The sequence below is a fragment of the Triturus cristatus genome, chromosome 2_1, assembly GCF_964204655.1.
Source record: "Triturus cristatus chromosome 2_1, aTriCri1.1, whole genome shotgun sequence".
NCBI classification, from domain to species: domain Eukaryota; kingdom Metazoa; phylum Chordata; class Amphibia; order Caudata; family Salamandridae; genus Triturus; species Triturus cristatus.
The window spans coordinates 1,189,212,948-1,189,789,663 of NC_140581.1; the positions used below are offsets into that span (position 1 = coordinate 1,189,212,948).

At 48.1% G+C, this 576,716-nt stretch overlaps 1 protein-coding gene and 1 long non-coding RNA gene across 3 annotated transcripts; both read left to right on the forward strand.

Annotated features, from left to right (window-relative positions):
- The first annotated feature begins 140,473 nt into the window (after window positions 1–140,473).
- On the forward strand, window positions 140,474–386,306 carry HOPX (HOP homeobox). Of its 2 annotated transcripts, XM_085636632.1 has the most exons (4): window positions 140,479–140,639; window positions 174,465–174,632; window positions 241,943–242,125; window positions 384,332–386,306. In XM_085636632.1, exons 3-4 carry the CDS (start codon window positions 241,958–241,960, stop codon window positions 384,407–384,409), a joined length of 246 nt encoding a protein of 81 aa, XP_085492758.1. In that variant the 5' UTR covers window positions 140,479–140,639; window positions 174,465–174,632; window positions 241,943–241,957; the 3' UTR covers window positions 384,410–386,306. The 2 variants fall into 2 exon arrangements, with proteins under 2 accessions (XP_085492759.1, XP_085492758.1); XM_085636633.1 differs by lacking the exon at window positions 174,465–174,632 and having other exon boundaries at window positions 140,474–140,639.
- Window positions 386,307–486,474: 100,168 nt separating this feature from the next.
- Window positions 486,475–513,094, forward strand: LOC146866587 (uncharacterized). The gene is made up of 3 exons (XR_014971898.1): window positions 486,475–486,529; window positions 486,624–486,736; window positions 506,122–513,094. It is a non-coding gene; the product is annotated as an uncharacterized LOC146866587 (long non-coding RNA).
- The last annotated feature ends 63,622 nt before the right edge of the window (window positions 513,095–576,716 follow it).

Sequence of the window (576,716 nt, forward strand, 5' to 3'; positions counted from 1 at the left end):
ATGTACAGGTTTGCTAGGTTTCCCTACGTGCCAACTGCGCTAGGGCCCAAAATCCACAGGTATGCACATTGCTAAAAAAAAAGCCGGAGCCCAGTGGGCTTTCTGCCGACCTGGGGGGAATCGGGGAAGGGGGTTTCATCCTGATATGCCCCTAAAGGGGCAGAAAGACTGTGGCTATTTTTTGTGGGGGTGGGGGCATTGGTATGACCATTTTGGGCAGCCCCCACCCCCAGGCATAAAAAAAGCCTGGGTACTCACTGGCGCCTAGTGGGGTTTCTGCCCCTTCCAGGGGGCAGATCAGGGGCCGCTGCCGCCAACTACCCTACCGGGGGGGTGGAAAGACTGGAGTTTCTCTGAGGGTGGGGGTATTGTCATGCCCATTTTGGGGAGCCCCTACACTAATAAAACAAAAAAATCCATGGTTTCTAGTGGGCTTTCTGCGCCCCCCAGGGGGGGCCAGATTGGGGGCTACAGCTCCCATCTGCCTCCTGGGGGGCAGAAAGACTGTCATTTTTGTGGGGTGGAGGGTGGGGGCATTGGCGTGCCCGTTTCGGGCAGCCCACACCCTAAAAACAATTGCGCAAAAAAAATCCCTGGTGGATAGTGGGCTTTCTGCCCCTCTGCGGGGGGGGCAGATTGGGGGCTACTGCCCCATCTGCCCCCCAGGGGGGGGCAGAAAGGCTGTAATGGTGGCTGGGGGTGGGGGCATTGGCGTGCCCATTTCGGGCAGCCTCCACCCTAAAGAAAATCCATCACCCTAAAGAAAATTGCGCGAAAAAAATCCCTGGCGTCAAGTGGGCTCTCCGCCCCCCCCCCCTGGGAGCAGATTAGGGGCCAATGCCCCATCTGCCCCCAGGGGGGGTAGAAAGGCCGTAATGATGGCGGGTGGGTTGAAATGCATTGGCGTGCCCGTTTCAGCCAGCCCCCACCCTAAAAAAAATCTAAAAATAAATCCCTGGTGTTTAGTGGGCTTTCTGCCCCACCGAAGGGGCAGATTAGGGGCCAATGCCCCATCTGCCCCACGGGGGGGCAGATGGGGGCATGGGCCAGCCCGTTTTGGGCAGCCCCCACCCCTATTTTTTTTTATTCCCTGGTGTCTAGTGGGCTTTTTGCCCCCCCGGGGGGCAGATTGGGGGCCAATGCCCCATCTGCCCCCCAGGGGGGACAGAAAGGCTGTAATGGTGGCGGGTGGGTGGGGGCATTGGCGTGCCCGTTTCGGGCAGCCCCCACCCTGGAAAAAAAACTAAAAACTAATCCCTGGTATTTAGTGGGCTTTCTGCCCCCCGAAGGGGCAGATTAGGGGCCAATGCCCCATCTGCCCCCCTGGGGGGCAGAAAGACTGTAGTAATTGGGGGGTGGGGTGGGGGCATGGGCCTGCCCGATTTGGGCAGCCCCCACCTCTATTTTTTTTTTTAATTCCCTGGTGTCTAGTGGGGAGGGGTACCATTGGAAAGGTGAGATTCTCCCCCTTCCAACGATACCTCTCCCGTCTTTCTACGTGCTCAGGGGGCTGAGATAGCCCCCTGAGCACGTAGAAAGTGAAACTGAAATGAGCCTCTTTCAGTGTAATGACGTCGGAGCGACGTGCGCGCCGATCGTCATTACACTGAAAGGGGGTGGGGGCCTTGGGAGCTGGGGAAGCTCTTCCCCAGCTCCCGAGGCTATTTTTAATTAAAGGGAATCCCTCTGGTGCCCGCACTAGAGGGATTCCCCAGGGAATGCCTCATGACGTGCTGGACTCGTCATGGGCACAGCGCGACTGTGCTCCATGACGAGTCCAGCACGTCATGGGCACAGAAGGGGTTAAAGGAAAATAATGATGTCTTCAGTAAATATGTGGGTGGATGTGTAATGCTTACATATCCAGTAATGTTTGTGCACATTATTAATTTTGGTTGTCTCCTCACAGATGTTATTGTGGACACTGTGATCCTAGTTAAAATATGTGTACACCACATATGTAGAAAGTATTGGACAGTAGCTAGACACTAGGTCACGCTATACCTGCCATTTCCAGACCTTCAAACCATGGAAGAAATATCTCATTACGTAGTTCACTATGAAAAGTAAGTCCCCATACATGATAGCACTCCCTGCACCACGTGGGAACCTGACAGCCTGAGGCCCTGGGCCACAGTCATCATTGCACATGGCTCCAAATTCCCATGTGCACAGTAGCCGTGGGTTGACCTTTTTACCGTGAACCCACATTATCAAAACCAACAGTAATGCAAATGATGGAATTGTGGAAGAGCTAGTAGACTCAACAAACACAGCAGGAATTGAATGTGTGACACAGGAACATGTGTTAGGTGAACGGTCAACACACATGTGTGAACATATGCCCATTACAAATCATACAACATTAGGCCTACATATTTACCTCCATGTGTGGTGATCCAAGTTTGTCAATTCAACACATCAAACAGATAACCAATCTACACCATTACGAGAGCCAAATGAGGATCACGTTATCCAACAGGAGTAGAACTACCCACCATATAACCGCCCACCTAATTCCATGTCATCCAACATGTACATCCATGAAACTGTTAGTCTTCTCCTGTGGTATACCATCACCAGTGCCATATACATATGGATCAATATAATCTGTTAATTGCACACCTAACTACATGTAGGAGCCAAACCAAAAATGTAGTGACATCACAAAGAACAGAACTACTTCACATTCAGATCAGAAACAGTGGTAGGACTCATGTATTAAAGCAACTGTTTATTAGATTTATCATAAACACAAATAAATAGTAAACGTTATCGGGCCATTGGCCAGTCCACAAATATAATGGTGGGGGCAGGTGACTAATAGGTTTGCCACCAAACTTGCCAACTAAACACTGCCAGGGGAACCTCCACAGGAAGGGGCATCTAGTGGGCATGCCAGGCACTTCAAGGATCTCAACTGGGAGGTCAGGGGCTTGGGCTTGGGAGGGGTGATCTTTGCCCTGGGAGGGGTTTTCTTGGGTTTAGGACAGGTCTTGGCTTTTCACCTCCTTCTGATGATGGATCTGGGAGGGGTGGTATGTGAGGTGGAAAACATGGGGATGGAAAAAGAGGGCTTGGGTTGAGGGGAGAAGGCAGGTGTCCAACAGGGCAATGTCCAAGGTAAGGGAAGTATTAGTCGGGTAGAGAGTGTGGGATAATCATAGTCCCCTCACTAAGAGCAGCTGGGGCCACAGGGGCAGGGGCTGAGGTGCCTGGGGCAGAGGAAACGGCTCCCATCCTAGGGGAGGTGGCTCAGACAACTGGGTGGGGAGCAGCAGGGAGGGCCGATATGGAACAGGAGTGGAGGACATTGATGGCATAGCACCAGGATGGATGGTATCCACCAATACCAAGGAGTGGCCACTGGACTCCAATTCTTGGGATGACGACATTGAGTCTGGTTTCTTTGTGACACTCCACTCGCCCTCTTGGCCACTGGGCCCATCCATATCTGTGTTACGACCGGACCCACTCGGCCAGCTGCTTCCCCAACGACCTGGGCCATGTCTCCTCCGCATGCCGGGTAGATGCTGAAAGGACATATGAGCTTGGTTTAATCCAACAGCATAGACACATAGAAAGAACAGCTCAGTACACATAGCAGAACAAATGTGCAGTTATCACAACACCTACTAGGTTGGCTAAATGGACTACAATATCAGCAATATCACATGCTTGTATGCAACATGCGTTTTCAACAGTTGCACACATTGTTCCAGTAAACTGCGCACACGGGCGCGCGCACAAGCACTACAGCAGGTTATTCCAGTAGCAAGTGCCTACTGCACTTGCTGCATTTCTTTTGTTTAAAGGACGCGGCTGCAGGGCAGATTGTAAGCCTTTGTGAAAGTATTCATGTTAATTGCAGCGCCCATCACGCGCTGCAATTAACATGATTACTCTAACAAAGGCACACAATCTGCCCTGCAGCCGCGCCCTTTCAACAACAGAAATTCAAAGAAGTCTACAATCACGACTTGTGCTTTCAAAATTACCTGAAGGCAAATGTCATGCTTGTAGACTTGCTGAATTTCTTTTGCTAATAGAGCGAGGCACATTGTGTGCTGAGCTCTAGTAACAAATAAAATGAGCAAGACTACAAGCTTTGGATGTTGAGCCGACGTGAGGCTAGAAGCTACTTTCTCAGCTCGTAAGATAGCAGCTCTAGTCTTAGCCACAACCTCGTCCACAAGTACAGAAGCATTTTTAATTGTATATACAATGAAGTCATAGCTATTTCTTACTTATCGTATGCAATTTGCAACCATTGACAAAGGCAAAAGCCCTGGCTGGTTGTAGGTGTAATGTTACTCGTTGTGTTATATATTTATACATCTGGATGAATGGACAGACACAGCAAAATACTAGTGGGGCAGCACACTATGCTAAGTACAGATTTTCAGCTTAAGTATTTCAACCCATGCCCTTAATTACATTAGCCCCGCCCCTATGAGAGACCCTCCATGTTTTTTCATCCCACTTAAAGCCCTGACTAAAAGCATGATGTGCTTTGATCTGCCATCCCGTGGTGTCAACAGACTTACTTCATGCCTTTGACTCGCTGCACCTGAGAGCAGACAGACACAGAATGAAACCCCAAACCGAGGGCTTTAAGTGGGCCGGGTCTGACACAGAAAGTATCTCCAAACCCAAGGCTTTAAGTGGGCGGGTCCTCAGCAGGTGCCGAGATGCAGGGGCACAAATAGACCTGAACTTTGGGGGAGAGGGGGCTAACACTCCCAGCCAACAGTCTTTTTTGGTGCTCCCTCCCCCATTTCCTCCTTCTCCATGAATTCCCTCACTACCACTCACCAACAATGCACCTCACCTCTCTATAGCACCTTTCTGACCAACAATGAATTCTTTATTGCGCTACTCATAGTTTACTCACACTCAGTTCTGTGATCTACATGGTACACGTTCTTTGTAGCAGGCACATTATCCTCTGCGCTGTGTGGGTGGCAGGTGTGCCAATGTGAGTGCACGGTGAGCGATGTGACAGTGTGAAGGTAGGGTAAGAGGAGTGACTGCACGGTGAATGAAGTGACCATATGAATTTGGGTTTGCATGTAAGTGCAGAGTGGGACGGATGAATGCATGGTTAGTGATGGGCTTGTTTGAGTGAGATTGCAGATTGAGCAGTGAGGGGACAGGTGAGTTAAGTGACATATGAGTGCAGGGTGAGTAGTGTGCTCATGTGACTGTAGGGTGAGGTACAGGGTAAACAGCACAAGTACATTGTGAGTGCAGAGTGATCACTGTGAGTGCAGGGTGAGCGGGTGAATGGTGTGAGTTTTTTGCGATCGCTATGATTGCAGGGTGGGCATGAAAGTCAAGGGCGAGAATGAGGAATGTGTTGTCTAAATGCAGAGTGCATTCTCAGACACTTGAAGTTACTCATAATGTTATTGACGGCGGGGTAGGGTTTCAGATGCAAGTTAAACTATTGCTATTATGGCATTAATCCTGGATCGAGGGTGGAGGAAATAAATAATGTGCTGATCCTGCAACAAACTTCCAGTCTTGTGGTTAGGGTTGCCAGCTCATTATTTTGATGTCCCAGACGGTACAAAAATAAACAGCTACCTAATGCTGAATTTTCAGCACCTTATCTGTGCATACTTCAAACAGCAAAAATAAATAGAAAGCACTGTTAATTGGGTTCTGGGGCTGCCTGAATGATCCATGACTGATAATGAAAGGGAACAAAGACAGAAAAGTCACATTACAAATGAATACATACTTTTTTTATTTATAACCCTATTTAGTGTCAACACGAGGTCTTTGCAAGCTCTTTAAACAACACATGGATGGCATTTTTCTTTTGGCAACCCTACTTTATATTCCTTTTCATGAAATGCATTCTCACACTACGGCAGTAAATGTTAAATACAAATGAAAGGAATAGGTGGAGTGGGGGTCCAGAGGGTACTGGAATCAGAAAAAAACGAAGCCTCGGTAACCAGTTTACAAAGGTATGTAAATATGCAAATGGTCTTTAAAGACCTGTGAAAAACTTGTGCGTGTTGGAGATAAGACTCCAGACACTACCCAGCTGAACCCACAGCAGCTCGGGCTGCAGCAGCCCGGGCTGAGACACAGGACGTGTGGGGGGATGAAGACCCTTTAGCCCTATGGCTGCCAAGACAGGTCCCTATTGGACTCTCGATTTTTGCCCTCACCCTCAGGGTGAAAAAACAAACATCTTAACTCTGCGGCAGTACCATCCTTCACTGCTTTTTATGTAACTACAAAGAGACTTATTACAGTTCTTTCAATATCATCATGTTATAACTGAAGCATTTGCAATGTTATATACAACAAAGGCATAGTTGGTGCTTATTTATCATATGCAAATAAGAACCATTGACAAAGCCAACAGCCCTGGCTTGTTGTAGGTGTGATGTTACTTGTTGTCTTAGAGGGATTGGAATTTTCTCTAGAGGAAGTTTTAAGGTAGTGCACATGCCTGCTGCAAAGAACGTGTACCATGCAGATCACAAAGTGCATAGAATGACAATTGGTTAGCGGGTTACTACTTATGTCAGAGAGGTCATTTTGTTACTTGCAGCTTATAAGTTAAAATCCTAATATAGAACAGTAGACTATTAACTGTCATCAAAGAACTTCATGCATACTGCAAGGTATAGATTAGAGCGTTATGATTTTTTTCCCCAGCCATTCATTATCCTAATGTTGCAAATAGGGTTCATTTGGGTACAAAGTGATTCGTATTAAAGAGAAATCCTAACCATGGTGTTACATTTTAAATTCTGAGTTTGTGCTTCTCCAGACATAGCACTCTTAAACTATACTGCCTATCAGTATGAATGACATGTCACTCCTATATCTTGCAGTCCTCTGTCATATGTAACATTTCTTATACTCTGATTTACATACCTATGATTGATTGTTTGATTGTCTCCGTTTAATATGTGTGCATTGTAAAGTACACCCTACACTGGTATGAGAGAAGTTATAAAACGAATTAAATACATCTCAGAGAGTGGTAATGGAGAACTTGAGGGGCACTGTTAAAGGGTAATAGTGAGGGAATCACTGGCGGGGGTGGTCATTGGGGTGCGCCAAAAAACGTTGTCACACAGGGCGCCACCAGCGCTAAGGCCGGCCCTGTGTGGGGCATATTGCGTGTCTCTGAAAAAATATTCATGGTAATTGTAGCACATGACTGGCACTGAGATTAACATGAATACTCACACAATCTGTACTAATATTTGTTGCTGCAACCACACGTGCTGTCGGGTTACTGGCGCACATAGCCATGGCTGCAGCGCACAGAGACCTTACAGTGCCACACACATAGGAAAAAATGATAGGAAACATTGGTTGCACTCAATGATGTATACACCATTGTATGAGTCACCTTGTCTCGACTAAATCATCATGTATGTTGCAGAATATGACTTCACCCTGTATACTTAGTCCCTTTGTACATACTACAGTGACCAGGTGACATCAGCTAGCATGGCTATGCTTACGGCAGTCCTACCCATTTCACACAAGGACCTGCTACAGCCACAATTCTTTTCTGAAAACCTACTTCCCTATGCACTGATGTAACCAGATACAAGTATCTCCCAGAAAGATATATATTTCCAACGAGAATGTGTCTCGGGAAGTGCCCAGTCCATACTGTTCATATGACCGCTGTTATATTTCATCATATGTTCTCTATCACAACACTCTCAAATAATGATTAGAATCGTAATTTTGCTATGTATCATGTGCCTCACACAAAAGTAGCCCGGAGACAATGTGGCTCAACTTTGGTTGAGATGTCATCACATAAATTCATAAGACCTGGAACCACATAGGCCTTGGGGATATGCCCTCTCCGGATTGGTTTACTCACCTCTACCATTCTCCCAAGGCATATTGATAACTAATACAACAGGTAGGATTGATGAGACACAGGGAAAGTCCTGTGCATTTAGAGAATGTTACACTTACAGACAATATTGAAGGGATATCACTGCACCTCAATTTTCATCTCTTACATTCATAACAATGTGTAACTGAGTGTACACACTCACATATGATCTTAACAAGTCTGATTTACACTACCTGCAGCATGTCAGCAGCCATTTACTGTTCCTCCACTATTCCGCAAGTGCATGTCACATAAATGTCAAATGACACCTCACCAGCATTGAACAGCACATTGTGAGACAGTACTGTAGGTCCTCAGACCATGTATGTATTTGCCTAAATGTCTGTCATCAACTGGGATATGGTGCTGTTCCACAATACAAAGCCATCATGTGTAGATCCTGGGAACTGGGCACACATGTTTGAGATTCACAAATCCGCTAAACAGCAACCTGCACGTTGATAGAATGAAAGTGCTTCCTGTTCCAGTAGACTTGCTCTCTGTTGTGGGGTGTTACTAAGGTTATATGTATGCCATCAATCGATCCAATTACATGTGGGATGTGACCAAATCTATAGCAATCCACCTTCACAGAGGCTAAATCCTCACGTCTCTCATCAGTTGCTGCCTGACCTCCTACCTCACCTCAGTAATCCTACATCAATTCCACCATTAGTTAGTCATGGCAATTTTGCATTTTTTGACCACATGTTGTTTTCAATTCACTGTTGCTATTTCTAGTGGAATGTCGAAACCTATGTTTAGCCTGGGTCCTCACTGAGGTGTTAGCAGCACTATGGCGACACATTGAAAGCTACATCCACTTCCCCAGATGTGAGGATTTAGCCTCTGTGAAGGAGGATTTCTATAGATTTGGTCACATCCCACATGTAATTGGATCGATTGATGGCATACATATAGCCTTAGTACCACCCCACAACAGAGAGCAAGTCTACTGGAACAGGAAGCACTTTCATTCTATCAACCCGCCATGGTTGTTGGCCCAGGTGAGGAATCGTACAATGCCTGGGGAAGTCCACTTCAATGAGGCCCATGGTAGATCACAGCGGCCAGTGGAGCAGGCTTTTGGGCTCCTGAAAGCCAGATTCAGATGCCACCACCACCAATACCACCACCAACAATACCACCACCACCATCAATACCACCACTTCCACCACCACCAATACTACCGGCAATACCACTATCACCAACACCAATACCACCACCAATACCACTACCAATACCACCACCACCAATGCCACCACCACCAATACCACCAATCCAATACCACCACCACTTATACCAATACCACCACCAATACCACCACCAATACTACCACCTCCACTAATAACACCACCACCAATACCACCATCACCAATACTACCACATCACCACCAATATTACCACCACCAATACCACCACCACTACCGCCACCAATACCATCACCACCACCAATACAATCACCACTAATACGGTCGAGAAGGCCATTTATTGCGATGTAATAGGTCTCGCATTTCTGAGAGTTTAAGCTATTAGTATTGTAAGTGACAATGCCTTTTATTTATGTTTTAAAACCCAAAACATAAATAAAAGACATTGTCATTTACAATGTCAGTAGCTCAAACTCATGTGAATGTGACACCTATTGCATTGTAAATGCTTGTTTTTGTCCTGTAATCCTTGTTTTAGAATGCTACAAAGACTACAAGTCCCAGAATGCAATGTAAAATCTGGACCACATGGGTTATTAAACCGTGGCTGTGTAAAATGTAAGACCCACCACATAGTTGGGAGGCAACAGCATGTGCTTTGGCTTGTGGCACTGTTTACTCGAACAGTCATAAGAGCCCTGGATCACTACTTTGCTCGCTTGGCTGCAGTAATTAATGCACTGTAGGGTGCTCTGCCCTAGGAGAAAGGATGACCGCATGTGGTGCCTTGTGGTAGTATAGGAAGCCCATTGGTTTCACCAGGGCACTGCATAAACAGATAGAAGTGCTAACTGGAAGAGGCTGGATCTTTTCACACACTCGGCTGTAGCACTCACTGTGAACTTTGATGTTCTGTTGTGAAGACGCGCTGTTTCTCTGGGGCAGACGTTCTCAAACGAGAAGAGGGGCGGGCCAAGCTGGCCTCGGGCGGAAAGGCCCGATCAGGTTGCAACCCATTCTTGTTCCTAAAATGTTTACGTTTTGCAAGTCACGCTCTTCATTTTGAGTGCCACATCTTCCTGTGCAATTCAGTGGTCTCACTTTAGGACCGGTGAAGTAACATCTGCCCCTAAAAACACTGCTTAAGAAAAGTGGCAACTATAAGTAACAAAATGGCCGTACCATTTGTGTTATGTCAACAAGCAGGAGGGGCCATGATCTGCTAGCTATATGCAGTGTATGCGATCAACAACGCTTCTAGACACCAGAGAGGAATACTAACTGCACTCTTTAGTGGAGAGCACGTACCCACATGCATGGACTCCAAGTGGCCCGCTATCACGTGGGCCCATTCCGCTGGTTTAAAAAGCATATATAACAAGCCTTGGCATAGCCAATAGGTCTCGCTTTTGGGACCTTATAAGTATTTATAAGTATTTAGTTATGCAGCACAATATACTTGGTGCAACAACATTAACTTGCATGGTTAAACACTTATAAGGTCCGAAAGACCTAGTGGCTATGCCAATGCTTGTTGTTAAAACAATGAGGAATACATAATATCTTTTGAAGTAAGCAGCTCATTTCGACCATGGCCAGTGGTGCTGAAAACCCAGGTACAGTGTGCCGTTTTGAAGTCAGGTGGGAAGTTCGTGCCCGAAAATGCATTAAAAAAAATCTGTACAAAGTGCGAGAATGTTGAGCCAGCACCGCAACCTGTACCTGCGCTTCAAGTGCTTATTTTGAGGCACTGATCAATGCCATTTGCTGAAGTAAAGTAAAGGGTTGACATAAGAAGAAAAGGAGTTGAGGGGTGGAGGAAGGAGGAAGGAGAGATGGTGGAGAGAGGTCAAATGAAGGGCAGGTGGAAGAGAGAGGAAGGCAGGGCTAGAAACGAGAGAGGAAAATGAACACTGGGGTGGGTACAGGAAAAGGGCGGTATGGACGGCTGAATCGAGGGCAGGCGGAGAAGACAAGATGAAGAGGGGGTGGATACAGTGAAGGTGAGAGTCAAGATGAGAGGAAGGTGGACAGGGTGGGGAGAGGTGGTATGATTGCGGAAGGGAGAGGGCAAAGCAGACGAGGGATGAGAGAAGATAGGTGTAGAAGAGGGGGGCTAGTCAGAAAAAAGGGACTTGAGAGAGAGGGCGCGGTGAATGAGTGGAAAGTTCAGTTGATAGACAGGGCGGAGGGCAGCTGAGTTTGGGAGTGAGAGTGGTGGAGCAGAGGAGCGGAGGAGGAGCGGGAGATCCAGCCAGGACACGGGAGGAGTGGAAGAGACTGAGCAGAGAGGAGTAAAGGAGGGAAGTATGCTGACGAGGGAGAGTGCAGGTCAGTGAGGCTTATGGGGGGAAGGAGATGAAGAGGGAAAAGATGAAGAGGAGGGCTGAGGGTAGAGGTGATAAAAGGGGAGATGAAAACATTGGAACTCTCCGAAAAGCGGACAGCAGGGGAAGGAGGGAGCGTTGATGGGTAGCGAGGGGATGGACTAATGCAGGGGGAAAGTAGTGGAGGAGAAGAAGGCGGGATGGTAAGTGAGGTAGGAAAAAGTTGAAAAGAAAGAGGAGTGCGGGGAGAGGGAACTGACCTGGTGGAGGTCACGAGAAGGGAAGGGTGGAAGGAAGGAGAAGTGCTGGGTACAGGAGATGAAAGGATGGGGAGAGAAACATAGGAAATGACAGTAAGGGAGTCAAGTCAGGAGAAGGCGCAATGGTGGTAGCAGAGAAGTTGGGAGGCACATCATAGAGGAGGCAGTGGCAGGCGAAAGATCATTAAAGAGGAAAGAAGTGGGGGAGTTGTTAAGCACTCCAATACCTTCGGGTCGAGTCAGCGCTAAATAAAACTGCAAAAAAGCCACACACAAAAAGGCTGGCTGATAAATAGAGAAGAAAGTGTAGAAATAAAGGGATAAAGAGGGAGACAGAAAATGTGAGGGAGTGAAGACGAGTCAGGGAGTAGAGGGTGTGAGGTGTAAATGAATGAAGGAGGTATGGGACATAGAGACGGGACGTGGACGAAGGAGGTGAAAGAAATCCTACAGAATTTGAACAACAAACCCGAGAGAAAAGTGAGTCATTTATAGATCGCTTTTCGGTCTCGAATGGGCCCCTTGGAACTACCTTTGAAATGCCGGTGAAGGAAAAGAAAAATCGCTACTATTGAAAGCTATATCAGAGAGAGGAGGGGGCGGGGGGTTGAGTTATGCCAGATGAAAAGTGGGGGGAATAGGGCATCACGATGAGAAATGACAAAAAAAAAGTGTAAGACACCCCGTTAGTTTGTGTAAGAGGTCTGGGTGGGAGAGTAAGGGGGTGTAGCGTGACAGGAAGCAAAGCCAAAAACGCACGAGAAAAAACGTCCAAAAAGGGCCCCAGTGGAGAGGGTGATCAGCAGTGAGGGGTCGGGAAGAGCCAACAGGAAACGAGCAAAGTAAAGCGGAGAAGAGAAGAGGCTGGGGTGAGAGCTGAAGGAACAGGCTTGACCTAATAAACCACAGATAAATAATGACATTTCAGCCAACAGCAACTTCATTATGGGGTTTGTAGTGTTCTAGTAGCCATTATGAATATATGCAGTTAATTGCACCCATACCTACTGCTTCCATGGTGTCATACCATGGAAAACTGAGCAGTCGCCACTCCATAATTTGCATTGTATGCAAATTTTTCATCTACAATAAACATCTGAAAAAGTCTTGCACGTCAACCGTTTTGCATTCCCTGGGAGCAGGCAGTAGGGTGCATGCGATAGGAGGCTGCATTTGTTGTTTACAGTGCACTGCTTCGAATGGTGATGCGAATCCCTTTGAAGTCAATAAACATCAAGGTGCAAATCCCCGGGCCCATGCCGGCGCCCTAATAGCTAGCTCGTCAAAGTACTTGTGGGAAATAAATCCATAATTTTCCTGGTGGTCACAGCAGGTAAAGTAGAAAGTACTGGTGAGAATGCCCTTACATCAGAGTGCAGAAATTCCGAAAGCGTGAACCTTACTGGGTATCTCCCTACCTGTCACTCTTATTTGTTTTTTTCCATACCCAGCTGTGTTTGTCTCTCGCTGTCCTTTTTAGGTCTCGCCTGGCGTAGACTGCGCAGACATGCGCAGTCTCGCTGGCGAGATTTAATGATTTAGAGGAGATTTCTCTAGTGGGCTTTAAGCCCCGCCCCTCTTTTCCATTGGCTGGCATCACCGTTTATGCTAAACGGTGGCCAGCCATTGGAAAAGAGCGTCTAGTGACGTACACTTTTCTCTTTTAGAGCCATCCCAGTTGGACTGGCTTGGTTCCTTTACGATTGTGGTAAAAGCTTTTCTTATCTTTATGGGGCCATGTGTTTCAAACATATAGCCCCATAAAGACAAGAAAGCTTTCAGCTCACCACAACACGCCTCCTTTTCCAGATAGCCTTCACATTGGTTTGTAGTTGTACCCCTATGTGCGGATTGAGGCTAGAAAGCTGCCCATTTACCAATGCTTGTTATTACTGATCTCTTGCCACAAAGCCATCTACCCTGTACGCCTTGTTTATGCAACATTAAAATATGCGTTTTCGTACACAACCTAGCAGCTCTCACAGATCGTGAGCTGAGTATTAAAAAAACGCATTTGTGAGACTCGGAATAGCTGAACGGGGACTCCCCCTGCCGCCAGCACGTCAGCAGCTCCATGTCAGGGATTCCTGTCGTGCTGTGCTGGGCTGTACACAGCCCCGTGCAGTGCGCAGCAGGTTTTCCCTGCAGCATCCCTCGTGGCGCAGCAGAATCTGCAACTGTGGGAGGGTGATTAATTCATGTGCCGTCAGGATTCTACCACGCGATGAATGGAATAAAGTCTATGAAGGAAATACGTAGGCGATCTGGCCGGTAAAGGTAGCCCAGACTGATGGAATATTCTAGAAAACTCTTTTCTATGATTGTTAATTTTACGCCCAGGAGCCATCTTTGACCATGTGAAAAGCTTCTCCCTCGCCTCTGCCTCTGTGCGTTTCAAGTCTCGCTCTCAGCTCATTATAACACGCCTCCTTTTCCAGATAGCCTTCACATTGGTTTGTAGTTGTACCCCTATGTGCGGATTGGAGCTAGAAAGCTGCCCGCCCACTTCAAAAATTCTCAACGGTTGTGCTCACATTCCCCACCCTCACAGATTGCATCACACGGCTTGCCCCGCAGCTATCGGTCCAGGGTGAAATGCTGTGTGCACATGCGCAGATTTTTGTGTGGTTGGGTGTGGTTGGGTGTGTGGTTGTGGTTGTGTGTGTGGTTGTGGTTGTGTGTGTGGTTGTGTCATGGGGCAGCGAAGGGGACAGAAGGAGAAAGGCACAGAATCACGGGTCCAGAGAAAGGGACAGAAGGAGAAAAAGGCACAGAATCACACGGGCAGCGAAGGGGACAGGAGGAGAAAAAGCCACAAAATCACGGGGGCAGCGAAGGGGACAGGAGAAAAAAAAGGCACAGAATCACGGGGGCAGCGAAGGGGACATAAGGAGAAAAAAAGGGACAGAATCACGTGGGCAGCGAAGGGGACAGGTGAAAAAAAAGGCACAGAATCACGGGGGCAGCGAAGGGGACAGGAGAAAAAATGGCACAGAATCACGGGGGCAGCGAAGGGGACAGGAGAAAAAAAAGGCACAGAATCACGGGGGCAGCGAAGGGGACAGAAGGAGAAAAAAGGCACAAAATCACGGGGGCAGCGAAGGGGACAGAAGGAGAAAACAAGCATTGAAAATGCAATAGGTCTCGCCTTTGATTAAGTTAAAGCCATTTGCTTTGCTAATGGTATTATATAGCAAAGCAAATGGCTTTAACTTAATAAAAGGCGAGGCCTATTGCATTTTCAATATTTGTTCATTCAGGTGTCCGTCTTTGTGTCTCACTCGCTTTCTTTTACCCATGTTCAGTGTAACTCCTCAGTCAGTGATTTATTTTAACGTGCACCAACGCAGCGCTCGGTTGGTTCCTAGATACTGTAGGTTTGTTTTTCATTGAGTCATCTGTGCACTGATTGAGGCCCAGGCAGTGGTCGAAGGGGGGGGGGGGGGTCGGCAGGGCACGGCGTGCCCCTATTTCTTCAATTCCAGGGATTCCGTTCACCTACTTTTTTATTTTGAAAATGTGTCCCAGGACGCAAGAAATCACCATCGCCTATAAATAAAGCTCGGCGTTCCTGGTGTTCGAGGACCGGCGGCAGAGAAGTAGCAGGACTCTGGGGCATATTATAAAGACAGGCGATAAAATTATCACTGCTTTAGCGGCAGAAAATTGCAGCTAAAGCGGCGATAATGGGCTTGATAATATACTCTTTGGAATTCCAATTGAAGCCCATGTTAGACGTCCTTCACATTTAACATGGGCTTCAATTGGAATTCCAGAGAGCATATTATCAAGCCCATTATCGCCGTTTTAGCGGCAGTTTTCTGCCGCTAAAGCAGCAATAATTTTATCGCCTGGCTTGATAGTATGCCCCCCTGTCTTTTCCTTCTTACCCAGAGAAGAAAAATACAGTGTCCACTTCTGCTCTGTAGCTTCAGCTGCCCCCCCCCCACTATTTCCCTCTTCCCTCTCTTTCTGTCTAGCAGTTCTTCTCTTACAGAAAACCGAGATTTCAAGACGGAGTTTTTACACTCTTTCCTCTCCTTTCTTTTATTTGCTCCCCTGTGAAATGGATCCAAAAAAGAAAATTATTTTTGCTGGAAATGTTTTTTTTTTTATTCCAAAGTGCAGCATCTGGAATAAAAGGTTAAAAATAGGAAAAATAACTAAATAAAGTAAGACAGATTGGTAGCAAACTGACTAGATTGATTTTATTCACACACAAACACATTAGCGCCACTTTTACAGAGTTTGCCAGTGAAGTGCTATATTGGTTTTCTTGTCTTTGTTTTCCCTGGGCTTGCAACTAGTGCACCAATCCTGGAGGTACTGCAAAGTGTGGATTGGAAAACAAAATGTGTACTGCGGCTCTGCGTACAGGGATGTGGTCTTTTTACCATACTGCTTACGTTTTGTAAGGATATAAGCAATGGGCATTGAAATGGGTCCATTCAGGGCCCTGTAGTCATGTCCTTAACTTTTCAGGCAAAAGCACTCACTGATTTCTGAATAGTGAGTGTAAACGCATTAACGTAACCATGATGTTCCTGCTTACAATTCACATGGTTTGCTAAATTTTGCATTCCCCATGAGTGTTTGCTTTTTCCAGGATTTGTCCCTTTTTTTTTGTAGGCCGCATATTGCTCTTCTCTAGTGTGTCATTTAAATTGAGCCGCATCCAGGTGTTTATAGCCGGCAGCAATTGGGTTGTAGTTGAAGGCAGTGTGAGTTTTTCTCAGTGGGGCAGTATTGTGTTCAGTGGGGGAGAGGATGTGGCACTATGGCCAGAGCTACTGAATTTGTAACTGGGGAACCAGGTTCAGCCTTAATAACCAGTCCACCAGACCACTCTCCTGAGAGAGCACAATCCCATGCTAGTTCTTCGAAGGCTGCGCAAGACATTAGAAGCCCTGGTGTCTAAGCACCAGCAGGTGTACCCTAGCAGTGGCAAGTGTGGGTTAACCTTCAAGGTTGATCCACCATAATCCATATTGAAGTTCACCTCCAGTCTTGCAGACAGGCCTATGAAGCAGCACACCCTAGAGCGACAGTGACTCTGTCACTGAGGTCACAGGACACTTGAGAAGGGCCAGCTCTAGGGCAGTGCAACCGGTGTGACCGCACCGGGTGCTGACTTTGGGTGGAGGCATTATGTTTGCAAGTATATTAAGGTTTTAAAAGCGCTTGCTGCCTCCTTCCTGGCCTCCAGCAATTTTTGGCAACAATAAAAATGTCATGATGACTCTGGTGTTTAATGTTCTTCCTAGAGAGAGATCATTTTGTCTAGTGGAAGTTTTGATTCATGGAAAGGTAGCTCAGAGGGTTAATGTGCCTGCTGCAAAGAACATGTACCATACAGATTGTGAGAAGTTAGCCTGGTATATGCTGTCCACTAGTTATAGTGGGCACCTTGTACCAGTCCAAACAACCCTTATTGATGATAGGTTTAAAGACAACCTTTATTGAAAGCTATCCTAGTGGTAGCTAGCCTTCAGGCTAAGTCTTAAAGGAGTGTAAAGCAGCTTGGTTTACCAGATTATAACCTCTTGAATTACTAAATGAAAGGAGATCCACACAAGGTATATATAAAATATATGTATTTATTTCTAAACACTCACTACTAATTTCTTTATGAGATTAGAGTCCAAGATACACAATAATACAGTTCTAAAACAACAGTAAATAGCACAATATACAATGGGCCCTAGGGGCGGACCAAACCATATATTAAGAAAGTGGTATAAGAACCATGACTTGACTAGACACAGTGCCTAAAGCACGTAGAATCGCTGGAACCCCAAGGAACCACCCAAGGTAGTGACACAGGAGACCCACGGGGGACGCGTGCAGTGTGAGAACACAGGCGCGAGCCCCGTAATATTTTATGGGAAAGTCGCAGTTGGAATTTTAGAAGTTAAGGACACTTAGGAGAGGACTTTGAGAAAACCCCTTTAGACTTAGGGGGTTCTAGGGCCAGCACCCACGGGAGCACCGGAGTACTTGAGTTACCTCACCCAGGGAAGCCGGGTGCATAGGTGTCAAATGGTGTCGGGGATCGTCGTTGATTTCAATGGCGATCTACTGCAAAGTGCTGCTGCCGGGAAGGAGAAAAGTCTCCGGTGTGATCCAAGCCTGGATTGAAGATCAGAAGAACCTGAAAGCAGAGGGGACAGAGTCTGGGTCACTTGCCAGTGACCAGGGGCACAGTAGACGAAAGCCCACCGATGTTGGGTGATTCAAGTGCGAAGAGGCGAAGCGACGACAACCAGAAGCTGGATTTGAGCTGTCCCACGAAGGATGTCGAGTGCTGCGGTGTCGGTCCTCGTATTGAACACAACAAGTCCTGGCAACAGCAACCCACGCAGGAAGAGAAAAGATGCGTTGGTGCGGACCAGCAAGGTCCTGGGGACTCCCCAAGCAATGGAGAGTCAGGTCACGTCTGGAGCAATCAGGTAAGCCTAATTAGAGGTAAAGTTGCCTTCACAGGGACCCACCAGTCGACGGACTAGGGATCGCAAAGGGACCTCGAGAGAAAACACAAAGGGCCAGCTCACGGAACACTTGTGGAGTGTAGGCAGGCAATCTTCAGTACAAATGCTGCTTGGGGTCAGGGCTATAAGTAATCCAAAGCTCAGCTGCAGGAGCTGTTGGAAAGTTGATACTTCTGCAAAGTGACGTGGTGTCCAGGGGTTCGGTTTGCATGGTCGCCACGAGGGATACGGGCCTCAGACTTGCTGTGGGCACCGATCGACCTCTAAGGCCACGGAAACCCACCACCTGTGTTGCAAAATTCTTCAGAGTCTGGCGGGAGCTTTGGAGCTGCAAACCAGTCAGATGTGTCTTTGGTGCCTGCTTGTAGGGGAGTAACTCCTTTACGCCAAGGGAGATTCTTCACTCATCTAGTTCAGTGTAGATCGTCGAAGCTCCAGGATTCAGTATCAGAATTTCGTCCAGGTGTTATCTAAAGTCCTGTAGCCAGGGGTTCCTTTCTTATACCCAAGGAAGGGGTGGGGCAAACTCTAGGGACCCACCTATGGGAGGGTCAGGAAAGAGGGGTGGCTACACCCATTTCCTTTGTCCAGATTAGCACCGGAGCAGGGGCTGATAGCCCCTGCAACCGGTTTGAGCTGGACTATGCACAGGGACACCAAATGTGCCCCCAGTGCTGAACTTCAAAGCACTCTTGGAGTGCACCCACCCAGCCCCAATACACTAAAGCCTTTCTGGGAGGTGGTGACACCTCCCTGTGACAGGAAACCTATTGTCCAGGCCTCCCCTGCCAGAGTTTCGTCCAGCAACAGGAGGGCAGACTTGTGTCTGTGGCTGGCAGCATCCATTTTGTGATGCCAGGGCTCTGTTAGCCGGTACCGGGTATACCAGTGCTGTCATGTCTCTCCCTCTAGAAGGGTGGGATCATACTCCCACACAGTTACTGGTGTGGGGGTATGATTCCAAAGTGTTTGACACCAAATACAACATGTTTCCGTGCAGCTATCCCAAAGTTAGCATTTACCGTCTGGTTATAATGCACTGAAGAGTGTATGGTTTGGCTGCATCACAAACAACCCCAGAATAAAGGCTCCAAATGCTGCAGAGGAGCTCTTGAAGTACTGGGTTTTTCAGAACCAACCCAGCGGTGCCAGGGGACACACCCAAAGACTTCGAGTTCTTCCTGTTTCAGACTACAGAAACACAGAGTCTTCTAGGTGAAGTCAAAGATCGTATTTATTGGCTGCAGACCAATCACAGGTATCCGAGAAGTACAACACGATGTATGTTCTCAGGAGACTGCTCCCGAACCAAAAAACAGTCTTTACTTATATACACAAAATTACGCTCTGGGCAACACCGCCCCTCTTTTACTAGTGGTCATTCACATATTTCCGCTTCAAAGAAACAGTAAAGGCATGATGATAATCCCACATTTCAGCTCGTACAGATCACAAGTATTTACCCAGCGAGGCTCAGAACACTCATCAGATATCAGCAACCCCCACACAATTCAACACCTCCTCCTCGTAAAGTAAGCCATAAAGTAGGAAACAAAGTCAGGTGTGAAGGAGATTAGTCCGGGTTCGTGTGGGAAAAACGACTTTATGATGTGTCAAGCCCTGATGCTAATCCCATTTGGCCGCAGTAAAAGGGACCGGCCGGACATGAATGACCTCGGACGTTGAAGTCAGTTTGCACAGGTCACAAAGAAGTCAACAGAAGGTGTACGTGTCTTTTAGGCCTAAGCATGGCCCTAGTGCTCGGCCTATGTGAGGGCAACCAAAAGAATGGCTGCCGCTCTAAAATGGAACCCGAGGGTACGATACATAGTATCGTATACACGGTGAATTCATCGTGAAACATGACGAAAACACTCATGCATACCGCGTTACTCATTTGGGGTTCGGGATACCAAAATCGGCATGGTGGGACCCTGCCGCCGTGGCTCCGAAATCTACAGTACCACAGACCCTCCTTTTGCCCTTACATAGGCAATAACTATACTAATCTGAGTCCAGGTCTATGTTCATAAAGTCATGGAGATGTTACTGTAGCATCATCCTATTGCTTAGCTCGTCCCTTGATACAGGTCTCCTTACACATGGTGTAACACAGAGGCTGCATATTACAGGAGCACACTGTATACATAAACAGAGCAAGAAAAGAATGGCTAAGATCATCCCAGTGACTACTAGAATCTTCCATCCCCAAGCTGATATCAGTCCCCAGAACCACCCCATCATCGACCAATCTCCTTTATCCACATGAATAGATTCGGAAATCTTATGTAGTTTGGAAATGGCTTGATAGACGGTCGGAGCGTTATCTGGTATGAAAATACAACAGCTAGATTGGATAACCTTACATACCCCACCACGGTCTGCAAGAATGACATCTAGAACCATACGGTTCTGCAACGTCATGAGGCGATCCGCTTGGAGCTCAGCTGTCAAATTACCAAGGGCACCAGCCGTTACATTGACAGTGGTTTCAACTACACGAGTCAGTTGTCTCAGGTTCCTACTATTGACCATTGGTCCCCAAAACGGCAGGAAACCCAAAAAGAAGTCTCCTGCTTCCTGACCGGCAGTATCCTCCTTACTAACAACGCCTCTCACAACTCTGGTCTTGTGATAATCAGAGGCGGTGGTAAATGTCGGCGGTAGCAAATTTGCAACATAACACGTGCCCGAGAAATCAGGGGGCAACCATGTATATGCTCGATCACTACAAACAAAGTATGTACCTTTGGCAGCCAAAAACGCTGAGGAAAACTGTGATGGGAAAGTGTACGTTTCAGTACATTCACTCTTCCCTAGTTGAGCTCTTGGATTCTGACCATTGCCTTCTAAACAGAACCGACCTATGTGGGGTACGACCCGGATTGGGGATGAACTTTTACGTTGTTTCTCGCCCCGTCGCGTTCCAACCTACATAAGCTCGCAACTCATCCTTGGGAATAGATGAAAATGCATCAATATCTCTGCTCATATCAACAACTCCTTTCATCAAGGCCTCATTGTTTGTGCTAGGTCTAGTGGAACGCGGTGGTCGCGGGGAGTAGGTGTCAAGCGCAAAAAGAAACATAGTCTGGAATGCCCATGATGACCCATTATAGCTAAACGGTAGCACTAGATATGGGATACCCTTATTAATGGTATGCGGCATCAAACCACACACCCAGCAATTTGTCGTATTCATAACTAGTTGGTGTTGGTGCAGAAGTTGAATAAACGAATTGTTTACAAACTCAGAACGTCTAGCTTGTTCGTGTTCAGGCAGAGGATGGAAAGAGTGTGAGGAAACAGTAGGAGGAGGTATGGGCTGTATAGTGGGTGCAAACGGCTCTTGAAAAGACAATAATACATAACCTACAGAAAACATCATCATGCTAAATAGGACAAACAGACATAATATTACAAAACGTTTGCTATTCATTACTTTACATATTCTGCTCTTAAAATTTATTTCCTCAGCAGGTCTCTTCATCTTGAAAAACTCCATCCTCTAATCGTGCTGTTCGCGGTGGATGGGTATCTTCTGCTCAGGAGTACACTTGTCAGTCCAGGGAACGCCCTAGACCAACCAGAACCGTTGACCTAACGTCTCCGGCTTGTACCCCAAAGTCTTGGCACCGCGACCCTACAGCTGAACCCGGATGGTGGTTCGAAAAAGCAAAAATAAGAAAGTCTTTCAAATGGAAGAGAGGGCTGCACTTCTAAGAGAAATATCAAAGAATAGGAATTTTTATTTGTCCATAGTTCTCGGCATCAGATTGTAGCGACTTCTTGTAGGTACTGTTTGGTCTTGAAACAAGAGTTCAGGCTCTGTGGTGTCCAATCGATTTGATGGCGGCACAGCTTCCTGCAGAATGTCGTCGTTCTCGTGTTCTGAAATTGCTGCTTTTACACGTGCATCACTAAATGGCACGAAACGGGGCACAGTGTCAGTCTCAGAATCAGCGATACCCTCCTGGACCCACCGGTCATACGGCAGAGGCAAAGGAACTCTTTTACAATGTACGCCGTGAATCCAGTTCTTTTTCCCTTTCACTCGAACCGCTGATCTTGTTGAGATAAGGACGAGATGAGGGCCGGTCCAGCGGGGCTCATCATTTTTCGTTCTTTTGAAATTTCTGATCAGCACCCACGAACCAGGATTGATAGGATGTCCTGGAGCTTCAGAGGCCCGAGGCAGAGTATCGTGGACCTGTTGGTGTAAGACACGCAATTTAGCCGTCAATTCATACAGGTAATCAAGCAGTGCTGGATGTTCGATCTCACTGAATTTTGTCGGCCTTGGCACTCCCCATATATTGGCCGGACGGCCAAACACGATTTCATACGGACTAAGTCCCACTCGTGAATGCACAGTCATTCTTGTTGATAGGAGTGCTAAGGGTAGTGCGTCAGGCCATTTGAGACCAGAACTCGCTTGGATCTTGGCCAATTTGAGCTTCAATGTGCCATTATAGCACTCTACTAGTCCAGCTGATTGGGGGTGATTTGCAGCGTGGAATTTTTGCTTAATACCTAATCCCTCACATACATTCTTCATCACTCGTCCCACAAATTCACTCCCATTATCACTCCAGACCATTCTCGGCATTCCAAACCTAGGGAAGAATTCTTTGACAAGGGCTTTAGCGGTGGATTACGCAGTATTGTCTTTTAGAGGATAAGCTTCTATCCACCTTGAAAAAGCGCAAACAACAACAAGTACATATTTCAAATTGTTGCACCTTTCCATGTGGATGAAATCTAGCTGCAAAACCTCGAACGGATACGTTGGAGGCGCAAAATGACCAGCTGGAGTTGGGGTTCCCCTACCAGGATTGTATTTCAAACATACCATGCAATTTTTGACCACATTCTCTGCACACTTGGGAATTCCAGCATTCTGCCATACTGGAGCTAACAACTTACAAATCCCTTTCACACTGATATGTGCCATTCCATGTGCCATTGTAACCACTGGAAGCACATATGTATCAGGTAACAACCATCGCCGGTGCTCTGACAAATCAACCCAACAACCATTTTCATCCAATATACCCTTACTTCCTCTCCACATTCTCAATTCTCTTTCTGTGGCTTCAGCTTGAAGGGACTTCACACTCTCTATCGTGTCTTCACACATTCCAACATCACCAACCCATCTTGCAGGGCCTGCAACATACATTCGATTTGTCACATCTCTTGCTGTTTCTTTTGCGATTTCGTCAGCAAATGCATTACCACGACCAACATCATCAATAACCTTCTTGTGTGCACTGCATTTCACAATCGCGACTTGTAGTGGTAGGGTCAGTGATTCTAGGAGATCGTTCACCAACTGACCATTCTGAATCTTGGTTCCATGCGAAGTCAGGAACCCACGTTCTTTCAACAGGCGCCCAAAACTATGGGCCACGCCAAAAGCATACTGACTGTCAGTATATATATATTCACTTTCATTCCTTTCGACAACACGCATGCTCTTGTAAGTGCAATTAATTCTGCTGCTTGAGCCGAGTTATGTGGTATACGTGCAGTTTCAACAACCATGTGCAAAGTCGTAATAGCATATGCAGCAGTCGTATCACCATTCGGAAGCTTGAAGCACGAACCATCCACCCATAAGGTACCATCACACTCAACCAGGGGAGTATCTTTAAGATCCACTCTCCCTTTTGTTTCTTCTTCTGTTCTGAACAGACAATCATTCTGTTCAATCTCATCTGTGTCTACTGAAATCGGTAATAATGTAGCTGGATTCAACGTGTTGCACCTCTTTATGTGCACATGACTCGCTAGCAGTGTTAATTCATAACCTGACAATCGAGCACTAGTTAAGTGCTGTGTCTTGGTGCTATTTAACAATGTGTCCACTGCATGTGGAACCATTACGATCAATGTGTTATTCATTACTAACCCAGCAGACTGTCGAATAGACACAGCTGCTGCCGCTGTAGCTCTCAAACAACTTGGCAATGCCTTAGCTACTGGATCCAAAGTCGTCAAAAAATATGCGCATGGACGCTGTCTGTCTCCAAAAGACTGTGTCAACACTGACAACGCACAACCATCTTTCTCGTGAACATACAATGTAAAAGGTTTACTGTAGTCGGGGGTACCCAACACAGGAGCTGAACATAATGCCTTACGCAATTCCGAAAAAAAATTCTGACACTCTTCAGACCATGGGACGGGATTCGGTGTATCTTTGCATGTCAATGCTATCAAAGGTTTTGCCAACAAAGAAAAATTTGGGATCCACTGCCTACAGTATGAAGTAATACCTAAGAAAGCACGCACTTCTCTTTGTGTTCTTGGCACACTCAATTGTGTAATGGCCTGAATTCTCTCTGGGGTCAGTTTCCTTCCCTCCTTCGATAAGAGATGACCTAAGTAGGTCACTTCTTGTCGACAATATTGCAGTTTTGAGAGAGACACTTTGTGATGAAAAGCAGACAAATGACGCAACAATGACAAGGTAGCTTCTTTACAAATCTCCTCAGTATCCGCGGTGATTAGTAAATCGTCAACATACTGAATAAGGGTAGCACCACTAGGTAGAACAATGGCATCAAGCTGCGCTTTTAAAGCCTGACTGTATATTGATGGACTTTCACAGTAGCCCTGTGGAGCGTGTTTAAAGCGGAAGCTGCGACCTCCTAAACTGAAGCCAAAAACATCCCTGCTTTCCTCTGCAATCGGGATTGTTGGAGGGCGGACCCCGAGGAGTCGGTGAGACCACCAAGGGGGGGCCCTCTCACTGCCCGAAGTAGCCGAGCGCTGCCGAGAAGTCCCCTGTGAGATCCTTCTCCTATCACGTACTAGCACAGTAACACCACCACACAGGACTCAAGGAGGTTGTCTGGTGACAAGCAATTCTTTATCAGCAATAAAAAGGTTACGAGGTCAATATTTACACGAAGGGATCGAGGGATCCACCAAAAGTCTCAGTGTCTCTTTGGAAGGGTAGGGGTAGCGGGACAGTCTTTGGCAGGAGTGCGGTACGAGGGTACCTGGGGCCCAGTTCTTATCCTCAAGCTGGAGGACCTCCGATCTCGGAGGGGTCGAGCCGCGACGGCGTCAGCAGGGCTCTGGCGTACAGTTCGTGGAGAGCCGCGATTCAATCAGCAGGGCTCTCAAGATGGTTTCTGCTCGGCTCGAGCCGCGACGTCGTCAGCAGGGCTCCGAGGAAGGTTTCAGCGAGGTTGGGCCGCGACAGCGTCAGCAGGGCTCCGATGTTCCAGGTGGCTTTAAAGTGTTCACAAGAAGGAGCCGCGACGCAGTCCGCAGGGCTCGTGATGGTTCCGACAAGAGTTCTTCTCCGTAGGGTCAGCCGCGATTCAATCAGCAGGGCTCTCGACTCCGGGATACAACTGCCGAGCTGTGGTGGGGTCGCCCCAGATATAGGTCTGGAGCCCTTTGATGTCCGGACCTATGCGCCCGAGGGGCGGAGTGGACGGGTGGAGGTGGCCAGACGCCCAGCAGGAGAGGCGCCAGGCCCATGGGAGTTGCAGGGCGATCACACCTCGAGAGGGGAGGACAGTTGGGGGTCCCATCGATACTGTCCTCCGCCGGGGGCGATGAATGGTTCCTGCGGCACCCCCTGGCTAGTTCGTGGTGCCTCGATGTCGGGGCTTCGCTGGGGTCGAGGCCGGGTGGAGCGGGGTCGCGCCGGCTGGTGCACGGTGTGACGTGGAGGCCAACAAGATGGCGGAGCCACGAGGAGTATGCGACCACGTGCAGCTCCGGGTGAAGGGCCTTGGTGCAGTTCAGACGGGTGGCCCGTGAAGGCCGGGGCGGGGAACGGCCACAATCCAGGGGGTTAAGGACCACGCCGCGAGGCCGGGTCCAACAGGCGTCCCCCCCAGCCGAAGGCATGGAGAGTCACCCATCTCCTTGGGGATTCTCCTCGTCAAGGCGGAAGAAGCGGGACAGGCCGTCGGCGTTGGCGTGGTCATTGCCGGGCCGGTGTTCGACGTCAAAGTCCATCCCTTGTAGCGAGATGGACCATCGCAGCAGCTTGGGGTTCTCGCCCCGCATTCGCATTAACCATTGCAAGGGCCGGTGGTCGGTCTGGACCCGGAAGTGGGCGCCAAAGAGGTAGGGCCGGAGCTTCTTGAGGGCCCACACCACAGCGAAGGCCTCGCGCTCAATAGTGCTCCAGCGTTGCTCTCGGGGCAGTAGTCGTCGGCTGATGAAGGCCACTGGTCGGTCGAGCCCCTTTTCGTCGGCTTGGGATAGGACGGCCCCGATCCCATACTCGGAGGCGTCCGTCTGTACCACGAACTCCTTCTGGTAGTCCGGGGCCTGCAGCACCGGAGCAGTACACATGGCTGTTTTTAGGGTGTCGAAGGCTGTTTGGCAGCGGGGTGTCCAGTGTACCTTCTTGGGCTGCTTTTTGGACGTTAACTCCGTGAGGGGGCCAACAATGCTCCCATAGTCCCGGATAAACCGCCGGTAGTATCCGGTGAGGCCCAGGAAGGCCCGGACAGCGGTCTGGGTAGTGGGGGGTTCCCAGGTCTTGATGGCCTCTATCTTCGCTTGGAGGGGGGCCACCTGCCCGCTCCCCACTTGATGGCCCAGGTAGGTCACGGATCCGTGGCCGATTTGACATTTGCTGGCCTTGATTGTGAGCCCGGCCTGCTGGAGGGCGGCCAGGACGGCCTTCAGGTGACGGAGGTGCTCGGCCCAGTGGTTGCTGTACACGGCAATATCATCTAAGTAGGCCGCGCTGAAGGCCTCAAGCCCGGCCAAAACCTTGTTCACCAGTCTCTGGAAGGTGGCCGGGGCGTTCTTCATTCCGAAGGGCATCACCCGAAAGTGGTAATGCCCATCCGGAGTCGAAAAGGCGGATCTTTCTTGTGCGCCGGGGGTGAGCTGGATTTGCCAGTACCCGGCGGTGAGGTCCAGCATGCTCAAGTAGCGAGCGGCCCCTAGGCGGTCGATGAGTTCGTCGGCCCGGGGTATCGGGTGTGCGTCTGTCTTGGTTACTGTATTCAGGGCTCGGTAGTCCACGCAGAATCGCAACTCCGGGGGGTGACCGGGAGCTGCGGCCTTGGGCACCAGGACGACAGGGCTGGCCCACGGGCTGTCGGAAGGCTCGATGACCCCCAGGGATAGCATCTTCGCTACTTCGGCCTGGATGCAGGCCCGCACTCGGTCAGGCACCCGGTAGGCTCTGTGTCGTATGGGGGGGCTCTCCCCGGTGTCGACGTCGTGGACGCACCAGTGGGTCACCCCCGGGGTGAGAGAGAAGAGGGCTGTGTAGTCCCGCAGTAATTGCTGGCAGTCGTTGCGCTGTTCCGGGGTCAGGGACGAGGCGAGTTGGACCCCTTCGATCGATCCATCGTGAATGTCGGATTGCAAGAGGTCGGGCAAGGGCTCGGAGTCGTCCTCGCCCCCCTCGTCGGTCGCCAGCAGCAGGCTCAGTTCGGTCCGGGCGAAGTGGGGTTTTAGCCTGTTAGCATGTAGGACCCGGAGGGGGTTCCGGGGGGACTCCAGATCGACCAGATAGGTGACGGGACTTTTCTTCTCCACCACCTTGAAGGGCCCGGTCCACTTGTCCTGGAGAGCGCCGGGTTCGACCGGGGCCATGACCCACACTTTCTGACCTGACTCGAATTCTACAGTAGAGGTGTTGCGATCGTACCACCGCTTCATGTCCTCCTGGCTGGCCTCGAGGTTGGCTTCGGCCATGGCTCGGAACTTGCGGGTCTGGTTTCGGAGGGTCAGGAGGTATCGGTAGACGTCAGGAGGGGCGCCTCGGGGTTTCATCTCCCAGCCCTCCTTGACCAGGCTGAGCGGTCCGCGGACCGGGTGTCCATACAATAGTTCAAACGGGCTGAACCCCAAGGACTTCTGCGGGACCTCCCGATAGGCAAACAGGAGGCAGGGCAGCAGGACATCCCATTTCCGCCTGAGGGGTTCTTCCAGGCCCTGGATCATCCCTTTTAATGTTCGGTTGAACCGCTCAACCAGTCCGTTCCCCTGAGGGTGATAGGGGGTCGTGAACTTGTATGTGACCCCGCACTGTTGCCACAGGGACCGCATGTACCTGGAGATAAAGTTCGTTCCGCGGTCGCTCACCACTTCGCTGGGGAATCCCACTCGGGAGAAGATCCCCATCAAGGCCCGGCCTACCACAGGGGCCGTTATAGTTCTTAGCGGGACCGCCTCCGGGTACCTGGTGGCGTGGTCCACGAGGACCAGGATGAAGCGGTGGCCCAGGGCGGTTTGGGGGTCCAGGGGTCCCACAATATCGATTTCGACCCGTTCGAACGGGGTGCTGACGGCGGGAAAGGGCTGGAGGGGGGCCTTGACCCGACCCCCCGTCTTTCCGCTGGCTTGGCAGGTCTGGCAGGACCGGCAGTGGTTGTCCACATCTCTCCGCATCCGGGGCCAGTAGAAGTGGGTCACCAGACGACTGTACGTTTTGTCTTGCCCCAAGTGTCCGGCGAGGGGCACATCATGGGCCAGGTTGAGAAGGAACTCCCGGAAGCGGAGGGGGACCACCAACACGCGGCTGGCCCCGAGTTCTGCTACTTTCTGTTCACTGTACAACAGGCCCTCGGCCCAGTAGATCCAGTGGGTGCCGGTCTGGTCACCGTTGGCTTGCGCGGTTGCCTGTTGTCGGACCCCTTCGAGAGAGGGACAGGACTGTTGCTCTTGCTGGAACTGCTCTCGGGTGGGGCCCCCTTCGTGTTGCCAGTGCGTCAGCTCTGGTAGGACGCTCGGAGAAGCCATCTCTTCGGGGGAGGATTCGCTGGGCCCAGGGTCGGTGTCCGCCTCCTCCTCGCTGCTGGTGGGAGGGGGTGTGAGCCCCTCGGGTTGGGCGGTCCCGGAGGTCGAGGATGAGCAGGGGGCCTGGGCGGTCATGGACCGGGTGATGGCGCAGGCCCAATCAGCCAGTCCCAACATTCGGAGGTGCTCTCGTCGCTCTACTTGAGCCCAGGGGGAACTTTCCAAGTCGTTCCCCAGGAGACAGTCGACCGGGGCGTCGTCGCGCACTGTCACCTTCAGCAGGCCCGTCACCCCTCCCCACTCGAAGGGGACCAGGGCCATCTGGCATAGGCTTTCACTGTTGTCGGCCGTCCGTACGGGGCACAGCACATTCGGTAGAATCTGTTCAGGGGTCACCAGGTGGCAGCGGACAGCGGTGATACTGGCGCCCGTGTCGCGAAGGGCTTCGGCCCGTTGTCCGTTGACCGTGACCTGCTGCCGGTACTTCTGGGTGTTGGTTGGGATGGGGGCGCAGGGTACCATCTCTCGGCTACCCAGGCAGACCAGGGACATGGCTGCCGGCTCCCACTCAGTGTTCTCTCGGTCGAGGGCCTCCTCTTCCTCTTCTCCTCCCCCCAAGGCGGCGGCTGTCAGCTGCCGGGGCGGGGGCCCCCCGGTCCCGTTTCTTCGGTTCAGAGGGCAGGCCGGATCGCTGGCAAAGTGTCCGGTTTGTTGGCAGCCATAGCAGGTCACTGGGGGTCGTGGTCCGGGTCGGGCCGGGCCCACCCTTCGGGCTAGGCTCGGGGAGAGATGTGGCTGCGGTGGCCCTCGAGGGGGGCTCCTGGGGGCCCCGGCGGGAGGGTCTCGGTTCCTGTTCGGCCCTCCCCCCCACCGCGCTGGCGTGGGGGTCCGTTGGGGTTCCTCTGGTACTCCCCCATTGAGCTCCGGGGGACCCGGGAGTTGACCCATCGATCGGCCTCGACAGCAAGTTTTCGCGGGTCGGTCATTTTGCTGTCGAGGAGGTGCTGTCTCAGTTCCACGAAGCAATTGTTGGAAAGATGTTCCCACACGATGAGGTCGACCAGCTGCCCGTAGGTGGTTACTTTGCTTCCTTTGATCCACCCTTCTAGGGCCCGACTGAAAAAGTCCACATATTCCACCCATGTGGTACCCGGGATTTTCTTGCAGTCTCTGAACCGCTGGCGGTACATTTCCGCTGTTAGCCCGTAGCGGGTGAGCAGGGCCTCCTTCATGTGATCGTAGGAGGTCATCACCTCCTCCGGTAGCTGGAGCAGCGTGTCCCGTCCTTCACTCAGGAATCGCCCCCACAGGCCTGCGCCCCAGTCTTTTCGGGGCACCCGATGGGAGGTCATGGCCACCTCGTAGGCCTTAAACCATTGTTGGATGTCGTCATTCTTGTAATACTCCTTGACGACCTCTTTCGGGATATGTACCTTGGCCTCGGAAGGCGGTAGAGTGTCTCTAGTACTGGGGGTGTCGGTCCCTCCGTTCTTGGCCTTGATCTCGAGTTCCTTGAGACTGCGCTCGTGCTCAAGAGTTAGTTTCTTTTCCTCCAACTCCCGGTGTCGTCTCTTCTCTTCTATCTCTTCTTGAAGGCGTAGCTGCTCGAGGGCCAGTTTCTTTTCTGCCAGCTGGAGTTCGCCGTCCAGCCGCAGTCGGGCGAGTTCTAGCTCGTGGCTCCGGACCTTTTCCCGCTCTCGTATTTCTTCTTCGGAGAGGCCGGTTTCTAGGCTCTTTCTTCCTCCGGTTGCCGGAGTCAGTGCGGTTGCTGCGGTCTCCGTCAGGGGCAAGGGCCCTTCTTCCTGGGAGGGGCCTGCCCCGGCCTCCAACCATGCCCTCAGAGCTTTCTGCATCTCTTCTTTGGTACCTAGGCTGGTGGTTGCAATGCCTTTGTCTTTGCAGAACTGTTTTAGTTCTTTGTGCGTATATTCTTCCAGCCGTTCGGGCTGGAACTCCATTGTCGCGTTGTTTTCCTGGCTGCTCATGATGCTATTCATTTGGATGGGTAGCTAGTGGGTACTGGCTGGTACGTACTGCGTTCGGCTCGGATCCCGTCGCTGGCCACCAAATGTTGGAGGGCGGACCCCGAGGAGTCGGTGAGACCACCAAGGGGGGGCCCTCTCACTGCCCGAAGTAGCCGAGCGCTGCCGAGAAGTCCCCTGTGAGATCCTTCTCCTATCACGTACTAGCACAGTAACACCACCACACAGGACTCAAGGAGGTTGTCTGGTGACAAGCAATTCTTTATCAGCAATAAAAAGGTTACGAGGTCAATATTTACACGAAGGGATCGAGGGATCCACCAAAAGTCTCAGTGTCTCTTTGGAAGGGTAGGGGTAGCGGGACAGTCTTTGGCAGGAGTGCGGTACGAGGGTACCTGGGGCCCAGTTCTTATCCTCAAGCTGGAGGACCTCCGATCTCGGAGGGGTCGAGCCGCGACGGCGTCAGCAGGGCTCTGGCGTACAGTTCGTGGAGAGCCGCGATTCAATCAGCAGGGCTCTCAAGATGGTTTCTGCTGGGCTCGAGCCGCGACGTCGTCAGCAGGGCTCCGAGGAAGGTTTCAGCGAGGTTGGGCCGCGACAGCGTCAGCAGGGCTCCGATGTTCCAGGTGGCTTTAAAGTGTTCACAAGAAGGAGCCGCGACGCAGTCCGCAGGGCTCGTGATGGTTCCGACAAGAGTTCTTCTCCGTAGGGTCAGCCGCGATTCAATCAGCAGGGCTCTCGACTCCGGGATACAACTGCCGAGCTGTGGTGGGGTCGCCCCAGATATAGGTCTGGAGCCCTTTGATGTCCGGACCTATGCGCCCGAGGGGCGGAGTGGCCGGGTGGAGGTGGCCAGACGCCCAGCAGGAGAGGCGCCAGGCCCATGGGAGTTGCAGGGCGATCACACCTCGAGAGGGGAGGACAGTTGGGGGTCCCATCGATACTGTCCTCCGCCGGGGGCGATGAATGGTTCCTGCGGCACCCCCTGGCTAGTTCGTGGTGCCTCGATGTCGGGGCTTCGCTGGGGTCGAGGCCGGGTGGAGCGGGGTCGCGCCGGCTGGTGCACGGTGTGACGTGGAGGCCAACAAGATGGCGGAGCCACGAGGAGTATGCGACCACGTGCAGCTCCGGGTGAAGGGCCTTGGTGCAGTTCAGACGGGTGGCCCGTGAAGTCCGGGGCGGGGAACGGCCACAATCCAGGGGGTTAAGGACCACGCCGCGAGGCCGGGTCCAACAGGGATGCTAAAGAAAGCATTCTTTAAATCAATCACTGAGAACCAAGCAGCGGAAGCTGGGATCATAGTTAACAAGGCAGTTATATCAGGGACAACTGGAAACTGTGGCACAACTATCTTATTGACCTCTCTAAGATCGATCACAAACCTGTAAACAGGTGGCTGAGAAGGGTCAGTACGTTTTAAAACAGGCAAAACCGGACTATTGCAAACATTGCCTCTTGTCTCTTCAATTACGTCTTTTTCGATCAAATCATAGATGATCGCTAACAATGCCTTCTCACCTTCATTAGATATCTTGTACTGAGGAATGCGTGGCAATTTAACATTGGCTTTCAAAGTAACCACATATGGCGGTATTTCCAAGAGACCCACATCGTTAGGGCCAGTAGCCCAAATGTCATCCGGAAGAGACGACAATTCAGCTGGCAGTTTATTCTTCGACAAATACATGGGAGAAATCACTTCCTTTCCCAGTTTAAGTTGTACTCCCGAGGGGGAACAATATAATGTTGCATGCAATCTCTTTAACAAATCCAATCCTAACAGGTTTTCACCACATCCTGTCGTTAGGATAAGGGGTGCGCTCAGCTCACAAGGTCCAACAGAAAGGGTCATAGGACTAGAGATCGGGTTCCTAACCGGGGCGCCAGAAAAACCTACCGAAACATTCATTTCGCCAGACAAAGGTGCGCCAGGGAGTTTTGAGTGCATAATTGAACTTTTTGCAGCACCAGTATCCAGCAGAAAGGGCTCTGTCACACCCGCTGTAGTCACCTTAACATACGGTCCACTCTGATCCACTGGTACCGAAACAACTCCCTCTCTTTGTCTACGGCTGTCCTAGTAATCATTACCTTCTGAATTTCCATCTTCTGCATAATAGTCATTATTATAGTACTGAGTTGTTCTACCAGGTACGTTGGCCTGCTGATCAAAACTGTTCATCGTATTCTGAGGCGGAAGAGGACGCGCGTTCTGGGGAACATTCCCACGTCCTCTACCTCTAGGAGCTTGCTGACCACCTCTACCTCTCGTGCCATAGACATTATTTGTGCGCTGCAACAATATAGGACAACTATACTTAAAATGACCTTCTTCTTTACAATATGAACATTGATTGGGACCTACGGGAACACGCGGTTGTGAATACTCGAACCTTTGCATGTTTCTCTGAAACTGCTGAGGTTGCTGATAGTTACCCTCGCCTTGCTTATAGTTATTCTGATCTCCACGTGGCGGGTAAGCTTGCTGTAAAAGAACCTTCGTCTTTAACTCTTTTGTTTTCTTGTCTGCTCTATCCTTCTCATCTTTATCCCTATTTTCGTAATACTGTGCAGTAGCCAGTATCTGCGCTGATGAGGAAACAGCCCAAGAACTCTCTGAATCTTTTAATTTCTTACACAACTCGGGAAGCAAATTATGCACAAATTTATCAACAAACAACCGTTGGCCACCTTCTGTACTCATGTCTTGACCGCTGTGGTCGATAAATGTCTCTTCAAATCTGGTGAAGAAATCAGACACTGTTTCATCTTTCTTTTGTTTGCATGCGGATAATTTATCCCAATTCACACGTATCGCGGGCATTAAAGTTTTCATGTAGTTAATAATTCTACCGGGGAGTTCTGCTACTAAGGGCTCAGGTTTTGCACCACCAACTTGTGCAGTGTCTGTAGCAATGATATTAGCCCATGTGTCACCTAGTTCTGCAGCATGATCTGCATTACGAATCATTCCCCATAAAGGCTGCGGAACAACATTCCCGAATAACATATCTATGTCAGCTAGGTTCATGACACACGATTCTGCAGTCTGTGATAACTCCTTATAATATCCTGCAGGGTTTTTACGGGGGTCAGGCAATGTCTGCTTGAGCGCTAAAACTTCTGATCACTTCCAGGGAACATGTACCCAAACACGCTGAAAATATGGCTGAACAGGTGGGTTAGCATTCGCATCACCAGGTCTCCAAACTGGAGGAACCTCACACATCGGGTATTGGCGCGCTTTTACCTGTTTCCCTGCAGGGAATTCTTGTTCAAACAACGACTGATGGCAATCCTCATTCCTGAAAGACAGCAATGTCGCAACTGCTTTCTCAACATCAGAACCCACAATCGCGCCTTTTCCAAATTCAAACCTTACTTGACACAACTCCTGCGGGCTTAAGTCTAAACCATGATCTTCCAATTCCTCACAGAGGAATTCACACATTTTCTCAAAGACGTACCTTTGTTGTGGTGCTTCCCATTGATGAAAAACATTCACAACAGACTCTACATCATATCTAGAAGGATAAACAATCCATCTACGTGCCATGCGGTCCAGTTCTTCTTTCTCTCTCGGACCAGGTATTTGACTACGTAACTGCTTACGTTGTGGACCAGGGGTAGTACTAGATGGCCCAAAGAGAGGTGATATAAGGCTAGTGACCACACTAGCTATTCATTGTCGTGCAGAAAGAGAAGGTGAGGCAAGAACAGGGGGAAAGTCAGAGGGAAGAGGAACGGGTGCAGATACAGGTACAGGGGTCGTATCAGGAAGAGCGCCAAGGGAAACAGCTGATGTACTAGGTAAAGTTGCAGGGAGCGCAGAAGAGATAGGCAGCGAAATCGGCGGCCCTTGAGGGGGCTGCGCCGTAGGCATAGGAGCCGGCTGAGGAAGAGCTGGCGGCTGCGGGAAAGCTTGTGGCACATTAGCTGGAGGCTGTACATTTAAGGGTTGCGGGGGCGCTGTAGCACTCTGTACATACGGGGGTGGCGAACTCAGCAAATGTGACATTAGGGGATCTTTCTCCTTTTCTTTTGACGTGTCTTGCTGAAGGGGCGGCAAAACTGGGTAACATTTATCAATCACTAACTCACGTTGCCTACGCAACTGCTCATTCATTTGCTCATCCTCATTATCTTTGAACTGCGAAGCTGCTTGCATTATCGACATACCTTTCTCTCTTTTATTTTTCTTTGCTAATTTAATTTCTTTCTGTTTGGCTTCCTTTCGCCATAGGCGGAAAGAATCAAACATCGCCGGCCGGGCTTTCTTTTTAAATAATTTAACTTCTAGGTTATCTAGGACCTCTGTGTCGAAACTACCATTCTGGGGCCATTTTAAAACACCATCCTTCCTGGTGTATTGGATCCATACTTCATTATACGCAATGGGGCCCATGCCATGTTTTACATAAAGCTCATAAGTTGGAGTTCCAATTGGAGGAACCGGACACGAATCCTCTAATCGGGAGTCCCTATTACAACCCAAACAAAACAAATTTCCAAATATACTAGAACCAGGCATCGTCGCTCACTAGTCTAGTTTCAAACTTCAAAGGATTATCGAATACGATAGTCTCGTGAATACACGAGTCCTCCAGCTTTGGCACTTGCAAGTTCCAAATCAAAGCGATCCCAAAAGGGATACCAAACTAAGAACCAAACCAAGAAACTGGGAGACGCTCCACTTATACTTAACTGAGGTATCGATGACGTCACCAGAAGACTCGTTAAATCGTTTCGCTTTACCAAATCATCAAGGGTCCAAAACAGGGCGATAGTCAGGGCAGCAGTCCTTCGTAGCCGTCGGGACGCGGGGAACCTCGTAGTAAAGACTTTCGGACCACGTCGACATGCAGGGGTCGATGAAGTGGCGGCCTTCCTCCAGAATTTTCACACGAAGCTCCTCACGAACCTCTGGCTTGGACCGGTACCGCTGAAATCGCCCCACGTTGGGCGCCAACTGAAGTACTGGGTTTTTCAGAACCAACCCAGCGGTGCCAGGGGACACACCCAAAGACTTCGAGTTCTTCCTGTTTCAGACTACAGAAACACAGAGTCCTCTAGGTGAAGTCAAAGATCGTATTTATTGGCTGCAGACCAATCACAGGTATCCGAGAAGTGCAACACGATGTATGTTCTCAGGAGACTGCTCCCGAACCAAAAACCAGTCTTTACTTATATACACAAAATTACGCTCTGGGCAACACCGCCCCTCTTTTACTAGTGGTCATTCACATATTTCCGCTTCAAAGAAACAGTAAAGGCATGATGATAATCCCACATTTCAGCTCGTACAGATCACAAGTATTTACCCAGCGAGGCTCAGAACACTCATCAGATATCAGCAACCCCCACACAATTCGACACCTCCTCCTCGTAAAGTAAGCCATAAAGTAGGAAACAGAGTCAGGTGTGAAGGAGATTAGTCCGGATTCGTGTGGGAAGAACGACTTTATGATGTGTCAAGCCCTGATGCTAATCCCATTTGGCCGCAGTAAAAGGGACCGGCCGGACATGAATGACCTCGGACGTTGGAGTCAGTTTGCACAGGTCACAAAGAAGTCAGCAGAAGGTGTACGTGTCTTTTAGGCCTAAGCATGGCCCTAGTGCACGGCCTATGTGAGGGCAACCAAAAGAATGGCTGCCGCTCTAAAATGGAACCCGAGGGTACGATACATAGTATCGTATACACGGTGAATTCATCGTGAAACATGACGAAAACACTCATGCATACCGCGTTACTCATTTGCGGTTCGGGATACCAAAATCGGCATGGTGGGACCCTGCCGCCGTGGCTCCGAAATCTGCAGTACCACACTCCGCTCATGCATGGGCACCCTCTCACATAAAACCCAGCACCCTGCCTTCAGGATTGGTAAGGCCTGCCATAGGGGTGACTGATAGGTTTATATGTGCAGTGATATGGAGAGATATAGTGAACCTATATCTCAGTAAGGGGTGCATGCACCACCTTACCCTGGCTGCAGTAGCAGACCTGTGGTGTCATTTTGGAAGGTTTCCCAGGGGTGGCACAATACATGCTGCAGCCCCTGGTAGGCCTCTGGGGTACCTATGCCCTTGGTACATAGTATACCATATACTAGGGACTTATAAGGGAACCCCAGAATCCAATCTGGAGTGTACCTATAGTACTTGTAATCAATTTAAGGGAGAAAGCAGATAGGCTGGGGTCCTGAATAGCAGGATCCCAGCCAGACTAAGTCGAAAACCAGCAAAAGACCAGGAAACAAGCATTGAAAATGCAATAGGTCTCACTTTTTATTAAGTTAAAGCCATTGCTTTGCTAATGGTATTATATAGCAAAGCAAATGGCTTTAAGTTAAAGTCAAGACCTATTGCATTTTTAGTGTGAATTTCCCTTCAGCTCCTTTTCTCATCTCCCCGCCCTTCCTCAGTCTCCTCTCTCTCTCTCCACCAGGCATCTAAGCGCATGTCCAGCAGCTGGCATCCAGCCTTTCCCTCGACCATGAGGTCTCCGGCTGCCGCACAGTTGAGATGTGTCTCCAATCGCACAAGTGAGACTTATTACATTTGAACCTGTGACACGAGGCCAGCAGTGCCCAGGACGGGGCGAAGGGTTGATTTCTCGGTGAGAACGGGGCTGAGAAAACTCAGTGTCCTTAGCTCCAGCGCCCGTCTCGTGCACGCCCCTAGTGACTGCATTTCATTAATGGACTTGCAATCGGAGCCAAACCTGCCGACAACCACTTGAACACAGAGGCGCATTCTTAGACTTCGAAAGGAAGTATAAGAAACCAGCCCCTGGCATGGTGTCCAAGGAGCGATTTTGCAGAGGCCGCCCCCGAAGGGGCCTCTAGGGCCGGCACCATAACGTATGCCAGAGTCCTGGAAGGATCTGGTTCTAGCTGCCGGTAAGCACCCCGAAGCAGTAGGGGTGCTTCCGTCGCCGCAAAACTCGCGCCAGAAAGGCGCTTAGTCACCTGGCCAATGGAGGGGCCAGGTGATGTTTGAACCTTCCCCAATGGCAGCAACCGCCTGTTTGTGGCGGGAAAGAAAAGTGTGGGAGGAGTATAAGGCGCCGCTCCCCATACAACTGCTCATCACTACATCGTGGAGCTGGGAAGCGGCGCAGAAGGATTTTCGAGTGAGGGTCATCAAGGTGTGGCTCTCCCCAGCCTACAGGGATCGAGCCATCCCCCACTGTGTAGCCGCCTCGGTATGCGCTTATATTTGTTGCCAGCTAGTCTGTTCTCTCTTATCTGCCGCCCCCCCCTACTTTAATATGAACTGTGTGCTCACTTATTCTGTCTGAAGTGTGCCGATGCTTAAGGTGTAGGTATGCGGCACCAAAGCGGTGGCCCGTGTGGTCGAGCAGAGTTTGTCTGGGCTATGCCTTCCTTGGCAGCAGAGGAGATGAACAGTCAGGTTGCGCTGCAAGCCCCAAATACTGGTTGGTGTGACCAACAGGGGAAAAGGGAGAAACTGGCATGATGAACCAGAAGTGAAATAAATTGAAATAATTGCGCTTAATTGGTAGACACACACCCGCCTCTAGTTACAGGCTCCAGTAGGATGTAAGTTTGAGTGCCCGGTTCTGATGCGAATGCATCTGCGGTGGCATTTAGCGGCAATGCGTTTAAATGCGCAACCCGAGTTCAATGGAGCCCATCGAGGTGGCCGTTGCTTGGAGCGCATTGGGAAGGGAGGTGAGCCTGTAGGGAGTGGTGCATTCAGGAAATCGAGTGAAAGGCTGAGGGAATGTACCCACAGTTCCCTAAGTTATTTTGGCACATCGTGGTTAGCTGAAGGGAGCATCAGAACTGTGGCTTCAGCGGGCGTGTTTCTTGGGCGAGGGGTAGGGGTACCCCCCTACCCCATTTCTGCAGCGCAGCTCATGGCCAGAGGCCATCGTAAATGTAAGGCCTTTACGGGTACAAATACTTTGCAGGTATTATCGCGCTGCCACAGGGAGAGTTCACCAGTCTGCAGGGGCATGGCTGAAACGGTGTGTGTGGGAACCGACATGGTGCAGGTCCCCGGTCCGGGACCGAGCGGGCGCACACACACAAAGCCAGTCATGGTTACTTTGAAGGTGAGCATTACTATTTGGAGGAATGGCTAAGGACTAAAGGGCCCGGTGGTGATGGATGCAGCGCTTAGGGGAGCGTGTGCCAAAGTATCAAAAATACAGAAGAGATTGAGTCACCTGGATCCGCTGCCCGCAAATGTGGGTTGAAGACGGGTCTTCCCATTGGATGGACAGCCCACCTGGGGCGCGCATCAGCAGCGTCCCTGCGCTTCCTCTCACAGGCGCGAAGCTCCTTTTCCATTTGTTCCCCTTTGTGCACAAGAACCAGCGAAGGATGAAGAAGGAATAAATAGCTTTTGTCATGGACGACTATTTCACCGGGTACATGACGAAAACAGTGATCTGTCCCTCCGATGACCCGCCCTCCCTCCCGCACAGGCGCCTGCAGAGGCCCCACTGCTCCCCAGTCGCTTTCACTTTCGTCCTTTACGAAAGCTTTCTTGTCTTTATGGGGCCATATGTTTGAAACACATGGCCCCATAAAGATAAGAAAAGCTTTTACCACAAACGTAAAGGAACTGAGCCAGTTCAACTGGGACGGCTCTAAAAGAGAAAAGTGTACGTCACTAGACGCTCTTTTACAATGGCTGGCCACCGTTTAGCATAAACGGTGACGCCAGCCAATGGAAAAGAGGGGCGGGGCTTAAAGCCCACTAGAGAAATCTCCTCTAAATCATTAAATCTCGCCAGCGAGACTGCGCATGTCTGCGCAGTCTACGCCAGGCGAGACCTAAAAAGTGGGGGCAACCATGCAGTCAGATTCCACCTTCCTACACAGATCACAAAGGGCACATAATGTAAATAGGTCAGTGGGCTACTGCTTTTGTCAGAGAGATCCTTTTGTTACTTGCAGTTTATAAGTTAAAATCCTAACATACAATAGTGAGCTATTAACTTTCATCTAAGAGCTGCATACAACATGCAAGGTATAAATTAGAGCGTTATGTTTTCCTCCCAGGCTTTGATTATCCTAATGTTGCAAAAAGTGTTCTTTTAGACAGAAATCAATTCTGATTATTAAAGAGAACCCCCAACCATGGTATTACGTTTTAAAATTCTGAGTTTATGTTTCTCCAGACCAATCACTATTAAACTATACCGCCTAGTAGTATGGTTGTCATGTGACTCCTACACCTTGTAGTCCTTAGTCTTATGTAACATTTTCTATACAGTGATTTACACACATTTTGATTGTCTCTGAGTAATGTGTGTGATGTAAAGTGCTCTGACACCTTACACTGGTATGAGTGGTGCTGTAAATCAAATTAAATGCATCTGAGAGAGAGTGTGGTTATGGAGACTTGAGGGGCACTGTTAAAGGGTGGTAGTGAGGGAATCCATGACGGAGGTGGCCATTAGAGGGTAATAACAAACATTAATGCACAGGGCACCACCAGTGCTAAGACCGGCCCTGCCCTTGAGGCCAGTTTGCCTCACCCATAGTTAGCCCCATTGGCCTTGTTTAAGAAGTAGTAGCTGCAACTCACCAGGGATTGGCAATGCAGAATTTGGCACGCACACCAAACTAAGTTCGCAAACTTCACAGTCTCTCTGCTTCATTCACAAGCACTTTTTTTTTTATATTTATTTATTCAGGTCAGCAAGTCAATGACATTACAGTTATAGATGCACCGAGCTCCCGCAACAGCAGGCTTTATCCGAGCAAATCGATTACTGTAAATCAGCGTGAATACAATGCTCAGTTTTCATATTACACCCAAATACACTTTTACATAACCATAACCAACACAAACACTGGTACAGATGGAAAGCAGCAGTACCCAAACAGTTCACTTTTGGCAATTGAGGAGCGAAACCTGCAAAGGGAGCAACCAATATTAAGTGGCGCACAGCAGTGACGATCTTGTGAGTGTATCGGACCCCAACATAACGCGACAGACGTGGACCCAGCCATACCACCCACGGGCACAGGGACCAGCCAGACACGGCGAGCCACCCCACCCCCCCCCGCCTCCACTCATACGCGCTCAGTCGGCTGCCGACGGTTGTAAAATAGGCTAGAGCCCAATATCAGAGGCGAACATCTCCCCACCCCCAGCACCCTCAACCCATGTCATCAGAAACCGCCCCAGACAGGGAACGTGGAGAGCCGGGGGAGCCCGCCCCCTCCCGGGCCCACTGCAGAAAGGGCTCCCAGATGTCCCTGGGACGGGAAGCGGTCGGCATCGACTCCCAATAACATTCCAGTTGTGTATTCCCATACGTAACATCTTTCACCCACTCTGTAAATTTAGGCACGGATTTACGGCCCCAGCGCACCGCCACCTGCCTCTTAGCATATAGGAGCAATAGCGCATGTAATTTCCTAGTCTTTGGTGGGGTATTTGGTACATATCCCAGCAGCCCCAGATGTGGCGTCGGCGTGTCGTTTCTATGGAGGATTTGATTAATAGCTGTGAAGATGTTCACCCAGTATTCCTCCAGGCGTGGGCAGCTCCATGCCACATGCATGAAAGTAGCCTGCTCGGCCCCACACTTCCAGCAGTTATCATCCTCCCTAAGGCCCATACGATGCAACGATCTCGGTGTGCGATAGTACCTGTGCAAGAACTTAAAATGCACAAGGCGCAGCCTATAATTAGGTGATAGTTCCTTCAATTGCCCACAACAAAAGGCCCACTGCTCTTCAGACAAAGGGGCCTCCAGCTCCGCGTTCCACGCATTTAGCGAGGAAGGTACAACGACAGGGGCCTGCTCTTGCATACAGTTATATAACCGGGACACCAGTTTTTTGGGAGATGCTTTCGAGAGTAAATTTTGTAATGCCTGGAGTTGTGGGGGCTCATCCGGGAATTGAGGCCATAGCGTTTTACAGGATTCTCTAAGCTGGTGTAGGGTAAAAAGATCAGTGAAGGTCCCCTGTGAGTCAGTCTCACCCTCCGCGGGAACCCCGAAGGTGCCCCCTGGGTAGATGTCGGCGAAGGTGCGCAGGGTTTTCCCTCTAATCACTACGGCCCCCCCTCTGTCATGCAGGCAGGGAAGCAAAGGGTTGCCCCTCAGGGGAGCAGCCGGCGCATACAGGAGAGGGAGACGCGCCCGCCTCCCCAGTTCCCGCCACGTCCAGTGAAGCAAGGCCACCGTGTCCACATCCCCAGAGGGGCGGGGTGACTTACCGTATAATGCCACACTTAGGGGTAAAGGAGCTGCAACTGCCATCTCCACTGCAACATGCGGTTGGTAGGGAGTGGAGAAAACCCAGAAGTGCAGAAATTGCGCTTGCGCGCACAGTGCGTATAATGCCATGTCTGGGGCCCCCAGTCCACCCTGTCTCAACGGGAGGGTGAGCAGCGCCCAGGAAGATCTCGCCTGGCCCCCAGCCCAAACCAGCGTCAACAGCAGTGACCGCACCCGAGCGTGGAAATGCGCCGTCAGGGGCAAAGGTACATTCACAAATAGGTATAAAAACTTTGGAAGGACCACCATTTTTGCTAGGGCGATCCGTGTAACCAAAGACAGGGGGAGCTTATTCCAGAGTTCAACTTTCCCTTCCAGCCAGTCCACCGCCCTGCCAAAATTCAGCGTCCACAAGTCGTTCAGGTTACGGCTGATCCAGACCCCCAGGTACTTGACCGAGTCAGTTTCCCAGCGCAGGGGATAGTCCGAGGTCACCTCCGAGGTGGCATCCGTCAAAGGGAACGCGACAGACTTGGACCAGTTAATAGCTACTCCCGCCAATCCCTCGAACCGGACGAATTCCCTCAGCAGTGGGCTCAGGTTCTCGGCGGGGTTAGTAACATATAGCGTCACATCGTCTGCGTACAGGGAAATTAGCAAGCTGCGAGAGCTGAAGCCTATACCCCGGGCGTGTGGTGTTGGCGGACCCGAGCCGCCAGAGGTTCCATGGCAATGGCAAAAAGTAGAGGGGACAGAGGGCATCCCTGCCTGGTCCCGTGTGATATGCCAAATGGCTGGGAGATCAGCCCATTTACCCGCACCCGCGCTCTGGGAGCGGCGTACAGGGGCCGTATCAGGTTTATGAAGAGGGGACTAAATCCCATTCTACCAAGAATCCGAAACAGGTAGGGCCACTCTAGCGAATCAAACGCTTTCGCGGCGTCCAAGAAAATGACCGCCGCCTGTATTGAGGGGTGTAGATAGTGCAGTACTGAAAATATCGTTCGCAAATTGTGTGACGTGGCTCGGCCGGGGATAAACCCCGATTGATCGGGCAGCGCCACCAACGGTGACAAGGGTTGAAGCCTGTCTGCGATCAGTTTAGCGTAGATTTTAACGTCTACGTTAATGAGGGAGAGTGGACGGTACGAGTCTAACAGCTGGCTATCCTTGTCCGGCTTCAGCAGCGTAATTATTAGTGCCTCCCGCATCGAGTCCGGTAGGGAACCAGTCTCCTGGGCCTCCGCAAATACCGAGAGGAGCCTGGGGGCCAGTTCGTCAACGTACGTTTTATAGAAGGTGGTGGTCAGTCCGTCAGGGCCAGGGGCCCTGTGCGCGGGCATGCTCTTTATCACCTGCGCCACATCCCGGGCAGTGAACGGGACATCCATGTATCGGCGGTGGTGGTGGCTAAACCAGACAATGGCGATCGAGTCAAGGAAGGCATCTAGGGATTCCGGAACTGCAGTCTGTCTGGAAGTGTAAAGGGTCGAGTAGAACTGAGCGAAAGCAGTCAGAACTGCATCGTGCCCTAACCGGAGCTCCCCCTCCCCGTCCTTTATGGAAGTTATAAATTGGGACTGCGCTCGCGGAGAAATTAGCCGCGCCAGGGTCCTACTCGGTCTATCTCCCTCACCGTAACGACGGGCCTCCGCCTGCTTGCCCAGGAACTTCACCTCGCGCTGCGCCTCGACTCCGAACTCTAGGAGCTTAGCCTTCATTTGGACCGCCAGTGCGGGTGACGGGTCAGTGCAGAATCTCACATCCAACTCTCGTAACTCCCCCTCCAACCGGCCCAGAGTCCCGCGAATGGCCTTTAGAACCCCGGCCTGCCTAGAGATGCACTGGCCCCGGATCACCGCCTTAAATGCGTCCCAGAGGGACGCCTCGGTAGACACTGACCCCGTGTTGGTTTCAAAATACTTCACAATGTCCTCTCTGATTTCTTCGGTGAAAGCAGAGTCCGTAAGCGCATGCGGGGGCAGCCGCCAGGAGAACGCGCGGGTAGGGGCATCAGGTACCCTAATCCCCAGCAAGCAAGGGGCGTGATCAGAGAGTGACCGTGCTTGAATGTCCACCTCAACCCCCCAGGATGCCACATCCGGCGAGACCAACCAGTAATCTAGACGGGACCACGCCGCATGCTGGCTCGTTATGCAAGTCCCCACAGTATCATTAGGATGCCTAGCTCTCCATATATCCGACAACAATCCCTCGTTCATAATATCGAAAACGGCCTGCCGCGCTCTGGTGTGTGTAGGCCCTCCCGCACCCCTGCGATCTACCGCATCCACCAGTGCTACATTAAAATCCCCACCAAGAATAATCGTGGAACAATCTAGTAGCATGATCTGTGCCCATAGCTCCCTGAAGAAGTCGGGGTCATCAACGTTAGGTCCGTACACTGCAGCCAATACAATCTCCCTCCCCTGCACCACGCCATGGGTGATAACATATCGGCCCTCTTTGTCCAATAGAATGTGGTGTTCCTTCCAATCCAGCCCGGCCCGTATGAGTATGGCCACCCCTCTAGCATAATTCGAATAAACAGCGGAGTACACCCACGCCCAACGTGAGTGCTTCAGCCGATGTGAGGGTGTGGAGGACAAGTGCGTCTCCTGCAGAAAGCAGATATCTACCTTGTGCCGAGCGAGATACCCCTGCATGAGCCGAGCCTTTTTGTAGTCCCCAAGCCCTCTAATGTTCCACGTCAATAACCTAACTTTCGCCATCCCATTAGTCATGTTATGTCACATCACCTTCGCCCCTGCAACTACACTGTATCGCCGTCCCAATGTATAGCCTGTGCCCTGCGTGTGGTAGCATAGTGATAAACTGCGAAGAATCATAGCCATCGTACCAAAACATACCAAACTTTAACCAGCCCAACTCCCCCCGTCACCCCCCACCCTCACCAACCCCCCAATCAGGTTGTGACAGATCCCCACCATGTACACGCAAAACGTGTTTGCAACTGAAACCCACAAACAATGGGAGACACCCCATGGGGCGTGGTGCTCCAGACGTACTCCCCCGCTTTCACAGGGTGGCTGCATCATAGTGAACCCCACATCACATCCGTGTCCCTCGCCTTGCCGAGGAGTTGCAGTTCGGGAATTAAAGTACACATGCCGGGGGCAGGCCTCCCGCGTCACTTCAGAAACTGGAAACTGGGCCACAAGAGTAGCCACCGGCGGGAAGGGAACGGCCCCGCACGTATAAAACACAATGCACAGCATGGGTGGCACACGCCGCCTACTCACGCCCTGGTCAGTCATTGTCACTCAGGCGACCGTCTTCCATCACTACACGTGGCGACGTGCGTCTAGCCGCAGCACCTCCGAGCCGCTTAGCAAACTTCAACGCCTCCTTTGCCTCGGTGAAGTAGTGTGTGGTGCCCTTGTGTGTCACCCTCAGCTTAGCTGGATATAACAGTGCATATGGGACGGTAGCCTGGAGTAGCAGCTTTTTGGCAGGTAGAAATTCCTTCCGGGCAGCCTGCACCAAAGGAGTGAAATCCGGGTAAAAGGAGATGTTATTCCCTTTATGTACGATTTTCCCCCACGAGCAAGGCGTAAGATGAGGTCCCTGTCTTGGAAATTCAGGATCTTAGCCAGGATAGGGCGCGGCGCCGCCCCCCACCGGCGGCCTCTTCCCCAGCGACCTGTGCGCCCTTTCAACCGCGAACATCGGGGAAAGCGCCGGATCAAAGAGTTCGTGGAGCAACTCTGACACATATAGTTCCATTTTGCCCGTGTTCGTCGTCTCTGGTATGCCCGTGATTCGAATGTTGGATCTGCGGGACCTGGCCTCTAAATCATCAGTTTTGGCCCGGAGGAATTCCAGTTCTTTGTCCACGAACGTAAGGTGTTGCTTGGTTTCACGTCTGAACTCACAGCATTCAGTGCGTTCGTTCTCTAGGCTGTCTAGCCGTGTTTCGTGCGAGTCCACTTGTTGTTTGACAGACTCCAGCTGGGAGGCCATGGCGTCTAGTTTGGCATCAATACTCTTTAGGCTCGACCGAACCTCCAGCATCAGAGCGCGGTATTCGCCCTCAGGCCCCGTCCCCTGCGAGGTAGACTCCGCCGTCTCCTGGTCCGCCGCCTGTTGCTTGGCCTGGCGCTTGTGGTCAAAAGTGAGCCTGGACTGCTTCGCCTCGTTCTTCCCCCCCATGGCGACGAGCCTGTCGCGGACACTTATAGGGAGGTTTCCACTAAGACAGTCCGGTATGGCAGTATTTAGTTGGCGGCGCCTTATGTGCCGGCCGCGACCCCCGGGGTACAGCAGTCCCCCTGCACCAACTCCACTCCTACGACTCCAGATCAGCAGGGGCACAGCGTAAAGTCACGAGCGGCGCTTGGGCAGGCCAGTAGGATAGGGCCACCGAGTTGCACCGCCCCGAGCCAGGCACGCTCGCCAGCCGGGTCGCCTCAGTCCCCAATCCGCAGGGCGACGTGGGAACGGTTTGACGAGTCACAGGCAGCCCAACGATCTCTCACCTGTGGCAACTCGTGGGGCCTCAATGCCGCCTCCACCTCGTCCGCCAGTGTCTACAGGAGTATAGTCGCCACGGCTCAGATACCCTCCGGTCTGGCACGACCCAGCTGCGTCCCCTGTCCGGCAACCTTCAGCACAAAGACTGGGGCGGCACGGTATGTACAGGCAGCTCCGTGGCTCCTTGCAGGTCCGTACACGATCAGGCCGCCTTCAGCACAGGCAATCGCGGTCTGCAACGTACTTTCAGCGGTCTCCTCGGCGCAAGGCGCTCCCGCAGGTCTCCCCACTACGGCCACCGACCTCCACCGCAGCAAGTAGGTAGAAGCGTGGGCCGAGCCACAGTCCGGCACCCACCAATCACTGTTCCGGCCAGACTCACGTCCGTCTCCCACAGTGATCACAAAATGGCGCTCGCGCCGCTCGGGTCTCCTCCTCCACGGTCAGGCGCAGGCAGGCTCGGCAGCGCCTCACACAGCGTGGCGGACGGAGCGCAGCGGCAGGGCCCCCAGACTGCTCCGCTCCTGCGGCTTCGATCACCTCCTGTCCACACTCCACAGGGCTGAGACAGCAGCCGACCGCTCCGCTCCAGGCCCACACAGCCCCGGACTCTCGCAGCCTCACCCGTCCGCCTCCGACCTCCACGGCAGCGGGCCCGCACCATAGGATCTGCGCGGGCAGGGCGGCCAGGGGCACAGCTCAGCTCCACGGTCTCCGGCAACCTCAAGAAACCTGACAGCAGCGCATCTCGCAACGCGGCGCCCTCCGGTGCATAAATCGGGACACTTTACGTGAGTGGGGCAGGATTTAAGAAGGATTAATTCGTGCAGCCGGCGGAGCTCGCTCACAGAGCGGCCATTTTGCTGCCCGGTTGGCCACGCCCCCATTCACAAGCACTTTTAACATGTGCTGCTTGCTGTGGGGTCACTGGAATTAAATATGTAGCAAAGGAGGACAAAATTATGCCACAGTGTTGACTAAATTATGCATTTAAAAAAAGGCTGCAGCGTAATGCAGTATATTTTCTGATATTTTATTATTTTGACATGTGTACACATGCTAACAGTCTTTGGAAAGATTTTGCCTTATTTGAGCTATAAACAATTTATTAGTTTAAATGGTCAGATCATGCAGCAGAGCTTGCATTAGGAGGCAAATATGGCAGAGCCATAGTTCAATGGAAAGCATTTGCAATCTAGGATATTTTGTCATTCATGTTTGAACTGCTGTTGTGGAAAAAGGGAGAAGTGCTGATGATAAACTCCATGGCTCTGCGGAAATGGCTTGTGCTTCCACATTTTATCGTATTTGGGACATTCTGTGATTAGAAGCATATCCCACTTTGTGAATGTGTTTTAATCTCAATAACTCATTATAACCTTATATAATCATGTGTATTCATTGGTTGATTAAACTGGGCAGTGAAATGCCAAACAAATACTAAAAATTGGGATATTTGCGCATTCTAGCCACACCTCTGGCTCCGCCCACTGAGCCAATCCTTGGGTTATTCCCGCCCTCTAATTCTCCACCCACAGTCCCCCTACTTTTGTTCCCCCACTTCGACCACTGGGCCCAGGGTAACTAACAGCCGTCCTGCTGCCATCCTACTATCTCTGGTTCTCCTTCAATCTTGAGCTCTGTGGAGCACAGCCAGACTGGAACCACAAATGGGGGGGGGGGGGTTTGGGTGCTACCGAGAAGCTCCGACCCCGGGCCAGAGGGAGGGGGGGTTCTATGGCGGGTGATAGTGTCAAGCATAGCTGCCGCATTTAATACAGGGGGCCGATATTACATCACTACTGCAAAACTGCCCCCCTGTAGCAAAAGCAGCCCCCGCCCTTCCTGCCCTCCAGAGAAGACACCCGGGGACCGCCAGGGCCAGTCGATCCATGCTGTGGAGTCACTGCCCTTGCAGGCAGAATCGCCCAGTTGGGATATAAGGCCACATCTCAGAGGCAGCTTCCAGTATCTCATCAGATATGAGAGTGGATATTTTATTCACTTAGTGCCAATATCGGCAACACACTCCCCATCACACATACAGCAATCTCCTGAAGAAGATAAACAGACAAGATACCTTTTTCGTGAAGAAAATTGCTGCAGGTTTATTTGCATACCAAAATATGCCAACATGGTGGGTTAGCTTACGGACGATCCAAGAGCAGGCAGCCCCTCAGCCGCCTGCCCACCTGACGAGCCAAATTGCACCGTGGCCCTAGCCAATCGGTGCTTACCAATTTTGGGGAAGGGTTTACCCCCTCCCAACTGCAGGCCACCAGTCCACCCCTCTACTCATGCCCCCTGAGGGGGCAGAGCGATCCAGGCAGCCCCCTGTTGCTCAGGTTTACAACCGCTCGTAGGACTTGCAGGGTGCCGTCACTCCTCCAGGGTCTACCGCGAGGACTTTCTGTGGATATTTGGCATTTGCACCCTTCTTGTGCTCCTGAAGAGGGTACCCCTGTGTACCTTTCAGCATCTGGATCACCCTGTAACTCTGCCACAGCTCTGGGTGTGGCCACCGTCACAACCAGGGCCACCCACCAAGGCCGGCATTCTTACCTACATCCTGCTGATCCAGGGCCTCTCCCAGATCCAGCAAAAACAAGTCCATTCCCACTCTAGACAGGTGAACCCCATCTTCTTCAAAACACCCTGTGGATTTGGCATGCAGCAAACCATGCCTGATAAAGCCAAACCCCCTCTGTTCAGTGAATTTATGCATGGCACTGTTAACTCTCCTGTGCGAGGTTTCCAGTGCATCCCCTGACCGTGCTCCCCACCACACTAAATGAGGGGTTTTCTATGACCACCATACTCACATGCCCCCAATTCGTTGCTTAACTTACACATGGAGGACTTCATTTCTTGCAGCAGTTCCCTCCTCCCCAAGAGAGTCAGATCATTGCCTCCCAGATGTATAACCAGGATGTTGGGAGGAGAGACACACCCCCCTAGTCTCTGCTGCAGCTTCTTCAGCAAGCTGTTTCAGCGCATGCCTGGGTATCCCAACCAAATTATCTCAATGGCGAAAAAGCCATGCCTCCATTTCCTGCTTCCCGCCCACTGTGCCACTCTAAAGACGCCCGAATGGCCAATCACCCAGACCTTTGATCCTGGCAAAATAAAGAAATGTAAGGTTGCTAAACACATTTATTGAATCACTGCAAACCAACCAATCCAAAACTCAAATTACACATTATTAACAATAACACTGCACACCACCAAGCAACTGGTGCGTCACCGAGTTGCCCCAGGTCAGTTTACAAATCACATGTACATACAAAACTGAAAATGTCCTCAGGCCATTTTCTTGTGTTGCTCACAGACGGATGTACCTTTTAAAACATTGAGATTCCCATCGTCCAACCTGCATAATACACTCCGCTGACATGCCCACCCTAAAGGCTGTAGTTGCTGCCCCTATCCTGAATGAATGGCTGCAGAAGCGCTTGTCAGGATTCTTGTTGCCTGACAAAGTTAAGTATGCCTGCATTATTTGCTCAACCTGAAACTTGGTAAGGGGTGTGCCGTCTGCATGCACCAGTAGATAACCCTCTAAAGCCGGGCGCAGGGCCAGGTAGGTAGCGACCAGACCCACTGGGCAATACCTCATGTCACCTAGTTGGTGCAACAAGATCACCCAGCCTGGCCCGTTTTTGATCTTCTTACTACAATTTTGAGGAAGGCCCCAGAGAGTACTGCATCCTGTCCCTTCAATACCATCCCAGATGTGTCTGATTTGGATCTTGCCCCTAACTCACTTATTCTCAGTGCCATGAAGAAAGCCAGGTGGACGGTAGCTGAAAAAAGGGCAGCTTCAAAAGCCGAATGGGTTGCCATGTGTACACAGTCAATCATGCCCTGCAGTGTATTGATTTCAATGGAGGACCTAGTGTCAGGTGCCTGCGGCTCACTCCTCGCCCAGCCCTTTAGAGACGCCCTGATCAGAAAGGATTTGGTTGGATCATCCTGGCCCCTCAATTTAGCATGACTAATTGCCTACAGGTGGCCAGAGATCCAGGATTGGCTTTTCCCTTTGTCCTTGGCCCATACAATAAAGGTTTGCACCCTGTGCTCCAAGGGTGTCCCCCCTTCCTCCCAGGCACCCACCACTGAGCAAAATATGGCAACACAAGCCCTATAGCGCTTACTGGTCCTGGGTGCTAATGAAAGCTCGCCTAGTCCCCTCAAACGCTATTCAACTTGAGAAGGAACCAGAGGTGTGGTGGAAAAGGGGTCATCTCCTCTCTCGCTCTTGGCCATGCCTCCCGGGACCGGCACCACTGAAAACGAGAGAGAGCATCAGCTGCTGTATTCTGCACCCCTTGAATGTGCCGTGCCCCACATTCCACATTGTTATACAGGCAAGTCCGCACCAATTCCCTCAACAAGCACAAGACCTGGGGATAGCTAGCCAACTGGGAGTTGATAGCCTGTACCACTGCCATGTTGTTCGACCAGAAAAGGACCCTTTTTGCTGCCAGCACCGTAGGCCAAAGATGAAAGGCTACCACGATTGGAAATAACTCCAACACAGTTACGTTGGCCGTGATCTTCCTTTTGTGCCATGAATTGGGCCATTTTTCACTACACCATTTTCTGTCCAATATCGCACCAAAGCCCTCTCTGCCTGCCGCATCTGTGAAGAGTGATAGCTTGGGACTGCCCGCCCAGGGAGCCCTCCAGATGACAGAGCAATTGAAGTTGGCCAAGAATTCAGCCCACAGGCCCAGGTCTTTCCTCTTCCCCTTGCTCAGCTTTACCATGTGATGCTTCTTCTTTACCTTGGCAGTGGCCCTTGCTAACCTCCTTGCAAACACCCTTCCAGCTGGTATCACTCTGGCCGTAAAATTCAACTTCCCCAGCAAGCTCTGTATGAAACCAAGTGAGGCCTTGTCCTGTTCCATGGCTAACTGAATGTGCTGCGCTAACTCCTGAACCTTGTCTGATGGCAGCCTGGACTCGCCGACAATGGTGTCCAGCTCTATTCCCAGGAATATTAGGACCAGCGCCAGTCCCTCCATCTTCCCTGGAGCGTGTGGGACACCCAGGTGACTGGCCAGTTTCTCAAAGTCTGTGAGGGCGTTCATGCTATCCAGCGTGCCCTCACCCCCAATGAAAAGAAAGTCGTCCAAGTAATAGGTCACCCCTTTCACATTGTAGGTCTCCTGGAGAGCCCATGGAGGAAGAAACCGAAGGCCTCAAAATACGCACAGGAAACCGTGCATCCCATGGGCATGCATCTATTGTAATAGTTCCTGTCCTCCAGCTTGAAACCTAGCAGGTGCTGGCTGCTCGGGTGGACCGGTAGCAAGCGGAAAGCAGATTCGATGTCTGCTTTGGCTAGCCAGGCCCCTTGCCCACCCTCCTGACCAAGTCTAATGCCACGTCCAGGGTACAATACGTCACAGAGCAGGTGCCCTCCTCCAGCCCATGGTTAACAGATTCCCCCTCCGGGTAAGACAGGTGGTGAATTAACCTGAATGAACCTGGTTCCTTCTTGGGCACTACCCACAGGGCGGAGACCACAAAGTTGTCTAGCGGGGGCAGGTGAAAGGGGCCCGCCACCCTCCCTAGGACCCGCTCCTTCTCTACCTTGGCCTGCACCACTGCCGGTTGTTCCCTAGCAGATTTTAGGTTGTCGGCCTCCCTGCTTACCAGAGGGCCCACATAGGGGATCTTGAATCATTCAGTAAAACTAGCCAGTAGCATCAGACTATCCTGTTTGTTGGCATACCGCCTGAAAAGGGGTGTGAGGTTTACCAGGGCTACCGGAGACGGGCCCTTGACTGCGCGCATGGATGCTGGAACACTGTCCATAGAGGGGTAAAGCCTGACCAGATCTAGTGTGGCTGAGAGAACAGGGGAAGTGCTGTGCAAAGGCACCGGGGGAGGGGGGTGTGGTATTGATATGCCCGGACACCCTCAGCTGTCTTGACTGACTTTGCCGGCGGGCTGCTGCTCCTGCTTCGAATAACAGGATGCATCAGGGTGGGGCCCCCTACATTTATTGCAGGAGTGCAAGAACTTGCATGTTAGTATGATTCAGCATTTAAAGAACCTACAGGTCCCCGGGGGCGACAGTTTGAAGCCCCCCCGGCTACCTCCCCTGTGCGCTCCTCAAAAGGGCTGTTGAAAGCCGCATTTTCCCGCCTGAAAGGAACCCCTACCCGCTGACTGCCCCCTTGGAATTTGGTCTGGTAACCTTTGCTCTGCGGGGTGAGAGAGCCCATGTGCACCATCCATAATTGAACCTCCTTCGGGTCCTACCCCATCTCCAGGCACATGGACATCATTTTGCAGAACTCCCGGTTATAGTTCAACCAGCCCACTCCTCTCCACTTGACTGCCTCATTATGAATTGTCCTGGAGTATTGCATCATCCCCGGGCCCACCCCTGGGTTCCTCTCCATTGTAACTGCTGACAGGATAGAAAAGGCCTCAAGCCAGTTTTCAATGGTCTTGTCCGGCCACGCCTGGTATTTGACCTTGTCGTCATCTTTCCCTCCTATTTTTCTTGCATCAAGTCCCTCCTGCCCTAGCATTAGAAGGGTGAAAAAGTCTATAAAGTCGCACCGCCAGATCCCTTCCTTGGCCGTCTGAGGAACCTGCAAAGCTAAGGAGCAGTGACCCGACAGCAAGGGAGCGGCAGTGACGGGCCGAGGGGGACTGGAGGCGTGCTCAGCTGCAGGGGGGATGCACTTATGGGCTGAAGGGTGCCTGGAGGCAGAGGCAGTCCCATCTGGGAGTCCCCGGGGACGACCGAGGAAACAACGCCCTGGGCGAGGGTAGCGGAAGGTGCCATTAGAGGGGAGGCCAGCGTTCCCGTAGTACCCACTGCTGGCAATGGACTGAGGGTTGTGGTGGGAGGGCTGGCGAGTGTTGGTGTAATGCGTTCCCCCCCTGTAGCTATTGTTGTTGCACCTGGCCCAGGGACCCTCACCACCTCCTTGGAAATTTTCGGGGCTGCAGCAGCTGGAACCACACATTGTGCTTCCGGCTCGCTTCCCTGGTTCGCCCACACTATAGCAGCCACTAGCGCCCCTCCCTCCCCAGTACTTGGGTTACTGCGCCACGGCCAGGAGCCAGTCCCTGCTGACCCTGCTGACCCTGCTTTAAACTCTGCCATGAAAATCCTCATTGTGTCCATGAGCTTACCCATCTTCTCCCTGGTGGCGTAGTTCCCTGGGGCTATATTACTATCCGTCTTGGCTACCAGCCCCAGCGCCGGGCATGTGGGAGTGGTAAGCGGGGGAGCGGCTTCATGGGGGGGCAACTGCGCTCTACCTCTGGGGGCCAGAGGATCTGAGGGAAAGTCCTTATTGGTGGGCCTGCAAGCCCGCTTTGGCCTTGAGGGTCCTGCCTCCGCCTTGGGCCGTTGCTCCAGGGTAGGGGCCTCGTTGACGATTCAGGAGTCCCCTGTTTTGTTCGACTTCATGAGTCCGTTCGCCCATGCTAACCCCGTGGAGTTGGCCATCTGGATAAACGTCACCCATTGCGCGTCCTAGGAGGTGCCTGGCTGCGAATACTCCACCTGGGACATCTGCGAAAATAGGGGGGGAGCACTGGCTATCCATGACACTCTTTGGCGTACACTGAAATCAATCTGAGGAGAAAAAGTTACGTGTCAGAAAATCACTGCACTTGATCCTCTCTTGTATTGCCTGGACCCTTGTGATCAGTCTGCACCACCACCCTTCCCTTGTACTTCCTTATTAGGTGGTTTGAATTTGTCGACCTGAAGCTGGCGTTCACCTTACTGACGGTTCGATGAATACTCTGCAAGCAGAGATGAAAAGGGGAAACTTTAGCTGCGACACCCCAAGCGCCATACCCTATAGTCCTTTGGCTTTGCGCGTGTCACTTCCCCTGGATAGCCCTGCACCTCGCACTCTTCTTGCCTAATCCTCCTGGAGAACAGAAGATGGGCTCCCACGCCTCCTCCCCGCTCATGCAAGCCATAACTCATACTTGTTCCCGTTCCCCGTAATCCACTATCCTGTGCGGTTGCTGCCTAGTCCCGATTGATCCAATTAGGCATGGGCTGCTCCTGAAAATAGATAGATCGTTACCATCCTCTCCAAGACATTTCCCCGCATCGTGAAAACCCTATATACGCTGCCCCGAACGCCACTGAGTGTGTCCCCTTGTACCCAGTATCTGCTGGCGATCGGTACGCAGCGTGCCGGCTTCTCAGTTGTGGGCTTTCGAATGGTTAGTCTCAGTGCCGATAGCTGGGAACACAAAACAGGCGTTACTGCACAAACACTACCCTAAGGTACCCCTAGGCTTTCCTGTTTTCAGTTTCTATTTTTGGTAAATTCTGGTGGTGTTTTTTCAGTGTTTTCCAGTGATTTCAATACCTCAAAAAAACAGTGCTTTTCAGTGGTTACTAATTTTCGCGCTATAAAAAACAACTGAAACGGTGTTTTACCGGTGTTTATGGGACGCTTTGCTTTTATTATTGTTTGCTTTCTTAATTAGTGCATGGAATATAGACAGTCTATGTACAGTGTATATGAGGTTAAAATACATTTTTACAAGTCAAATTTGGCGCTAAATGCTGGTTCTGTATGTACGTAAGCATAATTTTTCTGAAATTTTGCAAGTAAATTATACAAATGTCACACACATTCCTATTTAAGTTAGGCATGATTCAGTCTTGGATGTCTCACTATCACTGCAAAGTGAACCACTTGAAGAGAGAATGTTTTCTGATCCCTCTTCCAAGCAGCACTACACGTATACTATCTTGGCTAAATGCCACTTAAATGTCTCTACTGCCAGCCCACATGGCCATGATATCAGGACTCACAAATTTCAGCCAAAGAGACTTCCTTTAGTTGTATTATTTTCTAAATATTTAAGAATGCTTAAAATAAAGATAGTGGGTCCAGTTTCCTATACTTTTATCATCAATTTGAATGAGGGTAAAATAATTAGAATGGTTTTTCATCTTTGTTTATCACCATTTCTCACAGAAAATTGAGAATATTTGCAATTATTCATATATTTATGCACCGACTTCCTTCAGCCATAGAAGTCTGATGACCATGATTTCCCTGTTCTGCTTCTAAATGTTTGATTCCCTTACTGTCAACTTCAAATGTGATCTTGGTACTTAGAAACTGCTTGACAGAGCAGTGCACTAAACATCAGTAATCACTCCTAGACTCTCATGCCCAAGAACGACTGTCCCAAAACGAGAGAATCATTTTGTAGTTTTCTCAGAATGGTTCGTGCCCCTTTTGTGCTTTGTATACCATTACTTAAGCATCTTCCATACCTTCCACTATTACGAAGTTGGCATGAGGTTCTTATTGTATCATTCACATTAACTCATTCTGATACAGTTGGCAATTCTTCCCCATCTGCCATTGTCTCTTCATCCTCGGCGCTTCGTTTTCTGTTGTTGACTCATGAGTAGTTCTACCAACTGGGGTTGGTGGCCTGGAAATTGAGAGGTCCAGGTTGCAACAGTGTTCAAAGAAAGTGGCATGTGATATCCATTTGGCTAAGAAACCCTCGTCTCTTAAATGCTATGCAAAACATAGGGCCAATTTTTCTTCCTGGTATGAGAAATCATATGTAGATCCTATCTCTGGTGATCCCTTAAAAATTCTGGATTTTTTAAGAGACGGTTTATCCATGAGGTTATCCCTTTCTCCTTTGGCAGCTTAGTGGGCAGCAATTCGTTTGTGCAGGGTTCCATCAAATTACTTAATGGGCATTCGTCCTTAGTCAGTAAGTTCCTAAAATATTTTAGCAGATGCGTTAAGCAAGCAATAGCCAAATCAACTCGTGCCATGGCTGACTATTGGGCAAAGACAGGGGGTCTGTCCTGAGAGGAAATATGTAGAGCTGCATCTTGGGCTACTCCTAACACTTTTTTTCACATTTTCGATTGCTATTGTTTTCTCATGATACAGTTAACTCCGGAGCTTCAGTGTTGAAGACAGCAATAAAGTAATTGCTGAATACATAGTTTGTTGAACAGCATATAATAGCTAGGTCATAACCCCATCGTTTGTATGTACTTATCAACCCCCTCCCAACCCACGGAATGGTTTGGTCGTGCATAGTCACGTAGAACCGTGAATAAAAGGGCTAACCCCGGATGTCACGAGGTTAGCAAGTTAATGCCAGCAACGCATCAGGGCCGTTCTTAATGGCACCATTACGTGGCCTATCGGTGCCACCACACAGCAACCTAATGGTAACTGATGTACTCTCTGGGCCGTCTTCTGGGATGGTATTGCACATGTCAACCCTCCCGATTCAGGCGGGAGACTACCGATTTCAAGGCGTCTCCCGCCCCACCCCACCCCATTCCTGCAAACAAAAACCCGATTTCTAGGGGGTCTCAGCTGACAGGACTTGGTATTGTGTGACGTGCTAATTCTTCCAGCAATAGTCTGAGTGGCGATGCAGGGGCTCTAGAAGGGGTGAAAAAACAACAGAGCCCCATTAACAAGCGAATGGTCTTTAAAAGACCTGCGAAGTACTGGGGGCAGCTGGGTGTGTGTCCGGGAAGCTGTTTCAGCCCGGGCTGCCACACACAGGGGGGGGGGGGGGGTGTATGCACTGGCAGCAACCTGCCAGGTCAGTGCACAACACTTGCACCACCCTCTCTCTTCCTGCCATTGCGCTCCATGCTTCTGAAATGTACGAAAAAAACGTACATTTGCGCTTCAAATGTCCGATCTTGCAGCAGCACACTTCCAAAGCCCACACATGACAGTAACCCATTCTCCCGATTTTTTTTGTTTTTTCCAATCTCCCACGTTGCTCTTCCGAAATGTTGGCATGGGAGTGCAGGTGTGTTCCAGTTACCTCCCACATGTGCGTTTCTCAGCGCTATATTCTTTCTTGCCCGTGGGCCTCCTTCCCATTCCGCCGTATTGCACTCTCCTCTCTGTGTGCTTTTCCCTGCACACTTGCCACATGCCCAACAGGACCCATTCTTTTAAATACATACCTAATGCATGTTTGTAGATGACCATTAAGCTCTAGAAAATAAGTCATTGACCAATCAAAAGTAGCCCCGGTCCACTGTTCTCATTTTTTAAATGTATTATCCTGTTTCGCGCTGGCTTTATTATTGTTGCTCTTCCAAGTGTGTTCTGTAAACAAGTGCCAGCGCTCCTTGACTGTCGCCAATACTTAGTGGCCGATTTGAGCTCATTCAAGGCAACAGCGGGTTGCCTTTCTTCTTCATTCCTCTTAACTATCCCTCAGATTTAACATGCAACAATGGAAACTGAAATCGCTGAGCCCAAAATAAAAGCCCGTATCCAGAGGCGCAACTAGAGCCAAATTTCGGGGGGGGGGGGGCTGAGCAAAAATTTCGGGGGGGGCTGAGCTTTAAGCAATAGGCAGAGTGGAGCTGCAGGGGCTCTTAGAAGGGGTGAAACAACAGCGAGGCCTCATTAACACGCAAATGGTCTTTTAAAGACCTGTGAAGTGCTCGGGTGCGGCTGCTTTTTTGCCCGGGAAGGTGTCTCATCCCTGGCTGCCACACACGACGGGGGGGGGGCTGAAGCCCTGTGAGTCCAATGGGTGTTGCGCTCCTGCCCGTATCCATGGCAACATTGGAAGAAAAGGCCGATCTGTGTTCTTTAGCACACATGCAATAGATGCGTCTGCTGTGCATCGTTCCCTTCACCCCGTGTTCATTGCGCTCTGTCGCTGCTATCTTTCATTCCCGAGGAATTCCCTTCATAAGGCTCTGAAGACACATCTTTTTAGGCTTTGAGGACTCTGGGACACCTTTGGGGACTCTGCCCCTCTTCACCTGTACTTTCAAGCCGAGCGCCGCGACACTCGCAGTATCTGCGCGCTATATGAAAGACACTCATTCATTCATTGCCCGGATTGTAAAATCGGTGTCGGCCGTGTCGCCCGTAGCTTGACCTCTGTTCTGCGACCAACCATAGCCCGTCTCAATATGTTTTGTACTGCTTTGGCGCCCTCAAGTGGCCAAGCAGTGCAACAAATGAAGCAGTGCAACGAATGCGAAAAATCTGTGAAACTCGGTTTAAACCGAGTCAGATGATTTTCACCCGGTAGGGTAGTGTCGGGGAGAGTCGGTTTTAACCGAATTCCGGACAGCCTAGGTACCCCTTAATTCAACCTTGTGACCCCTTGCCCAGTGCCCTCTCCAATGGTCACTCCTAACCACTATGCCCTTCGGCCCTGTTAAGCTGTCAGCTGCCGGCCAGGTCTACACCCCTGCGGGGCGTAGGAGAGAACAGGCAAATTTGATAAGCGTGCACAGGCAGTAAGCGACCTCCTTTGCCACTCCTGCCCGTGTATTGCACTTTACCTGTACCAGTGGGGAGAGAACTGCTTGATCCACTGACCCCCGCAGTTTCTTGTTCAAACGACAGTCTTTGGCGCGCAACTTTTCCCCCGGCACCCACAAATACAAGCCTCATCCCATACTGGATGTTTAGGCGCCCTGGCCTGAGCCTCCCCCAACTGTGATATGGCCCTTAGCTGTTCCCAACCGTGTCCTGCTGCCCAGCTGGTAATAACCTCCTTGCCCCCATAGCAAAGGGAAAAGCTGCTCCGCCATGGGCCTGCAGCAGCCCAGCTCACCAGCATGGGATCAGCAACAGGGAAAAGGAGGAGGGGGAGCCACACGACCTCACTGCCCTCCCCCTGTACCGGCCCCAATGGGTCACCACAGGCCATGTACCAGGCATCGCTGGACCCGTAACATCGTGGGGGAGGAGCCAGGCAGGCTCAGCTTGCCCGAAAGCAGCACAAAAGGGGACGGAAGGGGGAGCCACGCGACCCTCGCCACCCTCCCCGGCATATCAGGCCCCATCGGGCCACCAGAGGCCCTGTAACTGGCGCTGCTGGTAAGTAGCAGCAGAGGGGGGAGCCAGGCGATGCTCGCTGCCCCCCACCCCCCACCCCCGACCACCTCGGGCTGAGGTCCCAGAAGCGCCTACTCCAGCCTGCATGCAGCAAATGGTGGGAGGGGGAGCCGAGTGACACTCACCGCCACCCACCTCTGGCATAGCCACAAGCCCTATCGGGCTAACACAGGCCCTGAAACCGGCGCTGCTGGTACGTAACAGCAGAGGGGGAAGCCAGGTGAGGCTCGCTGCCCCCCGCAACCCCGACCCTGCTGGCCGCAGCCCCAGAAACGGCTGAGCTGGCCTGCACACAGTGAATGGGGGAGGAGGAGACATGCAACGCTTGCTTCCCTCCCCCAGCAAAACCACCAGCCCTATTGGGCAACCACAGGCCCTGAAACCGGCGCCACTCTGAATATGGCAGCAAAGGGGGGGAGCCCGACAGGCTCGCGGTCTGCCCGCAACCTCGACTCCCTTGGGCCGAGGACCCCAAAACGGCTCTGCCGGCGTGTGAGCAGTGAACGTGGGAGTGGAAGCCACGCCACGTTTGCCGCCCTCTCCCAGCATAGTTGGAAGCCCCATCGGGGGACCACAGGCCCTTTAACCGGTGCTGCCGGAACCGAACAACGGAGGAGGGAGCCCGGCAAAACCCGCTGCCCACCCCCCCCCCAGCAGCAACCGGGAAGGTAAACGGCAGTGGAACCCCCCCACCCTGCCGCAACCGGCCCACGCAGTCCAGGGCATGCCTAACCAGGCTGTGAACCATGGGCCCGCGTGATCGTTCCGCGGTGACTATTCCGGGTTAACCCAGAGTAGTTGCTGGCTAGTGGCCCCTTCCCCACACCCCCATCATGGAAAACCAGGCCCCGCTGAATACCCACACCTGCGGGCCTAAAGGGGAGCCCTGCTGACGTTCACTGGCTCCCCCCTCCCCCCAGGTGCAACCAGGACCCATGCAGGGCCAGGCCAACGCCGGGCTCCGTACAAGGCACCAGACATGGACAGGGATGGACTGCGGCTCTGTGTCCCCGGGAGCTGTTCTAACCCCCCCTCCCCCCCACGGCACACTGCAGCCTCGGCAGTGTTCGGGCTAACCGCCTTGTCTAAGTGCCTACTGTGGAGAGGGGGGGTTTCACCCACTCACCACGTTGCAGCTCCTGGGGCACTCGACAAGGTGCAGCTCCTGGGGGATCACACGCAAACAGCTTGAAGGAAAGGCACAAAGAGGACACCAGGTGGGCGGGAGAGGTACTTATACCTCTCCCCCGCCCACCAGTGCCCGGAAATTACGTGGGCGCGCAGACTCAGAGGGGGTCCCTCAGCACTAGGCCATCACCGTGTGCCCTCATATGGCACTAAGGCGGCCGCCCTCTTATGGGGGTCCCCTGCGTGGCCCGCGGGCAACCACAATATTACATCGAAAGACATCAGCCTTCCCCTCAAACCTGTATTCTCTGAATCCCTGGCCTCTTCATCCTCACGAAAGAGATCATCTTAAATTTTACATAGAATAAACCTAAAATGTATACTGTACTGTCAAATTAAACACACGCTAATAGACCGTTTCTAGTTTGTTAAAAACAACCGTTTGAAGAAGCTGAAGTAAATGACTTTCAAAGTCGGCTATGGGTGAGAGTCTGCTGTAACATGCATAGAATATATGAACTCCAGCAGTGCAACAGCTGAAGATGCCCCACCTTAGCTTATCCCTTAGCCCTTTATGTGCAGCAGCTGCGCCGTGACCCGCCTTTCAGTCTCTGCTTGTACCTTCAATGACGTCACAACTTATTGCAATAAATTATCGCAGCAAAGTAATTCAGCCCGGTGATAAATGAACTGCCTTTAGTTTCTCACAGGAGAATGTGGAGAGACGTTTGGTTTAATCAGCATTTTCTTGAGCATAAAGTTGAGAGATGACTCAGCCTTAGGTTTGCTTTTGATATCTGCTGTGAAATGAAGCACAAGGTTACTTTATCCTGCAGGGCACATCTGACTGGCAAAGAGAGTTTCCTTAATTCGTTCATGTTTGTAAGGGAGAATGTCTTGCTCAACGATTTCAACTCAGGGGCATATTTGGAGAAGAGGTGACGGCGTGCGGCTTTATCCTTGTTGGCATAACGCCGCGCTCTGCCACGTCTGAAACGTAGGGCTGCACCGTATTTACAGGAATACAGTGCTGCCCTGCATTTCTCCCTGCACTGGCGCTAAATTTGGCTGCCTAGCGCCAGTGCAGGCACCCTTGCACCATAGTGCAAGGGTGCCTGAGTTGAGGGTAAGGATTCTTTATGTGCAGGAAGGTGTTCCTTCCTGCACATAAACAATCTGAAATAGCGTTTTGAAACTTCTATGTGTGCTGCTTTGTGCAGAAGACATAGAAATTGCAACTCGTCATTTCCTTCAAAGATTGTTTATGTGCAGGAAGGGACATCAATGGCTTTTTGTTGTTTCTATGTGTTCTGCACAACGTAGCACACATAGAAACAGCAAAAATTAGGAGAAATAAAGCATTTCTCCTTATTTCACCAGGGTAAGACCAGGTTTTCCCTGATCTTAATTTTAGCGCTGCCCAACATTTGCACCACCCTTGTAAATAAGGGGCAGCATCAAAATCAATGGGTGTTGCGGTGGAACGTCCCCCACAACACCCATTGCCCACCCCATTCACCCTAAGTATAGCATGAAAGGGTGCCTTATTTACAAGGCAACGTTAAGCCACATTAATTGGCTTAACACCGCCTTGTAAATAAGGCAAAGCCCCTATTGCCATAGGAACGTCACTAAAAGTGACGTTCCTGTGGCGATAGGGGCTTGTAAATATGCCCCTCAGTCTCCATCTTATAGTTTGTTTCCTTAAAACGGAAGCATGTTAATTTCCTCAAAGGGTTTCACTACTTTCCTATGCCTGCTGATAAGGGGTGTTATTCACTAATGTGACATCACAGGAGTGCAGCGCACACTGCATGGCCTCTTGTACAGATAGTACGATGAACAATCAGTAAACGGAAAAAAGAGGCTGAGTTGAACTTCAGCATTCAATGTATTAAAAAACATCAGGCGCCAGAAGGAAATGATTTCAGTACAAGCAAGCATTTCTGCTGTTTTATTCAGCAATTTTTGTTTTGCAGTGTAAGGAACAACTCCAAATTTCCATTCAATTTCAATTTCAAATAGCTTTATTCGACAGCATGTAACATAAAAGCTTCAAATAACATGTTTACAGTAAAACAATATTTGATAAAATCTTGCAATACAGTACAGATGGGTGCAAAAAAATCTTGACATAAAACCAATTTCATAAAAGACTTAAGTTTAGTTCTATATACATAGGGGGGCATAATCCATCGCAGTAAACAATTTATAAAGTGCAAGTGCTATCTATATAATTAACAGTGTTCAGAAATTGTAAAACATTCCAAAATGGTAAATGATTTTAATCACAAGTAATGGAACATAAATATCTATAGTAAGGTCACACCTCATTGGGCTCTAATCCTAATTTGCCAAGCTTAGCCTAGAAATTTGGCCACTCTGCAAGAAAATAGGACACTGGGATCAGATTTTAAAATACGCATAGCGGACCGGTGATCGCGGGTGCCCATGCCACCACATATTGGTTTTAACCATTTGCTCCTAGCTTTATTGTAGGCAGGGCAGGCAAACAGGACATGAGCAACACACTCCACCGGAGCTCCACAGCACGGGGAGCTCTCTGTCGTGTCCTCGGCTTTACGCCACTTTGCCTTTCTAATGTTAACGGGGAGCGTGCCGTATCTAAACTGGATGTATAGAGTCCTATCTCGTGGGACCTGGATCACATCTAAATAACGCTCCAAGCTTCTAGTGTGTTTGAACAGGCAGAACTCCTCTGTCAATCTGCCCAACATTGGCTTGCAAAGTTCTTACCTGTCTATCCAATCCCAATAGTATCTCTTGAGTTCCGCTTTACTAGGTGGAACCTGACTGTCCCATACATCTCTAAGACCAAGTTGCATCATAACTTTCTTTACATACGATAGCCAATTGACCTTCTAGTTTACGTCCAAATTCATTACCTCCGTTAGAGCTGCAGCATAGTTGGTAAACTCTTCAATACGCCGAAGGCGAGCCCAGAAGCGCAATGGTTGTAACCTGGCAATTTCTCTAAACGGACACCTACCCATGTCATACATTAGCGGTGTTAAAGGGGTGTTGCGGGGAAGTGTCACCAATTCCCTCAAAAATTTGTGCTCAGACCTACTTATTTCGTCCACGTTTTCGAACCCCCATAGCTCGGCGCAGGGGCAACTGCCCTACTGTACGAAGAGCGATGTTCTTTGCTTAGTGCCCCAATCACGCGTTTATGATTCAGATGCATTTTGGATATGTGGGGCCTCCAGAGCATTTTGTCTGAGAGGCGTATGCTGAGGTATTCAAAGTTCCCAACTCTTTCCAGAGGGGTACCATTTAATGTAAAATTATTCCTAAAGGATTTTGGGGGGTTAAAAACCATAAGCTTGGTCTTCATGGTATTAATAACTAGGCCACGTGCACCACAAGAGGATTGATATCTGAACAACAATTTTTAAAGCCCAACTGGAGTCTTGGACACCAACAGGGTGTCGTCAGCAAATAGGAGCGTTGGCACTTTGTCACCCACTAAAATAGGCGCATCCGCTGGGTCCTCCTGTAGAAACTTTACCACCCCCGTTCACATACAAGGAGAACAGGGTTGGAGCCATTACGCAACCCTGGCGCACTCCCTTGTCGACAGAAATCTGCTTCGTTAGCTGACCCTGGGCACCCCATCTCACCTGAGCCTAATTACCCTCATGAAGACAGATTAACAAATTAAGAATTAGCGGAGGAATGCCCATATCATTTAAAACCTGACACAAATTGGCCCTCGGTACCAGATCAAAAGCTGTTTTTAAATCAATGAATGCCATATAAAGGCTACCTTTCCCGATTAAAACCACTTTCCAGTATATGAGCATTAGTCTAAAAACCTGATCGATCGTACCAGTGTTAGCCCTAAACCCCGCCTGGTATTGAGAGAGAATATGTTCATCACACCATGATTGTATTCTCTACAGGAGAACCCTACCAAGCACCTTTTGCATTACATCAGTCAAGCTTATGGGCCTATAATTTGAAGGGTCTTCCCTATCACCTTTTTTTTGCGCCTTTCCAGGAGTCTGGTACTGGACATCCTGCAACAATGGCATTAAACAACAAGTAAAAATAACTTGACCACCCTCTAGAGTCAAACAAAAATAAATCTCCTGGCAGACCATCCGGTCCATGGGCCTTAGCAGGGACTAATTTTAAAATCGCAGACTATTTCAACCCGCGAGAAGGGGTCTCTGTCAGAGGAACGTCTGGGGTGCCGCCTAGCTCCTCCAGACGTCCGTCCTCAGTAAAGGAATATAACTTTGTAAAATGATTATGCCAATTATATCCAGTGATATGATTGGGTAAAATATTTAAGTCCCTGTTGGCTTCACGACTCACTAAAGACCAGAAGAGATTCTTGTTCTTTTCCTGACTAGCGTCTTTCAGCTCTGACCAGTGTTGCTCATCCCACTCAGTCTTCGCTTTATGTAAAGCTACCTTGTAGTCTTTTCTAGCCATTTTAACCCTAGAACAATTTTTAGTTCTAACTGCTAGGATCAGAGATTGTCTTTTAAGCTTACAATCTGAAGTGTACCATAAATGTTTCCTTTGTTTGCGAGCACACAAAATCCCATCCTTGCGTGGAGCCTGGAAATACGAGCTTAGTGTCTCCACAGTATTGGCGTGAGCTTTAGGGTTCATATCACCCTTAGATTTATCCGTGGTCATAACACAGAGTTCCGCTGTCTTCTCAAACAAAACTTTGCGAATGGGCAGCAAATTCTCTTCATGCAAAGAGACCGTTTCCCACTTAAAATGCCTCTTACAATTGGAGGGGATGGCATTCATAATACAGGTTGCTGCCTTACTAATCATGGGACTTAAAACAGGCCACGGGTTTGTCATGGTCATTCACAAAGGATTGTGGTCACTGTCAGTCGTGGTACCTACAAACATATCGGTCTTCTCCTCCCACAAATTTACATCCAGTAAAATATAATCAATTCGCGAAGGACAGCCAACTCTATTCAAAGTATTTGCCCCCTGTGTGTCCAAGGGAGTTCTTCCATTGGTTGCCCTAAGATCAAACTCTGTGGGCAGCGCATTGAGTTGGATAGCTAAGCTTGTCCATTTTTGATGGGGGATAAGTTAAGACGAGGGACTATCCATTTACCATCAGCCCTATTATTCTCCAGCAAATCATCTGAGCTCAAGGGCTTAAAAGTGCAATTTAAGTCGCCGGCAACCATAATACAATTACCTGGTGAACAGCTGGAAATGGCCTGTTCTAAAAGCGTGATGGTGGGTGATTGATTGCCCCCCTTAGTTCCTTTGCTATAGACGTTAAATAAATCTAAGGTGTCCCCTCCTTTTGGGCCGCTAATAGTCAGTATCATGATATCATAACTTAAAAAAGGATGCATGAGAACACGACAGCCTAGGGCAATATTTACCCAAACAATCAAACCTCCCGAGGGACGCCCTCTCCCCACAGTAGTCGCTGGAATACAATAACACGCATATCCTATTTTATGTAATGGCGCCAGGCTCCAGGTCTCTTGAAAGATACATACATCAAATCCCTCAGTAAATTTATTAAAATGAGGGAGTAAGAGTTTATTTTGTAAGCCTGCGACGTTCCACAATATAAACCTAAATTTACTGGACGCGAAAGTCAAAATCGGTATTTCATTTATCGATTGGAGCAGGTTCAACTGTGCCTGAGAACCAGACACTTCAGGACAAGCTTGAGGTTTGCCTGGCCCAGTCTCATGTATGCCCTGGTCAGCCTCAGTGTCAGCACTTAAACCCCCATTCCCATCATTATCCAATGCATTATCTTGTGTGTCTGGACTTAATAGGGAGTTTTGTATAATATCTAATGCCTCTAGATTTGATAAGAGGATTTGTGAATTATACTTAGAGCCACAAGTAGTGGAATTTGGAGATGAACAGGTGGGCTCTAGTCAGTCAACTGCTTCCAAAGATGTCCCTTGCTCCGGAGTGCCAATCGTCCCCCCCTATTCTTGGAGCGAATGCTCCTAAATTGTATGGATGAAGCAGATGGGGAGCAAGTTCTGAATTCTAAGGCAATGAGATTTTCAGCCAACTCAATGAACAAAGTGAAAGTTCTATATCATGTGTTTGCATTGGGGAGGAGCATCTGTGGGTGCGAATGATATCCTCTTGTATCAATGAACGACAACCCCTTGTGTGTCGAATCCAATGTGTCACTTTGTTTGTTAAGGAGTCAGGACTTTCGCGAGCAGCATTGGGGTTAAGTTTGGGGACGTTAGTCGTGTGAATCATTTGACCGGGTAGGTGCAGGGCAGCGGATGAATAACGAGTCTGCTGGTGGAAGTTAACAACAGAATTTCTGCCCAAGGGTATACCACTAGATATTACTTGCTCTCGTCGTAATCTAGGCGGAGATATATTAGGGCTTTCTCTCGATGTGATACCCTTTAGGGCAGAATGGCATTTTGGTACAGTGTGGTTTCTAATATTATTAGGATTCTGACTTATAGGGACTGAGTTAATAGGAAGTGTAGTGTCTGAACTAACGAGTCCGCTAGTTTTAACCCTTTCAGTAGGAGGTATCCTATCCACTGAATCCTTTATTCCCTTAAAAGTAACCAGGTTACCTAATTGCTGTGGAGGCAGTGTAGGCAGGGGGTAATAGGGTTTTAACCAATACAGTGAGATCTTCGATCATCTGCCTCATAGTTATTTCCCCCTTAAATGAATTAATGGTCATATAGATATCCTGCAGTTCTACACTACCTTTCACCAGTGGTTGTGTTTGTACTGTACTTATTAATTGTTTGTCTATAGTTGAGTTTGTATCAGGCATAGCTAACACAGTGAATCTGTTTGAACAAGGAACTGTTGGGTAGGAAACACATTCTACGGTACTAGTGAAAGAACCTAGGTTTTTGATAGCCTCATGTTGTGGCCCTTTAGTTATAACAGGTGGTGTTATACTGCCATTGACAGAATCTCCCTTTTTAGAGACTTTCTGAAACATTGCGGGGATGGTTACTGGGCAAGGCGGGCTTGCATGTGTAGGGGAGAATGGTCATTACTACGCGGAAGTAAGGGTTCTGAGGCCAGGATGTCCTCGCACTCAGTGATAAGAGTGTCATTTCTATCAATGACACAATTTCCAGCTGCGTGCTTCTTGTTTCTCTTAGCCTTCTTTCCCTTGCCTACACCACCATTAATATTACTGCCCGCCTCTATGCTCTCCATAGTTTCCCCATAGTCAACCAAGGAAAATGCAGTCCCCAGACAATAGCCTGCTACAAGGAGATTGAAGGGTCAGCAATACCCAACAATGGTGACTAAGTGAACACAAGCTCAAGGTATCAAGTTCCTGTGCCAGATGGCCCAACAAACAATACATTCAGTTCGCCAGCCCCATATCCAGATGTAATTTTAACACAGTACCTTATCCAGATGGAGTATGGCCTTGATGGGAAATCCTCAGTCCAGCTTGGAAAAGGGGGGTGGCCCTGCCCTGCCTCTTACTGGCAATGACGGGCAAGGACGGGCCGCCCTTTGCCCGGGCTCGGCCCGGGCGCTGCCGATGCACGTCCCGTGCTGCGGGAGTGCAGCAGCGCTTTTCAGAGGTCTATGGGCGCATAAATGATGCTTACTCCTTGCGCCTGATTGAGGGCTGCTGGGAAATGTAGGGGATGATAGGCAGAGATTGATAGAAGCTGTTCCCCTCACGGCGGAAGACTAGACAACCAAGCCGTTCCCCTCACGGCGGAAGATTAAACTGCCAAGCCGTTCCCCTCACGGCAGAAGAATGGTTCAAACAAGCGTGTCCCACGCTGCGGGAGTGCAGCGGCGCTTTTCAGAGGTCTATGGGCGCATAAATGATGCTTACTCCTCGCGCCTGATTGAGGACTGCTGGGAAATGTAGGCGATGGTAGGCAGAGATTGATAGAAGCCGTTCCCGTCACGGCGGAAGAATAGACAACCAAGCCGTTCCCCTCACGGCGGAAGAATTAAACTGCCAAGCCGTTCCCCTCACGGCAGAAGAATGGTTCAAACAAGCGTGTCCCGTGCTGCAGGAGTGCCGCGGCGCTTTTCAGAGGTCTATGGGTGCATAAATGATGCTCACTCCTCGCGCCTGATTGAGAGCTGCTGGGAAATGTAGGCGATGGTAGGCAGAGATTGATAGAAGCCGTTCCCCTCACGGCGGAAGAATAGACAACCAAGCCGTTCCCCTCACGGCGGAAGATTAAACTGTGAAGCCATTCCCCTCACGGCAGTAGAATGGTTCAAACAAGCGCGTCCCGCGCTGCGGGAGTGCTGCTGCGCTTTTCAGAGGTCTATGGGCGCATAAATGACATTTACTCCTCGCGCCTGATTGAGGGCTGCTGGGAAATGTAGGCGATGATAGGCAGAGATTGATAGAAGCCGTTCCCCTCACAGCGGAAGAATAGACAGCCAAGCCGTTCCCCTTACGGCGGAAGATTAAACTACCAAGCTGTTCCCCTCATGGCAGAAGAATGGTTCAAACAAGCACGTCCCGCACTGCGTGTCAGGTTTTCACTCTGCAGGATCCAGTCGCCGTAATAAGCTCCACCTCCGGACCTTCCAAACACCCTGAAACTATATCAATACAGGGTATTTGAACGATACGGTGAGGGAAAAAACCCCAAAGGGCAAAAAACCTCAGGAGGGGAAAGGAAGGGGCAGCAGGGAAGGGAAGCTGTAAAACAAAACGCATAGTTTAGTACAATGATTACATCCTACTCTCATTAATATCTCGCTAAGGAATAACATGTCACCTGCTGACTCTGAGTAGTAGCTTCAAAGCGCTGGTTCTCTCCTGGTGTCCTCTTTTCCCTACACAACACAAGAAAACCCGTCAGCTGGCATAGCGTGTATTGTGCTCCTGCCCAATGTATATATTAGTCATGTGCGTACGTACCCTCCCTAACATGGAACTACTCCGTTCAATGAAATCATCCGTACAGCCAAAGTCTTGACTGTTATCCTGTTACTCAGTCCAACCAATGCAATACTAGCAATGACAAGAAATGAGTGGCTCTGATATTGTCACAATGTCCCCGGTGTGTATTTCGTCATATACACCGATAGCAACAACAACCAAAAGAAACTCCTCTCAGACCAAGGGTCCACCAAACTCGGTAGGGCGTAGTGCCTATACTACTGCCGCCCGCTTTGGTACCTGTAATCCACCAACCGTTATGTCCTATTTTCATGACGGTAGTGCGGAGGATCCCCCCAGCACTCCGCCACTTGCATAAACCAAACTAGAAAATCCGGAAATAAGGAAACAAGGCAGTTCCCTCTTAATGGCAACAAACGGCCCGGACCGCCGCTCTAGCTCCACGGCGTACCCGCCTGGCTCCTCAGCCCATACAAGAGCGTTCCGCTCTTCGAACAAACAAGCGCACTAGGACACCCCACTATAACGATACCAGGGCAGAACGCTGGGAACCTGCTCACGCTCCTCTGCAAAATTGCTGCCCAGAAAGACTCCAGAACCGAGAGCAGCCGCTCCCGCTGAGTTTAACAAAATCAGGAACACTTCCCAAACAGCCGTGTCTTGCTATATCCGGTCATCCAGCAAGGGCTTCTGGGAAATGTAGTTAAGAACCCGTTGTACCTGGGAATTGTAGTTCAGGCAGGCGCCAAGGCTAGATCCTGACAGTACGTCCTTCTCCCAAGCGCCTCCTAGGGCCGGGTTTGGACGATGGAAGGAAGCTATGGCTCTCGGTGCGTGCACATTACTCCAGGGCTCCCAGGAGTCCTCCTCCACCGAATAACCCTTCCAGGAGACCAAATACCAAAGCATCCCCCTCCGCATCTTAGAGTCACGTATGGACCTTACTTCGTATTCAAGTCCTCCATCACCATCCACCGGCGGGGGGGTTCTCCTCTGGGACGTAAGCGCCCTCTTCAATAAATGTACGTGAAACACTGGATGGATCCTCAGAGAGCAGGACAACCTAAGTTTGTATGCCACAGGATTGACTTGTTTCACTATCGGATAGGGGCCAATAAAGCGTGGATGAAAGACACTTCTCAGCATAAAACGGATGTACCTGGTGGACAGCCACACCTTATCACCCACTTGAAACTGAGGACTGGGATTCCTGTGCTTATCCTCCCACCGCTTGTACACCTCTTTAGCCTTCAACAAATGCGTTTGCACTACCCTATGCAACTTCCTCAAGACACGTATGCAAGCCATTACATTGGGCTGATTGCCTACATCTGGCGGGAGGTTGATGGGCAAGGTGCTGGACTCGTAACCGTAATTGGCCTTGAAAGGAGACATGCCCGTAGAGCTGTGCCACGCATTGTTATATGCCAATTCGGCCATCCATAACAGGTCCACCCATGATTCATGCGCTTCCTTAGAATAACACCGCAGGTATTTCTTCAGGGTCTGATTCAGCCTTTCCGTCTGCCCATCTGTCTGTGGGTGGAAGCTTGTTGAAAGTGCTGCTTCAATTCCCAGGGCCTGACACCAAGTTCTCCAAAAACGGGCAACAAACTGCGGGCCCCTATCAGACACTATCACCTGGGGAATGCCGTGTAGCCGTATGACCTGCGAAGCCAATAACTGTGCGGTTTGGCTAGCCGTGGGAAGATTCGTACATGGAATAAAATGACCCATCTTAGTCAGATTATCTACCACCACCAAGATAGCCGAACACCCCTGATCCAGGGACACACCTGTTATGTAATCCAGGCTTATGTTCTGCCACGGGCGAGCAGGAGTGGGCATGGGCATTAGTTGGCCTTTCATCCTGGTGTTCTCCCCCTTAGCTCTGGCACATTCCTCACATTCCTTCACCCACAGAGTAGCATCCTTAACCAAAGAGTCTCACCAGAAATATCTTCGAAGCAGATACACGGTCTTGGTAACTCCTGGGTGACCTGCCAGAGGCGTTATGTGACACCAAAAAAAAGCCTTTTTCTGTATCTCAATAGTGGGCAGGTACAAACACTCTCCCTGAAAAGGTAGCCCTTGTCTCACCACCCTTCCTGGTTTACAGGCGGCCCATCGTTCCCATGCCATCAAAGACCTGGAACTCCGAACCATTTCCAGGAATTTCTCCGCACGAACCACACACACCACCTTAGTTGCCGGAATAATGGCATGAGGGACTGCTTCCTGTTGTTCCGCGGGCATCACTTGTCGGGACAAGGCGTCTGCTTTCCTGTTGTCAATGCCAGGTCTATAGGTCACCACAAAGTTGTACTCGGAAAAGAAAAGCATCCAACGCATTTGTCTTGGTGTCAAATGCCTAGCCGAGGTCATATACTGGAGGTTTCTGTGGTCGGTGTATACGGTCACCGCGTGACACGCCCCCCACAGATACGGCCTCCACTCCTGAAAAGCTTGCTTGATAGCTAAAAGTTCTTTCTCCGCTATTGTATAATTGACCTCCGCAGGGCTCAACTTTCTTGACAGGTATGCCACAGGATGGAGGTGGCCAGTATGCGAATCCCTCTGAGACAAAACAGCCCCTATCGCTTCTTCAGAAGCGGCGGCTTCCACTACAAAGGGATGTTCTGTTACAGGATGGGCCAACACCGGAGCCGTAGTGAACGCTCTTTTTAAGGTCGTGAAGGCCTCATCGGCCTCTCTGGTCCATACAAACGGTACCCCTTTTCTCAACAACCTAGTTATTGGAACAGCTGTCTGAGAAAACTGTGCAATGAAACGGCGGTAATAATTTGCGAACCCCAAAAAACTCTGCACTTCACGCACGTTTCTTGGGGCTGGCCATTCCTGAACCGCCCGGACCTTCCGATCTGACATCTGCAATCCCTTGGGACTGAGGTTCACCCCCAGGAACTCCACCTCGTGGACACCAAACTCACACTTGCTCAATTTCACGTATAAGCGATCTTCTCTCAACTTCTCTAATACTCGTCCCACCTGTTCTGTATGGCAAGATTCATCCTGTGAGTATATCAGTATATCAGCGATATACACTACCACAAAATGGTCCACATAGTCCTTCAATACGTCATTGATAAAAAATTGGAAAGCCGCCGGGGCATTGCAAAGCCCAAAAGGCATCACCAAATACTCGTAGAGACCATATCGCGTCTTGAACGCCGTCTTCCACTCATCCCCCTCGCGCACTCTGACCAGGTGATAAGCCCCCCGCAAATCCAAGCGGGTATAGATCTTTGCCTCCCTCACCTCGTCAAGCAACACAGAGATGAGGGGAAGAGGATAACGGTTGCGTACGGTGTTTTTGTTCAAGACGCGATAATCCACACAAGCCCTTAAATCCCCATTGGCTTTCGCAATAAAGAATATAGGAGAGGCTGCAGGGGAACGAGAAGGCCTAATAAACCCCAAGCGCAGGTAGTGATCAATGTACTCCTTTAGATAAACAGTTTCAGGAACTGACAATGCGTATACTCTGCAAGTTGGGATCGCAGCTCCCTCCACCAAATCAATGCGACAATCATACTCCCTGTGTGGGGGGAGTGTTTCCGCCTCGACTTCACTAAACACATCTCCGTAGCTACTGTATGCAACCGGGAGTCAAACGTTTGTTTCCACTGCCGTAGCTGCCAAATAAGGGGTAGCTAAGACAGCTACGTGAACAGGGGGACTAGGCATCATATGATCCTGACAGAACTCGGGCAAGAATTGGAGCGTCTTTGCCTTCCAATTAACCACAGGGTTATGCCGACATAACCAGGGCATGCCTAAGATAACCTAATATTGAGGAGCTGCGATGATGTTTAAGGTCAAAAGCTCGGAATGTGTGTTCCCTTGCGTAACAACAGAGAGCCCTACCTCACTAGTTCTTTCCGTTATGTGGCCTGATTTCAAAGGCTGCCCGTCTACTGCTAAGACTTCCTCCGGGTTCTCTCTCGGAATACGGGGTAAGGCCAGGCGAGACACCAGACCTTCATCTATAAAATTGCCCGTTGCTCCGGAGTCCACCATAACCAAAACCTGATGGTTCTCATGCTCACATTCAAGCGTCATGCCTATGACAAGATGTGACTCTGTTTCCCCTATCCCGATAGTGGAAAGCGAGATGAGTTTCCATTCGTGTCCTCCCTCAGCCCCTGGTCTCTGGTTCTCAGACTGTACCGTCTCAGATGCTAGGGAAGAAACAGCAACTCTCTTGAATCTATTGGCACTAGCGGTCTTGGGTTTAGAGGGGCATTCTCTAACGTAGTGCCCCTTCTTCCCGCAGTACATGCAAAGACCCTGTGTTTGCCTGACCTCTCTCTCTTCTTTCGATAACAGGGCTCGGAGTGCTCCTATCTCCATAGGTTCTGGACTGCCTTCTATCCCTCCCGATGGCTTACGAGTGGACCGATCATAACTGAATGACCCCCTGTACCATCTTCTCAGGCTACCCCCTCTCTCTGTCATGCGACTATCCAATCTTAACGCCAGATTGATCATGTCCACGCTCGTGGTTGGCTGAGGGTCTACTTGGGCCACCACATCTTTCAAGTCCTCTTTTAACCCCTGATAGAAAAGAGACATTCTTTTTTCCTCAGGCCATTCAGCCTCAGCCACCAGTCTGTTAAACGTGGTCAAATACGTAAGTAGCTCACTTTTACCCTGCCTTAATTCTAATAGTTCCTTATCAGCACTAAAGGTTGTTGCCCTACGATCAAATACTTTCTCGAATTCCGCCTTAAAGGCCGACCAATCGTACAAAATAGCGTCATTATTCTTCACTAAAGGCACAGCCCAATTGGCTGCGTCCCCTGCCAAATAGGATATGGCGAAAGCCACTCTTGAGTGATTGGTAGGGAACGAAGCCGGTTTACAGGAAAAGTGTAACAATATCTGCGTTAAGAAAACCTGTGTCTTACGAGGATCGCCTGAGAACCTTTCGGGGTTAGCCAAAGGAATGGGTGGAGGCACCGTCACCTGTATGGAAGATGCAGGAGAAGAGGCATTAAAAGGATTCCTAGTCAACTGTTCTACCTTGTCTCTTAAGGCTGTAGTCTCGGCTCTAGCCGACGCCAACTCCTGCTGGACCAGGACTAAAGCATGCAACACATTCTCTATGGACGCCATTATCCCTACTTTTTTTATACATAAATAAATCCCGGCACTCTAGAGTCACGTATTATTCTTATTGGTTATTAGCCAAAGAAACAAGAAACACAGTAGTAATAATGAAAAACTGGCTGCGGAACAGATTGGGTCCTCACAGAAATATATGACAAAGAGTAATTTAATTCATAAGTTTTACAGAAAGGAAAGTCATAGTCATGAACAAAAATCAGAACTCCCTAGTACATTAAGTTCTAGTTGTTGGTTCGTAAAAAGGAGACTTGTGTTTTCTAAATCTTGATCCAAATGGATGACAGCCGACACGTGTTTCGTCACGTATAGTGACTTCCTCAGGGCTTTGAAAAAGAGTCTTAGAACGCTTTATATGTCAGACATGCAATTATGCTTCTGCCAAACGAAATATTGATTGTAGGTTATTTCTATGGACAAACTCAGACGTACGATATGATTCTGTTAAGAGTATCCAAGAATTTTTGAACCTTGTGATGGTCCAAAGAGGCAAATTCAGTCGCAAGGAATGCTCCTGATATCTGTACCAGTTGTGTGTTAGCAATAACAGATCTCCACTAATAATTTCTATTGTTTTAGGAAAGATCGACCAAGAGTAAAATATCCAAAATTTTGGTTCTTATAACCATTGGCGGAAGTGGTTCATATCACAGTGGAAGTTCCTGGTGTCTTACGGCTTTATTTGAAAAGGAACGAATCTCCACCAAATTTTCTAATACTTAGAGATGGTGGACAGTGTTATGGAACCTATTTTTAAGACTAAATCGATGTGACGGTCTTCGCGTTGTCCTCTAAGTAGTGGTTTTTAATATATTTTTGTTGGCTCCATCACGTTTGGTGAAGTCAAAAGAACCGGCTCTGGTAAGCCCTCGTAGTGTAGTAGGTAGTGACCGAAACGTAACTCCCGTCCCTTCCCTTCTTTCCAGCAGTAGACGTCTACTGCTGGAAAGAAGGGACTTAATGTACTAGGGAGTTCTGATTTTTGTTCATGACTATGACTTTCCTTTCTGTAAAACTTATGAATTAAATTACTCTTTGTCATATATTTCTGTGAGGACCCAATCTGTTCCGCAGCCAGTTTTTCATTATTACTACTGTGTTTCTTGTTTCTTTGGCTAATAACCAATAAGAATAATACGTGACTCTAGAGTGCCGGGATTTCTTTATGTATAAAATTTGTTAATTACGGGTATTGCTTTGCATGATCCGTATATTTCAGCACTTATGTAGTAGGGTGCTTTCCTATCCCGAGTGGCACCACTTACTCAACTTGTTACCGATCTTACTGTTTTTCTGACAACTATTACTATACACCCAATTTGATGCCAATAATTGCTATGATGTGCACCCTCAGATGCATTACTACCCCATTCTCTTGTTGATGCCATTATCACTACGACTGAACCGGGCAGAATGCAATTCTTGGGTTCGTGATTCTGTCAGGTTTTCACTCTGCAGGATCCAGTCGTCGTAATAAGCTCCACCTCCGGACCTTCCAAACACCCTGAAACTATATCAATACAGGGTATTCGAACGATAGGGTGAGGGAAAAAACCCCAAAGGGGAAAAAACCTCAGGAGGGGAAAGGAAGGGGCAGCAGGGAAGGGAAGCTGTAAAACAAAACGCATAGGTTAGTACAATGATTACATCCTACTCTCATTAATATCTCGCTAAGGAATAACGTGTCACCTGCTGACTCTGAGTAGTAGCTTCAAAGCGCTGGTTCTCTCCTGGTGTCCTCATTTCCATACACAACACAAGAAAACCCGTTAGCTGGCATAGCATGTATCGTGCTCCTGCCCAATGTATATATTAGTCATGTGCGTACGTACCCTCCCTAACATGGAACTACTCCGTTCAATGAAATCATCCGTATAGCCAAAATCTTGACTGTTATCCTGTTACTCAGTCCAACCAATGCAATACTAGCAATGACAAGAAATGAGTGGCTCTGATATTGTCACAATGCCCCCGGTGTGTATTTCGTCATATACACCGATAGCAACAACAACCAAAAGAAACTCCCCTCAGACCAAGGGTCCACCAAACTCGGTAGGGCGTAGTGCCTATACTACTGCCGCCCGCTTTGGTACCTGTAATCCACCAACCGTTATGTCCTATTTTCATGACGGTAGTGCGGAGGATCCCCCCAGCACTCCGCCACTTGCATAAAACAAACTAGAAAATCCGGAAATAAGGAAACAAGGCAGTTCCCGCTTAATGGCAACAAACGGCCCGAACCGCCGCTCTAGCTCCACGGCGTACCCGCCTGGCTCCTCAGCCCATACAAGAGCGTTCCGCTCTTCGAACAAACAAGCGCACTAGGACACCCCACAATAACGATACCAGGGCAGGACGCTGGGAACCTGCTCACGCTCCTCTACAAAATCGCTGCCCAGAAAGACTCCAGAACCGAGAGCAGCCGCTCCCGCTGAGTTCGACAAAATCACGAACACTTCCCCAACAGCCGTGTCTCGCTATATCCGGTCATCCAGCAAGGGCTTCTGGGAAATGTAGTTAAGAATCCGTTGTACCTGGGAATTGTAGTTCAGACAGGCGCCAAGGCTAGATCCTGACACTGCGGGAGTGCAGCGGCGCTTTTCAGAGGTCTATGGGTGAATAAATGATGCTTACTCCTCGTGCCTGATTGAGGGCTGCTAGGAAATGTAGGCGATGGTAGGCAGAGATTGATTGAAGCCGTTCCCCTCACGGCGGAAGATTAAACTGCCAAGCCATTTCCCTCACGGCAGAAGAATGGTTCAAACAAGCACGTCCCCTCCAAATTTGCTTGTGCACATCTTCAAAGTTACTTATGGTATAAAATACAGTATCACCAGTGTTTTTCCATTTTGTGCATTTTTAATAGGTTTTTGAGGTGATTTATTTGCTTATGTGTTTAAGAGTGTAATCAGTGTGATTGCTTAGTTTTGAATGCTTTAGGGTTTTGGAAATTTACTACGTCTTGGTTTAATGTGCCTCTGTTGTATCTTATTTTACTAAAACTCATTTTTTCTTCATTATCGCGTATGAAAGCACTTCCAGATATATAAGTTCAGACTGCCAGTTGTACAAAAAAAAACTTTAATAAGTACTTCCCAAAGCAGTGCTATTATGTGCCTATTAGTGTCAAAGCTTCTTTGTTAAAGAAATACACTTTTTTGAATTTCGAAGAGACTTTATCATATTTTCATTAACTCGTTGACCGCGGCGTAAAATCCACCGCGTTGCGGGTAAATTCGTGCGCGGGCGGGGCTGCGTCGGCCAACGGACGTGCGCGGCTCTACGGAGGTAGTGCTCGCGACGGCCGTTGGCCGACAGGCGCATCGAAAGGGTTAACTAGCATGGAAGCCCATCCTTGTTAATAGTATGGAATCACTTCTGCTGTATTCTTTTGCTTGCTGTCTAGCAAAAGTTGGTTTATGAGTATGCCTATTTGGAGGCAGTGAGATGCAGTTATCAAAAAGTGGTGTCAAGCACTGTCAAACTGCTGTTCTTTGGGAGAGTCTTTAACATACTGGCATCAGCGAGGCATCCTGCAATGTCATAGTCTACTATTTATCTGCAGTTACGGATAATGTTGCTTATGATTTCGATTGGTACTTTTCAAACAAATGTACTGTTATGAAGATGAAACATTGCCACATGTTTAACTCCCAAAACATAGATGTCCATGCCTTGCTCCCCATAAATCTCAGTTTTATAACCTAGGTGGTTTGAGGATCACTAATGGCATAGTACATCAACTGCGGAGCTATTTGGTCCCACACAACACTCCAGAATTAACTCCAGATAACATTCCACATAACGCACAATTTCACTCTACATAGTTACACTACAGTTAATACCATTTGATTACTATCCACACAACCCCACAGCATACCATGCCACACAATTCCACAAGAAACAAATACAATACAACCCATCTCTACATCCCGCTTCCACCAACCCTATCATCTCTGCCCCACACACCCACTGCCCCTCTCATCACTCCCACTACCCCCTCTCATCTGTTAGAATAGGCCCGTTAACAGATGCGAGGTGGGAAGCAGAGCAGAAAAGGTGGAGAACTGACATAATAGAAGAAGCAAAATTATACCCGTTATTGCAAACCAGAGAAGTGGAAAAAGGAGACAAAAAGAGAAAGAAGGATAAAATAAAAGAAACAGGAAATAAAGAGGAAAACAGAGATAGTGATCCTAGTGATAATCTTTTAGATGTATTAATGTCTGAGTGACCCCCGCCGTATAATGAGGTTTGAGCAGAGGGAGGTGGGAGCGAGGCTGCAGGTGGGAATACTGGACTATATACACACAAAAGGGGGGTGAGAGGGTCAGAGGAGAAAGTTTTAAGGCCTGCAAGGGTTGGCTCCCCAATCTTCTAACAATAACACAATATAAAACCCTCGGGTCTACAATGAAAACACAAGAAAGAGAGAACATCCAGGAAAAGCCTCTGGCATCCCTTGGGGTATCCCTTTATTAGGACGAAATCCCTCATCCACCATAGGTGGCACACTTCATCATTAGGATTCTCCTCTTGATGGGAAAGCCTGGTCCCGCCATGGGCTACAACCCCCTCTCTGAGAGGGAGGAGCTCAGGTATGTTTTGTTCCTAATTTTAGGATGTACTAAATCCAACAATGATGAGTGATAAACTTGGTTGGGTGAGACACACAGCACAAAATTGATAATAGTGCGGAAAGTGAATTAAAACTAGCTAGCAGGTACGTAATTTACCTTTATTAGCACGTCTGGGGCCAGGATTAAAAACAGGGCACTAGCAGGGATAACATATACCTGCGAGTTAGTGACGAAAAAAGGTCTACATGTTTCAGCCTATTGACCCTAAATAGAGGTGTTGTGGCTTTCGTCAGAACCAATGCGTGCTGCTGCTTGCTACAGAAGTTTGTCCCCAATTATTATAATCGTGTAAGAGAGTGGAAGAAAGTGTAATAGAGTGTAAAACAGGGAAAAGAATACAAAACCAGTGATCTTTTATCCTCTTTGGAGATTCACTGGTGGTACCTATGCAAAAACATAAGGCATATGTGTATACCATAGACATTATTACTCTTATTTCATTTAATTTGAAACAGTTTATTGTGCTGCCCAATGCTAAACAGTGTGTGTTAACTATGTAAAAGCATATTAACAGGAAAATATACTTATATCTTCATGTCTTACCCGTATGTTGCAGGAAAATCGCCGCACCTTAACCTGGCATGCAGCTCAGAGAGAAGGCACCGCTCTGAAACACATATGTGAGATAATGTAATGAACACACTCACATTACTTATTCTCGCACATAATTATACGCAAAATCAATCACTTGACTGTACGAGGGAAAGGGGTTGGGGGGTGCTGGAATAATCCAATTTCATGATGCTTCACCCTTAATGTAAACCTGAAGGCATTTGTTGGCTGGGTTATAATACTTAGTAAGCAAGAGTGTTACTCCTCGCTCCAAGCCATGTCTCAAAACCCGTCGTATAATCAGGGGATGAAAAATCTCGGACCACGAAGGCCCATCCAGTAGGTACATTATTCATATGTCATACAATAAAGAAATGGGAAATAGGGAGCGCCCCATGTTTCACAGTCAATCGTTCAGGAGCCGCCGATGGCAGCCGGACGGAGCCTGCACTGTGTTGTGCGCGAATGCTGACCAGCAGGGGTGCGAGTCGGATGGCACCTCGTAACGTCTATTCATGCAGGGGATCTATCGGGTATGTGATAAAAATAGAAACAATGAGAAGAAAAAGGCGGGGCCAGCATCGGCCCTGCCGCAAGTATGGCGGGGCACCGACCCCCCTCCCCCCCCTTGCCTGCTCTCCCTGGTGGGGCACGCTCCGCCTTGGTCCGGAAGCGATTGAGTTGCTTCCGGGTCAAGGGGGAGCAGGAGTGAGGCCGGTTAGAACCGGCCTGCCCTGAAATTGAGTTTAAAAGGCCGGGGAGCGCGGGAGTCGGTCTCTTTGTCCTGCGCTCCCAGGTCTGCCGCACCCAGCCTCTAGGAGGCTGTAAACTTTTTGTTTCTTTTGTTTTGCAGGTCTTTCAACTCGACGCAGTGGCCGGCGGTTCCTGTCCTTCGTTTCTCGCGGATTGCGGTTGCAGGCTGTCGAAGCGGATCGTGGTCTCGCGGAGGATTGCGGCAGATCGTTGGCTCGCGGAGCTGGAGTGAGCGGGAACGAGCAGGATGACGGAGCGGCAGTTACCGGGTACTTCCAGGTTCCCGAACACAAAGGAAGTCGAACGGTCACCAGGGGTTGAGTAAGGCGCGCGCACGCGCCTCCAAGGTACGGGTGAAAGGCTGTGGTTTGAGGAGTAGGGGAGCATTGTGGGATTAAAAGAGTTACTGTGGTCTTCTGAAACTCTTACTCGCAAGGTTGCAGGTTCAATTCCCATTGATTCTGTCAGTTAGATCGCTTTTGGTTACTGTTGAAGTAGTGGCACTGTCGTGTCACTGTGGCTTAATGGTTAAGGTCTGAAACTCTTACTCTCAAGGTTGCAGGTTCGATTCCATTGATTCTTTTCAGTGAGATCTCTTTTGGTTACTGTTCAGTTAGAGGCACTGTCGTCAGCCTTTGGTGTTCCAGGTCCATAAAAGGCAAGGGCCTTAAAAAGAAGGGTTGAATCCCCAGCAGTGGTGTCAAGGTCATATCTCACGGGCAAAATCTATAGCAATTGTGTTCTGGGGTGACTTTAAAATAACAGGGGTGACGTTACAATTTTTTCGATAGTTGCCGAGGAGACTGGTGATTTATTACAGCAGGATTTAGCTCAGTGGGGGGTGCTTTGGGCTGCAGGTTTAAAGGTACGTCGGGGGGATTTAAGGAGTGTTGTAGTGGCACCATATAACAGGAGAGTGTATTGAGTTGGATCCAAGATTATTGTAGTTATCCATAGCAGATGCTAACCTGTTTTTTTATCATAGGAGTGGGTGCTCTTCATATAGACCAGAAGGAGGCGAGACAGAGGGTATCGCTGTAAGGGGACACAGACAGGCCTGCACTTCACTGTTTCTGTGGGCCGCCGGACTAGAGTTTGCTCGCCCACTGCCCAGACTAGCTGGTGTGGCGCGGTCCCAGTTGCGTGGTGCTTAGGGCCAGGACCTGGATAGGTCCCATTTAGGTGACAAATAGCATTGTGCTCGCAGGTGTAATTGCTGATCAGTGTGTGGGTCACCGGGCAATTGTTGGCCCACGTAAAATGGCTAGTAAACGGGGTGCAAAGCGTTCCCGCATGGAACACATGTTGGTATCTATGATGCGCAGGATGGCGACAATGGATAGGAGATGGGGAAAGGTAGAGCAAATGGGGCATAGCCTGGCAGAGCTCAGATAGAAGGTACATGACCAGGGTGGCCCATCAGGCAGGCCCAAGCGAAAAATAGTGCCCCCAAAACCCAGAGGAGAATTAGAATCACTCCCCAAGTGGGTTAGAAACAGGAAGGGGAAGAACCAAGACCCGACACCAAGGCAACCTTTAGGGGAAATTCCTTCGGGGGAGGGTCCCTCAGGCTTTCCAGTCACACCAGAGAGCCCTATAGCTATACCAGATTTAGCGCCAAGTGTCCCATTGACCCCAGTGCCTTCCGTGCCTGTGCCTGCACCAAGTTCGGTCCCTCCAGCTACCCTGGTTGTACCAATGATAATCCTAGTAGTGCCCACACCATGCCCAAGGGTTCCGGTCCTGACCCCAGTGGCCCCCATCCCGGTTTTAGCGCCAGCAGAGGTTAGTCAGGTCCCGCCGGAGTTAGCAGCGCAGATAGCGGCAGTCCTTCCTTGGTTAGGAAAGGGGGGTATGTTACCGCCCTCTGTGGGCGCCAAAGAAGTAGGGGAGGAACCGTTAGCAGAGGCGCAGAGGATGGTGGCGAGGATTATGGCTGCCCCAAGCGGGGTGCCAAGCCCAGGCCGGAGTAATACCAGTCAACCCAAACCAGTGCAACAAGAGAGCGACATTGGAAAAGACAGGATGGCGGAGTCAGCTGGAGTTGGGCAAATAGGTAAGGAGGTTCCACTGCCATTGCTGAGCGCAGGTGTGCTACCCTCTAGGAGGGAACATTTAGCAAGGCATGTAACACGGGAGGTGAGGGAATTGATATGGTCCGGTGCTTATGTCAATATGTTTTCTTTACTTGTGGATAACATAGAAATGGAGTATGCCAAGAGGCAAAAGGATTGGATGCTTCCCAGTGAATGGCGGGTTGAAATGTCGAGATTTAGGGTGGAGGAGACCCTGACCAATTGGATAAGGGCTTTCTCAGTGTTTATGTCCATAATAGCTGAGCGGTCGCCTAATCTGCATGCGGAAATGGCGTGTTACCAAAGCAGGGTTACTATGACTCATGATAAATATGGGGGTGTAGGTTGGAAAGAATACAACATGAATTTCAGGAAGGCTAAGGAATTTGACCCATCACTTACATGGGACCGGGTTGATTCAATCTCATGGTTTGATCAGTTTGGCCCAGGGCAGCCAGGCACTGCAGGGCAAAATTGGAACAAGAGTCACACTTCTCAAGCACCTCAGCCCTCACACACCGGGGGCACGGCCCCGGGTGCAGGGAACGGGGGGGGTCGAAAAGGAGTATGCTGGGATTTTAATAGAGAGACATGCACCAGAGCCCAAGGCACTTGTAAATTTAGACACACATGCTCCATATGTAATCACCCCTCTCACCCAGAATCAAAATGCCTCAAGAAAGGGAATGCATTCTCAGGAAATAGAGCGAGGCAGAAACAAGAATAAGGAAAAGGAAAAAATGCTAACGCATTCACCCACTGATGTACTGGCTATGACACCTTGGTTAAATAGGTACCCAGATCATGCCACGGCTAGGATGTTACAGGAAGGGTTTTTGTATGGTTTTAGGATTCCAGTTGTTGACTATACAGGGACACCAGAGTGTAAAAATCAGCTGTCGGTAAGGTCCAACCCAGGGGTAGCAGCAGTAAAAATTACTAAAGAATTGCGCCTGGGTAGAATAGCGGGTCCATTAGACCACATCCCCGTGCCCAACTTTGTCTGCTCGCCCCTGGGGGTGGTCCCAAAGAAAGATGAGGGGGAGTTCAGGTTGATTCATAATCTATCAGCCCCTTGAGGCAATTCATTAAATGACGCCATCAACGAAGAACTCTGTAGCGTCAAATATGCTTCTTTTGACCAGACAGTGGATATCCTAAGGGTTTTGGGACCAGGGGCCTTGCTAGCCAAATCAGATGTTGAATCCGCCTTCCGGCTGCTGCAGGTTCATCCTTTAGATCACCACCTGTTAGGCTTTTCATTTCAAGGGAAATTCTACATGGATATGTGCATGCCCATGGGTTGTTCTGTTTCCTGTGCTTACTTTGAAAAATTCAGTTCATTTCTGGAATGGGTTTTCAGGAAGGCGACTGGGCACCAATATGTCATGCATTATCTTGATGACTTTCTCTTTCTGGGGTCGGGGGGTCCCGGGAATGCGCAGATGCATTGCAGGAAGTTTGCGTGCTCATGCGTACTTTTGGGGTCCCTCTGGCACCAGGGAAGACAGTGGGTCCAGCAACCACAATTGAATTTTTATGCATTGAATTGGACTCTGTACAGGGATGTTTTAGGTTACCTAAAGAAAAAATAGTGAAATTTAGGGCAGTACTCCAAAAATGTTTGTCAAAAGATAAAGTGACCTTACACCAGCTACAACAGGCAGTGGGCCAGTTGAACTTTGCGCTACGGGTAATACCTATGGCACGGCCATTCTCCCGTTCCATCTCACAGGCCATGACAGGCCTGCACGAAAAGCATCATCACACAAGACTGTCGTCTGAGGTTCGCCAGGACATGCAGATTTGGATCGCATTTCTGGAGGGTTTCACCGGCAGGGTAGTGTGGCCCGGTCCCCCCACTACTTCCGCGGAGTTAGGTTTATGGACTGACGCTGCGGGCAGTGTGGGATTTGGTGCCATACTCGGGAACAAGTGGGTGGCGCAACATTGGCCGGCTTGGTGGGTAGGGAGTGGTCTGACAGCCAACATAGGTTTCCTGGAACTTTCTCTCATTTGGGTGGCATTGACTGTTTGACCTCATCATCTGCGAAATCAATCGGTGATTGTTTGGTCAGACAACATGACAGTGGTGGAATGCACCAACCAACAGGCTGCACGGTGCAAAATGATTCTTCGCCTGTTGAAATAGATAGTGCTGTTGTGTATGAAACTGAACATACAGTTTAAGGCTAAACATGTCCCGGGGGTGCTGAATAATGCTGCTGACGCACTCTCTCGCTTCAAGATGCAGGTTTTCAGGGAACACTTACCATCTGCAGAGGCAACACCAACACACTTCCCAGAAGTACTCTGGCAGATTGGTGCCCCCAGCTACAGAACCTCGTGGCAGCTAGCCTAGCACCTAGGACCAGGAAAGCTTACGAAGGGGCGTTTTGGTCTTACTGCACATTTTTGGGGCGGGAATGGGTGGATAGCTGGCATAAGTCAGAGACCTTCCTCTTGTATTTAGACACTTTGAATAAGGAGGTGCGCTCCGCGGCGACAGCCAGGCAACATGTAGCAGCGGTTTCTTTCTTTGCACAGATCAGGGACACAAAAGACCCCACGAATAGTTTAATTATAAGAAAGGCATTGAAGGGGTGGCGGCGCCTCCAGGGGGCTGCTCCTGACACCAGGCAGCCGATTGGTTTGGAGCGGCTGACTGCATTGCTAACAGCCTTGGGTGCCATTTGCAGTTCAATAGGGGAGGCATTACTAATCAGAGCTGCCTTTGCACTAGCTTTTTATGGGGCATTTAGGGTAGGGGAACTGGTGGCACGCAACAAGCAGGATGTACAAGGTGGGCTCCTGCTGGAGCATGTGAAGATACAGGGAGACGCTTTGCTAATAACCATTAAAAAATCTAAAACCGAAGGGATGATACTTCACCGGGCACAAAGCAATCCATGTTGCCCAGTGATGCACCTAGAAGCTTACCTCCGACAGAGGAATAGTGCGGTAGGAGGGACATTGTTAATGCATGCGGACAGTACCTCACTTACCATGTTCCAATTTAAAAGGGTATTGGCCATGGCAATCGACAGGACAGGTTTGAATCCAAAGGACTTTGGGACTCATTCATTCAGAATCGGGGCTGCAACAGAGGCAACAGCTAGGGGGTTGCATAGCAACAGTGTAAAGAGGATTGGACGATGGTCTTCTAATAGTTACAAGCGCTATGTGCGGCTGCACATGTTGTGAGGGTACCGTACAATTGTGGACTGATGCCTGTCCTGTTTTGTTTGTTTGCTTTCAGTTTCTCGAACCTGTCACGCAGAGGGGGAAACTGCCGTCGGCACAGCAGCAAGATTCTTCACAACGGAGCCACAACCACGGGACAAGGGAGCACAGGATGTGTGGGTCATTGGTCATTCTTATATACGGCGTATGAAATCTGTTTTCCTTTCAGGTAATTACAGACGCAGAGCAGGATGGTTTCAAAGTTTCTTTCCATGGAAAAGGGGGTCTCTGCCTCGATCAGTTTAGGGGTTATGTGACAGATCTTTTGAATAGACACAGCCCTCCGCCCACAATAGTTATCTTGCATTTAGGTGGGAATGACCTGGTAAAACTGGGGAGAAGGGTCTTGATGGAGGACATACCTCCGAAGTAGGCTGGTTAGCTAAGGCGTGCCAGGGCTGCACCATAGTTTGGTCGCAGATGATACCCAGATTCAAATGGAGGGGGGAAAATTCTGTGAAAGCGTTGAATCACTCGGTAAGGAGGCTCAACAACAAAACAGGGAAACTGTTCAGGTCCCCGCATTTTCAAAACATTGCACACGGGTGTGTCAGGGGGGAATCGTGCTTCTTAAAAGACGGGGTCCACCTGACTAGGTTAGGTAATGAAATGATGTTAGAAAATATCATAGCTTGGCTAGGGAGTGTAAGGGCTGGGCATGACCTTTCAGGGCAAGAGGAGAGGGGGGCCAGATAGTCGGGCCAGATAGTCGGGCAACTACGCTGGCCTGTGGCGGTAAGGTCATGACTGGTGAGCAGTAAATTTAAGGTCCTTAGGGGGCGGCACCATTCTTGGATGGGGTCGCCCAGGGTGAGGGACAAGGGGTCTCTCCTATAACTCCAGGGGCGGTACATACGGTTGGCGGGATGGGTGCGGGAAAGAGGGAGTCACGCTTTCTTTAGGCTGGTTGGCCACCCCGCACTGGCATGATGACGTCACTAAATGGCGCAGAGTGCAAGAGCCCCCATTTTTAATGGAGTTCAGGGAGCGTACGAGGTAACCGGGGGGGGGGGGGAGTACCCTCTCGGTAAACGGGCCCTCTGGGCATGCGCACTCCTACGGGAGGGCGTGGCTAATTGATAAGGATCTGACACCGGTTAGCGACCTTGCCGTAGGCCCAAATAGGATACGCAAAAAGTAATTAATGTATGATTATGATCCAGATGTTAGACTCGGATAGGAAATACTCTGTATTAGAAATATGTTAAGGTTAGCCATCTGATATCTGTACATATGAATTGTAATCCAATGTCATGCTACGTTTTCTGCGTAAAATTGTGTAAATATTGTTTAATTCAATTTTTATTTGTTTTCATGTTTTAATAAATACAGCCAGGGGTTGTACGACCCCTGCCTCCAAAGAAACCCACTCTCATGTCCATCATTAATAAATGTTGTTTATACACAAGGCGCGGGAGGGGGAAATTCGGTAGTCCCAGGCCATAATGCCCCATGCTTCAGAGTCAGTAGTTCGGGAGCCGCTGATAGCTGTTGAAGCGAACTCTGTTGAGACTATGCGTTATGTTTTGAAACAAGTGCTGACCAACGGGGATGCGGGTCGGACGGCACTCGGTATCAATTGTTTATGCAGATAATCTATTGGATTGTTTGCAAAGAGCTTGACAGTCAATGCGCCCCCTACCTCGCAGTCAGTACTCCAGGCACCGTAGTCTGCAGTTGGAGGGAGAAGGCTGTGCCATCATTTTGCACCATTTAAAGAGAGAAAGCAAGAGGTGTGTCTCGCGAGGGGTGTGGCGCTGGCGCTGTCACATAACAACTGTGTCACAGATGCGACAAAAATGATAGGAAATGTAGTTTCACTCTGCATTCTACACAGTAGACGTGTCTTTTCTGATTCTGTGAAAGATTTAAAGCAACCAAAAGCACTTACACTTAAAAACATCTCATTCTAAACTGTGAGAGAACGGCAAGGAAGCTAAAGAAACATTATGTAAGTGTTATATCGTCCTAATAAAGGGATACCCCAAGGGACGCTAGAGGCTTTTCCTGGATGTTCTCTCTTTCTTGGGAATACTGGACTGCCTACTGCACCAGTAAGTACAAGTTCTGGGATGATATGGAATTCTCCTGCCAGAGTGTGATGGAGACTACAGTGAATCAAAACATGATAGGGGGAAATTCAGGGACTTGCGTTCCTGGGACCCCCATTGGTTGTACAGTCCCAGATGCACTTACAGTTCCTGTTAGCATTGGACTAGTGGTTTCTACATATAAGCCTGATTCCGGGGTAAACGAGATTAAAAACTCAGCTGTTCCCTCGCAACCACAAGCATGAGAAATTGCACCCTTGCGTCAGAGAGTAGGGGAATTAATTACATTAGGTCCGGTTAATGCAAGTTTTCCTTATGGTAGGATTTAGACCTTTAAGGTAATTCTTGGGATTACTTGATCTGGGTTCACTCACCTGGGAACCACCTTTAAATATGCATAGCAGTACACCTGAGATACAGGTAGTATCTAAAGCTTCCAAGTTACATCCCGATCTTAATGTCCAGGAATTGGAGACCTTTTCAAAACTCTTAACACTAAATCGAATGAGAGTGGGAGTACTGAAGGGAGTCAGGGAGCTCTTTAGTCTACTTTTATAGTAAACTTGGTGGATGTGGGAAAATTGAAGTTGGAATTGGATGAAATGATAAGTGGTTGTCTTGCTTTGGATCAAATAGAAATGTATCAGCAGAGTGAACTTTTGTTCATGAGTAAGAATGTTACTAGGAGAGCAAGACAAGCACATGACAAATTATCTGAATTGGCTCAGAAATATGAGATATATTTAGAGGGAACAAATGCTCACTTCTCCACCCCAGTTTAGACCCAGCTACATGCAAATCAGTTGTGACCCTGTGCCTCATGGGAACAGTCCAGCCCGAACTGCCAAGCCAGGTCTGTTACCCTGAAACCGGTCCCAGGATGCTTGTTTCCGGTCCGGGGAAGACCTGGCTTGGCAGTTCGGGCTGGACTGTTTCCATGAGGGACAGGGTCAAGACTGATTTGCATATGGCTGGATCTGAACTGGGGTGGCAAAGTGAGCTAAAGAACGATGATGGGTTCAACCCAGATCTGTGACTGGGGGGGTGAGTGTCTGAAAAGTCTCAGCGCTCCATCCATCATCTCTTTGTGTTTGCCCTAATCCCACTCAAAGCACATTTTCTTCGGCGACTGTGCTCCAATCTTGTTGCCCTGGTATGGGCTGTCAAGCAGCTGAGAATCGCATGGGAGACACTTACCCTGCCATTTGAGCAGGGGGGCCAAAGCGCACACAAGATTACTTTATACGCATTATGCGCTCAAGCCCAATGTATACATTTTTGTCTTTACCCCAGAGGTTTTCAACCTCACACACCATGGTGGAGGCAGACCAGGCAGCATCTTGTCCTTTGACCACAGCGCTATACCAACGATACAGGTCACCACAGGCTGAAATCAACACAGTGGAATGTGCACAGTGGGCGTGGGACAGCATGCATTAGCGCACCTGGCTTCCTTGCCTATATGCTCCTTCCATCACCCTTGCGTGCAACCCCCTACTGCCGCAGCTGCAAGATGAGAGCAAGAGCACACAAGAGAGGCCTCACATTTGCAGGCCTATACCCTGATGGCCATTTTTTACCCCCATTTGTGCCCAACAAACCCCCCCCCCCAAATGGCACTATATGTCCTCCTCTATCACCATCTCCAAGCTACTTGCTGTGCGATACACAACACGTTCCCTGCTCCCCCCTTGTACTCCTCACACTTGAACATATACTAACTAACCCCTCCCCTGGCAGACTAGTCACCTGACCATATGCTTCAATTCAAGACAAGGCACTGGCACGTGCTCCAGTGGCCCGTGCTGCCAGGGAATTGGACATGAACACCCCCTCATCACTGATGGGCAATGGATGTATTGCTGCTGCCAAACTGCAGCCCTCCCACCAAACTATAGACTGCGACTCATCCAATTCATATTACTTCATGGCTGTATCGCACCTGATGCAGCTCCACCGCATGTAGTTAGCTGAAGATGCGCGCTGCGCAGTGCCGCAGGCCTCCTTCCTACATCTCGCTTGGAAATGCTCACGAGTGGTAGACTATTGGTCTGAGGTCTTCTCTGTCTTGCTCTGGTTCACTGGCCACTTGGTCAGCCTTCTGGGATACATCCAGGACATTCCTTCCCAGGCCTGCCTCCTTACGACCATGCTTTTACTGCTGGCCAAATGACGTGTTGCTATGCACTGGGGGAGGCGGCCTGCCCCTAAGACTGTGAGTTGGTTACAGGACGCGGTTTACTACCAGGAACAGTTTTCTACCTATCAGAAGCTTATGCCGCTGCCTTCACACCCAGAGGATATCTGGGACCCGCTGCTGACATACCACCGGCAGAGGGACACACTCCCCCAGCTGGACTCTGACAGGACTACCCTGTGTGGTGACCCCCCCCCCCCCCACGGCCAGCATGGTGGCCAACTCCAATGTCAGCCCAGCCACTACTTAACTGTTCTCGTGACCCCTTACGCACTGGGGTGCCTGAAGAAGGAATACCCCCACACACTGTCCTTCTCCTCGCTGGACGATGGATAAGTCAATATGCTCTGTAACACAGTGCCAGTACTGTTGTATACATCTCCTTCTGCTGGGGTGATGATGTAATGAGTCGGCATGTATTCATATGCTCACATCACATGCCCCCCTACCCCACCCTTCCTCCCTCTTTGATGTTGTACACCTGTTGTTACTATCTTAACAAAATGCTAATAAATACTTAAAAAAAAAAAAATAACATACATACCATCATCATAATCACGTTTTTTTACTTATTTTAGATAAGCTTTAATTGTGATAATACATGCAGAATAAAAAAAAATATAAAAGTTCCAAACAAACATTCTCATAATAATCTACCTGGTGCATATACCAAAAGGACCACAATTGCAGCATTACTTTATTTAGCCCTAAGAGGGATACTTTTTCCTGATTGTTAATGCCCACCATATAACTGCACAACAGGTAGAATATGACTCTGAATACTGTAGAAACTGCAGACCTAACTTAAGAGACCTGATATTTTCTGCTTGCAAAATTGGGTGCAAAATTTGAATTCTGGCCAATCTGTAAAACCTACAAAAAAGCATAAAGTGTACCGTAGACTGAGGCAACATATTGTCGCACGGATAGTTAGGTAGGACAGAAAACCAGGATCCTTGCTGGGGGAAAGCTACTAGAAAGTGCACTGTGCATAAACTGAGACAACTGAGATAAAATCTATATTCTGGATTTAATATCCAAACTAAATATGGTTCCAGCCATACAGATGTGGAAATCGGAAAATACTTCAAAACTGTATCTATTGGTTGCACATGGGTTACCCGAAGTTCTTGTTTGTGTTTAAAAAACAAGTTTTTGACATAGGCATTTAATTATTTATATATTTATTTAAGAGTTTTGTATAGCGCTGGCCAGACTCGAAGGTATCGGAGCGTTTCACAACATTAGTGGCAAAGAAGTTACACGATAAAGCAGTAATACAAGCATTGATTCGTGACTAATCGAAAGTATCTGAGCGCTTTACAGAGTTAATAGCAAAGAAATCAAACAATATAACAGTAGTATATACAATGACTCGTGACGAGGTCCGTTCTCAGAGAGATCAACAGTATAACAGTAATATATACATTGAGTCGAGACGAAGTCCTTTCGGGGAGGGGGGACCAAGGAAAGAGTCAGGGGTGGGCTCGGTGGAAGACTTAGTTATAAAGTGGCGGTGAGCTGCAGTGGACAAGATTCCGTGATGGGGAGGCAGCTATCCATTTGGGAGAGAAAGGTTGAGGTAGAGGTCTTTGAGCTGCCTTTTGAATTTTAAAAAGGAGGGGTTAGTCCTGATATGGACTGGGAAGGAGTTCAAGATTCATGGCGCATTTCCTGAGAAGGACCGAGATAGGGTTTTTTGTTTGTGCGTTTCCGGGGGAATGAGGAGTAGAGTGTTAGTACTCCTAAGATTTCTTGACTGGCTGGCCTTCTTGAGTTTGGAGGCCAGGTATGCAGGATTCCCAGTGTGCAGGGCTCTGTGCGTGAGGTAGACAGTTCTGAAATTGGCACGCATTTCGATTGGTAGACAATTTAGTTCTCTGAGCGCAGGCGAGATGTGTTCATTCTGGCTGCTGCATTAAGAGTTGATCTGAGGGGAGATAGGTGAGATTTTGCTGTTCCTGTGAGTGTTGCGTTGCCGTAGTCTAGTCCGGACAGCACTAGGGATTGGGTAGCTAGTTTAAGATCGTTGGGCGCGATGTAGGGTTTTATTTTATTGAGTAGTGTTAGGTTTAGGAAGGCGCTCTTTGCGGTTTTCTTGATGTGTTTGTCCATGTCTAATTTTGGGTCCAGGGTGATTCCCAGCGATTTTACAGAGTTGGCCAGGGTGAGATTGCAGTTGAGAGCACCAATAGCTTTTAGCCATTTTGTGATTAGGGGGCTCTGTTATTTGTTGGAAATGAGGAGGATTTCTGTTTTATCTTGATTGAGTGTTGGACTTCTCTTAGAGTGTCATTTAGTCTCTGGATGTCATCAATGGAGGAGGTCTCTAGATAGATCTGTGTATCATCCGCATAGAGGTGGAAGGGGATGTTGGCTTTTTTGAGTAAGGTGGTGAGGGGTGCCATGTTGATGTTGAAGAGTTGTGGGGAGAGAACTGATCCTTGGGGGACCCCCCTGCTGACAGGGAGTAGGTCAGACATGAGGTTTTTGATTTCTATTCGTTGGGTGCAGTTTTGCAGGAAGGAGGTGAACTACTGTAAGACCACCTCTTCTTCTCCAACTCTTTCTTGGAGTACCTTAGTGAGTGGTTTGTGGTCAACCGTGTCGAAGGCTGCTGATAGCTCTGGAGTATGAGTAGACAGCACCGGTCCATATCGAGTGATTTGTGAACATCATCTATTACATTCAGGATCGCTGTCTCTGTGCTGCATTCTTTTCTGAAACCCGATTGGTGGGGGTCTAGGAGGTTGGTGTTGTCCAAATGTTGGGTGAGTTGCAGGAGAACACATCATTCCAGGATTTTAGCTAGGAATGGGAGGTTGGAGACGGGTCTGAAGTTATTCAGATCGTTTGTGTCAGTACACAGTTTTTGTTAGTAGTGGCGTGAATTGTCCGATTTTGAGACAATCAGGCATGACTCCAGTTCTCAGGGAGCTATTAATGATCTTGGTCCAGAGCGGGCTAGGGTGAGTTTAAGCTTTTGGGCCAGTTGGGCAGGGATGGGGTCCAAGAAGTGTGCTGATGGTTTGGAGCTGGAGATCATTTTGATGGTCTCTGCTTCGGAGATGGGGTTGAAGGATTTCCAGCTGTTCGGTGGGTGCTTGGGTGTGGTATCTTCTGTCCTTGGGAGCGAGCTTCTGTTGGGGGGACTGCTGTGATCATCCAGGGAGAGCTCAATGTTGGAGATTTTCTCATTATGGCAAAGTTATTACAAAGGTCTTTGCAGGGCTGCATTGAGGATGCAGGGGGCTTGGAAGTTTGTCTGATGAGATTGAAGAGTTCTTTGGGTCTATTTTTGGCATTGTCAAGGGCATCACAGAAGAAGGAGGTTTTAACTTAACCTTTCTTCTAAGTCAGCAAGTGGAATCTGTCTTAGATTCCTTGCCCAGTGGGGGGGGGGGGGATTCCTGTGTATTAGGTAGGCGAAGGCTCGTTTGGTTGATGTGGAATAGAATGATATGTTGGTCTGACCAGTCAACAGGTAGGGTGTGGTCGATGGTGACTGTATCTACTTGAGCAATGATGGCATTTAGGATTGAGCCTCTGTTATGAGTTTGCTCTGTGCAGTGTTGGGTGAGGTTGTTGTTATGTAGAAGTTAGGTCAGTGTTTGGATCAACGAGTTGTTTTCCTCGTTCCAGTGTAGATTGAGGTCACCTAGTATAATGTTGTTGGAGTCTCGGAGTGAGCAGTGAGTTACCAATTAGGTACGGTGTTCTCCGAATGAGGTGGTGTTGCCAGGCGGGTGGTAGAGGAGATGGCAGTATAGTGATTTGTTATCCTTCGTCTTAATGGTGGCTGTTATGTATTCAAACGTGTTGTATTTGAGGGAGTCAGTTTACATATGGAGATGTTGTTCTTGTGTATGATAGTGATGCCCCCTCCTCGCTGTTTTTTTCTGTCTTTATTGATGATTGAGAAGCCCAGGGGCACGAGCATTTCGAAGGTTGTGGAAGAGAACTCATTCAGCCATGTTTCACTGATGAACTGTGTCATGTGTAAGGATGGTTTCTGCCAGCTCTGTTACATGTTTGGTGGCCAATCTGCAATGTAGAAGCATGCAATTGATCATCCCAATGTCATTGAGTTTCTTTTCTAGTGGAGCCCTGGGGATATTGGTGAGGAAGGCTGGGGGTCTTGATGTTCTAGCAGGGGAGAGGTCTCTTCCAAATCCAGTGGTAACCTGGATCTTGGAGCTTGGGGTGACAATAGAGACTGTGTAATAAGAGATGGCAAGATTGGTCGCCTCTTCCATGGACATTGCGGCTCTTGTTCTTTTGGGTCTCTGTGGCTGGTTCAAGAGGGGTGTCGTGTTCCAGCTGAACCATTGAGCCTTAGGGGGAATTGAGTGTTTAGTGTTGGTGAATGTGGGTGTAGAGTGTGGGCGATGGATAGACTTTGGGAGAGCGGAGAGTTTCTTTAGGATTTTGTTAAGGCCCAGAATTACCGTTTCTAGCTGGCTTTCAAGCATAGCAAGTCTCTGAGTCGTCTCTGAGGAGGAAGGGGTGGGGGAGTCTGGGTTCGGGCTGTCCTGAGCAAGGTAGTCCCGGGAAGGGGAGAGCTTGTCGTTGGGGGATTGACTTTTGGTGTTAGTGTTGTCACTGTTGTCCCTGTGGGTAGCCATGGGCAAAAGATGTGAGTAAGCGCGTCGTGATTCAGGCGGGAGGTTCTGGGTCCTTCACCGAGGGTCAGTTTCCCTAGTTGTTTGTTGTGAATAGTAATTAGGGTAGGTGGGGGAGGATTCGGTCAGCGGGGGGTTGAAGAGTCTCCTCTGAGACGTATCTCCGATTCGTTATGGGGGGGAGGTGGGTATTATGCGCATCAATTGAGGGCTGGGGGGAGGAGAGGTCGGTGTTCGGGGGCAGATGTTGGCATTTTTGGCATTCTGATGTGAGATTTCCAGGGGGTCAATCTATCTGGGGATAGGGAGTTGCTCGGGTGGGAGTAGCGTGAGTGAGTGAGGGCTTTTCGCAGCGAGGGAAAGAGAGAGTCAAATGCATCTAGGTTGTCGGTCTTGGCTTGTATCATGACTGTGCCGTTGGTGTAGATTATCGCAGAGGTGTTGTCGTTCTTGGCTTGTATCATGACTGTGCCGTTGGTGTAGATTGTCGCAGAGGTGTTGCCGTGGCGCGTATGACAGTTTGGGAATGAGATTGTCAGTTTGCAGCTGAAGGGAGTGGTAGTTGTTTTGGATATGTGAAGGTGTGTTCTAAAGATGGTGTTGCATTTCACGGGGCAGTTAGTATGGAAAATGAGATCCATTTTCAACTGGCCTTTGGTGGAGCAGTGGTATATGTCAGCGAATAGGGTTTCTGGGTGTTGTCTGATCGGTCTGTGTTTGAAGTTTCTTTTCGCTTTTGGGGGGAAGATGATGTAGAAGGACTTAGGACCATGAGGTTTATGCAAATTGGGGGAGAGGCGCAGAGGGAGGTTGAGGTGGTAGGTGTCATCTTGTCTCAGTTGGAAGGGTTGCTGGTTATCCCGAGCTCTACTCAGTCTATAGAACTTAGAAGGGTAGGGCTAGAAGGAGTTAAGTGGAGGCATTCCTCCCAGTGGCTTAGTGACAGAAGGAGAATTTATATTTATTATGTCAGGGGAATAAAAAAGGTTTGAGATCCCCAATTCGAAAAATACATGCTTGACATAAGGTAACCATTTATTCATCTCCATGTTATCTACGGTGATACAATTCTTGAGTATCAAACGTGAGAAATTTACCTCAGGATTATACCAAATCCTGAGCCAGATAAACAAAGGTGATAGTCTAATGGTATCCTCAATATATGGAATGCCTAATTCGGAGTGGGTGATGTAACTCGCAGTATTCTTGCGGACAGAAAGCAGCCTGCATAAAAATCTATTTTATACACTTTGCAGGATCCCAGGGTTGATATAACCCCACACTTCCACCCTGTAAGATCCCACAGAAAGACATTTACTTATATAAAGCTGCATCATTTCTTCAATGGGCTTGTGGCCTAACTTTTCTGCAACCCTAAATATTGCTTCCATTGCCCTCGAGAGGTTCTGTGCTCTATGATTTAATAGATGTCCCCACTTTCATTTGGAATCAAAGGTGATACCTAAATAGTTAAAAATGTTTACTTTAGCAACTGCAGTCCCTTCTATCACATGCATTTTGGGTCTAGTGTTTTTAGGGCTGCTAATGATAACAAAGGTCTTCAAGTTTTTAACTTTTAGGTTAAGGTCATTCATAAAAGTGATAAATGATTCTAATAAAATGTGAAGGCCATTTGCAGTTCTTGCAATAAGAATGGCATAATCAGCATATAAGAGAACAGGAACGGGTTGGTTCCCTACTTGAGGCAAATCCTACCCCCTTTGCACTAACTTGCAGTCTAAACCATTGATATAAAAAAGAAATAAAGAGGTGCTAAAATAAATCCCTGCATCCAGGCCGTAACATATTTTCACTACAGTCCCCAGGTGCAAACGCCTGAGTAGGTCCAGAAGAGAGTTATCCACGCCCTTTTTCCCATCAAGTCCCAAAATTTCTCTTAGTACCTTAACCACGTATCCTCTCGGGTCCTGTCCCTCCCGCCCTTCCTCAAGTCCCAAAAGTCTTACGTTGTTCCGCCTTTGGCGGTTTTCAAAATCTTCTAGTTTCCATTGTAGGTCTTCCACTACTTTTCCTTGTTCCATTCTAAAAGTCTGCCAATCTGTTACCTCATCTTCCACTCTGCTAGTCCTTTCTTCAACTTGGGTTACTCTCTCCTCAACCTCTTCGTACTTTCTGTTTACTCTTCTTAGTGAAGCTTGTAGTTTTTTTGTATCTCTTTTTGCTCTTCGACTTTCTGCTCTGGCCTCTGACTGCATCTGCTTTAGTGTTCCAAATAACATTTCAAGAGTTACATTTTGAGGTTTTGGCCTCCCAACATTATCTCCTTCTCCCTGATCATTTTCCTGGTAAGTCTCTGACGTAGCAGAGTAGTCCCACGACAGCTTTTTATTCATATTACTTCTAGACCCTCGACCATCTCTTCTAATTCCAACTCTTTTTTTCTGGGTCGCCAAAATCCCTGGAGTCCTTACTTGTGTCTGAGCCCGAAGTGTGATCTGTGCAGCTCCGCTCCTCCTCATTTTCGGGATCACTAATGTCCATTGTATCAGAGCCCTCATTGACTGAGAAAAATTCAGGGGAACCACCCCTCATGCCTCTGTCTTCTCTGCCACCCTTAACACTGTCCCGATCGAGGTCTTGGTGCCCTTCGAGGCTCTGGGTGCTCCCCCAGCTCGGCTCAGAATGTTGCAAAGTTCTTTTGTTCAACCCTGCCTCCACGTTTAGCAGTGCGTCTAGCATTTGCACGTTATTATGCCTCTCCAGCTGCTCTAGCGCGTTACAATCTGCATCAGCTTTCTGCATTCCCCCATCGCTCAACTTCTTGGCTCCGGCGCTCTGCACCGCTTGTTGCGTGCTATTTCCTTCAGCGTTCAGCGGTTGCCCAGCAACCGGGTCTACAGCGCTTACGTCCTCGCGGTCTGCTGTTTCTTCGGCGCCCGCGTTCAGCGCGGCTGAAAGCCGCGGGGCTCCTGCTCCGATCTGTGATGTCGTTGGATGTCCGCTCATTGCCCCAGATTGCCGAGGGTCGTCCGCTTGCTTCTGAACCAGCGGGGCTGCTTTCGATACGAAAGATTCAGGTAGTGTTGATTGCCGCATCAGTTCCTTTGAGGTCGCCGTTTGCGAGCGCTGTATTTTCCCTTCTGGCTCCAGTGTCAGCTCCCTTGCAGCCTTGCTCGCTGCTAAGCGGGTCTCTGGTTTTGCCTCAATTTTCTTTTCTTGCCTTTCAGTTTTTCTCAGCAGGGCATTCTTTGTGGAGCGATTGAGATGCTCCGTTTGTTTTTTGGCGGTAGTGACTGGTACTTTTGGGATCGCTCCAGAGCGATTTTCTTCTCTTGTTGCTGAGCCTTTAGTTGACCCAGTTGCTACTGCTTTGTCTTTATCTCTATCTTTGTCCTTGTCCTTGTCCTTGTCCAGCTTACTTCTCTGCGACATTTTGGAAGGTGCTTTAGCTCTGTTAATTATACTTCTCCAGCAGCCAGACAAAGTTTTCCTCGCCTTAGTTGAAATTCTCCTCAGTAAGCCTAGCCTGGATGCTCCTGCCGAGATACTAGATAAAAGTCCACCAAGGACCCACATCCCCGTATTCACAAGCCGCTTAACATCCTAGGATAGGAGAGAGGAGAGAAAGCGACTTTCTTCTACAGAGCTACGGCGGCCATCTTGCCCCTACCCTACAGAGCTACTACTAAAAGAAGCCTTTCCAGAATCAAAGTGGCACTGGGATCTAGAAGTGCAAAGAGCCCACAGATATCCTCTGTTTGTAAGAAAAAATCGTGGGGGTCAAGAGAACGCACTACCAAGAGCAATGTTGGTTTTTCTAGGTGTGAGAAGTTGGCCTGGCATATGCTGTTCCTAGTTATAGGGACACCTTGCACCAGTCCAATTCGACTCCTATTGATGATAGGTTTAAGACAACCTTTAAAGAAAGCTATCCTAGTGGTAGCTGTGGAGAGCAGCCTTCAGGCTAAGTCTTGAAGGAGTGTTAAGCTTATTGTTTTACCATAATAACCTCTTGAATAACCAAATGAAAGAGTAGCCCACACAGGTATATATATAAAATATATGTATTTATTCTAGGCAGAATCCCACAGTCACTTTATGTGGCTAGTGGCAAAGTTACAATTCAAACAAGCATTTATAAACACAATAAATAGCACAGAAATCAATGGGCCCCAGGGGGGGACCAAACCATATACTAAAATAGTGGTATAAGAACCACGACAATTCTACAGGCAATGCCTAGGGCATTCAGGATCGCTTGCCCCTTCAAAATCCACCCACAGTTAAGAGGAAGGGGACCCACGGGAGACGCGTGCAGTGCAAAGAGCTGCTATCGGGATCGCAATGTTAGCCTATGGAGAATGTCGCGGTTGAATATTTAAAGTTTAAGGACACTTCTAGCAACAGTACAAAGTTAAGGCTTGAGACTTAAGGCTTTGGAGAGCCCACCACCACTGGAGTACCGAAGTACCACTGTTACCTGCCCCAGGGAAGCCGGGTGCATAGGTCTCTTCTGGTGTTGGGTCGCGGGCTGATTTTCTATGGAAAAGTAGTCCAAACTGCTGCTAGCTGAAAGCGTTGTTGAAGTCGTGAAGATTGAAGAAGGAGAGAAGATAAAGATGAACCTGAAAGCAGAGGGGACAGAGTCTGGGTCACAGCAAAGTGACCAGGGAGCTCACAGGAAGGAGCTCGTGTATGTCGGGTGCTTCAGGTGTCGAAGGTACAGCTGGGCTCTGCAGTCACGGGCTCCGGGAGGCTTCAAGGAAGGCCAGCTTCTGGAGGGCGACTGTCCCACGTCGGCTGAGGGTCGCTGCGGTGTTAGTGTCCCAATTGGATCCACTAAGCATTGGCAAACGCAACCCACGCAAGCTGAACAAAGCAGCTGCTGGTGCAGACCCACGAGGTCTGAGGGTGCTTACCTTTGCAGGGAGCGCAGAGCAGGCCTGGAGCAACCAGGGGAACTCTTGGAAAGATAGGTTTTCCTCCGTCAGGGCCCACAAGTCGAGAGACAAGGGACCGCAGAGGGCAGCAAAATGGAGTGCGTAAAAGGGCTCCCACGGGCCACCGGAGCGGACTAGGGAGCTGAGCTTTGGCACGGATGCTGCTTGAAGGTTGGCTCAGAAATGGGCCAAAGCACTACTTCCCCACTGGTCGGGGTCGGGTGCTATGCAAGAGGTGGCCGGGGTCTCGGGGTATGTAGGGATCTCGGCACCCACGTGGTCAAGTGTGCTCAGGCTTGCTGGGCACGCTCACAGGACTCTGGTATGCACTGCAGACTCACCTCAAGGTTGATGGAAGGCGTCGAAGTTCGTGAGAGCAGCGAAGTTCCAACCGGGTATCTTGCAGTCTTTTAGGTGCCTGCCAAGCAGGGGGATAACTCCTTTATCCCAAGGGAGATTTCTTCAGTCAGCTGGGCAGCAGCTCGTCGAAGGTCAGTTCTGTGAAGTTCTGGACGAATCTAAGGCTCTAGGTCAAAGTTATTCCCATATATCCCCAAGATTAGGGGATGGTCCAAAATAGAGCCTACCAATCAGAGTAGAGGCGGGAAAGGGTGGCTACACCCACTCCCCTTTGTGTGTTTCCCGCCTGGGCGAGGGGCAGGATGCCCCTGAACCGGTTCCAGGCGGTGTATGCAGAATTGGGGCTCTGCAGCTGCCTACGTGCAACTCTGAAAGGACATTTGGTGCACCCACCCTGTTCCAATCCACATTATCCTGTCTGGGGAGGTGCTGGCACCTCCCTGCCACAGGAGCCCTATTGTCCAGATGGCGAGGCTGGGGTTTTCCCCAGCAACAGCCAGCCAGAGTCGTGTAGGTGGCGGACAGTAGCCATTTTGTGGTACATGTGCACTTTGAAATTGGTGTCTAAATTCTACCGCTTTTCCCATATCACCCTCCTAGCAAGGGGGAATCGTGCCCCCATGCCCATGGCTGGACTGGGGGTATGATTCCTTCATGTTTGACACCAAACATGATATGGTTCTGTGTAGCCATTCTCAAGTTATCGCGATGACGCGATTCACTTATAATGCGGTTTAGAGTATATGGTATGGCTACACTACAAACAACCCAGTAACGGTTTTACGAAGGTTGCAGAGAGGTCCTACTCACGTAGGGTCCCCCCTCACACATACCTCAGCACCCAGCCCTGTAGGATTACCAGGGCCTGCCATAGGGGTGACCTATGAGAGTATAGGTGTTGTAATGGTATGGGACATAGGGTACCTACATCCCTGTAAGGGGTGCTAGCACCACCTTACCCAGACTACAGTAGTGGTCTGGTGGTGTCAGTTTGGGTGGCTGTCCCAGGGTGGCACAATAAGTGCTGCAGCCCTGGTAGGCCTACTGGAGGACCCATGCCCTGGGTACCTAGGGTACCATCTACAAGGGACTGGTAGGGCATGCCCAGCATCCAATTGGTTGGTACCTAGGGTACTCACATAGTTTACCAGAGGAAGCAGATAGGCTGGGGTCCTGGATAGCAGGATCCCAGCCAGACTAGTCAAAAACCACTTAAATACCAGGCAAAAAGTTGGGGGCAACCATTAGTCAGATTCCACTCTCCTACATAACCCCCCCTCCCAAACGAAAGGAGATAAGGCTAACCTTGTCCAGATAAGCCTTTATTTCCTGAGTGGCCATATAAGGAAGAACCTGTACTAACATGGTTGCTCCCTGTGTCATGGTCCACTTGGGAAATCCTACCCCAAGGGGTTCTAGAGTTTCTCCAAAGTCTAGGAAAATTACCTGTATTGGTTTTTGGGTCAGAGGTGGGCTGGTGGGGTGTCTGAGTCTGGAAGTGAGACCCTACTTGGGTTGGTCTCAACCTCCTCAGATCACTGGCCACTATGGAAGCCTTTCTGCCCATGACTGTGTCATATCTGGCCCTAAGGGTCACCCTCTGGCTGCCTACAGCTGGGGGTTGGATCCCTTTGGCTGGAATAGTGGAGGGCACTGGAAGGTTTGGGGCAGCTAGGCCCCAGGTTTCCCTGTGCTCAACAACATCCATTTGAGGGGTGCCTATACCTAGGGGTAAGGGGGATCCCTCAGTTTGTAGAGGAATATTCACCTGGCTGAAACTACTCTGCTGGGTGTCCCTAATCTGTTGATGAGGGGGTTCCTCTGGGCAGGGGCCCAATAAGGGTCCACTGACCTCCCTGACCTCTGCAGCCCTGGGCTGACTGAGGCAGGGTAGAGAGGGGCAGGATACCTGCTCCAGACTGGGTACCACCTTGGAAGGGTCCCCTGCCATCAGAGAGGTGGGCAGGCCAGGCCTGTCCACTTCTGGGGCAGTTACTTCACAAGGGGCAGGATCAGTTCCCTGAGAAACTGGACCTTTACCTGTAGTCTGGTGGGGGGAAGACTGCTCCTCCTCCCCTATGCTCTCTGTTTGGGTAGAGTGATCCATAGTTTCAGGCTTCACTCTTTCTATTTTCTCCTGGGGTGGAGGTGAGGCCCTCAGGGTCTCATCCACTCTCTCAGGGATTCCTACCATTTTCAAATGGGCCTTGTGGTCAACCTCAGCCCAGGCTGAGATTTCCAGATCATTCCCCAGTAGACAATCTACAGGCAAGTTTGGGGACACTGCCACTCTCTTGGGGCCAGTGACCCCTCCCCAGCTGAGATTTATCACTGCCATGGGATGATCTGTCCTGATTCCATCTATGTTGGTCACCTGGTAGCTAAACCCAGGTAAAAGCTGATCTAGGGGCACTAGCCTCTTGGTCACCATGGTGACACTGGCCCCTGTGTCCTTATAGGCCACAGCCTTCTGACCATTGATCATGGGCTCTTGTCTGTACCTGCCCAGGATACTGGGGCTCATGGTAAAGTTGGCAAACCCCATGCCACCATCACAGACTAGAGTTGCTAATGCAGGGGATCTGGCTGGGCCAGACTCCACTGGTGTCCCCAAAGAGAAACCAACTAAGTTTTTGGGTGCACTCCCACCACCTGGGGGATTACTACTAGTAGCAACAGGAGGTGTTGGAGCTGGTTTTGGAGGAACATTTTCTTTATTGCCATTCCTAGGACAGCTGGAGTCAGTTTTCCAGTGGCCAGGTTGCTTACACACATGGCAATATGGTTTCTTGTTATTAGAGGAAGTATTTTGGGACCCACCCCCAGCACTGGGTTTTTGGGGCCCTTCAGAGGACTTTTCTTGTTTATCATCCCCACCTTTCTCTTTGGGCTTAGTGGAATCCTTCTTCTGGTCACCAACTTGGTTCTTAGGCCTAATCCTGGTTCTGACCCATTTGTCTGCCTTCTTTCCCAATTCTTGGGGAGAGGTCAGATCAGAGTCCACCAGGTGCTGGTGTAAAAGTTGGTTTTGACAATTATTAAGAATCTGCTCCCTCATTATGAGATTATACAATCCTTGATAATCATTAACTTTACTGCCATTTAACCAACCTTCCAGTGCCTTGGTTGCACAATCCACAAAGTCTACCCAATCTTGATTCTGTGCTTTCTGGGTGTCTCTGAACTTGAGTCTGTATTGATCAGTGGTTAAGCCAAACCCATCTATTAAAGCAGCTTTCAAGATATAATAATCATCAGCATCCTCTTCTCTTACAGAGAGGAGCTTGTCTCTACCTTTATCTGAAAAAGAGAGCCACAGGATTGCTGCCCACTGCTCTACTGGGACCCTCTGTACTCTACAGGCCCTTTCAAGAGCAGATATCCATTTGTTGGATATCATCCCCATTCTGATAGGGGGGCACAATCTTGTGGAGGTTCCTATTGTGAGGGACTTTCTCTCTAACTCTAGGGGTTTCATCACTGCCACCAGGGGTCTCTAGACCCCACTTCTTTGAAGCTTTCTGAAGCTCCAGGGCTTCCCTGTCCAATGCTAACTGTTCTCTTTTAAGCTGAAGCTTAGCCTGCTCAAATTTGATCAGTCTGCATTTCCTCTCATGGGAGGATTCTCTTCTCTGAGAAGAGGCAGAGGACCCTTTGGATCTCTGAGAATGGTTGGATCCCACTGAGGGGGATCTTTTCCTTCTTGGACCCACCACTCTCCCACTAGGGATGGAGGGGGTGCCTCTTGGGCCATCACCTCCATGTTGTGAGTGGTTTGTTTCTTCCAGGTCAGGACTTTCATCCTCTTCCTGGTCCTCATCAGAGTCCACTCTGGGAGTGTCCTCTTCTGATGGATGCCCACCCACTCTGTCTGTTCCTCTGGACCCTATGGACTCCATAAGGTCTGCTATGAGCAGGATTTCCCTGAGACGTTGGGTGTTGGCACCTTTGTTTGTCTTCAGTTTTCTAAGGGTGCACATCTCCCTGAGCTCAGCAAAGGAGAGATGATCATACTTATCAACTGGGACCCTCTGGGGTCCTTGCATAGCCTTAGTGGCACCTCTACCTGAAGACATGTTTAGTGTAGTGATGTATCTACCTACACTAAGTGTGGCCTACTGAACCCTCTCTTGAGTTGTAGTCAAGGTGTGCTAAACCCTCTACACACAACTCTAAGTTCAGTAGAACTTATTGTATTCTAGCTTGAATTTATATGTACCTTTGGTACCAAGTGGCTTTCACTTTAGAAATTCAATTTGTTATCTGGTAAAACAATGGCAAGCTTGAATCCAACCGCTGCACACCAATGTGAGAAGTTGGCCTGGCATATGCTGTTCCTAGTTATAGGGACACCTTGCAGCAGTCCAATTCGACTCCTATTGATGATAGGTTTAAGACAACCTTTAAAGAAAGCTATCCTAGTGGTAGCTGTGGAGAGCAGCCTTCAGGCTAAGTCTTGAAGGAGTGTTAAGCTTATTGTTTTACCATAATAACCTCTTGAATAACCAAATGAAAGAGTAGCCCACACAGGTATATATATAAAATATATGTATTTATTCTAGGCAGAATCCCACAGTCACTTTATGTGGCTAGTGGCAAAGTTACAATTCAAACAAGCATTTATAAACACAATAAATAGCACAGAAATCAATGGGCCCCAGGGGGGGACCAAACCATATACTAAGATAGTGGTATAAGAACCACGACAATTCTACAGGCAATGCCTAGGGCATTCAGGATCGCTTGCCCCTTCAGAATCCACCCACAGTTAAGAGGAAGGGGACCCACGGGAGACGCGTGCAGTGCAAAGAGCTGCTATCGGGATCGCAATGTTAGCCTATGGAGAATGTCGCGGTTGAATATTTAAAGTTTAAGGACACTTCTAGCAACAGTACAAAGTTAAGGCTTGAGACTTAAGGCTTTGGAGAGCCCACCACCACTGGAGTACCGAAGTACCACTGTTACCTGCCCCAGGGAAGCCGGGTGCATAGGTCGATTCTGGTGTCGGGTCGCGGGCTGATTTTCTACGGAAAAGTAGTCCAAACTGTTGCTAGCTGAAAGCGTCGTTGAAGTCGTGAAGATTGAAGAAGGAGAGAAGATAAAGATGAACCTGAAAGCAGAGGGGACAGAGTCTGGGTCACAGCAAAGTGACCAGGGAGCTCACAGGAAGGAGCTCGTGTATGTCGGGTGCTTCAGGTGTCGAAGGTACAGCTGGGCTCTGCAGTCACGGGCTCCGGGAGGCTTCAAGGAAGGCCAGCTTCTGGAGGGCGACTGTCCCACGTCGGCTGAGGGTCGCTGCGGTGTTAGTGTCCCGATTGGATCCACTAAGCATTGGCAACCGCAACCCACGCAAGATGAACAAAGCAGCTGCTGGTGCAGACCCACGAAGTCTGAGGGTGCTCACCTTTGCAGGGAGCGCAGAGCAGGCCTGGAGCAACCAGGGGAACTCTTGGAAAGATAGGTTTTCCTCCGTCAGGGCCCACAAGTCGAGAGACAAGGGACCGCGGAGGGCAGCAAAATGGAGTGCGTAAAAGGGCTCCCACGGGCCACCGGAGCAAACTAGGGAGCTGAGCTTTGGCACAGATGCTGCTTGAAGGTTGGCTCAGAAATGGGCCAAAGCACTACTTCCCCACTGGTCGGGGTCGGGTGCTATGCAAGAGGTGGCTGGGGTCTTGGGGTATGCAGGGATCTCGGCTCCCACGTGGTCCAGGGTGCTCAGGCTTGCTGGGCACGCTCACAGGACTCTGGGATGCACTGGAGACCCACCTCAAGGTTGATGGAAGGCGTCAAAGTTCATGAGAGCAGCGAAGTTCCAACCGGGTATCTTGCAGTCTTTTAGGTGCCTGCCAAGCAGGGGGATAACTCCTTTATCCCAAGGGAGATTTCTTCAGTCAGCTGGGCAGCAGCTCGTCGAAGGTCAGTTCTGTGAAGTTCTGGACGAATCTAAGGCTCTAGGTCAAAGTTATTCCCATATATCCCCAAGATTAGGGGATGGTCCAAAATAGAGCCTACCAATCAGAGTAGAGGCGGGAAAGGGTGGCTACACCCACTCCCCTTTGTGTGTTTCCCGCCTGGGCGAGGGGCAGGATGCCCCTGAACCGGTTCCAGGCGGTGTATGCAGAATTGGGGCTCTGCAGCTGCCTACGTGCAACTCTGAAAGGACATTTGGTGCACCCACCCTGTTCCAATCCACATTATCCTGTCTGGGGAGGTGCTGGCACCTCCCTGCCACAGGAGCCCTATTGTCCAGATGGCGAGGCTGGGGTTTTCCCCAGCAACAGCCAGCCAGAGTCGTGTAGGTGGCGGACAGTAGCCATTTTGTGGTACATGTGCACTTTGAAATTGGTGTCTAAATTCTACCGCTTTTCCCATATCACCCTCCTAGCAAGGGGGAATCGTGCCCCCATGCCCATGGCTGGACTGGGGGTATGATTCCTTCATGTTTGACACCAAACATGATATGGTTCTGTGTAGCCATTCTCAAGTTATCGCGATGACGCGATTCACTTATAATGCGGTTTAGAGTATATGGTATGGCTACACTACAAACAACCCAGTAACGGTTTTACGAAGGTTGCAGAGAGGTCCTACTCACGTAGGGGTCCCCCCTCACACATACCTCAGCACCCAGCCCTGTAGGATTACCAGGGCCTGCCATAGGGGTGACCTATGAGAGTATAGGTGTTGTAATGGTATGGGACATAGGGTACCTACATCCCTGTAAGGGGTGCTAGCACCACCTTACCCAGACTACAGTAGTGGTCTGGTGGTGTCAGTTTGGGTGGCTGTCCCAGGGTGGCACAATAAGTGCTGCAGCCCTGGTAGGCCTACTGGGGGACCCATGCCCTGGGTACCTAGGGTACCATCTACAAGGGACTGGTAGGGCATGCCCAGCATCCAATTGGTTGGTACCTAGGGTACTCACATAGTTTACCAGAGGAAGCAGATAGGCTGGGGTCCTGGATAGCAGGATCCCAGCCAGACTAGTCAAAAACCACTTAAATACCAGGCAAAAAGTTGGGGGCAACCATTAGTCAGATTCCACTCTCCTACACTAGGGAACTTTTTAGCGACGCAAGAAATAATTGATAAAGCTAGACCAGATTCCAGAAAGACAGCTGACGGAAACACATTCTTCGCCAGGCCAGATTTCTGCCACGTTACCGTGGAAAGAAGGTGGAAGTTAAGGCAGATGATAGTACCCTTTCAAAAGCAAGGTGCAGAAGCTTATTTGTTGTTCCCGGCAAGACTGAAAGTCATTAGGAAGGGGTACACCAAGATGTTTACGTCTGAGATAAAAGCGGGAGAGTACCTAGCAGAGATCACGGAGCTAGACAAAGGAAGAACTCCATCGAAAACGCCACCAAATAGCCCACCAAAAACCCCATAAGGGACACATAGATATAACTAACAGATGAGAGAACAGGATAGGAGAGAGTAGCGACACTGCAGACTACAGGGGCTACACATAGGTCAGGATTGACCTATTTGCCTGTAGTAAGGGGGGATGGGATCCAAAAGGGAGGGGGGCAGAGGGGGGAAAGGGGGTGGAGGCGGGGGGGGGGAAAGACATGCACTTAGGAGGTGGTCGCAAGCACAGTACATGTAAGGAAGATTTGCGAGGCAGGTTACACAGTAGCTTAGTAAATAAAACTATAGGTAAGGAAATAATGAAGCTTATTGAAATATTATTGGCAAAGGTATATACAGCGGGTAGGAAAAAGTATGAATCACAATGACGTGTAGGATAGCCTCAATAAACATCTGTGGGCTAAATGAGCTAAATAAGAGGCTTAAAACGGCTGCCCTGCTAAAATCGTTAAATCTCGACTTAGTGTGCCTTCAGGAAACACATATTGAAGGCACTAAGGCTTATTTACTGGACCAGCTTGGCTTTAATGTACTAGCAAAAACTAACCAAAACACAAAGACGAGAGGTGTGGCGATTCTAGGTAGGAGACAGGATACGCTGGTTAAGAGAAAGAAGGAGGATCAGTGGGGTAGATGGGTTATAGTAGAGCTAAGGTTTAGGGGGGAAACTATCACGGTTGTCTCGGTTTATGGCTCCACAGGAGATGATCCGGATATTTTCCAATTTTTAGACACAGAATTGGCGCAATGGCCGGAGCCCATTATATTTTGCGGTGATCTGAATCTAAATGATGTAGACAGTAGTTTTTTAGACCCTGGTAGAAAATACTTAGGGAGGAAAAAGAGGACTTATACAGCCTTGGCGGATATGGTAACACATAACTTGTTGGAAGATCCTTGGTTAAAATGCCACCCAAATCTAGATGGGAGCACCTTTTTTTCAGCTCCTCACCAGATAATGGTTAGGCTGGATTACTTTTTAATAACAAGAGGACTGTTGGATAGAGCAAGAATAGGATCATCTCAGACCATAGCCCGTTAGTCTTAACTGTAATAATTGGGCAAAGGAGAAATAAAGAGCTAAGGCAATGGACATTTGATAGAACACTGCTCCAGGATCAGCGGTATAGGGAAAGAATGAGTAATTGGATTAAGGAATACTGGGAGATAAACAGGGGTACATCATCGCCAGGGATAGTGTGGGATGCTTTTAAAGCTAGAATAAGAGGGGAAACCCTGAGTTATGTAATTAAGGATCAAAGAATGTTGAAGGTAAAAGCTGAACAAGCTAATAAGTTAATCATGGAAGCAGAGGAAGCACTTATTACAGCCATACATACACACTCTCCAATTGACCAGATCTTATTGAAAATAGTTGCTCTTAAGGCCGAAGCTATAGACGGGATGGCGAAAAAAACAGTAGAAAGGTACATAGTAAATAAAGAAAAGGTATATGAACTCAGTGAAAGAGTTGGCCATATACTGGCTGTGCGAGCCAGGCAAAGGGACGGGATGGCTGATATAAAGGAGATAAAAAAAAATCAGGGAATTAGGGTGAAGGAAGCTGAACAGATCAGAGAGGTTTTCAAACAATTTTATACGGAGCTCTACACAAAGGATGGTCTGGAGAGAGAGGAGGATATAAGGACTTATCTAAGTGAGATAGAACCCTCAGTGCTAGCAGAGGAGGACAGGAAGGGGTTGGAAGAGATATTGCAGTTGGATGAACTGGTTGAGGCTTTGAGGGATTTACCATCCGGGAAGGCAGCTGGTCCGGATCAGATTCCGGTAGAATTTTACAAAACCTTTCAACCTTCTCTTGTAAAAGAAATGTTTAACGTTATGTTGCTAGCACAACAGGGTGAGTCTGCTCCAGAATCGTGGGGCGGCGCAGATATTATTGTAATACCGAAGAAGGGTAAACCTGCAGACATCCCGGGGTCCTATCGCCCCATTACTCTAATGAACGCAGATGTCAAGGTGTTCTCCAAGATTCTGGCGAAAAGGTTATCTAGGGTAGTCGAATCATTGGTAATTCCTTCTCAGCATGGGTTTATTCCGGGTAAAGGAACAACTCAACACATCAGACAAGTAATCACGGCATTTGATGCAGCAAGCACTTTAGAAGACCCTATGGCAGCTTTGTTCCTGGATGCTGAGAAAGCATTTGATAGGGTCTCCTGGAGGTACTTGTGGGAAGTCTTGAGATGGTATGGTATAGGGGCAGGATTTATTAAGGCCCTGCAGACCTTATATATAAATCCGACGGCCAAGATAAGGGTCAATAGAGGACAAGCATCCGCAGTTAATATCCAGAGAGGAACAAGACAGGGATGTCCCTCTTCTCCCCTCCTCTTTGCTTTATACCTTGATCCCTACATACGTAAGTTGGAAAGCAATGATCAGATTCCACCGCTAGCTTTAAATGGTTGTAGATTTAAAACGTTAGCATATGCTGACGATGTGGCCATCCTGACTGCAAAACCTTCAGACGCTATCAGGGCAATTGAAGAAGAAGCTGCGCGATTTGGACAGTTCTCAGGATATAGCCTGAATAATGATAAAACTCAGATAGTCAAAAACCAGTGGGTAATATGTAACGATGACAGGGTGGTGGGAGCGGCAACCTACCTAGGGGTGCAAATTACAGCAGAGGTAGATAAGATTGTTAAAAACAATATGGCACCTTTAATAGCTCAAGTCAAAAAGGATTTGGAAAAAATGAATAACCTACACCTGTCACTGGTAGGCTGTACAAACATCATTAAGATGTTGGTTTTACCTAAATTTTTATACTTTTTTAGGTCTATACCCCTGCTGTTTGAAGCCAGCTGGTTTAAGGGCCTAGAGACCATATGCAATAGGTTCATCTGGGCACACGGTAAGACCCGGAGGGCCTATAGGTTTATGACACTTTCTAGGGAAAAAGGGGGATGGGGGGGGCACCAGATTTCCGTTTATATTATATGGCAACTGTTTTGCAATATATACAAGGATTAATTGGGGGGAATATTGATGATGCAAGAATGCATAATATGTCTACTGAGGTGTATGCTGTTGTGCTAGGGGCAAATGCCTATAACTGTTTCTTAAAATGTACAGATTTTAGTTACTTCAAGAGAACCAGGTTTAAAACTGTTAAGGCGGCAGTTACGGTATGGAACGCTTTTTCAAAGAAAGTTAAGATGGGGAGGTATAATAGATATGTGTCCTTAATTAATAACAGATCACTCCCAGCGGAAATATTTGCTGATCAGACAATGGCAGAGTGGGCAGCAAGGGGGGTTACGCAAATAGGAGATTTGTTCTCTCAGGATGGTTTTAAGCAATTTTCAGATCTGAGAGCTACATATGGTATAGACAACAGGGGTTTTTTCAAGTATTTGCAGATTAGAAGTTTCTTTAAAAACAAAGCGGGAGGCCCTGCAGGCTTTAATAAAATAGAAATAATGGAGAAAATTAAGCTGATGGGGGACTGCTCAATAAGGTCGTTTTATGCAACTCTGTTGAAAGAAAGCCAGGATGACCTAGAGAAATTTAGCATGAAATGGGCAGATAAAATAGGAGTTGAAAGCAATCTGTTTTTCGAATCTCTGAATTTAGGACGCACAATATTAAGCGCAGCCCCTTTGCAGTCTCAGCATAATAAAACATTATATTTTCTTTACTTTACGCCTGCAAGGATAGCAAAAGGGGGTGGGAGTTCAGGAATTAACTGCCCTCGCTGCGATGCGTTAGAGGCAGATAGCATACATATTTTCGCAACATGTCCCCACCTACAATCATTGATTAAAGAGATAGAGGGGTTTTTAGCAAGGTCCTTGGGTATAGTGATCTCTCTTGTACCATCTTGGATCATGTTAGGAGTGGCTGAAGGGGAGCAGGAGCAGTACGCAGAATTTTTGTTTGTTATAATGGCTGTTTATAGATTGACAATAGCTAGGGCTTGGCTAGATAAAAATCCCCCAAAGTTTCAAACTTGGTTGGCAAATACGTTTGAAGTACTGGGTATTTTAGACCCAGCGGTGCAGGGGCACACACCCTATGACTTCTGGGTTTCACCCTGTTCCGGACCTACAGAAACACAGAGTCTTCTGGGTGAAGTCAAAGAATCGTTTATTGGCTGCAGACCAATGACAGGTATCCTAGAAGTACAACAGCGTGTATGTTCTCAGGAGACTGCTGAAAATCATAGGAACGGACTTCATCTTAAATACGCTTTTCCTTGCCTCAAGCATACATTCCTAGGTTTTATGATACGGCAATATACAAGTGTACATTACAAAGAAAAGGCAGAGTCATGATGACCATCCCACATTCCAGTTCGGCCAGCCCACAATGATTTATACAGTAAGGTTCAGATCCCACGTTTGATGTAAAGAGACCCCCCAATAAACATGAGCATCTCCTGTTTTGGGAAACAAGTCATAAAGCAGGAACAAGCAGGTGTGGAAGAGATTAGCCGGGGGATTGTGTAGAATGAAAGGGTTTTATGACGGGTCAAGCCCTGATGCTAATCACAGGTGGACGGAGGAAGGGGAGCTCGTGAGACCGGTTTGACCCAGGGCAGCAGAGCCAGCTGCCCAGGTCACAGAGAAGTCAGAGGGAAAGCCCATGTACTGTGAGGCCCGTATTTACTCCATTATAGCCTATGTGAGGGCAATGACAAGATGGCCACTGCTTCCAAAATGGAACCCGCGTAGTGGAGCAGAATAACGTGTACACAGTGCATTCATAGCTAGAACGGTATATAAAGCACTCGTACATGCCGCATTTACCATTTGCGGTTCGCTAATACCAAGATAGACAGGGGTAGGGCCCTGTCCCCTACGCGGTCCCGAATATTAAAGTACGACACGTTGTACGCATATAATATGGAGGAAAATATCTATGCTCGGAAAGGGAGGAGAGGAAGATGCTTGGGGAGAAGGATCTGGGAGCCATTAAGTAAATGGAAGGAGAAGCAAAGTAAGGACGAATAGGGGGGGGGGGGGTGGGAAGAATACGGCGGCTTTATCTTTCCTTTATTCTTTGTTTTTTGTCATTGTTTATTTTAGATTCCCTTATTGTTTAAACAAAGTGCTAAAACAACTTGGTATTTGTGTGGCATACTCCAAAGATGGAATTTAAATAATAGAAATTAAGGAAAATATTGCAACTGTTAAAGTGTACTCAATGTAAGTGAAACTGTGCTTATTTTTGGTGAGAAAAATAAAAATTATAAAAAAAAAAAAAGTCCCAAAATTTCTCACAATTCAAGATGTCAAAGGCACCAAAAAGGTCCTTAGAAGCCATAATTAATCAACCTCTCCTGGCTTAGGCATATTTCCCAATTAATTGGAATGCATTTAGAGATTGTTCCAATGTTCTGATAACAGGGTGAAACTGTATTGAATTCTGAAAAAACATTATTATACTCTACCCAGTTCTCTAATTTCTGTAGGATAACCCTCCCTAGTATTTTTATGGTGGAATCCAAAAGCGATATCCGGCAATTGCAGCTTGGTTGGTTCCTAGCTCCCTTTTTGATTATGGATACTATTATGGACTCCCTCCATGACCTTGGTGGATCCAGTGGCGGCTGGTGACATTTGAAAGTGGTGAGGTGTAAAATTATTGCCGTAGTGCATTATGGCGAGCGAGCCTATACAACTTAAGGGGGGTTTGGGGGATTCTCCCCCCCCCCCCCCGAGAACATTTTGAAATAAATAGTGGACAAATGGTGCATTTTCAAGCAAACTTGAGGAAGCAGGAAGGTTAATAAAGCAATATGTTTGAAATATTTATCATTTAAGAAATTGCCAATTTTTATGAGTTATAGAGGACAATCTTTGCGTATTTTACCAGCAAAGTGTTATAAAAAATGCGCGCCAGACACGAATCAGACAGAATAGAGGATGCGAGAACAGCCCAGAACCGGGATTTTGACTTTTGCTGCGTTCCACTCACCCCTTGCTCAATGAGGAAGACACCATTTGTCAAAGAAAGTCACATTTGCACCCTTCCCACATCAGATACATAGCACTCTGGTCAACAGCCTCAGGTAATTAATACTCACTACCCACTACCGAAAGACCACTCACAGCTGCCAGTAGGGCAAGATATACATGAGCTATACCAGCAGACTTACTCCTGAAAACCCTATCTATGTCCAGTATTGTAAGCCCATCACAGTCAATATTAAAAAATACAGACAGGTCCATTTTAATATTATTATTACTCCAGCAGACAACATTTGGTCTATGAGAGGGGGTGGGGGTATCACAAATTCAAAACACCAGACTGACCCTGTTCAATAATCTACATTATTCTACTGACATATTCATTATATCTCACATGTGCGTGCCATCAAGTGATGTTTCATGTCATTTCACTGCCACATGAATGCGATACCTAGACTGGGCAGCCTTACTTTCACAGATGGTGCATCTTGTGTGGTGAATCCTCTGTACTGTCAGATCATGTCTACCCCTGGTCAAGTACCTGTGTGCTCTGTACTGTAAGAGTATGTCTACCAGTCCAGTACCTACCTCCTGGACAGCGAAGCACCTCTGGAATCTGAAGAGTGACACAAACTGCTGCTTGTACATATCGGCAGGATTGCCAACTTAGATATATGACCCCTTTTTGGTGCTGAACAAGCAATTCGATCATCAAGCAAGGTATGATTTACTTGAGTGACTAAGCTTTGTGGAAGAATAAATACGCAGACATGGATTGCAAACAGGGCTGAATACCAGAACACGTGCGTTTATCGGTCTATGAATTTCTACATTCCATTAAGAACACTGGCCCCAACATAGTTCAGCGAGAACTTGGCCTCCGAGTGTCAGGGCGGCAATCTATCTAACCATTAATGAGGGCATGAATATTGACCTGAGGGTGCACAATGAAGGATTAATGCCTTCTGTTCCTAGCAGGTGTGTTTCCACCTATAAATCAAAACTCGGATTAGTGATACGAAATATTTATGTCAAATAAGCCCCAGCACTCACGCAACTGAGCAGCAATAGAAGATGGCACGTGGCTAGCTTCAGAATACAGCAGTTTCAGTTTTAGGGGTGCAGGCATAATGAAGAGGTCTGTGCGGAGACATGACAGCTTTCTAAACGGCGGGGCCACATACAAATGACACACCTGTATTTACTATACAGGGACATATCGATAGATGTTTCACTTAGTAATTCACAAAGCCTTAAATCAATAAAATCAGACCCCTGAGAACAGTGTATTTGAAAATGTTTTCTTGAATTCCATTTATGTATAGAATAACAGTGAGATATTCGCTGTGGTTGCAGATTGGTTGGTGAAAAGAAGATACAAGGTAGGTGGAGTAGAGCTTCTTTATTCCGATCCAGTCGCTCAGATTCCCCGGCAGCAACTGCCAACCCCGACCGCTCCACATTCCCTGCACGGAACCTTCATTCCAGGTTCCGTGCAAAGAACTCGAACGCGGTAAGAACCCCAACACACCCCTCTTCCTTCACAAAAAACACAAACCCCTAATTACATAGAAACAAACACTACCCACAAGTAAACACATTAATCACCAAAACAGAAAGTCAAAATCTAACATAATCCTGTAATTTAACAGGAGATGACCTGGTCCTGGCAGGAAGAAACTTAGTTCTCAAAGGGACCTGTTGAGGAGCAAGGTTGCTCTCCGAAGTGCGACCACCATGCGTATCGATGCTGGAAGGTAGAATTGTACCCTGAGTATCAACACCAAATTTGGCTCTCACAAACTCCACCTTGGACTTAGGTACCACAGAAACAGCAGACTTATTCCAGACCTTGCCATTATCCAGAACAACCACATGATCTCTCACCTTACTGACCTTAACAGGAGCAGAAAACCGAGAGAAACCCTTACGAACAAAAATAGGTTTCTTAATCCTTACCCAATCCCCTTCACACACCGAAGACTGCTTAGGACAATTAGAGCCATACTTGGCTTGAGTGGCAGCTCTAACATCCACCACCGCACCCAACTTAAGTGGATCCACTACCTTCCTTAGCATCCAATCCTTGTTGAGCTTTGAACCCGCAACTCTCCCCCTTAACAAGGAAAATGGAGACATTCCAGTACTACAATGTGGGGTTGTCCTCATTGCCCACAACACGTCCGAAATCACAACCTTCCAATCAAGACCATTAACGGAGGCCAACTGTAGCTGTTCCTTGATGACACGATTAAAACGCTCAACCAACCCATTACTACGTGGATGGTAAAGAGAGGTAAGTGTGTGTTTGATTCCATGCTTGCTCAGAAAACTTTGCATCTCAGTAGACACCAACTGCGTACCATTATCTGTCACCAATTCTTCTGGAAATCCCTCCCGAAGGAAAACCTCCATCAGAAATTTAATAATCACACTTGAGTTGATGCCATCCACAAACTTAACCTCTGGCCACTTGGACATATAGTCAATCAAAACTAACACGTATTTGGGAGAAACCCCTAAACCACTGAATGGACCAGCCACATCAAAAGCCAATTTGAACCACGGTGTCTCCTTGACTGCAATGGGACTGACGGAGGACGGACAAGTTACCTGAGATTTGTCACTCAGCACACACGCACCACAATCCCTGACACAATGCTCGATGGACCTATCGACACCCGGCCACCAAAAATCTTCCCTCACCCTCCGCTTCATCGCTCGAATACCCAAATGACCTTCATGGGCTAAGTCTAAAACTTTCTTCCGTAATGACAAGGGAACAACCAGCAACCCACCCCTGCGCAAAATCCCATCAACCAAAGACAACTCGTCACTAATTCTCGAGTAGGGTATCAATTCCTCAGGAATAGCAGTACAATTGGGCCAACCCTGAATTACCAAATCAATTACCCTGCAAAGCTCCACATCTTCAGAAATAGCCAGTTTCCAATCCCCTTCAGATAAGGCAGCTCCCGTATCAGCAACAGTACTGACTGCACACACCATTTCCACAAAGTCATTGGCAGGTTCACTAACACTTCCAGAAAGAGGCAGCCTAGACAAACAGTCAGCCACACAGTTCTTCACACCAGCAACATACTCCAGGCAATAATTGAATTCATTCAGTCTGTACTGCCATTTGGCAATACGAGGCGTAGCTCTACCACCACCTTTGGTGGTAAACAGGTCTACCAAAGGCTTATGATCAGTTCTGAGAACAAAATTGTTTCCCCACAGAAAATTACGAAAATACTGTACACCCCACCATAGCGCTAACGCTTCCTTTTCGATGGTAGAATAGGTTCCTTCAGCACCACGAAGTGTTCTGGATGCAAAAGCAATAATTTCTTCCTTATTGTCCGATCTCCTCTGCATTAAAACAGCACCTAGACCCACATTGCTGGCGTCGGTGGTGACAATACATTTGTCGTTGATGTCGAAAAGTTTAAGTGGCTGTGCCTGTACTATAGCCTCCTTAAGTAACCTAAAATCAGACGCACATTGCTCAGACCAGGTATACTTCACATTTTTCTTAAGAAGACTACGCAAACATACAGTTCTGTCTGAAAAGTTGGGTACAAATTTAGCATAATATTCAACTAGCCCCAGAAAAGAGCGTAACTGGTCTTTATTTTTGGGTTCAGGTGCATCCTTAATGGCATCCAATAACTTCATTTTTGGTTCAACACCCTTAGCGGAGATGTGATGACCAAGGTAATCTACCCCATCTTGCAGAAATCTGCATTTGTCCCTTCTTAGTGTCAGACCACTAGATTTGACTATGTCCAACACGTGCTTAACTCTGACATCGTGCTCCTGTATGGTCTTTCCGTGAATAAGAATGTCGTCCTGGAAAAACACCACCCCCACAGTGTTCCTGAACAAGTTTCCCATGAGACGCTGGAACACTGCAGAAGCTGATGCCAACCCAAACGGCATGCGTAAATATCGGAAAGCTCCATCAGGAGTCACAAAGAACGTAAGATGTCTGGAGTCCTTGCACAGTTCGACTTGGTGGTACGCAGAAGATATGTCAAGAGAAGTAAAATACTTGGCACCCTCCAAGGTCGACAACATCTCATTAATGTTGGGTAGAGGTTGTCGATCCACCCAGATGCACGCATTCAGATCGCGCAAGTCCACACACATCCTAAGGGACTTATCGGCCTTGCGCGCTAAAACAATGGGTGACAACCACTCAGATCCTTCGATAGCTTCAATCACCCCCAATGCGCATAACCGTTCTAACTCAAGTCTCAATTCCCCACGCATAATGAGTGGTACTTTCCGTACCTTGTGCGCCACAGCCGTTGCACCCTCTTTGAGAACAATGCGGTGTTGAAACCCCTTGAGTTTGCCCAACTTTCCACTAAAAACCTCAGGATAACCTTTAATCCAATCACTCTCAACACACACATCAGTCGTGATAGTATGTACTGGAGGTACTTCCGAAAGACTAGCATAGTATTGTCTAGCCTACCGTTTGGATAGCACCATGTCAGCGTGATTAGGATCAAGAATGATTCCAAGCTCGCCTTGTTCATGCCATCCTAACAAATTCGCACCTTCCTCCACTATAAATACAGTACCGAAAATGCACTCGCCCTTGAATTCTAACTTTCCCTTGAATTTGCCTATTACCTTCACCCTTTTACCACCATACGCAAAGATTCTTATACTGGAGTGGACTACTGGAATATTGCCCAGACCTTTAAAATCCTTGACATTAATCAGAGTAAAAGGGGAACCGGAATCAGCAAGAAACTTCATGCCATTCCCATTCACATTTATCATACACACAGGACTTTTCCTTCTTTGACCCTCTCCGATAGAAGCTATTTCTACAACCCCTTCTTCTTGTATAGATGATGAAGATAACATTAATAATTCGTAGCGCTCATCATCTTCATACACGCAGTCCTCTTCTATGGCCCTCACAGTACGAGGAGGTACCCTCTGTGGTACAGCTGCCTTGCACATCCGCGCTAAGTGTCCTTTCTTCCCGCACTTGAAACAAGTCTGATTTATGGCATAACAAAACTTGAAGTTTCCCAGATGAGAGGTGCTACCACAACGATAACACGAGGGATGTTGTTCAACTCTTGTTTTCGGGAAATTAGGCACGGATGGTGTCCGGGAAGCATTGACGTTAATACTCTTGGCCGATTTAACAGGAGCTTTTGTGGTGACCAACTTGACCTCAGATGCAGAAGTGGTTTCGGATGTCGATGCAGGTGTATTTAACTCTTTCATGCAGAGTTGAGAATGTTCAACACTCTTTGCTAAGATAAGAGCAGTCTCAAGATCAGGTTCGTCAGAGGATAGAAGCTTCTGTTGAACTTTCTTGTCACACGTACGCTCAATTAGCTGATCACGAATTATTTCATCACGAAATTCTCTATAATTACATTTGAGAGCCAAAATTCTGAGAGCAGCAACAAAGTCGTCAATGGATTCACCAGGCATCTGTGCACGCTGTAAAAATTTGTGCCGTTCCAGAACTACATTGCGCTTGGGATTAAATCTTTTATCAAGAGTTTTTACCAAGGAAGCATAATCATCGACAATTAGTGCATCCCCATCTTCACCACTGCTGGTGCACGTCCACACCGACTCCAGAGGTAAAGTTTGCAAAATTGACCTTGCCTCAGCACCTACATTGTACATTAGTAAGGCCTTCTTTTTCTTGGATGTGAAAGTGTCACCATTGATTGCTTCCAAATAGGCCTCAAAAGTGGCCTTCCATTGTTGCCATAGCATAGGAGGAGGACCTGGTAACTGTAAAAATGGAGGTGGAGCAGCAATGTTGTCCATTGTCAATCTTGCGTGGGTGAGTTGCTGCCACTAGGATTAACACAATGCTGCAAATGTCACTTAAGAATCTTCCTACTGCTACTAAAAGTGTCTTTTAGGGAAGAATAATACTCAAATAAAACTTCTACATTGCTCTCTTCTGCTTAAGAATGATTGCATGTGCACATAACTGTATAACAGTATAACTGTATAATGTCATTTCCTGCATAAACATAAGTGCTTTCCAGTGAACATGACTGTACATTCCACAAGAGTTACGAATTGTAGATTAAAAATATTCCTTCAAAATTGCTCCACATGCCATCTCGCCACTTCGCTATAAAAAAACACAGCAAGAATTGGCACTGAACTCCGCGCAGCGCCTTTATCCAAAGCGCATGCTTCAGAACGCCAAGTTGCCAAGGTTACAGTACACAACGAGGGGAGGAACGTCAGAGCGTGACGCTCGCGCTTACGCCGCGCGCCGATCTACGCGCCGAGCAAATACCAGAAGGAGGGGAAAAACCCAAAATAGTCTCACCGCAGAAGATCAACGTAGGAGGAAGAGCAGCAGAGGAAGATTCTGAGTCCAGCAACCCCAAGCTCGATGACACTCAATTCCTTCGTAACGCTCAATTCCTTCGAGTTCGTCGTCACAACAGCATTGCAGGCAGAAAACTGAATCACCGGACCGATGAAGAGGAACTGAGAGCTGGACCAGCCCGTCGCCAATGAAAAGAAGATACAAGGTAGGTGGAGTAGAGCTTCTTTATTCCGATCCAGTCGCTCAGATTCCCCGGCAGCAACTGCCAACCCCGACCGCTCCACATTCCCTGCACGGAACCTTCATTCCAGGTTCCGTGCAAAGAAGTCGAACGCGGTAAGAACCCCAACAGTTGGCTAGTGTGAAGCATAGTTCATTCGGAAACAGTGTGCTATCTTGATAGTTCAGTGGGACTAGGTAGCCCCAAATGTTGAGGTAAGATTGGTTGCTGAGTAGAATTGTCCAGCTGTTACTGTAGCTGAGTGAAAAGTGATTTCCACTCATGAGGTGCGCAATTGTCACTAAAATAACTGAATATACAAGTTGGCAGGTATGTAGTTACATTACACAGGGATATATTTAAAGTGTATATGAGGCAGAAGAGGGTAAGTGATTTGCCCAGAATCACAGGATGTGGAACAGACGCTGAAACCTGAACCTTGTTTACACGCTCTAAAGTTGGCAGCTCAGCGCCTTACACGAAATTACGAGAAAGCAGTGAGCCGGCGCTCCGATGCCCAAATGGAGCGGCCGCCACTGGGTAGATCTCTTATTGCAGCTCGGAGAACTGCCCAAAAAGCAGTATTCTGCCTAAAAGTGTCAATAGGGACACCGTCAGGCCCAGGAGCTTTGTCTGAGGGAGCAATTTAGAATAGTTCTTGACATGTCAATGATATCAATCGTATTACTTAGACTAAGGCCGCTATCAAGGTTAAAAATTGTCAGATTTGAAAGGTCAGCCTGGGACAAAATTACACTCTCTGGATCGAACACCTTGGTGATGTTTCCTCCTGAAAAAAAATCTAAAGTAAGTGACAGCTTATTATTAAATAAAGAATCTATTTAGTGCCTCCCCTTAGGGGGTATGAATGAAATGCGAGGTGTCTTCACGTTGACAATCCGTAACACCACATACAAGTTGACCGCTATGGGGGTACCTCTTGATATTAAAATCTCGAGCCCAGACAATAACAGTGTGTTTTGTACTTCTCTTGGGAAAAACTGATAATGAAACGTTTAAGTTCTCTAAGTCAGGAACTGGCTGCTTAGTAAAAGAAGTATAATATAAATTAATTAGCAACATATCGGAGAAACTTGGAAAGGATAAACACAGGATTTGAAACCAAGGGGTACTGTTCAGCTCTTCAGCTTTGGTGTTTGGAACTTTAAGGGAAACCAACACTGCAAGGCCACCTTTGAACGTACCTGATGGAAAAGACGGAGCTGGAATACAAAATGATCAGAAGACATCTCTAGAAAAATTCACTATTGCCCAGGTCTCCTGACCTGCAAACTACGTCACAGTCTTTTACGAATGATAGCCAATCTTCATTCAGCAAATTAGGCTGTATGCTGGCTATTTTCAATGACAGGATGTGGAAGCTATCACCACCCTCTGAGCCCATGTAACCAGCAACTGAGTTAAAGATTCCATCTCTATCCTCAACCAATCTGTTACTGATGGCTAAAGAGGAAACAGGTGAAGTGAGATTCGATTTACATCATTTATGAAAGCCCAGCCATTCAATATCAGAAATTCCAGAAATAGGGGTGAAATGATTCTGGAGCGAACGAAGATTGGAAGGCAGCTGAAGTGCACTGCTTGGGTGTCAGTGGATCGTTTGTATAAGTCGGTGTGTAGTGTGTATTAGACTGATTAGATTGCTGTGAGTGTTTAAGTGGATTCTAATGTCAGGCTGCTGCTTAGCTGATTTGTGTAATCCTAGAAAAAGGTTTTAATTTGGGGCCTGGACGCTCAAAGTAGGCAAACCGCTTTGTAGTTGCGATTTTTTCAGGGCGAGACTACAATGGTAATCTACGTCACTGCAGGAGTAGCCAAAAAATAAAACCACACCCTCCACTTTGAAACAGGTCCAGAAAGTCGAGTAGCAAGCAAAATACAATCCTTCCTGTTTATCTCCTACCTTCTTCTCCATATACCTTGTCCTCTTCTTTCCTCTCCCTTCCATTCTTTCCTCCTCTGTCCCATTGCTTTCCCCCCTCGTTTCCTCTTTACTCCCAATCTTAATTCTTTCCTGTTCCCCCTCTTTTTCTCTAGTCTTCACCTTAATTTGTCTGTATATACTTTCTGACATCTCTGTTTGCCTTTCACTTCTTTTCCGTTCTGTTTTCATAATGTATCTGTAGCATCTTCCCCTGCCCAGGAGCATGCAAATGAACATGCCACACACACAGCTCTGTAACAGACATCTTTATTCTTCAACGTACGATCATACTCTGCACGCATTGAATCATAACTTTCTTAATCACACCTGAACACCTCCCAGCCAACTATGTAATTCCTGTTTAGAGCCCGCCTAGAACCACGTGCATCCTAGCGCACATAATATCAAAGACACTACATCTCCCACTTTGTTAAATAAAAAGTACAGACAAAACTAGCATCATATTTCCTCACAGAGTCACTGAGGCGTTCTCACTAGTCTGCAAGATCGAGTGGGATGAGGTAATTGAGATTCACCTTGATTAGGCACCGATGACATAGGTTCAGATGTTTGATCTGGACATTTAGGCAGGGTCACTTCACTTGTGATCTCAGGAGCTGACGAGCATTGAGATCGGTGTTTAAAGTGCGACGAGTTCCGTGTGATCGACTTTCCAGGACCATGCGCTGTCACCATGTGTCCTTTGCATGTGGCATCCCTCAAAGAGTCAACAGCAGATGGACAGTCCGTTCTCCACTTCTGTTTTTGTTTGACCAGTACCAAGTTCCTGGGCATGTTGCGCTGATCAGCATATGTTTTCATTTTGCACTTTCAGGAAGTGTCTGTGACATGTACCTTATCGGCATTCATTGATCGGTCCAATGTCCATTGTGGTAGTTGGGTTATGATGGCTCTCCCAAATAGAAAGGTAGCAGGGCTCTCACCAGTTGTAGAATGAGGGGTTGATCGATAGGCATGAGGGGCTTGACACATGGCTTGGTTTAGGTTGATTCCTTCCATCGATGCTCACTGAATTACCCTCTTGAGAGTGCTCATAAATCGTTCAACAACACCATTTGCTTGGGCCAAGAGAGATGTACTCTTTTGATGCTTGACATTTAGTCAAACAAGAAAATCCTTGAATTCTTTGCTATTGAAAGGTGGGCTATTATCAGATTTGAAAATAGTGGGAATGCCCCACGCTGCAAAGAAGTCATCATGCCGCTCTATGGCTTTGTCAGGGATTGTCGATGATAAGTCTTCCACCAAAGGAAAATGCAAATATTCATCAATGATTACCATGAGACAATGTTCCTTTCCTTGATGCCCAAAGAAATCAACTGAAACTCTCTCCCAGGCATGCAAAGGAAGGTCAGGCATTGTCAGTGGATTCTACATCACCTTGGGGAATAAACAGTTACAAAGTTGACATGCTTTCAGCTCTTTCTCAACTCACTTATTTAGGTGAGGGAACCACACTCTGTATCTTAGGGCTCTTATGGTGGCTACAATGCCATGGTGTCCTTCATGAGCTAGCTCAATGACGTGCTGTCTCAGGTATGACTATTCTCGAGCACCTCAATATGATACCCTCTTGGCTGACGGATAGCTCATCCTGTGCATTTTTTAATTTTTGAAATTTAACATCATCAGCAAAGAGTTGACTACGTTTCGTTCAAGATTGAGTTGCAATGAGGCCTTTGCGGATGAGCATGTCTTTATCTGCGTTGGTAGCAGCAATAATCTGTTCAATGGGTAGAGCTGCTGGCGTGCAGGACCTCACAGTGAAGTTGAGATACTCTTCAGTCACTTTGGATGTCGAACTGTGGGGAGGTAGCGGCACTCGTTAAAAGTAAACTACAGGGATTAGGTATTTCCCCGGCTTGTGTACAATCACATACCGTACTTTTGCAGTGTCAGCTCCCACCTCTCGATGTGAGGGGGCATTTTAGCTTTCGAGTTTCCAAAGATAGTGAGCAACGCCTGGCGGCCTGTGATGATAGTGAAACGTTTCCCATATAAAAACACATGACATTTTTTGCAGGTCCACACTACAACCAGACTCTCCTTCTCCGACTGAGAGTAGGCACATTCTGTTTCAAACAGGCTGATACTGGTAGAGACCTCAATTTGTCTCTTGGCATTTGGATGGCCATTGTGTTAAGAAAGGATTGCGCCCAGCTCCATCAGACTTGCATCTACCATGATCTCAGTATGTAACTTGGGGTCAAAATAGGCCATTTCAGTTGCATTCTCAATCACGTTTTATTTCTTTGTAACTTTGGTTGCATTCAGGAGGCCATTGGAACCAATCAACCAATCAGGAATTATAAAGCATTGTTAATCACCCGATAGCGTATCCATGCGCGTTCAAGTCCCGGAGGTTTATTCAAAAAGCCAGGTCTTGAGGGCCATTTGAAATTCCCGAAGTGAGGTGATGGTCCAGACGTGCCTGGGGAGGCTGTTCCAGGTCTTTGCTGAGATGTGGGAGAAGAAGCGTACCCTACTTCTGCTTCAGTAGATTCAGGGAGTATAGGAAAGTGAAAGGGCGGAGGAGGGTAGTGTTCTCAACGGTTGGTGGAAGTTCAGGTGGTGGTTAATGTACGCAGGTCCTTGGTTGTGTAGAGCCTTGTGTGTATGGGTCAGCAGCTTGAATTGGCATCTCTTCTGTATGGGGAGCCAGTGGAGTTGCCTGAGGTGGGGTGTGATGTGGGTTCGTCAGGGAAGGCCGAAGATGAGTCTGGCACTGGCGTTTTGTAGGGACTGAAGTCTCTGTACAAGGTGTGCTGTGCTTCCTACATAGAGGGCGTTGCCGTAGTCCAGCCGGCTGGTGATGAGGGCCTGTGTCATGGTGGGTCTGTTGTGTAGGGGTAGCCACTTGAAGATCTTACATAGCATGAGCAAAGTGAAGAAGCAGGCAGAGGAGACAGCGTTGATCTGTGATTTCGTTGTGGGCTTGTCAATCATGTTTTTGAGGTTTATGGCGTGGTCGGAGGGAATGGGTGCGGGTCCTACATCTGATGGCCACCAAGAGTCGTTCCATGTGTTGCTGCTGTTGCCAAAGATCAGTGCTTCCTTCTTGTCTGTGTCCAGCTGCAGGCAGTTGTTCTTCATCCAGTCAGCGACGTTTGTCATGCATCTGTGGAAGTTGGTTCTGGTGGTGGTGGGTTAGTCGGTAAGTGAAAGGATGAGTTGGGTGGCATCTGCGTAGAAAATTATTTTGAGACTGTGTGCTCTGACGATGTTGGCCAGCAGGGTCATATATGCGTTGAAGAGCATAGGGCTGAGGGATTAGCCCTGGGGAACACCTCAGGTGATCTCCTTCGGATCGGAATTGAAAGGTGGGAGGTGGATCTTCTGGGTTCTTCTGATAAGGAAGGAGGTGATCCATCTAAGCGCATCCCCTTGGATGCCGATGTGGTGGAGTCTTTCAATCAGCGTGTGGTGGGATACAGTGTCAAAGGCTACTGAGAGTCGAGTAGGAGCAAAGTTGCTGTTTCTCCTCGGTCAACAAGGATTCGGATATCGTCCGTGGCCGCGACCAGGGCAATTTCAGTGCTATGATTGCTGAGGAATGCTTTGTTAATTCTCTCAATGGGGCACTCACTGTAGAAAAGTCACAAATAAACCTTGAGCAATAACTGGCAATGCCTATGAAGATCGCAGTATGGTTGCATCTTGTGGCGGATGGGGGCAAGTGGATGACAGTGCTTCCACCTTATCCGGGTCAGGAGTTATTCCCCCATCGGAGAATATGTGCCCAAAGAATTTAAGTTTGATTTTGTGAAACTCACACTTTGCAGTATTCAGAGTGAGACCTGCATCAGAAAGTAATTGGCACACTTGTATAAGAGCCTTGTCATGCTCTTTTTGTATAGTCCCAAATACCAGCATGTCATCACTGTAATTGAAAGCATGTGTGACAGGTTGAATTACTCGCCGAGTAACATCCTGAAATATCTCCGTAGCCAAAGATACTCCAAAATTTAGGGCCTGATTTAGAGTTTGGTGGACCGGGTTACTCCATCAAAAACGTGACAGCTATCCCATTCGCCATATTACAAGTCTATTATACCTTATGGCACAGGTAATATGACGGAAGGGCTATCTGTCATGTTTATGACGGAGTAACCCGTCTGCCAAACTCTAAATCAGGCCCTCAGTCTTTTGTATCTGAACAAACCAACATCAGTCAAAAGAGTAGTAATGTACCTACAGTTCTATTCCAGCTCGAGTTGATGGTATACTTTGTTCAGGTCAAGACGGGGGAAGACTTGGCTCTATTCATCTGTATGATTATGTCTGTAATGTGAGGACCAGGATTTATTTCTCTCTCGATTGCTTTATTTGCCTGGCGCATATCAACACAAATGTGCACTGCACCTCCACTGTTCTTTTTGAGCACCACAACTATGGGTGAAACCCACAGCGTAAGACTGGTGGAGCGTTCAATTATGTCATGCTTCAACAGTGCTTCTAGATCCTCCTCAACGTCTTCTTGTAGGTGAAAAGCAACTCTGCAGTGTTGTTGGACAAATGGGCGAATGTCCTCATTATTATGAAGTTACACTTTCATTTTCTTGAGTCTTGTTAGGCCATGAAACGATGACGGGAACTGATTCACAATTTCAGACTGAGCACGGATGTGTAGTTGAGAGATATCAGTCCCATGTCAGAAGCATGGTAAAGCTAAGTAAGCATGCACTAGATCATAGGGACTCACAAACTTTCTCTCGGGGGCCAAATTTACAGTGTGGTTTGTGGCCAAGGGCCACACAGGTGGGGGCGGGGTCAGTGGGGGAGGGGGCAGGGCTAGAGCAACAAAAAAAACTGTGACCATGAGGTTGAACACAGGCCCCTGCAGTGGACGCCTTCGTCCACTGAGCCACCAGACCCGGCACACATACATACATACATATCTATCTATCTATCTATCCATCTATCTCTCTCTCTCTCTCCCTCTCCTTCTCTCGCTCTCTCTGTCTCCCTCACTCTGTCTGTCTCCCTCTCTGTCTCCCTCCCTCTCTCTCTCCCTCTCTCTCTCCCTCTCTCTGTCTCCCTCCCTGTCTCCCTCTGTCTGTCTCCCTCTGTCTGTCTCTGTCTGTCTCTGTCTGTCTCCCTCTGTCTGTCTCTCTCTGTCTCCCTCTGACTGTCTCCCTCTCCCTCCCTCTGTCTCCCCCTGACTCCCTCCCTCGGTCTCCCTCTGCCTCCCTCCCTCTGTCTCCCTCTCTCTCTGTCCCCCTCTCTCTGTCTCCCTCCCACTCACTCTCTCTGTCTCTCTCTGTCTGTCTCCCTCTCTCTGTCTCCCTCTGACTGTCTCCCTCTGTCTGTCTCCCTCTCCCTCCCTCTGTCTCCCCCTGACTCCCTCACTCTGTCGTACTCTGCCTCCCTCTGTCTCCCTCCCTCTGTCTCCCTCTCTCTCTGTCCCCCTCTCTCTGTCTACCTCTGTCTCCCTCTCTCTTTGTCTCCCTCCCTCTCCCTCCCTCTCACTCACTCTCTCTCCCTCTGTCTCCCTCTCCGTCTCTCTGTCTCTATCTGTCTGTCCCTCTGTCTGTCTCTGTCTCTATCTCTGTCTGTCTCTGTCTCTATCTCTGTCTGTCTCTGCCTCTATCTGTCCCTGCCTCTATCTGTCCCTGCTCTAGCTCTGTCTCTCTCTCCCTCTCTCTCTGTCTCTATCACTGTCTGTCTCTACCTCTATCTGTCTCTGCCAGTCTGTCCCTGTCTCTGCCTCTATCTAGCTCTGTCTGCCCCTGTCTCTATCTGTCTCTGCCTCTGTCTCTACCTCTATCTGTCTCTGTCTCGATATGTCTCTATCTGTCTCTGTCTCTATCTGTCACTCTGTCCCTGTCTCTGTCTGTCTCGGTCTATCTCTGTCTCTATCTGTCTCTGTTTTTGTCTCTATCTGTCTCTGTCTCTGTGCCTCGGGCAGTGCACACATACTGTGTCTACACGTCCCCGTCACCAGCCCAGAGACAGCCCCCCCACTCTCCCCTCTCCCTGTGTAATGTAAAAGCCAGCTTGTTTTCTCTCTGAATTTGCTGTTTCGCAGGGTTAGTGTCCCACCAGTGGGCCTGAGGTCACATCTGTCGCTGGCTTTAATTCTAACTCTCACCCCCGAGCTGTCAGATCAAAGCCCCCCTTTGGTGCCAGTCACCCGTCCGTGTAGGTATGCATGCATCAATTATATATAGCGCCAACCTGGCGACGAGCATTTGTGCGCTGTGCTGCGAGAGCGGAGACCAGACCTGAGCTCCCTGGCCTTGTCTCAACCCCCTGAATACAGGCTGGAGGGAAACATCACATCACAGGCTCTTAACGCACACCTCACCTGGCTTTCACTCCCTACTGCCCTCTGTCACCTCACCCGACCCTCACTCCCTGCAACCCTCTGTCAACTCACCCGGCTCTCACTCCCTGCTGCCCTCTGTCACCTCACCCCGCTCTCAGTCCCTGCTGCCCTCTATCACCTCACTCGGCTCTCAGTCCCTGCTGCCCTTTGTCACCTCACCCGGCTCTCACTCCCTGCTGCCCTCTGTCACCCTCTGCCATCTCACCCGGCTCTCACTCCCTGCTGCCCTCCGTCACCTCACCCGGCTCTCACTCCCTGCTGCCCTGCGTCACCTCACCTGGCTCTCACACCCTGCTGTCCTCTGTTACCCTCTGTCACCTCACCCCGCGTGTGTGGCAGCCCGGGCTGAGACAGCTTCCTGGGCACACACACAGCCGCACCTGAGTACTTCACATGTCTTTAAAAGACCATTTACTTGTTAATGAGGCTTTGTTGTATTTCACCTCTTCTTAGCGCCCCTGCATCTCCACTCTGACTATCGCTGGAATTGCCCGGCCACTATAGAGCAGAGTCTCTTGGAGTCAACGCTGCTGCAACCGGCGGTGTTTTCTAAAACTCTTTAAAAAATAAAAATAAAACACAGTTACGATGTCTGCAAGGTCCGCGGCACGCCAAGGAAGGCTTGCCGGGCCGTACTATGAGTATCTGTGCACTAGATGAACTCTCCTGAAGGACAAAAGTTGCCGCTTGCACTGACATTGTTTTATGTCACAAGGTTGCTGTAAATGACCCTTGACTCTGTAACGGTTTAGAAGTAACCCACATGTATACCTTTGTGTTTGACGGAGGAAGGCATGGCACATGAGATCGGCTGTTGAACTTTTCAACTGGCATGATGTTAATGCACCACTGTCTATGAAGAAGGTTTGGGGCAACCATTCACCTTTAATGTAATCTTAGGACAGTGTGAAAATGAGTTTCATTGGTTTGTTTGGTCATTCTTCTTTGATTTTTGATCTTCTTTGCAAGCAGCTAATCCTACATGTGCATGTTGTCCCTTAGTCAGTGTCATCATCGCACATTTGTCTTCTTCGCTAGCGCTTAATCATGATGTTGAAGAACCTATAAAATGATTAACTTAATGATGATCGCCTGTACTTGGTTTCTACTAGTTGTCTCTGATGTTGCCTTTTGGCCTTGAGGGCATGGCCAGAATGCTTCTGGAACTTTCTGGCGTCCATTTTCTCTTCTCACTGTGACGCATTTGGTTTCTCTTTTGTTTTGCAGACCGTCATGAAGTGGTTTTCTTTCCTGTAGCCTTTGTGTAGGAGAGTGGCATCAACTGCATAGTTGCCCCCAACTTTTTGCTGATGTTTTGACTGTTTTCAGACTCTAGCCAGGCTGTGGCCCTGCTATCCAGGACCCCAGCCTATCTGCTTCCTCTCTAAACTGATGTGAGTACCCTAGGTACATACCAATTGAATACTGAGGACACCCTATTAGCCCCTTGTAGATGACACCCTTGGTACCCAGGGCATGAGACCCTCAGAGGCCTACCAGGGGCTGCAGCACTTATTGTGCCACCCCTGGGACAGCCATACAAACTCACACCACCAGACTACTACTGTAGTCTGGGTAAGGTGGTGCTTGCAACCCTTACAGAGGTATAGGTATCCTGTATCCCAGTTAATACAACACATATATCCTCATAGGTCACCCCTAAGGCAGACCTTGCTAATCCTACAAGGCAGGGTGCTGAGATATGTGTGAGGGGGAACCCCTTCCTGAGTAGGGCCCCTCTGCAACCTTCGTTAAAACTATTGCTGGGTTGTTTGTAGTGCAGCCATACCATATACTCTTAACCGCATTATAAGTAATCGCGATAGCGTGATAACTTGAGAGTGGCTGCACAGAACCATGTCATGTTTGGTGTCAAACATCGTGGAATCATACCCCCAATCCAGCCATGAGAGTGAGGGCATGATTCCCCCCTGCTAGAGGGGTGATATGGTAAAAGCGGCAGATTTTAGACACCAATTTAAAAGTGTACACGTAGTACAAAATGGATGCTACCCGCCACCCACACGACTCTGGCTGCCTGTTGCTGGGCAGAACTCCAGCCACGGCAGCTGGACAATAGGGATCTTGTTGCAGGGAGGTGTTCCCACCTCCCCAGACAGACTATGTGGATTGGAACTGGGTGGGTGCACCATAGGATGTCTTTCCAACTTTCACGTAGGTTTCTCCAGTGCCTACTTCTGCATACACCGCCTCGAACCGGTTCAGGGGCATCCTGTCCCCTGCCCAGGCAGGAAAACACACAAAGGGGAGAGGGTGTAGCCACCCTTTCCCGCCTGAACTCTCATTGGTGGGCTCTGATTCAGACACTCCCCTAATCTCTGGATAAAGGTGGGTGCAGGGTCCCCAGAGCCTCAGATTAATCTTGGACTTCAAAGACTTGAACCTTTGACGAGCTGCTGCACAGCTGAATGAAGAAATCTCCCTTGGAGTAAAGGAGTTACCCCCCTGCTTGGCAGGCACCTGAAACACTGCAAGTGACCCGGTTGGAACTCCGCTGCTCCTACGGACATCGAAGACTTCTACCTACCCTGAGGTGGGTTTTCAAGCATCCCAGAGGCCAGTGAGTGTGAACAGCAAAGCTCAGCACCGTGGACCCCGTGGGTGCCGAGATCCCCAATACCCCAGGACACCGGCTACCTCTTGCACAGCACACAACCCCGACCAATGGGGAAGTTGTACTTTGGCCCATCATTGAGCCAACCTCTCAGCATTACTTGTGCCAAAGGACGATGCTCCAGCCCGCTCCGGCGACCCGTGGGCTCATCTTTACGCACTCAAAATTGCTGCCTCCCGCGGTCCCTTGTCTCTCGACTGGTGGGCCCTAGCGGAGGCCAATCTTTACTTCAAAGGGCTCCCCTGGTTGCTCCAGGCCTGCTCTACCGTCTCCTCACTGGAGACCTTGTGGGTCTGCATTGTAGCTGTTTCGTGATCCTTGCATGGGTTGCGGTTGCCAAGGTTTAGTGGATCCAATCCGGACACTAACACCGCAGCGGCCGTCATCCTTCGTGGGACAGTCGCCCTCCAGAAGCTGGCCTTCCTTGAAGCCTCCTGGACCCCGTGGCTGCTGATCCAAGTTACCCGTCTTCAACCTGGAAGCACCCGACATTGAAGGGCTCTTTCTCCTGAGCTCCCTGGTCACTGGCTAGTGACCAAGACTCTGTCCCCTCTGCTTTCAGGTCCTTTCCTTCAAGATCTACATCTTCAATTTGCACGACATCAACGACGCTTCACGCCAGCAGCAGTTCTTCACCTTTTTCCATTGAAAACAAGATCGCGACCCGACATCAAAAACGACCTATGGACCCGGCTTCCCTGGGGCAGGTAACAGTGGTACCTCGGTACTGTCGTGAGTGTGGGCCCTCCAAAAGTTTAACTCTAAGCTCCTGAACTTGAACTCCTGCTAGAAGTAACCAGATTATTGTAATTTCCAAACGCGACATTTCCCATATGGTTTAATAGGGATCCCGACTGTAGTTTAAACACTGCACCCGTCTCCCGTGGGTCCCCTTCCTCACTACCTTGGGTGGTTTCGTAAGGGGCCAGCGATCCTAAGTGCCCTAGGCACTGTCTGCAGAACTGTCGTGGTTCTTATACCACTTTTTTAATATATGGTTGGTTCCCCCCTGGGGCCCTGTGATTCCAGTGCTATTTATTGTTGTTTAAATGCTTTATTGAATTGTATCTTTACCTCCAGCCTCACAAGAGACTAGTGGGATTTGTTCTTAGAATAAATACATATATTTTGAATATATACCTGTGTGGGCTACTCTTTCATTTGGTCATTCAAGAGGTTATCCATGGTAGAACAATAAGCTTAACACTCCTTCAAGACTTAGCCTGAAGGCTGCTCTCCACAGCTACCACTAGGATAGCTTTCTTTAAAGGTTGTCTTTTAACCTATCACCTTAAGAGTCGAATTGGACTGGTGCAAGGTGTCCCCTATATCTAGTGGACAGCAAATGCCAGCCCAACTTCTCACATTGGTGTGCAGCGGTTGGATTCAAGCTTGCCATTGTTTTTACCAGATAACAAATTGAATTTCTAAAGTGAAAGCCACTTTGCATATCTGTTCTATGACTGGACATTTACCTTCATGGGGAAATGAAAACCCACATCAGAAGCATAACTTTTTCTCCTTTGGAGATGTTGACTTGAGTGTATCTATTTTGTGCTTATGCTTGCTTTTCATGATAAGCGCTGATTCATTATGCGCTGTTCCTGCTTCCATATAGGTAGCTTGCCAATCTATTCATTCTTCTGCCCTTGAAGCCATTAGCATTTCCTCTAACCTGAGTTTCTTTCTCAACATGCGTCTCCTGAAGGAATCTGAAAGACAGCCATCAATGACTCTAAGATGCATGGCTTCTTCATCATTAAAGTCACAGAACTTGCAGTGTTTGAACTGCATCAAGTCTCTCAACAAACTCATCCATCGTTTCACCAGCCTCTTGTCGTGCCTTGTTGAAGATGTACCTTTCATAGTCAGCATTTGGCATTGGATTGAACTTGGCTTTCAATACTTCTTTTATACTTTGGTACGATATTGTATCAGTTTGTGAGACTTTGTTTAGCATTTCTATCACTCCATCACCAGCAAGGTTTTTCAATTATTGAATGACTCTCTTATCATCATCTTCTTCTTCTTCTAGCGCATCTATGAAGTCATCAAACGTTTCGATCCATGCAGTTCACCTGGCGTTGATGTGTTTTTTTGCTGTGTCAAACGGTGGTGGTGGCTTCAGGAATGTAGCTGCATGTTACTGTGCACTCCCTTCTGTCACCGTTGAGAGCACGTGCTGTTCAGGCAGCGTTCTTCGCACAAACCAGGACTGGCAACCTCTCCACACAACACCCCCGTGGATTGGGCCCAGTCATCTTGTCTGATTTTGAGTTTGTATAACACTTCACTTGCTTGTGCCGGTACGTTTGTTTCTGTTTTAATACTTGGTCATCACTGCCTTTAGTGTTTCCTTTGTATGGACAGTGGCTCTGTGTTATGGTGCGGTGCACTCTCTTCTTTCAGCCTTACCAGCAGGTTCTGTCGGGCTTTTCGAATGTGCTCCTCTGCAGGGCCTTCAACTTCTTCGATGGCTGTGCATGGGCTGGAGTGGGGCTTTGACTTCACATATGCCAATCGCAGACTGCTTTGCATTGATTTGAGGCATACATAGCACGCACAAGCAGTTTGCTGTTCCTTTGCAATCTCTCAGGGAGTGCAGCCTTGTTTCTTTGGAGCAGGTATACCCTACTCGTTGTCAGTTACAGTGTCTTCCTGTGGTAGTGCTTCATTTGTTGCTTAGCATCTGCAAGCTTCTTCCATGTGTAACATCTATTAATATAACCCTAGAATGTAGAATGCTGGTTATCTGTTGCCTAGTGCTCTAAGTCAGTTGCTGTTGGGTGCCCCGGTGGATAGGACGTTTGTGTACATGAAGCTTAGAATAAACAACTCTATATCCAGCATCACTCTGCCTCCATACTTCTTCACACTGATGACGAGGATGGGATACTTTCGTTCAAAGTCTTGATACCGGTCCAACCCTCAGACACCAATCTGCACACCTCATTCATGTCCACATCATTCTTCATGGCGTCTTTCCATTCTGCCTCAGAAACTACTCCTTCCACAATCTCGCACAGCTTGAAGTCATCAATTTCCCACAAATCATCGGGAACGTAGGGTCGTTTTTGAACGATTTGGTGCGAGAGGCTTAACTTTACGTGAGAACAAATGCAAGTTCAACCTCTCTGAAATCGATTACCTGGGTCACTGCTTGACTGAGGGTAGAGTCAAACCTAGAGATCGCCTTGTGAGGACCATTGAAGAGCTCCCCGTTCCGCAAAGCAGAGATGAACTAGTCACTTTTTTAGGAATGGCGGAATACTACAATAAATTTGTGCCATAGTTCGCATGCCGAACATTTATTTTAAGATCCCTCTTAAAAAAGGGTGTGAAGTTTTCATGGTCTCCCCAGTGCCAGTTGGAGTTTGAAGATATCAAAAAAGCTCTAAGTTCGGCTCCTTCCCTTCAGAGCTTTGACACTTCTTCGAGATCTGTTCTAATCACCGATGCCAGTTCTAAGGGTTTGGGCCCCGTCCTTAAACAAGTGAGAGACGGCAAAGAAGTGACCATCTTGTTCCTCCACAGGACGCTTGTTGGCCCAAAACTTCAATATTCGGTAATAGAGAAAGAAGCTCTGTGTATCTTCTGGGCCATCAAGAAATTTTTTTAAATTCCCTGGGGTAGCCCATTTGTTGTCCATTCAGATCTCAAGCCGTTAAAGGATGTATTCTGTAAGAAGGGTCTAGATGTCGTCTCGTCCAGGATATGTAAATGGGTGATAGCCCTACAAGATTTTGACTTTGTAGTGAAGTGCATACCTGGGGTGGATAACAAGTTTGCCGACTGTCTCTCTCGCTTAGTACCCAAACAGTGTGGTCAAGTTCCCGATGATTCCTGGGAATTTGATGATTTCAAGGTGTGCGCGATTGTAGAAGGAGTAGTTTCCGAGGCAGAATGGAAAGACGCCATGAAGAATGATGTGGACATGAATGAGGTGTGCAGATTAGTGTCTGAGGGTGGGACCGGTATCAAGACTTTGAACGAAAGTGCCCGGAAGTTCTGGAACGTTCGGGATGAGCTCTCAGTGGGTGGCGGATTGCTTTGCAGTTAGAGCAAACATTGTCCACTTGGCTCACCAGGGGCACCAGAGCATTTCCAAAACTAAGGAAAGGGTTCATCTACATTTCTGGTGGCCGGGCATTGATATTCTTGTGGAACGAATAAGAGACTGTATAGAGTGCAATGCATGCGATAAGGTTTACAAGACTGGGGCACAACCCATGGTTATACGAGAACCACCCACATGATGTTGGCAACATGTAGCCTTCGATTTCTTGGGGCCTGTCTCCAGTAAAACGGGACAATTCTACGTCCTCGTGTTAATTGATATGTTCTCTAGATGGCCCGAAGTCAAGGTGACACAGAGCATTGAGACTAGAAACATTACTAAATTTTTGGAAGACATTTTCTGCAGGGAAGGCCTTCCAGAATCTCTCTTGACCGACAACGGTGTTCAACTCGTGTCAAGAGAGATGGAGGAGGTTTTGGCCATGAAGGGAATCAAGTACAAGTGTTGTTCTCTCTACCATCCTGAGTGCAAGGGAATGGTGGAGAGGTTCAAATGAGTCCTTAAGGAATCAATTCAACTGGCTAAAGAACAGGGCAGGGCCTGGAAGTCCGGAATGCTTGAAAGAGTTATTGTTTACTGCTTAATTCCTCACTCTACCACTGGAAAGATCCCCTTTGAATTATTCAGAGGCCGCACCCCGAACATTTGCATGTTCCAGTCTTGCATGAGAGGGAAAGGTGCCGACATTGTGGATCGCAAGGATTCCCAATGGAGAGCTCATTCCCAATGGAGAGCTCTCCAAGATCGCAAGTCTGCCAACAGAAAAACAAACTTTGATGCCAGACATGCTGTCTATCGCATGATTGTACGTGTGGGTGACCATGTGAAGGTACATCTTCCACAGAAGTCTACTGGCGCTAAGTTCTCTTCTCCCTTTATGCTGACCAAATTGTTTCGCAATGCTGTGAAGTTGAATGATGTGCACATTTGGAATTTGAGTAGGATTACCCCCATGCATGAGATTACCCCTAGATGTCCTAATACCTTCTCTGACCAAAATGAACCTTCTCTTCCCTCCAAGGTTGTCTCTCCTCTACACAGGGAGTCTTCGCACATGTAGAGCTCCTGAGAATCTACGTGACTTTGTTTTTAATTAAATGCCTTGTTATGTTTGTAACACAGAAGCTTTCTTTTCTCTTCTTGTTTCTTGTGTTGACATTCTTTATTTCAGGTTTGGGGGAAAGGTGTGTGAGTGGTATTGCTTCAATGCTGCTGAGCATCTGCAAGCTTCTTCCATGTGTAACATCTATTAATGTAACCCTAGAATGTATAATGCTGGTTATCTGTTGCCTAGTCTCAGTCAGTTGTTGTTGGGTGCCCTGGTGGATAGGACGTTTCTGAACATGAAGCTTAGAATAAGCAACTCTATATCCAGCATTACTCTGCCTCTGTACTTCTTTACACTTCCCCAGCCCAGGACCATGCAAATGAACACACACAGAGCTCTGTAACAGAAGTCTATATTCTTCAATGTATGAACATACTCTGCGTGCATTGCGTCATAACTTTCATACCCACACCTTAACACCTCCCAGCAGACTACGTAATTCCTGTTTAGAGTCAGCCTAGAACCGCGAGGTCCTAGCCCGCATAATGTCTAATTCACTACAGTTTCCTCTTTTTTTCTCTCTGCAACTTGGATTGCTTCTCTTGAGACACGTGGTCCGTATTTCATATTTCTGTCGCCTAATGTTTTACAGTGTTATCTATGAGCTTACTCTGGAGACTTGTGAATCTCTAATCAAAGTAGAGGGGACACATAAGCAACATTCTGAAGCTTTAAGGTGACCTGAAAAAATTGCTCCAGGGGCCGGATGACCTCACCGCCCTCAAGCTAACCGGCGAGGGAGGTTTCTAAGTTCTCCCGCTGCTGCGTGCCTCTTTAAGTAAAAAGCTCTGTGAAAGTTGAGGTAAGGGAGCTCTTCATCGTAAAGGCGGCTAAACAGCACCAGGCTCGCCCCGCCCTCCTCTCGGAATCCTTTCTATTGCATTTTCCATCTGAAGCGAAACATGCCCGGAGTTAAATTAACAATCGGCAAGACGTCCATCCTGGGCTGGAGCGCGGCCACTACCAACACGCACGCCTAAAAGCACAGTTCTTCAAACTGTGGGGCGCGCCCCCCTGGGGGGGGCGTGGATGGGTTCCCAGGGGGGCGCGAAGGCCTCTGCAAGCACATGTAAATGAAGACGCCTGGAAGTGCAGCGATGTTTATTTGCTGCATTTCCATGCTGTCTTCATTTACTCCGAAGCCCTCAGAGTGCCATGGGGCCAGAGGTCAGTGAGTGTGCTGCTTGGGGCTCGGCTGGGCAGTGTCTGGAGTCTTATTAAGACTCCAGCACGCCCCGGTTTTTCACAGGTCTTTAAAGACCATTTGCATACCTTTGGAACCTGCTTACATTTGTATTTTACATATACTGCTGTAGTGTGAAAATGCATTTCATGAAAATGAATATAAAACAGGGTTGCCAATAGAAAAAATGCCAGCCATGTATGTTTAAAGAGCCTGCAAAGACCTTGCTTTGACACTAAATAGGGTCTTAAATAAAAAAGTATGTATTCATTTGTAATTTGACTTTCTGTCTGTTCCTTTTATTTTCAGTCATGAAACATTCAGGCAGCCCTAGAACACATTTAAAAGTGCTTTATATTTGCTTTTCGAAGTATGCACAGATAAGTGCTGAAAATAGGGCTTTAGGTGACTGTTTATTTTTGTATCGTCTGCAACATCAAAATAATGAGCTGGCAACCCTAATCATAAGACTGGAAGTTTGTTGCAGGATCAGCACATTATTTATTTCCTTCACCCTCGATTCCCTGATTTAATTCCATAGTAGCAATAGTTTAACTTATATCTGAAACCCTACGCCCGTCAATAACATGCTGATTAACTTCAAGTGTCTGGGAATTCACCCTGCATTCAGACAACTCACTCCTCATTCTCACCCTGCACTCACAGCGCATAGTTATGGTTTTCCCGCAGTTGCCACACAATCCATCATCTGCTGTATAATTTGCAGATTGGAAAATGCAGCAACACATGTTACCTCACAGTGGAAGGCCCGTTCTAAATGTTGACTAGTCACCTTTCTGTTGCTTACTGCTATATGTGGGTGTTAATGTGGTACTTATGAGGGGCAATAAAGGCCTGGACAATGTTAACAAGTGTAAAAATAGCAAAATAGTGCAGTAATGCTATCACAAAATATGCAGCATAATTTGCCTTTGTTTGCTGCAGAATTTAGTCAACCATGCTGCATAATTTGGTCTTCTCCTGCCGCATAATTCCAATGGCCCTGTATATAGTGCTATGAGGTCCCAGCCTGTGGCAGAAAGCACTGTGAATATGCAAGTCATTAATTTAAAACAGTGTTTACATACTCTATGCTAGGCAGCGGCAACATGATGCAGTGATTGAGATAAAAAAAGTTCTTACAAAACATACTTTTTAGTAATAAGTAATCAAACTGCATCAAATGCAGACATTTTTGTAAGTGTCTCCACTAATCAAGATCCCAGCTGATAACTCCTTTACATTACATCTTAAAAAGAATAGATCTTTGCCACCATAAAGCTTTAAGCAGATCCACTGGAATTATTCAGCAGAAGAGGACAACATTATGCGGCAGGTTTGACTAAATTATGCAGCAAGAAAAGGTAAATTATGCGGCACAATGCGCCACATTTTGTGGTTAGCATTACTTCATTATTTTGTCATTTTAACTCACGGTAACACTGTCAGGGGAAATATTTCACCTCATTAGTACCAGTGTAGCACCCAAATACAGCAGTAAGCAACCACAAGATTACCAGTCAATCTTTGCAAAGGGCCTTCCACTGCTCCGGAACACTTTGTCACGCTTTAAGTAACTTTTGTTCTGTTTGAGCTAGAATCAAGTTTTTTTTGTTGAAATCTGCAGATTATGTAGCAAATGCAATACACTGATAATTATGTGGAAAACGCTGCTGCAGAAACTCATAATTCCATGGTTTCTTTTTTAACTTTCTGCACTACCACCCGCACTTCAATTTCAGGCAGAGGCATCTCAAAGTCAGTATTAACCATTCAGGGGCAGTTTTTTTGTGAAAGCTGAGTCCGTGGGGTAGCAGGTAGAAGGCCAGCAGTGTTTCATTCAGATGCAGAGCACTAATCCTCTAAATCCCTGGGGGCCTCACAGTAATGGTCTAGGAGACAGAGGAAAGGAGCGAGATTCATAGATATTGTCAAAGAGAAGGCCCAGAATAGGGAGCACTGTATGCAGACTCATTTTTATGTTTACAAATGGTCTGAGACAGCTTCTTCAGCGAGATACCCCAAAGAAGTGGACAATATAAGTGTTTTTGTTTTTTTAAAAGGGACATTCATCAGTGAAGCTGGTACTGCTGCCAAGTGTGTAAGTGGCCACTGCTGGTTATCATAAAGGAGCAGATGCAGCAGGACTGGGGCCCAGGGATTTGGGGGGCCCACTGCATCACAATTATGACTGTCTACCTTTAAAAAAAGGGGCATCAGAGCGTATTGTTTTTTCAAGCATTAGGACAGAGGTGATGATCCATCATGGAGGGGAAGAGGTAAAAAAGGCAAAGGAGATAGCCTGCTACTCAGGACTGCAGTTATCATTAATGCAGCAGGTATAGTTGCATTGGGGTCAAAGAGTGTGAGGGGCTCACAACACCCCAATTATGGGGAGCAGTTTGTTTGGGATATCTGTTTTTGTTTGATGCATTTGCTGTTTTATAAGTCTCATATTTGATGCAGTTCATAAGCTATAGAAAAAGTATTTCTGAAACCATCTCATAAGCCCGTCTCCATGCACGCAGCCATGTCCCTCCCGCTCCCCCAATCCTTGTCAAGAAGTTTTGGAGGGGGGCCTGACCTCAAAACATTTTGCTTAGGGGGGGCTCAGAGTAAAAAAGTTTGAAGACCTCTGCCTTAAAGTGAGGCAATGTTGCCCATCTACAAGAGCCTTTCACAATCGGAAATGAAGTATTCATCTGGGGAGTCCGGTCATCCGGTCAATGTATTGCATTTGACCGTTGCCCCCCTCTTTGTAGTGACAGTGCCTATTCATCACCGGCGAAAACACAAATAAGAAAGCAAGCACGCAGGGAGTGGTGGCTGAAATAGACCCAGTAGCAGAGAATTCCACGGAGCTACGTGTGGCAAAGGCAGGGCAGAGTTGTGAAGCTTGGTGGTGGTGGTGTGGAGTTAGCAAAGATGCAAAAAGCCCTCTGAGGAAGAAATAAGCCTTTCCCTTTGGAGGAAATAGGTGTTTTGGTAAAGTTTTGTTTCCGTGTATACAGGGCACAACCCCAGATTCATTATTTTCCTTCACTATAGTGATGTGTGATCCTGGGCACCTCCATACATTGCCCCGGTGCCCCTCTTTACTCCACTGCGAGAATCGTGCCTACTGAGAACCGCCGTGACCAGTGTCTCTATTAATGCGGAGTCCTGGTGCGTGGCTTTTGCACTACAATGTTCTGTTTGTTGTAAGGCTGGTGATGCGAGCGGGCGTGCGGGATGCGGACTGTATTGTTGTGGTATCACCCTGCGCCGGCAGCAGCAGGGCCGGTTTTTCAGGTCATTGTTTTCTTGTCTCGCCCTCTGTGCCTCTCGCATTAGGAGCATACAGTGCACGGTGACAGCAGAGGCGGCAGCGCCAGTACTAGACGGCTATTTAAACACTGCTGGGCGAGCACTTTCCCATCACATGACCCGCCGTTGACTGTTTGGACCTTCACTGCAAACCGAATCAGTCGGCAGCGCCCGAAGCACCGTGAGTACACAGGGCAGAGGCAGGCAGAGGGCACCTGGGCAGAGGGGCGGGGTGGCTGGTGAAAACCTTGCAGCGCTGCTACTGGCTGCCTAGCGACGCCAAAGGTGAGCCGCTGTTTAGTGGCCGAGGGAGCCGGGTTCCTGGTGTAAACAGGAGGCGACCGCTTCTCTCGAGCGGCGCGACTCACTGTCCCTGCCAGGACAGAGCGATCCCAGGCTGCATAAGGCTGCGCACCTGAGCTCTGCGGCACCAACGGCGTGCAGGGAAAGGAGGCATCTAACCATTAATACCCACCTGTGCATCAGGGAGAGACCAACGTCACTTGTAACCCGCCCCCCACCTCCCGCGGCGCTTATGTCAAAGGATGTCAGCGAGGCTATTGTTGTTTCTGAAAGCGAATGGACTCCCACCTATGGAATGAGTGTGCAATGTTCGTTTTAAGCTGTCAGCGAGACCTGTGCACAAAAAGGAAACATGATCTCGGCCAATGCAGAGGTCCCTCGAGAAGATGCTAATATCACAATTTGACTGACATGTATATGTATTATTCCAGTCGTTCTTAGGTGGCCTGTTTTCTGCTCAACGACGTATGGCTGCGTTTTGATGGCTCAATTCTAAAGTGTCGTGGGCGAGTTGCTCATTACAAAGAGGGACACATTTTCCGCATAAAATGCAAAATCAGAAAAGGGCCAGGATTGGGCTAGATCGGTGCTTAATTTGAGCCGGTGGATGTAGGTAAGGCCCGCAGACACTCATTTATGGGGACCGGCACTTATTTTCCACCTCAAACTTTGACCCAGAGCAAGCGAGTGGAAAAGGCACAAAAGGGGAAAAAGGAGAAAAGAAATACGTTAACACATTGAAAAGGAGATGTAGCAGGGAGTGTCTATGGTGGATGAAGAGGCTTGATGTGGAATCGAAACTAGGCAGCCTTGGTATTCGTCACCCCTACATTGGATAGTGCTAGCTGCCGGCCTCTGAGCAACATTTTGTGCCCCAACACTTATAATACCTACATTTTGAAACTCCGTTTTATTTGTAAACAGTTCTTGCTAGCTGAACGGTTTACACCCTGCTGACAGGGGTGTGAGGGGCAGGGAAGCGATGCAGGGCCGTGCAGCGTTCCCTGCCCCTGACATCATGCTCGGCCTCTGGAATCCAGGCAGTGTATTTGACAAGCTCACGAGGCATCGTAAAGCACAATTTGGTAGCGCGTAAAAATAATCTAACGGTTACACTCGGATTCCTGGGAAAGCTCTCCTTTACATATCAGCGACAGTCCTCCAGTGGAGAGGGGAGCACTTCAGAGACAACATAAAAATAGAAAGCAAAAACACGTGTTGTCGGGTTCTGCAAGAAACAAGTGACCTTGGCCTCTCTGACTTGTAACATTAGATTATACTATGCAGTATTGACAATAGCCACATAGAGACACCTCCCCTGTAACTCAAACATACCGTACCCACAGTTCTTAATTTTAGCTCTGATCAGAACCCTATGGCCGGTGTAATTAAAAGTTGCGGCGCAGAATGCGTAGACTTCAATACACCTCGTGCTTCTTCCATCCATTACCAGACACTCCCTGCCCCTTTATCTCACTCTTGCAGTTGCCGGCTTTCTCCATTTGTGACGGTGTTCTGTCTTTTTCTTACCCCTTGTTTCTCCAGTGTTTGTTTTTCTCTCTCTTGCTCTTGGTCAATGTCTGAATAGTTAAACTAAGTACCCGTGCCCAAAAGAACCTGCGGTGGACCCCACCGGCAACCACCGGCTCAAATTAGGCCCTTATTTTCCAACCCTAACCCTCTCGGGTCTGTATAAAGATGCTCAGGCGTCGCTTCTTGCTTTTTTCCTCTCTCACCATCAGGCATATCTACTGGTTGTTCTCAGGACAGTTTTTGCAGGGGGGGGGGGGGGGGGGCAGCTGTGTGGTGTGGCGGGGCCTGCACGGCAGCTGCAGAGGGAGTGTTGCAGGCATCAGTGGCCACTACAAACCAGGCTTGACCATGGCATCTTCCAAATGTCTGTCTCTGGCTTGGCCCGTGTCCCAAGGGGACTTTCGAGCCAATGAGGTGCCAAGACAAGTTTCAAAGCACTGACCCATGCAATCTTAAAGGCACTTTTGTAAAACTAAGGCTGACAAATGAAAGAAAGCTGGAAATTAAGCAAAATATGCAAAACACACACCATCCAAGTGAAGTGTCTCTGTAGCCAAGCCAGTGGTGCTGGAACAGTTTTCAAAGTAGGGGTACTGCAAACAATGTAACATCACTGAAGTAATTGGGACAGTAACAATCCAAGCTTTTCACAAAGAACAAATGCAGCAAATGAGCCATGCCCATGCAGAAAGGCATTGGAAAAGGTGTGCTATGTAGCCAGTCGAGCATTTTGAAATACACTATCGACAATAAATTAATAAAGCATGGTGTCATACCACACTGTAATTTATAGACAGCATGTTTTCCATTGAAATAGCCACACAATTTGCACTGGCAGCAGTTTTACTGATAAAACTATAAAGCACACAAACGCAAATGTGTGGAAATTGAGTTTCAGCGAATATTTATCAAAGGCACATCACCAAGTAAAGTGTCTTGATTTATTTTGCTCCTGCTAAAGTCTTTGTTTCCTTCACACATCAGAAGTGTAAAATTTGCTTCATTTGCACTTTTCTAACTGATGATATATTTTTAATTATTTGTACAGTTAATTTGGAGGTATTTCCATTTTGTTGTGTGATAGGACAAAAACGATACTTTACATTATTTGCTTTCGCGCACCCTGTACCTCAGCAAGATTGTCAGATAGTTGACTTTACAAAATCCTCTAATTTTGCAATTAGAGGAGGAAAAGTAAACACCCGTCCCCATGTCAAAAGAATAAGCAGCAGTTTGTCAAAAGACATTGCCTAAGGCAGAGCAAACCACCAAGGAAAAAAACACATTTTAAAGGAATCATTATTGCTTGTTCACCGTCTGAAGTGCAGCATGGTTATTTTTGGGGCGGTGCAGCTCTACTCCCAGAATCTATGAGCCAAGCTGCATTTGGGATGTGTCCCTTTGAAGACTTATATCACTGCACAAATTCCAATGAACCCCTCATTTCCATGCCTTATTTTTGCCATTTTCCTACTCTGTTTAGTTGCACACAATGGTTTCATGGGGCCACACCTAGATGAATTTCCAGTAAGGGGAAGTCAGTGGTTTTACCATAATAATAAAGTGACCTGCTTTCCCCTTGCAAATAATTCTGTACTGTGGAGAACAGAACAGATACGTTTTACAATTTCCTGGATTGCCTTGTGGATTTCCTAGAAAGGCTTCTTACATAGAGTCCGAATGATATAAGATGTGACACGTGTATTTGCAGATTGGTTGTACTGAACATAGCATACATAGATTAGCTGCAGAAAGAACTGAACGCTCAACATTGCTCTTTGGTGTTAAACTTGAGAGACAGGGTGATATCTATCTTGCGGCCTAATTGTACAATTCAATGTCAAAACTGGCAACCAAAGCTCAAAACCTATGAGCAAATTATGTGATCCACTTCATTTACAACCCGCCATTTTCTTTGAAGTATTTTAGCTCAGTATGTACAATATGCAAAAACGTTGCATGTATGTGGTTTACCTATCACGTTGCTCCATATATTATGGCCATATTGCCAATACAGAATATGTATATACTTTATTTGGGTATAAAAATATCCTTAAAAGAACACCTCAAAATTACAACAGCAATACACATTGATTATTAAAAACTTCAAATTACATTAAAAGCTTCACTGGTGAGTTAATGATAAAAGAGCAGAATGTGCAAATAACAATGACAATGATGTTTAAAATACATTCGATTTCCGGTATTAACAATCAGCCAATACATTCAGTGCATTTAGCAAAACTGATTTGGCTCCCTTCGTTTATTCAGGACAGATTTATAAGGCATTGGGTGGGAGTTTTAAAAGGAAGTAGCCAGGAAACGATCCCCCCACTTTGAGCCATGCCTTTAATGACACAGTGAGAGTGAAGCTCAGCCCTTCCTAGCAGGGTTCATTTTGCCTTTCCCTCTTCCTGCCATCTGTCAATCCTTTTACTCATCCCTGCTTTAACCCTTACAGTAACCTCTTACTCGGCCTCCTACCCGTTCCTCTTTCTTTCCTTTCACCCATCTTTACACCATCGCTTCATTGCACCATTTGCCCTTCCTTCCATTGTTCCTCCCTCCCCTACGCTCTCCCTTTCACCCTTCCTTCCTTTCACCTTTGATTCCACCTCTATTCCTCCTTTCCTTACACTCTTCCTTTCACATTTGATTCTTCTCCATGCCCTTCTTTCCTTCCTATCATATTCTTCCCTACTTTCTCTTTCCCACCTTTTCTATTTTCCCCTATCTGAATTTTTCCCCCCTGCTCACATCATTTTCTGTGTAGGTTCAAGCGGCCCATGGATTCTTGAATATTTCTAAGTTTATTTTTAAAAACTTGTTTTTAATAAACACCACTCAATTCAGTGATGTAACCTAATGTTTAAAACACATGTTGAAGGAATATTTTTGTTAACATTTTAGAGTCCTTATATTTGTGCATGTGGTATGTTGTATGATTTATATCCTAAATACTTTGATATTTCAAAAGAACAAGAGCAACCCATATGTCCATGCAAATTGGGTATTAAGTTAAGCTTATAACAAATGTTCACATCAAACTCATTTCAGAAAACTGTTTCTTATTCTCACAAGCTAATTCTGTGTAAATGTAATCATCAAAGAAGGGAAAAATAGTGAATAGACCAGAACACGTCATAAAATAAATTGAAATAAAAAACAAAGACGTAGAAAGCCCAATTTTTTGCCGTCACAGAACTCCGTTCAGCCGAACTATTTATTTTTGCTATAATTCAAAACATATAGGCACATACTGTATCAGTAAATAGTGATAAGAATTAAGTGATAGAGAACCCCAAGTAAAGTAACCATAAGCAAACATGTAGAAAAGAAGTGACAATTATGTGACTTTGTATTTAAAAATAAGGGTTATTGGTATATGCAAGGACGTCTAATTGATCACTTTACAATGAAAAAGGAGCAACAAGACAGTTTTTCTGGGGCTTCCACCCAGAGACTGTCCTTTAGTTGGTGTCGCCAACGTTTCGACCCTGCTTGTAATGTGAGGGTCTCATCAGGACTATTATAGGCTGGGGACTACAAAATGTGCTGCATTAAAAGGATACACATCTAGGGATAGTGGTATCTATAGTTTAAAGAAAGAGTGACAACCATAGGGCTGTGTGGGCTGGGGATTGTGAGGCTTACCCAAGGGTTTATTTTATAGATTGCAATTAATTTGTCCTGTTGCGAAGGCAACGTTATACCTCTGGGTTGTCGGAAGATGCTGGTATAGTGTTCTCCCTTCAGCAGGGACCCGATGTGAATAAAAGGATACTGGTTAATTAGAGCTCCTGGTATTACGCTCTTCCTTCCAGATGGAACAGAAGGGGATAAAGATTGCCTGAAAAAAATGATAAGGGGCTTAGAAATGCCATTTGGCAAGCCACTTCATATCGCTGAATTGTGTGGCACTTATCACCACCTAGTAGCCATTACCATGGGTAAAGGAGCCTGTGTTTGCTCTCACTGTCATGCCTTTTACTATCATGTCTGCCCGTGTGGATGGCAAGGCAAACTCCGGATCGGAGTTTCACCGGGTCCCAGACGTGTTGTCTTTCGTGTTCATGCCTTTGGTATTCGCAGGCGTCTCTCCTCTGAAGCTGTGACAGACGTGCATGGAGGAACATGGATGTCATTCACAGTTGTGTGCAACCACTAGACCTGCCGTAACTCAGAGTCTGAGGATTTTTTTTCACACATGCGTTGGAACATTTTTCTACACTTTAAACTTCTTCCATTTAAAAAAATGGTTGTACGTTTGTGTTATACATGTAACAGTGCCACAAATGGGGAAAGGTATGTCCTGTGCCACAAGAACATACGACACAGGCTCTCAGTCACCCATGCATATACATCCCATTCATACACAAAAATGTTCATATATCCCCAAAGCCCACACTCTCGCTTACACACATGGCAGCCCTGTCATAGTGTCCTAGTCAACGTATTTTGTTCAAACCAACAGTATTTCGCTCTACCGGCATTCGACTTGAAGTCAAGTTTAGCTGAAGGTGGTGGTGTCTGGTAACAATGCCGCGAGGTGCTTAGCTTTCAGTAGCTCACAATGGTTTTCACTCATCAGAAGTAGCTCTCACTGAAGAAAAGGGTGGATACCCCTGGACTTTGGATGAAAAAATCGTGCACAGAAAGTATACATTTGATGACAGAATACTGTCCTTGGCACACAGTTAAATTTTTCTCTGTAAAGTGATGAGCTTGCCATCGGGTAATTTGAACAAAATAAAACTGTGCAGGCAGGTCTTGTGCATAATCTGAACACGAAACACACCTATAAAGAGAAGGGTGGTGCTGGACTTGGCCTTCTCTGCAGGCTCACCCCCAAACGTTTTGCCTTCCCCCCTCCTGTTTTGTGAACCTGTTTAGTTGGATTTTAGGACTCTGTACACGTTACCACTGCTAACCAGTTCTAAAAAGCTTGTGGTCTCTCCTTAAAACACAGTACAGTTAGCCTACACCTGATTGACACATTTAATTTACGTATAAGTCCTTAGTAAAGCGGTACAATATGTACCCAGGTCCTGTAAATTAAATGCTACTAGTGGGCCTGTAGACCTTTTTCTGTCACCACTTAAGTAGCCCTTTAAAACATGACTCATGACTGCCATTGTAGCCTGTAGTGAAGTTTTAAACTGCCAATTAAACCTGGCAAAATAAACCTTTTGACAGGTCTAAGCCTGCCTTTTTTATACATATAGGTCACCCCTAGGGTGGGGCTCTAAACAGCCCATAGGGCAGGATGCGTTGTATTTAAAAAAAAGTTTGACATGTACTTTTAAGTTTTACATGTCCTGATAGTGAAACACTCCTAAATTTGTTATTTAAAGATTGGGTTACCTTATTGCATTTAATAAGAGATAACTTTTGTTTGGGAACAAGTAGATATGTCCTATTTGGTCTCAAATGAACAGCAATTTAAAACACTCTTTAATGGTTAGAAAGTTGACATTTTCCTGCCCTAAACTTTCTTGGGCATTCTATGAGTTTCCAGCTACTAGGGATGTTAATTGCTTCCCCATCAGGAAGTAATATTGGACCCAGACAGTGAACAATAGAACCTGGGTGTAGCCGAGAGAGGGCCATCCTGCCAGGAGGGAGGAGCGGAGCTGTTTCTGCCCCACTTACATTTCAAAGGAGCTGCCTCAGCACATTCACAACAAACCTGACACCAGGCATTTTTGTCACTGCAGGCATCTTTGGACCTGGGCAAAGAGAAACAGAATTACAGAACCATCTAGGTGGGAGGGGGTACTCCAGAAATTTTTCCCACTTCAAAGCTTCCAGCAAGTATAAATAGTGGACACTTATGCCAACTTTTCAGTACACTTCTGGACCTGTGGTCAACTTCAGAAGCACTACCTTGTACCTCAAAGGACTGTCCTGCTGCTTGAGGCCTGCCTTGTGACTCAGAGGACTGCCCTGCTGGTGGAGGCCTGTCTTGTATTTCAGAGGACTGCTCTGCTGCTACAAGAGGGCTGCCCTACTGCGTTTGTTACAACCTCTTATGCAGAAACTCTCTCTTTCGAGAATGTGTGAGAAAAATGAGGACTGCCCTTCCATTTCTACACCTTTTCATTTTGTGCACTAGAAGTCCATGCTATCAGTGGTTGGGTCACAGATAAGAAGCAAGAGCAGTCTCTTGTCTCTTTCCATACCTTGAAGCTGGAGTGTAAATCTGAGTCTGGGTAGTCACTTGGTTAGAGACTAATGCTTTTTCATTCAGTCAGTGGTAATGTTATTGAGTTGTTAGACTTATTATTCAGTCTGTATAGACCAGACGTACCTGCAATATTTCTAAATACTTGTCTAAATATCAGTGCTCAACCTCACACATGCCTCCATTTAATCTCTGATCTGTTTCCAGAGTGCTTCCCACTCTCTTATCTTCAGCGATAGGAATAATTCAAGTGGAGAAATGTTATATTCATTGTGGCTTTGTAAAATGACTGATCCTCATACACGTTCTTATGATGGGCTCAGTCATGTTATGGTAGTTTAGTCACTCGTTTAGCAGTAGACAGTTCTTAGAGTCTACAGCTGTCAGAACTATCAGGTTCACTACTATTTGAAATGTAACCATAACTTAACATGGGTAGCATGTAGTCTTTCTTACTATCCTGCAGGGACTTGTTAGATCCACCTCAGCCAATTAACTGTTTATATTCCCATGTCCGTTTACTCTGGTTCCTGGCAGTAATGTGAGTGGGGGGAAAGCGGGATGAATGGGCCACGAAAAGGATTTCTTTCCAATAATCTTTTTCTCAATATTCGTTGTCCTCTAGTTGTAACTTCTATCTGTAAATAGGATCTCTTTTTTTAAGCTTTGTTTTTTTTATCATCCAAGACATCTCTTTATACCCTCAGCAATTATCATGCAAGCTTAAGAAATAAACTACTAATTGTTTTAGAAAAATATTTTAGAGGTGAATACTTCCTTGTTAATTCTTCTCTGGATGATGGATTTACTGTATGGGCCATTCCTCTCTAAAAAATACAGTATCAAGTTACCACAAATTCTCTGAAAAACTTATGTCAAGTCAGAGCAATCAACCCTAACCAAGTATTACTCTTTTTATAGATTGAAATGCCTTAAAAGAAAAACCAAATACACCTGAGAATGATCTCAACATTGAAGCAAATTCTGGAGATTTGCAACAGAATGGCAGGGGTGGGCTCTAGAACCCATGGTGCAGGAACTCAGTTCAGTGCATACGCTGAATTGGAGATATCCAATGGGCCGCAGTTCTAACACAAGCCCACCAAGCTATTCTTTGCGTAGGCATTGATTTCAGAAGCCACATTAGAAGAGTTCAAGGACACAGTGGTAATCAAAAAAATGTGTTCGTCTTGCAGAGAACACACTCAGGGATTGTACTAAGAATTCGGGACTTTTAGTTTTAAACATTTATTTTAAAAGTGTTGATCTTTTGCAAATGAAATGAATGGTATCCACACAGAATGAGCATAAGATTGCAGTTAAAATTGTTAACATTAATGAGAACAATAAAAACATGTTCAAGCATGTTTGCAAGTTAGATAGCATCCTGGACCCTAATGCTGTTTCATTTAATAGGCTGAAACATTATATAGCATCCCTGCCTGTCAAGCATTTGGAATGGGTCGCACAGAATACCTTTTGAAACAGCAAGTCTGGTTATTTGTTATCAAGAGTTCTGTCTGTCACAGAAGGATAGGCTCATGCTTCAGTCAAGAACAGGAGACCCAATTCTGCTGTTTCCCAGTTGCTCTCTGGCTGTCTCTCCCCGTGTATCTCTCCAAGTGAGAGCGGAGTTTGGATCAGGAATTCGGCAAGACCTCTAGCACTAATCCCTAGCGTGAAGACCTCTCCTAATCAAGGGTTAAACACCCAGAAGTTTTCGATAGATTTGGCCACTGATTCGATATAATGTTTTCTAAACAAATCAGAGTTTGAAACATTGTTATCAAGCTAGTCTAAGCTATCATCGCCTAATACACGTAAGCTTAAACCTACATATTTACAATTAAGAACAGAGCCAAGCTAGCCTTGAGCACTCGTAGAGAGCTGCGCAGATGACGTGTGTGCAAACATGTATGTAACCAAGTAAGATGTCGCTCTATAATGAAGAGTTCCATTTTGAAGATAAATATAGAAATAAGAAATGTCTGGCTGTCCTGGAGGTGTGCATGTTTATCGGCAGTTTGCATGGAGTAGGAATTTCGCACTTTCTAATACAGATACTAATAGGATTGATAGCAAAGCAAACATAGAAAATAAATGATTCTAGATGGGAACTATTGTAGTGTTACAAAACACCCTGACCTGATATGGAATAAGTGGTGACGTCGAGTTGTTTTGGCTAAGCTGCAGCGAGCAACGATGGACGTATTTCTATTATTTGGCAGCACAGTTGCAGTGGTGTATGGGCTGGTTTCCGGGGAGTGAGGTCTCAGGGTTGCTGCGATTGTCAAAGCCCCCCAATCCACCACAACTTTGGACCCTTGTCCTCAATCCTAAGTGTTGAGCTCCAGTTGGCCATCATGATTTCACTGTCCTCAGGACGTGTTGGTCGAGGGTTCTTGGTAAGGGGAGGAAACGGTCCCCTTACTGTCCAGGCTTTAGTCTATGTGCTGTAGTGGCTCAACTGCCTGGGGTGGAAGAGAGCAGTCTACTGGACTTAGACGCTGCAGGTTTAGACACAGTGGGCGCATTGTATGCCGATGGAGTGATGTGGCCCTTTACTGACCTATACTTGGAGTTTGATATCCCAACTGGTCAGTTTCTGCTATATGGTACTCTGCCAGCGGCTGTCCACACGCTTTGGGGTAGTTGCGGGGCGGAGCCCAGACTCCTCAATAATTGCTGCTTCTTATGTGACACCACTAAGACTCTGGTCTCGGGGTGGTATACTGTACTTCAAGAGGATGTCTGTCCCCCCTTGCGGTGCTGCGTGATCATTGGGAGTTGAACCTGGGGGCCTCCTTAACCTATGGTGACTGGGCTAAAATGTGGGAGGTGGAGCCTAAGATTTCCAGGAATGCTCGTTTCCAGAAAATACATTTTTACGCTCTTCACCAGGCTTAACTTACACTCCTGAAGCTTAGTGTTTCTTTTTCACCAACCCGGCCTGATTGCCTGCGTTGTCGGGTTGCTGCAGGTGATCTTCAAATAATCTGGGGGTGCCCTCAGCTGATTTTCTATTGGACTGAAGTTGTGTGCCTTTTAGCAGAAACTACTGACCGGGTGTAGGAAGCTGGCTCTCTGGATGTTCCTCAACGGGTGTTTGCTTCCTGGGCAGTTGGAGTCTGGACTGGACTTTTGGTCTCAGGGAATGCTACAGATGGTCAGGTACCCCAGTAATTGATGCAGCACGGCCCTGGTCGGTCCTGGTGTCTCCAAACCTGGTGGGGAGACAGATCTAAACCTCCGGGGCTGGGGTACCACTTTTGGTTTGAGTGCTGCATTGGAGTCACTAGGAAGCAGCAAGTCGGAAACCGGATTCGGCGGATTCGGTGCCTGCGGACTACAGAGAATTAGTACTTCTACTCCAAGGGAGTTCTTTGGCATTTTGTCGAAGGACAGACATATTTCGGGGTTCTTGGAGGCCTCACATTGCAGGATGGAACAGCACACTACGATTGTCGAGTCCTTAAGGCAGCAGGCAGGGTTTGGCACCAATTGTCTGCAGCAGGGCTTCAGTCCTTGGGTCAGCAGCTCTTCTTTAACCTTTTCGTCTCTGTGCCCATCAAATTTAAGTTGCAAGGTCCAGGGATGCCACCTAAATACTATATTTAGGGATGCTAAAGGAGGTGACAGGTAGTAGCAAATGGACTACCTACCTTTAGGGTGTCTACACCGTCTAAGCGTCCACTTCCTGTGCGAAGGGACATTACCCTTGGTCCAATTGGCTAATTCCCTCTGAAACCAAGATGGAGGGAAATTGAAAGCGGGCTTCACATCACATGCCCCACCTTACGGGTGGTGCTGGCTGAAAAGGACCCGACCTCCTAGTTTAACTAACTTTCCCGCCTGTCCTCCCACCAAATATGGAGCAGAAAAGGGGGATTGGCATCCTCCACTATCAGGAGATACCCGGGTTGCATTTCAAAGGTGGCATTGCCTTTAAAGCTTCCCACCTTGGTAGGCTATCCTGGCCTGGGGGAGGTGTGAAGCACCTCCGCCCAGAGCAGGCTTTGTTCCTGGCCTCAGAGTGCTGGCTCTCAACCCATGAGGTCGAAACTTGTCTGGTGGTGGCAGGCTGGCTAAGACTAGTCAGAAACCACACCAGTGCTTGATAGGTTTTCAGGGGACCCTATAAAGGGTTTCCTTGTACATTTATTTATAAATCCAACATCAAAATCAATGAGGATTTATTAAAACAAGATGTTTGGTACCAAACATGAAAAAATGAATGGATAGTAGTTCCTTCTTTCTCCCCCCTCCTTGATTTGTTACGGTACCAAACATGGACAACAACATGGAGCTAGGAAACTCGTAATTACCAGAATCCAGCAGGGGCGTAACACAGGCCCTTGCAGCCCCTTCGGTGCGGGGGGACCCTGAACTGCAGGGGGCCCCCTCAGCACAGTACTCAGGCCTGAGAGCTCCAGAGTAAATCTGGAGCGGGGGACCCTCTGTATACCTTGCAGGGGGGCCACCTCAACTTTCGTTACGCCACTGGTATCCAGCCCTTGCATCCTCTATGGCTTCCCTGTGCACTTACAATATCCAAGAATGGCTCAGAAATTGCAGCGTCATATCTGCTCATGCCATTGGGTCCACACATGGAATATTGTGCACCCTGCCATAGGGCAATAAGGCCTACAGTAGTAGCGACTTACCTATACCTGATGTAGTGTCTGTGGGCATGACACACAGGGATGTGTGCCATGTCGACTCTTCCGTTTTCTCTGCACCAAGACACGCAGCCTGCAATGGGAGTTTGCATGGTGCTGTTGAGGGATCCCTAGGTTGGCACAATTGGTGCTGCAGCCATGGTGGACCTTATATCGGTTGCTGAAGTTGTGCCAATTGTGGGACCGTTTAAGGGAAAGAACATTAGTACTGGGAGCCTGGTTAGCAGGGATCCAGAACACCTCAGTCAAAGTTGTATGAAGAACCAGGTAAAAAAGTGTGGGGGGGGGTACTGCAACAAAAACCCCGTTTCTCACACAATGCCCTTACTCCTATGCCCTGCTTTTGCCTTCTGGGCCTCTTTTCTTGCACTGCCAGACATAGAGTCACCTCCCGGTTCATCAACGTTGGTTTGGTGTTGGCTAATCATAGAGTTACTATGCTTTGTAAGCATGCTGAAGGTCCCGTTGTGGAGCGTTGGAGGGCAGATGTGTTGCAGTGGGCAACGTGGAAACTACATTTCTTTGCTCCGTGAAGCGCACCAGGGTAGGAGACCCGTGGAATTTGCGAGAGTGTGGGACGCTATCTTTGCTCACTTTTGGGTGAGTGAGGCTGTGAGTGAGGGTGATGTTACTGACTGTTTTCAGGCCCTTCTTGCATCACAAATGCACTGCTGCCTGTGCGTAATTGGGTCGCAGCTCCCCAACACCGCTTTTAACCACTAACACCACCCACAACTCCTGACACCTTCACAGAGTGCTGCCGTAATGTTGTATTGATCTTTGAAATCTTTGGGGAGTGAGGGGGCGGTGAAGGCTGCAGGTTGGACGAGAGGATGTATGATTGATAAGTTTGTTTGCTTGTTGTTCAGCTTGTTTCAACAGACCTTTTTGTGGTTCTTATTATTGGTCCCTGCTGAAAACATCTCAAATCGTTGGCTATGTCTTGCCTTTTATGTTACCGGCCACATTGATCTATGTCCTATTCTTCGACTAAATGCCCTGGGACCTTCTCAATGAATTTTGTACCATTACTAGTCTACTTTGTGTACGGATTCCATTCTTTCTCTTACTATATGAACAATAGTGTTGATCTTATATGTTCATTTGCGTTTTCAGTATATATAAGTACAATGTCCACAAGTTATGCATTACAGGATATACGTCTAGCTTTGACTGGCAGTCATTGATTTGCATTGTAGAGGCATGACAGTTTCGATGCATTAATTATACTAGATGAGTACTGCTGTTCTTGATGCGTCAAGGTTGGTTACAATATGAGATTGTGTTTAACGGAAAACATAGAAGGCTTCGCATACTCTTTAGTATCATTATAAAATACCAAACATTTTTGATGACTGAGCATCTATAGTTTTCGCTGGGCCTGTTTTGCCAATGTTCAATGGATTGGAACAATACATTGCTAACATGAAAATGAACATATTTCCACAAACCAACACACCCGATTCACTCAAGTCCATTGTAATGAATGTGTCTTGAAAATGCCCAACCCCAGCTCCGTGCTCTCCCATCGCAAACCAACTTATGCTAAAGTTTGTTTCTGGTATTCTGCTTTTACTTCTCTCCTTTCTGTGCCTTGTATTGCGCAATCTCCTTTTTTGAGGTTGCTAGGTTGTGTTCTATTGTGGAATAATAGAACACCCCCTTGAGAGAGAATGTTATTATTGGCTTTTGTCAGTTCGCTTGGACTGTAGGTGGCAGAGGTCCATTGCATGAGATGTACAATAAACTTATGCTGTTTCTTCAACTACTTTTGGTCTCCTACCTGCTATTTATCCCGAGGAGAACACCTCATTTTGGCAATGAGTGAACCTACTTTCATCAAGCAGGGACCTCAACACAACTCAGCTTAACTATCCAACTCAGCCACTTCTGAAGATTTATTCCATGCTTGAAGATATAAGGTTGCCTTTACCTTAAATCCTTTGTGAGGCTCATCAGGTGTGCTGCCCTCGACTAACGTCTTCTTTACTTCATTCAACGTGAGGACTCTTCATAGATGACTTTTCAGCCTCCCTGCTCCTGTCTTCATGAGGAGCGTGCTGGTGTACTGTACCCTGGAGTCTCACGGTAGGGTTTGGTTTTCCTGTTTCTGACATCTGCTCCGCTGGCTTCACAACGTGCTGCCATGTGCTGCTTTGGGCCTCCTCGCATCTGCCTGGCCTCGACTGGAGGCCTACATTTGCCTGACCTTGCCTAGAGGCTTACTCTTGCCTGTCTCTGCCCGGAGGCCTACATTTGCCTGACTTTGCCTGGAGGCCTATGTTTGCCTGTTTTGCCTGGAGGCCTGCGTTTGTCTAACTCTGCCTGAAGTCCTACGTTTGCCTGCCCTTGCCTGGAGGCCTACGCTTGCCTGTCTCTGTCCAGAGGCCTACATTTGCCTGACTTGCCTGAAGGCCTACGCTTGCTTGTTTTGCCTAGAGGCCTGTTGGATCAGATCCATTTGTTGATTCTCGGCGCTTTCATGCACTTCTTTTATTTCATATTTTCACATATGCGCTGATGTGCACAGCTTTAATATTTTCTTTATTTGTTTAATTCTGCTTCTCGCAAAGTACGTCAGGGTCGCTTAATGTTCTCCTCTTAATGTTGGCTTGAGGTCTGTCGCCTGACCTTGCCTGAAGGCTTGATGGAACAAGCTCAGTGCTTCATTTTCAGTGCCATTTAATACTCCGACACCTGCGCTGATGCGCACAGCTGTAATCCTTTCTGTAAAGTTTATCATTGCTACTTCTGCGCTGATGTGCACAGCTGCGTTTGCGCACTGCTGTTATTTAATATTTCTTAAACCAGCGCTGATGTGCACAGCCTACTATTATCCCAACGCTGATGTGCACAGCTGCAAATCTTAATATTGACTTTATTATTGTTACCTTATGTGCACAGCTGCGATTTATTTAGGTATTCACGTGCACAGCTGTAGTTCTCTTTGTTCACTTCCACACACAGCTGTTTGTTTAACCTTTGACTCATATATTTTCTTACCTTTCTTAAAATATTCACAATGCTTACGTCTGTGTGAAACTCTCTCCTTAATTCTTAAACATGCAGAATCTCACTGCTGCTCCATTTTTTCTAGCTGCACCTGGTGATCCTTTAATTCTGTGGCACTTCCTGAAGTGCAGAAAGGAAAGCCTATTTGTTTATGCATTGTCTGGCTTCGGAGGGTCAGGAAGTCTTTGAACATCTCCCTGATCTTCCGGACAGTGAAGCTGCCATTTTAAATGAATATGAAATATGTGTTAGAAAGATGGACATACATTATCCTCCCAGAGTAAGTATAGTTCTTGAGCGTTATCATTTTGGGAAGAGAATGCAAAGACAAGAGGAAACTGTAAAGCAATATATTACCATTTTAAGAAAACTAGCTTCTACTTGTTTTTTTGGTGCAACCTTGGAGGAGAGGTTGAGAGATCAACTTATTCTTGGTGGATTTATTGATAAAGCTAAGGACAGTTTATGGCAAAAAGATAATCCCTCCTTACAAGAAGTTATTACTATTTTGAAGTTACATGAGCATTCTAAAGCTTGTGTTGACACGATTAGAAAGGAGTGCTCAAAAAACTGTGCTATTAAGAAAGATGAAAAAGATGTTAAAGAGTTTAGTATCAAACCTCCCTCTAAGTGTAGATCTGGTAGGTCTTCGGTCTCACCAAACCTTCTAAATGGTTTTCACCTTCTAGTATCACTTTGTTACAAGGTAGATGTTTTAGGTGTGGCAATCCTGGGCACATGGCCAACTTTAAAGAATGTCCTGGTTTGAAGGTTTTCTGTTCCAATTGTGGCAAGAAAGGTCATTTTTCGCATTGCTGTAGATCTAAGAGGGAGAAGAAGAAAGTTTGGGAAGTTGATGCTTACGAGCAAGATGGTGAGATTGTTGAGATTTGTCAAATTGTTGATTCAAGGAATGAGGGGCCTTTTGAGAATGTATTGATAAATGATCAGTCTGTAAAAATGCTATTTGACTCTGGTGCCAAAATCACGCTTATTCCTAAGAGTTTTTATGATCAACAGCTATGTAACAAGGTCACATTAGTCAAGCCAGACATCAAACCCAGAGGTTATGGAAGAGAAGTTATTGTTCTTTTGGAGTATTTCTGGGGCACTACTGAATTCAAAGGCAGGATTGTTCCTGGGAAAATGTATATCTCTATGAGAGGGGATTCTTTAATTAGTTGGTTCCACCAGTGGGATCTTTACGTGTACCTAGATCCAAATCAAACGCCCTCGGTGTGTTGGAGGGATATGCCAGCTGTTAAAGCTGTAAATGATGGGGCTGATGTCAGGATTGCGAAATATCCAAATGTTTTTAACAAGGAATTTGGCTGCCTCAAGAACTATGTTCACCACATAAAGATCTAAACAGGAGCTGCACCCAAAATATCAAAGGTCAGGGGTGTTCCTTTATTAGTGAAAGATAGCATGAAAAATGAATTAGATAAGCTTATCAAAAATTGAATCATTCAAGAGGCAGAGGTGACTGAGTGGATTTCTCCAGTTGTTATGGCTCGCAAGGCCAATGGGGAGGCTAGATTATGCATAGATTTGAGGGAGATGAATAAAGAAGTCATAGTGGACCATAATCCTCTCCCCAATATCACTGAAATGTTGTCCTCTTTGGCTGGAGCCAAACACTGTTCCACATTGGACCTTTCATCAGCGTACCATCAGGTCAGGCTTCATCAAACTTCACAAGATCTTACCACCTTCATCATGCCTTGTGGTACCTTCAAGTGTCTCAGGATGCCTTTTGGACTTAACTCAGCGACCTCTGTTTTTCAGAGGGTGATGGAGAGAGTTCTCAGTGGTATTGCTGGGATCAAAGTATCAAGACGACATCCTTATCCATGGTTTTAACCTTGAAGAACATGATAAAAGGTTAACTCTGGTTTTAGAAAGGCTCTTTTCTGCTGGTCTCACTCTGAAGTCTGCAAAATGCAAATTTAATGTTGGAGAAATTGAGTACCTGGTTCATTTAATTTCTGGTTCTAGTATTAAACCCAAACCCTCTTTGGTACAAGCCATTTCTAACTTGGAATACCCTAAGGACAAAGAGGAATTAGTAAAATTCCTGGGTATGGCGGAATTTTATAATAAGTATGTTCCCAATTTTACACAAAAAACTAAAGTTTTGTGTAGCTTGCTAAAAAAGGGTTGTGAGTTTGTGTGGAGTCATGCCTATAGTGAAGAGTTTGATGTCATCACAGTGTGTTTGAATGATGCCCCTTCCTTATCTAGCTTTGATCCTTTGTTAGAGTCATATCTCATGACGGATGCTAGTTCAAAAGGTTGGGGTGCTGATTTAGTACAGAAAGCTGGTGGTTCTGAAAAGACCATTCTTTTCAATTCCATACCCTTGAGAGGTGCCGAGTGTAATTATTCTGTCATGGAGAAAGAAGCTCTGGGAGTTTACTGGGCCATTCGCAAGCTAGAGAAGTTTTTATGGGGAAAGTTTCATGTTGTTTCTGATCACAAACCTCTAAGAGGTGTTTTCTGCAAGAAAGGTGTTGACTTTGTCTCGCACAGGATTAGGAAGTGGGTTGTTGATATTTACGAGCAAGATGGTGAGGTTGTTAAGATTTGTCAATTGCACATGTTTGTTTGCCCGGGGTTCATCTGTGTGCACATCTACTATTCAGTGTCGCTTCTTTTTATGGCTCATGGAACCTGGATTAAATTCTGTTTAGGTGCCTGCATCGTGTCTGACCCCATCTCCGTTTTGTGAGATGTTTCCCTCTGACTCCTGGCCGGTATGATTTATTTTAGCCAATATTGTGTCCCAACATTGTGCAATGGGGTATTTATGTAGGCCAGCTATCTCCCTGTTTAGTGCGTTGCTTTCTGCCTGAGCCCTTACCATAAGCGAGCGTTTCCAGTTGTTGAGGATGGGGGTTTGCCTACTTTTCCAATGCTTAGTGATTAATCTTTTGGCAACTATGAGCCCTAGATATAGGAATCTGGTGGTAGCTTTGTGTTTCTTGGATCTGGGGAACACTCCCAGTATGCGTTCCTCCGATGTGTGTAATTGGGGTGGATCAGTATATTCCGCCAGTCCCGCTATTACTTCCTGCCAATACGGTTGTAACATAGAGCAGGACCAAATCATGTGGAGGAAGTCTGCTCCTATTTGATTACAACGGGGGCACGGCAAGGTGGTAAGTTGGAAGCATTTGTTTATTTAATCTGCTCTATGTGTGATGTACTTCTGTATAGCATGAAATCTGGCGTTTCGTGGGATCTGTGTTGTGCTGGCCAGGATTGTGTCCCATTCCTTCTCCGTCCATGGGCCTCCCCTGTCTTCTTCCTATTTTGTGCCCAAGGACGTTAAGGGCTGCAGAATGTGTGTTAATAGTGCTCTGCCAACCAGTGTATAATATGGCTTCCATTCCCCATTAAGTACAAGTATTGACTCACCAGGTGCATTTGGGGTTCAGTGTTCATGTCTCCCCGGGCCGCCGTTGATGATCTTATGATTGAGTTATATAAGAGGAATTGACCTGCTAGCAAGTCATTCTCACGGATCATCCTGTCAAAGGGTATCAGTTTGCCGTCATCGTACAAGTCGCCCAGGGTGTGTATCTCGGCAGCATGCCAGTGTGCAAGTGCACCATTTGAAGTGCCCCCTTTGTTTCTTGGGGTAACAAGGAGGGGTAGCACTGGAGCGTAGGCATTGTGCATCTTGTGAGGTATAAGCTACGTCCGTGGCATCGATGAGCCAAGGCCAGACAGGTCGGCGACGGGGCAGGGGGGTGTGCCATTGGGTGGAACAAGTGATAGATCTGGGACAGCATCATTGTTGTTTGTGTTGTGGCTGTTTCGGCTAGATTAAGCCCATCAAGCCACTTCGTCGCCCACTGCAGCTGGGCGGCTAGGTAATAAATCTCCATGTTAGGGACAGCTAGCCCTCCCTTGTTTGAAGGTGCGTACAATTTCCAGAATGCTATTCTATGTCGATTTTTGTTCCATATAAAGTCCCGGGTCAATTGATCCAGGTCGCCAAACGTTCTGGTGGGTACATAAACGGGGAGGTTTGAAAAGTAATATAGCAGTCTGGGTAATACCATTTTGGTCAAGGCTATTCTGCCCATCACATATAATAGCAACGTTTTCCAAAATTGTATTTATGATCTGATGGACAAGATAAATCTGGTCAGGTTGCCTTCTAAAATATCAGTGGGATGATGATATGTGAATAAGCCTAAATATCTGAAGGAGGTTGGCTGCTAACTGAGGGGAGAATCATTTATCAGGAAATCAGGATTCTGGATCTCAGCCCCAAAGGGATACAAACACGATTTGTTACAATTCACTTTCAGACCTGATGTCACTTCAAACTGCAGTAATGTTTCAGCTATGGTGTCTGGGATATTGTACAAGTCCCTGAGATGCAGCAGGAGATTGTCCGCATATAAGGAGACCACGTGCACATCATCCCCTAGTGGAATGCCCCAGTTATCCCCCTTCCTACGTAATTGTGTTGCTAATGGTTCCATGGCTAGCGAGAACAGCAACAGGGACAAGGGGCACCCTTGTATGGTGCTTCTGTTTATAGCTACACAATCAAATGTTATACTGCCTGTGCAGGGTTGGGTGTAAAGCAACTTAATCAGTTTAAGAAAGGCGCCCCCGAAGCCGTAGTTGCACAATACCTCAAAGAGATAGGACCATTCGAGGGAGTCAAAGGCCTTCCCCAGGTCAAGAACCACGCAGCCAGAATTGGGCCAGGCATGCGTGGCATATTTTTGGAGTCTGAAAAATCTTCGGATATTCAAGAAGTGTTTCGGATAGGAACAAATCTCTTTTGATCAGGGTGCACCAATTACTTTACTAACGGTGCTAGTCACGCCGCAATGATGGAGGCAAAGATTTTATAGTTCGTGTTCAGGAGCGCCAACGGCCTATATGAGCCCAGTAGAATCGGGTCTCTGTATAGTTTGGGGAGGGAGACCAATAGTGATTCTCGTTGCGTGCCTGTAAGTGTGGAAGTAGATAGTGCAGCTTTGTATACTTTTCTTAGCTGAGGTGCTTATATAGTGGTGTAGGCTTTATAGAATTCAGTTGGTAAACAATCAGTGCCTGGCGTTTTCCCAGTAGCTAAAGAACGCATGCTTGCCATGATTTCTTCCTGGTTGAGTGGAGCGTCTAATTCTAGCCTCTGTTCTGGGGTTAATTGAGGGAGGCTGATTTCTGGGATATACTGGCGAATCTCAGCTGTCGTTACAGTGACAGTGGACTTGTGTAGAGTGGCACAGTGTTGTGTGAATTCTTGGTGTATTTCCTGTTGCATGTATAATAATTTACCCTGCAGGAACGGATAGATGTGATAGGGAACCTGGCACCATCTTGCCTGATAAGCCATGCGAGTAGCCTGCCAGCCTTGTCTGCGTTACTGTGGGTACATGCTAAGCGTGCTGTGTAATTGAGACAGGGGAGTCTTTCTAGCAGGTGGGTGTATTCTGCTTTGCTCTCTCGCAGTCTTGTATTAGGTAGGGGGTCAATGGATGAATGTTTTTCAAGGTGGGCTAGCCCGTTTCTCAACTTTGTGAGGTCTACTTCGAGCATTCTACGCATGCCGATTTGTGTTCCTTGGCAATGTCCTTGTACTACTGTATTGAAAGCGTCCCATTCAATCAGGGCCTAGGATGCAGTGTCTGCGTTTTCATCAAAATAGTTCATCACAGCAGTACCTAATGATTCCCGGAATGGTTCGTCTTCTAATGCTTCAGGTTGCATGTGCCATCTGGGGATTAATGTTGCGTTGTTGCCCCAGGTAGTAGTGTGTGTGAGTTGTCATCAGAGTGGGTTCTCCCGGGGTACTCAGGCTCAGTTATTACTGGTAGTAAGTCCTCTGTGGCTAGTATTCTGTCGAGCCGGACGTGTAAATCATGTGACCCTGAGTAGTAGGAGTAGACCCGACCCGTGGGGTTTCTGTGACGCCAAGCTTCTACTAGATGATGCCTGCTCAGTGTTAAGTGTGTATATAGAGGTCAACACAACAAGTTTACCATCTAGGCAACCCTTTACCAAGACATAGCAGCCGTCTGTATCTATGTGCGATTCATCTGCCCGAAAAGGAGTATCCGGCCTGACTCAAATTAGCGCGCCTCTTGCAAAGGCTGAGTAGCCAGTGGCGTATAGCTGTCCCCTCCATCTCCTTTGCAGATTCAGTGTCGCTGGTGTTGTGAGGTGTTTCTTGAAGGAGAGCTATTTGAGCCTAATGTCGCTTGAGGTAGGAACGTGAACGTGAAAAAATGTATTATTCAGTTAATAAAAACTTACAACAAACACCTTTATACAATTATCTTTCATTTCATACGTAACCAATCCTGTACTCTTATTTAAAAACCACATAATTAAAAATACTTTTCATCAATTAAAAATGCTAAAATCTCTTCATTTCCCACTGTTAATCAGTTTCCTCACTACTATTTCTATGAACTTCAAAAATCTGCCGGTGAATTGTAAACATTCTCCCTGCAAGCAGGCTATGACTGCTTGTCTACATGTTCGTATCAGTTGACTATTAAAGTCCAGCCTCAGCAGTCTTCTACGTTCAACTATTAAAGCAAGCAGCTACAAATGATATGGCAGATGTCTTCTCTCTTGTAATTACAGATACGGCATGCCCTTTTACAACTCAGCTTTTTCCAAGCTGGGATGTTTCCACGAAATTGGCTATTGCCAAATCGGAGTCTCATAAACTTCAGCTTAGCCCTTTGGCTATTCAGATCCCCTAGATAACTCTGAGGTTTAAGCATGCCATAGGAAGTAATCACTGTCCACGCATGGGATCTCTTTGCCAATACTGCTCTATCCAGTAGCTAAGACATTTTTTTACTGCACCTATTTATAACTTTTTTAAATGCCACCTATGAGAGCGGTAAAGCCCATAATTGTTCAGCCTTAAATGTGTCTGTAGCCAATATAAAATATTCATGGGCATGCTTATGTTTTCTATCACATATAGCCTCCCAGACCACTGTCATTAGCGTGGAGTTATTATCCCATTTAAGTTTATGACAGAATTTCAAATATACCCCTAAGCTGTTTAAATTCGGTCGTTTAAGCCCGAACTCAAGTCGAATTTACGCTGGTCATGTCTGCTGAGGGAGATTAAACAGGCGACGGTAGGTACCTGTCATAAGCTTGTCGATGATATTATCAGCACGTCCTCTTAAAATCTCGACACCATATGTCAGAGATGGAACATTTTTAACTGACATAACTTGTAGTAACGGTTTGAGGGAAAGCCCATTTAAGTCATTCTGGAGGGTAGCGAATGCTGCAGTTAATGAGTTATTTCTTCTCTGTAGTGCTGCACACTGATTCTTACCCGAACCACTTGCATCTAGTATTACGCCCAGATATTTGTAGTTTGAAACTGAGTCCAACACCGACCCGCCTATGCTCAATATAGATCGTGCAGCTGTCCCCCTTCTTTAAGTTGACCCTTAACCCTTGAGATGAAGCATAAAGAGCAGTTTCGCTAATTAATCTCTGCAGCCCCACCTTTGTATAACCTATTAATACAATATAGTCGGTGTACAGTAAGTGGGAGACTTTAAAACTGGCCACCGATGGAGAGTGAGAGTTAATACTGTTCAACCCTGAAGAGATGTCGGCAAGCTAAAGGGTGTTCAAGGTTGGAGCCAATACACATCCTTGCTTCAAACTATTCCTTGTTATCATTTTTTTTACACTGCTGTACCCTGGCCCAAACTTACTCTCGGCCAGGTATTAATATACAGCAGTTGGATCGCTCTCAGCAGTCTAGGTGCAATTCCCTTTTTTGATAACTTGTTCCAAAGAATGTTCCTTTGCACAGTGTCAAAGGCTGAACTTAAATCGATGAAACACAGATGAAGATTCCATGAGCAGCGCCTAGCCATTTCTATTATAAGAGATAACATGTGAATGTTAATGATAGTCCCCATGCCTTTAATAAACCCTGTTTGATTCATTGGCAGCAGTTTACTGGCACCCACCCAAGCTGTTAACTCTGCCAGCAACCATTTAGCAAAAAACTTTGCTTATCAATCCATTAAGGCTATTAGCCTGTAGTTTGCAGGGTCCGAGGCTTGACCAGTTTTATAAATCGGGGCCAAAATTGACCCGACCATTTATTGGGAATTTCTCAGTTCATCAGAACATAATTAAATTATTTTGTCAGTGTCTTTGTCCAATAGTGCCGATTTTCCTTATATAGTACTTGAGGGAGGCCATTTGGCCCCGGAGCACCACTCCGGCGACTAGAACTTATAATTTTCTCCACTGTTATGTGCTGGATCTCTAACTGCGTGTTTTCCCTTGAGTTATCACCTGTTCCATCTTCAACTAGATTTGTTATGATACGGATGCCTGACGTAGTTCCCAAATGCTTTTCCCGGGATTCTTCCGCTATATTTGATGTTACTTGTTGTTGTTTCCTACCATTAGCTTGGTTTACCAGTCTACAGAACTCTCTTACATCTTTACGTTTAGCTGCATAATTAATTTTACACCAGTGCAGATCTAATTCAGCTTTTGTTTGTGCCCAAACCTCTTTTTTATAGAGAGACCTTAATTTTGGTAAGGCCTCACACCTGACACTGGATGATGGGTTGTTTCTTAGAACCCTCAGGGCATGATTCAATTTCCTTTTCGCTGTTTTGAGTTGCACGGACATCTTCTTTGGAAAATAAGTAGCAGTTGTTACCATGACTTATGACTTTTGATTGAACAGCATTTTTCTCTACTAGACGGGTTGCGAACTGCTCCCAAATGGTCAAAAGATTTTGATCAGTATTGTTTAAGTCTTCCCACAGGTCTCTTGCTTGCTGTTCTATATTTTGTAATCTACTTACTGACCAGTGTGGCCTCTTATAATTAAGACCGATGGACTGACCTAACTCTGGGTCAATTTGTTGGTGTGGAGAAATATTTAAATTAAAACTGATCATTTGTGGCTCGTGATCACTTTCCAGCCTATTGCCCAACTGGTAGCTTGTGACCGTCTGATAAAATGGGAGTGATACTAAAGAATAATCTATAACGGCTATTGATTTTTCCGTGTAAAGAGCCGCTTGAGCTGGAATGTCCGGATCCATCCGGCCATTCAATACTCGAAGACCATGGTGCTCCAAGTTTCTCTCCACTTCTTCATCCATTCGATCAGGTCGTTGTTTGAATACTTCAGTCGCCGGAATGTGTCAGATTTGATCAATAATGTCAAATATTTGATTCCTAGGCGACACCTGGAAGAGATTCATATTAAAATTTCCTGTCAAGAGGATCCGAGGTACTGGATTCATTATGCTTTGCGATGACAGTAGACTCAGTATCTTATCAATAGTTTCTTGTTTTCTGCTACCGAGGGGATGTGTATACATGTTTATTATCAACATGGGATCATGTTTGCTGGACTAAGAGGCCAAACCTTAATTGCTTGTACGTTCGGTTAATCAATCTCTACTTCTTCGATTTTGATTTTTAGATCCACTGTTACGTATAAAGCCAGTCCTCCGGCAGCTCGCCCCTTCGATTTTATTTTGATAGCTGGATTACTGTAACAAAAACATGCTGGAAGCTTAATTTCCTCTTGTGCCCATGTCTCTTGCAAGAGGACTATCTGGTACCTTCTAATGAAGATTAGAAATTCCTGGTCATCTACCTTTGCTGCCAGTCCCTCTATATTCCATGAACAGATGTCAACTGTGTTCACTTTATGGCCTACAATGAGAGCTTTATCCTGTCAGGTACCTAGATCTTTGTCTGACTTGGCACTCAGGACACTTGGGAGCCAAGACCAATCAGATTTTGGATGAAGAGCTTCGCTCACCATGGCGTCCATATAGTTGTTATCTGCCTGAGGGGCTGTATTGTCCCTTTGAGGTGTAATTGAACGACTCCTTGCCCCCTTTAAGATCGTCGTTAGCCCCAAATGCCGCTTATTCTTACACATTAATGGACTTTTCGTTTGGTTTGACAACCTCTAACACACTCTGCTTGAGGTAGGAATAAATCAGGTACCTATGGGAAGGAGTGTGTATCCCCCTAACATTCCATGTGCATATTTTGATGGATGTCATTCTGCGGGGAGTTGTGCGAACCAAGTACTAATAAGAGGCCCTAGGGTGACCATGTTACCTGTGATGGAAAACAGGGGTGGGGCCATGTGATACGTCATTTCCACATTGTCGTTTATATTAGATCAGATTGGTGTGTGTTGGGTAACTAAACTAACGTGAACCAAAACATAGAATGCTAGTAGGGCGAGAATGCAGCATGCAATCGTCCAAACCTTAAAGCAAACAGACATGCCAACGATGGCTAGTGGGTCGGGCCACCCTGGCGATGTATGTCAATGTGGATGAGAGAGTTTGTGATCCCCCATTTGTCGAAAGGTAAGCAGTAACCGGGGTTGCACAATCAATTGTGTAGTTTAAAGTATTAGCCCAGGAAGCGATTGTGTGAGTACGAGTTTTCAGCCCTTAGTGTCCATAGTCACTCATGCATTAATTGTGACTAAAGCAGGGTGGTATAATCGTCACAGTTAGGAAAGGAGACAATAGTTACAGAGCAATTCAAGTCTCATGGTACTTGTGTGGTCAATGCTTCAGCACCATGGTCTAGGTCAGTTGGACAGACATCAGCTCACTATATAATGTCATCTGCTGTTTGAGGCGTAATCACCTTTATGGTTCCTGAGTCCTGTGAGTTCGAGATCTCGTCAATGGATTCTGCATCACTTGTTCTGGCATGCAGGCTTTCCTCCAACAGTGAGTCGCCCAGGGGACTTCCAATTTCCGCTGCTGCTTGTAACAGGTTGCGTTGATCCATCCTCATTTGCTCTAGATTGGGAATGTGACACAGCAACAGCGTTTGTTTCCTGCGTCTCCTTTCCCCCTGCGTTGTCCGACTCCGCATTAAGGCACAGTCTCGCAGATTTCCTATTTGTTTGGGCAGCATCCTTCAGTTTTGTGGAGTCTAGCCACTCCCAGGCGGCCATGGGGGTATAAAAAAAGTGGGCCTCGTCCTTTACAACTACTCGTAGGCGCTCAGGGAATAGCAGAGAGTATTTAAGGTCCAGTTTACGAAGCCTCTGCTTCACCTCCAGGAAGGAGTATCTCTGTTTTTGGACCGATACTGTGTAGTTTGGAAAGAGCATTACTGTACTGTTTGCCACTTGTATTCTCTGTAGCTTTCTGTTCTCCTATAATATTGTGTTCCTGTCTTTGTAATTCAGTACACAAAACAGTAATGGTCTGGGTCCTGCCCCCTGAGGAGGGGGTCAGGCCGGCACTCTGTGGGCTCGTTCTACAACAAAGTGTTGTGATTGTGACCGCTCTGGTAACAAATCCTGAATCAATTTTTCCATGTAGGCATTTGCATCTCTTCCCTCTTCACCTTCCCGAAGACCTATGACTCGCACATTGTTTCACCTAGAGCGACCTGTTGAGACTTCTGCTCTGTATTTGAGTAGTTTCATGCAGGTCACAAGCTCTTTGAAGCATTTTTCAATGTCTTGTGCCTTGGGGGAGAGCTCCGCTATAGTTACTTCCAGCATGTGTGTTCTGTCAGCAAGTTTCCGGTGGTCTACATGAAGAAGGTTCAACTCAAGGGCCACCTTGTCGATTTTGCTTTCGAGCGAGGTACATGTTTTTTCCATTGTGGTGCCAAGCTTCTCCACTGCGGCCCAGACCGCGTCTAACTTACTGGACATGGGATCTGTAATTGTTACTCCTGGTATTTTGTCTAGTTGGGATCGGAGCAGAGGTGGTTGGCCAGTCTGGCCTCCAGTGCCAGATCGAAGTCGGCCCATGTTCGACATTTGATGTAGGTGCGTGGATTGATGGGCTTGTGTTTCTGGACTGTGCGCACATTGCTCTTGGAATTGAGGCGTCCTGGTGCAGACGGTTTGTCCCGCGGCGTGGACGTATTAAGAGATTCAAATCCACACGACCCGAATAACTAGTTGTGCGGTTTATAGCTGTAATTGCTGCCTCGACAGAGATCCCAAAACAGATTAGTAGAATACCTCTACACGGATAGTCCCCTGTTTCCTGTCCTTGAGACAGCTGGAACTAAGAAAAGGTTTCATTTTTGCCCCCAATCCTGATGAGGCCCTAAATAGATGGGCTGAAACGCGTCGACTCCACAATTTGGAGAAGCCCTGCGAAAGTTTAAACAAATAGAAAAATAATCTATTGCACATCCCTCGGTTGTGTATCATTTTTCTTTAGGGCTATCTTCGTTTCTGTACGGATTGCTATTATTAATCATTGTTTGGAATTTTTCCACATCCGTATTATACAATAAGGGTAACTAGGATTGATGTTTCTTGTTTAGATGCATGTATTGTTTTTGTTGTTGTTGTCGTTTGTATATATAAACTGTGCATATATAATTGTATTGTCCTACTCAGAAAATACATATATATAAAAATATTCCTTTTTGGACTACTCCTGAGAATTGTTTTTTTAGTAGATAAAAAGTAATTGGACATTAATTTAAGTCCTCTAGAGGGATTAATTCATTTTTTTCCTCCGGAACTTAGTTTCTTTCTGACTTATTCTGCTGCATCATTTTACTTTCCCATTTGCTTTGGTGCGTGGCGGCTTATACTGTAAGGCTAACTGCCTCACTGATCTGCATGCAGGGTGGTTCTCTATGGCAGGGTAGATATTGAAGGCTTACTGTATCTCTGCACCAGCAATGGTTACACCCATTGTGTCAGCAGTAGTCTGCCTTGTGGTTTTGTGGAGCCAATTCTCGTTGTTCTGGCGCCGGGTGTCTCTCACTCGTTGTGATCTTTCCAGTCTGTCGTTCTGTATTGTGCATGGAAATACCTGCTCCGATGCGTATCAGTGGAGTAGGGCAATCTACTTTGGCTTTGCTTAGGCCTCGGTCCTGTAAAGTTAAGGATAAACGAGGAACACGTTGGTATCATTAAGTATGGAGTTTTATTCATCACACCCCAGCCATCAGTCACCAGTCCGCAACTGAAGCCATGAGAATCCTTTACTCACAAACTGTGTTCTACGTTCCATAGAATCTATACTATGTAATAGGGAAGTAGGAAGATACCACACACCTCCCTTCTAATAAACATGAATAATAAATATACAATTACATATTACAGATCTACATAACGATCCTTAGCATGAAACAACCAATAGAAGATTAGATCTACATAACAATCCTTAGCATGAAACAAACAATAGAATATTTAACTGACATAGTCTTTCAAATGTGAAGGCAAGGTAGTCTTCCGTCCACTTCTCCTTGGTTCAGCACACACCATAGAATGGCTTAGATCAGGTTGATTATTACTACCACAAAATTTATCTGGAAGTGTTTTTAGAATTACAACTCGACTAAGATTCCAATTCCTCCCATCTTGTAATTTCACAGCATTTTTAAAACATTTAACAACTCGGGAAGGTTTAGTAAATTTAGACCAAGACATCGTTCCCACCGGTGCCTTAACTCTAACAACATCCCCAACTTTAGCATGAAACATCTTTACATTCTTCCTTTTATCATAATTTATCTTGTTTTTTACTTGTAACCTTTCCTCCTTTTCTCGCCAACTCCCAACACTGTTGTCTTTGATGCCTTTACCCCAAATCATCCAACTTGGGCTTAATTTTGTATTAGGAGTCCTCCCTTTAAATAGTTCAAAAGGTGATTTACCAGTAGAAATGTGAGGAGAGAACCGATGGGCTAAAATACACTTCTGTAATTCATCTTTCCAACATAAAGAATTAACTCTTGATAATTGAATGTTTTCCTTTATCACCCTGTTAAATCTTTCTACAGTGCCATTCGTTTCTGGATGGTAAATTGAGCACTTCTTATGTATTATTCCACATGACTCCAAAAATGTTTCCATCTGTTTTGAACAAAATTGAGGACCATTGTCCGTTAAGAAAGTTTTCGGAAAACCTTCTCTTCTGAAAACTTCTTTTAAGAAAGAAATGACACTGTTGGAAGTCACCTCAGACACACTTGACACTTCTACCCATCTTGAATATAAATCAATAAGGACTAATAAATAAGGTGTGGTGTGTTCTCCAGAAAGTGGACCCACAATGTCCATGGCCACATCTTCCCAGGGAGCATTAGGCTGAGTTCGACAAACCATGGGTAAAGTTCTTGGAAATAGAACTTTATCACTAACTTTACATAGCAAACCTTCTCTCACTTCACGTTCAATTTCCAAATCCATACCAGGCCACCAAAAACTAGATCTTAACCTTTCCTTAGTTTTTACTATACCAAGATGACCCTGATGAGCTTCCTCATTAACTTCTTTATTAAGATGTAGCAGGAATCAATTTTCCCCTCTCAATAGGACATCATTGTCTATTGGCAATTCATTTCCAATCATTCGCCAGACTTTGTTAGAATGGCTTAGATCAGGTTGATTATTACTACCACAAAATTTATCTGGAAGTGTTTTTAGAATCACAACTCCACTAAGATTCCAAATCCTCCCATCTTGTAATTTCACAGCATTTTAAAAACATTTAACAACTCGGGAAGGTTTAGTAAATTTAGACCAAGACATCGTTCCCACCGGTGCCTTAACTCTAACAACATCCCCAACTTTAGCATGAAACATCTTCACATTCTTCCTTTTATCATAATTTATCTTGTTTTTTACTTGAAACCTTTCCTCCTTTTTCCGCCAACTCCCAACACTGTTGTCTTTGATGCCTTTTCCCCAAATCATCCAACTTGGGCTTAATTTTGTATTAGGAGTCCTCCCTTTAAATAGTTCAAAAGGTGATTTACCTGTAGAAATGTGAGGAGAGAACCGATTTTCGTTGTGGAAAGTCTGGACACAAAGCTAATTCTAAATCTTGTCCAGCTTTGAATTTGGTATGTCATGGGTGTGGCAAGAAAGGACATTTTATAACATTTTGCAGATAGAAACAGAAGAAATTGCAAAATAAAGATATAAAAGAGATAATTTGTCAGATTAGTGGTGGTGAGGATAACAAACATCCTATTGGAAGTGTTAAAGTTGATGGTATTGATCTGAAAATGAAATTTGACTCATGCTCACATTTGACTATAATTTCAAAAAATGTTTTCTGCAAATGGTTTCAAAATTAAAACAGTTTAAAAAAATGGATGTAAATCCAGGAGGGTATGGAGGTCAACCCATTAGTATGTTGGGGTATTTTGATGCTTGCATATAAATGGAGAAGAAAATTATTGTTGGAAAGATTTATGTTTCAAAAGTAGGGGATAATTTACTTGGCTGGCCACATCAACGTTTGTTGGGAGTTACATTGAATCCTAATGCAGAACCGCAAGTTCAGATACAAAAGATGGAAGGTACAGCTAATCACTTTGTGCAGGAATTTCCGTGTTTGTTCAAAGATGATCTAGGTTGTTTGAAAGGATATATTCAACCAACACAGTACCTTACAGATCTGCAACGCACAGAATTGTTTCTGAAACACGATTCTCTTCGAATATTTTATCTTCCTTCCTGAACGTGAGTTCACCCTTTCAGTTGATGTTGAGGTGTTTCTTTTATGTCTCTAGTTTTCCAATCCCGTAATCGTTGCCAATGTAAAGTTAAGGATAAACGAGGAACACGTTGGTATCATTAAGTATGGAGTTTTATTCATCACACCCCAGCCATCAGTCACCAGTCCGCAACTGAAGCCATGAGAATCCTTTACTCACAAACTGTGTTCTACGTTCCATAGAATCTATACTATGTCATAGGGAAGGAGGAAGATACCACAGGTCCCCCCCGATGTGCCCGTGTCTTGCTGTTCTGTTTCTTGATGGGCCCACTCCTGTCTCCTTATGCACGGGCCCTTCTATATACACAAGTGCTCTTTTAAAGGGGCCGGCCGTTGGGGAGGTAGGTGAGGGGAGAAAAAATTAGTCGATCTCTGTGTCTTTTCATGGAGCCGCCGGGCCTGCCGCGTCCCCTGGGTTCTCCGTGGTCTTGTAGGTTATGTAGGCCACGTCAGCAGCGGGCCCCCGCATCCGCCCAGGGCGGTGGTCACTCCTGCGTCCGCTGAGCTGCAGGTCCCACCAAGCACACACAATTGGCCTCTCTTTGTGCTGCTGCCCTTAACTGTCTGGGCTAAATCTAGGGCCTACTAGGTCTTTGCAGGCCGCGTCGCTGCTCCGCTGTAGGCAGTGTCACCTGGAGGTGCGCCGTGTCTGCTTGCTGTTCGCGAGGCCAGGAAACTTTTAGTGACTCTCCTTCACTGCCCCTGCACTGCCACTGCTCACCTCTGTGACTCTTTAGTTCTGTGGTCTTGGGCGGGATGCATTGTGTAGGATAATTTGTCTGATGGCGGAGGATAAGTAGCCGAGCTCTAGCAGGCTGCGTCCACCATCCTCGTCTGAGCAGCCACACCCCCCCCTTGGCTCATACTCATTGCAAGCTTTCTGAAAGGCAAACTGGGGAGTGGTGTTACTGCTCCACACTTACATACAGACTCCCACCAGGAGATCACGGGAGGGACTCATACACCAGTGAGTGTTTTTTTCATATCCAGATCATAGGAGTTGCTAATGACACATTGGGTTCACCCCAGTATACACCACTGGTGTATAACAGTTTACATATTGCAGCTCCACTTGAGGGCCAGCAAGCCTCATTGGTGGTGGGTTTGAAATTGATTCAGAGGGTGGCGAGAACAGGTCCCTCAAAGATCTTGTGTTGCCGCCTTCATAGGATCTGATCATTCTTTAAATTACAAGTTAAAGAGCATAGATAATCTTTCAACCAGTGATTTTCAAAGCCATGATGCTACATAAGGAGCTGTCAGGCAGTTCTGTTGTGATTGCGTCTTGGGTCTGACAGCACATGTCAGCATGCAGTGTACCGATTCTACTCCCAGAAGAGCCTGTTCAGGTTAAATGAGTACCCTTCAATTTAGTTAATTGTTGGAGACTTCAACAGCCTTTGGAAGGAAGAATGTCGTCCAGGACTTAGACAGTGATAGTGCATACAACTCTAAGAGGCATCCAAGAGATTAAAGCCACTGTAGACAATCCCACCAGAGGTGAGTGTGGAATTTTGCAACAGACACTTGGCAGACATATTCCGTTTAGTCTTCTTCGCATGTTTAAAGCCTTTTCCAAAGCGATCTCCAGAGGTTTGAATTTTTCTACATCCAGAAGGGGGCATTGCTACCACTTTATCCAGGAATCTGATCTTCAGGCCTCAAATTGGGCTCTTGTCATTTTATTAGTCACGGGCCCGCCTTTTTGTATCTCCTTCAATTCTCTGGAGGGTTATGAGAGGCTGAACGTGTCCAGCAAATACTCCTCTTTTGCATCCTTCTTTGTTCAATCAAGCAGGATTGTTAACAAGGATTGTGTTTGGTTTTCTTCTGTGGGAGGGGGTCACTCCCACGACTAATCAGGCCTCTGCCTCTTTTCTCTAACAGTCACCACGTTATCCTGCGTGTTTTTCTGCTATTCAGCAATATATCTGCTCCTTCTCACACCCCAGGAGTAGTGTATAATATTGTAATCCGAGAGGAGTCGTTTTTGATTTTGCTTCTTCATTCATTTTACAGTTCCTAGGTAGGGTTCCAACATAGGTCTGAGGGAGGCCCTCAGGAGGACAAAAGATCAACACTATGGGATTATAAACCATTGGTGTTGCATTTCCTGTAGAGTTTCCTGGTGAGATGGCAGCTCAGTAAGGTTTAGGTTCCACTATTCCAGTTTGGTACAGTTCATGGAATGCTTCCAAGCACTGTTTCCAATAGGCTTCTAAGCACAATACCTCCCTGAAGGACTTTTCAACCAAAGCTGGCATGGTGTGATCAGGAACCTGTCAGCAAATCATTTTTACAGTGCAGCAACCTAAAGGAATGGCACTCTGCCCATTGTCTTTGTGTTTTTTTAGGCATTCCTGTTCTTCCCACCCATTTAAACCGCCTGTGAAACTCCCACATAGAGATTTCCACCCATTTATGTCCATTGTGTGAGTGTGCATGATCATTGCAAATGTTCTAGGTTTACAGAAACTGTTTTACCTCCAATCAAGCAGGAGCAGTTTGAGCCACGCAGGTTTGCTATGGCCTATTTGGTTTTCTGTCAGATGCTGGTGGTTCTGAGTTGCAGCTTTTTTGGGTTTGTCGCTGGTCAGATTTGCTGTCATTAAGTGGGATCAAAAATAATTGGCTGCTACAGACTATTTTTCCCATTGGTTATTTGGCAAGTCACACTGTATAGTTGGTTTCGCTGTTTTTCCTCATGGACAAAGGTACTCAAGCAATCTTCATAATCTTATGTCCTCTCTTCCTCATCCTAGTATTTGACCCCCCATCTCCCGGCAAGTGAGGTGTCGATACATAAGGTTTCCTGTGGTACAGAACAAGAGCCGGAAGAGGAGAAGACACTTTATCTACATCTGCACCTAGAGTAGGGGTGTAGCTTAACAGAGTTGTCTATCGGAGGCAGAAACACCAACCTCATAAAAGTAAGTACTGTGATAAAAAAGAGAGGGCTGGGTGTATGTACTACGAATTAGCGGAAGTAGTCAGTACATTTTCCGAGATTAGGTTTGCAAGTGTAGAACAACATGTTAGTGTTGGATTTGGAGCATGCAGTAAAATTGACAAATACTCAACACAGAGGTCAAAGCAAATGGGGATGGACTTCTACAATTTGGTTTGCTGTTAACCTATTTTTTTAAATACTTTTCAGTGTTCTGACACTTCTTTGTGCAGTTTTGTATTTTACAATCGATAGTTTTTAAAGAAATGTTTCGCCTGTGCTTCTCATGAGATAAAAGGCATCCAAACTGTAAACTATATTGACCAATCCTCTCCCTCTCACGTCATCCTTCTTTACCTCACAGTTCGGCTACTTTTTTTTGTTATTCGTCGACTACTGACTATAAATCAATTTAATCAATTTAATCATTTGTCTACCGTGCATTGAAACTGCATTTTCAAGGAATACTATAATTGACATTGTGGTGTTGCAAATGAAAGCAGGGAAGACATGCTTTCACATGGTCTGAACTTTGTGCATCGACTTCGGGACCTTCCCCGACGGTTGGGCAAATATGGTGATGATTGACAGCCACTCCAGAAGTAGTCAGCTCTCCTGCATTCTCCCACATTGCCCCAATACTGGAAAAAGTGTTTGCAATGTTCGGGTGCCCGGAGGAAATCAAAAGCAACAATGGGCTCCCTTTCAAAGGAAGGGAGTTCCATGACTTCATGCAGAAGCACGGCATATGACATGGCCGTATCACACCCCAATGGGCTCAAGCCAACGGGGAGGTTGAGAGGTTCATGAGGACACTCAACAAGGCATTGCGGATCGCTGTGATGGAAAACATGGACCCTGAATGCCACCTGCAAACATTCCTCCGGGAATATAGAGGCACCCCGCACTGTACTACCAAATGCACACCGTGGGCGCTAATGTTCAATGGTATTCGCCGGGACACGCTCCCTGTCTACCCAGGGTGGACCCCGCCCCTTTTAATGAGGAAGATGTCCTGGAGCGGAGGAAAAGGCAAAATCTCCCTGCTAGCAAGGACCGGAGAGCAGTGCCCAGAGAACTATGAAAAGGAGACTCCGTACTCATGAAAGACAGGAGGCCAGGGGGCAAGTTCCGAACCAGGTACGAACCGGGCCTCTGGACAGTGGTTGACGTGAAGGGGACTATGGTCACTGTGGCGAGAGGAGATGAGAGGGTGACGAGAAACATCTCCTGGTTTAAAAGAATACCTGAACCTCGCTCCGCCCAAGAAACCGGTGGCACCCAAATCCCCAGGGAGCACGATTTATCGGAGCAACACGAGCCTCTGATGGACACCGTGCCACCGTCCACCCCAACAGCAAAACACACAAAATGATGGACGGAATGTTGCACATTGGCAAAACATTCACCCCCAGTCACAGATCTGGGTTTAATTCATCATTATTTTGCTCACCACGCCACCCCAGTTCCGACATGGCCATATGCAAATCATTCTTGACCCTGTGCCTCATGGGAACAGTCCAGTCCGAACTGCCAAGCCGTGTCTTCCCTGGACCGGAATCAAGCATCCTAGGACCGGTTTCGGGGTTTCACCCCTCTTCAGCCAGGATAGCTTGACTCCAGTGGTGTAGTGAGCATGGGACCCACGTCTGGGCATACCCTTCCCACATAGGGCGAACAGCAAAACACACAAGATGATGGACGGAATGTTGCACATTGGCAAAACATTCACCCCCAGTCACAGATCTGGGTTTAATCCATCGTTATTTTGCTCACCACGTCACCCCAGTTCAGACATGGCCATATGCAAATCAGTCTTGACCCTGTGCCTCATGGGAACAGTCCAGCCTGAACTGCCAAGCCATGTCTTCCCTGGACCGGAATCAAGCATCCTAGGACCGGTTTCGGGGTTTCACCCCTCTTCAGCCAGGATAGCTTGACTCCAGTGGCGTAGTGAGCACGGGACCCACATCTGGGCATACCCTTCCCACATATGGCGAACAGCAAAACACACAAGATGATGGACGGAATGTTGCACATTGGCCAAACATTCACCCCCAGTCACAGATCTGGGTTAAATTCATCGTTATATTGCTCACCACGCCACCCCAGTTCAGACATGGCCATATGCAAATCAGTCTTGACCCTGTGCCTCATGGGAACAGTCCAGTCCGAACTGCAAAGCCATGTCTTCCCTGGACCGGGAAGACATGGCTTTGCAGTTTGTTTGTTTCCAGTCCAGGGAGGACCTGGCCTGGCAGTTCGGGCTGGACTGTTCCCATTGGGCACAGGGTCAAGACTGATTTGCATATGGCTGGGTCCAAACTGGAATGGCATGGATGAGCAAAAAAAACATGGATTTTGGCCCAGATCTCTGTACTGGGGTGAATGTATGACATTGTTCTGCATTCTGTCCATCAATAGTTCTTTTTGCAACCGTCCACCCCAATGGCACCCTGCGAGGAGCATCCAGGGCTGGAATCACCATCTAGCGGCACCTGTGCCCTGGCGACAATATCCCCTGAACAACCAGAGTCCGGTGTTGCCGACCGGAGTGGCCACCCCAGGTACCGGTTGAGGGAGAACCCCAGGCCAAGTTCCCAGCTAAGAGATGACGCCTGTCAGGTGATGAAGGAACCAACCTACGGCCAAAGAAAAAGAGACTGAGTTGGGATGGGATGTAATGAACCGAGCGGTCTAGTTGTCACCGGCTGCTGCTGGATATATCGCACCCATGCACTCCCGCCAGCGGGCAGGGCGTGCACAATAAAGAAAAGGGGCGTGCCCACTCGGGGGCAGTCGGCACCCACACGAGCACTGGTGTGTGTGCTGTTGTTACACGCACCGCGCACCATACGCGCTGCGCAACCAAAATTACGCTGCAGCACTACAGTTACCACCTTTGTGTCTGTATAGAGCATAGTTACTTAGGCTGTGGCTGTGCTGCTCGAAATAACAATTGTTACTTCTCAAAATGTGAAAAACTTGGGACTTTCAGGATGTTGACGTGGGATATAAATAAGTAACAATGGGGTCTGAACTCACAAATTCATCCACTTATATATTCCCCGCAGTGAGTTAAGCACTAGAGATCTGTCTCTAGCCTGCAGGTCACTCATGCCTTAACTGCACATGTTCTCTGTCTGACGAAAGCTTGTACTAGTCTGTCCTGCTGAATATGGCCTGTGGGGAATGGAAGATTCCACTTGCTCCCTTCTGTTACAGGGATGCTTGTTTTGCTGCTGCCATATTGTACCAATGATGTGAAGAAGCAAAATGTGCACTGCTGCTGCCTGATTAGTTTGTATTCTGTGTTGGTGAAAGTGTGCCCTGCTGCTGCCCTTGCTGTGCTGTCCTCTGAAAGAGGAAAGTTGGCACTATTTCTGCCCCCGGAGTACCTGTTCTAAGAAGAAGGGGGTATTTCCACTGCTTATGAATTAAAAAAGGATCTATAGAATTAACTTGCATTGCATGCCCTAGACCATAGACTTTTCCATAACAGTTGATGTGAGATACCTGTAGTCTTGAGGAAATTCCTCTCCCAAAGTCACAATATTCGAGCAGCAAGACATGCAGGATCTGTTGCTCTACCCTCTGTTTTTAGGTCTCGCCTGACCCAGCGCATGCGCTAGTCTGGCGAGACTTTTTGTGAGGGCTCAAAAAAGTGCTACCACTGTAGCCTAGAGCTACAGTGCATGTGCGCGGGCTCGTGCGCCTCACTTTCACGGCCGCACGGCCGCTTTGATGTTTGATCGCAATCACTTTTGCGGCCGCACGGCCGCTTTGATGTTATCCATGAGCCAGTTTTTTTTTTCCTGTTTATTACTTCTATGTAGTATTAGTGCCACCCATGCGCCGCCATTACTACAGAGCAGTAATAAACAGAAACAAGCATTGGCATAGCCAATAGGTCTCGCTTTTGGGACCTTATAAGTATTTAGTTTTGCAACTGTTGCATGGCTAAACACTTATAAGGTCCCAAAAGCGAGACCTATTGGCTATGCCAATGCTTGTTAATCTTGTGGCATGGAGACACCAGTGAAAATATTTTTACTCACTGGCACACAATTGTATTACAGGTCTGAGAGTTTAACAAAGAGAGAACATAAATGTAAAAGTAAAGGACATAACCTTACCAAAACTAGGGAACTCATAACTAAGATACTGTACAACAATTGAACAGCTTCACTCTTGGATATTTACAGTGCTAGATGTGGAACCCACTAATGAACGGTACCACACTAGGTAGGTGGGCTTCATCATCCTATTTGAGTAAATGAATGTATGGTAACTCTATTAGAGGTTTGCCTCTTTCTTCCAAGTGTGTTGTGCTTCTTGTATGTTCACAGAGAGAGTACAACAGTCCCTTAACTCCTCTCACTTCCTGTTTAGTGTCTTAGCTACCTGGATTGTAACTTTACTGTATGTGTGACTACGAGATTCATATGATGTTCCTCTTGCCACCTGTGCTTTACTTATTCTTTGTGTTACGAAACCTGCGCTGCTACTGTCCATGTTGTATCTTTGATGTGAAGCTCAGTTTTAAACTTTCCAATACACAAAAGACAAAACAATTGGTATTGCCAATCCTCGTTTTAGTGCATGACTTGTAAATAAGAGTGAATCCTCACAAAATATCTTAGCAGAGTTTACATTTGGTTTTATCTGTAAAACAGGTAGATTTTGAAATGGACTAGATGATTTGGAACATTTTAAAACACCTCAGAAGTGACTCCATGTCATGTAGAACATTTTGGCTCAGTTCTGGTATTTTAGCCGACATCACTTTGCATTCTGTAGCTGTGAACGTATAAAGAAAGTGTTAAGGCAAAACTACAAGACCCACAATGCAACATGCTGTTGGCTGAAAAGCGAGGAATGACTGATGTGTTATAATGTTTCGTCACTTACCGGTAATCTTACCCGGCTTAAGGTCCTCCTCGTCCCAGTCCTTACATAAGTGAGGCAATCCTGCCTCACGACAGGCTAGTCCAAAACGCTAGTATTTCTTTTATTTTTATTATATAAACCCCTCCCACCCACTGCTACGCCTGTTATCAACAAGTCCAGACACAAACATAGCGGGAGGGAGGGAACAGGACTGGGACGATGAGGGCCTTAATCAGGGTAATGAAGATTACTGGTAAGTAACGAAACATTACCCCCTCAAATGTCCTCCTCGTCCCAGTCCTTACATAAGTGAGTATCTCACAAGCAGAAAAAAACATGAAGAAAAATGCAGGACACCAGGGATCCATGCAAAAGTACAAAACATTTAATTAAACAAATGATTAAGATACAACAGCGTTCAAGACGCGAACAGCAAAATTGTCCACAGAGGCATGTAAGACATCAAGGGAATAATGCCGGACAAAAGTTTGATGGGACTGCCAGGTAGTCACCCTACAAATCTCCTGGATAGAAACCCCAGCTGCCTCAGCCCAGGAAGGGGACACCGAATGCATCAAACACTATGAACCTGAGCTGGAGGAGACAAACCCACAGACCTATAGGACTGGCAAACCGCCAAACGCACCCACCGACTGATGGTGGAAGTAAACACCTTCTTCCCCTTGGCCACACCCCCACAGGAAACAAACAGGGCAGAAGAAAGACGAAACCCCAGAGTACTCTGGAGGTAAACCTGAAGGGCTCTGTGAACATCCACGGTAGAAGGAACAAGTGTATCCCCCTCTCCAGGCAAATCAGGAAGAACCATCTCCTGCTGCAAATGGAACTTGGAGGAAACTTTAGGGAGAAAAGCTGGGTCAAGCCGCAAAACCACCCTGTCCTGCAAGAACTACAAATAAGGAAAGGAAACAAGTAAAGCACCCAACTCACCCAACTGCCTAGCAGAGGTGATGACCAACAGAAAAGCCACTTCAGCAGACAACCACAACAAATCAGCCTCCAACAAAGGCTCAAACGGGGGCAAAAGTAGGTCCTTCAGAACAGTCGGCAAATCCTAAGAGGGCACAATCATAGGAGCAATCAGACGATGAAGCTGAAAACTCCGCAGAAGCCGACTCACCAAAGGAGCAATGCCCTCCAAGGAGGCCCCCAGGCCCCTACATGCCCGAACAGCAGCCACTGAGCAGTCAAAGTAGAAGAGGAAAGTTCTTTCAAAAACCCATCCCGAAGAAAATCAAGAATAGAGGCCGGATCACCAATCACAGGATCCAGGCCATGAGAAGAGCACCAAGAGACAAAAGAACCCCAATGCTTACCATAGCTCTTAAAGGTAGAAGGCCTATGTGACTGCTGGATATTACAGGCCACCAAAGAAGAACAACCCAAAGCCTCCAACATCAAACATTCAAGAGCCAGGCCCTCAGATTTAACTGAGGAAGATGATGCAAAGACAGAAGAGGAAACTGAAATGGAACATGGGATAACAGGAATCAGGACAAACCTGCCCCCGGCCAACCGCATCAACAGCGGGAACCAAAGGTGACAAGGAAGCATCTTCTGCAGCACCCTCGGGAGGAGGGGAATTGGAAGGAAGGCATACAGAAGCCCCAGAGGTCAAGTAATCGAGAGGGCATCCACCGCCCACACCTGAGGACAAACCATCTCGGAACAGAAACAAGGGAGAAGGGAGCTGTGCAGGGAAGCAAAAAGGTGTCCCAAAGATAAAGCTCCCAGAATAGAGGAACAGACAGATGGAACCTAATTAAGGATGGAAGGTTGCGGCTCAAGCTGTCCGCATGAAAGTTCAGGTGACTCTGAGTGTAAACATCCCTCAATGCCAACAGGTGAGACTCCACGCAGGCACAAATCATGGAAACCAGCAGATTCAGAGACTCGCACCGGGTCCCCCCCTGGCGGTTCAAGTAACAGCAAGCCACCTAATTGTAGGTACGAACCAACAGATTCGCCCCCTGGAGGAGAACCTGAAAGAACAGCACCGCCTGCCAAATGGACGCTCAACTCCCGCCAATTCCATGGACGGGCAATGTCCTCCTGAGACCTCTGACCCTTGACCTCTAAGGACTCCAATGTGGCCCCCTACCCCAAAAACAGGGGTCTGTTATCAACAAGAGGGGAGGAGGACGCTGAAAACACACCCTCTTCTCCAGATTGGTAGTGCAAAGTCACCAGCTCAAGTCCCGAACCAGAACAGGGGAGAGGGGAACCAGAGTGTCATAACCTGTGTGAGAGGGGTCCCACTGAGATAACAGATGATTCACCAAAGGCTTGAGGTGCAGACGAGCCCAAGGAACCACAGTCATGGTTGCAGCTATCAACCCATGGACCCACAACCAAACCCGAGTCTGGGCAGATGGGTGACTCAGCAGGTCCCGCGGAAGAAGCTGCAGGGTAAAGATAAAAGCAGGAGGGAGAAACACCGCCCCTAGCACGGTGTCTCAAATGCTCCCAGATAAACTGCAGTCTCTGAACATAGACCAGATGAGATTGCACCAGATTCAGCTTGAACCCCAGACCCTGGAACATGGCCATCATCGCCTCCACTCCCAGAAGAGCCTTATGAAGGAAGGAAGCAGAGATCAAATAATAATCAATATAGGGAAACGCAGAGAAACCCTGAAGCTGCAAAACCCTCACAGCAGGAGCCAATACCTTGGTAAAAGTCAGGGGAGCAGTAGAGAGGGCGAAAGGCAACTCCCGAAACTGGTAATGGCCCCCGTTCACTGCAAACCTCAGGAACTGCTGGCTTCCCAGGTGGACAGGAACGTGAAAATAAGTGTTTTTAAGTCCAGAAAAGCCAAAAAATCGGCCTTTTGGATGAGGGGAATGACGGACTGCAAAGTGGTCATCCGAAAATGATCCAGCCGTACTAATAAGCCTTGAGATTCAGAATCAGGCGGTATGAACCATCAGGTTTTGGGACCAAAAAGAGCATGGAATACAAACCCAGGCCCCGTTCTGCCTCTGGAACCTGGAGAACAGCGCCCTTTGCCAGCAACATGCCCACACCTGACAACATAGCAGACCTCTTCATGAGGTCTCCTGACAACAGGGTAACCCAAAAACAGGCCAGAGGTGGAGGGCCCGGTATGGAATTTAGTACCCCTGGTCGATGATCGACAGGACCCACTGGTCGGAATTTAGAGTTGACCGTTGATCCAGGAACAAATGGAACAGAGTCCCCACCTTGGCATATAGGGCCGGCTTTAGTGCTGGTGGTGCCCTGTGCGACAATGTTTGTTGGCGCCCCCCCAATGACCACCTCCACCACGGATTCTCTCACTAGCACCCTTTAACAGTGACCAAGTCTCCATAACCACACTCTCTCAGATGCATTGAATTAGTTATATAGCGCCACTCATGCCAGTGTAGGGTGTCCTTGCACTTTGCATCACACACACATTACACAGAGACAATCAATCATAAGTGTGTAAATCAGTGTATAGGAAATGTTACAAAAGCCAAAGGATTAAAAGTGGAGGAGTCACATGTCATCCATACTGGTAGGCAGTATAGTTTAAGAGTGCTTGGTGTGTAGAAGCACAAACTCAGAGTTGAAAAAGAAACCGCATAGTTGGGAGTTTTCTTTAATAATAAGAAGCGATTTCTAGCCAAATTAACCCTTTTTGCAACATTAATCAATGTTCTAATAATGTATACTTTGCAGTGTGTATGCAGTTCTAGGATGAAAGTTAATAGCGCACTATTAGGACTTTAAGTTATAAATTGCAAGTAACAAAAGGATGCCTCTTTTGAAAGCAGTAACCTGCTCGTACGCACTCTGTAATCTACTTCGTACACGTTCTTTGCAGCAGGCATATTAACCCTCTGCACTAACTTCACCTAAGTCAAACCCTCAACTATACAAAATGCTGATCTCTCTGCAGGAAGATAATTAATCACCCGAGTTATCTTGACATTTATGTGAGGCCTGGTCATTGCCGGTGGAAAGAAACGCTGCAGCAGGTGCTTCAAAAGCATAATAAACTTTCAAACCGGGCGCCCCCAGGATGCCAGCACCCGGTGCGGTGGCACCGGTCGCACCGCCCTAAAGCCGGCCCTGTTGGCATAGTCACTTTTGCCCAGCACCCTGGGGCTGTTGCTGAGGCCAGAATTTATAATGGAATGCAGTCCCCCACCACGGGCCCGTCCACGAAAGAGCTGAGGGGAAGAAAGAGCACCCTGAGAGCCTTGCTTATGGAAAAAGGATTTCTTCTTCTGCACACTCTGAAAAGGCTTTAACAACTTCTTCTCCTCTGCAAACCGCTGCATGATTGTGTTTAAATCATCTCCAAAAAGCTGGGAACCATCAAAAGGCAGTTTATGAATCAAGGCCTTCTGAGCAGCATCAAGACACCAAGGTTTTGTCCAAAGAGACCTCTGACCAGCCACTGCTGCCCCAACAGCCGAGGGGAAGGCCAACAGCATATCAAGTCACATCGGACAAAACCCGCGCCTAGATCTCCATCTGTGAGAAAGTAGGAGTAGGATCCCCCTAATCCTTAAGACAGTCAAACAACTTCTCGAACTCCTTGATAAGGACCTGCGAGGCATAGATGGAGTAAGTGCTAGCCCGAATCCCAAAATGAGACACAGCAAAAGAACACTTGAAAGCTGACACAACCTTCTGCTCAATTGGATCAGCAAGGGAAGCCTCCTCTGAAGAAAAAGAAGACAAAGAAGCCATAGAGGGCAACATAGAATTGACTTTAGGAACTTGAGGAAACTGGACATCAAACTCTGCCAAGCAATACCTCTTTCCCAAAAAGCGAGGATTCCCCTGCTTGTAGACCTCAAGCCGTTCCTTATCTAGAATGTCCTTAATAACATCCTTAAAAGGCAGGTCATCCACCACTGAGGTGGCATACTGGGTGTAAAAGCCATCATCCACCAAGGATTTAAGATCAAACCCCAGGACCTCACGAATAGGGGCCAACATGTCTGAAAAAACTTCACCCTGGATATACTTTTCCTTAAGGGAATTGTCCCTGTCCTCATCCTCTTCTACCCTAGATTTCTTGGCAGAAGGCTCAAGCAGGACAGCCTGAACAGCAGAATTATTCAGATCCTGTAAATCTGACCAGGAAATTTGCAACAGGTCATCCTCCTGCAGGTCCTGTACATGATTTCTCTTAGAAAGAAATTTGGCAGGCACCGGAGAGGAATCCTCATTATCCATGGCCAAGGCAGAAATTCCAAACACCAGCAGGAACCAACAGAGCAAACAAGGAAATGCCCAGCAACTCCCCCTAAATACTTCCTCCCAACAATCAAGTCTCAACACCCATGAGACTTGAATTGCCAAAAGGACAGCCCGCGCCTCCCCCACAGCCACATACACACAGAACATGACAGCGGGAGCCGGATGCTGCTGGAAACCCTCAGCACAGGAACGACCCGTAAACCAAACGCATAGGAAAGCTCCCCGCCCCAGCCAAGCGCATGCACAGGGAGAGCATTCAGGAAACAGAGCAGGGACACGACCAACTGGAACACCGGTAAGGTCTGCGTCGAAATACACAAAAAAAAAACTTACCGCACCGTAGCCCCAGTGCACGAAAAGGCAGCAACAGGAACAGACACGGAAGAGGAAACACCAGCGCTCCGACCGCCATGTCGGACAAGAAAAAAAACAGGCATGGCGGTGGGAGGGGTTTATATAATAAAAATAAAAGAAATACTACCGTTTTGGACTAGCCTGTATTGAGGCAGGATTGCCTCCCTTTTGTAAGGACTTGGACAAGGACATATGAGGGGGTAATGTATTTAACAGATTAGTGAAATGCAACTAAAATTGTGTTCCTGGCTTTCTGCTCTTTTTCTGGAGGGTTAAACAGCCCAGTGGGTGAGAGGGCAGAGAAAGTCTTTCAAATACAAATAGGGAAAATTCGATGCTAATTGGCTAACATTAACACTCTTTGGGGGGAAAATACACCATATGAAAAAGACATTAGGCCTCATTAATGAGAGGGTTGAGTAACATTTGCATCACGCAATCAGTCGCAGCTGGCATGAATCGCGGGTGGTGGGTCAGGGGTCATGCGGGGAGGGGGTCATGCGGGGGGGTAATTTTAAATAAAAACTTACCTTTGCCAGCCCAGTTCGGTCTTGCGTCCCGTCGTCTCGCTCAGAGTCCTCGCAGAATGCAGGCAGCCTCCCTCCCCTCCCCTAAGCCAATTACAAACCTACAATGGCTGACCACACAGGCGTCTATGGGGAGGCCATTTTCTCCATGTAGGCTGCATACATCCTACATGGAGAAAAGGGATAGTGCGTATGACTCTTTTGGTCGGCCCTGGTGCCGACCAAACAGTCAGGTCCCACAACAGTGGGCAAGCCACTCCTCCCCTGGAGCAGGACCGCCACCCACCCACTTCCAATCAAACTCTTCTGGTTTCTCACAGTGTGAGAAGCAGAAAAATAAAATGGTATTTACAATACCATTTTATATTTATGCTTCTCGCACTGCGAGAAAGCAGTGGGGCGACACTCCTCCGCCCACATGGAGGAGCCACCCCTGCACGCAATGTGGTGCATGCATGACGCAAACCTCAGATTTTTTATACCACTCAAAGCCACTTTGCATGACTCTGAGTGGCTTCAAAAATCTGGAATAACGCAAAGCAGCGCCAATCAATGCATGGCGTTACTCTGCCCTGGGTAGGCGTTCCATGGGCGTTGCGTGGGTTTTCCCACACAACTCCAATGGATTTTGACACATCGCCAGATTTACGAGAACTCGTAAACCTAAGGATGGGACAAAAACGTACACCTTTCCAGGGAGGTGTAGCAAGGAGAAATATCTCTATTTCGCCTCATTTCTTCCTCTTTCTGTGTGTGCTGCATTTTGAGGAACATGTCTCCCAGGCATTGGTTTTGTGCAGGAAGGGGCCTCTTCCTGCACAAAAACAATCCTGCATGCAACACAGGCACCCTTGCACCATGGTGCAAGGGTGCCTGCGTTGGTGATAGGTTGCCAAAATTAAGCCAGCACGAGGGAAAGGACAGGACTTCGCCATATTGACCTAAATACAGAGCATTCCTGCCCGCTCCCTGTCACGCAGTGCAGCGCAGCAAGGTGCGTGGCTTCCTCATACATGAGGCGCATTGTTTCCCAGAACACTTCGAGCAGCAGATACTATGTAAGGAAAAACAATGTGCAGACGTCACATCCCTCTACCCCAACGCCTGCCTGACGCTGCCCTGAAATGGTGTAGCACGCGCTGCCCTGCGAGGGCCGCCAGTGCCACGCTTTGTGCATGTTTGTATTGAGAGCACATGGCCACAGCCATGCTGTCTGACGCACGCTGTCCACTAACAGGATTAATAGATCACAGTATACCACAGAAGGCTTTTTGTGCAAGCCAGGGAGTCTCCATGTAGGCCCCTTAGGCTTTTAACAAATGAATAGTAGGTGAGAATATACGGCTTTTCACCAAAAACGCACTTTTCTTCGCATGTCGAAAAAAATAGACATTTATCAAGAGCCACAAAAGAAAACAGAAGCTCAATTAATGCACTTTCTTGTTTTGTGAGTATAATGTAAGCTACCCATATGTACATGTCCGATGTTAGAGGGGCTTGCATGTGGACCGCACGGAGCACGATTTGAACAATGTTCGATATGTGATGGACAACAACAGTACGTGTTTGCTCCATAAACCCTGAACAAGTTTCATTTTATTTTCACCCTTGTCTGCGCTGGATTGTGCCCCTTGCCCCGTGCCACTGACAAAAGAAGAACCCTCCCTGAAATTTCAATTTTGAACAACCAAATTTGAATCCATTTATAATCGGCGTGTTAATAAAAAAAGCTTTTATGCTCACTGAAGAGTCGTGTGGCTTCAACAAACCTGCACAATGGTATGCTCCCTCGGAGGCGGGAAATGACTGCCCGAGGATGCAACAGGGCAACTCCCAGCGTGAGAGGCTGCTAAAGTTGGCACATGGAGTCTATTCCCAAGCATCAACACACGTGTAAGAGACGCCTGGCTGATTCAGCGCTCACACCCTCCTTCCGGTTACTATCAAGGGAGGAAGCATAACACCCATTACAATCTAACAAGGCCGAGGCCTATCTGTAGTGCGCTGTTGTTCATCTCCACCCCTCCCTCGCCCATGTTTTGAAACGTGCATTGGGTGAAACTCGAAGCTGGGAATCTGCCCGCCCGTAACTCTCAGGAGAGTGGTGGGTGGAGTGGAAACGAGACTGCCTCATTTTGCATCAGTTGAAGCCTGTCAGAAACTATCCATGGTGAATCTAGCCAGACAGGAAACACTGCCCCACCCCTTCATCAGATGCTAAGATTGCACAAAGTTAGCAATACCCAACAGAAACACTGATGAGTGTGGACTAGATGGGCCAATACAGATAGCCATGAGGACGTTTAGCAAGCCTTGCTTCCGGGGCAAGAGGAGAGCCACGCTTTCATACAGTCAGGGGGGCAGAGATGTTGCGATATCTCATGAGCATACTTCTGACAGTACTGTTTCTTGGCCATCTCCCTTTGGTCGATGAAATCAAATGATGTATACAGGGCTCGAGTCGGGGGTACCACGCGGGTGGACGGCGTCCCCCCACTTATTTTACCAGGTTTTAACGGGTGGATGCCGTCCCCCCTGCCCAAAAGCTGGACTTCACTCTTTGGCCTCTCTGGAGCGAGATCAGAGCTTATTCAGAACGTCTGTCTACCTGCATTCACTGCGGGGGATTAAACGCAGCCTCCGCGAGGTAGGGTGCAGACCACCTTTCATCTAAAGGCATATGAATACCCATGAGATTCCTGTTGTGACGTCACTTCCGGTGACAGCGTCCCCCCACTTCTCGTCACTTCCGGTGACAGCGTCCCCCCACTTCTTTTTTTAGGACTTGTGCCCTGGATGTATACCGTATATGTGGGTACTAACATAGAGCGCGACCCCCTTTTATCCACGTGTTTTTTAGGTGTTTGGGTTTCTTGTATGGTGGTAGAGCATGTGTTGGATCAGACTGCTTCCCACCACATTTAATTTGATTTTCTTTTGCCCAGATAGTTATTGGAAGTGTTTCATGCAAATTAGTCATGCTAATCAGAATTTTTGCCCCCACCCACACGTTTTCTTCCTGGCACGAGGATGTCTCTTTGCATTAAGAATCAGAACCAAGATTACAAGATAGGATGTCAGCTTTGATCTTTTTTGGAGGCATATTGGAGAGTTTCTCTTACAACATTGAAATGATTTCAGTTTTGTTTCTTAGAATTAAGGCGCCTAGTGTTCTGTTTTTACTGATTTATTTATTTATTTACAGGTAAATGCAGACAGAAAAACATACATTTCCCTGTTTGTATTTATGGTTATTAGATATCGATAAAGGCAAAAAGACATGTTTTGAATGATTCTCAGCTCTGTCAGCAAAGAGTGCAGAGCCAACATCAATAGAGACGGGAATCTAGACGAGTTTAAAAAAGGAAGCGTTTTCTAATTAAGAATAAACCGATATCTCTGTGATCTACAATGCTCATGCTCTTATCTTGGTGTATTTATGTATCACATATGGTCATACGTGGCACCAAAACCCATTATGCATTCAAGTGTGAACATAGATTACTCCATTCACAATATTCCGAAATAAAGTGGTTCCTGCTTCACTTTTTCAAAAAACCCAAAATAAATCTGCATAAAAGCAGATAATATAAGCATAACATAAATATCGATACGGAGGGAAATGTAAAAAAAAAAAAAAAAAAAAAAAAAAGAAATACTGTCAAACCAGGAGTCTTAGTTTTAACTTACCGCAGGCAGCTCTCTTTATTCAAAGGTGCGGGACCCTCACTTCTGTGCAATGCTCCCAGAGGCTCTTCCATGCTAGAGGAGGTGGTGACTGCAGAAACTTTCAGGTCTTTCAGGTGTTATTACTTTGACTAATTACCGCAGCAGCCATCTATGAAGTTGGTTGTTTTCTGAATGAAACGGGATGGGGAGGATTTTCACATACAATAGGACACTTGCTTCCCATAGGCTGCCATTGACCCCCCTACCCCCTGAAGGCTGGTCGTATCTGATCACTAGCAGCATTTCTCCTATGCCAAGCTGCGACTCAGTACTAAAAGAGAGAGCAAGAAAAACAAGCCTTTGCAATGCAGTTGGTCTCGCCTTTGGGACCTTGTAATGATTTAGCTATGTAGCACATTTTTGTGGGTACAGCAACATTTACTGTTGTACTGTGCATGAAGCGGTGAAAGGGTCCAGTACCACAGGCTTTCACAATGGGTCCCTTGGAACCTCTTTTGGCCACATAAGGTACTGCACCCTGCAACATGGTTAGAGATTGCAAGCCAGAGTGAAAAATGCTTATGTTCAATTGTGCCTGCTCCTGCATCATACTGCAGATCCACAGTCCCGTATTCTGCGCCTACCCATGTGTGCCTGCTGCCGTGCCACACTACAGACCAGCAGGCAGGCCAGCCCTCTGCGCCTACCCGTGCGTGCTTGCACTTGCGTCATACTACAGACCTGCAGCCCCCCCTCTGCGCCTACCCATGTGTGCCTGCTCCTGCGTCATTCTACAGGCCCACCCTCTGTGTGCACCCGTGTGTGCCAGCGGCCCGTCACACTGCAGACTCTTGGGTCTGTGCCGGCTGCTGCACTGAACTCAAGCTCGAGTAAGGGCTGTGGAGCTAGAGCTGAGGAGGGAGACCTGGAATCGGAGTACTGAAGATTACAAGAAGGCAGTAATTTTGGGCCGCGGTGTTCTCTGCATAGTTATGGATTTGCTGAATTTGCCACATAATACATCATCTGCTGCTTGGATATTAACGAAAATGCCCAAACGGACCAAAAATTGCCAAAAACGTTTGTTAGACACGGGGTAGCTTGGTGCAGAGCGGGTGGGCCAAACTCCGGAGGAAATGTGTAAAGCATCCACGCAGCACACACAGGCGACACACATGAATCACAAAATTAGCATATGCATCAACATAGGAGCATGCGACAATGCATCAGCGTACATCCCAATGGACTGGGCATCACCAACAGGGTAGCCACGTTGCTCATAACCCCAATAGCAATGCGTCCTATTCTTGGGCATAACTCATACTCACGGGGTTTAAAACGTAGTCAGTAGAGCCCACCGATGCACATAACACTGCCACCTTGGGCAGGTATAAACCCCACTCTGGGACTCTCTAAATGACCCTTGCCCCCAACGTTACAACTGCCCACTGTCCGGCGGGGCAGTTGCGTAAAGTACAGCCAGTACAGTACTGGGAACGTGGGAGCCCCTCTTCTGGGACTCCCAAATCAGCAATGCCCCCAAGAGAACCGTTGCAGCGGCCCGCAACTGCGGCGCTGCTGGGTAGCCGAACTAGACACTGACCGGTCATGTTGGAGCCCCCTCCGGGACTCTGAAATTAACCATGCCCCCACGGTGCAGCTCCTAATCACTCAAAATGGTCCAAGTGGCCCACAAGAAGGTCGCGAGCCAGGGAGGAAAGGCGGGGCTGCTCTGGCCTCCAAGGAGCCCCCCCGCCACTCACCCTCCTTCGAGCAGATGGCCCCCGGGTCCCTCGATGCCTTCCAGGGCCCACTCACTCACCAACAGTTCTGGCGGCAGTTACCAGTGCCCTGCGAAGTTCCGGTCATCTCCCGACATGTGGCCGACTCCCCTAGCAGCCGCTGGACTCTAGAAGGCGGGGTGGGCTCCCGCCTGGGTGTCGACGTTGCTGGTGCCTCTCCTCACTTCACCCGGGCCCCCTCCTGGGACCAGGGACTTCTACTCAAGGCTCGTGGGGCTCTGATCACACTCGAGAGCCCCGCCTGGACTCCGGCAGCACTCGGGGCTCTCCTGAGCCTCCGGAGAGCCCCCACCATGGAGCAAAGTCTCCGTCGACTCGTGGGTGCTGGGCCAGCGTGGGGTAGGCTCCCGCCTGGCTTCCGGGTCACTCCTTTCCCTTCCGGGCCGCCGCAGGCAGCGTGGCGGCCCTCGACACGATCTTGGATCGCGGCGGTGATTGCCCTGACAGTCTCAAAGTGCGGCGAAGTGCGGGGTGGGCTTCCGCTTGTTCAAATAACGCTGATGCGGCGATTTTGTACTCGGGCCGCAGCGATGATTACTTTTCTTGGCGGCAATATGCAGGGTGGGCTCTCACTTGTTTGCAATAATCTTAGAAGTGTCCAAACCCGCGATGTGGGCTCCCGTTGGGCTAAATAAGCGCACAAATGCGGGGTAGGCACCCGCGAGGGACCACAATCGCGGGGTAGGCTCCCGAAGTTTTTTAGCATGCAGCTCTTCCAGGCAACACACACTGCAGGGCCCACACTCCTCACCTCCTTAGTGTACTGAGATATAGCGCTCAACAGGCGCTAGACAGCACCCCCAGCTTCAGGGACAAAAGACAGTGCTCCTCCACTAGCAATGCAGGGAATGGTGCCCACACGGCGCTGGAGGGCGGCAGGGAGGCACAGTTCATTTGAATATAGCGCTCCCAAGGCGCTAGAGACCTCACAAGTCCAGGGCCCCACAGAAGAAGGTAGCACCCACGCTCCTCACCTCCTTGAAGTACAGGCAGTCCCAGTATAGCACTCCCGAGGTGCTAGGGCAGCAGCGCAGGCAGGCAAGGCTGGGCAGGATCAGCAGACAGTGGGCACTCATCAGTACAGGACAGTAGCTCCTAGAAGCAGTCATCTCCCATAAAGCGGCACTCCTCCTGATATAGCAGTCCTCACTCCAGCGAAGGCTCTCCCTGGCCCTGTGGACAGCAGAGGGGTACAGATGGGCTCAGGGGCCAGCACACAGGCCCATGCGGCGGTACCTCCTGGCAGAGTGTCCCCTCACATTCAAGTCCACGCTCCATCTGAGCACATGGTGGCACAGCCCCCCTATATATACAACCCTCCTCCCAACTACCAGAAAGGGCTAGAACCTTCTAGAAGGCTCCTGGCAGTCCCAGTCCCAACTGTCACTGAGGGGGAGGTGTAGGGCACCCTGTCACTTCAAACACTTCAAACACTAGACCGCCAACCCACCTCAGTCAGGCGGCAGATGTGCAGACATGAATGGCGTCCATTTAAAAAGTGACATTTTACAAAGGTGCATTCCTACAATGGCGGAAATACAGGTGCGTTACCATTGCATAACATTTAACATTTGTATTTCAAATACATCAACATGACATGTTGATTCCCACAAAAGCGAAAAAATTCAGGGAAAAAGGGCCAAGTCCAACACAACCCCCTCCCAGCCAAAAGCCAGGGTAGACCGATCAATGTCTTGATGGGCTTCCCTGCTTGGGGCAAGAAAACGTGGATGCGGGCCCGCAACTGCTGGGGCACCACACAGGTTCTCCGCCACTCTGGAACCCGATGGTTCCCTCTCTCAAACCTCCCTGGACCAACTAAGTCACCCCACTGGTGCTCCCCAGTCGGTTGTGGCCAGGACCGGCCCCTATGCCATCCAGATGTCTCTGGCCCTTGCGGTCTCGCAGAGTGGGGGGCAGTAGCCCCAGGCCCGTAGTATCAGTTGGCCACTCTCCTTCTCTTCCATGCAGTTCGAAACTGCCACTGGTCATCCCACCTGGGGTCTGCACCCTCAGGCTGACCAGCAGTCAGGGGCGAGGCTCTCCTCCCCCTACCTCTCCTTCTCCTTCTGGGGTTCCTCACCCTCCTCCCATGCGAGGCACCCTCAGACCACCACTCTCTCCCCAGTTCAGGGCCTTGACCCTGCAACTGATTCCCCAACCTAGGGTCTAAACCCTTAGGTTGAACCGGTGCTAGGGGAGAGTCCTCCCTCCCCCTGCACCCCCTCCCAGAGTTCTTCATCCTTCCAACTCGAGTAGTACCCCTGGGAGACAACTCCAGGGGGACACTGCTTACAGGTGACCCACCCGCCAGGTCAGGCAGTACCTGTCCCTGGCCTCCCAACCCAGGATATAAACCCTGTGGCTGAGCCGGCGCCAGAGGCAAGTCCTTCCTCCCTCTGCACCCCCTCCCAGAGTTCTGCACCCTCCCACCTGGAGGAGTACCCCTGGAAGTCAACTTGGTGGGGGCACTGACTACAGGTGTCCCACCCTCCAGGTCAGACAGCCCCTGAACCTGGCATCCCAGCTCAGGATCTAAACCCTGTGACTGAGCCAACCCCAGAACCTCTGGAGCTCTGATTACAGTCGCCCCGGGGTCTCCTGACACTAGGGGATCCCCCTCCATGGGTGGCACATCAGGACAGCCTAGGCTCCCAACCTGGGGCTCCCTCATGGAACTCTCCAGGCCCTGAGACTGCGGTTGGGGCACCTTGGGACACCTCCCCGTCTCACTCCTTCCTGTAGATGGGACGTGAGGCCTTACAACCCTCTCACTAACCCGGGACCTAGCTGGGCTATTCTGCGCCTCTCCCACCTCCCTGGGTTGGAAGACCCCTGAGCCACTCCCTTCAGGATCACTCCCCAATGCCCTCTCAGACTCTCTGGCACTCACCCAAAGGTCTGCCTCCAGTGCAAGCTCCCTGGGATGATAGAGAACCAACACTGGTGAGACAGTTTCCTGCCGCCCCTAAATTCCAACCTGCCCCCCTCATCCTGCGAATCAGGCTCTGTCTCCCGGGCTCTGAGAGTGGGACTTCCTCCACTGGAATTACTTACGCTGCCACCAATGGACCCCACCCTCCCTGGTGAGTCCAGACTCCTGAAACCACTCTCAGGGGACAACCTCTATAGCTAGTTTCTCCCTGGCAAAGGCCCTCTCTGACTTCCCCATCCTTTCCTGCGCTAGGACCCTCTCAGTCTCTAGCCTCTTCTCTTCCACACTCGGCTGCGCTAGCTCCACTCTGAGCCTCTGCAATGCCAGCTGGTGCTCCCTTTCTTCCCTCCTATCTACCCACTCTTCTGGGGACAGTGAACGGGATGGGGCATTGCCCCTGGGACTGGACCCAGCACAGGACTCCCTGACTATGGTGTCCTCACTCACTACTGGTGTCTCCGCCCTGTCATCTTCTTCCTCCTCGTCAGTATCACCACCCTCCAGGGTTATGGACTGGGCACCCTCTCTCTCAGAGTCCTCCTCACACTCGAGGTCCTCCCCCTGATCTCCCCCAAATCCACCCTTTAAATATGTGGAGGGGTAATCGGAAAGGTCCCCACAGGGCTCTAGGGGTTCCCCCCTCCCGAGGGCCTCATAGAGGAACAATTTCCTGCGAATGTTGCCTACCGTGGGTATCCCTCTCTCTCTGTAGAGGTCCATCACCTCTTGCTCAGTGTACTCCACAAGGTCATCCTCATAATAGGTTAACCCCATCCTGGCGAGATGCACCCGGGATACACCACCCACAGTGCAACAGGGGAACACAATTCAAAAACACTTTCAGGAGGAAAGATAATCACACTCAATAATCCCCAAATCTGTGATTATTTTAAATGCTCAGTTTGCAGTGCAACCTGTTGTCGCTTTGGTACTGCGCAAACACAAGTCCTATCCCACCGCTGAACACCAATGTTAGACAAAGGGTAGCGTGGTGCAGAGCGGGTGGGCCAAACTCCGGAGGAAATGTGTAAAGTATCCACGCAGCACACACATGCGACACACAAGGTACACTACAAAAAGAGACCACACCAGTTTAGGTGAAAAAACCCAGCATATGTATTATGCAAAACACAGCAAGAAGTAATCACAGTGGTAAACACTGTGCCAACTGGCACCAGGTAGTCATGTACAGAGGGGACTATTTACAGGACAGGGTCAATCGGGCCGCTGCCAGAACCATCCTGAGTCCACGAATAAATGTACAGTCCATCAATAAATGTATCACAGCCAGCAGCTACTGGCAAGGCCAGACACGTAGCATAAATCACGTTTTCATACAGCGTGGGCAGGAGGCATAAATCAAGTAGGCCTAAACATACAGCATAGAGGAGGAACATTAGGCATTAACCTCATTAGCATGGATCAATATCCCTAGGCTGAAACCATATTGGTATGAGGCATAGCCATATACCTTAAACATGAAATGAGAACATTTACGCATGTCGTTAGCCGAAATTCTTATGCATTAGGCCTGAGCCCGTGGGCATAAACAACATTAACATAAATGTATTAGGACAGGCACAGACCAGCTAAACATTAGGCATAACCCTGAAACCTCATCATGAGCTACATACAACAGCATTGGCATAAAATCAGTAGGCCTGACCTGTGAGCATAATCTTATATGGTAGGCACCAGGAGCATGAATGCCTTAGGCACCAAATCATGAGCATGGGGCAGAATCCTAACATAAATTCCCTCCTGCATTGGGCCTAATCATGTTTGCATAATGGTGCATCCCTGGTAACACCACATTAGCATTAGACGTGGAAACCTGTGGGCATAGTCTCATTAGCATCAGTAAAATCAACATAAATCATGGCATGAATCACAAAATTAGCATATGCATCAACTTAGGAGCATGCGACAACGCATCAGCGTACATCCTAATGGACTGGGCATCACCAACAGGGTAGCCAGGTTGCACATAACCCAAATAGCAATGTGTCCTATTCTTGGGCATAACTCATACTCACGGGGCTTAAAACGTAGTCAGTAGAGCCCACCGATGCACATAACACTGCCACCCTGGGCAGGTATAAACCCCACTCTGGGACTCTCTAAATGACCCTTGCCCCCAACGTTACAACTGCCCACTGTCCGGCGGGGCAGTTGCGCAAAGTACAGCCAGTACAGTACTGGGAACGTGGGAGCCCCTCTTCTGGGACTCCCAAATCAGCAATGCCCCCAAGAGAACCGTTGCAGCGGCCCGCAAGTGCGGCGCCGCTGGGTAGCTGAACTAGACACTGGCCTGTCACGTTGGAGTCCCCTCAGGGACTCTGAAATTAACCATGCCCCCTCGGTGCAGCTCCTAATCACTCAAAATGGTCCAAGTGGCCCACAAGAAGGTCGCGAGCCAAGGAGGAAAGACGGGGCTGCTCCGGCCTCCAAGGAGCCCCCCCCGCCACGCACCCTCCTTCGAGCAGATGGCCCCCGGGACCCTTGATGCCTTCCAGGGCCCACTCACTCACCGGCAGTTCTGGCAGCAGACACCAGGGCCCTGCGAGGCTCTGGTCGTCTCCCGACATGTGGCCGACTCCCCTCGCAGCCGCTGGACTCCAGAAGGCGGGGTGGGCTCCCGCCTGGGTGTCGACGTTGCTGGCGCCTCTCCTCACTTCACCCGGGCCCCGGGACTTCTACGCGAGGCTAGCAGGGCTCTCCTCACACGTGAGAGCCCCGCCTGGACTTCGGCAGCACTCGGGGCTCTCCTCCACCTCCGGAGAGCTCCCACCATGGAGCGAAGTCTCAGTCGACTCGTGGGTGCTGGGCCTGCGCAGGGTAGGCTCCCGGGTCACTATTTCCCCTTCCGGGCTGCCGCAGGCAGCGCGACGGCCCTCGACACGATCTCGGGTTGCAGCGGTGATTGCCCTGACAGTCTCAAAGTGCGGCGAAGTGCGGGGTGTGCTCCCGTTTGTTCAAATAACACCGATGCAGCGATTTTGTACTCAGGCCGCAGTGGTGATTACTTTTCTTGGCGGCAATATGCAGGGTGGGCTCCCGCTTGTTTACAATAATTTTAGAAGTGTCCAAACCCGCGGTGTGGGCTCCCATTGGGCTAAATAAGCGCACAAACGCGAGGTAGGCACCCGCGAGGGAGCACAATCGCGGGGTAGGCTCCCGCCGTTTTTTAGTACGCAGCTCTTCCAGGCAACACGCGCTGCAGGGCCCACACTCCTCACCTCCTTAGGGTACTGAGATATAGCGCTCAACAGGCGCTAGACAGCACCCCCAGCTTCAGGGACTAAAGACAGTGCTCCTCCACTAGCAATGCAGGGAATGGTGCCCACACGGCGCTGGAGGGCGGCAGGGAGGCACAGTTCATTTGAATATAGCGCTCCCAAGGCGCTAGGGACCTCACAAGTCCAGGACCCCACAGAAGAAGGTAGCACCCACACACCTCACCTCCTTGGAGTACAGGCAGTCCCAGTATAGCACTAGGGCTAGGGCAGCAGCGCAGGCAGGCAAGGCTGGGCAGGATCAGCAGACAGTGGGCACTCATCATTACAGGACAGTAGCTCCTAGAAGCATTCATCTTCCATAAAGTGGCACTCCTCCTGACATAGCGGTCCTCATTCCAGTGAAGGCTCTCCCTGGCCCTGTGGACAGTAGAGGGGTACAGATGGGCTCAAGGGCCAGCACACAGGCCCATGCGGCGGTACCTCCTGGCAGAGTGTCCCCTCACATTCAAGTCCCCACTCTGTCTGAGCACATGGTGGCACAGGCCCCCTATATATACACCCCTCCTCCCACCTACCAGAAAGGGCTAGAATCTTCTAGAAGGCTCCTGGCAGTCCCAGTCCCAACTATCACTGTGGGGGAGGTGTAGGGCACCCTGCCACTTCAAACACTTCTAACACTAGACCGCCAACCCACCTCAGTCAGGCGGCACATGTGCAGACATGAATGGCGTCCATTTAAAAAGTGACATTTTACAAAGGTGCATTCCTACAATGGTGGAAAAACAGGTGCGTACACCATTGCATAACATTTAACATTTGTATTTCAAATACATCAACATGACATGTTGATTCCCACAAAAGTGTAAAAATTCAGGGAAAAAGGGCCAAGTCCAACAACGTTATTTAGCATAACATTTGAAATCGGCATTTTCACACCTATTTCTGTTTTTGTCCAGTATTCCACCAGAACGTCCGTCTTCATGGGGGACCTGTAAACCTGTAGGGCCAGTTACTTCGTTATTAACCTCATCTGGATTATGGTTTCACGTGTTATGAAGGACTAAATCAATTCTAGACATAACACATCCTGCCAGCCAAGGTTCTATTTGGGGATGGGTTATCCTGGAGATTTGTCGCTTAACTTTTCTCACTTTTTAAAATGGATACTTTACCATACAGAACATCTTTCATCTGTTCCTGTCAATCATTTTTAGCCTCAGTTTTTACTGCTGATCAATATGATGCATTCTAACATATTGTTCTTTTTCTTATCCTTATATTAATAAATTATTGTATTTTTGAATTTTTACAGTATGACCTTCTTAGACCTGTAAGCCTGAGGGGGGTCTGCCGTCAAACATTTTGCCTACTTGCCTCCATTTTTATGCCTAATTTTTTTTGGGCCCTAATGTGCCGGTGGTGGTGGGTCAGTTAATTTTCTTAGATCTTTTTTGTGCTTAAAACTAGATGCTTGTACAAAACATGCTCGTGACTTACCCAGTTCTTTCATGTTGGTTTTGAAAAGCATCACGCTGATTGCTGGGGCTGCTCATGAGATTGAGACAGAGTGGAAACAATTGGAAAACAAAGAGAAGGAGCGCCCTGTGGATTAAACTCGGTGATTAGTCTTCTCACACAACCTTTTTCAACACTTGTTCCAGCGCACTCCGTTTAAAAGATTACTATATGAGTTTGTTAGTTATTGTTTCAGTTCAGTCCAAGCCACACAGCTAGGCACACAGAAGAAAGCCCCTACAGTATTCTATAAGTGTGTAACTATCAATTATTCACTTCCGTTTGAGATGACTTCGAGAATGAAGCGTTTGTCCAGTGGCTTACATTGTTGAGAAAGCTGGTTTAGAGTTCTGACTTGTCAGAAACTACTGGAGTGCTCCGAGGAGACCTGGGAGGGAACCAGTTAACAGGGAGCTGCATTTATAAATGTCTTAATTCAATGTCGCCCTGCTGAGGATACAGCCTGTTCTTGGGACAATAGAAGAAAGCTTCCCATTAAATATAACAGAGAACAGGCACCAAGGTAAATAAAAATAAAAACGAGTAAAACAATCGGATAAGTATATGAGTTTGCAGTCAAAACTAAAAAAACGGTGGTGGCAAGTTCAGAAATATTTTTCAACAACAACATAAGAGCGTTTGCTGTTATGCAAAGTCAGTTTCATTGATCAGCAAAACCATTAAATTATAAAAACATATATAATGATAACATCGTGGTTCAGAAGTTCATAAATTATGTACGCTGAAAGCACTCAGGCCTTTAATTTATTTATATAACTTGGAAAATAGGAATCTAACATGTCCACTCCCCCCCCCTTTTACTGGTTTGGAGGTATTAAACTACAAAATGTATTGACAAACATAATGCCAGGTGGTCGAAGACCACTGCTGGAAGTCCATTGCAATGTTAACTGTCAACTTGTGATATTACCAGGAGGGACATAGGGGTGGGAATTAATTGAGAGGGGGGCACAGTGCTTGCATACAATTTTGTCAGTCAAAACACCAAGATGAAAAAAGGATCATAAAAAAATCTTACAAATATAACAGGTATCAATTTTAAATGAAAGTGAACCCAATACAGACTGAAATTAATTTTAACTAGTTCACAAAAGCTGCTTTGCAATTTCTATGCCCCATTAAGTACATAACTGGATTCTTTCTGGGCTCAGAGGAACAAGCACAAAAAGGTGCATAAGGATTAATTTGATGAACAATCACTGGGACTCAAGGTGCATATTATTCTGGGTTCCTAGTTTTACAGAAACTGAGCATTTCTGAAATGAGACACAACCTCAACTGGGACAAGATGTTCTGATCCTAAGAATTAAGGGGCATATTATCAAGGGCAGGCGATAAATATCACAAAGCGCGCTTATCGCTTGCATATTTATCGCCGGCTATCTCTGGAATTTATCGCCCGGATAGTGTGTTATCAACAACGTGCATCGTCGAGGCGATAAAAATTCCAGAGATATTTGGGATATCGTCGTTTTCCATGGTGGAAAACGGCGATATCCTAGATGATAGGGCCTGTGGTCTTAGCCACACAATCCACCCCCCATGTTAGGTATGCCTTAGTCAGGAATTTAACAGACGTTAAATTCCTGCGTTAAGGCATACTTAACGCGATTTTATATATCGCTAACCATCCTTGATAATATCGCGAAGCTGCCTTCGCGATATCAACCCATGTTGTTTTCACAGCCACGCCTCCTTTGCATCTCATTATCGAGGCGAGGCGTGTGAAAAAGGGGCGATACGTCGAGGAATCACGTGCTAGCGTGCCCTTGATGATAATGCGATAATATTATCGCCGCTTTTCGCCCGAAAACGGGCTCTAAAGCGGCGATAATATTATCGTTGCCCCTTGATGATATGCCCCATTACATTGTTCTCGATTAGAGTTCGAAATCGGGAAAGACTACTGACTGTAAAAATGCCCAAGTTGAAGAATAAATGAACTCTGTTCCTTCGTTCTTAGTTGACAGAGAGGTAAAATATAAATCGGATGCTTGCTGCCTATCTCTTAACATGAGCTCATCAGGATAATGTTAAGGCAACCCAGACATCTAATGCACCTAGCAATGTAGGCCTAGCGTGTTATCAGTGTGGATTTGAGGGTTCGGTAAATCACGTAAGATGATTCCAGTATGACTGGCATGTGACTCAAATCACACTGAAATCCACAGTGCCAGTGGCGCTCACTTGATCCTATCCTAAAGAAAAGTCAAGTTTATTTCCTGGTGGTAGATATCATCAGATGTAGACTCTGGGAGGCCCAGGGTTGTTTACAAATCTATATTCTGTTGTCTGCAATAATTGGGTCTTGACATGACCCTCTTATGTGAGCCCTGTAAGACACCAAGGGAACTCTCTCAATTTCTCAGTATAGAGGGGATGTGGGTGCCTCTGTTTTTTTTTGTTTTTTTTAGTTTTGTTTGGCAAAAATAAAAATGCCACCGTTGTTCCTAAGAAATTTAAGACTTGCCAAGCCTAAAAGGGAGGACTGACTTAGTTTAGCTGCATAGGTCACACCCTCAGTTAAGCCCATTCTGTCAAGACAGCAATTGATTTTAATTTCGTAGTCTGGAAGCCAAGAGTCATCGATTTTGATTTAGCTACATTTGTTTTTAATCCTAAACCATTAATAAAATGTACATACATTGAAACCAATGTTGAGGACCAAGATCTTCTCTTCCAGGCCTTAGAAAAATGTATTTTTCGAAACTTTAGAACGGTCCACCCTATTAAAATGGGGAGGCCAGGTCTAGAGATGCAAAATGAATGGCCTCATTCTTCAGTTAGATTTTTTATGGATTAACAGATATAAATTCATGAACTGCCGATGCGTGCCTAGACCCTTTTAAAACGCAGTTGTACCTCTGATGCTGGGGTCTCTTTTAGTGACAACAATAAGGGTTCTGGCTTCAACGCAGTAAGGCTGCGCCAATACAAGATTCAACAAAAAAATGCCAGTACTGCACTTTGATTCAATAATTTCTTCTGATTGAGTAACAATCCTCAATTCATAAAGACCAATCTTTTAGTCTGGCTTCTTATAAACATTTCTTTTATTTTGATTATTAATCCTAGAATTTTTTTAAGTTTTTTAAATTTTTTTTAGGACTTTCTTTAAACAAAAATTTGAGTTCACAACAAAATAGAGACTTGAAAGGTATATACAATAACATACAATATATACAAAGACATAAAAAATGTCACTACTTTCATGCAATGTATATCAATTTACAAATTATTTGGTGAGCACATTAAACATTCAAAAAGACAACATTGAGTGCACTTAGAGACATAAACATCAAGACTGAACAAATTGACGGCACATTAACACATATAGCCTGTTCAAAGACAAGAGAAAACGCCCTGGATTTAATAAAGTTTTTTGAGAGCAGGTGCGGATTCTAGTGATTAGTACAAAATTAATTTGTTCTTGTTTTCATATAATAGACCATCAGATAATTTAATTTTTAAATTATAATGCTGGAAAGATTGGTCTATTTGAGAAGACGGAGATAAAGGGAACAGGGGTCGACGCGTTTCGAATCCCTTGTGTAGCAGGGATTCTCATCAGGACCATGAGGATTCAATCTGTATTTACGATTCAGTGGTCGATCTCCCAATAAAGTTTTATCGTGTGGATTGAGATGCTGTGTGGCCGCGTGGTCAGTTCCTAATTGTTAGTTTCTTCAAACAATTCGGTATTGGTTTTTCGAGTCTCCTCCATACGCGTCCATGTCCATCACTGCCAGTGATGGACATGGACGCGTATGGAGGAGACTCGAAAAACCAATACCGAATTGTTTGAAGAAACTAACAATTAGGAACTGACCACGCGGCCACACAGCATCTCAATCCACACGATAAAACTTTATTGGGAGATCGACCACTGAATCGTAAATACAGATTGAATCCTCATGGTCCTGATGAGAATCCCTGCTACACAAGGGATTCGAAACGCGTCGACCCCTGTTCCCTTTATCTCCGTCTTCTCAAATAGACCAATCTTTCCAGCATTATAATTTAAAAATTAAATTATCTGATGGTCTATTATATGAAAACAAGAACAAATTAATTTTGTACTAATCACTAGAATCCGCACCTGCTCTCAAAAAACTTTATTAAATCCAGGGCGTTTTCTCTTGTCTTTGAACAGGCTATATGTGTTAATGTGCCGTCAATTTGTTCAGTCTTGATGTTTATGTCTCTAAGTGCACTCAATGTTGTCTTTTTGAATGTTTAATGTGCTCACCAAATAATTTGTAAATTGATATACATTGCATGAAAGTAGTGACATTTTTTATGTCTTTGTATATATTGTATGTTATTGTATATACCTTTCAAGTCTCTATTTTGTTGTGAACTCAAATTTTTGTTTAAAGAAAGTCCTAAAAAAAATTTAAAAAACTTAAAAAAATTCTAGGATTAATAATCAAAATAAAAGAAATGTTTATAAGAAGCCAGACTAAAAGATTGGTCTTTATGAATTGAGGATAGTTACTCAATCAGAAGAAATTATTGAATCAAAGTGCAGTACTGGCATTTTTTTGTGGGGTCTCTTTTAGGGCCCTCTCGCATGGCTTAACCTTTGAATTGATTGAACAGACAGGCTGGTAACAGCAAGAGTCCGTTGCAACCTCCTTCTTAAAGACTGGAAGGATTCTCAATGAGTCTTGGGTTGAAGGGACATGAAGTGACCCAAGTGCAGCCTTTAATGCATTAGCTAACAAACACTGGTTGATACAGCGTAGACGTTTGTGTTAAGTGCTTGAGTTGTGCCTCACAATGGCAACGTGATCATCAGTGGTCCACTGCTATAGGTTCCTTTAGGGAAGTAGCTATAAAACTGGGCTTCCAAGGCTTATAGCCAAGTTCAGGAATGATCATGGACTGATTTGAACTGAGCTAAAATCGTCAAAGGCATGGACTGTGTCACCTTTCAAGTATAATCTAACAATTGAATACTAGACAATACTGAAGCTTTGGTCTAAGACTTATAATAATGATTACAGTTGATTTTATTATTATTATTTCTGTTTGTAGAAGCTTGTTTTGAAAACTATTAGGTTCAAGGCACAGGTGTACTCCCCATGCATTTAAGGCGTGTACCATTAAAGAGGAATCGGTTCTCTCCTGAAAGCACTTATCCAAAGAGTTCCGGGGAGTCCCAAAAAGCCTCCTAGTGTCATACCTCCATGTTCTCATCCTGTCAGTTCCTGAATAATCTCCATGCACTTCCCACGCCGCAGGGGAAGCAAATCACACCATGAGACCTGTGCTGTTTGGAATCAGGCTTGCCAGACATGGGTGTAGATCCTAAATTATAGGGTTTGAGGTGGCAGGGTCTGAAAGAAGATACAAAGCTTTCCAATTAATATTTTATGGGGATGTTAGGAGCTGGTGATCCAATTAAAAATCTTGTTCTGCTTGTATTATTTGAAGTTTTGCCAGTTGGAGCTACAAATCTGATGTGAAAAATAAAGAAATCACCTTTTAGTCCGTTGTATCTGAGGACAGATTTAAACAAACCATAGACTAAACATGTACTATCAAGTCCTATCTCGTAAAGTATTTTTAAAACTGTATTACATATTTACAAGTGCTTATGTACTGCCTATACCAACAAATATATATATACAGCACTGTACATGGCACCGGAAAGTTACATTTGCTAAACAGCCAAGTTTACAGGTTTTCTTTTAAAATACATTAATTCTGGTGCTTTTTAGATATCAATTGGGAGCTCATGCCACAGCCGGAACCCAGTGCCCAAAGATATCTAGCTTTGGGATCTCCAACCTTTTTTGTAATAAGAGCTAGCTGTGTTCAATGAAAATCATTGCAAGCTACTAATACTTTGAGGGGCATATTTACAAGCCCCTATCACCACCGGAGCATCCATGTTTTTGACGATCCAGTGGCATAGTTCCATTTTCCATATTTACAAGGTGGCGCTAAGCCACTTAGCGTGGCTTAACGTCACCTTGTAAATATGCCCCTTTCCACAGCAGTCCTTTGCGGCAAAGGTGTGTGCAATGGGTGTTGTTGTGGGCGTTCCATCGCAACACCCATTGCTTTTTGTCGCTGCACCAGATTTACAAGGAGGTGTACATCTGTGACAGCGCCAAAACCTAACGCCATGCAAGAGCAGACCTTAGAAAGGCGCCCGAGGAGAAATGCTTTTATTTCTCCTTGTTTTTGCTTTTTCTATATGTGTTGCATTCTGCAGCACACAGAGAAAGCGCAAAAAGCCATTAACAATAGTTTATGTGCCGGAAGGTATCCCTTCCTGCACATAAACAATCATTAAATAATGACAATTTGCTACTTCTATGTGTGCTGCAGTAGCAAATCACCATTATGGATTGTTTATGTGCAGAAAGGGACACCTTTCTGCACAGAATCATTCCCTGCAACGCAGGCACCCTTGCTCTAAAATGCAAGGGTGCCTGTGTTTGCCTTAGGCAGCTAATTTTATCACCAGCACTAGGGAAAACACAGGAGTGCACTACATTGATATTGTAGTAAATATGGCGCATTCCTGCATTTTGAAATTGTCAGAGAGCGGCACTGCCAAATTTGGCGCACCTCAGAGCTTCGACATTTTCTAGTAAATGTGCCCTTAAGTGTTATAATAGTCTCCAATCAGACAAGTTTACATTAGTGGCAACTATATGTAAAATTACTAGCAGTGATCTGCTCAGCACATCAGAAAGGTTTGCCAGCACTAATGTCAAAAATGCTTTGTCGATTTGGAATGCCTCTACGCGGGTAATACGAAACAGCCACAGCTGCAATGCGCATGGCACAAAAGTAATGATAATAGTAATAAGTCTCTCCTTATAATTTATCACTCACAAATCAACTTTAAATATTTTTTGAAAATGCAACCATTTTTCTCCAAACATCAGCTCATAAGTTCTGAAAATGCACACTTTCTTGTCTTGAATACACAATTTTGGCATACATGCATTAATTCAACCAAGAAAAAGGTTCTTGTGTAGTAGGCTGGGGTGCAAACAGGAGAGCTACTTACAACCACCTGTAGAGCTACCGATAGTTCACGAGTTACTCGTTCTGTACTGGTTCAATTAAATCATGGAAAAGCTAAAAATGTCAGATCTTTGGATCTTGCCTAGGGACACTACAGCCTTCACTGTGTCTGATAGCACTTTGGACCCTCGTGCTCCAACATTGTGTGCTCTTGATGGAGTCCTGAATTTCACAAGCAGAGCGATTGATAACCAATGGAGTGTCCACCGAAAATATACACTGGAAAATGGTCAGGAGCGGAACTAAGCCGATGTAGTAGAATGCACCGCTTAAGTATAAAACGAAGCCATATGCCATTTTGTTTTCCTTTTTAGGTCTCGCCTAGCGTTGCAGCGCATAGCGCTGCTCGCTCGGCAAGAGATTTTGTGGCTGAGGGGTTTTCAGAAAGGGACTTAAAGCCCCGCCCCTCATTTCCATTGGCTTGCATCACCATTTATGCTAAACGGTGGCCTGCCATTGGAAATGGGGTATTTTGGTTGCTGCCCTTTCGCTTTTTGGTCCGGCCCATCCGGACGGGCTCGTCTGCTTTGCGTCTGTCGCAAAGCACTTTCTTATCTTTATGGGGCCATATGTTTCTAATTAGCGTGGAGGCGGGCACTGCCCCTGACCTCTCAAAGGAAAAAAATCTTGGTTTCGTCTAGATTTTTTTCCTTTGAGAGGTCGGGGGCAGAGCCTGCCTCCACGCTAATTAGAAACACATGGCCCCATAAAGATAAGAGATCGAAGACTTGCTGCTAACACGAGCAGCAAAAGTATTTTTCTTTATTTCACTCACTCCACTATCCCTTTTTATCTCTCTATTTTTCTCGCCCCTCTCCATTAACGCCCCAGTCCCATCCCCCAATCCCTGTCTCCACGTTCTTTCTCCTCGCAAGCAAACCTTTCTTTCTCTTTCCATTGTTTCACTTCCCCTCTCTGTTTCTGACTCCATCACCTCTCGGGCCCTCTCTCTAAATCTGCCCTCCGAAGCTCTCACTCTTTCTGTCCACCCTCTTCTCCTCCACTGCTCAATGTCCTTCTCTCAAACTCCATCCATCGGACTGTCTTTCAATTCCAGTCTCTCTTCCTCCATCTTCGCTGACTCCCTGTTTCGACTCTGAATGCTCTGTCTCCCCCCTCGCTCTCTGTCTCTCCCCACACGGCTCTCGCTCCTGCCTTCCTGCTGTTCTGTTACTCACCCCGACTCTTCTGTCTTCCTTCTTTCCGTATTCACCTCACTCTGTTTACCGCGCTCTCTCCTGCCTTATTCTCCTGTCGTCATCTCTCTCTCTTCATCTCTCTATTTCTTCTGTCTTTATTTGCTTTTCTCTCTTGCTTTCTTTCGCTCTACCTTTATTTATTTCTCTTTCTCCAGCTCTCCTCCGTCTTCATCTCCGTGTCTTTCTTTTTCCTTCTCTTGCGCTCTCTCCCTCAGTGTAATCTCAGCAGTCCTTGTCTCGGTGGTACATTCATACCGTGAGTGCTTCCGGCTGAGAGACTGCCAGTGCTCGCCTAGAAGAATTCAGGCAGGCACGAGTGCCCACTGCCCTGTAGCGGACCTCAACCTCGGCAGCCCCGTGGACTCTCACAACCCGGTGACTCGGAAGCAAGAAGCGGCGACGCTCACTTTACCCTCCTGACTGTGCCTCATTAAACTGAACCCTTCATTTGGTTGTTTGGGCACGGGGGAGGGCACTGTGGTCGTTTGCAGAGTTTTAGCTTGTGAGAGTTTTCCTCGTCTCTGGTTCTGTCCCGGTGAGTTAGATTTAAACTCTTCGACAAGCTGCAATGTAGCTGTGACTGAAACATGCACCGCCACTTCTCACCTCAAAGAGATCCGAGCAGGTAAGCAGCCCAGTCCCTGCCGCACCGTGTGACCCTGGGGCAGCCATACTCGGAGTTAGGCACTGCAGAAGAAAGGCTTCCACTATCTATAGCGCCTGGACGCACAATCTAATAGTGTGTATTCCTCTGCTTTGCTGACCACGTTTCACCAGTAAGTGGCCATGTTTTGCTACCCGTTGGTGTGGGGTCACTGGGCAATGCTTACAGCCTCTACACCCCCACTCTCACCCAGACTAAATAAAGGGAGTGTGGTATATTTCATTTTGGGGGTGAGACAATAATACGTTTTAGGGCTTGCTGCGTGTACCAGTGAAGTATATATCCTATACACATATGTGTGCGCGTTTCTGTAGGCACCGTTTCACAATTACTGAAAACCTTTGAGGACTGTGGTAAGATAAACAATCACGTTTGTTAGAACTAAGAGAGATTTGCGTTTCTCTGTTGGTCATTCCCACCCTCCCTCAAGCGCCTAGACTGGCTGAGCCCATCAGATGGCTCGGAATGTCGTAATCCCCTGTTGTTTGCCTGTCTTCTAAGGTCACTGAAAGTGCAGAGTTGGGGCAAGGGCCAGGCTTGCTCAAGGATGAGTGTCTTCAACGAGTGACGAAGATATGATATGGGGCCGGTCTGTTAATAACTGACAGCTACTGTTAATGACCATGCAATTATGAGCTCCTACTGAAGGCAAAATAACACGGGAGTGGGTAGGTGGTAACTTAATAAGTGTAGATGCCTCCCAAGCACACTAAAGAGAAAGGTCAACTAGCCACTGTTAATGCCCAAAGGCATAATGAAGGGACGAATAGCACCTTCACCACAGAGGGCAGTAACATTTATGCGTGGCATTAATTTCCACTCGTTTCTGACTTACTAACCCTGTTACCTAAAATGTTTGAATCAGCGTCCCCCTCCTCACCCGCACTCCAGAGACCAACGCTTGCGACCAGGAGCTGCTTCCATGAGAGTTCTGACTGTGTTTGGATGGCTCCTCGACGCTTTATGCAGGGAGGGCGGTGACCCACTCACATGCGTGTTTAGCCCCCAAGACATTTCGGATGCATGCACGGCGGAGGAGGTGCAAGGCTGCCCCACTGGGGGAAGCTCAGGCTCCGGTCAGAGGAAGGAGTGTGTCTAGATTTCCTGTGAAATATTCTGTGGCGGGCTAGAGCTCCTCGTGCAGTGTGCGCCTGCATTCAAGAGGAGGGTGAGAAGAACGGGGAGGATATAGCCTCACGGCTAGAGCTGCCGACTTTAGAGGGCGTCAGCTCACCATCCTGTGATTCTGTGCAAATCAGCTAATCCCCCCGTCCTACCAAAACCGAATGTGTCCTTGTGTAAAGTAACTGGTGCTCATGTAAAGCGCTCCAATACCTTTGGGTCGAGTTGGCGCTATATAATCTGCCAAAAATAAAACGAGCATTTGCAATGCAATAGGTCTCGCACTTACGCGTGTTTGAGCTATTGGTATTGTAAATGACAATGCCTTTTATTTATGTTGTAAAAACCAAAACATAAATAAAAGGCATTGTCATTTACAATGCCAATAGCTCAAACTCGTGTAAATGCGAGACCTATTGCATTGCAAATGCTTGTTTCAGTTGCATATATGATAGGCGAAAAGGAGATTGGCCTCATAGTAAAATCAAAGAGGTTCGGTAGAGCTAAACATATTTGTCACCAGTAAATAAAATCAACTTTAAAATAGTATGAAAATTCAGGCAAAGAAAGTTGATCAATGGAATACTACCTTTCCTGATCAGTATGCATGTCGTGGCCCTGTTAGTAGCACGAGAGATAAGGATGCCACTAACCTGGAGGACGGACCAGCGGGGACGATGACAGATGAAGAGTCCCCTTCCTCCCCTGGGCGCTCCCTCCCACGGGGGACCAGAACACTCCCGAGTAAGGGAGCACCCCAGGGAGAAATAGAGAGTGGAGAAAATAAGAAGGCTGTCGTTCTGACCGCTTCCCGTCACCCAAGGTCTAGCGGGGGGTTCGGTAGCTCGGCAATATCCTCCCAGGGGGACACTGTGCAAACGAGGAAACAAAGGAGCTTGAGAACAAGGAAACATAGGGCAGTGAACACAGACCCCCACCCCAGGATGAACACCCACTCCCTAGTAGGACAGCAGTCAGGGTAGGGCAAGTAGATAAGGAAACGCAGTCTCACCTGGCTAGAGGAATCAGAGGAACACTATGTCGCAGCCTTGAATCCTCGGGGTCGTATGTTGCTCGTTATGGTCCACCTCTCGATACCACCACGGTCTGATTCAGCACACAGACTCCATGGAGTGATCAAGCGGGGGAAGGGAAGGATGGGAACAGCGGGGAGGGAGACCTGTAAGGAAGCAACACCAATTTACACACTAATATCAAACACAGCCTGAATATCCCTCCGTTTCTCCAGTATCTCCTCTTTTGTTCTATCTACCTGAAAGGGAAGAGGCGAGGGTTTTCCTAGTCAGCACATAGAGATTTCAGGGCGCAGTTCATATCTAAGGATATGGAAGAAATTGGTTATTACCTGTCTTATTCAGAGACCTATACTTCTCGCACCTCCTTATGACCTACCCATGGATATGCTGTGCTGGAAGGTTACAGGGGTGCAGAGCTGACTTCAGGGATCTCAGGTTCCCCTGTAATAAACAATACAAGAAGGCCCCCACACAGGCTTGGGAGCGTGAATTTTCAGCACTCAGTAAAACGATACACACAAAGGTTGGGGGGCACACACACCCCCTTTCCACCGTGTTCAAGTGTGGTTCTGTGCTTAGGTTTGTCAAGTTCTGATACGGCTCAGAATCCTAGAACATCCACCTCACGTATGGCGCCTTTCCCCCAGCACTACAGCACCATACTACACAGACTACTTGTACCAATGTTATGTTTCTTTCTTTCCTCAGCGTAAGATTTAGGAGTACAAAGTACCAGGGTTGTACCCCTTATAAAGGTTCACGAAATTAGCAAGAGAGCCCCGGAGGTCACCGTAAGTCAGGCGGGAGTATTTGATACATACTCTCCCCTCCTTCCTCTAGGTGAGCTTCCACTGGGCCATTCCGCTCTCCCGCAAGGTCGCTATACCGAGTGACCAGCCAACGGGAGGAGCGGTACATGTGACACGGTCTTCAAAGTTTGCTGCTACTGCTGAGCGCACTAGGAACGTATAATACTCGAAAGATGGTGCTTCAGCACCCTTACCAGACCGTCGGGGGACTCGAGGCTCAGCAGGCAAAGTAACCGGCATCCGCGTCTGTTTCCTCCGCGCATATGAAAGTTCTTCCGGGTACGTGATGACGTCGCCGACGCGATCAGCGCTGGGAATCCTGGGAAATGTAGTTCCGCTGCTGCCGGCTTCGTCATTGTCTTCCCCGATGACCTCTGACACACTAGGTCTTCTCCACTCGCCGTGGGGAAAGACTAACATAACGTGAGGATGATTAATCCAAGAAAAGCAGGATATGAGGAAAGTCTGGCGTCCATTCACATTCCCTGGGGGAGTTAGCAACCAGTAATTCCAGCAGACGCTGTTCAATGTCACAGCGTGGGAGGCAAGTAAGCGTGCTGGTTGCAGTAGCACTCTGAACACCAGGCTGTGCTGTTCCTTCCACAGCTAGCGTGGCGCAGGAGGTGAGGAACGAAAAACAAGGGGGGGATCCGGGAAGCGGGACACTCCCAGGATGGCTGGAGGCGAAGGAGGACGCAGGTCCGGCGTCTCACTCCCTCGCAAGTCACTTCAACGGGGCCTAAATACCTGATTCTCCTGCGAAGCTGGTGGGGTTTCCGACGTAGCGCAAACGCCGGTTCTCGTCATCTTCCGTTTGTAGGGTCCTCGCGCTGGATACCTTTGGCGGCTCTGGGCAACGGGAACATGTACTCTGGCGGGGAATACCATCCGCCTAAAAAACCTGGATACTCGATTACGGGCAAGATTGTCAAGCGCCTCCCCTTCCGGTAGGAGGCGCTTTATAGGCCAATAGAAAAGGGCAACCGCCCAGACTTCCTTCGTTGTCCCAGGGAGTTATGGGTCATGTAGTTCCCGCGGCGCCGATTTCCTTGGAACCGCGTGAACTGTCCATAACCCTGGGGCTTTCGGCAAGGGGCGGCTCTGTGGAGCTGGGTAGTCGCGACAGAACCCCCTCTCGTGGACCGTCGTCTCTGCGGTCGTCCTGGTTTGCCCGGATGTGCTGCATGGAAGCGTTCCAACAGGACTGGGCAGTGGAGGTTTTTCACCGGTTCCCAGGACCTGTCCTCTACCCCGAACCCTTTCCAAACTACCAGGTATTGTACCCACCCCTCACTAGCCGGGAGTCCAGTAGTTCTTCTACCTCATATTCCTCTTGACCGTCAATGCATATAGGGAGTGGACGGTCGGGTAGCCTCATGTTCACGGGGCAAGGCCGAAGCAGGGAGACATGGAATACAGGGTGGATATGCCAGGAGTCGGGCAGGGATAGTTTCATGGCCATGGGATTTATTACTTTCTCAATTCTATAGGGGCCTATGTACCTCGGGTCTAGTTTATTTGCCCCTTTTAGATGAAGATTCTTTGTGGCGAGCCATACACTATCCCCCTCCTTATATACTGGTTCTGCGGTTCTCCGCCTGTCTGCAAACTGTTTCTGTGTTTTTTGCGCTGCGGTTAGGTGTATGCGTGCATCGTTCAATATGGCTCGGAGATGAGCGTGATGCTCATGGATACTGGGAAGTTGGGAGTCTACAGGCCATTCAAAGGGAAGCATGTTTGGGTGATCGCCGTATAGGCAAAACAAAGGGGAGCAGCCCAGTGTAGTGTGATCTGCATTGTTGTAGGCAAATTCTGCTAACCACATCAGGGTGTACCAGTCGGTGCTGTTTCGCAGGGTAAAACAACGCAAATGCTGCTCCAGGGTTTGGTTCAGGCGTTTTGTTTTACCATCCGTTTGGGGATGGTAACTGGTTGAGAGTCTGGCATCCACAGCCATGGTTTCACATAAGGCTCTCCAGAACCGGGAGGTAAATTGAGTTCCTCTGTCGGTGATGATAACGCTGGGTACTCCATGGGCTCGGACCATATGCTGAAGGAAAACGAGGGCCAGCTCGGAAGAGGTGGGGAGTTTTTTCAGGGGGATAAAATGTCCCATTTTTGTCAGGTGATCCACCACCACCAAGATGGTGGTATATCCGTCACAAGGGGGCATCTCTACAATGAAATCCATCGAGATGGTGTGCCATGGTCGAGGAGGAAGGGGTAGTGGTCGCAGCAGCCCTACAGGTTTAGAATGGTCAGCCTTCCTCTGCGCACACACAGAACAGCTGCTTACATAGGCTTTAGTATTGTGTCTTAATGAGGGCCACCAAAAGGAACGCTCGAGGCTGGATAAGGTCTTGCTTATCCCCATGTGTCCCCCTAAGGCTGAGTCGTGCACCCATTTCAAAGCCTGTAGTTGGAGAGGGATGTTCAGAACGTATAACGCATGACTGTGATATAATAACCCCCTTTTCTCCGTTCGGTGTTCAGGGTTTTCTTGGATCCAGGCCTGAAAATCCAGATCTGCGGAGGCCACCTTTACGTCTTCTAGGAAATCTTGCGAAGAGACTAAGGCTAGGGAGGTGGTCCGAAATGCGATTTCAGGGATTATCGAAGGTGGTTCCCTGGCATCCTGTGATTCGCTCCCCCCTGCTTCGTCTAAACGGGATAAGGCGTCGGCTTTTCCATTTTGCGTTCCTGGCCAGTACTTGATCACGAAATCGTAATCGTAATCGTAATCGTAATCAGAAAAGAAGAGGGTCCATCTTAACTGACGGGGGGTGAGGGCCTTGGCAGTTTTCAGAAACAAAAGTTTTCATGGTCCGTATAGATCTCTATGGTGTGATGCGCTCCCAAGAGGTAGTGTCTCCATTCCTCACAAGCCCTTTTTATGGCTAATAGTTCTTTGTCAGTGATGGAATAGTTGGCTTCACTAGGACCGAGTTTCCGCGAGAAGAAAGCTACTGGGTGCACCTGTCCTGTTTCCGGGTGTCGTTGTGATAGCACACCACCAATGGCGTGCTGCGAGGTGTCTGTTTCAACGATGAAAGGAAGCTGGAGGTCAGGGTGTCGCAGAACGGGAGCCTGTGTGAAACTTTGCTTCAGGAACTGAAATGATCACTCCGCTTCTGCTTGCTGATATTCTTGATAAATGTCCGGTAAGGAGGTAGAACAACAGTACCGAACTCCCTCGCATCCGTTAGCCAGAAGTCCTGCCAGGGTATCGCCTGCCCCATCATGTTGCATCACTTGTCTTGTGCAGTGCTCCTTGCAGAATGCGGAGCTCAGGGACACCGTGCGGGTTGCCCATCTAACGACCGGATCATGCAGAGTGAGCCAGGGCATACCAAGAATGAGGCGGAACTGTGGAGCGTCGATGATGTCAAATTGGATGATTTCAAAATGGTCCTCCCCGTACTGCATCATGAGAGGGGCTGTATGGTATCGCACTGGTCCCGAAGTGAGCGTGGTTCCATCTACAGCCCTCACGATCTCAGGGTTTTCCTTTCTCTCCCACCTTACTCCAATGTTTCTTGCATAGGTCTGGTCCATAAAGTTTCCGGTAGCTCCGGAATCGAGTAAGGCAGGCAACTCCAGGGGGTGTTCTGGAGAGAACCAAAGGGTGACCAATACATTCATATGAGCTACGGTAGATTGCATGGTGTTGGCTATGACTGAGGAGATCGTCTTTTGTCTGTCACCCGAGTCAGCGATCTCGTCCTGTCTCGGGTTCTTCAGTTTTCCGCCGACTTGGCTCGAACTTCAGGCTGGAAAGTCACTGCTTGCATCCGCTGCGGGTTGGGGGGATCCGGGAGGTTAGTCCGCGCCTTACACTCACGTATGAAGTGTCCGCTCTTCCCACAATATAGGCAGAGCTTCATCTTCCGTCTCTTTTCTCTCTCTTCCAGCGTGAGGGGGCCTCGAATGCCGCCGATCTGCATCGGTTCTTGGCCGTCTTTGGGTCTGGTGGTTTCCTCGGAGGTAGGTTTCGCCCTAGGGTATAGAAGCCTGTTGTCCCCTCTGCTTCTGTCCCCCTTCCGTTCTTGGAGACGGTGGTCCAGTTGGACCGTAAGGTCGATCAGTTCTTCGCAGGTCGGGGGAAGCTGCACCACTTGGGATAAGACGTCTTTCAACTCTCCCCTTAATCCCTGATAGAACAAGGTTGTTCTTTTCTCCTGAGGCCAGCCCGTTTCCACAATGAGATGGTTGAATGTAGTTATATACGACAGGAGATCCTGTGAGCCCTGGCGGAGAGTGAGGAGTTCCCTATCCAGCGTCATTATATGAGACCTCCTATCGAACAAATTCCTCATTTCCAAGCAAAAGTCAGTGAAACGGTGCAAAACAGGGTCATTACGTTCCATCAGGGGAATAGTCCAACTAGCAGCGTTCCCGCCCATATACGACATCATGAATGCGGTTTTCGCCATTTCATCTTGGAATACTGCGGGTTTACACAGGAAATACAGCCGGCATTGATTCAGGAACGTTTCAAATTTCTTGGGATCCCCTTAGAAGCGCTCTGGAGGCACCAAAGGGATGCTAGTATTTTGTATGATGTGTACGGTGGGAGCCGTGTCCGAGGCATTTGGAGGAGTCATGGCACCCGAGAAGAACCCTGCCCCTTGGGTGCGGTCCGATGAGGGTGGAAGGCCTGCCTGGGCCGGAGGGGGAAGAGTCCACTCCTTAATGTAGGACCCCTTGCCCCTGCTCTCTGGCGTACTCTTTTGTGATAGCCCATCTACTTCTCTACGCAGGGTACCCATCTCCTTTTTCAATTCCTGGTTTTCTAATCTAGAAGTGTGGACCCCCTGCTGAAGAGCGGCCATGCCTTCCAACAGGGAGGACAACACTGCACCGGTATCCATCGTCCAGGCTGGTTGACTATCGGGGGCTTGACAATCTGTCGTGGCCCTGTTAGTAGCACGAGACATAAGGATGCCACTAACCTGGAGGACGGACCAGCGGGGACGATGACAGATGGAGAGTCCCCTTCCTCCCCTGGGCGCTTCCTCCCACGGAGGACCAGAACACTCCCGAGTAAGGGAGCACCCCAGGGAGAAAAAGAGAGTGGAGAAAATAAGAAGGCTGTCGTTCTGACCGCTTCCCGTCACCCAAGGTCTAGCGGGGGGTTCGGTAGCTCGGCAATATCCTCCCAGGGGGACACTGTGCAAACGAGAAAACAAAGGAGCTTTAGAACAAGGAAACGTAGGGCAGTGAACACAGACCCCCACCCCAGGATGAACACCCACTCCCTAGTAGGACAGCAGTCAGGGTAGGGCATGTAGATAAGGAAACGCAGTCTCACCTGGCTAGAGGAATCAGAGGAACACTAGGTCTTCTCCACTCGCCGTGGGGAAAGACTAACATAACGTGAGGATGATTAATCCGAGAAAAGCAGGATATGAGGAAAGTCTGGCTTCCATTCACATTCCCTGGGGGAGTTAGCAACCAGTAATTCCAGCAGACGCTGTTCAATGTCACAGCGTGGGAGGCAAGTAAGCGTGCTGGTTGCAGTAGCACTCTGAACACCAGGCTGTGCTGTTCCTTCCACAGCTAGCGTGGCGCAGGAGGTGAGGAACGAAAAACAAGGGGGGGATCCGGGAAGCGGGACACTCCCAGGATGGCTGGAGGCGAAGGAGGACGCACGTCCGGCGTCTCACTCCCTCGCAAGTAACTTCAATGGGGGCCTAAATAACTGATTCTCCCGCGAAGCTGGTGGGGTTTCCGACGTAGCGCAAACGCCGGTTCCCCTTTTGTAGGGTCCTCGCGCTGGATACCTTTGGCGACTCTGGGCAACGGGAACATGTACTCCGACGGGGAATACCATCCGCCTAAAAAACCTGGATACTCGATTACGGGCAAGATTGTCAAGCGCCACCCCTTCCGGGAGGAGGCGCTTTATAGGCCAATAGAAAAGGGCAACCGCCCAGACTTCCTTCGTTGTCCCAGGGAGTTATGAGTCGCGACAATGCAGAACCGCCACGCCCTTGAAGACTCAGTGAGGTAAGTGCTTTTTTTTTTATATCTCTGGATGATATGCAGTTTACATGTTGGAATCCTGGTAGGGCCAGCTCAACATTTCATCTTTCGTCGATTGATATATTGAATACCTTTTAATATAGTAATTTTAACTGCTGTTATTCACAGAGGAAAAGAATTATAAAATCGTTGGCAAGTGCTACATAATACCAGTTAATGTTCCTATATTAGCCTTCAGCTCAAGAGATGCTGATACATAGACAACAATTGTTTTGTGGTAAGAAGCATGTCAGCAGGGGTAACCCTGGGGCAATGGCCCCTATTCTCCTGAGCTCCATCATGTCTGTGGCAAGGGAAGGGTTCTTCCATAGCATGGAGTTTGTATTCGTCCTTTGCAGGCTTTTCCTCTAGCAATTATTTGTATTATTCTCAGAACGTGCCATTTCACTGTGTGGATTCTAACTCTACTTGTAAGTAACCATATGTGTTTAGCTCTTGAAAAATACTTCAAAGAAATGTTTTCGCATCACTCAACTATCAGGAAAAATCTAGTAGATTAGAAAATAAATCAACAAAAACTGTACATGCCAGTCTAGAAACTGTAAAGAGGACATACTGCGGATAACTACCTGGCAGATGTAATTTTCACTTCCACTTTGTTCAATTTCAGACTAGCAAAAAGGAAAACATTTGTTAAAGAACTGTACATAATGGCCTAAAGTAATTAAAACAGTAATTGAGGTGTAACTCAAAAGCATTTCAAGATCTAAAGAGGTTGTAATTCCTACAATGACAAATGAATACATAGATCGATAACATTCACAATATGTTTCAGTGTGAAATTAACTCTAATACAGAATATTTGACATTTTCCAAGACTTTGGTTCCCAAAAAAGGAGATTTGAATTTGTAATGTTCTTTGGTACGTATCCTGGAATGTAGGACAAGTGATGTTACATTCAGTCCATCCAAATCTATTCTTCAAACAGACTGTATAGTGACATAATGAAATTGTCTCTCCCCCATGGAAAATGATGCTGATAGTAGTGCATGTTCTCCTATATACTGACACCTGACCTGCCTTGAAGTTGGTTATATCAGTATTTATTTAGTGCCATCTTAGGAGCTGGCACCCGAGTGATATACCATGCTGGGAAGTTTGTATTCCTTCACAGCATTGCCCACTAACCAGGGTAGAAATAGCATGGTCTTGACCAATCATCCTGTCTCCTTAGAAAGGGCCCCAGTTGTATCAGACCACGTGTGTAGCTTGGCTCTGAACTCCCTCCAATTGCACCTCCACAGGTAGGGAAATTGGTGAAGTGTTACTGGTTGCTTTCCTGCTGCTTACCAGGGGGACCAAGTGCTACACACGGCAAAAGGACAAGAGAGGTTGCGGGGTACACTAGGGCACTGATGATCACCGTACAGAGCAGCAGCATCTTCAGATGAGTTGTGTTGTGTGCCTTCAGCATAGTTTGTTGAATTTACTCACTCCAGGGAGTGGTACCAGGTAGCAAATGTGTGTTCCATATGGGCGTTGCAAGGGGCAGCGTAATTTACAATGAAGCCATCCAGAAAATTTCAAGGACCAACAGTGCAGAGTACATCCGATCTAATCCTGACAGCAGTGAAAAAGAGCAGAATGAAGCCGAGATATTTGAGGGAAGCATTTTCTGCCTCAGATTCCTCTGTGCCACTCATCAGAGAAAGGAACAGAGACAAAAACACTGGAAGGGGAAGCATGCTTCTCCTGCCCCACCACAAAAGAGTCTTGCAGATTATTCAGGTGTGGACAACATGGAGAACACATGCTTTCCAGGGAAAGAGGAACCTGTGCTATCCAGCAGGAGAATGAGGCAGTATCAGAGGAATAAAGAGCTAGAGTGTCTTACTCCATGTCTAGGTTTATGTCCAGCCTCTACCCACTCAGGAGCAAGGTAGAATTATTGACTGAAACTGTGCAATTGCATCAATTGCTGGATGGCTACTGATTCACTCTAAACAGCCTTTGATGAGAGGCCATTAGGCTTGGTCCACAGATTCTTCAATATATATATTTTATGCAGACTGCCACGGGCCTCTAATATCAACCACAGATTGAACTGGAGCAGAGATTCAAGTCCATAAATCCAGGTGAGCTAAGTCATAGTCCAGAATTACAGCACAGTGTGCTACCGGGCCACAAAAAGTGCTTTAGTGACTCCCCAGAAGGCCCTATGAAGGGCTTGATGATTGCAATTTCAAATCAGTGTGAGGTATGCCAGTCTATCCAGCAGTCTTTCAAGGGTTCTTTAAAACTATAAGAATAGGCCTGTGTCTTTTTCGTGTCTGCAGTAAATAACGAAAAAAATACAGGGCTGCTTTCAGTTTGGGTCTTCGTAGTTGTACATGCCTTCACAATGGCTGCAGCCGGAGCGTACAACCATCTGAAGAAACTCAAAATGGATGCTGCCCTAAAGGTAGCAGGCACGAGGCTGCAGTCAATTTGCTGACGTTGCTTGGAGTTCAGCTTAAGGTCAAAATATGGAAGTTCTTTCAAGAATGCAAATATATAGAAGCAATTCAGCATAAGTCAAGGAACTCCTTACCATCATATGTTGGAAGTACTTTCTCCCAGAAACCCACTTGAAGCATCAAATATTCCTCTAGGGATCAGGCTTACACATTGACCAGAGCAGTGCAAAACTCAAAGTTGTCCTGCAACTGAGCAACTAACAATAGTCCTGACTAAGCCAGTGGTGGCACCATGTGGGCTGTCTGACATTATTTCCAGGTTTCACAGTTTGGATCTGCTTCAGATCTCGAAGTAAAGAGCTTCACACACCAGGAGTGCAGGCAAGAGTGCCAAGAAGCTCTGGCAAAACCTTCACAAACAGCATGTGTTATCGTCCGCCAGAAGGGTAACATTGGGAACTGGCAATGACTGAAAGACAGCAAATCTGAGGAATCTCTGATCCCTGTGATTGAGGTGAAAGTGAAAGTAGAGTTGTCACCCCCAAGAGCCCAAAAGGCTGGGAACTCTCCAAAGGCAGCTAATGGAGATATTTGTTACTTCCATCTATCTTTTAACTTTGCGAAACTGGTGAACTTGTTCAGGCTTCTCAAATACAGGTGACTCATCGGCTACTTTCTGCTCCAGAAATATAATTAAACAACTGTAAAGTGATACAAATTATATAAAAATAGCCCCCCTCCAAAAATGAGGACTGTACCTAAACCTTGTCCCAGAGATCCACACTGGAGGAAGCCCTCATTGAAGTGATCCAGTCGCTAATGAATCCCTTCAATCCAGTTTCTCATCAAGAACCGAGGCACGGGATATGTTTGATTCTGTTCTTGGTGCCCAAGGTTCAGGACCGGGACGCATGAGCCACGGAACCAATGTCCCTGCAGCCAAATTCTTCAAAGATGAGATTGTTAAAATCTACTTCGGGTTTGAAGTCTAACCTTGAACATCGCAGCCCCTCTCCAATACGGACATAAATCACTGTACAGTCAGTCAGTCAGTTGGGCACTTTTGATCACCTGTCAAACTCCTTCGTTAAGCAGGAAATGTCTAAGGCGGAATCTTGTTCACAGCTAGACCACTGCCTACATTTAATTTATTCTCACTTTGCTTCTTTTCTGAATCCATATTTAACAGAGCTTTTTAATAGTTCATACAATACTGAGGCGAACCCTGTGAAATGGAAACACGCTCTGGTGCTACCATTGCTAAAGATAGCCTGAGCAAACATGGCAATCTTGGTGAATTATTGTCCTATTTCCCTCCTTCGTTACCCTACTAAGTTTCTTGAGAAACTGATAAACATCCAGCAGACGTGGAATGTTGAAGAGAACAACCTGTTGGATATTTCTCATTAGGGGCTTAGAGCACATACCAGCACTGAAGCAACCGTGCTCAGTGTGACAGGCAACATCCGGCTTATGGTGGATGAGGGCAAATCTGTTGTCCTCATCCTCCTAGACCTGTCTGCGGCCTTCAATACTGTCTCCCATTACTTACTTCTAGAACGGCTGCACGAGATTGGACTGTACTCAACCATCCTTAAGTGGTTTGGATGTTTTCTTTGCGGAGATTCTCAGTATATCCATCATCCTCCATTGAGGTGTAATCCAGTGGCTGGCAACTTTGACCTCCCTGAGGGTTCTTCTTTGTGCCCAACACTCTTTAATGTCTATATGACACCTTTGGCAAACATATTTACAACATGGGAGTTCGACATTACATCATACGCAGATGTCACTCAATTGTTGTCTCAATAGCTGAGAACAGTGAAATAGTACCCACCCAATCATATCCACAACAAACGGCACTAAAACTTCTCCTGACAGACAAAATTATATATGGAAGTTGGGAGTCCTGATGGCCTTTTGAAAAACTTATGTTCGAGGCATGTGAGCTGTAGATCACATGCTTTGCATAGCCTGCCATCTAGGGTTGGGTCCAGATGTTTGCACTTTGTTTTTCTTCAAAGAAGTATTTTCCAGTCACGAGGTAGGAGACTCCTCCTTTCGGTGATAGTGCACATGGGCATCGACTCCATTGTTAGATTATTTTTTGCGGCATTGGGTTCGGATGTGAATTGCTGCGCTCCGGTTCATCACCGTTTCTCGGGTTCCCTTCGACGCGCAAACCACTACCCTTGACGGTATTGTTTCTCGATCGCGTTTCGCATTCTGCGCGTATCGTTTCGAATCAAAGGTCTTCAATTGGAAAACCTGTGGCGGGCCGTTGGGCCTACCCGCACCAAGCTTATCTAGCAGTCAATGGAACGGACTTCATTCAAACTCATTCCCGGGAGTCGTGCTAAGTTTCCGCGCACCAACTTGCACAAAGTGTGCAACCTCTGCCTATCCCTGGAACACAACGAAAAAGACTGTGACACATGCCAATCGTTTTGATCGAAGAAGACGCTCCGTGACCGTCTGGCTCGACATCACGAGATGCAACATCAGAGCAGCTCCGTACCGGATATCTTCGGCGAAGATTTCCACGCTCAAGGAGCCAAAGAATAAGCAGAGCATATCTCCGTGTCAGAGGCCGACTCTGACATGGAAGAAGAGGAGCAAGAGGGTCAGTGTACCGTGAGTACCGAAGCTTCCTTGTCCCAGCGACACAAAAAGAAAAAGCCTTGGTCCCTCCTCTGCCTTTGGGCCAAGGTCGGCACCGATAGAAAAATTCAGACCCCCCAACCTTGGGCCCGGGACTGAAAAACAAGGAAAAGCCTTCTGGCTCTGGCTCGAGTCGGCCCCATGCCGGAGCCAAGCCGAAACCTTCGGCGTCGAAACCAAAGCATGTTGTGGTAACCATTCCATTGTTACTGAAGAGAAAATCTTCTGATCCGAAAGGTTCGGAGCCAAAACTTTTGACGCCAAAAACAGCAACCAAAGAGAAAAAGACTCCACCAGGAGAGCCTCGGTCCGACGTTCCGCCTTCGGATCTGAAACAAATAGAACTGATAATAAATCCCAACACTGGACATATTCATTCAAAATTACCATAAAAGACGAAAATGGGCCTGCAGGAGGATTACGACATTCCTCTAAAGAGAAAAAATGTGGGAACTAACCCTTCACCTTATATTCTGCCTCCTTCACCCACTGATCCCAATTAGCTCATCACACCCACAAATTCACCACCACCACTATCACCTGACCCACAGGATGAAGGGGATGGGCATGAGGATAGGCCACAGGATACTGACCCATGGGAAGAATATGACATGGATCTGGACACTAATATTGATCAGGATTAATATCCTTCCAAACCCTCAACACCCCCGAAAATATATGATACATTGAGCTACTTAACAGGACTGCTCATTATCATGGGGTGGAGCTACATAAAGAGGCCCTAGAAGAGGATTTCTTATTCGAAACCCCAAGTTCCTCTCAGTAAGCTACTCATACACTACCAATGCTCAAAGGAATGCTTAAGCATACAGATGATATCTTTAAAGATCCTGTGAGGGCACGAATTATTACACCCAGGGTGGAGAAAAAGTATAAGCAAGCACCTACTTACCCCGCTTATATCAAAGGTCAGCTGCCTCTAGACTCTCTTGTAGTTTCCAAGACTCGTAAGAGGGCTAGCACACAGACTACAGTTGAGGCTCCTCCTCCTGATAAGGAGTCAAAATTAATTGATGCCTCTGGCAAAAGGGTAGCGTCACAAGCGGCCAATCATTGGCGCATTGCTAATACGCAAGCGTTGTTGGCTCGCTGTGACAGGGCTCATTACGATAAGCTAGAGAAACTAATGCAGTTCCTGCCTGATGAACACAAATTAAAAGCTAATGACCTTATTCAGGAGGGTAAATTAATCACCAATACCTCCATCAAGTGCGCCTTAGATGCAGCAGACACAGCAGCCCGCGCAGTGAACACTAGGGTACTGCTACGCAGGCATGCTTGGTTGAGAATTTCAGGATTCAAACCGGAGGTTCAAGCCTCTATTCTTAACCAACCATTTGACAAAGAACACCTCTTTGGCCCAGCAGTGGACACTTCATTAGAAAAAATGAAGAAGTACACTGAGGTTGCTAAGTCCATGGAGGCTTTACAATTACCATCAAATAGGGGATCCTTTCTTCGCTCCTTTTACGGGGAGACTCAAAAAATATTTCCACAGAAAATCCCTCCTCCTCTTACAAAGGCAACAACCAATCACCCTCATCAAGAGGCTATTTTAGAGGTAACAACGGTAAGGAAAGAGGCAGAGGCAACTCAACACACACTTCCCCGCAAACAACAGTGACTTCCTTCCGCTACCCCTCGATCATTTCACTCCTGTCGGGGGACGTCTCTCCCAATTTCTACCTGTCTGGAATACAATCACCTCAGACAAATGGGTTCTTCAAATTATTCAATTTGGTTACTGCCTGGAACTTACAGACACTCTCCCAAATATTCTTCCAATATAACACGCAATGTCACAAGAACATCTCAACCTTCTCAAGCAAGAAGTTCTCTCTCTGTTGGAAAAAGAAGCTATAGAACCAGTCCCTTTACAATATCAAGGGGCCGGTGTATACTCTCTGTACTTTTTAATTCCCAAAAAGGACAGCTCTCTCAGGCCCATACTAGAACTCAGAGAACTAAATCTATACATTCAGTCAGACCACTTTTATTTGCTGACACTCCAACAAGTGCTCCGCTCCTTCAGCAAGGTAACTTTCTGTCCACTCAGGACTTAAAGGACGCCTATTTCCATATAACAATACACCCCGCTCACTGCAAATACCTCAGGTTCATGGTAGCAGACCAGCACTATCAATTCAAGATGCTCCCATTCAGAATAACCACCGCACCCAGGGTTATCACCAAATGCCTGGCAGTAGTTGCAGCCCACTTACAAAGACAACACATTCACATCTTCCCATACCTAGACGACTGGCTCATAAAAGCCAGCTCGCAACAAAGCTGTCTGCATCACACTCACAAAACAGTGCAGTTGCTCCACGATCTTGGATTCACAGTAAATCTGTCAAAGTCCCATCTCAAACCATCCAGCACGCAGGCGTACTTGGGAGCCACTATAGATACACAAAAGGCTCTGGCCTACCCCAATCCGTCCAGAATCTGCAAAATGCAGACTCTACTCTCTCAGTTTCAGCCGCAACACTCATTGCCAACTCAAGTGTTTATGCAGTTACTAGGAATGATGGTATCTTGCATCCTAATAGTCCCCTACGCATGACTTCAGATGCGTCCCCTTCAGGAATGCTTAGCACATCAATAGAACCAAGCTCAGGGTCTGTTATCAGATCGATCTAGATCTAGTGTTGGTGGACAGCCACACCCATCGCTCTCTGCAGTGGTGGAATCCACAAAACCTTTCAAAAGGGTGGCACTTCATCAACCCAGTTCTACAGATAGTGCTAACAGCAGACGCACCGCTCACTGGTTGGGAAGCTCATCTCCAAACGCATACAATTCAGGGCATGTGGAGCTTGCAGCAAAAGCAGCTTCACATTAATTATCTAGAACTGCTAGCGATCTTTCTAGCACTCAAAGCATTTCATCTAGTAGGCAAAGCTGTTATGATACGTACCGACAACATGACAGCACTCTCTCCAGCTGTCACAACTAGCACAGTCCATTTGGAGGTGGGCTATACGTCACAAAATGTATCTTCTCGCAGAACACCTTCCAGGAGCAAACAATCAAATTGTAGATCTGCTCAGTCATCAAAGACAGCTGATCCATGAGTGGGAACTCTACCCTCGAGTTCTCCTCCCATTCTTTCAGATGTGGGGCTTCCCAGACAAAGATCTGTTCCCCACACACCTAAACGCAAAATGCCGAAGCTTCGCATACAGGTATCCACACCCATTGTCCAGAGGCAATGCACTATGGATGAATTGGTCAATTATATTTGCCTACGCTTTTCCGCCTCTCCCATTCATTCCATCAGTGGTTCGGAAACTCAGACAAGCGTCCCTGACACTAATCCTAGTTGCTCCCACATGGGCCCGTCAACCCAGGTTCACCACCCTGTTGGAGCTCTCAGCAGTTCCTCACCAAAAACTACATCTTACCCCCAATCTCCTCACGCAGAGCCATGGAGAGATAAGACATCCAGATCCCAGTCATCTCAACCTTGCGATCTGTCACCTGAAGTCTTAGAGTTTGGCTACCTCAATCTCACAGCAGACTGCATGAACATTATTAAAGAGGCTAGACGTCCTACCACAAGAGCTTGCTATGCAGCAAAATGGCAGCTGTTTGTCATATATTGTCAAATCAACCCGCTTAATGCTTCAGTTCAAAACATTATATGCTATTTATTGCATCTACAGCATTCAAACTTAGCGTAAACATCCATACGCTTACATCTTCCTGCAATTGCTGCATACCTTCATAATAGACAACTTTGTCTTTCTTCAGAGTGTCTGTCATTAAAGCATTTATGGAGGGACTTAAAAGAGTAATTCCCTCAAGACTTCCACCTGCTCCAGTGAGGAATCTCAACATTGTCCTCACCAGACTGATGGGTCCACCTTTTAAGCCATTGCACAGATGTGAGCTGCAATTTTATCACTTGGAAGGTAGCTTCCCTCATAGCTATCACATCACTGAGAAGAGTGGGTGAGCTTCAGGCACTAACCATAGAAGAACCATTTTTACAAGTACATCAAAACAAAGTGGTTCTTCGGACCAACCCTAAATTTCTACCAAAGGTCATTTCTGCCTTTCATATCAACCAATCTGTGTTCTTCCCTCAACCAGATTCTGTGGCAGAATGTGCTCTACACACCTTAGATGTGAAAAGAGCATTACTCTATTACATAGAAAAGACAAAACCTTTCTGTAATACCAAACAACTATTTGTGGCTTTTGCTCCACCACATAAAGGCAATCCCATATCAAAATCAGGTATTGCACGGTGGATAGTCAAGTGCATTCAAACATGCTAAGCAAAACGATCATTGACAACTCCCCCTAGAGCGCACTCCACACGCAAACTAGGGGCTTCTATGGCATTTTTAGGAAATATACCCATAGATGACATTTGCAAAGCTGCAACATGGTCTACACCACACACATTCACAAAACACTATTGTAGATGTGTTAGCAAGACAACAAGCTAGTGTGGGCCAAGCAGTTTTATCTACTCTATTTCAAACGACTGCATCAGCTACAGGTTAGCCACCCCTTTGGGAGATCACTGCTGTAAAGTCTATGCAAAGCATGTGATCTACAGCTCACATGCCTCGAACGGAAAATGCTACTTACCCAGTATGCATCTGTTCTTGGCATGAGGAGCTGTAGATTCACATGCCCCCACCCGCCTCCCCGGGTACCTCTACCTGTTGCAGTGACATCTTACTTAGATACATATATACATGGCCATCTGTTTCTACTACTCTTACTAACTCCATAATCACCCTCTGCGGGAAAACTATCTAACAATGGAGTCGATGCCCATGAGCACTATCACCAAAAGGAGGAGTCACCCACCTCGTAACTGGAAAAGACTTCTTTGAAGAAAAACAAAGTGCAAACATCTGGACCCAACATTAGATGGCAGGCTATGCAAAGCATGTGAATCTACAGCTCTACATGCCATGAACAAATGCATACTGGGTAAGTAGCATTTTCCTTTCTTCCATCTGCAGTTTGCCTGTAGACACATAATCCCAAATCATTCATCACCCACAGAGAGTATGAGAGGTTCCAATGTCTTGCTTCAGCATATCCTCCCATTTATTCAAACTCTCTTCACCACAGAATGCGAAAGCAAAGGGATTACTTGTGCCCTTATCAAAAAAACCTACCCTACAGGATTATTAAACATAACAAGAAGAGACACCTAACCCACCCAATGATGGCATACTTTATCATTGGTGTCTCTTCTCACCTAGATAGGTTGCTGCCACCTTGGTGGGCTCAAATGAGTATGGGAGCTCTTATATTCATAATTATCTGAACTTTTGTGGAGGTGCAGTTCAGGTTAAACATGTTTATTGGAATACCCTAAATTTCTTTATTCCATGGGTCCAATTCCATGATTAAGAACAATTCAGAAGAATGATAAATGAAAATCCAAAAGCGTGTGCATGGTTTACTGTGAACAAAGACTTGAATGGTGAATCGTCTCATTTGAATACAGGAACTATATAGAATTAATGCTCATATGCTTGAACAAACAAAGCTATTGTCTTGACATTATATTTTTTAAATCCCACAGGTTTTGCTTCAATGGTCAGGTAGGACAACCTTATGCCTCCTTTAATGCACACAGCCCTAGAATTAGACGAGTGTAGGTAGGGAAGTCAAGGAATTGTGAAGAAGGCTGAGTGACTCATTGGGCAGTTTCTGATTCAGCTGAAACATGTTGACGTACCAGAGATGCAGGAGTCAGTAGAATAAACCATAACCAATTTTAGCCTGAACAGGACCTCTGCAATAGCAGATAATCATATATATATATATATATATATATATATATATATATATATATATATATATATATATATATATAAGAGTCCCTGAACTCTGTTGAGCCCACCAAGGTGGCAGAGACCTATCTAGGTGAAAAAAAACACCAAAGACGAAGTGTGCCACCATTGGGTGGGTGAAGTGTATCTTCTTATTATCGTTAATGATCCTGTATGGTAGATACAGGCACAAATAGTTCTTTAGCTTTCGCATTCTGTGGTGAAGACAAACGTAATCCTGAATACACAGGTAACAAATAGATTAGACAGTTTTTGCTCTAAATATTTTCAGCTTTGAGGGAATGTGCGCAACCAATGCCCAAGTGCAAAGCTAAGCTAACCAGATCTCCATTATTTTCATAGATTTATTTCAAATTGTATTTGTAGATTTAGTTCAATTCAATTTAAGTAAAAGCCTACTATGGAAAGATATTCACCCCTTCTAGCTCAATGTAGTCAACCCAAATACTCTTCAGACGTTCGTTAGTAGCCCCTAATGGCATTTTCGCTTACGAAGATCATCCAAGGCAGACTTAAAACATATTTGGAGACCAACTGCTTGAGATCAGTCATAGTTTGTGAGACAAGTACTACTTCATCTCCAAAGAGTAATAAGGGTAAAGAACATGAACCAACCTTTGGATAGTCAGAAACAGGAGAATTCAAAACATCATCAAGCCATTTACTGTGTATGTGAAGGTAAAAGAGGACCAAGATACAGCCCTGGTAAACACCATATACAGAACTGAAAGAAAGAAATTTGAATCTCACAGAGGCCTGCAATTGCATATGAACCTGGTGCAGCAGGACAATCAGTTCTTGACCTCTCCCCCCGCAGCCACTGTAATCACTAAATGTCTGTATCTGTCCACTGTGTGAAACTAAGTGGACAGGTTCATAAACGCTGTGCAGTTTGCAGCTATCGCCCCGTAACACTTCTCCGCAAGTAAATGTGAATCCAAATACTGGTCTTCTGTACCCAAGCCTTCTTCAAAGCTAAGATGCATGCTGGAAATATTTTCTTCTTCAGCCCAGTTGTGCAACCTGCCCAGAACTCCCCCCAGCAACTTAAGTGAGGAGTTTAACATGAGAATTGGCCTCTAATGGAATGGGGATAGCACAGACACCCTTTCTAACGATAGGTATAATGATGGCAGAAAGATAGCAATGGGGTGTGTGTGCTTCATCATGGTAGGTCTTTGTGTTGACCAGTTAGATTTATTAATACAAGGATAATTTCACAGTGGCACAAAACAATTATGGGATGCTGTATCGACACATACACGTTCAACAAAAATAATTGTCCTGTTCAATCCTTCTTTGTATATACTATGAGGGAAGAACTTTAGAGTTCATTGGAGGGTGGTCATGACATCAGAAATTGCTCATTAGGGAGGGATGTATTCATTCACTTCCTATACCTCGCACCTTAAAAATTGTTCAATGCTTCATCTTATGCAGAGTCGAATGTTATACTTGTTATGAATCTAATCTGAATGTGATGATATCTTTTGAACACGGAGGGCCTCATTTATGAGGTTTTGGCACAGGGCAGTGCTGCAAGGAATCTATGAAATACAGCACATTCCTGTCCTTCTCCTCAGCGCTGGCACACTATGGGCTGCCATGCGCCAACACAGGCACCCTTGCGCCATGGTGCAAGCGTGTTTGCGTTGTAGGGGTAATTGTTTTTGTGCAGGAAGGGACACTTACTGCAGAAAAACAATCACAAGAGGTGTTTTCCTCTTTCTATGTATGCTGCAGAATGCATCACACATAGAAAGAGAGAAAAAGAGGAGAACTAAGGATATTTCTCCTTGTTTCGCCTCCTTAATGCCACCCCTGGAGTGGCGTTCGAATCTGATGCATTCCTAGGTTTACGATTCCTCGTAAATCTGGGAATGCTTCAGATTCCATGGGTGTTGCGTGGGAACACCCACAGCAACACCCATGGAACACCCCTGTACGCAGTGTTCTGCGTGAAAGCGGCACATATTTCAAGGATATGAAAAGCCACGCAAGTGGCTTTGCGTGGCTTGTAAACATGCTGCGGCACATTACGCTATTGGAGCATCAAAAAAGTGAACCTCCGACAGTGCAAAAGTGCCTCTAGGAGCCTCATAAAGGAGGCCCTGAGAATCTAGCTTTATATTATAGTTATTTTCCTACTGGTTATATATATTTTTTTTTCATATTTTCTTAATTAGCTGGCTGAGTAGAAAATTGCTCAATAAGTTTAAATAATAAAAAAAAAACGTTGTGCACATTAACAATAGAATTGTGATTTGTTTGGTTACAGGGTGTTGACATATTTATTGGGAAAAATGTAATCTGTTCTGTTGGCTCCTACTATGTTGGCAAGCTGAAAGAGGAAAACTTGTATTATTATTCTTGGGGTAGATTCAGTTATCTGCACTTTTATACTGTTTTTTAAGCATCCTTTGAATTACTGTAAACACAACCATTAGCAATTTAAAAACGGTAAGACTGGAATTTTTCACAAATGCACCCCCACCTCAGAACTTCGGAGTATAAGCAAAAAATGAGTCACTTTGGTAGTCTGTTTCTTCGGCTAGCCTGCAGTATTTGCTTTCAGCATTAGTATTAGCGAGAAGCTGCAGACGACAGAGCCGATTCTGCATTGCTTGGCCGAACACACTGTCTAGGTTTGTTTTTCATCCGTGGAGCACACCGAAGACCCATTGTCCGCGTTTTTGTATGACTAATAGTCGTTTAATTAAACACTATTGCTACAAAGAATCCACTAGTCTTCCACTATGTTTATATTTACCTGATGCTAGATTTTAGTTCTGCAGTAAATAAAAGAAAAAGATAAGGGCTGGCACAAAATACACGTGGGCACATTCCTATTTAGGATAGTTTTCGATTTTACAATTTCCATTTGATAATAGTGAAGTGCCCGATGCTAAACATAGCTGCAGTCAGAGAGTCTGGAGGCGCGAGCTGATAACAGACTGACAGGGTGTCAGCGTCTAACGTGTCTCTGACTGCACTGTCCTTCTACTTACATTGTATGGCTGAAGGTGACCTCTACAGGGGCAGTGTCTTGTACTTATAGATTTCCAGCGCTCTGTTTGAAAGCCCAGGGATGCATTAAAAGTCCATAGTAATTGAAGGTCGCCTCCTCTCTTGGAGGTAAAAGAACGACGAAGGATAGGCTGGGGCATTTCTGGAACTGTTTCAATGTAAGGCTGGAAGGAGATTGTGATAAAATGAATATGGCCTGGTACTACCTATACCCCCTCCTCCCTTGTCCAGACCCACAGAATATCAAGAACAAGAGTTTATTTGGAAAAGGGGGTCGTAGATAACCCCCGGACGTATTTATTAACAAAATTAATCAAACAATGAATATTAACACATTTTTACAAAATGTACGCAGATAATCATATAATTGACATTTGATATGTACAGATATCAGATGGCTATCCTTAACATAACTCTAATACAAGTTATTCCCATCCGAATCTAAGCATAACATCATTCATAATCATAATGGCAATCATTTTCTGCGTATCCATGTTTGAGCCTACGGCAAGGTCAATAACTGGTGTCAGATCCTTATCAATTAAATCCCGCCCTCCCGCCTCAGTGCGCATACGCTTGGGGCCCGTTCACCGTGAGGGTACTTCCCCCCCCAGTTACCCCCGTACGATCTGTATACTATCTCCATTGGGGGCCCTTGCAGTTCTGCGCCCTTTACTGGCGCCATTGTGCACGTGCGGGGTGGCCAACCAGCATAGGAAAAGCGTAACTCCCCCCTCCCCCGCACCCATACAGCCACAACGGCTGTAACTGCCCCTGGAGAGTTCTAGGAGGGACAACTTGTCCCTCCCCCTTGGGCGACCCCATTCAAGAATGACGCCGCCCCCTAAGGACCTTAAATTTACTGCTCACCCAGTGGCGGCTGGTATTAAGGGGCGTAGGGGGCGTTGCCCTACCTACCAGCATCAGGGAAAACTAAAGGGGGGAAGAGAATGAACACCGATGTGGCACTGGAGCAGTTTTAAAAGAAGTGCTCACTTGGTGCTCCTCCGTGAACTGAAACGATGTAAAATGACAAATGAAATCCTTTTTTTGCGCTCGTCTGGAACTTGTCTTCCTGGCCCTGCCCATGTGCAAATCTGGGCGAGGATTTTTCCTCGCCCTCGAGGCACAAGCGAGGAGGCGGGTGACATCCTTGTGGGAGTGGCTGCATAAAGCGGCAGAGCATGGTTTTAAAATGGGCGCTAAGGAATTGGCCCAGGGCGCGGACAGTGGAGCGCCATTCAGGATAATGGGAAGGGGCAGGGCTGGCGCACAGTACAAGTGACCATAGGGGAGTGGCTATACCTTAGATTGGCTGTTTGGCAGCTCCTCCTATTCCAGGGACACAATCAGTTGCTGGAAAGAGAAAGGCGCCTGAACTGCAGCCGTGGTTTCAAACGAGCGCGCAGCAGCAGGTTGGTTTACTTTTAAATATCAAGTTAAGTTACCGCGAGCTGAATGGGGGCTTGGGGGGGGGGCTGCCATTCATTTTTATAACAAATCAGTTTAGTACGAGTCTTCCTGCTTCTTGATTATTTGAGATGATCATCATCTTTAGCACAGCCGATGTGTATCACAAGTCGGGCTAGTTTGCAAGACACGAGAAGCTGAAAAATACAAAAAAAAGGTTGTTTGGTACGCGTGTCACTCTGGGTGCCGGTGGCAGGGGACAGTTCTGCGACAAAAGGCGCGCTGTGGTGGCATCAACAGGGGGCCGGCGAATGCCCTGCAATGGGGGGGGGGGGGGGGGGGGGGAGTGTGTGTCTACGTAACAGAGTTCGTTAAGGCATCACTCACGCAGAGCGAAGGTGAGCGAAAGTTTAAATCCTCGCTCCCTCCCTCCCGGACTATTGACACCTTTCCTGACTATTGACACCTTTCCTCAAAGACCCATGTGCCCACTGCCAACGCAGAAGAAAAGGCCAGTTATAATTTATTTTGTATTGCATCAGGGCCCATCGGGGAGAATAATTATCATATGCAATTCACAAATGACGCTACAAGCAGTGATGTGATGCCACCCCCTTATAATAATCTGTACTTAAAAGGTATGGGGCCTATTTTACAGAAACAACAATATAACATAATCACAAAGAAATATGAAAACACATATTTGGTTTTACTTCAACGATCAGAATAATGCGTGACTCGCTAATGTGATGGAGGATCAGGGGTGCAGTGCAGTGCCCCAACGTCACTCATCCAGAGAGGTCATAAGGTCATCCAAGCCTCTGTGACGCAGACAAACCATCGGGCATCTTTCTTGGGCTGGTCTGCGAGGGCACGGGTCACACCTCATCTTCAGGATATCCACGGAGGGTACATGATATAGAATTCATCTATAGATGGTTGACTGTTTGGAACAGACTGTGGTTATCGACAAAAACTGTCATTGCTGAAGTCCTCAAGGAACAGCGCTGGACAACCATGACTCTGAGAGCTGGGCCTGGGAGCTGGGCTTCCCCTTCCCACTCCTATACATAAGCATGACTCGGCCACGAAGGCATCCGCTCTAACCAGGCCAGGTTCACTTTCTCTCAGGGAGGAACATTGTGGGAGGGGAGCAGTGTGATTTCCGAATGATTGTTACTTCATACATAGAAAGTAAACCTCCCGACTGCCACGTAGAATGTTATTGTTTTAGGAGTACAGTTTCATAGGCGAGATTGATCAGGTCACCTTTATGTGAAGTGTCCTGCAATACAGACAGTCTGAGCTCAGAGAGCACTCAGAGCAGTAAAGGGCAGAGGGCAGAGGCCCCATTCACCCTAACTTCTTGTGATTTCACTTCTTAATTACGTATTTTTGTTTGTGTCATGCTTTATTACAAACTGCACATGGAAACGAAAGGGACCTTTATAAAGCCTAAAGTGATTATTTTCCTGTTGGTTTATGTGACGAATCACAGTTTACATGTGCCTTTTTTTCAATCCATAAATAAGAACAGATTAGAGAAATAACCCTCAGATGTTTGCTGTGCTTTTGCAACTGATAGCGGCGTTTGGGGGCACAAAAGCTGAACATCAAAGCCAAAATAGAGCTAAGTGAATAAACAAACACTCAACCTACCAGGTTCCTAAATTTCTCCTTTGCTTTCTTTCTACGCCGTACATTTTGACCAGGATTATTAATTACTGCTCACTGTGGTCGTGGTGGAGTCTGGAAAAGTAACGGCCAAGTGACTCACAGACTGGTGAAGTATGTATAATAGAACTAGATAAAAAGAGTCTAAAAAAGAACTGGCTAATTGTGTGTTACATATTTGATCAATAGGACCTCTGGACACGTTTTAATAGTGTCTCAGGGAAATGGTTAATAGAAACTGCTGCTTAGTGATTCTGAAGGAACTGTTTAATAGTGGGCTAGGGAACTAGCTAATAGCGCTCCATGTAGTTGGTAAATAGTGCCTCAAGAAATTGGTTAATAGATACTAATCGATCTGGTGGTTAAAAGTATCTCAAGAAACTGGGTGATAGTGTCTGACAAAACTTGCTAAAGTGTCTCGTGGAATATGCAAAACATGTGCTGCAGAACTGGTTATACTAGTATCATGCAATTAGTTAATAGTGTCCCAGGGAATAGTTTAGTAGTGTGTCATGGTGACATTACACTTATACCCAACTTTTACGCCCCACTACTTTCAAATGTCACCAGCCGCCACTGTGCTCACCAATCATGACCTTACCGCCACAGGCCTGCATATCTGGCCCCCCCCACCCTCAAGCTAACTAGGAGGTCATGCCCTGCTTTTCAAGCCCACCAACCACGCCAGCAGATTCTCCGAGAGGATTGCATTCCTCACAGTTGATAAATGGACACCGTCTTTTAAGAAGCACGGATCCCCCCTGATACACCCGTGAGCGATAGTCTGCAATTGAGGAGACCTAAACAACCTCTCTATCTTGTTGTTGATACGTCTTACCGAGTGGTTCAGTGCCCTTACAGACTCCCCCCCTCCATTGACCTCTAGGTACCATTTGTGACCATGCGATTGTGCATCCCTGGCATGCTTTTGCTAACCAACCCACTTCTGTGATTATGGATTCCACCAGCCCTCTTCTACCCAGATTCACCAGATCATTCCCTCCCAGGTGTAAGATAATGATATCCGGACGGGGACCCCTTTTACTCAGCAAATCCCATATAAAACCCCTGCATTGACTCAAACAAAGGCCCCCTCTCCCATGGAATGAGACTTTTATACCAGCCTGCTCCGCCCTGTGTCTGTAGTTCCCTGAACAGAAAAATGCTTTCAAACGTGTCACATAGGAATGGCCAATAATCCAAACCACCTGTGTTCCTGACGCTGGCAGAGGTGCACGTCCTTCCTTTGTTCGTTGTGGATGTTCTGACGCCAGTTTCCCCCCTGCGTGACAGGTTCGAGAAACTGTAGAGATTAAGCAAAAAGACACATCAGTACAATGCACACGGCCCCCTTACAACATGTGCAGCCGCACATAACATTTATAACAATTGGAGGACCACTTCCCAATTCTCTTGATATTGCTGCTGTGTAACTTCCTTGCTGTTGCCTCGGTTGCAGCCCCTATTCTAAATGAATGAGTTCCAAAGCGAGCAGGATATAAACCTGTCCGCTTAATTGCCATGTCCATGACCCTCTTAAACTGAAACCGGGTGAGAGGTGTACCGTCTGCATGGATTAATAACGTCCCACACCTTATAGAAGATCTCTGCCCCAAAAATGCTTCCAATTGTGCTACTGGGCAGCATGGATTGCCATGTGCTCTATGCAAAACTAACCCCTCACCGCGAGCCTCTTGGTCAGTTTTGGACTTGTTAATGGATATTAGTGGGGCGTCGCCATGTGATCTACCTGCAAACCCCCCTGTGCATCCTGCTTATTCTGGGCGACCAATTCCCCAACGCGAAATGCGCCATAAAAGGCTAGTGAAAAGGCCGCCCTGAATAATAAAGCATCCCCCTTTGTTGTGCAGACAGCGTCAAGCGTCCCCAGTAGGGCGGCTAGTAGTTCCACTCCTATTGGACGCCTCGAATCGGGTGTTGTCTCCTGGCTGCGCCGTCAACCCTTTAAAGCCTTCCTGACTGTAAAGCTATCAGTGGGATCCCCCTTGTCCCTGGCTCGGGCGAAGAAAGATATCGCTGCCACGTGGCACCTGGCTGCCGCCACTGAGCGTCCCTCATCATGTAACATGCCTAAGTAATGTAGCAATGCCTTTGGGGTGTGCCATTCTTCTGCCCAATCCTTCCCCAAGACAGTGCAATATGCCCAAAACGCCCCCTCATAGGCTTTTTTGGTCCTAGGAGCTAGGCTAGCTGCCACGAGGTTCGGTAGTTGGGGGCACCAATCAGCCAAAGTACTTCTGGGAAGGGTGTTGGGTTCACTTCTGCAGAAGGGAAGTGTGTTCTGAAGACCTGCATCTTGAAGCGAGAGAGTGCATCAGCAGCATTATTCAACACACCTGGGACATGTTTAGCCTTAAACAGTATATTCTCCTTCATACACAACAGGACAATCTCTTTCAACAGGCGGAGGATCATCTTACATCTCGCAGCCTGCTGATTGATGCATTCCACCACAGTCATGCTGTCAGACCAAAATACCACTGATTGGTTACGCAGCCTGTCCGGCCATACCGTTAAGGCCACCCAGATAGGAAACAATTCTAAGAAGCCAATGTTAGCCGTTAGACCATTCTGCACCCATGCGTCTGGCCACCTGTGCGCCACCCACTCATTGCCAAGTATGGCACCAAATCCCACACTACCCGCAGCGTCAGTCAATAAACCTAACTCTGCAGAGGTAGTGGGTGGACCGGGCCAGACCACCCTGCCGTTGAAGTCCTGCAGGAATGCCATCCAAATCCGCATGTCCTGCTTGACCTCAGCCGACAGCCGGATGTGATGATGTTTTTCTTGAATCCTGGTCATGGCTTGGGCGATAGAGCGGGAGAATGGGTGTGCCATTGGAATCACTCTAAGGGCAAAGTTCAACTGTCCTACCGTTTGCTGCAACTGATGCAAGGTAACCTTACCCTTCGCTAAGCATTACTGTAAGGTTGTCTTGAATTTCTTAATCTTATCTTCCAGCAAGCGGAATCACCCTTGAACTGAATCTAGCTCAATACCTAAGAATTCTATCTTTGTCGTTGGTCCCACTGTCTTTCCCGGCACCAGGGGAACCTCAAAAGCCCGCATGAGTGTGCAGAATTCCTGGAGTGCCCACGCACACTTCTGAGAGCCCGCCGACCCCAGGATAAGGAAGTCATCTAGATAGTGCATGACAGACTGGTGCCCGGTCACACGTCTAAAAACCCATTCCAAAAATGAACTGAACTTTTCAAAATAGGCGCAGGAGACCGAGCAACCCATGGGCATACACATATCCATGTAGAATTTGTCTTGAAACTTGAAGCCTAGCAGATGAAAGTCCTCTGGGTGAACCGGTAAAAGATGGAAGGCTGATTCAATATCAGACTTTGCAAGTAAAGCGCCAGGGCCCAGCTCCCTAAGCATTTCCACAGCCTGATCAAATGAAGCGCATTTCACACTACAACTTTCCTCACTGATGGCATCGTTTAGTGAGTTGCCTCTAGGTGCGGATAGGTTATGGATCAACCGGAACTCACCCTCCTCTTTTTTGGGGACAACACCCAGTGGTGAACAAACACAATTATGCACCGGGAGGCGATCAAACGGGCCCACTATTCTGCCCAGGCGTAACTCTTTAGCAATTTTATTTGCCGCCACTCCTGGGTTGGTCCTTACTGGCAACTGATTTTTGCATTCAGGCATCCTGGCATAACCCGGGGCAGGAATCCTAAACCCATATGTGAAACCTTCTTGCAGTGTCCTAGCAGTATCATGACAGGGGTATCTGTTTAGCCACGGGGTCATAGCTGTGACGTCAATGGGGGAATGTGTGACTCGGTGCACCCTGCCATCAATCCTGCTTTCTCTTGCCTTTATCCCTAGATTTTTTGAGACACTTGGATTCTGGGTGGGAAGGCTTTGCGCAGATAGAGCAGGCATGTTTAAACTTACATGTGCCTGGTGCCCTAGTACATGTTCTTCTGTTAAAATCCCAACATGTCCCCTTCCACCCCCCTCCACCACCTGAGCCATGGGCAGGGCCTGTGATCTGCGCAGGCTGAAAGGGCTGATAAGGCTGAAACGCTGGAGTTGCCTGTCCTCTGTTTGCCTGCGTTGTGCTAAACTGAAAATTGGTCTGTGGTGCGCCAAACTGATTCAACCACGAGATCGTGTTGACCATGTTCCAAGATAGCGCAGGGTCAGATGCCTTCGCCCTCCTGAAGTTTTTGTCATACTGTTTCCAACCCCATCCCCCATATTTGTCGTGAGCCCTGGTAATGCGGTTCTGGTAACATGCCATCTCTGCCCGTATGTTAGGGAAACGTTCTGCCATTACTGCCATGAATACTGAGAAACCCCTGATCCAGTTGTTTAAGTTCTCCTCCACTCTGAATCGTAACATCTCGCTTGCCCATTCTCTGGGGAGCATCCAGTCTTTCTGTTTCTTAGCTTCCTCTCTCTCTCTCTCATCTACTAGCAGAGAAAACATGCTAACATAGCACCCTGACCAGATGAGTTCCTTCAATTCGTGTGACACATGCCAAGCCACGTTCTCCCTCCCGGGACAAGATTCTCCCACTCCCAGCATTGGCAGTGTCTCCTGCTTACCTGCTGTGGTCACTCCAGCAGGCTCTGTCAGCTTCTCTTTCGCCTGGCTGACCACCGGTACTTCTTTGTTGACATCCTCTGGTGAAACCCCATTGATGGGGTTAGGAAGAGAAAGAGGCGCCTGCCCTGTTCCTAGTGGCCCTACAAACTGGGCAATCAACTTCCTTGCCTCTGCTTCAGGGTCGCCCTGCATGCCCTTCCCCCCTACAGTTGGTGACAACATCCCTGCTTTCCCCAACCAAGGCAGAACCGCTGCTAAATGCGCCACCAAATCTGTTGGAACCGGATTTAGGCCTGCTGGACTATCTTTAGGGACCCCACTATCTGGCACCCATGTGCCCTGTGGCGTGATGGCTACCGGAACTGGGCCTGCCGGGACGACCGGTAATTGCTCAGGCAAGGGTTCTCCCAAAGGTACCACCCCCACTGGCATCGTCGGGGCCAGGGCACTCAAAGGGACTCCCCCCAGCGGGACCACTCCTGATGGTCCAGGGACCTCCCCCTCTTTAGGCTGGGACATCGGCGCTGTCGCTTTAGACTTAGTCCCCCCCCTTCTTTGGCCTAACCCGCTTCAGAAGTGGGTCCAATTCACCTCTGGGCTTGGGGGGTACTATGGTGCGCCTGGGCCTTTCTAACATCCCTTCTTGACCCTCAACCCTCTCCATGAGATCTGCCAGATTTTGCCCCAATCTATCTACCTTCTTCCATTTCTTGTCCATGCTAACCATCTTTCGCATCATTGTCTCCATCATGTACTCCAAGCGAGAGCGCTTGTCGCCCCGCTTCATTTTTCCTGCCATTGCCACTTACGTTCCTGCCAAATGCTTTGACCCTTAGACTAACACCACGTATACAATGCTAGCTTTGTCCTAACCTGCCTAAAGATACCCAACGTAACAACGTTCTTCAGGATAAAATACTGGTCAGCACTATTTCACTGCAATACATCCAACACCATTGCTGGAAGCGCAATCCCCAAAATATGATGGCTTTCTGCGCGCTGCACCCCAACGTAGATCCAATTACAAACTTAAATGCTTAACAAAACGTATGCTTATTTGCGCAGCGCAAGTGTTTCAGACCCTGCTCATGCAATCGCAGTTGACTGCCCCAACCGTATGTTCTATTAAAATTGCATCCTAATAACATTTAGCCGCGCACATAACCCTGGAAACATGAGCCTCTTCAAAAGGTTGGGTTCAAAATATCAGACAGAACATGAAAACTTGGCAATTGGCCAGTACTAGTCTCGGTTTTATTTAATTAAGCATTTAATTTATTATTCTTTCTTTAATCACCATTGAAACACCTCCCTTAAATCTGCCTTTCCACAGCCCGCAGACGACCTCTACACTACCTCCTAGCGAGGTCGCACGACAAGGCTGGGGAGTGCGGAGGGCAAAGAGGAAGCTACCTCTGCTCTCCAGCCTTTTATTGGAAAGTACTCGCCCCTCAGAGGGGTGGGGGCAGGCAACTTGCGTGACCCCGAAGTGATTCTTTTCACTTCCGGGTCACGACCTGGCCCGCCAATAGGAGAGGTGGCACGCCTGTCGCGTCACTGCTGTGCGCGACAGGCCCACCTCCTTTGGTCGTCAGGGGCCGTCAGGACTGCCATATTATCGGCGGGTCCGATGCCGGCCCCACCTTTTCTAAATAGGACGCAGGAAACCTACTACCCTCGATTCTGAGGCCGGGAATGCTTCCTGGCTTTAGACTCATACCCGCCTTTGTAGGGCACCATCCCTTCCAGGGTATTCAGCTGTAGTCAAGTGAATGAGTCCCTTGAAAGGAGCGTGTGTAACCTGAAACACAAGGGATTCCCTGCGATCACTAGGGACTTACAACCAGCATGAAAGCAGCCCCCCCCCCCCCGCCCTCGCCATCATAGTTGAAAATACTTTTACAAAGAAGACAAATACAGGATAACCATTCAAATAATTATCGATTTCAATCACATAACACAAGCCGACCTCACACATTGTGCCAATGAAGTCTCGCTAGTAAAAGCCTTTGATGCAACAATGACGCGATAGATGAAGGAGTTCTATCCGTGATTCGGGTCAATGGTGCTCTTCCAGGGCAGGTTTTGAGTGAAAAGTTTACAATCCAGCTCTTTCATCTTATAGTGAAACACACTCAAGAACAGAGAAAACCTAAACCGGTCAACATATATAAATTCTTATTCATGTATACTCAGTGGGTGAGAGGGTGGTTACAATATAAAACAGTCACCTATGTTCTATATATAAAGCAGGTAGCTATTGATGAAATGCAGACCTGCCATCATAGAAAAACAAGCATTTGCAATGCAGTCGCACTCGCCTTTGGGAACTTATATGTATTAAGCTATGCAGCACATTAGCCTGGTTGCTGAAACATCTATTGTTCTTTAACATGGAGGGAAAGTAAGCACCAAGCTGTGTGACACGCTAGGTATGGGAACACATGGAGAGAAATATTGCCTTTCAGCGGGAAATGGTATAGTCCAAAGCTCTGTTTTCAATATAAAATCAGGGCCTTCGGTGGTCATATCACTGAAAATACAAGATTTGAAAAACATATTGTTGTCTACGGGTGCTCATGGAAGACAATTTCTATGGATTGGAATCTAGAGAATGCAAAAGTGATTCTGGTATTTTACAGACCTCTGCTGGTCATTTTCTATGAAGAAAGTTAAATAGAGGCAGTTGCCAGAAAAATAAAAAAAAGAAAGTCCCTCAGCAGAAAGCAATTCTGGAGTTTTACTGACCTTACTGGTCGTTTTCTATCAAGACAGTTAAATAGAAGCAGTTGAACAAGAAGAAAGCAATTCTGCTATTTTACTGACCTCTACTGGTCATTTTCTATTAAAACAGTTAAATAGAGGCAGTTGAACAGAACAAAAGTCCCTAGGTGGAAGCAGACACGTCCTAGGGTTGATCTCCAGAGCCCACAAAGTACATACACATATAAGTATATACTAAAGTATATACAAGAGGTCTTGAATGCTCCACCTAAAAATGTCACCATGTTAGAGAAAGGGGGGAGGGGCCTTGGAGGAGGGGAGGCACTTCTGCCTCCTGCCCCCACCAACTTCTTCTCTATTCCAAAACACACAAAAGCTAGCTGAGTTTGTTGCCAATGTCCTCGGGTGTTTTCAAAACCCATATTGGACATCAGCTCTTCAGATCCTCCAAAGAGTAGCTGGAAAGCCGCTCAGTGCAGGGATTTCCAGCTCACCTTTCCTACCACTGACTCTTCACCAGGTGACCATGTGAAGGGAGCAGACATTGTGTGACACCCGGCGGCATCATGTGAGTTAGCCAAGAATGAAGTAGGATGCCCATACAGATTATTTGCTACCTCAGGATTCTTGGAAGTGTGAGTGACAAAGTCCTTATGTACTATCTTTTCACAGCCCTCCCACTCTGCAGGTTTGTATTCACATGCCAGATCTACCGGTTAACACCAGAAAACAAAATATCAGACCCTGCACCCATTCTCATTAAATCATTTTTTACTGACATATAGCACAGTAACCAACAATATGATTTTTTCATCCTCCCAATTATTTCAGACTGAGAATTAGAAAATGAGCTCTAAAGACCAGGTGGGGTACCGACTGTCTGAAGATTTCAATCTGGATGAAGATCAGTTGGAAATCTTGGAAAAGAATTTCAGCAATGGTAGCCGCCAGCCCAATGGAGCAACCTTAATGCTAATCGCAGCTGAAGCGGGGCTCTCAGAAGAAGAGACAACTGTACGTATCACTTCTCATTCCTCCTTTCTTCACCTGCCCTACCCACTCTCCTCACTCTCTCTTCTCATAGCTCTTTTTTTGTGCCTTTTCTCACTCTTAACCTCCTTTACTCTAAATTCCCTTATTGAGTCTTTTCTTCTCTTCACTTCTACTTTCCTTTCTAAGGACCCTGTTACACTTTTATAGAATTGAAAACATTTCAAGTCACTATAATTAATAATGTTATTGGAATGAAAGCCTGCCATCCTAACATGCTTACTTGACATCAACAAGTTCACATTAACAAGTTCACTGAACAGGGACTCAAATGTACACATATGTAGGATAATGGTGTGCATACACTGGACTGCAGACACTTCCCAGAAAGATGATCAGGGGCGATTTCTCCATTAGGGCACTGAGGCTGCGCACCTCTAAAATTCCTACACATTTACCTACAAAAATATTAAATAGATCAATTTATTTAGAGATACGATCTTATCTCTAAATAATTTGATGTATTTAGGTCTGGGCTGTCTGTCCCAGGCTGCCTGCCCTGCCTCGCTCTGAAGCAGGAGATGGAAGCCAGGCAGTAAATTAACTTTCTGCAATGTGACGCATGGCTTACCTTTCTAATGCCCTTCATTGCCATTGTAGGCTATGATGGTATCAACTGTAGGCCAGTGATGCTGTCTGCATCTCAGTTTCGGGCGTCGAAGTCTGTATCCTTGCATGAGGCCAGACATCCGTCATTCACATACATAGATCCCACCCTTTCCCATTCATCACATTGTAGGGCTGGATGCAAGTACGTGTGGTTTGGTGCCTTGTCCTCAGTAATGGCAAGTGTTATGATGCTTATCTTGTGTTACGTATAGTGTGCTAAGACCCTTGGTCATGCTAACCTCCCCAACTATGACACTCCAGGCCCTTGCTGAAGTTCGCTGACCCTTTTAGAAGTGGAGCTGCTGTATTTGTTCATCCACAAAATCGATCCAAAATACAAAGAGGGTTTTTGTTTCCTTGCAAAGTTGATCCAAATATCGGAGTCAAACGTAGAGGGAGAAATATGTGCTTATAGTAAAGAGAGTTACATGTTGTATGGCATTAAAACTGGCCATATCTTTATGCCCTTAACACAAATGCCCAAAACATGGGTTAATATCTAAAAAACCTTACAGTAATGCATGTCAGCGATTTTAGTTCCTCTTTTATTTCACGTTTTACTTAATCTTGCATTCCTCAAGAGAGTTAGCTATTTCATCATGCTGTGTTTCTGTATTTTGTGCATCTTATTACTCTTGTGCATACTTTGAGTCATGCCAGGTGTTTATGAGGGGCTTTAATTCAGAGCTTGAGTGCAGAGGCTGAAGCCTGAGGACAAAGTGCATGTCAGGGGGTTGGCCTCTCTGCAGAGCACACAGAACAATGCTCCTGTATTCCAGTTGTAATTGAAATTCTCTGTAAATGTGTGAAGGGGTAAATGGATGTCAAAATATGAGCGAGGCAAAAGTTTAAAAAAATTAAGTGCTTGAGTGTGAGTGAGTGAGTGCAGTGTATATTTTGGGGGTGGTGAAGTGAGGGAGATGCAAGGAAGTGTATTCAGGGGAGAGTGAAAAGAGGGTGCTCAAGAGGAAAGTTGAAGTTGAAGATGTGGGCATAGATGAACAAGTTACTTACCTTCGGTAACGATGTATCTGTAAGAAACATTAGTTAGTTAGATTCCTCACCTTAGAATATCCCCAGGCGTCAGACTGGATCCGGAAGATTTTTGTAGCAATACCCCTTGCGCGTCGCTAGGCGTCGTCTGCGGCTCCGCGTCCGTCGTTGGTGTCGTGCGCCGGAATGACGTCGTCGGAGTACTTAGACGCCGCCCTCGCGCGCTGACGTCAGTTCTTGTACATAGCTTTCCGCGCCAGGAACGCAGAGCCATGCAAGAGACCGACACTGGTGCCAAAAAATCTAGGGCCCTAAAAGGAATAGCCTTAACCCTAGATGTCAGTTCGCAGAACGGGGAGGATGGGTGGGTCGGTGAGGAATCTAACTAACTAATGTTTCTTACAGATACATCGTTACCGAAGGTAAGTAACTTGTTCATCTGAAAGAAACACGTTAGTTAGATTCCTCACCTTAGAATAGATACCCAAGCAATACCAACCCCGGTGGTGGGTCTGCGAACCAAGATCACACCAGAAAGTCCTGGAGGACAGAACGGCCAAAGAAGCCATCCCTCTGGACTTGGCTGTCTAGGCAATAATGCCTGGCAAACGTGTGCAGCGAAGCCCACGTCGCCGCCTGACAGATGTCCTGCAAAGGGACTCCCCGTCCCAAAGCAGTAGTAGCCGCCGTGGCCCGAGTAGAATGGGCTCGCAGCCCAACAGGAGGGTCCATTTTTTGCCAAGGAATAACAGATTTTTATACACAAAACGACCCACCGGGAGATGGCCCGTTTGTGTACAGCTTTTCCCTTCTTTGCACCCACGTAGCCAACGAAAAGCTGGTCGTCCACTCGGAACTGTTTTGTGCGGTCCAAATAAAAGGAGAGCGCACGTTTTGGGTCCAGACGGTGGAGCCGCTCTTCCTCTTTGGAAGGATGCGGAGGCGGAAAGAAGGCGGGCAAGGTGACAGATTGCCCAAGATGAAAGGGGGTCACCACTTTCGGTAGAAAGGAAGGACGAGGCCGAAGGACAACCTTGTCCGGATGAACAGATAGAAAAGGAGGCTTTGACGATAGAGCCTGGAGCTCACTCACCCGTCTAGCCGAGGTGATGGCTACCAGGAAAGCAGTCTTAAGAGTGAGAAGACGAAGAGGACAATTGTGAAGAGGCTCAAAGGGAGCGCACATCAGGAATGTTAAGACAAGATTCAAGTCCCACTGAGGCATTACGAAAGGGACAGGAGGGAACGTGTGAGTAATGCCTTTAAGAAAGCGTGACACTACAGGGGACTTGAAAAGAGAGGGCTGATCAGGAAGCCGTAAGAAGGCAGAGATGGCAGCAAGATAACCTTTCAAGGTGCCCAGGGCAGAGCCCTGCCGGGCCAAAGAAAGAAGAAAGAGGAGAACCTCAGAAAGAGGGGCGGAAAGGGGATCCACAGCCTTTGTTGTGCACCATGCCACAAACTTGTTCCACCGGCAGGCGTATACCGTCTTTGTGGAGGGACGCCTGGCTGCCAGAATGACATCACAGACTTCAGGAGGCAAGTCAAATGGCATCAACTGCCACCGCTCAATCTTTGGAGGCTGGACAGGTTCGGGTGGAGGACCGTCCCCTGCTGCTGCGACAGAAGATCCTCCCGAAGGGGCAGACGTATCGGAGGATCGGTCAACATACTGAGTAGCTCGGGATACCAGTACCTTCGTGCGCAATCCGGAGCCACCAAGATGACTTGGGCCCGGTCGCGCCTGATCTTCCTCAGCACTCTGGGCAGAAGTGGTATAGGCGGAAAGGCGTACAACAGACCGCAACTCCACTCGCGACGAAAAGCGTCGCCGAGCGAGTGCCGCCTTGGAAATTCCAACGCGCAGAACTGCTGACATTGCGCGTTCTCGTCGGTGGCGAATAGATCTAACCAAGGCTCTCCCCACTGCTGAAAGAGACCTTGCGCCACCTCGGAGTTCAGATGCCATTCGTGATCCATCATGCACCGGCGGCTGAGTTTGTGTACTCTGGCGTTCAGAGAGCCCGCCAGATGTTGAACCACCAGGGTGATGCCCTGGTGTTCCAGCCATGTCCAGAGGCACAGAGCCTCCTGACAAAGGGTCCACGACCCCACCCCGCCCTGTTTGTTGCAATACCACATGGCGGTGGTGTTGTCCGTGAACACCTGCACGACACTTCCCCGGACAGAGGGAAGGAAGGCTTTCAGTGCAAGTCGAATCGCTCTCAGCTCCAACAAGTTGATGTGGAGGCGAGACTCTGCCGGAGACCAGAGGCCTCTGATCTCCGCCTCTCCCATATGGCCACCCCATCCCAGGAGGGACGCTTCCGTCACTACGACATGCTCCGGTAGGGGTAGGGAGAGGCTCTTGCCCATGACCCAATCGCGGTCCGTGAGCCACCACTGCAACTCCTGTGCAGTGCCCTCCGAGATCAAGACATGGTCGGACAGGTTGCCGTGATGCTGGGCCCACTGAAACTTCAGGTTCCACTGCAGAGCCCGCATGCGCCACCTGGCGTGATGCACTAGTAGGATGCAGGAGGCCATCAGCCCCAGAAGCCGCAACACTAGCCTGACCGAAACCCAGGATAGAGGCCGAAAGATGGGAATCAGGGCCTGTATATCCCGGACCCGCTGTTCCGGTGGATGAACCCGGAACTGCGCCGAATCGAGAACCGCTCCGATGAAGAGGAGCTTCTGAGAGGGGCTCAGGTGTGACTTCGGCACGTTGATGGAAAACCCCAGCAAATGCAGGAGATCCGCCGTAGTCTGGAGGTGGGAGACGACTGTCTGGGGCGAGCCCGCCTTCAACAACCAGTCGTCGAGATAGGGGAAGAATGGAACCCCTGATCTGCGCAGATGAGCTGCGACCACCGCCATCACTTTTGTGAACACCCGAGGGGCACTGGTAAGGCCGAAGGGGAGCACGGTGAACTGAAAGTGCTCCTGACCCACCTTGAACCGCAGGTAACACCGGTGGGCCGGCAGGACGGGGATGTGGAAATATGCGTCCTGCAAGTCCAACGCTACTATCCAGTCTCCAGGGTCTAGGGCAGCTAGAACGTGAGCCAAAGTCAACATTTTGAACCGTTCCTTCCGGAGGAAGGCATTGACGTTCCTGAGGCCCAAGATAGGGCGTAGGTCTCCTTTGCCCTTCTTGAGAACCAGAAAGTAGTGGGAATAACAACCACGACCTACTTCTGGGCTCGGAACGCGCTCGACGGCCTCTTTGGCCAAGAGGGCCGAAACTTCCTCTCGCAGAAGATTCAAATGATCCTCCGAGATACGGTGGTGCTGCGGTGGCATGGCTGGAGGGGTCATCTCGAAGGGGAGGGAGTAGCCCCTGCGGATGATTTGCAGCACCCACCTGTCCGAAGTGATGGTACGCCAGTGGAGCAGGTAATGGCGAACCCTGCCTCCCACTGGCGAGGAATGGGCCTGAAAGCTCGGACTAGGAAGGCTTTGAGGCGGATGCTGCCGGGGTGGATGTGGACTGACCGCGTCGTCCTCCAGTACCGCCTCGGCGGAAACCACGTCCGCGACCGCGTGCAGGCTGGTTCAGCGGCCGGTGGCTTGGCGGACGTGAGGAGGTGCCCCTTCCTTGGCCACGAAAGGAGCGAAAATCGGAAGTTTGTGGCCGCTGGGCCGAGAGGCCCAAGGACTTGGCCGTAGCCCGGGAGTCCTTGAAGCGAGCCAGCACACTGTCCGCTTTCTCACCAAAAAGGCGAGTGCCATCAAAAGGCATGTCCATGAGAGTGCTCTGGACATTCCCTGAAAAGGACGTGGACCGCAGCCAGGCATGACGTCGAAGCGCCACCGTGGTAGAAATCGCCCTGCCCAGCGAGTCCGTAGTGTCGAGTCCACATCGGATTGCATGGCGTGCTGCATCTCTCCCATCGGCCAGAGCTGAGGAAAGCCGTGCCCGGGCCTCCTCCGGGCACAGGGGCAGCACGTCCTCCACCGTATCCCACAGAGAGTGGGAATAACGGTCCAAGAGACAGGCGGTGTTCAAAGACCGCAGGCCCAAACTGAGCGAGGAGAACAGCTTCTTACCAAACTGTTCCAGTCTCTTGGAATCCCGGTCCGGAGGAGCGGACGGGAAGGAGGATTGGGAGGTAGAGGCCTGGATAACCAGACTCTCGGGGGTGGGGTGCTGGGACAGAAAACTGGGGTCGCCTGGAGCAGGGCGGTGGCGCCTGGCAACGTTCCTATCCACAGGAGGGACTGTGGAGGGCTTGGACCAGGTGCCCTGCAGAACGTCAATGAGGGCCTCATTAAATTGCAGCAGAGGCTCAGTGGAGCATGCGGCAGACTGAAGCACCTCAGTGAGGATGTTAGTCCTCACAGCCACGGCAGGCAGCTCAAGCCCAAGGGCCGCGGCCACCTTGCGCAGCACGACAGAAAAAGCTGCACCCTCCACCGAAGCCACAGTCGGAGGAGAGATGAATCCAGTGTCCGGTGAGGTATCCAATCCACTGGCCTCCCCCAGTTCATCTGCCCAGTCCTGAGAAAGTTGCCCCTGAAGGGCCATAGGGTCCTCAGACCCCTCCCATTCGCCCCCGTCATCCGATTCCTGGTAAACAGGAGGAATGATCGGAGCCGGTCGATAGACAATATGTGTCTCTAGCGGCATCGGATGCGGCGTCGGGCGGCGCCGCATCGGCGTCGGGACCGGACAGGGGCTGAACCGGGGATCGACGTCGACCGGAGTCGGCGTCGGGGGGGGTACCGGTGTCGGCGGAGGAGGCGTGACGAGGTCGACCGGCGTTGATGGGGGCCCAGGCTCGGGCCCTCGGGGACCTGCGGCGTCGGGGCCGGAGCCTCCAACGGCGCCGGGGCTGGAGCCGCCGGCACGCGAGGTCGCCCAGTCGAGTCCGCGGGGCCCGAAGGCGCACCAGCGGGCGTTGACGGCGGGGCCAGGCTCCTCATGGCCGAGAGGAAGGCACTGACCTCCGTCGGCGTTGCGTCAATCCCAGGGACCGGCGGGTATGGGGATTTGCGCGGTGCCTCGGGCTCCAGCGGAGCCGCAGGGGTGGAACCACCCAGACCCTCGGCCAAGTCGCGCGACCGGCGAGGGGAGTCCGAAGAGCGGTGTCACCTCTTGGACTTCTTAGAGCGCTTCGACTTACCCGAAGACTTCGTGCCAGACGAGCGACGATGTCGAGTGCGGCTCCGCGACCGATCCTTGGACCTCCTCCTGGACCGGGATCGAGAGGGGCGCGGAGCCGAGTGGCGAAGCTCGAGAAGCTTGCGGGACCGCTCCCGCCTAGCTTTCGAGGTCAGGGCCATACAGTCGGAGCACGACTCTGCGTCATGGTCGAGGCCCAAGCAGTACAGGGACCGGCGGTGATGATCGGTCACCGACATCAGTCGTTGACAGTCGTCGCAGGCCTTGAAACCAGGCATCCTACCGGCACCAGAGTCGAAAGTGACCAAAAAGAGTCTAAAAAGTTAGTCAAAAATTGACTAAAGGGGTAGCTCTCCCGGATCGGCGCTTACTGGCGCGGAAAAAAGAAGAACTGACGTCAGCGCGCGAGGGCGGCGTCTAAGTACTCCGACGACGTCATTCCGGCGCACGACATCAACGACGGACGCGGAGCCGCAGACGACGCCTAGCGACGCGCAAGGGGTATTGCTACAAAAATCTTCCGGATCCAGTCTGACGCCTGGGGATATTCTAAGGTGAGGAATCTAACTAACGTGTTTCTTTCAGATAACTAACACAAAGCGCTCATGTTTATGTTTATGTTTTTACGATTTTTATTGCGCACGAATACCCTAGGGTGTCTCGGCGCATACAGAACTTCCTACTAACAGAGGCATCTGAAGGAATCACTGGTTGAATAACCAAGTCTTCAAAAGCTTACGGAACATGATAAGGGTAGGGGCAATTTTTATAGCAAATGGGAGGGAATTCCACAGCCTAGGAGTTGCTACCAAAAAACGTCTGTCTCCCCATGTGGAGGTTCTGGTGCGTGGCACCGGGAGCAGATGTGTGGAGGCTGATCTTAAAGTTCCATTGGGAACATAAATCCGAAATGCATCCTTCAGGAACTTAGGTCCTGAGTCATGAATGGCTTTATAAGCAATGCATAGAGCCTTGAATTTTATCCGACTCTTTACTCTCAGCCAATGCAGCTGGTGAATGGGCGCAGATGTAGGGTGACGAAAAGGAACGTCAAGCATTAATCTAGCTGCCGCATTCTGTACTGATTGCAGCTTGGCTAGAACCTGCTCCTGAGCATTAAGGAAGAGGCCGTTGCTATAGTCCATTTTTGAGAAAACAAGTGTGGTAATTAAAGTTTTTCCTGCAGTTGAAGGGAGGTATGGCAGCAACTTCTTGATCTTTCTCAGCATATAAAAGGAGGATGCCACCACAGTGTTGACATGATGCTTAAAAGACAGTTTATTATCGAACATAATGCCGAGATTCCTGACCTTGGTTACTGGAGTGGGAGGGGGACCCATATCACTGGGCCACTCTGGAGAGAGCCTACCAAAGGTCAGCACCTCGGTCTTGTCCGAGTTCAATTTTAGACTGTTATCCGCCATCCACGAGCTAATGGCCATCATCCCTTCCTGGAATTGGGCGGCGACTGCGGGACCGTCTTTTTGAATAGACAGCACCATAACTGAAGTCCAATACTTCTTCCACAGGCCTTAGTAATATTTAATTCACAGTCTCACAATTTCAGATTTGAAGCATTTCCAATGTTCAGTGCTTAATTTGAACCAGTGGTTTCCAGTGCTCGGCACCACAACTTAATTGTTAGCACCGGTACCTATGACAGTCTGCCACATGGTGGCACTGTTGTTTGAATTCAGAGAAGTGCACAACAACAGTTTGTTTTTTATCACAAACTTTATTTGGTTTTTCCATGTACACAATTACATATCGTGTTGCATAGACAATACACAGTTTTCCTAATGCAGCTCATATTACAAGTGTTACAGTCTTCCGTCTGGGCATACGGATGCCCGTCCCCGAGTACAATGCACTCAGCCCTATATCTCCAACTTCTGCTTTACACATGCACCCTTTTTCTCTAGGGGCTATATTCTGCAAGTGAGCTGAGCTTATACCCATTAAACACTATACAACTCGCCTAGGATCCCTCCCCCCTCCTACTCCGCAGTTAACTAATTAGGGACACCTCCAGAAACCACTCAAGGATACAGAGAAGTACACTATAGTATTCAATATATTGGACCCCAGGGCAGGTCGCACAACACACATTGCTACATTACATTCCAGATACGCACGTAAATTACATTCATCCCCTCTACACCGTTTAACCTACTGCGCAAAAGGTAGCCTAGTATTGCACTGCAACAGCAGCCTATATGACAATTTGAGATACCTAGATTACTTCGACTGTTGGATCTTCCGCCCCCTGAGTAGGCCTGTCCCACGCTTTGAAGGACTCACACATCATTTCCCATGCCATCGCTATAGGTACCTTCCTCTGTCCACGCTGCTCCTCCCTATGAATCGCAGCGCTTTCAGCTAGGCTCCACTTCACTACTTCCTCCTTCCATAGTTCTATTTTTGGTGGCTGCGCTGCCTTCCACCTGCTAGTTATGAGCCTCTTTGCTAGTATTAATGCGAGGTTAGCAAAACAAGCCTGCACCTTGTAACACCTGGGCTTTGGATATACCCCTAGTATGCAGCTTTTTGCTGTAATCCAGGTCTGTCCTCCAACTACATTTGCTAGTATTTGCGCTATCTGCTTCCAGTAGTGTGTGAGTGTCGGGCACGCCCATAACATGTGCGCTAGCCCTGCGTCGTCCTCTGTACATTTCGGGCAATTCAATGGTGCTATAGGGAACATTTTACGGATACTATGAGGGGTGAAATATGCCCTTTGCATGATTAAGTATTAAATGAATTTAAATCTCGCATTTCATGACACTGCTTTCGGGTAGGCCAGTATTGTCGTCCACTCTCTATCCGACGGTTCTATTTCCATGTCCGCCTCCCGTTTGACACACAGGGCTCCCAATGGAGAATCCAGCATTTATCTAATGCCAGCATACAGCCATTTCGTCAAATGCCTCCCGTTCCCCATTAAATGCAACATTTAGACTAGCCTGTTTGTCGGCGGTTCTTGCCCATCCAGAGCCCAACTCCTTTTCACATAGTGTGACAATCCTGCGTGCAATAGGAACAGCGTATCCGGCAAACCATTAGTAGTTACAAAGTCCATGGAGCACAACAACTGTTGTTAATTAAATCAATATACATTAAGAATGGCTAATACCTGCTGCCAAAAGAATTCATTCAATTTTGGGGTCCTAAAAATGTTATATTTTTCACACTTGTAGGAGTGTGACTTATTAGTTATGTTGTTACTGTAATTGACAGCGACAATGGGCAGTACAAGGGGAAGTGGCCTGCTGACTGGACCCCTGGCACTCATTTTGTTTACAAATTAAGCACCGGTAGTGTTAATTATTTATAACAGATCATTGTTTTTACTCATTGTTCTTCAACAGCTAACAACCATTGACAAAGCCAATAGTACTAGCAGGTTTTAGGTGCATGGCAGTTGTTGTGTTATATATCTGGATGTAATAACATCTCTGCGAGAAACCAAAATACCTGTTGAGTGGCGCTCTAAGGGAATCACAGAAATGTATTTAACATGTTCTCTTTTTGAGAGCTCCCAATTTTTTTCCATCCCACTTAAATAGCTGTCTGCACATATTTCTTTCTATATGACTGATTGCAGCCAGCAGCTGTGGGTGCTTCCCGAAGCCTGGTTAGAGCATTTTCTTACAAAGTTGATGCTGTATGCAGTGCAAGATCCTGAGAAAGCACACACTTTAAAGGGCAGGAAGTGTTGCGCTGTACAATTTGCACATCACAGTAACTCTTGAACATATTAATGCAGTAAGTTATGGGGCAGTTTTTAATGTATTTAGCATTTCAAGACTATATGTTCCCACTGCTTTATAACCCTTGCTTTCTCACTACATTCATTAGATTTCAAATGGACCATTTCCCGATCCTTTAAAAAAAAATTCTCAAGAGGGAAGAGGTGTGGCGCTGTGGCCAGGGCGACTGACGCTGGAATCTGGGGCTCACGGTTTGATCCCGGCACCGGCGGCAGGCCAGTCCAGCACCATGTGACTCTGGGCAATAGCTTGTTTAATCTTCCCGGCGGCACCCAGCGCTGGATGCCTTCAGGTAGCAGTTTGCGCTTTACAAAAATACTGGATTTAGGAAAACCCCAACGAACCCCACGTTTGTCCATTAAGTTTGCTGGTTTTGATCACTACACAAGTCATACTCAACTTTTACACCCACCTCCTTCAAATGTCATCTGCCGCCACTGCAGATCATTGTGGTATCTCTTCATTAATGGTATACACTAGAGTTGGCTTGAGTACATATAGCCCTTGGGCCAACATGCGGCCTCTGATGCACTCTATCCAGCCTGTGAAGTCCTGAGCCTGGATGTCGTGTGTTTTACTGTAAGGTGTGTCGGTCAGGTTGTAAACAGGCAGGCAGGTGGCAAGCACTGCATTGTCTGTGGATGTCTGTGTACACAGATAAGATCCAAGTAAAAATGCACTGTACGCAGTGTACTAGGCATCACCTGCCTGTCTGATTACAGCAGAGCTGAAAGCGAAGAAATAATCTTTCATACAGGAGGGTACAGACTCAAAAGCCTCCTAACAGCCGATAAGTAAGTCCTTTTGTTTGACTTGTGTCTTGGATGAGAGCAGATTAGGGACAAAGTGAGCACAGTTGGAAAATCTTTTCCCATGATAACCCTATAGCCCTCAGTGAGGTACTAGGAATCTCCCAAAAAGTGATGATGCCTACTCACTTGGCTGGGCACACACTAGACGATCTGTTCTCAAACAATGACAACATTTCTATAAGGAAGATACTTCCCCTGACATGGTCTGATCATTGTGCGATATTCGATATCATGATACTACAGCCCACCCAAATGCACGCCGGCTCTATCCCCTCTAAACAATTTAGGGCCTGGAATAGCATTAATCAAGCCTATCTTAAACAACACTTAATAGATTCCCAACCGGAAGCTGTGCCAGACCCTAAACTGGCTTCTACTAATTATACTGAATGGCTCCAAAATGCATTTAGCAGACTAGTACCTTACAAAACAGCTTCCAAAAATAGAAAGACTCCCTCGGCGCCATGGTTCACTGAGGTACTTAGATTGGAGAGACAACACTGTAGGAATCAAGAAAGACGCTGGCACCTAGAATATGACGACACTGAAAAAACACGTTACAAGGCGGCTCTGACAAAGTACAAACATTTTATAATTAAAGAAAAAAGTAACTATTATACCAGAAAAATCGAAACAGCACAAAATTTAACTAAACAACTGTTTCAGGTAGTGTCCAATCTGGCAGGGCCAGGGGTTGTACTCCACTAAGGAGGCGTCTCAATCACTCTGTGATTCCTTAGCCAGCTACTTTCAAGACAAGGTGGGCCAAATCAATTCCAATTTCTCTGCTCCTACAGGGGGCTGCAACCAATTGGTTGATAACAGTAGAAACAGAGATACCCCCATCTTTATGGAATTTAGGCCAGTGTCGGTGGAACAGATCACTGATCTAGTCAACACAGTCAAATCAGGCTCCCCGTCTGACCCATGCCCCCCGCAAGTCCTAAAAATGATCCCAGACTTGATAGGCGCTAATCTAGCAAGCATTTGTAACTATCTTTTGCTCACGCACCTATCCGTCCATTTGGAAAAAGGCTATCATTCACCCACTATTAAAAAAAGTAATCTCAACCTGAGAGAGACCAAAAACTATAGACCAATTGCACGTCTACCTTTTCCAGCAAGGATCATCGAAAAAATTATGAACATCCAGCTGGCGCAGTATATTGAAGAGAATAAGCTGCTAGATGACACACAATTTGGCTTTAGGAAAGGACATGGCACGGAGACTGCACTCATCAAAGCATCAGATTAAATTAAAATGGTGCTTGATAGAGGAGGTGCTGCAGTCTTGGTGCTTTTGGATCTATCAGCAGCTTTTGACACAGTTGATCATGCTACTTTGATCAACCGTGTCTCAGCCATAGGCATCAGACGAAAGGCCAAAGCCCTTCAGGTATCCTTCCTCTCCAATCGGACCCAGTCAGTCAGTATGGGTGTTTTCGACTCATCAGTTTTCTTTCTCCCTTGTGGAGTCCCTCAAGGATCGTCGCTAGGTCCGACTTTGTTTAATATATGTGACTGACTTGGCACGAGTAATCAAATTGTAACGCCCTGAACGTCTCAGGATCGTTTAACAGACACGATAATGAGAACGCAACCACTTGTGAAGGTTTAGTTATTTTAATGAAGGCAAAAATAATACAAGGAATAAACAAAGGTTATAGTCACTGGAATCCTCCAGGCTAAGTACGTTACCAGCCCACAGCACGGATGGTCCTAACCGTCCTCTGCATATACGCCGATCCCGGCGTATGCCAACAGAGGGCAGAAATGAAATGGCCGACAATGCCAATCGGTAGGCTGTGAGGGGCACGAAGAGTGTTGGGGAGAATCGAGGAGTCAGGGAAACACCCAGCCGGGGTCTCTACCTGAAGGGAGCAGCCGCTCAACCTCTTCCTCAGACTGCACCGGGACGCGGAGTCACCTCCTGGTGATGCGTCACCGATACCCCAATCACAAGCAAAGAAGACTGAACCGAGAGCAGCCGCTCGATCGATCCCGTGGACTTCCAAGTCTGTAACGCGGCAAACACCTCCTGGTGTGCGTTACAGCTGGCAGTCCCTGTATCTCTGGTCGGGCTGGGAGTTACGACTCCAACCAGCAAAAGCGCCACTGCGCTTTGACTCAGCCGAGTCAAAAAGCGAAGCTCAATGGTTATCCGGTAGAGCTTCCGGGTCCTTCACAGGTGACGATGGGGCAAGACACGGCCCAGGGAGTAACGACTCGACCTACCTCCGTTCTTGCCTTACTGGAGCACCACTCCGGAACACTGCTCTTCACTAAGCAGGTACGTCGGTGTAAACACAATATCCGACAGCGTTGTACCTCCCGGTTCCTCCCTTTATAGGGCGTGTTTTCCTTGAGTTATGTAACAGCTCTCCTGTTTACATAAGGGCGTGTTTTCCTTGAGTTATGTAACAGCTCTCCTGTTTACATAAGGGTGTGTTTTCCTTGAGTTATGTAACAGCTCTCCTGTTTACATAAGGGCGTGTTTTCCTTGAGTTATGTAACAGCTCTCCTGTTTACATAACCTCTCAACCGCTAAGCATCCTGGGAGATGTAGTCCGTTTTCGCTGGTTACCGTTTTCCTCCCCTCGCATGACAGGAATTCTTGACACAAATCCTTTGGGATGAGTCTCACTTCGTATGCTGACGACACACAACTGGTGCTTGCGGTGCACAAAGATGGAGAGGCAGTGGTGGCGAGCTTTCATGATGGTATGTTGGCCATTAGCTCATGGATGGCAAGTAACTGCCTTAAACTAAACTCGGAAAAAACCGAGGTAATGGTCTTTGGTAACCTTGCCCCAGGATGGTCTCCGACCTAGTGGCCAACTGAGTTGGGATTATCCCCCCACCCCTGTTAAGAAGGCTAGAAACCTAGGTATTACATTTGTTGAGAGCTTATCTTTTAAACACCACGTTAATTCAGTGGTCTCCTCATCCTTTTATGTATTAAGGACGATAAAGAAACTGTTACCTTTCGTCCCAATCAGCACTCTGGTTATGTCAAAGGTCGACTATTGTAATGGCCTTCTAGTTAATGCCCAAGAAAAAAGTTCTGAGCAGGCTGCAACTGATACAGAATAGAGCTGCCAGGATACTGACAGGTACTCCAAAGTTTAAGTCAATTACTAATTTAAGGCGCTATGTATTGCCTACAAGGCAGTTCACGATACAGGACCTGAATACCTGAAAAAAGCTGTTCTAGCATATGCGCCCAGCAGAGCCTTGCACTCAGCATATGCCAACCTTATGATCATCCCCCGAACCAAGAAAGTTAACTCAGGTGATAGAAGATTTATAGTGGCTACGGCTAAACTATGGAATTCACTTCCCATACAAATTAAGACCAGTCCTACCTTGTTATCATTCAGGAAACAAGTAAAAACTTGGCTCTTTGAACAATAAGCGACCAGTCCTCCGCTAATCCCTACAGTCCATAGCACCAAGACACCCAAGGGCATTTGTGCGCCCTAGAAGTTGTTTAAATAAATAAAATGATGTGAAACTAAAAACTGCCCGTCATATCACTTCACAAGTTGCGAAAGGATAAATTGAAATCTTGTTTTTGACTTTTCTGAGTACTATTTGTACATATGCATTGCAGGATTTTGCATGCTCGATAATGATGTCAAGTGCTTCTGTCCAATTGTGTAGGTGGATCACTGACACAATATGGAACACAACAATATTAAGATACAGAAATATTGTGTCAAAAATATTGATTACAAAAATATTGTTTCCCTATACTTATAATTGTAAGTACAAAAATATCAGGAAAAAAATATCTTTAAAAAACATTTTATAAAATACATGTATATATATATAGTTTAAAATAGTAAATCTTAAATATATTTATATATAACATTAATATAATGTAAATCAAATAAATGTAAATAATATTTTAAACTATTTATAAATATATATACTTTTATAAATACACGCATATATACATGTGTTTGTGTATATGTTTATATATACATATATATTGTAACGCTAATATTATAAATATATATTTTACATTATATTAAATATATTGTTTTATTTACTACTAGAAACAACATATATGTCAAGTCAGGAAGTGCCGTAATGCGTTACAGCGTATTTTGAATTAAAGCCAGACAGAATTGATAAATGCTACCCCCGTGTCGGTGTCCCTTTCATTATTGAGGATTCGGAAGTGGTGTATATACATATATATATATATAACAAGAAAGATTAACAAATCAACTGCAAAACATTAAATTACCAAATTAATCTATACAATCCACAAAAAACATTTACTAAACATAATATGAAAATAAATAAACAAATATTTTTATATATATAAACAAATAATATACAATTAAACAAATTATATGTATATATATATATATATATATATATATATTCTTTTTAAACAATATTAAGACAATTATTGAAGTCTAGGAATAATAGATATATTTTTCCCACTCCGATTTATGCAACAGTAGTGAAAGTGTAGATTTTCAGAAGGGTTAAATTTACTATTCCTACTCCAGTCTGTGCAACATTAGGGAAAGCGTTGGACTTCGTGGAGGTAAGATTTACTATTCCCACTCCAGTCTATGTAACAGTAGAGAAAGCACTGGACTGCAGAAGAGTAAATTTTACTATTCACATTCCAGTCTGTGCAACAGTATAGGAAGCGATGGACTTTATAGAGGTTACAATTACTATTCCCTCTCCAATCAGTGCAACAGTAGGGAACAGTGGGACTTCGGAGGGATTAAATGTACTGTTCCCACACTAGTCTGGGCAACAGTAGGGAAAGCATTGGACTTCAGCGGGGTTTAATTTACCATTCCCACTCCAGTCTGTGCAACAGTCGGGAAGGCGTTGGACTTCAGAGGGGTAAGATGTACTATTCCCACTCCAGTCTGTGCACCAGTCGGGAAAGCGTTGGACTTCAGAGAGGTAAGATTTACTTTTCCCACTCCAGTCTGTGCAACAGTAAGGAAAGTGTTGGATTTCGGAGGGGTAAAATTTACTATTTCCACTCCAGTCTGAGCAACAGTAGAGAAAAAGTTGGACTTCAGAGTGGTTACATTTAGTATTCCCACTTCATCTGTGCAACAGTAAGGATTAATAATTATGGGGCACATTACAATGCCGGTGGGACTGTCTCTGACAGGCTGTTGGTGGCGGTCCCACCGACAGGCAGTCCTTTGGGCTGACCGTCAGATTCAATCAATCATGGGTTTGTATAGCGCGGGCTACTCACCCGGAACAGGTCTCAAGGCGCTGAGGGAGGGAGGGTAGGGGTGGTTCCGCCGAACCTGCAGGGTCATTGAGTTCCATCGAAGAGCCAGGCCTTTAAGAATTTGGGGAGCAATGCGGTTTGTCGGAGGTGGAGAGGGAGGGAGTTCCATGCCTTGGCCGCGAGGAGGGAGAAGGGGCGCCCTCCTGTTCTGCTTTTTTTGATTCGAGGTATAGTTGCGAGGGAGAGTTGTGCCGATCGGAGAGAGCGCTGGGGAGCGTGGAACACGAGGCGGTGGCTCAGGCTGGCGGGTCCTGCTTTGTGGAGGGGCTTGTGTGCATGGGTGAGAAGCTTAAAGGTGATTCTCCTCTCAACGGGAAGCCATTGCAAGGTCAGTAGGTGTTGGCTGATGTGGCAGTAGCGTGGTAGGTTGAGGACTAGTCTGGCGGCGGCATTCTGGACGTTCTGGAGTTTGTGGGTGAGGTTCTTGTTCATCCCGGCGTAGAGTATAAGATGCAGGCAGTCGGACCCTTGGCTGTCGGCGGATGGACCGCCACATCAGAGAGAATCTAATGATCTTGACGCAACGGCAGTCGGAATCGTGATCCTGAATGGATGCATTGCCTGCTTAGGCACCTCCGTCAGGATCACAATGTCCATTTCTCACAGCCTATTCATGGCGGTGCCACTAACATGAAAAGGCTGTCAGAAAGGGACTTTGGGGGTGCTAAGTAGGGCTACCGTGCTCCGTGGGACACTGCTAAGTGGCCAGTAGGGCACATGTGGTGCCCCTGCAAGCATCCATGCACCGTATTCCAAGCACCACATGGTGCCTGGCACACGGTGCATTGATGTTTGAAAAATGCCTTTTTCTTCTGCTGCTTGTGCTGCGGCCCTTGTCAGGGCTGCAGCACAAGCCGCAGTAGAAAAAGGCAGTTTCCGACCGACTACACGGCGGTCTGATCAAAATATGGTGGGTGGGACTGCTGACTCCTTGTTTGGCGGTCTCAATCCTGCTTCAATGGCGGTCGGATGCTCGTCTGACCACCATCGTAATGAGCCCCTAAGTGTTAATTAATTAGTACTTAATTAACTACCCCTACAAAATTAGCAGCCCGCACCTAATATGTAACTTAAAAAATATAATTATTACACAATGTACATAAATAATAGATTGATAATTGATTGTTAATTATTACTTATTTAACTTCCCACCCTTTACCCCTAGAAATCCAGCAGCCCACACCTAATATATAAATTAAAAAATATAATTATTGCACAATTTACATAATTACTAATTAATTAAGTAATTAATACATTCATAATTTACAAACCTAGCAACCCACTTCAATATTACTATTAACAATTAAATAAAAAATATATAAATTACTTAAAATTACAAACTCTATTTAAAATTATTATTTACAATTATACAAATAATAATAATACATTCAAATATGTGAAGTAAAAGACAAAGATAATTTAAAAAACTATATTTTTTACAGCTAAATTATTGAAAACGATATTAACAATAATGATATTCTTGCTAATGATAATTACTTACCTAAAAAATTTATATTCTTGACGATATTCCTGCATCACAATATTTTTCGATCACAATATTTCTTTCCGATATTTCTGTAACTCGATTTAAAATTTTATATTTTATATTTTGTGCAAATACTGTGTAGGTATGCTCATATTAGCCATTTAATATGTGTTTGTCACACGAACACAACACCATCACACCTTTTTGCGCGTGTAGCACCTACTGCTTATTGTTTAATGTTTGGGAGGTACTGAGTCTGTCTAGGTCTGCATGTACTAATTCAATTGAGAATCCAATACAGTTTCAGTGTATACATTGTACTCAGGTGAAGTGTTTATTACACCACATTAAATTACCATCTAATTAATGTTCGAAATTGAGTAACCTTTTGGGCAATTTGTTTTTTTCTTTTTCCCTAAACAGATACTGCTTGAGTATCACACCCAAAGGAACCATTTTCTATTTCTCTCTATGTATGCTTACGGTATTGGGCTTGACACTTCTTTGTGCATATGTTCATATGTGTGTAAGGGCTGTATGGCACTGATTTGGAAGTGTTTGAATGGGTAAGAATGATGGGTGAATGATGTTTGACAAAGGCACAAAGCTTCCTGGTAAATTATTTTGACCGAGCGAGAGACAATCAATAAGCTAGGGTTTACAGACAGACTTGTGCGTGGCCTTTTGAAGGTTTTGAAGAATGGTGATGCTGTAACTGTAATGAATACTGTTTCTATGTTGGACAGTGACTCATACCGCCACGAGGCGGTTTATCATTTCTTTGGCTCTTCAACTGAGAAATGAAATTAATGGCAGAAAGATTATGGGAGTTGTCAAGATTGTTGGAAACCGGGCAACCGGGTTAGCAGTCACCAGGTTCCCAGCACAGTGGTAGCTTGGCTCGAGCGGTTGGGGGGCAGGCACCGTGTTAAGCGTACGTCACACCCTCACAATAACCATGCGTTCATCCGTTCCAAAAACGACACTACACCGTAAAAATTATGGAAGACAAGATGAAAATATATATGTCTTTATCTTATTTTCTCTTAGTTGCAGGCTTCACATCATAAATACAATACAATAGGATTTTCCTTTAAAAGAGCAAGTCAAATAAACAATACTACTTCGAGGTTTCAACAAATAGGTTCAGGTCATAGTTAAGCAAGGAATAAATAGAGGTGCAATAAATACAGATAGCAAATAAATACAGTCAGGCAATAAATACAGTGCAGGAATAAATTAGTGGAAGACAATAAATAAAGCACCTTCAATAAATAAGGTAAAGCAATCAATGACAGTTACAGATCAGATCACTTTCATGAGGTAACTTGGTCTTACTTTGCCCATATACAGCTTGTGGTCATTTGGGTGGCATGGGGGTGTCCCATCTAGATTGGTCAAGGCTGGGGCTTAAGCTGAGGCAGAATGAGGATAACCTAATGATCTGGCCCTCCAAACTACACAGCCCCACACAGATGTCACTGCACCAGTCTCAGTTCACCCCTGGCACTCCCAGGCTGGTTCTAACACCCCTCTAGCCCCTAGAATGGTCTTTTAGGGCTCCACGGGGCCTTAGACGCCCCCTGTACCACTTACTGTCCCTTCCTCGACGATCGGCTCCGCTCGGCGCCGTGTCGACGTCGTGAGGCGGCTCCAGATCGATGTCGCTGGGCGGCCTCGACTCGATGTCGCTGGGCGGTCTCGACTCGATGTCGCTGGGCGGTCTCGACTCGATGTCGCTGGGCGGTCTCGACTCGATGTCGCTGGGCGGTCTCGACTCGATGTCGCCTTCCGGCGTCGCAGGGACACGGTCTCCCCGCTTCCGGGTTTCTCCGGAGTGCGATCTCCACTCCCGACCTCCGGCGCGCTTCACCTCAGTTTCCGGCGTCTCCGGTGGGCAGACTTCACTCCCCCGTCGACGCCTCACCTCGACCTCAGGTGACTCCTTACTCGACCTCCGGCGCCTCTCCACGACATCCGTCGGCGCCCTCACTCGACCTCCGGTGACTCCCTACTCGACCTCCGGTGCCTCTCCACGACCTCCGTCGGCGCCCTCACTCGACCTCTGACGGCTCCGGGTACGACGTCTGCTTTCTGTCAGCGCCGCTTCTCTACCTCAGGCCCCAGGTCTCCAGGCTTCTCGACGTCAGGACTTCAGGAGGACACTGCTAAACAGGTCAGGAGCTTGCTGTTCTTCCTCTTTAAGGCCTGTTCCAAATATTCAGGTCCTTAAGATGGTTCTTCTGGACTTGGTCCCACACAGGGCTTTAGGCTGGGCTTGGTCAGTAGGGACTAGCATCAAGGGTGGGTTTCTGGACCCCACTCCAAGCACTGGTTTCCACCCCTGCTGCCTTACTCCGACCTCCTTCTATCTCTGTCCTCTCTCCTCTCCAGTCAGATGCCAACTGCCACCCTGAGATGGCCTCCCAACATTCTAAACTGCCTCTCACTATCACAGGATTCTAGAATGTTCCAGGAGGTTCTGGAAACCTCCAGTGAGTTCTGGTGATGTCACAGGTGACAATGGGTGGCCACCATTTTGTGTCTCAGGCCCTCAGACAGAAGTTCCAGGGGTAGGGAAAATGGCTCCCTGACCCTGCATCAACACTAAAAAGTCTGGTGGTTCCCACAAAGGAAAAATTATAACAGGGTTTGAGGCAGAAGTGGGACAAAATAAATAATGATGAGGAGGGACCACCCAAAGGGCTGACAGGTCTAACACACGTCCCCCCCAGCTGAAAGTGGGGAGAGCTACCCAACCCCTTGGGAGTTCTCATCACTAAGGCGGAAATACCTTGAGAGACCGTCTGCATTGGCGTGGTGCACTCCAGGCCGATGTTCCACCTGAAAGTCCATTCCTGTGAGAAGTTGGCCTGATGTATGATGTCACTAGTTCTAGTGTACACCCTATATCAGTCCAAATACCCTTATGGTGATTGGTTGTAAAGTCAACCTTATAGACCAGCTATCCTAGTGGTAGCATGGACAAGAGCAGTCTTAGGCTAAACTCTGAATGGCATGTGAAGCCAGCTGTGATACCATATATAATCCCTTGAATACCAAATGAAAGGACACCACAACAGATATATATATAAAATAAAGTGTATTTATTCTAGTCAAACCCTCAGCACTCTTTATGAGATTAGAGGTAAGTACAACACAGTCTTATTTAAGCATACATTAAGTCACACAGGTAAGTAATACAGTTAGGCCCTAGGGGCCACGCAAACCATATACTAAGTAAGTGGTATAAGAACCACTGTCACGGAAATAGAATAGGCCTAGGCCTAGGGAATCGCTGGGGCTACACTACACTAGCGTTAGTTAGGAAGTGGGAGGCCCACGGGATTCGTGTGCAGAGTGGAAACACTCACGCGTAATGCGTAAAAGTCAATAGCAATAGTACAGTTTAGAAAACCGTAGATTTAGGACACTTCCGGAGTAGCTAGGAAGTTGAGACTTGAAAATTAGACACTAGGATAGTCACTATCCTGATGAGCACCGGAGTACCCAAGTTACCAGCCCACAGGCTGCGGGGGCATAGGGGTGAAGATGCGTCGTTTTTGTCGTCGACTCCTATGGATGCCTGAAGAAAGATGCTGACAGGCAGTCAGTGAAGAGTGTCCGGTGGATCCCAAGGCTGGGATCAAGAAGAGAGGAAACCTGCAAGCAGAAGGGACAGAGTCAAGGTCACTAGCCAGTGACCACGTGGAACCAGGAAGGAACCAGGCGATGTACTGAAGATTTGCAGGTGAAGGTGAAGCTTGTCGCTGCAGCCAGGAGGACCAGGAAGCGTCGAGGACGACCAGGACCAGGAGGCGAGCTGTCCCACGAAGGCTCTTGCTGTCGGCGGCGTCGAAGTTGGACTAGGACTCACCAAGCCTTGGCAAGCGGAACCCACGAAGAACGGAGGACTTGCTTCTGGTGCAGACCAGGAAGGTCTGGGGTGCTTCTTCTTTGCAGAGAAGTGGGAGCCAGTCTGGAGGAGCCAAACCAGCGCAGAAGATTTCAGGGTGCGTCGTCACAAAGGCCACTAGCCAGCGGGCAAGCAACCGGACAGACGCGGCAAGCAGGAAAATGCTGAAGGGCCCCACGCAGGACTCGTGGAGTGTGGGGGGCTGATCTTCGGTGCAGATGGTGCTTGGGGTTGGGGCTTCTCAATCCCCGGTGCACAACTTCGAGGGTACCTCAGAAGCTGCGCTTTAAGTTACTAGCCACTTTTTCCAGGTAGCCGGTCCCACGTCGCTCGTCGCCTCCACGGATCTCAGCTCTGCTGTAGATGTGGATCAGGGTCGGAGAAGTCTGGAAGTCAAGGCTCTGGTCGGGCTCTGCAGTCGGTTCCTCGTAGAACGTGGGCAAAGCAAAGGGTAGTCTCTTGATGGTGCCTGTTTGCACAGGGTAGCCACTCCTTGGCTACAAGGGAGATTCTTCAGTCTTCTTCTTTCGTCGAATGTCGAAGGTCCAGAGTTTCTGTTCAGTTTTGCAGGTTCAGGATAATCTAAAGTCTTGAGGCCCAACTCCCACTCTTATACTAATCTGGGGGGCTGGGATACCTGCTAGGTCACGCCTTATGGGTGGGACCTGGGAGGGGGTGGTTACACCCACTTCCCTTTGTCCAGTTTCGCGCCAGAGCTGGGGCTGGAGTGCCCCAGCGCCGGTTTGAACTGGACTATGCAAGGAACACCTTGTGTGCCCCAGGCATGTCTCATTCCTTTCAGCCCACCCTGCCCCAATAGAGGTGCTAGCACCTCCCCAAGCAGGAAACCTATTGTCCAGGCCTCCCTGGCTGGGATCACTCCCAGCTGCAGGAGGTCAGACTTGTGTCGTGGCAGCAGCATCCATTTTGTGATGCTGAGGCTTTGGTCAGAGGCTAACAGTTGAAGTATGATTTTAACATGTCTTTCCCTCTAGAAGGGGGGAATAATATTCTCATGTCCAGAAATGGCATGGGGGTATTATTCCACAGTGTTAGACACCTTACACGACATGTTTCGATAAAGCCAAACCATAGTTACCATAACCGTCTAAGATTATAAGGCACTTTAAGAGTATATGGTAGGCTATATCATAGAACAGCTATAAGGACAAGGTTCCGAAAGCTGCAGACAGGCTCAGCTCATGCTAGAGCACCATCTCACATGTTACCAAGCACTCTGCCTCCAGGATTGTTAAGGCCTGCCATAGGAGTGACTGATAGGTACACATGTGTCTATATGTAAGTTAGGTATAGGAATACTACACCTAAGCAAGGGGTGATTACACGACCTTGCCCCAGCTGAGTGATCAGCCAGTTGTGTCAAAATGGAAGGCCAGGCCAGGGGTGGCATAATACATGCTGCAGCCCCTGGTAGGCCTAGGGTACACCTATGCCCTGGGTACCTAGGGTACACTGTACAGGGGCCAATAAGGTGATCCTATCCAAATGGGTTATGCACCTAAAGTACATAGTATTAATTTAGAGAGAGAACAGCAGGGCTGTGGGTCTGATTAGCAGGCCCACAGCCACATCTAAGTCGAAAACCAGTAAAGCAAAAGCAAAAAGTGGGGGTGAACATAGAAAGCAGACCCTACTCTCCTACAATTCCCTGTAGGGAGATAGACCACCTTAGCAACTTGGGATTCTCCCCCTTCATCTGCATCAGCCACCGAAGGGGTCTGTGGTCGGTCTGAACTAGGAAGTGCGAGCCAAACAGGTATGGCCGCAACTTCTTCAGAGCCCATACCACTGCAAAGGCTTCACGCTCGATTGCACTCCACTTCTGTTCCCTGGGAAGTAGTCTCCGGGATAGGAAGACCACGGGTTGGTCCAGACCATCTTCATTGAGTTGCGATAACACTGCCCCAATGCCATGTTCCGATGCATCCGTCTGGACAATGAACTCCTTGGAAAAATCTGGGGCCCTTAAGACCGGGGCCTCGCACATGGCTTGCTTCAGTTTCACAAAGGCCTGCTGACAAGCCTCCGTCCAGACTACCCATCGAGGTTGCTTCTTGGACGTGAGCTCCGTGAGGGGGGCCACAATGGTACCTACCATACCCCTTCACGAAGCGGCGGTAATATCCGGTGAGGCCCAGAAAAGCTCGGACCTCAGTCTGAGTCTTGGGGGGTTCCCAGGCCATGATGGCCTCGATTTTCGCCTGGAGGGGTTGCACCGCTCCCCTACCCACCAAGTGTCCAAGGTACACTACCGACCCCTGCCCGATCTGGCATTTACTGGCCTTAATCGTTAACCCAGCTTGCTTCAGGGCCTGGAGAACAGTTTGCAGGTGACGCAAGTGATCCTCCCAGCTGTTACTGAAGACGGCAATGTCGTCCAGATAAGCAGCAGAGAAACTCTCCATTCCAGCGAGGATCTGGTTCACCAGGCGCTGAAACGTGGCAGGTGCGTTCTTGAGCCCAAAGGGCATCACGCAGAACTGGTAGTGGCCCTTGGGCGTGGAGAAGGCTGACCTTTCCTTAGCTCCATCAGTCAGAGAGATCTGCCAGTACCCGGAAGTAAGGTCAAAGGTACTTAGATATTGGGCAGCTCCCAGCCGGTCAATCAGTTCATCCGCCCTTGGAATCGGATGAGCATCAGTCTTGGTTACTGAGTTCAGTCCCCGGTAGTCCACACAGAACCTCAGTTCCGGTTGGGCACCCGGTGGTACAGCTTTTGGTACTAATACCACCGGACTGGACCAGGGGCTGCTGGAAGGTTCAATCACTCCTAGCTCCAGCATCTTAGTGACTTCACTGTGAATGCTGGCCTTCATCTTGTCTGTCATCCGGTAGATCTTTGACTTCACAGGTGGGCTGTCTCCTGTGTCCACGTCATGGACGTACAGGTGAGTCCTACCCGGAACAAGGGAGAACAACGAAGAGTACTGCCCCAGGACCAGGCGGCAGTCCTCCTGCTGTTCAGGAGTTAGGGACGGGGAGAGAATCACTCCCTCCACCAACCCATCCTTCTCTTGAGACGCAAATAAGTCGGGGAGAGGCTCGCTTTCCACGTCCTCTGCTCCGTCAGTCACCATCAGCAATATGACTTCGGGCCTCTCATGGTGGGGTTTGAGGCGGTTGGCATGCAGCACCCGTAGGGGCTGGCGAGGGGTCTTCAGATCCACCAAGTAGGTAGCCTTACCCTTCTTCTCCAACACCTCAAAGGGTCCTGACCAGTGATCCTGGAGGGCGCTAAGCTCTCCTGGTTCGATCACCCACACCTTCTGGCCAGGCTCCAACTCCACCGGATGAGCATTGTGGTCATACCACGCCTTCATCACTGCTCGGCTGGCTTCCAAGTTGTCAGAAGCTTGCTTCCACAACTTAGCCATTTGGCTCCGGAAGGCCAGCATGTAGCTCACCACGTCCTGGGGAAGCTGTCTGGGAGTTCTTTCCCATCCGTCTCTCACCAGGCCGAGAGGTCCACGCACAGGGTGCCCATACAAAAGCTCGAAGGGGCTGAAGCCCACTCCCTTCTGTGGCACTTCCCTGTAAGAAAACAATAGACAGGGTAGGAGGACGTCCCATTTCCTCCGCAGGCTTTCAGGCAGACTTCTGATCATGCCTTTCAAGGTTTTATTGAACCTCTCCACCAGACCATTGGTCTGGGGATGGTAAGGGGTGGTGAACCGGTAGGTCACTCCACACTCCTTCCACATGGCCCGCATGTATGCTGACATGAAGTTGGTCCCCCTGTGGGGGCGTGGCCGAGCCGAGCTGCAAGATGGCCGCCGTGTAACGGGGCTCTGCCGGCCGGACACCTAATCCGTCAGACAATCCGACCTTTGCCTTGCTTTTTGACCATTAAAAAACACGGCGGGAAGTGCCCTGGTGAAGGGGATCCTAGCGGTGCCACTGCGGTTGACATCGGCCTCGGAGATCCGGAGCTACACGGCCGGGCTGGCCGAGCGGCATTTGGGCGCCGTGTTGGGCGGAGTCTTCTCCTACGCGAGACCCTGGTCGAGGGCCGCGGTCTGGCGGATACGAGGCGGCTCTCGTGGACCCAGCTGAGACGTGGTGAGCCCTGCGACTGGCGCCCGAGTGGCTGCGGTGGCCTCCTGACGTGCTGAGGCCGGCCCCTGCTGGGGAACTGGTACCGAGAGGAGGCCGAACTGGCGGACTGGCTGCCTAGGCCTATCCGGCGTGGCTGCGCCCTGGTCTGGTGCCTGGGCCGATGGGCCTACTGGAGTGAGGAGACGGGAGAAGGAAGCTGTGGCGCCCGCTGGGTGGGCCCGTTCCCTGCCCGCAGAAGGTGATGTCCGGCTGCCGGAACCTGCCGACGACCTGCTCTAACCATCGTGTGCCTGCGGGCCGGGGAGACACGGCGATGGAGAGGCTTACTGAGCGGGAGGTCGGCCGGGCTGCCTCCCGGGCCACTGCGAGAGGACGGTGAGGCCGCCATTGTTACCCGACTAACGCAGACCCGCGCCCTGAATGTGACGAGAGCTGGCCTGGTCTTCCCTACTTGGCGGTGTTCCTCGTGTGGAGGGGGTGACTGTGTGGTGACCACTCCACCTACGTGTTCCTTGCGCTTGGTGGCCTGCTTGTTGCTTGATACCCCTCACCACTATTATTGGCAGGTGGCGGGCCCTCGGGGGAACCATGGGGAAATCGGACGCCAAACAGAGGAAGCTCCCCTTCGAGAAGCAGACCTCCCGCGGCGCCGATGCTGTGCCGGAGTCGCAGACGGTGGTCCCTAAAACACAGCTGGACCTAACACCGGACGATGATGTCAAAAGCATGTTCCGTGACCTTAAGGGCTGCCTAAAGGAAATTGACGGAAAACTCGACTCCATGGCCCAGCGGCTGGATGGCATATCGCACAGGGTCGACAAACATGAGGAGCGTATCACGGCGATGGAAGCGAGAATTGTGGACTGCGAGGAGGGCCACGGAGACACCCAGGAGAAGTTACTCCGAATGGACAGGGTCCTGGAGGTGATACGTGGGCGCAACGAAGATTTGGAAGCTCGCTCCCGCCGAAATAATGTACGAATTATTGGGGTTGCCGAATCCACTAACATTGGAAATATGGAACTATTTGTGGAAGGAATGTTCCGTGAACTGTTTAGAGAGGGACTGTCGGCCATGTTCTTGGTTGAACGCGCACATCGCACGTTGGGGCCGCGACCCGTGCCGGGGGCTCCGCCGCGGCCAATCCTGGCCCGGGTTCTTAACTACCGGGACAGAGATACCATCCTGCGGTTGGCACGTGAAAAGGGGAAACTAACTTTTCAAAATATGGTTATCTCCTTGTTTCCGGATTTTACGCAGGCTGTGCAGGCCGCCCGGCGCGAATTCATACCGGCCAAAAAACTCTTCCAGAAGGTGGGGACTAAGTATGCGATGCTGTACCCGGCCAAGCTGCGGATCCATCATAAAGGGAAGCCTATGGTATTTACTACGGCGGCAGACGCGATCAAGTTTGCGAGACAGGCGGAACGTTCGCAACGTGAGAGGCGAGATGACCCAGAGAATCCGCCGATGGGACAGCTAAGTGACATTGAATAACACGACACAAAGACACGCGTGCCCATGCTGGATCGCTATACTACATTAATGTAGGGCGCGCGCCCTATGCCCAACAATGTGTGTCCCTGAGACCTGCAGAGGGAGATAGGTCCGTCCCTGAGCTGAGGGACTGGTCTGTTCATGCATGATTAACGCTACTAGTACCCTGCGGAGAACTGTGCTGAGAAGCATGCAGGGACTTCCAGGCTGTACCTTGAGATACTGCTTCAAATGCTAGGTGGAAATGTCCGGCCACCCGGTCGTTTATAGACTGGGGAGTGAGCCGGTAACCCCACGCCCCTGTGGGATGATTCCCGAGATACTATTGCAAGACAGTTCCAGTTGGGGGGGGTGGTGGGTGGGGATGATATATCAACCTGATTGGGGGTTTGGAGTGGGTGGGGGGGGTTGGGGTTATTGTTGGTTGGTTCTACATCACTACACTTTCTGGCTACACCACTACATGGCGATGCGGTCCAGACACGGGCAGACTTACTGTGGTTGCTGAATCATAGGACGGGAGGGCGGGGTACCTGCGGGTGGGCCCTTCTACTGGGTCCCTCGGTGACCACACGCCTACATGAGAAAGGCACACACAAGCCGCCCTGACCGCGTTGCGCTGCCTTACCTGGAATATCCGAGGGCTTAACGATCACCGAAAAATACGCTTGACCCATGCACATCTGACGCGACACCAAATCGATATATGTTTCCTACAGGAAACCCACTTGACTCGCGCCGCCGGGGACAAGCTTAGAAATGCACGGTGGGGAGAGGTACACACATCGGGTTGCTCCAACTACTCCCGTGGAGTGGCCATTCTTATCCGTAAAGGCCTTCCCTGGCAGACGTTCAAGGTGCAAGCTGATTCGGATGGGCGCTACATCATACTACTTGGGCAGCTCTTTCATATGCCGATCACGTTTATTAATGTCTATGGCCCCAACTCGGATGACCCTGGCTTTTTCCGGAACGTCTGGCACCTGGCGCAATCCCTGGGTGGGGGGGCTTGCTTGTGGGGTGGAGATTTCAATGCTGTACTTTCACTGGAGCTAGATAGGGAAGGGGTGGCCCGCACGCATCATCCGCTAGCGGCTGGCCTCATCCGTGGCCTAATGGCAGATTACACTCTACTAGACACGTGGCGCGTACTGCATCCCGCGGTTAGGGAAGGCACCTGCTTCACCCCGCACAGGAGTGCCTGGTCCCGCTTGGACTACTGGCTCTTAACCCCGCAGGTACATGTATGGGTCTCTGCAGTCACTCACAGGGCGCGTACCCTCTCCGATCACTCTCCTGTCGAACTAACTCTGAATGTCCCCAAGCCATACATCACGCCCTTCACGTGGCGGCTACCACCACATGCCCTGACAGATCAGGTGTTTCGGGAAGAGATTCATCAGCAAATACTTGACTACTTTGAGCTGAATGAGGGATCAGTGGCTTCGCTAGGCACGCTGTGGGACGCATTTAAAGTGGTGGTCAGAGGCCACTGTATTGCGGGGCAGGCCAGGGTCCTAAAGACTATCAGGTGTTCGGACCCCTCGGCGGCCACTTTGGCCGAAACTCGCACAACGCTAACTGAATATCAGGAAGAGGCTGACAGGGAACTTAAGTTCCTGACTAAGCATGCTGTGGCCCGTAGATATGGAGAAGGGGACCGCCCGGGTAGAACACTCGCCCTGCTCCTGCGCGCACAAAGACCATCTCCCTTCATATCCTCAGTGATGACGCAGGGAGGGGATAACGTATGCACTCCCCCTGAAATCCTAGATACGTTTCGGACCTTTTACAGAGACCTCTACAGGTCGCGGGAGGCCCACACGCCGGTGGAGCTTGCTGAATATTTGGATACTGTACAGCTTATCTGGTTCAATGCGCACCAAAAAGGCTACTTCGATCGGCCTTTTGAGGCGGATGATGTGCGGGAGGCCATAGGCTCCTTGGCGGCCGGAAAGGCGCCGGGTCCGGATGGACTGCCGGCGCAGTTCTACAAGGAGTACGCAGATCTCCTGGTCCCCCGGCTGTTGGCGATATATGCTGAGGCGGTCGAGTCGGGTATGCTCCCAGGGTCGCTTAGAGAGGCTGTCATCATCACCCTCCTGAAACCGGACAAGGATAGCCAACAATGCGACTCCTACCGGCCACTGTCATTAATTAACACTGACGCGAAGATTTTTGCGAAAATGCTGGCCACTCGGCTACAGCCGGTGTTGCCCCTCATGATCCGTCCTGATCAGTCGGGATTTGTGCCGGGCAGATCGACCTCTCACAACCTCCGTACCCTCTTTGGAGTACTACACTATTTGGCCCCACATGTTAAGGCTGCGGCGGTGCTACTGGACGCCACCAAAGCGTTCGACTCCCTGGAATGGGGGTTCCTGTTTCCGCTGCTGCAGCGCATGGGTGTGAGTGAAGCCTTCATTGGCTACATTAGACTGCTTTATACCGGCATCACTGCTAGGGTGAGAGTTAACGGGCTCGTCTCGGCGCCCTTTGCAATTCAGAGAGGTACCAGGCAGGGATGTCCCCTGTCGCCCCTGCTTTTTGCTATCGCCACGGAGCCTTTGGCTGCTCGCATCAGGCAGCATCACGCAGCTAGAGGCATTGGGTTCTCGTCGAGGGCATTGACGATATCACTGTATGCTGATGATATCACGTTATATGTCACTGATCCTCAGACGAACCTCTCCCCTCTGACGGGAGAACTGATGCATTATGGTCAATTATCGGGGGTGAATATAAATTGGGAAAAGTCGGTAATTATGCCCCTGACGTCCGGGACTCCCCGCTTTACTCCGGATTGCCCGCTGAAATGGGCCACTGGCCCGGTGCGATACTTGGGGATTTGGATAAGCACGAATAAACAGCAAATATGGACGGAGAATTATGGACGGGTGATGAGTTGGGTGGAGGAGAGGGTCGACCGCTGGAAGCACTTGCCCCTTTCGCTGGCTGGCAGAATTGCGGTGGCCAAAATGGTGATCCTGCCCAAACTCCTATACCTGTTTGGGAATATCCCACTGCCCCTGACTGCACATTTTTTGCGGCGGCTATGCTCAAAGATGGTGGAGCTGGCCTGGGGGGGTAAACAACCGAGGGTGGCATGGGAGACCCTGACTCTCCCACAGCGACAGGGAGGCCTGGCTGGCCGGACTTCTCCTTATATGCTTACTGTGCACAGGCACAATTCCTGCATTACTGGGCACATCCCACACCGTTTCAACCACATGTGGCGATAGAGACGGACAGAGTAGCCCCGCTGCCACTAAATGTGGCACTTTACGTGCCACACACCCGGAGATGCACGGACATAGACCCGGTACACGCACTCAGGTGGGCATGGGATGGACTGCGGCGGAGGGCCGGACTTGACCTTCTTTATTCACATTCTGTGCCCCTGCGCGGGAATCCGATGTGGCCGCCGCTGCGCAGCATGCAGACCGGGGAGCGAGCTGAAGAGCTGGGCCTCCGCACTGGGGGCGATTTGTTTCCGGGAGACACCTTCCTAACTCCGGAGCAGATGTGTAATGCAGAGGCTCCGACGGTGCTGGACACGCTTCTTTACTATCAGCTCCGTCACTCGTGCCGGAGGTTGTCTCCCGCGTTCCCGGCGCCGCCGCCGGCCCTGCTTGCCTTGGAAAATGTACTAGCTGTGGATTCCGGGCGCAATCTTATATCCCGCTTGTATGTGCAAATGCAGACTTGCCACCCCGTGGCTCTTCCGGCGGCGCGGGCATGTGGGAGGCGGAGCTGGGTACGGATATTTCGGATCAACATTGGGACTTGTGCTGTAAGAATCTTGAGATTTTGTCCCCCAACTACAGGCTGCGCCTGATCCACTTCAAATATATACACATGACGTACCGTACCCCTAGCCGATTGCACCGAATGGGTTTAAGAGACACGGATGAATGTTGGCGCTGCTACACTCATGGCGCCACCTTTCTGCATATGGCATGGAACTGTCCTACATTGTCGTCATTCTGGGCCAGGGTAGTAGAGATTATATGCAAAATCACTGGCCTACAGATCCCGTGCACCCCACAGGCTGCGCTGCTTGGTATTTTGCACATGGTTAAGCCCAAACACCGTAAGCTACCAGCGATGCTATTGTTACTAGCTAGAAGACAAGTTGCGATGCACTGGGGAGTTGCCACGTCACCTAGCATTCGAGCATGGGTCACGAGCGCAGTCTACTGCCAGACACAACTTGCCCTGTACTGGGAGCTTATGCCGCTGCGTTCACGACCTAAGGACATTTGGGGGCCTTTCACACAATGGTTGGAGCAAGCTACACTGCAGGCTCTGTAACTCGATACTATTCCCTAAGGCGGACGCAAGATGGCGGTGACTGTATTTCTCAGGGGGACTTTTTGGGTGTTGAACCGGTTTGAGGTGACGCATGCGGGCGGGATGGGACGCTCGGCTGCTGAATGCCACGCACCTGATAATGTAGCACTGAGTTCGTGTGATGGTACCCAAATTGTGATGATCTGCTTGGTGTGGAGGCGTATCGTCATCGCTTGTCATATGTACACAACAGTGAGTGATGTTGTTTTAAGTTTGTTTTTGAAAACTGCAAATAAAAAGAATTTAAAAAAAAAAAGTTGGTCCCCCTGTCAGACACAACTTCCTTGGGAAAACCCACTCGGGTAAAGATTCCCATCAGGGCCCTAGCCACAACAGGTGCAGTAATGGTCCTCTGGGTACCGTGTGGCATGATCCACCAGAACCAGGATAAACCTGTGACCAGCTGTAGTAGGCGGATCTAATGGACCCACAATGTCGATGCCCACCCTTTCAAAGGGGGTGCTAACGACAGAAAGTGGTTCCAGGGGAGCTTTCAGCTTCACCCCTGTTTTCCCACTGGCTTGACAAGGCACACACGTCCGGCAATAGGTGTCGGACGACACTTTCATTTGAGGCCAATAAAAGTGTGGGACAAGCTGGGCAAAGGTCTTGTCTTGCCCCAGGTGTCCTGCCAAGGGGACTTCATGAGCCAATTCCAGGAGAAAGGCTCGATAACGTTGAGGGACAACCAAGACCCGTGACGATCCGTGCATGGGTGCCTTGGGTTCACTGTAGAGGAGGCCATCCTCCCAGTAAATGTGGTAGTTCCCCTCAACGTTCCCTGCTGCCTGGGCTTCGGCCTGTCGCCTCAGTCCCTCAAGGGTAGGACACTCCCTCTGGCCCTTGCAGAATTCCTCCCTGGTCGGCCTTCCCTCCACGTGCCACTCGGCCGGGATGGGTAGGTTCTCCAGTTCGGTAACATCCCCCTCCGCGGACTCCTGGTCCACCACCTCCAGTGGCCTATCCATCACACGGGGCGCGGATGCCGAGGCAGGCTCCTCCTGCCCTCGGTTCTTCCCTTGGTCGGCAGCCGGCTGTGCCTTTGTTCCAGGCTCCAGCCTAAACGAACTCCCTCTCTGGGTAGTCGCAGACCCTGTGCATACACAGGCCCAGTCAGGTGTACCCAGCATCTCAGCATGAGTCCGGTATTCCACCTCCTTCCAAGCATTATGCTCCATGTCATTCCCCAGCAGACAATCGACTGGCACGGCAGGGCTTACGGCAACTCGAAGCAACCCTGCAACCCCTTCCCATTCAAATGGAACCTCGGCCACCGGATAGTGGCCCATTCTGCCGTCAGCCATCGCGGCAGGGTGGAGTACATCGGGAATCACCTGCTCTGGAGACACCAGTTGGCTACATACCATAGTCATACTGGCTCCTGTGTCTATCAGAGCCTCCCCTCTTTGGCCGTTGATGGTGACCCACTGCCCATACTTTGCGGTATTTGCGGGCACCTGGATCTTAGGAACCATCTCCCGTTCTCCCAGGGACACTAAAGTGACACCCGCCCACTCCCTTCCCTTATCTAAAGGCATCTCCTCCCCGAGCACTACACTAGCTACTCCGGGGGCCTTTCCTCCGATGGGAGGGGGTGGTCTTTTCGGGCACTTCACATCTCCCTTATAGTGTCCGACACAACCGCACTCGAAGCAATGGACAACCCTTGGCTGCTGACTCTGGCCAGGATTAGGGTTTCTGGGTGGGTGAGCCCTAGGGGTGAATCCCGTTCCCTTCCCTTGGAAACTATTTTGGGGGCCTTTAGAGAACTCCGTTTTCTTTTCCCCTCCCTCTTTCTTCTGGGGGGCGCCCTGTCCGGTCCTTTGAGAGTCCCCTCCAGTCCCCCTTGTGGACACCCGGGTACTAGCCCAAATGTCCGCCTCCTCAGCAAGCTTCCGGGGATTGGTCAGCTTGCTATCCACCAGGTGTTGACGCAGTTCAGGGGAACAATTTTCGAGCAGGTGTTCCTTCAACATCAAATCAAACAACCCCTCGTAGTCCCTCACCTCACTGCCCTATATCCAACCCTCTAATGCCTTCTTTGCATAGTATAGGAAATCCACCCAATTCTGTGTGCCCAGTTTGTGGCTACCCCGGAACTTCTGTCTGTACTTCTCGGGTGTTAGTCCAAACTTCCTCACGAGCGCCACTTTCATGGTGGGGTAGTGGGTCTGCTCATCCTGCTCCAGGGCCAATAATGTATCCCTGCCAGCTGGAGGCATGTATTTATACAATCCCCCTCCCCAATATTTCTCTGGAACCCCATGGGCTCTTAAAGAGACCTCATAGGCCGCTAGCCACTTGGCGATATCATCTCCCGCACTATAGCTGGCTACTATGTATTTTGGCAGATAGGGTTTGGGTTCCCTGGTGATTTCTCTCTCTTCGCTGCCACCATTAGGAACAGTGTGTGCCCCGACCCGTAGGATCTGGAGATCTATCTCCCTGAGCCTCAACTCGTGAGCCATCCTCCGTTCCTCCTTTTCTTTCTCCAGCTTCGCCAACTCCCAGGTGAGCTGTCTTTTCTCCCTCCGGTCAGTTAATTCTGCTTCTGATAAGCCGCCACTAGAGACACTGCTGCCCTTCCTTGAAAGTGTTCTGGGCCCTGCTAATAGGTTCCCCACCTCAGGTTGGTACAAACCAGCCCCCTCGCTGACAGTCTCTCCATCCCTGTCCTCCTTATCAGCCTTACTTTCTCGTCGTGCCTCCCCCCAAGCCCTCAAGCTGGTCTGGAGCTCACCCTTCTTTGCACCTTGGGGACAAAACACCCCCTCTCGCTGACAAAACTCTCTGAGTTGGGCCACAGTGTAAGTTTCCACATCCTCCAACACAAACTCCATTTTGCCCACTCAGGATAGAAGACAGTTGCTTACAGAAGCTATGCAGGGGGGTACCTTTTGTAATACCTCCTCCCACCACCAGAAGTAAATTTGGAAAAAACAAAACTCAAAATTAGGAAGTCCGCTTGGAGAAAACTCCCGGTGTAGGCCTATGGACTACCCAAAGTTATTGTCGAGTAGACGCAAGCACAGCTCTATCCCACCACTGAACACCAATTTTATGTTGGAAACCGGGCAACCGGGTTAGCAGTCACCAGGTTCCCAGCACAGTGGTAGCTTGGCTCGAGCGGTTGGGGGGCAGGCACCGTGTTAAGCGTACGTCACACCCTCACAATAACCATGCGTTCATCCGTTCTAAAAACGACACTACACCGTAAAAATTATGGAAGACAAGATGAAAATATATATGTCTTTATCTTATTTTCTCTTAGTTGCAGGCTTCACATAATAAATACAATACAATAGGATTTTCCTTTAAAAGAGCAAGTCAAATAAACAATACTACTTCGAGGTTTCAACAAATAGGTTCAGGTCATAGTTAAGCAAGGAATAAATAGAGGTGCAATAAATACAGATAGCAAATAAATACAGTCAGGCAATAAATACAGTGCAGGAATAAATTAGTGGAAGACAATAAATAAAGCACCTTCAATAAATAAGGTAAAGCAATCAATGACAGTTACAGATCAGATCACTTTCATGAGGTAACTTGGTCTTACTTTGCCCATATACAGCTTGTGGTCATTTGGGTGGCATGGGGGTGTCCCACCTAGATTGGTCAAGGCTGGGGCTTAAGCTGAGGCAGAATGAGGATAACCTAATGATCTGGCCCTCCAAACTACACAGCCCCACACAGATGTCACTGCACCAGTCTCAGTTCACCCCTGGCACTCCCAGGCTGGTTCTAACACCCCTCTAGCCCCTAGAATGGTATTTTAGGGCTCCACGGGGCCTTAGACGCCCCCTCTACCACTTACTGTCCCTTCCTCGACGATCGGCTCCGCTCGGTGCCGTGTCGACGTCGTGAGGCGGCTCCGGATCGATGTCGCTGGGCGGCCTCGACTCGATGTCGCTGGGCGGTCTCGACTCGATGTCGCTGGGCGGTCTCGACTCGATGTCGCTGGGCGGTCTCGACTCGATGTCGCTGGGCGGTCTCGACTCGATGTCGCTGGGCGGTCTCGACTCGATGTCGCCTTCCGGCGTCGCAGGGACACGGTCTCCCCGCTTCCGGGTGTCTCCGGAGTGCGATCTCCACTCCCGACCTCCGGCGCGCTTCACCTCAGTTTCCGGCGTCTCCGGTGGGCGGACTTCACTCCCCCGTCGACGCCTCACCTCGACCTCAGGTGACTCCTTACTCGACCTCCGGCGCCTCTACACGACCTCCGTCGGCGCCCTCACTCGACCTCCGGTGACTCCCTACTCGACCTCCGGTGCCTCGCCACGACCTCCGTCGGCACCCTCACTCGACCTCTGACGGCTCCGGGTACGACGTCTGCTTTCTGTCAGCGCCGCTTCTCTACCTCAGGCCCCAGGTCTCCAGGCTTCTCGACGTCAGGACACTGCTAAACAGGTCAGGAGCTTGCTGTTCTTCCTCTTTAAGGCCTGTTCCAAATATTCAGGTCCTTAAGATGGTTCTTCTGGACTTGGTCCCACACAGGGCTTTAGGCTGGGCTTGGTCAGTAGGGACTAGCATCAAGGGTGGGTTTCTGGACCCCCACTCCAAGCACTGGTTTCCACCCCTGCTGCCTTACTCCGACCTCCTTCTATCTCTGTCCTCTCTCCTCTCCAGTCAGATGCCAACTGCCACCCTGAGATGGCCTCCCAACATTATAAACTGCCTCTCACTATCACAGGATTCTAGAATGTTCCAGGAGGTTCTGGAAACCTCCAGTGAGTTCTGGTGATGTCATAGGTGACAATGGGTGGCCACCATTTTGTGTCTCAGGCCCTCAGACAGAAGTTCCAGGGGTAGGGAAAATGGCTCCCTGACCCTGCATCAACACTAAAAAGTCTGGTGGTTCCCAAAAAGGAAAAATTATAACAGGGTTTGAGGCAGAAGTGGGACAAAATAAATAATGATGAGGAGGGACCAGCCAAAGGGCTGACAGGTCTAACAAAGATTATATGTTTTTTTGTTTTTCTGAGCCGAATCGAACTCTACCGACTTCAGAGAGGGTGTTGTAGCCTCAAGCTCACACCTACATTGCTTGTTTTTTTACTATGAACTTGCCAGTTGTGGATGTTGACACTAAAATACTACGCAGAAGTAAAGTTGCCGGATGATCTCATATGACGCAATGCTGTGAAGCTTGGATTTTCTTTTACAATTCGTTGTTTGCATATGTATTAGTTTAAAGGTATAAACTGAAGGGAACCAGGACTACAGCTCCAGGAATGTATTTAGTAGGTAAATAAAACAAGCATATGCACTGCAATAGGTCTCGCAGTTACGAGAGTTTAAGCTATTGGCATTGTAAATAGCAATGACTTTTATTTAGGTTTTTAAAAAGAAACCAAAAATAAAAGGCATTGTTATTTTCAATGCCAATAGCTCAAACTTGCGTAAATACGAGACCTATTGCATTGCAAATGCTTGTTTTCTATGTCCATGAGCTCTTTCTGAACTCATTCTGGGCCTCGGTCAGTTCAAAAGTTAAGAGTCCTACTTCTAAATTTATTAAATGTCCCGTTTTTGGTTTTAAAATCTTGGTCACACTATGTATCGGCCTTAGTTACTTTGTTGAAGTGTCAATAAAAACATCATCTTAGGGAGATATATAATATCTCAAACTGTAAGTGCAGAGTATCTACAGAGAAATCTCAGGAAGAAGCAAAGTTAAGTATGAGCTGTCATAAAACTGAGCGGAGAGCCTCACAGTTTTTTTAATGCAGATATATATGGCGCGAACGCGACCCGAAGGTATTGGAGCGCTTTCCATGAGCACCGGTTACGTTACACAAGGACACATTCAGGCACAGGGAGATTAAGTGATTTACCCAGAATCACAGGATGTGGACGCGACCCCGAGGCTCAAACCCTGGTTTCCAGCACCAAAGTCGGCAATCGAGCCGCCAGACCACAATTAAGTTGCATGTAATGCCGCCTCTCACGAAAGACTGGGAGGGCAGAACTGACAACGGAAACAAAAATTTCCTTCCTGGGGCATGGTTTGTGCAGAGACGTATGTGTTTTCAGGCACCCGGGAAGGCGGGGAGGAGATGAGCCCTCCCGTCCTCTAATTTACAAGCCTGGCCCCTTTTTCAACCTTACTCAGTCCTGCAGCCCGCTGACTAGTTCTGCTCACGTGAAGGCTGTGCCCTCAGCAAGATAATTCTTTCTACTATGGTGCTCTCACGCTTTCATCAATGATCGTCCTATGTCTATAAGTCTGTTGAGTAGGGAGGTGCCACTGACTGACAGGCCCATTTGTCGACTCTTTGTCCAAGCAAGTTTTGCCAGTGAAGCTCTGCGCACTTCCGTTTCTCACAAGTTTGTTTCACATTTAGTTCTCCCTGCAGCAGTCACTTTCTTACCAACAACACACTGCCCTGTAGTTTTCTGGGTTACGTGACAGTATGAGCTACTGTTGTTTAGAGAACATATAGTTTCTGTTTTGAAAACATTTTATTTTCTTTTTAAAAAATAACTGCACATTGAGACGATCATCTCCCATAAAGACGAATACTGTAAACCGGAATCCATCAAACTGAATACTTCAACTCATCGAAAGGGCAGGGGACACGAAGTTATGAGCAAAGGCGAAATGCATAAATAAAGCTTGGGAACTGTGAGTGCTTTGATCAAGGGAGGGTGGAGGAGGGCGGGGTGAGTGGGGGTGGGTCAAAGCCATGTGTAAACAAGCGCGCCTCGCGGGAGGGGAGAGAGGAGGGGGGCCTGCGTGATTCCCTTGCGGGAGCGAGCAGCAAGGTGTGATAATTGATAACATATGGCGCCACTGCTCGCTCCCACAAGTGAATCGCCAGACGTGCACGCGTTGCCATTGGAAGCAATGCAACGCGTGCACGTTTTTGCCGGGAAAGCTGTGCCGATTACTAAAGGTCTCTTTCCTGGGCAGCGCATGCACGCTGCGTAGGCGAGACCTAAAAATGCCTCAGGGGATTGTTTGTGTGTGCTGGAAGGAGTTCCTTCCTGCACAAAAACAATCCTGCTTACAACACAGGCACCCTTGCACCATGGTGCAAATGTGCCTGCATTGGCACTAGGCAAGCATATTAACAGGAATTCATAGTGTATTGTTAAGTATGGCGCATTCCTGCCCTTTTCCTATCACGCAGGGCAGTAAGGCGACTGCGTGATATCTTAGGAAAAATATCCTTAAGATTAAATTTTTTCAAGGAGGCTTGGGGTCCCCTGACTTCGTTTACAACAATGTATCCAATGGTGTATTATAGAGCGCATCTGGATTGGAACATTACCCAGAGCTAAATCAAATAATGTATGGTGAAAGGCCTGTTTAGCCGAAGTCCTACAGCCAAGATTGCAGAGCTGTGTTGTGTACTTAGTCACGTAGCATAGCATTTTCACAAATGCCATTGTTGGTTTATTGAAATGGCTCAGAATACTATGTCATTGGTACTCCCTTTCACAAACAAGCCCGCTGGATAGAACGTGTTAATAATGTCCTGTCAACTACCCAATTTGTTTAGGGTTTTAGGCAGGTGTCGAACTTAACCTCTGTCCATTGAATTTCTCGTGTTAGCTGTACCTTGGTCGTATCAGAAGTGGATCTGAATATTTGGTTACATTTGCATGTCCCTAATGTAAACAGCAGCAGCTGGGAGAAGGGAAACGAAGCTGCTCATGACAATAGTAGCCTAAAATTCGATTGTGTGTTGTGAAGGAGCACATACAAAACTGATAATGCTGGCTCACACATTTTGGCCAGCCATCTTTTTTATTCCCTTTTCTTCTTTACCTAAACAGACGCCTCGAAGAACACCAAGGTTGTTTATATCATTTATTGCATGCATTTATTAATTTAGAGCTATTCTTTATTCACAATAAAACAACCACCTGAAGCTTCATCGCCATATCTGTGAACATTAATAATATGAATATATAAAATATTTTTTTTTAAAACGATATAGAATGTTTACTTATTTTACCGCTCGGTAGAAAAAATTACTAATGTTAACGTTTACACCGTTTTATGACTCGGAGTCCTTTATTGAAATAAAAATAATATTATTTTGTCTTTTATCCCTTCACTGGAAAGGGAGTCCTAAAGTACAGTACAAAAAGGACACCTTAATACTATTCCCACTTTGAATGTGTGCTACGAAGTTTGAAAAGTGTGTAGGAATTAAAACATTTCTCCTCCATTATGCCTGCTCTGAGAAGGCGTAAGTTTTTGTCGAAAATCCCTATCTACAATTGTTAGCAGATAGGGATTTGCGTCAAAACACATAGTGGTTGCATGGAAACGTACATATACCACTGATAGAATGCCCCTTAATGCAAAATGGGGCCTATCTCTTCTTTGCTTTACTTTGGCCAACATTCCAATGCAAATTCTGATCTGAGCTGGAAAGCATATACCATGTCAAGGCTTTGCGCAGAGTTTGTGATACAAAAGTGAGAAACCCAGTGCAAAGCATTAGACTTGGCATACAATTGAAGTTTTTTTTCTAATTGCCACACAACTACCCAGCAGAGCACTCTCAAAAATAGAGGGGCATATTTACAAGACAATGAGCGCAGCGCTAAGCCAAGATTGCTAACGCCACGCTCCGCCATTTTGAAAATACAGGGATGTGCCGTATTTACAATAATACGCCGCCCACCTGCATTTTACCTAGCACTGCTGCTAAATTCAGCTGCCTAGTGCCAAGAATGCAGCACACGTAAAAACAGCAAAAACGAAGAGAAATGAATAATTTCTCCTCGTTTCGCCAGGTTAAGACCAGGTTTTCCCTGGTCTTTTTTTTTTACACTGCCCCATATTTACACCACTCTTGTAAATAGGGGACAGTAACAAAAAGAAATGGGTGTTGCGGCAAAATGCCCACCGCAAAACACATTGCCCCCCGTCTTGCTAAATGTTGTGTGAAAGGGGGCATTATTCACTTGTTTGTTGTTGAGGGCAGCAGTTTTGGCTGGAGGGAATGCTGTAGCCTCTTCCAGTCCCTTAGCTACCGATAAAGAAGCCAATGGTCACAGGACAGTCTGTGGATTTATTCACGGTTTGTCAAAATGACGGCTCCTAGCCCCACCATCATGGATCTCACAGCCTGTTGTGTACCACGCTCCAGTACACAAATGAAAATGCTATATCTATGGCAGATCACCAGGCAGACCACCACGCACTGGACTGCATCGCCAAATCTGTAAGTACTGTTTAAAATTCTTTTGCAGACCAGGAAGTGGGGGTCATGGGTTTCAACTGCAGGGGGTCAGGGTCTGGGCTAGGATGGCAGGACGGCGATCCGGATATACAGATATGTGGCCATGAGCCCCCTGACCCATCTGTTGTTGCCTCTGGCACAGAGGATGGGGTTGACTTCTATATGGGCAGTCGGGAGGAAGAGGGCCAGCTTGCCTTAACGGGCAGGGGTAACAGTAAACAGAAGCCTTCGGAGCCACATAGAATACTTCAACCTGGCAAAGCTCTGAGGCAACTGCAGACAAACAAGTCAAGTGCTTCCTGGGCATAGGGTAGCCCACTCAGGAATTGGGCTACATCTAAGGGGGAGGTGAATGCACTTATTTCCCGTCTGTCAGGAGTTTAGGCGGCCGCTACTGCAGAGAACAAGCAATCTTTAGAAAAACAATCTCCTCTCAGTTGCTCTACTTCTCACCCTCAATCACCCTTAAATATATCCTGGGGCGCCTCCTCTGAACTCTCTGATGTTCGGGTACATAAGGAAATTGGCATAGAGGAAAACATCCAAGACCCATCCTTATTGGCAATTATGCAGATACTGCAGATTCAGCGTTCTGAGGCACAGTCATACTATGCTCAGTCGAGGGCAGACAATCTGAAAATGTAACAAGCAGTGTCAGATATGGCAGGAAAGATCACTAGCCTCACCATGGAGGTTGCAGAGTTACAACAACGCGTTTCTGGCGCTGCTACAGTTAAAGGAATTGGCAATTACGATAGACAGTTGAAGGGCCTTTAAAACAAGTTTGAAGATGTGAAGAATCGACAGAGGAGAATTTATCTGAGGATATTTGGTATACCGGAAGTAAGGAAGGGGGGCGACCCTGCCAATTCATTGTGCAATTGTTCGGCAAAGCCTTTCCGGACCTGATGGACTGGGATTGGGACACTCAGATATAACGTGCTGACCATCTTCCTTTGAATCGTAATATGGATAACTCCAAGCCCATGCTGCCTCATGCAATCTTAATCTATGTTGGAAACTTTTTTCTTAGACAGGCAATCTCTCTTAAGGCATGCCCCAATACACCTGTCTGGGTTGATGCAATGTCTGTTGTAGCCCGTTCAGATTGCTGTGTATCCACTATGGACTGACGAAGGAAGTTGCGCCAATTTATGATCACTTGAAGGCAATCAGAGCTCAGGTATTCCTCCAGGAACTTGCTAGAATCAAAATTATTAAGGATGGTTGAGTACAGATGTGCCACTCTGCGTCTGATGCTTCGCAGGCTCTGATTCGCCTCAAAGGCTCTTCCAATTAGAATTGTTAATAATTGCAATATCAACAATGTGCTATTTCGAATTCTTCTTTCTCTTCTACCACTACAACCTCCACGCTTTTTCTCTTTCACATATGTCTCTGCTCATATCTAGTGTTTGACCCTTTTCTCAGCTTTCACAATGCTGATTGGGTACTGGGGCTAGGGCCGGTGTGTCGCGGGAAGCCGGGTGCTGCATTAAATACTATGCCCCCATCTGGGCTATCAGGACATCGACAGCTCCTGAGGTTGGGGTGATTTTTTCATGCTATCACGGGGGGACCAGGGGAGGAGATGGGGTTGGGGTGGGCGGTCATGTTATATCCCTCCGGGATGGAGGGAACAGCGTATACTGTGACTAAGGTTTGGAGGGGGGAGTAAAATAGATCAGAATATGTTCGGATGTTTCAGATTTTAAAAGTATTCGTACTATTTTTCTTCTTAGTGGCCTTTTTGTGTGGTGTTGTGGGTGCAGGATCAGGCAGTATAATTTGTTGGATTAATGGCTAGGATTAAATGTATGAAATGGAATGTGTCTGACTTAAACTCGCGATGTAAGCAACAGTTGGTCAGGGAGGAAATAGCTACTTACAGACCACATCTTTTATCCTTAACTGAGACACATTTGGCGTATAAGGATCATCTTTTACTGAAGCAACTTAGCACCACCTCACAAACGGTTTCTATCCGGGGGTCGCTTTATTAGCTGCAAAATATATTCAATGTAACATCTTGAAAACTGCAGCTGACGTAAAAGGGAGTTGGGTGCTGGCTCAAATGTTATTGTATTCCCAGAGATATGTCATCTGTGCACTGTATGGGCCAAACATTGACGACTCAGAAGTCTTGGATATGCTCTCACTAGAGCTTTTAGACTGGGTGGGGGAATTGATTATTATGGGTGATTTTAACTGGGTAATGGACTATAACATTGACTCAACCAATCACAAATCCACACCTCATATGATTAGGATTAGGATTAGGGCATCAATCAAAGAGCTGATTCAGCTTCATAGGCTATACGATGTATGGAGGATTTTGCACCCAGCTAATCCTGGATAGACTTTTTACTCTTTTCCACTTAGGCAGTATTTCAGGATTGATTTGGTGCTCGTCGGGAGGCCTTTATTAGTAAATGTAGAAATCGATCTATGCCATAGGATTGTATCAGACCACAACCCAATGTTATTTACATTCGGCCTCACCAATACACAAAATAAACAATCTAAATTTTCCTTTCCCTGTCATCTGTTTACTAATTTACACTACAGGTTTATTAAGGGAATTTTTACCAACAATACAGCTACCGCAACACCCTCTATTATTTGGGATACTTTGAAAGCTTATACTCGAGGTATCACACTACAGTTTCTTATTAAACAAAATTGAGCTGCTCTGGACGCTGCACATCAGCTGCGGCTAGAAATTCTGCAGCTCGAAATCTTTCATGCTCAGGCAATTGCTCAAGGAGGCATGGACGAACAGGCAATCTTTTCACAACTAACGGAAAAGCGGTCTGTGCCAGGGCGGGTGTTAAAAGAGCAGATTGCAGCTAAGTATGACAAAAAATAAAGCAATTCAATGTGAATGTGATGACAGGGAGTTCTAGCTCACCAAATCTCGGATATGCAGTCCAAATGTATGATACAATGCTTTAAAGGTATAGATGGCAATCTTCATACAGGCCCTGGTTCCGTTTCAGAGCAGTTCTCCCTGCTTTATCAGCATCTTTATTGTCAGCCTTATGTAGACTGCCAGTCAGAAACTGCAACATGCATACAGAAGTGTAGGCTGCCCCACCTAGAAGCTGATCAGGTAGGCAAGTTGGGTGCTCAATTTTCTATAGATCAGGTGGAGGTGGCCTTCACAGCTATTCCTTCGGGCAAGGTGGCAGTGGAGGACACTTTTCCCTTAGAGTTCTATAAAGTTTTTAAGGATATACTAGTTAGGGAATTCCTAACGCTTGCACAGTATATCTATGATGGAGGGGAAATCCCCTTTTTTTAAGTTTGAAAGGAGTCAAGTTTATTGAAATACAAGGGGAGGGGGAAGAGAAAGGAAAATATAATAAGGATACATATGTACTGTACTACAAAAATATAATACATGAATGAGTAGTTGCTTTAACAATAGAGAAAAAATATATGAAAATATAAAGCAATTCTGGTCATTCATTTGAAACTTAACAATACAATTCTATTGTATCTATACAAATAGTAATAAAACTAGAGAGAAAAAGGAATGTCAAGGAGGTTTTGAGACCTCCTGTTGTAAAACATTACGTGCAAGAGAAAGCTTAGCATGGCAATCGATGAAAGTCGTAACCGGAGACCATATAATTAAGCGTTTCACAACTAGAGGCAATGGATATACATGAACAGTGTCTAGTCTATGATTGTGACATACAGCATACCACCAGGCCTGAAAGGAGAAATCTGATACATTTTTCCAATGTTTGGTAATTTGTTGAAATGCTACTCCCAAAAGTAAATCTAAAACATGCATGTTTAAAGGACAGTGAGACCAATCCTCAGTAAGGAAGCCCAAAAAAAACATTGGCAAAAGTGAAGGGCACCACATAACGAAAAACTCTGCTAATTTGTTCCCAAACTTTTTTCCAAAAGTCGGGAACAAGTGGGCAAGTAAAAAGTAAGTGCTTTAAGTCTGCACCCACAGAGGAGCATGACCAGCAAATATCGGGTAATTCAATGTTTATATTATGGAGAAAAGCGGGGGAAAGAAGCAATCTATTGTAAATAAAGAAAAGTGTCTGCGTGGTGTTAGCTGCTCTAGATGTTTTCCTGATCTTAAGCCAAATTTTGTTTCATATTTGAATGGACCAATTAACATTTAAATCTCGTTCCCAATCCACTTCCTCTTTAGTTTTATCACTGGAGGGGGTCAATTTGTGTAAATATGTGTACATTTTTGACGCTTGGGGCCCGAAATCAGAAAGTCATGGGTAATGTTAGAGGTAGTAATAGGGGGGTTCGAAGATGGAAGAGAATGGTTAACAACCAAATTCAAACCATCTTGCAGCAACTGATATTTATTTGAGAATGAGACAGTAAAGCCAAAGATAATTCTCGCTTGGTGAAAAGGTAGAATTATGCCTTGTTGAATTAGCTGATGGACCCAGAGAAGAGCCTTCTGTCTCCATGATTTTCAATAAATAGGTTTATCATTAATCGTTATCCGGTTGTTATGCCATATGGAGGATTGTAAGACTGAATTCATGTCGGTGGATCTATCTAATAAGCTGGTATCTAGTAATTTGTGTGTGTGTTTGACAATGGAAGTTGATAACTTCTGAGGTTTTCGAGTAAATGATAAATATTCTTTAAAGGAGAAGGGGGCTAGATATGAGTGTTCTAGGATAACCCACAAAGGGGAGTCTGGTGAGGGATCTGTGAGCCAATGAGATGATTGGCATAAATTAAAGGCTTTATGATAAGTAGCCAAATCAGAAAAATTAACACCACCATCTGATTTGGGACGAATAAGTTTTGTCAATGACATACATGTTTCCTTTTATTCCAAAGAAAGAAAGAGAGTAAAGAGTTAATTTTTTTAAAGAACTTTTGGGGTATAGCAACAGGAATGTTAGAAACAGTAAAAAGAACAATCGGAGATAACATCATTTTTATTGCATCTAACCTTCCCCACCAGGATAAATATAGAGGATGCCATTTATCAAATAGGGAAGACATTTTTAAGGAGCATTTGTCTAAGTTAATGAAACTTGATGAGTTAATTGAATTAGTGAAATAAACACCTCAGTACTTTATATGGTTAATGTGCCAATTGAAATTAGTTACTTCAAAATCATCTTTAAAAGTAAATTTAGTTAAGGGTAAAATTTCACATTTGTCATTGTTTAGTTTATAGCCAGAGACAGAAGAATAAGCCTCCGTCTCAGAGAGAAAAGCGGGTAGAGAAGAGGAAGGGTTCGAAAGAAATAACAAAATGTCGTCTGCATAGGCTGCCAATTTAATATGTGTACTTTCATATTTAAAACCTTGAAACTCAGGATTTTGACGAAGACTAGAAAGGAAGGGTTCTAAAGCTAAATTAAACAAAAAGGGGGATAAGGGTCATCCTTGACTAACGACCCTTCCCAAGTTAAAATAAGAGGAGGTAAGGCCATTTGCAAATATAGCTGCTTTAGGATTTGAATATAGGAGAGAAATTAAGCTAATAATTTTAGGACCAAAGCCAAACCATTTAAGTGTCGAAAAAATAAAAGGCCAATAGACTTTATCAAAAGCTTTTTCCACATCTAAAGCTAAAACCGCTAGCGATTCGGAAGAATGGGAGGATTTGGAAAGTATATCAAAAAATAGACGTGTGTTATCTGTGAGGGAACGGCCTTTCACAAAACCTGACTGCTCTTTACCCAGAAGATTAGGAAGAAGGGATTCTAACCGTAAAGCCAGGGATTTTGAGAACATTTTATAATCTATGTTCACTATTGAAATTGGTCTATAACTTTTACATAAACATGGGTACTTATTTTCTTTGGGTATAAGACATATTAAGGCCTCCAAAAAGGAGATGAAGTAGAGGAGGTAGGTCTCCTTAATCTGCCCATAAACCTACTTTAATCCAAAAGAATCTCCAAAAGTAGCAAAGGCAGGGATAACTCAATGGCACAGAGACTATGAAAGTGCCAGTGATACTCAAAGAGTGTTATAAACCAGTATTACGCAAGCGTAGAGCAGAAATGTTAGCTGCAGCTCATTACATGAGACGGGAGCAGTGAGGAGATGGAGGCTTGAGGTGACTGCAGACAAAATGGCGGGCGCGACTGAGGAGGCAGCAAAAACCTCGGAATCTGTTATTCCTTACTGGTGGTGCACCGCCGGCACTATCAAATGAACGTCAGGCAGTTCATAGTCCTGAAACTGCACTTCAGGTGAGGAACGGGTCACGGGCCCCGCGAAGAAAAGCCGCCAGCTGGTGCCACCTCGCCGGAGGTCACGGAGGTGCCGCCACGTTCTGTGGGTGCCAAGCCACGCCCTCCTGGAGCAGAAATCCCTGTCTCCTGGAAGGTAACTAATATTATGGCCTTTCTGAAGAAAGGTAAATCACCAGATGACATGGGGTCACACAGACCCATTTCCCTGATCAACTTGGACACTAAATCGTTTTCTAAGGTCTTAGGGATGAGACTTGCCCCTTTCGTTCTGATGATAGTTTCTGAGCAACAGCATGGATTTGTGCCAGGAAGGGCTACTATCAGTCATTTAAATACAGCAGTCTCTGAATTCGATGTTGGAGGAAAAACCGACACATAGATGTGTATGATACTTTTAGATGCCGAGACAGCCTTTGATCGCGTTGCTTGGGATTTTGTCTGGGCTACATTGACCGCTTTTGGGGTTGGAGACAAATTCATACAAATGCTACAATACAAAGACCCGCGTGCTAGGGTGAAACATTTTGGGAGGTACTCAAGCACATTGCAGACACATCACGGAACTCGTCAGGGATGCCCACTATCTCCCCCGCTATTTTATTTTATATATTGAACCATATTTGAGATCGCTGTTACTGAACCCCGGCATTTTGTCGCCGAAGTTCAGTGGCTATGATCCCAGAGTTACTGCTTAATGCAGGTGACGTGGCCGTATATATATCAGATCCACTGTATGCACTGGGACAGGTTGTTAGGGAGGTTGCTGAGTTTAGTAAGCTTTCTGGGTACAAGTTCAATATTTCTAAGACACAGGTCCTTATGACATTTGAGCTAGATGCCCCTCTTGCAGCGGTAGTTCTGACCACTATATATCTCGGTGTTAAATTGTCCCCCAAGGTGGGGGAAATAATTAAGCAGAACTATGAGCCTCTTTTGATGTCGGTCATTGCCAACATGAAGGCATGGAATAAATTACCACTCACTATAATTGGATGATGTAATATTGTCAAAATGAGTATCATCCTGAAATTTCTTTATCTGCTTCGGGCCATCCCTCTACAGGTCCTGCACTCCTTTTTTAAGAGCTTGGAAGGAGCTATTGGACGTTTTTTATGAGGCCACAGGCGAGTGAGACGAGCAATCTGATTTATGAAGCTTCCATTTAAACGAGAGGGGCTATAAAGAGACGGGCTACAACTTCCTGATTTTAAGTTATATTTCTGGGCTGCATTCGCGGGGCGCCTGTGTAGCCTGTTAGTCCCGGCCGACCCAGATCAAGTAGATTTCTGCTATCAATTAGCGCTAGTTGTAGACTATAGGCTTTTCTTATATCGAATGGGGGACCCAAACTACTATAAGAGGGTCCGCTTTAAGGTCTTGATGGATGATATTCGTATCTGGCAGGAAATGTGTGACAAATATTCAATCTCTTTTTTAAATAATTCAACACCACTGTGGGACAATCCTGCCTTCCATTCATTGTTTCAAGATCCAAACGGGAAGGCAAGGGCTCGACATGGGGTACAGACTATTGGGCAGGTGTTTGATGTGAATGGCTTTTCTTCTTTTTCTGGTTTACAGGCTACTATTGGGCATACGCATCACTTTTTGTTTAAATATTTGCAAATCAGAGATTATTTCTTGACACGTTGCAGCTACCCGATGGACTCTGTAGACTCTGGCCTAATGGTCTGTCTTTACAAGTAGGCAGGAAACCAACAATAAGCTTGGTATATCAGGCTCTTTGTCAGCACCCAACTGATGATAATTTGTTACTGATACAGTTTTTAGCTTGCTTGTGTGGGGTTTTAGCGTTTAGTTGGTCCCGATTGGCGGCCATTATCGGGTCAGCGTTCTAGTCGCTGAACCCGTCGTAAGGGTTTAAAAAGGCTGATGCAGCAACCGCGCAGCTGGTCCTGATACCGTTTTTAGCTTGCTACTGAAGAACTTGACTCTCCTTGATTTCAACACAGCATCTACCTCCTTTTTAGAAAAACTGCCAGTGTGTTGTTATTTGAAAATTGAATGCATATATTGTTGTAACTGTTTGCACTATTGTCCAATTGCCCAATTCTGATTGCACTCACCCTCTTATTTTGTGGCCCGAGCTGTGTTCAATGCTCATGGGGGGGGGGGTTTTAGCGTTTAGTTGGTCCCGCTTGGCGGCCATTATCGGGTCAGTGTTCTAGTCGCTGAACCCGTCGTAAGGGGTTAAACAGGCCGATGCAGTGACCACGCAGCGGGCGCGCCGAAGGTGCGCCTAAGACGAGCCCATCTGCGCCATGCCAGGTCCAGGGACCCCGACCCCTGGCCCCTCCGCCCCACTAAGGTATTGCTAAAGCTCAGCTCAACAATACACAATCTAAATTTTCCTTTCCCTGTCATCTGTTTACTAATTTACACTACAGGTTTATTAAGGGATATTTTTACCAACAATACAGGTACCCTAACACCCTCTATTGTTTGGGATACTTTGAAAGGTTATACTCGAGGTATCACACTACAGTTTATTATTAAACAAAATTTGGCTGCTCTGGACGCTGCACATCAGCTGCGGCTAGAAATTCTGCAGCTCGAAATCTTTCATGCTCAGGCAATTGCTCAAGGAGGCATGGACGAACAGGCAATCTTTTCACAACTAACGGAAAAGCGGTCTGTGCCAGGGCGGGTGTTAAAAGAGCAGATTGCAGCTAAGTATGACAAAAAATTAAGCAATTCAATGTGAATGTGATGACAGGGAGTTCTAGCTCACCAAATCTCGGATATGCAGTCCAAATGTATGATACAATGCTTTAAAGGTATAGATGGCAATCTTCATACAGGCCCTGGTTCCGTTTCAGAGCAGTTCTCCCTGCTTTATCAGCATCTTTATTGTCAGCCTTATGTAGACTGCCAGTCAGAAACTGCAACATGCATACAGAAGTGTAGGCTGCCCCACCTAGAAGCTGATCAGGTAGGCAAGTTGGGTGCTCAATTCTCTATAGATCAGGTGGAGGTGGCCTTCACAGCTATTCCTTCGGGCAAGGTGGCAGTGGAGGACACTTTTCCCTTAGAGTTCTATAAAGTTTTTAAGGATATACTAGTTAGGGAATTCCTAACGCTTGCACAGTATATCTATGATGGAGGGGAAATCCCTTTTTTTTAAGTTTGAAAGGAGTCAAGTTTATTGAAATACAAGGGGAGGGGGAAGAGAAAGGAACATATAATAAGGATACATATGTACTGTACTACAAAAATATAATACATGAATGAGTGGTTGTTTTAACAATAGAGAAAAAATATATGAAAATATAAAACAATTCTGGTCATTCATTTGAAACTTAACAATACAATTCTATTGTATCAATACAAATAGTAATAAAACTAGAGAGAAAAAGGAATGTCAAGGAGGTTTTGAGACCTCCTATTGTAAAACATTACGTGCAAGAGAAAGCTTAGCATGGCAATCGATTAAAGTCGTAACCGGAGACCATATACTTAAGCGTTTCACAACTAGAGGCAATGGATATACATGAACAGTGTCTAGTCTATGATTGTGACATACAGCATACCACCAGGCCTGAAAGGAGAAATCTGATAAATTCTTCCAATGTTTGGTAATTTGTTGAAATGCTACTCCCAAAAGTAAATCTAAAACATGCATGTTTAAAGGACACTGAGACCAATCCTCAGTAAGGAAGCCCAAAAAAAACATTGGCAAAAGTGAAGGGCACCACATAACGAAAAACTCTGCTAATTTGTTCCCAAACTTTTTTCCAAAAGTCGGGAACAAGTGGGCAAGTAAAAAGTAAGTGCTTTAAGTCTGCACCCACAGAGGAGCATGACCAGCAAATATCGGGTAATTCAATGTTTATCTTATGGAGAAAAGCGGGGGAAAGAAGCAATCTATTGTAAATAAAGAAAAGTGTCTGCATGGTGTTAGCTGCTCTAGATGTTTTCCTGATCTTAAGCCAAATTTTGTTTCATATTTGAATGGACCAATTAACATTTAAATCTCGTTCCCAATCCACTTCCTCTTTAGTTTTATCACTGGAGGGGGTCAATTTGTGTAAATATGTGTACATTTTTGACGCTTTGGGGCCCGAAATCAGAAAGTCATGGGTAATGTTAGAGGTAGTAATAGGGGGGTTCGAAGATGGAAGAGAATGGTTAACAACCAAATTCAAAGCATCTTGTGCAGCAACTGATATTTATTTGAGAATGAGACAGTAAAGCCAAAGATAATTCTCGCTTGGTGAAAAGGTAGAATTACACCTTGTTGAATTAGCTGATGGACCCAGAGAAGAGCCTTCTGTCTCCATGATTTTAAATAAATAGGTTTATCATTAATCGTTATCCGGTTGTTATGCCATATGGAGGATTGTAAGACTGAATTCATGTCGGTGGATCTATCTAATAAGCTGGTATCTAGTAATTTGTGTGTGTGTTTGACAATGGAAGTTGATAACTTCTGAGGTTTGAGTAAATGATAAATATTCTTGAAAGGAGAAGGGGGCTAGATATGAGTGTTCTAGGATAACCCACAAAGGTGAGTCTGGTGAGGGATCTGTGAGCCAATGAGATGATTGGCATAAATTAAAGGCTTTATGATAAGTAGTCAAATCAGAAAAATTAACACCACCATCTGATTTGGGACGAATAAGTTTTGTCAATGACATACATGTTTCCTTTCATTCCAAATAAAGAAAGAGAGTAAAGAGTTATTTTTTTTAAAGAACTTTTGGGGTATAGCAACAGGAATGTTAGAAACAGTAAAAAGAACAATCGGAGATAACATCATTTTTATTGCATCTAACCTTCCCCACCAGGATAAATATAGAGGATGCCATTTATCAAATAGGGAAGACATTTTTAAGGAGCATTTGTCTAAGTTAATGAAACTTGATGAGTTAATTGAATTAGTGAAATAAACACCTCAGTACTTTATATGGTTAATGTGCCAATTGAAATTAGTTACTTCAAAATCATCTTTAAAAGTAAATTTAGTTAAGGGTAAAATTTCACATTTGTAATTGTTTAGTTTATAGCCAGAGACAGAAGAACAAGCCTCCGTCTCAGAGAGAAAAGCGGGTAGAGAAGAGGAAGGGTTCGAAAGAAATAACAAAATGTCGTCTGCATAGGCTGCCAATTTAATATGTGTACTTTCATATTTAAAACCTTGAAACTCAGGATTTTGACGAAGACTAGAAAGGAAGGGTTCTAAAGCTAAATTAAACAAAAAGGGGGATGAGGGTCATCCTTGACTAACGACCCTTCCCAAGTTAAAATAAGAGGAGGTAAGGCCATTTGCAAATATAGCTGCTTTAGGATTTGAATATAGGAGAGAAATTAAGTTAATAATTTTAGGACCAAAGCCAAACCATTTAAGTGTCGAAAAAATAAAAGGCCAATAGACTTTATCAAAAGCTTTTTCCACATCTAAAGCTAGAACCGCTAGAGATTCGGAAGAATGGGAGGATTTGGAAAGTATATAAAAAAATAGACGTTTGTTATCTGTGAAGAAACGGCCTTTCACAAAACCTGATTGCTCTTTACCCAGAAGATTAGGAAGAAGGGATTCTAACCGTACAGCCAGGGATTTTGAGAACATTTTATAATCTATGTTCACTATTGAAATTGGTCTATAACTTTTACATAAACATGGGTACTTATTTTCTTTGGGTATAAGACATATTAAGGCCTCCAAAAAGGAGATGAAGCAGAGGAGGTAGGTCTCCTTAATCTGCCCATAAATCTACTTTAATCCGAAAGAATCTCCAAAAGTAGCAAAGGCAGGGATAACTCAATGGCACAGAGACTATGAAAGTGCCAGTGATACTCAAAGAGTATTATAAACCAGTATTACGCAAGCGTAGAGCAGAAATGTTAGCTGCAGCTCATTACATGAGACGGGAGCAGTGAGGAGATGGAGGCTTGAGGTGACTGCAGACAAAATGGCGGGCGCGACTGAGGAGGCAGCAAAAACCTCGGAATACCTGTTATTCCTTACTGGTGGTGCACCGCCGGCACTATCAAATGAACGTCAGGCAGTTCATAGTCCTGAAACTGCACTTCAGGTGAGGAACGGGTCACGGGCCCCGCGAAGAAAAGCCGCCAGCTGGTGCCACCTCACCGGAGGTCACGGAGGTGCCGCCACGTTCTGTGGGTGCCAAGCCACGCCCTCCTGGAGCGGAAATCCCTGACTCCTGGAAGGTAACTAATATTATGGCCTTTCTGAAGAAAGGTAAATCACCAGATGACAAGGGGTCACACAGACCCATTTCCCTGATCAACCTGGACACTAAATCGTTTTCTAAGGTATTAGGGATGAGACTTGCCCCTTTCGTTCTGATGATAGTTTCTGAGCAACAGCATGGATTTGTGCCAGGAAGGGCTACTATCAGTCATTTAAATACAGCAGTCTCTGAATTCGATGTTGGAGGAAAAACCGACACATAGATGTGTATGATACTTTTAGATGCCGAGACAGCCTTTGATCGCGTTGCTTGGGATTTTGTCTGGGCTACATTGACCGCTTTTGGGGTTGGAGACAAATTCATACAAATGCTACAATACAAAGACCCGCGTGCTAGGGTGAAACATTTTGGGAGGTACTCAAGCACATTGCAGACACATCACGGAACTCGTCAGGGATGCCCACTATCTCCCCCGCTATTTTATTTTATATATTGAACCATATTTGAGATCGCTGTTACTGAACCCGGCATTTTGTCGCCCAAGTTCAGTGGCTATGATCCCAGAGTTACTGCTTAATGCAGGTGACGTGGCCGTATATATATCAGATCCACTGTATACCCTGGGACAGGTTGTTAGGGAGGTTGCTGAGTTTAGTAAGCTTTCTGGGTATAAGTTCAATATTTCTAAGACACAGGTCCTTATGACATTTGAGCTAGATGCCCCTTTTGCAGCGGTAGTTCTGACCACTATATATCTCGGTGTTAAATTGTCCCCCAAGGTGTCATGCCCCGCGGTCCTGCCCCTGAGACGTGCATAAGTATATAAGGAGCGAAGGGCGTGCAAACGCTGCTTAGCGTTCTTGGACATAGCCCCATTTCCGTCCCCTTGGTGTTTGCCTGACTTCCTGTTCGTTAGTGTTTCCTGTTTCCGGTTGTAGTCGATCCGAAGAGAACGAGTGCTGGTGGACTCGTTGTTCCTTGTCTGGCGTGGCGTTGGCGTTGCCGTGTTTGCAGACGCGGCAACAGTAGACGCGCGATTCCATCTGGTTGGTGTCGCTTTATCCGAGTGAAGTCCCGTGATCAAGTAAGGTCTCGGATTCCGTTTTAAGTCCTATGGTGTTACCGTGGGTCCCGTTCCACACGCTGTTTATCTGTGTGGACTCCTGTATTGAACCGTGCATTGATATTTTGTTGTTCATAGTAGTGGAGCCTGCAGTTAAGGCGCCTCTCGGTCATTGACAGGCAGGTGAGAAACCTGTCGTTGTTATTGTGAATCCTGTTTCTGTTATTGTTCATTCTTGAATATCACTCGTCCTTTGATATAAAAGATCCTCCATTAATTTAGAAAGGTATTCCCGATTTATATCCCGCACTACGTTCCCCTATATGTATTGTAGGTGGCGTTAACTAGCGTGGACCACCGCGCACCATTTAGGAGGCAGCAGTGCATTACAGAAACCCCGGTAATCTTCCTTTGCAACACTTGTCATAGAGATAGGGTGGGGTTTACATATGATTATCCTCCTTGAATTTCTGACCAATGAATATCTCCTCCCTTCAGCCCTTTAGTAAACCACTCACCTTAGTAGATTATTAGAAGAAGACGTTAGTTTGCCTCCTTCCCAGTTCGTGTGGATATTGACGGGGTGAGCCCGACACATTCTTTGTTTAAACACCGTCTCAGAGAGATTGCTTGTTATTAAACTTGTATCTTGTCATAGGGATTTCTAGCATTGTGAGGCAACTAGAACCGTGCTGAAAGTTCCACGAGAGGTGAAAGATAACCGTGGTAGGTTTCCCTAACCTAGAGGGTCCATACATTGAGGTCACTTGAAATTGATGCACATTAATTTAGATTTTATTTTACAGCTGGGAGTTCCTGCCTTTTAAACCTGACGTGGTCCACCAACACAACCTGCGTTTCTCCCCACCTACCCTTGTTTTGTTTCCCTGTTTTCCCCTAGCATGTCCTCCATTACTCTAGAGTCTAATAGAGTCGGAGGGCCATGGGGGACGACTGAGGACTTATCTCCAGGTTCCTGACGCTCCTGTGGAACATACTCAGCGATCCTTACAGAACGCTAAGCCTTAAACAGTGGGTTCTGCCCGAGCGTCATGGAACTAGGAGTAGTTACGCTTGCGGATGTTGCCGGTATGTTAGGCAACTTGCAGGCGAAAACTCAGGCTTTGGCAGCCAGAATAGACACACTCCAGCAACGACATGAGTTGGCGGCTACAGGGGGGAGGTCAGAAGCAGCACCCCCAGTGATACAGGTCACTACACCTACTTCCATCCCTTTAGCTCCCCCCGAGAGGTTTTCAGGAGATGCTTCTAGGTGTGCCGCCTTCCTTAGTCACTGTCAGCTGCATTTTTCTTGTAAAGCTACTTGCTTTCCGACAGATCAGGCCCGGGTTGCCTTTATGGTGTCCTACCTTAGCGGGTCGGCGGCAGACTGGGCCATACCTTTGGTAGACCGTGACGACCCTCTATTGTACAATTACCCAGCCTTCAAGAGGGAGTTCCGTAAATTGTTTGACAGGCATATGTACACACACTCCACTGATACAGAACTATTGGCCTTGAAACAGGGTAGCCAGGAATTGGTTTCATACATTACTTCATTTCAAAGACTGGTGGTTGAGTCCAATTGGCCGGAAGAAAAGCGTAGCACGTTGTTTTACAGGGGGTTGCGCGATGATTTAAAGGATGCCCTTTCCCAGATAGTGGACCTACCCGCGGCTTGTACGGATCTTATTGATCTGGTGGTTAAGATTGAACACCGTATCCAAGAAAGGAAGCAAGAGAAGGGGAAGGGTGAACCACGATATGTACCTGCCAAGGAAAAGAAGGGAGAGTCCTTTAAAAGTCTTGAAGAGAGTGAGCCTATGCAGATAGGCATAGTGAGAGGTCCGTTAACGCCGGAGGAGAGGCAACGAAGAAGATCCAATAGGCTCTGTCTATACTGCGGAAAGGCTGGTCATTTCCTACGGTCATGCCCGATTAAACCGGCTCTATCTAAGAGCTCGGGAAACTAGAAAGCCCGGGGTTTGGTGAGACGGGAATCCTGGGCAATTCCGGACTGACAGTCTCCTCCTCTGAACACGATCAAAAACCCACTAATCACCTCTATGTGTCAGCTTACCTCTCCGTGGAACAACTAGGTCTACATGTAGCTATCATGATTGATTCAGGTGCCTCTGGGAACTTTATGGATGCGGAGTGGGCTAGAGACAACTTAATACCCTGTGCTAAGAAGGACGTGTCCAATAAGGTATTACTATAGACGGCAGTTCCCTCATTTCAGGGCCAGTAACCCACAGAACGGTTAGTCTCCACATGCAGATAGACCCTGACCATCAAGAAGATATTGAATTTGATTTAATCTGTTCACCACAGATACCAGTACTCTTAGGCATCCCATGGTTGCAGACACATAACCCTATCATTGACTGGAAGAAATCTACACTCACGTTTCGTCAGGTTACACACCATGACTCCAGGATAGCGGTCGCTCTATCGATACTCGAGGCAGACCAGAAGGACCCTGTACCTGAGTTACCTTCCTGTTACCGAGACTTGTACACGGTTTTCGATCCCAAAGAAGCAGAAGTCCTTCCCCCGCATAGGGTGTACGACTGTCGAATAGATCTAGAGACAGGAGCCAGAATCCCGTGCAGTAGGGTTTATGCCCTCACAGAAAAAGAAAACATATACCTCAGGGAATATTTAGATACTATGTTAGAGAAAGGGTTCATCAGGCCTTCTAGATCTCCGGCCTCTTCATCTTTGTTTTTAATTCCTAAGCGTGAAGGGGGTCTTCGATGTTGTATCGATTACAGGAGATTAAATAATGTCACTATTAAGAACCATTATCCCTTGCCTCTGATAGCCTCTCTCCTTGACAGAGTACGCAATGCTAAGTTTTTTACCAAGCTAGACCTGCGTGGCGCCTACCATCTAGTGCGTGTCAAGGAGGGAGACGAGTGGAAGACAGCCTTCTGCACTAAATACGGGTTATACGAGTATTTAGTGATGCCCTTTGGGCTTTGTAACGCCCCCGCTGCGTTTCAATTCTTCATAAACGAAGTACTCTGGGATATGCTTGATTTACATGTAATCGCCTATATTGACGATTTGTTGATCTACTCTTCTTCCATGTCTGAACATGTAGGCCACGTACGAAAGGTGTTGGAGCGCTTACGCGATAACCACCTGTATTGCATATTGGAAAGATGTACCTTCCATACACAAGAAGTGCCTTTTTTGGGTTTTATTGTTTCACCGCGCGGACTCAGTATGGATCCTGTCAAAGTCAAGGCCGTTCTCTCTTGGCCAGCAACTGGTAATGTCAAAGAACTACAGAGCTTTCTGGGTTGCGCCAATTTTTATAGGCATTTTATCCAGAAATATTCTGCATTGGCGCATTCCATCACTGCCCTCTTGAGAAAGGGAGTTCCATATGTATGGTCTGAGGAAGCGGAAGCATCATTTCAACGATTGAAGGTGGCCTTCACGCGTGCTCCCGTTTTAAGGCATCCGGATCCAGCCTTGCCCTTTGTGGTGGAGGTGGACGCCTCTCAAGTGGCAGTGGGAGGGGTTCTAAGTCAAGCAGATCCAGAGGTTGGGGAGTGTCACCCAGTAGCTTATTTCTCCCACAAGTTCACTCCTGCGGAATATAATTATGCGGTGGGAGACAAGGAACTCTCGGCGATAAAGAAGGCTTTTGAGGAGTGGAGGCAGTATCTCCTAGGCGCCCGTTATCCAGCTATAGTATACACAGACCATCGCAACCTCCAATACCTTAGGTCGGCCAAAGCCCTGTCCATGAGACAACTTCGCTGGTCCCAATTCTTCTGCGAATATGAGTTCACTATACAGTACCGCCCAGGGAGAAGAAACGGTAAAGCAGATGCCTTATCCCGGCTGGGATTTAAGCAACCCGAAGAGACAGTAGACGCTCCCCCCGTCATTCCCCGTGATTTCATCGTAGGGGGGGTACTCACGGAGGACAGATTTAGGGATCAGATCAGACGGGGTCAACTCTCAGAGAACATGCAAGAAATTGTAGGGTCCAATGAGACAGTCACTAAAGATGGTTGTGTTTGCGTTCAAGGAGGAGTGGTGTTACCCACTCCCGGCTTACAAGCCCAGGTATTGGACTGGTATCATTCGCACCCCTTGTCAGGTCATCCGGGAATAAAAAAGACCACCAAGGTCATACGTGAGCGGTTTTGGTGGCCAACTATGCTGAAGGACATAGAGAAGTATGTGAGAACGTGTCATGTATGTGCCCAAACCAAGGTGTCCCATCAGAACCCAGTGGGCCTGCTTCTACCACTCACCTCTCCACCTGGCCCGTGGCATACGGTGTCCCTAGATTTTATAGTGGAACTGCCGGTAACCAAACAAATGAATAATACCTTGCTGGTGGTGGTGGATCATTTCACGAAGACTGTTCATTTTGGCCCTTTGACTGGGTTGCCCACAGCCTCAGAATTGGCCTCTATATTTTTGCATCAGGTTGTCCGCCTCCATGGTTTTCCTTCTGTCTTGGTCTCCGATAGGGGGGCCCAATTTGTGTCTCTGTTTTGGAGGTATTTATGTGCCATGCTGCAGATCGATGTTCGGCTATCCTCTAGTCATCATCCTCAGTCGGATGGCCAGACCGAGAGGGTTAATCAGTGCTTCGAGCAATATGTGAGGAATCAAACCCTGCACTCCTTAGCGGAATGGGATGAGTGGGTGTGGGTGGCGGAAATCTCGTATAACAACAGTCCGCATTCTTCCATCAACCATACCCCTTTCTTTTGTTCTCACGGTTTCCACCCCAGGTTGTTACCTGTAGGGGCCCCCATTGACAGCCTGACTCCTGCTGCCAATGATTTGGTGCAGAAGCTGCAGGACATACACAACAAAACATTGGAAGACCTAGACTTGGCTAAGGTGAGATACAAGGAGGGGGCAGATTTACACAGGAGATTGGAACCTATTTATTCTCCCGGGGATAAGGTGTGGCTTTCCACAAGACACATAGCGCCCAGTGGTCCTCGCAAGTTCAACCCCAAATACATCGGTCCTTACAAGGTGATTAGGGTGGTCAATCCGGTGGCTCTGAAGCTTGAATTTCCTGCTTCCTTTAGGATCCATCCAGTATTCCACGTATCATTGGTAAAACCTGTTGAACCTAGCACTAAGATCCCTAAGAAACCGGCTCCTGTTGCCATCCAAGACAGTGACGAATATGAATATGAAGTTGAAGCCATAGTAGACTCTCGCACTGTTGGTAGATCTCTCCAATATCTTCTGCATTGGAAAGGGTATGGGGTGGAGGAACGCACCTGGGAGTCTGCTTGTGATGTGCATGCTCCCCGGTTAGTACGGCTTTTTCATCAGAGGCACCCAAATAAACCCAAGCCAAGGGGAGAGCATTGTGGGGGGAGTGTGCTGTCATGCCCCGCGGTCCTGCCCCTGAGACGTGCATAAGTATATAAGGAGCGTAGGGCGTGCAAACGCTGCTTAGCGTTCTTGCACATAGCCCCATTTCCGTCCCCTTGGTGTTTGCCTGACTTCCTGTTCGTTAGTGTTTCCTGTTTCCGGTTGTAGTCGATCCGAAGAGAACGAATGATGGTGGACTCGTTGTTCCTTGTCTGGCGTGGCGTTGGCGTTGCCGTGTTTGCAGAAGCTGCAACAGTAGACGCGCGATTCCATCTGGTTGGTGTCGCTTTATCCGAGTGAAGTCCCGTGATCAAGTAAGGTCTCGGATTCCGTTTCAAGTCCTATGGTGTTACCGTGGGTCCCGTTCCACACGCTGTTCTTCTGTGTGGACTCCTGTGTTGAACCGTGCATTGATATTTTGTTGTTCATAGTAGTGGAGCCTGCAGTTAAGGCGCCTCTCGGTCATTGACAGGCAGGTGTGAAACCTGTTTTTGTTATTGTGAATCCTGTTTCTGTTATTGTTCATTCTTGAATATCACTCGTCCTTTGATATAAAAGATCCTCCATTAATTTAGAAAGGTATTCCCGATTTATATCCCGCACTACGTTCCCCTATACGTATTGTAGGTGGCGTTAACTAGCGTGGACCACCGCGCACCATTTAGGAGGCAGCAGTGCATTACAGAAACCCCGGTAATCTTCCTTTGCAACACTTGTCATAGAGATAGGGTGGGGTTTACATATGATTATCCTCTTTGAATTTCTGACCAATGAATATCTTCTCCCTTCAGCCCTTTAGTAAACCACTCACCTTAGTAGATTATTAGAAGAAGACGTTAGTTTGCCTCCTTCCCAGTTCGTGTGGATACTGACGGGGTGAGCCCGACACATTCTTTGTTTAAACACTGTCTCAGAGAGATTGCTTGTTATTAAACTTGTATCTTGTCATAGGGATTTCTAGCATTGTGAGGCAACTAGAACCGTGCTGAAAGTTCCACGAGAGGTGAAAGATAACCGTGGTAGGTTTCCCTAACCTAGAGGGTCCATACATTGAGGTCGCTTGAAATTGATGCACATTAATTTAGATTTTATTTTACAGCTGGGAGTTCCTGCCTTTTAAACCTGACGTGGTCCACCAACACAACCTGCGTTTCTCCCCACCTACCCTTGTTTTGTTTCCCTGTTTTCCCCTAGCGTGTCCTCCGTTACTCTAGAGTCTGATAGAGTCGGAGGGCCGTGGGGGACGACTGAGGACTTATCTCCAGGTTCCTGACGCTCCTGTGGAACATACTCAGCGATCCTTACACAAGGTGGGGGAAATAATTAAGCTGAACTATGAGCCTCTTTTGATGTCGGTCATTGCCAACATGAAGGCATGCAATAAATTACCACTCACTATAATTGGATGATGTAATATTGTCAAAAAGAGTATCATCCTGAAATTTCTTTATCTGCTTCGGGCCATCCCTCTACAGGTCCTGCACTCCTTTTTTAAGAGCTTGGAAGGAGCTATTGGACGTTTTTTATGAGGCTACAGGCCAGCGAGACGAGCAATCTGATTTATGAAGCTTCCATTTAAACGAGAGGGCTATAAACGAGACGGGCTACAACTTTCTGATTTTAAGTTATATTTCTGGGCTGCATTCGCGGGGCGCCTGTGTCCTGTGTAGCCTGTTAGTCCCGGCCGACCCAGATCAAGTAGATTTCTGCTATCAATTAGCGCTAGTTGTAGACTATAGGCTTTTCTTATATCGAATGGGGGACCCAAACTACTATAAGAGGGTCCGCTTTAAGGTCTTGATGGATGATATTCGTATCTGGCAGGAAATGTGTGACAAACATTCAATCTCTTTTTTAAATAATTCAACACCACTGTGGGACAATCCTGCCTTCCATTCATTGTTTCAAGATCCAAACGGGAAGGCAAGGGCTCGACATGGGGTACAGACTATTGGGCAGGTGTTTGATGTGAATGGCTTTTCTTCTTTTTCTGGTTTACAGGCTACTATAGGCTTACGCATCACTTTTTGTTTAAATATTTGCAAATCAGAGATTATTTCTTGACAAGTTGCAGCTACCCGATGGACTCTGTAGACTCTGACCTAATGGTCTGTCTTTACAAGTAGGCAGGAAACCAACAATAAGCTTGGTATATCAGGCTCTTTGTCAGCACCCAACTGATGATAATTTGTTACTGATACAGTTTTTAGCTTGCTCGTGGGGGGTTTTAGCGTTTAGTTGGTCCCGATTGGCGGCCATTATCGGGTCAGCGTTCTAGTCGCTTAACCCGTCGTAAGGGTTTAAAAAGACTGATGCAGCAACCGCGCAGCTGGTCCTGATACCGTTTTTAGCTTGCTACTGAGGAACTTGACTCTCCTTGATTTCAACACAGCATCTACCTCCTTTTTAGAAAAACTGCCAGTGTGTTGGTATTTGAAAATTGAATGCATATATTGTTGTAACTGTTTGCACTATTGTCCAATTGCCCAATTCTGATTGCACTCACCCTCTTACTTTGTGACCCGAGCTGTGTTCAATGCTCATGGGGGGGGTTTTAGCGTTTAGTTGGTCCCGCTTGGCGGCCATTATCGGGTCAGTGTTCTAGTCGCTGAACCCGTCGTAAGGGGTTAAACAGGCCGATGCAGCGACCACGCAGCGGGCGCGCCGAAGGTGCGCCTAAGACGAGCCCGTCTGCGCCCTGCCAGGTCCAGGGACCACGACCCCTGGCCCCTCCGCCCCACTAAGGTATTGCTATAGCTCAGCTCAACTATCTCTCTTCAACATTACCCCTGAGGTGAACTGCCTTCACTCCCTTGATCCCCTCAGATCTGTCCTAACTTGCCAGCATTGCCCGTTTGGCCTTCAGAAATCTCTTCCCCTCCAACTTCTGCAGAACTACCTGTAAAGCCATTCAAGATTCTCTTACATAATTGCAGATCCCTCCCTTAACGTTCCACTGAGCTGCAGATATTACTGACTACTGAAATTCCAGATATTATGTTTCTCACTGAAACTTGGACTAATTCTAACTCGGGCCCTGATATTATTCACGCTCTTCCGCCGGACTATCTAATACAAAGGTTGGACAGGCCGACTGGGGTAGGTGGTGGAGTAGCCATCATCTATAAAAACAATCTGACCTGCCAAACCTTTGGAAGACCTCTGACTGAGTGTCAAAACTTTCATTTTTCTGTAGGTTTCACCCCTCTGCTCTCTCTCTCTGTGATATTCTTATATATCGTCCTCCCGGACCTTCGGCCCAGTTTTTATCCTCCTTACCTGAAGCTATTACCAACTTAGCCACTATGGCCTCCAACTTTGTTATCTTAGGGGATTTGAACATCCACTTTGATGATTTGACATCTAAAAGTGCTGTGGAATTTTCCACCGATCTTGCAGCTCTCCAACTTCTGCAAAGAGTACCTTATGCTACCCACGAGAAAGGAAACCTTCTTGACCCTGTCTTTTCAAACCAGCAGGAGTAGCAATGTCGGAAGCCTTTACCTATCCCCTGGTCTGATCATTATTTGATCTCTCTCGGTTGGTCTCACAAGGTGGCTGTCCCTCCTGCTCGGCCGGATAGGAAAACTACTCGTTGCTGGCAGAAACTGCCGCTAGAAGAATGGGCTTTCGCCTTAGATGGCAGTGTACCCCTAATTAATTCAAACCCGGAAGCGGCCAACGACCAATTAAATCACTGGATGGAAGATACTCTAGATATAGTTCTCCCTAAAAAGACTTATATAGTGAAGGTAGGCCCCAATAAATCTCCTTGGTACACTCCTCCGCTAAGAAAACTAAAACAATTTGTAAAAAGGCAGAGAGAGTGTGGGGGAAAGACTTCTCTCCCTCTAGGAAAAAGGAATATTGAGACACTATCAAAGTCTATAAGATGGAAATTAAAAAAGCCCAAGCCTGTTATTATGGTGAAAACATTTCTTGTGCAGCAAATTCTTCCTGTTTAACCTTCTGTAGTGTCAAGGAACTTACACAAGGCTCAGCTGCCCCTGACACTCTTCAGCCTACTGATGAACGTTGTAATAAGCTTGTGGATTATTTTCATAACAAAATTCAATTTATCTGAATTTTGTTAGCTGAACCTGACTTAAACTCCTTTTCCAAAGTAACTTCTACCATGAGGGAGACTCACCTATTGAAAGCATTTCTTCCCTTGAACAAAGACATTTCTCACCATTTCCGCCCTGGTTAAGAGTCGATCACCTCAAGATCCTGTTCCCCTAAAATTCTGAGATCCATAGTCGGTTCGGTTGGCCCATTTCTTATAGACATGATTAACTCCTCTCTGTCTTCTGGAATGGTCCCTTCATCATGGAAGAAGGCATTGGTAAAAGCACTATTGAAGAAGCCCGGCTTAGATCCAGACTATCTTGCTAACTATCGCCCCATCTCACTTCTACCATGGGTTAGCAAAATTGCTGAGAAGTCTGTCAACATGGCTCTCTCTAAACATCTGGAAGTAGGTAAGCTCCTACATCCAACTCAAACCGGATTCCGCCCCTTACAAGGGACTGAGACTGCCTTACTGGCCGTCGTAGAGGACTCCAGACGAATCCTCGATGCAAGGGGCGCCATAGTCGTGATACTGTTAGACCTCAGCGCGGCATTCGATACGGTAAATGACCATATATTAATCCACTGACTTAAGGAGCTGGGTGTAACAGGATCAGCGCTGGACTGATTATGCTCCTTTCTGGAGGAGAGATCTTACCAGGTTTTTGAGGGTGGGGCCAATTTCTAGTCCTAGACCTCTGCATTGTGGAGTGCCTCAGGGGTCTTCCCTGAGCCCCACTCTTTTTAACGCCTATATGGCCCCCCCCTTTCAGGGATTGTCTTGCCATTTGGGGTGCATATAATTACGTATCCCGATGACACCCAATTAGTGGCGGCATTCAATCATAAAAGTGCCTCTTCAACCTGCCTTGGCCCCTGCCTAGAGGAGGTGATGAGATGGATGTGCCATTCCCATCTTAAATTGAACGATTACAAAACCGAACTTATGTTGCTCGGTAATCCCTCCCCCCTCAAGGTGGTTTCCATCTGGCCAGCATGTATGGGTCTTCGGCCGGTCCCCAAATCTGAAATAAAGAGTTTGGGTTTCTGGCTTGACTCTGTGCTTAACTGTAAGACACAAGCCAGGAAGGCAGTTGCCTCTTGTTTTGGCATTTTAAAACTGTTGCGTAAAGTGCTGCCATTGCTTCCCCCTCTAGCAAGGAAGCTTGTAGTCCAGGCACTCATTTTATCTCGCCTGGACTATGGTAATGCTCTTTATCTTGGTGCCCCCATTGCGGTTCTTAAAAAACTTCAAATGATGCAAAATTGCGCCGCCCGTATTCTTGAGGGTGTCCCCAGCCGTCAATCAGCTAAACTTGCCCTTCGATCCCTACATTGGTTTCCTATTCAGGAAAGGGTCTATTTCAAAGCTCTGTGCACCACCCACAAGATGCTTGCGGGTAAGAGACCTGATATTATTTCATCTTTTGTCCGACCCCACAAAGCCCATAGACAGTTACGCTCAAATGATCTTCATTTGGCGTCTGTTCCCAGAATTAGGAGGTCCAGAAGCGGCGGCAGGCTTTTCTCCTATAATGCTTCCAAACTCTGGAATTCCCTGCCGCTGCATTTGCTAAAAGATCAGACCACTCCATTTTTCGTAGGAGGCTCAAGACCCGACACATTCCACACTGATTACCTAAGCCTCTTGCGGTTCGACCCTAGCTCTGGGATGCCTCTGGGTCACCATGCGCTCTATAAATGCAATTTCATTCATTCACTGGCTTCTAAATGGGGACGGCAACTTGATACAGTTGTGCATTGGAGATTGTTGACAGATCAGTCCATTCTATCAAACTGAAGCAGCAGCAATTTAAGACTATCTTTCTTTTGTATTGTGCCTTGAAATAATATCTAAATGTAGTTCCAATACTCTCTGGGATGAAACTAGGTGTTCTAAATGCAGGCTACATTCAGCAGACATGGCTCACATGTTTGTTGTATGTCCTGCTCTCTAGCAGTCTTGGTCCGATGTAATTAAGTTAATGTCCCATTGTCTTAGCTCATATGTGGTTTTATCCCCTAATGAGATTTTGTGTTAAATACAAATGTGATGGCAGTACCAAGGGTTTAGTGTCAATAATGATAGTCTGTGCCTAGTTATGTGTGGGCCATGTTTGGATCTCAGATAACCCCCCCCAAAGCAACTGAATGATGGTTGCTCTTGAGACAAATATACGAATCAGACCGGGCCCTTGCCAAAATAAGAGGGCCTTCTTCACTCAGGAAATTTGACAAAATCTTTGCAGGTCTCACCTGGGACATATATTTATGTTAGTATTTAGAAATATCATGCACCCTCGTTATCTTTATTTATTTATGTGGTGGTACATTAATATATGATTATAATGATGCTCTCTTTTTTGTATATTTGTACTTTTGTTTGTCGAGATTTATGTTTTGAATATTTTGACTGTAAAAAATAAAAAACGAATGAAAGCGGACCTTATTCACAAGGCAGGGTTAAGCCACGTTAAGTGTTTATCACCACTGGAACATCATAAAAAGTGATATTTCTGTGGCGATAAACTCTTGTAAATATGTCCCAGAGTTTTCTATAAACCAAACAGAGGAGTTAATGATTCTAGAAAGATGTTGTGTGACAGCAACTATTCCCGATCCAGTTGCCTTCTTTTTAGTTTGGGTTACACAGTCCACCGCGGTCGTGTTAGATGATCGACTGAGTGGAGAGAGGCTGCCTGAATAGTACCCCGTCAGCTGTTTTGGGTGCCATTTGCGAGCGGTTAGCGCTCTAGTGGTTTGGCCTTCTCGGGCATAAAGCTACCGCGTTCGCGGGTGCGCCACTGGCACGCCAAAGGCAAGCCCGTCTGCGCCGGTCCGTGCCAAGACGCTGCCAGCTGTCAGGAGACTTGCCCGTTTTCCTACAGGTATATTTGACGCCCATGTTAGGCTACTCTAAAGAGCTATTACTTGAGCTAAGGGATAATGCTCCTAGCCTGGGGTGTAAAGGAAACCGATTAGTAAAGGATGGCGTCTACTTAGGGAAATGCCCACAATGTGATTGGTCTGTGGCCGAGCAACAGCAAACACTTGGCCCCCTGTATCCCCACCCCACAAGCCATCGAGTACGTAAGGAGCAGACCCTCAGGGAAAGGAAGCAGAACAAGGGAGGGCAGGTAGTTCCCTTCCAGAGTCAGTATCTCAATGTGAGATCCATCCCATAGCATGTGGCAGAACTCTGAGACATGTTGGACGATCTAAAACCAGATATCTGTCTCTTCACTGAGACCCTGCACAATCAAGCCACGCCTGCCACTGGCAAAAGCATTCCCTGCTGAATACTCTGTAGTACGATTAGATAGAACAGGCAAGAGGGGTGAAGGTCTAGCTATCACCACGCGTCCACCTTATCACATCAAGATCCTGGACACAGTTTCTACCTCTAGTGTGCAGCTGATGGTCTTCAGGGTGGACCGGGTACGGGTGATTGAGTGGACGGGAGCTATAGTCTATCACCCATCAGGAGGAAACAAGAAAGAGTTTTGAACATCGCTATAAGAAAGGTTGGCTCCTTACAACTGCAAACTGTCAAGTTCCTACTGGTAGGGGATTTTAATCATTATTTGGATACTCTTTGGAACATAGAGTCTGCTGGTTTAGGAGCAGCTATGGAGTCGCTAGGTCTCTCCTACAGAGTACCAAGTCCTACACATATTGCCAGGCATACGTTGTACTTTATTTTTACAAATATAGCGGATATAACGGTAGAGCCCCCCGTGACACTAGGCTGGACTGACCATTTGGCATTAAGTTTCTCCTGGGAGCTTACGAAGCCGGGCAACAGCCAGCTTCAGGGCCGCAGGGACCTTCGTAGCTCATGGAAAAAAGTGACATCTACTGCCTTCAGTCTGGCGTACACTTGGCCTTCATTTATAAACTGCAAAGACAGTGATATAGCCTTGGAAAGATTTGAGGCTTCAGTAACCGAAGCTTTAGATTACATTGCACCGCTCAAGGTTGTTAAAATCCAGGGCAGCCCCATGGTACTCCGAGAATCTCAAGAAAGAAAAGGCCATATGTAGAACCAGGGAGATAAAATGGAGAAACACAAAATAAGAGAGAGAGAAATTGCTCTATCGAACAGCACATAGAGCTTATCTCAATAGTTGCAACACAGCCAGAAGAGTACATCTAGGTTCCCGAATCACGGAAGCGAAGAACTCCTTGAAAGAGCTCTTTAAGATTCTTAAGGAGTTTACCAACCCCAGAGCCAATAACCCTTTACCCCCGCCTACACAAGGGTTATGGGAGGACCTAGCTGGCTATTTTATACAAAAGATTGATAAATTCTACAGCTCCTTCGGTTCGGAAGAGGCTGATAAGGAGGACGTCTCCCCACTGGAAAGCCCCCTATCATCCAGTTTAGAGTCTTTCTCAAGTTTTTACTGGGGAGAGCAAGTGGGTTCCTTATTAGTTCACACACAATCTGGCTCTCCATTAGACCTGGCTCCCCCTTTCATCATTTCAGAACTTGCCCCGGCTCTGTCCCACGTGCTTGCTGAAGTCTGTAATATCTTGTTAGCCACAGCCACATTCCCTCGTAAGTGGAAGAACGCACAAATTAAGCCATTGCTGAAAAAGGCACTAGCTGGTCCCTCAGATCTACAAAATTACAGAATGATCTCTCTCCTCCCATGCTGCTCAAAGGTCATGGAGACATTAATTAATAGACAACTCTCCGGCTATTTAGAACAAAATAATCTACTGGATCCTTCCCACTCAGGATTCTGTGCATGTTATAGCATGGAGTCCACACTGATGAAAGTCACCAACACCATAAGGATGTCACTGGATAAGGGGACCCCCTCAATGCTAGTTCTCCTTGATTTGTCGGCAGCCTTTGACACCATCTCTCATCGAGTTCTTTTGGATTAGTTACGAGAGATTGGTGTCAGATGCATGGCCTTAAAATGGCTGCAATGTTTTTGACCGACAGAACACAATATGTCTAGTTTGATTCTTTTGTGTCACAGACCATGCGAGTGGACAAGAGGTTCAACATCTATGTGGCTCCGCTGGCCTCTATTAACAGATCCTGCGGGTTTGAAACGATCTCGTATGCGGACGACACTCAAGTGATAGTCCCCATGGAGTCGGACCCTGCAGTGACCAGAGCTAAGTTTAAAAACTGTATGCTAAAAATAGCCACATGGATGAGGAAGAACTTCCTCCAGCTTAAATTCAATAAAACCGAGATTCTGTTGTTTGGTAAAGCTGAGGAAATGTGGACCCCTGAATGGTGGCCATCAGATCTCGGGGATGCCCCTTCACCAAAAAAGTGGGCAAAGAATTTAGGCATCATAATTGACAACAAAGTTTCCATGGAGGAGCATGTGAAGACTATGTCCGGCACCTGCTTTGGAATAATATGGATGCTAAGAAAGATCTTCCCTTGGATCCCTCTTATGGCAAGAAAAATTCTTATTCAGTCGCTTCTGGTCAGTAGACTAGACTATGGTAACTCATTACTGGTCAGAATCAGGGAAGACCTACTATCAAGATTGCAGGTAGTTCAAAATACAGCAGCCCGTCTCGCCCTCAATAAACCGGTACGTACCTCATCATTACCTCTCTTACGTCAATTGCACTGGCTTCCTATTAGGAAAAGAGCAGTCTTCAAGCTCTTGTGTACCTTGTTTAAGTCTCTTCAGTGGACGGGCCCGGCCTACCTCAAGAAGAAACTTGAGCTGTATTTGCCTGAACGTCAGCTGAGATCTAGCAACTGTAATTTGCTCTGCACGCGAGGAATCAAGAAAGCCAAAATGGGCAGATGTGCTTTTTCTCATCTAGCCCCCGCACATTGGAATAGCCTCCCAGACGAGATCCGTGCCTGTTCCAATCTGATACAGTTCAAGAAATTGCTTAAGACCTGGCTGTTCTAAGAATTTGTTTTTTCATAGGTGACTGCTACTCAGGCGCCGAGAGATCCCCCTGGGGATGATTCGCTGCGCCCTACAAATTATTAATAATAATAATAGTTTGACAGTGAAACAACTTCTAGGATCCCATAAAGTAAGACTTGCATCAGTATAATGAAATGTAAAATTTGGGCATATTGGGCAATTTGGATACGTTCATGGCCTCATCAGGAGTAACCAGAGATTTTCCATCCTCTACCTCAATGGCCCTCAATGTATTACCAGAATTAACACAATTAATCTTTATCAACATTTGTAGAGGGTTCAGCATGAATTATGCCATCACTCATACTGGAAACAAAATTAAGGGACACAAAAGATTGAAGTTTATGAGGCCTATGTTATCAAATGAGTTCCCTTCAGTACTTTCCTGACTCAATCTCAATGCCTGAATATGTCCTGCTATTACTGATGGAATGGCGTAAACAAAATTCAGCATACATGCTGCTGAAGATGAGTGGTTCTTAGAAGTTTCAGAGATGCACTGCGGATTATTAGTAATCCTTCTTGCTTTATTGGATCTTAGCTTGGATACACCTTCCATCTTGGCTCTAAGTACACACATCCTGAAGGAAGATCAAATATGTATAAATCAGGGGTTCTGGCCTTTGCCCTCTGGCTTCAACCCACTGGCATTGTACTTTGTGCACATATCTGCAGCATCCGGACACTAAACTAAGTAGGACTTGAGGGCGTCAGGAAGAGAGGGTGTGGAACTATCCTAGCCAATCCTAAATCACACCATTTGGCACACCTCAAAGGGTATACAGTCTTTACCTCGCAGTCCTATACATGCAGGCCTATTTTTATGGCACTTTGCCACACAGTACTTTACCACCCAAGTAAGTTCTTTTTACATAATTAAATGTTATTTAAGAAAAGAGAATTAGGGAATGTAAGGGTTATGGGATGGGTAAGTGTAGGAGAGTAGGATCTGCACTTATGTTGCCCCCACTTTTTTTCTGATGTATACACTGGTTTCTGGCCTAGTCTGGCCGGGTCCCTGCTAAACAGGGCCCCAGTCTCTCTGTTCTCTCTAAACAACTTGGTGTGCTTATTAGATGCACTAGTAATTGGATACTGTGGTACCGTATGAGCCCCTAGTATATGGTACCTTAGGTATCTAGGGCATTGGTACTTCACAGGCCTACCAGGGGCTGCAGCATGTATTATGCCACCCCTGGGAAGCATTCTCAATCTGACACCACAGGCCTGCTACTGCAGCCTGTGTGAGGTAGTGTTAGCACTCCTCGCTGAGGTATAGGTTTCTATATCTCACCATACACACACATATAAAACCTATCAGCCACCCCTATGGCAGGCCCTATCAATCCTGAGGGCAGGGTGCTTGGTTTACTATGTGAGGGGGTGCCTCTGAATGAGCAGGACCCCTCTGCAGCTACCAGAGTCTATTCTCTATAGCTGTTTGTGGATGCAGTTAAACCATATACTCGAGTGCATTATAACCTCCCGGTAAATGCTAACTTTGGAATGACTGCATCAAAACATGTCGTGTTTGGTGTCAAACAACTTGGAATCATACCCCCACACCAGTAACTGGTGTGGGAGTATGATCCCACCCTTCTAGAGGGGATGACATGTACCCACTGTACTAAACAACAGTAATCCTATAGAGCCCTGACATCACAAAATGGATGCCACCAGCATAGACACTGGGCTGCCCTCCTGCTGCTGACTGAAACTCGCAGTGGAGGAGGCCCAACAAAAGGCATCCTGTCACAGGGAGGTGTCACCACCTTTCAGACAGGATTTAGTGCATTGGAGCTGGGTGGGTGCACTCTTAGAGTGCTTTGAAGTCCTGCACTGGGGGAGCAGGAGGCTCCTCTGTGCATATGCCAGCTCAAACCGGTTCAGGGGCTACCTGTCTCTACTCTGGCGTGAAACTGGACAAAGGGAGGTGGGTGTAACCACCCCCTCCCCTGACCCTCCTAGAGGAGTGGTCATAGAGCTAGTCCCTCCCCTATCTTCACTATAAGATAGCAAGCATTGCCAATGCAATTCAGATAACCCTGGACAACGCTCTACAAAGAAGAATCCTGGCCCTTCAACGTTCCACTACCTTTGGAAGACATAAGAATCTCCCTTGGAGTCAAGGAGTGACTGCCCTGCTTGGCAGGCACCAAAAACCTTAATCAACGGTTGCAAACTTTCCCGCTCCCGCCGGAGTTCGAAGTTCCTGCTGCCCCTGAAGTAGATTTCCTGACTTCTCAACAGCCATTGTGAGTCCCCAGCAAAGCTGTGGTGAGTGGACCCCACGAGTGACGAGGAACAGCAATACCCGGGGATCGTTCACTATTGTCAAGTGCAAACCCAAAACAACGTTCTACGAACTTGTGCATTTGACCATCTGTGGCCCAAGCCTCCAGCAGGTCTTGCACCAAAAATCAGCTGCTTACCCTGTCCCGAGTGACCGTGGGCTCCTGTGAAGCATTTCCTGAGGAGGCGTCTTTGCGATCACTTGCCCGTTGGCTAGTGGGTCCCCCGAAGACTTTCTCACCAACTCAAAGGGCTCTCCTGGTTGCTCCAGGCCTGCCCTCACTCACCCTTGCTGGGTGAGTCCCTCAAACCTTTCTGGTCTACACCATCGACTTTCTTCAGTCTACACGAGACTTGCAGTTGCCAAGGTTTGTTGGCTCCAATCCGGTAGCCAACACGGCCATCAGCTACAGAGGTTGTGGGACATTCCAAATCCAGCTGCTGGTCATCTTCGATCCGCCCTGGACCTTGTGAGCGAAGAGTCAAACCACCATCGACTACCTGAATCTACGCGACATATGTTGTCATCCATCTTGCTGGCCACAGGTCACTGGCAAGTGACTTTGAACACTGTCCCCTCGGTTTTCAGGTCTTAAGCATCTTGAATCCACCTTCGGATTCCACCGGACACTTCTTCAGTCGACGCAAGCAGCAAGTCTTCTCTGGTCTCCATAGAAAACAGCGACGCGACCAGACACCAAAAGACACCTATGCACCCGGCTTCCCTGGGTGAGGTAACTCGTGCACTCCGGTGCCCTAGTGTGTGTTGGCCCTCGAAGTACTTACCTTGTAAGTGGCTTGCTTGTAGACTTCCTCGAAGTACCCTAAAACTTTAAAAATCAAACCGTGACTTGCTCCATTGTAATCAATAGGGAACCCGCAGCTGTGTTCACACACTGCACGCGTCTCCCGTGGGCCTGTTACTTACCTGCTAACACTGCAGTAGTGAAGCCCCAGCGATTCCCCAGGCCCTAGGCCCTGTCATTTTGCAAGTCGACATCCTTATACCACTTTCTTAGTATATGGTCTGGTACGCCCCTAGGGCTCCAGCCATATTTGTGCTTAATTTATTGTGAAACGTTGACATTTGAATGTGTACCTGGTTTCTAATCTCATAAAGAGAGTAGTAATAAATACATATATATTTAATATATATACCTGTGTGGTGTCCTTTCATTTGGTATTTCAAGAGATTATAAGGTAAAACAAGCTACTTTACATTCCTCTGAGACTTAGCCTGAAGGCTGCTCTCCACAGCTACCACTAGGATAGCTTTCTTTAAAAGGTTGTCTTAAACCTATCTACCATAAGAGTGGAATTGGACTGGTGCAAGGTGGCCACTATAACTAGTGACCAGCATATGCCAGACCAACTTCTCACATTGGTGGGCAGCGTGTGGGATTCCAGCTTGCGATTGTTTTACCAGAAAATCTCAATTTGAATTACTAACTGAAAACCACTAAAGGTACTCAAGGTACATATAAAGTCAAGCTTAGTATCAATAAGTTCTACTGAACTTAGAGCTGTTTGTGAAGGGATAGCAAACCCTTGCTACAGCTCAAGCTAGGTTCAGTAGGCCACAAACTAGTGTAGGTAGTGCAACACTGCATAACACTAGTATGTCCTCAAGGGATGGAGCCAGAGGGTCCACCCAGCCTCAGTACAAGGACATGACTCACTATGACTTGAAGGCCATGTGTGTTGCAAGACACCTGAAGCAAGGACAGAATCCCTCCACACAACACGTGATAGATCGGTTAGTAGCAGATGATCTTAGACTGGCTCTGGAAGCTGGTGGATCTGGATCAGGGGGTGGGTCAGCCATAGTCTCTGGGTCTGATGATGAAAATCAAGATGACCTGGAGTATGTGATTGAAGGGACAGACCCAGAAAGGTCTGAACAGGACAGAGGAATCCTCCCTAAGAGGACTAATGGAGTGGAAGAGAGGCCTAGGTCCCCTTCAAGGAAATCTAACCATTCATATCACTCTAACAGAGAATCTGTCCATCAGAGGAACTCATACTTACATAGAGAGACCTCCTCTGAAAGAAGGTACAAGATGCTCCAGTATTAGGAAGCTAGGCTTTCCCTCAGAACCAAGCAATTGGCCTTAGATAGAGAAGCCTTTGAGCTTCAGAGAGCTTCCAGAAAAGAGGGGTTAGATACCCCTGGCGGCAGCAACAGTGTCCCTAGAGGCAGAGATTACATTCCAGACCATAGGATCCTGTCCAAGGTTGTTCCTCCCTACCAGAGTGGGGATGATATCCACAAATGGATAACTGCTATGGAGAGGGCCTGTAAAGTTCAACAGGTCCCCCAGAAACAGTGGGCAGCAATCTTGTGGCTCTCCTTTTCGGATAAAGGTAGAGATAAGCTCCTCACTGTTAGAGAAGAGGATGCTGATGACTATGAAGCCCCGAAGAGTGCCTTAATAGATGGGTTTGGCTTAACCACTGAACAGTACAGGTTGAAGTTCAGAGATACCCAGAAAGCACAGACTCAGGATTGGACTGACTTTGTTGATTGTGCAACCAAGGCTCTGGAAGGTTGGCTGGTTGGTAGTAGAGTTACTGATTTTAAGGGATTGTATAATCTTATAATGAGAGAACAGATCCTTAATAATTGCCAAAACCAGTTGTTGCATCCGTACCTGGTGGACTCTGATCTGACCTCTCCCCAAGAATTGGGAAAGAAGGCAGACAAATGGGTCAGAACCAGGGTGAGGCAGAAAACCCAGAACCAAGAAGCAAGATCCTAAAGGCTCAGATAAAGGTGGGGATAAGTCAAAAGACCAGAAGTCTTCACAAGGGCCCCAAAAATCTGCATCTGGTGGGGATTCACAGTCTACAAAGGGAAAAGGCCAAAAGAAGCCCTGGTGCAAATTCTGTAAACAGAAAGGGCACTAGACTTCTGATTGTACCAAGTCCAAAGACCAAACCAACACCACCACTCAAGCCCCTAAGGCAACTGTTCCCCCTAGTACAAGTACTGGTGGAGGTGGTAATCAGAATAAGGGTGTAGTAGGGTTAACCCTGGGTTCTGATGAGGACTCTGGCCTAGTCAGAGAAACCACACAGGCACTGCTGGTTTGTGAGGGAGACATTGACATGTCCTTCCTAGTGAGCCCCAGTAATCTGGGCAAATACAAACAGCAGCCTATAATTAATGGCAAACAGGCTTTGGCATTCAGGGACACAGGTGCTAGTGTCACCATGGTGATAGAGGACCTAGTGGACCCTGCACAGATCATCCTGGGTGAAATGTACCAGGTTACCAATGCAAGCAATGTCAGGACCAACCATAGTCTGGCAGTTGTGAATTTCTCCTGGGGAGGGGTAAAAGGCCTCAAGAAAGTAGTAGTCAGTGCAGACCTTCCTGTCGAATGTCTATTGGGCAATGATCTGGAGACTTCAGCCTGGTCTGAAGTGGAGTTATGGACTCATGCTGAGATGTTGGGCATACCTGCAGAGGTATTTGCTGTGGCCAGGTCACAGGCCAAAATGCATAAAGCTGAACCAGCTCTGGATCCTGAAACTATGGACCAGATGCTACCTAAGAGGAGGAGCAGTAGGGTTAAGGCAGTGCCTTCCCCTCTCTCTCAGATTCCCCTCCGGAGGGAGGAGAAGCAGAGCCTGAAGAAGAAACTGCCCCAGAGGAACTTGAGCCTGATCAGGTTGAGTTCTTGGGGGCAGGGGGACCTTCCAGGGAAGATCTGAGTAAGGACCAACAGTGCTGCCCCTCTCTTGAACCCCTCAGACAGCAAGCTGCTGCTGAGGCTGCTGGGAGTGCTAGTGGGTCCCATAAAGTTTATTGGGATGAGGGACTCCTATATTTTGAGGCTAGAGATCCTACCCCTGGAGCCACCAGGAGGTTGGTAATACCTCAGAAGTTTAGGGGGTTCCTCTTGACCCTAGCACATGACATCCCATTGGCAGGACACTTGGGCCAAAACAAGACCTGGGACAGGCTTGTTCCACATTTTCATTGGCCACACATGTCAGAGGACACCAAGGAGTTTTGTCGCTCCTGTGTCACTTGCCAAGCCAGTGGCAAGTCGTCAGGTGGCACAACAAAGGCCCCCCTGATAACACTACCTGTGGTGGGGGTTCCCTTTGAAAGGGTAGGGATTGACATTGTTGGTCCCCTTGACCCTCCAACTGCATCTGGGGACAGGTTTATCCTGGTGGTCGTGGATCATGCCACCAGGTACCCAGAAGCAATACCCCTCAGGACCACTACAGCCCCTGTACTGGCAAGAGCCCTCCTTGGAGTCTTCTCCAGAGTGGGTTTCCCTAAAGAGGTACCAACTTCATGTCAGGGTATCTAAAAGCAATGTGGAAGGAGTGTGGTGTAAACTACAAGTTCACTACTCCCTATCACCCACAATGCAATGGGTTAGTTGAAAGGTTCAACAAAACCCTAAAGGGAATGATTAAAGGCCTCCCAGAAAAGCTTAGGCGAAAATGGGACCTTTTACTTCCCTGCCTTCTGTTTGCATACAGGGAGGTCCCACAGAAGGAGGTTGGCTACAGACCTTTTGAACTTCTGTTTGGGCACCCTGTCAGAGGCCCATTATGTTTGGTGACGGAGGGCTGGGAGTTACCTCTCAAACCTCCCAAACAGGATGTGATGGACTATGTACTTGGTCTCTGCTCCCGGATGGCAGAGTACGTGAAGAAGGCAACTAAAAACCTTGAGGCTAGCCAAGAATTACAAAAAGTTTGGCATGACCAAAAGGCTGTCCTGACTGTTTATCAGCCAGGCCAGAAAGTGTGGGTGTTGGAGCCTGTGGCCCCAGCAGCTCTCCAGGGCAAATGGAGTGGCCCCCATACAATTGTTGAGAAAAAGGGAGAGGTCACCTACTTGGTGGATCTTGGAACTCCCAGGATCCCCCTTAGGGTGCTCCATGTCAACAGATTTAAAGCATATACGTGGACAGGGCTGACATGGGCTTGCTCATGGCAACTGATGAGGAACAGGAGGAGGAGAGTGACCCTCTCCCTGACCTGCTCTCACAGAACCCTGATGATGGGTCAGTAGGTGGTGTTGCTTTGGCAAGCAGCCTCACTGATCATCAGCAAACTGAATGCATACAAGTGCTGCAACAGTTCAGACATATGTTTAATCTGACCCCTAGTCAGACTTCCTTGTGCACCCATGAGGTGGACACTGGAGACAGTCTACCTGTTAAGAGTAAAATATACAGGAAACCTGACCATGTCAGGGATTGTATCAGGACTGAGGTCCAGAAAATGTTGGAACTAGGTGTAATTGAACCTTCAGATAGCCCTTGGGCTAGTCCAGTAGTACTTGTGCCAAAACCTCATACCCAGGGTGGTAAGAAAGGAATGAGGTTTTGTGTTGACTACAGAGGCCTCAATGCAGTCGTCAGGACTGATGCCTATCCAATTCCCAGGGCAGATGAACTTATAGACACTTTGGCCTCAGCCAAGTATCTTAGTACATTTGACCTAACGGCTGGCTATTGGCAAATCAAGTTAGCTGATGATGCCAAGGCCAAAACGGCATTTTCAACCCCTGGTGGGCACTATCACTTTGTGGTAATGCCCTTTGGTTTGAAAAATGCACCTGCCACTTTTCAGAGGTTGGTGAATAAAGTTCTGACTGGTATGGAAACTTATTGCTCAGCTTATCTAGATGATATTGTTGTCTTTAGTTCCACCTGGCAGGATCACCTGGTCCACCTCAGAAATGTTTTGGAGGCCCTGCAAAAAGCAGGCCTCACTATCAAGGCCACTAAGTGCCAGATAGGGCAGAGTCAGGTTGTGTACCTGGGCCACCTTGTAGGTGGAGGCCAGGTTCAACCATTACAGAGCAAAATCCAAACCATCATGGAATGGGTAGCTCCAACAACACAGACACAGGTTAGAGCCTTTTTAGGCCTGACTGGGTACTATAGGAGGTTTGTTAAGGGATATTGATCTATAGTGACCCCCTTAAATGATCTTACCTCCAAGAAAATGCCAAAAAAGGTTCAGTGGACAGCTAGCTGTCAAAAGGCATTTGATGACCTAAAGCAGGCCATGTGCACTGCCCCCATCTTGCAGAGTCCAGACTAGAAAAAGAAGTTCATTGTCCAAACAGATGCTTCAGAGCTGGGTGTGGGAGCTGTACTGTCTCAACTAAATAATAAAGGTCAAGACCAGCCAGTAGCTTTCATAAGTAGAAGGCTGACCCCTAGAGAGAAACGTTGGTCAGCTATAGAGAGGGAGGCCTTTGCTGTGGTGTGAGCCCTGAAGAAGCTGAGGCCATACATGTTTGGCACTCACTTCATAGCTCAGACTGACCACAAGCCCCCCATTTGGCTCAAACAGATGAAAGGTGAAAATTCTAAACTGCTCAGGTGGTCCATTTCCCTACAGGGGGTGGACTATACAGTGGAACATAGACCTGGGACCCAACATGCCAATGCAGCTGGACTCTCAAGGTATTTCCACTTAGAACATGAAGACTCAACTGGTCAAGGTTAGTTTAGTGTCCCTGCGTTTGGGGGAGGGGGGGTTGTGTAGGAGATTAGGATCTGCACTTATGTTGCCCCCACTTTTTTTTCTGATGTATACACTGGTTTCTGGGTATAGTCTGGCTGGGTCCCTGCTAATCAGGGCCCCAGTCTCTCTGAACGACTTGGTGTGCATATTAGATGCACTAGTGATTGGATACTGTGGTACCTTATGAGTCCCTAGTATATGGTACCCTAGGTACCAAGGGCATAGGTACTTAACAGGCCTACCAGGGGTGCAGCATGTATTATGCCACCCCTGGGAAGCAGACTCAATCTGACACCACAGGCCTGCTACTGCAGCCTGGGTGAAGTAGTGTTAGCACTCCTCACTGAGGTATAGGTTTCTATATCTCACCATACACACACATATAAACGTATCAGTCACCCCTATGGCAGGCCCTATCAATCCTGAGGGCAGGGTGCTTGGTTTACAATGTGAGGGGGTGCCTCTGCATGAGCAGGACCCCTCTGCAGCTGGCAGAGTCTATTCTCTGTGGCTGTTTGTGAATGCGGTTAAACCATATACTCTTAAGTGCATTATAACCCAACAGTAAATGCTAACTTTGGAATGACTGCATCAACACCTGTCGTGTTTGGTGTCAAACAACTTGGAATCATACCCCCACACCAGTAACTGGTGTGGGAGTATGATCCCACCCTTCTAGAGGGGACGACATGTACCTACTGTGGTAACACGGTAGAAATCTGAAAGAGCCTTGGCATCACAAAATGGATGCCACCAGCACAGACACTGGGCTGCCCTCCTGCTGCTGACAAACTCGCAGTGGAGGAGGCCCAACAATAGGTATCCTGTCACAGGGAGGTGTCACTACCTTCCAGACAGGATTTAGTGTATTGGGGCTGGGTGGGTGCACTTCTAGAGTACGTTGAAGTCCTGCACTGGGGGAGCAGTAGGCTCCTCTGTGCATATGCCAGCTCAAACCGGTTCAGGGGCTACCTGCCCCTGCTCTGGCGCAAAACTGGACAAAGGGAAGTGGGTGTAACCACCCCATACCCTGACCCTCCCAGAGGAGTGGTCATAGAGCTAGTCCCTCCCCTACCTTTAGTATAAGATATGGAAATCTTGCCATTGCAAATTAGATATCCCTGGACGACGCTCTACAAGAAGAATCCTGGCCCTTCGATGTTCCACTACCTTTGGAAGACAGAAGAATCTCCCTTGGAGTCAAGGAGTGACTCCCCTGCTTGGCAGGCACCAAAAACCTTAATCAACGGTCGCAAACTTTCCCGCTCCCGCCGGAGTTCGAAGTCCCTGCAGCCCTGGAAGTGGATTTCCTGACTTCTTGATGGCCATTGTGAGTCCCCAGCAAAGCTGTGGTGAGTGGACCCCACGAGTGATGAGGAACAGCAATACCCGGGTACCGAGCACTATTGTTGAGTTCAACCCCTTCACGACATTCTACGAACTTGTGCATTGGACCATTTGTGGCCCAAGCCTCCAGCAGGTGTTGCAGTGAAAATCAGAGGCCTACCCCGTCCCGAGTGACCGTGGGCTCCTGTAAAGCATTTCCTCACGAGGCATCTTCGCGATCCCTTGCCCATTGGCTTTTGGGTCCCCCAAAGACTTTCTTATCAAACCAAAGGGCTCCCCTGGTTGCTCCAGACCTGCCCTCACTCTCCCTCGCTGAGTGAGTCCCTCAAACCTTGCTGGTCTGCACCGCTGACTTTCTTCATATTCCACAAGACTTGCTGTTGCCAAGGCTTGTTGGCTCCAATCTGGTTGCAGACACCTAAGTAAGCTGCAGATGTTGTGGGACACTCCGAATCCAGCTGCTGTTCATCGTCGATCCTTCCTGGACCTCGTGAGCGAAGAGTAAAAAAAAACCTTGATCACCTGAAATCCCCCGACTTCCGTGGGCATCCATCTTCCTGGCCCCGGGTCACTGGCAAGTGACTGTGAACACTGTCCCTTCAATTTTCATGTCATCTTCATCTTGAATCCACCCTTGGATTCCACCGGACACTTCAGTCTTCGCAAGCAGCAAATCTTCTTTGGTCTCCATAGAAAACAGCGACGCGACCCGACACCAAAATACACCTATGCACCCGGCTTCCCTGGGTGAGGTCGTGCACTCCGGTGCCCTAGTGTGTGTTGGCCCTCGAATTACTTACCTTGTAAGTGGCTTGCATGTAGACTTGCTCGAAGTACCCTAGAACTTTAAAAATCCAACCACGACTTGCTCCATTGTAATCAATAGGGAACCCGCGGCTGTATTCTCACACTGTACGCGTCTCCTGTGGGTCTTTTACTTACCTGCTTCTGCTGCATTAGTGAAGCCCCAGTGATTCTACAGGCCCTAGGCCTTGTCCCTCTGCAAGTCGACTTTGCTAAACCTCTTTTTTAGTATATGGTCTGATACACCCCTAGGGCCCCAGCCATATTTGTGCTTAATTTATTGTGAAGCGTTGATATTTGTGAATGTCCTTGACTTCTAATCTCATAAAGAGATTAGTAGAGTGTGTCTAGAAATAAATACATGTATATTTGATATATATACCTGTGTGGTGTCCTTTCATTTGGTAATTCAAGAGATTATAAGGTAAAACAAGCTGCTTTACATTCCTCAGAGACTTATCCTGAAGGCTGCTCTCCACAGCTACCACTAGGATAGCTTTCTTTAAAAGGTTGTCTTAAACTTATCTACCATAAGAGTCGAATTGGACGGGTGCAAGGTGGCCACTATAACTAGTGACCAGCATATGCCAGGCCAACTTCTCACACTGCATCTAACACAGCTAGTTCAAACCCCCACACACCAGCTGGAGCGTACATTATACCCTATTTTTGCTAATTTTGCCAATGTTACAGTGCAACCTCCTGGGCAGGTAAACTGGTCAGATCATAGAGTCATCCCCTTCCAGATGCAGTTAGCCATATCAAATGCGGGGCTCATGTAAACCCTGACACAGGAATCTCATAAATGGACAAAAATGCCACTGGAGGATCTGCTGAACGCTCTGCATCACACGACTCAGATGGCCGGTAAAGAGGTAGAGCCAGCCTTTACTGGCATTGGAAGTTGGATCACAACTGCCCTGGATAAGGTGGCCTCTTTAACACAGATCACGAGGACACATACCCGCCACACTGCAGAGTGGTTTACAAAAGGTCTAGCTCTCTTCAGGACAGCCTTTAAACGTCTGGAGGAAGAATGGTGGAGAGACTATAGTTCAGAAAGTAAGAATGTATATAAGGAGGCTTTAAAACTATACCATTGATCAATCAGCTTCATACGCAGGGATCACTATACCCAGAAAATTGAGTTCTCAGCAAACTCTGCAAAATATATATTTTCTATAGTCAAATCCCTATCCTATGAAATTGCTGGTTTCTTTTCTAATAAGATCTTAAAAATCTATGAGGCCTTTCCTCAAGAGGCTAGAAACTTCTGTGCGGTGGGATATTATTCTGTCAACCATTAATCAGGAGCCAATCTTCTCAGATTTGAGTTCCCACCTGAGAGTGAGCTTGGTGGGCTGTGGGGTAAAATTAAATCTGGGTCTCCACTGGACCCAGCTCCTGCAAAAATCCTTGATCAGGCACAAGAAGCTGTCCTGGCCTATTTTAGCAACCTATTAGCTAAGTCTTTCTCACTGGGAAAGGTGCTGCCAAAATAGAAACAGGCAATGGTGGTTCCACTACTAAAAAAACCTCTTGCTAAACCCCTCCAAGTTGAAAAACTTTAGACCCATCTCCCTGCTCCCCTTTTTAGGTCTCGCCTAGGCAGTGCACATGCGCTGGTCTAGGAGGGTCTTTAGCCATCGGTCTGCTCCTTTTCAAGCACACTCGTGCTTGTGGTGGCATCCGCCTTGCGGGAGCAAGCAGCGGCGCGCGTGCTAATTGGCCGCTGCTCGCTCCCACAAGGCGGATGCCATCACAAGCACGAGTGTGCTTGAAAACAGCTGCTGCTTTTTTGAGTTTCAGCATTAGTCATTCACAGTCATTAAACACAGCGCGGGCCCGCGTTTTTTTTATCCCCCCCCTCACTCTCTTTCGCTCGCACTCTGTCTCTTGCTCTCTCTCTCTTTCTTGTCGCAGATCGCACAGAGACAGCAATTCCTCTTACAATTTTCTTTGTAACGACAATTAACAATAGCCTCAATATAAGGCAGACACTACTGAGCCCTAAAATATCACATTATAAGTTTTCCCTTGTGCACGGCTCTCTCTCCAAAGTATCCCTTCACATTCATTGCATTATGTTTGCATATTACTTTCCTACTACCGGCTGCAGGGCAGAAAGTGCATTCAATAACTCAAGCAGTGTCAGTACTTTATTTGGCGCAGGCCGCGCTTTTTTTTTCTTTAATTTTTCCCCTCACTCACTCTCTTTCGCTCGGACTCGCACCACCACCACATCCACCACCAGCACCACTACCACATCCACCACCACGTCCACCACCACATCCACCACCAGGTCCACCACCACATCCACCACCAGGTCCACCACCAGGTCCACCACCAGGTCCACGTCCACCATGACCACATCCACCACACCACCATGTCCATGCCCACCACCACCACCACTACATCCACCACCACGTCCATCATGTCCACCATATCCACCACCACCACCACATCCACAACCATGTCCACCACCACCATGTCCACCACCACCACCACATCCACCACCACCACCACATCCACCACCACCACCACCACCACGTCCACCACCACCACCACATCCACCACCACCACCACATCCACCACCACCATATCCACCACCACCACCGTGTCCACCACCACCACGTTAACCACCACCATGTCCACCACCACCACATCCACCACCACCTCTACCACCACCACATCCACCACCACGTCCACCAACACCACATCCATCACCACTACCATGTCCACCACCACCACCACTTCCACCACGTCCACCACCACATCCACCTACCACCACCACGTCCACCACCACATCCACGTCCACCACAACCACATCCACCACCACCACGTCCACCACACCACCACGTCCATGCCCACCACCACTGCATCCACCACCACGTCCATCATGTCCACCACATCCACCACATCCACAACCATGTCCACCACCACTATGTCCACCACCACATCCACCACCACCATGTCCACCATCACATCCACCACCACCATGTCCACCACCACATCCACCAACACCATGTCCACCACCATCACCAGGCCAACACCATGTCCACCACCATCACCACGTCCACCACCACGTCCACCACCACCACATCCACCACCACCATGTCCACACCACCACCACATCCACCACCACCACCACATCCACCACCACCACCACATCCACATCCACCACCATGTCCACCACCATGTCCACCACCACCACCACCACATCCACCACCACATTAACCACCACCATGTCCACCACGTCCACCACCACGTCCACCTCCACCACCACCACGTCCACCTCCACCACCACCACATCCACCACCACCACGTCCACCACCACCACGTCCACCACCACCACATCCACATCCACCACATCCACCACCACCACGTCCACCACCACCACATCCACCACCACTACCATGTCTACCACCACCACATCCACCACGTCCACCACCACGTCCACCACCACCACCACGTCTATCACCGCATCCACCACCACCGCGTCCACCACCACCGCGTCCACCACCACCATGTCCACCACAACCACGTCCACCACCACCACGTCCACCACCATCACGTCCACCACCACCATGTCCAGCACCACGTCCACCACCACCACATCCACCACCATGTCCACCACCACCACGTCTACCACCACCACATCTACCACCACCACCATGTCTACCACCACCACATCCACGTCTACCACCACATCCACAACCACCACATCCACCACCACCATGTCCACCACCACCATGTCCACCACCACCATGTCCACCGCCACCATGTCCACCGCCACCATGTCAACCGCCAACACCACCACCACATCCACCACTACCACTACCACTACCACATCCACCACCTCCACAACATCCACCACCTCTACCACATCCACCACCTCTACCACCTCGTCCACCAGCACCACATCTACCAGCACCACGTCCAACACCACCACATCCACCACCATGTCCACACCATGTCCATCACCACCCCACCACCATGTTCACCACTACCACATCCACCACTTTTACCACCATGTTCACCACCACCATGTCCCCCACCACCACCTCCATGTCCACCACCACGTCCACCACCAGCACCACCACCACCACATCCAACACATCCACCACCACCACCACCACATCCACCACCACATCCACCACCAGGTCCACCACCAGGTCCACCACCAGGTCCACCACCAGGTCCACATCCACCATGACCACATCCACCACCACCACGTCCACCACACCACCATGTCCATGCACACCACCACCACCACTACATCCACCACTATGTCCACCACTACCTCCACCACCACCATGTCCACCACCACCACCACCACATCCACCACCACCACCACCACGTCCACCACCACCACCACGTCCACCACCACCACCACATCCACCACCACCACCACATCCACCACCACCATGTCCACCACCACCACCGTGTCCACCACCACCACGTTAACCACCACCATGTCCACCACCACCACATCCACCACCACCTCTACCACCACCACATCCACCACCACCATGTCCACCACCACCACCACTTCCACCACATCCACCACCACGTCCACCCACCACCACCACTTCCACCACCATGTCCACCACATCCACCACCACGTCCACCACCACATCCATGTCCACCACAACCACATCCACCACCACCTCGTCCACCACACCACCATGTCCATGCCCACCTCCACTGCATCCACCACCACGTCCATCATGTCCACCACATCCACCACATCCACAACCACGTCCACCACCACTATGTCCACCACCACATCCACCACCACCATGTCCACCACCACATCCACCACCACCATGTCCACCACCATCACCAGGCCAACACCATGTCCACCACCATCACCACATCCACCACCACGTCCACCACCACCACATCCACCACCACCATGTCCACACCACCACCACGTCCACCACCACATCCACATCCACCACCATGTCCACCACCACCACCACATTAATCACCACCATGTTCACCACGTACACCACCACGTCCACCTCCACCACCACCACGTCCACCACCACCACATCCACCACAACCACATCCACCACCATGTCCACCACCACCACATCCACCACCACCACGTCCACCACCACCACATCCACCACCACTACCATGTCCACCACCACCACATCCACCACCACCACATCCACCACCACCACCACGTCTATCACTGCATCCACCACCACCGCGTCCACCACCACCGCGTCCTCCACCACCGTGTCCACCACCACCACGTCCACCACCACCACGTCCACCACCACCACGTCCACCACCACGTCCACCACCACCACCACGTCCACCACCACCACATCCACCACCACCGCGTCCACCACCACGTCCACCACCTCCATGTCCACCACATCCACCACCACCATGTCCAGCACCACCACCACGTCCACCACCACCACATCCACCACCATGTCCACCACCACCGCGTCTACCACCACCACATCCACCACCACCACGTCTACCACCACCACCACATCCACCACCACCACATCCACCACCACCATGTCCACCACCATGTCCACTGCCAACACCACCACCACATCCACCACTACCACTACCAAATCCACCACCTCCACAACATCCACCACCTCGTCTACCAGCACCACATCTACCAGCACCACGTCCAACACCACCACATCCACCACCATGTCCACACCATGTCCATCACCACCACCACCCCCACCACCACGTTCACCACCACCACATCCACCACTTTTACCACCACCATTTTCACCACCACCATGTCCCCCACCACCACCTCCCCGTCCACCACCACCACGTCCACCACCAGCACCACCACATCCACCACCAACACATCCACCACCACCACCTCGTCCACCACCATATCCACCACCACCACGTCCACCACCACCATGTCCATCACATCCACCACCACCACATCCACCACCACCACCACATCCAACACCACCACATCCAACACCACCACCACGTCCACCACCACCACTTCCACCACCATCCACCACCACTGAGTCCACCACCGCGTCCACCACCACCACAATGTCCACCACCACCACGTCCACTACCACCATGTCCACCACATCCACCACCACATCCACCAACACCATGTCCACCACATCCACCACCACGTCCACCACCATGTCCACCACCACCATATCTACCACCACCACATCCACCATCACCACATCCACCACCACCACGTCCACCGCCAACACCACCAAGTCCACCATGTCCACCACCACCACATCCACCATCACTACATCCACCACAACCACGTCCACCACCACCACGTCCACCACCACGTCCACCACCACCACCACGTCCACCACCATGTCCACCAGTACCACATCCCCCACCACATCCACCACCATGTCCACCACCACCACATCCACCACCAGTGTCCACCACCACGTCTACCACCACTACGTCTACCACCACCATGTCCACCACATCCACCACCACCACATCCACCACCACGTCCACCACCACCATGTCCACCTCCACCACCACATATACCACCAAAACCACCACCACATTCACCATCACCACCACGTCCACCGCCAACACCACCACCACATCCACCACCACCACATCCATCTGCTGCTTCTAATTCTACTCCATCTCCTTTCATGGTAGCTGTCTTTTCATTAGTATCTGTATTGTTCTTCTTGTCTGTTATCATGAGATAAGGAACAGCTACTGTTAGGAATAGCCATACTGTGACCACTAATAAAATGCTACATATGCAAGCCCTACAGCATTTTTTAGTGAAACTTCGTTTTGGTCTTTCAGTAACCCTGTCTTTAGCCATTTTAGTCTAAGAAGATTCCTCTTCTTTTCTTTACTTGTAAATTCAAACTTTTGGTTCTCTAGGAGGCCTCGCTTTCCCTTCATCAATCTGTACAGCATTTATTTCTTCTTCTTCTGTCTCTTGACCCAAATCCAAATTTTCTAATTCTTCTAATATTACGTAGGTCCACTCAGGACCCTTGAAATTATTGCTCAAAATTCTCAGTCTTGGACTTCGAGTGTTTTTCACAATCAACTGCTTAGACTGAGTTTGACTAGTAACCTCATTCACTTGTTCAGGTTTTTCATTTGTTTTTCTCAAATAGTATTTTAATCTTTTGACTCCACCTGGCCAGTTGTCACCTTTTCTGACCCTTTTAACTTGTACTGCACTTTCACCCTCTTTGTTTTTCTCAAGAGCTCTTTTATTTTCGTTATGTTTGGCACAATCTGTTCGTCCTCTTCTTCAGAGTCACTCTCTATCTGTTCTTGTTCAGGTCTAGTTATTGTGGCTTCATCTGCCGGAACTTGTTCTTCTTTTATCTGTTCCTGTTTGGGTCTTATTTCATATTGATCTTCTTCTGCCTGAACCTGTTCTTCTTTTCCTGACTGGCTCTGTTCAGGTCTTACTACAATTTGTTCTTCTTCTGCCTGAACGTCGTGTTCTCCTATCTGTCCCTACTCAGGTCTTTTGATAGGTTTATTTGCTTTTGACTGAGTATGTTCTTCTTTTTCTGTCTGGTCCTGCTCAGGGTCTCGAGTAGCTCTGTTCATCTTTTTCTGAGCGTGTTCTTCTGCACCTTTCTGGTCCTCACTAGTTTCTTGCCTTTCTAATCTGGTTCTGCTTCTTGTTTGAATAACAACTTCAGCTATGTCAACCACTGGTATCCAGCCCTCCTGACTTGTGCTCGGTTGTTCCTCATCTATTGTTTCAGAATCTATTACTCTAGATTCTCCGACTTCACAACCTTCAGCTGTTTCAACTGGTTCTCTCAGTTGTTGTTCTTTTTCAGTAGGATCTGGTACCTTTTTGGTATGACTGGCTTGAATCCAATTGAGTAAACCTGCACACTTCACTGCTGTTCTAGTGACCAGAATGACTTGATGTGGTTCATCTCACCTGGGTGCTAGGCATGACTTTCTGGTGTGTTTCTTCACTACCACCCAATCTCCAGGATTCAAATCATGCGCCTGTGCTGGCTGCCTGACAACTGCTTCTTCTCCAACCTGATGAGACACAGAACGCACTAGGTCAGCCAACCCTTTGCAATAGTCCAATACCAGATCATCAGTTATATTTATCAATTTATGTCCAGGAATAAATGCTTGTTTCATTGCCCTTCCCATGAGTATCTCATGGGGACTCAATCCTGTTTTCCTGACAGGAATACTTTGGAGTCCCATCAACACAAGAGGCAATGCTTCTGGCCAACTCAGTGATGTGGATGCACACACTTTACTTAGCCTTGATTTGATTGTGCCATTTAATTGCTCAACCACGCCAGAAGCCTCTGGGCGGTATGCACAGTACCATTTTAGTTCAATTTTGAATGCTTCACAGATCAATCAAATTATTTCATTATTAAAATGAGGTCCTCTATCTGATTCCAAAGTGACTGGAAAACCAAAACGAGGAATCAACTCCCTCAACAGCAATTTAGCAACTGTAAGACTGTTGTTTCTCCTAGTGGGGTATGCCTCCACCCATCGTGAAAACAAACACACTATGACTTCATTCCATTGCTTGGAGGTAACTATGAAATCCAGCTGTAGTCTTGTGAATGGTCCTTCTGCCTTTCCAATTTTTCCCCAACTGACTACTGTCTTCCTGCCTGGGTTCTGTTGTTGACAAATTAAGCATCTCTGGCAAAGACTCTCTGCGACTACCCTAAACCTTGGGTTGTACCAATTTTGTCTATATAGTCTGATCATGGCATCCCTACCTACATGTGTGTCTCCATGATACATTCTTGCCATTTGAGAGAGCAAGCAATCTGTCATGACTGTTCTGCCATCAGTGTATACCCATACATCATCCTCTGCCCTCCTTTCACAACCTAATTTTATCCAATTTTCCTTTTTGCTTACCTCCACTTCATCCTGCAACTGTCTCACCTCATCTCATGTTTCTAAGGCTGAGAATAACATAAGTTGGCAGCTGATTTCACTTGTTTCAATTTTTTTCTGTTCAATGCCATATTATTTCTCGCACAATATTGAGCAATCTGGTCAACATATGGGTTACCTGCCGTCACATAGTCATTTCCTGACTGGGACTGATGTGCAGCACAATTGACCACTGCTATTTCTTTTGGCAATTGTATTGCTTCCAACAATTCTCTCACATTTGTGCCATTTTTGGTGGGGGATCCTGAAGAGGTCAGAAATCACCTCTGCATCCATAACTGGCCGAAGTCAGGCACAACCCGAAACCACATTGACTGTCCGTAAATATGGTTATTCTCCAATTTTTCCCAGTTTTGCATGCCTTTGTTAAGGCCACCAATTCGGCTATTTGTGCAGACTTGTCTACCGGTAAACAGGATGCTTCAACAACCCCAGATATTTTGCATACAGCATACGCTGCACTGAGTCCTCCTCCCTCTATTCTCAGGCATGAGCCATCTACAAATAGTTCATGATCTGGCTCTTTCTGGGGCTCCTCTTTTATATCAGGGTGGGGCTTAGTACACATCTCAGTCACATCTAAGCAATCATGATCTACTTCATCTTTCACTTCTTCACAACGTGGATCTGGTAATAATGTGGCAGGATTTACCATTGTACATCTAATCACCGTCACATTTTCTGCTCCAAGAATTTCTCTTTCATACCGAGTCATCCGACTAGGGGTAAAATGCTGTGTTCTAGTTCTTGTTAAAAGAATCTCGATTGAATGTGGGACATAAACTTTAACTGGATGTCCCATCATGATTGACTCACTTTGCTCCAGACTCATACAAGTAGCGGCTACTGCTTTTAAGCAGCCAGGTAAAGCTGAAGCCACAGGATCCAAGGTAGCAGGAAAATATGCTACTGGACTTCGGCTTAATCCTTGCCTCGGGGTCAAGACTGAAAGTGCACAACTCTCTCTCTCGCAACAGAACAGTGAAAATTATTTCGTATAATCAGGCATACCTAAAGCAGGGGCCTCACACAGACAATTTTGCAATTTCACAAATGCTTCCACACATTCATCGTTCCAGACAATTGGATCCTTCGCTCTTTTTCATGTCATCTGAATCAATGGCTTTGCCAGCAGGGAAATTCCAACAATCCACTGCCGACAGTACCCAACTACTCCAAGAAACATTCTTATCTCCCTTTGCGTCTGCAGTAACTGCATTTGCTTAATTATTTTAATTCTTTCATGGGTCACTTTTCTCACTCCCCTTTCTATTTGTGATCCAAATATCTGACTTCTGTTCGACAAAAGTGCAATTTCTCTGGAAACACCTTGTGTCCTTCATCAGCCAAATGGTTTAGCAACGCAATTAAGTCAGTAACACAATCTTCTCGTGATTTTGATGCTACTAGTAAATTGTTGATATATTGTACTAGGATTGAATTTCTGGGCATAACTACACTTTTTCAGTATTTTATTACAAATTGAGGGACTATATGTATACCCTTGAGTAACTCGGCACCATGCCAAGATACGGTCTTCAAACTTAAAAGAAAAAAGATACTGGCTGTCTGGATGCAAAGAAATAGAGAAAAAGACTTGGCATAAATCGATTACTGTAAACCAGCCTGCATTCCAGGGTATCTGATAAAGAATCACTGCTGGATTTGGCACTACAGGACAACAAGACACTACAATTTTATTGATCTTTCTCAAATCCTGCACTATCCTGTATTTTCCGCTATGCTTTTTAAGTCCTATTATAGGCGAATTACAAGGACTATTCATTATTTCCTTTAATTTGTCCTGTTTATTCATTCGGTCAATTTCTGAAGCCACTCCTGCTTTCACCTCTGGACTCATCTTGTATTGGCTGGTGTTGGGATAAACTGCACCTTCTTTCACTGTCACCTTCACTGGGTCTACATTTGACATTAACCCTATTTCTTTTCCTGTGAAGTCCCATACTTCCGGGTTCACAGTTGTTTTCAGTTCTTCTGGTAAATCATTTATTGTCATTTAAGAATACATTTTGTCTACCTCTGTGCCTCGTTTAGCAAGCATTATCTTATATACATTATCATAATCAGGGATTTGAAAAGCAACACCATCTGGTGTGCAATAGATTATGCCATTCATTTTGCACAACAGATCCCTTCCTAATAGATTTACTGGACTTGAATCACAAACTACGAATCTATGCAGGTCTTTAAATTTTCCGATGTGCACTTCCATTGGTTCTGTAATTGGGGTTCTAATTTGTTGATTTGACACTCCAACAACTTGGATTGAATCTCCCGAAAGGGGTAGGTTTGGGATGTCTGCTGTTCTCACAGTAGAACCGGTAGCACCAGTATCCAACAGAAAAGTGATATCATTACCTTCCACTTTCCCATCAAGAAATGGACCTGACTTATCTACCGGCAAGGATGCGCCAAGTACGCACTCCTCTCCCCCCCCCAGGCACTGTCATTGCAAGTGATTAATTTCATCATCATTATTCTGTAATAGGTATTATGAAACCACAGAATATTTCTTACCACTTCCTCTTTGAAATCCGGCGTCCACACAGTACTTTGACTGGTTCACAAGATTTGGCATAGGACCTAGTGGCACCTGACTCTGTGGATTAACTACCTGCTGTGGCTGATTCATAAGCACTTCATTCTGCGTTTGTGGATTTAAATTTTGGTTTGGCCCATTATTATTCTGAATACTCTTACACTTGTTCTTCCAATGTCCAAGCTTTCTGCACGCATGACAAGGAAACTTCTTCTTTGCATCCTCTCTGTTCATTCGTCCTCTCAATTTCCCACCATTTGCCGCATGATCATTCTGATTCTGCTCTTTCATTTGACCATCAGTCTGACTATTCAACTTAATTTCCTGTTGTTCGGCCAATTTCACTTGTGCCCACATAATTTTCACTTTTAATTTTCTATGCCTTGCCTCAATATTGTCCCCACAATATTTTGCGTATTTCAAAATATCATCTATCGGTTTTCCCTGCCAGCACAACATGTCCTGCTGAATCTTCTGACTAATCTCTGGTTTCCAACCATACACAAAACGATACACAAAATGTCCCATATCCTTATCTCCAATGTTCTCAAAGCCACTATACTGCTTAAACACTTGTAGCAGTCTCTCATAATACGCATGTACAGACTCATTCGGCTCTTGAGTAGTTCTATATATCTTTATCCAATCTGTTTCTTTGGGAGGGATTTTCCCTTTCAGAAAAGTAATTACTTGATATTTCTTCATCACCTCATCTGAGGGTGCTCCTATTTTCAAGTCCCTCAAACTCCTCACTTGGCCAATCAACTGTAATTTTACACTCCGTCCATAAATCAGTAGGTACCACTATGTCAAACAAACCATCCAAATACTTTAGCAAAACCTTTGAAACTTTCACAAATCTTTCAACTTGTTTATACCAATCAACTGGTTTCTCTCTTAATCTAGGGAAATCATTCGTAAATGACAAAATATCCTGTCTGATCCAGGGAACATGAACATATCCACCACCGGGTACCTCTCTCATGGGATATAATCTTTCTACTTTTTCTGATTCTTTTAACAAATATGCAGAGGATGCTCCATTCGCCTGTGCTTCCTCCTTCTTTCTTGTCCACCTCGTCCTCCACTTGTCAATGTCTCCCCACTTTTGCAAAATATTCATCAACTCCATTACCTGTAGTTTCTTACCGGACACATTCATATTTTCTAAATCTTTATCCATAAACTCCACTCGCTATGGTTTCTGTAGCACTTTCGATCTCCCTATATCTATTCCCATCTCTGAAGCAAGCTCTGTCAATTTCTCATGAAACAATTTCGCATTTCTACATATAAACAACAACTCTTCCTCATTAGAATGGTTCAATCTTTCTATTCCCACGTTTTCCAGCTATCATCTCTTCCAATTCTACTTTGTTTGTAAATATCTAAAATCTTTGGGGTGAGCTTTGATTTTCTATTCCCTGTGCCCATCTCTCCAAATCTTCTGGAGTTACCACTGTTGAACTTCTGGTTCCTGAGGGTACCACAGACCTTCATTCTTTTGAACTACTGGATGTAACTCTTTTTGGGGTTTCACTTACCGATTCTCTAATCGGTAGATCCATTAATGAAATGACTGAATCACACTTACTGGCTTGATCATCTGATATTATAATCTCTTTTCTATGATTACTCAAAGGAGTTATTACAGCTTGTGGTTTTGGGCAACTTATTTTAGCTCCATATAATGGAATAACAGGACCTATAGTTACTGTCAATGCTTCAGGGTTTAAACTTAATTGGCCTATTTTCTGTATCAATTTCTCTCTATTTTTACTTAACGCTTCTTTTTCCCTTTCTTGAAGCACCCTATTATCTGATGTATCATGTAAAATTTGTGGAATTAAGGGTGTTCCCATTACTGGTGCACTCTGGGTGACTCTACTGAGTCCTTCTTGGTACGGTGGAGGGTTTATAGTTAAAATGTCCCCCAATAATTCATCATCTGACTCACCATATCCTGTCACTTTCATATGTTTTGTTTTCTCCTTACACTTGCCCCTGGACTGTTCCTCAGCCATTAATACTGGATATAAACCTTCTGATACCATTGCACTTCTCCATTGCTTCATCTGACCTTCACGTGACTCACGTAAATATCTTAGAAAAGGTCCCATATATCTCTCACTCCTGTTTTTCTCTCGTTTGAATGACTCAGTCTCCCATTCTACTAAAGCCTCATACTGTGCCAACCTAGGTCTTGGATCCAAATGATTCATCCTCATCCTCAAATTCTGAAGAATTCTGCCATTAAACGTACCATTTTCAGGGAAAGCTAGAACACCATCACCTTTCGTATATTCTATCCAATTCTCCCACCACACACAAGTATGATATCCTCTTTCCATCATCATAATGAAGCAGGCGTTTTTGGTGGCGGAATAGGAATTCCCTCTCTAGTCAACACAGGCTTATCTTTCTTAAATAAATTCTTAATCAATGACATTTTTCTCCTTTCTCCATACATTCTGGATGCTCGATGTAGGAAACAATAATCCGCAAACCCTCAAGCTTTTTGGTCGGGGCGACTCACACCAAAAGGCAAATCAGAATCAAACATACACATTTTCATCAACCAATCCTAAAGCAGCTTCTATTCAATCACCCAATCAGATTCCGGCTCACGCTCATGGTCTGACCAATGCCAGTGCGGACTTTTTGATGTCGTCAGTTCTGCTCCTACTACTGACCCCTCCTTTACAATCTGCCCGCTGTTTCAACCTATCCCAACGCAGCTCTCTGTGACATCAGTGCAACTCCGGCAACTGACCCTCCCTTCACAAGGTAACACGATAACTTATTTCTTTACTTTTCTTCTCTTAAATGAAATTAGTTAGTAACAACATAAAAACATTCGCTACTCACTCCTGTTCCGCTAAACAAAGGATAGATTTCCAACTTGTTCTGGAGTCTCAGAATTGCTACTCTTCCACTGCAAGTAAAAACCTCGAATTTACCCTTTATTCAAGCTCAAGAGAACCTGTTACTCCTTCAGTGTTCCCCTTACTAGGTGATATAAGACCAAAGTTTCTCCAGCAAACCTTTTTTCTACCATTCATACTCAACTTTTATACGAAATAGTCCATAATTTAACACTGCAAGCCCTACGTAGCTTCCCAGTGCTATTCCAACAGATGAGTAACCTCACTGCAGTGTGGCTTCTGTCACCACCCGCTATTCATTCTCCGGGAATTTTCCAGACAACATAAAACAGGACACTTTTTGTTAAACATAAATCAATAATCAATACTCATCACCAAACTAGTCAATAATAACCATAACTCTGCTACCAGAAAACTGATCCAGCGGCGTACCAACAGATTCTCCAATACCATATAATCACCTGGGCCCATAAACACACACACACGGTTGGGTAAAACCGCTGGAGTCAAAGTTTATGTTTCTGAATTCAAGATTAGTTACCTTTTATTCCTAACTAACCTTTCACTGATCAAAAAGTTCTTTCCTCTGGTCGATGGACCTTTAGTTGAACTAGTTGATGGTGAAACGACATAAATGAATCCTCTTATTATAATGAAATAACCACAGACTCCGGAACATTTTAAATCTTTATCTAAATTAATTGCATGTGAACCACTTCAAAGTACAGTACAATCACAGTCACTCATAGGAGAGAAGATTCAATTAATCAATCATCAATACTTTGTACTTTTGCAATGACTTATGCTCAGAAAGGAGAGGACAGAGAGAAAAGAACATCTGCAAATTCACGAAGTTGTAATTACCTAGGATGGTGTGAAGACCAACCCCCTGGCCAAAGGGCTGGTAAGGGTCCCCCGGGATAGATCAGGCGACAAAGGCTTCAGGACAGGAATCAGGACAGGATAGATGACCTCTCTAGAATACCGACGACTGAGGCGCACCCCTCTCTGACACTCTCTTCCTCCTCGAGATTCTTCTGCGATCTTCTTTCTAATCCCAATACTTTAGGATATCAGGTTCAGCATTCGATTCTTATCCGCATCTCTCGCTACTCTGACAGCACCCACGGCTCACAGCTTCTCAGCATCAACGTTTCTCTGACAGCATCCCGAGCTCTGCACACATCAGCAAATCTCCGTCTGACTAACTAACTAAAACTACCTCAATTATACCTTTCGTTCTTCATGTACCACCCCCTAAAGTTTCAATATCGTAAAAATACTAATTTTGATTGGTCAGGCTAGGGGGAGAAGATCATTACACCATGCTTACATATCACTCTTTTCAGTTAGCTCTTTGTCAACAAACCCATCCCCTTAATTTGTATTCATATTTTATTTTCCCACCTGCATATACATTATATTTGCAACAATTGTATTTATTAGAACATATAGTCTTATTCATTCAGGTTCTTCACTACCGGTTCCCAGGCTTCAGGCAGTCTGTGACCTTGTCCTCTTCTTAACCTACTCATCATTCTTCTGCGCTGTCTCTCCGCTGTAATGCACAAAACCCACGTGTCTCGGCTCATTTCGGACATACCCAAGTAGCCCAAAGCGACACTAGTGATAAAGTCAGAAAGACAGATGTTACTTTCAAATATAAATGTGTGAGAAGTTGGCCTGGCATATGCTGGTCACTAGTTATAGTGGCCACCTTGCACCAGTCCAATTCAACTCTTATGGTAGATAGGTTTAAGACAACCCTTTAAAGAAAGCTACCCTAGTGGTAGCTGTGGAGAGCAGCCTTCAGGCTAAGTCTCTGAGGAATGTAAAGCAGCTTGTTTTACCTTATAATCTCCTGAATTACCAAATGAAAGGACACCACACAGGTATATATATCAAATATATATGTGTTTATTTCTAGACACACTCTACTAATCTCATTATGAGATTAAAAGTCAGGAAAACATTCAAATATCAACATTTCACAATAAGTTAAGCACAAATATGGCTGGGGCCCTGGGGGCGTACCAGACCATATACTAAAAAACAGGTTTAGGAAAGTCGACTTGCAGAGGGACAAGGCCTAGGGCCTGTAGAACCGCTGGGGCTTCACTAATGCAGCAGAAGCAGGTAAGTAAAAGACCCACGGGAGACGGGTGCAGTGTTCCCTATTGATTCCAATGGAGCAAGTCGCGGTTGGATTTTTAAAGTTTAAGGGTACTTCGAGGAAGTCTACAAGCAAGCCACTTACAAGTTAAGTAATTCGAGGGCCAACACACACTAGGGCACCGGAGTGCACGAGTTACCTCACCCAGGGAAGTCGGGTGCATAGGTGTCTTTTGGTGTTGGGTCGCGTTGCTGTTTTCTATGGAGACCAAAGAAGATTTGCTGCTTGCGAAGACTTAAGAAGTGTCCGGTGGAATCCAAGGCTGGATTCAAGATGAAGATGACCTGAAAGCAGAAGGGACAGTGTTCACAGTCACTTGCCAGTGACCCGGGGCCAGGAAGATGGATGCCCACGGAAGTCAGGTGATCAAGGGTGTTTTGACTCTTCGCTCACGAGGTCCAGGAGAGATCGACGATGACCAGCAGCTGATTTCTGAGTGCCCCACAACGTCTGCAGCTTACTGATGTGTCGGAAACCGGATTGGAACCAACAAGCCTTGGCAACAGCAAGTCTCGTGAGAAGTGAATAAAGTCAGCGGTGTAGACCAGCAAGGTCTGAGGGACTCACCCAGCAAGGGTGAGTGAGGGCAGGCCTGCAGCAACCAGGGGAGCCCTTTGGTTCAAAGAAGTAGTCTTCGGGGGACCCACAAGCCAATGGGCAAGAGATCGCGAAGATGTCTCGTGAGGAAATGCTTCACAGGAGCCCACGGTCACTCGGGAAGGGGTAGGCCTCTGATTTTCGCTGCAAAACCTGCTGGAGGTTTGGACCACAAATGGTCCAATGCACAAGTTCGTAGAATATCGTGAAGGGGTTGCACTCAACAATAGTGCACGTTACCCGGGTATTGCTGTTCCTCGTCACTCGTGAGGTCCACTCACCACAGCTTTGCTGGAGACTCACAATTGCCGTAGAGACGTCAGGAAATCCACTTCCGGGGCTGCAGGGACTTCGAACTCTAGCGGGAAAGTTTGCGAACGTTGAATAAGGTTTTTGGTGCCTGCCAAGCAGGGGAGTCACTCCTTGACGCCAAGGGAGATTCTTCTGTCTTCCAAAGGTAGTGGAACGTCGAAGGGCCAGGATTCTTCTTGTAGAGCGTCATCCAGGGATATCTGATTTGCAATGGCAAGGTTTCCCTATCTTATACTGAAGACAGGGAAGAGACTAGCTCTATGACCACTCCTCTGGGAGGGTCAGGGTAGGGGGTGGTTACACCCACTTCCCTTTGTCCAGTTGCATGCCAGAGCAGGGACAGGTAGCCCATGAACCGGTTTGAGCTGGCATATGCACAGAGGAGCCTACTGCTCCCCCAGTGCAGGACTTCAAAGCACTCTAGAAGTGCACCCACCCAGCCCCAATACACTAAATCCTGTCTGGAAGGTAGTGACACCTCCCTGTGACGGGATACCTATTGTTGGGCCTCCTCCACTAAGTTTCAGTCAGCAGCAGGAGGGCAGCCCAGTGTCGGTGCTGGTGACATCCATTTTGTGATGCCAGGGCTCTTTCAGATTTCTACCGTGTTACCACAGTAAGTACATGTCGTCCTCTCTAGAAGGGTGGGATCATACTCCCACATGAGTTACTGGTGTGGGGGTATGATTCCAAGTTGTTTGACACCAAACACGACATGCTTTGATGCAGTCATTCCAAAGTTAGCATTTACCGTTGGGTTATAATGCACTTAAGAGTATATGGTTTAACCGCATTCACAAACAGCCACAGAGAATTGACTCTGCCAGCTGCAGAGGGGTCCTGCTCATGCAGAGGCACCCCCTCACATTGTAAACCAAGCACCCTGCCCTCAGGATTGTTAGGGCCTGCCTTAGGGGTGACTGATAGGTTTATATGTGTGTGTATGGTGAGATATAGGAACCTATACCTCAGTGAGGAGTGCTAACACTACCTCACCCAGGCTGCAGTAGCAGGCCTGTGGTGTCAGATTTAGTCTGCTTCCCAGGGGTGGCCCCTAGTATATGGTACCTTAAGTACCAAGGGCATAGGTACTTCACAGGCCTACCAGGGGCTGCAGCATGTATTATGCAACCCCTGGCTGGCCTTCCATTATGACAACTGGCTGATCACTCAGCTGGGGCAAGGTCGTGTACTCACCCCTTGCTTAGGTGTAATATTCCTATACCTACCTTATATATAGACACATGGGTAACCTATCAGTCACTCCTATGGCAGGCCTTAACAATCCTGAAGGCAGAGTGCTTGGTAACATGTGAGATGGTGCTCTAGCATGAGCTGAGCCTGTCTGCAGCTTTCGGAACCATGTCCTTATAGCTGTTCTATGATATCGCCTACCATATACTCTTAAAGTGCCTTATAATCCTCGCGGTTATGGTAACTATGGTTTGGCTTTATCAAAACATGTCGTGTAAGGTGTCTAACACTTTGGAATACTACCCCCACACCATTTCTGGCGGTGAAGATAGTATTCCTCCCTTCTAGAGGGAGAAGACATGTTGAAGACCTACTACCCGGTTAAAGTTAACCAGAGCCCCAGCGTCACAAAATGGACGATGCTGCCAAAGACACGAGTCTGACCTCCTGCTGCTGGGAGACCTTCCAGCGAGGGAGGCTTGGACAATAGGTTTCCTGCCTTGGGAGGTGCTAGCACCACCCTAGACAGGCCTTAGTGTATTGGGGCAGGGAGGAATGAATGAAACACGAGACTGCCTGGGGCACACAAGGTGTCCCATGCATAGTCCAGTTCAAACCGGTGCTGGGGCACTCCAGCCCCAGTCCTGGCGCGAAACTGGACAATGGGAAGGGGGTGTAACCACCCCCCTCCCTGGTCCCACCCATAGGAGGGACCTAGCAGGTAACCCAGCCCCCCAGATTAGTATAAGAGTGGGAGCTGAGTCCCTAGGACTTTAGATTATCCTGAACCTGCATCTTGAACAGAAACTCTGGACCTTCGACATTCTACTACGGAAGAAGACTGAAGAATCTCCCTTGTGGCCAAGGAGTGACCACCCTGGGCAACCAGGCACCATCCAGCGACCGCTGCTTGCTTTGTGACTGATCCTACGAGGGACGACTGCAGAGACTGACCAGCGCCGTGACTTCCAGACACCTCTGAACCAGATCCACATCTACAGCAAAGCTGAGACCCGTGGAGGCAACGAGGGACGTGGGACCGGCGACTTGGGAAAAGTGGCTAGTAACTGACTAGCGCTTCTGAGGCTTCCTCAAGGCTGTGCTTGGGGAATTGAGAAGCCCCAATCCCGAGCACCATCTGCAAAGAAGATCAGCTCCCCACACTTCACGTGTTCTGCGTGGGGCCCTTCTGCACCCGAGTTGCTCGACGTGTTGTCCGGTTGCTGGCCCGTTGGCTAGTGACCTCTGTGACGATGAACCTTCAATTTTGCCTTGCTGGTCTGGCTCCTCCAGACTGGCACCCGCTCCCCTGTGAAAGGGAAGAACCCCAGACCTTCCTGGTCTGCGACAGAAGCAAGTCCTCCATCCTGCGTGGGTTACGCTTGACAAGGCTTGTTGGGTCCTAACTCGACATCGCCAACAGCAAGAGCCTTCGTGGGACAGCTCGCCTCCTGGTTCTGGTCGTCCTCGATGCCTCCTGGTACACGTGGCTGCTGCGACAAGCTTCACCTCTTCACCTGCATCTTCACGACATCGCCTGGTTCCTTCCTGGTTCCTTCCCGGTTTCTGGCTGGTGACCTAGACTCTGTCCCCTCTGCTTGCAAGTATCCTCCTTCTTGATTCCATCCTTGGAATCCACCGGACACTCTTCACTGACTGCCTGTCAGCAACTTTCTTCAGGCATCCATAGGAGTCGACGACGAAACACGACGCAAATTCAAACCTATGCACCCGCAGCCCGTGGGCTAGGTAACTTGAGTACTCCAGTGCTCACAAGGGTATTGACTATCCAAGTGTCTAGTTTCTAAGTCTCTAACTCCTAGTTCCTTCCAAAGTGTCCTAAAACTCTTAATTTCTAAATACTACTATTTCTATAGACTTTAACGCATTACGCGTGAGTGTTTCCACTCTGCACCTGAATCCCGTGGGCCTCCCACTGCCTAGCAACTGATAGGATAGTGTAGCCCCAGCGATTGCCTAGGCCTATCCTGTGTTTGTGACAGTGGTTCTTATACCACTTACTTAGTATATGGTTTGCGTGGCCCCTAGGGCCTAACTGTATTACTTACCTGTGTGACTTATGTATGCTTAAATAAGACTGTGTTGTACTTACCTCGAATCTCATAAAGAGTGCTGAGGGTGTTTTGACTAGAATAAATACATTCTATTTTTATAATATATCTGTTGTGGTGTACTTTCATTTGGTATTCAAGGGGTTGCAAATGGTATAACAGCTGGCTTCACATGCCATACAGAGTTTAGCCTAAGACAGCTCTTGTCCATGCTACCACTAGGATAGCTGGTCTATAAGGTTGACTTTACAACCAATCACCATAAGGGTTGTTTGGACTGATACAAGGTGTACACTAGAACTAGTGACATGATATATCAGGCCAACTTCTCACACACGCCATGTCATTTAAGGGAGAAAGCAGATAGGCTGGGGTCCTGGATAGCAGGATCCCAGCCAGACTAGTCAAAAAACCATCAAAACACCAGGAAAAAAGTGGGGGCAACCATATAGTCAGATTCCACCTTCCTCCAAAATGGTTTCACTGTGTACCACCCATCTCTACTCTAACCCCCTTTACTTATTAATACTTTCCCCGTATTAGCATTAGTAAAATAGCTCGATTAATTTTCAGCTAAGCAGATGCCATGCACGCGAGTCTTCAAGACTCCATATTAGTACCTTCTGCTCATGAGCAAGAATTTCCCTCCAAGCATTACCACGTCACATTGTGTAGATGCAGTTGACGCATGTGCAGTAATGATTTCCCTGTGGGAGCGATTTTATTAGTTTGAATGATTATCATTAGTAAACACATACGCAAGATTCTCTAACCCTTGGTTTTATGTGGTACTCATTAATTTTACACAATACGTAATTAATAACACATGTGGAGTTAAATGAGAGGATTGCTTCCGAGCAAGTCTCTTTTCTACGAGTCCTTGCTCCATCACACCTTCTTCAATAAACACTTCCTTAAGAAAGTTCACAACATTACCAGTAGTGACCTGTCCCATAGATTTATATGTGAACCATTTACTGTGGTAATCCACCAACACAACCAGAAAGCGATGACTACTGCCCAATTTGTCAATAGGATCCACCACATCCATAGCCAATTTATCCCACGGCCTCACAGGCAACCGTACACATCTCAAAGGAGGTTCTCTAACTACTTTCACTTTATCACTATTACAACATGCATGGAAATCCCGCACTAAATCCTCCACATCTCTATCCATCCCTGGCCACCAAAAAGATTGCCTCAACCTTCTCTTTGTGAAACTCCTTCCCAAATGCCCCTCATGAACGATCTTGAACAACCTAGGTCTCAACAAACCAGGAGGAACTATACGATCCCTTCTTAAAACCTTATCTCCCTGCACACTAAGCTCATCTTTCACCATCAAATACTGCTTAACCACTTCATCAAAACGAGTAAGATCCTTCCAACAACCAATAATGAGCTCCACCAGTGCCTTATATTCCTTATCATTCTCAACAGCTTCCATCCATTCTTCCTGTCTAATTGCAAACTCAACACTAACAACCTGATCTTCCATGATTTGCATACATGAATCATCTTCCACTGGCATCCCAGATAAGCAATCCGCAATAACATTCTTATTTCCACAGACGTACTCTACCACAAAATTGTAATCCATTACACTACCATCTAGACCACGTCCACATTTAAAAATATGAATATGAGATTTATGATCTGTCTTCAAAACGAATAGCAAACCCCACAAGTAATACCTAAAATGAGCCATTCCCCAGCAACAAGCTAAGGCTTTCTTTTCTATGACAGAGTAACATCGCTCAGCACCTTGAAACCTACGTGATGCAAACCCTATGATTCTTTCACCCTCTCCAGACATTTGCATTAAGACCGCTCCAAGCCTAACATTGCAAGCATCTGTAATTATTATGGATTTTTTGTTAGGTTCAAAATGCCCAAGAGATGGAGCACAGGAGGGAAATCTTTTCACACTAGCAAATGCATTTTCACATGCAGGATTCCACTCAAACATGTTTCCTTTTTTAAGAAGAAGTCTCATCGGTTCCACCACATCTGCAAAATTAGGTACAAATTTTCAGCAATATTCTGCAAGTCCTAAAAATGACTTTAACTGTTGCTTGTTAATAGGGCAGGGAGCATCCTCAATCGCCTTTACAATGCCACCTTTAGGCTTAATACCAGCAACAGATATTTGATGTCCCAAATAGTTGACTTGCCTCAATCTTAATTGATATTTATAGTTAATCCATGGCTAGCAATTCTATGTAAAACTTCCTCCATTAACCCCTTCGCTGCTAGACCTTTTCCCCCCCCGTGCTAAGCCTTTTTTTGGCTATTTGGGGTAGTGCGCGCTTAGGCCCCTGTAACTTTTTGACCACATAAGGTATCCACGCCAAATTTGCGTCCTTTTCTTCCAACATCATAGGAATTCTAAAGGTACCCAGGGTTTGTGGATTCCCCTGGAGGGTTCCCAGAAATTAGCCATAATACAGCTAAATTTTTGTTTTTTGGGGAAAAAATGGGAAAAAGGGCTGCAAATGAAAGCGTCTAGGTTTTTCCCTGCTATCAAAAAGGGTTTGTGGGGCTGAAATCACCAGTTTCCTAGCTTTTAGGGAATGACAGACTTTTGTCAGAAAACCAATATTTTTTACACAGTCTTGGCATTTTTCTGGGACATAGCCTATTTCAGCTATTTTTTGTGCTTTCAACCTCCTTCCAGTTAATGGTAGAAATGGGTATGAAAACAAAAATGGATCCTGGAAAGCTATACTTTTTAGAAAAGTAGACACAATTCTGAATTCAGCAAGGGGTCATTTGTGTAGATCCTTCAAGGTTTCTTTATAGAAACTAACAGTTAAATATAGGAAAAATTGAAATTTAGTTGAAAAACACAGCCTTTTGTGTCAACGTTTTCACCTGTAACTTCTTCTAATTATGACAGCTCTTTGAAAGCAATATACCATTACATCCACTGGACCTTTATGGTGTGGGGATATATAGGACTTGTAGGTTCACCAAGAACCCGACGAACCCAGAGTCAAAAACTGAGTAGCAATTTGCAATGGCTTTTTATTATGTACCGGGTATATAGCAATTATTGAGGGGAAATGTATATATGGAAAAATCGGTATGAAAGACACCTATGTACTTCTGAAATGGGAACAAGTTATAGAGTTTAGAAACAGTAGATACTTGCACATTTTCGAAATTGGGAATACTCATACTAGCTTGAGAATTATCGGGTCATTTTTCAAAATGACTTCTTTTTAACACAATGTCTTTCATTTGGAAAGCAGAAATGCATCGAAAGTCAATAGGTAATAACAGTTGCTTTACAAATATGAATTACCCTAAGTCTCCTGATAAAAATGGTACCTCACTTGTGTGGGTAGGCATAGTGCCCACAACAGGAAATGGCTCAAAACCCAACGTGGACACACCTCAATTTCGCAGTGAAAAATGACCCTTTTTTGGCAAAGTGCCTAGCTGTAGTTTTTTAACCATAGCTCTGCAGGCACCTAGGGAAACCTAGCAAACCTATACATTTTTGAAAACTAGACTCCCAGGGGAATCCAGGATTGGGTGACTTGACTGCCTTCCACCAGGTTCTTTTACCCAGAATCCCTTGCAAAACTAAATAATTGTAAAAAAACCCCATTTTGCCCACATTTCTGTGGTGGAAAGTTCTGGAATCTGCGTGGATCCACACATTTCCAATCAGCTCACATTCCCCAAAGTCTTCCGAGAAAAATGGTTCCTCACTTGTGTGGGTCGGCCTAGTGCCTGCGACAGGAAACGGCGCAAAAGGCAACATGGACACTCCTCAATTTCGCAGTGAAAAATGACCCTTTTTTGGCAAAGTACTTGCTGTAGTTTTGGACCATAGCACTGCCGGCACCTAGGGAAACCTAGCAAACCTATACATTTTTTAAAACTAGACACCCAGGTAAATCCAGGATGGTGTGACTTGACTGCCTCCCACCAGTTTTAGTTACCCAGAATCCCTTGCAAACCTAAAAGATTGTCAAAAAAACCACATTTTGCCCACATTTCTGTGGTGGAAAGTTCTGGAATCCACGTGGATCCACAAATTTCCACCCACCCCGTGTTCCCCAAAGTCTTCCGAGAAAAATGGTACCTCACTTGTGGGGGTCGGCCTAGTACCCGTGACAGGAAACGGCACAAAACGCAACGTGGACACACCTCAGTTTCGCAGTGAAAAATAATCCTTTTTTGGCAAAGTGCCTAGCTGTAGCTTTTGAACCCTAGCTCTGCCGGCACCTAGGGAAACATACCAAACCCACACATTTCTGAAAACTAGATACCCAGGGGATTCCAGGGAGGTATGGCTTGCGTGGATCCACCAACGTTTCCTTACCCACAATCCCCTGCAAACCTCAATTTTAGCTGAACAAATCACTTTTTTCACACATTTTTGTGTGGGAAAGTTGTGGCATCACCGGGCTGACACAAATTTCCTACCACCCAGTGGTCCCCCGGGTCTCCCGATAAAAATGGTGCCTCACTCGTGTGGGGTGCCCAAGTACCCGCGACAGGCAAGGGCCCAAAACGTAGTGAGGCAATATCAAAATTGCCTATCTCAAAACCACCTGGTTTTGCAAGGGGGTATCCTGGGTTTTTGGCCCGGTGCTCGGCGGCCATCTAGGGAAACCTACCAAACCCACACATTTCTGAAAACTAGACACCTGGGGGCTTTCAGGGAGGTATGGCTTGCGTGGATCCCCTAATGTTTCCTTACCCAGAATCCCCTGCAAACCTCACTTTCAGCTGAAAAAAATCACTTTTTTCACTCATTTGTGTGTGGGAAAGTTGTGGCATCATCATGGTGACACAAATTTCCTACCACCCAGCGTTCCCCCGGGTCTCCCAATAAAAATGGTGCCTCACTTGTGTGGGAGGCCCAAGTCCCCGTGACAGGCAAGGGCCCAAAACGTAATGAGGCAAGATCAAAATTGCCTATCACAAAAAGTTTGGGCCCCCGGGGGGGTGGAAAGTCCACTAGACGCCAGTGAGTTTTTTGGGCAAATTTTAATTAGGGGGCAGGAAGGCTGTAATTTTTGTGGGGGAGGGGATGGGGGAATGGCCATGCCTGTTTTGGGCTGCCCCACTGGAATTCAAATTTACCCCCAAAAAAACCCTGGCATCTAGAGGGCTTTTTGCCCCCCCCCCTCCCGGCGGGGCAGATTGGGGGTTAATGCCCCCATCTCCCCCCAGGGGGGGCTGAAAGTCCACTAGACGCCAGTGAGTTTTTTGGGCAAATTTTAATTAGGGTGGGGGATGCCCAAAACGGGCATGCCAATGCCCCCACCCTAACTAAAGTTTGCCCAAAAAATCTCTGGCGTCTACTGGGCTTTTTGCCCCCCCGGGGGGCAGAAAGGCTGTAATTTTTGCGGGGGAGGGGGTGGGGACATGGGCACGCCTGTTTTGGGCAGCCCCCACCCTAATTCAAATTTGCCTTAAAGAAATCCCTGGCGACTAATGGGCTTTTGGCCCCCCCGGAGGTGCAGATTGGGGGCTAATGCCACCATCTGCCCCCAGGGGGGCCGGAAAGCCTACTAGACGCAAGGGATTTTTTGAGCAAATTTTAATTAGGGTGGGGGTTGCCAAAAACGGGCATGCCATTGCCCCCACCCTCATAAATTTGCCCAAAAAAATCCCTGGCGTCTAGTGGGATTTTGCCCCCCCCCCCGGGAGGGCAGATTGGGGGTTAATGTCCCCATCTGCCCCCCAGGTGGGGCAGGAAGGCAGTAATATTTGCAGGGAATGGGGTGGGGGCATAGGCATGCCTGTTTTGGGCAGCCCCCACCCTAATTCAAATTTGCCTAAAATAAATCCCTGACTAATGGGCTAATGCCCCCATCTGCCCCACAGGGGGAGTAGAAAGCCTACTAGATGCCAGGGATTTTTTTGGGCAAATTTTCATTAGAGTGGGGGTTGCCAAAAACGGGCATGCCAATGCCCCCACCCTAATAAAAATTTGCCTAAAACAATCCCTGACATCTAGTGGGCTTTTTGCCCCCCGCGGGGCAGATTGGGGCTGCTGCCCCAACTGCCCACCACGGGGGGCAGGAAGGCAGTCATTTTTGCGGGGGAGGGAGTGGGGGCATGGGCATGCCCATTTTTGGCAGCCCCCACCCTAATTCAGATTTGCCCCAAAATAACCCTGGCGTCACGTGGGCTTTTTACCCCCCTGGGGGGGCAGAAAGGCTATAATGGTGGCGGGGGTGGGGGCATTGGCATGCCCGTCTTGGGCAGCCACCACCCTAAAAAAAGGTGCAAAAACAAAATCCCTGGCGTTTAGTGGGCTTTCTGCCCCCCTGGGGGGGCAGATTGGGGGCTACTGCCCCCATCTTTCCCCAGGGGGGGCAGAGACTAATCATGCCAAAATAATTATGGGGGGAGCAAAGGCCCTCCCTGGTAATTAGTGGGTGGATCCCTGCTTGGGGATCGCCCTCCTGGGTTGATCCCCAAGCAGGGATCCACTGGGGAGATTCTCCCCTTTCCAACGATACCTCTTCTGAGTTCTACATGCTCAGGGGGCTGAGATAGCCCCCTGAGCACGGTTTCACTGAACTTTTGTCAGCGCGACGTGAGCGCCGATCGTCATTTCAGGGAAACCAGGGGGGGCGCCTGGGGAGCTGGGGAAGCTCTTCCCCAGCTCCCGAGGTTCTTTTGGCATAAAGGGAATCCCTCTGGTGCCTGCACCAGAGGGATTTCCAGGGCGATGTTTCATGACGAGCTGGACTCATCATGAGCACACGACCACTGTGTGCCATGACGAGTCCAGCTAGTCATGAGCATCGAAGGGGTTAATTTGTCATGATCTTCAAATGACTCACCCACAACCATAATGTCATCTTCAAAACACAACACTCGTTCCATTCCCCCAAAAATATTTTGCATAATTCTTTGAAATACAGCAGAAGCCAATGCCAATCCAAAAGGCATATGCAAATATCGAAATGCTGCCTATGGTGTGACAAAGGAAGTCAAAGGACGTGAGTCAGTATGCAAATGTATTTGATGATAAGCTGAAGACATATCCAAAACACTAAAGACACCCCATCATGCTCAACATCTCGCCAATATTTGGCAACTATTGTCTATCCACCCATATGATCTTATTGAGATCCCTCAAATCAATGCATAAACAAGTTTTATTTTCATCCGTGGGAGCGACCACTATGGGAGACAATCATTCCGATAACTCTCCAGGCTCTATAGTATTGGCTTTCAATAATTTGTCTAATTCATCTTGGAGTGGTTCCCTCATCATATAAGGGATGGTTCTAACATTATGCACAACAGGTTTAGCATTTTCCTTGAGGATAATCCGATGAGAAAATCCTTTTAATACCCCCAAATCATCATAAAAAACGTAAGGAAACTTTTCCATAAATGTCTTACCCCACTCATCCTCCACATTACTCTTTGCTGATACATGCACAATTACCGGTTCGACAACCATGACCGGTTCTGCGATGTTGGGATCAAGTATAATGTTTAAGTCCTTCTGATGACGCCATCCTAAAAGTTCAGAACCTTCATCTGTTACATAAACCCTTCCGTGCACAACATTCTGTTTAAAAATGATATCCATTCGTTGCATTCCCATAATGTTAATCTTGGTTCCACCATAACCCACTGCCTTGACATCCGCTTGTGGCAAATCCTTGATCTGTGCACCTAAATTCCTTTGAAAGGTTTCTTTAGAAATCAAGGTAAATAAACTCCCTGAGTCAGCTAATAACTTCCTTTACCCAAAGTGATCTCACAATGAGGCTTTTCCAATTTCTCCGTACTTTCCTTCCTTATATTCAATTTATCGTCATTTATAGTCAAAACAGATGGCACAATTATTTCAAGATTCAACTTTTCTGCAGATTGATTTGCTCGAGACGAAGGCAATTCCATACCATCTACAGTCAAGAATATCTCATCACGTTCCTCACCTTTATCTTCGACTTCCTTGACACTGGTGGTTTGTGTTCTACCTTTAGATCTGCAGGCTTTTGCTATGGTGTTCCTTCTGCCAGTTCAATGCCCTCTCTTTTATGGGATCATAGGCCTGGGATTATTAGCTTCATCAATATGCATATGTTACAAGGGGTGAGAGAGGATCACAAGTCGTTGACTAACAAAGTGATTCATTGGATACCCAATGTGTGGAAATACCTGACAGTTATCCATCAGGACATTGTTGCGATAGAATGCTGCACTCTACCAGAGGATGAAGTAAACTATGTTGAGATAAAGCTGGTTTCCCGCGAATTGACTGATACCATCATTGCTTTGTAGGTTCGCTTTCCTTGTCCCGTGACAACAAAGATCTGTCTAAAGCTCAATGCGCTGAGGATTGTGAATAGAGCTGACCAGAGTTATTGCCTGCACAGGTGCACAGGACCAACTGAGTTTTGACTCTTGGAATATTGCTGGCTTACAATCTAAAGTGGCTGATCAAGACGGAGAGGTCTTATTTGACTTATTTGATGTTTGTATGTTGCAAGAAGAACAAGTTACTTACCTTCGGTAACGATGTATCTGTAAGAAACATTAGTTAGTTAGATTCCTCACCTTAGAATATCCCCAGGCGTCAGGCTGGATCCGGAAAGATTTTGTGTCAGCAATACCCTTGCGCGTCGCTAGGCGTCGTCTGCGGCTCCGCGTCCGTCGTCGTGCGCCGGAATGACGTCAGAGTACTTAGACACCGCCCTCGCGCGCAGACGTCAGTTCTTGTACATAGCTTTCCGCGCCAGGAATGCAGAGCCATGCAAGAGACCGACACTGGTGCCAAAAAATCTAGGGCGCTGAAAAGGATAACCTTAACCCTAGATGTCAGTTCGCAGAACGGGGAGGATGGGTGAGTCGGTGAGGAATCTAACTAACTAATGTTTCTTACAGATACATCGTTACCGAAGGTAAGTAACTTGTTCATCTGAAAGAAACACGTTAGTTAGATTCCTCACCTTAGAATAGATACCCCAGCAACCAAGATCACACCAGAAAGTCCTGGAGAACAGAACGGCCAAAGAAGCCGTCTCTCCGGACTTGGCTGTCCAGGCAATAGTGCTTGGCAAACGTGTGCAGTGAAGCCCACGTTGCCGCCTGACAGATATCCCGCAAGGGAACTCCCCGGCCCAGGGCAGTAGTAGCCGCTGTGGCCCGGGTGGAATGGGCCCTCAACCCAACGGAAGGGTCCTTTTTTACCAAGGAGTAACAAAGTTTAATACACAACACGACCCACCGTGAGATGGTCCGTTTGTGTGCCGTTTTCCCCTTCTTAGCTCCTACATATCCAACAAAAAGTTGGCAGTCCACTCGGAACTGTTTGGTGCGGTCCAAATAAAAGGACAGCGCCCGTTTTGGGTCCAGACGGTGGAGCCTCTCTTCCTCTTTTGAAGGAGGCGGAAAGAAGGTGGGCAACGTGACAGATTGCTCGAGGTGAAAGGGGGTCACCACTTTAGGTAGAAAAGATGGACGAGGCCAGAGGACAACCTTGTCCGGATGAACAGAAAGAAAGGGAGGCTTAGATGACAGAGCCTGGAGCTCACTCACCCGTCTAGCCGAGGTGATAGCTACCAGGAAAGCAGTTTTCAGGGTCAGAAGACGAATGGGACAATTGTGAAGAGGCTCAAAAGGAGCGCACATCAGAAAAGTCAGGACAAGATTCAAGTCCCACTGAGGCATTACGAAGGGGACAGGAGGGAACATGTGAGTAATGCCTTTGAGAAAACGGGAAACAACAGGGGACTTGAACAGAGAAGGCTGATCAGGAAGCCGTAAGAAGGCAGAGATTGCAGCAAGATAACATTTCAAGGTGCCCAGAGCAGAGCCCTGCTGGGCCAAATAAAGAAGAAAGAGTAGAACCTCAGAAAGAGGGGCGGAAAGGGGATTCACAGCCTTTGCTGTGCACCATGCCACAAATTTGTTCCACCGGTAGGCGTATACCATCTTTGTGGAGGGACGCCTGGCTGCCAGAATGACATCACAGACTTCAGGAGGCAAGTCAAATGGCATCAACTGCCGCCGCTCAATCTCCATGCATGGAGGTGGAGGCTGGACAGGTTCGGGTGGAGGACCGTCCCCTGCTGCTACGACAGAAGGTCCTCCTGAAGAGGCAGTCGTATCGGGGGATCGATTGACATACTGAGTAGCTCGCGATACCAGAACCTTCGTGCCCAATCCGGAGCCACTAAGATGGGAATCAGAGCCTGAATATCCCGGACCCGCTGTTCCGGAGGATAAGCCCGGAACTGCACAGAATCGAGAACCGCTCCGATGAAGAGGAGCTTCTGGGAGGGACTCAGGTGTGACTTCGGCACGTTGATGGAGAACCCCAGCTAATGCAAGAGGTTGGCCGTAGTCTGGAGGTCGGAGACAACTTGCTGGGGCGAGCCCGCCTTCAACAGCCAGTCGTCGAGATAGGGGAAGACTGGAACCCCCGATCTGCGCAGATGAGCTGCGACCACCGCCATCACTTTCGTGAACACCCGAGGGGCACTGGTGAGGCCGAAGGGGAGCACGGTGAACTGAAAGTGCTCCTGACCCACCGTGAACCGCAGGTAACGCCGGTGGGCCGGCAGGACGGGGATGTGAAAATAGGCGTCCTGCAAGTCCAACGCTACCATCCAGTCTCCAGGGTCGAGGGCAGCCAGAACCTGAGCTAAAGTTAGCATCTTGAACCGTTCCTTCTGGAGGAAGGTGTTGACGCTCCTGAGGTCCAAGATAGGGCGTAGGGCCCCTTTGCCCTTCTTGGGAACCAGAAAGTAGTGGGAATAGCAACCACGGCCTACTTCTGGACCAGGAACGCGCTCGACGGCCTCTTTGGCCAAGAGGGCCGTAACTTCCTCCCGCAGAAGATTCAAGTGATCCTCCGATATACTGCGGTGGCATGGCTGGAGGGGTCGTCTCGAAGGGGAGGGAGTAGCCCCTTCGGACGATTTGCAGCACCCACCTGTCCGAAGTGATGGAGCGCCAGCGGAGCAGGTGATGGCGAACTCTGCCACCCACTGGCATGGAATGGGCCTGAAAGCTCGGACTAGGAAGGCTTTGAGGCGGATAATGCCGGGGTGGATGTGGACTGTGTGAGAAGTTGGCCTGATATATGATGTCACTAATTCTAGTGTACACCTTGTATCAGTCCAAACAACCCTTATGGTGATTGGTTGTAAAGTCAACCTTATAGACCAGCTATCCTAGTGGTAGCATGGACAAGAGCAGTCTTAGGCTAAACTCTGAATGGCATGTGAAGCCAGCTGTTATACCATATGTAATCCCTTGAATACCAAATGAAAGGACACCACAACAGATATATATAAAAATAGAATGTATTTATTCTAGTCAAACCCTCAGCACTCTTTATGAGATTCGAGGTATGTACAACACAGTCTTATTTAAGCATACATTAAGTCACACAGGTAAGTAATACAGTTAGGCCCTAGGGGCCACGCAAACCATATACTAAGTAAGTGGTATAAGAACCACTGTCACGAACACAGGATAGGCCTAGGGAATCGCTGGGGCTACACTATACTACCAAAGGTTAGGAAGTGGGAGGCCCACGGGATTCAGGTGCTGAGTGGAAACACTCACGCGTAATCCATAAAAGTCGATAGAAATGGAAGTTATTAGAAATTAACAGTTTTAGGACACTTCTGGTATAGCTAGGAAGTCGAGACTCGGAAACTAGACCCTTGGATAGTCACTACCCTTGTGAGCACCGAAATGCTCAAGTTACCTAGCCCACGGGCTGCGGGTGCATAGGTGTGAACTTGCGTCGTGTTTCGTCGTTGACTCCTATGGATGCCTGAAGGAAAGTTGCTGACAGGCAGTCAGTGAAGAGTGTCCGGTGGATCCCAAGGATGGGATCAAGAAGGAAGGAACCTGCAAGCAGAAGGGACAGAGTTTTGGTCGCCAGCCAGGAACCAGGAAGGAACCAGGCGATGTTGTGAAGATGCAGGGGAAGAGGTGAAGCTTGTCGCAGCAGCCACGGGTACCAGGAGGCGTCGAGGACGACCAGGACCAGGAGGTGAGCTGTCCCACGAAGGCTCTTGCTGTCGGCGGCGTCGAAGTCGAGTCAGGACCCAACAAGCCTTGGCAAGCGGAACCCACGCAGGATGGAGGACTTGCTTCTGGTGCAGACCAGGAAGGTCTGGGGTGCTTCTCTTTTACAGAGGAGCGGGTGCCAGTCTGGAGGAGCCAGACCAGCAAGTTAAAAACAAAGGTTCATCGTCGCAGAAGTCACTAGCCAACGGGCCAGCAACCGGACAACACGTCGAGCAACTCAGGCGTAGAAGGGCCCCACGCAGAACACGTGAAGTGTGGGGAGCTGGTCTTCTTTGCAGATGGTGCTCGGGATGGGGGCTTCTCAATTCCCCAAGCACAGCCTCGAGGGAGCCTCGGAAGTCGCTCTAGTCAGGCACTAGCCACTCTTCCCAAGTCGCTGGTCCCACGTCGCCTCCACGGGTCTCAGCTTCGCTGGAGATGTGGATCTGGGTCAGAGGTGTCTGGAAGTCTCGGCGCTGGTCAGTCTCTGCAGTTGTCCCTCGTAGGATCAGTCGCAAAGCAAGCAGCGGTCGCTGGATGGTGCCTTCAGTCTTCTTCCTGAGGTCGAAATTCGAAGGTCCAGAGTTTCTGTACAAGTTGCAGATTCAGGTTAATCTAATCTAGCAGGGTTCAGCTACCTACTGATATACTGGGCTAGTGGGCTGGGCTACCTGCAAGGTCCCTCCTATGGGTGGGACCAGGAAGGGGGGTGGCTACACCCCCTTTTCCTTTGTCCAGTTTCGCGCCAGAGCTGGGGCTGGAGTGCCCCAGCACCGGTTTGAACTGGACTATGCATGGAGTACCTTGTGTGCCTCAGGCATGTCTCATTCCTTTCAGCCCTCCCTGCCCCAATACACTAAAGTCTGTCTGGGGAGGTGCTAGCACCTCCCCAAGCACGAAACCTATTGTCCAAGCCTCCCTGGCTGGGAGGGCTCCCAGCAGCAGGAGGTCAGACTCATGTCTGTGGCAGCAGCATCCATTTTGTGATGCTGAGGCTTTGGTCAGAGTTAAACAGCAAAGTAGGATTTTAACATATCTCTCCCTCTAGAAGGGGGGAATAATATCCTCATCACCAGAAATGGTATGGGGGTATTATTCCAAAGTGTTAGACACCTTACACGACATGTTTTGATAAAGCCAAACCATAGTTACCATAACTGTTTAAGATTATAAGGTACTTTAAGAGTATATGGTAGGCTATATCATAGAACAGCTATAAGGACATGGTTCCAAAAGCTGCAGACAGGCTCAGCTCATGCTAGAGCACCATCTCACATGTTACCAAGCACTCTGCCTCCAGGATTGTTAAGGCCTGCCATAGGAGTGGCTGATAGGTACACATGTGTCTATTTTAAGGGTAGATATAAGTATACTATATCTAAGGAAGGGGTGATTACACGACCTTGCCCCAGCTGAGTGATCAGCCAGTTGTGTCTGATTGGAAGGCCAGCCCAGGGGTGGCATACTACATGCTGCAGCCCCTGGGAGGCCTAGGGTACACCTATGCCCTGGGTACATAGGGTACACTGTACAGGGTCCAATAAGGTGATCCTTACCAATTGGGTATGTACCTAGGGTACATGGAGTCCATTTTAAAGAGAAAGCAGACAGCCTGAGATCCTGAATGGCAGGATCTCAGGCCAACTAAGTCGAAAAACCAGCTAGACACTAGGCAAAAAGTTGGGGGTAACCATAGTCAGATATTCACCTTCCTACAGACTGACCGGCAAGTTGTCCTCTAGAACCGCCACGGCGGAACCCACGTCCGCGACCGCGTGCAGGTTGGTTCTGCGGCCGGTGGCTAGGCGGACGTGAGGAGGCGCCCCTTCCTTGGCCGCGAAAGGTGTAAGTGTGCGGCCGTGGGGCCGAGAGACCCAAGGACGTGGCCGTAGCCCGGGAGTCCTTAAAACGAGCCAGCGCACTATCCACCTTCTCACCAAAAAGGCGAGCGCCATCAAAGGGCATGTGAGAAGTTGGCCTGATGTATGATGTCACTAGTTCTAGTGTACACCTTATATCAGTCCAAACAACCCTTATGGTGATTGGTTGTAAAGTCAACCTTATAGACCAGCTATCCTAGTGGTAGCATGGACAAGAGCAGTCTTAGGCTAAACTCTGTATGGCATGTGAAGCCAGCTGTTATACCATTTGTAATCCCTTGAATACCAAATGAAAGGACACCACAACAGATATATATATAAAATAAAGTGTATTTATTCTAGTCAAACCCTCAGCACTCTTTATGAGATTCGAGGTAAGTACAACACAGTCTTATTTAAGCATACATTAAGTCACACAGGTAAGTAATACAGTTAGGCCCTAGGGGCCACGCAAACCATATACTAAGTAAGTGGTATAAGGACCACTGTCACGGAAATAGGATAGGCCTAGGCCTAGGGAATCGCTGGGGCTACACTATACTATCCAAGGTTAGGAAGTGGGAGGCCCACGGGATTCAGGTGCAGAGTGGAAACACTCACGCGTAATGCGTATAATCGAGGAAAACAGTACAATTTGGAAATAAAGAGATTTAGGACACTTCTGAAGTAACTAGGAAGTCGAGACTTGAAAACTAGACACTAGGATAGTCAATACCCTACTGAGCACCGGAGTACCCAAGTTACCTAGCCCACGGGCTGCGGGTGCATAGGTGTGAACTTGTGTCGGGTTTCGTCGTTGACTCCTATGGATGCCTGAAGGAAAGGTGCTGACAGGCAGTCAGTGAAGAGTGTCCGGTGGATCCCAAGGCGGGGATCAAGAAGGAAGGGACCTGCAAGCAGAAGGGACAACGTGGAACCAGGAAGGAACCAGGCGATGTCATGAAGGTGCAGGTGAAGAGGTGAAGCTTGTCGCAGCAGCCACGGGTACAAGGAGACGTTGAGGACGACCAGGACCAGGAGGCGAGCTGTCCCACGAAGGCTCTTGCTGTCGGCGGCGACGGTGAAGTCGAAGTAGGACTCACCAAGCCTTGGCAAGCGGAACCCACGCAGAATGGAGGACTTGCTTCTGGTGCAGACCAGGAAGGTCTAGGGTGCTTCTCTTTTGCAGAGGAGCAGGAGCCAGTCTGGAGGAGCCAAACCAGCAGTGGAAAGTTGAAGGTGTGTCATCACAGAGGCTGCTAGCCAACGGGCAAGCAACCGGACAGACGCGGCAAGCAGGAAAATGCAGAAGGGCCCCACGCAGAACTCGTGGAGTGTGGGGGGCTGATCTTCGGTGCAGATGGTGCTTGGGGTTGGGGCTTCTCAATCCCCAGTGCACAACCTCGAGGGTACCTCAGAAGCTGCGCTGGAAGATACTCGCCACGTTTCCCAGGTAGCCGGTCCCACATCTCTCGTCGCCTTCACGGATCTCAGCTGTGGATGTGGATCAGGGTCGGAGAAGTCTGGAAGTCAAGGCTCTGGTCAGGCTCTGCAGTCGGTCCCTCGTAGAACTTCAGCAAAGCAAAGGGTAAGTCTCTTGATGGTGCCTGTTTGCACAGGGTGGCCACTCCTTGGCCACAAGGGAGATTCTTCAGTCTTCTTCTTTCGTCGAATGTCGAAGGTCCAGAGTTTCTGTTCAAGTTGCAGGTTCAGGATAATCTAATCTCCTGGGTCCCAGCTACCACTCTTATACTAATCTGGGGGGCTGGGTTGCCTGCTAGGTCACGCCTTATGGGTGGGACCTGGGAGGGGAGTGGTTACACCCCCTTCCCTTTGTCCAGTTTCGCGCCAGAGCTGGGGCTGGAGTGCCCCAGCGCCGGTTTGAACAGGACTATGGATGGGACACCTTGTGTGCCCCAGGCAGTGTCTAGTTTCTTTCATCCCTCCCTGCCCCAATACACTAAGGCCTGTCTGGGGTGGTGCTAGCACCTCCCAAGGCAGGAAACCTATTGTCCAAGCCTCCCTTGCCGGGATCACTCCCAGCAGCAGGAGGTCAGACTTGTGTCGTGGCAGCAGCATCCATTTTGTGATGCTGGGGCTCTGGTTAACTTTAACCGGATAAGTAGGTTTCAACATGTCTTCTCCCTCTAGAAGGGAGGAATAATATCCTCATTGCCAGAAATGGTATGGGGGCATTATTCCAAAGTGTTAGACACCTTACACAACATGTTTTGATAAAGCCAAACCATAGTTACCATAACCGCGAGGATTATAAGGCACTTTAAGAGTATATTCCGAAAGCTGCAAACAGGCTCAGCTCATGCTAGAGCACCATCTCACATGTTACCAAGCACTCTGCCTCCAGGATTGTTAAGGCCTGCCATAGGAGGGGCTGATAGGTACACATGTGTCTATATATAAGGTAGGTGTAGGAATACTACACCTAAGCAAGGGGTGTTTACACGACCTTGCCCCAGCTGAGTGATCAGCCAGTTGTGTCATAATGGGAGGCCAGGCCAGGGGTGGCATAATACATGCTGCAGCCCCTGGTAGGCCTAGGGTACCCCTATGCCCTGGGTATCTAGGGTACACTATACGGGGTCTAATAAGGTGGTCCCGACCAATTGGGTTATGCACCTAAAGTACATAGTATGAATTTAGAGAGAGAACAGCAGGGCTGTGGGTCTGATTAGCAGGCCCACAGCCACATCTAAGTCGAAAACCAGTAAAGCAAAAGCAAAAAGTGGGGGTGAACATAGAAAGCAGACCCTACTCTCCTACAGGGCATATCCATGAAGGTACTCTCGACATCCCCCGAAAAAGACGTGGACCTCAGCCAGGCGTGGCACCGGAGCGCCACCGTGGTGGAAATCGCCCTACCCGTAGTGTCAAGTCCACACCGTATGGCATGTCGCGCTGCATCTCGCCCGTCAGCAAGTGCCTGGGAGAGACGTGTCCGGGCCTCCTCCGGACACAGTGGCAGCACGTCCTCCACCGCATCCCACAGAGAGTGGGAGAAACGGTCCAAGAGGCAAGCGGTGTTCAAAGACCGCAGGCCCAAACTCAGGGAAGAGAACAGTTTCTTTCCGAACTGTTCCAGCCTCTTGGATTCCCGATCCGTAGGAGCGGACGGGAAGGAGGATTGGGAAGTGGAGGCATGGATAACCAGGCTCTCGGGGGTGGGGTGTTGGGACAGGAAACTGGGGTCGCCTGGAGCAGGGCGGTGGCGCCGGGCCACGTTCCGATCCACAGGACTAACTGTGGAGGGCTTGGACCAAGTGCCCTGCAGAACGTCGACGAGGGCCTCATTGAACTGCAGCAGAGGCTCTGTGGAGCTTGCTGACGGTTAAAGCACCTCTGTGAGGATATTAGTCCTCACGGCCACAGCAGGCAACTCGAGCCCCAGGGCTTCGGCCGCCTTGCGCAGCACCCCTGAAAAAGCTGCACCTTCCTCCGAAGCCACAGTCGGAGGAGAGATGAAGCTAGCGTCCAGCGAAGTGTCCAGACCACTGGCATCCCCCAGTTCGTCTGCCCAGTCCTGTGAAAGTTGACCCTGGAGGGCCATAGGGTCCTCAGACCCCTCCCAGTCGCCCCCGTCATCCGATTCCTGATAAACAGGAGGAACGATCGGAGCCGGACGGTAGATGAAACGGTCATCCATCGGTGTCGGGTGCGGCGCCGGGCCGGCATCGGGCCCGGACAGGGGCTAAACCGGGGAACGGCATTGTCCGGAGACGGCGCCGGAGGTGGAACCGGTGTCGGCGCCGGCGGAGGAGGCGTCGTGAGGTCGACCGGTGCCGACAGAGATCCAGGCCTGGATCCCTCGGGGATCTGCGGCGTCGGGTACGAAGTAGTCGCCGGCGCCGGGGCCGGAGCCGCCGGCACGCGAGGTCACCCAGTCGACGGCAGAGCCAGGCCCCTCATGGCCGAGAGGAAGGCACCGACCTCCGCCGGAGTCGCGTCAGTCCCAGGGACCGGCGGGTATGGAGACGGACGCGGCTCCTGCGGCTCCGGCGGAGCCGCAGGGGTGGGACCACCCTGACCCTCGGCCGAGTCGCGCGACCGGCGAGGGGAGTCCGAAGAGCGGTGTCGCCTCTTGGACTTCTTTGATCGCTTCGACTTACCCGAAGACTTCGAGCCCGACGAGCGATGATGGTGACTGCGGCTCCGCGACCGGTCCTTGGACCTCCTCCTGAACCGGGACCGTGAGCGGCGCGGAGCAGAGTGCCGAAGCTCGAGAAGCTTACGGGACCGCTCCCGCCTAGCCTTCGAGGTCAAGGCCTGACAATCGGGGCACGACTCCGCGTCGTGGTCGGCCCCCAGGCAGTAAAGGCACCGGCGATGGTGATCCGTCACCGACATCAGGCGATGACAGGTGTCACAGGCCTTAAATCCAGGCATCCTACCGGCACCAGAGTCGAGTCGACAAAAGACCAAAAAGAGTCAAAAAGTTTTGTCAAAAATTGACTAAGGGGTAAGCTCTTCCCGGATCGGCGCTGCCTGGCGTGGAAAAAAGAACTGACGTCAGCGCGCGAGGGCGGCGTCTAAGTACTCCGACGACGTCATTCCGGCGCACGACACCGACGACGGACGCGGAGCCGCAGACGACGCCTAGCGACGCGCAAGGGGTATTGCTGACGAAAAATCCGGATCCAGCCTGGCGCCTGGGGATATTCTAAGGTGAGGAATCTAACTAACGTGTTTCTTTCAGATACCTGGTGTACAAAGCTTATATACAGAACAGGGTTTACAAACTTTGACTGTCCAGCTATATCACAGGGCAGAGGTTGGCCTGCTGGTGGGCTAATCACTTGGGTAAAGATCATATAGCTTGCAAGATCAGGAGGTTGAAGTTAAATACTTTGGACACATTGGGGTTGTCTCTTGATAGGGGAGGGTCCTCTCTTTATAATCTACAATGTATATTATAGGACAAGTGGGGTGATTAGGCCATCCAGTACCTTACCATCCTTGAGGAGGCTATTGATGCTATGCACTTGCAAGAAAAGGGAACCCCCCCCTAAAGGGTAGCTAAGGTCAGGGAGAAAGGGGGGAATGAGAAAATCAACTAAGCAGAAAAAACTCCCCTATGACCTATATTGCTTTAAGAAAACAGATTATATCTGGTATGGGTATACACAAAATCACATGGATACCAATACACAAGAGTGTAATCTAAATCTCATTATTTATTATGTCCTTTTTATTTATAGTTTATAATCACTTTTGTTTCCACAGTCCATATGTCATTGGAACATCATACATCAATATTATTATAAACACATTTTTTCGCTTTTTTATACAAACAATATCCTTATATTTCTTTAAAAATGAGAATAAACATACTTCCAAAAGTGTAGGCCCCCTACAACATGAACAGCCTTAAATCATTAACAACAACACTACACTCATTCAGCAACAAACGTTCACAATCATTCGCAACACATACACACCAGGGTGTAAGAAGAAGACACAGATGTACAGCGTCTCTAAAACTAATTTGAGGTGACCATGTATAACAAGGTCTGGTCAGATGAGGTTGACGCGCGTTTCGGTGGATTGAAACACGATGTGAACCACCTTCTTCAGGACCTTTCCCAAATGGCATAAGATTCCATACAAACTTTAGAGAGGGGGTACATATGGGGCATAAGCAATTTATTTTTAATAACCCATACTACACAAGATTTATCTATATACAATTTGATGGACCACCACATTAAGGAAAGAACAAATAGAAGGAGAAAATAACAAAGATTAAGATTGCGTATACCACATGCCCAGTGTCAATGCTGTTGTATATATATTACTGATAATTGAAGTCTGAGGTGTACGGAAACCTTTCTTACTCACTGAGAGAGGATCCACGTGATATGCAAAAGAACAGGATAGAATCGAATTTTATCCCAACAGTTCATTGTGAAAGGGGTGGAAAAAAAGGGTGACAATAAAATAATGAAAATATACACAAGTTATAATCGTGCTGTGCATTTGTATATCCTGTATTGTGTCCCTTCATGCCATGCGATTGACAGCTCAACTTACAAAAATGGTTTCTTAAAGCTAGTCAAATCCAAAACACGATGAGGATGCAATTTTGTGGCTAGAGCTCGAGGCGATAATGCTTGAAGTGCTGTGGCTAAAATCCACTAGCAATGCTGTTGAGTAAGAGCAAACAAAAGATATTGTTATAAAGAGGGGAAAAAATGTCCCAACTACCGATGGTCAGGGTATTGGTGAGTGGTTTGAACCTTACCCTTTGGCACTACAAAGTGTGCCTATATATCCGGAGTCTCTTAAAAATATCTGCTGATACGGCAGAGATTTATGCAGTTTTTCTCTAGAAAAGAACTTCAGATTCTGCTGAAATTTGTACAATTTCTCTGTGAAGAGAAGAAAAAACACGGATTCTGCTAAGTACATTGTAAAAATCCTTAAGTGAGTATTTAGTAAAGGCTAATTGGTGCATATACTCACGTCAGTTCAAAGATATTAATAAACGTATCTGTGTGCTATATCTCTGACGCAGAATTTGGCTAGTTGGAATACAGGATCAAGTACTCGCGCCAGCGACACTAGAAGGTATCCCAGCCTTCCCTCTGTGGGTATATCTACAGGCAATAAGTGTAAAAAAAACTCTGGTCATCTATGAGTATCTACAGGTCCTAAACTATCCCTAGCAGGAGCGTATCATAGGTCATAGGGGAGCTTTTCTGCTTAGTTGGCTATTGATGCTAAACCACCTGATGACCTGGTGATTGTCGCTGGTGATTTCAATGTAACTTTCAAACCCTCTGACCCCTCATTATTTAATCTAACAGAAAAGGAAGATGTATCCTGGGGTATTCCCCAGCTAGATCTGAATCTGGTCAAAAGGTGGTCAACAGTTGCCAATTAGTTGTTGAGCTTGTCCTTGTGCTTGGGAGTAAGAGCTTCTAGCAGCAGGTCTATAGCTGACTGGAATGGTGGCCAAACTTCCAAGAGGCTCACTTAAATAAGTCATATTTGTGAGAAGTTGGCCTGATGAACAAGTTACTTACCTTCGGTAACGATGTATCTGTAAGAAACATTAGTTAGTTAGATTCCTCACCTTAGAATATCCCCAGGCGTCAGACTGGATCCGGAAGTTTTTTGTAGCAATACCCCTTGCGCGTCGCTAGGCGTCGTCTGCGGCTCCGTGTTCGTCGTTGGCGTCGTGCACCGGAATGACGTCGTCGGAGTACTTAGACGCCGCCCTCGCGCGCTGACATCAGTTCTTGTACATAGCTTTCCGCGCCAGGAACACAAAGCCATGCAAGAGACCGACACTGGTGCCAAAAAAGTCTAGGGGCCTGAAAAGGATAGCCTTAACCCTAGATGTCAGTTCGCAGAACGGGGAGGCTTGGTGGGTCAGTGAGGAATCTAACTAACTAATGTTTCTTACAGATACATTGTTTTCGAAGGTAAGTAACTTGTTCATCTGAAAGAAACACGTTAGTTAGATTCCTCACCTTAGAATAGATACCCAAGCAATACCAACCCCGGTGGTGGGTCTGCGAACTAAGATTACACCAGAAAGTCCTGGAGGACAGAACGGCCAAAGAAGCCATCCCTCCGGACTTGGCTGTCTAGGCAATAATGCCTGGCAAACGTGTGTAGCGAAGCCCACGTCGCCGCCTGACAGATGTCCTGCGAAGGGACTCCCCGACCCAAAGCAGTAGTAGCCGCTGTGGCCCGAGTAGAATGGGCTCGCAGCCCAACAGGAGGGTCCTTTTTTGCCAAGAAATAACAGAATTTTATACACAAAACGACCCACCGGGAGATGGTCCGTTTGTGCACAGCTTTCCCCTTCTTAGCACCCACGTATCCAACGAAAAGTTGGTCGTCCACCCGGAACTGTTTTGTGCGGTCCAAATAAAAGGAGAGCGCACGTTTTGGGTCCAGACAGTGGAGCCTCTCTTCCTCTTTGGAAGGATGCGGAGGCGGAAAGAAGGTGGGCAAGGTGACAGATTGCCCAAGATGAAAGGGGGTCACCACTTTCGGTAGAAAGGAAGGACGAGGCCGAAGGACAACCTTGTCCGGATGAACAGATAGAAAAGGAGGCTTGGACGATAGAGCCTGGAGCTCACTCACCCGTCTAGCTGAGGTGATGGCTACCAGGAAAGCAGTCTTAAGAGTCAGAAGACGAAGAGGACAATTATGAAGAGGCTCAAAGGGAGCGCACATCAGAAACGTTAAGACAAGATTCAAGTCCCATTGAGGCATTACGAAAGGGACAGGAGGGAACGTGTGAGTAATGCCTTTAGGAAAGCGTGAAACTACAGGGGACTTGAAAAGAGAAGGCTGATCAGGAAGCCGTAAGAAGGCAGAGATGGCAGCAAGATAACCTTTCAAGGTGCCCAAGGCAGAGCCCTGCTGGGCCAAAGAAAGAAGAAAGAGGAGAACCTCAGAAAGAGGGGCGGAAAGGGGATCCACAGCCTTTGCTGTGCACCATGCCACAAATTTGTTCCACCGGCAGGCGTATACCGTCTTTGTGGAGGGACGCGTGGCTGCCAGAATGATATCACAGACTTCAGGAGGCAAGTCAAATGGCATCAACTGCCGCCGCTTAATCTATACGCATGGAGGTGGAGGCTGGACAGGTTCGGGTGGAGGACCGTCCCCTGCTGCTGCGACAGAAGATACTCCCGAAGGGGCAGACGTATCGGAGGATCGGACAACATACTGAGAAGCTCGGGATACCAGTACCTTCGTGCCCAATCCGGAGCCACCAAGATGACTTGGGCCCGGTCGTGCCTGATCTTCTTCAGCACTCTGGGCAGAAGTGGTATAGGCGGAAAGGCGTACAACAGACCGCAACTCCACTCGCGACGAAAAGCGTCGCCGAGCGAGTGCCGCCTTGGAAATTCCAACGCGCAGAACTGCTGACATTGCGCGTTCTCGTCGGTGGCGAATAGATCTAACCAAGGCACTACCCACTGCTGAAAGAGACCTTGCGCCACCTCGGAGTTCAGACGCCATTCGTGATCCATCATGCACCGGCGGCTGAGTTCGTCTGCTCTGGTGTTCCGCCAGATGTTGAACCACTAGGGTGACGCCCTGGTGTTCCAGCCATGTCCAGAGGCGCAGAGCCTCTTGACAAAGGGTCCACGACCCCACCCCGCCCTGTTTGTTGCAATACCACATGGCGGTGGTGTTGTCCGTGAACACCTGCATGACACTTCCCCGGACAGAGGGAAGGAAGGCTGTCAGTGCAAGTCGGATCGCTCTCAGCTCCAACAAGTTGATGTGGAGGCGAGACTCCGCCGGAGACCAGAGTCCTCTGATCTCCGCCTCTCCCATATGGCCACCCCATCCCCGGATTGACGCATCCTTCACTACGACATGCTCCGGTAGGGGTAGGGCGAGGCTCTTGCCCGTGACCCAATCGCGGTCCGTGAGCCACCACTGCAACTGCTGTGCTCTTCGAGATCAAGACATGGTCGGACAGGTTGCCGTGATGCTGGGCCCACTGAAACCACAGGTCCCACTGCAGAGCCCGCATGCACCGCCTGGCGTGATGCACTAGTAGGATGCAGTAGGCCATCAGCCCCAGAAGCCGCAACACTAGCCTGACCGAAACCCAAGATAGAGGCCGAAAGATGGGAATCAGGGCCCGTATATCCCGGACCCGCTGTTCCGGTGAATAAACCCGGAACTGCGCCGAATCGAGAACCGCTCCGATGAAAAGGAGCTTCTGAGAGGGGCTCAGGTGTGACTTCGGCACGTCGATGGAAAACCCCAGCAAATGCAGGAGATCCGCCGTAGTCTGGAGGTGGGAGACGACTGCCTGGGGCGAGCCCGCCTTCAGCAACCAGTCGTCGAGATAGGGGAAGACTGGAACCCCTGATCTGCGCAGATGAGCTGCGACCACCGCCATCTCTTTCGTGAACACCCGAGGGGCACTGGTAAGGCCGAAGGGGAGCACGGTGAACTGAAAGTGCTCCTGACCCACCGTGAACGGGGATGTGGAAATATGTGTCCTGCAAGTCCAACGCTACCATCCAGTCTCCAGGGTCTAGGGCAGCTAGAACCTGAGCCAAAGTCAACATTTTGAACCGTACCTTCCGGAGGAAGGCATTGACATTCCTGAGGTCCAAGATAGGGCGGAGGCCCCCTTTGCCCTTCTTGGGAACCAGAAAGTAGTGGGAATAACAACCACGACCTACTTCTGGGCTCGGAACGCGCTCGACGGCCTCTTTGGCCAAGAGGGCCGAAACTTCCTCTTGCAGAAGATTCAAATGATCCTCCGAGATACGGTGGTGCTGCGGTGGCATGGCTGGAGGGGTCGTCTCTAAGGGGAGGGAGTAGCCCTTTCGGACAATTTGCAGCACCCACCTGTCCGAAGTGATGGTACGCCAGTGGAACAGGTGATGGCAAACTCTGCCTCCCACTGGCGAGGAATGGGCCTGAAAGCTCGGACTAGGAAGGCTTTGGGGCGGATGCTGCCGGGGTGGATGTGGACTGACCGCGTTGTCCTCCAGTACCGCCTCGGCAGAAACCACGTCCGCGACCGCGTGCAGGTTGGTTCTGCGGCTGGTGGCTAGGCGGACGTGAGGAGGTGCCCCTTCCTTGGCAACGAAAGGAGCGAAAAGCGGAAGGTTGTGGCCGCGGGGCCGAGAGGCCCAAGGATTTGGCCGTAGCCTGGGAGTCCTTGAAGTGAGCCAGCGCACTGTCTGCTTTCTCACCAAAAAGGCGAGTGCCATCAAAAGGCATGTCCATGAGAGTGCTCTGGACATCCCCTGAAAAGGACGTGGACCGCAGCCAGGCGTGACGTCGAAGCGCCACCGTGGTAGAAATCGCCCTACCCAGCGAGTCCGTAGTGTCGAGTCCACATCGGATTGCATGGCGCGCTGTATCTCTCCCATCGGCCAGAGCTTGGGAAAGTCGTGCCTGGGCCTCCTCCGGGCACAGGGGCAGCACGTCCTCCACCGTATCCCACAGAGAGTGAGAATAACGGTCCAAGTGTCAGATCAAGGATACGATCTCCCCAGGAGCAGATGATCAAGTCCTCAAATCCCTCTCACCAAAGCCAGTGACAGGTGATGACAACTGCCTCTGTATTTAGCCAAGGGGGAAAGGGGAAGTGGAAGACAAACAAAAGAGAGACTGCCTCTGGACACTGGTGCTTCTACTGCTCTTTCTTTCTCGTGAAGGAACCTGAAAACACAAGCACACCAAATAAGTCTTCCCTGTCTCTATTATTGGCTGAAAAGGATTTTTCTATTTAACATATCAATTACCTTTTGTACCAGAGAATTTGCCTCCCTCTGTATTTGTTTGTCTATTGCTTATTTGATCAGTCTTAAGGACTGTTGGTAGAGAACTCTCTCTAGAATGTTAACTCAGAGAGCTAATATCCGCCTCAGACGTTTAGAAGAATAAACTGCCTCTGTTTCTTTTCTTTAATAAAAATAAAAGTTATTGTTGCTCAGTCTTATGCTTATTGCCTTGGCTCTGATTCACTGTTCATAAGGTAGCCTGATACACAGTTCACAAAGTCTTTTGATAACTCTCGCTGTTCTGGTACTCTCAGGTGCTTATAATCCAGAACTCTAAATACACGAGAATTCAGCCAAACAAAAATATGTGCTTCCGTTGCCTTGCAATTCTCTAAAAAACTGCTTGTAGACCTATAGTTGAAGAAGTGAACACTCTTACTTGGAGATGGAGAAGTTTTCTCTTCACAGAACAACTTCTCCGAAATGACTGCTTCCGCCGTCTCGCCCACGGGATCTCCACCGAAGGTTTCTCGTCGAGTAGATTATTTGCTGACTGAGAACCCACTGAAAACACCAAAAGCACGTCAGAATATTACCGTGCTAAACACATGGAAGATATCACAAATACTTCCCTAGGAATGAGGTGTGGGCCCCACGAATTGACTCTCTCTTAAAATAATTCCCAGAAGAAGCGGGCGCTCTGAGGAAAAAAAGGCAACCGTTTTTCGTGACTGAAACAGTTGAAGTGCGCCGCGCGAACCTCGCGCATGCGCATTGAGCCCTGAGACGAGTCTCGAGTCTATAACAACTAGACCGAGAACTCTTCCAGGAAGTGTACAACTGAGTCTAATTGAGAATGGCGGAAGAGACTCTCAATCCACATAGAATGGATCTCAAAGACGTCTTCCAAGTTGAGGTTAATCTTCGCCAGCGCGGATATTTCAAGGGACACAGTCTTTTAGCAAGCAATTTTACACCTTCAGAATCGTAGTTTAGACTACTCGGCGGTGTTGTGACACCAAGAGACAGGTGGTGTTCAAAGACCGCAGGCCCAAACTGAGCGAGGAGAACAGCTTCTTACCGAACTGTTCCAGTCTCTTGGAATCCCGATCCGGAGGAGTGGACGGGAAGGAGGATTGGGAGGTAGAGGCCTGGATAACCAGACTCTCGGGGGTGGGGTGTTGGGACAGAAAACTGGGGTCACCCGGAGCAGGGCGGTGGCGCCTGGCAACGTTCCTACCCACAGGAGGGACTGTGGAGGGCTTGGACCAGGTGCCCTGCAGAACGTCAATAAGGGCCTCATTGAACTGCAGCAGAGGCTCAGTGGGGTTTGCTGCAGACTGAAGCACCTCAGTGAGGATGTTAGTCCTCACAGCCACGGCAGGTAGCTCAAGCCCAAGGGCTGCGGCCGCCTTGCGCAGCACCACAGAAAAAGCTGCACCCTCCTCCGAAGCCACAGTCGGAGGAGAGATGAATCCAGTGTCCGGTGAGGTATCCAGACCACTGGCCTCCCCCAGTTCATCTGCCCAGTCCTGCGAAAGTTGGCCCTGAACGGCCATAGGGTCCTCCGACCCCTCCCAGTCTCCCCCGTCATCCGATTCCTGGTAAACAGGAGGAATGATCGGAGCCGGACGATAGACAAAATGTGTCTCTAGCGGCGTCGGATGCGGCGTCGGGCCCGGACAGGGGCTGAACCGGGGATCGACGTCGACCGGAGTCGGTGTCGGAGGTGGCGCCGGTGTCGATGCCGGCGGAGGAGGCGTGACGAGGTCGACCGGCATGGGCCCCTTGGGGACCTGCAGCGTCTGGGCCGGAGCCTCCGACAGTGCCGGGGCCGGAGCCGCCGGTGCGCAAGGTCACCCAGTCGAGTCCGTGGGGCCCGAAGGCGCGCCAGCGGGCGTCGACGACGGAGCCAGGCTCCTCATGGCCGAGAGGAAGGCACTGACCTCCGCCGGCGTCGCTTCAGTCCCAGGGACCGGCGGGTTTGGGACGTGCGCGGCGCCTGCGGCTCCGACGGAGCCGCGGGGGTGGGACCACCCTGACTCTCGGCCGAGTCGCGCGACCGGCGAGGGGAGTCCGAAGAGCGGTGTCGCCTCTTGGACTTCTTGGATCGCTTCGACTTTCCAGAAGACTTCGAGCCAGACGAGCGATGATGTCGACTGCGGCTCCGCGACCGATCCTTGGACCTCCTCCTGGACCGGGATCGAGAGGGGTGCGGAGCCGAGTGGCGAAGCTCGAGAAGCTTACGGGACCGCTCCCACGTAGCTTTCGAGGTCAGGGCCATACAATCGGAACACGACTCCGCGTCGTGGTCGGGCCCCAAACAGTACAGGCACCGGCGGTGATGATCGGTCACCGACATCAGTCGATGACAGTCGTCACAGGCCTTGAAACCAGGCATCCTACCGGCACCAGAGTCGATAAACTGACCAAAAAGAGTCAAAATATTTAGTCAAAAAATGACTAAAAGGGGTAGCTCTCCCGGATCGGCGCTTACTGGCGCGGAAAAAAGAAGAACTGACGTCAGCGCGCGAGGGCGGCGTCTAAGTACTCCGACAACGTCATTCTGGCGCATGACGCCAACGACTGACGCGGAGCCGCAGACGACGCCTAGCGACGCGCAAGGGGTATTGCTACAAAAATCTTCCGGATCCAGTCTGACGCCTGGGGATATTCTAAGGTGAGGAATCTAACTAACGTGTTTCTTTCAGATATATGATGTCACTAGTTCTAGTGTACACCTTGTATCAGTCCAAACAACCCTTATGGTGATTGGTTGTAAAGTCAACCTTATAGACCAGCTATCCTAGTGGTAGCATGGACAAGAGCAGTCTTAGGCTAAACTCTGTATGGCATGTGAAGCCAGCTGGTATACCATTTGCAACCCCTTGAATACCAAATGAAAGGACACCACAACAGATATATTATGAAAATAGAATGTATTTATTCTAGTCAAAACACCCTCAGCACTCTTTATGAGATTCGAGGCAAGTACAACACAGTCTTATTTAAGCATACATAAGTCACACAGGTAAGTAATACAGTTAGGCCCTAGGGGCCACGCAAACCATATACTAAGTAAGTGGTATAAGAACCACTGTCACGAATACAGGATAGGCCTAGGCCTAGGGAATCGCTGGGGCTACACTATCCTATCAGTTGCTAGGCAGTGGGAGGCCCACAGGATTCAGGTGCAGAGTGGAAACACTCACGCGTAATGCGTTAAAGTCTATAGAAATAGTAGTATTTAGAAATTAAGAGTTTTAGGACACTTTGGAAGGAACTAGGAGTTAGAGACTTGGAAACTAGACACTTGGATAGTCAATACCCTTGTGAGCACCGGAGTACTCAAGTTACCTAGCCCACGGGCTGCGGGTGCATAGGTGTGAACTTGCGTCGGGTTTCGTCGTAGACTCCTATGGATGCCTGAAGAAAAGATGCTGACAGGCAGTCAGTGAAGAGTGTCCGGTGTATTCCAAGGATGGAATCAAGAAGGAGGATACCTGCAAGCAGAGGGGACAGAGTCTAGGTCACCAGCCAGGAGCCGGGAAGGAACCATGGAGGAACCAGGCGATGTCGTGAAGATGCAGGTGAAGAGGTGAAGCTTGTCGCAGCAGCCACGGGTACCAGGAGGCGTCGAGGGCGACCGGAACCAGGAGGCGAGCTGTCCCACGAAGGCTCTTGCTGTCGTGGCGTCGATGTCGAGTTAGAACCCAACCAGCCTTGGCAGGCGTAACCCACGCAGGATGGAGGACTTGCTTCTGTCGCAGACCAGGAAGGTCTGGGGTGCTTCCCTTTCACAGGGGAGCGAGTGTCAGTCTGGAGGAGCCGGACTAGCAAGGCAAAATTGAAGGTTCGTCGTCACAGAGGTCACTAGGCAACGGGCCAGCAACCGGACAACACGTCGAGCAACTCAGGTGCAGAAGGGCCCCACGCAGAACACGTGAAGTGTGGGGAGCTGATCTTCTTTGCAGATGGTGCTCGGGATTGGGGCTTCTCAATTCCCCAAGCACAGCCTAGAGGAAGCCTCAGAAGTTGCGCTAGTCAGTTAATAGCCACTCTTCCCAAGTCGCCGATCCCACGTCCCTCGTTGCCTCCACGGGTCTCAGCTTTGCTGTAGATGTGGATCTGGTTCAGAGGTGTCTGGAAGTCACAGCGCTGGTCAGTCTCTGCAGTCGTCCCTCGTAGGATCAGTCGCAAAGCAAGCAGCGGTCGCTGGATGGTGCCTGGTTGCCCAGGGTGGTCACTCCTTGGCCACAAGGGAGATTCTTCAGTCTTCTTCCGTAGTAGAATGTCGAAGGTCCAGAGTTTCTGTTCAAGATGCAGGTTCAGGATAATCTAAAGTCCTAGGGACTCAGCTCCCACTCTTATACAAATCGGGGGGGTGGGTTACCTGCTAGGTTCCTCCTATGGGTGGGACCAGGGAGGGGGTGGTTACACCCCCTTCCTTTTGTCCAGTTTCGCACCAGGACTGGGGCTGGAGTGCCCCAGCACCGGTTTGAACTGGACTATGCATGGGACACCTTGTGTGCCCCAGGCAGTGTCTCGTTTCATTCACCCCTCCCTGCCCCAATACACTAAGGCCTGTCTAGGGTGGTGCTAGCACCTCCCAAGGCAGGAAACCTATTGTCCAAGCCTCCCTCGCTGGAAGGTCTCCCAGCAGCAGGAGGTCAGACTCGTGTCTGTGGCAGCAGCGTCCATTTTGTGACGCTGGGGCTCTGGTTAACTTTAACCGGGTAGTAGGTCTTCAACATGTCTTCTCCCTCTAGAAGGGAGGAATAATATCCTCATTGCCAGAAATGGTATGGGGGAATTATTCCAAAGTGTTGGACACCTTACACAACATGTTTTGATAAAGCCAAACCATAGTTACCATAACCGCGAAGGATTATAAGGCACTTTAAGAGTATATGGTAGGCGATATCATAGAACAGCTATAAGGACATGGTTCCGAAAGCTGCAGACAGGCTCAGCTCATGCTAGAGCACCATCTCACATGTTGCCAAGCACTCTGCCTTCAGGATTGTTAAGGCCTGCCATAGGAGTGACTGATAGGTTACCCATGTGTCTATATATAAGGCAGGTATAGGAATACTACACCTAAGCAAGGGGTGAGTACACGACCTTGCCCCAGCTGAGTGATCAGCCAGTTGTGTCATAATGGAAGGCCAGCCAGGGGTGGCATAATACATGCTGCAGCCCCTGGTAGGCCTAGGGTACACCTATGCCCCGGGTACCTAAGGTACACTGTACAGGGACCAAAAAGGTGATCCTTACCAATTGGGTTATGCACCTAAAGTGCATAGTGAATTTAGAGAGAGAACAGCTGGGCTGTGGGTCTGATTAGTAGGCCCACAGCCACATCTAAGTCGAAAACCAGTGAAGCAAAACCAAAAAGTGGGGGTGAACATAGAAAGCAGACCCTACTCTCCTACAATATTGATTATATATTTTTACCCCTACAAATGTGATCCTCTATGGGGGACATGGTGGTTGTCACTATCAACATGATAGTGACCATAATGCGCTTGAGCTAACCATCCTCATCTACAACAATTTCTAGACCTTGGTATCTATCTGATCAATTATAGTTTGATGCTCAGACCTATGTTGTATTGGCATAGGCTCTGGTCTAAAGAGGAGCTGGAATCGTACAGACTACACCTAAAGGTACTTCTCAGATCCAACCGTTTTGAGAGGATTTCTTAGCCTGCCTTTAATAAATCTATGTCTTATGAGATTGGCTTGCCGTTTCTTTGGGAAACTCCTGACAAAGCAAATTCAGACCCACGTTCATTGGTCATAAAGCGCTTTGAGGAATATCTATGAGTGCGGAAGCTGATGAGAGTTTAGTCAGGTAGTCTGACAGATACCTTTCTAGATTTTAAAATAAACCCTGCTTATGATTGTTTCTTGATGTCATGCCTGGGTTTCTAGAAAAGCAACCCTACCTAAAATGGAGGTACGATGTTTTGCCTGTAAATTGCTTTTGTATAAAATGGGATGACAAAAATTGTAGCTCTAGCAAGTGCCCTTCTTGCTAATTAGAAGAGGAAACTTCACCATTTTGCTTTTTCTGCAATGTATGTACACCCACGTGGATAATGGCTGAAGTCAGTATATAAGCTTTTGGGTTTGAGCCAATAAGCAATTGCATTAAGCGTTTTACAATCGGACACTTGAGAAGTGTTTGTTGTTGCGGTGGCCTAATTTCTTCATGCTGCCTGGTTCATTCGTAATCGCAGCGGTCGCCTAATGAATGAGCACAAAGCTTCCACTAGCACTCCATGATTGTGTTCTGGACTATTCTAGCATTGTAATTCTGAAGCCTGAAAGAATTTAAAGCTAATAGAAACAGGGTTGCTGGCCAGTGGTGTTGTGGGGTTTAGTCACTTTTTTGTAGCACTTTACCTCCCTGGAAATATGTATCATGTGCAATAATCACCCTTTCAGTTTTTTTATTGAGTAATTGCACTTTATAATGTTTGACTGATGTCATTACAGTGTAAATAAGTCTTATACTGCAATTGCAATTGTATTTATATAGCACTTATTGCCCCTGATGAGGCGTTGAAGCATGTTTCAGCAAGTAGAACGCTACTCCTGAACCCAAAAGGATTAAAGGTGAATTAGTATAGTGAAATAGAGGTTAATTTGTGCAGTGGTCTTGTGAGTCTGTTAGTTGGATTGAATCGGATAATGGAAGGATAGATGAGGGAAGATCCTTCAAAGTGTTATTTGGGCGATTGTAGTAGTAAGATGAGGTCTTGGATGAGTAAAAATGAGAGATGGATGAGGTAAGAGTCCCTAGTAAGTGATTAGGGAGATCATAGTATTAAAATTAGATTTAGGATGAGTCATAGGAGGTAAAGAGGAGAAAAGAGTCTAGAAAGGGTTACTTTGGATATCATAATAGTAGAATGAGGTTTGGGATGAGTCAGCGAGTAGGGGTAGAGGATATATTGTGAGAGATGTAGGGTGAGACAGTGCATTGGAGAGAGTGAAAGCTTTTGTACTATTTTCATTTACAGTAGGAGCAAAGTAATAAATATATGGATACATAACTACATATAAAGGATATTCATTTATGAGGAATATCATATATTGAGATGTAAAGTTGTATTGTATAAACTCAGACTTTCAAGTGTTGCTGTACTTGAAGCTAATTTATTTGTGTATTTTCTATAACTCATTTTAATTTTAAAAAGTTATCTTTTCCTCAATATTTCAATAATGAAGTACTTGTAGATCAAATAGTTGATAATATTTACATATTGTGATAGATAAATAAAACAGAGACCCATAAGCATCTAATCGGATAACTTATATAAAAACTATGCAGTGACCTATAAACATGTTAAGCATAGACTATATACATATTGAACAGTAACTAATATATACATTTGATAAGCAGACCTAAAGAATATCTATACATTTTAAAAACCATAGTTATTATACATATTTGCACAAAGAAATACACATATTTAGACATACATATAATCAAATTGTAAATGTTTACATACACAGGGAAAGAGCCAACTCTTAAGTAGTCTTCTGAAGATAAGATAGTTATCTGTGGATCTTTTGTTTGGGGGTAATGAATTCCATAGTTTGGCTGCTTAAACTGAGAAAGATGTACCACCTGTGGTCTTTTTCTTGTATGGTGGGGATTTGAGGCAAAGTGCCAATTATGTCCCTTTTTGAATGTAATTGGTGATTGGTTTGTGGGTGATACAAAGCAGCTTGAAGGTGGATCTTCTTGCAACTGGTAACCAATGTAGGGCCCTCAAGGCAGGGGAGATGTGGGCTTGTGGCTTTACATGTAGTAGTCTGACAGCAGAGTCCTGAATCCGTTGTAGTCTTTTCATAGTTGATAAAGATGATCCAAGGTAGAGGCCATTGGAGTAATCAAGTTTAGATAGTAGAGATAGTAGCCTGGACCTCGTGTGGAAATCCTAAGTGGGGAAAGATGCCTCTCAGAGTTTTCATGGCGATGAAGCTTGATTTTGCTTATTGGTCCACTTAAGCAAAAATAATGGGGTGACCCGATGTCCCTCAGAACCTGGGTGGGCGTATTATATAAATACAATGGTTCTGTCGGGAATTTCTAATTTCTTTTAGAAATTTCAAAAAATATTCATTACATGTAACAGATATCAGATACATGAGGAAAGAAAAGGCACACACCAATGAAGTTTACAATTTGGTAATTTAAGGGAATAAAGTATTATGGGCTGTCGTAATACATAAGTTCAAAAGAGCAAAATATTGGTGACTTGTGGTGATAAAGTGACATGTGATGATAAATAGTATATACAATATATTTCAAATGCAGTAAAAGTGAATAAGTAGAATAGAAAGGTACATTATTTCTTGATATGTCTTTATGGTTTTTCACATATGCTACAAGATCCTATGTGAATTAATCTGTGATCAGAAGCATTGTGTAGACATATAAGGGTGCGTCGACGTTTCGACCCCGTGTACTGCGCAAAATATAATACGCATCACGGTGGGTCTTCCTCAGGACAGTGCAGATGGGTATACAGCCTACGGAATGAATAAAAGCTAGTTTAGGGTGTGTGCTCAGAGATCAGGCAGAAAAGGACTGTTCTCTATGAGGGTAAAAAAGCTTACCCAAGCGCAGATTTTGGTTAATATCTGCGGGCGAGAAAGTTTTCTCAGTCAAAGTTGTAGTCCTGGTGAATCAGGAGGAGGCCTATGGAGTGATAGTAAGGTTATAAACACTCCCATGATAGCGATTATCAGGGCTTAATACAGGGGGAAAGGCCTCCTGGAAACAACAACATTTAATGAAGAGCGGTGGTCTATGGAGAGTTAATCTAATTGTAAACACTCCCATTTACTGTGCTCAAGGTGAAAGAATTCCTGGTATTATGAAAAACTAGTATTGTGAATAAATTAGGTAAGTATGTGTCCCAAAACGACATACCTTGAAGATTTTTGAGGTAAAAGGATGATGTCTTCAATAAACTTGGGGTTTTACTTTTAAGCCAGTCCCATCATTTACTGTGAAAAATAATTGAAGAGGAGTGTGATTAATTTAATTAAAAAGCTACAGCACTTGAATTACAAAGTGCCCATACAGGTGGCCTCTAACTTAATCTTACCGGGATCTGTAGTTCAGCACGTCTTGTCAGCTCTCAGTCTGGTGGAATACTGAGGCTTGAGACAAGGGCCTGTGATTTATAGCAGGTGTCACGTGCCTGAGACGTGCAAGTTCACCCATGCTGGTAATCAACTAAATGAAAGGCTACAGCTGCAAGCTGTGGGATGTACTGTGAAGGGCCCCTCTCATGTGTGTCTGGAGAACCATTAAGCAAACATCAGAGTAATGTTACACTAACTGGTTTCACTCTGCAAAAAATGTTAAACAGTTAAGAAGAAATTCTGTGGTGTTAATGGAAAATGATTCAAAGCATATTCATTACATGGCAGATTTTAACATTTACTAAGAATGAAACCACATTGATGGAGACAAAACCGGGCTTTGAGTTAATCAGCATAAACATATTTCATTGCAAAGTTAAAAGTGTTGACAGGTGAAGCTGAGTCATGTTGATGAAAAGTATACAGAGTAAATGCATACCGTTTACATTCAGAAATTCAGACTTGTTAGTAGGAACACTTTGATGATAAAACGGTCTTGCCGTTAGCATTATAAATTAAGTACAAAATTTATAAATGCTTTGCCAAAAGATGGCATACAGTTAGGATTCTAAGTTTAAGAAGGAAAAAGGTCTTAAAGATAGCCAATATGAAACATCTCAAAATGTAAGTACAATTTCAAATAAAGGCATGAAGGTGATCATGTGACTGGTCAACAGGAATTGCCAGAGTTTGGGCATGACTAGTAGAACCTAAGTGCCTGGGCTCCTAACATAGGAAGCAGTTAGCTTGGCATATGTGCGTAAAGACAGCGTGAATCATATTTGACATAGTCAACATTCTGTTTATAAATACAATTAGTCAATAAATTGTGCGTAAGGACAGCGTGAATTATTTTAAGACTTGATCAATAACATGGTCAACATTTTATAAACAAGAGCATTTTTGGGGCAATAATTTGCACCACTGTTTAGTGAGTAATTAAAACATATGAATCAAAAACATGTAGAATATGATGTTATTTTCTTATACTGGAGTTTAACCTGACAAGCACATTAGGTGAAGTATGTGCATGCAAAAAGGGGGGGGGGGTAGGGAATAGTTCAGGTAGTAAAGGATAGGTGTGGTCATGTACGTGTGTGTGGTTTTACAGTTTGACCATTTGCCTATATGTCTCCTCCTGCTCATTTAGCCCATTTTTTACCGAGTCTAGCAGATGGATCCATCTGCATTCTTTGTAATTTAGTAATTGGAGTATACTGCCTCCCCTTGGGTGTAGTGTGGCCTTGTCTATTACCCACCATTGTAGGTCATCAGCAGTGTGGTTGTTTTTGGAGAAATGCTCTACTAAAGTAGCTCCCTGGACCTTACAGCGACACATGTGAGTATTTCAGTTTAGAAATCATTCGATTTGAGATGGCTCCATGTCATTCACTGATCAACGGCTCTGAGGCAACTGATGATTTTTGAGTTTCCAATGTCTCTGGGGCTTTCCAGTTTAAGCAGTATTTGTGGGTCATATGCATAGTTATAGTATGTGAGCTGAAATTAATTGGTCATTGCCAGTAATGACTTCATGTAGATGTTGAAAAACAAGGGTGAGATGAGTCTTGAGAGACACCTGCTTTTGTGAAGTGTGGTTTGGATGAGAAATGGGGAATATGGATTACATTTGTTCTGTTTTGAAGATCGGATGTGATTCAGTCGAGAGCAGTCCCTTCTATGCTCTATATGTTGTATTTTTTAATTATTACTTGCTATGCCTGCCACGGCTGGTAACTGTATGGACTGTTTTTTTACGGTTTTTATAACCAAAATAACCTAATTGACGGACTAGACAGATAGACAGACAGACAGGAGGGCGGGCGGACTGACAGATGGACAGATAGATCAATAGACAGATAGATAGATAGACATTCTCAATATTCTAGATTCATGTTAACCCAGACTCTTTGACCACTCTGACATGGAGAACCACCCCACTCTTTAAAACTTTAAAGACAGAATTAGATTGAATGGAACAATCCTCAGTTGCTTCTCATAATGTGTGGAAAACCAATTGTGAGAAGTTGGCCCTAGTGTACACCTTATATCAGTCCAAACAACCCTTATGGTGATTGGTTGTAAAGTCAACCTTATAGACCAGCTATCCTAGTGGTAGCATGGACAAGAGCAGTCTTAGGCTAAACTCTGAATGGCATGTGAAGCCAGCTGTGATACCATATATAATCCCTTGAATACCAAATGAAAGGACACCACAACAGATATATATATAAAATAAAGTGTATTTATTCTAGTCAAACCCTCAGCACTCTTTATGAGATTAGAGGTAAGTACAACACAGTCTTATTTAAGCATACATTAAGTCACACAGGTAAGTAATACAGTTAGGCCCTAGGGGCCACGCAAACCATATACTAAGTAAGTGGTATAAGAACCACTGTCACGGAAATAGGATAGGCCTAGGGAATCGCTGGGGCTACACTACACTAGCAACAGTTAGGAAGTGGGAGGCCCACGGGATTCAGGTGCAGAGTAGAAACACTCACGCGTAATGCGTAAAAGTCGATAGAATTACTAGCAGTTAGAAATTAACAGTTTAAGGACACTTCTGAAGCAGCTAGAGAGTCGAGACTCGGAAACTAGACCCTAGGATAGTCACTTCCCTTGTGAGCACCGAAGTACCCAAGCTACCTAGCCCACGGGCTGCGGGTGCATAGGTGTGAACTTGCGTCGGGTTTCGTCGTGGACTTCTATGGATGCCTGAAGGAAAGTTGCTGACAGGCAGTCAGTGAAGAGTGTCCGGTGGATCCCAAGGCTGGGATCAAGAAGAGAGGATACCTGCAAGCAGAAGGGACAGAGTCAAGGTCACTAGCCAGTGACCACGTGGAACCAGGAAGGAACCAGGCGATGTCATGAAGATTGCAGGTGAAAGGTGAAGCTTGTCGTGGCAGCCACGGGTACCAGGAGACGTCGAGGACGACCAGGACCAGGAGGCGAGCTGTCCCACGAAGGCTCTTGCTGTCGGCGTCGTCGAAATCGAACTAGGACTCACCAAGCCTTGGCAAGCGGAACCCACGAAGAACGGAGGACTTGCTTCTGGTGCAGACCAGGAAGGTCTGGGGTGCTTCTCTTTTGCAAAGAAGCGGGAGCCAGTCTGGAGGAGCCAAACCAGCAGTGAAGATTTCAAGGTGTGTCGTCACAAAGGCCGCTAGCCAACGGGCAAGCAACCGGACAGACGCGGCAAGCAGGAAAATGCAGAAGGGCCCCACGCAGGACTCGTGGAGTGTGGGGGGCTGATCTTCGGTGCAGATGGTGCTTGGGGTTGGGGCTTCTCAATCCCCGGTGCACAACTTCGAGGGTGCCTCAGAAGCTGCGCTGGAAGATACTCGCCACTTTTCCCAGGTAGCCGGTCCCACGTCGCCTCCACGGATCTCAGCTCGGCTGTGGATGTGGATCAGGGTCGGAGAAGTCTGGAAGTCAAGGCTCTGGTCGGGCTCTGCAGTCGGTCCCTCGTAGAACTTCAGCAAAGCAAAGGGTAAGTCTCTTGATGGTGCCTGTTTGCACAGGGTAGCCACTCCTTGGCCACAAGGGGGATTCTTCAGTCTTCTTCTTTCGTCGAATGTCGAAGGTCCAGAGTTTCTGTTCAAGTTGCAGGTTCAGGATAATCTAATCTCCTGGGGCCCAGCTACCACTCTTATACTAATCTGGGGGGCTGGGTTACCTGCTAGGTCATGCCTTATGGGTGGGACATGGGAGGGGGGTGGTTACACCCCCTTCCCTTTGTCCAGTTTCGTGCCAGGACTGGGGCTGGTGTGCCCCAGCACCGGTTTGAACTGGACTATGCATGGGACACCTTGTGTGCCCCAGGCATGTCTCATTCCTTTCAGCCCTCCCTGCCCCAATACACTAAAGTCTGTCTGGGGAGGTGCTAGCACCTCCCCAAGCAGGAAACCTATTGTCCAAGCCTCCCTGGCTGGGAGGGCTCCCAGCAGCAGGAGGTCAGACTCATGTCTGTGGCAGCAGCATCCATTTTGTGATGCTGAGGCTTTGGTTAGAGTTAAACAGCAAAGTAGGATTTTAACATGTCTCTCCCTCTAGAAGGGGGGAATAATATCCTCATCACCAGAAATGGTATGGGGGTATTATTCCAAAGTGTTAGACACCTTACACGACATGTTTTGATAAAGCCAAACCATAGTTACCATAACCGTTTAAGATTATAAGGCACTTTAAGAATATATGGTAGGCTATATCATAGAACAGCTATAAGGACATGGTTCCGAAAGCTGTAGACAGGCTCAGCTCATGCTAGAGCACCATCTCACATGTTACCAAGCACTCTGCCTCCAGGATTGTTAAGGCCTGCCATAGGAGTGGCTGATAGGTACACATGTGTCTATTTTAAGGGTAGATATAGGTATACTATATCTAAGCAAGGGGTGATTACACGACCTTGCCCCAGCTGAGTGATCAGCCAGTTGTGTCTGATTGGAAGGCCAGGCCAGGGGTGGCATAATACATGCTGCAGCCCCTGGGAGGCCTAGGGTACACCTATGCCCTGGGTACCTAGGATACACTGTACAGGGTCCAATAAGGTGATCCTTACCAATTGGGAATGTACCTAGGGTACATGGAGTCCATTTTAAAGAGAGAGCAGACAGCCTGAGACCCTGAATGGCAGGATCTCAGGCCAACTAAGTCGAAAAACCAGCTAGACACTAGGCAAAAAGTTGGGGGTAACCATAGTCAGATATCCACCTTCCTACACCAATGTCAATACATATAAAAAGCCAACGTCCTTTCTAACACTGCAACACTTCTTCCCCAACATTTTATTCTCTCTCCTAATCTCTTTTACCCGGAACCTATACCCTTCACTCTCCATCACTTTAATATTTAAAAACACTTTCGTGCGGATGATACCAGCTCTATTAGAAAATTTACTCCTGATAAAGACAATGAATGCATGGCCTAGAGGACATTCAAACTTGGATGTGGCACCACTTAGAATTCAATCTGCTCCAAACCGAGTTCTTCCTGTTACTGCCACCTAGTTGCCAGATCCCAATTCAAACTTTTCCCAACTCAATGCTAAACTGTACCCTTTCAATCATTTAGTGCATAAAGTCTATTGGCTTCTTCGTGGACAATAATTTACCCTTGAAACACATGTCAATTTCATAGCCAAGGGAGTAGAATTTCAACATAGACTCCTCCATGGAATCAAAACGCTTATTCCAGATCTAGTTGTCATACTAGCAAACCTTCATATCGGTGAGACTGGACAATAGAAATTCTCAACTCACTGGAATTACCATACAACATTAAGTTTCCTCAAACTATACTCCATGTAACTGACATGTTGAGAATGGGCATTCGAAGCTCGACCACATCTCAGTGATCGTGGACTTGTTGACGTGGCTTCCAACAGAAGTGACAGTCTTCTTTTAACTAGCATGGGCGATGCCTAAACCTACATTTTTTGAAGCCACATACTCTAGCCCAGGAACTTGCAATGCTGTGAGGCCAATGCCTACTTTGTAATTGTCTCTTGCTTTAAAATATCAGCTTTTAGGAATACAAAAAAAAGAGTTTGGAACTTCATTGCATTAGATATTAGGACAACCACAGCCTACAACCGCTGAAAAAACTGCCATATCAGTGCCACCTTCTACGCTGAAAGGCCTTTGTGGTAATGTATAGAAAGAGAAGACCACTTAAACTACACCTGTTAGGTTATGATGTAAGGCTATGTACCCCCATAATAGATGCACATTAACTGGATGAGTACTTCAAGCAGTGCTGAATTTGAGCCAGTGGTTTCAGGGGCTCAGCACTTCATTGTCAACATCGGCACTTATGGCAGGCTGCCACATAGTGGCGTTGTTTGTCTAAATTAGAGATGAGAACAACAACAGTTGTTTATTAATTCCTTGATACATTAAACATGACTATTAGCTGCCGCCTTTGACATTGTTATAGGTTTGGGTGTCTGAAATGGTCTGAATTGTCACACTTGTAGGATTGTGATGGTTTGCAGTTGTGTTGGTACTGTCTCTGTCAGTGCTGGCAGGGGCATCGGATGGTGTAAGCTGCAGCGGCCTCCTAGCATGGCTACTGGCATTTATTGTGTACAAATTAAGCACGGAAGGGTTGTTTTGAGACGTGTGATGGGTAGGCAACATTTATGTTTGACATTTGCCGACTCTGCTTTGTTTTCATCATTGTCATGCTGAAATTGGTAACTTTGAATCTGTATTATATTTTATCCAGGAATGGTTTAAGAAACGTCTTGCAAAATGGAGAGAATCTGAAGGCCTTCCGGCACAATGCGGATCTGTCACAGACTAAGATTCTTCTGGACCTTCAGCTCACCCTGCGACCTCATTTCTTTGTGTTCTTGTTTTTTTGTGTTTTTCGCTTCTACTCCTTTGCAGGAGCTTTTTGGAATGGGTTTATTTGAAGAGGAGTAAGGTGTATATTAGCAAAATAGGTGTATAAAGGCGTCTGTAACATAGCTATAACATTACCACTGTATATTAATATTGTATATTTAAAATATAAATGCATAGATATATATTTAATTAGAAATAGAGAACCTGTATACGTTTTCTACTGATATTTACTGTTCAGTGCCACTTTCGCATGAAACATGTCAAATTGTGAAACATCCCAGGACACCAAAGATACTGCTGCAATCGGTTTTTTTTGTTTTGTTTTTTTACTGCCTTGGGTATCATCTTCATCGACTTTATTCAAAGACAGACTGGTTAGAACACACAATAGTAAACTAGAATTAGCCTGACTCACTAAGCATTTTGTACACCTAGACTCTCATGAGCAATTAAGGTCTAAATTGCGATCCCAGTACTAACCACAGGTACCAATTCGATTGCTTTTACAAGTTGTGCGAAAATTATCCCTCCCTCTAAGTTGTCCCTGAGTAAATGTCGGCAGGAGAAACCTACCAAAATGTATCGGGTGGAAAGGAGGGGCGGAAACAATATAAAACATGGAATTTGGTGCATTAAAAACCCTTTTGTGAATATTATGCCTCATTTTCATTCTGGAGATTTGGAGCTATTTACCACACATGGTAGATACCTCACCCTGTGGTAACTGTAATGACCAGAAGGTAAATACATGGTGTTTGGCACGTAAGGTAAATACTCCAACCTATTCCGACCAACTTGAATTGAAAGGCCTTAAAAGAAATTACATCACTTTCTAGAATGTGGGAATTTCTGGACGGGACGACATGCAGAGGAAGGTTAACACTAGGGGGCTCATTTATGAGCTTTGTGATGCAGTGCAGCGCAGCAAGTCACCTTGTTGTGCTGCACTGTGTGACAGGGAAAGGGCAGGAAGGCGCTGTATCAAATTAAATATGGTGAATTCCTGTCCTTTCCCACGTGCTGGTACACAATGTGCTGCCTAGCGTCAACACAGGCACCCTTGCATCATGGTGCAAGGGTGTCTGCATTGCATTCAGAATTGTTTTTGTGCAGGAAGGAACACCTTCCTGCACAAAAACAATCATTGGAGGCATATTCCTCTTTCTGGGTGTGCTGCAGAATGCAGTACAGATTGAAAGAGGAAGAAACAAGGAGAAAAAGAGATACTTTTCCTTGCTATGCATCCCCTAGGAAGGTGTAGGATTTTGGCGCATTCCCGGGATTACATGTTCTTGTAAATCTGAGGATGCGTCAAAATCCATGGGAGTAGCATGGGAACATCCACCCAAAGCCCATGGAACGCTTTCCCAGGGCATAGTAACGTAATGCAGCGATTTGCGCACTGTTGAGTTACTCCAGATTCGTAGAACCATTCGGAGCCACGCACAGTGGCTTTGTGTAGCTTCACAAATCTGTCTTACGGTTTGCGTCGCTCTTGCACCAAGTTGTGTGGTGAAATAGTGATGCAGCCGGCCTCATAAATAGACCCCTGGGTGTCAGGAAATGTCCTTCTACAATCTTCCTGACATTTCAACCTTGCACTTGGCGAATTGAGCCAAATTAAATTATTTAAGTGAATTTCAAACAGGAATAATAGTGCCAAAAAATTCCAACCTGAAATAGCAAAAAAGGACAGCTAACTCTGATGGCAATTGGGTAGCTTTTCGAATGAACTTGAAGAATGTCTTTGTTACATATTCATAAACACCTGTTGGTGTAAACGGAGTGGGAGGACACCATAATATGCTTCAGTGGTGGATGCATGGAAACACAAATAAAGTTGTACTATATTACTTCCACGTAATGATTTGTGTTTTTGTTTCCACAACTTGCAATTCTTTAAGTGCTAATGTTATGCTCCAAATGACTACCAGTCCTCCTGCCACAATGTCAGTTCACCAAACTGTAGTATACCAACTCCAAAGAGCTCCATGCTCTGTGTGGTAATGCCAACCCAAGGAACTCAGTCATGGAGGCCAAGGCGAAACCAAGAGTCTCTCCTCCATAAGGTGGTGATTATCGGCATCCGGAGTGACGTGGAGTGTAGAAACCTCCCTACTCCTCTCTTACATGTAGCAATCCCTTTGAGAGGAATGGGGAGTGTATGCTGACTCCCGCTCTCCTCTAGGTTTGCCAGGCACCACAATCTCGCCAGGACACCTTGTGTTGGCTACCTCACTCAGCTCACTGTGTTGGCTACCTCACTCAGCTCACTGTGTTCTCATGCGTTTTTCGTGTTCTCCCAGGGATATGTGGGGGGAGGGAGAACCCCCAGTGATTGCTGTAGGTCACGCATCACAGACCCCCATATCTCTGCTGACATGCTTGGGACTCACCTTTCCTTCATTGTGGAGGGTCATATTTTTGATTCAGGTCACTCCAATTCTGATCCACACCAGGGAAATCCTCCAGTAAGTCTCTGGGTCAACAGAGTGCTCCACTGGTCTGCAGCAGTTTCAGGAACTCCCTTAGGCCCGTTGAATAAGTTACTTACCTTCGGTAACGATGTATCAGTAAGAAACATTAGTTAGTTAGATTACTCACCTTAGAATATCCCCAGGCGTCAGGCTGGATGCGGAAAGATTTTTCGTCAGCAATACCCCTTGCGCGTCGCTAGGCGTCATCTGCGGCTCCGCGTCCGTCGTCGGCGTTGTGTGCCGGAATGACGTCGGAGTACTTAGACGCCGCCCTCGCGCGCTGACGTCAGTTCTTGTACATAGCTTTCCGCGCCAGGATCGCAGAGCCATGCAAGAGACCGACACTGGTGCCAAAAAAGTCTAGGGCCCTGAAAAGGATAGCCTTAACCCTAGATGTCAGTTCGCAGAACGGGGAGGATGGGTGGGTCGGTGAGGAATCTAACTAATGTTTCTTACAGATACATCGTTACCGAAGGTAAGTAACTTGTTCATCTGAAAGAAACACGTTAGTTAGATTCCTCACCTTAGAATAGATACCCCAGCAATACCAACCCCGGTGGTGGGTCTGCGAACCAAGATCACACCAGAAAGTCTTGGAGAACAGAACGGCCAAATAAGCCATCTCTCCGGACTTGGCTGTCCAGGCAATAGTGCTCGGCAAACGTGTGCAGTGAAGCCCACGTCGCCGCCTGACAGATGTCCCGCAAGGGAACTCCCCGGCCCAGGGCAGTAGTAGCCACTGTGGCCCGGGTGGAATGGGCCCTCAACCCAACAGGAGGGTCCTTTTTTGCCAAGGAGTAACATAGTTTAATACACAACACGACCCACTGCGAGATGGTCAGTTTGTGTACCGCTGTCCCCTTCTTAGCTCCTAAGTATCCAACAAAAAGTTGGTCGTCCACCCGGAACGGTTAGGTGCGGTCCAAATAAAAGGACAGCGCCCGTTTTGGGTCCAGACGGTGGAGCCTCTCTTCTTCTTTTGAAGGATGTGGAGGCGGAAAGAAGGTGGGCAACGTGACTGATTGCCCGAGATGAAATGGGGTCACCACTTGCGGTAAGAAAGAAGGACGAGACCAGAGGACAACCTTGTCCGGATGAACAGAAATAAAGGGAGGTGTAGATGATAGAGCCTGGAGCTCACTCACCCATCTAGCCGAGGTGATAGCTACCAGGAAAGCAGTCTTCAGGGTCAGAAGACGAATAGGACAATTGTGAAGATGCTCAAAAGGAGCGCACATCAGAAAGGTCAGAACAAGATTCACGTCCCACTGAGGCATTACGAAGGGGACAGGAGGGAACATGTGAGTAATGCCTTTGAGAAAACGTGAAACAACAGGGGACTTGAAGAGAGAAGGCTGATTAGGAAGCCGTAAGAAGGCAGAGATTGCAGCAAGATAACCTTTCAAGGTGCCCAAAGCAGAGCCCTGCTGGGCCAAAGAAAGAAGAAAGAGTAGAACCTCAGAAAGAGGGGCGGAAAGGGGATCCATAGCCTTTGCTGTGCACCATGCCACACATTTTTTCCACCGGCATGTGTATACCGTCTTTGTGGAGGGACGCCTGGCTGCCAGAATGACATCACAGACTTCAGGAGGCAAGTCAAATGGCATCAACTGCCGCCGCTCAATCTCCACGCATGGAGGTGGAGGCTGGACAGGTTCGGGTGGAGGACCGTCCCCTGCTGCTGCGACAGAAGGTCCTCCTGAAGAGGCAGTCGTATCGGAGGATCGATTGACATACTGAGTAGCTCGGGATACCAGGACCTTCGTGCCCAATCCGGAGCCACTAAGATAACTTGGGCCCGGTCACGCCTGATCTTCTTCAGCACTCTGGGCAGAAGTGGTATAGGCGGTAAGGCGTACAACAGACCGCAACTCCACTTGCGACGAAAAGCGTCTCCGAGTGCTGCCTTGGAAATTCCAAAGCGCAGAACTGCTGACATTGCGCGTTCTCTTCGGTGGCGAATAGATCTAACCAAGGCTCTCCCCACTGCAGAAAGAGACCTTGCGCCACGTCCAAGTTCAGACGCCATTTGTGATCCATCATGCACAGGCGGCTGAGTTCGTCTGCTCTGGCGTTCAGAGAGCCCGCCAGATGTTAAACCACCAGGGTGATGAACCTGGTGGTCCAGCTAGGTCCAGAGGCGCAGAGCCTCCTGACAAAGTGTCCACGACCCCACCCCGCCCTGTTTGTTGCAATACCACATGGCGGTGGTGTTGTCCGTGAACACCTGCACAACACTTCCCCGGACAGAGGGAAGGAAGGCTTTCAGTGCCAGCCGGATCGCTCTCAGCTCCAAAAGGTTGATATGGAGGTGAGACTCCGCCGGAGACCAGAGTCCTCTGATCTCCGCCTCTCCCATGTGGCCCCCCATCCCAGGAGGGACGCGTCCATCACTACTACGTGCTCCGGTTGGGATAGGGAGAGGCATCTGCCGCTGACCCAATCGCGGTCCATGAGCCACCACTGCAACTGTTTCGCAGTGCCCTCCGAGAGCAAGACATGGTCGGACAGGTTGCCACGATGCTGGGCCCACTGAAACTTCAGGTCCCACTGCAGAGCCCGCATTCGCCACCTGGCGTAATGCACCAACAGGATGCAGGAGGCCATCAGCCCCAGAAGCCGCAGCACCAACCTGACCGAGACCCAGGATAGAGGCCGAAAGATGGGAATCAGAGCCTGAATATCCCGGACCCGCTGTTCCGGAGGATAAGCCCGGAACTGCGCCAAATCGAGAACCGCTCCGATGAAGAGGAGCTTCTGGGAGGGACTCAGGTGTGACTTCGGCAGGTTGATGGAGAACCCCAGCAAATGCAGGAGGTCGGCCGTAGTCTGGAGGTGGGAGATGACTTGCTGGGGCGAGCCCGCCTTCAACAGCCAGTCGTCGAGATAGGGGAAGACTGGAACCCCTGATCTGCGCAGATGAGCTGCGACCACCGCCATCACTTTCGTGAACACCCGAGGGGCACTGGTGAGGCCGAAGGGGAGCACGGTGAACTGAAAGTGCTCCTGACCCACCGGTGGGCCGGCAGGACGGGGATGTGAAAATAGGCGTCCTGCAAGTCTAACGCTACCATCCAGCCTCCAGGGTCGAGGGCAGCCAGAACCGGAGCTAAAAAGTTAGCATCTTGAACCGTTCCTTCCGGAGGAAGATGTTGATGCTCCTGAGGTCCAAGATAGGGCGTAGGCCCCCTTTGCCCTTCTTGGGAACCAGAAAGTAGTGGGAATAGCAACCAAGGCCTACTTCTGGACCAGGAACGCGCTCGACGGCCTCTTTGGCCAAGAGGGCCATAACTTCCTCCCGCAGAAGATTCAAGTTGGCGTTGAATGGGCCTGAAAGCTCGGACTAGGAAGGCTTTGAGGCGGATGCTGCCGGGGTGGATATGGACTGACCGGCGCGTTGTCCTCTAGAACCGCCACGGCGGAACCCATGTCCGCGTGCAGGTTGGTTCTGCAGCCGGTGGCTAGGCAGACGTGAGGAGGCACCCCTTCCTTGGCCACGAAAGGGGCGAAAGGCGGAAGCGTGCGGCCGAGAGACCCAAGGACGTGGCCGTAGCCCGTGAGTCCTTAAAACGAGCCAGCGCACTATCCGCCTTCTCACCAAAAAGGCGAGCGCCATCAAAGGGCATATCCATGAGGGTACTCTGGACATCCCCCGAAAAAGACGTGGACCTCAGCCAGGAGTGGCGCCGGAGCACCACCGTGGTTGAAATCGCCTTACCCAGCGAGTCCGTGGTGTCAAGTCCACACCGTATGGCATGTCGCACTGCATCTCGCCCGTCAGCAAGTGCCTGGGAGAGATGTGTCCGGGCCTCCACCGGACACAGTGGCAGCACTTCCTCCACCGTATCCCACAGAGAGTGGGAGAAACGGTCCAAGAGGCAAGCGGTGTTCAAAGACCGCAGGCCCAAACTCAGGGGAGAGAAAAGTTTCTTGCCGAACTGTTCCAGCCTCTTGGATTCCAGATCCGGAGGAGCGGACGGGTAGGAGGATTGGGAAGTGGAGGCCTGGATAACCAGGCTCTCGGGGGTGGGGTGTTGGGACAGGAAACTGGGGTCGCCCGGAGCAGGGCGGTGGCGCCGGGCCACGTTCCGATCCACAGGAGGAACTGTGGAGGGCTTGGACCAAGTGCCCTGCAGAACGTCGAAGAGGGCCTCATTGAACTGCAGCAGAGGCTCAGTGGAGCTTGCTGAGGGTTGAAGCACCTCTGTGAGGATATTAGTCCTCACGGCCACAGCAGGCAACTCGAGCCCCAGGGCTTTGGCCGCCTTGCGCAGCACCACGGAAAAAGCTGCACCTTCCTCCGAAGCCACAGTCGGAGGAGAGATGAAGCCAGCGTCCGGCGAAGTGTCCAGACCACTGGCATCCCCCAGTTTGTCTGCCCAGTTCTGTGCAAGTTGACCCTGGAGGGCCATAGGGTCCTCAGACCCCTCCCAGTCGCCCACGTAATCCGATTCCTGATAAACAGGATGAACAAATCGGAGCCGGACGGTAGATGAAACCTTCATCCATCGGCGTCAGTGTCGGCGCCGTGCCGGCGTCGGGTCCGGACAGGGACTAAACAGGGGAACGGCGGCGTCTGGAGATGGCGCCGGAGGTGGAACCGGTGTCGGCGCCAGCGGAGGAGGCGTCGTGAGGTCGACCGGCGCCGACAGAGATCCAGGCCTGGATCTCTCGGGGACCTGCGGCGTCGGGACCGAAGTAGTCGACGGCGCCGGAGGCGCCGGCACGCGAGGTCGCCCAGTTGAGCCCGCGGGGCCCGAAGGCGCGCCGGCAGGCGTCTAAGCCAGGCCCCTCATGGCCGAGAGGAAGGCACTGACCTCCGCCGAAGTCGCGTCAGTCCCAGGGACCGGTGCGTATGGAGACGGACGCGGCTCCTGCGGCTCCGGCAGAGCCGCGGGGGTGGGACCACCCTGACCCTCGGCCGAGTCGCGCGACCGGCGAGGGGAGTCCGAAGAGCGGTGTCGCCTCTTGGACTTCTTGGATCGCTTCGACTTACCTGAAGACTTTGAGCCCGACGAGCGTTGATGATGAGGACTGCGGCTCCGTGACCGGTCCTTGGACCTCCTCCTGGACCGGGACCGTGAGCGGCGCGGAGCCGAGTTCCGAAGCCCGAGAAGCTTACAGGACCGCTCCCACCTAGCCTTCGAGGTCAAGGCCTGACAGTCGGGGCACGACTTCGCATCGTGGTCGGCCCACAGGCAGTAAAGGCACCGGCGATGGTGATCCGTCACCGACATCAGGCGATGACAGGCGTCACAGGCCTTAAATCCAGGCATCCTACCGGCACCAGAGTCGAGTCGACAAAGACCAAAAAGAGTCAAAAAATGTTAGTCAAAAATTGACTAAGGGTTAAGCTCTTCCCGGATCGGCGCGGTCTGGCGCGGAAAAAAGAAGAACTGACATCAGCGCGCGAGGGCGGCGTCTAAGTACTCCGACGACATCATTCCGGCGCAAGACGCCGACGACGGACGCGGAGCCGCAGACGACGCCTAGCGACGCGCAAGGGGTATTGCTGACGAAAAATCTTTCCGGATCCAGCCTGACGCCTGGAGATTTTCTAAGGTGAGGAATCTAACTAACGTGTTTCTTTCAGATAAATCTTTCTGGATCCAGCCTGACTCCTGGGGATATTCTAAGGTGAGGAATCTAACTAACGTGTATCTTTCAGATCCAGCCCCTTACATGTCCTTAAGTTGGCAGGATGTTGTGGTTTTAGAGTGAGCTCACTAGATAAAGGCCATCTTTGTTAATGGCTTGCTATACCCCCTCCTGATTGTATATACATATATATTACCTAGAGGTAGTTTTAGTTAGGACCTAGTTTCCATAGGAAAAGCTTTTTTTCTTTTGCCAATATCTTTGGCGCTGTTTGATGAATCTTAACGTAATAAACTAATGGCCAGCTCTGGTCAGCTCCTGTCTAGAAAGTTTCGGGGTGTTTCGTCAAGCGGGGGCCATGAAAAAAAGGGGGTCCCAAAACGCGTTTCTCCATGTTAATTTCCATAGGAAACTTTAGACAAAGCTACAGCCGGAACTGCGGAACGGAATTACACCAAATTTGGCAAAAAGTTCAGAAAGCAATTTTTTTTTTTAATGGCGTCAAATTTTTCAGTAGTTTCTGAGAAATTAAAAATTAAAAAAATATCGATATCTGGTGACCGCGGTGGATCCGCGAACCCTCCCGATCACAAGTTTGTCTCTGTTGGCAGCCATCTTGTGATTCGGTAGAACAGAGTCACAGGAAAAAAGGTTAAAAAAAGAAAAGGGGGCGGGGTAGAAACACCCTGACCCCCTAGGCCTGCTCAGGGGGTCCCACAGGGCCACCCAGGGCCCAAAAAAGCATAACAAAAAATCACTGGGTTCGCGCTAGGTGTGCAAATCTCTCTTCCTTTAATTAATCCCCTGGGTGAACCAGGTCCCGAAGGCAATCACAAAATATAGGGCAGGGCCCACAGGGGCCCCCGTAGCTCTGGGGATGGCCACCTCCCTGGGGTCATACTGATTACCTGCAGGGGGCATGCAGCCCCCCCCAGCCCCGGGGGCCGCCACCTCCACGGGGCTCTGTTTTAAAAAGAATGTTGTGTGGGTGGGCTTTAGACCCCCCACATGGCTCTGGGGACCACCACCTCCCCGGGGCAATTTTAATTAAGGGTGGGGGTCCGTTGCGGACCCCGGCTCCGGGGACCACCTCCTCCCCGGGGTTTCAATCAGGATGGAAGGGCGGCCCTCCTGGAGCCCTTCTTTGCCCTGGGGACCGCCACCCCGCAGGCCCGGCTCCAGCAATGTCCTGGGGTGCCCACCCCGGGACATTGCAGTTTGCTATGACAGGGCGGTAGCACACCTCCCATCCTGTCATAGGAAACATTGCGTTGCTTCATGGAAGCGAAGCAGAATTGCTTTTGGGCAAAGGAAGCTGCATGTTTGCAGCTCACTTTGCCCAAAAGCAATGTCGGTTCCCGCAGGGGGCAGGGAGCTGGCAGGGACCGCGGGGGCATTGGGGCTCCCCCCTCGGTCCACAACATGAGGGCCGGCCCCAGGGGATGGGGTCCCCGGGGCCAAAAGTGGTCCAGGGAAGGCAGGGCCACGCGGCCTGTCCAAAAAAATCATTCATAAAAATAAACAAAACAAGGTAATGCCCCCGGGGATGGGGTCCCCGGGGCCGAAAAAGGTCCCCTCCTTTTATTTAAAAAAAGAAAATATTTATAAACATATGGCCATGCCACAGGGTTTTTTTTTTTTGTTAAAACCATGAAATATATCAAAGGCCCTGGGGGATGGAGTCCACAGCGCCCACAAAATATTATGAAAAGGTGGGCCACACAGCCCCCCTTCTAAGGAAAAGAAAAAAAACCGGCATCTTGCCAGAGGCCCTGCCCCCTCCCTGCAGCACACTGCAAACACGCCTACTGGCACGTTTTGGGTGCCAACTAGCCAACCAGGTAACTCCAGTAAGCCCCACATAGTGGGATTGCTGGGAGGTAGTTAGAGGCCATGCCCCTTTTTACACCACTCTGCAAACGCGCCTCTTGGCACATTGCTGGTGGGGCGATGAGGTCCACATGTGTCCTGAGGACCTCAGGATTAAAGTGGACTTCATCCCCCAAGCAACAGTGCGCCAGGAGGCGTGTTTGCAGACTGGTGTAAAAAGGGGGCGTGGCCTCAGACCACTCTCAGCAATCCTGCTGTGATGGGCTTACTAGAGGTAACAGGAGGGTTAGTTGGCCCCCAGGGACCCTCAGGAGGCAAAGGGACTTAATCCTCCAACCAAGAGCGCACCAGAAGGCGTGTTTGCAGAGTGGTGCAGAAAGGGGGCGTGGCCTGTGTGCAGCTCTTAGCAATCCAGCTATCTGGGGCTTACTGGAGGTGTCAGGTAGGCTAGTTGACCCCTAAGGACCCCCAGCATCAAAAGGGACGTTAATCCCCATCCCATAGCGCACCAGGAAGCACGTTTGCAGAATGGTGTGCAAAGAGGGCATGGCCTGCTATGAAAACTTACCAATGCTGCTGTGTGGGACTTACTGGAGGTAATAGGGGGGTAGTTGGCCCCCCAAGGAAGTCCTTGGGGGCCAACTACCTCTCCTGTTACCTCCAGTAAGTCCCACACAGTGGTATTGCTAAGGTGTCTTTGGAGGCCACGCACCCCTTTCTCCACCACTCTGCAAACGCACCTCCTGGCACATTACGGGTTGGGGGATGAACTCCACTTTACTCCTGAGGGACTTTGGGGGCCAAGAAGCCCTCCTGGTTCCTCACGTAAGTCCTATGCAGTGGAATTCCTGAGCGCTGGTCGGAGGCCCAGCCCCCTTTCTGCACCACTCTGCAAACGCAACTGCTATGTTATAATTATAAATTAGCATTTAAAAAAACCATAGAAATTCAGTGAAAAGACCATAGGTTTCAGGGACGTTATAGTTAGTAATTAGCATTTAAAAAACCTTAGAAATTCACTGAAAAAACCAAAGGTTTCAAGGACTTTATAGTTAGCAATTAGCATTTTAAAAAACTTAGAAATTCACTGAAAAAACTACAGGTTTCAGGGATGTTATAGTTAGTTGGACATTTCACTCATACAAAACCAGAGAAATTCGTCCGTTCTAGTCAGTTGAGCTAACTATAAATCGCGCTCCCACAATGCACTGCTGATGAGGTCACATATTACATCCCACTCATGACATGGTCAGTGACATCACTGATGACATCAATGATGACAACATCCAGAGACTGGGTGATTTTTAAAAGTTTAAGAATGTTATATATAGATACGCAAAGGGTGTATTGAAGAATGAGTAGGTGTATGAGTGTCTGAAAGGATGATTTAGTGGGTGCGTGACTGACTGTATAAGTGAGTGATTAAACATGTCTTAGTGAATGCATGGGTGAGTGAGTAATCTGTGTGAATGTCTGTATCAGTCTGTCAGTTGATATGTAAGTGGCTGCATGGGTTGGTAAGTAGCTACATGAGTGTCTATATTGGTTAATGATTGTTTGTCTGAGTAGCTGTATGGGTGCCTGAGTGTCTGTGTGGGTGGGGGAGTGAGACTCCCTGCTTGGATGTTTGAGTGGGTGATTCAGTGGATGTATGGGTTCATGAGTGCATCTGCGAGGGGCTGTATGGATGAGTGAGTGTGCGAATGGCTATATTGGAGAGTGAATGGATGTCTCAGAGGTATATGTGTGAGTAACTACATATGTGAAAGGCAGTCTATGTGAGTGTTGCAGTATATAACTGACTATATGTGAGAGAGTGATTATGAGAGTGGCTGTATGGATAAGTGTATGCTTATGTTGGTGACTGTATAAGAGAGTAAGTATGTGTTAGCATCTGTATGAATACGTGAGGTGGTGTGTGTATAACTGTATTGGTGAGTACATGGCACTGTGATTGATTCTTTGGGTGACTGACTAGATGCGTTAGTAGCTATGGGTGAGTGGTGGTGTGTGAGTGCATATATTAGTGGCTGTATTGATGAGTGACTGTGTGTATGAGTGACTGTTTAGGTTAGTGAGTGGATGTGTGTGTAGACCTATGAATCAATGAGTGGGTATGTACTAACTGGTATTGGTGGGTCTATGGTTTCGAGAATGGTAGTCTGTATTTTAGAGTGGGTGTATGAAAGATTATATTAGGGTGTGAGGAGGTGCATCAGATATTAAGTGAATGACGTCATCAGTGATGTCATTTGAGATGTCATCAGTGATGCCACTGACCATGTCATGAGTGGGATGTAATATGTGACATCATCAGCAGTGCATTGCGGGGACGTGAGTTATAGTTAGCTCAACTAACTATAACAGCCGAATTTCTCTGGTTTTGTATAAGCGAAATGTCCAACTAACTATAACGTCCCTGAAACCTGAGGATATATATATATGTAGATAAACAAATGCCCTTGAGCTTCGAAAGAGCACTCAACGCTGTCTCACACCTTCCGGCATGCATGCCTCGCTGTGGCTTGCTTCCTGGCATCCTAATTGCATTGTGCCAAATCCGACGCGTTTCGAGGCTAGAACGCCCCGTGTATTCATGGATAGCTTCACAAAGGGAATGACAACTCAGCGCTTCGTTCACTCTTTAGTAAGGGAATAGGACCGCCCTGTGGGCGTGGCATATTCTGGACGCCCATAGGCATGCTGGTAATTGAAGTCCAAGAAGCGATGAGTAACATTATTGCCTAAGTAGGCTCAGTCCCCCTGTGATCCTTTGGGCTAAAATATATTTTCCTTGAGTAGGATAAGGAGTCCAGTCATCAAGCATTCATCACCCTTGAGACAGGGTGCTTAACGGAAAGGAAGGGTTCCTCTCTGAGGCCGTTTCCCATCTGACTTTGCAGTCCTAGAAGAAACTGGTGCATCTTCCCACAGCCAGGGCGGCCGTGCACGTAATGTAGATAAACAAATGCCCTTGAGCTTCGAAAGAGCACTCAACGCTGTCTCACACCTTCTGGCATGCATGCCTCGCTGTGGCTTGCTTCCTGGCATCCTAATTGAATTGTGCCAAATCCGACGCGTTTCGAGGCTAGAACGCCCCGTAAATATATATATGTCCACAGAATTGCTCCTTCCGGACTGTCTGGGCCCCTCGGAGGGTGGTGCGCACGCCGGCGGAGCACACCAGCACACAGTATCCACACCGTCACATTCAACGTTAGCGCGCTCTCAGAAAATCGCAAAACTTCGGGAGAGTGCTTGTATCACCATTTATTTCACAACGCGTTTCGATTCAAAGAACCTTGATCACTTGAAATTTAATACCCAATACCAGGACAACTTATTCTCTAATGCAAACATAAAAGAAGGACCAGCCAAGTTACTGTGTCAGACATCTTGGAATGGTAAAGTTAAATACAATACTGTGTTAGGCATATCTGAAATGATAATACATGTACCAACAGCTTCCTATATACATTGCTTGCGTAAATGTAGTTTGCCTAAACATTATCATGATAGACCAACCTATGTAAAGTCTAGTTGACTCAATTGCAGAATGTCATAGGTCTTTGTCAATAAAGGTTTCAATAAAACTTTATCAGTCTCTGAAGTGAACCCTGTTGCTGTATTCAGTTTAGGCAGAATAAATCTGGTATGACAGCATGTTTAGACAAATATAAGACATATCATGAGTCTCTGAGACTATCAAAAGTTAGGTCGCTATCCAAGTGTATCGTATCGTCTAGATGCGGAACATGTCGTCCGAGTTCACATGTATGCTCTAATCACTGGTTATTAATGTGTACACCATGATCTATCTAGGCAAGACATAATAAAATGAAAAATAAGAAAAACATATAAGAATCAGAACCACGAGCAAGTAGCCGCAGACCCCTATACACCAATGTGTATTAATCATACTGGAAACTGCAAAAAGGTCCTGTTATAATCAATGCTCATGGCTCAACTTATGCGTGCTTGAAAGAAGTCTTGTGTGAGTTCTGAGGTGCCGCACAGGACAGAAGAGAAAAGTAGAAAGGGTAGGCAGCCCGTGTGAGTGAACCCCGTGAGTGGGCCCCTTCCTTACTCCTGTGCAAAATAAAGAAAAGGGAAACAGAAAAGACAAAAAAGGACGGATTAAAAACCAGCGTGGACAACCCGTTCCACATGGAATATTCATATTGCCATCATTTGAAAAGCAAAAACATCAAAGATCAATAGATATCTATATAAACAATATAAACTGTTTTAGAGGAAGAACTGTCAAGAATTCCTGTCATGCGAGGGGAGGAAAACGGTAACCAGCGAAAACGGACTACATCTCCCAGGATGCTTAGCGGTTGAGAGGTTATGTAAACAGGAGAGCTGTTACATAACTCAAGGAAAACACGCCCTTATGTAAACAGGAGAGCTGTTACATAACTCAAGGAAAACACGCCCTTATGTAAACAGGAGAGCTGTTACATAACTCAAGGAAAACACGCCCTATAAAGGGAGGAACCGGGAGGTACAACGCTGTCGGATATTGTGTTTACACCGACGTACCTGCTTAGTGAAGAGCAGTGTTCCGGAGTGGTGCTCCAGTAAGGCAAGAACGGAGGTAGGTCGAGTCGTTACTCCCTGGGCCGTGTCTTGCCCCATCGTCACCTGTGAAGGACCCGGAAGCTCTACCGGATAACCCTTGAGCTTCGCTTTTTGACTCGGCTGAGTCAAAGCGCAGTGGCGCTTTTGCTGGTTGGAGTCGTAACTCCCAGCCCGACCAGAGATACATGGACTGCCAGCTGTAACGCACACCAGGAGGTGTTTGCCGCGTTACAGACTCGGAAGTCCACAGGATCGATCGAGCGGCTGCTCTCGGTTCAGTCTTCTTTGCTTGTGATTGGGGTATCGGTGACGCATCACCAGGAGGTGACTCCGCGTCCCGGTGCAGTCTGAGGAAGAGGTTGAGCGGCTGCTCCCTTCAGGTAGAGACCCCGGCTGGGTGTTTCCCTGACTCCTCGATTCTCCCCAACACTCTTCGTGCCCCTCACAGCCTACCGATTGGCATTGTCGGCCATTTCATTTCTGCCCTCTGTTGGCATACGCCGGGATCGGCGTATATGCAGAGGACGGCTAGGACCATCCGTGCTGTGGGCTGGTAACGTACTTAGCCTGGAGGATTCCAGTGACTATAACCTTTGTTTATTCCTTGTATTATTTTTGCCTTCATTAAAATAACTAAACCTTCACAAGTGGTTGCGTTCTCATTATCGTGTCTGTTAAACGATCCTGAGACGTTCAGGGCGTTACAAAAACACTGATGTATAAGGTAGAAGGTAGGATATCACAGAAAAGAATTCACATGATTAAACATAGTGTACTCAGAAGAACCTTTCATGTGCTGGTACTGCCCAGCCTCATTGCAAATTCAATTCTGGACGGAAACAGATAAAATGTCACAATAACCAATGCTGTACTACTCTTTAAGATGTACCGCTAATTCTTCGTCTTGATTCAGGCCCCCAGGGGCCCTTGTCTGAAAGTTAATAATCTGTCTTGACTCCTTTTGCCTTAGTGTCAAGACCATATTGCCTCCTCGGGGTCCTTTGTTAACCTGTTCCAGAATCAGAAAACGTAGGCCCATCGCATTGGAAAAAATGTTTATCCTGAAAATGGTGGGCTACAGGATATTTTTGGTCACAATGTAAGATGGCCCTGTAATGCTCTAAAATACGTTTCTTGGCCATCAAAGTTGTGGATCCAATATACCACAGATTGCATTCACAGACAATTGCATAAATAACAAAAATAGAGCTACAAGTGAGAAATTGTGTAATTTCTTTACATACCCCATTATATTCTACATGATTGCAAAATGTACTATTTCTACAAGCTTTGCAATGCCCGCAGGGGAAAAAACCTTTTAGGCCATGTAGATTCCTGTCAGGATAGATGGTGGCGTCACTGTGCACTAACTGGTCCCTAATACTCCTACCCCTTCTGTAGGTAATATTGGGTCTTTCAGCTACAGTGTTACCAATGATATTGTCTGATTTGAGTATGTTCCAGTTACGGGTCAGAATGCGTTTGATGTTGTTGGAGTCTTGACTGTAAGTCATGATGATTCTTGTACTGTCACAATCATCATCGTCCTCCTTGACAATAGTTTCTGAGATCGTTAAAGATCTGTCAATGTTCTCCGCTCTGTCCCTCGCTTTCTTGAGCACCCAGTTGGGATAGCCTCTTTCTCTGAAGTGGGCACACATCACATCCCTTTCTTTCTGATACCCCTCTTCTGTGTTACAATTCCTTTGGTCTCTAAGCAGCTCTCCATACGGGATGCTCCACTTAAGTGCCTCAGGATGGCTGCTCAGGGCATGGAGAACACTATTCCCTGCAGTGGATTTCCTGAAAAGAGATGTATGAATCTGATTATTCCTGATGTCCAATTTGACATCTAAATACTCAGCAGTTGAGTTGTTATTTTCCATAGGAAACTTAAGACACGGCTACAGCCCGAACTGCTGAACGGAATACACCAAATTTGGCAAAAAGGTAGCCCTTGTTTCAGAAATAACTATTTTTGTTAAATGGTGTAAATCAGGTCGAAAAATGCATTTCCCATAGGAAACTTTGGATGCTGCTACAGCTCGAACTGCTGAACGGAATTACACCAAATTTAGCAAAAAGGTAGAGCTTGGTTCAGAAAGTGCCCCCCCCTTTTTTTTTTTTTTAAATGGTGTAAATCCGTTCAGTAGTTGCTGAGAAAATCAAAAAATAAAAGTTTCGATATATAGAGGTGCTGTGGATCCGCTGTCAAGAATTCCTGTCATGCGTGGGGAGGAAAACGGTAACCAGCGACAACGGACTACATCTCCCAGGATGCTTAGCGGTTGAGAGGTTATGAAAACAGGAGAGCTGTTACAGAACTCAAGGAAAACACGCCCTTATGTAAACAGGAGAGCTGTTACATAACTCAAGGAAAACACGCCCTTATGTAAAAAGGAGAGCTGTTACATAACTCAAGGAAACACGCCCTTATGTAAACAGGAGAGCTGTTACATAACTCAAGGAAAACACGCCCTTATGTAAACAGGAGAGCTGTTACATAACTCAAGGAAACACGCCCTTATGTAAACAGGAGAGCTGTTACATAACTCAAGGAAACACGCCCTTATGTAAACAGGAGAGCTGTTACATAACTCAAGGAAAACACGCCCTATAAAGGGAGGAACCGGGAGGTACAACGCTGTCGGATATTGTGTTTACACCGACGTACCTGCTTCGTGAAGAGCAGTGTTCCGGAGTGGTGCTCCAGTAAGGCAAGAACGGAGGTAGGTCGAGTCGTTACTCCCTGGGCCGTGTCTTGCTCCATCGTCACCTGTGAAGGACCCGGAAGCTCTACCGGTCAACCATTGAGCTTCGCTTTTTGACTCGGCTGAGTCAAAGCGCAGTGGCGCTTTTGCTGGTTGGAGTCGTAACTCCCAGCCCGACCAGAGATACAGGGACTGCCAGCTGTCACGCACACCAGGAGGTGTTTGCCGCGTTACAGACTCGGAAGTCCACAGGATCGATCGAGCGGCTGCTCTCGGTTCAGTCTTCTTACTTTTGATTGGGGTATCGGTGACGCATCACCAGGAGGTGACTCCGCGTCCCGGTGCAGTCTGAGGAAGAGGTTGAGCGGCTGCTCCCTTCAGGTAGAGACCCCGGCTGGGTGTTTCCCTGACTCCTCGATTCTCCCCAACACTCTTCGTGCCCCTCACAGCCTACCGATTGGCATTGTCGGCCATTTCATTTCTGCCCTCTGTTGGCATACGCCGGGACCGGCGTATATGCAGAGGACGGTTAGGACCATCCGTGCGGTGGGCTGGTAACGTACATAGCCTGGAGGATTCCAGTGACTATAACTTTTGTTTATTCTTTGTGTTATTTGTGCCTTCATTAAAATAACTTACCCTTCACAAGTGGTTGCGTCCTCATTATCGTGTCTGTTAAACGATCCTGAGACGTTCAGGGCGTTACATCCGCGGACTCCTGACCACGCACTTTCTTCTAATTGGCTGTCAACACTCCAAACCAGGAAGTGTTGGCAGTCATCTTGTGTCTCGGTAGAACCGAGTCACAAGAAAAGAGAAAAAGAAACGTGAAAAACAAGAAAAGGGGGCAGGGTAGAAAGAACCTGACCAGCTAGGCCTGCTCAGGGGGTCCCACAAGGACACCCAGGGCCAAAAAAGCATTTTTTGTTTTAAAAAAATTGGCCGAATTAGCGCTGGGTGCGCGAATCCGGCCACGCTTCATTGTATTGAAGCCCTCGGGTGGGCTGGGGCCAGTGGAAAAAAATAAGTGGGGGGGCCCCAATCCCCCCCAAACTGCCCCAGGGACCGCCACCTCCCCGGGGCAAGATTAATGAGTTGTGGGGGCATGCAGCCCTCCCGCAGCCCTGGGGACCGCCACCCCCCGGGGGAGCAGGGAAACCAGCTCTCGCTTCAATAAAGCAAAGCGGATTGCTTTTCCACAAGGGGAGCTGCATGTTAGCAGCTCCCCATGTGGAAAAGCAATGCCGGCTCCTGTAGGACGCGGGGAGCCGGCGGGACCGTGGGGGCATTGGGGCTCTCCCCATGGTCCCCAACGGAAAGGGTCTGCCCTGGGGGATGGGGTCCCTGGGGCTAGAAGTGGCCCGGGAGAGGGGCCACGCGGCCCCCCTCCCAAAAAATAATAATAAAAAAAATAAAGGCTGGCCCCGGGGGATGGTGTCCCCGGGGCCAATAGAGGCCTCAGGAGGGGGTCCACGCAGTCCCCCTCCATAAAACAAACAAAATATGTGGCCATGCCCCAGGAGATGGGGTCCCCGGCGCCGGATGTGACCACGGGAGGGGGGCCCACACTGCCCCTTTCCCGTTCATATTTTTATTTATTTTTTAAGATGGGGGTCAGGCCCAGGGCCCAAAAAAAGTCAAAAGAAGGGGGGCCACACAGTCCCCCTTCCCCAAGAAATTATTTTAAAAAATACGCGATCGTGCCGGAGGCCCCGCCCCCTCCCAGCAACACTCTGCAAACTCGCCCTGTGGCGCGTTTTACATTGGGAAATTGATTCCCCTTCAATACTGGGGGTCCCTGGGGTCCAACTAGCCCACCAGGTACCTCCACTAAGCGCCACAGGCCTGCGTTGCAGAGATGTGATCCAGGCCACGCCCCTTTTTACATCTCTCTGCAACACAGCTCTGTGGCGCTTACTGGACGCACCTGGTGGGCTAGTTGGACCCCAGGGACCCTCAGGATTCAAGGTGACTTAAGCCCTCAACTTAAAACGCGCCACGGGTGCGTTTGAACAGTGGTGAAGGGAGGGGGCGGGGCCTGAGGTGACATGTGTGCAAACACGCCCTGTGGCGCGTTTTAAGTTGGGGAAGTAATTCCCTTTCAATCCTGAGGGCCCCTGGGGGCAACTAGGCCACCAGGTACCTCCAGTAAGCGCCACAGACCTGCGTTGCAGAGAGGTGGTCCAGGCCACGCCCCTTTTTACACCTCTCTGCAATGCAGCTCTGTGGCGCTTACTGGAGGTACCTGGTGGGTAGTTGGACCCCCAGAGACCCTCAGGATTCAAGGGGACTTAATCCCCCAACTTACAACGCGCCAGGGGCACGTTTGCAGAGTGGTGGAGAAAGGGGGCATGGCCTTTGCCTACCTCTCACCAATCCTACTGTGTGTGGCTTACTGGAGGTAAAAGGTAGGCTAGTTGGCCCCTAAAGGACCCTCAGCAGTGAAGGGGACTTCAATCCCCATCCAAGAGCGTGCCAGGGAGCGTGTTTGTAGAGTGGTGGGCAAAGGGGGCGTGGCCTGGTACGAGTACTTACCAATGCTGCTGTGTGGGACTGACTGGAGGTAATAGTTTGGGAAGTTGGTCCCCAAGGATCTCCTCGGGGGCCAACTACCCCTCTTGTTACCTCCAGTAAGTCCCACACAGTGGGATTGCTAAGACGTCTTCGGAGGCCATGGCCCCCTTTCTCTACCACTCTGCAGACGTGCTTCATGGCAGACTACGGGATGGGCGATGAAGTCCAATTTAGTCCGGAGGGAGTTTGGGGGCCAAGAATCCCTCCTGGTACCTCCTGTAAGTCCTACGCAGCGGAATTCCTGAGCGTTGGTTGGACGCCCAGCACCCTTTCTCCACCACTCTGCAAACGCGACTACTAGTTAAAGTAGCATATTTCTGCTCCTCTGACTTAGAGGTAGTTTTAATCCCCCTGCCCTATGAAGTACTGGGTATTTTAGACCCAGCGGTGCAGGGGCACACACCCTATGACTTCTGGGTTCACCCTGTTCCAGACCTACAGAAACACAGAGTCTTCTGGGTGAAGTCAAAGATTCGTTTATTGGCTGCAGACCAATTACAGGTATCCTAGAAGTACAACAGCGTGTATGTTCTCAGGAGACTGCTGAAAATCATAGGAACGGGCTTCTCCTTAAGTACAAAATATCATGCTTCAGGCACACATTCCTTGGTTTACGATATGGCCATTACAAGTATACATTACAAACGAAAAAGCAGAGTCATGATGACCATCCCACATTCCAGTTCGGCCAGCCCACAATGATTTACACAGTAAGGTTCAGATCCCACATTTGATGTCAATAGACCCCCCAATAAACATGAGCATCTCCTGTTTTGGGAAACAAGTCATAAAGCAGGAACAAGCAGGTGTGAAAGAGATTAGCCGGAGGATTGTGTAGAATGAAAGGGTTTTATGACGGTTCAAGCCCTGATGTTAATCACAGGTGGACGGAGGAAGGGGAGCTCGTGAGACCGGTTTGACCTGGGGCAGCAGAGCCAGCTGCCCAGGTCACAGAGAAGTCAGAGGGAAAGCCCATGTACTGTGAGGCCCGTATTTACTCCATTATAGCCTATGTGAGGGCAATGACAAGATGGCCACTGCTTCCAAAATGGAACCCGCGTAGTGAAGCAGAATAACGTGTACACAGTGCATTCATAGCTAGAACGATATATAAAGCACTTGTACATGCCGCATTTACCATTTGCGGTTTGCTAATACCAAGATAGACAGGGGTAGGGCCCTGTCCCCTACGCGGTCCCGAATATTAAAGTACGACAGACCCTCCTTTTGCCCTTACATAGGCAATCACTATACTCATCTTAATCCGAGTCTAGGTCAATGTTCACAAAGTCATGGAGATGTTGCTGTAGCATCATCCTATTACTTAGTTCGTCCCTCGATACAGGTTTCCTTACACATAAGGTAGCACAGAGGCCACATATCGCAGGAGCACACTGTATGCACAGACAGAACAGGAAAAGAATGGCTAAGATCATTCCAATGACCATCAGAACTTTCCAACCCCAGGCAGATATCAATACCCAGAACCACCCCATCAGTGACCAGTCTCCCTTATCCACGTGTATGGATTCAGATATTTTATGGAGTTTGGAGATGGCTTGATACACTGTTGGAGCATTATCTGGTATGAAAATGCAGCAACTGGATTGGATGACCTTGCATACCCCACCGCGGTCTGCAAGAATAACGTCTAGAACCATGCGGTTCTGCAAAGTCATAAGGCGATCCGCTTGGAGCTCAGCTGTCAGATTACCAAGGGCACCAGCCGTTACATTGACAGTGGATTCAACCACACGAGTCAGCTGTCTCAGGTTCCTACTATTGACCATAGGTCCCCAAAACGGCAGGAAACCCAAAAAGAAGTCTCCCGCTTCCTGACCGGCAGTATCCTCCTTACTAATCACACCTCTCACAACTCTGGTCTTGTGATAGTCAGAGGCAGCAGTAAATGTCGGCGGTAGCAAGTTCGCAATATAACATGTGCCCGAGAAATCAGGGGGCAGCCATGTATATGCTCGGTCATTACAGATGAAATATGTGCCCTTGGCAGCCAAAAACGCAGGGGAAAACTGTGACGGGAAGGTGTACGTTTCAGTACAGTCACTTCTTCCCAGTTGAGCTCTAGGATTCTGACCATTACCCTGTAAGCAGAACCGACCCATGTGGGGTACGACCCAGATTGGGGATGAGATTTTTCGCTGTCTTTCACCCAGACTAATACTATACCCCGTCGCGTTCCATCCTACATAAGGTCTCAACTCTTCTTTGGGAATGGATGAGTATGCATCGATATCCCTACTCATATCGGCAACTCCTTTCATCAAAGCCTTATTATTGGTGATAGGTCTGATGGAACGCGGTTGGCGAGGGGAGTATGTATCTAGAGCATAGAGAAACATGGTTTGGAATGCCCATGACGATCCATTGTAACTATACGGCAGCACCAGGTAGGGAATACCCTTGTTAATGGTATGTGGCATTAACCCACACACCCAGCAATTGGTCGTATTCATTACTAGTTGGTGCTGGTGCAAGAGCTGGATAAACGAGTTATTTACGAACTCTGATCGTCTGGTCTGTTCGTGCTCAGGCAAAGGGTGAAAAGAGTGAGAGGAGGCAGTAGAAAGAGGTATAGGCTGTTCAGTGGGTTCAATGGGCTTTTGAGCGGAGAAGAACACAAATCCTACAATAAACATTGTTATACTACACAGTGTAAAAAGGCACAAAAATACAAAACATTTACTTTTTACAATTCTACACATCCTTGCGTTAAAGTTCATTTCCTCAATCGGTCTCTCCATCTTAAAAAACTCCATCCTCTACTCGGGCCGCTCGCGGTGGATGAGTGTCTTCTGCTAAGGGGCACGCCTGTCAGTCCAGGGAAACGCCCTAGACCAACCAGAACCGTTGACCTAACGTCTTCGGCCTGTACCCCAAAGTCTTGGCACCGCGACCCTGCGGCAGAACCCGGATGGTGGTTCGAAAAACAAAAATCAAGAAAGTCCTTCAGATGGGAGAGCAAAAATGTGAAAAAGGAAATAGTAAGGAAATCTTTATTTGTCCATGGGTCTTGGTCTCAAATTATAGCGGAGACGGCCAGGTGCTGTTTGGTCTTGAAACAAAAGTTCAGGCTCAGTGGTGTCCAGTCGATTTGATGGTGGCACAGCTTCCTGCAGAATATTGTGACTCTCTTGGTCTGAAACTGTGCCTCTTAGGCGTGCGTCACTGAATGGTACAAAACGAGGTACAGTGTCTGTCTCAGAGTCGGCGATACCCTCCTTGACCCACTGGTCATATGGCAGAGGCAAGGGGACTACTTTGCAGTGGGTACCATGGATCCAGTGTTTCTTCCCTTTTACTCGCACCGCTGATCTTGTCGACAGGAACACAAGGTGAGGGCCGATCCAGCGAGGCTCGTCGTTGCTCTTACGCTGGAAATTTCGGATCAGGACCCACGAGCCAGGGTTGATAGGGTGTCCAGGAGGTTCAGAAGCTTGGGGAAGAGTATCATGTACCTGTTGGTGCAAAACACGCAGTTTAACAGTCAAATCATACAGGTAATCGAGTAGTACTGGATGTTCAATCTCACTGAACTTCGTAGGCCTCGGTACACCCCATACCTTGGCCGGGCGGCCAAAAACGACCTCGTAAGGGCTAAGTCCCACTCGTGAGTGTATGGTCATTCTGGTGAACAGGAGTGCTAAAGGCAGAGCGTCAGGCCATTTAAGACCGGTGCTGGCCTGAATTTTGGCCAGCTTGAGCTTTAAGGCTCCATTGTAGCGTTCTACTAATCCAGCTGATTGGGGGTGATTTGCAGCATGGAACTTCTGCTTTATCCCTAGCCCTTCACATACATTCTTCATCACTTTACCCACAAACTCACTTCCGTTATCACACCACACCATTCTTGGCATCCCAAACCTGGGGAAAAATTCCTTCACAAGGGCTTTGGCTGTGGATAGGGCAGTGTTATCTTTCAGAGGATAAGCCTCTATCCATTTTGAGAAAGCACAAACAACCACCAGTACATATTTCAGGTTGTTGCATCTTTCCATGTGAATAAAGTCCAGCTGCAAAACTTCAAATGGACATGATGGGGGTGCAAAGTGACCAGCTGGAGTTGGGGTTCCCCTACCAGGGTTGTACTTCAAGCATACCATGCAATTCTTGACCACATTCTCTGCACACTTGGGAATCCCAGCATTCTGCCATACTGGAGCCAACAACTTGCATATACCTTTCGTACTGATATGTGCCATTCCATGTGCCATAGTAACCACTGGAAGCACATATGCATCAGGCAATAACCATCGCTTATGTTCTGTCAGATCAATCCAACAACCATTCTCATCCAACTTACCCATACTTTCTCTCCACTTGCTTAATTCTTCCTCTGTGGCTTCAGCTTGAAGCGACTTCACACTCTCTATTGTGTTCTCACACATTCCCACATCATTAACCCATCTTGCGGGGCCTGCAACATACATTCTAGTCTTCACATTCTGTGCTGTTTCTTTCGCGGTCTCATCAGCAAACGCATTCCCACGTCCAACATCATCTGTGACTTTCCTGTGCGCACTGCATTTCATGATCGCAACTTGCAACGGTAGGGTCAGTGACTCAAGGAGATCATTCACCAACTTGCCATTCTGAATTTTAGCTCCATGCGACGTCAGGAACCCACGCTCCTTCCACAAACGCCCAAAATTATGAGCCACGCCAAAGGCGTACTGGCTATCTGTGTATATATTTACTCTCATTCCTTCAGACAACACACACGCTCTCGTGAGGGCGATTAATTCCGCTGCTTGGGCCGAATTATGTGGCACTCGTGCAGTTTCCACGACCGTGTGTAAAGTCGTGATAGCATATGCAGCAGTCGTGTCACCATTAGGGAGTTTGAAACATGAACCATCCACCCATAAAGTGCCATCACACTCAGTCAGGGGAGTATCTTTTAGATCTACTCTCCCTTTCGTCTCTTCTTCTGTTCTGAACAGACAGTCATGTTGCTCAATCTCATCTGAGTCTGCTGGAATTGGCAACAATGTAGCTGGATTCAGCGTATTGCATCTTTTTATGTGTATGTGATTTGCTAACAGTGTAAGCTCATAACCTGATAATCGCGCACTAGTCAAGTGTTGTGTCTTGGTTCTATTTAATAATGTGTCTACAGCGTGTGGAACCATAACAATCAATGTATTGTCCATTACCAAACCAGCAGATTGTCGGATAGACATTGCTGCAGCAGCTGTCGCTCTCAGACAGCTTGGCAATTACCTCGCTACAGGGTCCAAGGTTGATGAAAAATATGCGCATGAACGCGGTCTGTCGCCAAAAGGCTGTGTTAACACTGACAACGCACATCCATCTTTCTCGTGAACATACAATGTAAAAGGCTTACTGTAGTCAGGGGTACCCAACACGGGTGCTGAACATAATGCATTACGCAATTCCACAAAACTTTTCTGGCACTCTTCAGACCATGGGATAGGATTCGGTGTGTCTTTGCATGTTAAGGCTACTAAAGGTTTTGCCAACAAAGAAAAACTAGGGATCCAATGCCTACAGTATGAAGTGATGCCCAAGAAAGCACGCACTTCTCTCTGTGTTTTCGGCACACTCAACTGTGCAATGGCTTGAATTCTTTCTGGGGTCAGTTTCCTTCCCTCCTTCGATAAGAGATGACCTAAGTAGGTCACTTCTTGTCGACAATATTGCAGCTTAGAGAGAGACACCTTGTGATGGAAAGCGGATAAATGGCGCAACAGTGACAATGTGGCTTCTTTACAGATCTTTTCAGTATCCGCAGCGATTAGTAAATCGTCCACGTACTGAATCAGGATAGCACCACTAGGTAAAACAAGTGCATCAAGCTGCGCTTTCAAAGCTTGACTGTATATTGAAGGACTCTCACAGTAGCCCTGGGGAGCGCGTTTGAAGCGGAAGCTTCGGCCTCCCAGACTAAAACCAAAAATGCCTCTGCTCTCTTCTGCAATTGGGATACTAAAGAAAGCATTCTTTAAATCAATCACTGAAAACCATGCAGCAGAGGCTGGAATCATCGTTAACAAGGCAGTTATATCAGGGACAACTGGAAACTGTGGCACAACAATCTTATTAACCTCTCTAAGATCAATCACAAATCTGTAAACAGGTGGCTGTGAAGGATCCGTTCGTTTTAAGACAGGTAAAATCGGACTATTGCAAACGTTGCCTCTTGTCTCTTCAATCACACCCTTATTAATCAAGTCGCTGACAATGTCTAACAATGCTTTCTGCCCTTCATTAGAGATCTTGTACTGGGGAATACGTGGCAGTCTGACATTAGCCTTTAAGGTCACCACATATGGCGGTATCTCCAAGAGGTGATTGCAGTGCGAGAAAGTGATGAAAAAAATGGTGAAGTTAAAAATGACTACCAAGACACTGTGTAATTTTATTCTGGCGCTATCTTGGTGTCAAGATTAAAACCAAATGTTGACAGCTTAAACAAATAACTGTCAGATTACAGGTCTACATGTTTCGGCTGTTGGACAGTGGAGTCCGAGCTCTCGTCAGGACCATGTAAACGCTACTGCAAAACGTGATAGAAAATAATAATAAAAACTGAATCAACGGTTGGTACCCAATACAACCTGGTAGAGTCCTGTGCGTCACATTGGAAACGTTACAGGCATTGTCTGGAGGTTGGCCTCTAGATAGAAACAAACAAACAGGTATACTAAGTGGGACACTCTACCAATCTATTGACACCCTAGTATATATAGCTGATCCAAAACTAATGTATAAATCAATGTACTAGAAGCTCCTTAATTCTTAATATTTGTCAAAATTATGGAAATTTGCAAGGAGGACATATGTTGTATTAAATCAAAATTCGTTATTGACAGAAATTTTAAAGTGCACTTACCCGAGTCAATGTGGGTACGCACCTCGCCTCGCCTGGCATCCGCTCAGGACTATGAGGCACCGCTCTAAGGAGGAAGAATTCCAGAAGGGGATAATGTTACCACCGTGGGTAGAGAAACACCTTCAGCCTGCACGGTCAAAAGACGGAATTCCCTCAACTTATGCTGGTGAAAACTAAGCTAAAACCATGGCAGAAACACCGTTCACCAAAGTGTAGAATCTAAAATAATATAGTGGTTCGCATACATGATATCGAAAACCATTCGAGTCGTGTATCTTAGTCAGAGTGAAAGAATAGTTAAAATGACCGGAGCAGACTCGGAGGGAGAGAGATAGGTCCCGTGAGTCTGCCTGTATGCCGTTTTGTGCTCTTACGAAAAAATGAAAAATAAGTGTGAGTTTTGCTAAAAGCAACGCTTACCTCTCCGTCGGTACCCCGCTCCAAATGTCAGAGCTGGAAGGGGAGGTAACCGGCGGGCGGCAGGAGAATGATTTATGGAGTCTGGAAGTGTTCGTAGGCGCGCTTCCGTGTCAACACTACGGAGCGTGCAAGCGTTCAAAAAGCGAAATGGTGTTCCCTGAGATGCTAGGCTTGCTGGGACATGTAGTTTCCGATGATAGTATGGTGATCATCGTAATGTGTGAATTGACGCAGCATAGAGGAGGCTGTCAAAGATCCCTGAGTGTAATGGGATGGAAAATCAACATCTTTCAAAAGAAAATAATGCAAAAAGAGCATCCAAGTGTCCTGCACACTAAGGTATATATGTAAGATCAGGGGTAGAGCCAAAGCGTACCGGTCAAAGAAAATGAATCAATGTATGAATATACCATTAATCTGTATTCTGAGTTGAAGGAGGATCAATGATAAAAAGGGGTTCTATAAAGAGGACCACGGGATATCATCATTTAAACCCTGTTGGTCACTCTTAAGTTTGAAGACCCATTTTTGTTCCTTGATGAACAGGAAACGTGTAATGTCAGTCACATGGGTAGGGATGAAAGGCTGCTCCAGGACCAGCCATCTTAAATCCTCCGGTGTATGTTTCAGTTCTAGAAAGTGATTGGTAAGTTTCGTTGCTTGTCTGTTTCGCCTGATGGTACTTTTGTGTTCTGAGATGCGTGTTTTGATTTTGCGTGTTGTCATGCCGACATAACGCAGAGAGCAAGGGCAAGAAATGAGGTAAATCACTTTGTCAGTGTTACAATTGGTATGTTTACGAAGTAACCAAGGTGTGCCTGTACCTATATCTACTGATTTGGTCACCTCGGTTTGAGGACAGACTGAACAGTGGCCGCATGGAAAATGGCCTTGAACTGGCGGCAAATTCCAAAGAGTATTTGGTTTCCCACTGGTTTTGTGTCTTGGTCTGGTATGTACGAGGCTATCGCGCAGATTGGACCCTCTCTTGAAGGAAAAGAGGGGAGGTGGAATAACCTCATTTCCTGTGTTTAGTATGCGCCAGTGCCTGCGCACCGTCTTTTGTACCTGGTTAGACCAAGTGCTAAAGGTGTTGACAAAGGTCATTCTAGACAAAGGTGGCTTGGGCATCGGCGGTTCCAAAAGGGCCTCCCGGTTGTTGTTCAGTGCTCTTTTACAAGCCTGTTTGACCAATCACTTTCTAGAACTGAAACATACACCGGAGGATTTAAGATGGCTGGTCCTGGAGCAGCCTTTCATCCCTACCCATGTGACTGACATTACACGTTTCCTGTTCATCAAGGAACAAAAATGGGTCTTCAAACTTAAGAGTGACCAACAGGGTTTAAATGATGATATCCCGTGGTCCTCTTTATAGAACCCCTTTTTATCATTGATCCTCCTTCAACTCAGAATACAGATTAATGGTATATTCATACATTGATTCATTTTCTTTGACCGGTACGCTTTGGCTCTACCCCTGATCTTACATATATACCTTAGTGTGCAGGACACTTGGATGCTCTTTTTGCATTATTTTCTTTTGAAAGATGTTGATTTTCCATCCCATTACACTCAGGGATCTTTGACAGCCTCCTCTATGCTGCGTCAATTCACACATTACGATGATCACCATACTATCATCGGAAACTACATGTCCCAGCAAGCCTAGCATCTCAGGGAACACCATTTCGCTTTTTGAACGCTTGCACGCTCCGTAGTGTTGACACGGAAGCGCGCCTACGAACACTTCCAGACTCCATAAATCATTCTCCTGCCGCCCGCCGGTTACCTCCCCTTCCAGCTCTGACATTTGGAGCGGGGTACCGACGGAGAGGTAAGCGTTGCTTTTAGCAAAACTCACTTATTTTTCATTTTTTCGTAAGAGCACAAAACGGCATACAGGCAGACTCACGGGACCTATCTCTCTCCCTCCGAGTCTGCTCCGGTCATTTTAACTATTCTTTCACTCTGACTAAGATACACGACTCGAATGGTTTTCGATATCATGTATGCGAACCACTATATTATTTTAGATTCTACACTTTGGTGAACGGTGTTTCTGCCATGGTTTTAGCTTAGTTTTCACCAGCATAAGTTGAGGGAATTCCGTCTTTTGACCGTGCAGGCTGAAGGTGTTTCTCTACCCACGGTGGTAACATTATCCCCTTCTGGAATTCTTCCTCCTTAGAGCGGTGCCTCATAGTCCTGAGCGGATGCCAGGCGAGGCGAGGTGCGTACCCACATTGACTCGGGTAAGTGCACTTTAAAATTTCTGTCAATAACGAATTTTGATTTAATACAACATATGTCCTCCTTGCAAATTTCCATAATTTTGACAAATATTAAGAATTAAGGAGCTTCTAGTACATTGATTTATACATTAGTTTTGGATCAGCTATATATACTAGGGTGTCAATAGATTGGTAGAGTGTCCCACTTAGTATACCTGTTTGTTTGTTTCTATCTAGAGGCCAACCTCCAGACAATGCCTGTAACGTTTCCAATGTGACGTACAGGACTCTACCAGGTTGTATTGGGTACCAACCGTTGATTCAGTTTTTATTATTATTTTCTATCACGTTTTGCAGTAGCGTTTACATGGTCCTGACGAGAGCTCGGACTCCACTGTCCAACAGCCGAAACATGTAGACCTGTAATCTGACAGTTATTTGTTTAAGCTGTCAACATTTGGTTTTAATCTTGACACCAAGATAGCGCCAGAATAAAATTACACAGTGTCTTGGTAGTCATTTTTAACTTCACCATTTTTTTCATCACTTTCTCGCACTGCAATCATCACCCGCTGGTAACAATTTGGCACGGTTGCCTTGGACAACCAGGGTACCACCACAACCAACATAGTGACTGGTACTCCGGGGTTCGTCCTTAGTTCCCAAATGATGAAGAACCACCACCGGTGGGTGATGGGAACTTAAAACCTCAGTGGAGGTTTTTATACCCGCCACGGTTATTTGCGGACTCTCCTTCTCTTTCTTGCTCTAGCATTATATGCTCTGATCCTACACTCAAGACCCACAGTATCCTTTTGTATATTGATTATTGATTTGGGGATTTATGCTGTGTTGGTCTTTAAACTTATCCCTAGGACCCTCTTACTTAGCTTTTTGTTTTTTACGGTATCTCCAAGAGGCCCACATCATTGGGACCGGTAGCCCAAAGGGCATCCGGAAGGGATGACAATTCAGGCGGCATTGTGTTTTTAGACAAGTACATTGGGGAAATCACTTTCTTGCCTAATGTAAGTTGTACTCCTGAAGGAGAACAATACAGTGTAGCATGCAATCTTTTCAACAAATCTAATCCCAGCAAATTCTCACCACAACCTGTTGTCAGAATCAGGGGTGCTTTCAGCTCGCAAGGTCCAACAGAAAGTGACATGGGACTAGAAATCGGGTTCCTAACTGGGGCGCCAGAAAAACCTACTGAAACATTTATATCGCCAGACAAAGGTGCGCCAGGGAGTTTTGAATGCATGATTGAACTCTTTGCAGCACCAGTGTCTAGCAGAAAAGGTTCCGTTACATTGGCTGTAGTTACCTCAACATACGGTCCACTCTGATCCACTGGCACTGAAACAACTCCCTCTCTCTGTCTATGGCTGTCCTAGTAATCATTACTTTCTGCATCACCGTCCTCTGCATAATAATCATTATTATAATACTGAGCCGTATTGCTAGTCGCGTTAGCTTGCTGATCAAAGCTATTGATGGTACTTTGAGGCGGCAGAGGACGCGCGTTCTGGGGAGCATTTCCACGCCCTCTGCCTCTAGGAGCTTGCTGACCACCCCTACCTCTTGCGCCATACGCATTACCGTTCCGCTGCATTAATTTAGGACAACTATATTTATAATGACCTTCCTCTTTGCAGTATGAACATTGGTTGGGACCTACAGGGACACGTGGTTGATAATACCCGTTCATTTGCTGGTTGTTCTGAAACTGTTGGGGTTGGTGATAGACACCTTGGGGTTGCCTATAATTATTCTGACCTCCACGTGGCGGATAGGCCTGCTGTAAAAGGACCTTTGTCTTTAGTTCCTTCGTTTTCTTTTCCGTTCTATCTTTCTCATCTTTATCTCTATTTTCATAATACTGTGCAGTAGCCAGTATTTGCGCTGAAGAAGAAACAGCCCAAGAACTCTCTGAGTCTTTCAACTTTTTACACAGGTCAGGAAGTAAATTCTGCACAAACTTATCCACAAACAGCCGTTGGCCACCCTCAGTACTCATATCCTGCCCACTGTGATCAATAAATGTTTCTTCAAACCTAGTAAAGAAGTCTGACACTGTCTCATCTTTCTTCTGCTTGCATGCAGATAGCTTGTCCCAATTTACGCGCATCGCAGGCATTATTGTCTTCATATACGTGATGATTCTACCAGGCAGTTCAGCTACTAAAGGTTCTGGTTTCGCGCCACCAGTTTGTCTAGCATCAGCAGCAACAATGTTAGCCCATGTATCCCCTAGTTCTGCATCGTGATCTACATTACGAATTGATCCCCATAGAGGCTGTGGAACAACATTACCAAATAACATGTCTATGTCGGCCAGATTCATAACGCATGACCCTGCCGTCTGTGACAACTCTTTATAATAACCTGCTGGGTTTTTACGGGGATCAGGTAAGGACTGCTTAAGTGCTAACACCTCTGAGCGCTTCCATGGGACATGCACCCAAACACGCTGGAAATGCGCTGGCACAGCGGGATTACCGGCACCAGCTGCAACTGCTTCCTTCCATACCGGGGGAACTTCTCTCATGGGGTATTGTCGCGCTTTTACCTTTTTCCCCACAAGGACATCTTGTTCAAACAATGACTGTTGACAATCATCATTCCTGAAGGACAATACAACCGCAACTGCTTTATCTACTCCGCGGTCCACAATTATACCAGTTCCAAAATCAAACCTCACTCTACACAATTCCTGCGGGCTCGGATTTTTACCACTATCTTCCAATTCCTCACAGAGAATTTCGCACATTTTCTCAAACACATATCTCTGTTTTGGGGCATCCCACTGATGGAAAACGTTGACAACTGATTCCACATCATACAGTGAAGGGAAAACAATCCATCTACGCGCCATGTTATCTATTACCTTTTTCTCGTCAGGGTTAGGCAATTGACTGCGCAATTGCTTACGCTGTAAACCAGGAGTCGCACCAGACGAGTCAAAGAGAGGCGACATTAATGTAGTAACCACATTAGCTAAGCGCTGTCGCGCTGAAGGAGAAGCTGAGGGGAAAACAGGGGGATAAACAGAGGGGAGAAAAGAGGATGTAGAAACAGGTACTGGAGTGGTGCAAGGAAGAGTGTCAGAAGAGGCAGCTGCTGTATTAGGCAAAGTCGCAGGAAGTGCGGGGGCAGTTGGAAGCACAACTGGCGGCCCTTGAGAGGGCTGCGCTACATGGATAAGAGCCGGCTGCAAAGCAACTGGCGGTTGCGGCAAGGCTTGCAGTATATTCACTGGAGGTGGCATATTCACCAGCTGGGGAGGTGCCGTGGCATTTTGAGCATACGGGGGTGGCGAACTCAACAAATGTGACATCAGGGGATCTTTCTCCTTTTCTTCTAACTCATTCTGCTTAGAATGTGGTAAAGCTGGGTAACATTTGTCAATCCCTAACTTGCGCTGCCTGTGCAATTGCTCACTCATCTGCTCCTCCTCATTGTCTTTAAATTGTACAGCTGCTTGCATTACTGTCATACCTTTCTCTCTCTTATTCTTTTTCGCTAGCTTAATTTCCTTCTGTTTGGCTTCCTTTCGCCATAAGCGGAAAGAGTCAAACATCGCCGGCCGGGCTTTCTTCTTAAACAATTTAATTTCCAAATTATCTAAAATATCGGTATCGAAACTACCATTTTGGGGCCATTTTAAAACACCGTCTTTCCTAGTGTAGTGGATCCACACTTCGTTATATGCAATGGGGCCTACGCCATGTTTTACATAGAGCTCATAAGTTGGAGTTCCAACCGGAGGAACCGGACATGATTCCTCTAGCTGGAAATCTTTTCCACAACCCAAACAGAATAATCTACCAAATATTCCAGAACCAGGCATCTTTGCTCACTAGTCTAGATCCAAACGTCAAAGGATTATCGATTACGATATTCTCGTGAATACACGAGTCCTCTGGCTTTGGCGTTTGCAAACTCCAAATCACTAATTCAAATGATCCCGAAGGATACCAAAACAAATGGGAGACGCTCCACTTATACTTAACTGAATATTGCTGATCGATGGCGTCACCAGAAGACTCTCTCGATTGTTTCGCTCTCTCAGATTCGTCAAGGGTCCAAAACAGGTCGGTTAATCAGGGCAGCAGTCCTTCGTAGCCGTCGGGACGCGGAGAACCTCGCAGAAAAGACTTTCGGACCACGTCGACATGCAGGGGTCGATGAAGTGGCGGCCTTCCTCCGGAATTTCCACACGAAGGTCCTCACGAACCTCTGGCTTGGACTGGTACCGCTGAAATCGCCCCACGTTGGGCGCCAAACTGAAGTACTGGGTATTTTAGACCCAGCGGTGCAGGGGCACACACCCTATGACTTCTGGGTTCACCCTGTTCCAGACCTACAGAAACACAGAGTCTTCTGGGTGAAGTCAAAGATTCGTTTATTGGCTGCAGACCAATTACAGGTATCCTAGAAGTACAACAGCGTGTATGTTCTCAGGAGACTGCTGAAAATCATAAGAACGGGCTTCTCCTTAAGTACAAAATATCATGCTTCAGGCACACATTCCTTGGTTTACGATATGGCCATTACAAGTATACATTACAAACGAAAAAGCAGAGTCATGATGACCATCCCACATTCCAGTTCGGCCAGCCCACAATGATTTACACAGTAAGGTTCAGATCCCACATTTGATGTCAATAGACCCCCCCAATAAACATGAGCATCTCCTGTTTTGGGAAACAAGTCATAAAGCAGGAACAAGCAGGTGTGAAAGAGATTAGCCGGAGGATTGTGTAGAATGAAAGGGTTTTATGACGGGTCAAGCCCTGATGTTAATCACAGGTGGACGGAGGAAGGGGAGCTCGTGAGACCGGTTTGACCTGGGGCAGCAGAGCCAGCTGCCCAGGTCACAGAGAAGTCAGAGGGAAAGCCCATGTACTGTGAGGCCCGTATTTACTCCATTATAGCCTATGTGAGGGCAATGACAAGATGGCCACTGCTTCCAAAATGGAACCCGCGTAGTGAAGCAGAATAACGTGTACACAGTGCATTCATAGCTAGAACGATATATAAAGCACTTCTACATGCCGCATTTACCATTTGCGGTTTGCTAATACCAAGATGGACAGGGGTAGGGCCCTGTCCCCTACGCGGTCCCGAATATTAAAGTACGACACCTATTATGTGCTAGGGCCTTACAGTGGAGGTAATGCTGATCACAGGGGTACCCCAACGCATAGTGTTCCCTAGTGTATGTAGGTGTTTTCACTGTATTCCAAGTGTCTTTTAGCATAGCACTGGCTCCGGTCCTGGTTAGTCAGTCAGTTACCACAAATACCCGTCTGAAAAAGTTGTGAGCACAGGATGATTTTGCAACAAGGCCTCTTTCTGCTCCTCTGTTGGTTCTTTCTACACATGTCTTGCTTCTTCCTGCTCTTTTCTTCGTCTTTGTGGACTTCTGTTGCTTCTTTCTGCATTTCTTTTGCTCCTTTCTGTGTGTTTTTTCTTCTTTCTTCACATGTCCTACCTCTGTAGGCATAGTTAGAAACTAGCATTTCAAAAACCTTTGAAATTCACTTAAAAAAAACATAGGTTTCAGGCACGTTATACTAAGAAATTAGCATTTAAAAAAACCTTAGAAATTCATTGAAAAACCTATAGGTTTTAGGGAAAGTTATAGTTAGTTGGACATTCCACTCTTACAAAACCAGAGACATTCCCCCGTTATAGTTAGTTCAGCTAACTATAACTCGCACCCCCGCAATGCACTGCTGATGACGTCACATATTACATCACTCATGACATGGTCAGTGACATCACTGATGACATCACTAATGACATCATCCAGTGACTGTGTGTTTCTGTAAAGTTTAAATATGTTTAATATATATAGGGAAAGGCGTATTGAAGAATGAGTGGGTGTATAAATGTCTTAATGGATGATTTAGGTGTGACTGACTATAAGTGAGTGATTAAACATATCTTACTGAATGCATGGTTTTTTCAGTGAATATATATATATATATTTATATATTCACGTCTAAGAAATTTACATTATATATCTATACTGACATAATTATTACCCCCCCCCCCCCCTCCCCCACTAATCAATTTTTGTCTATTTAGATTAGGCTCTTCTTTTAAGGTTTAATCCATCAGTACTGTACCCAAAAATCTGCCATGAAGTGACATGCAGAAAGGGGCGGCTTAAAAAGAGTATTGGTAGTTGAAATGGTGATTTAAGAGGACAAAATTCTGAAAGACAGCTGGAATTGTAGCCCCTTTTCAGACCTATCTCAGAGTGGAAGTCAATATCTTGATATTAGATTGAAATAGAACAAAACAGGCCCTTTGGTTAGGACGTTTCTTGAACCCTTTAGAGCTTATGAGATCCTGTCCTTCATAGAGAGAAAAGAGGCAATCTATTACTGAGGTAGAAATGTTCTAAAAAAAAAATAAAAAAAAAGATTTGAATAGTTACATACAGGCAACTTCTAAGGTTAACAAAACTATATCTGCCTGCTCTGCTTTTTGCCCTGGAGGTTGAACCATTGGCATTAGCTATTCGCTGGGTTAGAAAACATCGTGGGCATTCCCTTTGGTGGATGCGATCCCAATATCACTCTTTTTGCAGACGATCTCTTGCTTAACCTTACCCACCCTGAATCATCCCTTCCAGCCCTAGTGAATGTCCTGACGTCCTTTGAGAAAGTCTCTGGTTTTAAAATTAACATGGCCAAATCCCAGGCACTGAACTTAAAGAACAAGTTACTTACCTTCGGTAACGATGTATCTGTAAGAAACATTAGTTAGTTAGATTCCTCACCTTAGAATATCCCCAGGCGTCAGACTGGATCCGCAAGATTTTTCGTCAGCAATACCCCTTGCGCGTCGCTAGGCGTCGTCTGCGGCTCCGCGTCCGTCGTCGGCGTCGTGCGCCGGAATGACGTCGTCGGAGTACTTAGACGCCGCCCTCGCACGCGGACGTCAGTTCTTGTACATAGCTTTCCGCGCCAGGAACGCAGAGCCATGCAAAGACCGACACTGGTGCCAAAAATAAAATCTAGGGGCCTGAAAAGGATAACCTTAACCCTAGATGTCAGTTCGCAGAACGGGGAGGATGGGTGGGTCGGTGAGGAATCTATCCAACTAATGTTATCGTTACCGAAGGTAAGTAACTTGTTCATCTGAAAGAAACACGTTAGTTAGATTCCTCACCTTATCGTTACCGAAGGTAAGTAACTTGTTCATCTGAAAGAAACACGTTAGTTAGATTCCTCACCTTAGAATGGATACCCAAGCAATACCATCCCCGGTGGTGGGTCTACGAACCAAGATCACACCAGAAAGTCCTGGAGGACAGAACGGCCAAAGAAGCCATCCCTCCGGACTTGGCTGTCAAGGCAATAATGCCTGGCAAACGTGTGTAACGAAGCCCACGTCGCCGCCTGACAGATGTCCTGCAAAGGGACACCCCGTCCCAAAGCAGTAGTAGCCGCTGTGGCCCGAGTAGAATGGGCGCGCAGCCCAACAGGAGGGTCCTTTTTTGCCAAGGAATAACACATTTTGATGCACAAAACGACCCACCGAGAGATGGTCCGTTTGTGCACAGCTTTCCCCTTCTTAGCACCCACGTATCCAACGAAAAGTTGGTCGTCCACCCGGAACTGCTTTGTGCGGTCCAGATAAAAGGAGAGCGCACGTTTTGGGTCCAGACGGTGGAGCCTCTCTTCCTCTTTGGAAGGATGCGGAGGCGGAAAGAAGGTGGGCAAGGTGACAGACTGCCCAAGATGAAAGGGGGTCACCACTTTCGGAAGAAAGGAGGGACGAGGCCGAAGGACAACCTTGTCCGGATGAACAGAGAGAAAAGGAGGCTTTGATGATAAAGCCTGGAGCTCACTCACCCGTCTAGCTGAGGTGATGGCTACCAGAAAAGCAGTCTTAAGCGTCAGCAGACGAAGAGGACAATTATGAAGAGGCTCAAAGGGAGCGCACATTAGAAATGTGAGAACAAGATTCAAGTCCCACTGAGGCATTACAAAAGGGACAGGAGGGAACGTGTGAGTAATGCCTTTTAGAAAGCGTGTAACTACAGGGGACTTGAAAAGAGAAGGCTGACCAGGAAGCCGCAAGAAGGCAGAGATGGCAGCAAGATAACCTTTCAAGGTGCCCAGGGCAGAGCCCTCCCGGGCCAAAGAAAGAAGAAAGAGGAGAACCTCAGAAAGAGGGGCGGAAAGGGGATCCACAGCCTTTGCTGTGCACCATGCCACAAATTTGTTCCACCGGCAGGCGTATACCGTCTTTGTGGTGGGATGCCTGGCTGCCAGAATGATATCACAGACTTCAGGAGGCAAGTAAAATGGCATCAACTGCCGCCGCTCAATCTCCATGCATGGAGGTGGAGGCTGGACAGGTTCGGGTGGAGGACCGTCCCCTGCTGCTGCGACAGAAGATCCTCCCGAAGGGGCAGACGTATCGGAGGATCGGTCAACATACTGAGTAGCTCGGGATACCAGTACCTTCGTGCCCAATCCGGAGCCACCAAGATGACTTGGGCCCGGTCGTGCCTGATCTTCTTCAGCACTCTGGGCAGAAGTGGTATAGGCGGAAAGGCGTACAACAGACCGCAACTCCACTCGCGACGAAAAGCGTCGCCGAGCGAGTGCCGCCTTGGAAATTCCAACGCGCAGAACTGCTGACATTGCGCGTTCTCGTCGGTGGCGAATAGATCTAACCAAGGCTCTCCCCACTGCTGAGAGAGACCTTGCGCCACTTCGGAGTGCAGACGCCATTCGTGATCCATCATGCACCGGCGGCTGAGTTCGTCTGCTCTGGCGTTCAGAGAGCCAGCCAGATGTTGAACCACTAGGGTGACGCCCTGGTGTTCCAGCCACATCCAGAGGCGCAGAGACTCCTGACAAAGGGTCCACGACCCCACCCCGCCCTGTTTGTTGCAATACCACATGGCGGTGGTGTTGTCCGTGAACACCTGCACGACACTACCCCGTGGTAGAAATCGCCCTACCCAGCGAGTCCGTAGTGTCAAGCCCACATCTGATAGCATGTCGCGCTGCATCCCTTCCATCGGCCAGAGCCTGGGTAAGTCGTGTCTGGACCTCCTCCGGACACAGGGGCAGCACGTCCTCCACCGTATCCCACAGAGAGTGGGAATAACGGTCCAAAAGACAGGCGGTGTTCAAGGACCGCAGGCCCAAACTAAGGGAGGAGAACAGCTTTTTGCCAAATTGTTCCAGTCTCTTGGAATCCCGGTCCGGCGGAGCGGTCGGGAAGGAGGATTGGGAGGTAGAAGCCTGGATAACCAGGCTCTCGGGGGTGGGGTGTTGGGACAGAAAACTGGGGTCGCCCGGAGCAGGGTGGTGGCGCCTGGCGACGTTCCTATCCACAGGAGGGACTGTGGAGGGCTTAGACCAGGTGCCCTGCAGAACGTCAATGAGGGCCTCATTGAATTGCAGCAGAGGCTCAGTGGAGCTTGCTGCAGACTGAAGCACCTCAGTGAGGACGTTAGTTCTCACAGCCACGGCAGGTAGCTCGAGCCCAAGGGCGGCGGCCGCCTTGCGCAGCACCACAGGGAAAGCAGCACCCTCCTCCGAAGCCACAGTCGGAGGAGAGATGAATCCAGTGTCTGGAGAGGTATCCAGACCACTGGCCTCCCCCAGTTCATCTGCCCAGTCCTGTGACAGCTGAGCCTGAACGGCCATAGGATCCTCGGAACTCTCCCATTCTCCCCCGTCATCCGATTCCTGGTAATCAGGAGGAAGGATCGGAGCCGGACGATAGACATAATGTGTCTCCAGCGGCGCCGAACGCGGCGTCCATCGACGCCGTAACGGCGCCAGGCCCAGAGCGGGGCTGAACTGGGGCATGACGCTGAGCGGAGCCGGCGTCGGAGGTGGAACCGGTGTAGACGCCGGCGGAGGAGGTGTGACGAGGTCGACCGGCGTCGGCGGGGACTCGGGAACGGGTCCCTCGGGCACTTGCGGCGTTGAGGCCGGAGCCGTCAACGGCGCCGGGGCCGGAGCCGCCGGCATGCAAGGTTGCCCAGTCGGGTCCGCGGGGCCCGAAGGCGCGCCAGCGGGCGTCGACGGCGGAGCCAGGTTCCTCATGGCCGAGAGGAAGGCACTGACTTCCGCCGGCGTCGCGTCAGTCCCAGGGACCGGCGGGTATGGCGACTTGCGCGGCGCGACTTGCGTGGAACCCCCCTGACCCTCGGCCGAGTCGCGCGACCGGCGAGGGGAGTCCGAAGAGCGGTGTCGCCTCTTGGACTTCTTGGAGTGCTTCGACTTACCCGAAGACTTGGAGCCAGACGATCGATGATGACGTCGGCTGCGGCTCCGCGACCGATCCTTGGACCTCCTCCTGGACCGGGATCGAGAGGGGCGCGGAGCCGAGTGGCGAAGCTCGAGAAGCTTACGGGACCGCTCCCGTCTAGCCTTCGAGGTCAGGGCCTTGCAGTCCGAACACGACTCCGCGTCGTGGTCGAGGCCCAAACAGTAAAGGCACCGGCGGTGATGATCCGTAACCGACATCAAGCGGTTGCAGTCAGCACAGGCTTTAAAACCAGGCATCCTACCGGCACCGGAGTCGAGACAAGATCAAAAAGGATCAAAAAACTTAGTCAAAAAAGACTAAAAGGGGTAGCTCTCCCGGATCTGCGCTTACTGGCGTGGAAAAAAGAAGAACTGACGTCAGCGCGCGAGGGCGGTGTGAGAAGTTGGCCTGATGTATGATGTCACTAGCTCTAGTGTACACCTTATATCAGTCCAAATACCCTTATGGTGATTGGTTGTAAAGTCAACCTTATAGACCAGCTATCCTAGTGGTAGCATGGACAAGAGCAGTCTTAGGCTAAACTCTGAATGGCATGTGAAGCCATCTGTGATACCATATATAATCCCTTGAATACCAAATGAAAGGACACCACAACAGATATATATATAAAATAAAGTGTATTTATTCTAGTCAAACCCTCAGCACTCTTTATGAGATTAGAGGTAAGTACAACACAGTCTTATTTATGCATACATTAAGTCACACAGGTAAGTAATACAGTTAGGCCCTAGGGGCCACGCAAACCATATACTAAAGAAGTGGTATAAGGACCACTGTCACGGAAATAGGATAGGCCTAGGCCTAGGGAATCGCTGGGGCTACATTATACTATCAAAGGTTAGGAAGTGGAAGGCCCACGGGATTCAGGTGCAGAGTGGAAACACTCACGCGTAATGCGTAAAAGTCAATAGCAATAGTACAGTTTAGAAATGGATAGATTTAGGACACTTCCGGAGTAGCTAGGAAGTCGAGACTGGAAAACTAGACACTAGGATAGTCACTATCCTGATGAGCACCGGAGTACCCAAGTTACCTAGCCCACAGGCTGCGGGTGCATAGGGGTGAAGTTGCGTCGGGTTTCGTCGTCGACTCCTATGGATGCCTGAAGAAAGATGCTGACAGGCAGTCAGTGAAGAGTGTCCGGTGGATCCCAAGGCTGGGATCAAGAAGAGAGGAGACCTGCAAGCAGAAGGGACAGAGTCAAGGTCACTAGCCAGTGACCACGTGGAACCAGGAAGGAACCAGGCGATGTCGTGAAGATTGCAGGTGAAGGTGAAGCTTGTCGCTGCAGCCACGAGGACCAGGGAACGTCGAGGACGACCAGGACCAGGAGGCGAGCTGTCCCACGAAGGCTCTTGCTGTCGGCGTCGTCGAAGTTGGACTAGGACTCACCAAGCCTTGGCAAGCGGAACCCACGAAGAACGGAGGACTTGCTTCTGGTGCAGACCAGGAAGGTCTGGGGTGCTTCTCTTTTTCAAAGAAGCAGGAGCCAGTCTGGAGGAGCCAAACCAGCGCTGAAGATTACGGGATGCGTCGTCACAAAGGCCACTAGCCAGCGGGCAAGCAACCGGACGGACGCGGCAAGCAGGAAAATGCAGAAGGGCCCCACGCAGGACTCGTGGAGTTTGGGGGGCTGGTCTTTGTGCAGATGGTGCTTGGGGTTGGGGCTTCTCAATCCCCGGTGCACAACTTCGAGGGTGCCTCAGAAGCTGCGCTTGAAGATACTAGCCACTTTTCCCAGGTAGCCGGTCCCACGTCTCTCGTCGCCTCCACGGATCTCAGCTCTGCTGTGGATGTGGATCAGGGTCGGAGAAGTCTGGAAGTCAAGGCTCTGGTCGGGCTCTGCAGTCGGTCCCTCGTAGAACTTTTAGCAAAGCAAAGGGTAGTCTCTTGATGGTGCCTGTTTGCACAGGGTAGCCACTCCTTGGCCACAAGGGAGATTCTTCAGTCTTCTTCTTTCGTCGAATGTCGAAGGTCCAGAGTTTCTGTTCAAGTTGCAGGTTCAGGCTAATCTAAAGTCTTGAGGCCCAACTCCCACTCTTATACTAATCTGGGGGGCTGGGATACCTGCTAGGTCACGCCTTATGGGTGGGACCTGGGAGGGGGTGGTTACACACACTTCCCTTTGTCCAGTTTCGCGCCAGAGCTGGGGCTGGAGTGCCCCAGCGCCGGTTTGAACTGGACTATGCAAGGAACACCTTGTGTGCCCCAGGCATGTCTCATTCCTTTCAGCCCACCCTGCCCCAATACACTAAAGGTTGTCTGGGGAGGTGCTAGCACCTCCCTAAGCAGGAAACCTATTGTCCAGGCCTCCCTGGCTGGGATCACTCCCAGCAGCAGGAGGTCAGACTTGTGTCGTGGCAGCAGCATCCATTTTGTGATGCTGAGGCTTTGGTCAGAGGCTAACAGTAAAGTATGATTTCAACATGTCTTTCCCTCTAGAAGGGGGGAATAATATCCTCATGTCCAGAAATGGTATGGGGGTAGTATTCCAAAGTGTTAGACACCTTACACAACATGTTTCGATAAAGCCAAACCATAGTTACCATAACCATTTAAGATTATAAGGCACTTTAAGAGTATATGGTAGGCTATATCATAGAACAGCTATAAGGACATGGTTCCGAAAGCTGCAGACAGGCTCAGCTCATGCTAGAGCACCATCTCACATGTTACCAAGCACTCTGCCTCCAGGATTGTTAAGGCTTGCCATAGGAGTGGCTGATAGGTACACATGTGTCTATATGTAAGTTAGGTATAGGAATACTACACCTAAGCAAGGGGTGATTACACGACCTTGCCCCAGCTGAGTGATCAGCCAGTTGTGTCAAAATGGAAGGCCAGGCCAGGGGTGGCATAATACATGCTGCAGCCCCTGGTAGGCCTAGGGTACACCTATGCCCTGGGTACCTAGGGTACACTGTACAGGGGCCAATAAGGTGATCCTATCCAAATGGGTTATGCACCTAAAGTACATAGTATCAATTTAGAGAGAGAACAGCAGGGCTGTGGGTCTGATTAGCAGGCCCACAGCCACATCTAAGTCGAAAACCAGTAAAGCAAAAGCAAAAAGTGGGGGTGAACATAGAAAGCAGACCCTACTCTCCTACAGGCGGCGTCTAAGTACTCTGACGACGTCATTCCGGCGCACGACGCCAACGACGGACGCGGAGCCGCAGACGACGCCTAGCGACGCGCAAGGGGTATTGCTGACGAAAAATCTTCCGGATCCAGTCTGACGCCTGGGGATATTCTAAGGTGAGGAATCTAACTAACGTGTTTCTTTCAGATATAAGGTAAGACCTTTTGAGGAATTGTTAAGTCTCTCGCTCCCTTTCAGTGGGCATTGTGCTCCCTCCGATATCTGGGCTTAAATCTAACCCCATCTTTGACAGCCTGGACTCATGCTAATTGGTCAGAATACCGAAGGTCGATCCTGGAGGAGCTACGCAGAGGGAAACCTGCTTCAGGTGCCTTAGTTAGGCCATCTATCTATGCGGTTAATTGTTCCTTTCTACCAAAAATCCTCTACCTATTCCAGACATTGCCCACCCTCATCACCCAGGACGCAATACTACGCCTTAAACGTGATCTGCAAACCTTTATCTGGGGTGGAAAATGCCCAAGCTATTTGAACATGATCCTAATGCTTCCCAGAGATCGGGGGTCTGGCATGTCCTAACCTTCTTGAATATTATTGGGCGGGAAACTTACGCTACATTTCAGAATGGGTCATACGCTAAATTGTAAAACAATGGTTCCATATGGAATAAACAGTGGTATGCCGACCTCTTTGGGATTTAGACTGGCTTCCTAAACATCTTAGACCTTACAGCGCATACATAGCCATGGGACAGCATAGCAACGAATAGGTCTACAACCTTCCCATCTCTGAATACGCCCTTGGCCTGCAACCCGGATTCCCTTCCAGCTTTACAACCCTATTCTTTCCCTGACTAGAGGAAGGGTGACTCCAGCACATTTCAGGACCTTTCATAGGGGTTTCGATTAAAAACGTTTGATAAATGCAAAGAGGACTTTCAACTCCCCAAATCTACCAGGCTTCAATATTATCAATTGTGGCACTGGATGCTTCACGATCTCAACTCTCAAGGGGCGTCTAGCAACTCACCTCTTTTTAAACATTTGTTAGATCTTTTGATTGGACACATGACCTGATTTCACACGCCCATCAGGTACTTCAAAACTCTACCCCGTGCACCCACATACCTACCTGACGCCTTGGCATTCTGACTCTACCGAAGGAATCTCCCAGAAACAATGGGAGAAGCTCTGGTATGATATCCCAAGATATAAAGGAGCATTCTTCAGCGCAAAATGGCCTACAAACTATTGACTAGATGATATTTTACCTCGACATGCTTGCGAATGATGCTCCCCACTTCTTCATATAAATACTGGTGCTGCCAATTAGCACCCAATGACTTCCTTCAAATCTGGCCAACCTGTCCTCTCCTTATACTATGTTGTAAGAAGTCCTGAGCCATATTAAAGGGACCTTGGGCTTCCATCTCCCGAACACCTATAATACCATCATTCGCCTTCTACAACTGACAGCAATGACACATGCAGATTGGTGCCTCATAGCCCAAATGTTAGGTGCGGCCAAACAATTAATTGCTCTTAACTGGAAGAAACCTTCTGCTCCACCGATCACCCAGTGGTTTATGCGCCTTTGGCATGTCATGGCCATGGAGCTTCTATCCCACAGGGTAGCACACACTGAAAACAAATTTGCCCACATCTGGCAGTCCCTGATAGATTATTTTTCCAGACTGGAACACTCTTGCTTCATACCGCCCTAGTTTAGGCTCTTCAGATGTTCGAGCATACCTCCCTTGGATCTTGAGGTTTCTTCCCACAGAGGGGGGTTGGACGGGGGGACTGTCTACTCACAGTGTTGTCATTGCCTCGCAATACCCAGCTTTTTATATGGAGTCTCCAAATCTTCCCATTGGGACATCCCCACATCCATGACTTTCCTTAAAACAAACCTTCTATATCAACGTAACCTCGACCTAAGTTTGGGTTTTCTCTCTCTTTGTACTTCCACTCTTCTTTGTTTCTTTTTACAACAAGTATGAACCCTGTGACATCCCTGTTTGTGATATTGCTCTGTAGTCCTGCTGATCCAACACCTGCATGATTCCTTGGCTGGGCATTTTGTACAGCCTCGTGCAGGGCTTATTATGGCCAATGCTTATGTTGCCTCAACCGTTAAGATGGTAGTACAGTCTGAAAATGTTGGCAGTCCTTTATACGCTGACAAATGCAATAGTTTTGATAATCTTCAATAAAAAGTTTTGGAAGAAGAAAAAAAACACTATCTGGAGATTAACAGTTATCTCAGACCCGAATTAGAATGTAATCTTTCCTGTTAGCTAAAATGTTCTTAACCCGAACTGCTAACTTTATTGGAGTCTTGTCAAAAACCAATCACATCTTTGTACAAAATACAAGACAGTCAACAGAATAGCCAAAAAAATGACAGCTGCGAATGAGCACTTCTTCATGAAAGAATATTGCAAACTCTTTAATTTCCATTATGTTTGTGACCACACAGAATGTGGCAGTGCTCAAATCATAAAAAATCCAAATCAAAAGACGCTGTTCTGGCCTTAGTTGTGAATATAATCATAGGTATAGAGGAAAATTCGAAGAGTCACACAGGGAACAAGTGTAGCGAGTGAGCCATGTCCATTCTGCAGGAGTGGTAAGGTTATGGTATGTAGCTGATGGGGCAATTTGAGCACACTGCTGCAAATATACCACTACAGCATGGTGAGGTAGTGCACTCTTGTTTATAGACAGCACATTTTCCATTGAAATGGCCACACAATTCACACTAAAATGCAGTTTTACTAATAAAACTATGTAGCGTACAGAAGATAATGTGTGGAAATCGGGTTTCAGCAAATATTTATTATTTGCACATCAAGTTAAGTATCTTGATTTGCTTTGATCCTATTAAAATCTTTGTTTGCATCACATTTCAGAATTACAAAAACATGTGCTCCATGAGTGCTTTCCTGACTGCTGATATATTTTGGAATATTTATACAGTCAATTTATAGGCATTTAAATTTTGTTCTATGTTAGGAAAGAATAACATCCTAAATCCTTTCCTTTCACAGACCCTGTACTTGAGCAAGACTGTCCGGTAGTTGACTTTACAAAATCCTCTAATTTAGCAGTGAGAGAAAGAAAAGTAAACACAAATGTCCAGGTTAAAAGAATAAACAGTAATTTGTCAAAAGACGTAGCCTAACATTTAACCTCAGCCTTTCAACACACAGCAAATGTGACGAGAATAAAACAAAATTTAAAGGCTTCCTTATTGCTCATTCCCATTCTGAACTCCAGCATGATTTTGGCGGTGCTGCAGCACCCCAACTTCCAGCACCTGTGACCACAGGGCTTCTATAGCCATTAAAAGTCCAGGAACACGTGGTAGTAAAGCAGCTACCAGTATGTTGTACTCAACATTTTGATCTAAACCCGGATTCGAAAATTATCTTACTGGTAGAAGCAAATGCTACTCTTAACTTGGCCAATGACTGTGCTGTGTCTGCTATTATTCTTCTAGGTTTGTCTACAGCATTTGACAGGGTCAATCATTCTCTGTTAGTACAAAGCTGGTCATTAGTGACTTTGGTATGTTACAACGCTTTGCAATGCTGGATAATTGGGTCATGATTAAGCTGTTTGCGTCAGGGCTGGGTGTGAAATGTTGTTTGTCCCATCCACTGCTTTCCTGCATTTTTAATATCTGAGGCCCCTAGTGGATCTGCGTACATACCATCGCCTCATTCTCCTTCAATTCACAAACAGACAGCATGCAATCTATCAAGCAACACAATCCATTCTGTTGAGAAGACCTAATGGTATAGGAAACAAATGTATTGAGAAACATAAGTATTGGCCGATTGGGAATACCAGTAACTCTAATACTAGGTTATAGGATCAAACAGAATAGAAGGTAAACAATCTATAGAAATGACTGGCTTCGCAGACAGAAACCAGTTTTGTGGGAATGGTGCCGGAACAGAAGCAACAAAATAGAGATACATAATTTCAAGGTACTCCCGGAGCGTATTTACACTTACCTAGAAACAAATAAAAAAATCAGGGTGTCTTAGCACAAACAAAAAGACCATGTCCAAATGGACCAAGGAACATTAGGTAGAATAGGTTACTTTCCTTCGGCAATGCTCTTTCTGGAGGACACTCTAGCTGCAGAATCCTGACCTTATCATTACCCACAGGCATCAGGCTAGATCCAAACAATTTCTTCAGCTATTTCCTTGTGGGTCAGTAGGTACTGTAGTGCAGCACTGTGTCAGAATGGTAAATGTAACTGTAAATCAATGAAAAACGTTCATGTTTAAACTATGTCCCAGACATCAAAATTGAGATTAAGATCGGTTTAAAAGATTATATAAATAAAAAAAAATCATTAGGACTAGAAAAGCGGATTTCTACGCAAGAGAAATACTTCATGCACTCACTCCTGCGGAAAAGGTTTTTCCCAGTACACGCAATATGACTAATCCAGCCTGCATGTCACCGTCATTTGTCCACTCTCAAATGCTATGTGATAGTCTAGCTCTTTTTAAAAAAAAAAAAAAAAAAACGTAATGTCATGAATAGTTTGTAACAGTCAACACCCACTATTTTCATGATGGAACTTCATCCCTAGATTCAGCAGATGCAACTGTCTCCTCTTCTGATAATGGAGAGGTACATCTTTTATTTTCAAAATTGGGACAGATTGACTGACCTATTTCCACACTTGCAGGTTCCATTTCCCCTGGATCACCACTTCACTCTCTTCCAGTAGCAGTTATAAAAGATCCGCTATATACAATTTGTAATCTTTCTTTATCTTCTGGTATGGGTCCTTCAGACTCGAAGAAAGCAATAGTGTTTCCTTTTCTACGCCTGTTTGAGGAATATCTCTACTTCGTTTACACAGAAACTTTAGGTTCAATGGAAACAAGAACAAGGTCCTCTGTTACGTAAGAGGAACGATACCAGGGCCATATCCGCTCGAAATCCGGCCCTGGCCAGGGGAAACCTTCTACTGCTTCTCTGTCCGGCCGTGAGAAACCAGGGGTTTTAATTTGACATGGACCTCTCACGAACATCATAAGTCAATTAACTTTCCTCCACATTTTTCGTTCTGTTGAAAACACTTCAGAAAATGTACCGTTTCTTCTCACATGTTTGCGCCCATTGGTTGTCCATGGGTTAATTGGCTTCTCTGACTACTTGCTCAAATGTCTGTATAGGATTCTGACCACTGCAGCACAACTGTCATTAGCCCTCCCCTGTCACTCCTTGGCCACTGAAGCACTGGCTTGCTGTGCCTAAAAGAATCATCTTTATGTCCCTGTGTCTAGTGCACAAGACCATCCATCAGGTTGGGTTTTGTTACCTGTATAATACATTTGTCTGGAACTATCCCTCATGTAGGCTGCGGCATTCTGACTCTAATCTTCTTCTCCTTCCAAAATTCAGCCATTAATGTATTGTGGAAGATCTTTTTCAGTTCAAGAATCCCAGCACTAGAACAGTCTTCCTTCTCATATTCGTTCATCCCCAAAACTGTCACATTTTAGGATTACTATAAACTTGTCTTCGTACTTGCTAATGCACGCATAGTATTGGATGACTATAATATCTAGCGATTACTCAGCTCCACAACACCTTTCTAGGTAACAGCTGCACGTTATAAATGTTAAAATGAATAAATAATGTGATGCTGTGCCCTAACATAACCACCACCATAATGGACTGACTTCAGTTTCTTTCTGAAATATGTCTGCATCATTGGACACAGAGCATTGGTAATCACATTGCGCCCGTGTGCAGATCTCTAAATTGGAACTTGTTGTCACGAGCCACAAGAGTCTATTCAACAGAACATGTGGGTGGGTTGGTCGATGAGGAATCTGCTGTTAGATAAATTATCCACCGAAAAGAAAGCTACCAAAAGTTAGTAACTTGTTCTTCTAACGGATACTTCTACCCACAGATTCCTCACCTTGTGAATAGATACCTAAGTAGTAACTCCGCAGGTGGTGAACCTGTGGAACGACTCAGATCAGACACCCTGCAGGATAGAATGGGCAACACACCCTTCCTGCTGGACCTAACTATCTAAGCAGCAGTGTTTCGTTAATGTGTAAACTGACACCGATTTAGCATCAGGACAAATGTCCAAGCCTGGTACCCCACATGCAAGCACCTTGGTAACAGCCATTGCTCTGGTAGAGTGAGAACATAGACCTTCTGGAGGCCAATCCATAGCAGGTTTTGTAGCATAGGACAATCCAACTGCAGATAGTTTGTTTCTGCACAGCTTTTCTCTTCTGCGCCCCAGAGAAGCCTACAAAAAGCTGATCATCCACCCAATGTTTCTTGGTGCAATCAATGTAAACATTCAGTGTAGCCGTTCTTCCAGTTTGTGTGGATGAGAGGAGGCAAAGAAAACTGGCATGGTGATAGAATGTCCAAAATTAGTATGTGGTAAACATTTTCCGCAAAGAGGCTGGCATAGGATTGCTAGATAGATAGTAGGTGCAACTCATTCTGTGATGAGCAGACATTGTCACTAAGAGGAATGCTGGCTTCAAGGCAAGCAGGCAGAAAGAACAGCTGTGCATTGACTCAAATAGAGTGCACATGAGGAAAGGGAGGTCCCACTGGGTCATCCCAAATTATTTTGGCGGAAACAAATGGGTGGGCCCTTTGAGAAAAAGCATCACAGCAAGTGATTGAATAGGGATGGTTTATCATGTAAACGTAATGCTGAAAGAGCCGACTTGTAACCTTTAACTGTTGCCACAGCACTGACTTGCTGGGCTAAAGGTAAGTAAAACAGCAAAATATCAGACAACTGTGCCTGTAAAGGTGGATACTTCAGGAGGAACACCAGACAACAAACCTCTCAAGCGCCCCAAATAGATTGGCTTAGTTGAGAAAATTGACTGCTAGTTTGACATTCACTATTTTAGAAGAGAAATCAAATCCATCAACTGTTAGGATCCTGTTGCTAGGACAGGATGTCTTTACAAACAGGCAGCTTGACTGGACAGATCCTCATGGTCAGAAGTTCTGCGTACCACACTCTCCTCGCTGAGTCTGAGGCCTCTAGGAAGATTTGGGCCCCATTGTTCCTGATGTTTTTCCAAACTTTGGGCACTCACCGGGGCTCTGCAGGCTCTTCTCCGCTGGGTGCCGTATCGCGGAATGTGACTTCCCAAGTCCCACTGCCCTCACTGGGCTCCCCTGGGACTCCGCTGATGTCCGGGGACTCACACTTCACCTGGGCCCTCTCCTAGGGCTCTGGATTTCTCGCCTCTCTTCGCCCGGTCCCCCCCTGGGACTGGGACTTCTCCAGCCATAGGGTAGAGGCGGGGGCAACTCAACGGCGTTTCGCAGAGGTGGGGTGGGCTCCCGTCCTCTTCCCAGCACCACTCCTCTGGTCCTCTACTCCCCAGGGGGCAGAAGGCAGAAACGGAGTCCACGAGGCTCTTTTCCTGTCAGCAGGCCCCGCCCACAGTCCGGCGGACGCGCCTGGCTTCCTCTTTGTGGGATCGGGCCGTGGAGGTGACTTCCTCTGCAGCGCTACCAGGTGGGGTGGGCACCCGCTCGATCGGCCAAATGCGGGGTGGGCACCCGCTGCTCAATTAAGCACCAAAAATGCGGGGTGGGCTCCCGCTCCCCACGCTGGGTAGGGGAATCTCCAGGTTGCACCCCAGTGCTGCAAAGCCCACAGAAGTGCCCACGAGGCGCTAGGTCCAAGACACAGTCAAGGGGGCACAAGGCTGGGCCCAGGAGGCCAGCACACAGGCCCCTCCAGCAGGGAGGCAGTCCCTCATAGTGGTTCCTCCTAGAGCCCAGCAGCCCCCAGCTCCAGAACACGCACAGGAACAACAACCCTCCTGAGGTCACTGCCCCAGTGATTATTCTCCCCAGTCCTTTGATCTCCAAGGCAGAGAGGGTCTGCCCCCAGCCAGAAGCAGTTCTGCCGTCTCTAGTGTGACTTCCTGAAAGGAGGTGGAGGACTCAGAGGCAGACCAGGTCTTTTGAGGTGCAATGAAATCTCCTCCCCCTTCTCTGATTGCAGCCCTGGCCTATTCAGCCCTTTCCTGACACCCCCCCCCACACTATCTGGAGCCAATCCGGCCCCCCAGCCTTCTGTCATCCAAAACCTAGACAGGCAATCCACATTCCAGCAGAGTCATGTCATGCCTGCCGGTCCCGTTCGCTCTCCGGTTGCTCTCCGGACTACTAAAAGGGCCGCCATAGGGGGCACGCATGCGCAGAAGCCCATGATGAGGCTAAAGCGCAGCCGCTCCCGAGTCCAGACGCTTCGCGTTCTTTCTCGCGGGAGTACACTTACCTTCCGGTTCCGGTGCATCACCTGAAGCATTGGGTCTTCCTCCTGTGTTCTGCTTGTCACGGCGTCTCTGCTGTCTCTCTCCCTGCTGGCGTCGCTCCTCAGCACAACCCTTGCTGACGAAGTTTCTGAAGTCGCACTGCTGGTCCTTCACCTGTCGACGTCGTCTTCGTTCTCAAGATCCTTTCCTGGTGCTTCCTTGGTGTACTTCGCTTCGTGCCATTCCTCCTGCATGGACTTTGGTGTTCCCTCCTACCGATACCTGTAATGAATAAATGACAAGAAAGGCTACAGACTGTACACCGATAACAGCTCTCTGCGCTGCCTGACATTATTTTTATTTTCCTGTTCATTATATAATATACTTATCTGATCCTGTGCTGTCGTTTCTGTGGATGTCGTTCCTTCAGCCTGCTAGACATGTTTTCTGACTAAGATAAAAGAAGAATAGTTTGCCTGAGTTAAGGTTATTATTTATTTGAGACAGAACAGAACATTTATTTTTTGGAATTTACACAAGAATAGAAGTCTAGCACATAGGTAGGTGCATTAGCAAAGTATGTTTGCATTTATTCTAATTCTATGTTAGTTATTTAAATTGTCTTAAAGTAGCCTTTTATCACTTCCTTCAGGTCAGAGTTACACACTTAGAATCAGTCAGTACCATATATAGAAGAAGGGAAATAAGCTAGGAATTAGCGCATTTACGATCAGTCAAACCTTAGTTTACTCTCTCTCTCACCATACTTACCAGTTTGTTCCCTTTTAGTTCTTATTTACAGCGTTATCTTGTCCCTGCCTGGTTCTATTTTTGCCTGGGATCCGACAACAGACCTTTATCTTTCCTTGTTTTGTTCCCTTCTTCCCCGGGTTACCATTGTCACTTTGACTTTGTTGGGCGCAATAGGTGATCTCGGGAAGCAGAGGATTTTCTCTTCATGTTCATGACATTCCTGCGGAAACATATTGAAATCTGACAGAATGCGAAGCCAGAGAAAAAGTTCTCTTTCCGCCCGAACGCTATGGAGATGAATCAGGTTTCACTTGCTGACTTAGCCCATATGTTGGAGAATCTTCAGAAGAAAACCCAGGCTCTGGCAGCACGCGTGGATTCCATGCAGCGGAGTATTTGGTCTGAATCAGGTGTAGGGACTCAAGGTCCTAGTGCTGGCATCCCAGTTATACAAGTCACTGCACTGCCATCCATACCTCTGGCTCCCCCTGAGCGTTTTTTTTGGTGTCCCTACTAAGTTTGCAGCTTTTATCAGTCAATGCCAGCATCACTTCCTGTGTAAGGCTGCTTGCTTTCTAACGGATCAAGCGAAAGTGGCATTCGTCATATCGTATTTAGGAGGGTCTGTGCTAATTGGACTATCCCTCTAATAGAAAGAAATGATCCACTACTACAGGATTATAATCCTTTTAAGAGAGAACTTAGGAAGTTATTCGATAAACATTCCTTTATGCAGTCGGTAGATACTGAGCTCTTCAATCTGAAACAGGGAACCAAAGACCTAACTACATATATTTCCACCTTTAACAGATTGGTAGCAGAAGCTGGGTGGCCTTAGGAGAAACGTAGTGCTTCTTTTACAGAGGGTTGAGAGAGGATTTAAAGGACTTGTTAGCTCAAGTGGTTGACCCTCCTGAGTCCTGCACTGCCCTAATAGACCTAGTGGTCAAATTGGACCATGGAATCAGTGAAAGGAAGAGAGAAAGAGGGAGGTCAGAAGGGCGATGTTAGAACTGGGGGTCTCTGTAAAGTCCAAGAAATCCATAACGCTTCCAGTTGGATTTAGTAACCTTTATTCCAGTAGTTGCAGATAGAAACCACCAGTCCTTACAACAGCTAACCGCCTCCACCAATACTAACTTCCTGTCAAGAATTCCTGTCATGCGAGGGGAAGAAAACGGTAACCAGCGAAAACGGACTACATCTCCCAGGATGCTTAGCGGTTGAGAGGTTATGTAAACAGGAGAGCTGTTACATAACTCCAGGAAAACACGCCCTTATGTAAACAGGAGAGCTGTTACATAACTCAAGGAAAACACGCCCTTATGTAAACAGGAGAGCTGTTACATAACTCAAGGAAAGCACGCCCTTATGTAAACAGGAGAGCTGTTACATAACTCACGGAAAACACGCCCTATAAAGGGAGGAACCGGGAGGTACAACGCTGTCGGATATTGTGTTTACACCGACATTCCTGCTTCGTGAAGAGCAGTGTTCCGGAGTGGTGCTCCAGTAAGGCAAGAACGGAGGTAGGTCGAGTCGTTACTCCCTGGGCCGTGTCTTGCCCCATCGTCACCTGTGAAGGACCCGGAAGCTCTACCGGTCAACCATTGAGCTTCGCTTTTTGACTCGGCTGAGTCAAAGCGCAGTGGCGCTTTTGCTGGTTGGAGTCGTAACTCCCAGCCAGACCAGAGATACAGGGACTGCCAGCTGTAACGCACACCAGGAGGTGTTTGCCGCGTTACAGACTCGGAAGTCCACAGGATCGATCGAGCGGCTGCTCTCGGTTCAGTCTTCTTGCTATTTGATTGGGGTATCGGTGACGCATCACCAGGAGGTGACTCCGCGTCCCGGTGCAGTCTGAGGAAGAGGTTGAGCGGCTGCTCCCTTCAGGTAGAGACCCCGGCTGGGTGTTTCCCTGACTCCTCGATTCTCCCCAACACTCTTCGTGCCCCTCACAGCCTACCGATTGGCATTGTCGGCCATTTCATTTCTGCCCTCTGTTGGCATACGCCGGGATCGGCGTATATGCAGAGGACGGTTAGGACCATCCGTGCGGTGGGCTGGTAACGTACTTAGCCTGGAGGATTCCAGTGACTATAACTTTTGTTTATCTTTGTATTATTTTTGCCTTCATTAAAATAACTAACCCTTCACAAGTGGTTGCGTCCTCATTATCGTGTCTGTTAAACGATCCTGAGGCGTTCAGGGCGTTACAAAATATCCGACCTTAATACACTAACTGTCTCCCGGTCGATAACAGACATGGCAACACTTGATGATGTGCTGGCTGCTTTAGCGACCGTGCAAGTTGAATTGGCTGCCTCTAGGCAAGAAACAGCCGATGTAAAAGCCAGACTGGATGCTATCCACTTGGACCCGCTCCTCCCTCACGGACCAGACCCCTGCTGTAGTAGTGGAAATGCCGGTAGCCGTCCCCTTGGCAACACCGGAGAGGTACAGTGGGGATCCTAACACAGTGCAGGTATTCCTCACACAAGTGGCGCTACATTTATCGTGCAAACCAAAGGCGTTCCCCACGAGTCAGGCTCGTGTGGCTTTCCTTATTTCCTATTTGGCTGGAAACGGGCCGTACCTCTGGTGAGCAGGGACGACCCCATCTTATGTGATTGGGGTGCTTTTCGCGAGGAATTCCTGAAGGTATTCGACAGAAGGGCTGACTCGTACACGGCGGACCGTGAAATGCTTGAGTTGAGACAGGGATCCAACGACCTGGTGCAGTATCTCAACGCGTTCCGACGGCTGGTTGCGGAAACCAAGTGGCCTGTTGCTAAACAGACGGCGCTCTTCCATCACGGGCTGTGCGATGAGCTCAAAGACGCCGTGGCTCATATTGACCCTCAACCCAAGACATGTGAGGGCCTTATCAACCTGGTATTACGGCTGGAACATAGGCTAAGTGAAAGAAAAGGGGATCATGGGAGAAAAGGAAAATCCCTTCCATCCTATGTGACGGTGGGAAGTCCTGAAACTTCCACCGCATCCAAGGGAGAACCCATGGACATCGGCGCAATACGAACGAGCCTCACAGCCACGGAGAAAGAGTCACGCCGTAAACAAGGATTGTGCCTATATTGTGGCAAAAAAGGCCACTACGTACGGGAATGCCCTGCCAAACCGAAGACGTCACGTTATCGGGCCAACCGGTCGGTAACAGCCGTGGTGGACATACCGGCGGAAAACTAGAGGACTCCCAGACCAAAGAAGGGGCATCTCGGAGTCACTCATCCATCCCTTCACTTTCCAACTCGGTCACTAAGGGACACCGACACCTGTTTCTCACGGTGCACGTGGGAGTGCATGACCAGTGGATACCCGTTGTGGCCATGGTGGATTCCGGGGCCACTGGCATGTTTATGGACCACAACGAGGCATGCAGGCTAGGGCTAGGGCTAGTGCTTCTTCCCAAAGCTGTACCCGAAGACGTCTATGCTGTAGACGGAAGGCGATTGGTGACGGGGCCCATCGGGCAGCACACGGGGGTCCTTCCGATGAGATATGGGAGGAATCATTTGGAACAAATCGATTTTAACATCATACGAGCGCCCCAATATGGCGTCATATTGGGATTGCCGTGGCTACAGAAACACAACCCCTCTGTGGATTGGCCAACACATCGCGTCGAAATGACGTCATCGTATTGCATCCTGCATTGTGGAAAAAGAACGGAATCCCTTGACGCAGATGAGAGCGGGAGTCAGACGGTGGCTACAGCGGCAGAAAAAGATGTGGCTCTCCCCCAGGCTTATCACAGTTTTGAGGATGTATTTGATGAGGTGAAGGCGGAAGTGCTACCACCACATAGACAGTTTGACTGCCAGATCGACCTGGTGCCAGGGGCCAGCGTTCCCAGCGGCAGGCTGTATGCCCTGACGGAGCCTGAAAACGTGCATCTCCGGGGGTACCTGGATAAACTCCTCAAGCTAGGATTCATCCGCCCGTCCAAGTCTCCGGCCGCCTCGCCACTCTTCTTCATCCCGAAAGCTAATGGGGAACTGAGAGCCTGTGTGGACTTTAGGGCATTGAATGCGATAACCATAAAGAATCGGTACCCCTTGCCTCTCATCAGTGTACTTCTGGAACAGGTCAAGAAAGCTCGTATCTACACCAAGTTGGATTTGAAAGGGGCATACCATCTGGTGCGCATGAGGGACGGAGACGAGTGGAAGACCGCCTTTAAGACCAGGTTCGGCCTTTTTGAGTACCTCGTCATGCCGTTCGGTCTGTGCAACGCCCCGGCAGCCTTTCAGTACTTTCTGAATGAGGTATTCAGAGAGGAGTTGGATATCTACGTGGTCGTATATATCGACGACATCCTCATCTACTCGTCCAGTGTGGAGGAGCACGTACACCACGTCAAAGCTGTGCTCCAAAAGCTGAGGGAAAACAAGCTGTTTTGTAAACTCAGCAAGTGTGACTTCCACGTCACGTCCGTGGAATTCCTCGGAGTGATGCTGAGTCCAGAGGGACAGGAGATGGCAGAACGAAAGATCAAGGCGGTGAAAGAATGGCCGGTGCCCCAAAGCGTGAAGGACGTCCAAAGTTTCATTGGCTTCGCCAACTTTTACAGGCGGTTTATAGATGGATTTTCAGGATTGGTGGCCCCAATCACACAGCTACTGAGGAAGTCCAAGGAGTTTGTCTGGTCCCCTGAAGCGAACACAGCCTTTGAGGCCCTGAAAAGCGCCTTTGGTAAGGCGCCGGTGTTGGCTCACCCCGATCCGGATCTCCCCTACGTGGTGGAAGCGGACGCTTCGGATGTGGCGCTGGGGGCTATCTTGTCCCAACGCAACCACGACACAGGGGTGCTTCATCCCGTTGCGTACATGTCCCGCAAACTCAACGACGCCGAACGCAACTACCATATTGCGGAGAAGGAGCTTCTTGCAATCAAGGACGCCTTCACCGAATGGAGGCATTGGTTGATGGGGGCAAGACATGTGGTATCGGTGTACACGGACCATCGGAATCTACAGTTCATGACGGCCGCGAGACACCTTTCTCCCAGGCAGCTGCGGTGGATGATCTTCTTTGCGGGGTTCAACTTCCGCATCACATATCGGCCGGGGACGGAAAACCGGAAGGCGGACGCCCTGTCCCGTCAATCTGCAGTTAAGGAACCATTGCCTGCGACCGAGCGTTCCATCATTTCCCCGAGGATGGTATTGGGGGTTATCCAACCGGATACTTTCCTGAGGGGAATAAAGAGAGGGATCAGGTCGTTCGCATGGCGGAGGTGGCTCCTCAGTCACAGAGAATGGCAGCTGAAGGACGGGATACCCCTAAAGGGCAGGTGCCTATTGATACCCACGCCTAGGCTAAGGAAACAAGCATTCACCTGGTGCCATGACTCTCCATGCGCAGGTCATTTGGGCTTTGAAAAAACGGTGGCTAGCATGGGACGGCATTTCTGGTGGCCAACCATGAGAATGGATGTCAGGAGGTGGGGACAGGAGTGTCCTACGTGTGCTACCATGAAGGCCGACCATGGCCGAACCCAAGGGCTCTTACATCCACTTCCGACCCCGGATAGACCATGGGATAGCATATCACTGGACTTCGTGGTGGGCCTACCGGTAGACCAGGGGATGACGGCAATACTGGTGGTGGTGGATTACTTGACGAAAATGGGGCACTTCATCCCCTGCAAGAGAGTCCCTACGGCCGGGGAATTGGCGTCACTACTTCTAAAGAATGTGGTACGACTGCATGGATTACCTGGGGTGATCGTGTCGGACCGGGGGTCGCAGTTTACTGCGCAATTCTGGAAGACTTGGTGCACTGCGCTGCATGTTAAGACCGCCCTGTCCACCAGCTACCACCCTCAAACGGACGGCCAAACCGAGCGCCTGAACCAAACGCTCAAACAATATCTGCGATGTTTTGTGGACCAGGGCAGGGAAGAATGGGTCGACTTGCTATGGGTTGCAGAGATAGCCTATAACAACGCCACTCACAGCTCCACACAGTCATCTCCGTTCTATAGCAACTATGGCCAACATCCCAGGTTCTTGCCATTTCTACATCCGTTCAGAGAGGACAGGATTCCCGCCACAGCGGACAGGGTGGCACACATAAAAGACACGTTGATGCGCTCAAGGGCTGTCTTAATAGAGGCCAAGAGAAAATACAAGGCTGCGGCAGACAGGAAGAGAAGGCCCGGGCCACTGTACCGCACTGGAGACTACGTCTGGATATCCACAAGAAACATGAGGTTTCGAAAGAACAGTGTGTTCCATCCCAAGTACATGGGCCCCTATCGAATTGCCAAGTGTATGGGTCCCGTGAACGTGAAGGTGTGCTTGCCCCAGTCCTTGCGGATACACCCTGTCTTTCATGTATCATTGCTCAAACCTGCACCCTCCAAGCCGTCTGGGACACCTAGGCCGGTATGCGTGGAGTCGGAGGTGGAGTATGAAGTATCGGGCATACGGGCGTCCAAATGGCGCAGGGGGAAGCTGTGGTACCTGGTTGCGTGGAAAGGCTATGGCCCGGAGGAGCAATCATGGGAACCGGCTGAAGGGGTTCATGCTCCGCGCTTGGTCTCCTTGTTCCATCGGCGTTTTCCTGCCAGCGCTGGACCCGTGGGGAGCCGATGAGAGGGAGGATGTACTGTCAAGAATTCCTGTCATGCGAGGGGAAGAAAACGGTAACCAGCGAAAACGGACTACATCTCCCAGGATGCTTAGCGGTTGAGAGGTTATGTAAACAGGAGAGCTGTTACATAACTCCAGGAAAACACGCCCTTATGTAAACAGGAGAGCTGTTACATAACTCAAGGAAAACACGCCCTTATGTAAACAGGAGAGCTGTTACATAACTCAAGGAAAGCACGCCCTTATGTAAACAGGAGAGCTGTTACATAACTCAAGGAAAACACGCCCTATAAAGGGAGGAACCGGGAGGTACAACGCTGTCGGATATTGTGTTTACACCGACATTCCTGCTTCGTGAAGAGCAGTGTTCCGGAGTGGTGCTCCAGTAAGGCAAGAACGGAGGTAGGTCGAGTCGTTACTCCCTGGGCCGTGTCTTGCCCCATCGTCACCTGTGAAGGACCCGGAAGCTCTACCGGTCAACCATTGAGCTTCGCTTTTTGACTCGGCTGAGTCAAAGCGCAGTGGCGCTTTTGCTGGTTGGAGTCGTAACTCCCAGCCAGACCAGAGATACAGGGACTGCCAGCTGTAACGCACACCAGGAGGTGTTTGCCGCGTTACAGACTCGGAAGTCCACAGGATCGATCGAGCGGCTGCTCTCGGTTCAGTCTTCTTGCTATTTGATTGGGGTATCGGTGACGCATCACCAGGAGGTGACTCCGCGTCCCGGTGCAGTCTGAGGAAGAGGTTGAGCGGCTGCTCCCTTCAGGTAGAGACCCCGGCTGGGTGTTTCCCTGACTCCTCGATTCTCCCCAACACTCTTCGTGCCCCTCACAGCCTACCGATTGGCATTGTCGGCCATTTCATTTCTGCCCTCTGTTGGCATACGCCGGGATCGGCGTATATGCAGAGGACGGTTAGGACCATCCGTGCGGTGGGCTGGTAACGTACTTAGCCTGGAGGATTCCAGTGACTATAACTTTTGTTTATCTTTGTATTATTTTTGCCTTCATTAAAATAACTAACCCTTCACAAGTGGTTGCGTCCTCATTATCGTGTCTGTTAAACGATCCTGAGGCGTTCAGGGCGTTACACTTCCACTCTGCTCTGCCAGCATTCTGTTGCCAGGCCAATGACCATCAGAACATGGAATGCAAACCAGCTGCACTGACAAAAGAGCAGTGGAAAGGAAGCAGAGTTAGATGTATAAGTAAAGCCACAACACATCTCCCTCCCCACAATATCACAACATTTACTTACAAAGAGATATAACAAAATGAGCACAACCACCCACAGTTTACAATTTACAAAGTAAAAGCTGAAATCAAAACATTTTATAGTCTTCATGCCAAAATGGCCTAAACCTCATCCTGCGGTGATTCTTAGTGTGATGGTCAGTCTTTGGAATGCTGGTGTGATCAGCAGACCCTGAAACATGAGTAGACTCATCAGACATACCCACACCATCAGTACCTTCAGAACTTGGCTCCCATTTAACCAGACGAGACATACTCCACACTTCTCCAGAATCCAACACCACAACATTTTTCCTCACTTCTTTAATAATGAAAGGACCCATATACCGTGATTGACCTTTTCTCAGAAGTCCAGGTCTCTTCACCAAAACTTCATCACCCAATTTCCATTGTCTAACAATAGAAGAATTCTTGGAATTAAACCTGGTCTTATACTTATCTTGATGAAACTTCCGCCTCCAAACAACATCTCCATCCAACTGCACACCATCAACCTTTAAATCCAACCAGGCAGGACTCAATTTATCATGAGGCTTTCTCCCTCTCAAAACAGAGAAAGGTGAAACCGAAGTCACACAATTGGGGGTGTTATGGTAGGCCCACCATGTTTCTCTGAGCATCTCTTTCAATGAGGATCTCGTTTGCAATGCTCTCTGAGCACAAGACTTGACAATTCTATTCATTCTCTCCGCCAAACCATTGGATTGTGGAGAATATAACGCTGTCTTAAAATTCACAATAGATACTTCCTTCAAAAATGTATTCATCTCATGAGAGACAAACTGAACACCGTTGTCCGTGACCAGTTGTTTTGGTATACCCTCTCTTGAAAACTCCTCAGATAAAAACTCAATAACGGTCCTAGTATTTACCGCTGGTACACACTTGGTAACCACCCACTTAGAGGTGTAATCTACCAAAAGTAGCTCATAACGTTCATTGCACGCGAAAGACTCAAAAGGACCAGCAATATCCAAACCCAACTTAGTCCATGGTGCAACCGGAATCTCAACAGGTGAGAGTGGTGCCATACGACTTTTCTTGCTTTTATCATTATTAGCACACTCCCAGCAATCCTTAACAGCCTCCTCCACCTGTCTGTCCATCGTTGGCCACCAATACCACTCACGAACTCTAGCTTTCGTTAAGTTTCTTCCTAAGTGCCCCTCATGGGCCAAGTTAATTAACTTGTTTCTTAATTCACTAGGAGGCACCACACGATTTCCCCTCAACAATTTGTCATAAAAAACACACAACTCCTCTTTCACATTGATAAAACTCCTCAACCGTTCAGGAATGTCAACCACTGCTGGCCAACCCTTAATCGTGAACTCCTTAAGCATCTCCAAATCACTGTCATCATGAGAAATCAAAGACCACTCTTCTTGATTAACACCAGACTCATGTACCCATCCAACCAACGATCCATCCACCTCAGCACCAGACTGATCGACAGGTAACCTAGATAGGCAGTCCGCAGCAACATTCATAGCCCCAGGGACATACTCAACAATGAAATTAAAATCAGCAAGACCCTCAACCCAACGCTTGATCCTTGGTGAAACATTCTCAACATCCCTACAAGTAAAAATTTGACATAACGGACGATGATCTGACCTGACAGTCACCGGTAGTCCCCAAAGATAAAACTTGAAATGATGCATAGCCCAAAATACCGCCAATGCCTCCCGCTCGATCACAGAATACCGTTCCTCAGCACCCTTAAGTGAACGGGACGCAAAAGCAACAATCTTAAATTCTCCATCAGTAATTTGTGAAAGTACAGCTCCCAACCCAAACATACTCGCATCCATATACAAGATCGTTTTTTTCCTAGTATCAAAATGTCCTAAAGTGGGCATAAGACTGATAGTCTTTTTGATAGAATCAAAGGCAGAAGAACACTCATTCGACCACAAAAATTGATTACCCTTCTTTAGCAACTCTCGTAAAGGAGAGGAAACCTCAGCAAAACTAGGTATGAATTTGGAGCAAAACTCAGCCAAACCCAAACATGAACGAACTTGATCCTTACTGACAGGAACCGGGGCCTTAACTATACTCTCAACCAAATTAAGCTTAGGACTGATACCCTCAGAAGAAATGGTGTGTCCTAAATAATCCACAGAAGACACACGAAACTTACATTTCTCCTTTTTTATAACCAAACCAGCTTCTTGTAACTGTTGCAAAACACTCCAAAGTACATTGTCATGATCATGCACGTCCTTACCATAAATCAAAATGTCGTCCTGGAAAACCAAAACTTTTGGTAACCCGGCCAACACTTTGTTCATCACCCTCTGAAAGCAAGCCGCAGCAGAAGCTAACCCAAAGGGCATTCGGATAAACCTGAAAGCTCCTAAAGGTGTAACAAAAGAAGTCAAATGCCTAGAATCAGGATGCAATAGAACCTGATGGTAGGCAGAGGAGAGATCCATCACACTGAACCATTTGGCATCTTTGATCAAAGCAAGTGTTTGGGAGATATTGGGCAAAGGTTGACGATCAACCCAAATGTGTTTGTTCAATCCGCATAAGTCCACACACATCCTGATCCCCTTCCCACCATCCTTGGACGCCAAAACAATGGGAGCCAACCACTCAGAACACTCGATCTCCTCAATCACCCCAGCTGACAACAACTTTTTAAGTTCCAAATCCAAAGGCTCCATCAGCATATGTGGAACTTTCCTAACCTTGCTGACAAAAGGTTGTGCATTATTTTTAAGAATAATTTTATGCTCAAAATTCTTTAGTAAACCCAACCCATCACAAAAAACATTGGGAAATTGCGAACATATATCAATAGGCATAGAAGAGGGAGACATAAGCAGAACTTTTTCTGGGGAGTTCGGATCTAGTTTAATTCCCATATCTCTTTGATGTCTCCACCCCAAAAGATTATCCCCTCTTTTTGCCACATACACTTTTCCAACAGTCTCTCTATCCTTGAACTGAATTTTCCTTACAACAAAACCTAACACATCAATTTCAACTCCCCCATATCCAACAGGACTAATGTCCGGGGGAAACAATTCAGTCTCTCCAGACCAAAAACAGCATCCCAATTCGCATCCCCAACCATAGTGTAAGGCGATCCAGAATCTGCCAACACTGAAAACCGTTCACCACCAATCAGCACGTCACACTCAGGCATTTCTAGAGCATCACCATCAACACCACCATCTTGTCTGATGCAGCAAACAAATTTTTTTCCTTGCTCAACACACTGTACAGTTTGATTCCTATTATTCCGACACACACATGCATAGTGACCTCTTTTCCCACATTTGTTGCATACCACAGATCTCGCAAAGCAATTGGGACTGTTGGGTGAATGATTTTCACTCCCACACCTAAAGCATTTAAAACCACCCCTGTTATTTCTGAATCCAAACTGTTCAGAGTCAGAAGACCTGTTTCTGAAGCTAGGTTGTTCCAAACCATGAAACTTATTGTCCTTATCATGACTATCCTTGACTCCACCCTTAACGTCTGCTTTCACAACGTCTTCTTTCTTTATCTCATTAACTGTCTTCTCATCAACTGATACCCCTGAATTTTTCTCCACCTTCATTTCACGTACCCACATGTTAGTGTTTTCCATACTCTACAATGGACAACGTGTCTTTTAGATCTGGATTTTTAGCTAGAAGCTTCTGCTGTACTTTTTGATCATTAGTACACCTGACAATTTGATCTCTAATGAGGGAGTCCGTGAGTTGTTCAAACTCACAAGTGCGTGCTAGGGTTTTTAAAGTAGCTACATAACTACTGATTTTCTCTTGTTTACCTTGAATTCTGGAGAAAAATGTATGACGTTCCAAAACAACATTAATCTTGGAACCAAAATGATTTTCGAGCATCAATACAGTCATGTCAAAAATATTCTCTGGTTCACCCGCACCTCGTCCCAAAGGAATTTCATCAAGACTATCATACACATGCCTACCTTCAACCCCCAAATTATGCAACAATGTAGCTTGTTTTCGCACCGCTGAGAACTTTTCTCCACCTATAGCCAGTAAATACGAATCGAAAAGAGGCTTCCACCTCTTCCATGGCAAAAAAAATTGAGGGGGTTGAGACATGCTAGACGCGGCCATTATGAAATGTAAGCACTAAAATTACAACAAGCTGATATACACATAAAAAAAACGTTTTAACCTCTCACAATACTTCCTCATAAATACTAACTACTAAACCATGTAATTAGCATTTGTACAGTAGCAACTGCATGTAAATCGTAAAAATAATAAATAAAAAAAAAAAAACGTTGTTCAAAATCCCCTTGTGCAATTTCTCTGCATCAGTTCCCCAAAGCGTGTGCAATTTCTCTGCATCAGTTCCCCAAAGCGTGCATCACCGATACCCACCACAAATTCTTCACCCGCTGCGCGTCACGACAACGAAACGTTTAAAATGCGTGCATCACAAATGCCCACATGAAACCTTGAAGATGCGCCTTACAATTACGAAACGTTCAAAGTGCGTGATCAGTGATACCCCCGAGAAGTCAGCAGTGACGTCAACCTCGACGCTGATGCAACGTGAGCCGGGTGGCTCTAGGCGACGCTGCTGCTCACACTCCGTTCGATACACCCGAGAAGTCAGCAGTGACGTCAACCTCTACGCTGATGCAACGTGAGCCGGGTGGTTCTAGGCGACGCTGCCGCTCACACTCCGTTCGATACACCCGAGAAGTCAGCAGTGACGTCAACCTCTACGCTGATGCAACGTGAGCCGGGTGGTCCTAGGCGACGCTGCTGCCCACTCTCCGTTCCAACGCTGCCGCTCACTCTCCGTTCTATGAGAAACAATCCACAGGAGTACACGCGCCGCAGAGGTGAGTCTAGCACGTGAAATTATTAGTTTTCAAAATGACCGTTGACGATAGGCAAAACTGCAACACCAATCCCAAAAACTGGACGTTCCGTTTTCTTCCTTCCGTTCAATACGAAAACTCGTCACAAGTTCACAAAGGGATGACAGTATCGTACAGCAAAATCACAGCGCAACACAACAAAAAAATAAACTCAGCCGTTAACATCCGCTTACTGAGGAAATCCTTTAGACTTGACATCCAGTGGTATATAGTCGAAGGTCTCCTCTTGTCCACAGATAATCCAGGCTCAATACTCGAATGAATAGCACAGATACAGTCTTGTTGTCATCATCAGCAACTTGATCTTGTTGAGATGGTCGACAAAAAAAACGTTTGGCCGTAGGTTCGATATGGGGAGACTGGTGGTATCAATTCCTGTCCCCAAGCAGATCACTTGTCGCCAGTGTAAAGTCCAAGAAATCCATAACGCTTCCAGTTGGATTTAGTAACCTTTATTCCAGTAGTTGCAGATAGAAACCACCAGTCCTTACAACAGCTAACCGCCTCCACCAATACTAACTTCCACTCTGCTCTGCCAGCATTCTGTTGCCAGGCCAATGACCATCAGAACATGGAATGCAAACCAGCTGCACTGACAAAAGAGCAGTGGAAAGGAAGCAGAGTTCGATGTATAAGTAAAGCCACAACAGTCTCTAGTTGGCAGAGGTAGGTACCTTTGTCAAAATAGGGGCCCTTGCGTCTAGTCAGGGTAAGGGGGTACACTCCTAAAATAACCCCTGCTCACCCCCTTGGTAGCTTGGCACGAGCAGACAGGCTTATCTCCGAGGCAGTGTGTAAAGCATTTGTTAACACATACAGTAACCAAGTGACAACACTACAGAGGGACACCACATAAGTCAAATAAAGAATACTTATTTTTTATATAATACTTATCACAAGACCACAAACGACAAAAAAATCCACAATACTATAAATAAAATGGTAGAATTAAGCTTATTTGTCTTCAGATGTTAAAATGCGACACTTTGAGTTCAATGTACCTTAAGATGCGTAACGCTATACAATGAAATTGTTGCAGGGTAGGTGATGCGTCGGTTCCTTACATGCAAGAACGGTGATGCGTCGGGTCCCTACTGCTGCGTAGGGGATGCGTCTGTTCTTCTCTGCGAGGGGAGGTGACGCGTCTGTTTCTTACTGCTCTTCCATGGCAATGCAGCACGCAACGCCGTGATGCGATGAAGATCCGGTGCAATGAAACAAAGATGTCATCTTTTTCTTGATGCAACACGATGCGGACCGCGACAGGCCCTGCGACACGCTTCTCGGTGAGGCAGCGGCATCTACTGTGAAGTCGATCCTCTTCACCGGTGATGTAAAACGCTTCGACAACGATGCGAGCCGCGACAGGCCCTGCGACATGCTTCCCGGTGATGCGGCGACATCTGATGCGACGTCGATCCTCATCTCCATCAACGCGAGATGCTTCGGCAACGATGCAAGCCGCGACAGGCCCTGCAACACGCTTCCAGGTGATGTGGCGGCATCTGATGCAACATCGATCCTCTTCTCCTGCGATGCGAGGTGCTTCGGGGACCCTGCGATGACTCAACGGTTCTTCTGGGCCGTGACAGGCTCTGCAACACGCTTCCCGGTGATGTGGCGGCGTCTGATGCGGCGTCGATCCTCTTCTCCGGCGATGCGAGGCGCTTTCTCGTTGTGAAGCGACAGCTCGGCGACACACTTCTGGCTCATGAGTTGCGCTTCCAGCTCCTTGTGACACGCAGTCCCTCAGAAAGCCTCGCAAAACTGCAGGCACTTCCAAAAAACCCTTGGGGAGCTGGTTGGTGAAGTCTGTTGTCACTGAGACTTCAGAAGGAGGAAAGCTCTTTTCTCAAGCCCTTGGAGATCCTTCACAAGTTGAATAAAGTATACACAAAAGTTCCTTCTCCTCTCTTTGGCAGTCAGGCAAGCACTGCAGGCCAATCCCTCAAGCTTAGGGATAGTCTCTCCTCAGTCTCTCTGGTTCCTCTCCTCAGCAAAAGTTTCTTCTGGTTTCCCAAACTGATCTAAAATTCTGGGGTATGGGTCCCCTCTTTTATACTCATTCTCTTTGTTCTCTGAAGGCTGAGAGGCCTTTGCCTAGTCCAAACCAGTTCTGGTCAGTCCTGGAGCACTTTGTTTACATGACTCCTTCTTTCCTTTGAGAGTGTGGGCCAGGGACATCAGACGCACCACAGGGGGTGGAACCAGCATTGTGGCGGGAAGGCATAGCCCTATTTAGACTCAGGTGCAACGTCTCCCACCACTCTCCATGTAGATCTCTCTATTCAGTCATGTGCTAACTCACCCTGTCTCCTGCAATCCCCCAGCCACTGTCACTCAAACTCCAGACATGAAATACACAACCTAGCAGAGGCAGGCTTGGATAGTTAGGCAAGAAAATACCTATTTTCTAAAAGTGGTATTTTCAAACACAGAATGTGAAAACCAACTTCACTAAAAGATGTATTTTATCATTCTGAGTTCAGGCATACTAAACTCGAATTTCTACATGTTCCCTGGGTCAGTTAGGATTATAGAACAAGGTACTTACCTTCGGTAACGATGTATCTGTAAGAAACATTAGTTAGTTAGATTCCTCACCTTAGAATATCCGCAGGCGTCAGGCTGGATCCGGAAAGATTTTTGTAGCAATACCCCTTGCGCGTCGCTAGGCGTCGTCTGCGGCTCCGCGTCCGTCATTGGCGTTGTGCGCCTGAATGACGTCGGAGTACTTAGACGCTGCCCTCGCGCGCTGACGTCAGTTCTTGTACACAGCTTTCCCGCGCCAGGAACGCAGAGCCATGCAAGAGACCGACACTGGTGCCAAAAAGTCTAGGGTCCTGAACAGGTTGACCTTAACCCTAGATGTCGGTTCGCAGAGCGGGGAGGATGGGTGGGTCGGTGAGGAATCTAACTAACTAATGTTTCTTACAGATACATCATTACCGAAGGTAAGTAACTTGTTCATCTGAAAGAAACACATTAGTTAGATTCCTCACCTTAGAATAGATACCCCAGCAATACCAACCCCGGTGGAGGGTCTGCGAACCAAGATCACACCAGAAAGTCCTGGAGAACAGAACGGCCAAAGAAGCCATCTCTCCGGACTTGGCTGTCCAGGCAATAGTGCTTGGCGAACGTGTGCAGTGAGGCCCACGTCGCCGCCTGACAGATATCCTGCAAGGGAACTCCCCGTCCTAGGGCAGTAGTCGCCGCCGTGGCCCAGGTGGAATGGGCTCTCAGCCCAACAGGAGGGTCCTTTTTCGCCAAGGAGTAACACAAAAGACGACCCACCGTGAGATGGTCCGCTTGTGTACGGCTCTCGCCTTCTTAGCACCTACGTATCCAACAAAAAGTTGGTCGTCCACCCGGAACTGTCTGGTGCGGTCCAAATAAAAGGACAGCGCATGTTTGGGGTCCAGACGGTGGAGCCTCTCTTCCTCTTTCGAAGGATGCGGTGGCGGAAAGAAGGTGGGAAAAGTGACCGATTGCCCGATGTGAAAGGGGGTCACCACTTTCGGAAGAAAAGAAGGACGAGTCCGGAGGACAACCATGTCCGGATAAACAGAAAGGAAGGGAGGCTTAGATGACAGAGCCTGGAGCTCACTCACCCGTCTAGCCGAGGTGATCGCTACCAGGAAAGCAGTCTTAAGAGTCAGAAGACTAAGTGGACAATTGTGAAGGGGCTCAAAGGGAGCGCACATCAGAAAGACAAGATTTAAATCCCTCTGAGGCATTACGAAGGGGACAGGAGGAAACATGTGAGTAATGCCTTTAAGAAAATGCGAAACAACAGGGGACTTGAAAAGAGAAGGCTGATCAGGAAGCCGTAAGAAAGCAGAGATTGCAGAAAGATGACCTTTCAAGGTGCCCAGAGCAGAGCCCTGCTGGGCCACAGAAAGAAGAAAGTAGAACCTCAGAAAGAGGGGCAGAAAGGGGATCCACAGTCTTTGCTGTGCACCATGCCACAAATTTGTTCCACCTGCAGGCGTATACCGATTTTGTGGAGGGACGCCTGGCTGCCAGAATCACATCACAGACTACAGGAGGCAAGTCAAATGGCATCAACTGTCGCCGCTCAATCTCCACGCATGAAGGTGGAGACTGGACAGGTTCGGGTGGAGGACCGTCCCTTGCTGCTGCGACAGAAGGTCCTCCTGAAGAGGCAGTCGTACCGGAGGATCGATTGACATACTGAGTAGCTCGGGATACCAGTACCTTCGTTCCCAATCCGGAGCCACTAAGATGACTTGGGCCCGGTCGCGCCTGATCTTCTTCAGCACTCTGGGCAGAAGTGGTATAGGAGGAAAGGGGTACAACAGACCGCAACTCCACTCGCGTCGAAAAGCGTCTCCGAGCGAGTGCCGCCTTGGAAATTCCAACGCGCAGAACTGCTGATATTGCGCGTTCTCTTCGGTGGCGAATAGATCTGACCAAGGCTCTCCCCACTGCAGAAAGAGACCTTGCGCCACGTCCGAGTTCAGACGCCATTCGTGATCCATCATGCACCGGCGGCTGAGTTTGTCTGCTCTGGCGTTCAGAGAGCCCGCCAGATGTTGAACCACCAGGATGATGCCCTGGTGTTCCAGCCATGTCCAGAGGCGCAGAGCCTCCTGACAAAGGGTCCACGACCCCACCCTGCCCTGTTTGTTGCAATACCACATGGCGGTGTTGTTGTCCGTGAACACCTGCACGACACTGCCCCGGACAGAGGGAAGGAAGGCTTTTAGTGCAAGCCGGATCGCTCTCAGCTCCAACAAGTTGATATGGAGTTGAGACTCCGCCGGAGACCAGAGGTCTCTGATCTTCGCCTCTCCCATATGGCTCCCCCATCCCAGGAGGGTAGGGAGAGGCATCTGCCCCTGACCCAATCGCGGCACGTTGATGGAGAACCCCAGCAAATGCAGGAGGTCGGCCGTAGTCTGGAGGTGGGAGACGACTTGCTGGGGCGAGCCGAGAGATAGGGGAAGACTGGAACCCCCGATCTGCGCAGATGAGCTGCGACCACCGCCATCACTTTCGTGAACACCCAAGGGGCACTGGTGAGGCCGAAGGGGATCACGGTGAACTGAAAGTGCTCCTGAACCACCGTGAACCGTAGGTAACGCCGGTGGGCCGGCAGGACGGGGATGTGAAAATAGGCGTCTTGCAAGTCCAACGCTACCATCCAGTCTCCAGGGTCAAGGGCAGCCAGAACCTGAGCTAAAGTTAGCATCTTGAACCGTTCCTTCCGGAGGAAGGCGTTGACGCTCCTGAGGTCCAAGATAGGGCGTAGGTCCCCTTTGCACTTCTTGGGAACCAGAAAGTAGTGGGAATAGCAACCACGGCCTACTTCTGGAACAGGAACGCGCTTGACTGCCTCTTTGGCCAAGAGGACCGTAACTACCTCGCACAGAAGATTCAAGTGATCCTCCGATATACGGTGGCACTGCGGTGGCATGGCTGGAGGGGTCGTCTCGAAGGGGAGGGAGTAGCCCCTTCGGACGATTTGCAGCACCCACCTGTCCGAAGTGATGGATCGCCAGTGGAGCAGGTGATGGCGAACTCTGCCACCCACTGGCGTGGAATGGGCCTGAAGAACAAGTTACTTACCTTCGGTAACGATGTATCTGTAAGAAACATTAGTTAGTTAGATTCCTCACCTTAGAATATCCCCAGGCGTCAGACTGGATCCGGAAGATTTTTCGTCAGCAATACCCCTTGCGCGTCGCTAGGCGTCGTCTGCGGCTCCGCGTCCGTCGTCGGCGTCGTGCGCCGGGATGACGTCGTCTGAGTACTTAGACGCCGCCCTCGCGCGCTGACGTCAGTTCTTGTACATAGCCTTCCGCGCCAGGAACGCAGAGCCATGCAAAGACCGACACTGGTGCCAAAAATAAAATCTAGGGCCCTGAAAGGGATAGCCTTAACCCTAGATGTCAGTTCGCAGAACGGGGAGGATGGGAGGGTCGGTGAGGAATCTAACTAACTAATGTTTCTTACAGATACATCGTTACCGAAGGTAAGTAACTTGTTCATCTGAAAGAAACACGTTAGTTAGATTCCTCACCTTAGAATAGATACCCAAGCAATACCGTCCCCGGTGGTGGGTCTGCGAACCAAGATCACACCAGAAAGTCCTGGAGGACAGAACGGCCAAAGAAGCCATCCCTCCGGACTTGGCTGTCAAGGCAATAATGCCTGGCAAACGTGTGTAGCGAAGCCCACGTCGCCGCCTGACAGATGTCCTGCAAAGGGACTCCCCGTCCCAAGGCAGTAGTAGCCGCCGTGGCCCGAGTAGAATGGGCGCGCAGCCCAACAGGAGGGTCCTTTTTAGCCAAGGAATAGCAGATTTTTATACACAAAACGACCCACCGAGAGATGGTTCGTTTGTGCACAGCTTTCCCCTTCTTAGCGCCCACGTACCCAACAAAAAGCTGGTCGTCCACCCGGAACTGTTTTGTGCGGTCCAGATAAAAGGAGAGCGCACGTTTTGGGTCCAGACGGTGGAGCCTCTCTTCCTCTTTGGAAGGATGCGGAGGCGGAAAGAAGGTGGGCAAGGTGACAGACTGCCCAAGGTGAAATGGAGTCACCACTTTAGGAAGAAAGGAGGGACGAGGCCGAAGGACAACCTTGTCCGGATGAACAGATAGAAAAGGAGGCTTTGAAGATAAAGCCTGGAGCTCACTCACCCGTCTAGCCGAGGTGATGGCTACCAGAAAAGCAGTCTTTAGAGTTAGAAGACGAAGAGGGCAATTGTGAAGAGGCTCGAAGGGAGCGCACATCAGGAATGTCAAAACCAGATTCAAGTCCCACTGAGGCATTACAAAAGGGACAGGAGGGAACGTGTGTGTAATGCCTTTGAGAAAGCGTGTAACCACAGGGGACTTGAAAAGAGAAGGCTGATCAGGAAGCCGCAAGAAGGCGGAGATGGCAGCAAGATAACCTTTCAGGGTGCCCAGGGCAGAGCCCTGCCGGGCCAGAGAAAGAAGGAAGAGGAGAACCTCAGAAAGAGGGGCGGAAAGGGGATCCACAGCCTTTGCTGTGCACCATGCCACAAATTTGTTCCACCGGCAGGCGTATACCGACTTTGTGGAGGGACGCCTGGCTGCCAGAATGATATCACAGACTTCAGGAGGCAAGTCAAATGGCATCAACTGCCGCCGCTCAATCTCCACGCATGGAGGTGGAGGCTGGACAGGTTCGGGTGGAGGACCGTCCCCTGCTGCTGCGACAGAAGATCCTCCCGAAGGGGCAGACGTATCGGGGGATCGGTCAACAGACTGAGTAGCTCGGGATACCAGTATCTTCGTGCCCAATCCGGAGCCACCAAGATGACTTGGGCCCGGTCGTGCCTGATCTTCTTCAGCACTCTGGGCAGAAGTGGTATAGGCGGAAAGGCGTACAACAGACCGCAACTCCACTCGTGACGAAAAGCGTCGCCGAGCGAGTGCCGCCTTGGAAATTCCAACGCGCAGAACTGCTGACATTGCGCGTTCTCTTCGGTGGCGAATAGATCTAACCAAGGCTCTCCCCACTGCTGAAAGAGGCCTTGCGCCACTTCGGAGTTCAGACGCCATTCGTGATCCATCATGCACCGGCGGCTGAGTTCGTCTGCTCTGGCGTTCAGAGAGCCCGCCAGATGTTGAACCACCAGGGTGACGCCCTGGTGTTCCAGCCATGTCCAGAGGCGCAGAGCCTCCTGACAAAGGGTCCACGACCCCACCCCGCCCTGTTTGTTGCAATACCACATGGCGGTGGTGTTGTCCGTGAACACCTGCACGACACTTCCCCTGACAGAGGGAAGGAAGGCTTTCAGTGCAAGCCGGATCGCTCTCAACTCCAACAGGTTGATGTGGAGACAAGACTCCGCCGGAGACCAGAGGCCTCTGATCTCCGCCTCTCCCATATGGCCACCCCATCCCAGGAGGGACGCATCCGTCACTACGACATGCTCTGGTTGGGGAAGGGAGAGGCTCTTGCCCTCGACCCACTCGCGGTCCGTGAGCCACCACTGCAACTGTTGTGCAGTGCCCTCCGAGATCAAGACATGGTCGGACAGGTTGCCGTGATGCTGGGCCCACTGAAACTTCAGGTCCCACTGCAGAGCCCGCATGCGCCGCCTGGCGTGATGCACTAGTAGGATGCAGGAGGCCATCAGCCCCAGAAGCCGCAACACTAGCCTGACCGAAACCCAGGATAGAGGCCGAAAGATGGGAATCAGGGCCTGTATATCCCGGACCCGCTGTTCCGGTGGATAGACCCGGAACTGCGCCGAATCGAGAACCGCTCCGATGAAGAGGAGCTTCTGAGAGGGACTCAGGTGTGACTTCGGCACGTTGATGGAAAACCCCAGCAAATGCAGGAGATCCGCCGTAGTCTGGAGGTGGGAGACGACTGCCTGGGGCGAGCCCGCCTTCAACAACCAGTCGTCGAGATAGGGGGAAGACTGGAACCCCTGATCTGCGCAGATGAGCTGCGACCACCGCCATCACTTTCGTGAACACCCGAGGGGCACTGGTGAGGCCGAAGGGGAGCACGGTAAACTGAAAGTGCTCTTGGCCCACCGTGAACCGCAGGTAACGCCGGTGGGCCGGCAGGACGGGGATGTGGAAATAAGCGTCCTGCAAGTCCAACGCTACCATCCAGTCTCCAGGGTCTAGGGCAGCTAAAACCTGAGCCAACGTTAGCATCTTGAACCTTTCCTTTCGGAGGAAGGCATTGACGTTCCGGAGGTCCAAGATAGGGCGTAGGCCCCCCTTGCCCTTCTTGGGAACCAGAAAGTAGTGGGAATAACAACCACGACCTACTTCTGGACTCGGAACGCGCTCGACGGTCCCCTTGGCCAAGAGAGCCGAAACTTCCTCGCGGAGAAGATCCAAATGATCCCCCGAGATACGGTGGTGCTGCGGTGGCATGGCTGGAGGGGTCGTCTCGAAGGGGAGGGAGTAGCCCCTGCGGACGATTTGCAGCACCCACCTGTCCGATGTTATGGACCGCCAGTGGAGCAGGTGATGGCGAACTCTGCCGCCCACTGGCGTGGTATGGGCCTGAAAGCTCGGACTAGGAAGGCTTTGAGGCGGATGCTGCCGGGGTGGATGTGGGCTGACCACGTCGGCCTCCATTTCCGCCACGGCGGAAGCCACGTCCGCGACCGCGCGCAGGTTGGTTCTGCGGCTGGTGGCTTTGCGGACGTGAGGAGGCGCCCCTTCCTTGGCCACGAAAGGGGCGAAAAGCGGAGGTGTGCGCCCGCGGGGCCGCGAGGCCCAAGGACTTGGCCGTAGCCCGGGAGTCCTTAAAGCGGTTCAGCGCACTGTCCGCCTTCTCGCCAAACAGGCGAGTGCCATCAAAGGGCATGTCCATGAGGGTTGTCTGGACATCCCCGGAAAATGACGTGGACCGCATCCAGGCGTGGCGGCGGAGCGCCACCGTGGTTGAAATCGCCCGACCCAGTGAGTCCGTGGTGTCAAGCCCACATCGTATGGCGTGCCGTGCTGCATCCCTCCCATCGGCCAAAGCCTGGGTAAGACGCGTCCGGACCTCCTCCGGACACAGGGGCAGCACGTCCTCCACCGTATCCCACAGGGAATGGGAATAACGGTCCAAGAGACAGGCGGTATTTAAGGACCGCAGGCCCAAACTAAGGGACGAAAACAGTTTCTTGCCGAACTGCTCGAGTCTCTTGGAATCCCGATCCGGCGGAGCGGTCGGGAAGGAGGATTGGGAAGTAGAGGCCTGGATAACCAGACTCTCGGGGGTGGGGTGTTGGGACAGGAAACTGGGGTCGCCCGGAGCAGGGCGGTGGCGCCTGGCAACGTTCCTATCCACAGGAGGAACTGTGGAGGGCTTGGACCAGGTGCCCTGCAGAACGTCAGTGAGGGCCTCGTTGAACGGCAGCAGAGGCTCAGTGGAGCTTGCTGAGGTTTGAAGCACCTCAGTGAGGATGTTAGTCCTCACAGCCACGGCCGCCTTGCGCAGCACCACAGAAAATGCTGCACCCTCCTCCGAAGCCACGGTCGGAGGAGAAGTGAATCCAGTGTCTGGCGAGGTGTCCAGCCCACTGGCCTCCCCCAGTTCATCTGCCCAGTCCTGAGAAAGCTGTGACTGAACAGCCAGAGTGTCCTCGAACCCCTCCCAGTCGCCCCCTTCTTCCGATTCCTGATAAACAGGAGGAATGATCGGAACCGGACTGTAGAGATGGTAGGACTCAAGCGGCGTCGGATGCGGCGTCGGCGGCCGCCGTGCCGGCGTCGGGTCCGGATGAGGGCTAAACCGGGGTGTCGGCGTCACAGGCGTCGGCGTCGGCGGCGCCGGTGACGGCGTCGGTGGTTCAGGCATCGGCGCCGGTGGAGGAGTGACTAGGTCAACCGGCGTCGACTGGGGCCCAGGCAAGGGCCCCGCGGGGACCTGCGGCGTCGAGACCGGAGTCGTCGACGGCGCCGGGGCCGGAGCCGCCGGCACGCGAGGTCGCCCAGTCGAGTCCGCGGGGCCCGAAGGCGCGCCAGCGGGCGTCGACGGCGGGGCCAGGCTCCTCATGGCCGAGAGGAAGGCACTGATCTCCGCCGGCGCCGCATCAGCCCCAGGGACCGGAAGGTATGGGGGCCGACGCGGCACCTGCGGCTCCGCCGGAGCCGCGGGGGTGGAACCACCCTGACCCTCGGCCGAGTCGCGCGACCGGCGAGGGGAGTCCGAAGAGCGATGTCGCCTCTTGGACTTCTTTGAGCGTTTGGACTTACCCGACGACTTGGAGCCGGACGAGCGATGGCGTCGGCTATGGCTCCGCGAGCGATCCTTGGACCTCCTCCTGGACCGGGATCGCGCACGACGCGGAGCCGAGTGGCGAAGCTCGAGAAGCTTGCGGGACCGCTCCCGCCTAGCCTTCGAAGTCAGGGCCTGACAGTCGTTGCACGACTCCGCGTCGTGGTCGGGGCCTAAGCAGTAGAGGCACCGGCGGTGGTGATCGGTCACCGACATCAGTCGATGACAATCCTCACAAGCCTTGAATCCAGGCATCCTACCGGCACCAGATGTCGACAGACAAGGATCAAAAATGATCAAAAAAGATTTAGTCAAAAAAGACTAAAAGGGGTAGCTCTCCCGGATCTGCGCTTACTGGCGCGGAAAAAAGAAGAACTGACGTCAGCGCGCGAGGGCGGCGTCTAAGTACTCCGACGATGTCATCCCGGCGCACGACGCCGACGACGGACGCGGAGCCGCAGACGACGCCTAGCGACGCGCAAGGGGTATTGCTGACGAAAAATCTTCCGGATCCAGTCTGACGCCTGGGGATATTCTAAGGTGAGGAATCTAACTAACGTGTTTCTTTCAGATAGCTCGGACTAGGAGGGCTTTGAGGCGGATGCTGCCGGGGTGGATGTGGACTGACCGGCACATTGTTCTCCAGTACCGCCTCGGCGGAATCCATGTCCGCGACCGCCGACAGGTTGGTTCTGCGGCCGGTGGCTAGGCGGACGTGAGGAGGCGCCCCTTCCTTGGCCACGAAAGGGGCGAAAGGCGGAAGTTTGCGGCCGAGAGACCCAAGGACTTGGCCGTAGCCCGGGAGTCCTTAAAACGAGCCAGCGCACAATCCGCCTTCTCACCAAAAAGGCGAGTGCCATCAAAGGGCATATCCATGAGGGTACTCTGGACATCCCCGTAAAAGACGTGGACCACAGCCAGGCGGAGCGCCACCGTGGTGGAAATCGCCCTGCCCAGCGAGTCCGTGGTGTCTAGTCCACACCGTATGGCATGTCGTGCTGCATCTCGCCCGTCAGCAAGCGCCCGGGAGAGAAGAGTCCGGGCCTCCTCCGGACATTGTGGGATACGGTGGAGGACGTGCTGTCCCTGAGAGTGGGAGAAACGGTCCAAGAGGCAAGCGGTGTTCAAAGACCGCAGGCCCAAACTCAGGGAAGAGAACAGCTTCTTTCCGAACTGTTCCAGCCTCTTGGATTCCCGATCCGGAGGGGCGGACGGGACGGAGGATTGGGAAGTGGAGGCCTGGATAACCAGACTCTCGGGGTGGGGTGTTGGGACAGGAAACTGGGGTCGCCCGGAGCAGGGCGGTGGCGCCAGGCCACGTTCCGATACACAGGGGTAACTGTGGAGGGCTTGGACCAAGTGCCCTGCAGAACGTCTATGAGGGCCTCATTGAACTGCAGCAGAGGCTCTGTGGAGCTTGCTGACGGTTGAAGCACCTCTGTGAGGACGTTAATCCTCACGGCCACAGCAGGCAACTCAAGCCCTAGGGCTTTGGCCGCCTTGCGCAGCACCACTGAAAAAGCTGCACCTTCCTCCGAGGCCACAGTCGGAGGACAGATGAAACCAGCGTCCGGGGAAGTGTCCAGACTACTGGCATCCCCCAGTTCGTCTGCCCAGTCCTGTGAAAGTTGGCCCTGTATGGCCATAGGGTCCTCAGACCCCTCCCAGTCGCCCCCGTCATCCGATTCCTGATAAACAGGAGGAATGATCGGAGCCGGGCGGTAGATGAAATGCTCATCCATCGGCGTCGGGTGCGGCGTCAAGTGGCGCCGCGCCTGCTCCAGACAGGGGCTAAACCGGGGAACGGCGTCGTCCGGAGAATGCGCCGGAGGTGGAACCGGTGTCGGCGGAGGAGGCGTCGTGAGGTCGACCGGCGCCGGCAGAGATCCAGGCCTGGATCCCTCGGGGACCTGCGGCGCCGGGACCGAAGTCGCCGCCGGCACGCGGGGTCGCCCAGTCGAGCCCGCGGGGCCCGAAGGCACGCCGGCAGGTGTCGACGGCAGAGCCAGGACCCTCATGGCCGAGAGGAAGGCACTGACCTCCGCCGGAGTCACGTCAGTCCCAGAGACCGGCGGGTATGGGGACGGACGTGGCTCCGACGGAGCCGCGGGGGTGGGCCCACCCTGACCCTCAGCCGAGTCGTGCGACCGGCGAGGAGAGTCCGAAGAGTGGTGTCGCCTCTTGGACTTCTTAGATCGCTTCGACTTACCCGAAGACTTCAAGCCAGACGAGCGATGATGGTGACTGCGGCTCCGCGACCGGTCCTTGAACCTCCTCCTGGACCGGGACCGTGAGCTGCGCCGAGTGCCGAAGCTCGAGAAGCTTACGGGACCGCTCCCACATAGCCTTCGAGGTCAAGGCCTGACAATCGGGGCACAACTCCGCGTCGTGGTCGGCCCCCAGGCAGTAAAGGCACCGGCGATGGTGGTCCGTCACCGACATCAGTCGATGACAGGTGTCACAGGCTTTAAACCCAGGCATCCTACCGGCACCAGAGTCGAGTCGACAGAAGACCAAAAAGAGTCAAAAAAGTTTAGTCAAAAATTGACTAAGGGGTAAGCTCTTCCCGGATCGGCGCTGTCTGGCGCGGAAAAAAGAAGAACTGACGTCAGCGCGCGAGGGCGGCGTCTAAGTACTCTGACGACGTCATTCCGGCGCACGACGCCAACGACGGACACGGAGCCGCAGACGACGCCTAGCGACGCGCAAGGGGTATTGCTACAAAAATCTTTCCGGATCCAGCCTGACGCCTGGGGATATTCTAAGGTGAGGAATCTAAGGTGAGGAATCTAACTAACGTGTTTCTTTCAGATAGATGTTATAATCAAACTGCCCATTCTGGCATATGGGGAATAGGTAGCCTTGCAATAGTGAAAAACAAAAATGGCTGTAATTCACTATCAGGACATGCCACACACACCAGAGCATGTCCTACCTTATACTTACAATGCACCCTGCCCTTGGGCCTACCTTAGGGGTGTCTGATATGAAGAAAAGGGAAGGTTTAGGGACTGACAAGTGGGTGCACTTGGCCAGTCAACATGGCAGTACCAGACTGCACATAGGCTCTGCAATGGCAGGCCTGAGATATATTTTACAGGCTGCTTCTGTGGGTGGCACAACCAGTGCTGCAAGCCCACTGGCAGCATTTGATTTACAAGCCCTGGGCACCCATGGTGCACTGTACGAGGGTCTGACAAGTAAATCAAATAACCCAATCATGGAGTCACTAATCCATACATCAATTTATCATAGGGAGAGCATATGCACTTTGGGCACTTTACCACTGCTGATCAGTGCTAGAGTCATAAAACCAACGAATACAAGTCAGACAAAATACAGGAAGAAGGCAAAAAGTTCACAGATGACCCCTCAAAAAGGGCCAAGTTCAATAGGCGAGTTTTTTCTTATAGGGAGAGAAGGGACGACCCTGAAAAAACTTCTGAAGATCCTGAACCCATGCAAATAGGAAGTCTGAGAGGCCCTCTTAGGGAAGAAGAGAGGCAGAGAAGACGAGATAAGAAGCTGTGTATGTACTGTGGTAAACAGGGTCATTTTTTAAGAGATTGCCCTGTAAAGCCAAAATTGACTAAACGTTCGTAAAACTAGTGAGCCCGAAGTCTCAGGAGACAAGGACTTTGGGTAACTCAGGATTGATTGTCTCGCAAACAAAGGTACCAGCATCTCTATCAAACCATTTTTTTCTCTCCTCACTTCTTATATGGGGACACAAGGTTGCAGAAATGCAAATAATGGTTGATTCTGGGGCTTCAGGTAATTTCATGGATTAACAGTGGGCATTGAGCAACAAGATCTCTTGGGTGTCTAAATCCTCCTGGGAGGAAGTCACTACAATTGACGGAAGCAGCTTAAAATTTGGTCCCATTACACACGCAACTATTGAGTTAACCTTAATTATCGAGGAGAAACACCATGAACTCATTACATTTGATCTTATTCAGTCCCCTCAGTTTCCAGCTATTTTAGGGCACCCTGGCTGTGTCTACACAATCCTTTTATAAATTGGAAGACAAGGACGTTAACTTTTAGCCACGAATATTGTAAGGAACATTTTCTTCAGGACTGGGGTAATTCTGAGAAGGCTATTGCCCTCACCGATACAGTTGAATGTTCATTGCCTACCTCTTGTCAAGATCTGAAAGATATTTTTGATGTGGAAAAGGCTACTAGCCTTTCACCACATAGGTCCTATGACTGCCGGATAGATCTGTTGCCTGGGGTTCGCATTCCCTGTATCAGGGTTTACTCCTTAACAGAAAAAAAACGCATATTTGCGAGAATACCTGGATGAAATGTTGAGGATTGGGTTTATTCGTCCTTCCAGGTCACCGGCATCATCATCTCTTTTTTTTATACCGAAGAGAGAGGGGGGGGCCATAGATGTTGTATAGATTATAGGGCATTGAATTCCATCACCATCAAGAATAGGTATCCCTTACCTCTAATTTCCTCCATTCTTGATCAAATAAAAGACGCTCAAGTATTCACTAAGTTAGATTTACGAGGGGCATATCATCTGGTGAGAATCAAGGAGGGAGATGAATGGAAAACTGCCTTCTGCACTAAGAATGGTATACGAATATTTAGTCATTCCCTTTGGGCTATGTAATGCTCCTTCGGCTTTTCAGTTTTTAATTATGAAATTTTGAAAGACATGTGGGACCTGTTTGTCATTGCTTATATCGATGACCTCCTGATTTATTCCCCATCTAGACAAGAACACGAAATTCACGTCAGAAAGGTCCTCGAATGTTTGTGAGACAACCATCTGTATTGTAAGTTAGAGAAATGTAATTTCCATACGTAATCAGTCAGTTTCCGTGGATTCATACTGTCTCCACAGGGAATCAGTATGGATCAGCGGAAAGTAGAAGCCATAACTCGCTGGCAAGCTCCGCAGACTGGCAAAGACAAGAAAGCTCTGGATCTCCTTAACAATTTCTATAGGCGCTTTATCAATAATTTTGCCGATTTGGCCTCTCCAATAACTAAGCTGTTAAAAAAGGGTTTAAGTTTCAATAGACCTCCAAGGCGGATGAGTCCTTTGGTAAATTGAAGGTAGCTTTCACACAAGCACCCATACTAAGACACCCAGATCCTTCACGGCCCTTTGTGGTAGAGGCAGATGCGTCTCAAGTAGCAGTTGAAGGGGTCCTTTCGCAAGCAGATCCAATTAATGGACGTCTCCATCCTGTAGCATAATATTCACGAAAGCGGACACCTGCTTAAATGAATTATACAATAGGTGACAAGGAACTATTGGCCATAAAGAGGGTGTTTAAAGAGTGGAGGCAGTATCTGTTAGGAGCCAATCACAGAATAACAGTTCTCACAGATCATCGTAATTTACAGTTCCTAAAATCAGCAAGGGCTCTTTCCATGCGACAATTACATTGGACCCGGTTTTTTCGTGATTATGATTTTGTTATACAGTTCCAGGCGGGGACAAAGAACGGGAAAGCAGATGCCTTATCTCGCTTAGGTTACAAACCCATAGAATCACCATCTGAGCCGCCCCCCTATAATAGCCAGAGAGCGAATAATTGGCACCTTGTATTCTGAGAACAGCTTTTTACAGACAGTTACGGAAGCACAAGCATCAACAGCCATGAAAGAGACAGTTGGTTCCCAAGAGGTCACAAAGGCAGGAGTTGTCCTATGTTCAGGGAGGTTTGGTGCTTCCCACCCATGATCTAAGATTATAAGCTTTAGAGTGGTGCCACACACACCCCCTTGCTGGACACCTGGGGTATAAGATTTATTGAAGAGACACTTTTGGTGGCCTGGCATGGGGAGGGACTACATCCAGACTTGACATGTTTGTGCCCAAGGGAAAGCCTCTCATCAGACCCCTGTGGGATTGTTACAACCATTACCTATTCCACCTCGTCCTTGGCATACAGTGTCTTTGGATTTCATAACAGCGTTACAGAGAACCACCCACGCGTATACTACTCTCCTGGTTGTTGTGGACCTATTGACCAAAATGGCCCACTTAATACCATTGAAAGCTCTCCCCACAGCTAGAGGATTAGCTTCAGTGTTTGTTCAACAAGTTGTATGCCTACATGGACTTCCCTCAATTCTGGTGTCTGACTGGTGGGCTCAATTCATTTCCAGGTTCTGGAAGCGGTTGGGAGCCTTATTGCAGATAGATGTCAGGTTGTCTTCAAGCCACCACCCCCAGACAAATGGTCAAACTGATAGAGTAAATCAATGTTTTGAACAGTATATCAGGTGCCAGGTTTTAAACTCTCTCTCTGATTGGGAAGAGATGGTGTGGATTGCTGAATTCTCATATAAGAACAGCTGTCACACTTCCACTGCTTTCTCTCCTTTTTTTGTACTTACAGTTTTCACCCACGTACTATGCTGTCCCCGCTTCCTTCTTCTGGTTCTGTCCCTGCGGTTGAGACCTTTGTGAATGAGATACAAGACATTCACAAGACTGTACAACTGAATCTAGACAAGGGTAAAGCAAAATATAAAGAAGGAGCGGATGTCTACGGACGAATGGAGCCTGGATATAGTCAAGGAGACGAAGTATGGCTGTCAACAAAAGATCTTGCACTGAGAGGGTTTTGCAAATTCAAACCTCGGTATATAGGCCCATACAAGATATGTAAAGTAGTGAACCCTGTTGCTATGAAACTAGATTTTCCGGTTACCTTAAAGATACATCCAGAATTTCATGTGTCTCTTAAAACCGGTGGCACCTGGCAAGCGTCTCCCTACAGTCCCAGCCCCTGTGTTGGTGGATAACGAACAAGAATATGAGGTTAGAGCCATCAGAGATTCACATAGGGTGCGTCGTAAGCTCCAGTACTTGGTACATTGGAAAGGCTATGGCATTGAGGAACGTACTTGGGAACCGGCTACACGCTCATCGTTTAGTGCGTATTTTCCATAGGCGGCATCCCGAGAACCTAAACCCGTCCGGGGGCCGTAGAGGGGGGGGGGGGCGGTGTACTGTCATGCCTGCCAGTCCCAGTCTCTCTCCGGTCACTTTCTGGACTACTAAAATGGCCGCCATAGGGGGCAAGCATGCGCAGAAGCCCATGATGAGGCTAAAGAACAAGTTACTTACCTTCGGTAACGATGTATCTGTAAGAAACATTAGTTAGTTAGATTCCTCACCTTAGAATATCCCCAGGCGTCAGACTGGATCCGGAAGATTTTTCGTCCGCAATACCCCTTGCGCGTCGCTAGGCGTCGTCTGCGGCTCCGCGTCCGTCGTCGGCGACGTGCGCCGGGATGACGTCGTCGGAGTACTTAGACGCCGCCCTCGTGCGCTGACGTCAGTTCTTGTACATAGCCTTCCGCGCCAGGAACGCAGAGCCATGCAAAGACCGACACTGGTGCCAAAAATAAAATCTAGGGGCCTGAAAAGGATAACCTTAACCCTAGATGTCAGTTCGCAGAACGGGGAGGATGGGTGGGTCGGTGAGGAATCTAACTAACTAATGTTTCTTACAGATACATCGTTACCGAAGGTAAGTAACTTGTTCATCTGAAAGAAACACGTTAGTTAGATTCCTCACCTTAGAATAGATACCCAAGCAATACCATCCCCGGTGGTGGGTCTGCGAACCAAGATCACACCAGAAAGTCCTGGAGGACAGAACGGCCAAAGAAGCCATCCCTCCGGACTTGGCTGTCAAGGCAATAATGCCTGGCAAACGTGTGTAGCGAAGCCCACGTTGCCGCCTGACAGATGTCCTGCAAAGGGACACCCCGTCCCAAAGCAGTAGTAGCCGCAGTGGCCCGAGTAGAATGGGCGCGCAGCCCAGCAGGGGGGCACTTTTTTGCCAAGGAATAACAAATTTTGATGCACAAAACGACCCACCGAGAGATGGTCCGTTTGTGCACAGCTTTCCCCTTCTTAGCACCCACGTATCCAACGAAAAGTTGGTCGTCCACCCGGAACTGCTTTGTGCGGTCCAAATAAAAGGAGAGTGCACGTTTTGGGTCCAGACGGTGGAGCCTCTCTTCCTCTTTGGAAGGATGCGGAGGCGGAAAGAAGGTGGGCAAGGTGACAGACTGCCCAAGATGAAATGGAGTCACCACTTTCGGAAGAAAGGAGGGACGAGGCCGAAGGACAACCTTGTCCGGATGAACAGAGAGAAAAGGAGGCTTTTAAGACTGCTTTTCTGGTAGCCATCACCTCGGCTAGACGGGTGAGTGAGCTCCAGGCTTTATCTTCAGAGTCAGAAGACGAAGGGGACAATTGTGAAGAGGCTCGAAGGGAGCGCACATCAGGAATGTCAAGACAAGATTCAAGTCCCACTGAGGCATTACAAACGGAACAGGAGGGAACGTGTGAGTAATGCCCTTTAGAAAGCGTGTAACTACAGGGGACTTGAAAAGAGAAGGCTGATCAGGAAGCCGCAAGAAGGCAGAGATGGCAGCAAGATAACCTTTCAGGGTGCCCAGGGCAGAGCCCTGCCGGGCCAAAGAAAGAAGAAAGAGGAGAACCTCAGAAAGAGGGGCGGAAAGGGGATCCACAGCCTTTGCTGTGCACCATGCCACAAATTTGTTCCACCGGCAGGCGTATACCGTCTTTGTGGAGGGACGCCTGGCTGCCAGAATGATATCACAGACTTCAGGAGGCAAGTCAAATGGCATCAACTGCCGCCGCTCAATCTCCACGCATGGAGGTGGAGGCTGGACAGGTTCGGGTGGAGGACCGTCCCCTGCTGCTGCGACAGAAGATCCTCCCGAAGGGGCAGACGTATCGGAGGATCGGTCAACATACTGAGTAGCTCGGGATACCAGTACCTTCGTGCCCAGTCCGGAGCCACCAAGATGACTTGGGCCCGGTCGCACCTGATCTTCTTCAGCACTCTGGGCAGAAGTGGTATAGGCGGAAAGGCGTACAACAGACCGCAACTCCACTCGTGACGAAAAGCGTCGCCGAGCGAGTGCCGCCTTGGAAATTCCAACGCGCAGAACTGCTGACATTGCGCGTTCTCTTCGGTGGCGAATAGATCTAACCAAGGCTCTCCCCACTGCTGAAAGAGACCTTGCGCCACTTCGGAGTTCAGACGCCATTCGTGATCCATCATGCACCGGCGGCTGAGTTCATCTGCTCTGGCGTTCAGAGAGCCCGCCAGATGTTGAACCACTAGGGTGACGCCCTGGTGTTCCAGCCACGTCCAGAGGCGCAGAGCCTCCTGACAAAGGGTCCACGACCCCACCCCGCCCTGTTTGTTGCAATACCACATGGCGGTGGTGTTGTCCGTGAACACCTGCACGACACTGCCCCTGACAGAGGGAAGGAAGGCTTTCAGTGCAAGCCGGATCGCTCTCAACTCCAACAGGTTGATGTGGAGACGAGACTCCGCCGGAGACCAGAGGCCTCTGATCTCCGCCTCTCCCATATGGCCACCCCATCCCAGGAGGGACGCATCCGTCACTACGACATGCTCCGGTTGGGGAAGGGAGAGGCTTCTGCCCATGACCCAATCGCGGTCCGTGAGCCACCACTGCAACTGCTGTGCAGTGCCCTCCGAGATCAAGACATGGTCGGACAGGTTGCCGTGATGCTGGGCCCACTGAAACTTCAGGTCCCACTGCAGAGCCCACATGCGCCGCCTGGCGTGATACACTAGTAGGATGCAGGAGGCCATCAGCCCCAGAAGCCGCAACACTAGCCTGACCGAAACCCAGGATAGAGGCCGAAAGATGGGAATCAGGGCCTGAATATCCCGGACCCGCTGTTCCAGCGGATAGACCCGGAACTGCGCCGAATCGAGAACCGCTCCGATGAAAAGGAGCTTCTGAGAGGGACTCAGGTGTGACTTCGGCACGTTGATGGAAAACCCCAGCAAATGCAGGAGATCCGCCGTAGTCTGGAGGTGGGAGACGACTGGTTGTTGAAGGCGGGCTCGCCCCGGGCAGTCGTCGAGATAGGGGAAGACTGGAACCCCTGATCTGCGCAGATGAGCTGCGACCACCGCCATCACTTTCGTGAACACCCGAGGGGCACTGGTGAGACCGAAGGGGAGCACGGTAAACTGAAAGTGCTCTGGGCCCACCGTGAACCGCAGGTAACGCCGGTGGGCCGGCAGGACGGGGATGTGGAAATATGCGTCCTGCAAGTCCAACGCTACCATCCAGTCTCCGGGGTCTAGGGCAGCTAGAACCTGAGCCAAGGTTAACATCTTGAACCTTTCCTTCCGGAGGAAGGCATTGACGTTCCGGAGGTCCAAGATAGGGCGTAGGCCCCCTTTGCCCTTCTTGGGAACCAGAAAGTAGTGGGAATAACAACCACGACCCACTTCTGGACTCGGAACGTGCTCGACGGACCCCTTGGCCAAGAGGGCGGAAACTTCCTCGTGGAGAAGATTCAAATGATCCCCCGAGATACGGTGGTATGGCTGGAGGGGTCGTCTCGAAGGGGAGGGAGTAGCCCCTTCGGACGATTTGCAGCACCCACCTGTCCGATGTGATGGACCGCCAGTGGAGCAGGTGATGGCGAACTCTGCCGCCCACTGGCGTGGAATGGGCCTGAAAACTCGGACTAGGAAGGTTTTGAGGCGGATGCTGCCGGGGTGGATGTGGACTGACCTCGTCGTCCTCCAGAACCGCCTCGGCGGAAACCACGTCCGCGACCGCGCGCAGGTTGATTCTGCGGCTGGTGGCTAGGCGTACGTGAGGAGGCACCCCTTCCTTGGCCACGAAAGGGGCGAAAGGCGGAAGTTTGCGACCGCGGGCCGAGAGGCCCAAGGACTTGGCCATAGCCCGGGAGTCCTTAAAGCGATTCAGCGCACTGTCCGCTTTCTCGCCAAAAAAACGAGTGTTATCAAAGGGCATGTCCATGAGAGAACTCTGGACATCACCCGAAAATGACGTGGACCGCAGCCAGGCGTGACGTCTAAGCGCCACTGAGGTAGAAATCGCCCTACCCAGCGAGTCCGTGGTGTCAAGCCCACATCTTATAGCATGTCGCGCGGCATCCCTCCCATCGGCCAGAGCCTGGGTAAGTCATGTCCGGACCTCCTCCGGACACAGGGGCAGCGCGTCCTCCACCGCATCCCACAGAGAGTGGGAATAACGGTCCAAGAGACAAGCGATGTTCAAAGACCGCAGGCCCAAACTAAGGGAAGAGAACAGCTTCTTGCCAAACTGCTCTAGTCTCATGGAATCCCGGTCCGGCGGGGCGGTCGGGAAAGAGGATTAGGAGGTGGAGGCCTGGATAACTAGGCTCTCAGGGGTAGGATGTTGGGACAGAAAACTGGGGTCGCCCGGAGCAGGGCGGTGGCGCCTGGCGACGTTCCTGTCCACAGGAGGAACTGTGGAGGGCTTGGACCAGGTGCCCTGTAGAACGTCAGTGAGGGCCTCATTGAACGGCAGCAGAGGCTCAGTGGAGCTTGCTGCAGACTGAAGCACCTCAGTGAGGACGTTCGTCCTCACAGCCACGGCAGGTAGCTCGAGCCCAAGGGCTGCGGCCGCCTTGCGCAGCACCACGGAGAAAGCAGCACCCTCCTCCGAAGCCACAGTCGGGGGAGAGATGAATCCAGTGTCTGGCGAGGTATCCAGACCACTGGCCTCCCCAAGTTCATCTGCCCAGTCCTGGGACAGTTGGGCCTGAGCGGCCATAGGATCCTCGGATCCCTCCCAGTAGTCCCCATCATCCGACTCCTGGTGTAGAGGAGAAAGTAACGGAGCCGGGCGGTAGACAAAATGTGTCTCTAGCGGCGTCGATCTCGGCGTCCATCGACGCCGGACCGGCGTCGGGCCCGGAGCGGGACTGAACTGGGGCACGACGTCGAGCGGAGTCGACGTCGGCGTCGGGGGTGGAACCGGTGTCGACGCCGGCGGAGGAGGCGTGACAAGGTTGACCGGCGTCGACGGGGACTCGAGAACGGGTCCCTCGGGCGCTTGCGGCGTCGAGGCCGGAGCCGTCAACGGCGCCGGGGCCGGAGCCACCGGCAGGCAAGGCAGCCCAGTCGGGTCCGCGGGGCCCGAAGGCGCGCCAGCGGGCGCCGACGGCGGCGCCAGGTTCCTCATGGCCGAGAGGAAGGCACTGACTTCCGCCGGCGTCGCGTCAGTCCCAGGGACCGGAGGGTATGGGGACGGGCGCGGCGCCTGCGGCGCCGCCGGAGCCGCGGGGGTGGAACCACCCTGACCCTCGACCGAGTTGCGCGACCGGCGAGGGGAGTCCGAAGAGCGATGTCGCCTCTTGGACTTCTTGGAATGCTTCGACTTACCCGAAGACTTGGATCCCGACGACCGATGGGGACGTCGGCTGCGGCTCCGTGACCGATCCTTGGACCTCCTCCTGGACAGGGATCGAGAGGCGCGCGGAGCCGAGTGGCGAATCTCAAGAAGCTTACGCGACCGCTCCCGTCTAGCCTTCGAGGTCAGGGCCTTGCAGTCCGAACACGACTCCGCGTCGTGATCGAGGCCCAAGCAGTAAAGACACCGGCGGTGATGGTCCGTAACCGACATCAATCGGTTACAGTCCGTACAGGCTTTAAACCCAGGCATCCTACCGGCACCGGTGTCGAGACACGATCAAAAAGGATCAAAAAAGTTAGTCAAAAATTGACTAAAGGGGTAGCTCTCCCGGATCTGCGCTTACTGGCGCGGAAAAAAGAAGAACTGACGTCAGCGCGCGAGGGCGGCGTCTAAGTACTCCGACGACGTCATCCCGGCGCACGACGCCGACGACGGACACGGAGCCGCAGACGACGCCTAGCGACGCGCAAGGGGTATTGCTGACGAAAAATCTTCCAGATCCAGTCTGACGCCTGGGGATATTCTAAGGTGAGGAATCTAACTAACGTGTTTCTTTCAGATGCGCAGCCACTCTCAAGCCCAGACGCTTCGCGTTCTTTCTCACGGGAGTACACTTACCTTCCGGTTCCAGTGCTTCTCCTGAAGCGTCGGGTCTTCCTCCTGTGTTCGGCTTGTCCCGGCGTCTCTGCTGTTTCTATTCCTGCTGGCGTCGCTCCTCAGCACAACCCTCGCTGGTGTTCTTCCGCTTATGAAGTTTCTGACGTCGCGCCGCTGTTCCTTCACCCGTTGACGTAGTCTTCATTCTCCAGATCCTTCCCTGGTGCTTCCTTGGTGTACTTCGCTTCGTGCCACTCCTCCTGCACAGACTTTGGTGTTCCCTCCTACGGATACCTGTAATAAATAAAAGACAAGAAAGGCTACAGACTGTAAGAGAGCTCTGCGCTGCCTGACATTATTTCTATTTTCCTGTTCATTATAGAATATACTTATCTGATCCTGTGCTGTCGTCTCTGTGGATGTCGCTCCTTCACCCTGCTAGACATGTTTTCTGGCTAAGTTAAAAGAAGAATAGTTTGTGTGAGTTAAGGTTATTATTTATTTGAGACAGAACATTTGTTTTTTGGAATTCACACAAGAATAGAAGTCTGCTAATACACCTACCTATGTGCTAAAGTATGTTTGTATTTTTTTCTAAATCTATGTCAGTAATTTAAATTGTCTTAAAGTAGTTTTTTATCACTTCCTTCAGGTCGGAGTTACACACTTAGAACCAGTCAATGGCATATATAGAAGAAGGGAAAATAAGGTAGGAATTAGGGCATTTAAGATCAGACAAACCATAGTTTACTCTCTCTCTCACCATATTTAGCAATTTGTTCCCTTTTTGTTCTTATTTACAGCTTTATGTTGTTCCTGCCTGGTTCTGTTGTTGCCTGGAATCCGACGACAGACCTTTATTTTTCCTTGTTTAGTTCCCTTCTTCCCCGGGTTACCATAGTCACTTTGACCTTGTTGGATGCATTAGGTGATTACGGGAAGTAGAGGATTTTCTCTTCATGGTCAGGACGTTCCTGTGGCAAAATATTGAAATCTGACAAGGCACACGGAATGACTGAGCAAGAAAATACCTACTTTCTAAAAGTGGTATTTTCTAACACAGAATGTAAAAATCACTTTCTTGAAAAGATGCATCTTTAGCTTCTGAGTTCAGGCATACTAAACATAAGAGGAGTCGCATGGTAATATCAGGAATTACCACTGAAACACCTATCAGGGAATACCCAATGCATCCCTATGAGAGGGCAGCCTCCTAGTAGTGAAAAGCAAAAATGGCTGTTTGTCACTACCAGGACATGTCACACACTTAAAGTACATATCCTACCTTGTACCTGTAGGGCACCCTGCCCATAGGGCTAACTAGGGCCTACCTTAGGGGTGACCGACATGCAGGAAAAGGGGTTTCACGGGCATGGCACACACTTTAGGTGCCACGTCACAACGGCCGTCGCACTGTGCACACAGACCCTGCAATGGCAGAGGCCGGAGATAAGTTTCAGAGGCTAGTTTGGTGGGTGGCGCAATCAGCGCTGCAAGCTCACCAGTAGCATTTAGATTACCAGCCCTGGGTATGTGAGATACCACTTTAAAAGGGACTGAAAGGTAAATTAAATATGCCAACAGGTGTAGACCAATCTTACCATATGTAACACAGAGAGCACATGGACTTTAGGCACTGGTGTCCAGTGTAGAGTCCTAACACCAGCAACACCAGGTTAGAAAAAGGCTAGGAGAAAGGCAAAATGTTTAGGGATGACCCTGCAATAAGGGCCAAGTCCAACACAACCCCCTCCCAGCCCAAACGCAGGGTAGACCAATCACCACCTTGATGGTCTTCCCTGCTTTGGGCGATAGAACACGGCCCCTCTGAACACATGCGGTTTCCTATGACAAAGCTCTCAGGACCAACTAAGCTACCCCACTGGCACTCCCTAGTTCTCAGCGACCAGGACCAGGCCCTAGGCCACCCAGATGTCTCTAGTCCTTGCCACTCCACAGAGTGGGGGGCAGTAACCCCTGGCACATAGTAACCGTTCTCCACTCTTCCTCTCATCAGTGCAGTTCTAAACTGCCACTGATCCTCCAACCTAGGGTCTGCAGCCTCAGGCTGACCAGAGGTCTCAGACGAGGCTCTCCTCCCCTCACTTCTCCTTCTGGGGTCCTGCACTCCCAGGAGAAGCACTCCCAGAACCAAAAACTGTCAGGACAGTGGAACCAGACCTCACACACAATCCTTCCACCAATTCAGGGCCTTGACCCTGCAACTGATTCACCACCCTTGGATCTAAACCCTCAGGTTGAACCGAGGTCAGAGGTGAGGACTCCCACCCTCTGCACCCCCCCCACCTGGAGTGGTACCCCTGGAAGACAAACCGATGAGGGCACTGCTTACAGTCGCCCTTCCCTCCAGGTCAGGCAGGAACTGAACCTGGCTTCCCAACCCAGGGAATAAACCCTGTGGCTGAGCACATGCCTCATGCACCAGGACTTCCTTGGGAGCAGGCATGCCCTTGAGGGTAACACATGACTTGTGTGACAGTCTGCCTGGCGCAGATGTCCCGACCCCTGCCCATCTGACAGCGCGTGGAGATTCCCCAGGACAGAAGTGGTGTCACCATGGTCGCTGTTAGGAGGTTCGGCCCTTCAGGCTGGCCCCTGACCCACTGGTTCTCCCACTGGGGAACGCATCCCCCTCTCACCCCTCCGTCTGGAATTCTGCACCCTCCATTCAGGAGTGGCACCGCCAGACACCAGAAACGCTGGAGTTCTGTTTACAGATATTCCACGTTCTCCTGATACTAGGAGATCCCCCTCAAATGGACTACTAGTACAGCCTAGGCTGCCTACCTGGTGTTCCCTGGAGGCACCAGGCAGGCCCTGAGACGGAGTGTCGGGCACCTCGGGACGCATCCCTTTCTCACTCCTTCTACATGGAGACAGGACTTGAGGCCCTACAACCCTCCCACTATACTGGGACCTAGCTGGGCTACTCGGAACCTCTCCCACCACTCTGGGCTGGAAGACACCTGAGCCACTCCTATTAGGGTTACTCCCCAATGCCTCTACAGGCCCTCAGGCACACAGCCAGAGGTCGGCTTCCTGTGCAAGCTGCCTGAGATGAGAGGACTCACACTTCAACAGATGTTGGCGCAAACCCAGAAAACAATTACTGAACATGTGCACTCTGACAACCAGATTGAAGAACAAGTTACTTACCTTCGGTAACGATGTATCTGTAAGAAACATTAGCTAGATTCCTCCCCTTAGAATATCCCCTGGCGTCAGGCTGGATCTGAAAAGATTTTTCGTCAGCAATACCCCTTGCACGTCGCTAGGCGTCGTCTGCGGCTCCGCGTCCGTCATCGGCGTCGTGCGCCGGAATGACGGAGTACTTAGACGCCGCCCTCGCGCGCTGATGTCAGGTCTTGTACATAGCTTTCCGCGCCAGGAACGCAGAGCCATGCAAGGGACCGACACTGGTGCCAAAAAATCTAGGGCCCTAGAAAGGATAGGTAACTAACGTATTTCTTTCAGATGAACAAGTTAGATTCCTCACCTTAGAATAGAATCCCCAGCAATACCAACCCCGGTGGTGGGTCTGTGAACCAAGATCACACCGAAAGTCCTGGAGAACAGAACGGCCAAAGAAGCCATCTCTCCGGACTTGGCTGTCCAGGCAATAATGCTTGGCAAACGTGTGCAGCGAGGCCCACGTTGCTGCCTGACAGATGTCCTGCAAAGGGACTCCCCGTCCCAGGGCAGTAGTAGCCGCTGTGGCCCGGGTGGAATGTGTAGGAGAGTAGGGTCTGCTTTCTATATTCACCCCCACTTTTTGCTTTTGCTTCACTGGTTTTCGACTTAGATGTGGCTGTGGGCCTGCTAAACAGACCCACAGCCCAGCTGTTCTCTCTCTAAAATCACTATGCACTTTAGGTGCATAACCCAATTGGTAAGGATCACCTTTTTGGACCCTGTACAGTGTACCTTAGGTACCATGGGCATAGGTGTACCCTAGGCCTACCAGGGGCTGCAGCATGTATTATGCCACCCCTGGCTGGCCTTCCATTATGACACAACTGGCTGATCACTCAGCTGGGGCAAGGTCGTGTACTTACTTCTTGCTTAGGTGTAGTATTCCTATACCTACCTTATATATAGACACATGTGTACCTATCAGTCACTCCTATAGCAGGCCATAACAATCCTGAAAGCAGAGTGCTTGGTAACATGTGAGATGGTGCTCTAGCATGAGCTTAGCCTGTCTGCAGCTTTCGGAACCATGTCCTTATAGCTGTTCTATGATATCGCCTACCATATACTCTTAAAGTGCCTTATAATCCTCGCAGTTATGGTAACTATGGTTTGGCTTTATCAAAACATGTTGTGTAAGGTGTCTAACACTTTGGAATACTACCCCCACACCATTTCTGGCGGTGAGGATAGTATTCCTCCCTTCTAGAGGGAGAAGACATGTTGAAGACCTACTACCCGGTTAAAGTTAACCAGAGCCCCAGCGTCACAAAATGGACGCTGCTGCCACAGACACGAGTCTGACCTCCTGCTGCTGGGAGACCTTCCAGCGAGGGAGGCTTGGACAATAGGTTTCCTGCCTTGGGAGGTGCTAGCACCACCCGAGACAGGCCTTAGTGTATTGGGGCAGGGAGGGATGAATGAAACGAGACACTGCCTGGGGCACACAAGGTGTCCCATGCATAGTCCAGTTCAAGCCGGTGCTGGGGCACTCCAGCCCCAGTCCTGGCGCGAAACTGGACAAAGGGAAGGGGGTGTAACCACCCCCTCCCTGGACCCATCCATAGGAGGGACCTAGCAGGTAACCCAGCCCCCCAGATTAGTATAAGAGTGGGAGCTGAGTCCCTAGGACTTTAGATTATCCTGAACCTGCATCTTGAACAGAAACTCTGGACCTTCGACATTCTACTACGGAAGAAGACTGAAGAATCTCCCTTGTGGCCAAGGAGTGACCACCCTGGGCAACCAGGCACCATCCAGCGACCGCTGCTTGCTTTGCGACTGATCCTACGAGGGACGACTGCAGAGACTGACCAGCGCCGTGACTTCCAGACACCTCTGAACCAGATCCACATCTACAGCAAAGCTGAGACCCGTGGAGGCAACGGGGGACCGGCGACTTGGGAAAAGTGGCTAGTAACTGACTAGCGCGACTTCTGAGGCTTCCTCGAGGCTGTGCTTGGGGAATTGAGAAGCCCCAATCCCGAGCACCATCTACCAAGAAGATCAGCTCCCCACACTTCACGTGTTCTGCGTGGGGCCCTTCTGCACCTGAGTTGCTCAACGTGTTGTCCGGTTGCTCGCCCGTTGGCTAGTGACCTCTGTGACGACGAACCTTCAATTTTGCCTTGCTGGTCCGGCTCCTCCAGACTGGCACCCGCTCCCCTGTGAAAGGGAAGTACCCCAGACCTTCCTGGTCTGCGACAGAAGCCAGTCCTCCATCCTGCGTGGGTTATGCTTGCCAAGGCTTGTTGGGTCCTAACTTGACATAGACGCCGCCGACAGCAAGAGCCTTCCTGTGACAGCTCGCCTCCTGGTTCTGGTCGTCCTCGACGCCTCCTGGTACCCGTGGCTGCTGCGCCAAGCTTCACCTCTTCACCTGCAACTTCACGACATCGCCTGGTTCCTTCCCGGCTCCTGGCTGGTGACCTAGACTCTGTCCCCTCTGCTTGCAGGTATCTTCCTTCCTGATTCCATCCTTGGAATCCACCGGACACTCTTCACTGACTGCCTGTCAGCATCTTTCTTCAGGCATCAATAGGAGTCGACGACTAAACCCGACGCAAGTTCACACCTATGCACCCGCAGCCCGTGAGCTAGGTAACTTGAGTACTCCGGTGCTCACAAGGGTATTGACTATCCAAGTGTCTAGTTTCCAAGTCTCTAACTCCTAGTTCCTTCCGAAGTGTCCTAAAACTCTTAATTTCTAAATACTACTATTTCTATCGACTTTAACGCATTACGCGTGAGTGTTTCCACTCTGCACCTGAATCCCGTGGGCCTCCCACTGCCTAGCAACTGATAGGATAGGCCTAGGCCTAGGGAATCGCTGGGGCTACACTATCCTGTGTTCGTGACAGTGGTTCTTATACCACTTACTTAGTATATGGTTTGCGTGGCCCCTAGGGCCTAACTGTATTACTTACCTGTGTGACTTATGTATGCTTAAATAAGACTGTGTCGTACTTAGCACTCTTTATGAGATTCGAGGTGAGGGTGTTTTGACTAGAATAAATACATTCTATTTTTATAATATATCTGTTGTGGTGTCCTTTCATTTGGTATTCAAGGGATTGCAAATGGTATAACAGCTGGCTTCACATGCCATACAGAGTTTAGCCTAAGACTGCTCTTGTCCATGCTACCACTAGGATAGCTGGTCTATAAGGTTGACTTTACAACCAATCACCATAAGGGTTGTTTGGACTGATACAAGGTGTACACTAGAACTAGTGACATCATATATCAGGCCAACTTCTCACAGAATGGGCTCTCAGCCCTACAGGAGGGTCCTTTTAAGCGAAGGAATACGGAACTAACTATTCGGAAGGCTGAAAAAGGGGGCAATATTGTCCTGATGAACAGGGAGGATTATGAGCAGGAAATATATTCTCAATTGAGTGATACCTGCTGCTATGAGAGAATTGTCAATAATCCTATGTTTACACTAACTAATCTGATTAATGGTCACCTCAAAATATGGTATGACAAAGGGCTTTTAAATGATGATGAGTACCTCTATTTAAAGGTAAACCGTCCAAGGTACCCCTGCTTATACACTTTGCCTAAAATCCATAAAAACCTCCCCTTTCCACCGGGGAGGCCGATAGTATCGGGTATTGGGGGACCTACAGAACACCCGTCACAGTTTGTAGACATTTTTTTTTACAACCGATGATGATTAATTTGCCTTCTTACATAAAGGATACGGGGCATGTTCTGAATATTTTGGGAGACATCAGTTGGGACCCAGGGATGACATTGGTAACCCTGGATGTGGTCTCACTGTACACTAGTATTAGGAATGAACTTGGCTTAAAGGCACTTAATCATTTTATGTCCAGAAGACCTGCAAGTCATTGGGAGCATACACAAATGGTAATGGCTATGACGGAACTTATCCTATCGAATAACTTCTTTTTGTTCAAAGAGGAATGGTATAAACAGGTTCGAGGCGTAGCCATGGGCTCCAGATTTTCGCCAGCGTATGCGAATATATTCATGGGCTGGTTAGAGGAAATATTTATCTGGGGCCCTGGCGCTAATTGATGGAATGAGTATATCCTTTATTGGGGGAGGTTTATTGATGATTGTTTGATGATATGGACAGGAACGGAATCATTGTTGTTTGAATTTTTTGACTATTTAAATAACAATGAAATGAATATCAGGTTCACCACTAGTCATAGTACCACAAAAAAAGTCTTTCTTGATGTAGAATTGTATATAAAAGATAACTGTATTCAAAGTAGACTGTATCGAAAACCGACTTCATGTAATACTATTTTGCATGCTAAAAGTGCCCATCCAAGGCACCAAATAAGGGCAATCCCCTTTGGGGAAATGACGAGGGCCAGGAGGAACTGTAGAGAGAATGTTCAGTTCGAAGAATGTATCAATGCTATAGAAAGGAGGTTCCTACAAAGAAGCTATTGTGAAAGGGATGTATCGATAGCTAAGGAGAGGATATTGAAAACTACTCGTATGTCTACCTTGAAACCTCCTAAAAAGAATATTGGCGCTACACAATGCATTAGGATGGTTACTGACTTTAACAGAACACTCCCGATTGGTGTAAAGAGTATGAATAAGCATTGGCACATACTGAAGTTGTAATATCACAAAAGAGAGAAATAAGGGAAAAATTGAGCCTTCTCTGACTCCCCTAGCTAACGTTTAATACTCACTAAACAGAGAAACGCTCCACAAACTTAAATCCTCACAGTTAAATATGATAGTGAAAGGCACAATACTATCCCTATTATCACATAAACCTAGAGTATAGTTTAGAAGGAAAAAACATTATTCTTAAAATACTGCCCTCACACACTTTGCAGTGTCATGCTTCATCATTGGGCCGCGTCGAACGCCCCCGTGCAGACCAACACAGTGGGCGGAGCGCAATGTTTTTTGTAAGATGAAGAATAAAGTGGTGAGGAAACGGAACAGAAAAGGGGTTTGACAAAATAGAACAAATAGTGTCTAAAGAAAACAGAACAAGGACAATATTCCCTAAAGGAGGGACCACAAAAGTGCAGACATAAATATTAAAACTGTCTAGGAGGGGACTTATTTAATTTTTATTCCTGTCACCCCCTGGCAGGGTTAAAAGTAACTGGTCGGGATTTTATTAGGGGAGGTAAAAGCCCCTAAATCCCTGCTGCTATTACCAACATGTTTCTGCCCAAATCAAACGCTCATAAGAGTCGTGCAGGCATTCATCAGGGTGTTGGTCCCTTGGTTATTTATCTGGGTCTACCCCCAACTAGGGGATTCGTTACCTTCTACTGAGAAGCGGCCAGTCGCCTTTACTACTTCAGTACTCTGAATGGTTTCCGAGAGTGAACAATTATCTGAAAGAGAGTAGAACATATTTTATCGTTCCACTCATCTACACCCCCTTGCATTACTTTAAAAATAAGAATTACCCTCACATCTCTAATGCCACAGATCGTCATGTCTTCCCAAAAGTGTTCACCACATAACACCCCCCCGTGAGAACTGTTATTCATCACACGGGTCAAAGACCCCACGAATTCATTGTACACGTAACGTGATGGAAAACGATGTGAAGCCCCACACCACAACACCACGAGTGTACACGTCTTTTTACACATTCAGTCCCCAACATCATGCTGTTAATTATTCGTACATGCTGGTTCTGCTAGATACGAACCAAAATAAAGAAGGACTTACAAGGGTTTATTGGAAAGTCTCCAAACCCGGGACCGGTGAGAGGCCGTGGTCCTATAGTCACACTCTATATACAAAGGAAGGAAGTCAAAATGCATGATATCATCAATTCCCTCGCATTAAGTCAAAAACGCTTCTCTTTCCTGCTCAGACCACTCGTCTCACTTACTACTCCAAGAACGCACGGCACTAATCGTCCCCACAACGGTCCTCCGTCGCCGAAGACAGAGACGAATTCTCTTCCATTTAAAGACATGATTATTCATTCCGGTGGGAGGGCTCTGAGTACACGTGATACCGCATAGTTCAGGTCATCTGACACTACGCGAATGAAAAGAGAAGACGGACCAAATACGGACGGGAGTATATTGAGTGAAAAAACCACCCGCCGACATCTTGGAGGTCCTGTATCACTCGTGAAATGTCGGGGCTCCTACATGGGTATCTGTATTCCCAATTGTGGGAGTAACCTCTCGATGATATCTTTCTTTAATAATGATATTCAGGCAACCTAAACCCATAATAAGTTACCTCACAAACGAAAAAACGAGTGGCCATAATTCGTGTATTACACACGCGTTAAGTGTCAAAAGTGACCAGAAAACGCTCTCGCATCCAAGCACAGTGGTAGTTGAATGAAGAGGACAATAAACGAAACCAACCTGCAGGTGCAAATCCCTTTCAAGATGATATTATTTACTCAGGTGATGAGCCACACTGTGTCAACCATACTCTCAATACAAACTGACTCCACTGAGAAAAATCATTTCTTACCCAACCCATATAAATGGAACCATGGGATGGAATCATTCAAACCCACTATACTGCTTTTGAGTCTGTCTACCCAACGTTGTTCCCTACAAAACAGGAAGTTAGCAATATCTACTGTATTGGGTGGTATAAAGGGTTTGTCCAGCACCGTCCACCTCAAGTCATGTTCACTATGTTTTTGTTGGTGAAAATGTGCAGTGAGTTTTGTGTTTGTTTTCCCGCATCGTATCGTACTCAGATGTTCAAGGATGCGTGTTTTTACTCTACGCGTAGTCATTCCCACATACAAAAGATTACACGGACAACGGATTAAGTAAATCACGTTCTCAGTGTTGCATGTGGTATGTTTTCTCTGCTCCCACGGTTTGGACGTCCCAATGTCAGCCTTTTTTCCATTTAAAGACAGAGGGCATGCCCTACAGGAGCCACAAGCATAGTGTCCCATCACAGGGGGCAGAAAGTGTTCCGGTTGGGGACCACTATTGCCAGACATGATAGCTCTCGGACGTGTATTGACAATAGTATCTTTTATACTTGCACTCTTTTTGAAAGAGAATAGTGGTTGAGGTTGTTCTAATCCATTAGAGTTCAAAATCCTCCAGTTCTTTTGGATTATCTTTTTTATATGGTTAGATGCTGTATTGAATGTCGTGACGCAAATGCTGCTCTCCACTCTTTCTTTTTCTTGTGTTTGTAGGAGCGTTTCCCTATTGCAGTTTCTCGCTCTTTTTTGTGCCTTGGATATGACTTTTACAGGGTAGTCTCTATGTTTAAGTTTCTCACTCAAAACATTGGCCTCATTTTTGTAATCCCCAATGTCGGAGCAGTTCCTGCGAAGACGCAAGAACTGACCGTAGGGCAAATTCTCTTTCAATGAACGGGGATGAAAACTCTGAAAGGAAAGCAGGCTATTCCTATCGGTAGGTTTGTGAAAAACACTACTCGCCAACCCTCCGTTTTCTGCCTTAATCCAGAGGTCCAAGAATGGTAACGCTTTATTGGTGATTGTACTGGTGAAAAACAAAAATGGGTTTTGATGGTTAAGCCAACCCAGGAAAGAGTTCGCCTGGTCACTATTGCCTCTCCAAATGATAAGTACATCGTCGATGTACCTACGCCATACCCTAATGTGTTCTAGAAAGGGGTTGGCTGCTGTGAACACTGTCTCATTCATTCATGGCACGGGAGGCGGAACCGAGCACCAGCAGGGAACACACTTAGTGATGAATCTAAGCAACCTGCAGGTTGGTTTCGTTTATTGTCCTCTTCATTCAACTACCACTGTGCTTGGATGCGAGAGCGTTTTCTGGTCACTTTTGACACTTAACGCGTGTGTAATACACGAATTATGGCCACTCGTTTTTTCGTTTGTGAGGTAACTTATTATGGGTTTAGGTTGCCTGAATATCATTATTAAAGAAAGATATCATCGAGAGGTTACTCCCACAATTGGGAATACAGATACCCATGTAGGAGCCCCGACATTTCACGAGTGATACAGGACCTCCAAGATGTCGGCGGGTGGTTTTTTCACTCAATATACTCCCGTCCGTATTTGGTCCGTCTTCTCTTTTCATTCGCGTAGTGTCAGATGACCTGAACTATGCGGTATCACGTGTACTCAGAGCCCTCCCACCGGAATGAATAATCATGTCTTTAAATGGAAGAGAATTCGTCTCTGTCTTCGGCGACGGAGGACCGTTGTGGGGACGATTAGTGCCGTGCGTTCTTGGAGTAGTAAGTGAGACGAGTGGTCTGAGCAGGAAAGAGAAGCGTTTTTGACTTAATGCGAGGGAATTGATGATATCATGCATTTTGACTTCCTTCCTTTGTATATAGAGTGTGACTATAGGACCACGGCCTCTCACCGGTCCCGGGTTTGGAGACTTTCCAATAAACCCTTGTAAGTCCTTCTTTATTTTGGTTCGTATCTAGCAGAACCAGCATGTACGAATAATTAACAGCATGATGTTGGGGACTGAATGTGTAAAAAGACGTGTACACTCGTGGTGTTGTGGTGTGGGGCTTCACATCGTTTTCCATCACGTTACGTGTACAATGAATTCGTGGGGTCTTTGACCCGTGTGATGAATAACAGTTCTCACGGGGGGGTGTTATGTGGTGAACACTTTTGGGAAGACATGACGATCTGTGGCATTAGAGATGTGAGGGTAATTCTTATTTTTAAAGTAATGCAAGGGGGTGTAGATGAGTGGAACGATAAAATATGTTCTACTCTCTTTCAGATAATTGTTCACTCTCGGAAACCATTCAGAGTACTGAAGTAGTAAAGGCGACTGGCCGCTTCTCAGTAGAAGGTAACGAATCCCCTAGTTGGGGGTAGACCCAGATAAATAACCAAGGGACCAACACCCTGATGAATGCCTGCACGACTCTTATGAGCGTTTGATTTGGGCAGAAACATGTTGGTAATAGCAGCAGGGATTTAGGGGCTTTTACCTCCCCTAATAAAATCCCGACCAGTTACTTTTAACCCTGCCAGGGGGTGACAGGAATAAAAATTAAATAAGTCCCCTCCTAGACAGTTTTAATATTTATGTCTGCACTTTTGTGGTCCCTCCTTTAGGGAATATTGTCCTTGTTCTGTTTTCTTTAGACACTATTTGTTCTATTTTGTCAAACCCCTTTTCTGTTCCGTTTCCTCACCACTTTATTCTTCATCTTACAAAAAACATTGCGCTCCGCCCACTGTGTTGGTCTGCACGGGGGCGTTCGACGCGGCCCAATGATGAAGCATGACACTGCAAAGTGTGTGAGGGCAGTATTTTAAGAATAATGTTTTTTCCTTCTAAACTATACTCTAGGTTTATGTGATAATAGGGATAGTATTGTGCCTTTCACTATCATATTTAACTGTGAGGATTTAAGTTTGTGGTACATACTGAAGTTGGACAAGGCCCTGGAAAACCATATTGGTGTGCAACCTCAAATTACGTTCCGTAGGGGTAAAACCTTGGGTTCAATGTTGAGCCCAAGCTATCCATATAAACAGCAGGCAGAGACATGGTTGGACCAGCATTCCAAAGGTTTTTTTAAATGCGGTCACTGTGGGATGTGCAAATGTGCAAAGGATAAGACAAAGCAATTTCGAATAAATGATGGTAAAATGTATGATGTGCTAACTCCTATAACATGTACGACTAAATATTTAATCTATATAATTGAATGTAAATGCTCAAAAGTGTATATAGGCAGCACTATAAGGATGCTAAAAGAAAGAGTAAGTGAACACTGGCGAGCAATTAAGCAAAATGATATACGATACCCCATAGCGGAACATATACACAAATGCTCTGCTCAAGATAAGAACAAAAGTTTTAAATTTTTTGGGATTGAGCACATACAAATGGACCCACGGGGAGGCAATCGGGAACTGATGCTGCGGAGACACGAGGCAAGATGGATTATGCGCTTGCGAGCGGTAGAGGATGGTTTAAATTATGATCGAGAGTTACAATATTTTTTAGGTGACTGACATAATGGACTAAAACAGATAATGAAAAGTTTGATTTTGTGTCTCACTGTATTTTCTGTTATGCAATCTGACCCTCCGATTAGCAGTGGTGTGTATATCTGAAACCTGATGAATCAACATAGACTACATTGGGATGTAGGAGGAGCTGATAGGCATAGATTACAAACGCAGGAATTATTTGCAGTGTTATGACGAACACTATAGCAAGATGGCGCCCGAGACATAGACTGACTTGGACCCTTTTTGAGGGTTGTATAGACGTTAATACTGAGAGTACATTAGATATAAAACATACTCGTTTGACTAAGATGTGATGCGCCTTTACCGAAACTAGGGGCTTTGAAATTTAGGCAATAGCGAACACGGGGTGATTCAGTGTAGAACAGATAACACTAGGCTAAGATGGCGCTCTAAATGTATTGGCTTAGTCCTTTCTTTATGTTAAGGCTGATAAGAGCTCCGTAATTTCGGAAGATTCAATTACTGATATCAGCGCTTTGGATATAAGAGTTTAAGAATATATGCGGTTGACTGATATGTGGAGCCTAATTTGAGTTCTTTTTCATTGAGATATGAGTTTAGAATATGGGTAGTAAGGAATACTGGGAGACATAATGCAGAGCGGGTAACACCAGGCTAAGATGGCGATTGAAATGAAATGGCTTAGTCCTTCGTTGGTGTTTAGATTGATAAAAATTCCGGTAACCCGGAAGGCGGTGTTCTTTGCCTGTACTCGGGTTCGTAGGCGTAAAGGCACGAACAGGTAAGATGCGGTTAGAATATCAGGGGCGAGCTTCATAGCAAGAGGCTTACAAACAGACGAAGTAATGGATGATACTTCTTTTGTTTATTTTTAGGTGTCTGGCTACTTGAATCGGAATATTGGATTGGGGCATTATGAATGGTACGCCATAGTAACTTAATATAGGAATATTGGGAAAGGATGAGCACAGGTTGATTTGATGACAAGGTAAATGAGTTAAAAATTCGTTTGTACTTGAATATGAGTTTGAATAATAGTTGATTGATTGATACTAAAAAGATGATTATTGATTTGCCTAGAGTGGGAGTGTTGTTGATATATGGACAAATCTCAATGGTGGATAAGAGACGTTTGGATACTATATGTTTGATTAATGCTCTTGCTTAGAGCTGAGACGTAGATAATTATACTACATGGACGGATACCTTCAGAGGTAGGACTTTTGTCGATAAAATTATTGGTTGATATTCACTTGCTTAATCAGCATTGTCTTGCCTCGTGTATCCCTTTGAGTCAGAATAATCATTCCCTGCAATGTTCTTCTTTTTTGTATTCTATTTGAAACACAGACAAGCATTTGAGAAACGAAAGGTATTGGCGCCAATATGACGCAAATGAATTCCTTTTTTTTATCTACACATGGGTTTTATAAGCATAATATGCACTTGGGTTCAGGCAAATGATTTAGAATGGTTTACAATAGTTTGTGCACTACTTGATTTCGAATTAAGTGACCCAAGTATTCAAACTTGATGAATTCAAATGTCCTTTTTGTAATGGATCAACATTACTCATACTTGCAAAGTGTTGTAAATGACTTTGTATATAGAATTTGCTCTGCACAAATAGAAGTTTGAATAGTCCTCTGCACTTGGTTGTCATAAGTGGGGTATTATGGCAGCTGTATTAATGCCATATTGTGTGATTACAAATATGTATTTTGTATCTGTAATGGCCCGGTGGGCAGTAGGGCTGTGACCCCTGACCGCTATGATCCTCCCCCTTGGGGAAGTGGTTGGATGGTTGGAAAAATGACGGAGAATAGAGGCTTGATTAAGGAAGTATCTGCTTCTTTAATTTGGCTTTTCTTCCAGAACTGGTGTAACGTAAATATGGAAGTCTAAACAAGGGAGGGGAAAAACAATCCGTGACGTTCAGTAAGGCAAAAAGTCTCTGGAAGTAAGGTCCAACACTCGGTCCCGCTGCCGCTGCTCTCTTCTCTTGTTGCTGGCAGAAGATTCCGGTCCCCGGGACATGAAAATAACAAAATAAACGGGGTTACTGCTTTGTTCGTGCTCTTTCTATCTTGTGCTACCTTCACCAGGGTGCGTGACTATACAAGGGTTTAGTGCTTAGCGGGGTATAAGGGGGACAGGGTGCTGTTCAGTGCTAGGAACACAAGGCAGTGGCGGCAATGATCACCCCAAACACTCTTAGTGCCCCGCTTTATAGCCCCATGCAACCCTGCCCCGCCCACCACCACAACGATCCCCGAGCGGTCACTTGCCTTGGGCCACGACCCCGGAATAGGGCCGCGGCGTTGGGACCCTGGAGCCCTTCGGACGCAGGTGCGTTTTCGGGTCTGTCGAGGTGTTCCTTTCCCGTCTTCTTCTCGTCCTTGATACCGCTGGGCTCCCCTTTCTCTGGTCCCTCCGCTGGCGCTTGCTTCGTGTCCGACGCGTGTTCTTCTCCGTTCTCTCCGTTCGCCTCCTCCGGTCCCGTCTCTCTCCGTTGGTGGACGACGCCTCCCTCGATTTCCGCCCCTTTTCCGTCCTGGACTGCCTCTGTCTCCTCCTTCATTCGATCGCTGCACCAATCCTGTCTCTGTGACGCGGGTGACGTCTGATTGTGTGTAAGCAGGACTCGGGACACTAGACTGCTCCGTCCTTCCGGCGGGAAGCCGTTCTCTGTCGCGCATGCGTTTGGAGGTCCTGACGTGTCGGAACCCTCACAGTATCTTTTCCAGCCCTGAAGAAGCCGTAGGTTTTATCACGACCACGGTGAAACGCGTTGGCATAAGGGATTGAAATTAACTGAATTAAAAGAAGACGATTATTAGAATTCAACTGAATTGTGTTTGGATTGGTGTTTGTGATATTGCTGAATAGCATTGTATAAGCTGTGTGCTCCGCTAAGTTTGTTTAATTGTTTAATCAATCCGTATGGATTGAGTTTAGGGAAGTAGGGTGTTCCCTTCCCCAAAATCTTTTTGGATGCACCAGAAGGTTGAAAATATAGCAGTAGTAAAACAGGTGATTACCATATGAGCGCTATTACCTTTTACACCCAACAGTACTGTGGTGGCATGGCTGGAGGGGTCGTCTCGAAGGGGAGGGAGTAAGGGAGTAACCCCTTCGGACGATTTGCAGCACCCACCTGTCCGACGTGATGGAACGCCAGTGGAGCAGGTGATGGCGAACTCTGCCGCCCACTGGCGTGGAATGGGCCTGAAAGCTCGGACTAGGAGGGCTTTGAGGCGGATGCTGCCGGGGTGGATGTGGACTGACCGGCACATTGTCCTCCAGTACCGCCTCAGCGGAATCCACGTCCGCGTGCAGGTTGTTTCTGCGGCCGGTGGCTAGGTGGACGTGAGGAGGCACCCCTTCCTTGGCCACGAAAGGCGGAAGTTTGCGGCCGCGGGGCCGAGAGACCCAAGGACTTGGCCGTAGCCCGGGAGTCCTTGAAACGAGCCAGCGCACTATCCGCCTTCTCGCCAAAAAGGCGAGTGCCATCAAAGGGCATATCCATGAGGGTACTCTGGACATCCCCCGAGAAAGACGTGGACCATACCAAGGCGTGGCGCCGAAGCGCCACCGTGGTCGAAATTGCCCGCCCCAGCGAGTCCGTGGTTTCTAGTCCACACCGTATGGCATGCCGTGCTGCATCTCGCCCATCAGCAAGTGCCTGGGTGAGCCGTGACCGGGCCTCCTCCGGACACAGGGGCAGCACGTCCTTCACCGCATCCCACAGAGAGTGGGAATAACGGTCCAAGAGGCAAGCGGTATTCAAGGACCGCAGACCCAAACTCAGGGAAGAGAACAGCTTCTTTCCGAACTGTTCCAGCCTCTTGGACTCCCGATCCGGAGGAGCGGACGGGAAGGAGGATTGGGAAGTCGAGGCCTGGATAACCAGACTCTCGGGAGTGGGGTGTTGGGACAGAAAACTGGGGTCGCCCGGAGCAGGGCGGTGGCGCCGGGCCACGTTACGATCCACAGGAGGTACTGTGGAGGGCTTGGACGAGGTGCCCTCCAGAACGTCTACGAGTGCCTCATTGAACTGCAGCAGAGGCTCTGTGGAGCTTGCCGACGGTTGAAGCACTTTTGTGAGGACGTTAGTCCTCACGGCCACAGCAGGCAACTCCAGCCCAAGGGCATCGGCCGCCTTGCGCAGCACCACTGAAAAAGCTGCACCTTCCTCCGAGGCCACAGTCGGAGGAGAGATGAAACCAGCTTCCAGGGAGGTGTCCAGACCACTGGCATCCCCAGTTCGTCTGCTCAGTCCTGTGAAAGGTCGGCCTGTCTGGCCATAGGGTCCTCAGACCCCTCCCAGTCGCCCCCGTCATCTGATTCCTGATAAATAGGAGGAATAACCGGAGCCGGGCGGTAGATGAATTGCTCATGCATCGGCGTCGGGCCCAGACCGGGGAATGGCGTTGTCCTTGGACGGCGCAGGGGGTGGAACTGGTGCCGGCGGAGGAGGCGTCGTGAGGTCGACCGGCGCCAGCAGAGATCCAGGCCTGGATCCCTCGGGGACCTGCGGCGTCAGGACCGAAGTCGTCGACGGCGCCGGGGCCGCCGGCTCGCGAGGTCGCCCAGTCGAGCCCGCGGGGCCCAAAGGCGCGCCGGCAGGCGTTCACGGCGGATCCAGGCCCCTCATGGCCGAGAGGAAGGCGCTGATCTCTGCCGGAGTCGCATCAGTCCCAGGGACCGCAGGTATGCAGACGGACGCGGCTCCAACGGAGCCGCGGTGGTGGGACCACCCTGACCCTCGACCGAGTCGCGCGACCGGCGAGGGGAGTCCAAAGAGCGGTGTCGCCTCTTGGACTTCTTTGATTGCTTCGACTTACCATCATCGCTCGTCGGGCTCGAAGTCTTCAGGTGACTGCGGCTCTGCGACCGGTCCTTGGACCTCCTCCTGGACCGGGAACGGCGCGGAGCCGAGTGCCGAAGCTCGAGAAGCTTATGGGACCACTCCCGCCTAGCCTTCGAGGTCAAGGCCTGACAGTCGAGGCACGACTCCGCATCGTGGTCGGGCCCCAGGAAGTAAAGGCACCGGCGATGGTGGTCCGTCACCGACATCAGTCGATGACAGGAGTCACAGGCCTTAACTCTGGTGCCGGTAGGATGCCTGGTTTTGAGTTGACAGAAGACCAAAAAGAGTCAAAAAAGTTTAGTCAAAAAGTGACTAAGGGGTAAGCTCTTCCCGGATCGGCGCTGTCTGGCGCGGAAAAACTGACGTCAGTGCGCGAGGGCGGCGTCTAAGTACTCCAACGACGTCATTCCGGCGCACGATGCCGACGACGGACGCGGAGCTGCAGACACCGCCTAGCGACGCGCAAGGGGTATTGCTGACGAAAAATCTTTCCGGATCTAGCCTGACGCCTGGGGATATTCTAAGGTGAGGAATCTAACTAACGTGTTTCTTTCAGATCAGCCCTTCAAAATCCTTTGCCGTGCTACCCATCACCCAACCTTACAGTGCATCACAACATTCATCCACAAACTCCCCCCAAGAATGGTGAGACAGCTTCCTACTGCCCCTGAACCTCAACCGGTACCCCTCTTCATGGGAACCAGACACCGTTCTCGGGGATCCGGGAGTGAGACTTCCTGCACTGGACTCCATATGGCTGCCACCACTGGACCCCACCCTCACTGGTGAATCCAGACAACTGAAACTACTCTCAGGGGACAACCTTTCCTCAAGATCTAGTTTCTCTCTGGTGAAGGCCCTCTCTGTCTCCGCTATCCTCTCCTGAGCTAAGACCCTCTCGGTCTCTAGCTTCTTCTCCTCCACACCCAGCTGCGCTATCTTCATGGCATGCTCTAATCTGAGCTTCTCCAAAGCCAGCTGATGTTCCCTTTCTTCCCTCCTATCCGCCCACTCCTCTGGGGACAGGGAAAGGGATGGGGCACTACACCTGGTATAGGACCCAGCAAGGGACTCCCTATCTATGGGATCCTCCCTACCCACCAGCGTCTCCGCCTGGCCATTCTCTCCCTCCTCCTCAGATTCTTCAGAGCCACCCTCAGACCCACCACCCTCTTGGTGTGTGTCCTGGGCACCCTGCCTCTCCGAGTCCTCACGCCTTCACTCATCCTTTTGCCATTGGAGTAAGACTTTCTGAAAGCTGAGGTAGTTGTCTGACCCCTTCACTACTATGTCTCTCTCTTCATAGAACCCCCTCAACTCCAACATACCATAGCGGACAACTCCCTTACATTAAAGGTAGATTCCATCTTGGCAAGGCACTTAAGACACAAGTGCAACACAAGAGACCTAGGTGCAAGAGCTACAACAGGAGTGCACAAAAATGACACCTTTGAGGAGAAATCCAAATAAGAAAAAATAATCCCCAAACCTGTGATTATCTAAATGCAGTGTTTGCGCAATACCACAGTGACAACTGGTTGCAGCACAGACGCAAACCCTATCCTCACCGCTGACAACCAATGTTAGAAATGGGATTTCTGGTTGGCTCAGGCTTGCACCAAAGCCAGGCAGAAACCGCCACTCAAGTCAGGGCAAAGGAGTTGCACGCTGACGATAACCCCTGCTGACCCCTGTGGTAGCTTGGCACGAGCAGTCAGGCTTATCCCAAAGGCAATGTGTAAAGCGTTTGCGCTACACACATACACACACACACACACAGCAGCAACAGAATAGGCACACCACAAAAGAAACTCTACATAAGGTTATATAAAAATAGCCTTTGTATTCTCAAACACATTAGAAACGTAATCACACATTTATACTGTGCCAACTGGCACCAGGCAATATTCACAGGGGATTATATACACATGACAGGGCCAATTGGGCCACTGTCTGAACCATCACAAGCACAAATAATAAATGTAGAACACAACCAGTAACTACTGGCCAAACAATGTACTCCGCATCATCCTGCACCATAAACCATATTCTGCCATCAGCATCACATTAGGCGTGGAATACATTCTGTGCCAACCTCATCAGCATACAAACAGTATGCCCTAACCTCACAAGCCTAAACGTATTAGACAATAACCTCATATAAATCACATTATGCAGAAACACATAAATCACATTATGCAAAGACACATAAATCACAGGAGGGTCTGGCGCCCTACCAACCCCACACTGTCCCCCTGGCCAACTGGTCTTCTCAGAGGGCTCAAATGCCCTATATCCCAAATGTCAGGGCTGGCTGCCAAAGCCTCAGAATCACAAGCACGCAATTGTGCTGGCACCACTGTGCCTCCTGGGTCCCCATTGGGAACCTTTGCACTGGACTGGCCTAAAGAATGCAGCTGCCGCTAATTGCGGTGCAGCTGTGTAGATTATGTGGCCACTGGCACTAACTATGCCCTCTGCAGTCCCCACTGGAACTTTGCAACACAAATGGGTCCAAATGAGCACCGACAATGTGCCCCGATCGGTACCACTGTGCTCTTGGACTGCCAGCGCACCGCAATGTCCCCATACAGGAATCAGCACGGGCACTCACTGTGCCTTCTGGAGTTCAACTCGGACTGACTAAAACAAAGGTGCCCCCATGTTGCCATTGCCCGCTACAGCGGCGTAACTGTGAAAATAGCCTGAGTCCCCATCTGGGACTCTTCCACAAGAACGCAGCTAACGTTGCAGTGGCCCGCGCTGGTGCGGTGCCGCTGTATGTGAAATGACGAGTAAGGGGCACCGTTATGCCCCCTGGACCCCCCTGGGGGCCTAAGATCACGGTACCTCACATTGGAGCAGCCCGCTCTCCTGCAGGTCCGCTCAGGACAGCAGGCACTGGAAACGTGCCTCGAGAGGGCCCTTAACACCCCACATAGAGCCCTCACTCACCGGGGCTCTGCAGGCTCTTCTCCGCTGGGTGCCGTGACGGGGAATGTGACTTCCCAGGTCCCGCCCGCACTCACCGGGCTCCCCTGGGACTCCGCTGACACCTCACAATTCACCTGGGCCCTCTCCTAGGGCTCAGGACTTCTCCTCGCCTCTCTTCGCCCAGTCCCCCCCCCGGACCAGGACTTCTCCAGCCTTAGGCTAGAGGCTGGGGCAACTCGGCAGCGTCTCGCAGAAGCGGGATGCGCTCCCGTCCTCTTCCCTGCACCACTCCTATGGCCTTCTACTCCCCTGCTGACTTCCTCTGCAGCGCTACCAGGTGGGGTGGGAACCCGCCTTACGAAAATCCCATAAGCGGGGTGGGCACCCACGAGCCTCCATCCAACGCGGGGTGGGCACCCACTGCTCAACTAAGCACCAAAAATGCAGGGTGGGCTCCCGCTCCCCAAGCTGGGTAGGGGAATCTCCAGATTTCAGCCCAGCACTGCATAGCATAGCCCACAGAAGCGCTCCACGAGGCGCTAGGTGCAAGACAGTCCAGGAGGCACAAGGCTGGGCCCAGGCAGGCCAGCACACAGGGCCCTCCAGCAGGAAGGCAGTCCCTCGTTGCGGTTCCTCCTGGAGCCCAGCAGCAGCAGCCCCCAGCTCCAGAAAACCTACAGGAACAACAACCCTCCTGAGGTCACAGCCCCAAGAATTATACTCCCCAATCCTTTGATCTCCGAGGCAGAGAGGGTCTGCCCCCAGCCAGGACCAGTTCTGCCATCTCTAGGTGACTTCCTGGCAGGAGGTGGAGAGGGCAGGGTCAGAGGCAGACCAGGTCCTTTGAGGTGCAGGGAAATCTCCTCCTCCTTCCCTGATTGCACCCCTGGCCTATTCAGCACTTTCCTGACCCTCCCCCCACCCCCCCAGACTATCTGGAGCTACTCCGGCCCCCCAGCCTTCTGTCATCCAAAACCCAGACAGGCAATCCACATTCCAGCAGAGGCACACGGGATGACTGAGCAAGAAAATATCCACTTTCTAAAAGTGGTATTTTCAAACTCAGAATATAAAAATCACCTTCACAAAAAGATGCATCTTTAGCTTCTGAGTTCAGGCATACTAAACCTTACCACGAAGCTCCTCTTATATCAGGAATTGCCACTGAAACACCTATCAGGGAATCCCCAATGCATCCCTATGAGAGGGCAGCCTCCCAGTAGTGAGAAACAAAAATGGCTGTTTCTCACTACCAGGACATGTCACACACTTAAGGTACATGTCCTACTGATGGAGCAAGGTTCTGCATAAAAAGAAACTTGCTCGTATGCAATCCTCTCGAATAACCTGTAACATTATAATCAACCTGTCTGTGAGTACTAACAGTGCACCACATTTTACATTTGTATCTAGGGGAAGCTTTCCTATGTGCTTCACTAATGAATAACCGGAGTGTCCTAAAATGGGCGTCAAAAATGCAGGAACTCTTCTGCGCATGCTTCTACTACATTTATGTAGTATGACGCTTTCTGTCGCTTGGGGGGAATCTTTGCAGCTGCGCAATAGCTTTTTAATATGGCTGCTTTCAAGTAACGCACTAACGCACATGCTGTGCTGAAACTAATCTATGCAAGTTTTACTAAGCCATTAATGCAAAAGATTTATTAAGTAAAGGGGGTTAGAATACAAAATTAAATGAATTCACTGTATACCACTTACTTCTACTCTAACATGTTCTTCTCTGACTTTACTAATAGTTCGTATTTGGGCCGTGGAGGGTGACCGCGTCTGTTTCCTTGTGGCCTCGACGTATGCACAACTTTTGCTTGTCCTGAAACAAGTGAAGTTATTGACTGGCTGCCAAACCCTAAGCCCAGCAAGGACATGGGAAAACCAACTCTTAACCCTACAAGAAGAAGACGACGCAACATTGTATTACAGACTTATCGATCCACAGATGAAATGCTTGTGGGAATAAAGCTTGTGGGTATTAAAATTAAGGGGCGGGGAGCTAGACAATAGACTAAAGAAAAATATTGCACTTGCTATGGTGTGATGCCCTCACCCCACTGCTTGGCCCAATCAAATTGCGGGTGAACATGGAATGGATACATTTGGGGGTGGATCATACATTTGAATTGGTATAACAGAGGTAAGTTCTCGATAGCATCAGCATCTCAGCATCAAGTGTGTCTAACTATGCTGAGATGCTGCCCGATTTTGCTGCAATCTGACTGAGGAATCCAACACTAGGGAAATTTGCGGGACAACCGAGGAGGCACATCTAGGAAGGGGTCTGGACGAGCCTGAGCCGAAGAGAGTAGCACCAGAAAGGGGTGTAACGCTGGCGTTACACCAGGAGAGGTCACCTTCCCTGTCCTGAACCTGTCCTGAATCTTTGACACACTGATGTGTCTAGGTAAATATAATTGTAGGGTTAAATGCTCCGTATTTTGCTCACTATCCTTTCTCTCCTCAGGTGCTGTCATTGCAAGAAATTAATTAATGCAAACTGATTATAATCTAACTGTGCTATTTTTCCTGATGGAGAATTCTGGTATATCCATGTGTATTTTGATTTGACTCAAAAATTATTAATTCAGATAAACCTTTAAAATTCCTTCGGAGTCCGTGGTTCTTTTAATTAAAGTTAAATGCATTATTGTATTTTCCTTCCTATTCTAATCTACTACTAGATCTTTCGAATGTGCATTTACTCAAGAGACAGGAATGGTAAAAAGACTGATGTAAAGGTTTCCTAGGGTAAAACAAAATTGATGACCAGTGGATATTTACTAGCTCATTGAGTGTATGAATGTACATGGGCCCAAATGAGTGTTGTGTGTATGAATGTGTAAAGCTGGTAAACTCCGCTGCATCAGTTTTTCTTGGTAGCAAAGGCATGGTTAGTATAGTTAGTTAGGTGTAACGCCCTGAACGTCTCAGGATCGTTTAACAGACACGACAATGAGGACGCAACCACTTGTGAAGGGTTAGTTCTTTTAATGAAGGCAAATAAAATACAAAGAACAAACAAAAGTTATAGTCACTGGAATCCTCCAGGCTAAGTACGTTACCAGCCCACAGCACGGATGGTCCTAACCGTCCTCTGCATATACGCCGATCCCGGCGTATGCCAACAGAGGCCAGAAATGAAATGGCCGACAATGCCAATCGGTAGGCTGTGAGGGGCACGAAGAGTGTTGGGGAGAATCGAGGAGTCAGGGAAACACCCAGCCGGGGTCTCTACCTGAAGGGAGCAACCGCTCAACCTCTTCCTCAGACTGCACCGGGACGCGGAGTCACCTCCTGGTGATGCGTCACCGATACCCCAATCACAAGCAAGAAGACTGAACCGAGAGCAGCCGCTCGATCGATCCTGTGGACTTCCGAGTCTGTAACGCGGCAAACACCTCCTGGTGTGCGTTACAGCTGGCAGTCCCTGTGTCTCTGGTCGGGCTGGGAGTTACGACTCCAACCAGCAAAAGCGCCACTGCGCTTGGACTCAGCCGAGTCAAAAAGCGAAGCTCAATGGTTGACCGGTAGAGCTTCCGGGTCCTTCACAGGTGACGATGGGGCAAGACACGGCCCAGGGAGTAACGACTCGACCTACCTCCGTTCTTGCCTTACTGGAGCACCACTCCGGAACACTGCTCTTCACGAAGCAGGTACGTCGGTGTAAACACAATATCCGACAGCCTTGTACCTCCCGGTTCCTCCCTTTATAGGGCGTGTTTTCCTTGAGTTATGTAACAGCTCTCCTGTTTACATAAGGGCGTGTTTCCCTTGAGTTATGTAACAGCTCTCCTGTTTACATAAGGGCGTGTTTCCCTTGTATGACAGGAATTCTTGACATTAGGTGAGGAGTGTATTGAAATTAGAATTATTGATTTAAGTTTTAACCAAAACCCGTTATGTATGGTTTCATGTTGTCTGGAAATTACCGGGAATATTGAATAGCTGGTGGTGAATGGAAGCCACACTGCAATGAGGTTATTGGTCTGGATCGAGAAAGTGCTGAAAGTTATGCAGGCCTGAAAGCACTAAGCTAGGGAAAATGAATTGTGTTATAGTAAGAATAATTGGTAGCGAGGAGTCCGTTGGTGAAATTTTGGTATTATATCATCTAGAAAGGGTAATACTGAAGGAGTAGCAGGTTCTGTGATGCTTGTGTGAAGAGTAAGCGGAAAGTTTTACTCGTAGTGTGTGAAGAGTAAGCGGAAGGGTTTTACTCATAGTGAAATAAATTCTACTATTCTTTGAATTAGTGGGTCAGACACACTAGCGAATATTTATACGTTGTTAATTAATGAAATTGTGTGAAAAGTTTATGAGAAAACAAGTTTTCGCATTACCTTGTGAAGGAGGGGTCAGTTGAGGGTGCTGCACTGACGTCACTGAGAGCCGCGCTGGGATTGGTTGAAACAGCGGGCGTGCAGTTGATGCGAAATTGTAAAGGAGGGGTCAGTAGTAAGGAGTGAAACTGACATCACAGAAAAGCCACGCAAGCATTGTCTGAGCGAGCGAACAGCGTACAAATTGAGTGGTCTTTGGAAAAGAGACCGCGCTGGTATTGGAAAATGTTTTAGAATTAAAAGCCAGTGTCCGATTGGTTGACAAAATAGAAATCCCAAGGATAATAATAGATAGTGGAGTTTGCATGTACGATCCAACATGAACAGGGACTCATCCAGATAGAAGGTTTATAGGGTTTGCTTACGAGCAGTACCTTAACAAGCACAAGCACAAGCACGCAATGTACGGAGAAAAAAGAAAAATGTAATTTATGCAAAAGGTTAAGAATTATTTCAAAAAGGGACTAACCCATTAGAGTAGAGAGGGGATTTTCATTCCTCCTCGAAATACACCAGCTTTAGAAGAATGGGAAATGGAAGAGTTTGAAAGTGATAGGGTCCTGTTACTTCTTGGTCTAAGTAAATATTATCCAAAATTTCCCCGAGAGACTAGAGATAGTCGAATGAAGTAATGGGGACAGGCCATGGTGGCAGAAGGTGTATATCCTGTGTTAACCTCAGAAGAGCAGACGGGAGGTAAATGTACAGAGAAAACCAAGCATTGGACCATGATAGATAGCGGAGAAGCAGAGGAAGGGTATTTAGAGGACATATTGATGAAAAGTCCTCCACCTTATAACGAAGGATTCAATAGAATGACCCCTAGTGCCCTGATGATAAGAACACCCCTGGTTCCACAAATAGTACATGACACTGCCAACAGGGTACTTCTAGATAAGGGAAGCAATTAATAAGAATAGAGATGAATTGATCAAGAAAATATCTCAGATAAACGCATATCCTGAAGCATTGACCATACCAGTAACCATAGGACCAGTGTATGGTGAAAAATTCAACTGTCCTAAAGTTCCTGCAATGCCTACCCCAAGCATAGAACATAGAAATAAAAGATAATAATAGATGATCAAGCAAGTGAATGTGAATCAGTAATATAATTGATGGATTTGCTCATAAGAGAGGCGATGATGGAAACCCCGAAAATAAATTTGCCTAGTTGTTCAAAGGAAGTTAGACTAGAAACATCATCAGGAACTAGAAGTGCCACAATAGTAACCCCACAAGATAAAGAGAGATGGTCCCAAGAAATGGAAAAGCCAAAGTCACAGCCAAAATTATTAGACATTTTCAATTTGAGAGTAGAATTGGAAGAAATGGTTGCTGGAAATGTGTCACAGCACGTAGGTGAGAATGGAATGGAAGTTTGGGAGGAGTGAATGCTGCACTACGTCTCCCAGAATGCCTGCCAATGACTGAAGCGGGTGTCCTACCTCTCTTTCCACTATCTTCCCTATGTAACCTCCTCCCTCCCTGAACACGGGGCTCGTCACCTGATTACCTCGTTAGACGCCGAGTCCCGTGATGTTCTGGTGTATCCTGATTACCCGGCAAAGTTCTGTGGTCGTGCGGGGTTAAACTGTGCCTTGCCTCGTCCCGGATTCCTCGCCGGAGCCTCCCCGCAAGGTCCCCCTGATAGACGCGGGTTTCTGAAACTCCGCTGACGCTGCCACTCGTACATGTAGTCGAGTGAGCGCTTGTTGTTCTTCTCTTGGACTGCGGCCTGTCCCACAGAACCCAGGCACCATGCACAGGTGTGGAGCCCCGTAGTCAGACGCACCTACCCTCAGGCCCTTTATCTTCCTGACTAACACACATAGGAGCGCGAGTTCCTGAACACCGAGGGTGACTTCCACGCTGCCTCCCAATCGCGGATATCGCAGAAAGAAACACGCGAAAGCGCAGAAGCGCTTCCTACCTACTTTTGCACATTAACTTTGAAGAGCTGTTGCAAAGCTCACATGCACACGCGCAGGAGCGCTTTACAATTGATTTTTGGAGACATAACTTTGGAGAGCTGTGGATAGCTCTGACTCCTAGGCAAATACCATTACGTGGCGGTTGGCGACACACGTACGCCCCGGAGCGCTACATCTATATATTTTCTAAATTGAGAGGAGCCGCTGCAAGGCCCGGATCCTAGTGCATTGACGCACTCTGCTGGTGGAAGCCTGGCGCCAGGCTATAAATACCTACAGGACGCACGCCTTATGATAAGGCAGGAAAACATGCCGCCTTCCTAGGTAGTATTCTGTTTACCTCCTTCCTGTATGCCTGGGGCACCATCATAAGGTACGTGAATTACATGCAAACTTGTATGGATTAGTTGGGGGAGGGATCGGGCCCCACTCATGGTTCTGTTGTATCTTTCACTCACTATCGTCATCCGTTCCTGCAGAAAAGACACACAACTCCCTGAAGTTTTCCCAAGAGTCCTGCGGCCCCTACATTCTTGTTTCATTTATCCCTTTTTTCCCTTTCCCCCTTCTTTGTGGTCTTCCCAGACGAGGTGGATCTCGTTTCTCTCTGGTGGGAACACACAGATAAGGGAAGGGGTTACTCACATCCAGCATCGCTCCTGCTGCAGCCGGCTTAAGGTTAGTGCCTAACCTGTCTAGACCCACATTTTGTCACAGGAGAGTGTAAACACATATAGTGAAGAACAATTACTGTTTATTTGTAGAAGCATTACACGAAACACAAAGGCATTCCATGAAAAGCTGACAAATCTGGCATCGGAAATGAGAATTGACATAGTGAAATTAAAAGTGTTACAGAAACCACATCGAGCACAATTTTCTGATAAGGATTTGGAAAACATGAATGTGTCTGGAAGAAAGTTGCAGATCAGGGAATTGATATTTCTGTTGCAAAAGTGGGAAGATCTTGAAAGAGGGAAAGTTAGATGGGCAAAGAAAAAGGAAGAAGCACAGGTAAATCGAACAATATCTGAATATGTCATGTGAGAAACAGAAAAAGCTGAAAGCTTGTATCCAAGGAGAGAAGTACCCGGAGGGGGGTATTGTACACGTGCCATGGAATAGACAGGATATTTTGTCTTTTACAAATGATTTCCCAAAATTGAGAGAGAGACCAGTGGAACGGTACAGACAAGTTGAAAGGTTTGTGAAAGTTTCAAAGGTTTTATTAAAGGATCTGGATGGTCTGTTTGTCCACAAATCTGCAGGTACCACTATGTCAGAGTGTAAAATTACTGTAGATTGGCCTAGTGTGGAGTATCCAAGAGACTAAAAAACAGGAGCCCCGTCAGAAGATGTAATGAAAAAGTATCATCAGGTAATCACCTTTCTAAAGAGTAAAATTTCCCCCAAAAGAAACCGATTGGGTAAAGATAGACAGAACAACCCAAGAAAAGAATGAGTCTGTGCATGCTTACTATGAACGTCTTTTACAGGTGTTCAAACAGTATAATGCGTTTGAAAGTTTAGAAAATTAAGACATGACTCATTTTGTGTATCGATTTGTGTCTGGGCTGAGATTGGATATATCTCAAATGATTAAGTAGCACATGCTGTGTTGGCAATCAAAGTCCATTGACAACATTTTAAAATATGCTAAATATTGTGGGGACGAAATTGATAACAAGCAAAAAGCTTTAGAAGAAAAAGTAATGTGGGCCCAAGTAAAATTAGCGGAACAGCAAGAGCTCCAATTAAATAAACAGTCAGAAAATCAAGGAAGAGCACAAGGTCAAGGTGACCATAATGGGAAAAGCCACGGGGAAGATTAAATCGGGAAGAGGCAAAGAAAAGATTTCCCTGTCACGGTTGCGGGAAGTTGGGGCATTGGAAGAACGAGTGTAAAGCTATACAAGTTAATAACGCCCCAAATAAATTTTTAAATCCACAGATGCAGAGTGAGGTGTTAATGAGCCATCAGCAACAGGGTATAGATCTTCAGAGTCAATTGCCACATGCCCCAAAATCAAATTTTGTGAATTAAGCCAAGTACATTGTGAACGCTGGATTTCCAGAAGGAAGTGGTAAGGAATTTTTTGTAACATCACAGTTTCTTTTGCAGGACCCACTGATTGATTATGATCAGTCAGGTCCATATATAGAAGGTAAAGTGAAAGGAAATGAAATCATTTTACTGTTGGATACTGGTGCTACCAGGTCTACTGTGAGAACAGCAGACATTCCTAACAGGCCCCTCTCGGGAGAGAACATCCAAGTTATAGGTGTTTCCAACAAACGGATTAGAACTCCAATCACAGAACCAATGGAGGTGCGAATTGGAAATTTTAAAGAAATGCATAAGTTTGTGATCTGTGACTTAAGCCCTGTAAACTTGCTTGGAAGAGACCTGTTGTGCAAAATGAATTGCACTATATTTTGCACACCGGATGGTGTTGCAATACAAACCCCAGAAGAAGATGGAGTTTACAAGTTCATGTTAGCTAAACAGGGAACAGAAGTAAATGAATTATATTCGATGATGACACAAAATGAATTACCTGCCGAAGTCAAACTGACTGTAAATGCAGAAATATGGGATTTTACTGGAAAAGAAATAGGATTAATGGCAAATGTAGATCTCGTAAAGGTGACAGTGAAAGAAGGTGCTGTTTATCCGAATACCCGACAATACAAAATGAGTCCAGAAGTAAAGGCAGGTGTTGCAGCAGAAATAGAGCGATTGGTCGAATAAGGTATTCTGAAAGAAATAATGAGTAGCCCTTGTAACTTGCCTATAATTGGCATTAAGAAATATAGGGTGGTTCAAGATCTCAGGAAAATTAATAAGATTATTGTACCATGCTGCCCAGTAGTGCCTAATCCAGCAGTGATTCTTTATCAGATACCATGGAAAGCAGGATGGTTCACAGTAATCGATTTATGTTATGCATTTTTTTCTATTCCATTGCATTCAGATAGCAAGTTTTTATTTTCGTTCAAATTTGAAGAGCATGTTTACGTCTGGAATCACGTGCCTCAAGGGTACACTGAAAGTCCTTCCCTCTTTAATCAGAATCTCAAAAGAAGCCTTGAATCTCTTGTATTGCCCAGAGTGGTGCAGTATATTGACAAACTATTGGTGGCGTCAAACACACGAGATGACTGAATTGCATTGTGTTACTGATTGCCAAATGATTTAACAAAGGGTGGACATAAAGTGTCCCCTGAAAAGTTTCAGTTTTGTAAAAATTCAGTTAAATACCTGGGACATCAAATAGAAAGAGGAGTTAGAAGGGTGACTTCTGAAAAAATCAGAATATTAAGACAAATGCAGTTGCCACAAACTCAAAAAGAAATAAGAATGTTCCTTGGAGTTGAAGGGTATTGTAGGCAGTGGATTGTAGGGTTTGCTTTACTAACCAAACCCTTGATACAAATGACCAGAAAGAGAGCAAAACATCCTATAGAATGGGATGATGAAAGTATGGGATCCTTTAGAAAATTGCGAGAGTGTTTGTGTGAAGCACCTGCTTTAGGAATTCCAGACTATTCAAAAGAATTTGCATTATTCTGCTATGAGCGGGTAATTGTGCACTTTCAGTTCTGACACAGAGACATGGATTAATGAGAAGGCCAGTGGCATACTTTTCTGCTACCTTGGATCCTGTGGCCTGTGAGCTGTTGCTGCAACTTGTGTAAGCATAGATCAGAGTGAGTCGATTGATTGTGATGAGACACCCTGTCAAGCTGTACGTTCCTCATGCAGTGGTGATTTTACTGACCAGAACCCGAACACAGTACCTAATTCCCAGTAGGCTGACAAAATATGAAAGAATAATACTGGGCGCTGAAAATGTGACAATAGTGAGGTGTACTGTTCTTAATCCAGCCACCTTACTACCTGTACTACCTGATCCTTACGAAGAAGAAGTTAAAGATGAGATTGAGCATGAGTGTCTTGATGCGACTGAACTTAGCACCAAACCACGTTCTGACATACAAGAGGAACCCTTGAAGAACATAGAGCACAAACTGTTTGTAGATGGCTCATGTATGCGACACAAGGAGGGAGGATTGAGTGCTGCTTATGCTGTATGTACATTAACTGGAATAGTTGAAGCATCATATTTACCAGATGTCAGATCTGCACAAGTAGCTGAATTCATTGTTTTAATTAAAGCATGCACAACTCCATAACCATATTGACTGTCAGTGAATATGGTTGCATCCACAGTTGGCCAAAATCATGCAAAATTGGGAAACATTGGAGAGTAGAGGAATTTCCTGACTTCCTCAGGGACTCCCACTAAAAATGGAATTTTTGTTAAAGAATTACTTGAGGTAATTCAATTACCAAAAGAGGTGCCGTGGTTAAGTGTGCTGCTCACCAATCAGGAAACGATTATGTGACAGCCGGTAACCGATATGCTGACCAGGTTGTCAAACACTGTGCAAGACATAAGATTGCCTTAAACAAGCAAATCGAAACTTGTGGAATCAGCTGCCAACTTGTACTACTTGCAGGAGTGGGAACCTGGGAGGAGGTGAAAGATTTGCAGGATGCAGTAGACATGAGAGAAAAGGAAGAGTGGGTGAAAATAGGATGTCAAAGGAGGGCAGAAGATGGTGTGAGGGCAGAAGATGGTGTGTGGGTTTGTTATGGTGACAGACCAGTAATGCCAGACAGTATGCTTGCACCAATGGCTAGCATGTACCATGGAGACGCACATGTGGGCAGAGACACAATGATGCGACTTTTCAGACAAGATTGGTTTAATGCAAAGTTCAGGAATGTAGCAGAGAGCCTTTGACAAAGATATTTAATATGTCAGCAAATGAACCCTGACAGGAAAACTGTGGTCTGCATGGGAAAGATTGGAAAGGCAGAGGGTCTGTCGGCGTGTGGGTATTGCGGGCCGGAAAGTCAGACGAGGAGGCCAGATATAGTGGGCTATAGTGTTGTTTTATTGAGCAGAAGTTCTGTTTACACGGGTGGAAGGTTTGGAGGTAGCTGTGGAAGAATCCCTCGTCGCGGTCGTCGGGGTCGGGTCGTCGGGGTCGGTACTTCAGGGACGTCTCCGTTCTTGGCTGTAACCGGCGACAGTAGACAGGGTGGGTGCTCCTCGGAGGACCGGAAGAGAAAGAAAGAGGAGCCGTTAGTCCTGCTGGGACTCAGATGAAGACTCTGGCCCCGTTACCAAAAGGTGAAGAGGAGAAAGCAGACTGTGTGGGAAAAGGGTAAGAGGGGGAAAGACAAGGGTTGATAAAGGAAGAGTGCTCGGAAAGGTTCGTGAGACCAGGCTCTGTACACGGTGTAGGGTGCTGTACACAATTTACAAGGTGGCGGGACGGGATGGTGAAAAGAGAGACGCTATATACAAGGGAAGATTACGTGGATACATAGAGTACTTAACAGACTGAGGGTATGGTGGAAGGTACTCACGCGCTCCGCCGTAACTCTCCTCCGAGTTACGGCCGCTCTTCAGCTTCCTCCGTGGGACTCCACCACTCTTCCGACCACTCCTCGAGTTCTCCGCTTCCGTCTTCGTTCTCCGCGTTATCGCCAGCCGAGAGTTCCTGCCACGATCTTTCGACCCCTCCAGTCTCTTCGGATCCGCTTTTTCTGTGGGCGTCTGGTTGTAGGTAGGCGGGACTTCCGGGGCACCGGGCGACTCCTTCCGCTCCGTCGTCACTCCTGATTGGACCCTGAAAGAGAGAGAGGGGTGGGGACTCCGTTGTCACGGACGCTTTGGAGATCCTTCGGGATTGTGAGTCCGGGAAGGGACAGTTCTGGAGAGGAGGTAGTCCGGGTGGTGGGCGTGAGGGATTGGGGACCGGGGGAAAGGATCCGTCACAGGGTCCTTTTGTGAGACTTCAATTAGATTTCATTCAACTGCCTGCTTGTAGAGGGCTAAAGTATGTACTTGCCATAGTTTGTTTATTTTCAAAGTGGGTGGAAGCATACCCAACCTGAAGGAATGACAGCTTGACAGTGGCCAAACTTTTATTAAGAGAGCTCATCCCTAGATTTGGTTTTCCAGTAACGATTGAATCAGCCTCCACCCCACTGGAATGGCCTGATGCTTTGCCTCATGTTCTGATGGGACTCAGAAGTATTCCAGACAAAAGTACTGGATTGAGTCCCTATGAAATACTCTTAGGAAGAGCAATGAGACAAGCATGTGTACCAGGACACAAGCTGTTGAATATAACTGATGACTTGGTTTTAGAACGCACTCTGTCAGCTAACTCTTTGCAATACTCTATCTCTCATCAGGTTGAGGAGGACGCTTTCAACAGACAGCTGAGCCACTCGCATGATCTGAATCCTGGTGACTGGGTAGATGTGAAGAATCACACTCGAGAATCGTGCCTAGCACCAAGGTGGGATAAACCGTATCAGGTTATATTGAATATCTCAACAGCTGTAAAGTGTGCAGGATTGCCTAATTGGATCCATGCAAGCCATATCAAAAGGGTACCAGCTCCTGAAGAAGAAGAGTTACAATTGAAACAAGAAATTGATGATGACGAAGGTTGTGCAGCTGAAGAACTTCCTATAGAAGATCCTGAGGTAGCTGCCCAAGATCAACTGAGCACTTATCAGGATGACTGGATCCCAGTGGTGGATATACCTGAAGTACTTATAAGAACTAGGAGTCAAACACAGTTAAATAGACAGGAAGAGAGTGAGGACCAGACAGGTATAGAAGAACTCGCTCTGGAAAGTAGAGAAACAATTGTTAGGGAGCCTGAGCAGGAACAGCTAAGGAGAGAACAATATACTCAGACAGAAGAAACTCAAAGCCCCATTTCTGAGTCTGAGAAGGGACAGTTAGGACTTAGAGAAAACGTTCAGGCAGAAGAAGGTAAAGAGGTAAAAAGACCTGAACAGGACCAGATAGGCATAGAAACGCAAGTTCAGGATACAGAAGATAAACCAGACATCACTAATCCTGAACAGGGTCAGATTAAGGTAGATGAACCCATCCAGGCAGAACAGGCCAAAGGTCAGATAGAGAGGAAATCTGAAGACAAAGCTGATCACGTTGTGCCAAAATCTAAATAAAATAAAAGGAGTCTTTAAGAATCTGGCAGTGCAGTGAAGTTTAAGAAAAGTCGAAATGGTGATAATTGGCCAAGAATTATTAAGAGATTAAGATATCGTCTTAAAACAATCAGTGAAGAACCTGATCAAGTAAATGAATTAACTAGTCAATCTGGACCTTCCAAAGTAATACCAAAGCGAAGGAGTCAAAGATTGAAGACATTGAATAACAAGTTCAGGAAAACCTTGACCTAAATGAAGAAAGTGATGAAGAGCTGAATGTTGAACAAATTGAGGAAGAAGTGAGACCGACTTGAAAGAGAGAAGATGCTGAAGGTGTTCTCATATCAGATTCTGAATTGAAGAAGAGACAAATCTTCTTGTCCAAAAATGTCTGATGATAAAGTTACTGGAAAACCAACCGTTTCCTCCTGGCGTCATTGCTTGGTGCCAGGTGTCTTAAAGAGCGCCCTTCATCTCCCGCAGCGCGGGACCCGTTCACCTGTCTCTTGCTGTTGGACACCGTGAGGGGACTGTTTGCTGTTCTTTGATCCTGCCGTGAGGGGAACGGCTGAAACTGGTCATCACAGACGCCGTGAGGGAAACGGCTTGAACTTTCCTCCGGACTTCAAGTCCCAGCAGCCCCGGCCACGGCGTACTCTTCCTGGCGTCATTGCTTGGTGCCAGGTGTCTTTAAGCGCGGCCTTCATCTCCTGCAGCGTGGGACGTGCCCGGGCCGTGCCCGGGCGAAGCCTGGGCCAAGGGCGGGCCCGTCCTTGCCCGTCAGTGACTGGCAGAGGCTGGGCCATTCCTCTTTAATTTTCTACCTTATGTGGCCACAACGTAGGTGACCCTTAGATACATTTATTTCAAATCTAAAAGGAGGACCTCTGTTTGATGAACAATGGGCAGGCGTGTAATTATTGACAAGCCCAAAGAGGCTCCGGCCCCCGTCCCGCCACTGGTTCAACCAACAGCAATTGATAAAATGCTTCAAAGAGCTATTGGTGCCGTCGCTAATGAAATTGAATTAACTGAAAGACGGCTTTCACTTACCCCTATCCTTGCTCCAACAACAACTTTATTTTCTATTACTGCAAATTCTATTCCTCTAAATTTGGATTCTTCAATTCCACCATAAGACTGTGTAGCTGAAACCTCGGAGGAGATGGCAATTAGAGGCGCCTGTCCCAAAACTAGAAAAGTGGCATCCCGGACAAAATCAAAGACCAAGATCACCAAACAATCAAAATCCACAATAGACTTAAGTGATCTGGAACAATCTTCCCTCACCCATGTAGCCCAGGATCGAACATTGTGGGTTACAGAGGTCATATTGGACATACAAATCCATGTGAGGTCTATTGTTAGGGAAGAACTTAAAAATACCTGGGATCGAGTGGACAAGTTAGCTGGTAGAACAATGGGACGACAGAGATAACCTCTGTAGAAGGGATAGAGAAACAAACCCTCCAAGGGGGACTACTAATGATCTACCTATTAGTTTAGCTATCGCTGCAGAGCAGGAAATAATTCAGGGTGCCCTAGCTGAGGTGGATATGGCTTCCTCTGAGCAAAAACGATACTCAATGCTCACAGATAAGAGCTAACGAAAATAGACCAACTATAGTACGTATTGAAGCCAACAATCCAGTTGATTCTAGACAAAAGTTTGTGTCTCATATGGGTGCCACTGAACCATCCCCCCCAGTTACCCTGTTTAGATCTTTCACCAGCCTCAGCTTCCCTTGCTCTAATTTTGGCAGGCGTCCCAGAGCTAAAAAAAGGGCACAAAGAATCTTTTTCTGAACTAAGAAATAAAGCCCTACATTGGCTAATGCTAAATAAACAATATAAAATCAGGGACGCTAGGGAAATTATTATGGTACGCAGGGTGAATTGGGTGGGCCAAAGACGCAAAGATATCAATGGAGAGTGCGTCGTGATTAATTTTAGAAATTAGTACACAGCCTACTCATTAATTAATAGTAGTAACATCAAAGGAGGGGGCAGAATTAGCCTTCTCCCACTTGATTATTTTTATCCTTCAAATATTCCACAGTTTAGAGAAAGCAGAAATAGTTGTTCCTGGGACAGTGAACTGGTCCCAGAGGGATTTTTATCACCAAGCGCAACAGAATCCTCTGTGTACAACACCCTTCTATAATATTTCGGTTTTTAATAGATTCGACCCCCTGGATGCTGAAGATTGCAACGACACCCTGGGGTTAAGTCAAATAGATTTGGTCAATCATGAAGAGTCCCCACTTAGGGGGTAGGCTGACGTATCAGATCAATGTCATATGCATGAAAAAGAATGCAAAGATTTGAAAGTAGATAACTTGGGCGATGTTTCTAGGTCTGTGACCCCTAAGATTAAGAACTTGGTAAATGAGGGGTTGAGCCCTGAACCACGCCCCCCTTCTCCTGTAGCGTGTTTGCCTTTAGGCAGGAGGGCGCAATTAGATGATTCTATGGTTTTAGATTCTTGTGCCCTTAATATACCTCTAGGAACAGGTGTTGCGCCTTTCCGGCTCCTCTCCTAGAATGTCGCAGGGATTGCACCCAAGATGGATATTCCAGAATGGATTGAATTAGTCGAATCATTTGACCTGTGTTTGTTCCAGGAAACTTGGGCCCAGTTAGAACCCTGTAAAGCCGTCTATGAAACCTTTTGTATTCCAGCAACACAGCCGGGGAGGGGTAGACCATCTGGAGGGTTGTGTACTTGGGTGGGAACCCATTTAGGATGCAAGGTAAAGCAGGTGGATACACATTCCCAGGACATTTTATATATTTTTTAAATTTTTGATAAAGGGATTACATTTGCCTTAATTAACGTCTATTCTCGACCAGTTCGTAGGGGACATATTTCTCCCACCTTAGAAGATTTAACCTCTTTCCTTTTATCCATATCTGGTGATATTGAGGTGATTGTGGGGGGGGGGATATAAATTGCCACTTTGAACCCCTAAATGGACTTGACATGGGCACATTTGAAGAGGAGGACCGGTATTGGTCCATTCCCGAGTCAAATTTACCATCTGTTGACATTTGGACCCCATTAGCCTTGCAACTAACCATCCTTATTTTAAATTTTTCCCTAAGAGCATGCAATGGTAGGACCAAATCAGATAACCCAGGGGTTTGCACATTCAATAGACCTGGGCACACCTCTTTTATTGATTACATAATGGTCTCCACTATCAATGCGAGGGATAATTTTAAAATCACACACTCTATTCCAAGAGCTAGTAATCATAATGCGCTTTCTTTAGAATTTTTATTGCCTTCAGTAAAGAGTGCGCAGGAAAATAGCTCACATAAAGACCAGGGACTGATGTAGGTTAATGGGGGTAGAAGAGTCCGGTGGTGTGAATTTGTTAAATCCCAAGATAACTTGGCAGCACTATATCAGAAAATTATCCCGTATTTACAGGTTGTCGGCCAAGCTGGTGATATTAAGGAGTCTCTTGAAGTCCTGGAAAACAACCACCAAGATCTTACCAACTCTGTGGCAGTATTTTTCCACAGAGAAAGGAAAGTAAAGGGTGTGACTAAGCCACAACACGGCTGGTACAATTCAAACTGTCGTAAAGCCAAAACTAACCTCCTTTATTCCATCAAACAGAGTGAGAGGTCAAAGATCAGAGAAGAAAGGGTTAAATATAAACTAGAGTTGACGAAGGCCAAAAGTGAGTGGGCATCCCAAACGTGGGATGAAATTAGAACTGCCCTAAAGACGCGTGATATGCGCACCTTTTGGAAACTTATCAATCAGGGCTATAAAGAAGGTAAACCAGCCCTTGAACCCAATATCAGTGAGGGAGCCTGGAAGGCCCATTTTGAATCCCTATATGTAGGAATTAGAGAGGGCGAAGCCATCAACACATACGATCAACTGCAAAGGACCTCCAGTGTTCCGGACCATCTCCTGATAACTTTGAAAGAGGTTATATTGGCATTAGGGAAGATATCTAGGCCTGGGGCCTTAGCCGGCGCTAAGATTCCAGGCGATCTCTTTCGCTCCGAACCGTCTATATGGGATCCTTACTTGCTAGTCTTGTTTAATGCAATTCTACAAGGGATGTCAATTCCACACTTGTGGGCTGGGGCAGAAATAATACCCATTTTTAAGAAAGGATCACCCCTTTTGCCTGTTAACTATCGCCCCATTAGCTTAATAGAGGTGTCCCAAAAAGTATTTGCTCGTGTTCTTCTAGCGCGCATACAGGCCTGGATGGAAGACTTTAATGTGGTCACCCCTCTCCAAGTTGGTTTCAGGGAACGAATGTTGACAATCGATCATATCTTCATGTTACAAATGATTTACTGGAAAACAGTAAAAATAGATCGAGGCAGCTTATACCTCATCTTTGTAGACCTGAAGTCTGCGTTCGACCTTGTACTGCGGGATAAGCTCTGGAAATCTCTCCCAGATATGGGAGCTCCAGTATACCTTTGCGAGTTGATCCAACGCTTGCATCAAAAAACTTTGCACAAATCCCTTATGGCAAAGTGGGTGGACTAACATCTCCTATCCCGGTGGAGAGGGGTGTGCGCCAGGGCTGTGTCCTGGCGCCTACTCTTTTTTCCCTATATATCAATGGCCTGGTGGACGCCCTTAATGTGGGGAAGAATATTGATGCCCCTAGGTTGGCCAATAGAAAAATACCGGCCCTGATGTTTGCGGACGACACTTTATTGCTTGCCAAGTCCCCTATGGGTATACAGCGGACGTTGGACAACTTTGGTGTCTTCTGCAAGCATCGGGGCCTGGAGATTAATCTCCAAAAAACTAAATATATGGCCTTTAACACAGGCAGTACCACTCGCCTAAACCCCAGCCTAAACGGGCAAGCCTTAGAAAAGGTTAATACCTTTTATTACTTGGACATTACACTTACCGAAATAATGGATTGGGGCGTACAACTTATTAAAGCCAGTCTAAAATTGAATCAGGTAGCAGGAGGTATACAAAACTTTTATAGGAGTGCTGCGAATCGTGTGGTCAGCCCCGCCCTGGAATTATACAAAGCACAGGCAAAGAGTGCTACTTTGTACGGGGCAGAGCTATGGGGCCACTAGGCATTAAATAGGCTAACATGTATTGAAAATAGTTTCATCAGACAACTCATTATGTTACCATCTAGTACTCCTCTAGTTCCATTACGTATGGATCTAGGTCTAAGACCCACTGCGGAGGAAGCCTCCCTAAGACCAATACTATACTGGCGGCGCCTATAGAGCACCCCAGAATTAGTACATTTTAGGGAGGAACTGCAAGAAATGATGGGGCTACCAGGAGACCAAAAAATGTTCTGCCAAGGGTCTTACATGTATCTTTTACAAATCTGAGCCAGATCTACTCTTTGGAGTGCTCCAGAAGAATGCTCCATGTCGATTACAAAGAAGGAATTGGCAATGAGTTATAGAGAATACAAGCTTTTGGCTCTTTTTAGAAGCCCTACTGTGGGCCGATTAACTTCTGAATTTCTAGCTGTAAAGGAAAGCTATTCCATCGAACTGGTTCTGGATGATATACAACCCTTTTTAGCTAAGAAACTCTATTTACAGCTTAGACATGGGGTTCTTCCGTTACGCACTTTTACAAAGAAATGGGAAAACTCTGGTATAGAGATCTGTCCTGCGTGCAATATCGCAATAGAAATAGTTCCCCATATTCTATGTTTTTGCCAAGAATACAAACGAGCCAGATCCCGTTGGTTAAAGCAACTTATCAAAAATCTGGGCTCTGGGAGGTGCAATGAGGTTAATAGAATTCTTAAATAGGATACTCAATTACCCACTGTTTTCTCTGTAGCCCGCTTTTTGTTCTCTATATGGTGCACTCGCAATGCGATCCTTAAAAAGGCTCTCTTAATAGTCTGAGCTGTTTTGTAATGAACTATAGCCTATTGATCAAACTCCTGTTACGCCTGTCCAATCAATTTTAACACGATTTGCCTGTATTTTTAGAAAGGCTGGGACCTCCTTTTCTGCACCTATGGTTATTCTCTGCACTTTTGCATGTTGAGATGATGGTCAAACTCAGTCCTTTGTTTTTTTAAATTCTTATGATCTTATCTGTGGGTGTTGTGATGAAGATTCCGCTTTTTGTAAAATTTAATGATTGTTTTTACATACGTTATTATATTTTTATTGTGCTTTTATAGCAGTATGCCGAAATAAAGTGTTCAAATGGAATGGAAAACCAAAACAAATCTGTATAAAGAAGTGTTGTAGGATCTGTATATGTAGTTTAATATTAGTCCTTGTAATATGGATAATATTAACAATAGCCATTCCCTATTTGATGGTCACTGACAAACAGAATAGTACTAATGCACAAACAAAAGTAGAAAATATTAAAGGAGATAGAGTAGACTTAGAAACACCAGATGAGTTAGATTTACACCACACCGTAGATAGGAATGAAACTGATTTAAATGTATTTGCAAAATCTCTTAGTACATTATGTAGAAACTATGGAAGTTAGTGATTGTTATGTTTGCATGAAACTGCCAAACTCAATAGCTGAAGGGGTAACTTATTATCATTTACCCTTGACCTATAGTATTTCACGTAGTATACTAGCTAGTTATTCTATAGAACTGGAAAACTGCAGTATTATTATTCAAATAGATGTAATATTTTCAGAAATTCCTATGTGGAAAAGCAAGAACCCTGTCCTTAGTACTAGAGATTTCCAATTCATGGGTGAATATTTTCTAACAATGAAGACAATAGATATAGCTGATGCACATAAACGCAACTTAACTTGTAAACTACATGAAGAAGAAAATATATTTTTGAATTTAGTATAACACAGGAGACAGGATTTCCAAAGAAGGGCCTCTGAACGAAACCCCAGATACCTAAATTGCCTGAAAGGGAAGATCTTTAGGCAACTGGCAAGACTCATGCTGCTATGTCTCTGGATTCTGAAAGAAAGGGAAAATCTGTCTCCACAGACTTAAAACAGAATACAACAATGTATTTATTGGTTCCAGTGAATGTGAACATACAGGCACATGCATCAAACAAGCCATTAGCGATTCCTTATTGGCGAAAATTAAGTATTCGCTAATAAGGAAGAGCGAATGCCTATGCATGTAGGAATCGCAAAGAAAATAGCGATTCCTACAAATTCCTTAATTGCGACTCGCAAACTGCGAGTCGCAATTAAGGAATGGCTCCCCATTCATTCCTATGAGCCTACAGGCTCATAGGAATGAATGGGAGATTGCATGCACAATTTGAGAGTACCAATAGGTACTCGCAAATTGCGGATGCAATTTCAAGGGTGCAAGGCTGTCAACATGACACCCTGTTGTACCCCTGAAATAGTGATGTGCACCCATGTTGCACACACACATGCCCCAAGGGCATGTGTGTGCGCAACATGATACTTTTAAAAATGCACTAAAGTGCATTTTTCAAAGTTTTTGCAAACTACCATCAAGTTCAACTTCATGGTAATTTGCATCCCCTATTTGCGAAATCGCTATTCTAAAGTGGTTCTTGCATAGCATTTAAAGAATCGCAAATTGCGATTCCTTAAATGCAATCACAATTTGAGAAATCGCAAATAATTGCGAATTCTCAAATTGCGAGTGCCTTGAACCTTGATGCATCGCAAATGCCCTTTTTGCGGGCGCAAACGGACGATTTTTGCGAATCGCACCATTTGCGCTCGCAAAAATGGTTGATGCATGTGCCTGGGAATTTCTTAGTAATTGGGGGTTGGGGACTAAAAGGAGGAACTGATCCAGTATTTCCTGGAATTTATTATATTTGTGGAAACAAAGCCTATTTTAGGTTGCCTGATCACTGGTATGGGAGTTGCTATTTCAAAATAGTATTCCCTAAAGCAGGGGTCTCCAACCAGTCGATCGCGAGCTACTGGTAGCTCGCTGACACCCTGTCAGGAGCTCGCGACCTAACTTTCAATTTAGTATCCTATCATCGTTGTTATGTTTATATTTTAGGCTTTTCAGCCCTCTTAATTGTGTCCGTCATACAAACCTGCTGCTCCTGCTGGCTAATGGAGCCTATCTGGGGTGGGGTTACGTGGCTGACGCAGGTCCAGCATGAGCAGTGTCAGCCTGCCCACGAGAACCATGAGGCCGTCTGCCTTATGCTGCCTGCATCGTGCTTTGACCCTGCCTGACCTGGAGGTGGGAACGTGAGCCTTGCAGGCACAATTTTCTCTGCATACAGAAGCGCAGGAGCTGCAGCACTTCCCACATTAGGAACAAGTGGACCTGCATCAGGTTTGTGGACAAGATTACTTTTTTTATTCAAATGCGTGTGCAATGCTTTGTTTGTATTTTGGGCTTTTTCAGCACTCTTAATTATGTCCGCCGTCATAGAAACCTGCTGCTCCTGCTGGCTAATGGAGCCTATCTGGGGGAGGGTGAAGTGGCTGACTTGCGCCCAGCATGAGCAGTGTTAGCCTGTCCACGATAACCACGAGGCCTGCCTTATGCTGCCTCCGTCGTGCTTTGACCCTGCCTGACTTGAAGGCAGGAACGGGAGCCTTGCAGGCACAATTGTCTCTGCATGCAGGAGCTGCAGCACTTCCCACATTAGGAACAGCCGGACCTACTTCAGGTTTGTGGTCAAGAGAAACTTTTTTTTCCAAATGCGTGTGTGCATTGCTTTTTTCTGGCATCTGAAACACAAACCGTTTCCAATGTTCAGGAATGTTGTATGCCTAAAAAAACGCTTGAGGTGGGATTATATGATACAATTTTAGTTTCAAATCACTAAATATCGTTTGTCAACTTCTAAATGTGTTTGGAGACAAATCTTTCAATACCTGCAATTGCATTTGCTACTACAATCTGTCATAGATGGAGCGGTCTGTGCTCGACATCCTTCCAAACGTGGCGATGACTAAGATTACATCATTATGTCAAGTAATTGAGAAGTTTCTCTTTTGATAGCCATGACTGCTCATGTGTGGAGTAGTCCTTGGATAATGGCTATGCTTTGTATGGTTTAAAAATGCGATTTGTATTGTAATGCAGATGTGGGTGTATAATGCAATGAAAAGCTTACAATTGATATAGTATTTTTTTTAAATCCATTTGAAACACTATTTTAATTTCATTATTAATTAAGCACCATTTCACAGGCATCTTTTATTTTTAAAGAAATAATGTACCTTGCAGATTATTACAGGACCATGATTGTATGTGTCTATTCACTAAATTTTAATGAAATTATGGGAGAAATGTAAAATAAGGTTCCTGACTCCAATTTGTGCTCATGAAGAACTTCCAAGTCCAAGAGGTACTTTATTTAAAAAAAAAAAACCATGTAAAATGGTGCCTTAAGTTAATGATATAAAGGGAAAAAAAGTGTTAATTATATGACACAATGAATATAAAAGGCTTGACACTTCACTTTAAATTGATCCCATTTAAAAAAGTAGCTTACCCCTGCAGAGGCCATATTTTTCTGTTGTAAATGGGGCCAATAAATAACATGGAGAGCTGAGCATGGACATGTGAAGGATCAGTGGCCCATACCTTCAATGAGCAAAGACTTGCAAATAATGCAAAGTCAGACTATGATGGAGTCTTTTTAAAAATCACTGCGTTTATTTCTCCTACATGTAGGAGCATTTCACGTGAACATCAGAGCATATCACTACATTGAGAGGCATTATTTGAAGTAATAGCTTTTGAACATGAAATGATGGACTCCCACCGTCCATGACAACAATGCTATATTAATAATAATAACTAAGTGGCAATTCATGTGCACCATACATGTGTTGTAAATTGAAACGACGATGTGATTAAGCATTTACTAAAGACATTAATTCCCCTTTTATAGATCATGTTTTCTCCGTTATGTTGACCAAAGTTCGGACTCCATTTTGTATTGTCATGCTTCCACGTGTTCCCCACGAGAAGAGTCCAACCTCTGTGTTAGTTGTTCTTGTAATCTGCCTAGTAACAGTCTATAAATAGCTCCTTTGTCCATCTGCTACATGCCCAGACTTGACCACATCTGTTATCAGTTAGCCTTGCTTGACCATGTTTTCGCGGGCTCAAGGAGTGTGTTAGCTCCGCCCACATATTGATTCAGTATCGAAAATGACCATAAATGGTAATGTTCTTCGGCCTCATGTTGTATCCACCCACTTATGAGCCCCTCTACTGTGTATAAAAGGGGACCATGTACGAAGGTTCTTTGTGCTACTCTACGCAATACTGAAGAGTGTTGCGTGGATTGTAGGACCACCCTTAAGGGTTAATAAATGCTGTCTTTGTACTTTGCAGTTTCCGTGCCAACTTCCTTGTAGATTCCATTACAGGAGGGCGAACCCTTGTGTCCGGCGGGCCTAGCTGGGGCCTGTATTCATCAATTGGCGCCCGTCACGTGGGGCTCATCGGCGACTCGGATGCTCGAAGGACTGGTCGCGACGAAGGTGAGGAATTTGGCCGGGGACGTGATCACTGCCAGCGGCGTCTTAGCCCTGGCATCCCAAGGTTTTTCTTCCTTCCCTTCTGAGCTGACCGTCTGGGTGGCGCCGGTCCTCGACTGAGACCTCTTCTGTCGGTCTTGCCGTGAAAGCCGTTTGGGCGATTGTGGAGCTTGGCAGTTGGAATCTGGACTCTTGATTGGTAAGAACCGGTGTACGGTACTTGCTCCGAGTTTTTGAAGCCTGATCTGGCTATTTGAGTTTGATTTGTGATGACTAGTCATATTTTGTATTTGTCTTTGTGAATATATATGCGTTGCAACACATATAGGCAGGTAATGTGGAGAGATTTCTCCGGAGCTGTGTAACTTTGAACGGCGCAACGATTAAGTGCCATTTTTTCTATAATATTGCATATTCTGCATTATTTCTGAGCATGCCTGCTTTCAGCGCACTCCGTAAGTGGTGTTGCTGTTTCGGAAACCGGTTGAACCTCGAGGAATCTGCTCCAGCTCCCCCAGAGCGGACTCCTAATAGGGATATGTATGTGAAGCATGGTCTTTCTTCCATAATGTACAGCACAGTATGGAGGAAATATACAAAAAAAGATCCTGAGTTGCGATGGCCTTTGTATGGATCGTTTGATATACGTAAGATTGAGTATGTGGAACAGTGTATGTGTAAGCGACGTGCTCGTCAGGATATGTTTGAGTGTGTGCGGTTGTGGGTGAAGGAGGTGCGTGAGCGAGAGAAGCGTGAGAAAGCGCTGTTTGATAAAGAACAACGGAAGAATGATCATGTGCGAGCCCAGGAAGCGAAGCGTCGGGAAGACAGAGAACAGACAGAGAGACAAGAGAAAGAGCGTAGGCTGCAAGTTTCGGGTCAATATGCTGTTCGGCAGCCACTTTATCCTGTCCTTAATAATCTTGATGATGATTTTTATTTACTAGATCGCTCTCCGCCCCCTTATGTCGGCGCATCTGCTCCGAGGCCGCAAGATTCTGTCCCGGGTACGGGTAAGGTAGATACGCGGTCCATGTTATCGGCTGAGCATATGGCTGAGCTTCGGCAAATTTCCTTCCGTGCACTTAAGGGTAAGGTGTCCGTGGACGAATTGTTCCATACTTGGGGGTCGTGGCAGGATAGAGAGAGATTGTATTTTTTGAGTCATTTCGCTGAGGAAGTGATTGCTGCTTTTCGGAAATATTCTAGTGTCTTTGAGCCTGAAGAAGTGACGTCGGATGCTAAAGCATTGCATGATGGTGTTTTTTCACCCTCTAAGGCTCCTGATACGGCTCGGCGGCTATTCGCCTTGCGGGACGCGGTGCTGGCCCATAAAGGAAAAGCGCGCCCACGAGCAGGGGAGGAGACGCAGTCGGATTCGTGTACCGCCGAAGGCCACTCATCCACCTCTCAATCAGATAAGAGCGATCTAGTGCATGCTAAGCCAATGCGCGAGGCGGCGCCTTTGTATGTTCCTCCTAAAGGAGCGGGGACTAGCTCGGACATTACCTCCGCCGATGCTAAGGGATATTTTGTGTATAATTGGGTTTACACTCCGTGGCATAGGGCTGATGTTATGGCGTTGAAGAATGCGCTGCCCGACCCCCGCAAGAATCCAGCGGCCTTCTATGAAGAAGTTGAGGGGGCCTTGAATTCTTGCGTTATGACTTTAGCAGATATAGATTTGTTCTTTGGGCTTATTCTACCACCAGATATGTGGCGATCTGTGCGAAAGGTAGATGATGTTGCCACTTTTAAGGCTCGATGGTCTGAACTGGAGGATGAGGATAGGGAGAGGAAGCCTGCGCAGAAACCGCCCCAGAATATTTTAGATCTCCCTGCTGCTATTGTGGCTAAGCTAAAGACAATTATCCCCCCTAAAAAGATTGACTGGAATATGTTAGCTGCATGTAAACAGAAAGTTGACGAGTCAGTTGCGGACTTCTTTACGCGCTTTGAGGAGACGTTTCATGATTTTAGTGGACAGTCGCTTACCGACGATACGGGACGCCACCTTTTTGCGGATAAATATGTGGCTAATCTGCTGCCGGCAGTTGCGGCCCGTCTAAAAGCGAGTGAAAGTTCTTGGTCCTCCGCTACACCGACGGCCCTCCTGACTATCGCCCAGTATTATGAGCGTCAGGAGCAAGAAGCAAAGGGCCAGGAGAAAAAGAAATCGAAAGATTTGAAAACAAAGGTGATGTTGGCACAAGTCTATGGCCCGCCTCGACGGGGTAGTAATAGAGGTAGGGGAGGATCTTATGGTCCTCCCTCGGGCCGATCTGATTTGAATAGGAACCAATGTGCGTATTGTAAGCAATCGGGTCATTGGGCTAGGGACTGCCCGGTGTTGCATGCATCGCGTCAGGGGCATACCCACGGTGGCCCGCGAGGTAGAGGGGGTTTCTCGAACTTTCGAGGGAACTCTAACGAACAGGCTCGTTTTGACCCTGCTGGGCAGCACCGAGATAGATCAAATGTTTTCGATCGCCAGCATCAGTATCAAGCGTCAGGGATTGACCGGTCGGGGTACCATGACTCTCAGCATGCATAGGAATGCGTTGGATGGGGGTTAGAATCAGTTGAGGTGCCGGTCGATCAGAAGGGCCCTTATGTATCGGCTGAGGTTTTGGGCTCTACTGATCAGTTCCTAGTGGATACAGGAGCGACACGTAGTGCGCTATCTAAGCAATTGGTTCCGGGGGCTCCCCCATCCGGCTTAATGGTCACATCGGTAGGGTTTGACGGTACACTCTCCCGAAGCCCTCTTTCACAGCCCCTCATGTTTAAGGTTGATTCTTTTTCTGCACCCTGTCCGTTTCTGCTTGCCCCGTACACACCGGACAACATTATGGGTCTTGATATGTTAAAGCATTTTAGGGCTACGATCCGCTGCTCCCCTGCTGGTGTGCGGGTAATATTGAATGACAATTACCCCCGATCAGAACGGATGTGTGCGATGTCAGAGGATGCGCTGTTAGCTACCCTCCCTCGTGCTTTGTGGGCAACTTCGGATACTGATGTGGGACAAATGGTGATTCCACCGGTCCACATTAGCGTCCAGGAGGGGGCGGTGTTACCACGCCTCCCACAGTACCGTATTTCCCAGGAGGGGGAGGAGGCTCTTATACAGATAGTGCAGGATTTGATAGCGGTAGGGGTAGTGGAGGAAGTCCCCTACAACATTTGTAACAGTCCGATTCTTCCCATACTGAAAAAGGATACGGATGCCAGAGTTTATCGGTTTATAATTGATTTGAGAGAAGTGAACAAGATCGTGATACCTCAATACCCAGTGGTTTCCGATATCACGACGTTGCTTTCCTTGGTCCCGCCTACGGCGACCATGTTCTCAGTGATTGATTTGAAGAATGCCTTCTTTTCCATTCCCATTCACCCTGATAGCCGATATCTTTTTGGGTTTACATTAAATAATAGATCTTATCGTTTCTGTAGGATTCCCCAGGGCTATACAGAAAGCCCTAGCATTTACAGTCAGGCTTTGAAACGACAATTGGATTCCTTTGTTCTGCTCGAGGGGGTCGCCCTCATTCAATATGTTGATGACATCTTGCTGGCGGCTGACACCCAAGAGTTGTGTGAAAAAAGTACGTTATCCTTACTTTCTTTTTTAGCGTCCCACAATCATAAGGTATCTAGGAAGAAATTGCAATTCTGTAGACCAAAGGTGACTTATTTGGGTCACCTTTTGTCTAAGGAGGGACGTGCACTCACACCGGATCGTATCCAAGTAATTTTGGATACACCGAGACCGTCCACACAGAAGGATGTGCGTGCATTTTTGGGCCTCGTTTCTTTTTGTAGACAGTGGATATTGGGGTTTTCGCACATAGCTAAGCCATTGTTAGCCCTCTTGACAAAGGACACGCCTATCCCAATCCCTTGGTCAGATGAGTGTGATACTGCTTTTCAGCAACTCCGGCAGGCCCTTTGTTCAGCACCAGTGTTAGGGACCCCTGATTATGCAAAACCCTTTTCGTTGTATGTGCATGAGAAAGATGGATGTGCATTGTCAGTTTTAGTGCAGATGCACGGCGATAAGCAGCGCCCTTGTGCATATTTTTCGGCTGTACTTGATCCTGTCGCCCGAGCATTACCAGGGTGTTTTCGCTCGGTTGCGGCGACAGCTGTGTCAATACGCCAAAGCGAGGGAATTGTGTTATCTCATAAGCTGTTGGTATTAGTCCCCCATGCTGTCGATGCCCTGCTCAATCAAACGAAGACGCAGCATTTGACCAGCGCCCGTTTAACGGGATATGAGTTGACGCTTTTGGCTCCTCATATTACGTTGAAAAGGTGCGTAACGTTAAACCCGGCAACATTGTTGCCATACCCCGAAACCCAGCCTGAGGCGCGGAAAGCGCATGATTGTATTCTCGTGACTGAGGAACAAACAAAGGGTCGTATTGATCTCCAGGATACGCCCTTTCCAGATGTAGATGGAGAACTGTGGGTGGATGGATCATGTCTGAAGCTACCAGATGGTACGACTTCAGCAGCATATGCAATTACCACATTACAAACGATAGTGGAGACAGCACGCATACCACAGAAATCAGCTCAAGCAGCGGAACTGATAGCATTAACACGAGCATGTGAGCTCAGTACAGGACTATGTGTGAATGTTTATACAGATAGCCGCTATGCCTTCGGAGTAGCGCATGACTTCGGCCTACTCTGGAAGGAGAGAGGGTTTTTAACGTCACATGGAGTACAGATAATGCATGGAGAGTTAGTTCATAATCTTTTAACTGCACTGACATACCCAAAGAAAATTGCCATCGTTAAGTGTAGCGCCCATAGGAAAGTAGTTGATAAAGTTGGAGAAGGGAATGCGTTAGCAGACCGGGTAGCACGGGAGACTGCGATGCAGCCCGGTACTACTGCCATGTATGTAGTAAAGTCACAGGTGGAAAGATGGCATGATGCGAAGGAGGAAGTGCGAGAAATGCAAAGGATCGCTTCTGACAAAGAGCGGGAACAATGGGCTAGTGAGGGAGAATTGGACGATGAGGGTTGCTGGAGAAATAAGCAGATGGATAGATGGAAATTACCCACGGCTTTTGTACAACCTATGGTTCAGATGGCACATGGGCTAGCACATGTTGGAGCTTCCGCAATTGTGAAATTGCTTACCCAAGTCTGGGAGCATCCAGAGATTGCTAGCACAGCGAAGAGGGTGGTGCAGACTTGTATGATCTGCCTGAGGTATAACCCAGGAAAGGGTACTCGAACTCCAGCAGGAGGGTTTGTGACACCCACTGCACCCTTTGAGGTTCTGCAGATGGATTATATCCAGCTGGAGCGCTGTAATAATCTGAAGTATGTTCTAGTAGTGGTCTGCGCTTTCAGCAAATGGGTTGAAGCGTACCCTACGAAAGACAATACTGCAATGACTACTGCGAAGCTGCTGCTGAAGGAGTTTTTCCCCCGATATGGCGTTTGTAGACTTCTGTGGAGTGATAACGGCCCTCACTTTGTAGCGGATGTTATAAAGTATGTCTTGAAGGGCCTAGGCATCACTCAGAAGTTCCACGCCGTGTTTCACCCTCAGTCTGCAGGCCTAGTTGAGAAGTATAATGGTACACTGAAGCTTAAGATCGCCAAAATTCAAGCTTCGACGTCTTTGACTTGGCCAGACGCTCTGCCACTGGCGTTATTGTCAATTAGATCGGTACCGCACTCTCGAACTGGCCTTACGCCATATGAGATTGTTTTCGGACGCCCAATGAATATTTGGGGTCCACCAAGACCTAAGGCTGTGTATGATGTACCTTGTGTAATGATGAGCGATTATCTGGCACAGTTAACGGATAACTTGGTTTCTATCCATCAACAGGTCCGAGAGGCGCTCCCTGATCGGTCTACCGGCGAAGGACATGGTCTCCGGCCCGGTGACCATGTCATGGTGAAAGTCTTCGACAGAACGAACAGTTTGGAGCCGAGATGGGTGGGCCCTGAGCAGGTCCTCCTCGCAACAAGGATGGCTGTGCGAGTCTCCAACAGAAAGAATTGGATCCACTCCCTGCACTGTAGGAAGGTGCCGCCCGGATTGGTGGAACCTGCCGTGCTGACCGATCAACGAGAAATCTTGGCTGCAGAGACAGGCCGTGCTGCGGAACCAAATGCCACTGAGGAGCTTTTTCCGGACCACGCGACTCCTGGAGGAAGGCGATATCATCTTCGACCAAGGAAGTGAGTTTTCCAGTACCGGGACATACTGTCAGAACGGCCCTTGGGTTAGTGAAACGGAGAGCCGATGAGGCAAGGGGGGGGGGATCAGCCCTGCATTAGTGTAGTGACACCCGTCTTGGCCCGCTGGTGAAGAAATCAACTGCTGCCCAAGGGGAAGAGTTCTGACAGACTTTTAGTTTCAGGAAGATATTGGTTTTATTCCTTTATTTTTAATTTGATATGGAGAAAAAGAAAATCCTTTGTGCATTAGGGTTCATGTTGACAGTAGCCATTGTTGGGATAACCACATGGTTCGTGGAGGATGTAACTCCCGCTCGGAAGATTCTTGTGTTGACAACTCCGGTGCCTGAGGAGCACTACTTTTATACTTTACCATATCAAGAGTTGAAGCATCGACAGTCTTACTTGAATACCACTTTCATCCAGATGCTGCATCATACCCACGTTGCTACGAATGCTACGAACTGTTGGATATGTGGGATGATGCCAGCTCATCAGAAGAAAGGAGGAACGCCATTTATACCACTTCCTTTCTCTCATAATGGCTCTTGTAGAGCATGGTATACTTTGCTTTTTGCCACTCGGAAACCAACAGTGGGACGATTGCTTTTTAGACTTAATAAAGAATGCCATCAAGACAAAAATGGGTATCCACAAGCGAATGGGACAATTTGGGAGTGGGAAGAGTACCGACCAGACAATGAATCCATTCCCTACATCTTCACGAACACAAGAGACACTGTGGGAAAGGACAAATTTGTGATTCAAGTAGCACAAGCTCAAGCGGACCTGTGTGTCCAGAGTGTGGGTTTTATCCCTGTTGGTGTTAGTGATTGTATTACTGTTCTGAATATTGATGGGTTGAACAATAGTACCTTCTTAGCCTCCCATAATACGTACTTTGTGTGTGGAAATAAAGGTTATTACCGTCTGCCGGCTGGGTGGTCTGGGGTATGCTATGTATCATTTCTATTACCTCCTGTATTCCTAGCACCCGCTTCTTATCATAAGGATCTGAAATTATTGAATAATGTGACTGTAAATAGGTATAAACGTACCTTATCAATTGATGATGTAGATCAGACTGATACCAGTCTGCAACAGTATATTGATTTTAACTTAGGACTGTTTTTCTTTGTTGGAGCTGCCCTGAACAGTAGGAAGATCCGAAGATTAACAAGAGTGGTAGAAGCTGTGACAAATCAGACTGCTGCTGCTCTTGGGAATCTTACGGAGGAATTGCAAATTACTAGAATTGTTGCATTGCAGAATCGTATGGTATTAGACGTTATGCTAGCTGACAGAGGAGGAGCATGTAAAATTATTGGAAGTAGCTGTTGTGTGTTTATTCCTGATCATACGCCATCAGTTTATAATGCCATCAATAAACTGCATAAAATTGCAGCTGAGATCCATACAGAAAACGGCACTTGGTCCTTTTCTGGATGGTTTTGGGCGTTAATTACTGCCTGGGGATGGAAGGTTCTAACTGGTCTCTGCATTATTGTAGCGGTTCTGTTTTCGTGCTGTATCTGTATTCAATGTGGTCCCTTGCTCTGCTCATTATGTGTATCATTCTGTATCCCTGATAAGAAAGCTATTGCCGATGTTGCCCACCAAAAACGTTTAGCTAAAGAAGTTGAAGAAATGATGACAATTGACATACATGATGATTAGCCTAACAAACCGGATGTCTTCAGTAAATGCTGAAAGGGTCGTCTGTTGTAAATTGAAACGACGATGTGATTAAGCATTTACTAAAGACATTAATTCCCCTTTTATAGATCATGTTTTCTCCGTTATGTTGACCAAAGTTCGGACTCCATTTTGTATTGTCATGCTTCCACGTGTTCCCCACGAGAAGAGTCCAACCTCTGTGTTAGTTGTTCTTGTAATCTGCCTAGTAACAGTCTATAAATAGCTCCTTTGTCCATCTGGCACATGCCCAGACTTGACCACATCTGTTATCAGTTAGCCTTGCTTGACCATGTTTTCGCGGGCTCAAGGAGTGTGTTAGCTCCGCCCACATATTGATTCAGTATCGAAAATGACCATAAATGGTAATGTTCTTCGGCCTCATGTTGTATCCACCCACTTATGAGCCCCTCTACTGTGTATAAAAGGGGACCATGTACGAAGGTTCTTTGTGCTACTCTATGCAATACTGAAGAGTGTTGCGTGGATTGTAGGACCACCCTTAAGGGTTAATAAATGCTGTCTTTGTACTTTGCAGTTTCCGTGCCAACTTCCTTGTAGATTCCATTACAGGAGGGCGAACCCTTGTGTCCGGCGGGCCTAGCTGGGGCCTGTATTCATCACATGTGGCATAAGTTATTATTACATGGAGCAAATGCATTGTCTGGCAGGGGTCATTTTTGTACAGCGCACACGATGAACTCAGGCATTTCAAGGTCCCGGCATGTGAGAATTTAGAAAAGGGAGGCAATATAAATGCTGCAATAAAATTATTTTATTACATAATGTCATGTGCTTACTACCCTTATGTAGGACACTGAAGCACTTACCTAAATAATCCATGTAGGTAGGTAGGCTGGGTAGTTAGAAATGTGTTATTTTTATTTTGTGATTCTATGTGGTAAGTGTTACCATGTTGTGCTTGATGACCACCGAAGCGCAGTTACAGAGTTATGGAACATAGTAGTTTGATAGATGAGGAAGTGTGAGAGGCAGATGTGAAGTTTATGGTTTTTAGTACACTGGCAGCTGTGAACAGCACTGCAGGTCTGTATGGTTTCTTATGATTGTAGTCTTCTTCGCTTGTTACTGGAGAGGTCAGGCGCACACAATGTGTTGGAGAGGAAAGCCGGAACTAATATAAGCTCTCTGGTTTCATATTGTGCATTGCAGGCACTAAATGAGTATCTCTTTATCCCTAGTTAGTGAAGCTGGGTGTGTGGGGGATTTTGGAAATAATCTGCACATTACTCGGCCTTTAGTAGCGAACGATAATTTTCACGGATCAGAAGTAGCTCGTGCTATAGAAAAGGTTGGAGAGCCCTGCCCTAAAGTATATCATGTTAAAAGAATCACTGGAATCAATAATGACAGTAGTGGACTAACCAGATTTAAAAGAGCTAGTTTTTCTGAAATAGTAGGTGATATATTTGGTGCATTGATACCTTCAGTGGGAGTTCTGCTGAATTCTCGAAAAATCTGTCAATTGTCAACAGTAGTTGATCGGTTATCTACTGACACTGCTGGAGGATATTTACTGATCAATACAGAGTTAATTGCTGTTAGATCTATGGTTTTGCAAAATCGACATGCCCTTGATATCTTATTAGCAAAAGCAGGTGGAGTCTGTATAATGCTGAAAGTGCAACATTGTTGCACATATATACCTGACAACAGTGTAGAGATTGGAAGATATATTAAAAATATTACAAATTTGGAAGAGGAACTGAAGCCACTGGAGGTTGACAGTGTATGGAAGAAAATAACCAATCGTTTTTCCACTATCAGTAGTTAGTTTTCTAATATAGGTAGAAGTATCTTAGGTCAAATATTTTTGCCAATCATGGGCATAACTTTGGAGGCAACACATTATCATCAAAACTAGCAATGCAGTGGGAAAAGAAAAAAGTACGAAGTGAATGAGAAGGGTAGAAAAAGAAAATTAGAAGAAATACGACTTGAAGAATTGAAGGGAAATATCTACAAAAGAATGAAAGGATCCCAATTTAGGAAAGATAAAGGAAGGAATACAAGTTTTGAAGACATTGAAAAGGTAGAATGCTAAAGTTGGCATCTGACTTAATAGAGTTTAGTGATGGCATAAAATACCATCAGAGAGGGTTTTGATGGAGCAAGGTTATGCATAAAAAGAAACTTGCTCGTATGCAATCCTCTCGAATAACCTGTAACATTATAAACAACCTGGCTGTGAGTACTAACAGTGCACCACATTTTACATTTGTATCTAGGGGAAGCTTTCCTGTGTGCTTCACTAATGAATAATCCTAAAATGGCCGCCAAAAACGCGGGAACTCTTCTGCGCATGCGAGTACTACATCTACGTACTATGACGCTTTCTGTCGCTTGGGGGAAATCTTTGCAGCTGTGCAATAGCTTTTAATATGGCTGCTTTAAAGTAACGCACTAACGCACATGCTGTGCTGAAACTAATCTATGCAAGTTTTACTAAGCCATTAATGCAAAAGATTTATTAAGTAAAGGGGGTTAGAGTAGAAGTAAGTGGTATACAGTGAATTCATTTAATTTTGTATTCTAACATGTTCTTCTTTGACTTTATTAATAGTTCGTATTTGGGACTTGGAGGGTGACCGCGCCTGTTTCCTTGTGGCTTTTACGCATGCGCAACGTTTGCTTGTCCTGAAACAAGTAAAGTTATTGACTGGCTGCCAAACCCTAAGCCCAGCAAGGACATGGGAAAACCAACTCTTGATCCTACGAGAGGAAGAAGACGCAACATTGTATTACAGACTTATCGATCCACAGATGAAATGCTTGTGGGAATAAAGCTTGTGGGTATTAAAATTAAGGGGCGGGGAGCTAGACAATAGACTAAAGAAGAATATTGCACTTGGTATGGTGTGATGCCCTCACCCCACTGCTTGGCCCAATCAAATTGCGGGTGAACATGGAATGGAAACATTTGGGGGTGGATCATACATTTGAATTGGTATAACAGAGGTAAGTTCTAGATAGTTAGACACACTTGATGCTGAGATGCTATGCTCCCCGATTTTGCTGCAATCTGACTGAAGAATCCAACACTAGGGAAATTCGCGGAACAACCGAGGAGGCAAATCTATGAAGGGTCCGGACGAGCCTGAGCCGGAGAGAGAGTAGCACCAGAGAGGGGTGTAACGCTAGCTTTACACTAGGAGAGGTCACCTAACCTGTCCTGAACTGGTCCTGAATCTTTGACACACTGATGTCGAGGTCCTCGCAGTATTCTAGGTAAATATAATTGTAGGGTTAAATGCTCCGTATTTTGCTCTCTATCCTTTCTCTCCTCAGGTGCTGTCATTGCAAGAAATTAATTAATGCAAACTGATTATAAGCTAACTGTACTATTTTTCCTGATGGAGAATTCTGGTATATCCATGTTTATTTTGATTTGACTCACTAAATTATTAATTCAGATAAACCTTTAAAACTCCTTCTGAGTCTGTGGTTCTTTTGATAAAAGTTACATGCTTTATTGTATTTTCCTCCCTATTCTAATCTACTACTAGATCTTTCGAATGTGCATTTACTCAGGAGACAGGAATGGTAAAAATTCTGGTGTAAAGGTTTCCTAGGATAAAACAAAATTGATGACCAGTGTATATTTACTAGCTCATTGAGTGTATGAATGTATATGGGCCCAAATGAGTGTTCCGTGTATGAATGCGTAGAGCTGGTAAACTCCGCTGCATCACTACCTTGTACCTGCAGGGCACCCTGCCCATAGGGCTAGCTAGGGCCTACCTTAGGGGTGACTGACATGCAGGAAAAGGGGGGTCACGGGCATGGCACACACGCTAGGTGCCACGTCACAACGGCAGTCGCACTGCGCACACAGGCCCTGCAATGGCAGAGGTCGGAGATAAGTTTGAAAGGCTACTTTGGTGGGTGGCGCAATCAGCGCTGCAAGCACACCAGTAGCATTTAAGTTACCAGCCCTGGGTATATGAGATACCACTTTACAAGGGACTGACAGGTACATTAAATATGCCAACAGGTGTAGACCAATCTTACCATATGTAACACAGAGAGCACACACACTTTACATTGGACAGCAGTGCTAAAGTACCCAGAGTCCTAAGACCACCAACACTAGATTAGAAAAAAGGCTAGGAGAAAGGCAAAAAGTATAGGGATGACCCTGCAATAAGGGCCAAATCCAACACAACCCCCTCCCAGTCAAAACGCAGGGTAGTCCAATCACCACCTTGAAGGGCTTCCCTGCTTTGGGTGATAGAACACGGACGCGGGCCCGCAGTTGCAGGGACACCCTCCGATTCTACGCCCCTCCGAACCCATGCGGTTTCCTCTGACGAAGCTCTCAGGACCAACTAAGCTACCCCACTGGCACTCCCTAGTTGTCAGCGGCCAGGACCAGACCCTAGGCCACCCAGATGTCTCTGGTCCTTGCCACTCCACAGAGTGGGGTGCAGTAACCCCTGGCACATTGTAACCGTTCTCTACTCTTCCTCTCATCAGTGCAGTTCTAAACTGCCACTGATCCTCCAACCTAGGGTCCGAACCCTCAGGCTGACCAAAGTTCTCGGGCGAGGCTCTCCTCCCCTGTCCTTCTGGGGTCCCGCACTCTCCTCCCAGGGGAAGCAGCCCCAGAACCAAGAACTGTCAGGACGCTGGAACCAGACCTCCCACACAATCCTTCTACCAGTTCAGGGCCTTGACCCTACAACTGTTTCACCACCCTTGGATCTAAACCCTCAGGGTGTACCGGGGTCAGAGGCGAGGACTCCCACCCTCTGTACCCCCTTCCAGAGTTCTGCACCCTCCCACCTGGAGTGGTACCCCTAGAAGACAAAGCGGTGAGGGCACTGCTTACAGTCACCCCTCTCTCCAGGTCAGGCAGGACCTGTACCTGGCTTTCCAACCCAGAGACTAAACCCTGCGGCTTAGCACCTGCCCGGCGCACCAGGACTTCCTTGGGAGAATTCATGCCCCCCCTGAGGGCAACACAGGACTCATGCGTTGTGTGAGTCTGCCTGGCACAAATCTCCCGACCCCTGCCCATCTGATAGCTCGTGGAGATCCCCCAGGACAGAAGTGGTGTCACCATAATCACTGCTAGGAGGCTCGGCCCTTCTGGCTGGCCCCTGACCCACTGGTCTTCCCACTGGGGAACGCATCCCCCTCTTACCCCTCCGTCTGTACTTCTGCACCCTCCACTTGGGAGCAGCACCGCCAGACACCAGAACCGCTGGAGTTCTCTTTACAGATACTCCACGTTCTCTTGACACTAGGAGATCCTCCTCAAATGGACTACTAGTACAGCCTAGCCTCCCTACCTGGTGTTCCCTGGAGGAACCATCCAGGCCCTGAGACGGAGTGTCGGACACCTCGGGACGCATCCCTTTCTCACTCCTTCTCCACGGAGACAGGACGTGAGGCCCTACACCCCTCCCACTACACTAGGACCTAGCTGGGCTACTCGGAACCTCTCCCACCACTCTGGGCTGGAAGACACCTAAGCCACTCCTATTAGGGTCCCTGTCCAATGACTCTTCAGACCCTCTGGCACACAGCCAGAGGTCGGCCTCCTGTGCAAGCTCCCTAAAATCAGAGGACTCACACTCCAAAAGGTGTTGGCGCAACTCCGGAAAACAATTACTGAACATGTGCTCTCTGACAACCAGATTGAACAGCCCTTCAAAATCATTTGCAGTGCTACCCTCACCCAACCTTTTAGTGCATCACAACATTCATCCACAAACTCCCCCCCCCAAGACTGGTGAGGTAGCTTCCTACTGCCCCTGAACCTCAACCGGTACCCCTCTTCCTGGGAACCCGGCACCGTACTTGGGGATCTGGGAGATGGACTTCCTGCACTGGAATCCATACTTCTGCCACCACTGGATCCCACCCTCACTGGTGATTTCAGACAACTGAAACTACTCTCGGGGGACAACCTTTCCTCAAGAGCTAGTTTCTTTCTGGCGAAGGCCCTCTCTGCCTCCGCCATCCTCTCCTGCGCTACGACCCTCTCGGTCTCTAGCTTCTTCTCCTCCACACCCAGCTGATGTTCCCTATCTTCCCTCTGGAGACAGGGAAAGGAATGGGGCACTGCCCGTGGCATAGGACCCAGCAAGGGACTCCCTATCTATGGGATCCTCCCTACCCACCGGCTTCCCTGCCTGCCCATTCTCTCCCTCCTCAGATTCTTCAGAGCCACCCTCAGACCCACCACCCTCTTGGTGTGTGGCCTGGGCACCCTGCCTTTGAGTCCTCACGCCTCCACTCATCCTTTTGCCATTGGAGTAGGACTTTCTGAAGGCTGAGGTAGTTGTCTGACCCCTTCACTACTATGTCTCTCTCTTCACAGAACCCCCTCAACTCAAACATACCATAGCGGGGCAACTCCCTTACATTAAAGGTAGATTCCATCTTGGCAAGGCACTTAAGACACAAGTACAACACAAGAGACCTATGTGCAAGAGCTGCAACAGGAGTGCACAAAAATGACACCTTTGAGGAGAAATCAAAATCAGAAAAAATAATCCCCAAACCTATGATTATCTAAATGCAGTTTGTGGTGCAACCAGTTGTCGCTGTGGTATGGCGCAGACGCAAGCCGTATCCTCACCGCTAACAACCAATGTTAGAAAGTGGATTTCTGGTTGGCTAAGGCCTGCGCCAAAGCCAGGCAGGAACCGTCACGCTAGTCAGGGCAAGGGAGTTACACGCTTAAGATAACCCCTGCTCACCCCCTTGGAAGCTTGGAGTGAACGGTGAGGCTTATCCCAGAGGCAATGTGTAAAGCGTTTGCGCAACACACACACACACACACACACACACACACACACACACACACGCGCGCGCGCGCACACAGCAGCAACAGACTATGCACACCACGAAAGAAACTCCATGCAAGGTTATATGAAAATAGCCTTCGCATTCTCAAACACATGAGAAACGTAATAACACATTTATACTGTGCCAACTGGCAGCAGACAATATTCACAGGGGATTATGTACAAATGACAGGGCCAATTGGGCCACTGTCCGAACCATCACAAATAATAAATGTAGAACACAACCAGTAACTACGTGCCAAACACTGTACTCAGCATCATCCTGCAACATAAATCATATTCTGCCATCAGCAGCTCATTAGGCGTGGAATACATTCTGCGCCAACCTCATCGGCATACACACAGTATGCCCTAACCTCAAAAGCCTAAATGCATTAGACAAAAACCTCACATGAATCACATTATGCAAAAACACATAAATCACATTAATCACAGGAGGGCCTGGTGCCCTACCAACCTCACATTGTCCCCCTGGCCAAAAGGCCTTCTCAGAGGGCTAAAATGCCCTATGTCCCAAATGTCAGGGCTGGCTACCAAAGCCGCAGAATCACAAGCGCGCAATTGTGCTGGCACCACTGTTCCTCCTGGGTCCCCACTGGGACTCTTTCCACTGGACTGGCCTAAAGGTTGCAGCTGCCGCTAATTGCGGTGCAGCTGTGTAGATTTTGTGGCCACTGGCACTCACTGTGCCCTCTGCAGTCCCCACTGGGACTTTGCAACACAAAAGGTTCCAAATGAGCACCGGCAATGTGCCCCTAATGCCCCCATAAAGGATTTCGCACGGGCACTCCCTGTGCCTTCTGGAGTCCAACTCAGACTGACTAAAACAAAGGTGCCCTCACGTTGCCGTTGCCTGCTACGGCGGCGTAACTGTGACAATGGCCCGAGTCCCCCTCTGGGATTTTTCCAGAAGAACGCGGCCAACTTTGCAGCGGCTCGCGCTGGTGCGGTGCTGCTGTATATGAAATGACGAGGCACGGGCACCGTTGTGCCCCCTGGACCGCCCCTGGGGGGCCTAAGATCACGGTGGAGAGCGACCTCTGACCCAACTCGCAGGCAGGTCGTTCCCCACGCCGCTGTACTGCCTTGGTTGTACTGGTGTTCATTCTGCTGCACTGCTTTGTCTGCAGTCTGCTTGACTGTATCTGACCTGCCTTGTTGTAACTTGTTCCTTGCCTTGTAACTTGCAGTTTTCTCTCCTTCCTTGACTGTATTTGCCCTGTTGTAGCTTGCCGTTTTTTTCTCCTTCCTTGACTGTATTTGCCTTGTTGTAACTTGCCGTTTTCTCTCCTTCCTTGACTGTATTTGCCCTGTTGTAACTTGCCGTTTTTCTCTCCTTCCTTCTTCCCCCCTGCTAATTCTGTGCCCTACTTGCCTTCTGTTCCCCCCGCCAGCTGGCGGTCACCCGTTCTTTTCCCGCTCTTCCAGCTACTGCGTCCCTGCGGCTCCACCCTCCTGCTCACTCATTCGCCGCCCCGCTCCCGCCTCCCAGCTGCTCCTCCCTCCCAACTCCCCTTATATGGAGGCCGCACAGCTGCCGCACGCAGCAGGCGCGCCGCTGGAGCACCTAAGGCAAGTCCGTCTGCACCTGTCCACGCCTGGACCGCGCCCAGCGCCAGAACCCCTGGCCCCCGCTACTGCCACGATGCCCGTCTCTGCTACGATGCCAGCACCCTCCACGCGCTAAACACCGGACAACCAAACACCTGCTTCCTGGCTGCCCCGAAGCGCACTGGACTGTTGTGTTCTACTGTGCGCCTCGTCTGGTGGGGGTCGGAGGGCATGTCGTGTGGCTTGGATACACTGTCTGATTGTAGCTGTCTCAGGTCCCTGTCAATATGGCGAGCATAAACTGCCTTACCTGGAATGCGAGAGGAATGAATGATAGACGCAAGGCTAGGTTGGTGCAGGCCTACTTGCATAGAAAAGAAATAGACGTATGCCATTTGCAAGAGACTCATTTGACGGCCAATGCGGCACAGATGCTTAGACATAACAGATGGGGGGAGATAGTGCATGCATCTTACTCCAACTATTCCAGAGGGGTCGCGATTTTGATAAGGAGGGGTCTCCAGTGGACGACACACGAGGTGCTCAGGGATGCGGGAGGCCGGTATGTGCTGCTTGTGGGGACGCTGTGTGGCATGCGGCTGATACTGGTGAATGTGTATGGCCCTAACAATGATAACCCAGATTTCTTCGGGGAGTTGTGGCATGTGGTGCGGGCGCGGGGCCCGGCGGCGATCCTGTGGGGGGGGGGGGGGGGGGGGACTACAATGTTGTGCTTTCAGGCAATATGGATAGGCAGGGCGCTGCTAGAGAACACCACCCTAGGGCATCAGAGATGCTAGGCTGTATTATGGTCCAGGCTGGATTACTGGCTGCTCTCCAGGGACCTGCACTCGTCAGTGCTGACGGTGTTGCATTTGCCGAGATCATTGTCCGACCATGCCCCGGTGCTCCTCACGATGGCCACGCCATCCCAATATGTCAAACCATTTAGTTGGAGGTTCCCCTCTCGGGCGCTACGAGATCAGGTCTTTCAGCAGGGACTGCGCGACAAACTAGAGGAATATTTTGAGCTTAATGAGGGCACCGTGGATTCGCCGGGTACGCTCTGGGAGGCTTGTAAGGTGGTGACGAGAGGGCACTGCATGTCGCTGAAAACGGGCGTACTGCGCTCGATCCGAGATACACTGAGCAAACTAGAAACTGACCTTGCGCGTCTGGAGACTGAATTGACACATGCGCCCACAGATAGAGTACGTGCCGAACTGCGTTCACAGCTCACTAGATACCAGGAGGAGGCGGACAGGGAAGTCGCGTACCTGTCCAAGGACAGTCGGGCTAGGCGCTATGGCGAGGGGGACCGTGCCGGACGTACACTGGCCTATATGCTGCGCGGGCCGCGTGGGTCGGATCATATACTGGAACTACAGCGTACGGAGGGTGACGTGGTGCGAGAGCCGCAGGACATCCTAGACACGATGACAGACTACTATAGAGAGCTATACACCACGAAGGTGACGACGGATGATAAAGTGCTCGCCGACTACCTGGATACCATAGCCTTAGCGTGGTTCAGCAATAGTGCCAGACAATACATGGACTTGCCGTTCACGCAAGACGACATAAGGACGACGATTGCCGGTCTCCCACCCTGTAAGGCGCCGGGCCCGGACGGGCTGACGGCAGCCTTCTATAAGGAATATGCGGACATACTGGTCCCGAGGCTTCATGGGGTGTTTGAAGAGGCTGTGGAAAAGGGAGTCCTCCCTCAGTCACTGCGGGAAGCATTGATCATCACGCTGCTTAAACCTGGCAAAGACCCCAGGCACCCGGACTCCTATCGCCCACTGTCGCTCATAAACTTGGACGCCAAAATATATGCTAAACTGCTTTCTGACCGCTTAAAATACATGCTGCCACAGATAGCGCTATCAGATCAATCGGGATTTATAATGGGACGGTCCACTTCCCATAACCTAAGAGTGCTATTTGGGCTCCTGCATTACTTGGATCCTAGAGTCCCGGCCGCTGCGGCACTGTTGGATGCGACAAAGGCATTCGACTCGCTGGAATGGAAGTTTTTACGGACATTATTTACCCGAATGGGGTTTAGTCCGCTCTTTGCCAGGAGGATAGGCGTATTGTATAATGACCCATCGGCTAGGGTGCGGGTGAATGGCCAGACATCTGCCCCGATCTCCATAACCAGAGGGACCCGGCAGGGATGCCCACTGTCGCCGTTATTATTTGCGATTGCGACGGAACCGCTGGTGGCCCGCATGAGACAACACCATACTGGGCGTAGCATAGGGTTTACGTCGCGTGGCCTGCTAATCTCTATGTATGCCGACGATATCACAATATATATGATGAACCCGTCGGAAAATTTTGACCCGTTAATGAGAGAGGTGACACGATACAGTGGACTCACTGGCATAGATATCAACTGGTCGAAGTCGGCAATGCTCCCACTAACGGACAGCTCGCAGAAGTGCCACACGGAGTTCCCGATCGCTTGGGTCACGGACGAGGTCAAATACCTGGGTATACTGATGAGCCGCTCCACTCACGAAATATTACTGGCTAACTTCGGTGTGGCTATGGAATGGTTGGAGAGTAAAGTGCAGAGGTGGAAGGCGCTGCCGTTGTCTCTGACGGGCCGCATAGCCATCGCGAAAATGGTCGTGGCGCCTAAATTCCTCTACCTGTTCGCCAACGTTCCCGTGCCGTTGACGAAGGCATTCTTTCGGCGACTCCGCTCAGCGATGATTGAACTGGTGTGGGCGGGTAGACAACCCAGGGTGGCCTGGAACCTTCTTACACTCCCCTTCCAGCAGGGAGGTCTCGCTGCCCCAGACCTCGAGTTGTATGCGTACAGTGCGCAGGCCCAATACTTACACTATTGGCATCATCCGATACCTTACCTGCCCCACGTGGCAATAGAAATGGATGTGGCGGCTCCTTGTCCCCTACGGACAGCGGTGTACCAAAAATATAAGCGGCAGCGGGAAGACATTGACACCGTAGAAATGGTGCGTTGGGCCTGGTCAAACATCGCGAAGCGAGCGGGCACAATGGACCTATATGCCCCAAGTATGCCCCTGGAGGCCAACCCCCTGCTGGGCCCGCTTACGGACACGGCGGTTGCACGCCGTGCACACGCCTGTGGCCTGAAGGTGGCGGGGGATTTGTATCCGGATGACACCTTTCTCACGCTGCAGGCCCTGACGGCGGCGCCTGAGCCGACGGCCTCGGAGCTCCTCTTGTACTATCAATTGCGATCGGCTTGCAAACACAGATACCCCATGTTCCCTAGGGCTCCACCGACGCTGGCAGCTCTGGAAAATATTCTGTCGAACTCTTCCCCGTGTAAATTGATAACACGCATATACAGGACCACACAAAACACGACGCCTGTCACACACATTGATTCCAGAACCTTGTGGGAAGAAGACGCAGGCATAAGTATCACAGAAAAGCAGTGGGAATTCTGCTGCACCCAACTCGAACACCTGTCGCCTAATTACAGACTGCGACTGAAACACTTCAATTACCTGCACAGGACCTACCGCACACCCATACAAATGTTTAGGATGGGTCTCCGAGCCGACACGACGTGTTGGAGATGTGGCGAGAGTGAGGCCACGTTCTTCCACCTTGTCTGGTTGTGCGGACCGATACGCAAATACTGGGACAAAGTTTTCAACATTATTGGGCGGATAGTAGGAGCGGCATTGGTGCTGGACCCGCTTGTGGCCCTCCTGGGATTCGTGCTGGGAGTGCCTAGGACGTCGCGTAAGCTTGTTGCCCTCTTGTTATTGCTTGCCAAGCGCCAAATAGCGATCCACTGGAAGAAGAGGGCCCCTCCGAGGGTGTCTGGCTGGATGGGTTCTGCGACATACTGCAGGGAACAACTGACAGCCTATTGGGACCAAATGCCGCAGCGGTCCAGACCAGTAGATGTGTGGCAGCCGTTGGTGGAATGGTTGGCAGGGACGGCAGTTGAGGAGGAGGACTGAGTCAATTGGGTGGACGGCTGTTGAGTAGTTCGAGACTGCATGGGTTGTATTGTGTGACGCGCGGGTGGTGATGGCGCCGGCCTGGTCCGAGCGCCCCTTCTGGCTGATACTGTGTATGGTGGGGATGAGAGACATAATGTTTGGGAGAATTAGATGGTGCGGGATCGCACGGTGAAGGGCAGCTGAGAAATTCCCCCTCCTGTTGGAGGGTTCCTCCCTGACTCTGGTTTACAGTTGGTATTGTTTTCTTGTTCATATAAAATGATGTTCTTGTGCCTTCTTCAAATGTACACCGTGGATACGATTGTGCGATTTGCTGCACCGAAACTATGCTGCCTGCCCCCGGGTTGTTGGCTGAATAGCAGTGTACGCTTTATTGAGAAAATAAAGGTTTTTGAAAAATCAAAAAAAAAAAAAAAAAAAAAAAGGTGGTACCGGGGGTCAACGTGCCGGTCAGTCCACATCAACCCCAGCAGCATCCGCCTCAAAGCCCTCCTAGTCTGTGCTTTCAGGCCCATTCCACGCCAGTGGGCAGCAGAGTTTGCCATCACCTGCTCCACTGGCGTTCCATCACGTCAGAAAGGTGGGTGCTGCAAATCGTCCGAAGGGGCTACTCCCTCCCCTTCGAGACGACCCCTCCAGCCATGCCACTGCATGTCGGGGGATCACTTGAATCTTCTACGGGAGGAAGTTGCAGCCCTCTTGACCAAGGGGGCCGTCGAGCGCGTTCCTGGTCCAGAAGTAGGTCGTGGTTGCTATTCCCACTACTTTCTGGTTCCCAAGAAGGGCAAAGGGGGCCTACGCCCTATCTTGGACCTCAGGAGCGTCAACGCCTTCTTCCGGAAGGAGAGGTTCCAGATGCTTACCCTAGCTCAGGTTCTGGCTGCCCTGGATCCAGGAGACTGGATGGTAGCGTTGGACTTGCAGGATGCTTATTTTCACATTCCCGCCCTGCCGGCCCACCGGCGTTACCTGCGGTTCACGGTGGGTCAGGAGCATTTTCAGTTCACGGTGCTCCCCTTCGGCCTCACCAGTGCCCCTCGGGTGTTCACGAAAGTGATGGTGGTGGTCGCAGCTCATCTGCGCAGATCAGGGGTTCCAGTCTTCCCCTATCTCGACGACTGGCTGTTGAAGGCGGGCTCGCCCCAGCAGGTTGTCTCCCACCTCCAGACTACGGCCGACCTCCTGCATTTGTTAGGGTTCTCCATCAACGTGCCGAAGTCGCATCTGAGTCCCTCCCAGAAGCTCCTTTTCATCGGGCGGTTCTGGACTCGGCGCAGTTCCGGGCTTATCCTCCGGAGCAGCGGGTCCGGAATATTCAGGCTCTGATTCCCATCTTTCAGCCTCTATCCCGGGTTTCGGTCAGGTTGGTGCTGCGGCTTCTGGGTCTGATGGCCTCCTGCATCCTGTTAGTGCATCACGCCAGGTGGCGAATGCGGGCTCTGCAGTGGGACCTGAAGTTTCAGTGGGCCCAGCATCGGGGCAACCTGTCCGACCATGTCTTGATCTCGGAGGGCACTGCAAAACAGTTGCAGTGGTGGCTCACGAACCGCGATTGGGTCAGCGACAGATCCCTCTCCCTACTCCACCCGGAGCATGTAGTGGTGATGGATGCGTCCCTCCTGGGATGGGGAGGCCACATGGGGGAGGCGGAGATCAGAGGACTCTGGTCTCCGGCGGAGTCTCGGCTCCATATCAACCTTTTGGGGCTGCGAGCGATCTGACTTGCACTGAAGGCATTCCTTCCCGTTGTCCGGGGAAGTGTGGTGCAGGTGTTCATGGACAACACCACCGCCATGTGGTATTGAAACAAACAGGGCGGGTTGGGGCCGTGGACCCTTTGTCAGGAGGCTCTGCTCCTCTGGACATGGCTGGAACATCAGGGCATCACCTTGGTGGTTCAACATCTGGCGTTCTCTCTGAACGCCAGAGCAGGCTAACTCAGCCGCCGGTGCATGATGGATCACGAATGGCGTCTAAATTCGGACGTGGCGCAAGGCATCTTTCGGCAGTGGGGAGAGCCTTGGTTAGATCTATTCGCCACCGAAGAGAACGCGCAATGTCAGCAGTTCTGCGCGTTGGAGTTTCCAAGGCGGCCCACGCTCGTGGACGCTTTTCGTCGCGAGTGGAGTTGCGGTCTGTTGTACGCCTTTCCCCTATACCACTTCTGCCCGGAGTGCTGAAGAAGATCAGGCGCGACCGGGCCCAAGTCATCCTGGTGGCTCCGGATTGGGCACGAAGGTTCTGGTATCGCGAGCTACTCAGTTTGTCAATCGATCCACCGATACGACTGCCTCTTCAGGAGGACCTTCTGTCGCACCAGCAGGGGACGGTCCTCCACCCGAAACTGTCCAGTCACCACCTTCATGCGTGGAGATTGAGCGGTGACAGTTGATGCCATTTGACTTGCCTTCTGAAGTCTGCGATGGGATTCTGGCAGCCAGGCGTCCCTCCACTAAAACAGTATACGCCTGTAGGTGGAACAAATTTGTGGCATGGTGCACAGCAAAGGCTGTGGATCCCCTTTCCGCCCCTCTTTCTGAGGTTCTCCTCTTCCTTCTTTCTTTGGCCCAGCAGGGCTCTGCTCTGGGCACTCTTAAAGGTTATCTTTCTGCTATCTCTGTCTTCCTTTGGCTTCCTGATCAGCCTTCTCTCTTCAAATCCCCTGTTGTTTCTCGATTCCTTAAGGGCATTACTCACATGTTTCCTCCTGTCCCTTTCGTAATGCCTCAGTGGGATTTGAATCTTGTTTTGACATATCTGATGTGCGCTCCCTTTGAGCCACTTTATAATTGTCCTCTTCGTCTCTTGATGCTTAAGACTGCTTTCCTGGTAGCCATCACCTCTGCTAGAAGGGTGAGTGAGCTCCAGGCTCTCTCTTCTAAGCCTCCTTTCCTTTCTATTCATCTGGACAAGGTTGTGCTCCGCACTCGCCCTTCCTTCCTTCCTTCCTAAGGTTGTGACTGCCTTTCACTTCGGGCAGTCTGATCCGCTGCTCACCTTCTTTCCGCCTCCGCATCCCTCAAAAGAGGAAGAGCGGCTCCACCGTCTGGACCCAAAACGTGCGCTCTCCTATCTGGACCGCACAAAACAGTTCAGGGTGGATGACCAACTCTTCATTGGCTACGTGGGCGCTAAGAAGGGGCGGGCGGTGCACAAGCGGACCATCTCTCGGTGAGTCGTTTTGTGCATCAAAGCTTGTTACTCCTTAGCTGAAAAGGAACCTCCTGTTGGGCTGAGGGCCCATTCCACTCGGTCCATGGCGGCGACGACTGCCCTGGGTCGGGGAGTCCCCTTGCAGGACATTTGTCAGGCAGCAACGTGGGCCTCACTGCACACGTTCGCCAAGCACTATTGCCTGGACAGCCAAGTCCGGAGAGATAGCTTCTTTGGCCGTTCTGTTCTCCAGGACTTCCTGGTGTAATCTTGGTTCGCAAACCCACCACCGGGGTTGGTATTGCTGGGGTGTCTATATTAAGGTGAGGAATCTAACGAACGTGTTTCTTTCAGATAAACAAGTTACTTACCTTCGGTAACGATGTATCTGTAAGAAACATTAGTTAGTTAGATTCCTCACCGACCCACCCATCCTCCCCGTTCTGCGAACCGACATCTAGGGTTAAGGTTATCTTTTTCAGGGCTCTAGACTTTTTTGGCACCATTGTCGGTCTCTTGCATGGCTCTGCGTTCCTGGCGCGGAAAGCTATGTACAAGAACTGACGTCAACACGCGAGGGCGGTGTCTAGGTACTCCGACGTCATTCCGGCGCACGACAACAGACGCGGAGCCACAGACGACGCCTAGCGACGCGCAAGCGGTATTGCTGACGAAAAATCTTTTCGGATCCAGCCTGACGCCTGGGGATAGTCTAAGGTGAGGAATCTAACTAACTAATGTTTCTTACAGATAAATCGTTACCGAAGGTAAGTAACTTATCCATTCAATAAAAAGCACCCCTGAGTGATGTTGTAATGCGAGTAGTTGTGAACAGTTGTTTAGTAACAAGTTTCGCAGATCATATTTGTTTCGCAGATCATATTTCAAGTTCGGCTTGTGTATTTCTCGAGAACAGAAATCTCTTCTGTTTCAGTCTAGCTATTGCTCCTGATAAGTTTCAGTTTCATACCACACTGTTCTATACCTCCACATTCCTCTGCTGCTCCACGTCCCTGACAGAAAGCAACACAAGCATTTGCAGAGCTAGTTGGTCCGACTTATGCTGCTAGTTTTGGACTTTGTCAATGCATTGGCTTTGTCAATGCATGTTGGTTTTTGTAAAACTTTAATGTTTGGGACTAACAGTTACCTTAACCCCTTTTCATGGCGCCCCACTGAGAACAAATGCTCTTTTCATCCGGTTATAGCAGTTGTGTAAGGCTAAAAGAGAAGAGTTACTATAATACACAGGATAATGTGCTGCATGGCTAAATACTTTTAAGATCCTAAAGGCGAGACCGTTGCGTTGTAAATGCTTGTTGATACCGCCATCCCAGTCAAAAACCACCCGCCAAACATGATCCTACCCCTACGAAGAGTCCAGCCTGAGTTGTCAGGCCAGGTCCCATCATGGAGAACAAGCAACCCCAGACCAGTTGTGACCTATTTTGCCTTGTCATTAAGGTGCAAGTGGATTTCCATCGCAGATTGAACATGGGGCCCACGTCTGGACGTTCTTGTCGCACTAAGGAAAACATTACACAACACTTGATGGGTGGAATGCCCAAATTAATTCCAGGCCCTGGTAATTACTCTGGGCTGCATTTCAGTCCATCGTGCTTTATCTACTGCAACTCCAGACAAGAATGCAGATCTTTATTAGTCCTGCTCCAATGGGGACATTCCCTCACAGACTGTCTAGATGCACAGTGGGCAAAAACAATGAACTAGAGTGCAATCCTTTCCAGTGGCCGAAATTAATTCAAACATTCCTTGACCTCACATTGCTGTAGTTGATGTCCTAAGTGTGACGGGTACCACTGAATGTGAGTCCTGTGTTCGCTGGGCCACAGGATTCAAGCTTTAACTAGCTCACTAGGCTGATATTGGTTAGGGGTTGCTTGTGTTCTCGTTTTGAGTGGTCCAGGTCTGGAAGCTCAGTCTGGACTGTCCTCGTGACAGCAAAACTAAGACAGATTTGCATATAACAATGGACTGTTGTGCGAAATCAAGCTGAGAATAATTCAAGCTCTACTTTTATCACTTTTCTGTTTGCTGCAAGGTAAGGAGAGTTGCACACCACCCATAATTTGCCACCTCCTGTCCCCCATGAGATTAGATGGCATCACAAGGTACCGCTCCCACCACTGGAGGGGTCTCGGATAGGTGGTACATTACTTACAGACCATGGTGTAACAGCATTGGTCTTCTTTGGGTTGGGGCGGTGGGGATATATCAGTTGCCGGGTATATCTGAAGGTTCAGCCCCCTGTCTCCTATTCCAGGCTAGATGAGCTGTTGCATCATGCTCCAAACATTCACTTGGCATCCACCAAAGGAGCTGTTACAGTGGAGGGCAAGGAGAGGGTGCCATGGCAGGAAAGATGATGCTGGGTAAGACTCTGAAGAGGAACATTTGGTGGGAATCCGGAGGAGCCTGACACCGTATGGACCGGGATTCAGGGGCCCTAAATATAATGATGTTGTTGGACTGGGTGGTCCACGTGGCCATGTGGGCTGGAGCAACAGTTAAGAAACATCCACACCCAGGGACCTAAATGGAGACCTTTTAACACTGGTAGATTAATCTGCAGTTGGAGACATCATGCATCCTAGTCGTAAATTACATCTGTGTGTAAAACTGTAGATGCAACACAGAGCAGTGCTTTCAATAGTAAACAGCCCAGATGAGTTGGTGTGAGATTGTAATGTTATGTTTGTAAAAGGACTACATAATGATGAAGCAGTGGTAGAGAAACACATGACTTGGATCCTTCCAATAGGAAGTAGAGGGGGGGAAAACGTTCAACCATGGATTATCTCTCCTATGAGTTTAAATCCCATATAGGCTACATTTAAGGAGTAGAAGGTGGCCTTCTCGCTGGGGACACTTTTATCTAGCATACACACAAACAAATGTATTGATTTATTTTGCACAACTCCACTTGCACAACTCCACTCTTGGTGATGACTGAACTAAGGTTGGATGCTAGGGCTGAGACGGACTACGACCCTGTGGTGTTGCCCTTGAGACCTCTTGAACTGTCCTGACTACAGTTTAATTCTAAGGTCCTATATCCACTGTGTCTGCCTGTATTTCTTTTAAAACCTGTTTCTGATTAATACTTTTAACCGCAGATTCCTTACCTTGTGAATACCCCAGGTGCTAGACTGGATCTGGAGAATTTTCTTAAGCAGTTCCCTTTTGGGTTGGGAAGCGGTGTTGTGTGCCTCCGCGTCTGATCCAACCTGCCATGGATGTGACATTGGGACCACTACATAGTCACTCCTCCGTGCACTGACATCAGTTCCTTTCATGCCATGCCTTCCGACACGGATGCAGAGCCTGCTCCCTTCACTTATGTTCGGCTTGCAAACTTTGATGTTTTGCGGGAGACATGTCCTTTGCACACTGGTAAACATTTTCAGAGTTCAAACAATGGTCAGTGAGACAACTGCTCTCTGTGTTGTAGGAGAGTAGGGTCTGCTTTCTATGTTCACCCCCACTTTTTGCTTTTGCTTCACTGGTTTTCGACTTATATGTGGCTGTGTCCCTGCTAATCAGACCCACAGCCCGGCTGTTCACTCTCTAAATTCACTATGCACTTTAGGTGCATAACCCAATTGGTAAGGATCACCTTTTTGGACCCTGTACAGTGTACCTTAGGTACCTAGGGCATAGGTGTACCCTAGACCTACCAGGGGCTGCAGCATGTATTATGCCACCCCTGGCTGGCCTTCCATTATGTCACAACTGGCTGATCACTCAGCTGGGGCAAGGTCGTGTACTCACCCCTTGCTTAGGTGTAGTATTCCTATACCTACCTTATATATAGACACATGGGTAACCTATCAGTCACTCCTATGGCAGGCCTTAACAATCCTGAAGGCAGAGTGCTTGGTAACATGTGAGATGGTGCTCTAGCATGAGCTGAGCCTGTCTGCAGCTTTCGGAACCATGTCCTTATAGCTGTTCTATGATATCGCCTACCATATACTCTTAAAGTGCCTTATAATCCTCGCGGTTATGGTAACTATGGTTTGGCTTTATCAAAACATGTTGTGTAAGGTGTCTAAAACTTTGGAATACTACCCCCACACCATTTCTGGCGGTGAGGATAGTATTCCTCCCTTCTAGAGGGAGAAGACATGTTGAAGACCTACTGCCCGGTTAAAGTTAACCAGAGCCCCAGCGTCACAAAATGGACGCTGCTGCCACAGACACGAGTCTGACCTCCTGCTGCTGGGAGACCTTCCAGCGAGGAAGGCTTGGACAATAGGTTTCCTGCCTTGGGAGGTGCTAGCACCACCCTAGACAGGCCTTAGTGTATTGGGGCAGGGAGGGATGAATGAAACGAGACAAGGTGTCCCATGCATAGTCCAGTTCAAACCGGTGCTGGGGCACTCCAGCCCCAGTCCTGGCGCGAAACTGGACAAAGGGAAGGGGGTGTAACCACCCCCCTCCCTGGTCCCACCCATAGAAGGGACCTAGCAGGTAACCCAGCCCCCCAGATTAGTATAAGAGTGGGAGCTGAGTCCCTAGGACTTTGGATTATCCTGATAAACTGAACTTGAACAGAAACTCTGGACATTCGACTACGGAAGAAGACTGAAGAATCTCCCTTGTGGCCAAGGAGTGACCACCCTGTGCAAACAGGCACCATCAAGCGACCTGCCGTTTGCTTTGCTCAACGTTCTACGAGGAACCGACTGCAGAGCTCGACCAGTGCCTTGACTTCCAGACTTCTCTGACCCTGATCCACATCCACAGCAAAGCTGAGATCCGTGGAGACGACGAGAGACCTGGGACCGGCTACCTGGGAAAATTGGAGACTTGCTTCCAGCGCAGCTTCTGAGGCATCCTCGAAGTTGTGCTCTGGGGATTGCGAAGCCCCAACCCCGAGCACCATCTGCACCGAAGATCAGCCCTCCACACTCCACAAGTTCTGCGTGGGACCCTTCTGCATTTTCCTGCTTGACGCGTCTGTCCGGTTGCTTGCCCGCTGGCTAGTAGCCTTTGTGACGACGAATCTTGAACTTTCCACCGCTGATTTGGCTGCTCCAGACTGGCCCTTGCTTCCTTGTGAAAGAGAAGCACCTCAGACCTTCCTGGTCTGCAACAGAAGCGAATCCTTCATTCTGCGTGGGTTGCGCTTGCCAAGGCTTGTTGTGTCCCAACTCGACATCGACGCCGCCGACAGCAAGAACCCTCGTGGGACAGCTCGACTCCTGGTTCTGGTCGTCCTCGACGCCTCCTGGTACCCGTGGCTGCTGCGACAAGTTTCACCTCTTCACCTTCATCTTCACGACATCGCCTGGTTCCTTCCTGGTTCCTTCCCGGCTCCTGGCTGGTGACCTAGACTCTGTCCCCTCTGCTTGCAGGTATCCTCCTTCCCGATTCCATCCTTGGAATCCACCGGACACTCTTCACGGACTGCCTGTCAGCAACTTTCTTCAGGCATCCATAGGAATCGACGACGAAACCCGACGCAAGTTCACACCTATGCACCCGCAGCCCGTGGGCTAGGTAACTTGAGTACTCCGGTGCTCACAAGGTTATTGACTATCCAAGTGTCTAGTTTCCAAGTCTCTACCTCCTAGTTCCTTCTGAAGTGTCCTAAAACTCTTAATTTCTAAATACTACTATTTCTATCGACTTTAACGCCTTATGCGTGAGTGTTTCTACTCTGCACCTGAATCCCGTGGGCCTCCCACTGCCTAGCAACTGATAGGATAGTGTAGCCCCAGCGATGACCTAGGCCTAACCTGTGTTCGTGACAGTGGTTCTTATACCACTTACTTAGTATATAGTTTGCGTGGCCCCTAGGGCCTAACTGTATTACTTACCTGTGTGACTTATGTATGCTTAAATAAGACTGTTGTACTTACCTCGAATCTCATAAAGAGTGCTGAGGGTATTTTGACTAGAATAAATACATTCTATTTTTATAATATATCTGTTGTGGTGTCCTTTCATTTGGTATTCAAGGGATTGCAAATGGTATAACAGCTGGCTTCACATGCCATACAGAGTTTAGCCTAAGACTGCTCTTGTCCATGCTACCACTAGGATAACTGGTCTATAAGGTTGACTTTACAACCAATCACCATAAGGGTTGTTTGGACTGATACAAGGTGTACACTAGAACTAGTGACATCATATATCAGGCCAACTTCTCACATGGGTGACAAATGCTCTCGGATGAATCGAAAGGCCATTCAAGAGGCAAAGCCAAACTCTATATCATAAAACGTCACTGAAATGCACATACGGCCCAGTGCTCTCCAAGTCTAGAGCATGGATGCTCTTTCGTTCCCAAAGCCGATACCACAAGCTCTGTTCTTCTCTTTTGAAGTTATCTGGTAAGATGAAAAGGAAGAAACATAAGGCGAAGAATGCTTCCCCCTCATCTCACCACAAGCAGTTGCACAGCACCCAAGGTACCTCTTTGCAGTGATCTTGGTCTCCAACCTCAGAAGTGCTCCCGGCTTTATTCCGATACAACCTGAGTTCCAGGGTTCATTGGTGACGCCACAGCACATTGAGTCCTTCAAGGAGGCCAAGCTGCAGATCTTCTGTACCCTACCTGAGCCCTCTGGAGCAGCTCTGGATCCAAATGATCCAAGGGGGCCTCCTATCTGGCTACTGCTGGTGGATTCATTCCCAATGTCCCCATTCCATGGTCAGCCCAGACTGTGGGGTCAACTCTTACTCCAAGACCCCACATGGCACCACAACAGACACTGAAGTGCTGAGCTTCAACATCGGCAGCAATGCCACTGATGCCAGAGGAGGTGCTGATATTCCTTCCAGACTCAGAAGCAAACCCAACACGACCTCCATGGAAGTTGTACCTATCCCACCCTCTTGCATGTTCAGATTCTGAAATATTTCCACCTCATTATAATCTGCCTAGGCCCAATAATGACAATACCTGAAAGGTTTATGATGAGAACCTAATTTTTTGGGACCTTCAGGATGCCAGTGTCCTAAATGCCTCCTCAGACACTAGCCTACTTTCAACCACCGCTGGCACAGCTACAAAAGAGTCTGCCTCCTTTACCATTGTCATAAGGTGTGCACAATAATGATGGACTGGGATGCTGCCCTGAGCAGTTACCAGTGAATGACATTAATTCAAGCAATCGCTCTATCACTTTCCTGTATACTTCACTGTGACGCCCTAAGTGGCTGGGGCATGCCCCAAAAGTGGCTACCATGCACACTGTACCACTGGAACCAAGCTATACCTGACTGATGAGCCCTAATAAGGGTAAAACAGGTGTTGGGTTGCTTGTGTTCCAGGTCATGAAAGGGCCTGGCCTGTCAGTTCAGGCTGGCCTGTTTCCATCAGAGAAGGGTCAAGACTGATTTGCTTATAGCTTGGTCCAAACAAGTTGGCATGGTGTGCAAAATAATGGGGGGTTTTCAAACATTATTATTAGCATTTTCAAATTACTGACAGTAATATTGACAAAGTTACAAAGTCATTCTTATATCACATCTTGGCATACCATACGCGGAGAGCCATTACATACATTTTGTTTCTATTCACATGTTTAGTTTACATCTATCGCCCCTTCATTAGGCAGCTATAATTTGCCCCAATTACACCTAATATCATGAGCCTTTATCACCTGAAGCTTCGTCCTGTGTTTTCCATTTTTTATTCTATATACGGCTATCTCTGCTCTCTTTGTTCTACCCAGTAGCTGGGGGTATCCACAGGAGTATTGTCTGTTTGTTGTTGCTTTTTTGAAAAACCAAGTTGCAAAAAACTTTTGGGCATTAGCAAGAAGGTAGGCATTGCAGTGACACCAATTATCAATCAAAAATTACTATGTGCTGTGTATTGGGGGCGGCGGATACCCTGGGCCTCGCCCATTGTAATCAGGGAATATTTCTGTTCAGTTTGCCACAACTGCATGCATTGTTCTGTACATGGGGGAGGGGAGAAAGGGGGCTACCAATAACAGCGGTCCTTGAGTTGTCCCTACCATTGGTATCCCATTTACCTCTCAAATGCCCCAATTATCTTGGTTATCCACCCCTAGCCCTCCCATTGAAGGGTCCCATTCTTCGTGGGTTCTCTAAGTCCCATTGGCCCCCAGACCTTGCTGTTCATTCTCATTTACAGTCTCGTCTCTATCCTCTTGCGTCTGTATCGGGTGCTCCCAATTGGATAGCATTTCCCTCCATTGCCTCGCCAGAGGGTGTCACTTTCGGAATCCTGGACTCCTCACGTGGTAGGGCTCTTCCCACTGCCCCACCCCCAAAGGCATGACATCCCGTCTCCACAGTCCTACCGAGGGTCTGGTGGATGACTTCCATGACATGACTATTCTCTTCTTGTCCAATATCAACGCCAGGTCTATAAATTTGTTACCCACTTTTCTTTTAGGGGGTTTAGGAAACAGTCCCATCAGACAAACTTCTATTGTAGGCTCAAGTGTGCACCCCACCGCTGCAGTTATCTGTGATAGGACCTCATCCCAGAAGGGGCGCAGTCCTGTACAATCCCAGGTCATATGTATAAAGTTTGCATTGTTCTGCATGCATCTTGAGCATTTATGTGGTCCCCCCTCCCCCCTCCCCTCCCCCCTATGTCACCTGTATCCTGTGTGGAGTCATGTATGCCATCTGCACGTAGTTAAACTGGACATATTTCAGCATGGTATTGCGGGAAACCCCTTTATGGGAGGCCAGAGTTCTATGCCATTCTGAATCAGTTGGTCCCCTACTCAGGGCCATCTCCCAACATATCTGTAGCTTCTTTAAGGGAATAAGTGTGGCCTCTATCAATGATCTATAAAACCATTTCACTTGGTGGCCGGCCGAACCCAATCTAAGTAATAAGTGCAGTACCGAATGCATCTCAGGCTTTTCCCAGCCCTTTCCCCACAATGTCCCAAAAGTGCAAACTAAGGCTTCATACTGTAAGAATTTCCCTGGTGGAAGGCCTCATTCCTCAACAAGGTCCCCATAAGGTGTTAAGGCCTTCTCCTAATAACAATTCCCTACCGTCTCTACCCCTACTTCCACCCACTAATCTGCGGTAAAAACTGTCTGGGGGATACCGTGAGGAAGGCCTACATAGTGGTATTGCCGGTGCTTATCGTGGTGTCTGAGCTGTTTGCCTGTGCATCTTTTCCAACATTGCAGGGCCACTGTTTGTAATACTGATCTATACAGGACAGAGATTGTCGGGACAAGTATTCTAGCTAATAGAAGAGGGGATCGTGTTTTGGCTGCCATTGTAAAGGTCTACTCTGGGTTCACCCCCTCCAGCCATTGTGCTAGCCATTGCATCTGAGCTGCTAGGAAATATAATTTGAAATTAGGAACTCCCAGTCCACATTCTAGCATGGGGTGCTGCAACGTCTGCAGTGAGACCCTCCACCGCCCCTCTCCCCAGATCAGATCTCGTAACAATGAATCCACCTGGCGGAACCAACATGTCGATACGGAGATCGGGACGTTAATTAAGTAATAGAGAAGATGAGGCAACATGACCATCTTAGTCAAAGAGATCCTGCCCATAAGGGGCAAGTGTATTGAGCACCAGAAGGGGACACATGCTTTAAGGGATCGGAGAGCTCTATCCAAATTTCCTTCCCACGGGTAGTCTAGTTAGTGGAAAATATGGATCCCAAAATATTTAAAAGTGTGTGGTGTCCAGTTAAGATCTACAGGAAGGTCCTGGGGACGTGGCAACACTCCAGTCACAGGGAAAAGGTATGTTTTGTCTTTGTTCACCCGTAGGCCGGACAGTTTCTCAAATCGTCCTAGGAGAGATAACGCTGTGTCTGAGCCATTCACCACATCTTCCAGGTAGATCAGCAGGTCATCTGCTTATAAGGATATTATATGCCGTCTCCCATCTACCCCAATTCCCGTTGTGCAAAATAATGATGAACTGGGATTCAGCCGAAGATATTACCAGTGAGTGAGATTTATTCAAGCATTCCAGCCATCATATTTTTGTATACTTCAGTATGGTCATAAAGAGAGCAGCAGAGGTCTTCGACCTACAATTTCCAACCAAGAGGTCAAAACAAATGTCCTCACAGAGGTTCTGCAGCCAGTGCAGACCTCACAGGAGCCTCTTTTGACCTTCAATAAAGCCCTCACAGTTACATCAGACGAATCATACACCCGAGAGTCAAGTGTTCCAAGCCTCTACCAACAGGCTAAACCCATATGCTTTCCTGGCCACCCTACCAGACAGGGAGTCAAAATGCAAGGTGACTTTCTCAAGGAGAAGCACATGTTTTCCTCTGCCAACCTTTCGTTACGCTCTGTCAACTCTAGCTGCCTCCAGGATTGCAATTCACATACGTTGTGGGACATGGTGGCAGAGATATTGGCCGCAATCCCAGACGACCTCAGAACGGAACATCAGCCAGTCAACCTTGATGTCAGGATGCAGCAAAGTATGAGATTTGCTCGGGCCAGGGCATAATTGAATGTTTGGGTAGGGCAATAAGGACCAGTGCGGTACTCCTGCAACTTGCTTGGATACTTTCCACAGGATTCTCCAATGATGTTCAACAATCTCTTATGGACATGCCAGTTGATGGCACACATCTCTTCAGAGACAAGGGAGACTCCGCCTTAGAGCACTTTAAGCAGAGTAAAGCCACAGTGCCCTTCCTTGGACTGCCGCTGCCTACACGACAATACCCACAACAACGTTATGCCTTTTGAGGCTTCATAAGAAGGTTCCAGCAGAGGACATGTCAGACTTCGCCTCAGCAACAGCAGGCGTTCAAAATCTTTTGGGCAGAGGTTAAGGAATCCAGCAGCACGATCCAGCTCCCAGGGGAAGTAAACTGCCCAATCTCCTGCCCATCGCCCACAAAACGGCTTTAATTTGTCCTCAGGGGCACAAAGTTGCCTGGTACGAGGTCAGATCACATTTTACCTCCATGGGTGGCAAAGCATTACATCATATCGATGGGTGCTCCAAATCGTGCCAAACTGATGTGCTCTCCACTTCCTCTCCGAAGATGCCTCCTGCACTGCAGCACCTCTTGGAGAACCGCTTGACCATCCTATGAGAGGAAGTTTAGTTTCTCTTGAGAAAGGGAGCAATAGAGAGGGTGCCGGCATCAGCGATTGAGACTGGTCGTTATCCGCGTTACTTCCTGGTGCTGAAGAAAGACGGAGGCCTCCCTCCCATCGTCCACCTTTGCCCTCTGAAATTCTTCCTCAAAGTTCAAAATGCTCACCTTGGCCCAAGTTCTGGTTGCCCTGGATCCATTAGACTGGATGGTGGTGTTGAATCTGCAGGACACCTATTTCCAGATTCCCATCCTGAAATACTACAAGCCTTACCTGCAGTTTCAGGTAGGCCATGTGCACTTTCAGTTTTTACTACTTCCCTTCTGCCTTATCACTGCACCTCAGATATTCACAAAAGAGATGATGGTGTTCACTGTCCACCTATGGAGGCTGGCAATACCAGTTTTCCCTTACCTAGATGACTGGCTGTTAAACCGTTCCATGCCATGGACGTAACGGTTATGTCCATAGCTGCAGCACTGGTGTGCCATGGACGTAACCTTTACGTCCATGGGACACCAATGCAGAATCCCTCTGCTGTTTTCATCAGAGGGATTTGCATTTTTTTGCCTCGGGAGGTGGAGAAGAGCTTCCCCAACCTCCTGAGGCATTTTTTTTTCTCATATGTAATGATGATTGCGCGAATGGCGTCATTGCATATGAAACTGAAATGAGCCAATCTGCTCATTTCAGTTACAGTGCTTCGGTGCTTGTGGGGCTATCTCAGCCCCCCGAGCACTGAATCACACAGGAGAGGTACCATTGGAACCTCCCCTTTCCAATGGTACCCCTCCCTAGTGGATCCCTGCTTGGGGATCGCCCAAGGAGGGTGATCCCCAAGCAGGGATCCACCCACTAGGCACCAGGGAGGCATATGGGGGCAGTAAGCACACTAGACACCAGGGATTGTTTGTTTTTAAAGTTTAGTGGTGGGGGGGGGGCTGCTCTAAATGAGCACAATAATGCCCCACCCCTCCCAAAAACTAGCAACAGTTTTTTTGCCCTCCCTGGGGTGCAGTTGGGGGCAGTAGCCCCCGAACTGCCCCCGGGGTAACAGAAAGCCCATTAGGCAACAGGGATGTTTTTTTTTTTTTTTAAAAAGAGGTGGGGGCTGCTCACAATGGGCATGCTAATACCCCCATCAAAAAAGGGGCAGTCTTTCTGCCCCTCCCGGAGGCAGATGGGGGTTATTACCCCTGATCTGCACCAGAGGGGGCCAGAAAGCAAACTAGACACCAGGGGAGAGGCCTGGCAGCGATGGGTTTAAAGCTGATTTCACTACAGACTGCCTCTAGATAACTGCTGACATGTAAACTTCACGCGGATTTTACATCATTGGCGCAACGTAACACTTGACTCCTTCACAGAGGCTCTTTTTCTCACTGGAGCCATCCTGGACACCGTGTATTTCCACTCCTTTCCTTTGCCTCAATGAGTCTAAGACATTTGGACTAGGATCCCGACGTTTCAACCTTTGACTTGGGTCTCAGTGAGAGCGGCTAATGGGCTTCATGGCCTCCTGCTTGGGGACCACTGCAGGGGAATCTGAAGTGTCAATGGGCTCAATATCAAGGGAACCTTTCAGATTCCATCCAGGTGTCAGAAGAGCCTGCAGAAGATCTGAAGATAATGCAAAAGCGTTCATCATAAAGAAAAAAGAGGTAAGGCGAAGGACAAAGACTAGGGAATAATTTTGCCCGACTCAGTTCTCCCCAGCCTACTTTGTCTCTCCCAATTTCCCAAGGGAAACAAAAGTGCATGTTCTGCCCATGAGTGAGCCTAGTAAATCATGGATGGTGTGAGCAGTGAATGTCGGGTTCTCACCTCGCAATGTGTTTGTGTTGGACTTGGCCCTTTTTACAGGGTCATCCCTAAACGAGCCTGACTGCTCATGCCAAGCTACCAATGGGGTGAGCAGGGGTTATCTTCAGCTTGTAACTCCCTTGCCCTGACTAGCGTGGCGGTGAATGCCTGGCTTTGGCGCAAACCATAGCCAACCAGAAATCCCATTTCTAACACTGGTTGTCAGCAGTGAGGAAAGGGCTTGCGTCTGCGCAATACCACAGCGACAACTGGTTGCACCACAAACTCTGCATTTAGATAATCACAGGTTTGGGGATTATTTTTTCTGATTTTGATTTCTCCTCAAAGGTGTCATTTATGTGCACTCCTGTTGCAGCTCTTGCACCTAGGTCTCTCTCATGTTGCACTTGTGTCTTAAGTGCCTTGCCCAGATGGAATCTACCTTTAATGTAAGGGAGTCGCCCCACTACGGTATGTTGGAGTTGAGGGGGTTTTGTGAAGAGAGACACATAGTAGTGAAGGGGTCAGACAACTACCCAGCCTTCAGAAAGTCCTACTCCAATGGCAAAAGGATGAGTGGAGGCGTGAGGACTCGGAGAGGCAGGGTGCCCAGGCCACACACCAAGAGGGTGGTGGGTCTGAGGGTGGCTCGGAAGAATCTTAGGAGGAGGGAGAGAATGGACGGTTGGGGACCCCGGTGGGAAGGGAGTATCCCATAGATAGGGAGTCCCTTGCTGGGTCCTATGACAGGGGCAGTACCCCATCCCTTTCCCTGTCACCACAGGAGTGGGCTGATAGGTAGGGAAGAAAGGGAACATCAGCTGCTTTTGGAGAAGCTCAGGTTAGAGCATGCCACGAAGATAGCGCAGCTGGGTTTGGAGGAGAAGAAGCTAGAGACCAAGAGGGTCCTAGCGCAAGAGAGGATGGCGGAGGCAGAGAGGGCCTTCGCCAGAGAGACACTATCTCTTGAGGAAAGGTTGTCCCCTGAGAGTAGCTTCAGTTGTCTGGATTCACCAGTAAGGTTGGGGGTCCAGTGGTGGCAGCAATATGGAGTCCAGTGCAGGAAGTCCCACTCCCAGATCCCAGAGTACGGTGCCTGGTTCCAAGGAAGAGGGGTTCCAGTGTAACGTCCTGGCTTTCTCGGGGTTGGGACAAACAGACGACGGACCAGAGAAATGGAGGTTTAAGGATGATTTAATAAACAGATAAACAACTACAGACAACAAAGAATACCGGTACTGGAATCACCAGTTAAAGTACGATACCCATTCACAGCTCGTCTAACCGTCCTCCGCATGCACACCGGACCTGGTATGCTCCAACGGAGGGCACAGTGCTAAGCAGTGGCCGACAATGCCACTCGACCGCTGTGAAGGGTAGTTCCAAGGTTGTGGAATCTACGGGGGGGAACGTGGGAGTCACCCGGCCGGGCTCTCTACCACCTGGGAACAGCCGCTCTACCAGTATCCCCCAGAGTACTGCCACAACACAAAGACGCTGGGAACACCTCCTAGTGTGCGTCTCTTGTATCCGGGTTTAAGTGATGATACCCAAGGTTGCGCAGAGAATGGATGGGAGCAGCCGCTCTACCTATCACAGTTCTCCTACGAGTGTCGATGGCTAAGACGCGGAAACACCTCCTGGATAGCGTCTTAGCTCTAAGCGTGTGTTTAACCAAGGAACGAGGGTTGGGAGCTTCGGCTCGCACCAACCTCGTTTTCTCCAAATTGTCAGGCCGTTGGGAGCTTCGGCTCTACCAACGGGACTTGTGCCCAATGACGTTGAATACGGCTCTCAGAACGGGACAGGACACGGGCAGGAAGCACACGCCAGCACCTCTCCTCCGCTCCTTAGAATGTTCCTTCCGCCACTCAACTCACCAACAGGTCCGTGTACCTCAACCAGGTACTCCGGCAAAGATCAGAATATCCGACGCCGAGTCCCAGTGATCTTCTCCTTAAGTAGTACTCTCGGCGTTGTATAACCATGACTCTTGAGTTGCATAACAGGAAAACTAGGCGTTACCCTTGGTGTTATGTAACCAGAACTCTTGAGTTGCATAATATGAAAACTAGGCGTTCCCCTTGGTGTTACGCAACCAGAACTCTTGAGTTGCATAACATGAAAACTAGGCGTTTCCCTTGGTGTTATGTAACCAGAACTCTTGAGTGGCAAAAGGCAATTGTTGCCGGAGGGCATTCTGGGAGTTGTAGTCCGCTCTCCTCCAAGCGCACCAGGTTCACGGAAGTGGCATCGTGGGAAGGAATCCATGTGTGGAAAGGGATTCCTGACATCCAGTTAAGGTTCAGGGGCAGTAGGAAGCTGTCTCACTAGTCTTTGGGGGAGTTTGTGGATGAATGTTGTGATGCACTGAAAGGTTGGGTGACGGGTAGCACGGCAAATGATTTTGAAGGGCTGTTCAATCTGGTTGTCAGAGAGCACATGTTCAGTAATTGGTTTCCGGGATTGCGCCAACATCTGTTGGAGTGTGAGTCCTCGGATCCCAGTGAGCTTGCACGGGAGGCTGACGTCTAGCTGTGTGCCAGAGGGTCTGAAGAGGCATTGGGGAGTGACCCTTAAAGGGTGACTCGGGTGTCTTCCAGCCCAGAGTGGTGGGAGAGGTACCGAGTAGCCCAGCTAGGTCCCAGTGTAGTGGGAGGGGTGTAGGGCCTCACGTCCTGTCTCCATGGAGGAGGAGTGAGAAGGGATGTGTCCCGAGGTGCCCAACACTCTGTCTCAGGGCCTGGTTGGTTCCTCCAGGGAACACCAGGTAGGGAGCTTAGGCTGTGCTAGTAGTCCATTTGAGGGGGATCTCCTAGTGTCAGGAGAACGTGGAGTATCTGTAAAGAGAACTCCAGCGGTTCTGGTGTCTGGCGGTGCTGCTCCCAAGTGGAGGGTGCAGAAGTCCAGACAGAGGGGTGAGAGGGGGATGCATTCCCCAGTGGGTCAGGGGACAGCCAGAAGGGCCGAGCCTCCTAGCAGTGATTATGGTGACACCACTTCTGTCCTGTGGGATCTCCATGCGCTATCAGATGGGCAGGGGTCAGGAGATCTGCGCCAGGCAGACTGTCACAAAACGCATGAGTCATGTGTTACCCTCAGGGTGGCATGCGTGCTCCCAAGGAAGTCCTGGTGCGCCGGGTAAGCCAGGTTCGGGTCCTGCCTGACCTGGAGGGAAGGGCAACTGTAAGCAGTGCCCTCACCGGTTTGTCTTCTAGGGGTACCACTCCAGGTGGGAGGGTGCAGAACTCTGGATAGGGAGGCAGAGGGCAGGAGTCCTTGCCTCTGACCCCGGTTCAACCTGAGGGTTTAGATCCAAGGGTGGTGAATCAGTTGCAGTGTCAAGGCCCTGAACTGGTAGAAGGATTGTGTGGGAGGTCTGGTTCCAGCATCCTGACAGTTTTTGGTTCTGAGGGTGCTTTTCCTGGGAAGGGAGTGCGGGACCCCAGAAGGACAGGTGAGAGGAAGAGATCCTCGCCCGAGACCTCTGGTCAGCCTGACGGTGCGGACCCTAGGTTGGAGGATCAGTGGCAGTTTAGAACTGCACTGATGAGAGGAAGAGTGGAGACCGGTTACTGTGTGCCAGTGGTTACTGCCCCCCACTCTGTGGAGTGGCAAGGACCAGAGACATCTGGGTGGCCTAGGGCCTGGTCCTGGCCGCTGAGAACTAGGGAGTGCCAGTGGGGTAGCTTAGTTGGTCCTGAGAGCTTTGTCAGAGGAAACCGCATACGTTCGGAGGGGCATAGAACCGGAGGGTATCCCTGAAGCTGCAGGACCACATCCGTGTTCTTTCACCCAAAGCAGGAAAGCCCATCAAGGTGGTGATTGGTCTACCCTGCGTTTTGACTGGGAGGGGGTTGTGTTTGACTTGGCCCCTTTTGCAGGGTCATCCCTAAACTTTTTGCCTTTCTCCTAGCCTTTTTTCTAAACTGGTGTTGGTGGTCTTAGGACTCTGGGTACTTTAGCACTGCTGTCCAATGTAAAGTGCGTGTGCTCTCTGTGTTACATATGGTAAGATTGGTCTACACCTGTTGGCATATTTAATTTACCCGTCAGTCCCTTGTAAAGTGGTATCTCATATACCCAGGGCTGTTAACTTAAATGCTACTAGTGAGCTTGCAGCGCTGATTGGGCCACCAAACTTATCTCTGGTCTCTGTCATTGCAGGGCCTGTGTGCGCAGTGCGACTGCCGTTGTGTGTGCCATGCCCGTGACCCCTCTTTTCCTGCATGTCAGTCACCCCTAAGGTAGGCCCTAGCTAGCCCTATGGGAAGGGTGCCCTGCAGGTACAAGGTAGGACATGTACCTTAAGTGTGTGACATGTCCTGGTAGTGACAAACAGCCATTTTTGTTTCTCACTACTGGGAGGCTGCCCTCTCATTGGGATGCATTGGGGATTCCCTGATAGGTGTTTCAGTGGTAATTCCTGATATAAGAGGAGCAGCGTGGTAAGGTTTAGTGTTAGAAATGGGGGTCTCCAGTTTGCAATGGCTGGCGCCAATGTCCAAATAGGGACCCTTCTTCCTAAGTCAGGGCAAGTAGGCTACCCCCTTTGATAGCTCCTGCTCAACCCAGTGGTAACTTAGCACGAGCAGTTAGGCCTATCTCAGAGGCAGTGTGTGGAGCATTTATGACCATGTACAATAAGGCAGCAACGACACCACAAAAGGACACAACTCAGGTAGGTATAGAAAATAATATCTTTATCTAACAGTTTAACTCGAAATTCTCAAAGAGTTTCAACAACTACAATTCACGTCAACCCATAGGGACTCCAAAAGTAATTACGTATTCACCAGAACGTGACACTGACTAAGTTCAAGGCCGGGGCCCACGCGACCCGTTGCGCACCAGATACCTGTCGCTGAAAGGGGACACAGCACGCAGCTTCTTGAAGAAGCGGAGACGATGACAGGCGGACTCCCAGCGACCACAAGTCCGAGCTGCAGAGGTCTGTAGCGAGCACCCACAATGATTTGGGCACTCGGGGACAGGCGGGCTCTCAGCAGCACGCGGCTGCGGCGGCCCGGGCTAGTGGTGGCGATGATTCTGGTCGTGCAGCTCCGTGGTGGGCTCACAGCGGCAGCAGCTCTCTCTTAGTTGCGGCGGTCCACGAGACGATAGCAACAATCCTCAACTAGGTTGAACCAGGTGCAGGCACACAGCGGCAGCAGCTGTCTCTTAGCTGCAGCAGCCCACAGGACAAATCCCAATGATGCAAAGTTGATAAAGGTGCAGGCACTCAGCGGCCACAGTTCTCTCTTAGCTGCAGCGGCCCATAGGACGAATCACAATGATGCAAAAGTTGACAAGGGTGCTGGCACTCAGTGGCAGCAGCATTCTTTGCTGCGGCGGCCCACAGGACAAATCACGATGGTGCAAAGTGGAAAAGGGTTAGGGTACTCAGCAGCAGCAACTCTCTCTTCTCTGCGGTGGCCCACAGGACAAATCACGATAATGCAAAGTGGCTAAGGGTGCGGGCACTCAGCAGCAGCAGCAGCTCTCTCTCAGCTGCGGCGGCCCACAGGACGAACCACGATGATGCAAGGTGGCAAAGGGTGCGGGCACACAGCGGCAGCAGCTCTCTCTTGGCTGCGGCGGCCCACAGGACAAATCACGATAATGCAAAATGTATAAGGGTGCGGGCACTCAGCAGTAGCAGCTCTCTTAGCTGCAGCGGCCCACACGGATCCAGCGAAAGGTTCAAGGGTTCGGATTTAGGCGGGCTCTCAGCAGCGGCAGCTCTCTTAGCTGCAGCGGCCCACACGGATCCAGCGAAAGGTTCAAGGGTTCAGATTCAGGCAGGCTCTCAGCGGCAGCAGCTCTCTCTTAGCTGCAGCGGCCCACACGGATCCAGCGAAAGGTTCAAGGGTTCAGACCCAGACAGGCTCTCAGCGGCGGCAACTCTCTCTTAGCTGCAGCGGCCTGCACAGGGTCAGCGAAGGATTCAAAGGTGCCCAGTCCGCGGTCCTCACAGTAGAACTAGAGGCTCCAGATTACTCGATGGAGGCCTCGCCTGCAGGCAGAATTCCTCGCAAAGGAATTCCGACGGCTGACGGGGTGAAGTCTAATGTCCCTGAGACTTCTGCAGGAGGCGCTCTCGAATTCAGGCCCTCGGGTAGTTTCTTCGGCAAGCATGGTGAAAGTTTCAAAGTCCTTTCCTCTGTTCACTCAAACAGAGTTTTGTCTTGACATCCAGAAGGAACATACCCGGACAATGTTCCAGCGCAGCATTTTATGCCTAAAAAGTCTTTGTTCTCTAAGGTCGCGAATCACCGACTCCAGTCTGAACCAGTTTGGTGGGGTCGGGGAGCACTTGGTTTACGAGGTGACATCCTGCCCTTTCAGAATGAGGAGGTCTGCTATCAGACACCCAGTGGGAGGGGGAGCCATCATTCACCTCGCCAGGCACGGCCCTGCTTGGATCAAAGAGTCACTCCTCCCCAGGCTCTAAATACCGATCTCTCTCTCCAGCCAGGCCTGACCCAGCTGGCCCTGCTGCTCCAAAACCAGACGGCCAATACACATATTCGCAAAGCCTACAGTAAAGCTTAGGCAAGAACTACCGTGTTTTCAGAAGAGGCATTTCTAAACATGGGATATATAAACGGTCCTTACTAAAAGATGTCTCTCAATGTCCTGAGCACAAACATATCAAACTCTAAGTTCCCATCAGGTTCCTGGGGCCAGATAGGATGATAGAAAGTAATCCTCAACTGGCCCAGTCTGGCCTATGAGAATGGATCGTGTCCCAGTAGCGACAGTGACATGGGGGTAACTCACTATTGAACATGCTACACAGATCTAGGAATTATGGTTATCCTAAGTCATACAGTCATTTATATACAGGGAGCACTGATTAGCAGTGGCACGGTGCCCAGAGCATCTAAATCCAGCCAACATAAAAAAAATATGAAGAAGGGAAGGGAGACCCACGCCAATGATGCCAGGTCTAACATTTAGAATGCCTGAACTCAGAAGCTAAAGATGCATCTTTTCGTGAAGGTGATTTTTACATTCTGTGTTTGAAAATACCACTTTTAGAAAGTAGGTATTTTCTTGCTCAGTCATCCCGTGTGCCTCTGCTGGACTGTGGATTGCCTGTCTGGGTTTTGGATGACAGAAGGCTGGGGGGACAGAGTGGCTCCAGAAAGGGGCTGAATAGGCCAGGGCTGCAATCAGGGAAGGGGAAGGAGATTTCATTGCACCTCAAAGGACCTGGTCTGTCTCTGACCCTGCCCTCTCTACCTCCTGCCAGGAAGTCACACTAGAGATGGCAGAACTGGTTTTGGCTGGGGGCAGACCCTCTCTGCCTCGGAGATCAAAGGGTTGGGGAGTATAATTACTGGGGCTGTGACCTCAGGAGGGTTGTTATTCCTGTAGGTGTTCTGGAGCTGGGGGCTGCTGCTGCTGGGCTCCAGGAGGAACCACCACAAGGGACTGCCTCCCTGCTGGAGGGCCCTGTGTGCTGGCCTGCCTGGGCCCAGCCTTGTGCCTCCTGAACTGTGGGCTATGCAGTGCTGGGCTGCAATCTGAAGATTCCCCTACTCGGCGTGGGAAGCGGGAGCCCACCCCGCATTTTTGGTGCTTAGTTGAGCAGCGGGTGCCCAACCCACGTTTAGCCGATCGAGCGGGTGCCCACCCCGCGTTGGATGGTGGCTTGCGGGTGCCCACCGAGCTTCTGTGCTGTGTTAGCGGGTGCCCACCCCGCTTATGGGATTATTGTAAGGCGGGTGCCCACCCCGCCTGGTAGCGCTGCAGAGGAAGTTACCGCTGCGGTCCGATCCCACAAAGCGGAAGCCAGGTGCGTCCGCCGGACTGTGGGCGGGGCCGAATGATGAAGAAAAGGGCCTCGGGGGCTCCGTTTCTGCCTTCTGCCCCTTGGGGAGTAGAGGGTCAGAGGAGTGGTTCCGGGAAGAGGACGAGAGCCAACCCCGCCTCTGCGAGTTGCCGCCGAGTTGCCCCCGCCTCTAGCCGAAGGCTCGAGAAGTTCCGGTCCCAGGGGGGACCAGGCGAAAAGAGGCGAGTAGAAGTCCTGAGCCCTAGGAGAGGGCCCAGGTGAAGTGTGAGGAGTCCCCAGTTGTCAGCGGAGCCCCAGAGGAGCCCGGTGAGTGCGGGTGGGACGTGGGAAATCACATTCCCCATCACGGCACCCAGCGGAGAAGAGCCTGCAGAGCCCCGGTGAGTGGGGGCTCTATGTGGCGTGTTAAAGGCCCTCTCGAGGCACGTTTCTAGTGCCTGCTGTCCTGAGCGGACCCGCAGGACTACAGACCTCTCCAAAGTGAGGCACCAATCAATCAATCAAAACATTTATTAAGTGCACTACATACCCGTGAGGGTCTCAAGGCACTGGGGTGGGGGGATGCTGCTACTGCTCGAAGAGCCAGGTCTTGAGGAGTCTTCTGAAGGTCAGCAGGTCTTGGGTCTGCCATAGGTGGGTGGGGAGGGTGTTCCAGGTCTTGGCGGCAATGTGGGAGAAGGATCTGCCGCCGGAGGTCGCTCTTCGGATGCGGGGGACTGTGGCGAGGGAGGCGGAGTGGAGCTGGCGGTGCGGGTGTAGAAGCTGAGTTGTCTGTTGAGGTATGCTGGTACGGTGTTGTAGAGTGCCTTGTGTGCGTGGGTGAGGAGCTTGAAGGTTATCTTCTTGTTGACGGAGAGCCAGTGCAGGTCTCTCAGGTGGGGTGTGATTTGGCTGCGGTGAGGGATGTCAAGGACCAGGCGTGAAGAGGCGCTCTGGATGCGTTGCAGCCGTCTCAGGAGTTTGGCCGAGGCTCCTGCGTAGAGGGCATTTCCGTAGTCCAATCTGCTGCTGACGAGGGCCTGGGTGACCGTTCTTCTCATTTCAGTGGGGATCCACATGTAGATCCTGCGTGGCATACGGAGGGTGTTGAAGCATGAGGAAGAGACGGCGTTGACCTGTTTAGTCATGGAGAGGGTGGAGTCGAGGATGATCCCTACGTTGCGTGCATGGTCCGTGGGTGTTGGGGCTGTTCCCAGTGCGGTCGGCCACCAGGAGTCATCCCAGGCCGAGGGGGTGGATCCTCTGTCTTGTCAGAGTTCAGCTTCAGTCGGCTGTTCCTCATCCATTCAGCGACGGCCTTCATTCCTTCATGGAGGTTGGTTTTGGCGGTGTGGGGGTCTTTGGTGAGGGAGAGGATCAGCTGGGTGTCGTCGGCATAGGAGATGATGTTGAGGTCGTGCAGTCGAGCGACATGGGCGAGTGGTGCCATGTAAATGTTGAACAGCGTTGGGCTAAGGGATGAGCTCTGGGGAACGTCGCAAATGATCTCGGTGACTTCGGAGCAGAAGGGGGGGGGGGGCGGACGCTCTGTGTTCTGCCGGATAGGAAGGAGGTGGTCCAGTCCAGGGCCTTCTCTTGGATCCCGGCGTCGTGGAGGCGTGTTCGTAGTGTGCGATGGCAGACCATGTCGAAGGCAGCTGACAGGTCCAGAAGGATGAGGGCCGCTGTTTCTCCGTTGTATAGCAGGGTCCTGATGTCATCGGTGGCGGCGATGAGGGCAGTTTCGGTGCTGTGGTTGCTGCGGAACCCAGACTGGGAAGGGTCCAGGATACTGTTCTCCTCAAGGTAGTGGGTCAGTTGTTTGTTCAATGTCTTTTCGATGACCTTCGCCAGGAACGGGAGCAGGGAGATGGGCCGGAAGTTCTTGAGGTCCTTGGGGTCCACCTTGGGTTTTTTGAGTAAGGCGTTGATCTCGGCCTGTCTCCAGCTCTCTGGAAAGGTTGCTGTCTCGAAGGAGATGTTGATGACTTTCCAGAGGTGTGGTGCGATGGCTGTGCTGGCTTTGTTGAAGATATGGTGTGGGCATGGGTCTGACGGAGATCTGGAGTGGATGGAGTTCATGATCATGATGGTGTCGTCGTCAGTGATGTTGGTCCAGGCGAGCAGGCGGCTGGTGCGGACGGTGGTCGTGGAGGCGGAGGTCTCGGTGGTTGTCAGTGCGGTCGTGGCATTGAAGCTGTCATGAATGTCTGCGATCTTGCGGTGGAAGAAGATGGTCCAGTGAGTCTCACAGGTCTTGTGAAGGTGGGACGTCGTTGGCGTTGGAGCTGGCATTGGAGAGTTCCTTCACGATGTTGAAGAGCTCTTTGCTGTTGTGTGCGTTGTTGTCTAGGTGGTCTTTGAAGGAGGCCCTTTTGGCAGATCTGATGAGGTGACGGTGTCTGCGGGTGACGTTCTTGTGGGCTGCGTAGCTGTCTGGTGTTTGTTCACGGAGCCATTTCTTCTCCAGTTTTCCGCATGTTTGCTTGGGGGCCTGAAGGTCTTCAGTGAACCAGCTGGCTTTCTTGCTGGAGTGACTGTTGGAGGGTCTTTTGAGCAGGGCGAGGGAGTTGGCGCAGTTGTTGATCCACTGTCTGAGGTTGCGGGCGGCGGTGTTGGGGTCGGTGGGGTCAGCGGGTGGGCTCTGGACGAGGGATGTGGTTAGCTGGTCTTCGGTGACTGCTCCAGCAGCGGCGGGGCATCTGTTGGGTGATGTGGTGCGTGGTGGGCTTATTGAAGGTGAAGTGGATGCAGCGAGGGTCGGTCCAGTGGAGTTCGGTGGGGTGGTTGAAGGAGACGTGGGGGCTTGGGGAGAAGATGGGGTTGAGCGTGTGGCCGGCTGAGTGGGTGGGTGTTGTGACCAGTTGTCTGAGTCCGAGGTTGGCTAGGTTGTCTATCAGGGTGGTGTAGTTGGTGTCGTCGTTGTTCTCGAGGTGGAAGTTCAGGTCACCGAGGAGGATGTAGTTCGTGGAGGCAAAGGCGTGTGTGCTGATGAAGTCGGCGATGGAGTGGTTGAACTGAGGCCGGGGTCCGGGGGGTCTGTAGATTAGAGTTCCTCTGAGGGTGGTGTTGGGATCAGTGTGGATCTGGAAGTGCAGGTGTTCGGTGGTGCTGATGGTGTCGTCGGTGTTGGTCGAAACTCTGAGAGTGTTCCTGAGGATGATGGGGATTCCTCCTCCTACTCTGTTGGTGTGGTCCCTGCGGGTGATCTTGTAGACTTCCGGGATGGCTATGGCGATGTAGGGTGCCAAGGCGGGGTTCAGCCAGGTCTCCGTCAGGAAGGCGACGTCTGGTGAGGTTGAGTCGAGTAGGTCCCAGAGTTCAACGGCGTGTTTGCGGGTGGAGCGGGTGTTGAGGAGGATGCATCTGAGGTAGTTGGTTCTTTCCTGGTCAGCGGCTTTGCGGGGCAGATGCTGGTGAAGCTGCAGTTCCGGTACCACCTTGGCGGAATCCACGTCCGCGACCGCGTACAGGTTGTATCTGCGGACGGTGGCTAGGCGGACGTGAGGAGGCGCCCCTTCCTTGGCCGCGAAAGGGACGAAAGGCGGAAGTTTGCAGTCGCGGCCCCGAGAGGCCCAAGGACTTGGCCGTAGCCCGGGAGTCCTTAAGGCACACCAGCGCACTATCCGCCTTTTCGCCAAAAAGGCGAGTGCCATCAAAGGGCATATCCATGAGGGTGCTCTGGACATACCCTGAAAAAGATGTGGACCGCATCCAGGCATGGCAGCGGAGCGCCACCGTGGTTGACATCGCCCTACCCAGCGAGTCCATAGTGTCTAGTCCACATCGAATAGCATGCCGTGCTGCATCCTGCCCGTCGGCAAGAGCCTGGGCGAGCCACGTCCGGGCCTCCTCCGGACACTGGGGCAGCACGTCCTCCACCGTATCCCTACAGAGAGTGAGAATAACGGTCCAAGAGGAAAGCGGTGTTCAAGGACCGCAGTCCCAAACTAAGGGAAGAGAACAGCTTCTTACCGAACTGCTCTAGCCTCTTGGATTCCCGATCCAGGGGAGCGGACGGGAAGGAGGATTGGGAAGTAGAGGCCTGGATAACCAGGCTCTCGGGCGTGGGGTGTTGGGACAGAAAACTGGGGTCGCCCGGAGCAGGGCGGTGGCGCCGGGCCACGTTCCGATCCACAGGAGGTACTGTGGAGGGCTTGGACCAGGTGCCCTTCAGAACGCCCACTAGTGCCTCATTGAACTGCAGAAGAGGCTCAGAGGAGCTTGCTGACGGTTGAAGCACTTCAGTGAGGAGGTTAGTCCTCACGGCCACAGCAGGCAGCTCCAGCCCAAGGGCTTCGGCCGCCTTGCGCAACACCACTGAAAATGCAGCACCTTCCTCCGAAGCCACAGTCGGAGGAGAGATGAAACCATTGTCCGGGGAGGTGTCCAGACCACTGGCATCCCCCAGCTCATCTGCCCAGTCCTGAGTTAAGTTGGCCTGCATGCCCAGAGGGTCCTCAGACCCCTCCCAGTCACCCCCATCATCCGATTCCTGATAAATAGGGGGAATAATCGGAGCCGGACGGTAGATGAAATTGTCATCCATCGGCGTCGGTAGTAGCGACGGACGGTGCCGGGCCCGGACTGAACCGGGGAACGGCATCGTGCGGAGATGGCGCCAGGGGTGGAACCGGTGTCGGCGGAGGCCGCGTCGTGAGGTCGACCGGCACCGACTGAGATCCAGGCCTGGATCCCACGGGGATCTGCGGCGTCGGGACCGAAGTCGACGATGGGGCCGGAGCCGCCGGCTCGCTAGGTCGCCCAGTCGAGCCCGCGGGGCCCGAAGGTGCGCCGGCAGGCATCGACGGCAGAGCCAGGCCCCTCATGGCCGAGAGGAAGGCACTGATCTCCGCCGGAGTCGCGTCAGTCCCAGGGACCGGTGGGTATGGGGACAGACGCGGCTCCTGCGGAGTCGCGGGGGTGGTACCACCCGGACCATCGACCGAGTTGCGCGACCGGCGAGGGGAGTCCGAAGAGCGGTGTTGCCTCTAGGACTTCTTAGCATGCTTCGACTTACCCGAAGACTTCGATCCCGACGAGCGGTGGTGGTGGTGGTGGTGGCGGCGGCTGCGGCTCCGCGACCGGTCCTACGACCTCCTCCTGGACCGGGACTGTGATCGGCGCGGAGCAGAGTGTCGGAGCTCGAGAAGCTTACAGGACCGCTCCCACCTAGCCTTCGAGGTCAAGGCCTGGCAGTCGAGGCACGACTCCGCATCGTGGTCGGCCCCCAGGCAGTAAAGGCATCGGCGGTGATGGTTCGTCACCGACATCAGTCGATGACAGGAATCACAGGCTTTAAAACCAGGCATCCTACCGGCACCAGTTCGAATCGAGTAGACAAAAGAGTCCAAAAAGTTTTAGTCAAAAAGTGTCTAAAGGGGTAAGCTCTTCCCGGATCGGCGCTGTCTGGCGCGGAAAAAAGAAGAAGAAGAACGGACGTCAGCGCGCGAGGGCGGCGTCTAAGTACTCCGACGATGTCATTCCGGCGCACGACGCCAACGACGGATGCGGAGCCGCAGACGACGCCTAGCGATGCCCAAGGGGTATTGCTGACGAAAAATCTTTACGGATCCAGTCTGATCCCTGGGGATATTCTAAGGTGAGGAATCTAACTAACGTGTTTCTTTCAGATCTCCACGTTGTGTAACACCCACGTGTAACGACAACAGACAAAACAAACAAACATCACTTTTCTCTCTCGAGTGCAGGCGCGTTAACTGATGCTATGCAAACATTTATAAAACATAGCCCCCCCACACCCGCCTCCCTCCCTCGAAAACGCGAATTTAATTATATCCGATTTTTAACGTGTGCTTTTGAGCGCGCTTATTACTTTTTTTCTGTTACTTATAAGCTTGCTTTTGCAACTGTCTACCGTGCTAACTCTTTGTATGTGCTTATATGCACCCCAAACCCGCTTCTTTACCATCTCTCTTTTTTACCTCAAATGGCCTTGTTTTCTCCTGACGTTACAAATGTTCAGCATAATTTGGCAAAAGAAAACCGCTTTTCTTCTTATGTAACGCTGTTGTTCTTGTTGTATGAGCAAAATAACAACATTGGATATTTCACTCACATTTTTTTTTGTTTCAGAATTTTGGTAGGGCTTTGTCTGCAGACTCGCCCCCTCAGCTTAACTTGATTTCAAAAACAAATTCAGCTTGTCAGACAGTGGGCATTTTAGCGGAGATTGAGAACAACGTGCCTTTTTATTTAACATTCCTTTTCAGCAGAATTCCTCGCATTTGCAGTGCTTTTATAAAAGGAGAAAGATTTACACAACAGTTCAACACACTGTTAAGTATTTCAATAATAACACCGATGTTTACATGCAGTTAGTTAGTGAATGGAAGGGCGGGTATTGGTTTACCACACTCCATGAAAACACCACAGGCGAACTAACAGCAGCACACAAATTTAAATGTTGCATAATGAACAAGCATACTATAGCACGCAAGAAATGCCATAACACCACCAAAAGCGAAAGAAAGTAACGATAAAAAGTACCTGCCTCGAAACATCGCAGTTACAGTCCGGGAGGTCGTCGGAATCCATGCTGCCGTTGTCGGACACGCTGCCCACAGCGAAATCGGACGCTGCAGCCGCAACCACCATAGCCATGAACGGCTTAACATGAAAAACAAGAGAAGGCCTAGAAGGTCCTTTGCCGTGCGTGCGCGCTCTGCGGCTGCACAAGAGATGCAGCCGCAACCACCATAACCATGAACGGCTTAAACATGAAAAACAAGTGAAGGCCCAGAAGGTCCTTTGCCCTGCATGCGCGCTCTGCGGCTGCACAACACACCTCACCATTTGAAAGTTGAAACAGCAACGGCTCTTGATTGTCTAGCTGCTTAGAAAGTGAAAGCGAGCACGGCATGCTAAACATAAGCAAAGCACGTTGTGACATATACAGAAATAGTGCTTACAAGAATAAAAAACAAACATTGGCAATGCAATAGGACTTGCATTTACGTGAGACCTATTGCATTGAAAACGGAAGTGCCGGCAGGCAAGAAGACACTAACGGGAGTTGGGGGATGTGGGGTGACGAGAAGTCACAGACTGAGGGTGGGGGCGGGGGGGGGGGGGTGGAGAGAGGGAAGAAAAATAGTGTTAGGAGTAAAGGGACCAGTACCTGTGGAAGGATACAAATGACAACATGGGCGTCATAAGGAGGGACTAACAAGCCAAAAACTAATTAGAATGCAGCATTTAGGATGTAAGCCAATCCAAAAGATGGACGGAGAGTGGGCGGAGCTTAAACAAAGTGCATCAAGTATTTGAATTTTACATAGTGCTCAACATCTTGTCTTGTGATACATGTACTGGCAAATTTGTGTTAAAAAGTATAATGGCAGCAGTTTAGAAATAACGCTTTCTGCTACAGAACAGTCATTGTAGCACTGTGTTGCCCTGAACAATGACACTCACACCCTCGTCCATTAGGTTTAATAGCCACCTCTCTGCCCCCGCTGTGTAAAAACAAAGGCTAAACGAACATCCCTGCAGCCACACCTCTGCTCCGATGGCTTCCAGAGCAGTACATGCAGATCACTGACAAGAGCAGCTGTTCGCTTGTATGAGCCCAGCCCAGACTTCCAATGTGATTAAGAGTGGAAGTTGCTGCCGGGGTACAAGGTGATTGATGACCGGAGCGCCACCTCCATCAAAGCCAGGCCTACATGAGTACCGGTACTCTCCTGATTCAAAGAAAAGTACCAGTACTCTATGCGAGAAAATGAAAAAGTGTCGGTACTCAGTACCAGTGAGTACTGGCCCATTTAAAGCACTGAGGAGGATGAGATCTCAGCAATTATACACTCGGTCACTATCTGCAATTAGGACTGAAAGGCAAGCAGGAGGTGGAACGGTTAAGGACTTAACCAGTCAAAGCATTGGGGGCTTTTTCAACGTGGGATGGAGATACAAAAAGACAGATGATCCTTAACAATCCATCTTGAATATCAGAGCCCATCATACAGACTGCAGTGGAAGAGGTGAAAGCAGCTTACTTCCATGTGAAAGTTAGACTATGGCTCTAACGTAAGGTAATACATTCCAGCCTCAAAGGCAGTCATTTCCTCAGATGGTATATTGCTGCACCAGGATATAAAGCAGGTTTTGGTAGCCTTGGAGGCAGCCAGACCTTTATTAACCATCATGACTAAAACAAAGTGATCCACATTACTTCCATCTTGACAGAAATGATATTCAAGCAAGAGTACCCCACTTGAAAGTAGTGAAGACATTCAGATGCTGTGAACGTCTTTTAATGCCCAAAGGAATGATTGTGAGTTTAACTTACCACATAAATTGGTAAAATGATGCAGTATGCTTGAAGACTTCAGTGTTTTTCTTTCTTTTTTTTTTTTTTTTTTTTTTTTTTGTTTAGTCTCGGCAATGCAGCGATAATCTGTTGGGCAACACTGCCACTGCTGGTCATTCAGTATAATCTGCAGATGGAAAAGTCCACTGTTAGTCAATTTACTATATGCAATACAACACAAATTGCTTTTTATAACTCAAACACATCAGTACAATAGAGTCTGCGTTAATGTGAAAATCCACAGCTCATTAGAAATGTGAAACTAAATTTGTGTTTTCAACCTCACATACTTCTCAAAATCCCATGCCGGATTTGCTAACACTCTCTAAGCTGTAGCACCTACATTAGGATACAGATACATAGATCTTATGGCCAGCCAAGTGGCGGGGTACCCTACTCACTGCATTTGTTTTAGGATATGGTACACCAGAGATATTTAAGTCAGCTGATAAGTTGAGAGTGGAAGGGTAATGCTTCAGTTAGTGGGAATAATAAAAACTGTGAATAGCATATGTTACCAGCATCATTTTAACCAAGGCCTACTAGTAAAGCAATAGTGAGGAAAAGACTATTATGATCGCCGCACATTCATACAAATCTATAAGTCTGAAAAAATGCCCCAACTTCTTTCATCTTAGTTTTCCGTTGGGCATCCTCTCTACCCTGCTACTCATTTAAATACCAAGATAAATGTATCCTATTGCTTGCTAGGCAATTGATTGGCCCTCCTGTCAGATGACATCCTGCAGTAGCTTTATGATGTCAGGGCACCACTGGAACAATTGTCCTTGGTAAGGGTGACACAGGAGGATGAGATCTCAGCAATTATGCACTCGGTCACTATCTGCAATTAGGACTGAAAGGCAAGCAGGAGGTGGAACGGTTAAGGACTGAACCAGTCAAAGCATTGGGGGCTTTTTCAACGTGGGATGGAGATACAAAAAGACAGATGATCCTTAACAATCCATCTTGAATATCAGAGCCCATCATACAGACTGCAGTGGAAGAGGTGAAAGCAGCTTACTTCCATGTGAAAGTTAGACTATGGCTCTAACGTAAAATAATACATTCCAGCCTCAAAGGCAGTCATTTCCTCAGATGGTATATTGCTGCACCAGGATCTAAAGCAGGTTTTGGTAGCCTTGGAGGCAGCCAGACCTTTATTAACCATCATGACTAAAACAAAGTGATCCACATTACTTCCATCTTGACAGAAATGATATTCAAGCAAGAGTACCCCACTTGAAAATAGTGAAGACATTCAGATGCTGTGAACGTCTTTTAATGCCCAAAGGAATGATTGTGAGTTTAACTTACCACATAAATTGGTAAAATGATGCAGTATGCTTGAAGACTTCAGTGTTTTTATTTCTTTTTTTTTTTTTTTTTGTTTAGTCTCGGCAATGCAGCGATAATCTGTTGGGCAACACTGCCACTGCTGGTCATTCAATATAATCTGCAGATGGAAAAGTCCACTGTTAGTCAATTTACTATATGCAATACAACACAAATTGCTTTTTATAACTCAAACACATCAGTACAATAGAGTCTGCGTTAATGTGAAAATCCACAGCTCATTAGAAATGTGAAACTAGATTTGTGTTTTCAACCTCACATACTTCTCAAAATCCCATGCCGGATTTGTTAACACTCTCTAAGCTGTAGCACCTACATTAGGATACAGATACATAGATCTTATGGCCAGCCAAGTGGCAGGGTACCCTACTCACTGCATTTGTTTTAGGATATGGTACACCAGAGTTAATTAATTCAGCTGATAAGTTGAGTGGAAGGGTAATGCTTCAGTTAGTGGGAATAATAAAAACTGTGAATAGCATATGTTACCAGCATCATTTTAACCAAGGCCTACTAGTAAAGCAATGGTGAGGAAAAGACTATTATGATCGCCGCACATTCATACAAATCTATAAGTCTGAAAAAATGCCCCAACTTCTTTCATCTTAGTTTTCAGTTGGGCATCCTCTCTACCCTGCTACTCATTTATATACCAAGATAAATGTATCCTATTGCTTGCTAGGCAATTGATTGGCCCTCCTGTCAGATGACATCCTGCAGTAGCTTTATGATGTCAGGGCACCACTGGAACAATTGTCCTTGGTAAGGGTGACACAGGAGGATGAGATCTCAGCAATTATGCACTCGGACACTATCTGCAATTAGGACTGAAAGGCAAGCAGGAGGTGGAACGGTTAAGGACTGAACCAGTCAAAGCATTGGGGGCTTTTTCAACGTGGGATGGAGATACAAAAAGACAGATGATCCTTAACAATCCATCTTGAATATCAGAGCCCATCATACAGACTGCAGTGGAAGAGGTGAAAGCAGCTTACTTCCATGTGAAAGTTAGACTATGGCTCTAACGTAAGGTAATACATTCCAGCCTCAAAGGCAGTCATTTCCTCAGATGGTATATTGCTGCACCAGGATCTAAAGCAGGTTTTGGTAGCCTTGGAGGCAGCCAGACCTTTATTAACCATCATGACTAAAACAAAGTGATCCACATTACTTCCATCTTGACAGAAATGATATTCAAGCAAGAGTACCCCACTTGAAAATAGTGAAGACATTCAGATGCTGTGAACGTCTTTTAATGCCCAAAGGAATGAGTGTGAGTTTAACTTACCACATAAATTGGTAAAATGATGCAGTATGCTTGAAGACTTCAGTGTTTTTCTTTCTTTTTTGTTTAGTCTCGGCAATGCAGCGATAATCTGTTGGGCAACACTGCCACTGCTGGTCATTCAGTATAATCTGCAGATGGAAAAGTCCACTGTTAGTCAATTTACTATATGCAATACAACACAAATTGCTTTTTATAACTCAAACACATCAGTACAATAGAGTCTGCGTTAATGTGAAAATCCACAGCTCATTAGAAATGTGAAACTAAATTTGTGTTTTCAACCTCACATACTTCTCAAAATCCCATGCCGGATTTGCTAACACTCTCTAAGCTGTAGCACCTACATTAGGATACAGATACATAGATCTTATGGCCAGCCAAGTGGCGGGGTACCCTACTCACTGCATTTGTTTTAGGATATGGTACACCAGAGTTAATTAAGTCAGCTGATAAGTTGAGAGTGGAAGGGTAATGCTTCAGTTAGTGGGAATAATACAAACTGTGAATAGCATATGTTACCAGCATCATTTTAACCAAGGCCTACTAGTAAAGCAATAGTGAGGAAAAGACTATTATGATCGCCACACATTCATACAAATCTATAAGTCTGAAAAAATGCCCCAACTTCTTTCATCTTAGTTTTCCGTTGGGCATCCTCTCTACCCTGCTACTCATTTAAATACCAAGATAAATGTATCCTATTGCTTGCTAGGCAATTGATTGGCCCTCCTGTCAGATGACATCCTGCAGTAGCTTTATGATGTCAGGGCACCACTGGAACAATTGTCCTTGGTAAGGGTGACACAGGAGGATGAGATCTCAGCAATTATGCACTCGGTCACTATCTGCAATTAGGACTGAAAGGCAAGCAGGAGGTGGAACGGTTAAGGACTGAACCAGTCAAAGCATTGGGGGCTTTTTCAACGTGGGATGGAGATACAAAAAGACAGATGATCCTTAACAATCCATCTTGAATATCAGAGCCCATCATACAGACTGCAGTGGAAGAGGTGAAAGCAGCTTACTTCCATGTGAAAGTTAGACTATGGCTCTAACGTAAAATAATACATTCCAGCCTCAAAGGCAGTCATTTCCTCAGATGGTATATTGCTGCACCAGGATCTAAAGCAGGTTTTGGTAGCCTTGGAGGCAGCCAGACCTTTATTAACCATCATGACTAAAACAAAGTGATCCACATTACTTCCATCTTGACAGAAATGATATTCAAGCAAGAGTACCCCACTTGAAAATAGTGAAGACATTCAGATGCTGTGAACGTCTTTTAATGCCCAAAGGAATGATTGTGAGTTTAACTTACCACATAAATTGGTAAAATGATGCAGTATGCTTGAAGACTTCAGTGTTTTTCTTTCTTTTTTGTTTAGTCTCGGCAATGCAGCGATAATCTGTTGGGCAACACTGCCACTGCTGGTCATTCAGTATAATCTGCAGATGGAAAAGTCCACTGTTAGTCAATTTACTATATGCAATACAACACAAATTGCTTTTTATAACTCAAACACATCAGTACAATAGAGTCTGCGTTAATGTGAAAATCCACAGCTCATTAGAAATGTGAAACTAAATTTGTGTTTTCAACCTCACATACTTCTCAAAATCCCATGCCGGATTTGCTAACACTCTCTAAGCTGTAGCACCTACATTAGGATACAGATACATAGATCTTATGGCCAGCCAAGTGGCGGGGTACCCTACTCACTGTATTTGTTTTAGGATATGGTACACCAGAGTTAATTAAGTCAGCTGATAAGTTGAGTGGAAGGGTAATGCTTCAGTTAGTGGGAATAATAAAAACTGTGAATAGCATATGTTACCAGCATCATTTTAACCAAGGCCTACTAGTAAAGCAATAGTGAGGAAAAGACTATTATGATCGCCGCACATTCATACAAATCTATAAGTCTGAAAAAATGCCCCAACTTCTTTCATCTTAGTTTTCAGTTGGGCATCCTCTCTACCCTGCTACTCATTTATATACCAAGATAAATGTATCCTATTGCTTGCTAGGCAATTGATTGGCCCTCCTGTCAGATGACATCCTGCAGTAGCTTTATGATGTCAGGGCACCACTGGAACAATTGTCCTTGGTAAGGGTGACACAGGAGGATGAGATCTCAGCAATTATGCACTTGGTCACTATCTGCAATTAGGACTGAAAGGCAAGCAGGAGGTGGAACGGTTAAGGACTGAATTAGTCAAAGCATTGGGGGCTTTTTCAACGTGGGATGGAGATACAAAAAGACAGATGATCCTTAACAATCCATCTTGAATATCAGAGCCCATCATACAGACTGCAGTGGAAGAGGTGAAAGCAGCTTACTTCCATGTGAAAGTTAGACTATGGCTCTAACGTAAGGTAATACATTCCAGCCTCAAAGGCAGTCATTTCCACAGATGGTATATTGCTGCACCAGGATCTAAAGCAGGTTTTGGTAGCCTTGGAGGCAGCCAGACCTTTATTAACCATCATGACTAAAACAAAGTGATCCACATTACTTCCATCTTGACAGAAATGATATTCAAGCAAGCGTACCCCACTTGAAAGTAGTGAAGACATTCAGATGCTGTGAACGTCTTTTAATCGCCCAAAGGAATGATTGTGAGTTTAACTTACCACATAAATTGGTAAAATGATGCAGTATGCTTGAAGACTTCAGTGTTTTTCTTTCTTTTTTTTTTTTTTTTTTTTGTTTAGTCTCGGCAATGCAGCGATAATCTGTTGGGCAACACTGCCACTGCTGGTCATTCAGTATAATCTGCAGACGGAAAAGTCCACTGTTAGTCAATTTACTATATGCAATACAACACAAATTGCTTTTTATAACTCAAACACATCAGTACAATAGAGTCTGCGTTAATGTGAAAATCCACAGCTCATTAGAAATGTGAAACTAAATTTGTGTTTTCAACCTCACATACTTCTCAAAATCCCATGCCGGATTTGCTAACACTCTCTAAGCTGTAGCACCTACATTAGGATACAGATACATAGATCTTATGGCCAGCCAAGTGGCGGGGTACCCTACTCACTGCATTTGTTTTAGGATATGGTACACCAGAGTTAATTAAGTCAGCTGATAAGTTGAGAGTGGAAGGGTAATGCTTCAGTTAGTGGGAATAATACAAACTGTGAATAGCATATGTTACCAGCATCATTTTAACCAAGGCCTACTAGTAAAGCAATGGTGAGGAAAAGACTATTATGATCGCCGCACATTCATACAAATCTATAAGTCTGAAAAAATGCCCCAACTTCTTTCATCTTAGTTTTCAGTTGGGCATCCTCTCTACCCTGCTACTCATTTATATACCAAGATAAATGTATCCTATTGCTTGCTAGGCAATTGATTGGCCCTCCTGTCAGATGACATCCTGCAGTAGCTTTATGATGTCAGGGCACCACTGGAACAATTGTCCTTGGTAAGGGTGACACAGGAGGATGAGATCTCAGCAATTATGCACTCGGTCACTATCTGCAATTAGGACTGAAAGGCAAGCAGGAGGTGGAACGGTTAAGGACTGAACCAGTCAAAGCATTGGGGGCTTTTTCAACGTGGGATGGAGATACAAAAAGACAGATGATCCTTAACAATCCATCTTGAATATCAGAGCCCATCATACAGACTGCAGTGGAAGAGGTGAAAGCAGCTTACTTCCATGTGAAAGTTAGACTATGGCTCTAACGTAAAATAATACATTCCAGCCTCAAAGGCAGTCATTTCCTCAGATGGTATATTGCTGCACCAGGATCTAAAGCAGGTTTTGGTAGCCTTGGAGGCAGCCAGACCTTTATTAACCATCATGACTAAAACAAAGTGATCCACATTACTTCCATCTTGACAGAAATGATATTCAAGCAAGAGTACCCCACTTGAAAATAGTGAAGACATTCAGATGCTGTGAACGTCTTTTAATGCCCAAAGGAATGATTGGGAGTTTAACTTACCACATAAATTGGTAAAATGATGCAGTATGCTTGAAGACTTCAGTGTTTTTATTTCTTTTTTTTTTTTTTTTTGTTTAGTCTCGGCAATGCAGCGATAATCTGTTGGGCAACACTGCCACTGCTGGTCATTCAGTATAATCTGCAGATGGAAAAGTCCACTGTTAGTCAATTTACTATATGCAATACAACACAAATTGCTTTTTATAACTCAAACACATCAGTACAATAGAGTCTGCGTTAATGTGAAAATCCACAGCTCATTAGAAATGTGAAACTAAATTTGTATTTTCAACCTCACATACTTCTCAAAATCCCATACCGGATTTGCTAACACTCTCTAAGCTGTAGCACCTACA

Bases quoted from the DNA above. Each gene is read 5' to 3' on its own strand.
- HOPX (XM_085636633.1), top strand. From the start codon at position 241,958: ATGAGCTCTAAAGACCAGGTGGGGTACCGACTGTCTGAAGATTTCAAT. The intron at 242,126-384,331 runs GTACGTATCACT...TATTTTATCCAG, and splicing joins TCTCAGAAGAAGAGACAACT to GAATGGTTTAAGAAACGTCT.